Source organism: Euprymna scolopes, chromosome 10 (genome assembly GCF_053919585.1).
Source record: "Euprymna scolopes isolate OS-2025 chromosome 10, ASM5391958v1, whole genome shotgun sequence".
In the NCBI taxonomy this organism is placed as follows: Eukaryota; Metazoa; Mollusca; class Cephalopoda; order Sepiida; family Sepiolidae; genus Euprymna; species Euprymna scolopes.
This window is the reverse complement of record NC_136491.1, coordinates 43,418,916-43,995,631: the sequence shown is the minus strand read 5'-3', so window position 1 is coordinate 43,995,631 and position 576,716 is coordinate 43,418,916. Positions and strand designations below refer to the sequence as shown.

Genomic DNA, 576,716 nt, shown 5'->3' with positions numbered 1-576,716 from the left:
GGTTCTTTACTTATATACGACTAATTGAACACAAGCTGTTTCTTTTTTTCTAGACTTAGCTAGATTGAAAATGTAGGTTCTGGATAGTATCAATGCGTCATGGAACAGAATAGTAGATCTTATCGGATTTGAATTTGTATAACTAATTCCATAATCCTCAAGTATCCATTTGGCCAATTACACCACCCACTTCCCTAAACATCTGTTAAGATTTGGTATAAGTCTGTTTGAAACTGAAAATATATTCTTACTTCAATTAAATTGTACTTACCTTTTAAATGTGCAATTAATTTCATTAGACTGGGGATTATCATCTATGTATATCCATGCTTATAATATAACTCCAGAACCATGTAACTTTTGAGGTTTGGTTTGTTTTATTCGTTTTATGGCATATCACTCCCATTTTTATCATTTGGTTCTTGTTGTGAACGATTCTTTACTTATATACAATTAATTGAACACAAGCTGTTTTTTTTTTATACTTAGCACTAGCAGGATAGAAATTGGAGATTCTGGGTAGTATTAGTGTGTCATAGAACATAATAGTAGATCTCTTAGGATTTGAACTTAGTCTAACTGATTCCATAATCCTCAAGTATCCATTTGGCTAATTACACCAGTTCACTAGTCATCTGTTACTAATAGAGACTTGGTATTTGTCTGTTTGAAACCGAAAATATACTATTGTATTAATTCAGTTTACTGTTATGGGCGAATACAGGATGGAATGATAAAATTGTCGCTATAGAAAAGACCTAAAGAACTATTACTCTGTCTCCATAATAATTTAAGTTTTGATTCCAAAGCAATAAATTTGCTTTGATTTCGATTTTGACTTTACAACTTCGATATATATGAGTATTTTTTTTTTACAAATCTATTTCATAAGGATTGATGTGAGAATTATTAAATTTAAAAAGGAGATGATCCCCAAAGAGGTATAATTAAGAGATAAAAAAAATAAATATAACAAACATTTGCTGTATTTATGCTTTATTAAAACATTTCACTTTTAATTTTGTCGATTTCAGATGACCTTGACGATGTTATGGGCTCTATCAAGACTGAGCTTGAAAGAGGCCTACGACTTGGAAACCAGAAGGTTATCAAAGCGGCTTATGCTAATATTCAGGTAAGACACTAAGAAGCAACTAAATAAGTTTAGAGAAAGGTCATACCTATAACAGGCCTGGCATATATGCAAGTAGGACCCAGAACTAGAGCCAGGAATGGTTACTATTCTCACAAAACTATGCTTGGTCTTTGTGCAGTGTGGGTCTAATATTAATAATGATAAAATATGATTCTATACTACTGCCCAAAAGACTAAAAATCATCATCATCATCGTTGGTTTAATGTCAGTTTTACATGTTAGCATGTTTGTAGAAATTGACTTCCAATCTAGTACTGCCCAGATCTTCAATTATCCCTCTTTCCCTCAAGTCTATTTTTATCACTTCTTTCTGTGTTTTCCTTTCCAAATGAACTGACCCTGCTACCTCAACTGTTTTATATTTAATAATCCAAGAACTCTCAGTGCACATTCAACGTGACCATACCATCGAAATCTACTGTTCTGCATACGTCTCCCTAGAGTATACAAATTTATTCTTTCTCTGAGGTCATCAGATTTCTGTTTTTAAGACTTGTTACATACCCATTGTGTCATTATTAGGGCCATGACAACAGCATATTCTTTTTATTGTTTTGACTCTCGAGAGTGTATCCATTCATATCTTATATGCTTTTATATAGTGATGTGATTAACTGTGTCTGACTGTGTCAGATATATACTTGAGAGTCAAAACAATGATAAGAATATGCTGTTGTCATGGCCCTAGTCATTATCATAGCATTTCTTTTCATGCAGTGCATGTTTGCAACCCTCACTGGCCAGGTTTCATGTCCATACATCATCAATCTGTGAAAGATGACAAAAGTATGTATCATCTAAAAATGGTGACTAGCTATATACAATAACTTCTCCGGAATTAATTAGGATATAAGACAAGTGTAGTTTCTTTATCTTTTAGACATCATCTAAAATAATGCAAATAGAATAGATATTACTCATTGATATATATATATATATATATATATATATATATATATATATATATATATATATATATATATATATATATATATATAATGTACCTGAATATATTAAAGCAGATTACAATGGTTGTCCCTAACATACATCAATGGACATATTAATACTTATTTAGTGACTGCATTAATTAATAAATCTAAGTGTTTTTTTTTTCTTTTTAGCCTTAAAAGACGGACATAACTTTCCTAAAAACCTGATATATAGGAAAATACTTGTATTTTAATTACTAATATAAAATGTGTGTTGTCTGTTTACATATCCATATGTAAAAATAACTTGCCTTCACATTTAACACCAAGGGAAGTAATTCAGTAGCTACTCAAAGCAGCTGCTTCAAGAATTAGTTTTCTAAATACAACTGTTTTCTTTTTGTTTCGTTTTTTTTTTTTTTTTTTTTGTTTTTTGTTTTTTTTTCTAAGTTGTTTTAATTATAAAATTTGTGGTCGTTGGGAAGAAATGAAAGTATTCCATCATTTTCACAGAACAGGCACACAGATACTAAAATAATACAAGAACAGAAGAAAAGGCTTACAAAGTCTTGAATCTCTTTAATGTTAAGACAAAACATGGTAGGAGCGTAGAGAGAAATCTTGGATTTACTTTTGGCAGCTTTATAGCACTCACTTCCTCCCTATTTTGTCATTTCATCCTCACATTCAAGAATGATATTTCTGACAAATGGGGAAGAATTACTGTTTTCTGATTCAGCTGTTTTGAGTGGGCGATATGTGGAGGTTTCAGTCTTCTCATAGTATTTCTCATCATTCAACTATCCATCTCATTAATCCCCTATCCTCGAGTGTTTTTTAGACTTGATAGCTAGCGGCTCATTAGTGATTAAAAGGGGAGGTAAATAGCATACAATGGAATTATGTGGGGTGGGTGGGATGAACTAGTGCAACTGCCATAACAATGTTTCGCCTGTGTCAAACGCATGAACACAAAATAAGTTACGTTAGAGTAGCACACACAAAAAAAAAAAACAATGTCGATCTAGCATTTGACATAGTGACATGACATCTAGGTCATTTCCTTTTGACCCTTTGCTTTTCTCTCTCCATTTCCTTTTCTTTCTTTTCTCTTCCTCTTTTGCGACTCGACATGACACGAACAGATGTGAAATAGCATCGCTCCAAAAGATGCACACGAAGAACAAGTTTCCCCCTGCACACATACCCGAAGTATCACTATGATCAGGAGAGAATGATTCACTATGATGAGGAAAGAATGATAATGGCCGCTCAAGATCAAGGCCTGATGACCAACGCTTTTAAAAAGATGAGCGGTCTCAGCAATAACAAATGCAGGTTCTGCCACACAGAAGTAGAGAGTGTGAGCCACCTGACATCCAGTTGTAAAGTCCTGTTGGGGGACGGCTTTTATACAGTGCGACACAATGGAGTGTGTCATTATCTCCACTGGACAATCTGTAAAAACCTGAATATCCCATGTACATGCAAATCCTGGAAACATGTTTACCAGAAAAACAGTTGGAAATAAGTCATACACCATCTACTATGACTACGAAATTCCTACAGCTACATACCTAGAAAATGGGGCTATTAAGCCTGACATAGTGATATGGTACAAGAAGGAGATTGTGGCAACCCTAGTTGAAGTAAGCGTCCCTAATGATGCTGGTCTTAATCGAGCAGAGAGGGAGAAAATAACAAAATACCAGGGACTTATATACGACATGAAAAAAAATTGAAATCTTAAGAAGGTATGAATCATACCAGTCATTATAGGAGCAACCGGGCTAATGAAAAAGAAATTAAAAAAACTATCTGGCGAATATACCCAGTGAACCAAGTGCAAAGGAAATACAAACAATAGCACTTAAAGGGGCGGTTAGAATCTTAAAAAGATCTCTCGGTTGGAGTAACTAAACTAATGGGAGAATGTTTGGCATCCGGTAAAATGCCCCACTTCCAGGAAAAACAAAGTGATAAGAAAATTGGAACAAAAGGTAAAAGAACCATTAATGTCTGCCATGAACAATCGAATGAAATGTCTACAGCAATATTAACAAACTTATCAGAACTTTACCTGTTCGCACACATTTACACGCAACAAACTTTTCAAGTTTATGCATGCTCACATGTCTACCATCGCATACACACATTTTATCCACCACAAGATTGGTGACTCCAACATGATCTAAACACGCAACCTTCTGATCTGGAAAGCAGTTCACTGCGACGTCGCAGATCTGCTTCACAATCTACCTGGTGTTACTACCGCCGTCATTTTATGGATAAGGTACGCAAATGCAAACAACCTTGCACCCATAAGAAACCGGTATGCTTTTCTGTGAGATACCAAATATCCGCATGGCAAGTCCATCAAATGCAATTTTTGCAGACCTTTTGAACCAATTTTCTGAGCTCACCCAACCCTTTTCCCACACGGAAGACATCAACCATCATGTGCAGCATCATCATCATCATAACTTATGGTGCTTCCATGCATACAAAGCCTTGAGGGCTGTCCCCGAAAAAGTTAGCCCTGGCTCGCTCAGAATTTCAACACATGATGGCTTTCAGCATTCCATAGTCATCCCCACTTTACATGGTACCAAAGAAATCGGAGGGAGACTGGAGACCCTGCAGAGATTATCACGCTCTGAATGCAGCATTTTAACCCTTATCCTTGAGTGGCCTCTGGGCCTTGATAATGTGGTGATGCCTATGTAAAAAAAAGAAAAAAAAAAAGCAAATGTTGCTGACAGATACACGATTCCATACCTGCATGATTTATCCACCTCTACATTTTTTTTTGCGCATCGACTTAATCCGTGCATATAACCAAATTCTCGTTGCCAAGGAAAACATTAATTTCAGACTATTTGAATTCATCCGCTACCTTTTGGACTGCGTAATGTCGCCCAGGCATTCCGAAGGTTTCTCGATAAAGTCCTTCGTGGACTGCGCTTTGTCTTTGCATATATCGACGACATCCTCATCGCAAGTTCCTATCAGGAACAACACTTCGCCCACATAACTGATGTCTTCCAACATTACAATTCTATAGATTAAAAATTAATGTTATGAAGTGCGAATTTAGTGTCAACTCCCTTGATTTCCTTGGATACCAGATCAGCAAGTCTGAATTTACACCCTTGCCTTCAAAAGTGCAAGCAGTTCAAGATTTTCCTGTACCCATCTCCTTGTATCAACTACGTCATTCCATTGGACTTGTGAACTACTACTGTCCGTTCATTCACAACCAAAACGAAAACAGCTGTTCAGACAGGATTTGCAGCGATCCGATGGACCGAAATATCTTGATGAAGTAGAAGCATTGCAGTACAGTACAAAATATATCTCCAAAAATAAAAACCAAAGCATAAAAAAAAACTGCTAAATTGTGCAACTGGTAAAACCAAACAGGAAAACCATGTAAAAAAAATAAATTTATTGGACTTAAGGAGTCAGTCGGATACAAAAAAATTCCGACTCTGACTCCGACTCCTAGTACTCTTAGAAATCTGACTCCGACTCCAGCTAAACCCCCCCCCACTCCATCTGACTCTGCTCACATCTGTACACCCGTACACATGCATTTTATCCACTACACATTTTTCACTCAGTAATGAGTTTTGGAAGATTGTTGGTAAAAAATAATCATAAAAGATAATCATTTTATTATTTCTAGCTTCCACTTGGAAAAATCACTAGCAAATGTAACTGTTTCACTTGCAACATAAAGCCTTGTTTATGTTTGACCTGTAAATTTGTATGGAATTCGGAATAGAATTGAAGAAGTGGTCGTGGTTCGTTCTCATTCTGTTAACCAGGTAGAAGTTTAAAGTAATTAGTAGTTGTATTCTTAGCTCTGAGGATTGAATATTCAACCTCCAGAAGACCATCACTTGAACTGATTATTATTCATCACTTTATCCATTGTGCCATGGATACATGTTTTGTTTGTTTGTTTCATAGAATAATACTGTTTTTGAACAGATTATCTAATCAGGTTAAAAAAGGGTTTCAATGTAATTCAATTGAAAAATAAATTGGGTGACTGCAGAAATAATGATTAATTAATTTATAGCAACATTGTTAGGATCTATCTGATGAAATGTTTAGAATTTCATCTCTATAATCATATTATACTAGTGGGGAGAGGGCTTTGTGTGGGCGTAAAATATGCTTAAATATAATATTTTAATTTGTCCAGATTTCGTATATATATATATATATATATATATATATATATATATATATAGAGAGAGAGAGAGAGAGAGAGAGAGAGAGTATATATAGAGAGATTTTGTATGTATATATATATATATATAGAGAGAGAGAGAGTATATATATATATATAGATTTTGTATATATATATATATATATATAGAGAGAGAGAGAGAGTCGTGATTTCAAAGGTAAAAAAAAAAAGTATTTGGGTGCCATCAGCTAGAATTGAAACCGAAAGTAAAACTGTAACATTCAAAGCTGGCGACGTTACCACTGTACCAACATGACGCTCATATGAACTGATTAAAAATTAGAAATCAAAAATAAACTAAGATGAATGTATAAAATGTATAAAATGTTTTTTCATTTTTGACCCCTTAAAAACTATTTTAACCGGCTAAAGACCCATAAAAGAATGGCCTGTAAAAAAATTCAATCATTTGAGGCCACTAGCGCCGCTCTGCAACTTTTAGTTTTGGAGGAGATAGAGTTTGAAAATGGAGACAGACAGACAGACTTTTCTATATTATATATTCTGTACGTTTTTTTTTTATATATATATATAAATTTTTACATAAACTTCTGATTAAAAGAAGAGATTACCAAAGATACATGACTAGATAGTATACCTTTGGTTTACCTTCTGCATCCCTTATTTTGTCCTTTATTCCTCACATTCTATGAGCAATGTTTTTAACAAAGGGGTAAGAATTGGTGTTTTCTGTCTGTCTAACACTTATCATTGCCCATTTTTTTTTTTTTATCTTGAAGTAGTATATTTTTAAGCTCCTTATATTAAGTCGCTCATGGCTTATCTGAAGCGATTTGCATTAAAAAAAATATTAAATATACAAGCAGAGATTTCAGTTTCCATTAAAATTGATTTATTGACAATAAGTGAAAGATGTGTTTTGAATTTTTTTTCCGTAGATGTTGGTCATAAGAAGAGAAGCTCTCATGAAACTTGACAACATTTGCTGACCTACTTAGTTTCAGTAAAGTCCATCTCATAATAGTTTAAGTTTAAAGAAAGAAGGGGAGGCTGTTGCTTAATGATTTGTAAAAAATGTACTTTTTAAACAGCAGCATGATGTTTGTATATATATAAGCCTGAAAGAAGTTTTTCATATCTTTACATTTGAAAAGATATATACTAACAAAAAGATGCAATGATTCTTTACAGTGACATTGCTATGAAAAAGAAAAAAAACCCAGCATTTTGTAGTGGGTAAAAAAAAGAAAATGGAACAAATACTTATTACCAAAAGCAAGATAAGTTACTCTTCTAACTGGATAAGTGTTTTGACTTTTTTTAAAAGCGTTTCTTACTGAATTAAAAAAAAAAAAGAAAAAAAAGGTTTTGAAAAAAAAAAAAAGATGGAAACAGATGACCATATGAGGTTTCGAGAATAGCTCAAATATTAAAAATTAGACGGAAATACAGCTAATAAATTGGGCGAATTGTATATTTAGTATCTGTATTTCGGTTTAATTTTAGAATTTTGAGCGATTCTCTATGCGTCATGTGGTTATGCATTGCTATCTTGTTTTTTTTTTTCTTTTACATAGGTTTTAGACACCATTTTTGTTTTTTGTTTGTCTTTTTACACAAAATTATTTTTAAATAAGTTAAAGCATAAAAAACTTATGCAATAAGGAAGAAGAGTAACTTATCTTGCTTTTGGTAACATTTGTTGCATATTTGCTTTTGGTTTTTGTTTTGTATAACCCTTTTTCCGTTTTGTTGACTACACCACAAAATGACCCCCCCCCCCCCGTTCCCAAATGTCACTACTTTGAAGTTTTGAGTGAATGCTTAGGAACATACTTTTTTAGGTTTTTTTCCTATTTTGGAATTAAAGTTTAAAGTAATTAAGAGCCACCATTTTTATTTTTTATCTATAATTTTTTTCTAAAAATATTCTTAAGATGCTTCCAAATAATGGTTCCCTCCTCCTCCTCATCATCATCATCATCATCGATTAAACATCCATTTTATTTGCTCACCTGCGTTGGATAGCTTTAAGAAATTGATTCCTAACTAACTTATCTCTGGCCAAGTCTTTATTTATCCCTCTTTCTCTCAAGTCCATTATTAGCAATTCCTTCCATGTTTTCTTTTGGCCTACCTATGCCAACTGAACTTGCTTCTTGAACTGTTTTAAATCTACTAACCCAAGAACTCATCCATTCTTTCAACGTGGTCGTAGCATCAAGGTCTCATGTTCTGCACACATCTCCTATACCACCCAAATTTAGTTCTCCTCTGTGCTCATCAGATCTGAGCCTGTCTTTAACACCTGCATTACACATACATCACATCATTCACATATATCATGCAATGCATGTCCTCAACCCTCACTGACCAGGTTTCACAACCACACATTGTGAAAGATGACCAACATATGCATCACCCGAGAACTTATTTATCTCCCTGCCACGGCAGGAAGATGTGACACAAGGGTCAGAAAGTGGGATTGAATAGCCAGCGGCTCAGTGGAGGAACACTCTCGCCTGCAAAAAATATCTGTGCAGCCCTATCGGCATTTTATGGTGGGGATGCCTAAGGTGATTAGCAATAAACTAACCTCTTTTCAAATAAGAAGGCAAAGCCTGGGAGGGTGGACACAGAACCAGGAACATACCACAGTCAACAGAGTCGAGGCCATTTTTTTAAATGGCCTAGATTCTGTTGATTTTGGGGCCAAGGATAAAACAATCCTCCGGTTAAGGTAATCAAAAATGCTGACTATATTAGCAGTTAATAAATCTGACATTGTGCAAGTGGTGGTGGTGGTGGTGGCCGTGATGGTGTAAACGATACAATAAGTAATTTTTTTTATTCGTGATTTTTCAGAAATTACATATCTCCATTTCTTTTTATCTTTTTCTCATTCAAATCCTTATTCATTCCATATAATAAATTTTCTAACAGTTTTTTGAGGAATATACGTTTGTCTTTGAGAAGTTGTTTAGTGTCTTCCGCTATTCAACAAAACACGTGTAACTACATCGTTTAGCTAATGGGTGTATATATATATATATATATATATATATATATATATATATATATATATATATATATATATATATATATATATATATATATATAAATAAATGTTTAGAGGTACATAATTTATATATAGTTTTAAAAAAAGTAATAGGCGGAAGTTTCTCGAGAGCTCTTTCGGCTATCATCTCGTCAGGAGAAAATCGATAGCAACCTAAATAATATTGCGTCGAAAAATAAAGAGTTCTAATGGGGAACTTATTAAATGTGCCAAAAGTACGGGGACACTAATTAAATTTATTTACGTTTAAAAACGATTAAAATATTGGCACAACGAGGGAGAGAAAAAAAAAAAAAAAAAAAAGCGGGAGAAAAAATTCAAAGTTCCCCAAAGAGAAACAATGCCTTTGATGTTTCTTTTATGCATTATCTCCACTGGACTTGAATAATGCTGGTTTAAATGAGGTACAGTTGGTTATTGCACAATATTTGCTTCGCAATAGACTCATGAACTCCCGCACGAAAGCACTCTTTCAGGGGCTATCTATTGTCTCTGTCAGTAATAAACGGAAGCTTGTTACGTTCCATTGGATAATTTTGTTGAAAAACAATTTTTGATATGAATGAAAAACTTTGACCTATTGAATTCGGGGATGGCATTGAAAACGTGACTTGAGTTTCTTGTCATTTGTGTGAAATGATGTCAGTGAATTTTTTCGCTCTGACTTCTTTGTTCTCGTCTTAGTTTGTAGTGCGGATGTTTTGCTCTGATAATTGACAGGTATTTGTGTTCTGTTCGCACTGGCGCGCTTGATCTCAGATCACATTGTATTTCTAATTTCCTCCTGTTCAGCCACTTCTTTTTGCAGCTGCTATTGCCTCCCAAGCACCCCTTCCTTCCCCTTTTTCTTCTTTTTCTTACGCAACTACTTCTCTTATGTCCCATAAATAATTAAAACTTTTTTTCTTTTTTTAACTTTTTATTCTCCGTATTAATTTTCACAATAATTCGACGTTTTATCCATTTACAATAGAACTACCTATGCTGGGTATTGCTGTTTGTCTTTTTAGAATATTTAATGTTGAATATAGTAATTTTGGGAAAAGTTTGCTATGTTTCAAGTTCTTTGTATCTTCAAATATTTTTTCATGATGTTTAGTTTGGTTGTTTTGTTCCATGGCATATGAAACCTTTTCGGGATATTTAATGTTGAATATAGGCATTTTAGAAAAAAAAAATTATTATTCTTAAAGTTCTTTAAATCTTCAAATATTTATTTATGGTGTTTGGTTTGGTTGTTTTGTAGAGGAAAATTGTTGCCTTTGTTTTTGACTTTTCAGAACATTGATTGAGTTTTGCTAAGGGAATGGAAAAAAACAAAAAACAACATCAATGTTTGGTCCATTTTTAAGTCAGGAAGGCAGTATCTCTAGGTAGCTTGATCTGGTAGTAGCAGATATGCTGGGAATGATCTTATCTTTATATCAATGGTTCGCAACATTTTTTTTTCCGCACCCTTCAAAAAGTTTCCCTCAAACCTCACACCCTCTAAAATTTATATTGTGTTCAAGAATAAGTTTTGACGAATTTCGACTAATATTTTATTAAAAGAAAATCGTAACTTTATTCTTTAATTTGCCAAAAAAAAAAAAAAAAAAAAGATATGTAGGCAAGAAAAAAGTCATAAATTAATATTGGAATGAACCTTAAAAAAATAATGTCTTTTGGTCCTAAACTTTATGACATTCAGAATTCGCGGTTAGATACCTGGTTGGATTAAAATCTATTCAACCATGTATTTAACGATCACGTAATAATAATACTTAACCCTAAAATGAGAGGTAAAAAGTTAGTAAGTTGCAAAAGACCCCCCCCCAAAAAAAGTAACATATAGACAATATCATAGTTTTTATTTAAACTTTTCTCGCACCACAGGTTGGAAACCCCTGCCCTATATTAATAGAGTCATAAGAAAACTTCACGTGTATAAGTATTTCTTGTGTCAACATAATTTAAAAACTCACACATCATTTTTTTTTTTTTTTTTTAATATTAGTTAAATCTATGAACTAATGGAGATTTGCTGTCGATTTGTAACCGAAACTATGCTATTACTGTTATTAATCTACTCATTACAACTCATTCACTTTGTATTAATCAAATGATTCTGTTGTTGGCATTGGTTTCTCTGATATCTTTCTAATTAGAATTCTTTCTAGAAAGAAATAGAGTACTTACATGAAAGACTACACGAAGGTTGCCAACATCCTAAATTAAATTGTTTCTTTAGAATAAACTGGACTCAAACTTTACACACCCTGGTTTGTGTCATTAGCCACTTAGCCACTGTCTTCCATTAATATACTATAGTACCATTATTCGATGCTAAATTCAATTGGTTAGAGGGATCTTGTAGTACAGGGTTCTCACGGGTTTGAAAAGGCCTTGAATTTTGAGCTTTGTCTTGAAAAGGCCTTATTATTATCTTGAAAATATGGGAAATGTATTGAAAAGCGCTTGAAAATCGCATTGTTTTATACCCAATAAAAATTTGTGTTGGAATATTAAAAATAAAATCAAAATAATTAATACTAAAATATTTTTTAAATATTAATTAAAACTCTTATTTTTTTTTAATATTAAAAATAAAATCAAAGTAAATACATTCTTCTAAAATTGCATCATATTATTTCCTGTATTGGCAATACAAGAGTTATGCCCCTTTATCACAAAACTGCTTGATGTTATCCATATACTTTACAGATGTAGCCGAAGTGAAGTTCAAAATCGAAATAAATATTATAAAAGTATTGTTTTTTTTTTTTTAAATAATTAAATTATTAGTTTTTTGCTTTATTATACCATTCTCTATTTATTAATTTTTGTTTTTAAAACTTGAATTTTGTCTGAAAATTCCTTGAAAATGGACATTGAAAATCTGTATGAATCCTGTAATATCTTTTCTGTTTACATGAGATCAGCTTCTGTGGCATTACCTTCCGTTTGGGGGAAATAGTTTAGTATATGCTCTCTTGTCATGAGGGTAATTCTCCCAGGCATCACCCCCTTTTTTTTTTTGGTTAATGTATTTGGTCTGACATAAGCATTACTTCCTCCCCTGAAAAGGTGTGGATAGTGCAGTATATGTTCATTTTTCATATTACCTCCCTAACATTACCACTTCCTTTTTGAGAAAGGAAGGGGCTTAGTATCTGTTCGATGTCATAATACCACCCTCTCAGGCATTATTTCCTTCTTTCTTGGAGAGGGGGTATTGTAGTATCTATTGTGTTGCCATTATACCATTCTCCCAGGCAGTATCTCCTCCTTTGGAGGGTAGCAAACTCAACATGTACATTAGATATATATCAGCAAAAATAATAACAAAATTAACATGGAAAAAAGAACTCCTTTCTTGTAATAATCAGTCACTACTTAATAAGACCAAAAGCCACTCGAAGGTATCATTTAATGAGATTGCCATGATGAACGACATTGAGTACACTTGAAACAATGGGTAGAAAGGTTTGATTAATGAGTATTTGTTGGTATTGTACATAAAATGACCATGCTGAAACCAGAAGCGAAGTAGTCCAGTGGTATTGTGTTCTACAGATGGTAAGTTCTTAGAAAGAAGCTTCTTTATCAATGCCTGAGTGTAACATTTTCAATAACAAAATAGATGTCTTTATACATACACATGTGAGGTGTTTATACTTGTTTGTTTTTTTATACTCCTCATCATCGCTGTTTCACCTAGTAGTTGCTATAGAAATAAGCTTCTTTTTATGAAGAAAGTATACACAAGGAGATGAGAGTTTTTATAAATGAGTTTCATTTGAAGAGAATTGACTTGGGAGAGAGAGACTAATGTTATTTTAGCTAATTATTTACTTAACTTTCTAACTTACTGGAATGAATGACACACACAGTCAGAGAACATAAGGGTAACATTCTGCTTAGATTATTTCTACATTATTGGTGGTGTCTCATTCACATAGCTTCCACAGAGATACTGATTTGAAAACATTTCTTTCTTCCAGCTCGAAAACATGACCTCATTCACCATTCTGTTTAGTCTATGGTGTTTGACACATCGAATAATGTTTTTTCTTTAATATTTAGTCAAATCTATAATAGAGCTTTAGTATCGGTCTGTCTAAAGCTGTAATTATGCTATTACTGTTATTAATTTACTAACCTAAGAACACGATTTAATATACATAGTTGATTTTTGTATTTTGTGAAATTGTAAATCAGTTATGCACATTCTAAGTCTGCAGTATGCAGATTTAGTTAGTATCCTGATTTTCTTTTTTTTTTTTTCATGCATAAATGACTAAACATTTTAAATGTGTGTGAGTGTGTTTCTGTTTATGTATGCATAATAGTTTTCTACCATCTCAGTGACTAATCAATTAATGCGTGAAGTTTTTTTATGAATACACAAGAATAGAGGAACTATTCAAATTAAACTTCTCAGCTTTCAAGGAAATACTTTTTTTATGTATGTGTTACTGATAATTATATAAAATTTATATGGTTTTTAGTATGTTTATTTTAGTACAAGGCCAGAAGCACTGAATGGCTATGGAACTAGCAAATATTAGTAATAATAATAATGATGTAAAAAGCTATCAAACATTGGGATGGCATAGGGGTATGAGATATGACAATTTATATGGTTCTATTTTTTTTTTATTTACATTCTTTTGTTTATGTCCTTTTTTTTACATTTTTTATTTATTTCCCTTTTCTCTTCTTTTCCAGTTTTACTTTTTTCTTTGTTTTTCTCTAGTATAATTTTTTCTTTTTTCCTTTTCCTTCTTTCTATTTTCTTCTTTTATCATTTTTCTTTTTTCTTCTCTCAATTTACTTTCAAACTCATTCTATTTCACACACAGCCCACAAAATATTCAGTTGCGTTCTGCTAATCTTCCATGACATTGTCCTGAGCAAACACGTACACATTAATTTCTCTTTCTTTTTTTTTTTACTTTCAGAGTCAGAGATAATTTTTTTTATTTTCAGAGTCAGAGATAATTTTTTTTACTTTCAGAGATAATTTTTTTTACTTTCAGAGATAATTTTTTTTACTTTCAGAGATAATTTTTTTACTTTCAGAGATAATTTTTTTACTTTCAGAGATAATTTTTTTACTTTCAGAGATAATTTTTTTTTTACGTTCAGAGATTTTGTTTTTACTTTCAGAGATTTTTGTTTTTACTTTCAGAGATTTTTGATTTTACTTTCAGAGTTATTTTTTTACTTGCAGAGATAATTTTTTTTACTTCCAGAGATAAGTTTTTTTTATTTTCAGAGATGTTTTTTTTATTTCAGAGATGTTTTTTTTTACTTTTAGAGATAGTTTTTTTTTACTTTCAGAGATATTTTTTTTTACTTTCAGAGATATTTTTTTTTACTTTCAGAGATATTTTTTTTACTTTCAGAGATATTTTTTTTTACTTTCAGAGATATTTTTTTTTACTTTCAGAGATATTTTTTTTACTTTCAGAGATATTTTTTTTTACTTTCAGAGAGATATTTTTTTTTACTTTCAGAGATTTTATTTTTTTACTTTCAGAAATATTTTATTTTTTTACTTTCAGAGATTTTATTTTTTTACTTTCAGAGATATTTTATTTTTTTACTTTCAGAGATATTTGTTTTACTTTCAGAGATATTTGTTTTACTTTCAGAGATATTTGTTTTACTTTCAGAGATATTTGTTTTACTTTCAGAGATATTTGTTTTACTTTCAGAGATATTTGTTTTACTTTCAGAGATATTTGTTTTTACTTTCAAAGATATTTGTTTACTTTCAGAAATATTTTTTTTTACTTTCAGAGATATATTTTTTTTTTACTTCCAGAGATATATATATATTTTTTTACTTTACTTTCAGAGATATTTGTTTTACTTTCAGAGATATTTTTTTTACTTTCAGAGATATTTGTTTTACTTTCAGAGATATTTGTTTTACTTTCAGAGATATTTGTTTTTACTTTCAAAGATATTTGTTTTACTTTCAGAGATATTTGTTTTACTTTCAGAGATATTTGTTTTACTTTCAGAGATATTTTTTTTTACTTTCAGAGATATTTTTTTTACTTTCAGAGATATTTTTTTTTACTTTCAGAGATATTTTTTTTTACTTTCAGAGATATTTTTTTTACTTTCAGAGATATTTTTTTTTACTTTCAGAGAGATATTTTTTTTTACTTTCAGAGATTTTATTTTTTTACTTTCAGAAATATTTTATTTTTTACTTTCAAGACATTTTATTTTTTTACTTTCAGAGACATTTTATTTTTTTACTTTCAGAGACATTTTATTTTTTTACTTTCAGAAATATTTTATTTTTTACTTTCAAGACATTTTATTTTTTTACTTTCAGAGACATTTTATTTTTTTACTTTCAGAGATATTTTATTTTTTTTACTTTCAGAGATATTTGTTTTACTTTCAGAAATATTTTTTTTTACTTTCAGAGATATATTTTTTTTTTACTTTCAAAGATATTTGTTTACTTTCAGAAATATTTTTTTTTACTTTCAGAGATATATTTTTTTTTTACTTCCAGAGATATATATATATTTTTTTACTTTACTTTCAGAGATATTTGTTTTACTTTCAGAGATATTTTTTTTACTTTCAGAGATATTTGTTTTACTTTCAGAGATATTTGTTTTACTTTCAGAGATATTTGTTTTACTTTCAGAGATATTTGTTTTACTTTCAGAGATATTTGTTTTACTTTCAGAGATATTTGTTTTACTTTCAGAGATATTTGTTTTACTTTCAGAGATATTTGTTTTACTTTCAGAGATATTTGTTTTTACTTCCAGAGATATATATATATTTTTTTACTTTACTTTCAGAGATATTTGTTTTACTTTCAGAGATATTTGTTTTACTTTCAGAGATATTTGTTTTTACTTTCAAAGATATTTGTTTACTTTCAGAAATATTTTTTTTTACTTTCAGAGATATATTTTTTTTTTACTTCCAGAGATATATATATATTTTTTTACTTTACTTTCAGAGAGCTGAGAGTTATATTTGTTTCACCGTATATAAATAATGATAGAGCTCTTTTTGCATTTTTCCCCAAATAAGGCACAGTGCTACTTTGATATAGGGGGCTACTATCTGGGGAATAATTTGCAAGGATACTATGTAGGGAGTTGAGCAGCAAGATATCTCTTTACATTTCACTTGAACTTCTACATATCAGAGAAGTAGGAACCCAGAAGGGAATTTCCAAAGTCTAAGAGAAGAAACTATTAGAGTATAAGGTTTTCTGGCATCTAGGGGTCTCTATAGTGTAGAAGTGGGATTTTGTTGCTTGTTGGGTTTGGCGGGGATATTTACATCGAGAGGGTACAAGTGCTTGTAGTACCATTAAAATACTTAAATATCTTCTCCATTATTAAATCATTTCTCTCTGATAGATTCATAAGAGTAATGGTTGATGGGCAGAAACCAGAAGCTCATAGTATTAATGCTGGAGTCTCTCAGGGGTCCATCCTGGACCCAACTCTCTTCCTGATCTGCGTCAATGATCTCCCAAAACACATAATTAGATCATTCATTGACATTTATGCTGACAATACTACAATCTATAGTAGCACATCAAAGACTGTAAACGACCAAGTTCTCTCTGATTCTCTCTCTTCTGATCTTGAGCATGTGGTACAATGGGGAAAGAGGTGACTGGTTGCTTTTAATGCATCTAAAACCAAGCTTCTATCTCTATATCATCTACGCTCTGATGCCAATCTGGCATCGGTTGAAATGAATGGCTCTTGCCTTGGGGAGGCTTCATGTTTTGACAAGCTTCTGGGTTTGACCTTTACTCCTGAACTGAAATTTACAAAATTCCCACTACTTATGTTTATTACGCTATAATCACATTGTAAACCTATTAACCTTTATCCTCGAGTGGCCTCCAGGCCTTGATAAATGTTGATTCCTGTGTCTAAAAAAATACAAATAAAAAAAAAACAGACAGAGAGCTATAACATTTCATCGATAGGACAGAGGTTAAAGCCTAGCTGACAGTTCAGGACTTCATAGGTTGGTGACTCTCTTTTGAACCCTGTCTAAGAGGGAGAGACTAGTAGCAGATGCACCAGCCCAAATGTGGCAGCAAAACTCCATACATGGGCGAATGGTGGCCTTGTAGAGGTACAGGATACTCTTAGGCATAAGTAACTTTCTAACACGATAGAAAGAGAGCCCACTTCCTTTGCAGCAGCCTTGGCAATGTCCTCAATGTATCTGTTCCAACTCATATTTCCCGTGAACATTTGGTCAAGGAGTTTGAACGAAGTACTTTCAGGTAACGTATCATTAGCCATGGCTATTAGTGGTTGAGAAAGTTTCTTATAATTATTAAAGGAAAGAAGCTTAGTCTTGGCAGCATTGAATGTTACCATCCATTTTGTCCCCATTCCACTACAGACCGGACATCATCAGCATTTCTCATTGGAAGCACCTCAGGCGATTGGCAGTAAACTACAGACACATACACAGTGGAGGAAAAATTAATGCTTGGGAGGAAACACTTCTTAGAACTGGGCCAAACTATATGTTCGATAAAATTGTCTTAGCATATTTATTTATTTTTTTTTTATTTGGGAGTTATCGCTTATTAAGATCCGGAGGCCACTCTAGGATAATAGGCAGACAGTGAGACACCGTGATGATCAGTAATGGTGGAACATGAGTATGATTTTATTGTGTGCAGAGAATGTAATGTCAGGATCGCTGGGTATGATAATAAATATACAGGCTTATTTGTTTTGTTTTTTTTACACAGGAATCACCATTTATCAAGGCCCGGAGGTCACTCGAGGATAAGGGTTAATGGGTACACATTAGTCAATGTGATTATAGCGTAGTAAACATAAGTAGTGGGAATTTTGCAAATTGGATTACTTAGGGGGACGGTTCATCAAGAACTTGTTTACATTGGACTTGAAGACAATCAGATTGTAGTCAGCTGGAAAGCAGGCAAACGGAAGAGAGTTCCACAGGCGTGCAGTTCTAAGAAAGAAGCTTTGTTCATGGAATCTACATTTAAGTTTAGGCACAGATAAAGAGCATGGGAAATTATTGATAGTGGTTTTGGCTAGACGAGTGTTTCTTGTGAAAGTTTGGCGAGGGGGGGGACCATAGATTGAAGCTCAGCTGAGCATTTGCCATGAAAATAATGATAAAGCAGAGACAGGCTCGCAGCATCTCTTCTTAACCCATTTTATTCACAGTAGAAACATTAAATTATTTACCTGGCAATATTGAGTGCCTAGGCATGTCGCCATCTTACTAGTCTCCCTCTCTAGTCTTTAAGGGCCGTAATCCAGAGCAAAGGGCAATGACTTTCTTTATTTAGATTATGTCTCCTTTTTATGGCTATAAATATAAGAGAACCACTCAACAAGGATTTATTTATATTAAATTTGAAAACAACCATGTTATAGTCAGTTGGGAAACAACCCCACGGTATTGTGTTTCACAGACAAAGTTTATTTTTTATAATAATAAATGCAATAATTAATTAGTATTTACTATTAAATAATTAAAATTATTGCTGATAACAAAGATGGCATCCATTTTAATTTACATTTGCAGTGGAGTACAAGAATAGCATTCATGCGAAGAATATTCATGATCCAATAAAGTATTTTCTGAAACGGATTAAATCTGATGTATCGTTATTTTCATGGAAAGTGTTCGACTGAGCTTCAATCTATGGTCCCGCCTCGCAAAACTTTCACAAGAAACACTCGTCTAGCTGTAAACTCTATCAATAATTCCCCCCACTCTTTATCTGTGCCTAAACCTAAACGTAGATTCCATGAACAAAGCTTTTTTATTAGAACTGCACGCCTGTGGAACTGTCTTCCGTTTTCCTGCTTTCCGGCTGACTACAATATGGTTGTCTTCAAGTCTAACGTAAATAAGTTCTTGATGAGCCATTCCATATAAGTTATCAAATTTACCAAATTTTCATTACTAATGATTATTATATTGTCCAATTTCTACTGTACACTCTTTAACCCTTATCCTTGAGTGGCCTCTTGACCTTGATAATGAGTTGATACCTATGAAAAAAAAAAAAAAAAAAAGAAAAAGACCAATGTGAACAAGTTCTAATTGAATCGTCCCCCTAAGTAATCCAAGTTTCAAAATTCCCACTTTTTACTATGCTAAAATCACAATGACTAATGTATACCTATTAACCCTTATCCTTGAGTGGCCTCTGGGCCTTGATAAGTGGTGACACCCTTGTAAAAAAAAAAAAAAAAAATCGAATTTCATTTTATTTTTCTGAAGAACATGGTGACGTTTGAGAATGAAATATTGTTTTTTAGGACAGAAGGTAAAAGTTGACAAAATGATTGATTTTTTTAATTCTATATTACTTTTAGTGTTCCCGGACAATACCAAATTTTTTGTCTAGTATAAAACAGTTTAACAAAACACAATTTCAGGCAATACAGCAGCAAATCCTGGTAACATTTACGAGAAAGAACAGTTGGAAATAAGTCATACACCATCCACTATAACTACGCAATTTCTACAGCTGCGTACCTAGAAAATGGAGCCATAAAACCTGACATAGTGATATGGGACAAGATAGAGAAAGAGGCAACCTTAGTAGAAGTTAGTGTCTCCTATGATGCTGGGTTAAACAGAGCTGAAAGGAAAAAACAAAATACCAAGGTCTTATGTATGACATTAAAAGAAACTGGAATCTTAGGAAGATATTTATCATTCCAGTAATTATAGAAGCAACTGAACTAATGAAAAAGAATTTCAAAAACTACCTGGCAAATATACCTGGGGAACCAAGTGCAAGAGAGGTTTAAACAATTGCATTTAAAAGAACAGCCAGCATCTTAAAAAATCTCTTGATTGGAATTAGGAATGTACCAATTATCAAATTGGCCGATTACCGATTAATCAGCCGATTACTAGGTTTTCTAATGTTGATTTATCAGCAAATTTAGTTGTCGTAAATGATACTGATGTACGGCATAATCACGTTGACACACTGGTTCTCGCCAGATCACTGAAGTTGAGCAACGTTAAGCCTAGCCAGTACCAGATGGGTGACCATTTGGGAAGGCTAGGCACTGTATGTACCTTCTGGGAAGGTTGGACGTAGGCCAGCACCCTGACCCTGTAAAAAGAACTCCTCGCTACAAACCAAAAGCATCTACAAAGTTGTAGATGGCCAAACCAAACACCAGTATTTGAAGATATAAAGACTTGAAAGAATAAAAACTTTTTCTAAAAATTAGTGGATTCCTCGTTAAATTACCCGAAAAGGGTTGATAAACCGTAAAACAAAACAACTAAATCAACCTTCATCTCCTGCATATTCTGTTATTAAACATCTGCAGTTTTCCAATTGTGCGGCAAAATCACGTTGACACACTGGTTCTCGCCAGATCACCAAAGTTAAGCAGCGTTGAGCCTTGCCAGTACCAAATGGGTGACCATTTGGGAAAGCCAGGTGCTGTATGTACATTCTGTGAAGGTTGGACGTGGGGCCAGAACTCTTCAATACAAAAACATCTACAAAGTTGTAGATGGCCTATGCCCCTCCAGGGGCTCAAGGCTATGGATGGAAGATAAGTTTTGCTTGCCAGTGAAAATTTATCGAAAATACATGCATTATCTACACCATATTATCAAATAACAGGCATGACACGCTGTTAACATGTAGACTTTTACAACTGCACTGAATTTGAGGCAAATAGATGTAAGAATATTGAACGTTTCATTCCTTTCTCTTTCATACTGAATTAACAGTATTATTTTTTACTTTAAATCACTGTCAGAGAAAATTATAACTTCATCTTTCAGTTTTCATATTGAGGGATTGTACAGTAAATTGCGACGATGTGCAAACCGAAAATAAAGTATTCTTTATCAGTCATACTCTTGCTCCTCATTTTCGGGCTTTTGCTACCATTACGTATGTATTTTTATTTTTCTGGTTTAGATAATGTATATTTTATTGGGATAAATTACTAATTAGATATCAGACATATGTAATTTTAATATGTAAAAAAAAATTAACTAAATATTGACAACAACCTTCAACTGTTATGGCAACCAGTTTCTGCTGGAAGTATTTTGATATCGATCCCAAGAACAAGAATACAGCTGATTGCAAGTTATGTCAATCTATTACAACAAAAGATGGCAAATCAGTAAAAACTTTTACAATGACTAATATGTTAAACCATCTTTGAAAGGTTCGTTCAAAAGAAGTAACAGTTGTAAATAAAAAAAGGAAGCACAATGAACATTCAGGAACAAGTGGAAGTAACTACAAACCATCCAGCAAAACACCAAACTACTATAGAATCAATATTAGCCAAAAAGAAAGCTTGGAATATTAATGATCACAGGTCACAAGAGATCCATTATCTGAGAAAATAAATGATTGCTGTGGATACTCAACCATATTCTGTAACATCTGACACTGGATTTAATAGGCTTATTGCAAAAGTTTGTTCAAATTACAGCATTCCATCAAAGTACTACGTCACTGTAAAATAATTTTCTATATATTTATAGAAGTAAAACAAAAATAACAGAAATATAGTTTCTCACTTTAACCGCTTTCTGCCAGCAATTAGCAAATTAACTGAAATACAGAATCAGCTTGATTTGGAAAAACAAGCTCATTCAAGGTGTGACCACATGGTGGAATTCAACATATTATATGCTGAAAATAAATTAAGAACAACGAAAAGCTCTTGTAATGCAGGCTGTTAATAAGATGCCTACCTTAACAACTTATCAATGGGGACTTGTTTGAAAAAAAAAAAATATCCAGTTCCTGAGTCCATTTGAAGAAATCACTGAAGAAGCAAGTCACAGAACTTCAACCATATCAATGATACCTACAAATGTAGCTGTGAGGTTATTTCTCTCAAAAACTTGACTTTAATGGAATCCTTCTTACCCTTGTTCAACAATTCATCATCGAAACAAGATTTCCATTCCTATCTAAATGATAAAACTTTTCTATGTCTACTTTCCTAGACTCATGATGTAAATATTAATTTTAAGATTGGCATAGAAAACATGTTTAGAATTGGATTCTACATCTGTTTTCCACTGATAATAATGAAACAGAATCAATAGTATACACTATCCTGCTGAGGGTGAAGAAGCACAAACATGTGTAAATTGTTTTTTTTGTTTTTTTTTACACAATGATCACCACTTATCAAGGCCCAGAAGCCACTCAGGGATAAGGCCCGGAAGCCACTCAGGGATAAGGTTTATTGCAAGTACATTACGTTAGTGTGGAGATTTGATGAAGTGTTTACTTAAGGGGGCGATTCATTAGGAATTTGTTAACATTGGACTTGAAGACATCCAAGTTGTAGTCCGGTGGGAAGCAGGCAGACGGAACAGAGTTCCACAGGCGTGCAGTTCTAAGAAAAAAGCTTTGTTTATGGAATCCACGTTTTGATTTAGGCACAGATAAAGAGTGGGGGAAATTTTTTAGACGGGTGTTTTTCGTGAAAGATTGACGAGGGGGGGGACCAGAGATTGGAGTTCAGACGAGAACCTTCCATGGAAATAACGATAAAACAAGGATAGGCTCGCAACGTCTCTTCTGTGGGAGAGAGGTTGCAGGGTAGAGTAAATTACAACATGGCAACTCCAAAACCAACTGACAAAAAAAATAACGAGTAAAAATGTCACAAAAGATGCTTTCATCACTTTTGTATAAGACGACAATAGGAAGTAAAAGTACAATTATTTCTAATTTAATATCGGCCTTCATTTTTCTGGTGTGAAAAGTGAACATTGCATCATTTATATAATAGAAAAATTGCAATGATGGATCATCTAATAAAACTGAATTAAAAGACAGTGAATATAAACAGTCAATATAATTCTATACATAATGATTATTATGCCTATTTTTTAAAACAATTCCAGTTACAACTTAATTATAAGTTGATAAAAATGCTGATAAGTTCAATTTTGGTGGGAAAATGAAGCATCAAGTGTCATAAGCATATACTAATTTCAAAATCACATATCACAAAGCTATTAAAAGATACAGATTTAGAATATTGCATGTCTAATCAATACCTATTATAGAATGCTATATCCAAATGTCACTTCTTTACACTATGTTCTTCTTAAATAGTACCTTCCAGAAAAATGTAATAATTTTATGTAATGTAGTACTATTGTTTTTTTTTATTATTGTTTTAACATCTTTATTTTATTTTTCTATTGGCTTTGTTGAAGTTAATGCTGTGATTGTTTAAAATGATTTATTGGTTGATATGGACTGTTTTGCTTTACGACTTTGCTTTGGATGCCCAGAAAAAGTCCCTTCTGATTATTGTTTACCGGTTATAAAATAAACAAACGAACTTGTCTGTTGTTTAGAATAGCAAAATATTTTTGATCTGGTGAACATTAATCAGAAAGGACTTTTCATGGCATATTATGTGAAGTAGAATGATTCACACAAAGCAGAATTTTTTAATAAGAGATTCGTTCATTTTTTTCATTTGGGTCGCTATAAGATTCCTACCTTAATAATTTACCAATGGGAACTTGTTCAAAAAATTGTCCAGTTAAAGAAATCACCAAAGAAGCAAGTCACAGAACTTCAACCATATCGATGATGATACCTACAATTTTAACTTTGGATTATTTCTTTCAAAAGCTATCCAATTTAATTCTGGTATTTCTGACTTTAGTGGAATCCTTACCACTGTTGAACAATTCAATGAATCAATGGAAATAAGATTTTCATACCATCTAAATGATGATAACTTGTGTCTACTTTCCTAGATCCAAGATTCAAATTTAAATTTTAAAAGAATGACATGGAAAACACTAAGAACTGAATTCTGCATCTACATCTTCTACTGATGATAATGAAACAGAATCAGCAGGATACACTTCTTCAAGCTTTGGTGAAGGTCAAGAAGATCATATTAAAACTGTATCTCTTCCAAGCCTGTTTGATGAATTAGCTTCATATAAACTTACAGTAATAAAGCAAAACTTAGAGCAGGTAGAAGTTGAATTAAACCTGGAGACTGCAACTACAACAGAAATGCAAGAATCGCATCCATTTCAGTGGTGAAAAAAAGAGGAGACCTTATCATTGCTGAGTAAATTGACCTCAAAATATTTACAGCTTAAAAGTATTCAACTTTAAATACTGAGGAGACTATGCGAGCAGAGGACGCAGGCAACAAGAATAGAAGAGGAAATAGAGCAGCAGCAGATGCATGACTTCAGCTTTTTTCACGTAAAGAATTACAATTTTCACTTTGTAGTTCGTTTGTAATTTCTTTTTTCTTATCTAATTGTTTGATTATATTCATTTAAAAATTGAAAATTGTGTTTTGTAATTTTAGTTAATAAAAAAAAAATGCCAGAATAGTGGCCAGAGACTTAATTAAATGTTATATTAAATTGGCAGTTACTATGTAAATGAGTCAATGCTATCTGATGCGTTTCTTGGTAGTGATGAAATGATTTAAATTTAATAGGAAAGAGAAAAGTAATTAATTGGTTGATTAATTGGCAAATTACTGATTACTGATTAATCTGCAAAGTGGCTGATTAGGCCGATTACTGATTACCTGTCGATTAATCGGTACAGCTCTAGTTGGAATATCTGAGTTAGTGAGTAAATGTTTGGCATCTGGTAGGATGCCCCACCCCGGGCTTGAATAAACTGATGAGGAGATAAAAAAAAAATTCTTATTCCTCTCCTACCCCTCTTACAATAATTTAAAGAGAAATTATATTAATAAGGACAAAAGTCTAAAGAGAATCTCAAGAAACATTAAATATGATCCTGGGAATTTAGAGTTTCTGAAAGTCTCAAGGAATGACTTGGTAATTTCTTTCCATAAATTTTCTAAAGTATCACATAAATGCATTAAATGTCACCTCAAATGGCGACACTCCTGACGAAATTTGCTCCAGTTAATCGCCAAAGAATGACTTTTTTTTTTTAAATTAGATATTATTTTGCAACACTAAATACCAGCGTTGTGAATGTGTCTTGTGTAATTTTAAAAAAAAACTTTTAGCCGGACATACATACATACATACATACATAAATACAGACATACATACAGACAGACAGACAACTATTTTATATAATAAAAGACTAGCTGTATGTAGCCAGTTTTGCTCAAATAGAAAGCTTACTAGACTTTTAGTTCACTAAAAAACAGGCAAAAATTATTGTCCATTGACTTAGAACAAGCGCTTTATGCCAAATTGATGGTTGAATATGGTTAAATTTGTACTCATTTTTTGCATTAAATACTAATCTTTATTAATCGCTAAATTTAAATACCAAACAGATACCATAATACTTAGTCCGCTGTACCTTATCATAAAGTTATACAATATTTAAGCCAGATCGACCTAGTTGTTTCCAAGAACTCCTAGAGTAAATATGTATTCACGAGGGAGGAGAGAATGCCCCCCCCTCCAAGGAGAAACGCAAATGTGTATACATATTTATATTACATGTGGCAGCATGGTTTTGTACCAGTTTGTCTACACAATCCCGAACACCTCTGACGATTTGGCACGATACGATCCTGAACGATACCGTCAGCTCGACATGACACAACATGATTCCGAACAACACCATTGATCGACACGACACGAACCCAAACACCACCGTCGATCGACGCAACATGATTCCGAACAATACTATTGAATTAACCCACCATGACGCAATCACAAACACAGTAACACAGAACAATCTTTTTCAACAGCCCCCGAATGGTTTATCAGCTTGTTTTTTATAGCCATTGAGCGAAACTCAATCTAGGTAGGATGGATGTAGCTCATTGGTAGACTTTTGATTTGCAATCGAAAGGTCCCGTGTTTGCTTTTTGGCGCAGGTAGGCCTGACTCGTACACTGGCACACAATTCTTGTGTGTTTTCGTGCATGCTCGTCACAGTATTATGGTGACTAATCCCTCACTGTGAATCAAGCAGATACCATATACCATAATACTTAGTTTGCTGCACCTTATCGTAACAGGGGTCCATACAAAATTTTAACTCAGTAGTTTATGAGAAAAAGTGGAACGGACAGACAGACAAACTAAGAGAAATATAATATAGATGCATAGGCGATTTTAATTTAAAAGTTAGAACGTTATTTTTTAACAGAACCCGGATATTGTTTTGTATGTATGATTTAACTAAAACACAAATACATATAAATAAATACATATAAATACGAAGGATGGATGAATAGAAAGTATTTATTTGCATATCTTTGTATTTGTTTTGTAAATACGGATATGACTCTCAAAATTAAAAAGAAACTTTTTATTTATTTATTTATTTTATGTAAATAAATTCATATGAGTCATCACAAACATTTTTTTTTTTTATTAACCGGCTTTATTCGGTTGTTGGCAGTCTTGCAGGAGGAACAATGCAATGGTTGCCAACATCCATAAGTGAAAGCGTTACTGTGCAACCGTCTGGATTCGAACTTGGCACACACAGGTCGATAGTCTGTGCCATTATCCACTTAGCCACAGTCACTTCCTTTGTATGAAACAAAACTAATGATAAGAATCTCAGCTTTCTATTCCAGTAGCTTCTTTCCAAGAACCAAAGACTTGTGGAACTCCCTTTCTGATGACTGTTTTACTTCTCCATTGGGCTTTTCAAGACCAAGGTTAATAAACCTCTCCTGTCTTTGTGATAATCATCTTTCATTCTTATTAGCTCCTTAGATCAAGTGACTTCCTGCCTTGTCTGGAGCAATTTCCAAAAAAGAAAAATGATAATGTAAATGCACAGTAAAATGTTGAAATTGTTTCTTTTTTATTTCCTTAAGTAGTTCAGATGAATAATGAAAAATGCCACCATTTTATGTTTTTGAATTTTTGAGATAAGGATTGGTTATTCATATTATTTGGATTCATCTGACTACTGTTCTCATCTTGAGTGTCATTTTCACAATGTTTTGCTCGATGTAACCTCTGACCTTCTTCAGGTGTATCTTGTAAAACTCTAGAATGTTTCTGTTGAACTCACGAATTTGGACGGAATTTCAAACAGAACCCTTTATTTACTTCATGGGGGTAGCATGCTCTTGTTCTGTCAGCCATGACTGGATACAGATTCCAAGTAATTTGAAATTGTATTTTTCGGTCACCCACACTAAGAATTGAACATTCAACCTCCAGGAGAATATTAGTTTTACACTTGATTTTTCCAAGTATTCTACTCACTGTGCTATGGAGATGGATTAAGGTAGAAACAAGTATTCGAGAATTCAAAATCTCTAAAAACGAACCTCTCAAATGAAGAAGTATTGGCTATCAATACTTACTGTGCGGTGACAATGATATAATACTACCAGCAGACAATAGCAATGCTGCAGTGTTAGTGGATATAGCAGAATTTTTCAAGAAATTGGCAGATTTAATATAATCTGGTGGCTATGAGAATAGTAGTCCAATGAATCCAAATAATACACCACCATTTTATGCAGAAACTGATCTGGCCTAAATATTATCAGAAAGAAACGTAGGTGAAAGCAGATAACATAATAGAGTGAAAAAATATTTGGAAGTGGTGGGAGGAGGTAATAAGTTTATATGTATAGACAAAACATAAATTGTTACAAGTGTTAACAAATTATAATGAAACTAGTAGAATCCGTGGAAATTTCATGAAATCTATACTGCTATAAATTTTGTGTGTGTGTATTGATATTCCTATTAAAAAACCTTTTTTTTTCTTTTTATTTAAAAAGAAAATACAAATTTGTTTAAATGGGTCGTTAAATTGCATTCGCTAGCAAAAGATCTAGCTAACTTGCATATTCTTTTAAGCATTCATTTTAATTAATTTCCTAATAGGTTTTTTTTTTTTTTTCGGTTTTCTTATGAGATGATTATCTTTAGTTAACTATTACGTGTAATCATATTAATGCAGATATTGTACATGATTTATACTTGCATAATATTTGCGTAAAAAGTTTATAGTGAACACAAAACTCTTTCGATATATATTTATGTATGCGCATATATATTTTTGTTTAAAAACTTTTGCCTACCAAACTCCACTGTCAGTTTTTGGCTTACATACATGAAACATCATATATAGGGTATTCGAACCCATGCAAAATTTTATATTTGGGTTTTAGTCAAGGAAAATCTGTACAAAAGTGTGAAAATTAAAAAAATTAAATTTGCCAAGTGAAGGTCGAACGACTACATTATGAGTATGCATGCATAACGTAATAGCTATTGGTTCATGTTTTAATTTTTAGCTTTGCAGTAAACATGTCTTCATAATACAGTCATTAACGTCAAAGGAAAAAGTAAATCGTAAGTTAAACGTTTTGGTTTTGATTCTCGGTGGTGGCGCACAAGTCATTTTTTTTTTAACTTTTAAAATCATTACTATATTGGTTCCAATATAATAATACATACGAAATCTGCATTAATCAAAATAACATATTCAAGCGTATTTTATAACTGGGCAATGCCGGGTGGCCTGCTAGTGAGAAATATATTTAACCAACAAATATGTTTTGATAAAGCTGATATTTTTTCTGGATAGTGCAAAAAAAAATTTGGGACAGAAAATCCAATAACATGCAGCAATATGAGTTTATTAATATTTTATGAAAATAGTACTATTGTGCTTTAAATGTAGAACTGACACAAATGAGATAAAGTAATAAATATTAATAAATACTCAAAAGTAATATTGTGCTACATAGTTCAATACAAATAAAATCACATTATAAGATAATTTTTAATTCACTGCTTCAGTCTAGTACCTCTTGACAGACATCTTTTTTTTTCTCCCCCCCCTGTTTCTTCAAATGTTTCCTCTTTTTTATGTAACATTTCACTGCAATTACTATGAGTTCCTTTCTGAAATCATTATAACAATGATCATATATATTTATAATGATATTTGTAAACGGGACTGTATCAAAGGGAGGTCACTCATATTCTTGTCCAGAGTTGCCAGATTCGTGAAATTTTGCTTTTCTTTTTCAAGCTGTTGTATTTGGCCTTTTTCAAAGCATAACATATGAACTAATTTGGGAAGGAACAAGCAGAATATTATATAGATAAAAAAAAAAAAAATTTGGAGTTTAAACAGAAAGAAATACAATTTTTTTATTAATTTTATTTTTTTAAATTTCAATACTGATTCCAGATTCCTACTAATCACCTCGACTCTAGTCAAAACAAGGTAATATTAGTTGCGACACATTGAATAGAGAAAATCACTATTCTTATTGTAAAAGTTTCTGTGAGAAATTATGAAAAATTATCTAAAACACTCCAAAATGTGTCTCATATCAGTGTTGATGGCTTAAAGCCATGCAGTAGACCGCTTAAAACAGGGAGGGATCAGTTGATGATGAAATGGCAACAAAAAGTCATTCACAAAACGTGTAATTTTAGCATTATTATTCAGCATATTATCTGGATTATTCAGATGACTATTCTCATCTTGAGTGTTATTTGTATAACGTTTCGGCTGATGTAACTTCCGATTTTCTTCAGGTGTATCTTGTTGAACTTGTATCATACTCTCATTCCATCAGTAATCCGCAACTGTATTTTTTAAATGTTGCCTTCAGTCAGGATTGAACCTTCAAAAGAGTGTAACTTACAACTAAATTTTGCCAAATACTTTATCCATTATGCCATGGGTTCTTGCAGACAAATCTAGTATAAATTTGGGGAGCATTTAACTGATTTTTGCTTCAATCTTATTACTTATCATTATTTATTACTACAGATTAGCATATATCTGTTATTTATAATTATTGGTCCAATATTATGTTAAATTCTATACAGGGTTCGCACAAACTTGTACAGTCCTTGAATTTTTACTTTTGCCTTCAAACGTCTTATTTTTATTATGACCTTGAAAATAAGGAAAATGTCTTGAAAATTGTATTCTTTATGTCCAGTAAAAATTTGTGACGAAATATTAAAAATAAAATCAAAATAAATCTCCCTTTATTTTTGCTTCCATATGTAATTTAAATTTTTTTTTTGGGTGGGGGGTAATGTGCTGCCATAAATAAAAATGACCCCCCCCTCCTTGCCCAAAACAAAAAAAAAATTGCGATAACCTAACATGAGGCTGGACTGGCCCAAAAATATGAATAAGACAAGAGACATCTTGGAAATTTAAAAGCCATAAAGAGTTAATATTTGAGATGAAATAAAAAGCATTTAAAACTATTTTTAAAAAATTGATGCAGGTAGGTTGCAAAGTAACTTTTATTGGCTATGGTAATATTCATTTGTTGTATATTGGATTTTTTTTCTCCACTTTTTCAAATCGCTGTGGATTGTAAAACACCCCAAATTTTGTTTTGAAAACTTGAAGTTTGTCTGGTGAAAGCTTTTTTTTTTTTTTTTTACACAGTGATCACCACTTATCAAGGCCCGGAAGCCACTCAGGGATAAGGGTTATTGCAAGTACATTAAGTTAGTGAGGAGATTTGCTGAAGTGTTTACTTAAGGGGGCGGTTCATTAGGAATTTGTTAACATTGGACTTGAAGACATCCAAGTTGTAGTCCGGAGGGAAGCAGGCAGACGGAACAGAGTTCCACAGGCGTGCAGTTCTAAGAAAGAAGCTTTGTTCATGGAATCCGCGTTTTGATTTAGGCACAGATATAGAGTGGGGGAAATTTTTCACAGTGGATTCAGCTAGACGGGTGTTTTTCGTGAAAGATTGGCGAGGGGGGACGAGGGATTGGAGCTCAGACGAGCACCTGCCATGGAAATAGCGATAAAACAAGGACAGGCTCGCAACGTCTCTTCTGTGGGAGAGAGGTTGCAGGGTAGAGAAAAGGGCATCCCCCACTAAGCCACGAAGTCTATTTTGTACTCTGTCAAGGCAGGATAGGCTGTTTTTAGCAGCTCCTGCCCAGATGTGGCAGCAGTACTCCATCCTTGGACGTACTTGGCTTTTATAAAAATAGAGAATTGCATCAGTAGTGAGATATCTTCTGGAGCGGTAGAAGGATCCCACCATTTTCCTAGCGTCCCTGGCAACAGATTTGATGTATGTGTTCCATTTTAGATCAGGAGTAAAGGTCAAACCCAGAAGCTTGTCAAAACATTGAGCCTCTCCAAGACGAGAGCCATCCATTTCAATTGATGCCAGATGGGGATCAGAGCGTTGATGATGTAAAGATAGAAGCTTGGTTTTGGATGCATTAAAAGTGACCAGCCACTTCTTCCCCCATTGTACCACGAGCTCAAGATCAGAGGAGAGAGAATTAGAGAGAACTTTGTCATTTACGGCCTTTGATGTGTTGCCATAGATGGTCGTGTCATTGACATAGATGTCAACGAATGATTTAAGTATGTGTTTTGGGAGATCATTGATGTAGATCAGGAAGAGAGTTGAACCCAGGATGGACCCCTGAGGGACTCCAGCATTAATACTGTTGGCCTCTGATTTCTGCCCATCAACCACTACTCTTATGAACCTATCGGAGAGAAATGATTTAATGATTGAGAAAACATTTCCAGTAATACCGTAGCTGGAAATCTTGTGAAGTAGGCCCTTATGCCATACCTTATCGAAGGCCTTCGATATGTCAAGAGCAATTGCCCTGGAGAGGAAACCTTTGTGAAGAGATTCACTAATCCTGTGTGATATAACCGTTAGCACATCTGCTGTAGATCTTGCAGAGTGGAAACCATATTGCGTGTCACTAAGAAGGTTGTTTCTGTTGAGGTGGTTGACTACTTCTTCATTTAATATGGATTCCAACAACTTACTCATGACACACAGGAGACTTATTGGTCTGTACTGAGAGGGAGATGACTTTTCACCTGAATTCTTAAATACAGGGCATACTGATGAGGTTTTCCAGGGTGTTGGAAAGCTCTTCTCCTTAAGGCAACGCTTAAACAGTTTTGTAAGTATGGGGGCAAGTTCTGGTTGGAGCTTTTTCAGCACTATAACTGGAATGCCATCAGGGCCAGTTGCTTTACTGGAATCAAGGTCTTGATTAGCTTGGCGACCTCATGCACAGATATTTGTATGTTGCATAGCGTGTTGTCTGTTGACTTGCACAAGATATTTCAAAGAATCGATCGACTCCTGAATACTGTCCTTGTGTCATATTGGTTTAAATATTCTCTTAATTTTTCTTCCGACAAGCTCTTCATGTATGGTATGCAAACTGCGTTGAGTTTTCAGGAGGTTTCCTTTGGTGTTTGGTCCAGGTGTCTTGGAGATGATGTCATGTCATATATTTTAATTCATGCAGATTTCGTATTTATTATTACAGAACCAATTCTCTATTGAATATTATATTGTACCTAATATATAATAGTAATTTCAAAAGTTAAAAAAAAAAAAAAATAGGACTTGGGTGCTTTTCAGCTAGAATCGAAACCAAAACACGTTATTCATCCATTCAAACAAAGATTTTACCTGTTATAAACTATTATTGGTGTATGTTTTCTTTTAATTACAGTCTTATATGGCCAGTAGTTTAAGACTTTACCAGTTAAATGTTTTCACACATACACATCTACTGTTTTATTTATATAGATTATTATATAAAAGTCACTTTCTCATAGGTGCCGAAATGATTGAGCTTGTCTTTTGCAAATTTCACACAAAGCTAATTCATATGCCTGGCAGTGTTCTTAGATATGCTTTGTTAAGAAGTTCATCTGATAAGTATCGAAAATCGAAAAAATCTGATCTTAAAAATAGCTTTTCTCTCTTATAGATAAAAAAGAATATTTTTATAGGGGAATATTTTACGTTACACCGGTCAAGGGAGATAGCAAATCATTTCTTCTTAAAGAAAAAAAAGCAACAAAAAAAACAGATTTATTATCATCTGAAGATATAGCTTAGTGGTAGAGCATTCAACTATAGATTGAATGATCCCCTGTTCAAACCCATCATTTTATTTTGTTTTTTTTTTGTATTAATGAATTCAATTTATGATAAAAGAAGAGTTACCATTTAAAAATCGCTGCAAATCATTTCTTCATTTGCATATTTTAAAACTAAACATGTATCAGAAGTGACTTTTCCAGGGCATTCATTGTTAAGCCCAAATATCAGCTGACGTGATATTGTAAACAAACACAGACGGAATTTGGTGAACGACATTATCATTATTATTTAAAAAAAAAAAAATTAATGTTTTTTTGCGGATTACACCACTGGGCAAATTATTCCTTGTAAAATATAATAATCAATAGAGGATTTATTCTATAATAATACATACGCAATCTTTATAAATTAAAATATCATTTTTAAGCGTATTATATAACCTGATAACGCCGGGCTGCCAGCTATTATAGATTAAAAAAAAAAACATTTTTAGGGACAGGAGGGTTGATTTTATAGCATTATCTTCAAGAGTTCTTTAGATTTCAACAGTTGGGCTGGTACGTGGAGACAGCTGTGTCGTTCATAGTCACTGTGGCCATCACAGTGTATAGAGTTTTTTATTTATTTATTTTTTTTTTTTTTTTTTGCAGCCTTCGTTATGTGTATAATAGATTATTTTCTTTCTCTTTTGAAATTAAAAAAAAAAAAAAAAAAAAAAACAATATTTGTTCCGGGGGGTTTCTCCTGTATATTTATTTTCTTTGTAGTATTCTTTATAGTATTCAATAATACTAGCGAGGCCTGTGGAAATTCCACAGCAGACTGTTTCATATGCAGTATGTTGATGTTGGCATTCTGTAGATGTTCAACATTAATGAAGACGCCCTTATATTACTGTAGCTCTTTTGTTAAAACTGCAAAAGTATTTATCTAAGCTAGCAGGGATGCCTGATGTAGCCTGGTCATAAAATACGCTTAAATATGATATTTTAATTTATGCAGCTTTCGTATATATTATTATAGTCAATTTTCTATCGATTTTTATGTATCATAAAGTTGTGATTTCAAAAATAAAAAAAAATAATCCATATGAGCTGCGTGCATCAGATATAATCGAAACTGAAACCAAAACTTATGAAGAATTCTTGGTAAAATTATTTATTACAAGAAATGGAAAGTCATAACAATTAAACGACAGTCGCTCAGAAGAAAAAAGATGTAAGCGTGACACAGAAAATAACACACACGCTATCGTATTAATATATAGATTACATAATGAGTTACACATGCCAAACTGCATGGTATCTGTTTTCTTTTCACCTGTCCTTTGCAGGAGAACAGGGAAATAATGACGAAAACACATCCAGTTGCATTCAGACCAAAACCTCAGGAGAGAGACCAGACTAGCGTATTTTGTCACATCAACTTCTGATTCATGTCGTCACTTCCTTTGACACATTAACGTAAATTTAGTCTGAACTTCTTGTTGAAATTTCCTATTATGTAATCTAATTTCTCCTGGAAATTTCTTCTTTCTACAAAATCTGATGCAACTCATGTGATTTACAATTATATGAGGAGTGACTAGGTACATCCAACTGTATTCTATTTATTTTTTTTTTTTACAAAATATCATGTTTTCCTGCATATATTTTCTAGAGAAAAAACAGTCTTGTGTACAACACTAAATTACATCAGACGCCGTTGAGCCAGGGTTGCCAGTTTGGCATTTTTAATTGTATTTGGCCCTTTTTTAAATTTGGCTTACGCTTTTTTTCTGATCGTCTATAATATAAATCTGAGTCATCTGTGCGTGTGTGTTTGTATGTTCACTAAAAACGTTTGTCATCTGCATCGAACAGGCATGATGAACCTAATATCGTTAGGAAGAGTGATCTCTTGGGCACATGAAATAAAAAAATTAGAAAAACTCATCAATTATTTCATGTAGAAATATCGTTTTGTTTGAGGCCGAGGTCAGGTAAAAATTCTGGTTTCGACGCTGTTTGTAAATCATGCATGCGCAAACGGTTGATTCATTGTTTCATTTTAAAAGGCTAAATTTGCAACGTGATAACATCTGTGCCATCATAGTCTAATCAATGACGTGTTCGCTTACAAATTTAAGTTTTGCAAGTTCATGTCTACCATACTGCATTTTTTGTTCCCTTTTCTCTCTCCTATCTTCTAAAATTCTCAACTTTCTTACGCATGCCCACCACACTGCATTTTCTTTTCTTTTAATAACACAATAAGATGGCACCTAAGTCTTTTTTTTTTTTAAGACCAGGCGTCCCCTCCTCTGGTCTGCTAATTTTACATAAAATATTTATTTAATAATAACTATTAACTAATTAAATAAGATATGATTACGTATTTATTTAAATATTTAAAACTCCCTCAAAAGCCCGCGGTTTTAATTCCTATGAGAGATGCCATTGCATCAGCACCACTTCATTACTAAGAAACCAATATGAAATTAACAGAGAAAAAACAGCGTTTGGGAATTAGCATCTTCAATATGGCCGATTTTTCTTTTGATATCATGAATAGAGAATTACAAATTTGGCTTTAGAAATGAGGGAGGAGCTTATTTCTCTCTAAAAAGGTAACTTTAGTTTTCAGTTTTTCTTTTTTTTTTTTTTTTTGACATCCACTCCCTCTCTCTGAAAGTTTGGCTTCAAGCATTTATTATAGTCTGATAACCCTTGGGCAAGATACTTGCCACAGAAATCCATCTTTCCTAACCTTTTCTACCTTTTTCATCTTTCTGCTTGACTCTATTTCTCAAATGCATAAACTTCTCAAAATCTGTTTGTGAATTTTTGAGATGAGGATTTTGGATTAATCTTTAGTGTTATTCACACAATGTTTTTGGCCGCTGTAATCTCCGACCTTCTACAAGGAGTCATGGTGTAACGGATACAGTTTAATCAAGACATTAAAAAAATAAAAACATTGAAAAAAAAAATTATATTGTACATACTCGTTATGGAATAAAGTTTTTATGCAAAAAAAAAAAAATCGCTGAATTTGATGATTAATTAATGAGATCGATCGGGTAGCGGCCATGTTTTTTTTTTGTTTTGTTTTGTTTTTTTCGAGAAGGGAGCGCCAGAGGGAGATAACTCCAATCACTGCTTAAAGTTTGTCAAAATTTGATAATATTATTTTGAAACATGAGCAGAAAAAATACTTAGAAAAAATATTTCAGCTTTTTTTTTTTCACTTATTTTACAGAGTTTCTGTGTCCTTTTTTAATCCTTTTTCATTTTATTCTTTTTTAATCAATTTTTCGTCTGAAGGCACAGCCAAATGGCGATGATAGGTCGATTTGATTAAAATTTGATTTTCTTCTGTAAAAAAAAAAGCAAAAAACTACTTGATCAAATTAAGTGAATTTTTTTTTTCTGAGAACTTCATTCCATAACGAGTACGTACAATATAACTTTTTTCAATATTTTCATTTTTTTAATGTCCTGATTAAACTGTACAAGTACGGGATAAAGTATTAAGTAAAATTTAGTTCTAAGTAACTGTCTTTTGGATGTTAAAGTTTTCATCCTGAGTGCGGATGATACTAAGAATACAATTCGAAATGACTTAATATTTTTACCCAGTTATGGCTGACAGAATGAGAGCATGTTACCCCCATCTATTAAATATAGGGTTCTGTTTGAAATTCTGTACATATTCTTGAGTCCAACAGAAAGATTATCAAATTTGACAGAATACACCTCAAGATAGCTAAGAGTTTGTTAAAACGTTTTGAGAATAATACTCAAGATGAGAACAGTAGTCCAAATAATGCAAGTTAACTTTAGTTTACAATTTGCCTTTTTTTTTTTTTTAAACTGTATTAAAAAAATGCTTTGAAATAAGTCTAAAACACACACAAAAAAAAACTTATTCAGGTAGGTAGAAGAATAACTTGGTTTGCCTTTGGTAACATTTATTTGTTGTATTTTTATATAGTTCCTTCTTTTTTTTTTTTTTTCTTTGTTGGCTATTCTTAAAAAATGCTCGATCTCTCACTTAAAATTTATTCCTTTACAAAATATATTCCTACAAAACAGCTTAATCTATGCAATATATGTATACAAAACCAATTTACTAGGCGCGTGCAAAATGAATAGCCGATGCTGAAAATGTATACATAATTTGACTCCTCCCTTTACTTACTCCCTTTTCACCAAAAATCAGAAAATTAGCCAATTTTAATGAAATTTTCAGTATTTATCAAATAATGATCACGGAATATAATGAACTCATTATTTTTATTTGAATCTTAGTGAAAATGTATTATTTTGTTCATACAAAAAATACCTTTACTAATGTTATGGTTTTCAGTAGTAAAAAAAAATGCATTAATTCATTTTTGCTTTTTTTTTTTTTTTAAAATGGAAATAAAGCATTGTAAATTGTAACAATTAAAAAAAAAAATTAATTTTTTCAGGAACATCACAAAAAAAAAAAAAAAAACCCTGAAGCCTGTATTAACGAAATGGATATAACTTGAAGAAAAATTAATTTCTCGAACTAATGATTTTATCATTGAATTAAGCATTGTTTATTTAATATTTCCACACACACAAAAAAAATTATAATTGCAAAAAATATTTCCTGCTATTTTTTATTGACTTTTTTTTTTTTTTAGATTACATTTTTAGCATAATTTTTAAATGCACGATTCTAATATTTTCTCTGCCTGAATGAATGTATAATCTTCAGCATAACATAATTTTTATATGATCTTGAAAAAATTTTTAAAGTGAAAAAATTTTAAAGCAGGAACACAGAAAAATAATTAAATTTAAAAAAAAAAACGGTAAAAATTATACAAACATTCACAATAGATAGATGCACGGCTGGGGGACAAAAAAGAAAGCCAGTCGGTTTTGCATTCCTTACCTCCCTCCAACTACCTGACGTCATTTTCAGAAAGCCTTTTAACTTTCTGACATTTTGGCTTCTGTAGAATCCATGCTGAGACGGCTTTGTTTGCTTTGTTTACGCAAAGCCATAATCTCTCGCTTTTGGGGGCTAATTAAGCTATTTACTTTTTTTTTTTTGTACAAACAAGGTGTTTCTTTATTTAATTCAATATCTTAAGACTTTACTAATTATCTTTGAAATAGATCCAGAAAATTAATATTTATCCTTCAAGGGATTTTTCCAATGAATTTATTTTACTTAAAAATTTAGCTGAATTTGTGAGCTTCTGAATGTCGCCATGAAAACCTGTTTTTCACGTGTACAAATATTATTTCCTGTTGAAAATTAACTTTAGGCTTTAATCTTTCAAATGCAATCAAAAAGTAATTGGAGACATACAAAAAAAAATTATGATAAACCGACCTTCAAAACTATGTCCCCCTATCAGTTTTCCGCCATTAATGTCCGTACCTACCATTTACAGCATACATGAATATTTAAAGATATTTAGAACTTGAATTGTAAAAAAAGAAAGAAAAAAAAATAGAAGTCGGATTCGGCTTTAAATAACCTGAAAAGGGTTTATAAGCCGTAAAACCAAACAACGAAATAAGCAGAAGAAATGCCATTTCTTCTTTGCAGTTATTTTAGTTGTATGTCCTGGTTTTAGCATTCCTATATTTTTACTTCTCCCTATCTCTTTCCTTCTTTCTCTCTCTATTTCTCTTTCTTTCTTTCTCTCTCTCCCACTTTCTGTCTCCCTCTTTTTTCTTTTTTTCCTCACCCTCCTGCCACTCTCTCCAGTATAATCTTTGTTGCTGGCAGCTGATTCCATCCCAGTTAAGAGTTTTCTGTGTTAACTGACTTGAGTTATTCATTTGGTATCAGTTTCTTTATTTTTTTTTTCTTTTTTTTTTTATTTGCTCTTACAAGTTTGGTTAAAAAAGAAATTTAAAAAGTCAATCCTCTTCATTTCTGTTCAAGCTATTTTTAGATTTTATGCCAGGCCATCATTTCAGAATTCCTTTATCCATTCCAGAGAACGTTTATTTGATAAAATTACTGCATGACAGCCAAAACAGAACGAAAAACTTTTTTTTTTTTTTTAAGCAGTTCAAGCAATAAACAAAAACCTTTCGACAAAATTTAAAGTCACAAGAAATGTTTTTATTTCTTTATGTTATGGTAATTTAATCTTGGTTTAAATGACTCATTTCTGGTACAATTTTTATAAATACAAGCTTGAATATCCATTCTAAAGTGGGTTTACAGTATGATAGGCACATATCTGGCCCAACGTGCATTTCAAAAGAGAGTGTGATATGTCCCTGGCCTTGGTAGGGCCATTTTGAATGAGGATAACATCTTTAGGTATTAACAAGAAGCACATCGACATTTAATATAAAAGATAGGTTTTAACAAAGGGAGAAAATGAAGGATATATATAAAAACGTGCATGCATATAAAAATGGAAATAAACGAAACATTGAGAGAATGGAAGGGTCACCAGTTAACAAGTGCTAAAATATAAACAGAGTTTTATAAATAAGGAATTGTGAAAAGCAAAATTTTATAACAAAACATTTTTTATACAAGAGATAAGAACATAAAAGTTACTTTCAATAATGAAAACGTTCATTTATGCAAATACGTGTTAGGTGAAGAAGATTATTGTAGTAGTCACAGATCAAAATGTTCATTGTGTGAATAATGTACAGCGTGGCATTGTGTGTGTGCGTTGGTTTACCTTGTTCTTGTTAGCGCATGTGTAACTGTGAAATGCAGTTCGTTTCTGTTCGTCTGACCTTGGTTAATAGGATTGAGCAAATGTTCTTGGGTTCATTCCTGCAGCCCTCTGGTGAAGTCTCTGTCTAGCTTTTGACTGTTTATTTCCTTGTTTTATAGGAGTTTCTCGTTGTAATTTTCACATAGACTTCTTACTTGTGGGATTTGAAAATATTTTGCATTAACATATTCCTGTGAAAACTTACTTGCTTTTAGAAGTGATGAAGAAAGCAAATCATAATAAAGTGGAGAAGGAAAGAGAATTAAAGCCATTTGCTCTTTAGCATTCATTAAGTGAAATTGAACCATTCTGAACCAACTCAAAATACCCTATTCCTTCAAAGTTCCACCAAACACACAACATGACTTTCTTGTCGAATTGATCTTGTTTTGGAACCAATGGTGTGTCTCGCCTTTTCTGAACTCATCGCTTTTCTCGATTGTGCTGAACCAGATAGACCCCTTTCTCGTTTGATGTTACAATGCACTTCCAAAAACACTCATCTAATTGATTGCTGAGCAATTGACAGTTGTCTGTTGGCTTGTGCTTCAGTGAGTTTGTGCAGATCTTGGCACAGCTTTTTTTGTGAATAAAATCAAGTTGTTTCAGTGAATTGTCGATTTGCCAACTCCAAGCTCATCAGACAATTCTCGAGTGCTCAATGAAGGTGCAATGTCAAACCTGGTTCGCAAGTCTCCATCATCCAACGTAAACGGCCGTAAGGAGGGAGACTTATTTTCAAGACTCATGTTGCCAGAATCAAAACGCGTGTACTACTTTGAGATCGCTGCATATGCAATTGTTCCTTCACCTTCGGCAGCAGAAATCTCTTCTTTGGCTTTCCTGATTGAAAGACTTTGTTTCTAGCAGTAACGAATCAAAACTTGCATCTCAATTTTATTGTCATCTGGAATAGAAAGATGAAGATCATTATAACAATATAAATATAAAATTTTTTTAAATTGCATAAAAATTCAGTTTTTCGCGTTTACGAACTTTTGAGACTACCTAATAGATGAGAGTGCTTGGGTGAGGTGTAGAATAGTTGAAGTAGCAAATGAAAGCTAAGAAAAAACAGGAAGTAATAAAAATGGATCTGAGAGAAAGAGGGATAACTAATGATCTGGCCAGAGATGGATTTTGTCAATTATCTACAAATGATGTTTTGGCTGGCTCAGACATTCCCTAAGATTGGCCCCAGAGAGAGTTTCCAATCAATATTTCTAATGGACCCCTGATAGAAAAAAAGAGGAAGAGTACTACCAAAAATGAATTGGAAGGAGAAATCTGATTACAATAGGAAGAAATTGGAGGGACATTGTGGATCTGGGTTTCAATCGAAAACAATGGCATATTTTGACTTCCTCATGCGTTGCAGGATGCAAGAGTTTCTAAGTCTAATAGATGTTTCGAAGTTAGTTTCTAAAAGCCGGCCAACTCCTGCCAGCCATGTAGAACAGATGTTGAACCGATGATGATGATGATGATGATGATGATGATGATCTACAGTAGAACATTTTGTGTGTATCGGATTCATAATGATACTTCGTCACCAAAATTCCATTGAAGATTGTAGATCGATGAATTACGTTTTTGATGAATGAGAATTTCTTTGTTGTAAGACAAGATGAAACGAAGAGAGCAAAGATTAACTTGTTGTGTACGTTTGAAGTTTTGAGTGAGGTCTGGAATCCATTGAGAGAAAATTTAATAAATGTCAAATTTTGTGCTGATTTAATGAAAAGGAAGATTTTTGTTTTTGATTATTTTTTATGGGGGTGGGGGCGTGACGTGACGTGGGGAAGGGTGAGAAAATATCTGGGGCAGATACTTCATGACAGACTGAATGGATCAAGTTACCATGAACTATATCAAATAGATAATTTACCATGACACAATTTCATGTGTCTACGCATTTGCATATGCTTATACCTCTCTATAAAATGTGTGTGCGTGTGTGTGTGTTTTTGAATATATGTGTGTGTCTACCTATAAAATGTGTGTGTGGTTATTTTTTAATATATGTATGTGTGTGTGTGTTTGAATATATGTGTGTGTGTTTGAATATATGTGTGTGCCTACCTATAAAATGTGTGTGGTTATTTTTTAATATATGTATGTGAGTGTGTGTGTTTGAATATATGTGTGTGTGTGTGTCTACCTATAAAATGTGTGTGTGGTTATTTTTTAATATATGTATGTGTGTGTGTGTGTGTTTGAATATATGTGTGTGTCTACCTATAAAATGTGTGTGTGGTTATTTTTTTAATATATGTATGTGTGTATGTGTGTTTTTGAATACATGTATGTGTGTGCCTTTGAATACATGTGTGTGTGTGTGTGTGTGTGTTTTGAATATATATACTGGCATGTTGCCCAGCATTTTTGGTTGTAAAATACGCTTACATATGATATTTTAATTTATGCAGATTTCACATTTATTATTACAGAGCCAATTCTCTGTTGATTATCATATTGTACCCAATATATAGTAATGATTTCAAAGGTAAAAACAAAAACTATGACTTGGGTGCCATCAGCTAGAATCGAAACCAAAACATTTAGCTTTCCAGTGATATCTATTGCTATGTAACCTAAAGATAGATGGATATCAAAACTTTAAGAATTAACGCAGTTTAATGTTTAAAGAATTCTGTATTTGTTTTGTTTTTTTCTTGTAAGCCGATTCTGATCATTTATACGAAACAGACTTGGATATCTTACCATATAAATATATAAAAAAATATGCATTGGTTTCGTTTGTCTTATGGCATATCAACCATTTGTGGCTCATTTTATCTATATATCTATAAAAGTGAAATTGTCTGTGTGTGTGTGTGTGTCTGTGTGTACATTTCCCTACAAAACTACTCTGTCAATTTTCAGTCTACAGACTCGAAATTTGACATCAGGGATTTGGAAAAATCTTTTTAATCGGTTTTCGGCCAGAAATTTGGCTGTCAAGGGGTCAAAGTTCAACGATTTGACCTTTGAAAACTCTACCAAACTCTTCCACCAATTTTGGGTCTAAACACCTGACATTTTAGATGTAGGTTACTTGGATATGGATCAAACTTTTTAATTTGATTTGAGCCCAAAATAATAAATGTTAAGGGGTCAAAATTAAAAATAAAATTGACCTCTGCGGTCTCTACCAAATTACTCAGCCAATTTTTGGTGTAAAGATTTGAAATTTTACATAATGTGTATTTAGACATGCAGCAAGCCTTTTTATCAGTTTTGGGGTGAAATTTTGGCTGCCAAGAGCTCAAACTTGAAAGAGTTGACTTTTGCAGACTCTACTAAACTCCTCCACCAATTTTGGGTCTAAACACTTGAAATTTTAGATGTAGGTTACCTGGACATGAGTCAAATTTTATATATATATATATATATATATATATATATATACACGTATGCACATAAAGTTATGAACAGTACATAGGGCCCCAGCAAAGCCAGGCTGAACTGCTAGTATATCTATAAAAGTGAAATTGTCTGTGTGTGAGTGTGTGGATGTGCTGAAGAGCGTGGTGATCCTCTGGTGCAATCAGGTGACCACTGGCAGACCCTGGGTGTGGCAGCAGGACTTGGCATCGGCCCACAAGTCCAAAGAGACCAGACTTGAGTCTTGACTTCAGAAGGAGTGCTACAACTTTGTATCCTTCTCTGAATGGCCTCCCTCCTCCCACAACTTGAACCTGCTGGACTACTTTCTTTGGTCATTCATCGAGAACATCATCAACATGATCTCCCACAACACCAAAGCTAGCCTGATTTCCACCATCTGCCAAGTATTCGCCAAGCTTCCGCCGTCGCTTGTGGAAAAGGCATGCTCCCAGTTCCAGACCTGTATTGAGATGGTGATCGGGGCTGAAGGCAGCTACATTGAATAGATGTTAAAGTTTTAAAATAAAGCTGTACTGTTGTTTTCTTTAGGGCAAAAAATTTATTGTTCCACCCTGTGGTTTCAGAATATATGTGATTATGAAAGGGTATATTTTCAAGCTAATATTTTTAGCTGGAAAATATAGACCAATAAAATTTGTTCAAAATTTCATTGAAAAAATCTTTCCATTAAGATTATTTCCAAGGCCAAGTTGCTGCTTTTCGCCAACTGCCCGCTTCAAAATGCACTTCTCTTCTCGCATCTTGTTCGACCACTCAAAGCCTTTAGTATCTCACCACTTTTTGTCAGTTAATATTTTTACATTCTGTCGCCAGTTTTTAATTTGTGTCATTTTTTAATCTTTTCTTACAGAAAAATGGGGAGTTTAGGATCAAATTTGAATATAACAGTGAAAAAAGGTAAGTAATTATTTTATAGTTGATTAATATAATACTTTACCCTGGTGTCTAACTCTGTCCCGTGGGGAGGCATTGTAAATAGGGAATATAATACATTTTTGTTTTAGTAATTATTCGTTTAATAAGTTATCTGCCTTGTTGGAGGTTATTTCCCTTTTCTAGAACTCGATAGTTTATGCATAGCTGTGAATAGTTATAAGTCGAATAAAACTTCCCATGCTTTTGTGTATGTGTGTGTGTGTGTATATATATTATATATATATATATTTCATGATTTTGGTGGAGTACAAACCGTTATTATAGCTATTAAAAAGGGAATACTGAGTTTTTTGTATCCATGGTAAAAAGAAGGTTGGAGGGAAAACATTCGATGGAGGTTGGGGAAAAAAAAGAAAAAAAGTTTGATAAATAAGGGGGTAGAGTCGACTTAGGTTGAAGTTTATTTTAGTCGTTCCTCTCCCTGTTTAAATTCGTTTCTCTATACAAAAAAGACCCTCGATTCGGCTTTGGAAAGTGAGAGCAAAACCTGGTTGACTGACCTTATTTATATAACTTTTTTTTTCTCAGCCTCCATATAATTTTGATATAAAAAAAAACATTTTAAAGGTATATATCCATTATAATAACAAACTCAATATAGATATGTTTGTGACTTCAGAGCATATATTCTGGTTGGTTGCAAAAGTAATATAGCAATTTATTAAAACAATAGTTTTTATTTAAAAAAAAAATTATGACAGTGCACTGATTCTTTCCTCAAGTTATTGGAATGCAATCAACCAGTGTGTGTGTGTATATATATATATCAGGTAACCCTGACAGAAACCTCCAGAGGAGCTTAGGCCCTGTAAGCTATGGCATATATGACCCACCGGCGTGTGGAATATGCTCTGGTGCCCAGCAACCTAAGTTCCAGTCATGGATCAAATGGCATGGTGGGTGGAGAAGGCTCTGTAAGCCATAGTGAAGGCAACCTCCCTAGGAGAAGGAAAACTCCGATATAAAACCTGCGATGACTGCTGCATCTAATGATGTTGACTTGCTCTTCTTTTTGGATCAATGTGGCAGTTGTTTAGAGAGTGGGATTGTCTCGGTGCAAAGTCTTCCCCACTATAACAATCCTCATGCACAGGCATTGCTCGATATAAATTAGATACACTTTTATATCGAGTGATGGCAATGTTTGAAAGTGAATCTGCTGCCATCATATATATATATATATATATATATATATATATATATATATATATATATATAGATGTTGTTTTGTTTTGGTTTTAGCGATATGTTTTGAATGAATTCAATTATTTACGAAAGTGCATTTTTACCTAAATGCGAGTTGGGAATAATTTTCCCTTTTTAACCAATTTGTTACCCCCACATGTGAGCGGTATATATATATTATTTTTAAAATGTAATTATCCACTGACACGTGTTTCGTCGTCTACGACTCATTAGAGTGGCTGTATCTAGCGAGATTCGAAATCGGGACCCAACGGTAATGAGCCTAAACCTGGACCATCTCGCCTACTGTCTGGATATATCGCGATTTGCTTAGATGTTGTTTTGTTTTGGTATTGGTATATTTAGGCAGCATCTTTTCATTCAAGCAAATATTATAAAATGCAATGGAGACGCTTTGCTTTATGATTCGTTTTTTTAATTTTTCGATTTTCCGTATAATCTTTTGTGTATCAAAGTCAAAAATATTAATAAAAGTTTCATAGTTGTTGCTGTCACGAGCGCTTTCGATTCGTCCACGAACCATCATCAGGTAAAAGTGCAAAGGAGCGCAAATGAGAATTCAAAGTGAAAACTAAAATATACAGTAAACGGCGATACGTTAAAATATATAGAGTCGATGAAAGTCATTAAAAAATATAGGTAGATTAAAAATTCAAGTATTAAAATCAACAAGTTCGTGGACGCCGTTAACAAAGTTCATCCACTTCGAACTATGCAAGACATTTTAGAATGTTACTGCTTTTCTCAAATGCAATATCATTTATAGTGGGTTGGAGGGTTCTAATAGATGACGCTTCAAGAATTTTTAATTTTTTAAAAATATTATTTTCATGTTATATAATTTTTATGTTGTCAACGAGGACCTTTCTAAGATTGGAGGGGAACAGTTATTTTCTTTTATCAAATGTTTATATATAGCACTAGTATTATTTAGATGCATGGTTATTCATCTGGACAACGTTGTCGTTGTATGCCCAATGTATGTATTATTTTCAGAGTTACATTCTCCCATAGAGCATTTAAATTTATATGCTACATTGGTTTGTTCCAACGTTTTCATAGCCGGTGATGAGTTGTTTCTAACTAAAAGGTTTTGTGTTCTAAACTTCTTGTAGTAGATAATAAATTTAATTTTAGAATTACCGTCAAAAGGCGTCAAATATCTACATATGATATTTTTAATTGCATTTTCTTCGATTCTGAAGTTAGGTGTAATTTGATTTTGATAAAATATATTAATGGAGTTTACGTTGCGGTGTTGGCTAATATTAGGATTTTCAAGGGATTGTAGCATTCGTTTTATTTGTTCATCAACAATGCAAGAAAAAAAGGAAGAGTGGAATTTCAATTTCAAACCGTTTTCAATTGAAATTCTCTCCCCCCCCCTCCTCCTTTTTTTCTTGCTTCTTCTAATATCGTTTTTCCAATCATAAGAACCATTTCTGTTAAAATCTGACGAAGTTACTTGATCGTGGATATGATTTGGTAACTGAAACATGTGTAAGTAAGCAGATAAAACGGTAATAAAAAATATATATATTTGCTCTGCAATAGTATTGAGCATTCTCTTCAGGTCTACCATTTTTTATATATCAGAAAAAATTTAGAAAAAAGAAAGTGTACATCCGCATTTGAAACCAGTTGAGGCTGGATTTGAAAACAAATCACAACTGAAACATGTATGCACCTAATGTAGCCAATAATGTTTGTATAAATAAAGAAAATTATACTATATATATTTATAAAAGTGAACGTGTGTGTGTGTGTGTCTGTGTACATTTCCCTATGCAATAACTCTGTCAATTTTAAGCCTACAGACTCGAAATTTGATATACATGGTACTGAGATTTGGGAAAATCTATGTGATCGATTTCGGCCAGAAATTTGGCTTTTAAGGGGTCAAAGTTCAACGATTTGACCTTTGAGAACTCTACCAAACTCCTCTGACAATTTTTGGTCTAAACACTTGAAATTTTAGATAAAGGTTCCTTGGACATGGATCTAACTTAATAACTTGATTTGAGCCCAAAAAATAAATTTTAAGGGGTCATAATAGGGGTCAAAATTAAAAAAAATTGACTTTTTTTTTTTTTTTTGCTCAGCATACACTTCCAAACACCCGGGCAACGCCGGGCCGAAATGCTAGTATATCTATAAAAGTGAACGTGTGTGTGTATGTGTTCTCTACGCAATAACTCTGTCAATTTTTAGTCTACAGACTTGAACTTTGATATACAGGGTACTGAGATTAGGGAAAATCGATGTGATCGGTTTTGGGCCAGAAATTTGGCGAGTAAGAGGTCAAAGTTCAACAATTTGACCTTTGAGAACTCTACCAAACTCCTCCGACAATTTTGGGTCTACGCACTTGAAATTTTAGATATGGGTTCCTTGGACATGGATCTAACTTAATAACTTGATTTGAGCCCAAAACAATAAATTTTAAGGGGTCATAATAGGGGTCAAATTTTAAAAAAAATTGACCCCTGCAGTCTCTTCCAAATTACTCAGACAATTTCTGGTCTAAATATTTGAAATTTTACTTTTAATTTTACTTAGGCACTTTTCTACAGGGGGGGGGGATCACTTTTTTCGCCGCTATTTTTTAAAGTTATCCTCTCCTTTAGATTGTCTAGCCTTAATTTTAAAAAATGTCGCTTCCGGTTTGGCGGTGGTTGTAACAGCATAAACGTTAGGTTTTACCCCATTCTTTTCCTCCTTTGCGGTATGGGTTCGAGCCTGCCTTCCTACTACTACTACTTTTTTTTTTTTTTTTTTTTGCTCAACATACACATCCAAACACCCGAGCAACGCCAGGCTGAAATGCAAGTATATATATATGTGTGTGTGTGTGTGTGTGTGTGTGTGTGTATATATATATATATATATATATATATATATATATATATATATATATATATAATGGTAATTATGGAAATAATAATCCAACACCATGAAAAAACAAAAACTGAAAATTGTTTACGTGTGTTCATCCACTTTCATCTTTATCTAAATGAAAACAACTTGGAATTGGACCTGGCTACGTGTGATTGTGGCAGAAAATTTAATGTCTTGCAAGGTTTATAGCTTCTAATATCTTCAGCTGATGTTTAAATCATACAGAAAATGCCTCATTACTCTTAGCTTTGACACAGGATTCGTTCTCAAATAAATGTTCCCCTATGACAGTCATTAATCTCGAAGGCATACTATCCTTGCAAAAAATAAGTGTGTGTGGGGGGGGGGAAGGCAGTCCTCGACTTAAAAATAATTTGTAGTTTTATTGGAAAAAGGCAATGAGTAATAACGGGAACAATCTCGTCATTAATATCTAGCCATGGTTTCTTATCAAATCCTTTAAGTTTGAAAGAACATTTTTGACAGCATTTCTGTTTACCTGTCATTTTTAAATTGAAATAGAAATTTCATTGGTTTGTTAAACTCAAGTTTGAAATGTCATTTTTAGGCGGTTTGTTACACTTATAAGCTTGAAATAGCATTTTCATCAGTCTATCAAGTTAAAGTTTGAAATATCATTCTCACCAGTCAGTGAAGCTCAAATTTGAAATATATCATTTTCACTAGTTGGTGAAGCTCAAGTTTAAAATAATATTTTTGCCAGTCGGTGAAGCTTAAGTTTAAAATATATTATTTTCGGCAGGCAGTTAAGCTCAAGTTTAAAAGAATATTTTCATCAGCCTATCAAGCTCAAGTTTGAAACATTATTTTTCCCATTTTGTCATGACATCTTTAGCTGCACCCATGTATTTCTAAGAGGCCTTGTCTGTGATCTAACAAGAACTGGTGTTTCAGCTCGATTATGCCCAAGTTAAGTGACGTTGAGTCTGGTCAGTGCTAGATGGTTGACTTTTGGGAGATACCTAAAAAGGGAAAACGCAAAAACTAACATTGTTAAAATCTTGCTTGAGTGATATGTACTTGTTATTAGGGATCATTTGTGAATTTTATGTTCCCTAGATACTTCTTCCTTTGGCGAATGTTGGTGCGAGTAGCTCTATCGGTTTTATTTCTGAAGTAATATTTTCATCACTAAATGCGCAGTAAGCAGATGCATCTCAGAGATGCATGCCTCGTTAAATCGCATTCGAATATATCTTTTCACTTTTCTGCAGGCGGACAAACCATTTTTTGTGTCACTCTGAATCACAATGTTATCTTTTCCCTTGAAATATTATTGTAAATTACATCCTTTTTAATGCTGCTATCATCTTACTCTCCCGTTGTTATTTTAGTCTGTATTTCTTATCAAAACTGGAGTCGGACAAAAAACAAGGAAAACGACTTCAGTTTTTATTTCAAAGAAATATTTTCTTTCTTTTTATTTTTTGTCTCTTTTCTTAATTTCTGCATTAAAAGCAAAATACATATCTATAAAAACACTGGTGCTCTTTATTCGTAACAGCTGACCATCTTATAAGCCTCAAAACTATTAATTGCTTATATAACTGACTTTATTGTCTTGAATATATTTAATTAAGAGTTTTCTGTATATAAATATTGTATTTCATACTAGCTGTCCCGACCCAGTATTGCTTAGGCTTTTTATTTTTTTAATTTTTTTTATTTGTGTTAATAATTTATACTGAAATATACGGCCTTGGCCAAAATTATGGAGCACCAATGAACAATCGAAATTATGATTCAAACTTATATATTTAAAGGTTAAGAATAGTGGATTAAACTTTAATAAATCAATTTTAACAACAATCCATATTTGGAATGTCCTTCTTTTGCCTTTATAACAGTTTTTATCCGTTTTTGCATATTATTGACCAATTTGTTGCAAGTGGTAGTGTTTATTTTCTGCGACTCTTCATGAAGTTTTGCCTCTCATTCTTTTTTTGATGAACATTTGTGCATTCTCACTCTTTTCCCTAACTAGGGCCACAACGTTTTAATGGGATTTAGGGGGCCACTTCATCACTGTAATTTCTTTTTTCTTAAACTAAGCCATTGAAACTTTTGACGTATGGCATGGCCATTGTCTTGTTGGAAGATTACGTCACTTGGAATGTCATTATTAAATATTTTGGTCAAAGAGATTTGTTTGGTAAACCTGGTCCAGCATGTTAGTATAAATTGTGGAGTTCATTCTGCTCGCACATGTGTACATTTTCTCCAAATTTAACAGTTGGAACCACACGGTCAGGATGAAAATGCCTCTCCTTCCCTAGAGCGAACATAAACCACTCCAAAGGCGTCAAAAATCTGATGAAAAAAAAAAAAGAAGAATTTGTTACAGTTCTTGAATGAATGTTATGGATGTGTATTCACATAAAAATTTAAATTCTTCATTCCAAAGTTTAGAAAATAGAAGCTGTTAACTTATGTGAAAGTTAAATTCGTCAGAGCAAATAATTTTGGCCCAATTATCAGGTGTCTAATTTTCATGTTTTTTTTTTTTGTTTGTTTTTTTTTACAAATTCCAGTCTTTTTTCTTGTTGGCCTGATAGAAATATGGCTGCTTCCTTGCTTTGCATCCTTTTAATTCCACTTCTAATAACCTTCTTCTCACTGTCTGAGCTGATATATTTTTGTTTGCATTCTCCCTAAATTCAGCGACAAGCTCTGAAAAACTTTTCTTCCTATCTGCAAGGGGTGCGTTTTCCAAAGATCTGTCTTTCCTGGCGGGTGTAAACTTTTTACTGCCTTGTCCTTTTCTGTTTTTGAAAGACTTTGTTTCCTTGTACCTTTTTAAACATTGTTTGAACTCTCGTCCTGGAACATTCCATCTTCCTGGCAATTTCTACCTGAGAATATCCTTCACCAGATAAAGCAATAATGTGTGCCCTTTTAATCTCTGAAAGCTGCTTCTTTCGAGGCATCTTCAATTAAATATACTATTATAGCATTGGCAGGAATCAAATAGTATCTGAAAAATAAGAAACAACTTTTAGTATGATAATGAATTATTTTGAATATTGGAATAAATTTAGGATGAACCTCGGCTAAAACTCTTGAAAGAGGCTTTAAAGCAAAAAAATTACTACAATTTACTATGAAATAGTTAACATTTGCTCTTAATTGTTCACTGTACGATTCTTAACATTTAAATACGTAGGTTCAAATTATTATCTCAATTTTTTATAGATGCTCCATAATTTTGGCCATGGCTATTTCATAATAGAGACTCGTCTAGGTACAATTGTCAACAACTTCCCTTATCTATTTGTGCCTAAAACTGAATGTCAATTTCAGGAACAGTTTCTTTCCTAGAACTGCTCGTCTGTTGAACACAGTACTACAAGACTACTTCCAAGCTGACTATCACATAGCCGTTTTCAAGCCTAATGGAAACAAGTTCCTGTTGAGCCGTTCTCATAAAGTAACAAACCTTACCCAAGTTCCACCATTACTGATCATCACAGTGTTGTTGTGCAGTCTACCTGACACTCATTAACCCTTACCATCGAGTGGCCTTTAGGTTTTGATAAGTGGTGACCCCCCACCCCACCCACCCAGTAAAAAAAAAAAACAGATGAGTGAGTGGGAAAGTATCAGCAACAGTAGCGAAAGATGGCTAGCTGCAAAGAGATTAGCAGCTGCAGTTGCCGAAAAAAATTAGGAAGTATATGAGAAGAAAAAAGAAAAAAAGATAAAGAACAGCACATGCTCTGGGGTGGGGGTGGGGAAACAAAGTCAACACCAAAGAAAATGGACATGTAAAAGCAAGGACGAGAATGGGCCAGCTGTGACCGGCATGTGGTCAGAGGAAGAAGAAAGTGATCCTGGTAAAATGAACACAGGGTAGCAAGAGACTGTTTTAAGTGGTGCCAAAAGTAACGATAAAAAGTTTTGTAAAAAAGGAAAAAATACAGACCCGGATTTTTATTAATTCATTTCCTTTACCAGCAACGTTACAGTAGGAGCTTGATGCTGTATGGACGTTTGTGCTGAGCTTCTATCTACTCATGTGACTCGCATGTCTTCAGCATAATAATAATAATGACAGAGCCATAGTCGAAAGTACGGTAGAACCCCGAGATAGTTTTTTCAGGTTACGATGTGGAATACAATGTTTTTCCTGCCCCTGGAATCTTGTCCACCCAAAACACGGTAATAGATCATAATATTATAATCATTAGATCACTCTGATAGACATTTAAAAATAAATGTTTAAATTTCAACGATATTTCTCGCGGTTGACAGTGGCTGTGTGGATTTGTTCCTTGCTAATGGAGTCAGAGATGGCTTCGTTGCCGGGTTCAAATCTCCCGACTGACGAGAATCATGACACCCTGTACTGATGATTCCCAAAAGGATGAAACACTAGTGTCTGTAAGTATTTAATAATTATTATAGTAAATATATATATATATATTTTATGGTCAGGTCATGTCATATGCTACTGGTACCATGTAACCCTTGGTCGGGTCACCACCGACTAAACTGGTTCCCCTACCAGACTTGTTTGGTGAGGAGGGCGGCTAGTCTCCCTGAAGGATTAAAAACAAGACCTTTCAAAGAGTGAATGAACCCTTTTTCGAAGTCAACGACCAACTAGCGCCGTGTATATTTGTGTGTATGTATATATGTGTTGGGGTGGAGAGAGCTCCCATAAGCCGTGGTGAAGGCAACCTTTCTAGGAGAAGCAAATCTCTGATTTAAAAAAACCATAAAGCGGGAGACCAGTACCCACATTAAGCTGGTCTGCAGTTTAATTTGTTGCTGGCTATCTTGCTATTGCTTGTTGTTAAACTGAGAGAGAGATTTAGCTGTCGTACAACGCTAAGACTCTGTAACATCATCTTTGTATAGATACTCCATCAGGCATATGGGCTCATGGACTTAGATATATCTAGAGCTACCGCTCTGCCCTCTCCCGCTTTGTCCAGTGAATGGTATATGCGTTCAGAGATTACAGTGAGGATGTCTGCTGTGGAACGGGCTTGTCTAAATCCATATTGTTGGTTGGTCAGAAGTTTAGCATCTGTAAGGTGCTGGACTAGAGCATGGTTAATTAAGGTCTCAAATATTTTGGCAAAAAGTAGGAGGAGGCTAATAGGGCGATAATTTAATGGATCAGTTCTTTCGCCAGAATTCTTGAATACTGGTACCACAGAAGCAGTTTTCCAACAGCCCGGAAAGCAAGATTCATTAAGGCATTTGTTGTAGAGTTTGGAGAGAACTGAAGCTACTTCGGCTGATCACTTTTTTAATAGCACAGCTGGGATGAGATCGGGTCCACATGCTTTTGAAGTGTTAAGGTTTTTTATGATAGCATACACCTGAGCAGGGGTGATTTTCAGATCGTCTAGCGTGGTGTCTGTCCGCATAGGAAATTGAGGTAGGGGGTGTTTGGAAGGGTCCAGTGTGGAGTTTGAGGCAAACCGACTGGCAAGCATGTTAGCCTTTTCGGTTGCTGAGCAAACAACCTCGTGATTGTTGGTTAGTGGGGGAATTGTTGATTGCCCATTATTTACTACACTGTTGTAGATTTTCCAGAAGTCACGAGTTCCTAGTTTTTGTGCTTCGATGCATTTTTTAGTGGTTTCCGTAAATTCCCTCTTAGCTGTCGCTATTTCTTTCTTAACGTTACTTCTAGCTTCTATGTAATTCTGTCTGTTTGAACTGGACTTATGTCGGTTAAACCTGCAGAATGCACGCTGCCTTTGAGCAATGGCAGTTGCGCAAGTCGAAGTAAACCATTGGGGAGAGTGGGGCTTGCTATAGAATTTCCGCATGGGAACATGCGCTTCGATTGCAGTTTTGAACGATTCAGTGGTCTCGTTTGCACACTGTTCAGCAGGAAGAGAAAAAATATTTCCCCGTGGGGCGTCTCTAATAAGATCTCTGATGGCTTCCCAGTCAGCCTTTTTATAATATCTCGTTGTTTTGAGCACTGGCTCTTCAGTTTTGGGTCTATAATAATAAATTCGAAATCTGCGTAAATTAGAATATCATATTTAAGCATATTTTACAACCGGGCAATGCCGGGCGTCCCTCCTAGTGTGTGTATATGCACAATAATATTTTTTAATACATAGATATATGCATCATAACCATATTATCTAATATATGGAAATAATTTACAATTAATTTTATAATATACACATATACACACAATCTATATAGATCTATAAAAGTGAGAATGTGTGTGATTCTCAACCTATATACTCAACAAATTTTTTATCTACAGATTTTAAATTTGGTATACAGTGGATTCAGACATGTGAAAAACTTTTTAATCTGTTTTTATCCGGAAAAAAGGGCTGCTATGGAGTCAAAATTGAAAAAAATGGTACATGGGTGTCGTTGGATTTTTACCTATTTGTCAACTGTTTCGCGAATGTGTATGCGCAGCCGGAAAATATGACAGCTTCTTTATGTTAAGAATATGTAGGATTAGACTATTTATAGAATGTATCAAGCTGGTCTAATGGTTATCGTACTTGACTCACTGTCTTTAGGTTTTGGTTTCGATCTCAGCTTGAGTATTTTTTTTTTTACTTACAAGGTGAACTATTTAGAAAAAACATGTCTTAGTTTCTTTCTGTATTTTTTTACTTAATGTTTTTTAAAAGGAATTTAACGTTACATTTAATACCTATGGTATTTCTGTTTATAATAAATAAGAATTCTGCATTAATTAAAATATAACATTTATGCATATTTTGCAACCGGGCAACGCCAGGCAGCCTGCTAGTATACCAATAATACATGCATGTATGCATTTGAAATATCAAATTTTGTTGAACTAGAAAAAGCGGCTATTGTTTTATTTAATATAATTAACATTTTTTTTTATAAATACAGTTTTGTTTTAAGTGAATCATTATTAATTATTTAATTATAACTTTGTCACGTCCACAGATTTTTCAAAAAGTACAAAGAGTTTCCCCCCCATTTTTTTTCCTTAAAGACATGGGAAAACCCGCCCGCCATTAGTTTCATCTTTATTATTATTGAATAGTAGAGGAATGAGAAAAAAAAAAAATTAATGTCGGCCATCTTGAAAAGAATTGTCAGCTATTCTCTCCATAAATTGATTTCTTATTTTTGCCAATCACGTTTCTGGGAAACAGGCAGTGCTTTTTCTCTAGAAAACAAAAGAAAAACCTGTTTTACGACTTGTTCGAAACTGGGCAAATATGAAAGAAAAAATATGCAATGTTTACTATAGGAATTTTGCAGTAAACTAGCGCAAGAAACTTTTCTTACATTTCTCTATATATAAAGTTGGGTATATATATATATATATATATATATATATATATATATATTATATATATATATATATATTATATATATATATATATATATATATATATATATAGTTATCCACATACAGTACTGTTTTGCTGTTTCACAGCTCATCAGTGCGGCTAGACAAGCAACTACCTCAAGCAAGGAGCAAAACCCGATCGCCCAAACGACAGTCGGAGCTTCTAACCGTTGTGCTATACAGCTGCTGCTATGCAGGCAGTGAATTAGCAATGTTTTGACATTGTCCAAAGTACCTAAGCTCAATTTGTTCACACAAAGAACATCACTTCATACGCTAATGGTAATTTGTATATTACTTCCCAAATGCTCAACCTAAGATAGGGAGCATTATCAGATTTGAAACCGACGGTACCGATGACTTATCTAAACTTTCTGTAAATAAATAAGTCATCGGTACCGTCGGTTTCAAACCTGATAATAGGGGACCGTTTTAGATATCCATATCAAGCTCTCTTCAGCCGATACTCATGTGTTTTATAACCGAGATAGGAATCATATAGATACATTACAAGATATCGTGCAAATCTCGTTTTCAGGAACAAACTAAATCTCATCTAAATTTTCTGTAAATAAAAATATAAATAATATGCTCTTATTTTCGGAATTTTTCCTTATGATAGCACTCTGCTGGAATCCTTTTTTCCAAAAAAATATAACTAAGTATATATATATATATATATATATATATATATATATAGAGAGAGAGAGAGAGAGATAGTCAAAAGTGGTTATTGTTAAGTTTACTTTATTGAGTAATTCTTTAAATTTAAATTGAATATAATTAATATTTATATGATACTCCCAACCATATGAAAAAGCTCAATAAACCAAATAGGAAATAGAGCTTATTATAAGAGTATAAAATTTAAACTCTGTAAATTAGGATTTACAAACTATTTATTATGCAATAAGGAACACTAAAGTTAATTGTGTGCTTTTTGTTGAATAATAAATTTTTTGTAAATCCAAATTTACAGAGTTTATGTGACAATTCCAAAATTTTTCCCCGATTCCGTACTAAATTACCAATTCCGATACAATTACTTATTCTGATGCTTTATTAGTTTCTAAATATTTAACTATAGAGTTGTTATTTTTTTCCTCAGTTGCCGTAAAAAAATATGTTACATGTGCAGATATTTTCTCAAACATAAAAACACTTATAGGGGATGATGTATAGAGTTTAGTCTTACTCATTTATTGTTTTATTATTAAGCAGTGGAAGATTTTGTTTGAAACAAAATCAAATAAAAAAAAGACGAAGGAATTGTTTTCGGCATTAGAAAATAGGTACAAATTTTTCCAATATTGATTCCGAGACCCTTAAATTTCTGAGTCTTCAGATTCCTTCCAATAACAACAACAAATGTATATATATATATATATATATATATATATATATATATATATATATATATTATATATAAGTGACTTTATCTGTGTGAAGAACTATCTCTACTGTCAAGTTTTGGTCCACAGACTTGAAACTTGATATATAAGGGATTTGGACTCATGGAACAAATTTGATTTGGTTTTTAGGCAGTAAAAATAGCTGCTAAAAGGGTCAAAATTGAAAAAATTGGAACTTGGTAGGCATAAGTCAACTAAATGTGTTATTTGTACACATATACAAATATACGTTTATATCTTTTGTTATTTTTTAAAGTTTTTATATGTGTGGAGACTTAGATCAGATGATAACGAATGAGGCTAGGAAGTTACATGTTTTGGTTTCGATTCTAGCTGATGGAACCAAAGTCATATTTTCTTTTTACTTTTGAAATCACTACTATATATTGGGCTGGTGCTATCAGATCAGACTGTCTGAAGATATTGGCTTCCTGAGACGAAATGCACCTAACATTTGATGCTTTTTGTTTTCCTTTTGCAAAACTTAATTATGTTCCACAAAGCCAAAACCAAAAACAACAACCCACCTTTTCCCCCTTTTCTCCTTTCCCATCCCCCCCCTTTTTTTTTCTATTTCTTCACTTCCTGACTGGATTCCTAACTTAAAATGTACCAAACATTAATACTGTAACCCTTTTCCCTCTCCCATTGCAAAACTCATTCATGTTCTGCAGGGCAGGGAACAAAAACGATAAAATCCACTATAAAACAACCAAACCAAACACTACAAACTAGCGATTGAAGATACAAAGAGCTTGGAGAATAAAACCTGCAAAATAACTGGATGCAACATTTTCAAAATAACTAGATTTGGCATTAAATAACCCCAAAAGGGTTGATATGTCATAAAACCAAACCAAACCAAACCAAACTATATATTGGGTACAATATGATAACAGAGTATTGGCTCTGTAATAATCAATATGAAATCTGTATCAATAAAAAATATCAGAATTAAGCTTATTTTATGATTGGGTGACCATTATTATATTTTGAGTACAACGGTCTCTACCAAACTACTTTGTCAATTTGGCCTACTAACTTGAAACTTGATATAAAGGGTATCCGGACCTGTGGAACAAAATCGATTAGGTTTTTAGGCAAAAAGATAGTTGCTAAGTAGTCAAAATTGATAAAATTAGAACTTGGCAGGTGTAGTTTGATGTGATGTATATGCTCTACACATGCGCAAGTATACATTTACATGTTTAATTACATTAATTTGTCAAGATTGGATATGCACGTGTTGTTAGCTCAGCTGGAGAGCTAAATGGTTTTGGTTTCGATTCTAGTTGATGGCACCTAAATCATATATATATATATATATATATATATATATATATATATATATATATATATACGTTTTAGAAGTCAGATTATGTAGGTGCTAAGTCTGCGATAGGTTAAATTTGTTTTTTTTCTGGGAATTTAAAGTGCATTCTTTATTCTTTTTTTTTTCTTTTTTTTTTGTACATTTTTTTACTGAAAGCTTTTCAGACTATACATATATATATATAAACTTTTGAAATCACGACTATATATTAAGTACAATATAGTCAACAATAGTCAATAATCTAGTCAACGATAGAGAATCGACTCTATAATAATAGATACAAAATTTGTGTAAATTAAAATATATTTAAGTGTATTTTATGATTGGGCAATGCCAGGCAGTTTGTTAGTAAATCAAAAGCTCAATATACTAAACAGAGCAATTAAGAAATTAAAAACATTGAATAAATTACAATATTTATTAATCCATAAAAAAATTGAAACAAAGAATAATGACAAAGAAAAATTGTTAACCAATGCAAGAACTCTCATAACAGATGAAAGGGAGGAGGTAACTCTGGCTGAAACAGAAAAGGAGTTAACTCTGCTTGATCACAGTTCTATTATCCTAACAACAGCCATGCTGTAGTTGGTTGGGAAGGAACCTTGTGGTATTTTTTCCACAGATGGAATGGTCTAGAAAATAATTTTTGTTCATGAAATTTCCATTTGCTTTTTTTTTTTTTTATGATCATTGCTAGGTGAGTTCTTGCTGTGAATATTTTACTGAAGAGAGAACCAGTGAGGATTTGAGTACACTTGAGCACCTACTAGAAAATATAACAATACAGTAGAGAGAGGCTAGCAACATATCTTTGCTAAAGTAGCTGTAGAAAAGGGAAGGGATCATTTCTGACTAGATTGCAAAGTCAATTTTATACTCTATCAAGGCAAGAAAGATTGTTCTGATCAGTACTTCCCCATATATGACAGCAGTAGCAGTACTCCATCTCAGAACATACCTGGCTCTTGTATAGTTAGAACATTGCCTCAGGAGTGAGCTATAATAATAACAATGCTGTGTCTCTATTTCATTATCTTGGTATATAGCTATTCGTTTGTAATACTGGGGAGGGTTGATTTACTCTTCACATGACTCGAATCACAGATGCATGGTTGTTTATCCAAGCCTTCATCATTGTTTTCCAGTCAATAATCTACGAGAAGCAAGGGAGATAAACTCTTTTATCTTAATACAAAGAGTGACAACTTAACAGAGAGGAAATAATTTAATACATATTCAAGCAAATGCCAGAAGTTTTAGTATCATTTGTAAACAAGACGACATCTGTTTTTTTTTGTTTTTTTTTTTGCTTTTTCAATTGTCTTTATGTGTAAAAGTTGTAAATAAGTCAGAAAGAATCGAAAAAAGTGCTCTGTCATTTTTAGCAACATGGAATACTAGTATTCTGGCAATGGGACACTAATATTCCTACGTGGGATACTAGTATTACGACATGAGACACTAGTATTTTGACATGGAACACTAGTATTCCGACAGTGGCTTTGTTGCTGTCAGGCAGAGGTATGATTCTGTTCTGTCCTAGGAGGTACTCTCCCAGGCTTACATTCTCCATGAGAAGGGGATTATTGCTAATCATCTGAAGTTCTCCCTCCCTCATACTAGGAAATGCTGACGAGGCTGCTTAGCATTTTTTGGTCATTAGGCTAGAATGCACTTATTTAAGTGCACTGGCTTCTCAAAAGCACAGCTAACCTTGTGTCTAATCTGGCAAGGAGGTAAATAATGTATATAATTATTCCTATGGTGCGTGTGCGTATTTGGTTAACACGCAGTATTCTTCTCCTCTATGGAAACTAATTATTGTGATTAATTTAATTTTTCATATGTAAATCATATAATTCTTGATTACCTAAAGAAAACAAAACCCTCATCATCGACAGTGTTGGATTTCTTTCTGAACTCATTTCAGGCGGGAAAGTAAGTCTGAGGTGCTTATCTGATTGGCTAGTTGTTTTCTCACGTCCTCTCACCACTTGTAATAGTTTCATCCATCATTTAGAAAAGCGCACATTATTTTTCTCACTAACTTTTGTAGGATTGGATGAAAGTGTGTGGGTGTGTGTGTGTGTGTAAGGTATGAGAAAATGATTTATGGAAAAATCATTAAAATAGGCTCCACGAATTCAACATCAACATGATCGTTTCTGAGAAGATCTAAATTTTTATTATTGGGTTGACAAGAAAGTTCTTGCGGCATTTTTAATTGGTCCCTCAACAAAAGGAGGGTGAACCTGTAAATTCACTCTTGTCCATTTGTCTGTTCGTCCTTTTGCACTTTTCTCAATAACTACGCCTTGGAATTATTTGAAATTTTGCACAAACATTAAACATGATATAAGTAAAAAAAAAAGTAACAGAACGGATTTTCCGGGAAAACTTCGGTTGCCCACCTAGGGGTGCCTTTCAGGTTAAAATGGCTAAAATTGACACTTTTGTGCTTATTAAAAAAAAATTGAATTTTCATAAAACTTTCTGAAAAGTTATAACTAACTGATTTCTATATAATTTTGTTTGTCTATACTTTGCACTAACTCTTGGGTATGCCCCAGGGGCTCTTTTAGGGCTAGTAAAAACACTCCATTTTTGGGTACTATTTTACTATATTTGTTCAAAATTTTCTGTGTATGTCTATTTAGCAGTTTTGCATGGTGCTGAACTCAAATTTAAATATGTTAAGGCTTTGGGAACTTTTGAGGCTAAATGGGGGAGGGGGAAATGCTGAACTTAATCATTTTTTTATGCCTCGTTCACTGTGCACTCACGGGGGGGGGGCATGCATGCTTCACTTATTTTGATTTCAAATTATGTATTTTCAAATAAGTTTTCGTTATGCTACCTTTACTTCATATGTCATTTTAAAGAGAGATTTTCGTTCTATCTAATCATTTAAATTACAATAGTTTCAAAACGATTGTCTTCTTTTCAGAACGTTACAAGATGGAAAAAAAAAAATAAGCAAATTCGCACAATTTTCTTATTTCAATTTGAGTTAGACCGAAAAGCTGCTGAAACAGATGGCGATATCAACAAAGTGTTAGGCCCAGGAACCACTACTGAACACACAGCACAAAGGTGGTTTAAGAAATTTCATGGCGGTGACGAGAGTCTTGAAGATGATACTTTAAATAAAGTCTGTTCATCAACACCCTGTGTTGGTTAATGTTTAATTCTTAGAGCCTATGTAAATGATTTTTTTTTTCATAAATCATATTGCTTCATACCTTCTATAAATAGCTCTAACAAATTCATTTCTTCTACTTTTGAGCTAACTTTATATCTCTAATATTCTGAACACTTAGTCACTATAAATTCCGCCTCACAAATAGAGAGAGATTACAATCTTCTGCTTTTTAGATTTCCATGAATTAATAGGCCCATTTTCTTTTGATAGTCTAAAACAATATCTAGTTATACTTTTTCAATCATTATCATTTCCCCAATCTGAATCTGACACCCCCCACCTCCTAATTTTAGTGGACTTGTTGATTTTCTAAATACTAAATGTTCCTTAGTTCCTATTAAATAACAAAGGATTTGTTTAGCTCAGTTTAAATCCTTCATTATCGGTCTTGATATTTTTTGTGATAGTTTTGTTATTGTGTACAATATGTTGGGTCTTGTAGCATCATTAAGTATACAAGGCTTCCTATTATCTCTTGGTATAGTTTATCGTCAATTATTTACCCTTACCCTTATGAATTAATTAAGCCCCTTTAAGAATACTTAAGGATGGGCACTGTCTGCAGAATAATAACTAAAGGGCAATCAGCTAGCGTTTATGCAATATTCACGACTTACACTCGTTTGAACACTCTAGATTGTCTAACATATTCACCCGAATTCTGCGTTTAACTGTTTTTAATTCTCTTCATTCTCATGACAATTGTTTGGTGGCCCTGAGGTAAAGACTTAGCAAATGGAGCAAAAGGTGGCTTTGTGGCTGGCTTCGAAGCTCATGACCGTCAGGAATTGCCACTCCCTACACTGATAATTGCATAAGCATGAAACACTAGTGTCTGTAGATATAAAGAATAATTATTGTTTAATTATGATTATATATGTATGTACACACGCCAGTCCTCATGTGACGTTGGGAGCAGACTGACAAGGGGCTAATCAGGTCTTATTGTATGAAGTTGTTAAAAGACACAGAAAAGGAAGCAATAAATATTCCTGTGAAATTGCTAACTCACAAACAAGCATCCTATTTGTAATTATTATGTAAAGTTGCTAACAGACAAACATCACTTAAAACATAACCTTTTTGGTTCTGGTTTAACATATTCTACCGCCATTCAACAACACTTTCTATGTAGGCCAAGTTCACATTAGTACTTGGATGTATTTTTGTTGTGTATTTTCATTTATTTATTTATTTATTTTTAGAAAGCAAAATCCAAGTCTGAGATTATACTTACCAAAAGAAGTTTGTGAAACATTCTACTTGTGTCTACATAAACTCCTTGGTCATTAAGTTTGTAAAATGATAAATTCATTGCCCACTTGCGGTGCTACCAAACATCCCCTCACCATACACTCTTCGGCACTCTTATCTTGTTTCCGGTTTCACTCTAGGATTTGTTTTGTAAGCCGCCAATTTTAATGTGAGCAAGAATAAAGGCTGTCTTATAGTCTGCAGGTTTTTAAGATATCACGGCACCATTGTTACCATTGATAGTCGATGTTGTGTCATCGGAGAGGAATAATCATAATGCTATTATTAATGCAGATTTGGTATCTGTCTGAAACGAAAACTACATTATTACTATCTTTTAATTCCCAATTCAATTATTTTAGACTAATATACTATTTTTTAATGCTCTATTCAAAGGTGGGATATCTGTTCTGTGGTTTATTCAAGGTCATCAGGGACAAAAATTAGTGACTTTGAAGGTTTAGTTAAATCAGATAAAAAAAAAAAAGTCATGATAAATGATTGTTTGTGAACTGGCAAAAACATGTGGTCTTCCTTGGAGTCTGAGTTACAATAAGTCTCCTAAAATTTAAAGTATTGTCCATTCAATTTATACTCGGTTATAGTCAAGATTGTCAGCTCTCTTTGACTTCCGGTTTCTGATGTCTATTTGAATAATTAGACATGGTCATGTGGACAAGAAAGCCATTCTTAACATGGGGGACAGGCGTTTTCACATTATCTGGGAGGAAGATAATCATCAATCAGAAGGGACCCTATCTTGCTGGTCACCATTGTCTTGTTTGTGGAGCAGAAACAGGAAGTCAGAAAAAGCTGACAATCTTGACTATATACCTTACATTTTTGTAACAGCCGTTTACCATTGAATTCTTGCTGACAGTGCACTAAGGTGGTTGCATGCTTGCAACGCATGTGAGAAATATTTACTAAGACAAGAGAAATCGCCGAAAATATAGGAAATATCTCTAATTTAGGTTTGGCCACCCAGAATTTGATTTATCCACTTAAGAAAATAATGTTCCTTCAGATACGACGTTTCCTGTTGTGGTTATGACTCGAGTTTTTAAAAGAAATAATGGGTTGCAAAATATGGGAACTCTATGAATTAGTTTTTGATGTTCAATCATAAGGTTAACCATTGTCTACATTGGTCTTTTTGGAGTGATTCTGATGACAGCTGTTCTGACCAGCAGTAATTATCACTTCCTACACTGATGATTGCGAAAACATAAAATACTAGTGTCTTTAGGTATAAAAATTGTTAATATTTATTTAAAAATATACTTATAAGGCCCCTTTAAGAAATTAAAGTTGAGCCCTGTTTAGGAATTGAGAAAAAAATGTGGTCAACTTTTGTGAGAATGCCTGCAAACATAGCATTCATAAATACATAATTTCCTTCCATTTATATGTTAATTGCTGGTGGCCTGGAGAAAAGGTGCTAGCCTGCAGGGTCAAAGGTAACTTTGTTGATTGTGTTCGGATTTTCCGACCAGCAGTAATTATCACTTCCTACACTGATAATTGCATAAAAATGTAACACTAGCATTTGTAGGTATGATTTATTTTAAAATATTATGATTTCTGTAATTTCTGACAAAGGGAAGGCATTGCCTCTCTGAGCATCTAATGGTCAATCTGGTTTTCTGGGGTCTGACAGCTAATTAGTTTTTGATAGTTCTCGGAAACAAATGTTCTAGTCGGTTGGTGTCTGTTTCAACTTGTATTTTGATTTGGTCAGGTTAAAGATTCTCATTCATAATTCTATTAAGTAGAAAAAAAATAAGTATCACTGTAATCTCTAAAGAAAGCGAATCTTTGTTACTTGGTATCATGATTTTATTTGGACAGAGAATTCTTCTGTTAACAGCATTGACTGCGACAACATTGACACTGCGACCAGTGTCGGAATTGAGACACATTTTGGGACCAGCACAATAAGCAGACGATCATGGCCTGTGCAGTGAACGCACACAGAGATGCACATTCATCTTATTATTATTATTATTATTATTATCATCATCATCTTCAGCATCATCATCTTCTTCATTTCCAAATCTAAATGGCTGCATTTTATTTTCCAGAGCTATCCAAGTCAGTCGGTCCATATCGTACGACGATCTGGTGCATCTCGTGATTCAACGTTATGGGATGAGGCTCTTAATGTTCTACACTCAACCCAATGGAGAGGTAAGTTATTCTCCTCCATCACTATCCTCCTCCTCCGATGTGTCTGCTTTCTTTTGTGCATGTATTTCTCTATCCTTCATAATTATCTCAAATTAAATGATGGAATTTCCACGGATTCTTTAAATCGACAAAGCAAGAAGCAAATTCTATTTACTACATCATTTCCTAATGATCTATTTTGTTTCAAAATCAAAAAAAAAAAAGGCTAATGGTATGCGGCCGTTGCAATAACACAAAATCATTTGCAAAGGTTACCAGAAGAGGTGGGAAGCACTGGAAATCTGAGGAGACTTGTTGTCACTCAGACTCCAGGGAACACAACTGGTTGCTGTTAGTGAGTGATCTCTGATAATGACTTGTGTGAGAACTCCTAGTGAATATGAATAATAATAATAATTATTAATAATAATAATAATAAAGTGTTTTGGTTTAATATTTTTTCCAAGTATAAAAAATATATGAACGCTAATTTTCCAATATTGCTAAAAAAAAAAAAACAGCCATGCACGTTTGAAAGTCGAAGACATCCTAAAACATAGCATCACAAACACACCACCTAACTGCCTGACACAAGTAAGAACATCTTACATGTAAAATATTGTATTAAAAAAAAAACATGTATATATGTACGGTTATGCATATACACATGAATTGGATCAATAAAAGTGAAAATGCATAGCTAGTTTCACCATTATATCTATTATATATTATCAGTTGTATCACTTTGAGTCTATCCGTCACACCTTTGCATTGTTCTGCCTTCTATAAACTTATACCATCTTTGCAGGATGGCCCACTTAAAAGTAGCCCAGAAAATGTAGTCGGGAGGAGGAACATTCTTTTATTGTTTAAATTGTCATGTTTAAAAGATGCTGGAAGTGCTCCCCATTGACATCTCTGCATTTCTGGGCACGTTTAATGCCAGTATATCATCTCTGGTGATTTTCCTGATAGTGTTGGTAATGTTCTCTTTTAGTTAGTCTAGATTGTGAGGATTATTTGCATAAACTTTTTGTTTTAAAGTCCCCCAAAGATAAAAATCACATGTTGACAAGTCCGGGGAATGTGGTGGCCGTAACTCTTTGCTTATTGGTCTCAGTGATCTGTGAGACATGTGGCATGTAGCGCCATCTTGTTGGAAAAAGAATTGCGTTTTGTCTTGTGGTGTCAGTTGGTCGTTAAGAGAAAGATTAGAGAGATTGGATTACTTTTAAGTGGTCTGCTTAATCTGAAAAATAAAAAATTGATTAGACAAAGATTAGAGATATCGGGCTACTTTTAAGTGGGCCACCCTGTATATATGCATAAAACAATGATTCAAGCAAACTATAATCTATTATTAATATTTATTTTTAATTTTCTGTTTTACCAGTTCTACATTCCATTGGAGTGTCAAAATGATCTTGATACTTCCATCAAGTTGATGGATCGTAGCGACCGCTCATCCAGCCTCAGAATCTTCCTTACCAAACCGGTATCCATCGACACGTCTGATTATGGAAGCATCAGCGAAAGATCCTACGGAACACGAGGAACCTGTCTTTCTAATCCTTGTTATGACGTAAGTGTAAAAGTTCTTTTGCTTTTTTTCAAAACTGTAAAATTATTTAACTCCTTGTGTTATATATTCGTTATCATCGAGGTTATCCTTGAGGGGTACCAAATTGAGCTTTCGTTACATTTGAATATGTTATATAGAGTTCTTCATTTAGGGGCACATTTTACGTTTTCTATATAACATAAGAAAGATTCCGTGTGATTGTCTCTAATATAAATGGTTGTGTGTTTGATTATCATAAAGGGAATCGTGTGTGTGACATGTAATTTCTGAACCTACCTCTGTTTCTCGCTGTTGAACCATCTGGCAATTTCTCATCCTGGAGGGAGACTTGATACCTGTTTGACGAAGATTTATCACTCCAAGACGATGAAATGGTTTTATAGTTTTTATTTCACTTTCCCCAGAGGTCCTGCAGCAGGTGTAAAGTGAAATCTGCTTGTGTGGTTCTTCTTCACACACGTCAGCGTTCGTCTCTCCCCCTCCCCAGTTAAGAGGGGGGAGACCACGGAAAACGTCCGTCTTCTTCAAAGCTCAAATCAAATCTCACAGATCTAGCCAACCACGTCACACATACGTAATTTGGTCAGCTGACCTTTGGTTCTGGTAAACGTGTCTACCTCCACGTTTACTCACCTCTCTCCCTCTCTCTCTCTCCCTCTCTATTCTCTTATAGAGACACAGAGAGAGAAAATAGAAAGAGTAAGAAAGCCAGAGAGGGGGGGGGAGAGATGCTCGTTAACACTTGGCCTTCAGGCTTTTTTTTTTTTTTTTTTACAAAAGAGTCACCACTTATCAAGGTCCGGAGGCCACTCGAGGATAAGGGTTAATGAGTGTACAGTGGTCAAGGGAAACATGCCAGTCATCGTTAGTAGTGGAAATTTGGTAAATTGGATTACTTAAGGGGATGACTTATCAAGAATTTGTTCACGTTGGACTTGAAGACAACCATACTGTAGTCAGTTGGAAAGCAGGAAAATGGAACAGATTCCACAGGCATGCAGTTCTAAGAAAGAAGCTTTGTTCATGGAATCTATGTTTAGGTTTAGGCACAGATAAAAAGTGGGGGAAATTATTGATAGTGGTTTCAGAAAGATGAGTGTTTTCCGTGAAAGTCAGACCAGGGGAGACCATAGATTGGAGCTCAAATGAGCACTTCCCATGAAAATAACGATAAAGCAGAGACAGGCTTGCAACGTCTCTTCTGTGGAGAAAATATTCCAGGGAAGAGAAAAGGGCATTCTCTACTAGGTTACGAAGTCTATTTTGAACTCTGACAAGGCAGGATAAGCTACTTCTAGCAGCTTCTACCCAGATGTGGCAACAGTACTTCATTCTTCGACGCACTTGGCTCTTATACATGTAGAGAATTGCATCAGCAGTAAGATATCTACTGGAATGGTAGAACGATCCCATCATTTTCCCAGCAGCCTTGGCAACAGATTTGATGTACGTGTTCCATCTCAGATCAAAAGTAAAAGTCAAGTCTAAAAGTTTGTCAAAAGATGGAGCCTCCTCAAGATGAGAGCCATTCATTTCAATTGATGCCAGATGGGAATCAGAGTGTTGATGATGAAAAGATAGAAGTTTGGTCTTAGATGCATTAAGAATTAACCAGCCACCTCTTTCCTCATTGCACCACATGCTCAATATCAGGAGAGAGAATCAGAGAGAACTAATATTGGCACTAATAACGCCCTACACTAAAACTGAACCATCACTATCTTGCAGCATTGAAACTATGTATGTAGGATTAAATTCTTCATCTTTCCTTTGGCGGACGTACCGCCTTCTATCACTGCCTAGACTATTGAACTTGCTTTTGTCGCTAAAAATCACTTTTGACCAATATGAAGAGTCATGATCTTCATTGCATCTGACAAAGTCCAGACAGCACTTTCTGTTTTTTACAGAAATCATTGGCTTGCATCTTGCCACACAGCCTCACAAATTAAATACCTCTGATCTGTTCTTAACTGTAGAAAGAGAGCACTTTTCAACAAGATTACACTGTTGTTGAATTTGGGGAATCATTTCAAATCTGTAACTGTAGGACGACCAGATTTAGATGCATCACGAACATTGCCAGTGCTTTGGTGCTTTTGCACAGTCATACATACAGTTTTCTCATCACATTTCAATCTGCAGCGGATTTCTCGATTAGATAAACCAGAAAGGTGGAGATTAATGAGCTCCTGATGATCACTAAGAGAAAGTCTAGGCATATGGACTAAATGTTACGTTATCCCATTATGCATAGATTGACAGTGTATTATAAATTCCCCTAGGAGCCCAATCCTTGTTCGAGAGCATGGTAACAATAAAAGAAGAGGTAGTGATGGTGTCTATCATATTCAGACACAAATTAAGCAAGATTTTCTGAGTTTAAATGTAAGACTCTTTAAACGTAAGGTTTAAATTGTAGGCATTTTCCCAAATCAAAATTATGTGATGGATATTGATTAAAATTAGAATTAATGAATTTAAAGCGAATTTGAAGTTTTCTAATGCATCCCTTTCTGTTAAGAATGGCTTTCTAATATCTCTCAAAAGTTTGAATTATTTGAAGTTATCTCCCTTGTTTTTTTTACTGTTTTCAAGGTGGTGTTACGAGCATTGTTTGTCGTTTAGCTATAAAATTTGATTTTCTTATTTAAAAATTAAACTACTTGATCAATTTATATGATTTTTGGAATATGATATTTTTATTTTCATAACAAGAAACTTCATACAAATTTTTCTTTGTATTTTCGTGTTTTTTTTATGGGAAGTAAAGGATTCTGGACAAGTACCTCATTATCTTGTGACTTTAATCTTCATAATCTACGCTTAGTCTATCTGTCCATTGTACTTTTTCTCTGCAACTACTGGGCTAATCTGGCTGAAATTATGTATGGAGCTTTTTAATGATGCAGTGAACTAAGTATTATAGTATCTGTTCAATGCATAGTTAGGCATGATATTTAATGCAAAAATGAGCACAAATTTAACCATATTCCAGCATCAGTTTCGCATAAAGCATTCATTGTAATTCAACAAGCTATAACTTTTACCCCTTTTCAATGAACTGAAAAATTTAGTACATTAAAGTGGTACAAAACTGAGGAATTAATTTTATCTATCTTGTTGTGGGTATTCTTCGAGTTCATTATAACGGTATAGATAGAATGAGGTGTTGCTGCAAGTTGTGTGTGACGATTTAAAGACGCGTTTAGTTAAACACACCCTGCACAAAAATGCAATTTATAAAATAACAGGTACATGCTTAATAGCATGTCTCTTGTTCACTTACGTTAAAATACGTTCTATATCTGATATTAAATGAACATGAGAAGGGCTACCCAGCTTTGCCCAGGGTGGGAAGAGTATAACAGCACATACAAAGAGTGACCCAAAGGTTAATATACAAAAAAATTGCCGCCCATGAAACCGTTAATAAGTTTCATAATCATTTCTACAGTTCAAGCTACAGTGTCTCTGTATGCATGTGAACAGGCATCTTGCTGCTCAACTCTCTGCTTAGTGTCCCTGTAGACATGGTCCCTAATTCACTGTATCCCCTTATATCTTAGTAGCATTTTTTTTTCTTTTTTTGGATGAATATGAATAAAAAAAATAAATTAAAAAAATTCACATGATTGTTAAGAAAATGTGTTGCAGAATGACTCTCCATTAAAAAATGGCAATCATGGAATCGTTAATAAAATTCACAGTCCATTCTGCCATCATGCCTCACTTGTCCACCATTTTGCATTCAATGTCAGTCATGATCAATATGGGTTACCACCTCATGGTGGTTAAGAAATTTTAGACAGCCTTGAGCAAACGACGGAGTATTATGAAGGATAAACAACAGGCTTAATCAGGGTTTGTACAGATTTGTAAGTCCTTGAATTTTGACCTTGGACTTGAAAAATCCTTGAATTTTGATTTTTGACTTGAAAAATCCTTGAATTTTGACTTTTGACTTGAAAAGGCCTTATTTCTATTATTACCTTGAAAAATCCTAGAAAATATGGAAAATGTCTTGAAAATCTCTTGAAAAGTTCTTGAAAATGGACATTTAAAACTCTGTTAATGGGATGCAGTTCTGCACACTTCAAATGACTTATTGGAACACTTTGAAGACTGTCTTATCAGTAGGAGGCATGAACCTGAATAGGCTTTACAGTCACTGGACTTTTACCCCAATCCCTTTTTTATCTGTATAAGAGCCAGGTACGTCCAAGGATGGAATACTGTTGCCACATCTGGGCAGGAGCTGCTAGAAAGGACTTGGCCTGCCTTGATAGAGTTCAAAATAGACTTCGTAGCCTCGTAGGAGATGTCCTTTTCTCTTCCTTGCAACCTCTATCTCACAGAAGAGATGTTGCGAGTTTGTCACTGATGTATCGTTATTTTCATGGAAAGTGTTCGACTGAGCTTCAATCTATGGTCCCCCCTCGCCAAACTTTCACAAGAAACACTCGTCTAGCTGTAAACACTATCAATAATTCCCCCCATTCTTTATCTGTGCCTAAACCTAAACGTAGATTCCATGAACAAAGCTTCTTTCTTAGAACTGCACGCCTGTGGAATTGTCTTCCGTTTTCCTGCCATCCGGCTGACTACAATATGGTTGTCTTCAAGTCTAACGTAAATAAGTTCTTGATGAGCCGTTCCATATAAGTTATCAAATTTACCAAATTTTCATTACTAATGATTACTATAATGTCCAATTTCTACTGTACACTCTTTAACCCTTATCCTTGAGTGGCCTCTTGGCCTTAATAATGTGGTGATGCCTATGTAAAAAAAAAAAAAAAAGGTTGTCTCAGAGATAATATATATATATATATATATATATATATATATATATATATATATATATATATATATAAAATAGTCCCATTCTGAACCGAAAAGGGGCATCACAATTCAAATCATTGTAGTACCAAAAGAGTAGTATATTAGTTATTAACAATCTTGCATGTCATATCTGCCAGGATTTCATTTTCAGAAATCACACTGTACACACTCATTTTAGAAACTCTAAGATCTTTACTGGATTTGAAGAAATTATTTTTTTCCCTCTCTTTAAATTGAAAAATAGGGAAGATTGAAAATTCTCAAAAAAGCTGATTTTAATTTTCTCCACAAAGAGAAAACAAAATGATTTCATGTCTATGAAGGCTTAAAAAATCCCTTCTTATATTTAAATGGCTTCACACTTACTGTACACACTAATTTTTTATCTATGGAGTCATCTCAAAGTTAATGTCTATGAAAACCATCACCAGGCTGTTTCTGAACTGGAAAAGGATCATCATAGCCCAAATCAAGACAGTGGCCAAAGAGGAGTATGTCAGTGACAAGTGTTTATTTTATTTTTTGGGGGGGGAGGGGGGGTCTCTGTACTAATCATAGAAAAGTATTACTTATATCAACTTACATGGTTTGTCTCGTTTATGGTTTGCGTGTTCTGTCTCAATAACAATTAGACTTAATACTCCTTGTTTTTTTTGGCCCTGTCGGTGGGGCATTAGAATATGCCGACTGCCCCCTTGCAGAGGGTAAAAGTCCCTCAATGGGGGTCCTGGATATAACCTTAAACTATATTCAGTGGTGAGGCCCCAGCTTGTGGGCTTTGGGGAGTGTGGAGCCACCCTTTAATTACCATTGCTCCCAGATCCACTCTGACCCGGAGTGGTAGTACCTGTTAGGGTCCCAACTATGGGTTAAATAGAAACCGACGTGAAAACAACAAATATATTCTATTAAAAAAAATTTTCTTCAAAATCTTTGGATTCGGCATTAAATAACCTGAAATGGGTCGATATGCCGTAAAACAACCAACCAACCAACCAACCAACCTTGTTTTTTGATTGATCGTCATCAGTGGGAGCTTAAAATACAAAAAAAAAAAAAAAAATGCCACTATTGGAATTTTTAATTAAATTCACAATCCTTACTGCAATCTAACCATATTTGGTACAAATACATTTCATTCATTGTTTGACTTGTCCACCAAGTTTCAGCCCTGATTGTCCAACAGTCTTTGTTTTATCGCCATTCAGTGACATGTGAGGACATTTCAGTCATGAAAAGGTGTGATCCTGAATTAGATTTATACTCACTGGACCTTTACACCATTCTGATTTTTATTTGTGGAGTTATCAGAATTGTTTATCAAAACAATCCTCTAACTATTTCTGAACTGATTGGGACCATCATAGCCCAAATCAGGACAGTGCCAAGAGAGGAGTGTGTCATTTATTGACAATTTAGCATGTCATATCTGTGATTTTATGACCTCAGTAACATCCTGTAGTAGAACTCTCCAATTAGGGAAGACTAAGAAAATGATTCCCACCTCTTTTCTAACGGTTTCCCCTCGAGGCACAGTGAAATTTTAATGCCATGTGTTTGGTTTATTCTTTGTGTGTGTTGAGAGATTATAACAATATCCAGGTATGCTTATCTTTAAAAAAAAATAGAAATTAATAAATTTAAGTTTCAAAATCTTATTTTAAAAAGTAATAAAAGTGCATGATGGGAAGAACTCTTAATAAATAAATGTGTTTCCTTGGTTCAAGAGCACAATGGCACTATTTGATTTTTAAATTTAAATCTTAATTCAAGACAGAAACTACTTTTTTCTGTCAGTTTAATGGCTCCAAAAGTACTCCCAAATTTTGCAATGTTACAATACCATAAATAAATCCGTCAACTTAATATTTTATTAATTGTTGGGAATAAAAACAAATTACTTCATGGCCTTTTGAAATTTAAAAGGAATTTGGAAGTATTTAAACTGTTAATAAAATTTTATTTCTGAATTGAAAATCCTTAAATTCTTATTTTCAGATTGAATGTCTTGAGAGTTATTTACAATTAATTTATTATTAATAAAGATTAAAAGAACATTAGCTTAAGAATTAGTTATAGTTTTATAATATGGAGAGAAATAATATGAGAATGATATGATGAATATGTAATGTGAGTCTTAAAGGCAAACTTCTGTTGACCTCAGAGGACGATTAAATTTAGACAGAATAGGGAGTTGTGTGCAGAAGAGTATATTTTGATGGTATTACCAAATTGAAAAAAAATGGATGAGAGTTCTTGGATCAGTAGATGTGGAACAGTTAAGATAGTATGTTCTGTTCACAGGGCGGGGGGGTCAAGGAAAAGATGGGAGGAAGTGAAAAAAAATGAACTTGAGAGAAAGGGAGATAAACAAACACATGACCAGAGATAGGTAAATTTGGAGGTCAATTTCTTAATGAGATTTAAAAATCAACAATAACGATGATGATTATGATGATGATGATGATTTAAAAAATCAAAAATAGTATAGTTTAAAAAGAAAAAAAGTAAAAAAAAAAAAGTTTCTGGCCAGGTACAGTTAGTTATCAATAAATGTTTTTGTTGATGCTAATTTGGGTCTTCCAATATTACTCAGTAAAAAGACAACGAAAAAGGCAACTACAATTTTGGATATTACAAATGACTTGGTTGAAATGTTTGGAAAGAACCAGAAATTATGCTGCACTGATTCTGGATATTATTATGTGCCTTTAAACAAACCTCTGACAGCATTTGGAAGTGATAAAGGTATTCTATTGGTCAAAACATAACGAAAAAAAAATGACAGTTTTTTTAATGTTATTGACTGTCAGTCAGAGCCACCTAGCTTTAGACACTCTAAACTAGGGGTCTCCAAAGTTTTCAAATGGGAGGAGCTATATTAATGACTTTTCTGAGCTACATGGGCTATAATAATAATAATAATAATAATAATAATAAAAAAATTGACCTGGATGTGTTTTGTACTGTTTTGCTCATTAGCTTTGCTTTTTAATAAAACTGGTTCTCCAAAACCTCATTATTGTAATCATTTTCTTAACAAAAAGAAAAATCACAACACTATTTTTATTCGTTTCCATTTTTTAAATTTTTCCTGAATATTTTTATGTTTTCCATAAGAACTTTGCAGACTGGATTAAAGATTTTGGTTGGTCGTAATTTGGAGACCCCTGCTCTAAACAATCAATCTGCAAAGGGGTGTGTAGTTTGATATGCATTAATTTGCATATAAATGAATTCAGAAGAAGACTGGGCCCGGGGGGGGGGCGTAACTATTTTCCTCTTACCTATACCCTTGGTCTTTTCAAGACTAAGGTCATCAATAAGCATCTCCGGTCTTTGCGATGATTATCTTTCATTTTTGTTAGCTCCTTATATCGATTGGCTTCACATCTCATCCTGAGTGATTTCCATAAAAAAAGACTACTAGTAGTATAATAACAAATACACTCATTATATTTCTTTAGTAAAGGGTCCTGGATATGACCTTAAACTATATCCGATGGTAAGGCTCCAGCTTGCGGGCTTTGGGGAGTGTGGAGCCACCACTTAAATTGCCATTGCTCCTAGGTCCACTCTGACTTGGAGTGGTAGTACCTGTTAAGGTCCCAACTATGGGTTAAATAGAAACCAACTTGGAAAAAAAAAAGCAAATATTTTCTATTAAAAATTTTTTCTTGAAAATCACTAGATTTGGCATTAAATAACCTGAAAAGGGTTGATATGCCGTAAAACAAAAACAACCAACCAACCAACTTTAGTAAAGAATTTGAGGTGTTTTGATCAGTTTCTGCGTGATAACTTATTGCTGCTTAGCCTGTCTTTTATTCAGTATTTTCAAAACAAAGGAAAAGCGTTTGGCATCCCCAGTATAAACTTTTTGAACTTTTAGTATTTAAAACATTTTATTGCAAAATCAATGAAATGCCATTAAATGTAAAGCAGATAAAGAATGGCTTTCATGATTTGCCTCTAATGCCTAAAATCTCATTTTAATGTTAACCTCTGTCTCTAGCCATTTTGACAAGTCGTTAAGTTTCTTTTCAAATTTATGTTTACTTATTGGTCCCCCGACAAAAAGAGAGTGGACCTGTAAATTCATCCTTGTCCGTTCGTCTGTTTGTCTGTCCGATCTTTTCTCAATAACTACACCTTCGAATTTTTAAAAATTTTGCACAAACATTAAACATGATATGAGTAAAAATGTAACAGAGTGTATTTTCCGGGAAAACTCCAGTTTCCCCCACCCCCTAGGGGTGCCTTTTAGGTTAAAATGGCTAAAATTGACGCTTTTGTGCTTATTAAAAAAAATTGATGCTTTGGATTTTTATAAAACTTTCTGAAAACTGATTTCTATATAATTTTGTTTGTCTATACATCACGATAGCTCTTGGATGTGCCCGAGGGGTTCTTTTAGGGCTAATAAAAACACTCCATTTTTGGGACTATTTTACCATATTTGTCCAAAATTTTCTGTGTATATCTTGCATGGTGCTGAACTCAAATTTAAATATGTTAAGGCCTTCGGGACTTTTGTGGCTAAATGGAGCGAGGCAAATGATGGACTTGATCATTTCTTTTTTTTTGCATGGTACAGAACTCAGATTTACATATGTTAAGACCTAAAACTGTACATTTGTTTATTTTCACCAGGATTTGACGTCCCCTGGGGACTTTGGGGGCTAAATGGGGGAGGGGGCAAATGCTGAACTTAGTCATTTTTTTATGCCTCGTTCACTGTGCACTCACGGGGGACCATGCATGCTTCACTTGTTTATTTGAATAAAATAACATTCAATAATTTGCAATTGGTTTACCTCTTTCTTTTGAATGCAGCATATCTATTTTTTTTATTGACTTAATTTCATTCTCCCTCAGGTTGACTTGATCTCCCTGCTGTTTTTTTTTCTCTCTCTGCTTTATTCAACCCCTCTCCTTCTCTCAATCTCTCTCCTTCTCTCAATCTCTCTCTTGCTTTTGTAGACTTACTTAATCTTCCTTCTACTCTCATTGCCTTACTGAATACCTTTCCTCTCTTAAGGTAAAACTCAATCTACCCCTTTTTTCACCACCTTATTCAATCTCCCTCCTCTCACCAGCTTTCTCTCCTCCCTTTCATTACCTTAATCATCTTTCCTCTCTCACTGCCTTACTAAATCCCTCTCCCTCTCTCTCTCTCCCTCTCTCTCCTCCCCTTGCTCAACCTCTTTTCCTTTTTCATGCCTTACTCAATTTCCCTCCCTCTCTCGCCACCTTGCTGAATCAGTCTTCCTTCCTCGCCTCCTTACTCAACCTCGTTTCCGCTTTCATTGCCTTACTTAACCTCTATTCCTCTTTCATGTTTTACTTAACTGCCTTACTCAATTTCCTTTCTTCTCTCACCACCTAAATCACCCTCCCACTCTATCCACCTTATTGAATCTTCCTTTCTCCGATCACTGCCTTACTGAATCTCCTTTCGCCGTCTTAATCAATCTCCATTCCTCTCCTCTTTTTTCCTCACAATGTTTCTCTCTCTCTCTCTCTCTCTCTCTCTCTCTCTCTCTCTCTCTCTCTCTCTCTCAATCCCTCTCCTCTTACTTGCTTCTTAAATCCTGTTTCTATTACTGTTTTATTTATTTTTTTCTCCTCTCCATCGATCTAAAACGATGTGTTATTTATAAGATGAATGATATTTCGGCTAGTACTATATAATATTCTGCTTGTTTCTTCCTAGGTTGGTCTGTACGTTACGGTTTGAAATACAATTTTTACCCCCCCCCCCCCCAAAAAAAAAAAAACCGGCCAAATTTGTGAAATTTGGCGTCAAAAAGATCAATCTGACAACACTGGACAAGAATATGAGAGTGACCTCCCTTTATTTATTTGCAGACAGTTATCCTCATCTTTATAGTTGTTGTTGTTTCATCATGTGTCAACCAACTTATCACTCTAGCCTTCTTCAGGTGATTAACCGCAACTGGGTCTCTTAACTGTATACTCAGTAATTACTGTTGTTCATAGTTGTTGTCTCACCACATTTTGGCCAACTAATCGTCTGGCCTGCTTTGGGTAGGATTGAAACCGCTATCTTCAGATAATGCTCAACTGGAACCGTAGAAATTCAATGTCTCTATCCACTGCGCTGTGGGACACAAAGGGCGATCAAGATTGGATTTTTTGGTCTTATAAATCCAAGTTTTCGTTCTTATCTAGTCTTTCATCGTCGGGTCTGTACCAAATGATATTATATATGATTTTTATTGGAATCCTTTGACCTCCCTTTTATGTAGTCTTGTTTTTAAATATCATAATTTGTTGTAATGGAACTCAGTAATTTCGACATGCATCGGTTTTTTACTGAAGAAAGAATTGTAAACCTTTTTGTTAACTTAAAGAAATTTATGTAATATCTGTTTAGTAAATATGATGTTCCAGTGCGTGAAAATATACTTGTGTCAATTTTTATATATATATTTTTTTTTCTAGAATTAAATGTGCATTTATTCCGTGAGGTTCTTATTTCAATAAATGTTCTAACATTTCAAAAACCCATTAATGTTTCTCTCTTGAATGTCAGACGTATGAGGTGTGGATGGATGGAGGATGGGGGGGGGGGCAGGTTGGTTAACAAGCAAGAGAGCTCTGAACTTTTATGGAGGCCCTTATTTCTGTTTACACACGCCCACACATGTCGAACGAGTTACGAAGCAGATGATCATTCTTGCAGACTTTCTGTTTCTAAGGTTAATATGGCGGTGGGTTGAAACGAGCGGAGCACGGATGATGAGTGTGATTTGATGGGATAAACAATTTCATTTGGTGGAAAACCTATTCTTATATATAAAAGCAGGACCTGTGGAAAGTCCACAAAATGAGAAATATATTTAATCAGCAAATATGCTTTGATAAAGCTGATATTTTTCTGAATACTGCAAAAGCTTATTAGCATGCAGCAAAAGTGAGTCTAATAACATTTCTATGAAAATAGTGTAGTATCTGTTCTGCACTTCATCTCTTCTGTCCTTGATCAGTAAAGGAGGTATCGCCGTCCCAAATTGTTTCTTCAAAAATGTTAATGAAATAGGCAAAGTGATAACGATTGTTTAATTTTTTTTTTTTTTTTTTACATAGGAGTCACCACTTATCAAGGCCCAGAGGCTACTCGAGGATAAGAGTTAAAGAGTGTACAGAATCAGAATCATAGTAATCGCTAGTGGAGATTCGGTAAATTTGTTAACTTAATTGGAACCGTTCATCAAGAACTTGTTTGCATTGGACTTGAAGTCAGCTGGAAAGCAGGCAAACAGAAGACAGTTTCACGGGCATGCCGTTTTAAGAAAGAAACTTTGTTCATGGAATGCACGTTTAGGCTTAGGCACAGTAAGGGAAATTATTGACAGTGTTTTCAGCTAGATGAGTATTTCTTGTGAAAGTTTGGCGAGGGGGGACCATAAATTGCAGCTTAGACGACAAGGTTAACGTTTGGAGTTAAAATCAATTTAGTATTACATAGTAATAGGAGGAAAAGCATTTTAACACCGTTTTTGTCTTATAAAAATGAAAATCAATTCTTGCTCCATGAGCAATATAAAACCCTGGAACGTAAACAATGTATAATGAAACGGAGTAGTGAATAATAAAAACTAGCAGGACTTGTGGAAATTTTACTGAATGAGAAATATATTTAATCAGCAAATATACTTTGATAAGCTGATATTTTTCTGGATTGCGCAAAAAAGTTATTTTGGGTTTTGGACAGAAAAACTAATAACATGCAGCAAATATGAGTTTATTAACATTTCTATGAAAACAGCGTCCATTGTATTTTAAATATAGAACTGACCCAAATAAAATAAATGAAAAGTACTAAGAAATATTCAGAAAGTAATATTGTGTTGCATACAAAACAAATAAAATTACATTGTAAGAGACAATCTTTGATTTACTTCTTCAGTCCAGTATCTCTTAACAATGTTCTTTTTTTTTTTCATTTTGCCTTGTTTCTTTTGAATGTTCCCTGTTTTACTTAATGCTTTGCTGACTCCTTTCTTTGCTGCATGTCGAAATTACAAGTTCTTGCTCACACCATTACAACAATGATCATTTATTATTATAACTAGCCTGGGTGCCCGGCATTGCCCGGGTGTTTGGAGGGGGAAAAAAGGTTGTAGTAGGCAGGCAGGCTCAAACCCTTGATGCCAAGGCGGAAAAGAAAGTGGAGGTGTGTTGAGCAAAAAAAAAAAAAAAAAAAAAAAAAAAATTGGTAGTAGGCAGACAGACTCGAACCTGTACCGCGAAGGAGGAAAAGAAAGTGAAAAAAAAAACATAACAAGTTAGCTGTTGCACCCATTACCAAACCGGTAGTGATGTAGGTTTAAATTAAGGCTAGACAATCGAAAAGAGGCGATGACTTTCGAAAATATCAGCGAAAAAACCGACCCCCTCCAGTTGAGTGAAGGAATTATTGTTTTTGGCTAATTTTTTGATATCTGTCTTCCGAAGGGTCAAGCTTTAAAATGATGCCAATCTTGTGAAAATCCGTCGCCTCTGTTGAAAGTTTTTGCAAGACATACAAACATGCATACATTCAAACAGACAGATGAGATTTATATTATAGACTAGCGGGAGGGTACCCGGCGTTGCCCGGGTGTTTGTAGGTGTGTAGGTGTGTGTGTTTTTTGGGTAAATCTTTGGCCGGGTGTTTGTTTTAAAAAAAACAAAAAAAACAAAGCCTTGACACGCAGTTGGAAAATAATAAAGTCTGAAAAAAAATGTGCGACTTGGCAGGTGCCCGTTTTTGACGAGTTAATGACGTCAACTTTGAGTGCGGGACAGTTTTTTATTTACTGCGAATCTGTTCGCTTCTTTTTTTTATACGAAAAAGCTTAATGCACATGCGGCGATCGAAAATTGTTGAATATTTATCTTTTCAAAGTCCGACAAATTAAATAGACAGGCAACCCTGGTTGTTAACTCGTAGACATTATCATTTAGGTGTGATATAAAAAGTTTTAAGAAGTTATGAGGTGACCGATCGCTTCTAGGAAAAAAGCCTTTCTTGGATATATACGAAATGCGCACACACACAAACATTTTCGCTTTTATATATATATGTAGATGATATTAAAAAACGAGGCTACATCAAAGTGAGGTCACTTTCATATTCTTGTATAGGATTGCTAGATTGGCCTTTTTGATGCCAGATTTTGCAAATATGCACTTTTTTTTTAAAGCAGCTTGGCCTTCAAAAATTGTATTTGGCATTTTTCAAAGTGTAATATACAGATTAACTAAGGAATGAAACAAGCAGGATAATATATATTTATTATTATTATTATTATTATTATTATTATTATTATTATTATTATTATTATTATAATAACTAATTATTAATTTAATCATCATGCATTGACCGGATTTTACCTTTGTATTGTATGTGAATTTATGGACCATACCTTCATCCCCATTTTTGCAAACATATAACCACAATGTCAAAATTTACAATTTCATGTTGACTAGTAAGTTGTTTATTTTTCTGTGTTAGTTGTTTTCTCTCAAGAGAAAAGTACAAATTTTTGAAACTTCATGAAATAAGGAAACTACTTTATTATATACTCTGTGTTTGGACATTTTATGATTCAATAAATGATGTAAATTTTTATTCTTCATCATTTAATTTTTTTTTTCATGTCTAATATATAGATATGAATATTTTTTTTCTTCCATTTACCATAATGACGAGAAAAAAAAAAGAAAAAATGTATAAAATTCTGAAGATGACGCCTATTACTGAAATATTAATTTTAAACAAATAAATATTTGTTTATTTTACATAGTATTGTGTTGTAATTTGGCTTATAAATCTATTTCATACATATTTTATTTTTATATTTTAACAATGCTTATACCGTAGAAAACACAACTCTGATGTTCATCTCTCTCTCTCTCTCTCTCACTCTCTCTCTTTCTCTCTCTCTCTCTCTCTATATATATATATATAAATATTGTTGAATTTTTATTTATTTATCTATTTTTTTAGCAATTAATTTCTTTTCTTTTTTATTTCGCTCCCTGAGCATTAAGAAAGGAGTTATTTGCCCTTTGTTTATATTTTTCTTCACCCCAATTTTTTTTTTTTTATTTAAATAATTATTAGATGACTTTTATGCACGTAGTAATTATTAATTAATAAAATAATATATATATATATATTCGTATTATCATGAGACACTGCTTGGTGCTATCAGATCAGGCTGTCTGGAAAGATTGGCTTCCTTAGACGAAATGCACCTAACATTGATGTTTTTTGTTTTTCTACTTCCTTTTGCAAAACTTAATTATGTACTGCAAAATCACAAACAAAAATAACAACCAACCTTTTTCCCCTTTCTCTTTCTATCTCCCCCACTTCCTAACTAAAAATGTACCAAAGATTAATACTGTTACCCTCTTCCCTCTCCCATTGCAAAACTCAGTTATGTTCTGCAGGGCAAGGAACAAAAACGATAAAATCCACTATAAAACAACCAAACCAAACACTGCAAGCTAGTGATTGAGGGTACAAAGAGCTTGAAGAATAAAAACCTTCTACAAAATAACTGGATGCAACATGAATACTATTTCCAAAATAACTGGATTCAGCATTAAATAACCTGAAAAGGGTTGATATACCGTAAAACAACCGAACCAAACTCTACAACTAAATATTTGAAGATATAAAGAACTTGAAGCAGAAAGACTGTTTCCAAAATAACTGGATGTAGCATTAAATGACCCAAAAAGGGTTGATATGCTGTAAAACAAAACAACAAAACCAAACCTGAGACACTGGTGGGCCACTTTTAATGATGCTTCAGCCTTTAAACTATACCTGAACATAATCATCATCTGATAAAAGGCTTTGTTGGAAGCAATGCTGCTGTACAAATAACAACAGTCACCATACATAACTGTCTTTGTTATCTCTAAATCTTATAGTCGGTTTGTCCTAGTGTTCATCTTCCTCATTTTAATTTCATTTTAAAATTCTTATTGTCTTTATTTAGCCCCACCATTTTTCTTTTATTGTAGCGCAATTCACCTAGTCCACCTCCAGGTTCGTTACCTCCACATGAGAAACACCTGAAGCATAGTACCTCTTACACTAATACTGGAGAAGGAAAGTTCATTCCCGAGCCGATGCACCAAGATGAGGTAAGTCACTTATGTTTATTTTGCTTTTATTGGCAGTTCCTTACATACAAACATACAACGGATGAGCTTATATATGTATGACACTGCATTTTTTTGTGGAGATACATATTTGTGAAGGGGAAGTACTTGTAACAAGACGCTTAAAAACATTGTAAAGTGACATACTTTATAGAGAAGTATTTTCTGGAGCAACATACCTGTAAGGCAACATACCTTGTATAAGGTTAGAGTTTATAAACAGACATGCTCCATATTGAAAAGAGTCATACTTTTTTAAATGCCATACTTGCAAAGGTTATGCTTTATAAAGTGACATACTTGTAAATTGTTACAATTTATGAAGTGACATACTTGTTAATTGTTACAATTTATGAAGTACATACTTGTAAAGTGTTACAATTTATGACGTGAGATACTTGTAAAGTGTTACAATTTATGACGTGAGATACTTGTAAAGTGTTACAATTTATGACGTGAGATACTTGTAAAGTGTTACAATTTATGACGTGAGATACTTGTAAAGTGTTACAATTTATGACGTGAGATACTTGTAAAGTGTTACAATTTATGACGTGAGATACTTGTAAAGTGTTACAATTTATGACGTGAGATACTTGTAAATTGTTACAATTTTTGAAGTGATATTTTTGTAAAGAGTTATTCTTGTATAACTTGGTAAACTTGTAAAGGAAATATAATTTATGAAATGAATTTTATAAAGGGTCAAACTTTATTAAATTACATCTAAAGGTTTATACTTTATGAAGTGACATGTTTGTAAAGTGTCATACTACATATAGTAACATACTTAGAAAAGACATACTTCAAGAAACAGCATTATTATACAGAGGCATGGTATATGAAGCAGCATGCTTGTGAAGAGAGATTTATCTTTTATAGATAGACATACTAACGCAACCTTAAATTATTTTTACTGAAAATATTATAAGAAACTGATGCGAAACCATCTTTTCAAGGGAGGTAACTATGCAATCATCCAAAGAAACACTGTTTCAATTTCTCAACCATTTATCTACAGATATTATCGTCTGAATCCTGAAAATGATTTTTGAGGGTGTATACGATGAGTATGTGAAAATGAACTAGATTGGTGACACAAATAATTTATTTAAAATTTCAAACAAAAAACTGTAGTCTGTCCTTCAAGATAGCATTCTTTTTGGGTCTATTCGATTTTCTCATTCTTCTTTGTACTGTTGGAATGATTCTCATGACCTTTTTGGATTGCTTCCATGCCTTCAAAACAAGTAACATTTAATGATCTCTTTGGGCTTAGCGAAGAACAAAAAAAAGTCACAAAGAACAAGATCATGTGAATAAGGAGATATGGCAGTAATTTTTTTTTATTCATTAATCTGCATTTATTATTTGTTTCCCAATGCTCATAGCGGAACGATCTAGAAAATAAGTTATAGTTTACAGAAATCTAAGAGTACAGATCTATACTCCAAAGATGTGTTTGATGATAACACAATCTGTTTTCCGTCATAACTCACATTGCACATCTAGTCTTTTTAACTTTTAAGATACATCTCTTATGAAAAAAAAAAAAAAAATAATAATAATAATAATTATAATAATTAATTTGCATTAAATAAAACATTTTTATCTTTTTTTTTTTATCAGACCATTTTTTTTTTTTTTTTTGCATACATTTAATTTTCATTTTATGTAACTTAATTTTATTTTTCGGCTATCTTTTACTATAATTAACAAAATAGAAAAGGGGTGAACAAACAAATGTGCAACAAACGTTATTGAATACAAAATAAGTTACACTTCTACCTACCTGATAAAGTTTATTTGTGTTTTAATTTATTTTAAATAGTTTTTTTTTTGTTGTTGTTGATGATGTTCATGAAGAAGAAGAAGAAAAAATATTCAGTATCCACTCTGTTTAGTTAGAACGGAAAAAAAAAAAGACAGCTGCCCTGAACGAGAACTGTTGATAATCTCTCAAAAATCGAAAATTAAACAAAATACTGGTAGAAACACATTCAATAATTATCACCAATTGTGTGAAAATGTAATGTTCTGCCAGCATTTTGTTTATTCTTTTAATTGATTATCAAGAACCTTCATGCAGGACTTATGGGGAGTTATGCTTCTTTTTTCTTTTCATTCTAATCGAGCATACGGGACACTAGGCTTGTTTTTTAATAAAAGAACAAACGCTTTAAAATAATTTAAAAGGCAAAAAATACCTACGTAGGTAGAAGGGTAACTTAAGTTGTTTTGGTAAGTTTTATTTGTTGCTTATTTGCTTTTTCACACTCGATACTTACAGTAAAAATACCTTATTTTTCTAATTTTTTTCTTCGAATTTCAGTTTCTTTGCAATATTTTTTTCCTTAAAACAAAAATTTTCTATTCATCTTTTTTGTTTTTAAATTTTATCATTCTTTTTCCAATTTTCTTTTTGTAAAATTTTCTTTTTTTTTTTTCAAATTTTTCAATTACAATTTTTATTTTTTTTCCAATTTTTTAATTCTTTTTTTTTTTCAATTTTTTATTCAAATTTTTCTTGTTTTTCAATTTTTTCTTCAAATTTTTCTTGTTTTTCAATTTTTTCTTCAAATCTTTCTTGTTTTTCAATTTTTTATTCAAATTTTTCTTGCTTTTCAAATTTTTTAATTCAAATTTTTTTAATAAATTTTTTATTAAAATTATTTGTTTCTTTTATTCCAATTTACTTTATTCTTTTCTTATTTTTTAGTCAATTGCTTATTTACCAATAAAGCTTGCTTGTAGTCCTGATGGTTCCATTGCTGGCAGTACCTCATCATTGGATAGTAGCTACATAAGTTGCCAGTAAGTAGTAGATTTTTTTTTTTTTTTACATGGCAGTCATCACTTATCAAGGCCCAAAAGCCATTTGAGGATAAGGGTTAATGAGTGTATGGTGGTCCCTGAGACAACAATAAGTTGTCAATAACAGATTTGTTTGCCCATAACATGCTGTCTTTTCCCAGCTAATTATGTTTTATGTGCAACCTCTTGGCAACATGGCCGCCGAGTTCAAGTTTTGTGTAAAAACTGAAAAATAAAATCCTAACTCCACGTATAAATTATAAAGATAATTGTTTCTAAAGAAAGTTTGTTTTGCTCAAAAAGAGTTTTTTTTTGTATTGAACAATGAAATCTGTCCTTTGAACATGTCCATCTCCAACCACCAATTGACTGCGAGTAACAGTTCAATATACATGGCAAATTACAGATTTCATATCTTCAAGAATTGGTGATTAATCAATGCTTAGTAATCTATTGAATCATTTTGAAATTGTCAGACAGCTTCATGTTATTTCTTTAGTCTACATGAAACCATTGTTATAAACATCATTTAAAGAATTGTTGGATGCATTGTAAGAACTTAGTTGCCATTTTCTTTCTAGGCTGCTGTGTTTACACATTACCCAACTTCACTTAATAAGTAGTGACCCTGTAAATAAGAAAGCATTTTTCTGTATGTGTTAACAAGGGGGATAACTCTGTTATTTCAAATTAAACCCGTTTATGATTTAAAATCTTTCTTACACACATTGTAACTAAAATAGATTTTTAAATTATTAAATATTTGTTTTAGAGTTTTCCTATTGTAAAGCTCAGGTTAACCTTTGGTCTGAGACATGACATGGCGGTAATTTAAGTTGAATTTTATTCAGAGAAACACAATATTAATGTTACTTAGCCTTTTTGGGTGGGATCAAAATGTAGTATCTGTTTTGATGTTGCACTTCGCCTTTTCTGACCTTGATCAGTGGTGGAGAAATCCTTCTAGATTGCGGCAATTTTTATTTTGTTCCTATTCAGAGTGCCCCTTTTTGGGGAGCTAGATTTTTCCCACATTAAAAACCAACCTTGTGTCAAACTCTGCCCTCGTGGGGAGGCAAGTAAATAGGAACAATAAATTTGTAGTGTCTTATAATTGGCTAGATTTGCATATCATCTATCTGGATAAAGTGCTACAAGAATTACAATAACATTAGATAACTTCTAATCTCTATATTTACTAGTGTGCCTGGCATTGCCCAGGTGTGTGGAGGTGTGTGTCGAGCAAAATAAAAAAAAAAAAAGCGGTAGTAGGCAGGCAGGCTCGAAAAAAAAGTGACGTCTTTGCCATTGCGTCTATTGAAAAACCGGAATCGAAAAGAGAGGATAACATCCTAAAATATTGGTGAAAAAAGCCCCTCCTTGTAAAAAATTGCCCGGTTGAGGGTGAAGGAATTAATGTTTTTAGCCAATTTTTCAATATTTGTCGTCCAAAAGGTTGAGGTTTAAAATGACACCGGTTTCGTCACGTTCTGTCAAAAGTTTTTAGCAAACATACATACACTCAAACATGTTCCATTTATATTATAGAATATATAAAAGGAACTTTGTGGGTTCATTCCCTATGGACTCAAAAATGGCTGGACCGATTTTTATGAAATTTCGCACGAAGGAACTTCATGAGCCTGGCAGTGTTCTTAAATAGATTTTGTATCAGAATGTCTTCAATAAGTATCGATAATCAAAATAATCTGATGAAAGAAAAGGCAGATGATTTTGATCAGAGTTAACATCTTACACAGCCTAACATCACAAGTGCATTTGAGAAGTTTTATTACCACACAAGCCAAAAAGCTTGACATATAAAATCAACAGTAGGTTCTTTGATATGACAGGAGCGCATTCAAAACTTTTCGCATTTTAAACTTTAATGCAAACCATTGTATATAAAATAATTTTATAAAATCAACAGTCGTTTCTCTACAGTGCAATGTAAACTATAATGTATTGTGAAATGTCATAGCAAGAGGCATGTGAGCTTCCTCCTGGTACACTGTCATGGATCCTCAACTAGAACAAGCAAGCAATCAATCGATTTGATTGAAAATGAGCGATTTCACTGATTTCGATGACAATAAAAATATGGGAGTGTGAAACATTCATTGATCATCATTCAATCTCGAGCAACGTCGGGTCACCATGCTAGTAAATAAAAAATAATATTTTTGGCAAATCTGGTTATTGTAAGGACAAAGTAATCAGAGGATTTCAGTACTTGCAAGTCACTCCTGAGTATTGACAGAGATTCCCAAGTCAGTCCCAAGTATTAACGTGTCTGAAATCAGACGATATAAATAAAAAGACCCAATTCAAAAAGGTAGATCACATTATGAATAGAAAAAAAAGGTTAGGATTGAAAAAAAAACATTTTTATAAAATTGATTCAAAAATGTCAATATTGAATATAAATTACCACAGATCGATGATATCTTGTCCGACAATTATTTTATTAGATAAATAAAACTGTCATACAAAAGTGTATTTCAGACACAAGCTCTGTAGATCTGGATCTTGTTATTTCAAATTATTTGAGATGATACTGTTTGTCATCGGGGAAAAAGTGGTAGCAGTGTCACCAATGTACTTGTTTTGTTCTATGAACACCGATATCAATGCTGGGTCTTTTCCTATGACCTGTGTTTTTTTTCAAGTTGGTGGTCAGTCAAAGGTTTCAGTAGGCCTCACTAAAGCTATTCCTGAGTTACTGAAAGTCTTTGACTGAGTGGGTTGTGAAAACTACATTGTTGACAAAGAGGAAGTCAGGTAAGCATTTTATATGAACTGTACTCTTCACCTAAAGAAGTTGGATTGCTTTCCGGCTGACCTGATTTAGAGTAAACATCATTTTTTTTTTTTTTTTTTTTTTTTTTTTTCAGAATATTCATGTTTTGCAAAGGCAAATATCATATTGAATAAATCTAAAATATAAAGAAAAATGAGTCAGATTCTCGATGTTAGATCTAAATAGCATTGGATTTGACAAATCGATATTAATTTGATATTTGATTTTCAATCAATTTTATTCTAAGTAGTCAATTTCTTATTTATCCTTGTAGCATGTTCTTTTAATTTAAAAAAAAAAAAAGTATAATTCACTTTAGTTTGTTTCCAAGAATAATTATTCCAGCTAGGAAGATTATTATCAAGAAGACAAATTTAAATAATTGCCCCCCCCCCAAAAAAAAGAATGTGCCACCATATGATATTAATAATAAAAAAATACAACTATCTTTTCTGATGAATTTTGTCTGAAATATAAAAAAAAGTAGTAGCTATTTTTGGTTTAGTAGTAAACTTCCTTGAGTGATTTCTTTGATCTTCATCGCTTTCAACTCTAAAATTTAATTTATATAATTTCCAAACAAATTGAACCGTGCTGGATTACTTCAAGTACATTTTTATAACAAATCGGAAGAAAATTTCCCAGTGTTGAAACCAATTGACCATCTGACTTAAGTATTATCATTTTTTTTTTTTTTTTTTTGCATTGTCATGCTGTTTTCAACCATAATTTAATTTGGTTGGATAACTGAAATATTAATATTCCTGAAACATTAATAGCAAGCATAATTGAAATAATGTTTTCAAACTCATTGATATTCAATATAAATTAATATTCTCTGAAACAGCGATTCGGTTTTTCTTATGATCTTTTTTGTGTTAAAATCAAAAGCATTAATATAAGTTCCAAATGTATTGCAAACGCTTTTGATTCTTTGTCAAATCATCATCAGAGGAAAAAGCAAATGAAGAAAAAAAAGTTGGAGGAAAAAAAAAAAATCTCAAAAAGCAGTTGCAAAATGGACGTTCATAGACAGACACCAGGAGAACGTCCTCAGACTGTTCAGGAGAGACATTAACAACCTCAATTCTGTGTGTCAGAATTAGCAGCACAGAAGAAAATTGTATTATGTTAAGCATCTTAAAAATATTATTGCTGATTTCACAAGCAATATTGGCCCTGTCGGTGGGGCATTAGAATACGCCGACCTCCCCCCTGCATAGGGTAAAAGTCCCTCAATGGGGGTCTTGGATATGACCTTAAACTATATCCAGTGGTGAGGCCCCAGCTTGTGGGCTTTGGGGAGTGTGGAGCCACCCTTTAATTACCACTGCTCCCAGGTCCACTCTGACCCAGAGTGGTAGTACCTGTTAGGGTCCCAACTATGGGTTAAATAGAAACCGACATGAAAACAACAAATATATTCTATTAAAAAAATTTTTCTTCCGAATCTTTGAATTCAGCATTAAATAACCCGAAAAGGGTTGATATGCCGTAAAACAAAAACAACCAACCAACCAACCAACAAGCAATATTATTTATTGTAGGTTGTTGGGTTTTGATGTAGATACCTTTGAGTATTTTTAAGTTTTTTAAAAATTGATTTTGGAATATATTTTAGTATTATTAACTAGGATTTGTCTTAAATTAGAGGGACACGGTTATGTTTTTGTAGATGTTGATATACTGAGCTAGAATTTATAGTGAGGTGGCGCTATATAATTAAGCAGAAGCGTTCTATTATTTAACAATGTTTGCTTAAATAAAATAGACTACCTAAATACACTCTCTCTCTTTATATATATATATATATATATATATATATATATATATATATATATATATATATATACACTCATGAGCAAAATAAAATGGGCCAAACAAGTTTTATACATTTTGTTTCACTAAAAACTATATTGAACAAAGAACAATTAAACAAGGAAACTTAAATGAGACTGACAACACAGAACAAGATATTAACTTTAATAAATGCTTAGGATGGAATCGCAGTCCTTTTTGATTTCTTTAAAAGAGCAATCCTTTTAGACATGCTCTCAACCAAAGTGGAACACTGTGAGGAGGAGATGCTATTCTATTCGCATTGCACAGCTTCCCACAGTTTCTCATTGTTCGAAAAAGTTCTTCCAGCCAATGCACGAGATATTATGGACCAAATATTCTTGATTGGGTTTAAATCGGGGCTTTGACCTGGCCAAAATATCACATCAATTGAATTATCAGAAAACTATTTTTTGTGACTTTAGCAGTGTGTGCAGGGGCATTATCATGTTGAAAAGTAATGTTTCTAATATTTGAATGTATTTCTTTGCATTGATTGACTTCTCACATCTAATAAGTTCCCCAACTACTGCTGCAGTAAAAGTTCCCCATACCATTATCCCTCCATTCCCGTGTTTAACTGTCGTTTTTATACAACTGGTGAAAATCTTTCTCCAGTTCTTCGATTCCACCACTCAGAAGCATCGGGAGCATCACTAACAAGACAAAATCTTGATTCATCTTACCAGAAAACATTCCTGAACCAGTCTGTATCTTTCTTGCCATAACACGAGAAAAATCTCTTTCTATCATTGATGTTCTTCTTAGATTAAAACAGCTTATTTGCAAACATTTTAGAAGAAAATCCCATTTCTTTCATTCGTCTAGATATTGTATGTCCAGAAAGAGAATTTCCAGCCCCTGTTTTGAATTCTTTGCTATGGTCAACATAAGTTTCCTTTCAATCCTTTAAAGCAGTTAATTTAAACCTGTGGTCGTCCTTCAAAGTGGATGCTCTAGGGCGACCAGATCCAGATTTCCCTTTTACCAAGCATTCAACTTCAAACCTTTGACCAATTCATTTCACTACAGAAAGAGATATTTTCACATTTTCTTTTCTTAAAATATCAAAAATCTGCTTGTAAGTCATTTTACACTGCCTTAATCCTGCAATTTGTTTTTTATATCCTTGCCAAGATGCCGTCTCACCATTTTTAGGATCAATTTTTCCACTTATTATATGCTATAATAATAATGATCTGCAAAATAGAAATTTTCAGTTAAAATTAACAAAAATTCATGGAAAAATATTGAAAAATCGATTTTTTCCTTCTTTCACTCTTGGCCCATTTTTTTTTTGCTCATGTGTGTGTGTATATATATATATATATATATATATATATATATATATATAGTTTTAAAAATAATAGGCGGAAGTTTCTCGAGAGCTCTTTTGGCTATCATCTCGTCAGGAGAAAATCGATAGCAAACAAAATAATATTGTGTCGAAAAATAAAGAGTTCTAATGGGGAACTTATTAAATGTGCCAAAAATACGGGGATACTAAAATAAATTTATTAACGTTTTTAAATACGGGGATACTAAAATAAATTTATTAACGTTTTTAAACGTTAATAAATTTATTTTAGTATCCCCGTATTTTTGGCACATTTAATAAGTTCCCCATTAGAACTCTTTATTTTTCGACACAATATTATTTTGTTTGCTATCGATTTTCTCCTGACGAGATGATAGCCAAAAGAGCTCTCGAGAAACTTCCGCCTATTATTTTTAAAACTATATATAAATTCTGTACCTCCAAACATATATATATATATACAAAAATGTTTTTTCATATATTTTCTTTGCTTTATATATCAACCTTTTTAAAGAGGAAGCTCAATAATAGCAGAGCGGACATAAATAGGCAACATTTTTTCATAAATGAAAAACAGTAAAGTTAATGAATAACTGCAGTTTGCTCATTCGTATCTACAAAACAGGAAATGATTGAAAGCTGATGATGCAAATCGTCCAGGTTGTGAGAGGGATACATTTTAGCTTTGCAAGAGTTTTCCCCCTTTGTTAACTGTTCTCTTTTCTCTGAATTAATTGCATTAAATGTACAATAAAATTTTGCCTATTTTAATTTTGTCAAGCTGATATTTCAAACAGCACGTGGGGCGAACCAAGGAAGAAATTTGAGACATGATAGTAAACACGCCCAGCACAAAAATGCAATTTATAAAATTGGACGTGTGTACACGTATGTGTGTATTTCACGCAAATCATTTTATATTTGTTATTTTTTGATTTTTTTTTAAGCACCTTCGTTTGTTGTGTAGGTGTTTCCTGCAATTTCTTGTTTGAAAGTCATTTGTGCCTGCAAATCAAAATAAATCTGACATCTCAACGTTTAAATTGTTTTTCTGTGGAATCCATGAACTACTATTGGAATTAATTGAAACCAGTAGAAATTCACCCTTTCTTACCTATTCTCTCGTCTTTCCATAGACAATGCTTGTCAGCTAGGTAACTTTTTGTTTAAATAAATAAAACGGATCTGAATTTTTGAGATGAGGATTGGTTATTCGTATTATTATTCATCGGACTACAGTTCTCATCTTGAGTGTGATTTTCACAGCGTTTCGGTCGATATAATCTCCGAACTTCTTCAAGTGTATCTTGTCGAACTCGGCTGACGGAACAAGAGCACGCTACCCCCATGAAGTAAATAAAGGGTTCCGTTCAAAATTCCGTCCAAATTCCCGAGTTCGACAGAAACATTCCCGAGTTCGACAAGATATACTTGAAGAAGGTCGAAGGTTATATCGACCAAAATGTTATGAAAATCACACTCAAGATGAGAACAGTAGTCCGATGAATAATAATACAAAATAAAACGGACATTGTAATTTTTTTTCCTTTTGTAACAATTTACATCCTTTTATTTTTTTAATTAATAGTCTCTTTCTTTATTTGAATTATTGTTCTTGAGTGTCGTTCAAGATGAGAACAGTAGTCTGAAGAATCTAAATAATACAGATAATCAATCCTCATCTCCAAAATTTAGAAACATATCAAATTGGTACAGATCTAATACAAGTAACAGTAAAGATGAGAATAGTATTCATATTATTTGCAACATTCGTATTACTGTTCTCATTTTGAGTGTGATTTTCACGTTTCAGTCAATGTAACCTCCGACCTTCTTCAGGTGTATCTTGTCGAACTCGGGAATCTGGACGGAATTTCGAGCGAAACCATTTATTTACTTCATGGGGGTAGCATACTCTTGTTCTGTCAGCCATGACTGGATAGAGGTCCTAAGTAATTTGCCGCTCACACTGAGGATTGAACCTTCAACCTTCAGGAGAATATCACTTTTTACAATTGATTTTTCCAAGTATTCTAACCACTGCACCACATATCCTTGCGGACAATTCAGAAACGTCATGAAAATAGTAGTCTGAAGAATCCAAATAATAGGTATAATCAAAAATTAAAAAAATCACTTTTAAGTTGATAGCGAAAATAGAACTCTCTTTATGACAGGTCATTTGATTTGGGAACAATTCATTTTGAAATGCGGACATTTTTTTTTTTAATATTCAGCAACAGCAGATAATTGGTCATTTTATTGTATTTCGTCTTTTAAATAGGGGTGGAAGGTCAGAACATGTACAAATGTACATGCATATAATAAAGACCCCCCCTCACCTCCACAAAAAAATGAAAAAGAAAATGTCACTCATGAAATTGTTAATAAAATTAATAATTTTTTCTGTAAATCAAACCACAACTGGTACAAATAAACTTCAGTTTGTGCTTGATTTGTCCATTGAGTTTCAGCCATGAATGCTTTACACCACATCACCCCCCCCTTTTTTGATTAGTTCATGCTAAATCTGGTCATTTTGTTTACAGTTTTCCTGCTTCAAGTTTTTAATACAAAGATCCTTAAATTAAATGCCACCCACACAAGAAACCGTTAATAAATTTCACAATGTTCTCTGCATTCCAATCATAACTGGTACAAATAAACTGCAGAGTTGATGTCTGACATTTCTACAGATTGTGATCCCCCCCCTCCAAAAAAAAAAATGTGCCACCTCTGGAAGTGTTCCTGTTTACTTGTCTGCCCATAAAAACAAAGTTAAACACAAGGTTGGTTTTTAATGCGGAGAAAATCCACCAGCACCACCACCACCCGAAAAAAGTAGGGGTCAGGGCTTTCGATTGGAACAAAAACAAAAATTAACTCAATCTAAAAGGACTTCTTCACTGACCAAGAATAAAATAAACTAAGTGCAGCAACATAACAGATACTTCACTTTGTTCCTAGCCCCCCCCCACCAAAAAAAAATCAAGGATAAATTCACAATCCTTTCTATAATACAACCATATTTACTACTAAAGCGCTCCAATATGCCTAACTTATCCACCAAGTTTCAGCCGTGAATCTTCGATAGTCTTTTTTTTTTTTTATTTCTCTTCATTGATATTAGGGGGAAACTTTAGTGAGTGTCTCATCAGTAAGCTGGGCCTGAATGAGTTTCATACAAGTTTTTTTTCTTTGCTATTTTTGATAGATCAAGACCGAAATTGTTTGTAGTTTTTAAATTTGCTTTAATATGGTGGAGTACTAGATGTAGCTACTTGGCGTTGCCCAGGAGTCTTTATTTTCATTTTTGTTTTGCATTTACATTTTTTTAATATGTTGCTCATTTGTTTTTACTAAATTGTTTTTGTTTTTATTATTATTATTAAATAGAGTTTTTTAAAGTTAAATTTAATTATTACAGTATGTTTGGATGTTAAAATATTTATTGAACCAAATTATCATAAAACTATAAATTTTGTTTAGGTAGTGGTGTCTAAATATCTGTTCATAAAATTGGATATAAATGCCTTCCAAAACTTTCAATCTTTTAATGCAGAAGAATTTACTAAAATTTTTAAAGCCAGTTTAAACGATTTTCTATTGAACAGTTGAAACGCTTCCAAATTCTTTTAAGATTTTTACATGTCCCAAAGTAGTTCCTTTTTTTTTTTTTTAACTATTAACAAAGAATTAAAATGATTGACTTGTTTATGAAATACTTGAAATGTATTACAGTGGATTTAATTTTGTAATTAAATTACTTTTGTAATAAGATGTTTGAAAATTGTTTTAATTTTATACAGTTACATTTTTAGTTGTATTAAATATTTGATTAATCTATTATATACGAGAAAGAACAGTTGTATATGTGTGTGTGCTTGTACATTCAGTTAAAAGACAAAAACTACAAAACAAATACCCACAAAGTTGATATCTTCTTGATTATCGTTGCACTGGATTAATAATATCTAAAATTTTGAAATAAATTATTCATTCTCTGTGGGGTCAATTGGTCCACATTTCATTAGGATGTGGGGTGGGGGTCGGTTTTTTAGTGTTATGCATTAACTTGGAACAAAAATCCAACTCATTTTTTGAAGAATCATATGAAGGAGATTTGTTTGTGTGTGTATGTACAACTAGAGAGGAATGGGCTGAGGGAGAGGTAAAATGGGAAAGAGAGAACGATAGAGAGAGGTGGCAAAGTAGAAGTTTGTCTTGGGCAACATCAGGTAGCCTTGTTAGTAATCTATATATATAAAAGCCAAAATGTGTGTATGTATGTTCACGTTTTGTGTATGTCCAAGAAAGGCTTTTTTCAGAGAAGCGCTCGGTCGGCTTGCAACTTCTTAAAACTTTTTATATCACATATAAATCATAATATCTCCGAGTTAACAACAGAGCTCACCTGTCTATTTAATTTGCTTGACTTCAGGAAGATAAATATTCAACAGTTTTCGCTTGCCGCATGTGGATTAGGCTTTTTCCTATAATAAAAGCGACATCAATTCTGATGGTATTTTTCCAGTCACCATCGCCAGAAATGTCCGAAAGCAATCAGCTTTGATCAATGTGGAAATATTTTCCTTATATCAGACAATTGCTTTTCAAATTGGACAAGGGGAGCTGGTTCCCCCCCCCCCCAACATCTTGGGAAAATAAAAATAAAAACCCCACAGTCAAAGTTGACCTCATTAAGACATTAAAACATGCACCTGCAAATTCTAAGTAATTAAATAAATTCAAACGTGTTTCCGTTAGTATGTCGCGGTGGCCCAATGGTTAATGTTGCATGTTTTTTTTTTTCACACTTTAATTTCCAACTTTGCGTCAAGGGTTCGAGTTTGATCCTCATACTCACCTACCAAACTTTTTTTTTTATTTTAACCACACACACCTCCAAACACCCGGGCAAGGCGGGTACCCCCCCCCCCACGCTAGTAGTAAATAAAAAGAATAATTCAGTGTTTATTTACAAAAGTTACATTGATGTAAGGAAGAATTACACATATGCGCGCATGAAGTTGTCTCATAATTTTGTTACTATAGAAATGATCCTCTAGTGGAATTAGGGAAACAACACCAGTTGAGTGAGTGGTTTCCCTTGGCTTGGGAAGCAGAGAGCTGACAAGGGATTTGAGAGAGCACCTTCTCCCATACGGTGGGTCAAAACCCATGTGAGAGAAAACATGCAACCTCACAGGGTAGAACACACTTATCCTCCATGTTAGATACAAGCCGTACATTGACAGAACATATCCATCCATGATAGACGTCTCCACCTGGTGGATGAGTTGTGAACTTTTGTATTGCTCTGTTATGTTGTGTTACTTGTCCGTATTGCATTTGTCAATGTGTTAATAAATGTCTATATTTCTACTTAGTAGTTAGTCATTATATGTAATTTATGCTTGTAATTTCTGTTTCAGATTAATTAATTTAATTATACGACGGCAATACATCCAACAATTCCATTTATTTATTTTTTTTTCTTTCTTTTAAATATTTCTATTCCTACGCTTTGTATTTTTCAGTGGTGAATCATACGGATTTAGGAATCCTACACGGCGAGACTCTCGGAGAAGCATCCTCTCTGATACGACAAAGGAAGAAATGCTGCCTGGTTCGTATTATTTAAATTATTCGGACTACTGTTCTCATCTTGAGTGTTATTTTCACAACTTTTAAGCCATTGTGGCCTCTGACCTCCTTCAGGTTTATCTTGTCAAACTCTGGAATCTGCATGGAATACTTGATGCAGTTTAACGTGTCTTGTTCTTAGCTGCTGGGGATGGATACCTTCTTGTCATATGACAAAAAATGATTTGAAACAAGTTTCTTTAAAGCAGAGTTTTAAAACTGGATGCCCTTCCTCATGTCAACGATTTTATTTGTGATTTACACTGAGTGGGTCACCAACCATGGCCAACCAGTCCCCACTCAACCGAATCACTCAGTCAGCTTTTCTGGTGGTCGACATATATGTCACCTGTCATCATTTTTCTAAAAGATGGAATTGCCCGATCATCAAAGACAAGATTCAAGCAAACATGCAAGGTCCACAGAGTTTTATAATAATGTATGCATACTAAGTAAGTATCCATGCTATAGCGATATCGTAACCATTAGACTATTTGTAAGAGAAGTGAAATTTAAAACAAACGTTTGTTTTTTTTATTTATTCATTTTTTTTTTTTTTTTTGTTAAATTTTTTAATTGTTTGGTACAACTTAAAAAGATGATAAAGTGATTTATCTTGAACCAAAAGAGGTAAACTTATTGCTCTTAAACTGAAGAAAGTAGAGTAATTGCTCTTTTAGGAAAAAACAAACAGATCCACCATGACAGTTTGCGAGGTAAACAAAATGTGTCTTGCGTCCTGCATCCAGCGACTTCTACCCTACCATTAAGCTCTGTCAGTTGTTGAATAAATCTGTTAAAAATTATGCTTCATCCACTATTCATTTATGGGTTGGTATTTAATGTGTATCATCAGATGTAACAAGAATACAATATGTTTTAAATGTTGAATATTTTTTAACAGTTTATAAATTAATGTTTAGTGTTGTTCATTCATATTTTCCTATGTATATGTAATAATTGTGTTGATATTAACAATAATTGAAGTGATTTTTATTAAAAGAAAAAGAATAAATGATCAATAAATATTTACATTAATTTTCAAGGGAGGTAATTTAAATGTAAACTATTAGTTTTTAAAATAAAAATAAAAAATTAAACTTATATTAAAGATATTTGAAGTTTTTATACATTTAAAAAGTATGTTTAGAGCTAGATTAATGGTGGTTGTTCAGTAGTTAACAACACAGACTGAAAACTTGGGTGTTCCAAGTTTGAATACAGTTCATTCCACAGAAATATTTTCCTCAAACTCATACTTAACCTTGTGTCTAATCTCATGGAAAGAAAGTAAATAAAAACACTACTTTAAAAGCAATTTTAATTCTTCCTTTTGGGAGCACCCAATGCTGATTTTATATTTGAGAATATGAATTTCGTGTTGATTAATTTTGTTTTGTCTGAATTCATTTTCTTATACATAATGGCTGGTAGAATTTTCTTTTTTTTTTCTTTTTTTGTTATATAATAAATATGTCCTCGTAGATATTTTTCTCACAGTTTTTTTTTTATAAAACTGTATGTTTACTTTCTTATTCCAGGTAATAAAGGCAGGGTTTTTGGCACATTTCCACGTGGTTATGAAACGGGAACTCACATGGTAGACATTGAACGTAAGTTCTTTTAAATTCATCTTGTTTTTTTGTTTGTTTGCTTTTCATGCACTTCCAAAAAGGTTTTGAAATTCTTTTCTAGATTTTGAATTCTATAAGTCATGATTTTTTTTTTTTTCAAAAAATAATTTTATCATAAGTATAAATAGCTGTTTCGTGTGCACTTAATATTGTGTCTTCAAAACGAAACATGCAACATAGAGTTAATCATTTTTCTGAGACATGCAACAACTTTGGACTGACTATCAAAATAAAGAAGACCTAGGTAATGTACCAGTCTGCAGCAGGAAAATGATAAACTGAGCCTCAGATCATAATTTATGCAACAAACATAAAAACTGTAAACAAGATTATTTATTTGGATAGTACCCTGTCAGGGGCAATACACATAGATGAAGTTGACTGCAGAGTATCTAAGGCTAGCACTGCCTTTGGATGTCTCCAATCCACTGTATGGGAGCATAGAGGAATTCAGCTCCAGACCAGGTATAAAGAACTGTAATTCTTACTATCCTCATGTAAGACACACCAAGAAACTGAATCATTTCCACATGACTTGTCTCCATAGATTAATAAAAATCAAGGGGCAAGAGAAGATACCAGACACAGGTTTTCATCCAGTAAAACCTTCATCAGTATATACCATGCTGTAACAGTATCAGGCGTGTTGGATGGGTTATATATCCCACAGGTCAGATTCAAGACTCCCAAAACAGCTTTTTACATTGAGCTAGTCAAAGGCAAAAGAATTGTAGGAGAAACGGTTCAAGGAAAGATTTGGTCTGTATTTTGACTTGTGGGAAAACCTAGCTTAAAATAGTTCCTGATGTATTGAAAGCCACAAAGAGTTCACAACTGGTAAATCTGTATGCATTGAGGAAGGAGGGGTTATTTTATTCGGAAAGACAGCAGTCAACACCTCTGCTACAAAATCACCCCACAGATGTCATACATGTAGGAAGTACTTCAGAGCTTGGATTGGACTGATAAGCCCACTTCTGGACATACAAAACAGTTACATGATCGCGGTCATCTTCACAAGCAAAGAACAAACATTCATCAGTGCACTTTATATATTAACGGGGAGACTTGGCATTAATTTGATTGTAAGTAAAGGAACATTGATTGAAATAAATTTCGTCTTTAACTGTTTTATAACACACTCTGCATTTCCAAAGAAATAATGCTATTTTAAGACATCTTACTCTCCATTGCTCATAATCGATAGAAAGACACAAGTGAACAGTTACAAATAGATTAACAGGAAAAGTCTTTGATATACTTATCAGGCAAACAAAAAATTATGGAAAATTTTCAAGTAGAATTTCATTACTGTTTTACTTGTATATGTTGAAGCTATGCCATTATGCATCGTTAAGCCAGCGTGTTGTAGAAGATTATCTCCTTCTAATATGAAGATGCCATGTGGAATTCGTTGACTATAAATAGTAAATAAAAAGTTTTCTTGATAATTTTCCATAATTTTTGGTGCACATATCTATTTTTGCTTGATATGTAAGTATATATCAAAGAATTTATGAAAACATTTAGATATCTGGTGCTTTTTTTGTTATAATAGTGAAAATCGAAATATTGAATTTCAAGTAAAACCAATGATATCTACTTGTCATGTCGCAGCAATGAACATATCCAAAAATTATGAAAACCAATAAGGTAGAATATTAATTATTAATGAAAACAGTTTTCAAAGACAATTAGGGAAAATTAAGTTTTGTTAAATTGGCTTTAGATTTTCAAAGTTTTCAGAAAATAATTACCTCCCTTGTTACAGTTCAAACTCTTTTATTTATTTTTTTAAATTGTTTTTTTAGCAAAACTATTTTCATTAATAATTAATTTTCTACCTTATATCGTTTTTTGTAATTTTTGGATATGCTCATTACTGTGACATGACAAATAGAAACTATTGGTTTTACTTGAAATTCAAAATTTCAAATTTGTTATTGTAGTAAAGAAGTGCCAAATATCCTCCTTAATTTTTATTATTTCCTTTTTAAAATGAAAATAATAGCACAGGGAGACTGAAATGATTGATTATTAAGAGTGACTGGATCGGATGTAAAATACAATTGACAGGTGTATCATCCTTCTCGCTTAAACATCAACTGTTTAAAAAGAGTGATAAAATGAAGGTTCAACAGAAATGCTTCCCACACAAAAGTGTTTTAACCAGACAACATAATCATCATCTTCGACTAAATGTTTATCTTATATGCTGGCATGAGTTGGATGGCTTTTATAAATTTAATTCCAAGCTAATTTTTCTCCCTCTTTCTTCCAAGTCAGTTCATTCTTATCACTTTCTCCTGTGTTTTACTTGGCCTTCCCTTCTGATAACATACCAATCACTCCACAAGTTAGAATAAGCTAACATGAATTAAAATAGATGATACAAAGGGTTCAGTTTGAAATTCCATACAGGTTTTTGAGTTTGATATAAAGATTTTTCAAGTTTGAAAAGATGCACCTGAAGAAGGCCTGAGGTTACATCAGCCGAAACCTTGTGAATATAATAACCAAGATGAGAATAGTAGTCCGAATAATCCAAATAATATCAACAAATCATGTATAATGTGCACTATATTTCAACATTTTCTTATTGGGTTTTTCTATTTCCGGTTAGACCAGATTGCGCACTGACATGAGCATTCTTATGATAGTTTTCTATGCCTTATTACTTCCATGCTGGTTTGTGACAAACTTGAAGCAGGTGTTTTGTTTTTGACACCATCAGTATAAGATTGCTGTACAGGGTCAATAGACTTCCTCTATTTAGTTTCGTTTTTCAACAAAGCTCCACCACCATCACCACCACTGCCTTCTTAGATGTATTGCCTTCACTGCAGCTGAGAAACTCCATCTATTCTTTGCATAGTAACCCTCCAGATTATCAGAGCAAGAGCACAGTCGCTACACCTTGTCTAAGGGTGGCCTGGAAATGTGCAAGGCAGGGGCGTTCATCTCTCTGAGATATTATACATATCCACATATAGCATCTAGTATTACCAAATATCACCCATCTGGTACTAGCCAGGCTCAACATTGCTTAATTTTAGTGATTTAACGAAAACTAATGTGTCAGTGTGATTATGCCGTATATTTCAGCATTAAATTAACAAAAGGATTGATATGCCATAAAAAAAGAAGAAATCCTTGACTATTTATGCTAATGATTTTGATTATGTATTTTTATTTTTACAGTCATTATAATTGTACATACTTGGATATTTATTTTTTTTTCCGTTTTTTTTTTTTGTTGTTTTTAAACTGCTGCCATATTCAGGTCATCGGACGTTTCCACGTTCAAACAATCGTCGGACAGAATTAGTCGCTGGCTCTGTGCACACGTTGCTCTCTCGGGGTAGTGAGGGCACTCTTAGTAGCACTCGCAGTACCAGCAGCAGTAGTAGCGGATTACCCCCTGATCCAGACATGGATTCTCCGGAAGGCAGAATGTTGATGAAGAGAAACTGCGACATGGATAGTACCAGTTTTGGTTTTTCGGATGTTCATTATTCTAAATGTAAGTCTATCTCTCAATTTGTTTTTTTTTTGTTTTGTTATGTTTTTTGATTTTTTTTAACTTTGTCAACTAAGCTCAAACCCCTGTCCCATCGCCACAGTGTTGCACCTCTGTGCCTGTTTTACAGATATTTTAATGAAATGTGGTCTGATGAACTTATTGTACTTGTACCCCTTCGATGTACATATCCTCGACAAACCCACTTAGCAACAAAATCTCATCCCTTCGCTGTTCAGGTCCCTAAATGCCAGAAAACTTTCTACTCTAATAGTTTCTTTCCTCGAACAGCTAGATTTTGGAATTCCTTTCCTGATACCTGCTTCCCCGACTGTACTGATATACAGAAGTTTAAATGTAATGTAAAATCATCATCATGTTAATCTTTCCTAGGCATGGTTCCAAATAGTAGCCTCTTACATCCAACTGGTGATATGCCTTAGGGGTGAATATAAGTTAAAAAAAAAATGCTATGTCCTCTGATCATGATACCGTAAATACCGGCTTCCTGACTTAACATGCTCTAGACATTGATATTGTTTTTTTCTTTTCCTTTTGCAAAACGCAATCATGTACTGCAAGGTCAAAAACACAAACAGCAATTTGTTTGAGGTGAACAAAACAAAATATTATCTTCCGACATTGTTATTAGGTTTTCTAAAAAATAAGTTTCTGAACTTATTGGATTAAAATCCATGTTTGTGTCATTGTAAATTTTCTTTTTTTTTTTTTATTTATTTATTTTGTTAATGCTCAAAAATTGTACAGATTTATTAAAAAAAAAAAAAAAAAAAATTTTCTTTTCTTCAAACTCTAATTCATTATTTTCTCTTTTCATTCAAACTTTAGCACCCCGAGCTCCAACCAACTGGAAGAAAGGTCGATTGTTGGGTCCAGGGGCATTTGGAGAAGTTTATCTTTGTTACGATGAAGATACAGGGCGGGAACTTGCTGTTAAGCAAGTACAGATCAACACAGAAACTGGAGAGGTCTCCAAAGTAAATAATCTGATTCTTTCTTTTCCTTTTTTTTTTTTTTTTTTTTTTTTTTTTTTATCCATTTTCTGGCACCTCCTTTTTCCCACATATTTTTTACCGCTGTTTCCCCTAATGTTGTCCATTTGGATATAATTCTGTTACTTATGGTAATATGCTTTTTTTGTTCTAGACTAATGTATAGATATAGTCTGCTAAATGGGTGATGTTTAAGCTCATGTAATGTAGAAAGATTTGAAGTGACAGAGATAGTTTCAGCTCAAAACCTAATAAAACAATGCAATATAAGAGCCTCTTTAATAGAAACGCTTATGTACCAAGGTTTGATGTGGGTGCATTAAAGTAATGTTAACAACAGAAATTTCAACATAAGGCTGGTAGAAAGAGAAACCAGAAAATGGTTCTTCTGCAGAAACTAAAAAAATTAAATTTTATGCTTATCCAAAGAATGGGTGTCTTGCCAGTCATTTTGAAAAAAAAATCTCAAAACCAAGGGAGGTAACTCAACAATAACTCGTACTAGATTTATGTTATATTTTAAATATAAATTCTCATTGATCGCTTAAAAATAATTTTTTTTTATAAAAAATCAAACAGTTTACCTGATTTTTGGAATATGATATTTTTGTTTTGTCACAAATACAGATTTGTCTTCATTTTTGTTTTTTTTTAACATGGAGGAATTCTAGACCAGAACTCAGAATATTCCATTATAAGTTAAAGAGTGTTTAAATATGGCGGCATAGAAAGGAAGTTTAGAGACATATAATACATGAGCTGATAAATGTTTCCCTGGTTTCTGAACTGTGAAGGAGAGCAGTCATGTTTGAGGACAACTGCTCTCTTCCCATATAGGGGATGGGCTGAGGAAAGACCCACAGGTTATTATATGTGTATTATCCTGACCTAAAATGCACCAAACATTGATATTATTTTTTCCTTTCTCTTTGCAAAATGAATTACTGAATTGGGCATTAAATAACCCAAAAAGGGTTGATATGCCGTAAGAGAAAATAACCAAACCAAACTAAATGAATAAATATTTGAAAATATAAAGAAATTGAAGTAGAAAAACTTTTTCCAAAATTACTTGTTCGGCATTAAATAACCCAAAAAAGGTTGATATGCAACAAAACAATGTCTTACAAAGATTAAAAATCCGGATATAATGATTCTAAACCTTATGTCGAGAATCCTGATTCAAATTTTGATCAAATGATTTTGATTTGAGAGAATGTCTAAAAGTTAAAGCTTATGCATAAAGGATCTTACGAAGAAATTGAAATTCAGGAAATCTTGCTTCATTGGTATTTAATGACTGTGGATCAAATTGAATTTAAATCTTATGTATTTCAATTTTTAAACGGGAAGCTGTACTTCTATTATGTCTCTTTGGTAACACTTTAAAATACCCAAAAGAAACTTAAATAGCTATCGTTAAAATTTCACAAAAATCGTTGGTATCTTAATTTTTACAAAGAGATTCCATCATATTTTTAACCCATTTGCATAAATATAGCCTACATTATGACCCCTGCTTAGCAGACATGTTGCAAAATTCATAATGATCGGTTAATTAGTTTCGGAGTGAATTAAAAATGCGTTTTATTATTATAAAATTGTAGTATAAAAAAATGTTTTCTTATAAAATTTTGTTTTTGAGATATTCATTTACAAAGCTTTTTGTTTTAGCACTTGCTAACTGGTGACCCTTCTATTCTCTCTATGTTTAATTCATTTCATTTTTTATGTGCATGTCTGTATATTTATCTTTCATATTCTTCCTTCACTAAAGCATAACTTTTACAGGGTGGAACGATAAATTTGTCACAATAAAGCAAACAACGCATCTTTATTTTAAATATTTTATTGAAAAAATCAATTCAGGTAATTTGATTATGTAGTAGAGCTGACATCTATTCAGTGTAGCCGCCTTCAGCCTCAATCGTTGCCTCAATACAGGAAGCTTGGTGATTACTTGGCGGATGGTGGCAATAAGGCTGGCTTTGGTGTTGTGAGAGGTCATGGTGGTAATGTTCTCGATGTATGACAAAACGAAGTAGTCCAGCGGGTTCAGGTTGGAGAAGGAGTGCTGAGAGAAGAGTATAAATTCGTAGCACTCCTTTTGAAGCCAAGCCTTGGTCTCTTTGGATTTGTAGGTAGGTGCTGAATCCTGTTACCACACCCAGGGTCTGCCAGCAGCCACCTAATTGCACCACGGGATCACCACACTCTTCAGCACATCCAGGTACACTCTGGTGTTGACTTTCAAGCTGACTTCGAAGATGTGAGGTGGCATGATGTGGCCCTCACTTGAAACCACACCAAAGACCATAACTGTGGCCAGAAACTTTGTTGAGCTGTGCCTTGAAGCGTTAGACCATCCAGATTTGCATTTTGAGGGTGTTGGCAATGGTCCTGTTGTTAAAACTTGAATTGGTAAAGAGCATAAGTTATACAGCGGCACATCTCTGATCTCGCTCGTTGAACATTGTGTCACTTTCAGACATGATAGAAAGCTTCTATTGCTCTTGAAATTTGTACACAACAGGTAGATGGTCTGCAACAAAAAAAGAAAACCTTTCATCAAACTGAAATGGAATCATGTCGCCTTTTCTAGGGAGATAATTTATGGTTTCACACTGTAATATTAAATGCGTGATTCTTGGCTGTACATACAGATGCTATTGTTATCCAAAACAGCATCTACACACCCAGGGATCCCATCACACATACAAATATATATACACATATACACATGCAAATATATATAAACATGTACACATGCAAATACATATAAACATATACACATACATAAATTCATATACACGTACATAAATTTACATAGAGATTACATGATATCTATAAATTGGAAAATGTTTGATTTTTATACATTTTTTTTTTTTTTTAATTTTCTGCAGGAAGTTCGTGCCTTAGAAAATGAAATTCAGCTTCTTCGAAATTTTCAGCATGAAAGAATTGTTCAGTATTTTGGCTGTGTTCAAGGCACAGTGCTATCCATCTTTATGCAGTACATGCCGGGGGTAAGTAAATCACATTAATGTGTAGACACAATGACCTAGAAAGAAAATGGCCACTGAGTTTGAGTTTTGTGTAAAAATTGAAATTTAAAGAAATCCTTACTTTGCATAAATTATAAAGATAATTGTTTGTAAGAAGAGTTTGCTTTGCTCAAGAAATAAGTTTTTTTTGTTTCGAACGACAAAATCCATCTTTTGAACATTTTCATCTTCAACCATCAATTGACTGCAAATAACAGTTCAATGCACATGGTAAATTGCAGATTTAACACCTCTAAGAGTTGGCTATTAACCGGTGCTTGGCAATCCATTGAATCATTTCAAAATTGTCAGATAAGCTTCCTAACAAATTGGAATATAATTATTTTTTTCAGTCCGCATAAAATCATTGTCATAAATATCATTTACAAGACTCGTTGGATGCATTCTTAGAACTCAACAGCCATTTTTTTTTTTCTAGACCACTCTGTCTCCACATTACTATAGTCCACATTGAACGAAGTTAAAACATTTGTTCTTATAAATCACCAAAATCAAACAAAACTGAGTAAGAATCAGTTTTATGTGACAGTCTTCTAGTGTTTGAAGGTTCAATCCTCACTGCAAGTGATACTAACTAAGAATGAAATAATAATTACTCAACTCTTCTACTTGGTCATGAGTGACAGAATGAGAACAATCTACCTCTGTAGATTAAATGAGTCTGTGTAGGTTTTCAAGTTTAAAAAGATGTCTAACAGCATCAATATCTCTGGTTGATGATTTTGAATCCATGCATAATTTCTAAGCTGGGTGCTGATTGGTGCAAGAATTTAATTTTTTTTTTTTGTCTTGCCCAATCAGAAGCTATATCTCAGGTGGTAAGTGAATACACAACAGAGGTTGATAAAAAGGAGTGCCAAATAGTTGGAAAAAAGATGCCACTATCACTAACTCATCATAGTGCATCTATCACCCAACCCCTCTACTTCAGCTTCTAAGCTTTCTTGGGACACAACCAAAATCTCTTTAGTCATTTGTGCCCTGGGTTCAACTTGGACAAAAAGACCCAAGAATCAAACATGGCTACTGTTGCATATACATAGACTTAATGTAACACATATGCCTACATACACACAGTCTGACTGGACATTCAAACTCATTTTGTCCTTTAGATCTCACATTTCATGTGTGATGTTTCTGACAAAGGAGAAAAAATTGCTATTTTCTGTGTCAGAATCTATCAATCTAACGCTTATTGTTGCTAGTTTTTGACCTTGTAGTATTGTTTTCTTTATAGCTCCTTACATCAGGTGGCTTTATGCCTTGTCTGAAGCGATTTTCATTTTAAAAAAGAAAAACCTCTTTTCTCTTCCCTACTTATGAGACACTTATTCAACATTACGTGGACTCTCTAATCTTTTCATCCATCCATACCATGATGGACGTAATCATTTACTAACACCTTTCTCTTTCATTCCCCTTTTTATTAACAACAAAGACGACTCAATAAAGCTGTTGCCTTTCTATTCTATAGATTGGAGGTTACAGGCACTCTTTTTTAGTTCTCTCAATCCGGCTAGGGATTTGTATTCTCGCCCCCCCCCCAAAAAAAAAATCAACAGCGATCAGACCATTCCTGTAATGACTTGGTCCCTGTTGATTTTGCGGTGAGAGTTTAGTTCTGTGCAGTTCTAGGAGGTCCATCCTCTCAAGCCTTGTCTTCTCTCTTTGAGAAGAAGTTAGTTTATTGCCAATTGCCTGATGCACCCTCACCGGAGGATGCTGACAGGGCTGCCCAGGCACTTTTTGCAGGTCAGAGTGCCCTTCCTCTGGGGTGCTGACTTCTCAATCCGACTTTCTGATCCGGGTGTCAAAGTTCTTGCGGTGGGAGAGAACTAAATATCTTTTAGTCCTCTCACTCATACCTTCTTCGGTTTATTCTATTTTTATAGTTCTTCCTCATCTCTGCTTAATTTCAAGAGAGAAGTTTTTGTCTTTGTTTTTTGGGGTTTTTTTTTGGGTTTTTTTTTTTTTTGAGAGGGAGGGTATGTTATGGTATGTGATAAGTTGTTGGTTGTGGCATCACTTGGCCAAGAAAGAGGAAGAAACTAATGAGTGTTCGCTTCTATCAACTCCGTTTGCGTAATCGGCTCACCTGAGAAATGCTTAAACGTTCTGAAAATAGCGACCAAAATGTAGTTAGTCGTCCGAATAACACAATTTGCAATGTGCATTATTACAACATTAAATAATCCCAAAACAGTTGATTTCTTGTAAAACAAAATAAATTTTTGATGGGAAAAGGAAATAGTTTATCAGGCATGTGTATGAAGTGTGATAATGTATGAAAAAGAAATCTGACCAATAAGGGTTGAGCACATGCGTTGCATGACAAGGAATGATGTCAGAATGATACGATGAGTATGTAATGTGAATCTTACAGACCGGTTTAGTTTTGATGACCTCAGAAGATTATATGGTAGGTTGATTGCCATAAAGTTGCTGCTTTGTGGGATGATCTTGCCAAGATATATTTAACACTGTTTGTAGCATATGGGTGTACGTGCCGTCTAGCTTCTTTTTTTTTTTTTTTTTCACATCTTTTGGTGAATGCTACCAAAAGATTGGAAACAGTATTGGGAGACATGTGCAAAACAGAAGATTTTGTTGGAATGATCACATTGAAAGAATGAATGATGTATGGAAGTGAGGACATGTGTTGCATGGAGAGAAATGATATAAGAATGATACGATGGATGTGTAATGTGAGTCTTAAAAGATGAATTTAGATCTAATGAACTCAGATGTACAATATAGGGATACACATGCAGAACAGAAAACTTTAATGGTATGGCCACATTGAAGGAATGAATAAGAATTTGGGGGTTAGTAGATGTAGAACAGTTGAGGCAGCAGGCCTATTTTGGTAGGGGAAGGTCAAGGCCAAGGAAAACATGGGAGGATGTGATAAGGATGGGCTTGGGAGAAAAAGGGATAAATAAAGACTTGGCCAGAGATAGGTAAACTTAGAAGTCAATTATTAAAAGCCATCCAATGCATGCCAGTATGTAAATCTGACATTAAACCAAATATTATTATTATTATGATTATGATTATTACTACTACGACGATGATGATGATGATGATGATGATGATGATGATCATCATCATCATCATCATCATCATCATCATCATCATCATCATCATAATAATAATAATAATAATAATAGTAATAATGATGATTTAAAATATCATGATGATGATTTAAAATATGATGGGGATTTGTTTTATATTCAAGAATATGAACTATGATTTTATTGAAAACAAAAAAATTATCTCATAAAATCTAAGTTTTTATTTAAAAGAAGACAGAAAAACAATATCTTTTATGTCTGTGTTTTATCTTCTGGAAAATGATTTGGCAGTTTTTGTCTGTTTTCATTGCAATTTTTTTTTTTTTTTTTTTTTTTTTTTTTTAAGCCAAACAAAAATACTGACTCCTGCATTTCAGGTGACGTTAACAAAATGACAGCTAACCTAGTTTTCACACCACTCTACATAACTAATTAAGTCGGGTTTAAGTGATAGATTGACGCTGACACCCAATTCACTCATCTTTTTTCGGACAAGATTCCTCCCACATTTGAGAAATATGACAAAAAATTTATGCCTTCATGAAAACTTTGTAAAAAAATATATGCATTAATTCTTAACGTAAGATATTGCTCGAAACTGCATTGAACAGAAATGATATGTGTATTTTTCAACCTACTTGACAATGCATGAAATGATAACCTTTTGCTGAAATCTATTTTTGCTTATTGTCTAGAATTTCCGCTATATTATCTTAAAAAACAAAAATACAGAAAAAACTTTGATGGACATACCCGTGACAAAGCAAAAAAAAATTGTATTCCAAGAATCATGTAAATTGATCAGCTAGTTTTATTTTTATAACGTATATAATTTTTAAACAATCTTAAGGAATTAATGGAAAACCATGTACATTACAAAGCTGATCTTTCAAGTTTGAGTTATTGTAGAGTTATCTACCTTTGTTTCTTGAAGATGGTAATACAAGACAGTTCCTTTTTTGCGTACTCATAAAATTTGATTTTCTTAGTTAAAAAGGAAACTATTTGATCAACTTATGTGATTTTTTGGAATATGATATTTTCGTTCTATCATACAAATTTTTTCTGTATTTTTTGTTTTTTAAGATAGGGGGAATTGTGGACAAGAATCATTTTTAAATATGTTTAACATTTTGAATGTAAGGGAAATAACTCTTACAGTATAATCGCATTGACATCCTGGTTCTCATTAGAACTGGAGCCTGGTCAGTACCAGTTGGTTAACCATTTGTCGCTTTTCTCTCTATTTTTAGGGGTCAGTAAAGCAACAGCTGCAGAATTATGGACCACTTAATTTAAACTTGACCCGCAAATATACAAGACAGGTTCTGGAAGGATTGGCATTTTTACATAAAAATGTTATTGTACATAGAGATATCAAATGTAAGTACATTTCTTATGAAACCATGTGCATTCACTAGCCATGATCGTTTCTCTCCATTGTGTCGGACCATAGTCATTCGTTGATGCTACAACAAGAATTCTCTATTGAAAACAAAGCATTAAAAGTTCATGTCTGAATTTTTGAGATAAGGATTGATCGCTCATATTATTTGGATTCTTTGGACTACTGTTCTCATCTTGAGTGTTATTTTCACAATGTTTCGATTGATAAAATTGTCTGCAAGGACCCGTGGCATAGTAGATAAAGTACTTGGTGAGATTCAGTTGTAAGAGTTACACTTCTGAAGGTTGAAGGTTCAATCCTCAGTGTGGACGACACTCAAAATACAACTGCAACTTATTTAGAACTTTTACCCAGTCATGACTGGCAGAACAAGAGCATGCTACCTTCATGGATTAAATAAAGGGTTCCGTTCAAAATTCTGTGCAGATTCCCAAGTTCAAGATGATATACCTGAAGAAGGTCTCTAGTTACATCAACCGAAACGTTGTGAAAATGACACTCAAGATGAGAAATGTAGTCTGAAGATTCCAAACAAAACAACACATGTACAATTTATAAACAAATAAAGAATGTTTATTATTTTGGATAAGTGACATTTCCTCCACCAAGGTTGAATGGCAAACTTGCATATCTTTGCTTAATCATACCAACCTACCTAAGTCTCATTACAGAGTCCCTTGACGATGAACCTCCAAGGGGCATACCCAGGCCTGTAGAGGCACACTGACTCAACCGTTCAGTAGCTTTCCTGCAAACCAACTCCAGCTTCAAACCATACTTCTTACTCCTCCAACGAGTGTAGTGGGTGACATCACCAATTTGATTGCTCTGGGTCCTGGCTGGTCACTTGGTTACTTTGGTGAAGTCCCTAGATGTTGAAAGGTCCTGTTCTGATGAATTGCCATTCTCCCTATGTTGTAAAAGATCAAAAGGGCAATCCATCTGCACTGCAAGGTTATTTGAAGCCAAAAGAAGACAAGAAAAATAAGTTGATAACTGATCCTTTTGTATAAAGCAAACTGATTTCAGGTCCTAATCTTCATGTCTATAGGTAAAGCTTGGGTGATTTTTGGGTTTAGTGATCGGAACCCTAAATCGAGCATGGATTCGGTGGGTGAGCAGAATGGAGTTTTCAAAGCTTAATATGTTTCACCTTATATTGAGAATGAGATGGGCATAGCTCTACTCCTCTTCCAAGAGAATTTAATTCATAATTCTCAATAATGCATTATCGTTCTAAGTTTCCAATAATATTTGCAAGTCCCAGTAATTTTTTAAAATTATTCTCATATTTCATTTAATTAAAAAAATTTTATTTTCATTTAATTAAAGAAAATTTTAAAAAATTTTTTAAATTTTCGTTTAATTACAAATTTTTCATTTTTCATTTTCTTAAAAAAAAAATTTAAGCATTACCCGTTTTTCCAATGTTTTCATTTGAACCTTATGGAATAATGCTTTTTAATGATGTTGTTTGTTCCTATTGAAGTTGTAATATTTATTTTTTGTTGTAGAAAGGTGGAGGAGGAGTAAATTCCTAAGATTATCAAGCAAAAACGTCCATTTGTATTTTTTTCTTTAATTTCAGGTGCCAATATATTACGAGATGTGCAAGGGAATGTGAAGCTCGGAGATTTTGGTGCTTCGAAGCGACTGCAAACAATTTGCAGTATATCCGGGCTGAAGACTGTGATTGGAACGCCTCATTGGATGGCACCGGAAGTAATCAACGGAGAAGGTTATTGTCGGAAAGCAGATATCTGGTACAGACATTTCTATTATTATTTTTATTATTAAATGTATTTTTTTTTTTTTTTTTTTTTTTACACGGTGGTCACCACTTATCAAGGCCCGGAAGCCACTCAGGGATAAGGGTTATGACCCATTTGGTTACTTCCACTATTTATTCTACTTCTCATCACCAAAATTCATAATTTGTGTGATATTCTTCCTCCTAAAAATAATCTGTGTGATATCTATTATGACATTCTTCCTCCAAACCTAAAAATATATATATTATCCTCAAAAATAATACAAAAATAAAAAAAAGTCCTATTGGTAGCTTCCTTCAGTTTTGACAGACTATAGATAGCCATTGTAAGGCTGACTGCGCGTGGATTTTTTTTGGCAAGAGTTGTGCAATTACCAATCATAACTCTCCTGAGTTGCCATTAAATACCAGTGGCAAGTGAAGGTTCAGGACAACTGGAAACAATGCCAAGACAAGCAGAGAGCACATACAGCACCTAGAATTCCCAAATGGTCACACATCTGGTACTAACCAGGCTCAATGTTGCTTAACTTTGGTGATCTGACGAGAACAAGAAAGAGTCCTATTACTATCTAATTTGCATCGCAAATCTGATAGGCCCTAAACTGGCATCTGAGCTTCAGCCTCTGTCCCATCGACGAAACGTTGCATCCCTCTGCCTGTTCTACAAGTATTTTAATGGTGAATGCTCTGATGAACTGCAAGCACTTGTGCCCCCACGACGTGAACACCCTCGACAGACCCGACAAGCTGCAAAATCCCACCCCCACACTGTAGAGATCCCTAGATGTAAAAGATCTTTCTACTCCAGTAGTTTCTTCCCCAGAACTGCTAGACTTTGGAATTCCATTCCAGGTCACTGCTTCCCCAACTGTACTGACATGCAGAAGTTCAAGTGCAACGTGAACCAACATCTTGCTGCCCAAATCCCTATATAGTACCCCAGTAGTTGTTTCCCCTGATAGTAGCCCCCTACACCAAAGTGGTAATGTGCCTTGTTTGGGGTGAAAATGTAATAAAAAAAAAAAAATAATAAAAAATACATGTTTACGGTATGTATGAACATAATATATAAATTAGTTGGAAAGAGAGAGCCACTCTTTCTCTAAATGCCCATAGACATTCAAAATTATTGGATGGAAAGACAAATTATAAGTAGGAGAGAAATTCATGAACTATGGCATATCTTTAAAGTCATTTTTTTGTATAACTAAAAATAATAAATCCCTTTTTTGACACCATTTATCAAGCCTGAAGACCATTCGAAGATGAGAGTTAATGAGTGTACGGTAGACACTGGGACAACAGTGTAGTAATCGTTAGTGGTGGAAATTGGATATAATTTAATCATTTAAGGGAATAACTCAACAAGAACTTGTTTACATTGGACTTGAAGACTACCATATTGCAGTCAGCTTGAAAGCAGGCCAGCAGATCAGAGTTCCATGAGCAGGCAGTTCTAAGAAAGAAGCTTTGTTTATGGAATTTACGTTTAGATTCAGGCACAAATAGAGAGTGGGAGGGGGGGGTTGATAGTAGTTGTAGCTAGATGAGTGTTTTTGTGTGAAGGTTTGGCAAAGGGGGTGAGGGCTATAGATTGAAGCTCACACGAGCACTTATCATGGAAATAATGATATAGCAGACATAGGCTCACAACATCTCTTCTGTGAAAAAGAGGTTGCAGGGAAGAGAAAAGGGCATCACCTACTAGGTTTCGAAGTGGGTTTTGAGCTCTGTCAGGGCAGGATAGGTACCCTCAGCATCTCCTACCAAGATGTGGCAACAGTACTCCATTTAAGGACGTATCTGGCTCTCATTCAGGTAGAGGATTGCATTGGAAGTAAGATACCTTCTGGAGATCAGAGCATTTATGGTAAAAAATCAGAAGCTTGGCTTTTGATGCGTTAAAATTAACCAGCGACCTGTTGCACCATCTGATCAAAGTCAGAGGAAAGAAACTCTGAGAGATATTGGTTGCTATTGACCTTTGAAGTGTTGCCATAGATGGTAGTGTCATCTGCATATATGTCAACAAATGAACTTAGAATATGATTTGGGAAATCATTAATGAAGATAAGAAAAAGATAAATCCTTGAGGCACATCAGCATTGATACTTTGAGTTTTGGACTTCTGCTCATCGATGACTACTTGTAAAAACCTATCAGAGAAAAAAAATTCAATGGTTGAGAAGACATTTCCAGATATTCCATAGCTTAAAATTTTGTGAGGTAGACATTTATGCCAAACCCTATCAAATGCCTTTGATATGTCAAAAGCTATTGCTCTTGAGAGGAAAACCCTGTCAATAGATTCACTGATCCTATGTGAAGTTACAGTCAGTACATCAGCTGTAGATCTCACAGGACGGAAACCATATTGTTTGTCACTTAGTAGGTTGTTTTTTGCTGAGGTGGTTGATGATTTCTCTATTTAACATAGATTCAAGTAACTTATTCATGACACAGAAGACTAATTGGTTTGTACTGAGGTACAGAAGACTGATCCCCAGTATTTTTAAATATTGGGCATACTAATGAGATTTTCCTTGGTGTTGGGAAGCATTTCTCTTTTAGACATCAATTGAACAGCTTTGCAAGAATGGGTACTAGTTCTGGTTGCAGCTTTTAGAGTACTATAACTGGAATATTGTCAGGACCAGTTGCTTTGCTGGCATCAAGGTTCTTGATGAATGTGGCAACATCATGAACAGATTTGTGGATGTCACTCAGATTATTTTCGGTTTCGGGAGGAAATTCTGGAGGTAGGTGGCCTTGATTACATAGGGTTGAGTTTGCGGTAAAGTTCTTGGCAAAGAGTTTGGCTTTGTCAGATGTTGACAAAATCACCGTGGTCCATTGATAATGGTCGGGATAGAGGATATGCACTTGTTCTGAACCTTGTTTATTTGTTAAAACTCATGGGAACAAAGTCTGTGTTCTATTTTAGACTTGATGGAGCATATGACTTCCTCGCATTTTCTATAATCCTTTTGCAGTGATTTCTGTGATTACTTCTACATTATCCTTATTATCAATGTCATCTGTGACTTTGGTTGCCTAATCCATGATTTAAATTTTAAATTTGGCACAAGGCTCACCTATTTAAGTTTAAAATTTGGTACAAGGCCTAGCTATTTAGGTTTAAAATTCGGGCATGGTCCAGTTATTTAGGTTTAAAATTTGGAGAAATGGCCCAGCTATTTAACTTTATAAATTTGGTACGAGCTCCAGCTATTTAAGTTTATAAATTTGGCACGAGCTCCAGCTTTTTAAGTTTAAAATTTGGTGTAAGGTCCAGTTATTTAGGTTTAAAATTTGGAGCAATGGCTTGGCTAATAAGGTAACAGTAATAGTTTTTGATTGTTGGGATGTTGGCTTAAGATGAATAAAAATAATTTTTTCATTGTAGAAGAAAGTTTATCCAATTATAATGAATTCTAAGCCACGTATGTTCCTGCTTTCAACTCTGAATCCTCGATTATCATTTTTGATATTCTGTTATTTCCAAATTTTTCTGTCCTACTTCATTAACATAACTAGCTGGCAGCCCGGCTTTGCTTGGTCATACAATAGGCTAAAACATAATATTTTAATTTCTGTAGATTGCATATGTATTATTATTAAATAACTCTTCTATTGATTATTATATATTATGAGGACTAATTTGCAAAAAAAATAATGATAATGTCGTTCATCAAATTCTGTCTGAGTATCATGTCAGCTGATATTTGGGCTTGACAATGAACGCCATGGAAAAATCACTTCTGATTAATGTTTAGTTTTAAAATATGTAAACAAAGAAATGATTTGCGGCTATTTTAAATGGTATCTCTTATCATAAATTGAACTCATTAATAAGAAAAAATAAAAATAAAATGGTGAGGTACACCCAGGCTTGAACATGGGACCATTCGATCTGTAGTCTACCACTAAGCTATATCGCCAGATAATAATAAATCTGTTTTTTTTTTTAAGAAGAAATGATTTGCTGAAATTTTATTATCTCTCTTGCTGGTGTAACATAACATATTCCCCTGTAAAATTCTTTTTTTTTTATCTATAAGAGAGAAAAGCTATTTTTAATATCAGATTTTTTCGATTTTCAATACTTATCTGAAAAATTTCTGTACAAAACATATTTAAGAACACTGCCAGACATATAAATTAATTTCAACTGTGAAATTTGCAAAAGATAGGCTCAGTTGTTTCAGAACCTATGAGGAACTCACACGCACAAAATAACTTTTATATAATAGTGGAGATTTGCATAATCCTTTTATTCTCCTGCTGCTACTATTACTGCTCCCTTTATTCTGCTTTTATCATCACTTCTCCTCTTACTTATCCTTCCTCACGCCATCTAAAATACTCATTATGCAAACAAAAAAGCTTTTCAGATTTAATTAATTTTTTACTTTATCTTTTTTTTTTTTTTTTTTTTCAGGAGTGTTGGCTGTACGGTTGTTGAAATGTTGACTATGAAACCCCCTTGGCCAGATCTTGAGACTATGGCAGCCATTTATAAAATTGCCACCTCTGAACACCCTAAGTACGAACTGCCCCCTAATATCACAGAAATCGCCAGAGACTGTATTCGGAGCTGTTTCCGAAGAAACTCGCGAGAGCGACCCACAGCTGAGGACTTGTTACGCCATAGATTCATAAACGAAAATACATAAGTCGGGTCACACTTTGCCGTCAGTGTCCGTACACACATACAAATAAGTCTTTCATCCGTTCCTGAAGAAGAAAAAAAAGAAAATGGTTGGATATGTTGCGTGAAATAATTTCTACATCTGCTCCAGTTTTGCTCCCCTCTCCCCCATAAAACCACCGATGACACACTCCCTACCCTGTACCTTATCCTCTTGGCGAATCTGGCTGCCTCATTGTTTTAATTTCTGTTATCAAAAAATGCAACTAAGGATTCGGAAGAATCCTCATAGCCACGTCTGCTTTGGTGGCAGACGTGGAGGAAGAGGTTGTATTGATTATTTTCGCTTCTATCGTTTCATTTTGAAAGAAAGGAAAGAAGAAAAAACTAGGATTAAATGTGGCATTATCAAAGGAAGTTGCTCCGAAGATATGAGAGAAACAAATGCCATCAACCTCAGCCCTCTTTTCTTTTCTTAGCAGCAAAATCAAATCAATTTGGAAGGTGCTAAATGAAAACAAATTTTTATTTGTTTTTTTTTTCTTTGAGGTTATGTCAAAGAAAAATTCCTCATTACCATCTGCCTGGCCTCAAGTTTTAATGGCTCGGTACATATGTGCGAAAAGAAAAAAATTATTTTATTTAAAAAAAAAAGCAAAATTTAATGAGACTCTGTCAAAAGAAGACAAGTTCGACTTGAATTATCTCCCCTTGTGTCAACTGCAAAACTCAAGATGAGAGAGTTTGGATTTGGATAAAAAATAAATAAAAATATGATAAAAAATAGAAAAAACTACAGGAACCAAAAGCAGGAATCATCTTTCTCCCTCGCTTCCTCGTCTGCTTTTTTTTGTTTGTTTATAAAGCTGCTGGCAGCGCTCTCAAAGAACAGTACGACCATCAGCACCAAGGGATGATGATGAAGATGATGATGATAGGAATGACTGAACAAGTCTATCCATTCTCTGTTGAGGTGCCAGGAATATGCAATTCCACTCAAAACTTCTTCGGCTGAAATGATACAAGGGGAAATAATTGCGTTTTGCTTGACTGTTTTTAAACGCTTGTCTTCTTTTCCCTTTCTCGTCAATTTCTTTTTGAATGAAAACAATCATAAGTTTATCATCTCTCTAAAAAGAAAAAAAAACAAAAAACTGATCACCTCTTTTGCAAAAAAAAAAAATATTTTAATTATTTTTTGGAACAGTGAGACCTGTGATTTTTTGCAAGTTTAATGCCAAACAATATAAATTTAAACTATTGATCCCACCTTTTTGAGAAACAGAAAAACATTTTAATTTTAAATAAAAAAAATAAAAATTTTTTAAAATTGATACAAGAGAGAGATGAACAAGAAATAAAACTGAAAAAAAAAAAAAATTTGACAGTATAACGTTCTGCATTTACAAATGAATTATTATTGAACAAATAATTTAATACAGACTTTATATGAAAAAAATATAATGCTTTTGTAGACTAGCAATCTTTTAAACCAACACATTTCAGGTGAAAACATTATTACATACATGTCCTGTCGAAGTTAGTATAAATTCCAAATTTACGAAAAATGATACAATAGAAAAATAATTGCAAGTAAAAATAGAATTTATTGAATTATCAAAAAATATAGAATTTATTGAATTATCAAAAAACATAGAATTTATTGAATTATCAAAAAAAATGGAATTTATTGAATTATCAAAAAAAAATGGAATTTATTGAATTATCAAAAACATGGAATTCATTGAATTATCAAAAAAAATAGAATTTATTGAATTATCAAAAAAAATAGAATTTATTGAATTATCAAAAAAAAATAGAATTTATTGAATTATCAAAAAAAAAATAGAATTTATTGAATTATCAAAAACATGGAATTCATTGAATTATCAAAAAAAATAGAATTTATTGAATTATCAAAAAAAAAAATAGAATTTATTGAATTATCACATTTTATTGTATGTTTTAATGTGGAAAAGTTGTGTGACCAATTTAGTTTGACAAACAAGGGAGATAACCGTTGATTTAAATAAGGGCCCACGATTTTTAAACACATTTTTAAAGAATTTGATTGTGGATGATTTTTTTTTTTTTTTTTTTTTTTTGTTAAAAATACATCTAGCACTTCTACTGGATCATTTTTCATAAGCAAAATTTATGCTAATTTTGGCATGACACATAAGTATGTAATGCTTTTAACTTACATGCGTTGGGTTAAAAGATCACCAATCTACAAAAACATCAAAAATATATATAAACAAACCTTTTTTTTTTTTTTAAATAAAAAAATAGACCCTATTTTGAAGTTTGTAACAATTTGGAAAAAAAAAAAAGTGATATGAAAAGGAAGTTTGAAAAAGAAAAGATCAAAATTACATTAAGTGCGAAAGGGGACATAACTGCGGTTGTATTGCATTTTCATAAGTGTGATTTTGTATGAATTTGAATTTATCATTGGCTATGTGAGAATATCTATAAGAAAGTGAGTGAAATATGTTTGTTTTGTTTATAAAATCTGTGTGCTTGTGCATGCATCATCATAAACTCAAATTGAAGTCTGTTCATAAGTGCCAACGCTAAGAGCCCATGAAGCTTTTTTTAACGCAAGCTTCTTTGAGCCCCATCAACATTACCTTTGCATATTTCATACTCTCCTTTTGCATAACTTATTAAAATAATATAAAGAGTTTCTTTGCAAAATGTGACAAACGCTATTTTCAAAATTGCAAAACTATTACTATAAAAAGTGTTGCATTTCAACACTTGACCACACCCCAAAATCATGTTTTACATATTTTTCAATCAAAACAAGATTTAAGTCACAGTCTAAATTTCATATAACATATATTTCGGCATTTAAGGCAGCCGTCAGATAAGACGAGTTACAAAAGTGGAGCAAGTTTTAATAAATTAATCATATACTGGTTGTATAAGACGACTGCTAAATCATGAAACCATGTTTGTTTAGTCTAGGCTAGACATTGCAACCACCCAGTATCTTATGAAATATTGGTTTTTAAAGATGATTTTTTGACTTGAAGGGTCGTCTTATATGCCGAAATATACAATATTCTTCCTTGGCTATTCCAAAAATTTGGTACACAAAGTTAAAACGCCAGAAATGGGATCGGTTTACCCAAATATGAAACAGAAGTCAATAAACGCGTGATGAAATACAAAACCGTATGGTAATTATTTCAAAAAATTGTTCGAGTTGTAACACTTCTTGTGTTATCATGGAACAATAAAAAATAAAAAAAACTTTCATTTTTCACATTTCTACAAATATTTTTTTTTTTTTAACACTTGTTTATCACAAAAAAATAAACTAATAAGAATTTTTATTATTTACATTTTCATAAATGGTGTCTTTTTAAAATAATATATTTATGTATTTCACAAGTTTTATCACAGAATTTTTTGTCATAAATAATGTGTTATCAAAAAAAAAAAAAGAACTTAAACATTTTGTATAAAAAAAATAATGAAGGAAGTTTCAGTTTCATAATTCAATTGAAGGTGGCTACTTTGTTTTATGATACACTAGCGGGGGGGAGGGGTACCCGGCGTTGCCCGAGTGTTTCAAGGTGTGTGTGCTCAGGCGGAGTAAATATTTAAAAAAAAACGCAAAAAAAACTAACGTAAGACAAATGAACGATGTTAGATGTAAAAAGAAAACAGAAAAACGAATGTTAAAACTTCTTTAAAAAATCTGAAAAATAAACCCCCCAAAAAAACGTGAAAAATGGCTTAAATAACCTTGTTACAATATTAAAATTTAAAAAATCGAAAAAAAAAAAAAAAAGACGACATCTCACACCAGGATTCGAACCCAAAACCTTTAGATAATGAGGCCACACTCTAAGCAACTGAGCTAAGACAACATCAACGAAATTGTGTTGGTTTTTCAAATATTTAAAGTAAATAATGTTCCGACATCATATGACGCATGTGTAGAAGCGAACTTGTCATGAGAGGACGGTTTTTGTTGACCCCTCCCTGTAGAAAACTGATGAAAGAAATTAATGTTTTTGGCCAATTTTTCGATATTTGTCAGGCGAAGGTTGGAACTTTAAAATGATACTGATCTCGTGAAAATCTGTGACCCGTGTCGAAAGTTTTTGCGAGACATACAAACACACATACGTACATACAAACATACATACACACATTTTCGCTTTTATATATATAGACTAGTGGGAGTACCCGACATTGCCCAGGTGTTTGTAAGTGTGTGTATGGGTGGGAGGGTTAAGTAATAACCCTGTTTAAATATTATAAAAAAACGATGTTAAAAAAATCGGAAAAACCAAAACAAAAAAAAAAAAAAAAACAGCAAAAAGCAGAAAAAAAAGGCATAAATAACCCTGTCGGATCGAACCTGCAATCTTAAGATAACAACACTGTGTGTGAAGGGGGGGGGTAAACTAAAGAATAAGCGAAGTAATAACCCTGTTTAAATTAAAAGAAAAAAAAAACGTTGCCCGGGTGATTAGAGATATAAAAAAAAAAGAAAGAAGTTTTGGTCGGGAGGTAGGCTTGAACCCGAAGCCTCAAGGCTAAGGCAGAAAAAAATCCAACACGTTACACCAACGCCAAACAGACAAATAACTAAGAACTGACAAAATTAAATGTTTAAAAAACCAGCAAGTTAAACTAACATCAACGTTTTCTAAGTCAAACATGACGTCATCGTTGCAGTAGTCGTAGAAAAAGGGAAAATGAAGGAACGATTTTTTGCTACCCCCTCCCTATACAAAACCGGTCATTTTAGGGTGAAGGAATTAATGTTTTGGGCCAATTTTTTTATATTTGTCGCCCAAGATGCCGGGCTTCAAAATGATACCAATCTCATGAAAATCCATCGCCTCTGTCAAAAGTTTTTGCAAGACATATAAACACACATACATACATACATACATTTTCGCTTTTATATATATAGATTATTTATTACAAAATTATGTGATAAAATTTGTGAAAATGTTTAATTATTTCCATGCGAATATATTTTATATATTTAGAAAATTATTTACAGAAATGTAAACTATGAAAGTTTAAATTACTTTTTTTAAAATAAAATATTTCCATATTTTAAATATTGAAAAATATTCATAGAAATGTAAAAATTTAAAAGTTTTTTTTGTTTTTTTTATTGTTTCATGATAAAACAAGAAGTGGTTCCATATGGTTTCGTTTTTCATTTCATGCTTAGTAACTTCCATTCCATATTTAGATCAACCGAGTCCACTTTTGGTGTTTTAACTTTGCATATTGAATTTTTAGACATAACTTCTTCCTTTTCATGGTTTAAGGTCTTAATTTAAACTAATGGCATTTATTGCGTTTTCTATTTGAACTCTTCATTGGAGAAACTTTCATTTGAAACTTTTAGCATCTTTCATATGAAAATATTCCTATAAATGAATTCTGTTTATCTTATTGCTACCATTAATATTAACACTAACAGGAAAAGGGTGCTTTTCCAGAATTCCACCTATAAAAAAAATAAAGAAAAAATCTTCATGATGTATGTACTCATGACTGAAAGAAAATATCGTACACCAAAAATCACTGAAATTGATCAAGTAGTTTTATCTTTAACTAAGAAAATTCTGTGGCGAAACAAATGATGACAATATCACAACACCATCTTGAAAACAAGGGAAATAACTCCAAATAATTAAAACTTGTGAGATTTTAGAAAGCTATTTTTAACATGGAGATATTGGAAAAACTCAAATTTGCTTAAAAATGATTTTCGCTATAAAAATAAAACTACTTGATCAATTTACGTGATTTTTTTAATCATTTTGTCACAGGTACATACGTCATACAGATTTTTCTTTATTTTTCTTCCTTGATATGAGAGGAATTCTGAACAAGGATCAAAAAGGGTTGCACGGGCCCCTAATTTATTGACCCCTTTGGCATCTGCCTAGTCAGCCCTATAAATAATATCGTACTGCATGAGTTGCCTCCACGCACACATACCAAATACATACCAAATACATGACGCAGGATACCAACTCTAAACAAACCAATGTGTTATTTTCTTTAATTAGCAAAAATTAGAATGTTCAGATTTTATTAAATTTTAGTACTTATCCATTTTCCACCCAATTTTGTCAGCGTTTTCCAGCAGATTACGTAAGTAGCTGCAAGATGCTGAAGTGCATTGAAAAAAATTGAATGGAGGATATTTTAAAAAGGCCTTTTGTTGTGAATTAACCCTATTTTCGAATGTGATAATAATAATAAAAAAAGAAAATTATTTGAAGTTTGATAGTGAGTAGAATAAGAATTGAAGTATGATATATCTAGATTAATCATGCTTTCTGTGTGTGTGTGTATATATATATATATATATATATATATATATATATATATATATATACACACACTAGCAGGGATACTTGACTTTGCCTTGGATTGAATGATAATCAACAAATATTTCACACTCTTATATTTTTATTGTCAGTAAAATCCATGAAATCACCTGGGAGGAAGCTTCACATGCCTCCATGCAGTAACTTAGTCCAAAATATATGTTATTCTACATTGCACTCTAGAGAACCTACTGTTTCTTTTATAAAATTATCTCTTATATAAATCTCACCTGTCTGTTTCAATGTATGTATGTTTGTATGTCTGCCTAAAACTTTTGACAGAGGCGACGGATTTTCAGGAGATCGGTATTCTTTTGAAGCTGAACCCTTTGGATGACAAATATCGAAAAATTGTCCGAAAACATTAATTACTTCACCCTCAATTGGGCAGTTTCTACAAGGAGGGTCACTTTTTTTGCTGACATTTTTTGCAAGTTATTCAAACCTCGCATAAACAACGTTGCATAAAAGGCATTATTTTGACCGCCCGTGACGTCACAACTGCGGTAGGCGCATCGATAAAAGCATTTTATTTTTCACCTCTCTTTCCTCTAGCACGTTACAGGTTCAAGCCTACTTAATACTCCTAATATTTTTTTTTTTTGCTCAACACACACCTCCAAACGCCCAGGCAATGCCAGGCACCCAGGCTAGTTTTATATAAACTTCTTTCCAGTTAAGGAAAAAAATAAAAACATTAAGAAATTTACGTGCAGGGTTTGAACCACGTCATGCAAAAAAAATAAATAAATAAATAAACATGTAAATTTTCAAATTTTATAAAATTCTTTGCAGTTAATGAAAAAAAAAATTAAGAAATTTACATGTGGAGTTTGAACCTACCGACCACGTCATACAATAAAAACACACACTATCAACTTGCCCTCCATAGAATTTTCACAGCCCATTGTTCTATCATTGTTGCTAAGTGATGACATGGGAAAAATTACTTTACCGAGGATAAATTAAAATAACGGTTTCAATTATCGGGTGTATTCTGAGACAAAATTTAACTAAGATCACTTCCACTAAAATTCCGTAAATTTTAAAGAAAATCTGTTTAGCTGTTTCGGAGTCTATAATGAACAAACTCACACACACACACGCACAAAGTTGTATTTATATAATTGTAGAGATATATGTATTTATTTATATGGGCGATTTTTGAAGTAAAACAAGCTTCGAGGCGAAGACAATGCTTAACCATATTTATCGTTTATAAAATCAACAAGAAATATATATATATATTTTTTTTTAAATCAACAAGAAATATATATATATATATATATATATATATATATGAAAAGGTGAGGAGATAAGGATTTAAGTTACATAAGAACTTTATTACATTATCATATCAATAAGGTTAAAGACCTTTAAAGTGAGGGAAAAAAGACGGGGGGGGGGGCCTCTTTAGGCCATGGCATTTAAAAGCTAAATGTTTCTTCGTCAGAAGAGGAGAAAAAAATCAGCAGTATGAGCAAAATAAGCAACACTAATTTTTTAATACATTTTAGATTAGAAATGGAAAAGTTGGGGTAAAGGTTAGAATATGAATGGGGAGGCAGTCTGTGTGTGTGTGTGAGTTCATTCCCTATAGTCTCAAAAATGGCCTGGACGATTTTTATGAAATTTCACACAAAGTTTGTAGTGGAATGTCTTCGACAAGTGTCGATAATCGAAACAATCCGATGAAAGAAGAAACAAGTGAGTTTGACCAAAGTTAATACTTTACACAGCCTAACATCACAAGTGCATTTGAGAAGTTTTATTACCACACAAACTTCTACAAGTTCTCTACAGTGCAATGTAAACTACAATGTATTGTGGACTAAGTCCCTGCAAGAGGCATGTGAAGATTTCGTCATGGTGCACCACGATAGCTCCTCAACTAGAGCAAGCAATCAATCAATTTGATTGAAAAATGGGCGATTTCATCGATTTCGATAACTATAAAAAAAATAAGTGTGAAACATTCGTTGATCATCATTCAATCCCGGGCAACATCGGTTCATTCTGCTAGTATAATATATATATATATATATATATATATATATATATATATATATAGAAGCTATATGATATTTATTTATCTATATATCTATAAAAGTAAAAGTGTCTGTCTGTGTACATTTCCCTACACAATAACTCTGTCAATTTTCAGTCTACAGACTCGAGATTTGATATAAGAGGTATTGAGATTTGAGAAAATCTTTTTAATCGGTTTTCGGCCAGAAATGTGACTGTTAAGGGGTCAAAGTTCAACGATTTGACCTTTGAAAACTCTACCAAACTCCTCCACCAATTTTAGGTCTAAACACTTGAAATTTTAGATATAGGTTACTTGAACATGGATCAAACTTTTTAAATTGATTTGTGCCCAAAATAATAAATGTTAAGGGGTATAAATTTGGTCAAAGTTTTAAAATTTTTTACCTCTGTGGTCTCTACCAAATTACTCGTCAAATTTTTGGTTTAAACATTTTAAATTTTACATAAAGTGTATTCAGACATAGGGAAAGCTTTTTAATCGTTTTTTTGCTGAGAAGTTGGCTTCCAAAGGGTCAAAGTTCAAAAGATTTTACGTTTGCAGTCTCTAGCAAACTATTCAGCCAATTTTGGGTCTAAGCATTTGAAATTTTACATAAAGCGTATTCAGATATGCAGCAAGCTTTTTAATCAGTTTAGGGGCGGAAATTTAGCTGCGAAGAGGTCAAACTTGAAAGAGTTGACTTTTGCAGACTCTACCAAACTCCTCCGCCAATTTTAGGTCTAAATATTTGAAATTTTAGATGTAGGTTACCTGGACATGAGTAAAATTTATATATATATATATATATATATATATATGCACATAAAGTTATGAACAGTACATAGGGCCCAAGCAAAGCCAGACTGAATTGCTAGTATATATATAAGGAATAGAAGTGCACAAATTGTTTTACAACATTATTTGTTTATTGGTCGTAGCAGGAAGGGAATTCCAAAGTATAGTTGTTTGAGGGAAGAAACTATTAGCTCAGAAAGCTTTCTGGTATTTAGTGACCTCAACAGTGAAGAAGTGTGATTTTGTTGCTAAGCGGGTTTGTCAGGATATGTTCATCGAGGGGGCACAAGTGCAATGAGTTCATCAGAACACATTCTATTAAAATATTTGTAAAACTGGCTCACTTTATTTATAAAAGTTTTAAAAAATAAATGATCTAGTAATAGAGGGTCCAGGCAAGGCTGGTACCAAAAGTAAGTGGGAGCCTATACCTACCTCGTCAGAATTGTGGTTGTCTGCTCAATCAGGTTGATAATTCATTTTCGGGCTCTCATGTTCTTTCTAAGTATCTTTGTCAGACATCACTCTAGGCAGATCCTCCAGCTGTTTACCACAGTTTTCTGCAAGTTGGTCAATGTAGTTGTCATGAGTCCTTCCAAAATTAATACTTTACCAAATCTGAAAGCAATCTTTATACAGATATGTAAGCATTAAATATGTGATGTTGCCAGGTTGAAAAATAGTAGTTTCTCGTCAGCTAAGAAAAGAACTTGCAACAAAAAATCGCTTGTTAGAAAAATATAAAACACTCGTTTATTTCTCACTTTGTGTTGCGTGCTTCTGTTGATAGACAGGAGGGAGGAGCAGGAGGTGGGCAGATTTCAGTGGTGTGACTCGTGGCTGCCATCGCTCTTTGACTCTCTTCTTTCTGTCATCTCACTTGTTTATTTCAATCTATTCTCTTGCAGGTGTTTAACCCTGGCAGCTGTGATCTTAACTACTTAACCTATTCACCCCCAGTGACATCAATTTTGACAGATCTGCACTCATGGGCCGGTTACTTTACCCTGTAGACCGCCTGTATGTATGTATGTGTGTATGTATGTGTGTGTGTGTGTGTGTACACAGTCTCAACACACGACAAATAAATATTCTACAAAAATAATTCACGTTTCTTTAAAGTTTCTGCTTCATTAACGACCAACTCTTGGAGCCACACAAAGCAACATGAAAAGTCTGAGACATGGATATATTTTTTTTTTGTTTTTTAATGGAAATTGCTTCAGACAAAATATGAAGCCACTTGATGTAAGAGCCAAGTACGATAACCATTAGACCAGTGTAAAATGATCTTTAAAAGGTGTTTTGAAACCTACTTATTCTTAATGTAAGTAATCTGTAACGTGAACCGTTCATGCATGTGTATTCGTGAAACAGATAAAAATGGAAAAATATCCAATGACTCCCATGTACCAATTTTTCAATTTTGACTCCTAAGCAGCCCTTTTTTCCGGATGAAAATGGATTAAAACGTTTTTCACATGTCTAAATATCCTATATACCAAATTTCACATCTGTAGATAAATTATTTTTGAGTATATAGGTTAAGAAGTGTTCTCGCGCATACATTCTCACTTTTATAGATATATAGATTTTGTTTTTGTGAGGTGTGTGTGTTATGTAGTAGGTCGAACACAAGAAAGTATTTGTAAGTTGTTTATCTGTCTATCTATTTACGTATGTGTATTATCGATATATCTCTCAATCGAGTTATCTATTTCTGTATCTATCTATCTAACTGGAGAGATAAACAAGAAAAGAATATGAAGAATGTTGATAAAAAGTGTCAAAATATAATAAAACCATATCATAGACAAGTGTCACCAGAAGCATCTTATCAGCTGACGGAACTAGTGTATGTTACCATGTAATCAAGTTAGCTGGAGATCACATTGGAGTTGGAATTGTAACCTTGAGCAGGGCAGACGGTTTAACAGGTCATTCCCACCCCTTCACCAGGGAGGGAGCTGACGTGTCTCAGAATGGAGACCTAGAATTAACACCTCAAGCAAAGATATTCACTTTCCATTCTTCTGCGTCAACATTCTGGAAAGTGAAATAAAGATAATATAAAATACAATCAGCGTTTTTAGAATGAATGCATATTCGTTCAAACAGGTTTCAGTTCCCCCCCCCCCAAGAACAAGATAAATTCCAGATGGACCAAGATCAAGGACACATGAAAATAAGGTATGTCCAAAATACATGTATGACACACACACACACACACACACCCGCATATCAATATTTAGCGGATCATAACATTGGTACATAAATAGACTGCAACAACATAACTTTGGGTTCAGACAGTGAAGAATCACCATAGCCATTTAGTGACACGTACACACATAATAATGAACCCTTCGTCACAAGTACATATCATATAATGTTGGTACCCCATTATATAACGTGTGTGGAGGGGGGGGGGCAAAAAGTCATCTATAAATATAAAAGAGAAAATGTATGTATGTTTGTATGTGTGTTCGGTTTTTCTGTATGTCTACAAAAGGCTTTTTTCAGAGAAGCGGTCGCTCGCTTCACAACTTTTTAAAACTTTTTATATCACATAAATCGTAATATCTCACAGTTAACAACGAAGCTCGCCTGTCTATTTAATTTGCTCAATTTTGGGAAGATAAATATTCAACATTTGTCGCTCGCCGCATGTGGGTTAGTCTTTTTCCTATAACATCTTGGGAAAATAAAAATCCCGCAGTCAAACTTGACCTCATTAACTCATTAAAACGGGCACCTGCCAAATCCAAGTAATTAAATAAATTCAAACGTGTTTCCATTAGCATCTCGCGGTGGGGCAGTGGTTAACGGCGCACATTTTTTTTTTTTATCACACTTTAATTTACAACTTTGCCTCAACGGTTCGGGTTCGATCCTCATACTTACTTTTTATTTTTTAGCCCCACCCCACCCCGGAGTTTCCACACACACCTCCAAACACCCGGGCAATGCCGGGTACCCCTAGCTAGTCTATATATATAAAAGCGAAAATGTTTGTTTGTGTGTGTGCATTTTCATATATGTCCGAGAAAGGCTTTTTTCCGAGAAGCGATCAGTCGGCTCCCTCGTTCTTAAAACTTTTTATATCGTGTCTAGATCATAATATGTACGAGTTTACTACGGGGTTCGCCTGTCTATTTAATTTGCCCGACTTTCAAAGCCTAAATATTCAACATATTCGGATCGCTGCATGTTGCTTTCACTTTTCAGTATAAAAACAGCAAAACTGGATTCGAACTAGATGTAAATGTCACTGTCGACTATCCTGCAGTAAAACTACGGAATAACGTGATGTTTAAAATTCACTTATAATACTGCCCCACAGTCAAAGTTGACCTCATTGAGTCATTGAGTACAGACACCTGCCAATTCTTAATTCTTAAATAAATTCAAACATATTTCCATTACTATTTCGTGGTGGCCCAGTGGTTCACTTTTTTTTTTTTTTTCACAATTTACAACTTCGCCTCAACGGTTTGGATTCGATCCTTCATACTTACCTACCAAAACTTTTTTTTTAACCCCCCCCCCAACACATTTGTTTTGATTTACCTAAAACCACACACACCTCCAAACACCCGGGAAACGCTAATCTAGTAAAAAAAAGAAAAAAAAACAATGAACATGTTGCATAACAGTGAATGCTCTTTCATCCAACTGCAGCGCAGAAGGATCTACAATATGAAGTCTAACCAAACCCAACATATCAGGTCAGAAGAGGTTTGCTGAAAGCAGTACATTTGTCCAGCATAGAGGTTTATTCTGAGGATGAATCGATTAGACTAGTATTGTCATGTGCAGTGTTCACCCCCCCCCCCCTGAATAAATCGTTGCAGAAGCATGGATATCTTAAATTGCAGGAAGATTGGCCAGCCAAGGAAGATTTAGAACTAAGTGATTAGACAAGACAGCCCCAAGTGAAATCCGGAGGTAATTTAACTACTGAGAACTGGGGAATGAGCTTGCATTATGTCAGCTCTGAACAAGAGAAAAATGACATTAAATGAATTGAAGAACAAAAAATAGAAGCATTTTATTATTTTATTTTAATTTAATTTTTTTTTTCATTTGTTGCTTAGTTATTATGCTGGTTATGCAGTCTGTATATAAATGAACATTTTCTTTTAATTAAAAAAAAAATGAATACAAACGCAGGTAAAGAATCAGCAGTCGCTGTTGCTTCATTTTTTTTTTTTTTTTTTTTTTTTTTTACATCATCAATTGGATTATGATAACCCAAAAAAAAAAGTCGATTAAAAAACAAAAAATATTGTTGAGATGTTGAGTTCACACCGGGAAGAGTTGATAAATCTTTTTCTTTTCTTCACATTGTGATAAAAATCAAAGGTTGTGGGATAAAAAGTGTAAAAGAAAAAATTTTATTGAATCTGCTGTATATTTAAATTATGTCCTTGGAAAGTAACCACTCAACCATACAGGAAAGAATAACGGGGGTGGGGAAAGAATAACGGGGGTGGGGAAAGAATAACAGGAAGTGGAAAGAAGTTTGCTGATCTCATTTTTTTTTTTTTATCAGTGGTAAAATGCAAAGTAAATGATATATATATATATATATATATATATATATATATATATATATATAAATTATTCCGGCGTAACTGTTTCTTTAGCCGAATATCTGTATCTGGAAAGAAAAAAAATGGTTTTATTATCAATTGTACGTTTGGAGAAATTGAACATCAAAATAGGAAATAGAAATACCAAAGAAAGCCGACATCTTGTGAGGGGAAAAAGAGACAAGAAGACAGACTGAGAGTTAGGGGGGTGTAAAAGTTATACAGGTAAACAAGATGTGAATGAGAGATTATTAGATTCGTAGATATTGGGATGATGTCCATCGTTTTACTTTCTTTTTTTTTTTTACATTAAAATAAAAATATTCATCTTTAATTCTCATTAGTTATGTTTAATTAAAGAGAATTTCCAAGTTTAGATCTAAAAAACTAAAAGTAAATTCTATTTATTTCAAAATCAAACGTTTTGTTCAGTAAAAAGAAAAATATATTTTGTTAGTGATCACCATTCGACCATCCAGAAATAGACCTCCCGTAATATCCACTGAAGATGACATTCAGAAAGTCCATATCCATCGGGGTTTATCTACAGAAAATTTTCGCATATCGTTTTTCCACAAAGATCGATCCAGCATGACTTTCCTATTCAAGGAAGTATTATTTTTTCAAACAAAGAAAATATCTCTTGGTTGGTCGGACTCTGGACAGATATATTCTCAGTTCTTTGTATCCCCCTCTCGTCCTTTGGCCAAGCATCTGCTATTCGCATGCACCACTAAAATGTGCTGTGCATGTTTATATATCTATAAAACAAAAAGTAAAGTCTGTCTTTCAGTGTTGTACGAAATCACTCCCAACGTGCGTGTTACTTCCTTGCAAACGTCAAAAGCTTAGCTTACTAAAAACAAAAGAAAAATATTGATAATGTTCGGTTTTCTTTAAATCATTCTAACATATAAAAAAATAAATATTTTTTAAATCTTTTGAATAAACAAAAGATGTGTGTCAACTCGACATCAAACACTTTCGCTTTTGAAAACATTTATTCATTTAACAGAAACTTTTGGAGAATGAAGAAATAAGACTTTTTTGGTGCTTACGAATTTTGACACAGCGCTATTTTTAAATAGTTTTTTCAGGTTAAATTCAACTTTCACGGTATCTTTTATTATTATTATTATTAAATTGTTAGGTGGAAGCACAAAATAGTTACAAAACACCCTCCCCTCGTCATGTTAAGAATAGCTTTCAAAATAATAACATCATTTCAACACGACGGCAAAAGTGCACACATACTCTTTTTTTTTTTTTTTTCTTGACTGATTAATGGTTACTTTACTAAATGAAACACATTTGGTTGTTGTTCATTGCAATTAATAGACACAACAGATTGTAATGAGTGATCATCTTCCTTAATTCACATTTTATGGGGTGAACGGATAAAATTGTCGCCCTAGAAAAGACATGATTCCATTTCCGTTTGATGAAAATCGTTTTTTATTTGTAGACCATCTACTAGTTGGCCAGTTGTGTACATATCTCCAGAGCGATAGGAGCCTTCTATCATGTTTGAAAGTGACACAATATTCAACAAATAAGATTGGAGATGCGCCGCTGTACAACTCATGCTCTCTATCGATCCAAGTTATGAAAACAGGACCATTGCCAACACCCTCAAAATACAAATTCAGGTGGTTCAACGCTTGAAGGCAGAGCTCATCAGTTTCCGGCCATGGTTATGGTCTTCGGTGTGGTTTTAAGTGAGGGCCACATCATGCCATTTCATATTTTCAAAGTCGGCTTGAAAGTCAACACCAAATGTACCTGGATGTACTGATAAATGTGGTGATCCCCTGATGCAATCAAGTGGCTGCTGGAAGACCCTAGGTGTGGCAGGAGGACTCGGTGCCGGCCCATAAGTCCAAAGAGACCCAGGCTTATCTTCAAAAGGAGTGCTATGAGTTTGTACTCTTTTCTCACTGCCCCCCCCTCCTGTTCCTCCAAGCTGAACCAGTTGAACTACTTCGTTTGTTCACATGTCGAGAACATCACCAACATGACCCCCCACAGCACCAAAGCCAGCCTGATCGCTGCCATCTACCAAGTATTCGCTGAGCTCCTACCGGTAGAAAAGGCATGCTCCCAGTTCTGGACCCGTATCGAGCTGGTGATTTAGGCTGAAGGCAGCTACATTGAATAGATGTCAGCTCTACTACATAATCAAGTTACCTAAATCGAGTTTTTTTTTTCAATAAAAGTTTTAAAATAAAGCTGTAGTGTTTTTTTTCATTAGGGCGACAAATTTATCATTTCACCCTGTAATGATGACCAGAGCGGATAAAGAACTAGAGATAGCATGCCATCTATGTTATGTCTAAATATACAGTATAGATAGTATAGCAAACTTATATAAAACATTATTATATAATAAAAAATTATATATTAAACATCAAAATGAGAAATAGAGATACAAAAGAAGGATATTTTATAGAGAAAAAATATGAAGTCTGAGAATTAGGAGAGTCTAGTCAAACATGGTGCAAATGAGAGAAAGAGGCTGCTTGTGTAATGTTTATTAGATTTGTAGAGGTGATGCTCAACAGTTTATTTTCTAGATTTTTTTGGGTTTTTTTTTTTTACATTAAAATAAAAATGTTCATCTTTAATTCTTGTTAGTTATATTTAATTGAAGAGAATTTCCATGTTTATGTCTACAAAACTAAAAGTAAATTTTATTTTATTCCAATGTCAAACATTTTGTTTAGTAAAAACAAAACAAAGACATTAATAATGTTTAGTTTTCTTTAAATTACTAGCATGCCATCCGGCCTTGCCCGGTCGTAAAATATTCTTAAATGTGTTTTGATTTATGCAGATCTCATATTTATTATTACAGAGTCAATTCTACATCGATTATTATATTGTACCCAATATATAGTAGTGATGTAAAAAGTAAACAAAAAAAAATGACTTGGGTGCCATCAGCTAGAATTGAAACCAAAATATATAGCTCTCTAGCCTTATTCATTACCCTCTGATTCACGTCCATAAGCATATAAAAAGTTAAAAAGTCACTATAAATGTATGTTCGCGCATGTGTAGAAGAGCACTTTAAGTTGACTTACGCCTGCAAAGTTCTATATTTTTTTTCAATTTTGGCCTCTTAGCAGCTATATTACCGGCTTCCACAGATCGCGCTGATCAGCAGGTGTCTTTCAGCTTCCAAAGTCTATTCCGACCTTTTTCATATCTCTTGAAGATAAGGGCGACCCCATTTTCCTCTTACCGATTATCAATTCTCCATAGAGAAGGTCTTTATATATATATATAGGAGCAAACAGTTAATAAAACATGTTAAAAAACACTTTGAAAAAGAGTTAAAAACATATTTAATCTGAAAAGGAAACACTTGATAAGTGGATAGTCTTTAATCCGCGGAGTTTCAAAGAAATACTTTCCTTCTCATCAGAGGGTAGGAATTAGCAAAATGCGGGATCGGATTTTGCATACAGAAGTATTTGATGAAACAACAAGTAAGTCAAAGATCTTACTTGATAACAAAAAAGTGAAGCAGAGGGAATATGGTGAAGAAAAAGGTGATTACACGTGAATGGATAGTCTGGTGAAAGATAAATAATCCAATGACGGTAAAATCCAAAAATATAACTTCAAGAAAGTTAATTGAATTTCCATTTGCACAAGTAAAATCCAAGGAAATCCCGTAATGGGAAGATGATCCAAAATAATCCAAATAAATATATATATATATATATATATATATATATATATATATATATATATAAATATTTTTTTAATCTTTGAATAAACAGTAGATGATGTTTTATCAACTTGACATCAAATATGACGTGACAACACTTGTTTTTTAAGAATATTTATTTATTTGACAGAAACTTTTGGAAAATGATGAAATAAAAACTTTTTTTTTTTTGCTTGACCGATTGATGGCTACTTTGCTAAATGGAACATTTATTAGTTGTTGATTGCAATTGATGGCTACAGACGATTACGATGTTGGCATCTTATTCCTTCATTCACATTTTAATGATCTCTAGAATAAATAGAAGTATAAAGATAGCATGCTATCGTTGTTTTGTCTAAATAAATATTCCCACGTTTTATTCCAAACCGTTTTGCTGACTGACCCCCCCCCCACCAATGTTTTTTCAATCACGTTACATAATTTTTGTGTTTTTTTTATTTCGTTTTGTCGTTTTCATATCTGTAAGAAAATCTTTGATTCTACAGAAGATAATGATTTTTAAACACGATGATCATTTTTTTTTGTTTTTTGAGAATATTCATTTATTTGTCAGATCAAATAAAAAAAACATGGACGAGAATGACTTTATGTGACTTTTAAAGCCAGATAAACAAACAAAAAAATTAAGTTTCTCATGTAAATTACGAATAACAATATAGAGATAAAGCATACCTACAAGGGGGTGGGGTGGGGAAATTTTCAACATTTTTAAAAATCAATAACGTCCATGCAAAAAAAATTTGGATATTGGCGAATAAGTAGTAATGACACTAAAAATGAGATTTCTAAATTTTTTTTTTTTAAACCAATTTGTTTTTAGTTTCAATTCGTTTTAAAAAGAAAACTTTGGAAAGTTAATGCCAGTTCTAAAATGAGGGGTCGTTCTATAATAAAATTTCACAGCAAAAGGAACCATTTCCCTCATTAGGAAAGAGAGTTCAACCATCTAAAGTTTGCCAAACAATTGGAAAAATATGATGACTATTTTTTTTTTTGCTTGATCGATTGATAGTTACTTTGCTAAATGGAACATTTATTTGTTGTTAGTTGCAATTAATAGATACAGATATGTTTTAATGTTAGTAAGTGTTTGTTTATTTAGTAGAATCGAATTCTGAAATTTTAGAATTTTCAGCACTCAGCCAATCAGAAGTAAAAATTCCATTATTTATTTTGAAGGTTTCAACTAAGTCACTATTCATTCTTTCTAGTAAAATAGTTAAACCTAATTTATGTAATCCTTTCATGAAATTATTTTTATTAGTTTTCTCGCTGTTGCCTTTGAAAACAATGATAACAATAGTTTTTACTTACGCAATAATTCTCTTTAATTGGTAAAGACCAGTTAGTCCAACAAACATATTGACAGCAAAGAGACTGTAGTTTTTTGGGATGATTACCAAGGAGTACCGAGACCAGATGAAACCTTCAAGAAAGATAGACAAAGGAGATTGTACTTACAACATAAATAGCAATGATTTTTTTTTTTAATTCAATTTTTTTAAAATCTCTTTTATTAACCTTTGAAACTTAATTTGTTACTCTTAAAAAAATAAAATTATTTTTTGTTTCTGATTCATACAAAAAAAGTTAAAAATACTCAGTCATTAAAATATATGGTTGGTTGTTTTGTTTTATGGCATATTAATCCTTTTAGGATTATTTAATGCTGAATCTAGTAATTTTGAAAAAAAAAAGTTTGTCACTTGTGCATTACTGTTTTTTTTGGGGGGGGGGACAAATTTATGTTTTCATTTTTGAAGAACTCCTTTCAAGGGTACACCATTCAAAAAGACCCAATCCAAAAAATGTCAGTTTCATGTACCTTTTAGTTAAAAACAACAAAAATACACTAAAGTCACACAAAGTAAACCATTATTTATCTGAATATTTATTGAATTAAAATAAAATTAAGGAAATTCTGAAATTAATGAAAGTTGTCATTATATGAAAATGTATGACTTTTAAAATTTATAAATAGTTTTGAAGTCATCATTGAAATGTATGTGACTCTTTTTTTTTTTTTTTTTTTGAGAAAATGAATTTTTCTTAATTTTCTTATTTTTTCTTCTTTTTTTTTGTATAGGGGGAATTCTGGACAAGAACCGAATTCTTCCATGCATAAAAATAATATTAAAATATAATAAAATAAATATCTTGATAGAAAGGCAATAAAAAAAACCTTGAGAATGTAAAAATAATAATCACTAATTTAAAAAAAAAAAAAAAAAAATAGGTGCCCGGAAGACTCGTCCACGGAAAATTCGTCATTGGAAGACTTGTCCATGGAAGGCTCATCCATTTTTGCTAGGGAAGAAAATTGGGTTATTATTGAATAAATATAGATTGAAAACATTTTATGGCCGTTCTTGAAGGAGATATTGTTTTTAAAAGAGACTACACTTCCCCTATAATATTTAAAAAAAAAAACTATTTTTACTTGTTTACTGTTGTTAGAAAAAAAATAAAATCGATTTTTCTACGTGTTCGTTTTTTACCTATCACAATAAGTTTTTTTTTCGGTTTAACTTATTTTAAAGCGTCTATTAGGTTAAAAAAAAAACAAGTAGTGTCAAGTGTTATGTGAGAACAAGAAAAAAAAATGTCCAACATGAGAGGATCACATCTTGGAAGTCTCGAAAATCGCTCAAAAATAGAAAATTAAAGAAAATACTAAGGGTGATATAGTTTTAAAAAAGTCCCTGCCACCTCTCCAAAAGAAAAAAAAATTTAATATTTTTTAAATATAATTGAGGGGGGGGGTGACTTTAAAAAAAAATATCTCGTTCAAAAACAAAACAATAAGCAACAAAAAAAATGAAATTAAAAAGATTCTTGAATAACAAGAGTAGAGTTTGTAAATTAAAGAAGATGAGAAATCTTATTTTAAAATTTAATAAACAGCATTATTGGCCATCTTCGTTATAAGTAAGAATAAGGAAACGGGTTAGTTGTGGAAAGAGTTTCTGTGTAGAGACGTTGATGATTATACAGGCCTGTTAAAAGAGAGAAGAATGCATGAATATGTGTGTGTCCGTGTGTGCAGATAGCCATGCTGGCTTGTTTGTATTCATGTCTTAGTTGAACCCCAGGCCCAAAGTCCGGGTGTAGTTCTGTTGAGTCTCAAGAGAGAAGTTTGGGTGAGGGGGACAGGTCCATTCAATGTGGAGTTGTTGTCAGTCTAAGATCTAGGAAGAAAGAGAGAGAGAGAGAGACAGAGAGAGAGAGTGTGTGTGTGTGTTGCCGGTTTAACCTTTTATAAACTCGGTCATGTGACTGAGAGCTGGCTTCTAATTGGGCAAGCCAGGAAGGAAGTGCATTCAAAATCTCCAGCCGCGAAAATTTGCTCCTGCTTATATTTATTGCAATTTCGTCTGCTATACATCTTCCTTTCTTTTACGCAACAAGAACGACTCGTTTCTCTAACAAAATCTGTTATTTTTATAATTTTGTTATTAAAAATGCAAACAAAGATTGTGTTATTTTTATCTGTGTAATTTGGTTATTATTGTATATTTTACAAAAATGTCTTTTTTTTATATTTCATTTAAAGAAATCGCTTCAAAATACAAATACTGAAGAACTATAAAAGTGAGGAGACTGTTTCACCTCTTCACCGGTTCCAGTAGCAACCATGCAGAAAATTAGGGAAGATGTTAGCTGACTATAACCATCAAGTCTAACTATTTCAAACATGCCCTTTCTCCTACCACGTGATCTAGTTAAACCAATCAGAGCTTCTAACATTTCTCAGCGTCCTTTCTTTGTGCGACAAAACAGGGGCAACATTCTGATGATTCTTACCTGTCCCTGACAAGGCTGCAGATTGGGTCGGACTGAGTTTTTCAGCAGGTCTTTGAAGATCCCCAATTGCCGCAATCACAAGGGACTGAAAAGAAAAAGAAAAAAAGGTAAAAGTTAAAAACATCGAAAATAAATCGTCTTGATTGTACATCTAAGTATTGTTGTATTAGTTAAAATTTGTGATCTTTCAAACCAACGCATTTCAGGTGAAGACATTATTACGTTCTGTCATATGTCGAAAACCGTATAAATTCAAAAAATTATGAAAAGTGATCCAGTAGATGTGCAAAATGTATTTTTAACAAAATATCATTTACAATTACGCTCTGAGATATTGTATTTAAAAAATGGCAGATTTTTAATTTAAGTCAAGGGAGATAAACCCTACTTACTCTTCCATATTAAAACATATGATAAAACTCGATAATTTGATGATTTCTATTTTTACTTGTAATTAATTTTCTATTGGATCATATTTCATAATTTTTGGAATTTATACTAATTTCAGCATAACACATAAGTACATAATAATGTTTTCACCTGAAATGTGTTGTTTATTATATCACCAATCTACACAAGCACTGTTAAATACTTTGCAGACCAGTGGATTAAATAAAATGATTCGCTTTTAAATTCACAAAAGTTTACTATGACAACAGGCATCTGAGAAGGAGTGTCAGAGAGTATAAGAGAGTTAGTTAATACCAAAAGCATACCTGTTATATACAATAAATTGAACATACGTTCAGATACATAACATGTATCATCAAACAGACAGGGATGTACATTTTACTCATTTTCCCCTGAAACAAGGCATATTGTCACCTGGAACGTAACCAACAATGATAAGATAAATAAATTCCTGTTTTCTGAAGAGTCTATGATGAATATATTCAGTATTGACATACTAATAGCTGATTGGTTCTATGTAACGAAACAGTTGATATAAAAAATATATGAAATTTGTGACATGTTGAAAGAAATAAAAAATAAGATGCATAAAACTTTAGAATTTGGAATGTAGCTGCATTGTTATCCATTTATAAATATATGAATGAGTTAAATCACAGATTAAAAATCAAGTGAATTCCTCTAAAAATCATATAGAAGCCCATATTTGTGGATATCAGACTGGAAAAAAGCTTTTTCTGAATGTTTACCAGTTCAAGACCTGCTGAATTTGGGGATTCTCGTATTCTAAATTTGCATATACGATTTGACGTGTGAAGCTCTGGAGATTTGTACATCAGTATACGTATTGTCATTATCGGTGGAGATATATGCAATGAAATTGAATATTGATCTACAATTTTATGCAATGTCTCCATACCTCCAATGATTCTGGATTTGCTGTTAACCTCAACACCGACAAAGACGATGACCATTTCGTATGCCCTTCGAAATCACAATATGTGACTATCACATATTCTGAATATTACCTCAAATTTGGAACATGCTTCAAATGTAACAAATTACTCGATTATCTCTGATTTTCCCCTCTGATTACTGCTCGTCCGACCTGGCAGAAATATTCCGGAAACTATTAGACTCATCCTGATATTGGACTGCCCAGGTTGTATGATATCCATTTAAATACCTTTTAAATAACATTTTCAATGTATGTGCTGAAAAGCAAAATATTTGTTTATTCATAACTGAACATTTTACTAATTGTATTTCATTTTCCTCTGATGATATGAGCCAGTATTGAAAATTCATGGATTAAGGAAATAAATATCATTCTTCTCCATACATTCTTGTTTCAAACAATAAATTCTTAACTTGAATATATTTTAATGTATATTTTAATCTGCAGAATTTAACTTTAATATTCTTTTTCTACAAATCCTCCTGCTACAGGACTTCTGATAAATGTATTATTTTCACTTTGACTTTCCATGTCTCACTGACTTTAGCAAATAGGGTGCATACCTTTATAAGTATTTGCTACTATTTTCTCTCCTCTGATGAGATGGTAGACCTCGAAACCCTATAGGTTAAGGAGATTAATTTTCTAAAGCATTCTTTGTCTTGCTTAGAATAATAAAAATTCTTTGATATGAAACTCAACCACTTCATTTCATTTCAATGAGAGTTTTTTGAAATTCATTGAATTACAATTTAAATATATATATATATATATATATATATATATATATATATATATATATATATATATATATATACGTTTGTGTGTGTGTATGAGAAGAAGTATATGAAGGGATAATTCTCTTAGAATTTCAAATATACCATATTTTTATGAAATTTATATCATAAGTATGAAATTCTCTAGGAAAGGCACTATAAGTGGTCTTGAAACTCTATGTTACCTTCTATGTAATTATTATCTATGTACACCCACCTGTAAGAGACCTATGGAAACAGATTTCCCTCCTGGTTGACTTTGTGACCGGGTTTGAATCCTTCAACCAGCAGTAATTATCACTTCCTACACTGATGATTGCGTAAGTATGAAACACTAGCGTCTGTAAGTAAAAATAATTGATATTTATTTATAAAAGTATTATTATGAGCCCCTTAAACTAGGATTGGGGCTCTTTAAGAGAGTTATAATTAGCTGTCAATCTGAGTGTAATGCAATGTTCCAGCATCTGCTGTTGAACACTACCTGATTAGTTGTCTGCATTTGCCCACTTGCCTCAGCATCTTTTATCTATATATATATAAAAGGCAAAACTGTGTGCGTGTATTCGTATGTCGGGCAAAAAATTTTTGACACACACAACGAACACTGACAAAATCGGTATTGTTGGAAAGATCGAACTCCCGGATGACAAATAATCAGAAATTTTGTCAAAAACATTAGTTTTTTCACTGTCAACTGGGCTGTTCTTTGCAAGGAGTGGTCAGTTTTTGTGTCGACCTTTTTGCAAAGTCAATCTTGCTTTGCGATCTTAACGTACGTTTTAAAGGCATTATTTTGAAGGCAAGTAACATCGTAAGTGCACCCTGGGTCAGACGACTAAAGCATTTCCTTTTTTTCACCTCTTTTTCCTCTTAGTGTTACTGGCTACTGCGGCTAATCTTTTTTTTTTTTTTTTTTTTTTTTTTGCACTCGCATGGGTATTTTGAGTGAAACAGTATTTTAAATTACTCAATACTCTTATGATAAAACCTCTCCACACCCAGGCAACGCCAGGTACTCCTGCTGGTTATATATAAAACTTTTTTTTTGGTGATAATTCTTGACCTACGGGTTGAATACTTTCCTCCAGAATCAAAGGTGACTTTGTGACCAGGTTTGGATTCTTTGACCAACAGTAATTATCACTTCCTACTCTGATGATTGCGTAAACATGAGACACTAGCGTCTGTGGGTTAAAAATAATTAATGTTATATATATCAATAATAAATGATAAGATGTACTTAGCTTTAAAACTCGACTGTAGTTTCACAGTATCACCAATCATCAAAAATGTTCCATTTTACATTTTTCTTATACTATAGAGTCACCATTCATCAAAACGGTCCTGGATATGACCTAAAACTATATCCGATGGTGAGGTCCCACCTTGCGGGCCTTGGGGAGTGTGGAGCCACCCTTTAATTGCCATTGCTCCCAGGTCCACTCTGACTCGGAGTGGTAGTACCTGTTAGGGTCCCAACTATGGGTTAAATAGAATCTGACTTAAAAAAATATATATATACTCCATTAAAAATCGTTCCTCAAAATAACTAGATTCGGTATTAAATAACCTGAAAAAGGTTGATATGCCGTAAAACAAAAACAACCAACCAGCCAACCATTCATCAAAGCCCAGAGGCCACTCAAGGATAAGGGTCAATGATTGTCAAGTGAGACAACATCGTGATGATAGGCAATGGTGGAAATTGGATAGGAGTTAATTTATTTTCGAAGACAACTCATCAAGAACTTGTTTACGTTGGACTTGAAAATGACTGTGATAGTCAGTTGGGAAGTAACTTTGTGGTATTATGTTCCATAGACAATCCGTTCTGGGAAAACCCTCTGCTCATGAAACTGATGGAATTTATATTCAGTTTTAGGCACGGATAGAGAGTAAAAAATTGCTGATAATGTGGCTGTAGCTAGGTGGGTGCTTGCCATGAATGCCTTGGGGGGGGGGATAAAATATCAATTCTTGTGATTTGTTACATATTAAAACATAAAATCCAGAAATAGGCAAATTTGGGAAGAATTTCATTCCTGTTAAATGATTAAAATATTTAATAAAATAGTATTCAATGACACTGTAGATCACACTATCTGAAAAGTGTATCAGAAAAAAAGGGCTACTTCCATTTTTAGTTATTTTGATCTGACAATTTTGAGAAAGATCGTAAGTCTAATAAAATCTTTAAATACAGTCAGTATTTCATGTAAGAAAGAAAAGAAAGAAAAGAAATTTACAAAATTGCCTGCAAGTCCAAAATTCAATTTAATTAAAAAAAATATTGGAAAATGCTCGTCATGGAACAAAAATGTCATTTTCCAATTGTTTTTTTTTTTAACTAAGAAAATCAAATTTTATAAAGAAGCGAGAACTATACCTCACTTCACCATATTTAAAATTCATCATTGGTTACCTCCCCTTAACAACCTAATGTATATAGAAATCAAAGTAAACCTTGTAATTTGCAATTAATTGCAAAAAATAATTAAAAAAAATGATTTTCTTTATTAAAAAAGAACTACTTGATCAATTTATGTGATTTTTGGAATATGGCATTTTCATTCTGTGACAGAATGTTCATCATAAAGATTTTTCTGTATTTTTTTTTTAATAGATTGAATTCTGGACTTATTCCAAAAATTGTAATCATTTTCAAAAAGTGGAGTGAGGGGAGAAATTGATCATTGGTAGAATTGAAATTATAAACTACAAATGACCACTGCAGCGAAAGACGATATGCTTACCCATTTGAAAGTTGGGGCCCAAAAGAATATTGTTTTAGGACCTGTGAATGAAAAAAAAAATAAGAAAGAAAATGAATTTTTAATTTTTTTATATTTAATATATTGCGAAAATTAAATTATTTTGAAATTATATACAAATACAAAAATTCAATAAATTAAAAAAAAAATGAAGTTTGTACAGAAATCCATGTGGGATAAGAAATCTAAAAAAAAAAAAGAAAATGACAATAAAATTCAAGTTTCAAAAAAACAACAAAATAATTTAAACTTTAATTGCTGCAGAGGGTCACCGTTAGGATAGCCGACTTCTGTTCACTTTGAAACACCGCATGTATGGGGCGACATATCTTCTGCTTTTCTGGATGTACTATATCCTAATGTCGACCAACATCATCTTACTTGGATTCACGCAATTCTCTCTTTAGAAAGAGGGACCTTATTAAACGATGACTCACTGCAGACTGATATCTCTCTATATCTGTCTTGAAATCGAAATTTAGCAACAACATAAACATTTTTGTGAACATATCATTGACAAATTTGGGCTTCACACTTTGTTTTGTCGGTTGAAAGTTGACTGGATACAATTCAAGTTTCATAAAAAAAAAATCTTCATCTTTAGTTGCTACAGAGAGTCACAGGATAATGGCCTCCTGTTCAACCTGAAAGACAGAATGTATAGGATGACATCTTTTGCTTCTCAGAGTGCACTATGCTGCAATATTTTTTATATAATGGAAGAGCATAATTAAAAAAAATATTAGAAGGGTATAATTATAGACGCTAGCAACAGGAACTGACCAATGAAATGGAGCCACATTCTGCTAGCAACCAATCAGAAACCTGAATTGTTCCATAAAATACTGAACCTTTTAGCATTCCGCACATTATTTTTTCATATCCGCACGGCAAAGATCTTTACTCTTTGCCTACAAAATTATAAAGTCCAGGACCTGTACAGAACAGCTACCCACTGAAAATTCTTTTTCATTTCCAGAACTTGTACAGAATAGCTACCCATTGGAAACTATTTTGAAATTAAACATCGCTTTCACTCCAAAACACTATGAGGGGCGTGCAATAAGTAATGCCCCTGACCCACTTCCCATAGCAGTAGAGCAACGAAACTTAGCACAGTTCTTATTAGTCTTTCTCTGTGTAGGAACCACCCAGAGTTATGCATTTCTCCCATCGTTTGATGCAGCTCTGGAGACCGTTTTTGTAGAACACCCCAGGTTGGTCCTCCAACCATTATGTGACTTCAGAAATCAAGGCTGCATCATCTGGGAAACGCTTTCCTTTCAAAAACAACTTCATGGTTGGGAAGAGGTGAAAGTCAGAGGGTGCAAGGTCAGGAGAGTAGGGAGGATGGGGTAGGATTTCATAACCACGTGCTTCTGATTTGGTGACATGTAAGTTGTGGAGCGGAGCATTGTCCTGCAGGAGGAGGGTATCTTTTCTGATCTTGCCCTGCCTCTTGATTTTGATAGCTTCCCTTAATTTCCTCAAAAGTAAAGCATAATAGGCTCCTGTAATTGTGGTACCCTTTGCCAGGAAATCTGTCATCACTACTCCGTCCTGGTCCCAGAAGACTGTGAGCATGACCTTGTCAGCGGAGGGCTGCATCCTTGCCTTCTTTGGAGGTGGTGAGTCCAAGTGCTTCCACTGCATTGACTGGGCTTTGATCTCTGGATCATAGTGATGGACCCAGGTTTCATCCTATGTAATCAGTCTTTTGAAAAATTTTGACTCATCTTCTTGGCTCATCTCTAAATTCATTCAACTCGATGTGTTCTCGCTTTTGGAATGGTGTGAGCAACCTTGGAATCCATGTGGCAGACACCTTATGCATATGCAAATGGTCATGAATGATAGTTTCCACAGACCCTGTACTAATCTTGACATCTTGGGCTATTTGGCGAATAGTAATGTGCCGATCTTCCAAAATGGCAGCCTCAACTTGACGGACAGATGCTTCATCAATGGCAGAAGGGGGGGGCGGCCAGGTCTGGGAGCTGTTTCCACAGACTTCCGGTCATGTTTGAATTCACGATGCCAGCGTTTTACAAGGTCATATGATGGGACATTATCATCATAAGTTTCTTTCATTTCAGCAAAAGTCTCCTGTGGTGTGCATCCTTTCAAATACAAAAACAGGATCACTGCTCGACATTCAACAGGCTCCATTTCACACCTGACTCAGTTCAAACACCTGTAAAACAGAAACCCCAATTAGTTTAGAGTTGTAATTTGCCACATAACCCGTAGAGATATAAATGATTGCACATGCAAAATTTCAGCTAGATCAGACAACTGGAAGACATTACTTATTGCACACTCCTCGTATATCCTAATTGTGACCAACATTGTTTCAATTCAATTCACACAATTTTTTCTTAAAAAAAAAACAGGAACCTTATTAGACGATTACTCACGCTACAGACTGGCATTTCTATATATCTGTCTTGAAATCAAAATTTGCCAATGGCAAATGTTGTTGTGGACATATCGTTGACACAATTAACCTTCACTTTTTTAATTGTTGTTTAAAAGTCGAATGGCTACCACACATTACAGTAATTCATGAAATTTCATCTTTAGCCACCTGTGCTAGAACCACCCGCTCCCTCCCACCATCACCAACACTACCACCAACACTTAACAACAAGCTTTTATGGTTTTCTCCTCTAGCTTCCATTCCTGTTCTGACCATGTCGTCATGTCTCATGTTGGCTGCCGAAGATGAGTTCATAAGTAAAAAAAAAAAAAAAATGAAACAACCCTAGAGAAACAAAAGAAAAACACAAACTTCAGCATATTCCGGAGTTATCAGTTGATACTCTGGGTGCTTGTGTAACACGATTGCAGAAAACGACTCTCTGAACGTTATCTTCATATTTTAGTTTTCTGTCAAGGCCGTATTCGTCCGTTAAAGTCCGCTTATCTTGATCTGCTCCAAGCTACAACCTGCATTCAACTGTCCCAAACTAAAAACTGCACTCAACTAACTCTAAATATAATAATATCTATGTCATGTTCCTTGTCCCAATTGTTATATTATGTGGCCTGTATTAGTAAAGGGTTAGTGATAACATGGAGAGAAGAGAGAGACACACGTGAGGACGTAACAGAAGCTTTATTAACACTAAGAAGGAATAGTAGTTTTTGCTACTACGATATACCACGTGATTGTGTGGTGGGAGGTTGCAGGCAATAGTCATGGTGGAAGTAATCCCAGTCAAGGGGAGATAACTCGTTTTACTTGACAACAATCACCTTTCATACCTTGATTAACAATCCTATTTTATCTGCCTTTGTGTACCTTGGTGAACAACTTCTTCCCTATTGTATTTCTACTTTGTTTCCTATAATCTTTGTTTTGCTGATCAACTTATTTCCTCTATTTTGTCAGTTTTTTTTCTCTTTCTTTATTTCTTAACATGAAGTGGAGGGAGGGCTCGATAGTATCACAGACCAAGGGAGATAACTCCTAATTTTATACAGACCATTAAAGTCCTTTTAACTACAAGTTAAACAATTTGTAACTTAAGCAATGGTGCTTATACAGTTCTGGACACAGATGAAAATCGCAGTTCCACAGGTGAAAAATGCAATTCCAAACTCTTTGATATTCTTGCATATCAGGCAAAGATAAGTATCTACAGTAAAAATAGGAATAAAATTATCAAATGAAAAATAAAAATCAGTTTTACTATATTTTGTCAATCTGCCATTGGTAAAAGTAGAAATACCCATGATAAGGAAGTGTCGCGGTTTCAAAATCACCGCCTTCATTTTTTCTTTCTTTGTTCGCCTCACTGTTCTCTTCGTCTTTGTGAAAGGGGTTTCCCGCTCAGATCAGCAATTGACCTCTGGCCTCCTCGAAACTATTGGTCATGATCGTCTATTCTGTCGGGAGGTCATCACATGGGTTCTCAGCGTCTCAGCTCCGTGTTGATTTCTGCTGAAAAGCAAATAGCTCTGCATGCACGACAGAAAAAGAAAGACAAACTGCGAAAAAAGTTAATTTCATGAAATTCAAGTTTTTACATATATACAACGTTCAGTTCAATTACATCAGAAAATATCAAGATTCTCCAAAAATCTTATTCTTCGTCCTCACGATGACGGTCAGGATGGATGGAGAGGGGGCGTTCTCCGGGAATGTGTGTTTCTCTCAAGATTTGGCTTCAATCTGTCTATTTCGACCCGGGTATTGGTTCTTATAATAAGGTGACGGGGTGGGTCTGGTGATTTGCTAAACCAATCAGGCTCCGAGACGTTTTCTGGGAAATCCCCAGATACATTTTGTGTGTGTGTATTTCAGCAATTTGTCCGCAGTTTTGTAAATCTGTGACCAAAATGAAATCCTTTTCACACGACCTCAAAGGGTCAAACCATGTCAATTTCTCGACTCAGAAACCCAGAACGTCTGAGCCGGTCTTCCTCAGGCCAAACGAATGTCATTGCTCCTTATTCTGACATTTCCTGTCATTGTTTTAAACAATAAAAAAAATTTGTTTCTGTCATTGTTCCAAACATTAAAAATATCTGTCTGTTTCTTTACCAAACACAATAAACTTGTCCCTTTTTATAGGCCACCTGCTGTCCGGGATTCAATTAATGTTTAACAGACAATCTCAGCATATTTACCCGGTCTTACTCAGGGTTTTAGGGAATTTTAACTTCCCAATGGGAAGCAGTATCGCTCCTCAAGACAGTCACGTCATACCTTCCCTTACCTTAAACAAAGGACGTGATTGGCTAACGTGAACTAACGTATGAACAATATCCAGGTTCAGTGAACACATTCACGTTCCCTTTCTTTTAATCCTTGACTTTTCTACATATGTTGGAATTCAAATATATCAAACAAAAACGCTAATAATTCAGGCAGTTGATTTTTACTTTTAGACGAAATTAATTTGAATGGAATCAACAAACTCCCAAGCTACTTTTGATTGCATAAATTTCGTTCTAGAATTAATTAGAGTCGTTTGTTTGTCTTATTGGGAGCGACGCCTCTAACATCACGCTGGCCAAATGAATACAGCCAGCCTTGGACCAACCAGGCAGTATTGGCCGGGCGCCAGTCTCAGCCAGTCACGTTAACTGAATCCACCAGCTGAAGGATTCCATCAGCGACAGCAGCCATCTCAGCAGCAGTTCAAACAGCCCTTATCAGGGCTAAACAACTAGCTCTTATTAGGGCTAATAAGTTTTTTCACTAATGCTTGCCTCCTGAGACCCATCAGCAGCGAACTTCACTCCAAGTCTCCAGTGGCTTTCTGCGCATTCCCACAACCTTCCAGCCCTTGGTGCCTTCAGCTCACTCCAGCGCCTCCAGCTTTCTCCTGCAGATTTTCTGCAACCGCACCTACACTTCGCTCTTCCAACCTGTTACTTCGCTCGCACCTTGTTCCTTCAGTCTGCAACCTCGCTTGCACCTGGCTCCCTACCGACCGTCCATTCCTTAACACTGATCCTCCATTCTTAGTGTCGTCCATTTCTTAACACTGATCCTCCGTTCTTAGTGCCGTCCGTTCCTTAACACTGATCCTCCATTCCCAGTGTCGTCCGTTCCTTAACACTGACCCCTACGTTCTCAGTGTCGTCCGTTTCTTAACACTGACCCCCCCCCCGCTTTCTCAGTGTCCACTGTCCATTCCGGATCACCCTGACAACCAGCTGATCATTCCAGACCCAGCGAGAAATCCTGAACCACGCTACATCTAGAGTACCTTTTCCAGATCTCCAGACCTTAACCTCCAGTGATGTGCAACCTTCCAGGCGACCAGCATCCAGATCATACGATTTTTCACTTCTTTTGCAAATAAACGGCGAATCCTCGTCTTTAACCAAACAACCTGTGTCTGTCATTCTTCTTTGCCTTTTTTGTTCTGTTTATTTTTTGCCTGTGTCTACCTTGTTAGTTGTTGGGTCGATTGTCCCCGGACGACCGGCCCTGCAACAGAAGTATTGATGATCTTTTGATATGCATCACTTGGTTTGGTATTTTTTACAGACAAATAAAAAAAAAAACAGTAAAAAACTTATGCATGCGACTAAAGAATTCTGTTATTTTATATTTTTTATCAAATATTTTAGGTTTTAGAGTGAAGAATCACTTTCTGATATAAATTTGATGTAAAATGATCACTCATCACCTGACCATCTTCAATTTTCGGACGGAATAGTATGTAAGTGATAATATGACATAATAAAATTAATTTTATTATGTCTATGACATAATAACATTAATTTTAATTTTATTATGTCTATGACATAATAACATTAATTTTAATTTTATTATGTCTATGACATAATAAAATCTATTTTAATGTTATTATGTCTATGACATAATAACATTAATTTTAATTTTATTATGTCTATGACATAATAACATTAATTTTAATTTTATTATGTCTATGACATAATAACATTAAAATTAATTTTATTATGTCTATAACATAATGACATTAATTTTAATTTTATTATGTCTATGACATAATAACATTAAAATTAATTTTATTATGTCTATGACATAATAACATTAATTTTAATTTTATTATGCCTATAACATAATAACATTAAATTAAATTTTATTATGTCTATGACATAATAACATTAAATTTAATTTTATTATGCCTATGACATAATAACATTAAATTTAATTTTATTATGCCTATGACATAATAACATTAAATTTAATTTTATTATGTCGATAACATAATAACATTAAATTTAATTTTATTATGCCGATAACATAATAACATTAAATTTAATTTTATTATGCCTATGACATAATAACATTAAATTTAATTTTATTATGTCGATAACATATTTAAATTTATAAAAATTTGTTGCAAAGAGAGTGTATCAAAACGAACCAGAGAAAGAAAGAGGGTAAAAAATAAAAGCCATTTGAGTTTTAGCATCCATTCAATTCGATGACTGATTTACCACAATAGCAGCTTTAGATAGGGGTGACCAAAAATCATGAATATACGGTATTCAGTATCTGTTGGGTATTGTAACTACGTTTAGCATGCTACAGACACCGCATGGTCTCCAGTCATTTTTTCTTTTTTTAGAGACAGTCACCATTTATCAAGACTCAGAGGTCACGCGAGGTGGCGTGTAAGATATCACCGTAACAGAAATTGATTATTTAAGGCAAAAAGGCATTTTTTTTACGATTATGACATGACAAACATTTTATGAATTTATTAATACGTAGTAATAGAGAAGAACACATTTTTAACATTTTAAAAAAGGTAAATTATTAGACAAATAATTATAAAAACTATTTATTTTTATATAAACACATTATAAGACCCACAGGCTGAAATAAAACAAAAAAAAAAAATCATTTTTATTATTTTTCATCATTTTTATTAGACTACATGTACTGTTGGTACGGGTTTAGGTTCTTCCAAGTCCCAAAACTACCGACCAGCTTTAATAATTACTAAACGTACAACAAGTATAAACGACAAGAATTTATTAACAAACATGAAAACATGACAACACTGCAATTCAGAACATTAAGGTAAAAAGATTACTCACTTCAATAGTGGGGTTTACGGGAGGAGTGAGGACGGTATTCTAGAGTTGTACTCTGCCTGTCCAACATTGTCTTTTAGGAGAAGGACTTTTTGCGTCCGTGCCTCATGTGTACGGACTCTCCTCTTCTTTTTTCAAGGGACCTCACTCCTTACCCTACACCGGTAATCCGGTGCTCTTATTTATTCCCCTACAGTACTCCCCCCCCAAATACAGAGTACCTGAAATAAATGGGCAACATTTTTAATTTTATTTAAACCGTCACAAAATTTTTTAAATGTGCTGGCCATCTGACATGTCTACCTGACCGTGTCTTTTTCTTTTCTACTTTCTGAAGCGTCATATCTACCGGCATGGCGTTTGGGGGTGATACTTTCAGGTATGTCTCTTCCAGTGCTGCGGGTTTTAACCTGTCTACCGAAATGTTTTGTTCCTCATTCTTGATAAGCACCTTGAAAAACTTATTTTGTCTCTCCACAACCTTAAAGGGGCCACGATATGGCGGTTGCAGGGAATGCCTCCTTTCCGTATCACGGATAAAGACGTGCATGCAAGTCTCTAAACCCTTAGGTACATATGGGACCATGTTCCTATTCGAGCCTGAGGGAGAATATGCCATCTTGGCCATTTTTGTTGTTAGCCGGTCGACAAACGCTGTCATGTCCATAACTTTTTTTGGTGCTTCAAAAAAATATTGTGCTGGCAACCGCAATGTGGTTCCATATAGAGCCTCCGCTGCTGAGCACTCCATATCTTTTTTTTTTTTTTTTTTTACATAGGCATCACCACATTATCAAGGCCCAGAGGCCACTCAAGGATAAGGGTTAAAGAGTGTACAGTAGAAATTGGACAATATAGTAATCATTAGTAATGAAAATTTGGTAAATTTGATAACTTATATGGAACGGCTCATCAAGAACTTATTTACTTTAGACTTGAACACAACCATATTGTAGTCAGCCGGAAAGCAGGAAAATGGAAGACAATTCCACAGGCGTGCAGTTCTAAGAAAGAAGCTTTGTTCATGGAATCTACGTTTAGGTTTAGGCACAGATAAAGAGTGGGGGAAATTATTGATAGTGTTTACAGCTAGACGAGTGTTTCTTGTGAAAGTTTGGCGAGGGGGGACCATAGATTGAAGCTCAGTTGAACACTTTCCATGAAAATAACGATACATCAGAGACAAACTCGCAACATCTCTTCTGTGAGATAGAGGTTGCAAGGAGGAGAAAAGGACATCTCCTACGAGGCTACGAAGTCTATTTTGAACTCTATCAAGGCAGGACAAGTCCTTTCTAGCAGCTCCTGCCCAGATGTGGCAACAGTATTCCATCCTTGGACGTACCTGGCTCTTATATAGATAGAGAATAGCATCAGCAGTGAGATATCTACTGGATCGATAGAAAGATCCCACCATTTTTCCAGCGGCCTTGGCAACAGATTTGATATACGTGTTCCATTTAAGATCAGGAGTAATGGTCAAGCCCAGAAGCTTGTCAAAACTCTTTTCACCGTTGTCCGCAGTCCCAACAATATTAGTGGCAGATGTTCTAACCACCTTGTATTGTCCGTAAGCTGTGCCCGTAAGGAGGCTTTCAGACTGCGATGTAGTCGCTCGACCATGCCGTTTGCCTGGGGGTGATCAGCCGTGGTGTGTATACTCTTGGTGCCCAAAAGTTTTGCAAGTTTATGAAAAAGGTCTGACTCAAACTGTCGACCTCTGTCTGATGTAACATTTTGTGGTACACCGAATCTGGCCACCCAGCCAGCAAGGAATGTCCTGGCAGTTGTGTATGCCGTCATGTCTGGCATCGGTAGAGCTTCAAACCATCGTGAGAATCTGTCGATACATGTCAGCAGATAGCACTGACCTTCACATGTCGGAAATGGTCCGGTGATGTCGATATGAATGTGCTGAAATCTCTCATCTGGAACTGGAAACGTGCCTAGAGGAGCCCGCGTGTGACGACCGACCTTGGCTTTTTGACACTCCACACACGTTTTCGCCCACGCTCTTGTATCAGCTTTTATTCGCGGCCAGACATGTCGGTCTGTTAGTAGCCTTACAGAGGCATTGGCCCCTGGATGCAATAGACCGTGTACTGCCTTAAATATGTCTTTGCGTAGCGATGCTGGAACGTATGGTCGCAGTTTGTTTGTGCTTGTGTCACACACAACTTTTGTGTGGCTGGTAGGGTTGGTAATTGTCACTAGGTTCAATGAAGTTGGATTATTCTGCAGGAGATTTTGTAAATGTTCATCCTTCTGTTGTTCTTTAGACAAGGTGTCGACGTCAATTGCCGGCTGCAACAGGAAGGAATTAATTCCCCGCGATAAGGTGTCTGCTGGGATGTTGTTTGCTCCCTTGATGTGTCGGATATCCGATGTCAATTGAAGGATATAATCCATCTGGCGAATCTCTCTGGGAGAATATTTGTCCGAGGAAGACTGTAAAGCGCCTAACAGGGGTTTGTGGTCTGTGAGGATATGGAACTGCTGACCTTCCAAGAGCTGCCGAAAATGGCGTATCGCGGAGAATGCAGTTAACAGCTCTCTGGAAAATGTACTATAGCGTTTCTCAGTCTCTGTTAATTTTTTTGAGAAAAAGGAAATGGGTTTCCAGTCCACATCGCATTTTTGTTGTAGGACCGCTCCAATTCCGATTGCGGATGCATCCACTGCTAGGCACAGCTCCTGGTTGGGTTGGATGTGAGACAATTTTGCAGTCTCCTGCAACATAGCCTTGATCTTGTTGAATGCTTCTACCGCGTGCTCTGAAAATACAATGTCACACTTCCTCACATTTGTCAACAAACTTGTCAATGGTAAAAGTACTTGTGCACAGTGAGGTAAGAACCTACGATAAAAGTTTATCAGCCCCAAGAATTGACGCAGCTGCCTCATTGTGGCAGGGATAGTGAAATTTTGAATGGACTTGACCATCTCTGGTGATGGGGATATTCCCCCCTCTGAAATATGGTGTCCTAAAAAAATTACTTCGGATTGACCAAAAGCACATTTTAATGGGTTTAGGACTATCTCATATTGCTTCAAACGTTCGAAGACCTGTCGCACATGACCGATGTGTTCCTTTCTAGTTTGGCTAGCAATAAGTACATCGTCAATATATGCACAGACGAATGGCAAATCTGACAACACCTGGTCTATGAACCGTTGGAATGTTTGTGCTGCATTCCGCAACCCAAAAGGAACTCGCATGAACTCGAACATCCCGAATGGGGTGATGATAGCCGTTTTAGGAATGTGTTCGGGCTTCACCGGTATTTGGTGATATGCTCGAATTAAATTCAATTTTGTAAAAAAACGGTTATTTTGAGCCACTGCTGTCACGTCCTGGACATGTGGTACTGGGTATCTATCTGGTTTAGTGACTGCATTCAGTGCTCTGTAGTCCCCACATGCCTGCCATGTGTTAACACCTTTGTTGACAAGATGAAGAGGTGAAGCCCATTTGCTCTTTGAAGGGCGAACTATGCCTAACTTCATCATTTGCTGAAATTCAGCCTTGGCTGCTGTTACCTTTTCTGGTGCTAAGCGCCTAGCTTTGCTATGAACGGGCGGACCATTTGTTTCGATATAGTGTGTGGTGGAGTGTGGCAAAACGTCCCTATGGAAAGAAGGCACTGAAATTGAAGGGTATTCCTTCAAGAGACTCAGAAAATCGTTATCCTGGTTTGCATGTGCCACTGCTGGACACAATGGAGTACCAGTCCTAACTACCCGACACGCTGTGAGATGCGTTTCTGGATCTTTCAGACACTGGCCTGTTATATCCACCACCAAACCGAACGCCTGTAAAAAATCGGTACCTAAAATAGCACTTGTTGGTACGGGTTTAGGTTCTTCACAGTCCCAAAACTACCGACCAGCTTTAATAATTACTAAACGTACAACAAGTATAAACGACAAGAATTTATTAACAAACATGAAAACATGACAACACTGCAATTCAGAACATTAAGGTAAAAAGATTACTCACTTCAATAGTGGGGTTTACGGGAGGAGTGAGGACTGTATTCTAGAGTTGTACTCTGCCTGTCCAACATTGTCTTTTAGGAGAAGAACTTTTTGCGTCCGTGCCTCATGTGTACGGACTCTCCTCTTCTTTTTTCAAGGGACCTCACTCCTTACCCTACACCGGTAATCCGGTGCTCTTATTTATTCCCCTACAGTACGACATTTGAAGCCACCATATTGCTTTTAAAATTTGGCCTTGCTAAGTTTGACAGATTGACCTTTCTACGGCCAAATTTGGCCCTTTTTTTTTTTTTTTTTTTTTACACTCTTTCATTACAAAAAAAATACGGTGGCCAAAAAGAGTTCCATGAAAAGCGTAAAAAAGGCCAAATTTGGCCTTAAAAAGATCAATCTGTCACCCCTTAGAAAGGCCAAATTTTAAAAGGCAATATGGCGGCATCGAATGTCGTATATTTAGTCTAATAAAAATGATGAAAAAATAATAAAATGAATTTTTTTCTGGTTTCATTTCAGCCTTTGGATCTAATAATGTGTTTTATATAAAATAAATAGTTTTTATAAATTTTGTCTGTCAATTAATTTACGCCGCTAAACTACACATTTACCAAAAAAAATGGTCATGGTTTCATGAGCGAATCAAAATTTCGAAAGTAAACAGTGTGTGCTAAAAAGAAGTAACGGTACTTGCGCACTTTTGCCAACGTGCTGAAATAATAACATTATTTTGAAAGCCATTCTTAACATGGGGAGGGGAGGGTGTTTTGTAACTATTCTGTGCTTCCACCAAACAATGTAATAATAATAATAATAATAATAATAATAATAATAATATCGTGAAGCTTGAATTTAACCTGAAAAAACTATTAAAAAATAGTGCGGTAACAAAAGTGCGCAAGCACCGAAGGAACAAATGCAAATATCAACCTAGTTTTTCTAAAAGTGCTCCCAACTTTTCAGGGCAACTCCATTCTGTCTTTCACTTAATAACCCACTTCCGTTAAAGCATAATGTCACCTTTGAAAAAAAAAAAAAAAAAAAAAAACGTCGATAGTGCACGCACTGCACGCTTACTTATTTTAAATGTATTTCTCCAGATTTCCCGCGTAATATGATTTTAACATTAGCCAAAAATAAATAAATACATAAATAAATAAATAAATAAATAATAATAATAATAATAATAATAATAATAAGAAGAAGAAGAAGAAGAAGAAGAAGAAGAAGGCGGTTATGCAATATAGAAAAAGAAATGGGAGGAAGAGAGAGGGGGATAAGGTCAGATTGCAATTATTCAATTTTTTATATAGTAACGTATTATTATTAATACTAGCGGGACCTGTGGAAATTGCACAGGAGACTCATTCATATGTAATATATTGATGTTGGCATTCTGTAGATGTTCAGCGTAAATGGAGACGCTCTGATATTACTGTAGCTCTTTTGTTAAAATTGCAACTGTATTTATCGAAGTTAATAGGGACGCCCGACCTAGCCCGGTTGTAAAGTACGCTGAAATATGATATTTTAATTCTTGCAGATGTCGTATATATTGTTATAGAGTTAATGTTCTATCGAGTTTTATATATTATTAAGTTGCAATTGCACAAAAAAAAATATATATATCCATATGACTTGGGTGCAACAGCTTGAATCGAAACCAAAACCAAAACTCATATATAACTACTTAATTTACTCACATAAAATTAATATGCGAAAGTATAAATTTATGCTAAACTTTAAGTATTTACTTCAAAAGTGCTCAATACGTAGGTAGAGCTAGTTAGTAAGTTATAAAATGTATATGGCGATTAAGCTACACTGAATATTCCGCGTTTCATTCACTCTAGGACTCTTCAGACTTATGCGCAAATTTTGTGGTTGTTTGTCGTTTTTATATACGTATCTTCTATAGAGATTTTAGTTAGCCAATCAGCTTTCTAGTATCCACCGCGCCCTTCCTATCAGCCAATGAGCATGTACTTATCGGACAAAGGCCTATTTATCCTCTGGTTGACCTGTTCCTTTGTGTGTGCATCAGATCTTGTGGGATTATTCATTCTATATACCCTCACAAGCATATTTGATACTAGGGATATCGGCTTATATAGAGATGACGGACTAGCTATAATAAAAAACTCCAACAAAGTCAAGGGAGATAACTTTAAGAAAATCATACACAAGGAAATGAAAAAATTAGGCCTAAAAGCAGACGTATCAGCTAACATAAAAATAACAAACTCCTGGACGTCACGTTAAATTTAGATAAAAACACATATGTACGCTACTTAAAAGATAACGCTACTCCAATATGCGTAAACCCTAAGTCCAATCACCCACCATCAATTATAAAACACATTCCTAACTTGATCGTAAGTACACTCAGTAATAACTCAAGCGATGAAAATGCATTTAACAGGTCAACCAATATGTATGAAACAACCCTAAAAAATAGTGGATACAAAAATATCAATATCAAATATAAGCAACAAAACACCAATAACTATAATAAAATTAAAAATAGAAGAAAAAGAACTATAATTTGGTATACAACCCTATACAATCAAATGTTAAAAACAAAACTTGGCAAGAAATTTGTAGATCTTATTGAAAAACACTTTCCCGCAACCAACCCCTTACACAAAATTTTCAATAAAAATACCTTAAAGTTATCCTACAGTTGTTGCGAAAATTTAAAGATGATAATTAAAGCACATAATAATAAAATATTAAATAAAAACAATGTAAACAACAAAATAAACAATAAAAAAAGTAGACACCATGACAAAAATAAAACTAACACTAGCAGAAATAATAATAATAATAATAATAATAATAATAATAATTATTATTATTATTATAAACCAACCCCGGACAAGAACAACCACACTATAAATAAAAATACTAATAACGAACAAGGTAAATGCAACTGTAGACACCGCACACTTTGCCCACTTCAAAATAAATGTCTAACCAAAAGTGTAGTTTACCAGGCCACAATATTTGCAAAAGAAAACCCGAATAACAAGAAATATTATGTAGGTATGACTTCCTTAGATTTCAAAACTCGATATTATGACCACAAAAGTACATTCAACAATAAAAAACACCGTATGAAAACAACGCTAGAACTGGGAACTCAAGGAAAGCGGGCATTCGCCAGTAGTCGAATGGAAAATAATGACAAGCTACTACGTGTAGGGACCTAGACGACCCATGTAGATTATGCCTTCATGAAAAATTTGCTATCCTGTACTTTAAAGAACCCCAACATCTATTAAACTGTAGAAGAGAAATAGCAAACAACTGTGTTCACAAGATAAAATTTACTCTAGGATAGCGATACAAAATAGTTTTAAAACTAAAAAAACAATAGAAAATAAACAAATAAATAAATTAAATAAACATGAATATACATAAACAATCACACATATATGTATGGGTATATATATATATGTATATATATATGTGCATATATGTATGTACATATATATATATTTATATATAAACTAACGAAAAAAAAAAACACTAACCTAGATTTAAAGCAGATCAAGAAACTAGATATCCAGGCTAAATAGAGCACACACAAAGGAACAGGTCAACCAGAGGTCAAATAGGCCTTTGTCCGATAAGTGCATGCTCATTGGCTGATAGGAAGGGCGCGGTGGATACTAGAAAGCTGATTGGTTAACTAAAATCTCTATAGAAGATGCGTATATAAAAACGACAAATAACCACAAAATTCGCGCATAAGCCTGAAGAGTCCTAGAGTGGATGAAACGCGGAATATTCAGTGTAGCTTAATCGCCATATATATTTTATAACTTACTATATATGTATATATATATATTAGTTTTAAAATATAATTATCCACTGACACGTGTTTCGTCGTCTACGACTCATCGGAGTGGCTGAATCTAGCGAGATTCGAAATATATTTATATAACTTCAGTTCCTTCAGCTATAATTGAAACTGAAACCAAAACTTATGAAGAATTCTTGATAAAAGTATTTATAAAAACAATATGACTTAAGTACCATCAATTATAATCGAAACCGAAACCAAAACTTATGAAAAATTCTTGGTAAAATTATTTATTACAAGAAATGGAAGTCCATAACAATTCAACGACAGTCACTTGAATGTAAGCGTGACACACAAAATAAATAACACACACGCTAGCCTGTTATATATATATATATATATATATATATATATATATTTGTAGTCATCGACATACAGTCCTGTTTCATTGTATCACAACTCATCAGTGCCGCTAGACTAACATCTCTCCCAAGCCAAGATTGAACCTAGAACCGTCGTGTTGACAGTCGGCAGTTCTCCCACTCGACCATGGAATCGACACCCGTAAATAACTCGTCGGAATGTCTATTTAAATAGACACCCGCCACCACTTTTATAGTGCTCAAATCGCCTGTTCGTAAACAAACAAACAACGAGCTTCGCATTTTCAGCCAATTTAGTAGCGGGTGAGATTATTTACGACAGTGCTCTACCCAAAGAGGGGGGGCGTATATATATATATATATATATATATAAGTGAAATTGCCTGTGTGTGTGTGTGTATGTGTCTGTATGTGTACATTTCCCTACCAAACTATTTCTGTTAATTTTCAGTCTACAGACTCGAGATTTGACGTAAGGGGTATTGAGATTTGGGAAAATCTTTTTAATCGTTTTTTCGGCCAGAAATTTGTCTGTCAAGGGGTCAGAGTTCAACGATTTACCTTTGAAAACTCTACCAAACTCCTCCGCTAATTTTGGGTCTAAACACTTGAAATTTCAGTTGTGGGTTACTTGGACATGGATCAAACTTTTAATCTGATTTAAGCCCAAAATAATAAATGTTAAGGGGTCAAAATTGGAGTCAAAGTTTTAAAAAGAGTTGACCTTTGCGGTCTCTACCAAATTACTCGGCCAATTTTTGGTGTAAAGATTTGAAATTTTACATAAAGTGTATTCAGACATAGGACAAGCGTTTTAATCGGTTTGGGGCTGAAATTTGGCTGCTAAGGGTCAAAGTTTAAAAGATTTGACCTTTGCAGTCTTTAGCAAACTATTCAACCAATTTTTGGTCTAAACATTTGAAATTTTACATAAAGGGTATCCAGACATGCAGCAAGCTTTTTGATCAGTTTTTAGGTGAAAATTTGGCTGCCAAGAGGTCAAAGCTGAAAGAGTTGACCTTTGCAGACTCTACCAAACTCCTCCGCCAATTTTGAGTCTAAACATTTGAAATTTTAGATGTAGGTTACTTGGACATGAGTCAGACTTTTTAATATATATATATATATATATATATATATATATATATATATATATATATATATATATATACATATGCACATGAAGTTATGAACAGTACATAGGGCCCAAGCAAAGCCGGGCTGAACTGCTATTATATATATAATAATTTATTTAGTAATGTGAAGAATTGAATAATTAAATTAAATACTGGTAGTTCTGTAGGAAAGGGGGGGGACACATATCGACCGAAATGTTTCCAATTTCACTTTACGGAACAGACATGAAATGGCTGAGCAGTCGCCGAACAATCAATTAGTACAATGAAACAGCCTTTTCATTTATTTCCTTAAGAGTAGGGTAAATCAAGCCCCCTTTCCTCCATGTTCGGAACAGGTTTAATAATTTTCTTCAAATCATCAAGAAAAAATGGCGGACATGAGAGGGTCACACCTTTGGTTGGTTGGTTGGTTGTTTTTGTTTTACGGCATATCAACCCTTTTCAGGTTATTTAATGCCGAATCCAGTGAATTTGAAGAAAAAAAATTTTTAATAGAATATATTTGTTTTTTTCAAGTCAATTTCTATATAATCTATAGTTGAGACCCTAACAGGTATTACCACTCCGGGTCAGAGTGGATCTGGGAGCAATGGCAATTAAAGAGTGGCTCCACACTCCTCAAAGCCCGCAAGCTGGGGTCTCACCATCGGATATAGTTTAAGGTCATATCCAGGACTGTTACACCTTTGGAATTTCTATAAATACTAAAAAAATTAAACAAAATACAGGTAGAAACCCATCTAATAAACGTTACCTTAACATTTATTGTTTAATTTTTTATTTTGGTCGATTATCGAGATTCTAAAGATGTGACCCTCTAATGTCAATAATTATGTCTTGTTCTAACGTAACAGATGGCATTACTTGTTTTTAAATAAACGCTTTAAAATAATTTAAAACACTAAAAACTTATCCAACTATGTAGAAGAATAACTTATCTTGCCTTTGATAACATTTATTTGTTCTATATTTTTTTTTGACCACTTTTTAATTTTGTTTTTGATACTAGGCTATTCTTCTGAAAGAGAGAAGGTAATACCTAGGCAGATGAATCCTATGCCCCCCCCCCCCTCACAGACTAGCTGGACAACAACAAAGCCATTGTTGGACTGATTATCGATAACATATCTTCAACTGGTTCGAACACCACCTACCTATCTTCTGCTTTTCTGGATGTATTATATCCTAATGTTGACCAACATAATCTTACTTTGATTCATGCAATCCTTTCTTCAGAAAAAGGGGCCTTATTAAACGATGACTCACTGCAGACTGGTATCTCTCTATATCTGTCTTGAAATCAAAATTTAGCAACAACAAATATTTTTGTGAAAGTATGCTCAACCTATATATATATATGTGTGTGTGTGTGTGTGTGTGTGTGTGTGTGTGTGTGTGTGTGTGTGGCTGGTGTTAATCGTGGCACCCTGCACTGAAGATTCCCGAAAGGATGAAACACTAGTGTCTGTAGGTATTTAATTATTATAGTAAAAAATAATTATGACAGCCTCTTTAAGAAATTCGTTTCTTATCGTTGAGCACTTTCAGTTGAATTAAAGTCGGTCAATTTAGCTCTTATGCGTAGATCATCATATAATGATTAGATCACGTAAAGAACATTTTAAATTAAAATGTTTAAATTCAACGTTATTTCACGCGATTAATGGTAACCGAATGGATACGGTCTTTCCTAATCGAGCCAGAGATGTCTTGTGTTCCCGAGTTCGAATCGTTCGACTGGTGTTAATCGTGACACCCTGCACTGAAGATTCCCGAAAGGATGAAACACTAGTGTCTGTAGGTATTTAATTATTATAGTAAAAATGTAATTATATATATATATATATATATATATATATATATATATATATATATATATATATGTTGCTAAATTTCGATTTCAAAACAGATTATATATATATATATATATATATATATATATATATATATATATATATATATATATATATATATATATATATATATATAAAGTATGCTCAACCTATATAAAAGAAAAAAAGACAAACAATTTAAAATGGCATGGCTGCCAGCGATTAAAATTTTGACATAAAGTTCGATTTTCAAGACTTTAGAAATAAAATTAGAATTTTATTTTGGTACAAAAATATAATTTAAGTTCAATTTTATCAAAAAAATATGGGCGAAAACCATACAAAATGGGGGAGATATAAGTGAACGAATTAAGGAAAATTGGGCAACGGAAAAAGGCAACAGAAAAAAGGGCAACGGAAAAAAGGGCCATGAAAAATGCCAATTTTGACAAGATTACTAATTTCCTTTCAAATTTTGAATAGTCATGAAAGAATTAACAAAATATGAAAATGTTTGACTTATTTATGAAGAAACCGACATGCATTATGATGAATTTAATCTTGTGATAGTATTTTAATTGGCGCTTCTACACTACCAGAACGAAATTTCGGAAATTGTAATACTGAATTTCTCCATGAAAACAATGGTATCTACGTATTCCTTGTGTTTTTAAGATGATTATATCCAAAAATCATGAAAATCGAATTTGAAGAAAACAATCGTATTTGCTTATGTAAGACACAGGACAGTTCAAATTTTCCGTTTCGATTTAAACAAGATGGCCGCAATTTTTCATCTGCTAACACGATTAAAGTTGTTTTTTTTTCGGTAATTTCAACTGCATAATTTGGAAGCTAACATTGTAACTTATTAGAATTGATAAAAAAAAAACTCCATTTATCGACTACAAAATTTCGTTCTGATAGTGTAGAAGCGCATTTTAGTTTACTACTTTTTATAACTGTAATAATTGGAAAAGATTATGAATAAGCACATTCTTAGAATGACCACTTAAAAATCGATTCCATTTTCTCTAAAATAGCCGTCAATACTTTAGAATATTTATTTTTAAATATTATTTGCGAGGTCTTAGCACATTTAAACCATATCACTGCAAGTTTACTTTCAATCGATATTTATTCCATAATTGACCAATTTTTCTACTTTGGTAAAATTGCCCTTTTTTTATGTGCCCTTTTTTCCGTTACCCAATTTTCCGGACACCAACTGAATCTATTAAATACTCGCCGATATGGCAATATGAAAAAAAAAAAAAAAAATGTTTACCTGCCGGATGATTCCAAAGAGGTGCAAATTTGGCAGGAACGAGTTTATCAAGGGATTTAATTACAGATCGATAAGCGGCAGCCATTTTGTATATTTTTGATTAATCCAAAATTGTAGTAGAACCAGAAAAGATTGAATATATTTCCAGCTTTGCTAATATAGTGTTGTTGCCTACTTTGGCACCCTCTTTTTCCAGCAGAGTAAAATGAATCCCTCGTTCACAACAAAATCTCTGCAGAGTGTCGTTTGTCAGCATTAAGTAATTATTTTGGTTTCAGGAAAATTACCCCCTCCAATGTTCTTTTTTTCTTCTTTTTTTTCTTTACTTCTTCTTTCTCGACACAAACGCAGTTAGAAAATATGGCACACTGAATAACATGGTGTAATTCAACACTTACATTATTAACTTATTTTATTCACAGTCAGCCACAGAACTGCCTGCTTCTATTATATAAAGAGCATTTGTCTGTGTGTATGTGTGTTTGTAGGTCGAGCTAAGACAAACAACTCACAAAGTTGGTATTTTCTTGATCAGCGTTGCCCTGAATGTATAATATATAAAATTTAGAAAAAATTATTCATTCTCTGGGGATCAACTGCGCCAGTTTTCAGTGGAAGTAAGGGGAAAGAGTCGGATTTTCAATGTCATCTATTATATAAATCTCACCTGTCTGTTTATGTGTATGTATGTATGTATGTATGTATGTATGTATGTATGTATGTGTGTGTGTGTGTGTGTGTGTGTATGTATGTATGTCTCGCTAAAACTTTTCTCAATGGTACTGAACAGCGTTGGAAAGAGCAATCACTCAGATGAAAAATATATAAAAGTTCTCTAAAAAAAGGTAATTCTGAGTGCGCCAACTGGCCTTTTTGTTTGTTTGTTTTTTCTTTTTTTTGCAATGGAGGGGTCTAAATTTTATGAAAAAAAAAAAGCAATGTTATTTCTATGTAATTTGAAACATATTCGATGTATTTTTATACACAATAGAAAAAAATTCTGGTCACCGGAAAATGACGTCAGCTCTCTTTATTAGATACTAGAAGAAGACTTGATATTGCTTGGGATTAAATAAGATGGATGGAAATATATACTTGCTAAAGATCTGACGTCACCCAGGATTTAATGAGATAGATGGAAATTTATACTAGCAGAAGACCTGATGTCGCCAGGGATTTGATGATAGATGAAAATACATACTAGCAGAAGACCTGATGTCACCTGGGATAAAATGAAATAGATGGAAATATATACTAGCAGAAAACCTGACCTCGCCCGGGATTAAATGCGATAGGTGGAAATATATACTAGTAGAAGACCTGAAGTTGTCCAGGATTAAATAAGAGTTGTGGAATATAAAATCTGTCCTGGAAATAGCTGAAACAATTTAAGATCTCAAAATTACTTTATTTCATGTATATTTTTAACAGTGGGGGAGGAGGAATATGAAGTCAGTCCCAGAAATGGCTGAAACAGTTTACGATCTCAAAATTACTTTATTCTATGTATATTTTTAACAGTGGGGAAGGGGGAATATAAAGTCAGACCCATAAATGGCTTAAACAGTTTATGATCTCAAAATTACTTTATTTCTTTATATTTTTAACAGTGAAGGGGAATATGGAGTCAATCCTGGAAATGGCTGAAGCAGTTTACGATCTCAAAATTACTTTAATTCATATATATTGTTGGTGTTCTGTGAAGCTGAACTGGGTCAGTTTCTGTAGAGGTGATCCATATTTTTCTAAATTTTCAATGTTATCATCCGGAAATGACGTCACGGTGGTAGTGGTGAGCAGAAAGAAGCATGATTATGTTGCTTTTAAAATTGCTTTGGAGTTCTCTAGGAATTACCAAACTTTCTCTTTTAGGGTGAGGCTGGAGGGAGTAATGCCCATTTTAGGGTCACAAAGAAATCTACCACAATGTCATATTCCAAAAATATAGAATACCTGCAGAATTATATTCCGGAAATGACATCATTTCTCTTACTATTATGTTGTCAGTGGTGGGGAGGGAAGAACTATAACAATATTGAAATTCATGGTAAAGTAAAAGTTGTCTAATCACCCTCCGTGTCAATGCATTTATGTAATTATTTGGAAAACCTGCTGAGTTATGTTCAAGAAATGATATCATTTCAATAAAAATAGTGTTGGTAGTCAGGAGGGGGGTTGAAAAATACAGTAATGTGGAATTTTATAGTGAAGCAACGGTTGCCTAATCACTAAGTTTCTCAAAGTATTTATGTATTTATTTGTAAAACCTACTGAGTAATCTTCCAAAAATGGCGTCTTTTTTCCAAAAAAATTTTGTTGTCGGTAGTGAGAAAAGAAAATGAAACACAGTAGTGTGGAATTTTATAATGAAGCAAGAGTTGTCTACTGACTAACTGTGTCGATGTATTTACATATTAATTTGAAAATCCTGCTGAGACATCTTCCAAAAATGACATAATTTTTCTTAAAATTAAAGTGCCGATAGTGAGGAAGGAAAGAAACCCAGAAATGCTGAAATTTATGATGAAGCAAGAATTGCATAATTATTAACCAAGACAATGTATTTATGTATTAATTTGGAAATCCTAATGATCCATCTTCTAAAAATGACTTCATTTTTTTTAATAAATTATGGTGGTCTTAGTGGAAAGAGAAATTATTTCATATATGTTGTACAATACCTGTCGAGAGTATGTTAAATTGTTTCATATATGTATTTACATTACCTGTCTAAGGGTAGGTAAAAATTTTTTAAATATGTGTTGCACATTACCCGTCCTAGCGAAAGTAAAATTATTTCATATATGTGCTGTAAATTACCTATCCTAGGGAAGGTACAATTATTTCATACATATATAATACCCGTCCTAGGGTAGGTAAAATATTCTTTTGCTCGAGATAGCAAATGATACATAAACATAAAAAAAATCCTCTATCCTAAGAATAAGCAATCCTAGGTACCCCCGCTTGTCTATATATATAAAAGCGAAAATGTATGTGTGTATGTTTGTGTATCTGCTAAACACTTTCGACAGACACGACAAAAATTCACAAACTCGGTATCATATCGAAGCCCCATCCTTTGCTCGAAAAATATCGAAAAATTGGCCAAAAACTTTCATTTTTTTCACCTTGAAATCGACAATTTTCGAGAGGGGGGTCAGCAAAAACGGTCTTCTCGTGATGACGAGCGATTCTACGCATGCGCCAGATGACGTCATGACCTGATTTACTTTAAATAGTTGAAAAACTGAAGAAATTTCATGTACGTCGCATTAGCTCAGTCGATTGGTTCATTATCTAAACGTTTTGGGTTTGAATCGTGGTGTGAGATGTCTTCTTTTTTTTTTTCGATTTTTTAAATTTAAATATTGAACCAATGTTATTTAAGCCATTTTTCACGTAACGTTCGTTTTCCTGTTTTTTTTTTTACTTCGCTTATCCACCCCCAACCACACACCCAAAAACACCCGGGTACCCACCGATTTTTTAAATATTAATATCGAAACAGGCTTATTTAAGCTATTTTTCACATGTTCGTTTTTCTGTTTTCATCATTCGTTACCTTACGTTAGTTTTTTTGTGTTTTCATCATTCGTTACCTTACGTTGTTTTTTGTGTTTTCATCATTCGTTACCTTACGTTAGTTTTTTTGTGTTTTTTGCACGCTTAAGTTTTAACATTGTTTTCTTTTTTTACTTTGCTTATAACAAACAAACCTGGCCGTCATCGCCGTCGTAACACTCGATGACTTCCGAGCGCGCACCTGTCAATTTGGTTCTTAAATAAATTCAAACATCTTTCACTAACTCATTCTGGCTGGCCAATTTTATTTTCAAACTTCGCCTCAGGGCTTCTGGTTCGATCCTACCCCCCCCCCCGCCCGGTTTTTTTTTTATTTAACACCACACACACCTACAAACACCCGGGCAACGCCAGGTACCTCCGCTAGTCTATAATATAAATCTCACCTGTCTGTTAGTGTGTGTGAATATATGTTTGTATGTCTTGTTAAAACTTTCGTCAGCTGCATCGGATTGGGTCAAAACCAGTACCATTTCTCGAGCGCATAATATCTGAAAATTAGAAAAAAAGATTAATTCTGTGGTAGTATACTGGGCCATTTCTTACAAGGAGGGGTCTGTTTTTGCGTTGAGATTTTTGCAAGTCACATACACCAAGCAAAGTGAATGTATGTTTAAAAAACGTTATTTTGCAGTGTCATGACGTCATAGGTCGTTGTGGCCGTGACAGCTAATGTGTTAGCTTTATTCCTTTCTTTTTCTCTTTCGTGTTTCAAGTTCCAGCCTACCTACTGTGGCTAAATTTTTTTTTTCATTGGTTGCATAAGCACTCACTGCTATTTTGATTGAAAGAAAACTTGTTTTGATTCATTTTTTTTTTTTTTTTTAAGGGATGGGTTCCAGTGCACGGGCTGCCGAAATTTTCTTCCATTCTTTTCTAGGGGTTGCTCAATATCCTCAGTATAGCAGCTCTGTCCAAAACAAATTTCATGTCCACCTGAGTAACGCCGGGTATCCATGCTAGTTATGTACTAATTAGGAAAGAAAAAGCCATTGTCTGTGTGTGTTTGTATGTTCATCTAAAACTTGAAAAATTCTAAAGAAACACCCACAAAGTTTATATTTTCTTGATTGGCATTGCCCTAGATGAACAATATCTAAAATTTAGAAAAAAAAAAAAATTCTTTGACCTTAAATTGGAGCAGGACGATAACAAGAGAAAGATAAAGAAGTGGATAGAAGTTTTGATAGAAACATTTTACACTTTTGCTCCAAGTAATGCTGAGTAGCCCCGCTAGTATACTACTAAATAAATGGAGGTAAATGAGAATACAGATATGGATAAAGTATATTTGGATGACAATGCTATTAAAGTTAAAAACATTAAATAAACAGATAAAACTGTTTTTAGAACATGTTAAAGGTGCAAAATATTTTTTTAAAAGACGGAATAAAAATTTATTTATTTCCTCTTTTTTTAAAGTTGAAATATTTCTGATTAATTCTGGACTGTAATAGGTTCATCTTCAGAGAGTGAAAGAGTTCTATTGCCTGTTTTTTTTCTCTCTTTTTCCTTACAAGTAAAATCAGTGTTGTTAGATGTAGCACTCTCCCTCGATACTAGTGCACAAGTATATGTATTTGGTGACTTCAATGTCCACCACACTAACTGGCTTGGATTCTCTAATTACACAGACATAACTGGTAGCACAATACATAGCTTCTCTATATCCCATTCCCTATCTCAGACGGTTACATTTCCGACACGTTTCCCAGACCAGCAAGATCAACATGCCTCACTTCTAGATCTATTTCTGACCACAGTTTCCAATGATTGTACAACAAATGCCCACAGCCCACTCGGGAATGCTGATCATGCTGTGGTAATGGTAGAAATCACCCTAAATTCTCGCCCTAAAACTGAAGACCCACTACTCAAAACAACGAGGTATTACAAAAAGGCTGATTGGGAATCCATCAGGGAACTCATCAGAGATGCCCCATGGTAAAATATCTTTTCTCTTCCAGTGGAACAGTGTGCCAATGAGACCACTGAATGGTTCAAAACTGCAATTGAAGCAAATATTCCCAGACGGAAATTCTATAGCAAGCCCCACTCTCCCCAATGGTTTATTGCTCAAAGGCAGCATGTGTTCCGCAGATTCAACCGACATGTCTAGTTCAAACCGACAGAAGTATATAGAAGCTAGAAATAATTGTAAGAGAGTAATAACGACAGCTAAGACAGCTTAAACCACCAGAAAACACATCGAAGCACAGAAATTAGAAACCCGTGATTTTTGGAAAATCTACAACAGTGTGGTAAATAATGAGCAGTCAACGATTCCCCCACTATCAAACAATCATGAGGTTGCTTGCATAGCAACTGACAAGGCTAACCTGCTTGTCAGTCGATTTGCCTCAAACTCCACACTGGACCCGGCACACCACTCCCTCCCCGACTTTTCTTTACAGACAGACACCACACTAGACAATTTGAAAATCACCCCTTCTCAGGTACATGGTATCATAAAAAACCTAGACACCTCAAAAGCATGTGGACCAAATCTCATCCCGGCTGTGCTATTATAAAAATGCTCTGCTGAGGTTGCTCCAGTTCTCTCCAAACTTTACAATAAATGCCTTAACGAATCTTGCTTTCCCGACTGCTGGAAAACCGCTTCTGTGGTACTAGTCTTCAAGAATTCTGGTGAAAGAACTGACCCACTAAATTATCGCCCAATTAATCTCCTCACACTTTTCGCCAAAATATTTGAGTTCTTAGTTAATCAAGCCCTAGTCCAACGCCTAACAGCTGCTAAACTCCTGACCAACAAACAATATGGATTTAGGCAAGCCCGTTCAACAGCAGATATCTTAACTGTAGTCTCTGAACATATATACCGTTCATTGGACAAAATAGAGGAGGTTAGAGCGGTAGCCCTTAATATATCTAAGGCTTTTGACAGGGTATGACACGATGGTCTTCTAAGGAAAATAAGCTCATATGGTATCACTGGAAGAATACATAATGTAATTAAATCCTTCTTAAGTAAGAGAAAAATCCAAGTTGTCTGCGACGGTCGTACATCTAAACAATATGATATAAATGCAGGAGTACCTCAGGGGTCTATCCTTGGACCTTTATTATTCCTAATATTCATAAATGACTCTGATAAAATTGTTTTGGAGATGGGTAGATTTGACGATGACACCACTCTCTATAACAGGCATGAGAGGAAAACAAATGAACACGTATCTAAGGAAATGGCAGAAACACTAGAGGATGACTTCCAATCTGTAGTAGAATGGGAACAAAAATGGATGGTCACATTCAATACTGACGAGACTAAGCTTGTTTCCTTCAATAACTACAAGAAACCTTCTCTACCACCAATAGCAATGGCCAAGAATACATTGCCTGAAAGTATTTCTTTTAAACTCCTCGGCCTAACGTTTACAGGGAACATGAATTGGAATAGATACATTGAGAGCATTGCTAAGGCTGCTGCAAAGAAGGTGGGCTCTCTCTACCGTGCTAGAAAATTACTTACGCCTGAAAGTATCCTGTACCTCTATAAGGCCACCATTCGCCCATGTATGGAGTACTGTTGTCACATTTGGGCTGGTGCATCTGCTGCTTGTCTCTCACTCCTGGACAGGGTTCAAAAGAGAGTCGCCAACCTGATAGGTCCTCTGTCTGTTCTACACATACTTTAATGGTAAATGCTCTGACGAACTGCAAGCACTTGTACCTCCTCAATATGACTACCTCTGACAAACCCGACAAGCAACTAAGTCCCACCCCTTTACAGTAGAGATCCCTAGGTGTAAGAAAGCCTTTTACTTCAATAGTTTCTTCCTCAGAACTGCAAGTTTTTGGAACTCCCTTCCGGGATTCTGCTTTCCCAACTGTACTGATATGCAGAAGTTCAAGTGTAATGTGAACAAACATCTTGCTACTCATCTCCCTTCATAATGCCCCCGCAAATTATATCCCCGATAGTAGCCCCCTACTTCCAAGTGGCACTGTGCCTTGTTTGGGGTGAAAATTGAATAAAAAAAAAAATTTTTTTTTTAAAGTTCAAGGCAAACTGCTGTTGTCGTTGTTGTTGTTATTGTTGTTGTTGATAAATGCACGAGGTGTAAACGAACTTTCTTGTGAGCTTTTTTAGTGTGTGTTCGCTTAAAGGTATAGGAATTAGTATTAAAGCTCTTGGAAGCATCATTAAAAATGTAAAAACATTGAATAAACAGAAAAACTGTTTTAGAACAGTTTAAAGATGCAAAATATTTTATTAAAAGAAGAAAAATACGATCCAATTTCTTCCTTTCTTTCTGTTTTCTTTTTTTAAAGTTGAAATATTTTTTTATTTATTCTGGACCGTAATAGATCTATATTCAGAGAGTTAAAGATTTCTATTGCTTGTTTTTCTTTCCTTGCAAGTAAAATCCTTGCATTGAGCACAAAGTGAAGCAGATGCTAGTATGGTTATTAAAATTAATTCAGAGAACCTCTACTATTACTAACCGCAAGAGCGTTAAGATTGTCAATTAATATTTTCAATAATTACCTATAGCATTTCCAAATGCATGTTTCCATAAAGTATATGTACATTATTTATTCCTTCTTAATTTCTTACATTTATTCTGGAACAGCTGCTTTTCTCCACTTATAATTCCTCCAAAAATGTAATAGAGATTTTCACTTACCTTATTTGTGTGTCTTGGTGAATAACTTCCTATACCTTTGTTCTGCTGATAAACTTTTCTTTTTTTTTTTTTCTTTTTTTTTCATATTGTTACCATTTTCTTTTTTTTTTTACTTCCTAACATTTGAGGGGAGGGGCAACATTGATAGGATCACAAATATACTTATCTACGTTTAAATTACTGTTATTAATTAATTTTTTTGTGTTATTATTTTATTATTATATGAAATTTTAAATATAAATGACGAAGACTCAATTTAACTTTTATATTCTTCCAGTAGGAATATCGGATTGGATACCAGAGGACACGAGTTGCATGAAAAGAAATGATATGAGATTAGTACGGTGTGTGCATAATGTAAGTTTTAAAGAATTCCTCTAGTCTGGTGGAGTGTCCTGCTTCGTGCAATTACTTGAGGTAACATCACTTGGAGAAGGCACACCTATACTTGTATAAGCCAGATTCTTTTAGGGCTTTGAATACTGTAATAATGTTATTTTATCGAAGTGTGGTAAATTGTCCTGTTTGGTCCTGGGTGTGAAATAAACTACATCCGGCATCGAGGTCCTGGTGCGGGACCTCCAGGGTTTTGGGGAGAATGTCACTACCCCTTAGTCATTGCAGTGCTGGGTCACCCTTGGGCAAGGTGTAGTACCCACTAGCCCCCCTATTTAGGGTCACAAAAATTCAAGCCTGGTCAACGATGCTCTTGGTGGATGAGGAAGGAATCCCAACGGCTTGCACAGCAGATGAACCACAACCGCAGTGCCGACGTGGTCAACAACTTAACTCGGGTCTGCCTCAGCCATCGGTTGCGACTGATGGCATGTGTGCAGACTGTCCTGGCCCATCCTTGCCTCTGTACTTTTGCTTTCAGCAGAGAGGGTGCTAGCAGTACTGGGCAAGCTGCTTATTCCTACTTTGCCTAGGCTGGGAGAGAGGTGAAAGCCGCGGCGTGATCTCTTCACTCAGGCTATTGGAGTATGATGGTCGTGCTCTTGCTGAAGATTTCCTGCCATCAGGTGTCACATCTGCAGCTGGGGTTTCAGAGCTCTGATCGGACTCACATAGCACCTTCGACACGGACCCTAACCAACCTCCGTGTCATCGTCGAAATCGACAGACTGCCCGAGAGAGGGGGGTAAATTGTAACCGAAGCATCATTATGTGATTCAATGTTTTATTTAACATATATACATAAGAAGAGACATGGATTATTTTAAGACAGTGTACATACCTACGCCACGTAGTTATATTTATTGTACATATGAAAATAGTTCCATGATATTACTACGCCTCCTTACTAGATAGAAAAGAAAAGATTGTTTCAGATAATTGTTGTGTTCAGTAGTACATTTGTTGCTTATATCACTTTGGTCTACGTATTTTTGTTGTGTTGTATGCTAATCATTTTGGGGTTAATTGGTGTGAGATATTGTTTGTATTGAGTGTGTCCAGTTTGTGATGTGATCGTTGAAATAAACCTGTTTATGGGTTGATGCTCCATCTGCTTTTAGTTGGACTCTGCTTCATCTTTTGGAGATTCATCTTGTAGTTGAAGGATGTACGATGTCGGTTCTGTACATTTACTCAGAACCGTTGCTGGTTTCCATTTCCCCATTTGGCTATCCAGTATACATACACATTGTTCAGTGACAACTGCTGGTAAATTATTAGCTGTTCTGTCATGATACATTTTCTGCATATCCTGTCCATGTTCTAGTTGTTCGTGCATATGGTCAGGATTAAGAAATCTTGGCTTTAGAATTTTTGCAATTATGTTCGATCCCATAATGCAATTGTTTAAAAGTTCATCTGGACTTGGAAGTTTGTGGTTGATTGGTTTTATTCATAGGCAAAGCATTGCTAAATTAGGATCTCTTCCTGCTTGCTTTGCCTTAGTTAATGTTTTTTTTTTATTGGATTTGTCGTTCAATAAATCCATTCAATCTTTGGAACTTTGGAGATAACGTTTTGTGATCGAATTGCCATTGTTGAGCAAATTATTTGAATGCTTCACTAGAATATTGTGATCTGTTGTCACTAATAACTCTGATGGGTATACCATGTTCAGAGAAAATCTGTTTCATTGCTGATATGACCGTATTACGTGTAGTCAGGCCAGTTATTTTCTGTATAATTGGAAATTTGCTGTAATAATCAGCAATTATTAAGTATTCTTGATCATTACAGTGAAACAAATCAGTGCTAACAACTTCCCATGCTATGCTGGATATGTCATGTAGATGCAAAGCTTCTTTTGTTTCTGCTGGGAGGTTTTCCTTAGCATATTGATCATTTCTTGATCATGTTTTATATCTCCTGTTTTATGTTGCCTTTTAGAGCAATTGGGGGTTTTCTAGGTGCATCAATGTGAGGTTGTATGGTTTTGTTGATCAATATTCTCACAGACCCTGGCGTAAAGCCAATTTAATCGAGCCAGTCTGGATTCATCTGTATCAGATCCCTAATTGCATTGATTGGTTTTACTGCAAGAGTTTAGTGTGCATCTTCTTTTTTGACTGTGCAGTGAAGGGAAATAGCTTGAGTTGTTCTAGTGAGGGTAGATATCCCTTGATGCCGTAAAGCCTTCTATTTGAGTAGCTTTTTTCCTCGGATTGCTGCACTTTGGAATTTTCACCCTGGACCTCTGCTGTACTGACATGCATGAAATTCGGGTGTAATTTGAACAGCCATGACTCTAAGTGTTTGTTAGAAGCTTCATATGTTTTACTGGTACAATTAGTTTCTTCCAATGTTTTGTTGATACAATTAGTTTTTTCCAGTCTTAAGGTATTATCTTTTCTTAACAACTTTTTTTTTTAATCTGGAATTGGAATGCTGCCGATAAAAGGTTCAATTATTCGTTGTTGTTGTTGTTGTTGTTGTTGTTGTTGTTGTTCAGAATCAGATAACGAATATCCATGTGAGTTGTCTACATCTGTTTACAAAATCATCCAACGACTCTTGTTTCTACTGTTAAGACATACGTTTTAACCGATTGATTCTGAAATTTTCTTTTGGTTCTATCTGTTCTATGAACCAATACAAAACAATTTCAGGGTAATTTTTTTCTTCTTCTGAGGAGCCTTTTCAATCACCCGTTACCAATTTGCAATAAAATGTAGTTTACTTGATGTTGTTTTTTTTTTTTTTTTTTTTTTGTTAAGAATAAAATACAATTCCAAACGTTGTTTAATTTTTTTTTTCAATTTCTGCCGAATTTGGGGTCTCTCAATCCATTAAAATATTATTATTATGAGACATCACAGATAAACAGTAACACTTTATGTAGGTTATGAAAGGAAGTGGTAGTAGCAGTTTAAAGTAATCGATCACAAAAAATAAATAAATAAATTAATTAATTAATTAAAAGTTAAAAAGGATTGAATTAAATATGTTGTTTGGGTATCCTGTGAAAAACAAGATGTTTTTACAAGTAGAAGTTTTTTTGTTTTTTTTTCTGTTATTGGTTTATTTTGCTTTGAGTGGAAATGTTTTTTGTTTGTTATTGCAAATGAAAGTTTTTTGAGTTTTTTTTTATGTTCCACCGCTTCCACCATGTAATAATGTTATTTTATCAAAGCATAGTAAATTGTAACAGAAGAATCGCTTAGGGATGTGGTTGCTTGCATTTATTTCGCCCAACTAACTTTTTTCCTCACGCTTCCCCATAATTCGTTTTTTTTTTTTTTGCGCTTTTTTTCATTTAGGTGTGGGGAGATTGGATGTCTGTCTAGCTTCCTCTCATTGTTTGACGCAGCAGATATTCCTTTTTCAGACACTTGATCATTGCAGTGAAACAAATCAGTGCTAACAACTTCCCATGCTATGCTGGATATGTCATGTAGATGCAAAGTTTCTTTTGTTTCTGCTGGGAGGTTTTCCTTAGCATATTGATCATTTCTTGATCATGTTTTATATCTCCTGCTTTATGTTGTCTTTTAGAGCAATTGGGGGTTTTCTAGGTGCATCAATGTGAGGTTGTATGGTTTTGTTGATCAATATTCTCACAGACGCTGGTATAAAACAAACAAAAATAATAATAAAAGAAAACATGTAGACAATTTCCAATGGGTCAAGAAGAAACATTAAACTAATAGAAAGGCCACCAAATAGCAACAGTTACCTAAAACATAAAGAAATTTTGGTAAAAGAGAAATTGGAAAAATATGTCATTTTATAATAAAACATTTTTATACAAGGAAACAAATTTTTAAAAGTTATTTTTCAATAATGAAAATATTCATAGTCCAACATGTATTTAGGTAAAGAAGTTGAGTTAATAATTGTTCAAGTCAAAATGTTCATTGTGTGAATATATGCATATTTAAGTATTTGACAGTGTGGCATTGTGTATGTATGTGTGTGTGTTTACCTTTGTTTTTCTTGTACGTATATATATGTACATGAGTGATGAAAGTCTGGATACATGAATCACTGAGTCTTTTCTCTTCCATATTAGCCACATACCAGAATGTGGTGTTGAGTAGACCATCTTGGGTTTCCTTTCATTCTGTCAGCTGGTGGAGTCTCTCCTAAACTGATTTTCTTGACAAAGTCTTATAAGAATTTACAAGTTCATACTGACTTATTACATTCGCATATAGGTGTTACTTTTTGAGGTTTGGAAAGATTTCCATTGACTGAAAATTCTTTGATTTAAGACCTTCATGTTAATAGTTGGTAGCTTTAGAAAGTGACAATGAGAGTGTATCAAAATGAACTGGAAAAAGAAAGAGGGTAGACAATTAGAACCATTTGAGTTTTAGCATTTGTTCAAATCGCACCTCGATATCGAATCCACCACAACATTAAACCTAATACTAGATAAGTGCACACTATTTTGATACCATTTCAGGATGACATCACAAATGATGAAGATCTAAAATACACAGATTGGTAGAACTGAGCAAACACAATAGTAAACGGAATAGTTACAGTCACATAACATAAAAAGTATAATTATGGAACATATTTCTCTATCTCCTCCCAAATCATTGGTACATCCTCTGATGGATGCGACAAGGACTGATTGTAGATGACTGTCAATGTACGTAGGTGAACAGACAAAAAATTTCACACTGCCTGGTCGAAAAATAGTGACAAAAACACTTCATGCGCCTTCACTGGGTAGACTGCCCTCTAGCCCGGGATTATTCTGGCTCAACTGTTTGAACATAGTCTTGTGAATCATATGAAACCTGTAGTGCAAGGTCTTTTCTTTCAGGTTGTACAACCGAGCAATGGATATGTCCTCAAGTGATATGTTGCCAAACATTTTCACTAGTGGTTTGCGGTCCACAGCTATTGTAAGGCCATCATACCCGAGAACGAAGTACCTGACTCTCTCCAATGCATCAGCCACCACTAGCACCTCGCCTTCAATTGGAGCATAACATGACTCGACTGACTGTGTGAAATGGCTGCCAACAAGGATGACAAAGCAGGTGGGCTTGGACTTGTCAAAGATATGGACGCCCTTCTCAATCTCACTGAATATGACTGCTTTGGACTCTAGGAACAGGTTGTCAAGGTAGACATTCCATACAAATGGCGTGCCCAGCTGCTGAGAAGTCTGAAATATCTCTTATACAGCCAAACGCTGTCGAGTGTTATCTTGAATCCAATGCAGTCCACTATATGCTGGACGAAGACAAACTTTTCAGAGTTGAAGATAATGCCATTTCTGCCGCGAATGTCCAGCCATAGGCATGCAAGGAAGAAGCTGTCTTTGATGCTGTCCGACCACAGGAGTGTGTTTTTAACGCAACTTATTTTGCATGGCACATCGGCAACAATCTCATCAAAATGCTACATGTAGCCATCCCCAGAGGAGATGTGCTCCTGTGAGACAGATCGATATCTGTATCTCCTCTAAGGAGTAATGAAAGCTGTGAGGTGTTTATCTTTGTTGCAGATTAGCAAACTGTGGTAACCATTCCAGGCATCAAACACCATCTTTTTTTACCATGGGACACAGATTTGGCCTGGTGGAATGATGAATGGGTATGGTGAGTCTCTCTTGTCGCATGAGCGTTGATAGGTTAGAAGTTGACAGTACGATGAGGTTTTCCATTCTTTTTTTCACAGATGACCATTCTATGGCACCACATTACCGGATCACCAATTGGCACTGGTTCGATGATCTTGATCCAGACTTGCCTTTACTTCATCTTGCCAGTGCAGTGGGATGGGGGTAAATGTGTGGTAGGCGACGGGTGTAGCATCAGTGCCAACTATTAGCTTCATGTGTTGGCCCTCCATGAAGGGGAGGGGCTGGTGCTCGCATGTGTTGAATGTACTCATGCTGTATAGATTGTGCAAATACTCCTCCAGTTTCCTACAATTTTCTTCAGTTGTGGGGTAGGGAAGACTTGAAAGAACTGGTGGTAGCAGTGTGTGTTTGGGACGGTTGCAACCAACATCATTGGGGTGTTTTGGCATGCGAGTTTCCTGCATTAGCACTGACAGCATAATTTCTGTTGTATGTCACTCACCAATCGTGGGAAAGTTCTCGGTACTCAGGCCAAGTGCAACACAAGCTTCCCTGCTAATAAAGAATTTGTCCGCACTGTTAGTAACACACACTATCTGACGTGTTACCTTGTTACCTTCAAGGTCCTTGCCAGATAGTCGAAGGCCCATTGCACCAAGAATGTTGATACCTTTATTGTTGGCGGTGTGCATCCGCATGGTGACAGGAATGAGGTCATACTTTGTCAGTCCCAATCGATTGAACACATTGATACTGGCCAGGCAACTTTGACAACCAGTATCAGCCATGGCAGCAACAACAGCCATTTTAGGCTGAGATATGAAGAGCGAACCAAAGCCGAGTTGTTCATAGTTCTTACGGGTGACTTTTGTCATGAGATTGATAAATGGTTGTGATCGTGAAGTTTCTTTGTCCACACATCGGACAGCTGGTTGTAGAGATGGTGGTCCAGAGTCAATTTGCATGTGTTTCTATGTCCAATATAGCTGGATACCACATACAGGGTGTCAAAAATGGCTGCTTCATGTTCGTTGCATGATTTTGGGGATGTTTTTGGTTGCTGTTTCTTTCTATTTTTATTGCGGCACACACTTTCGTAGTGATTTTCATGATCACATCCTTTGCATACATGACTGTAGGTGGGATATTCCTTTTTCGTACACTTGCAAAGGACTTTCTGCCATGTCCAGTCTTTCACAGTGATGGCATGTTTCGGAGCTGTCTGTCATATTAGTGTTAAGGCGAGCTGCACTTTTCTGTCACTGGTAAGTGCTGGTAGCAGCTGTGGCACCATGAGAATCATGAAGTCGGGATGCTGAGCATTTTCCGGCTTTTTTGGCTTCGATGAATTGAAATACCTGCTCCAGTGTCATGTCTTGATTTTTGTCACCAAGGAGGTCCAGCTGAATTTCCGTGTCCTCAAGGCCATGAATGAGTACATCTCGAAGGATAGATTCCATGTAGTTCACCTCTTCACCACAATTGGAACACTTAATGACAAATTTGCACACTCCAGCTTGTCGCAGTGACAAGCACCAAAAGAGTGGACTTTTTTGTCATGATCCTGGTGCATGTTGTGTAGAGTAACACATGACACCATGGTGTTCTACGCTCTGAACGCGAGGACTTGCATCGCTTTCAGTACATCTGCTTCTGGTGTGTCGGTTAACAAGCCGCCTGCAGTGTGAGTCAGGTCCTTGCGTAAGGATTCATCACAGCATTCTAGCAGTTGCACAGCAAGGTCCTTTCTTTTGATCTTGGTTGTAGCGACATAGTGATGAAGTAGGACCAGTCTTCACTGGAACCAGCTTCTTGCAGTAGCTGCGCCAGTGGGGGCAGCTGCGCTGTGAATGGTCGCGTGTGTTGTCAGGAGTGCTGCAACCACAACAACATCCAAGTTTTATATTCACAGTCCGCGATAGGGCATTGTATCACAGGCATTGTGCGATTGGTCTACCGGTGGATGCGAAGGCGGTTGTAGGATTGTTTTGTGCTTAGGATCAGGCCAAGTCAATGTTTATCATAAACAAGTATACAATATTTTGATACCATTTCTGGATGACATCACGAATGATGGAAATCTGAGATACACAGATTGGTACTAGTAAACGGAATAGTAAACGTTATAGTTACAGTCACACAACATAACAAAACATAAAAAGTATAGTTACAGTACATATTTCTCTAACTACAATAAATATGATGATGGAATAAAAGAAAAAATTAATCTAGTTTTAAGTATTCTTTTTACGTTTTTTAATATAGATTTATTGTGCTGTTTCATAACTCCCCCGGCCCACAAAAAAATAATCATTTTTAAACGATTAATGGGAATTCGTAGCCGCCTCAAAAGAATGGCTTTCTAAAATCTATCAAATTTTAATGATTTTGAATTACCTCCCTAGTCCTGCAAAATTTCATTTTCATTTTTTTTTAATACAAATATTTGATGAGTTTACATAATTTTGGGTGTATGATATTTTCTTTCCGTCACGTGTACGTACACCATAAATATTTTTATTTATAGTTTTTTATTAATTTATTTTTTTTTTCATAAGGACTTGCACCAAATTTATTGATTGTAATTTTAAAACTAATCATTTTTATGAGAATTATCTCAGGTGAATATTAATGAACATACAGAAAGGTTTTTTAATTTATTCTTTTTTTTTTTATTAAATAACTAGCAGGGCAAAAAGTAACCTATTTTAGAACTTCAATCTCTGTCGTCTCTCTATCCTTCTTTCCTTTTTTCTTCTTCACCTAGATTGACCTAAATATAGCAGGCAGTGTCACTAAAAGTCACGTGGTCACATACTCACAGTACTGATTATTATGAAAGATCGTTATTTTCTGTTTCAATTCTCAAAGAAATTGGCGCAAGAGTCATAAAATCGGTCCAATAGTAACGATATTATTTTACAATTAATGCACTCGTCGCACTTGGTTCAAGGGAGATAACTCTATTTTACTAACAGATCTATTCAGTTCTTCATACTAGAATTTGGGACGCTATTAAACAAAACTTGTAAAATGCGACGATATTGTAATTTTTATTAGACAAAGCATTCGAGTAGTTTCCAAGATATGAAGAAATGTTAGTTTAAAGAAAGTGGGGTATCACTTTTCTATAATAATTTAACGTATAATGATCACCCACTTTATGATCACCACTAGTGTAAATTTTACACTGTAAAACTTGAATTTACGCCGCTGAAATACACATTTGCCGAATTTTGGAGGAGCGTCAACATGTGGGTGCTCAATTTATGTACAATTCTTCATATCTTGGAAACTACTCGTTTGCTGGAATTTTAAACGTTATTTTCGTTTTCAACATCCTCAAAAACTTATAAATGTCTTAATTTTCCAAGTTTTTTTTTTCTATAGTGTGAAAAGTCGATTGTCTGCCTCTTGCTCATCTTATATTTCAAACATTGCCAATAGGTGTCGCTAGCAGTGTATCATTCAAAAACAAGATGGCGTGAAGTTTTTCTTCGATAAAATGTCTCATAATATTTGGGTTTCTTAAATAAAAAAAAAAAAACCCTACTTGATCGACTTACGTGATTTTTGAAATATGACATTTTTATGCAGTGACAAGTACGTACATTATAAAGATTTTTTTCAGATTTTTATAGTAAAAAAGATTACCTGTGGACCTTAAACTAAAATTATCATTTATTACTTCCAGAAACTTGCTAAACCGATATTACTGGAGAAAATGAATCTTGACAATTCAAAAAAATGTTTAAAATTATTTATTTGTTCGAAAAAAACAAAACAAAAAACCCAACAACAACAACAAAAACAACAACAACAAAACTATTCTATAAAAGTCCAATGTTGCTTTAAAAGTAAATAAAGAACATATATCCGTAATTGTTTAATTGGAAATGTTTCGATTTAAGTAATGAGAACGGGAAGGTTTTTCATGGAACATTTTTGGTACTTGTACAGTTTAATCAAGACATTAAAAAATGAAAATATCGAAAAAAGGTTATATTTCACGTATCCGTTATGAAACGAAGTTCTCCGAAAAAAAAATCACTTAAGTTCATCAAGTAGTTTTTATTTTACAACGAAAAAAAAACAATTTGTAATGATACCGAGCAAAAGGTTCGATTTTTAGGAAGAAAAGCTAGAATTAAAGATGGAAAGGGAGTGTCGGCACTTTACATTGAGTTATCTCCCCGTGGCATGTTGTTCAACTTCAGCAAATTTCACAATGGCTGACTTCAACGTCTTCGCATAAGAATGTGTTTTTCCGCTGTAAAAAAAAAAATACTCGATCAAATTAAATTAATTTTTTTTTCGGAGATCTTCAGTCCAAAACGGATACGTAAAATATAACCTTTTTTCGATATTTTCATTTTTTTAATGTCTTGATTAAACTGTACAAGTGCCACATTTTTTTTTTTAAATAGAAAATTGAAATGATATTAAACTGTTTAAACTGGGCGAGCGCCATTTGAAAACCAAAACAAAACCAAAACATTTTTTTTTGTTTGTTTGTTTGTTTATTTTTTCGTTTGCGTGTGTGGGGGTATTTTTTTTTTTTTTTTTTCGAACAAAATAAATAATTTTAAACATTTTTTTGAATTGTCAAGATTCATTTTCTCCGGTAATATCGGTTTACCAAGTTTCTGGACGTAATAAATGTTAATTTTGGTAAATTTATTCTTTCCCTTTCTGGAAGAAGTCGTTCGGCCATATAATGATGTCTCCCCTAGATTTGGATAGCAAGTGCATGAAAAAAAAAAAAAAAAATGGCGTCTCCAATTTCGGCAATAAAGTGTAGAAGGACCAAAAATACCCTGGAAAATTCACTTCTGATAATTGTAAAAAGACAATGATTTTAGACTACTTTTTTTTTTCAAATACTTTTCTTTTTTTAACATGGTAAATATTTACTTTCTTTCAAACTTAACACTTACCTTTAAAATGACGATGTTTAGAGGATTTCATGTATGCTGAAAACGAATATCACATTTAAATTTTGCATAGACAAGTAGTTTTACGGATATTAAGACCTTTATTATGCAATGTAATCTCTTATGTTTTTAAAAATAAATGACACCTAATTTTACACACACATATCATCGTCAGAATCAATAAGGAAAAAAAACATGTAAAGGACGATATATAAACATCAAAATGCTGAATATATATGATTCAGCAAAACATGACTACACAAAGTTTTGTTGATCTAAAAGAGTTGCTGGATGTTATATATCCAACTCACAATGAATTAAAAAATGAGATTAATATAAATCTAAGATATCCAAGCAGGCAAAGAGACTAATTCAAGAAATTTGTATATTTCTGGCTTTTCTCTTCTTCTGGTGAGAAGCATTTAACTTTAAAATGCCATGGTCTAAAGAAGTTCTTTTTTACACTTTTTTCCTTATTGATCTCATGCCTCAATAGAGTTTTATTGAACTTTTAATTCTTGTCTTTTCGAGATACCTTGTATACATCAACGTTTCATCTTTATTTCAAGGCTTTCTCAGGATGATTGATTCAGAGAAATAAAATTCAAGTACAATAATTTAAAACATGTAGTGCGTTTGTGACGTGAAAATAATTTTATTTATTACAGACAGAAACCACACTCGTAGATCTGAAACTTACCCATTCTTCTGTCTGTGATATCATAAAAAACCTAGACAATTCAAAAACGTATAAGCCTGATCCCATCCCTGCTATACTAATTAAGAAATGCTCGGCTGAGCTACCCCCGTCTTCTCCAAACTCTTCAAAAATGAATCTTGCTACCCTGATAGCTGGAAAATTGCTAAGTGCAAAGCTTCTTTCTTAGAACTGCAAACCTGTTGAACTGTCTTCCGTTTGTCTGCGTTCCAGCTGACTACGATATGGTCGTCTGCAAGTCCAACGTAAACAAGTTCTTGATAAGCCGTTTCCCTTAAGTAATCCAATTTATCAAATTTACGCTACTAACGATTACTATGATATTATCCTATTGACTACTGTACACTCTTTAACCCTTATCCTCGAGTGGCATCTGGGCCTTGATAGTGGTGACTCCAATATGAAAAAAAGTGGTACCAGTATTCAAGAATTCTGGCAAAAGAACTGATCTGAACAATTATCGCATCATCAGTCTCAAACTTAATAGGTCCTGCACTATCGGCCAATCTCCAACCTCTATCTGGTCATTTTTACAGTTACTTTAATGGTCTGATGAACTCATAGCACTTGTGCCCCTTCAACATACATATGCCAATTAACATGACAAACAGCAAAATCTCACCCCTTCACTATTGAGATCCTTAGATGCTGGAAAGCTTTCTACTCTAATAGTTTCTTCCCTTGGACTGCGAGACATCGGAATTCCTTTCCTGTTTCCTGCTTCCCTGACTGTACTAATGTACAAAATTTTAAATGTACTGTGAATAGACATCTCGCTGTTCAACTCTCCACAGATCCCTGTTAGATACAATCCCAAATTGTAACCCTTTACCCCCATGTGGCAATATGATTTGGCACAATCACATTGACGCATCGGTTCCAACCAGATCACTGAAGTTAAGCAATCATGAGCCTGGCCAGTACCAGATGAGCGACCATTTGGGAAGGCTAGGCGCTGTATGTACCATGCCAAATCATAAGAAATTTTCAGGTTTGTATCTGGAGGCACATTAATTCACTGGGAGAGATGTATCCCCAGTCTTTGTTAAGACATGCATCTAGGAGAAGGTAACTCTGATGACATCGGCAACAGGATGTTGGATGGCCATGGAGGAGGATAAATCTCTAGCAGATCGACGGTTCTATGGTATTAAGAGTTATGTTATTCGACTGCAGCTATGTGGCTGATCTAAGGTCAACAGATAGGTGCAAACAGGTAAGTCAAATGCCACTGCGCTGGGGAAGGTAATGGCAAACTACCCCATGTATTCTGCTAAGTTGATGTCTTCAGAGGAATCGGACCAAAAATAGACCAAAGCCTATGGAGAACACTAACCATAATTTCATCTATGGCATGGAAAATTCCACAACACAAAAAGAAGAAGAAAAAGGAAGAGGAGGAGGCAATATGATGCCTTGTTTGAGGTGAAAAAGAGTTTTAAAAAAATCGTCTGCTACGATCCTCAAAATGGTTAATTTTTGTTTTGATTCGGTTGCTTAATTTGTTTATACAGTAGAACCCCGGGATACGGCATTAGAAATTAGTGACAAAATCCAGTACAGTATATAATACACATATATATAATCAAATATTATTAGTAACACCATAAGGTGGGGGAAGGGGAAAATACCATAACCAGGGGCCGAAAATCGTATTCTACATCATAACCTGAAAACAATGGATACTGGGGCTACCGTATCCCAGAGTTCTACTGTAACAATGTTCATTTGACTAAAAAAAAAATTCCAGTTTGGCATTTGAATTAAAATTGCTGAAAACTCTTTGGACTTGTGGGCCAGCGCCAAGTCATGCTGCGACACCCAGGGTTTGCCAGCAGCCATCTAATTGCACCAGGGGATCACCACACTTTTTAACACATCCAGGTGCACCTTGGTATTGATTTTCAAGCCGACTTCGAAAATGTGAGGTAGCATGATGTGGCCCTCATTTGAAACCACATCAGAGACCATAACTGTGGCCAGAAACTTTGTTGAGCTATGCCCTCAAGCATTGAACGTCCAGATTTGCATTTTGAAGGTGCTGGCAATGGTCCTGTTGTCATAATTTGGATTAGTAGAGAGCATGAGTCATACAGCGGTGCATCTCGCTCATTGAACATTGTGTCACTTTCAGACATGATAGAAGTTTTATTGCTTTTGGGATTTATACATAACTGGCCAACTCGTGGATGGTCTGCAACACAAAAAAGAAAACCGGTTTTCATCAAATGGAATCATGCCGTCTTTTCTATAGCGACAATTTTATCGTTCCACCCCGTATTTATTTTTTAATTGTTACGAAATCATAGACAAGAGAAACTGCTGTTATATCTTCATTATAACTATGGTTATATCTTCATTATAACTATAGTTATAGCTGCATTATAACTATGGTTATAGCTTCATTATAGCTATGGTTATAGCTGCATTATAACTATAGTTATAGCTGCATTATAACTATAGTTATAGCTGCATTATAACTATAGTTATAGCTGAATTATAACTATGGTTATAGCTTCATTATAACTATGGTTATAGCTTCATTATAACTATGGTTATAGCTGCATTATAACTATAGTTATAGCTGCATTATAACTATGGTTATAGCTGCATTATAACTATAGTTATAGCTGCATTATAACTATGGTTATAGCTTCATTATAACTATAGTTATAGCTGAATTATAACTATGGTTATAGCTTCATTATAACTATGGTTATAGCTGCATTATAACTATAGTTATAGCTGCATAACTATGGTTATAGCTGCATTATAACTATAGTTATAGCTGCATTATAACTATAGTTATAGCTTCATTATAACTATAGTTATAGCAGCATTATAACTATGGTTATAGCTGCTAACAACAAATAAAAAGCAAAGACAGCAGGCTGTCTACTTACAACGTGTCAATGAGACTGTAGCTCTTTCTGCCAAGAAGATGATACTGAGCAATCGGAACCAGATTACTCAGTATCATCTTCTTGGCAGAAAGAGCTACAGTCTCATTGACACGTTGTAAGTAGACAGCCTGCTGTCTTTGCTTTTTATTTGTTGTTAGCAGCTATAACCATAGTTATAATGCTGCTATAACTATAGTTATAATGAAGCTATAACTATAGTTATAATGCAGCTATAACTATAGTTATAATGCAGCTATAAAACATTACGAATGACTTTTTATTGTTGTGACATTACATTTGGACATTTAAAAAATATTTGGACAGTTTAAAAATTCCAATAAAAAAGACAGACAGCGAAAATTCTGCAAGAGTCTTCCTATCTTATGAAAATAACTTTGAGAATATAATGTTTAAGAAATGTGATGTAGTTTGACCGACACTAAATCTCCATTATAATAACATTTATATAAAACATAGCAATATAGCCTTATCTAAGTTGGATAAACAATAGTTAGCTTTATAATAGATAGCAAGTTAGCCATATCTAACTTGACCTTTCTTTGCCTTCTTTTACTGTTCTAGTTTTTGTTTTTATCACTTCATCTGTTTTTCTGCTGCCCTTGGGTCGACATATGTGACATACAACTGAATGTTTTTACACGTTCATCTCTCTTATCTATATTGATTCGTCTAAGTCGGATTTTGGGCGAGCGGCACCTAAACAGATACCCATTTTATTGAAGTTAAAAGTCTTTATGTAAATTTTCAGATCGAATTATGCTGATCATGTTCAGATTGTGCTCTACACAAAATGTAGCGTCCCATGTACAGGATGGCAGGCGCATTTATTATATATCTGAAGGTTTGACACACTTGCTATGCCTAGTCACATTGGTGAGTAATAAAATAATAAAACGACTATCTGTGGATGACATATATATACACGGTCTCATATAGGTGGCGCTGCGGTGGCTGAATTACAAAGTGATTACTATGAATGCTAAAAAGCAAATGGTTATAATTGCTCACACTCTTTCCTTCACTGCTTCATTAAAATTTGCTTTCTTCATCACTCTATAAAGTTTCTTAGCCTAGTGGAGGATGCCCTTTTCTTTTCTCTGCAACCTCTTCCCCAAGAAGAGACGTTGCATGGCAAGTGCTCGTCTGAGCTCTAATCTATAGCCCCCTCCCCGGCCTGACTTTCATAAAAAACACTTGTCTAGCTGAAACTACTATCAATAATTTTTCCTACTCTTTATCTGTGCCTAAACCTAACCGTAGATCCCATGAACAAAGCTTCTTACTTAGAACTGCACACCTGTGGAACTCTGTTTCGTTTTCCTGCTTTCCAACTGACTACAATATGGTCGTCTTCAAGTCCAATGTGAACAAGTTCTTGATGAGCCATCCCCTTAAGTAATCCAATTTACCAAATTTCCACTACAAACGATTATTATGACATTTTCCCATTGACTACTGTACACTCATTAACTCTTATCCTCGAGTGGCTCCGGGCATTGATAAGTAGTGCTTCCTTTGTAAAAAAGAATTGCTTACATTCTTTTCTTCAGGTCTTTCATTAGAATTTGCTTTCTTCATCACTCTACAAAGCTGGTAAATTTGACATGAAAAATATTTAAAATCAAACACCCTAAAATAATAAGTATGTGCAAAAATAATAAGTCAGCGCAAAGTTAGAAACCCCTATAAAGCAAAGAGACAAACAACCAAAAGAAGAGAGGTCCTTCAGCAGTAGCCACCCAAAAGAAACCCAAGAATGTCTACTCAACACCCCCACCCCAGCCTTTGTGCAAAGGTGGCAAGGCGAAAGGACCAAGTGACTCACATACCAGCTTCAACTCACGCACAGCTATCTGCACACTAATAAGAACAAAGGTAACCTTCTTTCTTAGAACTGCACGCCTGTGGAACTCTGTTCCGCCTGCCTGCTTCCCACCGGACTACAACTTGGATGTCTTCAAGTCCAATGTTAACAAATTCCTAATGAACCGCCCCCTTAAGTAAACACTTCATCAAATCTCCACACTAACGTAATGTACTTGCAATAACCCTTATCCCTGAGTGGCTTCCGGGCCTTGATAAGTGGTGATCACTGTGTAAAAAAAAAAAATAAAAGAAAGAAAAAGGTAACCGCACAGACATACACAATGTCATGCTGCCAAATATCCAAATATGCACATATTCACACAATGGTCCTGGATATGGCCTAAAACTATATCCGATGGTGAGGCCCCACCTTGCGGGCTTTGGCGAGTGCGGAGCCACCCTTTAATTGCCATTGCTCCGAGGTCCACTCTGACCCAGAGTGGTAGTACCTGCTAGGGTCCCAACTATGGGTTAAATAGAATCTGACTTAAAAAAATATATATACTCCGTTAAAAATCGTTCCTCAAAATAACTAGATTTGCATTAAATAACCTGAAAAAGGGTTGATATGCCATAAAACAAAAACAACCAACCAACATATTCACACAATGAACATTTGGACTTGTAACTAGTGTTCACTCAACCTCTTTAACTAAAAACGTTTTGTACTATGAATATTTACTTACATGAAAGTAATTCTTATATTCTTATTTCTTATATAAAAATGTTTTCTTATAAACTTTTGTAGTTTCTACATTTTGCATTCATAAAACTGTTTACGTTTTAGATAGCACTTACTACCTGGCGACCCTTCCATTATTCTAATGTTTCATTGCATCTTCGTTTCATTATACATGCATGTTCAATATAAATTATTTATTTTCTTCTTTTGCTAAAACATAATTTTTATACCATAAATCATATTTAATGTCGGCGTGGTTTTTGGTCCTAGCCAAAGACACTTCAAAATAACCTCTACCGAGTCCAGGAACCATGCCACATATTGGTGACCCCAACTTTAATTTGATGTTATAGTAAATGTTCAGCCACCACTGAGCACTCTGGCGAAGAACATGCTGTTTTTTTTTCACTTTGCATAATGCAATAATCTTCCATAAAACTAATTAAGTACTCCTAGTTACAAATATTGTAAACAAATGAAGAAAAAAACAAACAAATAATTTTGAGGTTGGTATATTTGCCACACTGATGTGTCATAAAACGACAAAACAGCTCACTGTGGATGATTACATTTTCTGATCGAATTATGCTGATCATGTTCAAATTATGTTGTATACAAAATGTACAGGGGTTAATACCACCATCAAAATGAAGAGAAAAAAAAGACACAAAATCTTTGATGGATAAGTTCTTTTACCAACAAAAGTCTCAGAAAACAAATTTTTTTAATCATTTAATAAAAATTATACGACATTATCCGGTTTTGCTAATTTTCAAATTAAACTTACAAAATAATGTTTTCACAGATGTTGCCAAGTTTCTCTATTCAAAATTTGCACCAACCACACAAACACATTGATTTCAAACTTGACAACAATCATCAATAACAACAATATACCTTTTCTCTCTCCTCCAAAGAACTGACTACTCAGTTTTAATACTACCAGCAAAATTAAGAGAAAAAAAAATCATAAAGTGATTTTGCTGCGTGTCAGGTTTGTTAGGGGTATCCACTAGTGATGGGACGATTCCAATATTTTTCCTGATTCTGATGCAATTACCAATTCCATACTAAATTCCTGATTCCGATACAATTACCGATTTCGATTCCGATTCTTCATAAATCTCTAAACATTTAACTATTAAATAGTTATTTTGTCCTAATTACTATAAAAACATATCTTAAATGCGCATGTATTTTCTCAAACGTAAAGACACACTTGTGAGGGGGCAATCTATAGATTCCAGTTTTGCTGGAAATTTAAATCAATAAATATACATTATTTTGTTATTACTACCACCAGTGGAAGAAGTTGTTTTAAACAAAATCAAATAAAAAACATAACTAAAGGAATCGTTTTTGGAATCGGAAAATAAGCACACATTTTCCCAATTCCAATACCAGTTCCGATACTCCAAAAAGTTCTGATTTTTCTGATTCCCGATTCTGATTAATCGTCCCAACACTAGTATCTACATCGAGGGGGCACCGGAGCAGCAAGTTCGTCTGAACACATTCCACTGAAACGCTTGTAAAACAAGTATAGGGATGCAAAATTGCAGCAATATGACAGTTGCTGGGGCTCGATAGACAGTGTGGGATCTATTAGGTTAGGAACTATTTTGTACTTTGTCCAAGAGGGGGAGACTAGTGATTGGTGCACCAGCCCAGATGTGGCTGGTGCACCAATGCTCCATGTATGGGCGAATGCAACAATACTTCATGCATGAGTGAATAGTGGGTTTATAGAGATACTAGCATGGATACCCAGCGTTTCCAGGGTCGACATGATGTTCGGTTTGGAAACACCTGCTATACTAAGAATAGTGAGCACTTTTTCATTATTTTATGTCAACTCCATCGTTACCCCAACAAAAATTTCGAAAATAAAAGAACGGATGAAAACATGAAAATGTAATTGCCCCCAAAATGTATGTGACAAACTCTCCACCACATATTTCGGCAGAAGGGATACAAAAAGAAGCTATTCTTAGGATATTGAGTATCTTTTTTATGACTTTATACCAGTTTAAGTGAATTTCATTAATGCTGCCTCAGTCTAGAAAGATATGTTTTACAGTCTGTTGCAACGAAAACAAACTGTAAATAATTCAGTTTCAAAAATACCTTAATAGAATTTGTTTTAATCAAAATAAACGTTTTTATATTATAAAAATGATGAGTTATGACTTATTGTGTTATTAAAAGAAAATTTTTTTAGCAATTACGATGTCAAAAAAATGTGAAGAAAAAAAACTGGTAAAAAAATGTAAATGATTTTTTTTTTTCGCTTTTTGTTTTAAATAAAGAATCATAGCTGCATTGGATTGTTTGTTTATTTTAATATAAAAATCCACTGGACCACAACGTTAATTGCGAAATCATGTTGGAAATTATTTTACTTAAACTAATTCCAAAAAATAATGCTTGAAAGTTTGTGTGAATTATTTTTAGTTTGATTATCCGCTGAAAAAAAAATTAAAAAAAAACAACAAAAAAAAAAACAAATAAAACAAAGTTGGTTCCCAGGAGAAATAACTCAAATCACTTTATAAAAAAATTGATGTCGGTAAAAATAAATTAAATACGCTATCAATATAAATTGAATTTTAATAACAAACTTAAATGGAACGCTTAAAACAATTCTCTCACTATAAACAATAACTAACACACTGCTATTTAATAAAATCGATTTTCCTTAATGTGATATGCAAATGAGGTCATCTCTTAATTGTTTATTTTGCAAGAATCACACACTATATATAGGAATGAATGAAATAATAAAGTAATGCACCTTTTATATATATTAATCAAAACAAACAAATAAACAGGCAGGAATACGAATTTATATATATATAGATAGATATATATATAGATAAGATACTGGCAGGTGTGAGATGTTTTCTAGTTCGGTAGAGGGAGTCTATCTCCTTTGTAGCAGACTTGTCAGTATTTTCTATGTATTCATTCGCATTCATATTGTCTTGGAATGTTAGGCTAAGGCTGAAAAAAAAAAAAATACGTAAATAATTAAGGTTTGATTCGTCTGTTTTATAGCATGTCAATTTTATTATTTAATGTGTAGCAGACGGATTTGCAACAAACACAAGCAGTAGCAAATTCTCGCGGCTGGAGATTTTGAAATACACTTCCTTCCTGGCATGTCCAATCAGAAGCCAGCTCTCAGTCACGTGACTGAGTTTATAAAACATTAAACTGGCAACACACACACACTCTCTCTCTCCCTCTCTCTCTCTCTCTCTCTCTCTCTCTCTCTCTTTCTTTTTAGCACTTGCTGACAGCACATTTTTCTGTTAGAGTGTGATTTCGACTGGGCCCTTCGGCCCCGGTTTAGCATGAATACAAACAAGCCAAAATGGCTATCTTCACATACGGAGTACTGTCTGTAATCTTTTGTGATGCATGCTTCTACTACTAACTTTTAGGAGACATATAATCCATCATGGCTACGAATCATAAGTTCAACACGTATCAACTGAACATTTTTCTCTTTCAACAGGCTTGTATAATCATCAACGTCTCTCACTGAAACTCTTTTAACAACTAACCCATTTCATTATTCTTACTAATGAAAATAACCAATAAAGTTCTTTTTAAATATTAGAATAAGATTTCATGTTTTTATGTTTTACATTTTGGTGACTCACAACGTAATGGCGAACATACAACCTTCGTCGACTACTTATTCTACAATTTCCTCAAAACATGTCTGTTCATCAATTATTTTAAGGCTAAGTAAGAAAATTAAGCAAGAAGGAAATATTTTGGCCTCTCCCCTCGTTAAAAATCTTTCCTCAATAAAACATTTGAAACCACAAGTCACTATTGTTCCATGCATACGTTTTCTTTGCTGTTGATTGGCTGATTGGCAATCAACAACAAATAAATGACACAACAATACATCGAAAAACGAAAACCAAAGAATGAAAATCTTTTACATAAGATTTTATTTTTTACATATAATGCATATATATATATTTTATTTTAAAAAAAAAAAAAAACTGATTTGATCTCGGAATCTTAAGTAGGACGACCCCTCAGTGTGCTTGCGGTATTACAGTGAATGAAAATTCTAGCTAGGATTAGCATAAACCAACCAAAGGAACAGTGACGAGGATGGCCATAGACCACCCCTCCCCAATTTTTGAGTGGCTTTGTGCTGAACACTTTTCTTTTTCAACAGGCCTGTATAATCATTAGGGCTATGACAACAGAATATTCTTATCATTGTTTTGACTCTGATATATAGCCAACACAGATAGACACAGTTAATTAATCGAGAATCACATCATTCTGTATAAAAGCATATAACATATCAATGAATACACACTCAAGATTCCAAACAATAAAAAGAATATGCTGTTGTCCTAGCCCTAATAATCATCAGCGTCTCTACACAGAAACTCTTAACGACTAACCCGTTTCCTTATTCTTACTAATAAAGTTGCTTTTAAATGTTAGAAAGAGACTTTTTTTTTGTCTTCTATAACTACAAATGTTAGAGTATTGATTTTTATTTGCTCTGACACACTGTGATTAAAAAAAGAATGCACTAAAAACCTTATAAATATAACAGGATTTATTTATTTATTAAACAACAACATATCAAAATGCACACATATTGCTTTCTCCATGAGAAAATAATGAAACACAAACTTACCTACAAAGAAGAACCTGAAGTTCTACCTAACTAGTATTCCTGGTAAACCAAGTGCAAAAGAGATCCAGACAATTGCGTTTAAGGGAACAACGAGGATACTAAAAAGAGCTCTCGGATGGTTTCAATAAAAACAAGGCAATGTTGGCAACTGGTTTGGCTGCCCCATACCCAACATTACAATCTTCAAAGAAAGAAAATAAAATTTAACAAAAAAAGCAAAGTTAAGGGAAATATGCTAAAAGATCTTGTCTGAAGGATGTTGTCAGATATCAGGTGTAGACTTGCTCTATACTGAACATGTTAGAAAAATGAATGTGCACATATCCAAGGCAATGTCTAAAACCTTAGAAAATGATCCCCGGTCTGTGGTGAAATTGAGACGTGAATGGATGGTAACATTTAATGCTACTAAAAGTTTGTCTCATTCAACAATTACAAAGAACTTTTTCCAGCCACCAATAGCTGGGAGCTCATCATTCAAACTCCTTTGCCTAACATTTACAGGTAACATGAATTAAAATAAATACACAGCAGACATTGCCAAGGCTGCTGCAAATAAGGTAGGCTCTACCATGCTAGAAATATACTCACATCTAAGAAAAAAAAAATGGCTCTGTTCAGTCTTCTTAGACTATGGATACCCACTGAAGAGTGCCTGCATGTGAAACTATTGTGGCAAGAGTTGCATACTCTCTAACCACACCTTTTCTGAGTCGGCATTGTTTGAATTCCAATTGCAAGTATATATAAGTTCAGAATGACTGGAAACAGTACTGGGATAGACGCAGAACATATAGAGCATCTAGCATTCCTAAATGGTTACCCATCTTATACTGACCAGGCTCATCCTTGCTTAACTTAGCTGATCTTGCAAGAACTGGTGTGTTAACCTGATATACTCACATCTGACAATATCCCATATCTCTTCAAAGTTATTATTCTCCCATGCATGGAATATTATTGCCATATATGGGTCGATGCATCAACTACTAGTCTCTCTCTATCATATAGGGTACAAAAAAGGTCTTCAATCTAATAGGTCCTGCACTGTCAACCAAGCTCCAACTCCTGTCCCATCATCGCCATGTTGCATCCTTGTGCATTTTTTTACAAGTACTTTCCCAACTAACCCAACGACCAGCAGAATTCCACCCCTTACATGCAGGAGAGTCTTCTACTCTGAAAGTTTCTTCCTTCATGATGCTTTGAAATTCTCTCTCCATAATCCGACTCTACTAACATGTAAGTGTAATGTGAACAGACATCTTGCTGCTCAACTCCCTTTAAGCATGATCCCTAATTTACAGTACCTCCTTACATCTTATTGGCAATTTGCTGTGTTTGGTGTGAATATAAGCCCCCCCCCCAAAAAAAAAGGGACTCTACTTCCAAGTGCCAAAGGACTGTCACTTAGAACCAGGGTTGCAAAGCCGGAAGGTATAAGGTCTGACCCCAATTTTGATTCTGGCTCCTTATTTAAAAATCTTCCAATATTCACTTCCTCTCATTCAATTACAAAGAACTTTTTCCAGCCACCGATGGCTGAGAGCTCATCATTGAAACTCTTTTGCCAAACATTTACAGGCAACATGAATTAAAATAAATACAGAGCAGACATTGCCAAGACTGCTGCAAAGAAAATGGGCTCCCTCTACCATGCTAAAAATATACTTATATCTGAAAAAATCCTATATCTCTGCAAAGCTACTATTCTCCCATGCATGGAATATTGTTGGCATATATGGGTCGATGCATCAATTACTAGTCTCTCTTTATCCTATAGGGTACAAAAAAGGGGTCTCCAATCTAATAGGTCCTGCACTGTTAACCAAGCTCCAATTTCTGTCCCATCATCGCTATGTTGCATTCTTGTGCTTGTTTGACAAATACTTTGCCAACTAACCCAACAATCAGCAAAATTCCACCTCTTCAATATAGATGTTCACTGATGCCAGAGAGCCTTCTACTCTGAAAGTTTCTTTCTTCATAATACTAGACTTTGAAATTTCCTCTCTGTAATTCTACTGTACAAACATGTAGAAATTTAAATGTAATGTGAACTGACATCTTGCTGTCAACAACTGTAGACAACTCTCTACTTAGAGTGTTCCAGTAGGCATGGTCACTAATTCACAGTAGCCCCTAACGACTCAGTGGTAATTTGTCTTGTTTGGGGTGAATCTATATAAAATCTATATATCTATAAAAGTTAAATTGTCTGTGTGTGTATCTCTGTGTGTACATTTCCCTACCAAACTACTCTGTCAATTTCAAGTCTACACACTTGATATTTGACATAAGTGGTATTGAGATTTGGGAAAATCTTTTTAATCGGTTTTTGGCCAGAAATTTGGCGGTCAAGGGGTCAAAGTTCAACGATTTGACCTTTGAGAACTCTACCAAACTCCTCTTCTAATTTTGGGTCTAACCACTTGAAATTTTAGATGTAAGTTACTTGGACATGGATCAAACTTTTTAATTTGATTTGAGCCCAAAAAAATAAATTTTAAGAGGTCAAAATTGGGGTCAAAGTTTTAAAAAATACGACCTCTGTGATCTCTACCAAATTACTTCGCCAATTTTTGGGCTAAACATTTGAAATTTTACATAAAGTGTATTCAGAGATGGGGCAAGCTTTCTACTCGGTTTTTGGCCGAAATTTTGGCTGCAAAGGGGTCAAAATTCTAAAGATTTGATCTTTGTGGTCTCTAGCAAACTATTAAACCAATTTTGGGTCTTAACACTTGAAATTTTAGATATTACCTGACATAAGTCAAACTTTTTAATATATATATATACATATGCACATAAAGTTATGAAAAACACATTGGGCCCAAGCAAAGCCGGGTTGAACTGCTAGTTGTAAAATAAAACAACTTTAAGGATGACCACGATGTTATTATATGAGTGATCTAGACCCAAAACGATGGAGTGATCCCTCATGTTACACTTTTTATATTTGGTACCAACATGGCTAGATGAAGCAATGGTTGAATGAACCAATGAAAAATTGGCCTGTCGTCACGTGATCAATCTTTTCACACATATGAAAAATGAACCCAATAATGGGATAGAGTCTTTCTTTTCATCTCAGTATAATCAAATCAAACCAACATCAACCACTGATGATCTATTCACCGGACTATAAAAGTGTGGGATTCTATTTGTTCTATTGTAATATTGATGGTTAAAAAAGGGAGCTAAAAACCTCACTTATTAACAGGATCTTTTCTTAAGGCCTGAAGGCTACTCGAGGATAAGGGTTAATGATTATATGGTGGTCACTGATACAACAGCATAATGATCGGTAGTGATGGAAATTAGGTAGAATTTAGTTATTTAAGGGGACGGTTTAACAAGAACTTGTTTACATTCGACTTGAAAACGACTATGTTGTAGTCAGCTGGAAAGCAGCCCCACAGTATAGAGTTCCACAGGTGGGAAGTTCTAGGAAAGAAACTTTTTTCATGGAATTTATGTTTAGATTTAGGCAGAGATAAAGATTAGAATAAATTGTTGACAGTGGTTGTAGCTAGACGAGTGTTGTGAATTTTTTGCACGGAGGGAAACATAGATTGAAACTTTGATTATAATAAACAACAATTCACCAAAAAAGTATACATCTATCAGTTCTTGATGAATTTATAGGTGATTATGCTTTACTCTTAAAAGCATGTTACAGATTTGGTTTGGATGACGAGCAAGTATTAGCTGAAAAGGAAAGGAAAGAGGAAGCGGCTTTATTGGTGCAACTTTTTATATTTAGTAACTGTGATCAACCAATGATTGAATAAACCAATAAGAGATCTTCTTCCTGTCATCACCAGACGCATATCCTCCGTGCGTAAGAAAAGTCAGACCCAATATTCTTAAACCAATGGAAAACATACGTTTTTCTTGCATTGAAGAACCTTTGTATTTTATATTCGTGTGCCTTAATAAAAATTGAACTTTGCTATAGATTTCTTTCTCATTTGCAAAATTATTCAAATTTATTCATTAAATGACGATTTCACATATATTAACCAAAGAAAACAAAACCGGATAAAAGCTTTGTAAAATTCGTGATTCCAAATATATGTTGAAAGTACTTCTTTATGAATTCTTTGGTTTCCTCAACTTCGACTATGCTTATTTAATTCTTTTTTTTTTTTAATTTCAGAATAATAATATTTCAAGAAACAATGAAAGCTATGTTTCTGAATTTTTGAGACGAGGGTTGATTATTTGGATTATTTGGATTCTTCGGACTACTGTTCTCATCTTTAGAAGGTTGGAGGTTACATCGGCTGAAACATTGTGAAAATAACACTCAAGATGGCAACATTAGTCTGAGTAATCCAAATAATATGTTTATCCCCCATTTCTCTTTCGAGCTAGTCATGCTTCTTCAATGGCTAATCCGAATCTGTTCAGCACAGTGGTCTAATGGGATCCGTGATATTTTAGATTCAGATGTTAAGTTTATTTTTAATGTCTTCTATTGATTTCCTGGCAGCATTCACCCTTTCCATGTACTTCTCCTCAAACATCTGCTGATTCTCCCGGTTCACATCGCTCATAGATTTCAGTTTCTTTGCATTCTGCCAGATGGTGGTGACCTTATACTCGGTGGTCTCCATTTCGGCCAACTTTGCTAACTTGTCGTCAATGGCCCCATCTTTACGCAGAATCTCACTGGCTTTTTCAATCAAGATTGTCTTTGCTTCCGGATAGATTTCCAATGCCTGTAGTAGATCGTCCTTTGATAGGGAGAAGAGATCGGTGAAGCCGACACTGCGGACGTTGGCGGATCTCTTATTGCCATGTTTGCTGCCGGGAATTGTTAACATGCTCAGATCGCCAAAGGATTCGCCCTCACCAAATTCTTTAAATACTCTTGTACAGTCTTCGGAAACGACCTGAAGTTTTCCTGATTTTACGATATACATTTCTCTTCCAACATCACCTGAAATTATAAAAGCCACAAAAAATCAACCATGTATAGACATTTTTATGGGTTAATAAATACAAATTATTTTATGGAACATATATAGCAGTATGAAAATATATTCATGAGAACTAAGCTACATAAAAAGGTACATGTCTCATTTCGAATGTAAGCAATCAGGATGTACACACACACACACACACACACACACACACACACACACACACACACACACACACACACACACACACACACACATATATATATGTATATATATATATATATATATATAAAGTCCTCTACAGACAGTTTCGCTGTATCACAGCTCTTCAATGTGACTAGGCTAGCATCTGTCCTGAACCAGGGATCAAACCTACACCCATCTAGTCCCTATTTACTTTAGGCATTACTAGATAATAAGGTCGGTTTTAATGTAGGAAACTCCAGTTCCCCAGAAAGGGGCACTCTCTGGATAGGAACAAAAATAAAAATTGCTTCAATCTAGAAGGATTTCTCCTCCACTTTTCGAGGTCAGAAAAGGTGGTATGTAGTATCAGAACAGATACTACACTCTGCCCACAAACGATATCATCAAATGTCTACTTATATAAATATTTGTCCACCACTTTCACAATGCTTAATTTGCTTGTTTATTTGCAAAGAGCATTGTATTACATATGCGTGTGAGAGTGTGTGTGTGAGTGTGTGTGTGAGTGTGTGTGTGAGTGTGTGTGAGAGAGAGTTTATAAGAAGAGTTTATAAGTATTAGTAATGTAGAATACCAGGATGTTGAAGTAAAGTATTAGAATATTGAAGTAAAATACCAGGATGTTGAAGTAAAGTATTAGAATATTGAAGTAAAGTGTTAGTAATGTAGAATACCAGGATGTTGAAGTAAAGTATTAAAATATTGAAGTAAAATACCAGGATGTTGAAGTAAAGTATTAGAATATTGAAGTAAAGTGTTAGTAATGTAGAATACCAGGATGTTGAAGTAAAGTATTAGAATATTGAAGTAAAATACCAGGATGTTGAAGTAAAGTATTAGAATATTGAAGTAAAGTGTTAGTAATGTAGAATACCAGGATGTTGAAGTAAAGTATTAGAATATTGAAGTAAAATACCAGGATGTTGAAGTAAAGTATTAGAATATTGAAGTAAAGTGTTAGTAATGTAGAATACCAGGATGTTGAAGTAAAGTATTAGAATATTGAAGTAAAATACCAGGATGTTGAAGTAAAGTATTAGAATATTGAAGTAAAGTATTAGTAATGTAGAATACCAGGATGTTGAAGTAATGTAATGTAGAATACCAGGACGTTGAAGTAAAGTATTAGAATATTGAAGTAAAGTATTAGTAATGTAGAATACCAGGATGTTGAAGTAATGTAATGTAGAATACCAGGACGTTGAAGTAAAGTATTAGAATATTGAAGTAGTGTATAAGTAATGTAGAAATACCAGGTTGTTGAAGTACAGTATTAGAATATTGAAGTAAAGTATTAGAATATTGAAGTAAAGTATTAGAATATTGAAGTATTAGTAATGTAGAATGCCAGGATGTTGAAGTAAAGTATTAGAATATTAGAATTTAGTAATGTAAAATAAAGTAATGCCAGGATGTTGAAGTAAAGTATTAGAATATTGAAGTACAGAATATTGAAGTAATGTATTAGTAATGTAGAATACCAGGATGTTGAAGTAAAGAATTAGAATATTGAAGTACAGAATATTGAAGTAATGTATTAGTAATGTAGAATACCAGGATGTTGGAGTAAAGTATTAGAATATTGAAGTAATGTAATGTAGAATACCAGGATGTTAAAGTAATGTATTAGAATATTGAAGTAAAGTAAAGTATTAGAGTATTGAAGTAAAGTATTAGAATATTGAAGTAAAGTATTAGAATATTGAAGTAAAGTGTTAGAATATTGAAGTAAAATATTATAATAATTACCAGGATGTTGAAGTAAAGTATTAGAATATTAAAGTAATGTAATGTAGAATACCAGGAAGTATTAGAATATTGAAGTAAAGTATTATAATAATTACCAGGAGAAGTAAAGTATTAGAATATTGAAGTAATGTAATGTATAATACCAGGATATTGAAGTAAAGTATTAGATTATATAAAATAATGTAATGCAGATTACCAGGATGTTGTAGTAAAGTATTAGAATATTGAAGTAAATTATTAGAATATTGAAGTAAATATTAGAATAATTACCAGGATGTTGAAGTAAAGTATTAGAATATTGAAGTAATGTAATGTAGAATACCAGGATGTTGAAGTAAAGTATTAGAATATTGAAGTAATGTAATGTAGAATACCAGGATGTTGAAGTAAAGTATAAGAATATTGAAGTAAAGTATTTGAATAATGAAGTAAAATATCAGAATAATTACCAGGATGTATTAGAATATTGAAGTAAAGTATTAGTAATGTAGAATACCAGGATGTTGAAGCAAAGTATTAGAATATTGAAGTAAAGTATTGGTAATGTAGAAGTTGGTAATGTTGAAGTAAAGTATTATTGGTAATGTTGAAGTATTGGTATTGGTAATGTTGAAGTAAAGTATTAGAATATTGAAGAAAAGTATTAGAATATTGAAGTAAAGTATTAGTAATGTAGAATACCAGGATGTTGAAGTAAAGTGTTAGAATATTGAAGTAAAGTATTAGTAATGCAAATGGGATGGCCTTCTTAGTGGTTAGTCCAAGGTTCGGGTCCCTGACTATCAGGCAGGTAACATCAACCCAGAAAAGCGTTTACCTCTAGCACCCTTATTAGTGAGATGGTTACAAGGATAGAAATAGAAACAGAAAATTTCGGATATTTCCGGCGACTGCTCACGCAACAATACTGCTTTCTGTATACATATTTTATTAAAATGAATTTCAATAATTATGGTATCGCTTGGTCTATAATTTTTAAAGTAATGCCAAAGTTAACTTTTTTATAGCTCCATCTAAAACGTATAAAATAATACCAAAATATGGGCCCGTAATGTTTAAATTAATACCAATCCAAAAGAAATGTTAGAGTATGGTGTCCCGGTTTCTTCTCCATATGTGATTCTAGCATCTGGAGAGAGTTTAAAGACTATTTACTTAAATTGTGCAGGGTCTATAAGATCTGCTCTATGAAAGCCAACTCCAGCAATTTCATTGTATGCTAATTCAACTTTCTTTTCCAACAAGGACATATATTGCAATTGGAAAACAGAAGCTGGTTATTTTTAATACCTCTAAAATCAAGATTTTCTCCTTTCAATACTAAGGTTCGGATCCTGATTTTGCTTTATGTTTAGTATCCTAATTACAATTTTTATCAAAAGCCATTAGATAAAAATGTCTCTCAAATTTTAGGCTTAGGTTAGGTGGTCGTAAGAAAAAATTTAACTTCAAGTAATCTTGCTCTAAAGAAACTGAAATTCAGGGAGTACTTATTAATTGATGTCTGATAGCTATTGTTAATATTTCACAAAAATTGGAGCTATATGAATTTTCATGAAGGGTTTCCATCATCTTTTTGCAATCTTTTGCAGGCAAATAAATTAAACTAAATATAAGCTACATTACCAACCTTTACATCTAGAATCGATGTTTGAAAGTTCATGATTTATGTTTAAGCTAGCTTAGAAGGAAATCATGTACATAGAGATATGTAACATACATACCTACACATACTTTCGGTACTTCTACAGTTTAAAATGATATGCTTTCCTTCAAATGGCAGAAACTACTATCCCTAAGGAAATAGCCTACCCTTAGGAAACCATAAGTTGTCTCTCCCACAAAAGTGTAACCCCAAACCCCCTCAATAAATGTAAAATATTTTAAGAAAATTTTCAAAAAGAAATTTTTGCAGAAAATGCATTTAAGAAAAAGAAGTGCCGTCATTGGCTGCTTACAAAAAAAAAAAAAAGAAAATCAAAACATTTTTTTGAAAAAAAAACTAAAAAATTGTTAAAATAAAAATACAAAAACAAATACAGCTTTTCTTTGATAACAAAAGTTTTACAAAAAATATATATACCCTCCTCACCTCCAAAAAAATAAAATAAAAAAATTGTTCTATGTTCCTTAAAACAATGCAAACACTTTTTCATTAATTCAAAGGAAAATAACTTTTTGTAAAAAAAACAAAAAAAACAAATTAGTAGAAAAAAATATTTGTTCACTAATTCCAAAATTCAAAACTTTTATTACAAAACAAAAAAAAAATAGTTTACAATAAAAAATAAAACAGTAAATTTTATGGATATATTATGGTAGGTTGTTTATTTTATCTATTTATTTTTCTTTTGTTTTTGTATTGACTTCTGTTAGCTCAGAATAATCTGGCAGTCTTCGTTATCCATCAGGCGTTGCTGAGTGAGATTCATGGAAAAATGGGATTTAAACTGCAGAAGTACCATACTTTCTATATAGAGAGTTATATCTGTTATAAAGTATGTAGCCACGGCTACAACTGTGTGTACCGAGAAATCATTTTGACATCTAGTGACAATATGCAAGAAACAACATAAAACAATTATCGAATGTACCAAAAATTCATTTGGTTAAAAATTATGAACCTGACACTAGGCAGAAACAACAAACTTGATCGATTGTCAAAAGTATAAGTTAAATGTTGGATATTTGAAAGGTTAGTTTCGGCAAAAGGTATACACAGTTGTAATCAAGTCGAACCAAAGTTAGGTCAATTAAGTGAAATGACCATTGCCAAATAAAACACCCTTGGGTGTGTGTGGCTACAGTGACAATGCTGTCTCAAAGGTGGGTTTCAGGTAGTCACAAATGGTTATATAATAGCAACATGAAATGGATATTGGAGTTGGTTGACGAATTGGGCCCAAGAAGAATCAACTCTTCAAATTCCTGTGTGTGAATTTCCCTCCTAAGAACCAACTATCCATCACTGACAATAAAGATATATTGTTATATTTTCATACATCGGTGTGTCGTAATTCATTTAACTCTGTATTACTCACCCAGATGTTCCAAGCATGGTTAGTCCCATGGGGTGTTTATATACCCCAATATGAAAATATTTACGGTCTTAATATTAGATTCAGGATATATCTACAAACCCTGGTGAACAGTTTGTATTACTTGTTGCTTGTTGATATTAATATAAAATAATACAATAAAGTAAATTATAAAACTAAGGAAAAACTAAAAAGTCTTAGATTTAGACCACATTTATTTGAAAATACCCATAGTATACACCAGTTTGTGTTATTTTTTAATATCTATGATGAACACAAAATGTTTCCATAAATTGAGGGGGTTGCTTCAGTCTTTAACAGACTATGTATACCCACGATGAGGTGCCTGCGCGTGAAATTTTTGTGGCAGGAGATGAACAATCTCCAACCACACATCTCATTAATCGACATTATTAAATACCAGTGGCAAGTGAAGTGTGTCTACAAGATGACTGGAAACAAATGCCGAGATAAGCAGAGAGCACATACAGTGCCTAGAATTCCCAAATAGTCACCCATCTGGTACTAACCAAGTTCAACATTGCTTAACTTTGTGATCTGACTAGAAATGGTGTGTCGATGCGATTATGCCGAAATATGAAATAACAAGAAAAATGATTATAAGTTCATCATATAACAATTACCTTTCAATCAAGGAAAACTGAAATGCAAATGTGCCATACCATGTGTGCTATACTCTCACTGAGTCAGGAGAGTACTGGGAGGGAAGAAAAGAAATAAGTTGCAAACTAGGAATGGGGTGACAAAACACCCTATGGGACTAACGCAGGGTTAAACACAGCAAAAATATAACACAACTGACTACCAAATGGTATGTGTAGATCGCGACCAGTTTCATAAGCTTATATGTGACTGTGAATAAAGCTTTTGACACTACTGAACTGCTTTGTGTTCTCTCTCATTTTATTAAATGGCGTGCATAGTTTGCGGATCCTTGTGTTTGCCTTACTACTCATCTTTTCACGCAGGAGAGAACTTGAATGCCTACTAGATACTGTCCTCGAGTGTCTAAGGTCTCTCTGTACAGGGGTTTGTCAGAACAACCTGGCATGAGGATACTTTTTCCATAGAAGTAAACCCTGACCAAATATTCAAAACCACATAGTATTCGCTGCCCAAATAAGATCTCCTATGGCTAACACATATTAGCTTTTACAAGGAATGGTGCACCTTCTCCAAGTGATATTACCTCAAGTAATAGCACAAAGCTGGATACTCCACCAGACTAGATAAATTCTTGTCCTGGAATCTAATAAGACCAAGACCAAAATGGAAGATATACTGCAACTTATAAAAATGGTTAATTGGAGAGAGGGAAATTGTGTTCTCAATGTCTTTACTAACTCAGTGTTTGAGAGATAAAGAACTTAAATGGAATATTCGAATATCTATGTATCTCATATAGAGTTAAAGTGTTAGCCCTAGGTTGTGGGCCCCTTGAGTTCTAAGAATTTCGACTGAAGTAAAATAAGACAAAAAAAAAAAGAAACATTTTATTAGACCACGTAGATTCAAATACACTCGGAACTGGAACATTTTTTTTTTTTTTTTTAGATATTATTTAGCATTAAACTAGACCCGTTTTAACCCTAACATAGGAAAACTATGCAGCTGCATCAGAAAGTGGGGACAAAAAGCAACAAATATACAGGTAGGAACTCTTCTTTCTGTAATTGGTAAGAAACGTTTGCAGGTGTACAAAAATCTGCCAATGCAGGCACGAGTGGACACAAAAAACATTTTTTAGAAAGACTTACAAACTATAGAAATATGTAACATACACATCTACACATACTTAAGTTTCTACATAGAGACGAGCTGGACGCCCGGCGTTGCTCGGTCATACTGCTTAAACATGATATTTCAATTTATGCAGATTGCATATGAATTATTATAGGATCAATCCTCTATTGAATATTATATATTATGAGGAATAATTTGCCCGGTGGACTAATTCACAAAAAAATATGAATAAAAAAATAAAAAGATAATAATGATAATGCCGTTCATCAAATTTTGTCTGTGTTTGTTTACAATATCACGTCAGCTGATATTTGTGCTTGACAGTGAATGGCCTGGAAAAGTCAGTTCTGACTAATGTTTAGTTTTAAAATATGCAAACAAAGAAATGATTTGCAGCGATTTTAAATTGTGCCTCTTTTATTGTAAATTGAACTCATTAATAAGAAAAAATGAAAATAAAATGGTTGGGTACACGTGGGCTTGAACGGGGATTATTTGATCTGTAGTCGAATGCTCTACCACTCAGCTATATCTCCAGATGACAAGAAATCTGTTTTTTTTAAGAAGAGATGATTTGCTGTGATTTTATTATCTCCCTTTGTCAGTGTGACGTAAATAATAATGGAATCTATAAGAAAGAAAACTATTTTTAGGATCAGATTTTTTTTTTTTTTTTTTTTTTGATACTTATCGGATGAATTTCTGTGTAAAACATGTCCAAGAACACTGCCAGACATATATATTAGGCGTGTGTGAGATTTGCAAAAGATAGCCTCAGCTGTTTCGGAACCTATGAGGAAGGGAATCACACACACACACACACACACACACACACACACACACACACACACACACACACACACAGTGACTTTTATATAATAGTAGAGATATATTGAATCTATATAAAAATTGTCATTTGAAAAAAACTGTGACTTATAACCAAATGTACACAAATATGTACAATGCTGCATGTTTTGTCAGAGTGCATAAATGCATACTACAAATGACAGATTTTCAATAGGAAAAATATTTACCTAAAAGAAGACACTACCCGAAAAATTGGTTAGGCTCTTACAAAAAAATAATAACCTTTTGAAAATAGGGGTTCATGATGAAAAATCAGACCACTTGACATCACACAGAATTAATATCCACTTCAAATAATAGACTCCCTGGTCGGTCAGTTTTTGTGTCCATAGATAAAACAACGAATAATGTTTAAGCAGGCTTGCTCTGTAGCTTATCCTAAATGACATTAATGTCTATATAGATTCTGAGCAAAACAAAAAAGTTAGGTAGAGCGGTCTCTGGACTTGCTTGTTGGTAATCTTTTGTTTGGGTCAGGCTCTGGGTGCAGTCAAGAATTTAAGCAGATCGGTCTGTTGTCTTGTTTTTAGTTATAAGTGATTGTCATTCTCATTGTAAGCTTGTCGTTTAGTAGAGAAACTCAAATTGTCAATTCTTCCTGTTGCAGATCATATAATCAATAACCCTTTTCAATAAAAAGTATAGTTTATGCAAATTGATAGCCAGAGCGACCTAGTTTTAAAAACTCCAAACAGTCAATCTATAAAAGGGAGATAAATCCTATGATTTTTCTCTATCTCTTTTCAACATCAGCTCAGTATTCTTTCTTTTCTCTACAGCCTCATGTTTTATTTTTCACGTTAAGAAATGTCAAAATTATAAAGAGGATAATCACTATTTTGTGATTGGAAAGCCATTGACGAGAGTTTTTAATTGCTTTTTTATAAAGAGAACCATGTTATGGTGTCGTCATCCTTCCACATACAACACCTGGTGGTTTGCTCATTTAGTATTCAATGTTGCTCAACTTTGGGAATCTAATGAAAACCGGTGTGTCAACAGAATATAATCCTAATATAATAATAATAATAATAATAATAATAATAAATCATGAGTGACAATTGCAGTATATGTGTAGAATATAAAATATACTTTTAAAAAAGTGATCTGTTGAGTCACCCATTAAGCTTGGGTTAAATTGTTTTAATCAGGAAAAAATGAGCTTGCAAAGCCAGTTAAATATAAACAAAATAAAGACAAAATCTAAAGTTTTTTTTTTAAATTCTATATGCATATATTTTCCTTTCCAACTATGGGTTAAATAGTATTACTGCCTATTGTGATACTCCCTTGCACACAAACGTAACTTTCAAAATTCAAGAACCATCCAGACATTTAAATGCACACATTTTGAACTTACCTTTACGACAAACAAAATCACCTGGACTGAAGACCTGGAGTTGAAGTTTAAGCACAAGTTCATTCAAAAGTCCAGGTTCACAGTCCTGAAAGAGACGCACTTTTCTCAATGTATCCAAATGAACCTGCATGGCGATTTCAGCTTGTAAATAGTAGGGCAGGCAGGTCAGAGCCTCTGTTTCATTCAGTGTTCCGCGGGTCTGAAACGTATAATTGAACCAGTTAATGACCCGGTCCTGCAATACTTTGCTCACCTTGCGGGACATCATATAGTTCTTCACATCGTCCCTCTTCATGCGGAACTCATCTTCGACCAGGTTGCTGTTGTTAATCATTGCACCGACGTTACCGAAGATCGCAGCGAAGATGAACACGCCGACCATGTCGCATAAGATGACGTAGATGTAGGCAAATGTAGTCTCAGGTGGATCGGTGTCACCAATAGTGGTCAGAGTCAACATCGACCACCACATAGACACAATGTATTTGTGTATGGTCGTTTGATAAAGGTGGTCCTTAGGAAGCTGGGCGAAATTAATGTTATCGTTTGGGTAGACCCAGTTGTCTGAACCGAGACCATGCCACAAACTAATTGCAAAATATATACATGCATTCAAGTGGATGATCAGCATCACGTAGACAAGGAGGTGGAGGATCCGCATCAGATTTGGGAATGCTGTCCGTGACTCCAGAATGTCAAAGAAGTGTTCCATTCTGGAGATTCGTAGCGTCCGGTTGATACGCAGTATAGCATAACTAGTTCCGATCTTGAAGTATAATAAATCAGTGGGAAAGAGGCTCAAAATATCAATTTTGAATTTAGTGGATTTGCGATAGTGCATCCATGTGCTTTTCGGGTCCATTACAAATATGCCGTCATCGATGAAACCTATTAAAATAAAGAATGATAATATTTTGGACAGCAAAATTTTTTTTTCATATGATCTACATATTAGAAAACTGAGGACATTTGGAAATTCAGAAAGGTTTTCAGAAATATTTGATACTAGCAGGACCCATGTACTGGTGTTGTACAGTGAAAATATGACATAAAGCCAAAATAGCTACGGTTCTTCCCCCCACCCCCCTCTGAAAACGAAACTTTGATTATCTAGTGCATTATCGGATGTGAGTCACATAAATTACTGACTATCGATAAACAGCAAAAAAAAAAAAATATTAACACAGAACACAGCGATTGCTAGTGGTGGTCATTCTTGAAAGTTACGCCCAATTACATTCCGTTAATGACGGTGAACACCTGCACAAGCTATGGTGGCAATATGAAAACCTTGCCAATATTACATTATGCATGTAAGTTTCTGAAAAATTGAAAGGAATTTGGAAGCATTTAAACTGACGAATCCAAAGTTATACATGAGAAAATCCCCTTATTAAATCAATAGCATGTCCCGTAAACATCCTGTATAAAATTGTCTATTGTAGAAGAAGAAATAATGATGGAAACAAAAAGTAGGGGGGAAAAAAACCAATGCGTGTGTCAAATAAAAAAGAAAAAGATGAAATAAGTTGGCGAAGAATATGAAGAATATGTCAAAGAAAACGAAAAAAACAGAGAAGAAGAAAACCAATAGCGTGTCCACTAAGCATCCTGTAAGAGATTCTGTGTGATCTAAATAATCTAATAATTGACCATGTATTGCTGTATCTTTGTTAATTTTTAACCGTTCAAAAATACCACAAATGGAATTGAACAGACTTTTTGAAGGGAGACTTCATTATTTCACGAACTGAAAACGAAAAAAGCTAATGTCAAATATATCTAGCAATGACTCGAATACGGACGGTGAAGTAGTAAAACTTGAAGACAATGTAGAGAACTTCCCAGTTATGAATGGAGGAGTGAGAGTAGAAAATAATTAGAGAGAGAAAGTTTTGCAACCACCATTAACTAAGATGTAGTTTGGATTGTGACGCTTCTAGGAATTAATGTAAGATTTTATTAAAACAGATAAATGCAATTGCAAATATGTGCAAAACCTACATAAGGTAATGACTAGTAGTCTGATCACAATGAATTTATACATAGTAGCTGCGGTTGCAAACCTACCTTACTTTTTTTCCAGAAAGGAAAAATTACACCTATTTGATTATGCATAGAGATTTATATGTTAAATAACTGCCCCAATGCCCTACAAATGCTCTTGCTTTCCACCCAATCTCTTTCTCTCCATTTTTCTCTCTTTCTCTCTCTTTCTCTTTCTTCACTTATATCGCTTTGTGGCTTCTATTTCTCTTTTTCTTTCTCTCTCACTTTCTCTCTTTCACCTTCTCTCTCTCTTTCTAATATCTTTTTCTTCCTTCCTTCCATCTCCTCTATTCTCTCCTCTGTCAGTTCCCCTGACAAAGATATACAAGCGACTGGAAACCGCTTGTGAATTTGATATTCACATGTAACTTCTTCCTTTGGAGGAAGCCAGTTCATGCTCCAGATTTTTTTTTATGATGAGAATCGATAATTTGGATTATTCGGACTACTTTTATCATCTTCGATGTTATTCTTACAATGTTTCAGCCGATGCAATCTCCAACTTTCTTTACGTGCACCTTGTCAAGCTCAGAAATCTTTATGCCGAACTCGGGAATCTTTATGGAGTTTCGAACAAAACTGCTTACCTAATCTACAGGAACTGCTTGTCCTCACTCCATCAGTTATGACCGGTATTCTTAAGTAATCTGCAACTTCATTTCTAACATCACCCACAATGAGTATTGAGCCTTCAACCTGCTAGATCTACAGCAGATGTGCTAACGGTTATATCTCATAGGATTAGTGAATCTCTCAACAAAGGCTTCCTTTCTAGGGCAATTGCTCTTGACATATCTAAGGCCTTCGATAAGGTATGGCATATGAGCCTACTTCACAAGATTTCCAGCTACGGTATAACTGGAAATATTTTCTCAATTATTAAATCATTTCTCTCTGATAGGCTCATAAGAGTAGTGGTTGACGGGCAGAAATCAGAGGCCCACAGTATTAATGTTGGAGTCCCCCAGGGGTTTACCCTGGGCCCAACTTTCTTCCTGATCTACACTAATGATCTCCCAAAACACATACTTAAATCATTCGTTGACATCTATGCTGATGACACGACCATCTATGGCAACACATCAAAGGCTGTAAATGACAAAGTTCTCTCTGATTCCCTCTCCTCTGATCTTGAGCGCGTGGTTTGAAGAAGATTGGAGGTTAGATCGGCCAAAACGTCGTAAGAATAATATCCAAGATGAGAAACTTTTTTTTCCGAAAGGTTTTCAGAAATGTGTAATACTAGCAGGACCTGTGTACTGGTGTTGCCCAGTGTAAATGACACAAAAAGCCAGAACTCATTACAGAGCAATGACTGCCACAAGCAACTGGCACAATCTACTTGTGTTCTGTGTTAATATTTTTGTAGCTAATAATCTACATAGTAGTGAGGGGACAATTCCAATATTTTTCCTGATTCCGATACAATTACTGTCTTTGCTAAATTCCGATACAATTACCGATTCCGATTCTGATTCTTTATAAATCTCTAATTATTTAACCATAAGATTGTTATTTTCCCAGATCTTTGTAAAAAACACATGTTAAATATGCAGATATTTTCTTAAAATTCAAAATGCACTTGTGGAGAGTAATCTATCGATTTTAGCTTTACTAATATTTTAAAATCAATAAATGTTTATTATTTTATCATTATTACCAGCAATGAAAGATTTTACTTTAAACAAAGTCAAATAAAAAAAAGACAATTAAAAGAATCGTTTTGGCATCGGAAAATAAACATCAATTTTTCCAATTCCAATACTGATTCCGATACCCCCAAATCTTTCGATTTTTTTGATTCCCGATTCCGATTAATCGTCCTAACACTATTAAATAGTACAGATTTTGTTTCCGTCATGACGTTTGTAGCGGTATGCCAGAGACATTAAAATAAATAATATTTCTGTTACGCACACATTTGCTGTATACACTCATGCAAATTCTGTGGAGATAAAAGGAAAACTTTGTCTTTTCATGTGGACGTAAAACAGAGCATACCACGTGATAGAGGGTATCCACTTTCCATCCAATCAATGCTCGAAGAAGAACACATTTCTCAAATCTTTTTATGGCAGCTTTGCTGGAGCCACCCAATGCATGTAAACGACATCACGCAAAGATCAACTGCCTCTTTTCCCTTTTTATCTTTTTGCCTGTCATTCCAGCAACATGGCGCAAAAATTCATGACCTGGTTAAAAGGAACAGTATGTTTTTGCCGCTCAACATTACTCGTCTTTCGAGCCGAGCAGAATAGCTACTTGGATAATCAACGCGGACATATTTGCATGGAAAGGATTTACCCTTAATTGGATCTGATTTATTCTAAGAAGAAATTTAATCCCTTTTTGCCCCTATTCCTTTAAAGAACATTATTCCCTCCGTCCAGAAAAACTCTCTCATTTAATTCCAAAATCAAAAACAAACCTTACCATTTTCTTCTCCTGTGCGATGACAGAGCACACATGCATACATATAAAAAAAAAATGATATTTCTTTCAATAAATTTCTATATTAAATGTTGAAACTGGTCTTAATATTGTTAATTACTGACATTTTTTTATTTAGTTGGGAGGTATTTATCTATGCTCATGCCACGGCTGTGATACCAGGCATCAGTGAATATCAACTAATACCTTACACGTTCTATGTTATTCGCCTGCCCGTAGCACAGGTGACAAATCTGATTGAAGGCCTATTGACAAATGTTAAATAGAAGAAGGTGTTGTATATTTACATTTGGAGTATGATTTTCTAATTTAATTAAAGTAATATTTACTTCATTTTGACTTATGTTTTTTATGAATTCTTTTCTCTATTGACAAATGTTAATTAGGAGGAGCTCTAACGACTGAACCGCAAAGTGATTCCTATGAATGCTAAAAAGTAAATGGTTTTGATTGCTACTGTCTTTCTTTCTCTGCTTCATTGGAATTCGCTTTCTTCCTCATTTCAAAAAGCAAGGAACCCCAAAAGTATTTTAAACCAAGGAAAATCGTTCCAAACTTAAAAAAGTAACACGACTATGTGAAAGTAATAAGCCAGTGCTAACTTCTAAAATCCTATAAGACCTGGTCAACAAAAGTAGTTTTCTCCAGACTTCATTATCTGCAACTTCGTGGAAGAACCCAAGAACGTCTGCTCAGTATTTCGCTTTAGGCCTACAGGCTGGAGGAGGTGGAAAGAACTCAATGATTCACATACCAGTTTTCTCCATCTTGTGCAAACATTTCTACACACTAGCAAGACTCAGACGAACAAAAGCTCACTCATACGCATTAACAAGAACAAGGTAAACTAATGCAAACGCATACACAATGCCACACTACCTAAAGACGCTATCATGGTCCAAGGACCACGCTGTAGAGCAACAGAAAAAAATTGTTTTCACTCAAATGTTGTTTTCGCATCTTAGCATATTTACATTTGGTTTTCAGAAATCAAAGAGACCCCTTTTAGGGCTAACACTTGATTTTCCTAGATGTTAAATTTATATATCTAAGGGTTCTCTTAAGGATAGGTGTATGAAAATAGGGATAACCCTTTTAGAACTGCTCTCTCGATTTTCATACATCGCATCTCCTTTGCATCTAAGAACTTCATTAAATTATTTACTTTCATTGGACCAGTTACCCCTAACACAACTTGTATGGTTTTTATTTTTTAGTGACCAGGACCCCCCCCCTCCTTAGTTGTCAATCTTAATATAAATATTTTTCTTTTTACGATCCTTGATTATTTTTTATATAAGTTTTTTAAAGCTATTTCTATTATTCTTTAAGAACGATTATTCCTTTACACAAAAATCTATACCTTTTCACTTTTAGTCATTATATTTTCTTATGTGTAATAGAAATTGTCATTCTCACAAACGACCTTGTGTTTGCTTAGCCTGTAAAATGACGACAGAAAATGTAGGAAAGAAGAAGAAAAGACGTAATTTTGTAGGTCGCTCATTGGAGAACGTATGCCACCAATTTGCATATGTACACAATTGGTAACTCTTAAATGGGACGAATTCTAAAGCATGAGCATTAAATTTTGTTTTTTGTTGGACAGCTTAGAACGGGAACGAACGGTGGAAGATAATATCGAATACACAAGGATTTGTTGTGAGTTGAGGAAACAAAGAAGAAAAGGATTTTCGTGCATTGTATCGACAAGAGGACATTTTGACACTGCCATTTATTTTGTTCCCTTTCCATTTTTACATACGTAAGACTAGTTCATTTTATTTCTTTTTTGTAATAATATTTTACTTGAACAATCTAAACAAATTCTTAGGACAAGTCCATGAATGTTTATGGCAGTTGTAGATGTCTCTCAATTCAGTTCGCCACTCAGTAGTCGTCAATCAAAAGCGAGCAAGAAGATTTTATGTGCGGGGGGTCCCCTAACGTTATAAATGTCCAGTGTCTGAAAGCACAATAGAAAAGGGTGGATCAAAAATTGATCATCTCTGATCAGGACGGCATGGTGAAAGGGGTGTAGTAGTCACCATAACAAACTATTTTCTATAAAATAAAATATGCATCAATTGCGCTTGAAAGCCAACTCACAACTCGTAATATTAGGAAAATAAACAAATATTTTACTTGTAAATTTATCACAAATATTTTTCTAATATTACGTTGTGATTTGGCTTTCAAGCGCACTTGATGCATATTTTATTTTATTCAAATTAAAACGACGTTTCTATATGAACTCTCATTCTTGTCGTTATTCTCGCGTTACCTACGCACAGTTCAAACATTTCAAAATACAACTGTCAGTTACAACGCGCGGCTCTATACAAACAGACTTCTTTCTCCAAATTTACAACATGGCAAGAAACAAGAAAAGAAAAAAAAAAGAAAAAAGAAAGAAAACAACACACTGAAGATGGCGTCTACCTCCGAAATATATTTGTGATATATTTACAAGTAAAATATTTGTTTATTTTCCTAATATTACGTTGTGAATGGTTTCAAGTGCATTTGATGCATATTTTTTTTATTCAAATTAAAACAACGTTTCTTTCTAATGTTCCATGCAGAGAAGTCACTGACGACACTCGCAAGTGCCCCATTATAGTGTATATGTTTGAATTTGATTTTAAGTCATTTTTAATGTTCTAATGCTTACTTATTTATTTCTATTTAGGCTATCAATGACGAGTGAAGTCCTTTCAGATTTGTTCCAGATGACAATATCTGGTTTGATGGCCTTGTATTTGTGTATATGTCTTTATCATAGAACTAGTTTAGTTTAGCAAGTTACAAGTTAAACTAAACTGCGTTTAAAATTTCTGTTAAAATGTTATGTGGAACATATTACCAAACATTTTAATTGCTTTTTTGTTGTAGAGTCGGATGGTTGTGTCAACAACAGAGGTCAGTCAGATTTTTAAATCTCCATAGAATCTACAGTCTGAGTATTGGAATACTTAAAAATAATGAGTTTACCAAACATGTTAATTACATTTCTGTTTTAATTTTGTTATAAATATGTTAGAAATAATATCTCCTAGAGTTTTGCTTGATAATTTTTATTTTTTATTTCTACTTTTAACCTAAATACTAAACTCCGAAAGTGTGTAGTTAACCCCGTTAATATCAAACATGGCGACCTAACCGGCGACCTTCTTCAGAAGGAGGATGTTTCATGGGAATATCAAGTTCACAAGCGATCCCCAGTTGCATGGATACGCTATTTACTTGCCCCCACCCTCCGAGGACAGAGTCAGACATGTCAGTTTTTAATGTGGGGAAAATCCAATTCCCTAAAAAGGGGAACTCTGGATAGGAACAAAAATTTAAATTGTCTCAGTCTTGAAGGATTTCTCCTCCGCTGACCGAGGACAGAAAAGGTGAAGTGTAGCATTAGAACAGATACTACACTGCGATCTTGGCCCGCTGGTCAGAGAAGATGGCAACATTAAGTTTTTGTAATTCTTGCAGGAAAATATTAACGTCTTCCTACATATAGTGTCACATACTCATGATATGAAACGAAATTGGAAACTAAAAGACGTTTCAATTATACAACTGTACTTATGAAAAAGAACTTTAAAAAGTACATAGCAAGCATACCCGGTGAACCAAGTACAAGTGAAATACAAACGATTGCACTGAAAGGGACGGCTAGGATCCTGCAAAGATCTCTTGGTTGGACTCACTAAAATAGGGGTAAATGTCAGACATCTGGTTGGATGTCCCACCCCCTAGAAGAAAAAGTTTAAGAAAAATGAAAAAAAAAAGAGACAAACGGTCACCCATTTGGTACTGACAAGGATCAACGTTGTTTAACTTCGATGATCTAACTAAAACTGGTGTGTCCACGTGATTATGCCCTCTCAGCTGTACTATGAAGCGATCTGTTTATAGAACGTCATACTTTAAGTATTTCATGGTGTTTTGGAAAAATCTAATGTCTGTTTAAACATCAGTCAAAACTTGTGTTAAATTTCTAAAGTGAAGAAATGTAGCAACATCTAGATATGGGAGTATGAAAATTATGTTAAAAATCGTATTTTCTTCAAATCAAGTAGTAACTCCTAAAATAATATTGAAGCTAATAGTTACATTTGTTTTATAACCATTGCTCTATCTCGCCGCCTTACCATGCATCTTGTAAATTCTAGCTCCATTTATTAACACTTTCAAAAACATAACTGACACCTCTCGGATTTAAAATTAAGCTTAATTATTAACACAGAAATAATACATTCTGAAACAAATTTTAAAACATTAAAAAATACTTGACACTATCGAAATAAAAACCCAACAACCTATAATCAATAATCGTATTTAAATCGTATTAATTAAAATTTATCTTCATCCCATACTGGTTATGTCAATAATTTAAATTTTTAATTTATCTTTTCAATTCTTATCATTATCTAAGTATTTTATTTTAATTCTTTTATTTTTTTTCCTCTTCATTATCATTCGTAAAATATTTACATTCTGTTCTGTCAATTTTTCAATTTATTGAAATTCCAGGTATTCATATTTTAATATTTTAATTTAGTATTTATTAATCACCTTTGTTTAATTTTAAATTTATAGTTCTTTTTTATAACAATCTCAGTTCAATCTCTCACTCAGTTTTCTTCAATTTTATATTTTGATTAAATTTATTTTAATCCATTCTAACCTGTTTGTTTCCATATCTTGCAGTTACTTAATATTAAATTGTTTTCCATCTTTGTGTTATTGAAATTACTCAGGTGTTATTTTATTACCCATAACGATTATCAAAGTTAAAATTACTTATATTTCTTTTATGTTGATGATCTATTAATTTATAAATTTCGTTACATCAAAAATATATTTTCAAATATTTGTACTGGTGTTTTGTTTTCTTAATTTCATTCATCCAGAAATTCTTTAAAGACTTTTCTAATGTAGTCATCGCTAGATGTCACATTTCTAATGTTACCTTACACCTTTTTTCTCTCGGATGAGAAGCATTAAGCTTCAAGATACCTAAGTATAAAAAGCATATATATCTCGCACCCCTAATTGATGTAATCTCCCTGTTGAATGAATGATTAAATTTATATGCATAACTTTTTATCGTCGTTTTTATTTTTTCATTTTCCCTTGTGTGTGTGTGTTAGACAGAGAGACAGAGGGAAGGCAAGAACTTGAACGAGACAAAATTTTGGAAAGAAAGAAAGAAAGAAAAAAGTTGATAGAGAAACTGAGATGAAAGTACACGAGAGAACGAAAAAAGAGAGAAGGAAAGCGACTAGATGTGTGAAAGAGAGACTAATAGAGGAACACCGAGCTCGAGATTGTATGAGAGCGTATGTGAATTATTACTTACCTATTCTTGCTGCCACAAGCATATCAACTAGGTAGAAAGCGTCGCTTACGTAATCGAGTATGATCCAAAGTTTAGTTTGATCTTTCTGAAGCTGAGTGTAGGTTTGCCGCGCAAGCAAGAAGAAAGCGTTGTAGAGTACAAGTAATGACATAAGTGCTGACCAATATTCATAGAATGTCATGGAATTGTCGAAGATCACTTCTTTCCAAAAACTACAAAAAAATAAATGAAAAAATAAAATAAAAGATCAAGAGGGTTGCGTTTTTCTCCTCGTTTGGTTCTTGCTTTTACAGACACGAATCGTCAAAATAATCACAAATTTATATATATATATATATATATACTCGGGTTTTTTATTCAAAAGTAATGGACTAATGAATACAACGAGGTTGTTAGATAGTGCTCAATAAAAAGAGCTGATAATACTTGTTTATTGTTATATAAACATGCTCACATCCCGCTGCTACAAATAGCCACTTGTTTCAATCAAACAACAGATATCATCAGGCAGCGACTTGACTATTCAAAAGGTTATTCATTGAACTTTTGAATAGTCAAGTCGCTGCCTGATGATATCTGTTGTTTGATTGAAACAAGTGGCTATTTGTAGCAGCAGGATGTGAGCATGTTTATATAACAATAAACAAATATATATATATATATATATATATATATATATATATATATATATATATATATATATAGTAATTTATAAAATATATAAGCCTGAAGAGTCCTAGAGTGGATGAAACGCGGAATATTCAGTGTAGCTTAATCGCCATATATATTTTATAAATTACTAACTAGCTCTACCTACGTATTGAGCACTTTTGAAGTAAATACTTAAAGTTTACGCATAAATCTATACTTTCGTATATTAATTTTATGTGAGTAAATTAAGTAGTTATATATATATATATATATATATATATATATATATATATATATATATATATATATATATATGCATTAGCATATATCTTTTTATTGTCGTTTTTTTTTCATATATATATATGTGTGTGTGTGTATATATATATGGATGACTATAATGCTCTCTATCTTAGGTTGAGCATTTAGGAAAGTGATATACAAACTGCCATTAACATATGAAATGATGCTCTTTGTGTAAACAAATTGAGCTTAGGTATTTTGGACAATGTCAAAACATTGTTAATTCACAGCCCGCATAACAGCAGCCGCAACAGTTAGAAGATCGAACTGCCATTTGGGCGATCGGGTTTCGATCTTGGCTTGACGTAGTTGCTTGTCTAGCTGCACTGATGAACTGCGAAACAGCGAAACAGTACTGTATGTGGATGACTATATATATATGGATGACTATATATATTATGATACATTTATTAAAATGTATAATAAATTATTTTATTGATTTTTAGCCGAGAGGAGATATATTTTCAGTATATTTTATTCACTGTATCATTTTTCGCGCCAAAAGGATTCAATTCATGTCTGCTCGGTCACATTTTGTAAACAAAACAGAAAAAAAAGGGGAGGAGGAGGCCTGCGAGCAGGAGGAGAAGGGAGAGACAGAGATACTTTGAACGAAGAGTGGAAAAGGAAAGAGAAAAGAAAGATAGAGAGAAATAAACCGTATATATAGAGAGAAACTGTGTAGAGAAAGAGATAGATAGATCGTATAGAGAGAGAGGGGCCTGAAAAAGTTGTCAGCAGACAGTGGAGCGTTGCGCTTCAAAGCGATAAGACTTAAGTCAGCGAAGGTCGGGTTGGCGACCCCGGCGACGACGTGGTAGCGGCGTCGCGGAGGTAAATATCAACAACACCAGCCGAGGATCAGCGGTCAGAGTTAGAATATTGACCGAATAAAAGAATGAACCCAGCGAAGGAAGGAATCATGGAGCAATGAAACTTTTACTATAAATCAAGGACTTCGATGAGCTTCGGAAACGAATATTTGGAGCAATTAATACGCACGCGCGTAATGAAACAAATCATCCGAAGGACAAAAATATTAAAATTAACCTGCGCGCGCGTAATCAAACATAAACAATTTACAGGAAAGAAATATATATATAAAAAAAAGGAGACGAAAGAAAGGTTACATTTCAAAGGACATTAAATAAGTTTTTCAATCAAAACTTTCATTTCTCCAACATCTCTCTCTTACCCTATAACCTGTATCTAATTGAGCAGACGATTTCTTGTTTTATGTGAACATTGATTGTTAATATATTTTTCTCTCGGTAGAATTTGAATCATTAAATCATTTCATTTAGTTAGGCATATTTAATTTTCTTTTCTTTTCTTGAATTTTATTGTATTTTTTTATATAAATAAAAGTTTGTTAATTTTTCGATGATATTTGTCCTCGTTATTTCTTATGTGATTTCGTTGTCCAGTACATTTCATTTTATTGTTGTCTTCGGGACGGTTGTCCCATTCCCATAACAACACATTATCAAGGAACCTGGGAAACTTTTTTTTTTTTTTTTCATATATTTCGTTACGTCACCCATCTCTACCGTCCCCAGTAGGACTGGGATACGTCGTAACAATATATATATATATATATATATATATATATATATATATATATATATATATATATATATATATATATATATATATGTGTGTATATATATGTGTATATATGTGTATATATATATATGTATGTATATATATATGTGTGTATATATGTGTATATATATGTATATATGTATATATATATGTATATATATGTATATATATATATATGATTGCTACTTCTTGACAGAAGTTTGCCATCTCTTCAAGTAAGTGTTGTGTGTCTGTGTGCACGTAGGTGACTTTTTAATCCAGCTTTAGTTCTACATGAAAGTACACATATGTGATATAAAAACTTTCCTTCTTGTAAAGGTGACTGCATTATAATATTGTGAATCTCTGAATGTCGTGTCAGGCCACTTTTAGATTTGCAGATTAGACAACAAATATGACAACTTAGTGCTGTAAAAGACTCCTCATGAGACTGTCGTTCCTGTCTTTGATTGTCTGATTTCAGATGATTTATAAAACCATCTTTTGACAAAACGTATTTGCCACATACAGTGCACTCCAATTCCTGTGGTAATTTCTATGATATTATATGTTAATCCTATTTTCTTAAAACACAATTAAAGACAGCAAGCTCTACATGCTGCTCTTCAAAAATCTTACAACTTTCTCTGATGGTTTTCTCCACAGTGATCGATCGTTCGCTTGGGCTTCCCAGTTATGTATATCCATCTCAAGTATTTTCAAGTTGTTTTTCAGAGAATCCTTAAACCTTTTTCTTGGTTTGTGTTGTGGTCTTTTACCCCTATCTATCGAGCCATAAAACAGTTTTGTAGGAAGTGTTTTGTCCTCCATCCTAACCAATGTTGGAACTTGACGTTAATCTTGCATTGCCAATGCAGTCCCAAAATTTCAAAATACAACTGCTGAGAGACAATGCACGGATCTTTACAAACAGACTTTTCCTTCTCCAACTTTACAACATTGCAAGAAAGAAGAAGAGAAAAAAAAGAAAGAAAAAACAACATACTGAGGATGGAGTTTGGCACCGAAATATATTTAAATTATACATTTCAAACAAGTAAAATATTTGTTTCTTTTCCTAATATTGCATTGTGATTTGGCTTTCAAGCGCACTTGATGTGTATTTTATTTTATATGTACATATATATATATATATATATATATATATATATATATATATATATATATATATATATATATTACTTGTTTATTGTTATATAAACATGTTTACATCCCGCTGCTACAAACAGCCACTTGTTTCAATCAAACAACAGATATCATCAGGCAGCGACTTGACTATTCAAATGTTCAATGAATAAGCTATCTGTTGTTTGATTGAAACAAGTGGCTGTTTGTAGCAGCGGGATGTAAACATGTTTATATAACAATAAACAAGTATTATCAGCTCTTTTTATTGAGCACTATCTAACAACCTCGTTGAATTCACTAGTCCATTACTTTTTAATAAAAAAAAACCCGAGTATATATATATATATATATATATATATATATATATATATATATATATATATATATATATATATAGTGGAAATGGTAATTAATAAAAACTGAAGAAAGTGCTCAATACCGTTGTAGAGCAGATATGCGTTTTATATTCCCCTTCCCCTCCATGTATCCCTATGCCCTCAGCCACACCAGAAATAAACTTCCCAGACCCTCCCCCAGAAGTTCCTTAAACCCCAAAACTAAAACATTATCGACATACCAAGCCCCCCCACCTTCACCCCTTGTTCCCTTCCTGTATCTCTTCCGCTCTCCTCGCACCCCCCCCCCGTGACCTCATTCACTCTTTCACTCTCTCATCCCAAAATAGTAAACATTTCTGTAAAAGTCTGAGGATGCTACAGACGGCAAAAAAAAAAAAACGACTAAGTAGCTGGAACAATAATGTAACTTAACAGAAAGATACGGTAATAAAAAATAAAACAAAACGTATATATATATATATATATATATATATATATATATATATATATATATATAAAGATCAAAGAAACAAAAAAAAAACGGGCAGGTGGAATTGTTAAAATTTTCCTTAAGGCCTTATCGTCTGACCCTCTAAGAGGAAACCTCAGAATGATAAATTAAAAGCTAAGAATCGAATGAGGAAAGAGGGAAATTGGTTTCAGTTTTTTTTTTTTTTCTCTCACTGGTTTTCCAACTGAAACCAATTTCCCTCTTTCCTCATTCGATTCTTAGCTTTTAATTTATCATTCTGACGTTTCCTCTTAGAGGGTCAGACGATAAGGCCTTAAGGAAAATTTTAACAATTCCACCTGCCCGTTTTTTTTTGTTTCTTTGATCTTTTTATTTAAATTAAATTATGTTTCCTCTGAAATTTCTCCTTCCATTTTGTTGTACCAAGAATTTACTTACACATACACATACACATACATATTCATACATATATACATACATATATATACATATATATGTATATATATACATATATATACATACATATATATACATATATGGATACATATATGTATACATATATATATATATATATATATATATATATATATATATATATATATATATATATATATATATATATATATAACCATCCATGGGAGTGGTACTGTTACATCCAAATAAGTTGCATATTATGATGGCGGCCATCTTAAATTTATAATGAGGTTGATTGCCAGCCTATGGAAAATTGCCATTTTCTTATGCACATATTGGAAATATGTGTGTATTTGTATGTGAACAAATATAAATCACTTTCTTATAAGCAGTCAACTACGCACACACACACTAAAACTAACCACGCAAACCAGTTAACAAACAATACTGCAATGTTTTCAATTATAGGGACATAAATCTCAAAAGAGTTACTCACCCCTGAAACGATATATATAAAGTAAATAAAAAGCATGTGGGCCAGTTTACTCTGAGAGCGTGTGCTTGTTAATTATTCGTCTTTATTCTGTTCTATTGTCTTATTGATGACTGTGAGCCGGGACATTTTACAACATTACAAATACCTTCACTCACACTATGTAATATGCCTCTGTTGTGTGTGTGTGTGTGTGTGTGTGTGTGTGTGTGTGTGTGTGTGTGTGTGTGTGTGTGTGTTGTGTGTTGTGTGTATGTGTGTGTACATGCTAGGATTGTGCAATGAATCCAAGATTTTTTTTCCCTCGGCACCAAAATCAACAGAGCCTATGCTATTTCTGAAGTGGCAGTTTCCCTGTTGATTGTGGTATGTTGCTGGACCTGTGCAATTCTAGGTGGCCCACCCTCTCAGGCTTTGCCTTCTCTCCTTGAAAAGGAGTTAATTTATTGCTAATCGCTTGAGGCACTTCTACCGACTCAGGCACTTTTTGCAAGCTAGAATGCTCCTTCTTGAGGGGCGATGACTCTTCATTCCCACTTTCCCACCCTAGTGTCACATCCTGTCGCTGTGGGAGCGAGATAAATCCACCAAACAGATCTCATCCCCTTGTTTGACTCACCTTAAAGATAACAAGTCCGAGAATATGAATCGATTCTGGATCCATTCTATTACTTTTTCAGTGGACTGTCCTTTGGCGTCGACCTTAAATATAAAATCAGCATGTCACTTGTGAAAGAATAAACATTGATGGGCAGACAGGTAGGATCATGTAGACTTGTTATTCTCAGCGCTCAGACTTACTAGATTATAATTTATTAGCACATACAGCCTTCGTCAAAAATGATGGAAAAACATTATGCTCTGCCAGTGTTCACACTAATATTCATATAAAACCATAGAATTACTTGGGAGGTGATAGTGGCTAACGACACAGACTGACAACCTAGGGGTGCCAAGTTCGAATACAGTTCGTTCTACAGAAGTATAATCACTTAAGATAAATAAAACACTTATCGTTGACATTTTTATGTCGAGTAGATTTCTTTTGAAATTAATTTCAGATGACAGGGGTTGCCTGACTTTTAGTTTCCTAATGCTTTTTTTTTTTTTTTTTTTTTTTTTTTTTGTAATTTCAATAAGGAGTTAAAAACAAACACCGGTCATTTCTGATGATCTAAAGAAAAAACATCATTCATTGACTTCCTTTGATTATTGGAAGGTAGAGGTGGGGTTAGATATAAAAAGAAAATGATGCTGGACTCTTTAACGTCAAACATGTTACAGAATTTTTTTTTTTTAATCTAAGAAATAAATAAAACGTCTCAAACTGGAAAGGTTAAAAAAAACGTATAAATCGACCGAAAAATGAGGAAGGAAACATAAGAAAGAAACATTCAACGTACAATTGGAAATATGAGAAAGAAATTAATTTTATCACCAATGGTATGAGTTCCATATAGAAACGTTGATTAAATTTGAATAAAATAAAATACACATCAAGTGCGTTTGAAAGCCAAATCACAACGTAATATTAGGAAATAAACACATATTTTACTTGTTTTGAAATTTATAACATAAATATATTTCGGAGCTATACTCCATCCTCAGTATGTTGTTTTCTTTCTTTTTTTATCTTCTTCTTCCTTACCATGTTGTAAAGTTGGAGAAAGAAAAATCTGTTTTTAAAGAGCCACACGTTGTATCTCAGCGGTTGTATTTTTAAATGTTTGGACTGTGCGTAGGTAACGCGAGAATAACGTCAAGGGCGTGAGTTCCATATAGAAACGTTGATTTAATTTGAATGAAATAAAATATGCATCAAGTGTGCTTGAAAGTCAAATCACAACGTAATATTAGAAAATAAACAAATATTTTACTTGTTTGAAATTTATAACATAAATAACTTGATGCGTGTTTTATTCAAATTAGTTTTATTTTTTACTAAACTTCTACTTGATAATTTTCTGTCACGTTTAGTTTACACTAATATTTTCAACTGATAAGTAGATATATCCATAAGTTTTCCTGTTATTTGATTATATTAGGTTGGTGCAAAAATAACGTCGTTCTTTGACGTTCAACTTCAAAAGATCATAACCCATGGTATAGATGGTAACAGATGAAGCTGGAGAGCTAAATGTTGCACTTGGAGTCAACCGATGTGTCAGACATATCTCAATTGTTGTTGTTCATTAGAGGAATAAATGCCAAGTTTGAGATTGCCAAGGAACTCGCATCTATGCATAGTATGCATGGAAAAACAGGCCTGGATTTTTTTTTTTTTTTTTTTTTTTTGCAAAAGTAGGAAAGCTATTAGCTTAATACAACCTAGAATGGAAGAAATTGAAGTGCATAACAACGGATGGTGGCAGAAATATGTGTGAAAAAGAAAAGGACTTGGTCGTGCACATTAATCAGGCTGTTGAAGATTCTGATGGCCTGAAAACCCTGACATCATTCACAAACAAGCACTATGTGCAGAGCATTGGAACCTGTCATACGTCTTAGAGCCTGTTGTTTCCACTGCTAACTACTTTCGATCTCATCATCGCTAATTTCGTGACTTACTCCTGGAAATGGATGCTGAATTTCCAGATTTACTTTGTCCTACTTCAGTGAGATGGCTTAGGTGTGAAAAAGTTCTTGCTCAGTTGTTTTGTAGTGAAACCAAAATTATAGTCATAATAATAGTAAGAATGATGATGATGACGATGACGATGACGATGATGACGATGACGATGATGATGACGGAAATAAATAAAATAAGTTTTTTTTTTTTTTAAAGCAGCAACACTTAATTTTTGAGATGAGGATTGGTTATTCATATTATTATTCATCGGATTACTGTTCTTATCTTGAGTGTGATTTTCACAACGTTTCGGTCGATGTACCTCTATCCAGTCATGGCTGACGGAACAAGAGCATGCTACTCCCGTGAAGTAAAATAAAGGGTTCCGCTCGAAATTTCGTCCAAATTCCCGAGTTCGACAGAAACATTCCCGAGTTCGACAAGATACACCTGAAGAAAGTCGATGGTTACATCGACCGTAACGTTGTGAAAATCACACCCAAGATGAGAACAGTATTCCGATGAGTAATAATATAAACACTTAATTTCTTCCTTTCTCCTGCTCCTTTCTTTACTTTCCAATGACTAATCAATGGAGAGACGAATCTGAGCTGCCTAACCTCTAACAGAATCTAAGGGACACAACCGGAAGAAGGAGATAGTGAAAAGAATGTCTTGTCTTCCAATCAAATGACCAGCACCAAAGGAAACAAATAATTAAAAAAAAAAAAGACGGCAAAAACGAAAGTTTAGCGAGAAAAGGATAATAAGAGACAAACCGTAATTTCGGCCCGACACATTCCACTAGATTTCATTCTTATTCATCGTAGCTCGCCATTACAATAATTCTAAAACTTTAAAAGATAGGAATTCGGGAAAACCAATAAACATCAAAGAAGAAAAGAAATCCCGTACTTCTTTTAACAATGTCACCTTCCAATGCGCATGAACAATATGAAATTGGCATTTGTCATTTTTATACACATACGCATACACTACAGAAAGGAGATAACTTGAATGCCTACTAGACACTATCCTCGAGTATCTCTCTGTACAGGGGTTTGCCAGAACAACCTGGCATGAGGATATTTTCCCTAGAAGTAAAACCTGACCAAATATTCAAAATCACATGGTATTTACTACCCAAATAAGATCTCTTCACTATGGCTAACATGCATTAGCTTTTACGAGGAATGGTGCACTTTCCCCAAGTGATGTTACCTCCAGTAACAGCACGAAGCTGGATACTCCACCAGACTAGATAAATTCTTGTCCCGGAATCCAGTAAGACCAAGAGACCAAAATGAAAGATATATAACATATAAAATGGTTAATTGAGGAGAGGAAATTATGTTCTTAATTTCTTTACTAACTCAGTGTTTGAGATATAAAAAACTTAAATTAAAGGGCCCCGCAGCCTCGGGCTAACTCTTGAACTCTATATGATATTCAAATGTTCCATCATTTGAATATCATATAGAGTTCAAGGGTTAGCCCGAGGCTGCGGAGCCCTTGATTTCTGACAACTTCGACTGATATAAAATAAAACAAAAAAAGACACAAAAGAAATGATAAGTACTACTTATCATAAAAACATTATAGATATTTATTAATTTTGTGTTGTTCGAACATGTTTCCCTTAACGGACTTGTTAAAAAAACGAACCAAAAACCAACAGCTAGTTTTGGAAGGACCTGCACTACAGGCCTTCGAACATTCAAAAACTGCTTTGGCAAACTTCACCAAACTTACATATATCCAAGATAGCGATACAACGGAACTTACGCTTACGACAGACGCACCGGAAATAGCAGTAGGAGCTGTCATTCACCAAATTTCTGACCACAAAATGACCCCTATTTCATTCTTCTCTGCCAAGTTAAACAAAGCGCAGACTAAATATAGTACTTTCTCGAGAGAGTTACTTGCAATTTACCTTGCAATTAAGCACTTTAAACATCTCCTCGAGGGCAGAAAATTTTCCATTTATACGGATCATAAACCTCTAATGTTTGCTCTACACACACCACATGTCGACAAATATGGTCCACGAGAAATTCGACACCTGGACTTTATAGCCCAATATTCTACCGATATACGATACGTAAAAGGACAGGAAAACGTTGTAGCTGACGCTTTATCTTGCGCAACAATTGCTTCTGTATATTCCACTCCACTAAGTATGGAATTAATAGCACAAAAGTAATTAACCGATACCACGCTCCCAGCTATAATGGACAAAACTTCACTGAAGCTGAAAGAAATGTCGATACCATTCGGAACAGCAAATTTCTATTGCGATGTTTCACAAAAACACCCTCGCCCTTATATTTCACCCAGCCTCAGATGACAAGTTTTCCAGCACTTCCACAATTTGTCCCACCCAGGAAAACGTGCCACCGTGAAATTAATAGCGGAAGGTTTTGTTTGGCCAAATATGAATACGGATATTCGTAATTGGACCAAAACTTGCATTCCTTGCCAAAAAAAAAAACAAAGTTCACAGGCACACAAAATCACCTTCAGGAACTTTCAGTGTACCAGACGCTAGATTTACTCATGTGCATATCGACTTGGTTGGACTCTTGCCCACTTCAAAAGGACATATCCACATCCTTACTATAGTCGATAGATTCAGCAGATGGCCGACAGCAATACCAGTGAAAGACATATCAGCCGCAACAATAGCCAGAGCGATTTTACAAGATTGGATAGCGATTTTCGGAGTGCCCTCCGTAATCACAACGGACAGGGGCTCACAGTTCCAATCAACTCTTTTCACTGAATTCAACCATTTGTTGGGAACAAAGCACATCGTGTATCATCCTTGCGCAAACGGTATGGTGGAATGATTGCATAGACAATTAAAAGCATCTTTGGCTATGAACGAAAACAAATCGGACTGATCAGACAATTTGCCACTCATTCTCTTAGCAATTCGCAACACTGTGAAAGAAGATTTGCAGAGCACACCTGCAGAATTAGTTTTCGGATCAACACTGATTTTACCAGGACAATTCTGCAAAAACAATACAGACATTTCCCCAATGACAACTTTTGTGACGGACTTAAAACACAAAATGTCATGATTAACATTTACTCCAACCAAAAAGCCAGACACGAACATTTTCATTCCAAGCGATATTTACACATGTAAACACGTTTTTATCAGGAACGACGCAGTAAAAAACCACTATGTCCCAATTATTCCGGACCTTATTTAGTTCTCGACAGGAGTAAAAAGTATTTTACGATATTAAAAAGAGAAAAAAAAGACACTATAGCAATAGACAGACTGAAACCTGTATTCATAGACGAACAATTACACGTTTCTCCTACTCCAATACAAGAACATACACACTCAGAAACGGACAAAGAAATTACAAAAAACAACACACCACAAACAACAACAAAAACTGGTCGAAAAGTTCATTGGCCATATATTTCAAACAATATATAACTTATTAAAAAAAAATATATATATACATAAAAAACAAAACAAAATACGTTTCTCTTGTATATACATATTTTTTTCCTCCCCAGGAAGGGAAGTCTTGTTCGAACATGTTTCCCTTACATATACACACCCACATGTACGCACGTATGTACACACACACACACGCACGCGTATACACAGCCTCATACACACACTCACATTCATGCGCATACACACACCCGAGCTGTGACGTCACTTCCTTTTAAGTGAAAACCAGACATGCGCACCCAGAACACTAACTCTAGTATAAAAGTCAACAAAACCTGTTAAATGCCCTTTTTTCGTCCGGACCAGCGTTCGACCTATTGAGTCGACGAACCGACCACGTGTTCTAACGTCACTTTCCCTGCTACTGTAATGTGGGGCAAGCGCAAGTACACTTTATACGCTTTCTCTCTCCATGAACTGGATTGACTTTTCTCACTCTATCTCCCCTTTGCTTTGGTCCATCAAAACAGACATGTGCGCGACGCTCTACTGAGCTTAACCCTTTCTTTCTACCGACCGGCTTGCCACTTCGCGTTTCTCTATTGCATTCCCCCTTTCTTTCCACGCGCGTAGTCGTCACCGGCTGAATGAACACGTGTACACCGAAGACTTTCATTTCTCCACAGAAAATAAACGACATGTTCATTTTATTCCAGCATTTGAGTTCTTTGTTTCTTTCATTCAATTCGTTTCACTATTTTTTCTTGTAGCGAGTTAGGGTATTTTATATCCTGGTCCGCAACAGTATAAAACCCCAATATTTTGGAGTCAGAAACAAAATATATTTGAATTCAAAAAAGTGGTAAATTTGTAATGTTACGGGGGAGTGGGAGATTCTGTCTGTCTTTTGTTATTATGCCTCATCACTATTATTATTAATACGTGTCTCTTATTACGCGTGTATCTATGTTATCTCTGGCATATATATATATATATATATATATATATATATATATATATATATATATATATATATATATATATAATAGTTTATTGTAAAGAAAACCATTAACAAATAAATAAAAAATAACAATGGCTTTTCATGCAAATTAAAAATCAAAACAAAGACGCCGACCAGACGGAAATCTAAAGACACAAATAACGTGTCCACGGCCCATTCTTATTTTCAATAACACACACACACACACACACACACACACACACACACACACACACAAATATGTTTCTCCTTTCAACTTCACATATTGATAAATATTTCCAATATTTCTTTAATATGAGGTGGGGGGGGGTTGTAGGAGCGGTACTAAATCACCAACTGCAAGGAGCAACCATAACGATTTTTACATCTACGTTTAATTACTAAGCTGAGCACTGATTGATGCAATAGCAATTATTTAACTTCATTTCTGGTTTGTACAGTCAGAGTCGATCTCTCAAGCGAGCTACCTTACGGGAGATTAAGAAATCGCCCACTAGTCATTTTCTTTTCTTTCTTTTCTAAGAAGCTACTGCCAACTATTCATCCACGTTGCTTGACCATGTTGGAATGACCAAAAACAACTCACATCCACCCTCATCCCCGAGCTGTTGGCCTTGAAGTTTGGCAAAAAGGCACAAGGACCCAAAATAACCACGACAGCACATGAGCTTAGCAATGTAACACACACACACACACACACACACACACACACACACACACACACACACACACACACACACACACACACACACACATCCTACATATACACATGGACACGGCCTGATTTTACCATCAAACTTTCTCATTATATGAACACTTTTCTATTCCCTACTAACGGGACACTTATTGCACACTACTTGGGTACTTTTTAAACTTTTGTTTTCGTCCAAACACTTATTACATTTTTTTACCCCAAACAAGGCAAATTGCCACTTTGGTGTAGGGGGCTACTATCAGGGGCAACAACTACTGGGGTACTATGTAGGGATTTGGGCAGCAAGATGTCGGTTCACGTTACACTTGAACGTCTGCACGTCAGTACTGTTGGGGGAAGCAGGGACCTGGAATGGAATTCCAGAGTCTAGCGGTTCTGGGGAAGAAACTATTGGAGTAAAAGGATCTTTTACATCTAGGGATCTCTACAGTGTGGGGATGGGATTTAGCAGCCTGTCGGGTTTGTCGAGGGTGCTCACGTCGTGGGGGCACAAGTGATTGCAGTTCGTCAGAGCATTCACCACTAAAATACTTGTAGAAAAGGCAGAGGGATGCAACATTTCGTCGATGGGACAGAGGCTGAAGCTTAGATGCCAGTTCAGGGCCTATCAGGCTTATTCTTTTAACAACACCATTGTCTTTTATTCCTTTTGTTTACACCTTAACGAATGTGACACAATGAAGATGTTTTAAATGTTAGAATGAGGCTGTCTTTCTGTTCTACAGTCTTAGAAGATTGACAGCTATTTCAATCATGTAATCTTAGTTGGCCAATGGAGTAGGCGCAAACATAGAAGACACGCCCGAAATACTTTTTTTTGGGTCCGCCCATGATATAACATTTAAGAAACCAACAAAAGGGGCGTACAGGTTAGTGCAATTAAATATCCTTTTTAAAAAAGAAAGAAAGAAAGAAAAACGAAGCGCAACAGCTAATTGAATATCTAACAAAATGGCTGAAAGGAAAGGAATTATGGGATTTTCACACACCTCATGCTTTACCATCGTCCTTTTACGTAGAATTCCACATTTTATGCCTTTTTTCTTTTGTTGTTCTGTCATTGTCTTGTGCGTTTGAACGGGGTTCCGACTTGAAATTTAACCACTTTAGAATAAAAAAAAAAAAAAAAAAAAAAAAAAAATGGTCCGACAACAGAATTAATCCGGCCCCAAAAGACGTACCATACTGATTCATGCGAGTTTACATTTTTATATATTTTATATATATATATATATACTTTTAGCTCGAAAGTTAAACTCTCTATGACGTCACAAACGATCAACTAAATTTGTCATGGCGCTGGTGATGACGTCACGATGAGGTAGATAAGTAAATAGAGACGCATTACGAGCGAACGTGAAAAAAAAAAAAAAGTTTACGCTTGGATAACCTACTCTGTTCGTTTAGCTTGTCCCATTTTTTTGTCACTTCTTTCTCCTTCTGTACCGAGTGGGAATGTGAAAATCCGAAATCAATTGCTCTCTCTGACGTCCACACAAACGCAGTCTGAAATCCCGAAATAAAAACATCTTAATTTAAATGTACGTCGTGTGAATTTGAGAATTCTCAGCCAATGAAAAAGACTCCCATTTTGTTTGAAACGGATTCTCTTCGAGCCTATGCGACCTAAATGATTTCAATATAAACAGTTTCTCATTTGCGTGCTCTAGGCTAAACCTTCCCCGACTTTGCATGCAACCGCTGAGGATTCTACTTGCTGTACTCTGCGTTGGAGTCAGGGGGTAATAAAAACTGCAGTCTCGCAGAATAACGAGTAGCTGTGACCAATGAAAGGAACTTCATGCGGATCAGGCAATCCTGAGGCATGATCTTTGTGAGCTCTGTGCAGAAGCATGATTTACTCAACAACAACAACAACAACAACAACAACAACAACAAGCAACCAACAAAGAGAGGCGACGCACCCAAGGAAGACGATTTATAACACATTAAAAATACCTTAACTACTATTGCCATTCTCGCTACAATTACAGTCCAACAAAAGGTAAACTCACACACAAACACGAACACATTTCTGATGTTCACATATTTTAAAGCTTATGGACTGTAAGATCAACCTCTCTAATATTATGCAACAAAATAATTGTTTAAAAAGAATGGCTCCGTTCAGTCTTATCAGATTACAGATACACACTAAAGAGTGTCTACGCATGGAATTATTGTCGCAAGAGTTGCACCATCTCCAACCACTCCTCTCCTGAGTCGGCACTGTTTTAATTCCAGTTGCAAGTATTTATAAATTCAGAATGACTGGAAACAGTGCCGAGATAAGCGGAGAACACCTATAGAGACATGTTGTCAAACTACTATCAAGCCTAGTTTGCATGCAGCGCTCACACGGACACAATGCACAACACCCTCAAGTTTGAGACACATACGATTATTGTCCCTTATTTCCTGCAGTTGCATGTTTCAGCCCATAGGTGGCAATATTGACTCTCTTTCTCTCTCTCTCTCTCTCTCTCTCTCTCTCTCTCTCTCTCTCTCTCTCTCTCTCTCTCTCTCTAACATCTGAGACACCTAGTGGAATGGACGCATCCTACATCAGTACTTAGCACTGCAGACTCACATACAAATCTTGCACAACTGAGGTTGACTATAGTGTACTACCAATTTTGTCCACAATATGGACGACACAATCAACAAGTGCAGACTCACTTGCGCTAATCTCTTGGACTCTGCAGACCCACTTGCAGACTAAGAATGCAAACGATCGTGCAGACCCATTTGCACTCACTCTACACTTTCAACCCCTTATGTCAGACCATAACTGCTATTGTAACGCTCCGATAAATAGTTCGTTATTGACTGCAATGGCAAGCAAGACACTGTTGCAATAGATCACGTCAAACCAGCTTTTCTTGAAAACCCATCGGATTAAACACCTACTGCAATCAGTTTTTCAGGCCTCAAACCCACCATCGTGTCTAGTCCAGACCTTGCATCCACCCCTATACCTGTACCTGCAACCTACATGACTCGTAGTCGTCGTCATGTAACTTTTCCACGCAAGTCCGTAGACGTTCCTGAACTTTCTTTCTGTGTATATTTCTTCTTTTCACAAACATTTCATAGCCTCCAGTTAACTGGAAAGGGAGTGTTTTAACTAAACAAAAAATATATGAATAAACACAATTGCCCAATTACGTTTACACATTTATTATACACTGACAAACATTTAAACAACAATAAAACACAATACAATAGCGACGGTTCGATAAGACTCACCGACTGGTGGAAAAAGTTCTCAGAGCTCACCTCGTGGTGGAACGAAGGTTCTCCTCTTCTTGAGAGGGAAAAAGCCAACACGTCTGCCCGTGACCAAAGGGAAAAACCAACCAGCCTTAGAGCAGGGGCAGATTACTCCTCCCCGGTATCCTCTAATTTTTAGTCCCCTACAGGAGTATTATAGAGACGTGTTGTCAAACTACTATCCAGCCCAGCTCACATGCAGTTTACACCCAAACACAATGCATAACACCCTCAAGTTGAGACATATCCGGTTATCACCCCTTATTTCTATCAGTTGCATGTTTCAGCCGATATTGTCGACATCGACTTCCTCTCTCTCTCTCTCTCTCTCTCTCTTTCTCTCTCTCTCTCTCTCTCTCTCTCTCTCTCTTACATCTGGGACGTCAAGCTGAACGAACATGTTAAAAACACTCTCCTCCAGACTTGTAAACATGTCTTGTAATCGTTGCCTGTAATAAATTTACACGTTTTGTAAGTTACAGATTTAGTGGGCGTTATTTCTTTATTTGTTTTCCATCTATAAATGTTACTTTTTCGACGTGTCATTCAAAGACTCCAGTACAAGCATGTTTTGTACGCATTGCCTGTAATAAATTCACACGGTTTGTAAGTTACGCAATGATGGCCACTGCACACATGGCCTAGCGTTCCTAAATAGTTAGCCATCTGATACTAGCCAAGTTCATCGTTGCTTAGCTTAAGTTATCTTGCGAGAACCGGTGTGTCAACATTCATTATTGTGATTAAAGAAAAGGGCCGTCTATAAATAACAAATAATATGGATCAGTAGATGTGTGGACATATTTTTCAAAACATTGTTTTCGTGAATATATATATATATATATATATATATATATATATATATATATATATATATATATATATTGGAAAACGATAACAATGTGTATTTTTAAATATATTTTTTTATTTTAATGTAAGGTTTCGAAATTTTTCCTCGTTAAAGGAAACTGTTTTTCCTTTTTCTTTTCATATTGTTGGAGATTGCGTGTGGACTTCAGGGTTTATAAAAAAACACGGCACAAGTGCACTTTAACTCGCCAGAAGTATTTTTTTGTTTTCATTTTCGGAAGAGTTGCATTAGCGAAAAGGAAAGATAATCCTAAATAAATTATTGTCTAATAGAATAATTTATCCTAAAAATGAATGTAAATAAATTTAGAACACAATTTAAAAAAATTTTTCTTTGGATTAAACAAAAAATATTGATTTTTTTACAGGCCCATCAATTATTATTTCCAGCAGAGTTATGTCATACGGACATTGTACGTGAAAACCACAGGCGGGTTATTTTGAAATACTGTTGCTAAATTTTAAACAATTTTATATCAATTTTGGTGTACACCCTATTTTTTTAACCTAACAGATAAGTATATTATAAAGTTTTCCACAATTTTCTTTTTAGATATCGGGGTCAATCTGAGGAAGCACCAACATTTACTACTATTAATATAATTAGTGACTCGACTCTTTAAAGCGAAACGCACTTTATTGGAAAGCGTCAATAACGAAATTCAACGAATTCAAACGATAGCAAACCACACGACACCACAGTACGAAAATAAATAGAATTTTTTAAGCACTTTTGGTACTTGCACAAAATAGACATCTAAGAATTTAACAGGAATTCCTGAGTTTTGACAACAAATTCCAAACTTGACGCGAGATATGCAGACGATAAATCAGCATACATAAAAATCTAGTTGCTATTTGGAAATGATTCTTTTTCAGAAGTTTTATTTGTTTTCTATCTATAAAATAGGAACAATTATTCTCCTTCGGAAAAAAGCGTTATAGCTTTGCAGACACAGATACCACATAAAGTTCCATATGGTCAGACTACTATCCCCTATCTGTTGTCGGTTTTGCGCATATTATTTGTAGGGAAAATTGTAGTGTAAGTGCGGTTGTCATTCGCTTAAGAAAAGAACAAGAAAAAAGTCTTAAACCGTGGCTACCGTAATATGATGGCCTAGCGACGACTATAATTTAGTCTGGTGACGTCATGAAGATCGGTCTGTTGAAATTTGGCCATGTGTCTCACGACTAAACCGGAAGTTGGTTTAAAGTTTTGGAGGGTTAAATAAATTTAAACATGCCGTCGAGATGTATAGTTCCAAAATGCCGAGGTAACTACGAAAATGGACTAAAAGTTACCGTGTTTTCATTTCCCCCCAAAAAAGGAAATAATTTACCAGTGGATTAATGCAATAAAAAGAAAGGATCTAAATATAGCAGAGTAAGTGTTAAAATGTTTGAGATATTTAAAAAAAATAAAATAAAAAAAAAACGCGCCTTTTTTATTTTTATTTATTTTTTAGAACGTATTTTAAAATAAAAATGAAAGTATGTATATAAAAAATAAATTTTACATGTAATTTAAGTTATGTGCTGAAATAATAAATTATTATTTAGAAACTTATTTAAAATGGGGAGTATGGTGAAAATATTATGTACTTGCACCTAACAATTTAATAAAAGCGATATCGTAAAAACGGAAGTCCTTGTTTAAATAATTCTAAATAAGAAAAATCATTTATCTTTTTAGTTCAACTATTTTACTGTGCCATATTTATATCAGCGTGAAATAGATTAAACTTTTTTTTAAAAGTTTATGACCGTTTTTGTTATCCCAAAAGCTTATTAATAATTATTTGTGGTAAATGTCGTGGCCCTGTAGGTGTCAGAATTTTGGAGAATATACTTCCAAAATAAAGTATTAAAATTGTTTTTAAAAATAATAGCAAAATTATTTTTTTTATTTAAAAAACGTGTTTACAAAATGCCGGCAATAAAAAAATAATATTTCTATTGTTTTTAAAACGATATTAATAGTTTATTTTGGAAGTATATTCCATAAAGAAAATAAACAACCCACTTTAAACGGAGAAATTACGAGTTTTGTATATGTTATTCGAAGTTTTGTGTTAGGGTTGTCAAAAATTCCCCCAAAATTCTGATACTGCTAGTGGCGCTGTAAACGAAAATAACGTTTAAAATTACGGCAAACAGTTTCCAAGATATGAAGAAATGTTAGTTTTAAAAAATGGGGGATCATTTTTCTATAAAAATTTAACGTAAAATGAGCACCCACTTTATGGACATTTTTTTTTTTAGGGCGCTTTCTTTTTAACAAATAAAAGCGAAGAAAAATGAGTATGGCCACCTTTATGTTGAGGGTTGGGAGTCAACATACAAGGAACACAGTTTAACGTAAAATGAGCACTCCTTTCAAAAAGTGTAAACAGAATTTTTGTCGGGGAGAGGGGATCAACTGTAGGTGCTTATTTTACGTTTAGTTGTGTTCATTCCTACATTAAAGAGGCACTTCACCTTGTTTGAGGCGAAAATGTAATTTTAAAAAATTGCTTGTTGCCCATGTAAAAAAGAAAAAAAAAATTGACCATAAAGTGGGTGGTCGTTTTAGGTTAAATTATTCCCCCCCCTTTTTTTTTAACTAACATCTCTTTATATCTTGGAAACTACTAGTTTGCCGTAATTTTAAACGTTATTTCGTTTTCAGCGCGCCCAAAAATCTATAAAAGTGGTCATTTAAAAGGATTTTTCGAGGGTGGACTAATTTTGCACATTTACCTTATTTTTTTATTTTATCGTTTTTTGTCATGTAATTTTCTTTTTGTTTTTTTGTATTAAGTCAAATATGGTACGATTTTTTTAAAATTATTTCTTTAGGTATGTGAACTTCATTTTCGACCTGAAGACTATTACATATGTGTGCCGATCATAGCTCGTATGGTCTAGGGATTTATCAGCACCCACATGTAATAAAATTAAAACAAAAGAAAAATATTTAACGAAAAAGAAATTTATTAAAAAATAAATTTACAAGAAAAAAAAACAAAAGAAAAGATTACCATGTTTGAAGGGCAACAACTCGCTAATAAATTGTCTCCCTTAGATCATAAAGAAAGTATTTCTTAATGTATTGTGTTTTTAAATGTTTTGTTTAGTGTATTTTATATGTATATGTGTTTCGGTCAACAAACTTAAAGAATAAATAAAAACTTTACCAAAATCCAGACAGCCAGTTCTTCAGTGAGGTTTTTGTTTTTACGGCCTTAGGTGGAAACCGGAATTCGGACGTTGGTTGCCTCTTTTTGCATCCCAAAATATGTCACGAACTGACTTCACCCACCAATAGCGTTTCTTTTATATGAGTTTTAAAAGGAACTTCCTGGAACCTTCTAGAGACTCAAAAAAGGAGCAAAAAGGCGTTCTACGCTTTTTATATTTATAGACGCCGATTATTATTTATTTTTATGAATAACGACATTCTAGAAACGTCTTTATGTTTTAATTAATATATCAATAAACATATTTATATATTATAAGAAATATTTATATATTTCTTAATCCAATCATAGGAGAGAATATGTTCTCCTATGACAAGACATACAGCGAGAGGCATCAGCATTTGATGAAAGGACTGGAAAGACAATTAGTGTTAAATTAAAAAATCCCTATCTTAAGGATGGTGCTATTCCTCGAATATTACCAAACTGTCCCTCCTATTTATCGTCATCAACCACTTTTAGAGAGTCTCCTAACGCAAAGAAAATGCATTTAGAAAATTCTGCTCTTAAGCGTGCATTATGTGAAAGTGTTGCTGACGAGTTAGAGTTACGGAAACGTAAAACTTTCCATAATATTGATGATTTAGAAAAAAAATTAACGTTTATAGATAAAAATTATTGGACTTCTATTAGGCAAGACAATACAATCATTATATGCCATATAAAGAGATTCCCATGCCCATGCCCAAAAATAAAAATGTCTATGGTGATTGAACCGGACTTGGCCATTAGAGTATTCTGTAGTGATGTGGAAATGAGCGCTATAGGGGAGTATAGAATTCCTAAACATGTAACAAAGGAAAATACTCTGCAGATTTTGATGGAAAACATGAAAAAAAATGGACATCGAAGAACAGGAAATGAAAACTTCTAATATAATTCTTTATTAAAATTAATCATGTCATTTTTGCTATTAGTGCAAGATGAATCATTTAAATATTTTAATGCCATTAAGTTCATATATGAACAAATTAACATAATGACAATGAATAAGGTTAATTATTCGAATGAATTGATGGTATTTTCTTCCTTATTATATAACTGCTCCCCTAGAGGGTACAGACTGTTAAGAGACACTAAAAATGTAATTTTACCATGCTATTCAATCATTCGAAGATTAACCTTATCAACTTCTATGAATCCTGTCATTGAACAACACGATAACAATTTTCTCATGTATATTAAAAGTAAGTTCAAGTTACTAACGCAGAATGACATCACAGTATCTTTACTTGTTGATGAAATACATCTCAAACCTTATCTTGATTATAAAGGTGGTAATATTGTTGGCTTAGCTAACAACAGCAATGAACCTGCCACAAGTGCATTTGCTTTTATGCTTAGCAGTGTATTCTCAAAATATAAGGATGTTGTGCATGTTATGCCAACTAAATGTCTTCTAGCTGAGAACTTATTTGACATAATTAAACGTGTAATAATTGGCTTAGAAGATATAGGGTTTAAGGTATTATCTGTTATAACAGATAATAATGCAATAAATAAAAAAGATGTCTTTCTTTTGTAGCCCATCAAAGCTTTCAATTGTATATCCCCATCCAGTTAGAACGTCTAGCCCTCTTTTCTTCTTATTCGACTCAGTGCATATATTAAAATGCATTAGAAACAATTGGCTTGGCTAAAAAGATGAAGGCAAATGCATGATGTTCCCAAAGTTTTGTTATAATGGAAATCATGAATTAGATAACAGCCAAAGTGCTCCATTTTCTAGTTTACATAAACTTTATGCCCTAGAATCTCAATCACTTGTGAAATATTGCTATAAGTTGACTTCAAAAGCTCTTTCTCCAACTACTTTTGAAAGGCAAAATGTTAATTTGGTTTTGCAAATTTTCCACGAATATACTATTCAAGGTTTGCTAACCTTAGGAAAACAGGAATGCTTGCCAAATTATGCAGAAATCGTAGAATACATTCAAATATTTTATATTTAGTGGACAATACTGAATGTGAAAACACCATATAAAGGTTGTTGACTTCGTAATAAATATGCTAATCCACTTACATTAAATGGTGATAATTATAATTTCCTAAATGTGTTCTGTGGCTGGTTAGAAACTTGGAATAGCATTCCTGGAAGAACTGGTAAGTTAACAAAGGAAACATATACTGCTTTGCACCATACTACTTACGCAATTTTAGAATTGACTAAATATTGTATAAATGTACTGAACATGGTGTATATATTACCAGGAAAGTTTCACACAGATAACCTTGAGTCAAGGTTTGCCCAGTGTCGACAACTTAGTGGAGACCAGTATAATATATCGATACATCAGGTGTATGAATGTGAAAAAAAGAACTCAGAATGTTGTCAGTTTTAAAATTGAGCTTACCAATTAATAATCGAACTACTGAATTGAAAAATTTTAAAGAAACTAACTGGGATGAAATGACAAGGGAGCAAGAGTTACATGTTTATAAATTTAACATAGATGTAATAGAAGATGATGTTAATCAATGCAAGGAAATACTTCCTGTTATATTATAGTTAACAGGTTATTGCTGTCATGCAGTTTTCAAAAAAATGAAATGCAATAGTTGCAAAAATTTAATATCCGGGAGAGAGACTGTTGAAGAAATAGCTGAATTAAACAGCTACTTTCAGGGTATTAAGAGAGGTTTTCTGCTATACCCAAATGATATAACTAATAATTTTGTTTTATATAATTATATAGTTATAAACAAACTTACAAAATGCGATTCTTTTTTACATTCGATTCATCAGATATAATTAGCCATGTACATAACTTTAAATATTTTGGCTGATCAAAATCGATTATTTCATATTGACTCTTGTAATGAGGGTCACACTATTCAGCAAATTGAAAAAATGCTGATATGGAGTTCATCGCATTCTATTATAAACAATTTTTGTCGCAAAGAGAATGACAATATTAGTAAAGAAAAATATCAGATAAAGAAAAATTCAAGCTTTTAATAAAATTCTACAACAGATTTTTGAAAAGTTTTGATATTCAATGTTTGAAATATTTCTGCCTTAGTAACTTTGTTCATACTAACATTTGTTTGAATTTAATTTTTAACTTATTGTTTGTTATTCATTTAAACGAATTGTTCGTTATTCAGTTAAACTAATTTATTGTTCGTTTTTCAGTTAAACTAATTTATTGTTCGTTTTTTCAGTTAAACTAATTTATTGTTCGTATTTCAGTTAAACTAATTTATTGTTCGTATTTCAGTTAAACTAATTTATCGTTTGTTTTTCAGTTTTGATTTTTAAAATATTGTTTTTATGATTTAAAAAATATTTATTGTTCATTTTTATTTATTTCTGTTGAATAAACTTCAATTACATACAAATCAAATCGTATTCCTTTTCTTTTTAAACTTTTTAACAACTTTTCTCCCTTTCAATTCGTTTTTTATTATTAATATTTTTATTATTGATATTGGATGAGTTTCAGTACAAAGTATCATGTTTATCTTTTTTAATCCAATTTTGAAGTTTTCTAACGCTTTCTGTAAAAATGTCTGCTCATTATCGATAGTCTGTGTTCCACTTATCTTGTTTGCTGGGACCTATGGCGATGACGTCATTTTTCAGCTGACATGCCATGGTCACGTTTAAATTCGAAACCTGACCAACGCGAAACAAAAACGTGCCTAATGCCAATTGAGACGCGGTCGGGTTTGACAATATAAAAAACCAGCATTCCTTCAGTTGGAGATGATTCTTTTTTTTTTGTCGGCCCGACGTCGGTACTGTGTATTTTGCAATCTGGTGTCAGTTGAAGAAAGCTTGTTCGCGATAACGTCGGAAAGGAAACAGGACAGGTTTTTGTTACGCGTGCTGCGACGCGGTGAATTGGCGATCTAAAAATCATTCTTCTTTTTCTTTAACTCAAACATTGAACGATTAGATTATTATTCACTTAAACCTTTTATCAAACAACATTATATTAATTCCTTGAAAAGCACATTCAAAATTGAGTCATATTAAACGGTGATAGCACGATTTCCATTCACTAATTGTTTTCTTCCCTTCCTCTCCCCAACATAACCGGGAACTCCTCCACGTTAAAGCACGGCTTTTAACAAGGACGCCGTCTGTGTCTAGTTTTATTTCCCATACATTTCACATTATTTCTTCAGACAACATAGCTTGAAAATAGAATCCATCTCTGAAATAGTTGCAGCCAGTTTTTAATTAGCTGTTAGGATATGATTTCTCGAAATTTGGGAATAACGAAATAAGCGATGTCGCCAATCAAGTAACATTAAATTTGGTTAGTGGGAATCTAACAGGACATGTTTTTTTTTCTTGGAAAACCTCAATTTCACGTACGTTTTCTTTACATTTTTTTATTTGGGCATACTAATCCGATATATCTATATTATAATCGTTTGCAATCCCTAAATTCTGTTCATTTATTTTTTTTCGAGCATGGCAAAAATACAAATATTCCGTTTCCCTTTCGATTTTGCTAAATCAAACAAGTACTAATAGTATTCCGTATCGTAAACTATTAAAATTTCGCTTCTGTTTCCTCTGATTCCATATACAAACACATCTTTCTTTATTCGTTTGATTTACTCATTGGAGAAAGAGAAACGTAATTGTTTCGACTACAAATTCTAAAAAAAAACACTATCCTCATTTTCCTACGCGCCCACGGAAATACCAACTGGCAAAAACTTATCTTTTCGTCCTTTCCACTTTGCTTTGCTAATTTCAACGCTAACCTGCAAATATCTATCAGTTCTTCTTTTCCATACATACACGACAACTATGGTGTTACTATTAGACGTATTGCTGTTTATACTACTACTACTACTACTACTACTACTACGAATAATAATAATTATTTTCTTTTTGTTGTTGATTCTCTTATAGTAGTTATAGTTAATTTACACGTTATCAGACGCTACTTACTCGTCATTGTCTCAAGGGAGATAACTCTATATTACTAAGAAGTGCAACATACGCGTATGAGCGCATGTTTAGGTGTGTCAGAATTTTTTTGGTAATTTTTGACACTCCTAACACAAAACTGCGAATAAAATATAAAAAAAAACCTCGTAATTTCTCTTTTTAAAGTGGGTTGTTTATTTTTTTTATGGAATATACTTCCAAAATAAACTATTAATATCGTTTAAAAAATAATATAAATATTATTTTTTATTTAAAAAAACAAACAGTGTTTACAAAGTGCCTGCACGCGTTCATGCAGCCATGTTTTTTACGTAATGAAATCAATTGAATTTTACGAGTTAAATTTTTTTCAATTTTTTCACTTTAAAAATCTATCAAAATGTTTCTAATGGTTCAATTTTTACGATATTTTCTGGTTCAATGTAAAATTTTATGCTCTTTACAATAAACTGAATATAATATTCTAGACAAGCGTTTTATTTTTTAATTCACCCCCCCCCATTTTGAAATTTCTATTCAAATGAAAATAATTAATTTTCTCACCTCAAATTTATATATCACAAATTGAAGATAAAAGATCAAAAAATAAAATAAGCTAATTTAAAACAAAAAGGGAACAATTATTTGAAAATTTACCTATAAAGCCTAAAGTTTAAAACCTTTTTTTTTAAACCATGTTGATTTTTTTTTTGTTTTTTAAAGTGAAACCTTATAATCTTGTTATATTGCCCAGAAAATTTCGTAGAATTACGATAATTTTTTCTATTTCACTCAATGTTTTACTAAGATATTTAAAAAAAATTCACTCCATAAAGAAGAACTAAAATATATTAAATCAAAAACTCATGTATTTCTTTGATAAAATAAAAAAATAAAAAATACCTTGAGTGTTTTTTTTTTTAAGGCAAAAAACTGATAAGTAAAATGTGATTAGTTTTCACCTATGGTGACACATATTTCTTCATGCACAAGGCTAGACAGCTAACGTGAATGTGTTGTTTTTACGTCCTTCTATCCATCCGTATTTCAAAACAGGAAGAAACAGCGATTCATCGCTTCGCTAACACCGTAACAATGCTTACTTAATGGCGGTTCTTTCAAATAGTTGTTTAAAAAAATTCTTTTATTTAAAAAATATATGGAATATAAAATATAAATATGGGCAAATTTTCATAAATGAAGAATGGAAGCATCCATTGATTAGTATTTTATATAGGTAAGTGATTTTTTTAATTTATATATTTTTATTATTTTTAGATTAAGTTAAAATTCGTTAAATTTTGTGAAATCTTTCTTAAAGAAAACCGATTAAAAAAAAATATTGTCTTTCGATAAAAACTTTTATTATTTTAAAGTTTGGTCTTTGCTCCTTTTATTGAAAAAAAAATTAGGGTTTAAATAAGATTATTCATATTGTTATAAGCTTCAATCACTCTTTTTTTAATGGCAAATTCTGACACTCCTAGCGCATGTGAGAAAAATCAGCTGCAGTCTACGATAGTTGATTAGCGAAAATGCTAACAGTAGCAGCCGTCTTCGCACATAAGCAAATTAAACAATTGTGCATGTTCTGACGTCATGGGAAGAAGGAGAAAAGGCAGTATGTGGGCAAGCAAAGGAAGCGACTGGACATATTTTGACTCCTGCGCAGCAAGAGAGAAAATGTGCAGCATGGTCGAAAAAAAAAGGGAAAGGAAAGTGACGACAAAGACAAGTGCGTAAAGAGCATCTTGCCAGGATGCACGAGTGATATTTTGAAACACAGTGAAGTGCTAGGTGTATCAGAATTTGGGGGGAATTTTTGACACCCCTAACACAAAACTGCAAATAAAATATAAAAACTAGTAATTTCTCTTTTTAAAGTGGGTTGTTTATTTTCTTTATGGAATAAACTATTAATTAAACTATTCAATTTTTTCGCTTTAAAAATTTTTTCTATTGGTTCAATTTTTGCGATATTTTCAGGTTCAATGTGAAATTTTATGCTCTTTACAATAAACCGAATATAATATTCTAGAAAGGTTTTTTTAAATTCACTTCCCCCTCCCCACATTTTGAAATGTCTATTCAAATGAAAATAATTAATTTTCTCACCTCAAATTTATATATCACAAACTGAAGATAAAAGATCAATAAATAAAATAAGCTAATTTAAAACAAAAAAAAGAATAGTTATTTGCAAATTTACCTGTAAAGTCCAAAGTTTAAAACCTTTTTTTTTTAAAAACCACGTTGAATTTTTTTGTTTTTTATGTGAAACCTTATAATCTTGTTATATTGCACGGAAAGTTTCGTTTAATCACGACAATTATTTCTATTTCATTCAATGTTTTATTTTTTAGATATTTAAAAAAAATTCACTCCATAAAGAAAAATAAAATATATTAAATCAAAAACTCATGTATTTCTTTAAGAGAATAAAAAAAAAAAAAAAAATCGCTCGACTGTTTTTTTTTCATCGGCAAAAACTGATAAGTGAAATGGGACTATTTTCAAGTACGATGGCCCATATTTACTAACTTTTGTTTACAGCCAGCAATAGAAAGAGACATTAATTCTGTCGCTTACAGATATAGTTCATAACTCTAAGAAAGGGAGACGGTTATCTCCCCTTTTTTCCATTTGTGACGAGCTGAAGTCGCTGTATTTTTTAATACTCGCTTAAAAAAGTATTTTATTTAAAAAGGACATGGAATATAAAATATAAATATGGATAAATTCTTAACAATGAAGAATGGAAGTACTCATTGATTAGTATTTTTTATAGGTAAGTGATTTTTTGGAATTTATATATACATATATTTTATCGAAGCAAGTTAAAATACGTTGATTTCTTTAAACCTTTTTTTAAAGAAAACCGATTTAAAAAAAAAAACAAATATTGCATAATTTGCTATTAAACCTGTAAGTTTTTTTTTAATTTGGTCTTTACTCCTTTAATTGAAAAAAAAATAAGCGTTTGAATTACATTTTTCAAGTAGTTATAAGCTTCGAAAAATAGGAGGTTGAATTATTCATTTTTTTATCACGCATTTTTAATGGCATTTTCTGATACTCCTAGTGAAGTGCGTTGTCGGAAATTACTGGAATAAATACTTTTTGTATTCACAGAAAAAAAAAAAGAAATATCGAGTCGTACTTTTATGTCGTTCCTTATCTGTTTGTTCCTGTGACAGTGCCAGACAATGTGTGGGTCTGAGTGATTACATGATCATATTGTATGGTATATAAGTCATTTCCAACTGTTCTTTCAGGTTGATGCTCCCAGGATTTGCTGTTACACTGGATGTTTAATTCTTTACAGATGGTCCAGTGGAGGTACTTACATACTCCACCATGTCTCGCTGTGTAGTAGCCATCCCTCAAAAGAACCTTGCAACTTGATACTAGATGACTCACACTTTCCAAATGAAGTCTACCAAAATGTGTGATGCCTCATTGTCTTTTCAAGATTACTATTAGCCGTGTGAACATGCACCGTGTGATTGTTCCAAGCAAAACAACTACCGTCCAATTTATAAACAACTAGTAGGGAGACCGGCATTGCCAGGGATTGATGAGGATCAATGGATGTTCTACAGTTTCAATATTTTATTGTCATGAAAATCAACAAAATCGCCCATTTTTCAATCAAATCGATTGATTGATTGATTGCTCTATTTACCGCAATGCACCATGTAGTCTACATTGCACTGTATAAAATCTGCTATTGATTTTATCAAATTATTTTTTATATAATGGCTTGAGTTAAAGTTTAAAATGCAAAGGTCAAGTATCATGGTTAAATTGTGTTCTAAACACAAACATTCATTTTGAATGCATCCCTGTCTTATCAAAGAACCTACTGCTGATTTTATATACCAGATCCTTCTGCATGTGCGATGATAAACTTCTCAAATGCAGTTGTGATGTTAGGCTGTATAAGGGTGTTAAGTTTGCTTAAAAGCGGGCTGTTCCTTCTTTAATTATTTTTTTGGGGGGGGGATTATCGATTTTCAGTTCTTATTGGAGGCATTTCAATATAAAACCAATTTAAGAACACTGCCAGACACATAAAGTACTCTTGTGTGAAATTTCTAAAAGATTGGCCTAGTCGTTTTGGAGTCCTTAGGAAACAAACTCACACAGACACACAGTACCTTTTATATATAAATAGAGATATAATGTTTATTATTTTGGATAAGTGGCACTTGCTTCACCAAGATTAAATGGCAAACCTATAGAATGAGACGTTTGCCTGAGCAAGATCGAAAACACACAAATCTTATTTACACCGTCATTTATTGAGAGCCCCAAATGGACTCAACCAACTCGAGAGGCACATTAACTCAACTGTTCCATAGCTCTCCTGAAAACCAACTCCCTTCTCTCCAAGTTTCAAATGTTACTCTTGCTCCTCCTCCTTCTCCTCCTCCAGGGTCTCTTCCAGCTTGACTGATTCTAGCATTTTCTTAGTGGTCATTGTTCAACCGTCCAGAGAAAACATCCATTGAAGACTGTCTAGGACTGTCTCTATCCATAGGGGTTTTATCTGGAGTCCATCTTCGAAAATTATTTTTGTCACAAAGACCGATCCTAATGTGACTTCCTCTTTAAATGAGACACTCACTTTATTTATTGTTTTTTTTTTTAATTTTATATGCCACTTCTGCTTGTGTGGTGATAAACTTCTAAATACACTTGTAATGTTAAGCTGTATAAAAGTGTTAACTTGGGTCAAAATCGAACTGTTCTTTCTTTAATCAGATTTTTTTTTAATACTTATTGGAGGCATTCTGATACAAAAACCTATCTAAGAACACTCCCAGGCACATAAAGTATATTTCTGTGAAATATACAAAAGATTGGCTCAGCCATTTCAGAGTCAGAGGGAACCAACTTACACACACACAAAGTTGCGTTTATATATAAGTGATTGTATGGAAAACATGAGCGGGATTTTCAAATATTTTTTTTCTTTTTCCTGCCTCCCTTGACCGAGCAAACATCAGAAACTGCTGCCTTGTCCTGCAAGCATCCAACATATCTTACCGTGTGTAGTTGTAGGTTAATTAATAACCTTTCTTAGTTAATTATGAATTAAATAAAAAAAACATACCTTTCTTGTTTCAATTAAAATTCATATAGGAAGTCATATCAACGGTTTACAAATGAAAATAAATACATTAACACCTAACATGTCTTAGCCTTACACACAGAGATGGAGAAAGATATGTCTGTTTATTTACATAATTACAAACAAAGAGAAATCACACATCATACACTTTTTTTTTTTTTTTACACAGTGGTCACCACTTATCAAAGCCCGGAAGCCACTCAGGGATAAGGGTTATTGCAAGTACATTACGTTAGTGTGGAGATTTGATGAAGTGTTTACTTAAGGGGGCAGTTCATTAAGAATTTGTTAACGTTGGACTTGAAGACATCCAAGTTGTAGTCAGGTGGGAAGCAGGCAGACGGAACAGAGTTCCACAGGCGTGCAGTTCTAAGAAAGAAGCTTTGTTCATGGAATCCATGTTTTGATTTAGGCACAGATAAAGAGGGGGGAAATTTTTCACAGTGGATTCAGCTAGACGGGTGTTTTTCGTGAAAGATTACTTTTATAAACAGTCAAGGGATATAACTGCAAGTTACTAAACGTTTAAATTACACGTCAGCATAAAATCAAGCAAAGGAAGCAACTCCGAGTTACTTAAACCTTTACATCACTGAAAAATAAGCAGAAATCTGGAGCCGTCAAAGAGAGACAACTCCTACAACTTCCGCAGCATTAAAAATATGATTACAGTTAAAAACTATCTCACATTGATAATTCCAACAGTAGTTATACACGTGTGCAAACCTGAAGCCCCTTATGCGACCTTTTGATTGCTCCACCACATGGAACAAGAAAAATGTTAATAAAACAAAACTACAATTAAGTCTACAAAAATACCACATTTTTTTTTTTGCAACCAACCTTTTCTAATTCTCATCTTTCCTTATATATATATATATATATATATATATATATATATATATATGTAACCATAATATAACTGCATTGTTATTTGTTCTTCTTTCTTACTATGTCACTTGTTTTCTATACCTCGTCTTCCTATATTTCGTTACTTAATTTAAACGGGGAAAATTCCAGCACTAACTATTCTGAGCATAGAGCTAGAAGGATTGTTGACTTCAACTCAAATTTTATTTACAATGGTTATGGATACCAAATCACCTTAACCTTATTCATTTTAACTAATTATTATAAAACATGGTAATCTCAACTTTGAACTACTCTGCTTTTCTGATAACTTCTACAGCCGACAAATTGAATCTCTTCTTTTTTTTTTTTACTTAAACCGATCAATCTCTCTGTATAAAAACCTTATTGTCTGTGTGTGATGTTTGTGTGTTCACTATAAAAAAGTTAGAGAATCCACATAAAATCCACATAAAATTTTAAAGTGTATCTTACATAAAATTTTCCATGGATAACAAAGTATTCCCGAATCTCTAAGTACACCATCATCAGAATATAATCTCCTTAAAACTTCAAATATATCCTATTTTTATTAAATTTAAATTATATGTATAACATTTTCTGAGGAAGACAATGAAAGTGGTTTTGAATCTTTGTTTGAGAGATATATGAGGCCGAACCTTCTTTTAAACTTTAAATATATTCTATAGAGCTATTTCAAAAGATAAAAATAAAGAAAAAAAATGAAAAAAAAACAAAACATGCAAGCTTTTCACATGTCAACACCCAATCAATTTGACCTTTTATAGTTTTAAAAGAAGTGTTGATATCAAAAACCTAAGTAACATTTCCTTATTTACTTTGTTTTAGCCTGCATATCACTGTTACATTTGGGAAAGACATTCTTACGTTGCGATGTTGGCATATACATACCAAGATAATAGAAGGGGAATCATATTAAAATCTTACATATTCAGTGTGAAGTCATGCCAATTTATTAATTATCGTGTGGGACTGGGTCAAAATGGCGGCAAATGTCTTGTTGGTTTTATATTCCCACCAAAAATGGTCGTTTATGCGAGTTAATCATATCTTCTATGTAATAAAATAAACTCTATTTTTCCTTTGCCTCTACAGTTCCAATTGGAAAATAATCGAACACTTCTTAAACAAATCTTCCACACTCATTCCTTAATGTACTTCCTAAAGCAGGGGTTATCAGGCTTGCTTGACCCATACACCCCTTTTACCATTTGTCAAAGGTTCATTTACCCCCTCATTTCCAAAAAATGTTTTTCAAAAATGCATTCTAAATAATATGCAAATATTACAAAAAAACTTTTATATTTCCTAATTTGTATATATACATTCACAACATTATACATGGCTTATGTTTATAATTGAGTTTTATAAATTAAATGCGAATTGGAAATATTGATGGATATACAAAATAGAAATAAAAGCAGAATTTGCTGTACAACCCACTGGGGAAGAGGAAGAGTAACTGAAGTACTCACCAAGAAAAAGTGGCAGTCGATGGAGTGTCATGTCACATCTTAGACATATGCAGAGTTTCTTTACCAGCAGCAGAAGAAGTCGATAAAGTCCCTCAAGAAGAACCTATTTGACAGTCACACCACAAATGCAAATGCTCGGCTTAGATGATGGAATATGAGACCAATTATTGATCTTAGAAGATCATGGGGTTGTGAGATTGTGCCTTAAAAATTGGTACAAACCTGTTTTTGTGCAGCCTGTAATGTTTGGTGCAGACAAAAAGAATAAAGAAAACAAAACACAAATGGCTACTGCTTCTCTTTATATGCTTGTGATCTTGTCACCTCATATGCAAATGAGATGCTTCCGGTTTTGAATTAAAAAAAAAAGACTGACTTTTCAGAGATTAACTTTATCTGAATCTGGACATTGGAGTAGCAAATTTTGACAGCAGTGTGTCGAATTTGGAGTAGTAAGTTTTGTGAGCAGTGTGTAGAATTTAACCCCGGAAATGATTAAATAAATTATTAGTTGGAAGTGCAGTATAATTAACAATCCATCAGGACAAGTGTAGAATAGTTAACACTTGATTATTTAACTACACACTTTCAATTCAGTTAAATAAAAAAGCCTGACTTTTCAGATACTCACTTTACTGTTACTTAAATGCTTCAAATGCTTCTGAAATGAAAGAAAATAAAAATGTCAAATTTCTCTGAAACACTCTATATAGTGTATGGTATAGGACTTTATCACAACTTTAAAAAACCTGAACAAGGTGATAGGTTTTTATATAATAACAGGGTGCTTGTTCAGAATTCCACCTAAATAAAAATTAAAATAAAAAAATACAGAAAAATCTTGTCATGAAACTAAAATGTCATATTCTGTCATGGAACTAAAATGTCATATCCCAAAAATTACATAAATTGATCAAGTATTGCTTTTTTTTACAACGGAAATCGTTTTTAAGTGATTAATGTGAAATCGTTAGCATTACAAGGCTGATCTGACAAGTTTGAATTATTATGGAGTTATCTGTCTTTGTTTTGTTTTCATGATAACGATGTGAGACAACCTCTTTTTTTGCTAACTTAAAAATTTGATTTTTTTAGTCCAAAATAAATCAATTTACATAATTTTTGGAATATGATATTTTTGTTTCGTGATGGGTGCGTACATGATAAAGATTTTTCTGTATTTTTTAAATTTTAATTAGGTTAAATTGCACCAATAATCGTTATCAAGACATTCTTCAACTGAAAAAAAATGGTATGATTGAACGATTTCACTAGATCATCAGAATTCATCTGGTCTGGTGCTTAAATATTGTTACTTGAATTAAAATTGTACAAATTGGTGCATCGCTATGCTGTGGATGGAAGGGCATATCGCCCGGGACAAGCCACTTCCTCCTAAGAAATGTCTCACATTCGCTATACCTTGTGCCAGTAAATAATGATGTATTACGCAAAACCGTTTGGAAGTACAAAGAGACTTTATTCCAGAGCATACGAGCACAAACCAAACGTAAAACTGATAAAAAATAGAATAGGGCACACCGAGCAAATGATAAGCGTAAATAACTCTGTCACCCTCAGAATAATCCCCACCCCCTTGACCAATGACTCCATTCACTTGTTTTTTTTTTTTTTCATTTTGACACCTGTGATGTACTTACTCCAACCATTCATGATTTTCTTGTGCACTGGATTCAAATTAGGGTCTCTTCTTGTTTCTGTTCACCAGACTCCAGGATCGGAATTCATCTAGTCTGGTGGAGTAACCTGCTTAATGCTGTTACTTTCTGTTCTTACCACCGCTAAAGTTACTGGAGCATCAATCAAGTTCATCATACGTATTCTGTTAGTGTTTGCTGTGACATCCTGTTCATGTATATTAATCAAAAGACGACTAAGGCAATGTGCATTTCCATTGACGGACCCGGCACATACTTTAGCTTATAATTGTAGGCAGCTAGAAACGGAGCCCAGCCTTGAACTCCTGTTGTAGCAAAAGAAGGAATAGGTTTGTGGTCAAGAAATAACAGATTGTGGTCTGTGAGCAAAGTAAAGTTGTTCCCCTATAAATATTAGTGTAATGGTTTTACCGCAAAAACCAGCACCAGCCCCTCTTTCTCAATACGCGCAGTTCCGTTCTGCCCAAGAAAGTATTCATAAAATCTAGCATACTGGCTTCTTCCTTCCATCTTTCGATTTTATAAGCAATTATAGTTCCTAATCCCTGTGGCTTCGCAAGGGAAGAGAGAGCAAACAAAAAAAAAATATCACACACAGCAGTACGGTCACGGTGCTAAACAACTCAGTCAATTTGAATCCAAACACCTCTGTTGATTCGACATGACACGATCTCAAACAAGACTATCAATTCAAACCTGTACACCTCTGACGATTTGATATGACACAATCCTACACAACTCTGTTCATAATCCTGAACAACTCTGTCGATTCGAACTCAAACACCTCTGACAATTCAACATGACACGATACTGAACAACTCCATTGATTCAAATTCAAACACCTCTGACAATTCGACACGATCCCAAATGCAATGATTCAACACAACACGTTACCAGAGCAACCTTGGGAGTTACTCGCCGAATGATTGTTATCGCCTTTTTTTATAGCCTTTGGACAAACTCATTTTCGCCGTAGGTAGGCCCGACTTGGACATTGGCATACAATTCTTGAGCACTTCCACACATGCTTGTTACAGTTCCTAGGGAGAAGCATCTACTTATACTAGAATAGGCTCGGATGGATCCAAATGAGTTAGAGGGAGTGCAGAACATAGCATCTTCTTTGTTTTTTCAAAAGCTCTGAGTTAGCCAACACGTCACACCAATCCTCATTAAGCTGTGAAGTGGTTCTAGTATCTCTACTATTATATAAAAGTCACTTTGTGTGTGTGTGTGTGTGTGTGTGTGTGTGTGTGTGTGTGTGTGTGTGTGTGTGGCATGTGTGTGTATGTGTGTGTATGTGTGTGTGAGTTCCTTTTTCATAGCTTCCGAAATGGCTGAACTTATCTTCTGCAAATTTAACACAAAGGTAATTTATATGCTTGGCAGTGTTTTTAGATATGTTTCATACAGAAAGTCATCTGATAAGTATCGAAAATTGAAAAAATCCGATCTTAAAAACAGTCTTTTCTCTCTGAGAGATAAAAAAAAAAAAGAATCATTTTTGCAGGGTAATATTTTACATTATACCGGCCAAGGGAGATAACAAAATTTCAGCAAATCATTTCTTCTTTAAAAAACAGATTTATTATAATCTGGAGATATAGTTGTAGAGCATTTAACTACAGATCGAATGATCCCCTGTTCAAGCCCGGTTGTACCTAACCATTTTTTATTTTAATTTTCTCTTGTTAATGAGTTCAATTTAGAATAAAAAAAAAAAAAGCGGTTCCATTGAAAATCGCCACAAATCATTTCTTCGTTTGCATATTTTAAAACTAAACATAAATCAGAAGTGACTTTTCCAGGGCATTCATCGTCAAACCCAAATATCAGCTGACATGATATTGTAAACAAACACAGACGGAATTTGATGAACGACATTATCATTTTTATTCTTTTCTTTTATTTTTTGCGGATTTGTCCACCAGGTAAATTATTCTTCGTAACAGATAATAATCAATAGAGGAATGATTCTACAGTAATACATGGCTCTTCAATCTAGCTTTACTTTCTTTAACCAGTTATGACCAAGTAGTGTAGGTACATTTCCTTTCATCCCCAGCAAAGGTAGCCGATGCTTTAATCCTTGTTGCACTAATTCCACCTCTGTGGTTTCATCTGGTTTCATGAACTTGCCTGTGTGCATGCTTAACTTTACAGGATATTCTTTTAGATCCTGAATTTGGCCAAATTTCTTGAATTTTTCTAAGCTCATTACTCAGCAAGAGGCCACTGTAGCCACTTCCATGACCACATTCTCTTGGTTAATTAGCAGTTCCATTAATACAGGTGGTGTTGAAAGTGTAGCTACTGTGTGCAAGTCTAGTTTTTCTATGTTTATTTCCTTTTCTTCAGCACAATAAGTCTCCTGCACATTGTTCTCCTTCTCATGTGTTTTTGACTTAGAATTCCTACTCTCTTCTTGTCTACATTTTTGAATGTTTGAACATTGCAAGGAACACAAGTAGGAGCAAATTTTCGCGGTTGGAGATTTTGAATACACTTCTTTCTTGGCTTGTCCAATCAGAAGCGAGCTCTGAGTCACATGAGATTGGCTTTATAAAAAGCTAGACCGGCAACACACTCTCTCTATTTTTCTTCCCAGATCTTGGACTGACAATAACTCCACGTGGAACGGATCTCACAGGAACACTTTCCACGGAACACTTTCAACCCTTTCTCTATACAAGTCATACTAATGAAGATAATCAATAAAGCTGCTTTTAAATGTTAGAATGAAACTTCTTGTCTTCTTATTCTGCACATTCCTTGTTTTTAAACTCACGCTTGCCCATCAGGTAAGCAGTGTTTCCACAATGATAACATTCTTATTTTAATGGTAACCTGTGGACAGATGTTTCAGTTTCACTCATCAGTGCTCTCAGAATTAGCTTAGAATATCTTCTTGCAGATTCTATGGACACTACTATTTCAATGTTAGTATCCTTTCACCAAGCAAGCGCTCTTTTCTTTTCTCACCCTTCACTCCCACAACCAAACGAGCACATATATGTTAATTCGCTTTTTCTTTGAAGTTGCAATGATCCAATAGTTTTCACAATGTAGTCACATATTCACTGATGGACTTACATTCTCTTTAATCCTTTGTGTTGAACAAAAAACGTTCATGCATCTCATTGAGGGTCGGCCTGATGTGTCTCTCCATTAAAGTACACTGTTTTTTAAACGTTTTCTGCTCAGGTACTTTCTCGGCTAGACAGCTGAGGATAGCATGGTATTTAATTTTTTTTTTTTTAATTCAATTTTCACCCCAAACAAGGCACAGTGCCACTTTGAAGCAGGGGCTACTATCAGGGACTTAATTAGCGGGGTCATTATGAAGGGAGATGAGTAGAAAGATGTTTGTTGACATTACACTTGAACTTCTGCATATCGTTGCAGTTGGGAAAGCAGAATCCCGGAAGGGAGTTCCAAAGACCCGCAGTTCTGGGGAAGAAACTATTGGAGTAAAAGGCTTTCTTGCACCTAGGGATCTCTACTGTAAAGGGATGAGACTTAGTAGCTTGACGGGTTTGTCGGGGGTAGTTACGTCGGGGAGGTACAAGTGTTTGCAGTTCGTCAGAGCATTCACCATTGAAGTATTTGTAGAACAGGCAGAGGGATGCAACATCTCGTCGATGGGACAGAGGCTGAAGCCTAGATGACAGTTCAGAACCTATCAGGTTGGCGACTCTCTTTTGAACCCTGTCCAGGAGCGAGAGACAAGAAGCAGATGCACCAGCCCAAATGTGACAACAGTACTCCATACATGGGCGAATGGTTGCCTTATAGAGGTATAGGATACTGTCAGGCGTAAGTAGTTTTCTAGCACGGTAGAGGGAGCCAACCTTCCTTGCAGCAGCCTTGGCAATGCTCTCAATGTATCTATTCCAGTTCATATTCCCTGTAAACGTTAGGCCGAGGAGTTTAAAAGAAGTACTTTCAGGTAATGTGTTCTTGGCCATTGCTATTGGTGGTAGAGAAGGTTTCTTGTAGTTATTGAAGGAAACAAGCTTAGTCTTAGCAGCATTGAATGTGACCAACCATTTTTGTCCCCATTCCACTACGGATTGGAGGTCATCCTCTAGTGTTTCTGCCATTTCCTTGGATATGTGTTCATTTGTTTTCCCCTCATATCTGTTATAGAGAGTGGTGTCATCAGAAAATATACCCATCTCAGAAACAATTTTATCAGGGAGGTCGTTTATGAATATCAGGAATAATAGAGGTCCAAGGATAGACCCCTGAGGTACTCCCGCATTTATGTCGTATTGTTTGGATGTACGACCGTCGAGGACAACTTTGATTTTTCTATTACTTAAGAAGGATTTAATTACATTATGAATTCTTCCAGTGATTCCATATGATCTAATTTTCCTTAGAAGACCATCGTGCCATACCCTGTCAAAAGCCTTAGATATATCGAGGGCCACCGCTCTACCCTCCCCTGTTTTATCCAATGAACGGCATATACGTTCAGAAACTACAGTTAAGATATCTGCTGTTGAACGGGCTTGCCTGAATTCATATTGTTTGTCAGTCAGGAGTTTAGCAGCTGTTAGGTGCTGGACTAGGGCTTGATTAACTAAGGACTCAAATATTTTGGCGAAAAGCGGGAGGAGGCTAATGGGGCGATAATTTAGTGGGTCAGTTCTTTCACCAGAATTCTTGAAGACTGGTACCACAGAGGCGGTTTTCCAGCAGTCGGGAAAACAAGATTCGTTAAGGCATTTATTGTAAAGTTTGGACAGAACTGGAGCAACCTCGGCAGAGCATTTTTTTAATAGCACAGCCGGGATGAGATCTGGTCCACACGCTTTTGAGGTATCTAGGTTTTTTATAATAGCATGTACCTGAGAAGGGGTGATTTTCAAATCGTCTAGTGAGGCGTCTGTTCGCAGAGGAAAATCAGGGAGTGAGTGGTGTACCGAGTTCAGTGTGGAGTTTGAGGCAAACCGACTGGCAAGCAGATTAGCCTTGTCAGTTGCCGTGTAAGCAACCTCATGATCGTTTGATAGTGGGGGAATAGTTGACTGTCCATTATTTACTACGCTGTTGTAGATTTTCCAAAAATCCCGGGTTCCTAATTTCTGTGCTTCGATGCGTTTTCTGGTGGTTTCAGAGTAATCTGTCTTAGCTGTCTCTATCACTCTCTTACAATTATTTCTAGCTTCTATAAATTTCTGTTTATTTGAGCTGGACTTATGTCGGTTGAATCTGCGGAATGCATGCTGCCTTTGACAAATGGCAGCTGCACAAGCAGAAGTAAACCATTGGGGGGAGTGGGGCTTGCTATAGAATTTCCGTGCGGGAACATGTGCTTCAATAGCAGTTTTGAACCATTCAGTGGTCTCATTTGCACACTGTTCCGCTGGAAGAGTAAAGATATTTTGCCATGGGGCATCTCTGATGAGCTCCCTGATGGCTTGCCAATCAGCCTTTTTGTAATACCTCGTTGTTTTGAGTAGTGGGTCTTCAGTTTTAGGGCGAGAATTTAGGCTGATTTCTACCATTACCACAGTGTGATCAGCATTCCCGAGTGGGCTGTGGGCATTTGTTGTACAGTCATTGGGAACCGTTGTCAGAAAGAGATCTAGAAGTGAGGCATGTTGATCTTGCTGGTCTGGGAAACGTGTCGGAAATGTAACCAACTGAGATAGGGAATGGGATATAGAGAAGCTATGTGTTGCGCTACCAGCTACGTCTGTGTGATTAGAGAATCCTAGCCAGTTACTGTGGTGGACATTGAAGTCACCAAATACATGTATTTGTGCGCTAGTATCGAGGGAGAGTGCTATATCTATGCTGTCTGAGACTTTGTTTATTAGGGTACAGTCTTGGTTTGAGGGAGAGCGGTAGAGAAAATACAAGTAGCTAATATTGTGTTGCATATTTAGTCTGAAGCACATAAAGGCCTGGTCCTCTGATTCTAGTTTTATTTCTCTAGTCAGGGGGAGGGTGTTACGAATGTAGACTCCAAGTCCATGCATATGTCTGTCCGAGTCCTTACGGTAGAGTGGGAGATAACCAGGCATGTTAAAGTGGTTAGAGGGAATGGAGGAGTGAAGGTTAGTTTCACTTAATGTTAAGATATCCGGGTGTTTACAAGGAGAAATGACTCAACATCATCTAAGTTAGTTCTAAGCCCGCGGATATTAGTAAATGCAAGCCTCAAGGGAGGAGGCAAGTCCTGGTTTAAACGTAACTTTTGCTTGAGCTGTCATTTCATTTTATTTTATTTAAAAGTTTCAGTTAGGGTGAGTGAGTGAGGGGGTGCTGGACAAGTAGTTGTGCAGAATACCAGACATGCAATACAAGTAGACTATCAGCTGTCCTCACCCACAGGATTGTGGCCTCGGGAAAGCCCACCGGGAATGAGTGCAGGGTCCCTTTCCATGCGCGACATGGCACTACAAACATCCCGATATTTTACAACTGTTGATGGAGCAGCCGCTCTAAGCGCTACCAAAGAGTTAGGGCTCCTGTACTATCAGTCGGAAACAGCAGCCAGGAACTGTCAATCCGGTACCCGCAATCCGTTAGGCAAAGCCAGCCCAGTCCAACTGCACCGACATATATGGCACTGAAGCACCCCACTGTGTCCAGTTTAGGGGGATGGGATGTGGCGGGAGTGGGGAGAAGCGGCGTTCATTGCCCTAGTCAGGAAACAAGGTCAACCACTGGGTGATTCAGCCGAGTCCCTGTGATAGTACCTCTACGCCTGGCCAATAGGCAAAGAAGGAGTATGAAAGCCGGGCGATAGATAGAGCCTATCTCCTCCTTAAGCAGTTTAGGTTTGCCAACCGGTGATTTGTTTGAGTCACCAGCTCTAGGAAGGTTGTCGTCCAGGACTGAAAAGGCCTCCCTCCCCTAGGTTTAGTTTCAGAGTTTTCCTTCTGCTAGACGGATGACCTGGGAAGACCTACGGGTCCATCAGCTCCGAGGGGGTTCGCCCTGCGCCTGGGTCCTAATCCAGGTATTTCTGCGACCCCGCATGGGTAATGCCAATAATAGATAAAAAAAAAATTGGCATGCCTCTTACCTTCATTCAACACATCGATAGTGGTACAAAAGGACTTTACTCTTTCAATATAGTGCAACCATTCCTCTTTCGCATTCTTTAATTGTGCCTAACAATGCCATTTTATCCATTCCTCGCCAACACAACAATTCTTTTACTCTGGTTCATTGGGTTGTATGTTTTCACTGTGTTTATTTTATTTATTGTTTTTTTTTTTTATTCCTCCGCATTATCTTATCCTTGTCACCAATTATTATGTTCTAGCTGCGTCATTAAAGACACGTGAGACTGAGTCCATAGTAAAAAAAAACAAACTGTGACCTAAAAAGACCTAAAAAATAGCCGCCCTATGCTGTGGGGAAAATAGAGAAGACTTACTGCAAAAATGTGCTCGTGTCTGGCTGTTGTGTGGACTGAGAAGGAAAAATAAAAAGATCCAAGATGGCGACCGTGGTTTTTTAATGTCCACGGTCTCGAACAATTCTCGAAAAATCGTGTCTCATACATGATTTTGAGGTGTGCTCGGGCACCATAAAAGCAGATTGCTGGGGTAAGTGGGCAGAAGCGTTCAGACCTGTGTAGAGTGAACATCATCAGATTTTTCCGAACTTGTTTACATTGGACTAAACAAGGCGCTACCGGCGGTGAGCATGTGCATCAACGGGCATGAGTGCTTTGCACATGTAGACACTGGGTGCATGCAGACTCTCATTCGCAAGCATACTGCGATATGTGGGATAAGATGAAGGTCCCAGTGTTGACGGCTGATGGGGGCTCTCTAGCCTCTTGTGGAGTAAGCATCATCCATATGAGTATCGGTGATGGGCCCTCAGTAGCCGTGTGAGCCCTGTTTATAGACAGTGAGCTGCTTGGTTATGACCTGCTCCTAGAAATGGACACTATCAAAGAATTGGGTGGCGTCTGAATTGATGATGAGGGTAGGGCACGGTTCACTAAAGCAGGTCTCGCTCTGGGAACAGTCATGGAACTGGAGCAGCCTGACTTTTGTGCTGAATTCGTCCAGCGCACGAAATACTGGATGGTATCCTGGAAATGGTCGAACAATCAGCCATCAGAGAAGTTGTACAATAGAGTGCCGGAATATAAGATTCCGCCAGAGCCCATGCGGAATACCACAAGGAACTACAGACTTGGATCGATAACAAGTGGCTAGTTCCTTATCCTGAGAATTGCGCCCCCCCTAAGTGCCTGATCCTGCTAATGGTAGTTATCCAACAAAACAAACAGAAGGTAAGGCTGGTGCTCGACTATCAGGAACTGAACAAGCACATGGACTCTTTTACAGCTCGCATGGACATATGTGCCGAGAAATTGAGAAAATGGTGGCAAATGGGATTTCATGTATCTGTGTTAGATCTTCACAAGGCCTATCTTCAAGTGCACATGCACTAATTACTGTGGCCCTACCAAACCATACTTATTAAGGTGAAAAAGTATTGTTTAACCCACATGGGGTTTGGACTTAATGTGGCGCCATCGATTATGCAAATGATTGTTGATGCTATTCTGGCTAAGAATGAGCCCGTACAGCAAGCAACATCTGCATATATTGATGATGTGTACGTGGATGAGAGAATTATGGCTGCAGCATGTGTGAAGGAGCATCTCTGCAACTTTGGCCTCCTCAACAAAGAATGGGAAAGGCTACAGGATGGTACATGGGTGGTTGGTCTGCAGGTCTGAAAATAGAATGATGTCCTATGTTGGAAACGAGGGAACAAGGTCCTGGACATGCTCCACTCCACGTTGCTACGCAGTCAAGCATATTTTCTCTGTGTGGAAAGTTAGTTGGGCACCTCCTTATGGGCGGCTGCCTTTGTGTTGTAGTGGCATTCATCAAGTTAAAAGCATCCAAGGTGGGATGATGAAGTTCATGATGCCCCTCTCAACACAATGTTTGGGAAGGTCCTTACCAGGGTGCATGAGGAAGACCCAGTGTAGGCCAGATGGTGTGTTGATGGCCGAGACCTCAGTGTGTAGAATGATGTGAGCTCTCTTGCCACTGACATGTTGCTAATCCATGATGGGACTGTAGTGGAGGATGATTGCTGGCTACGACCAGAAAAAGACTCCCAGCATATAAACCTGGCAGAGCTTGATGCCGTCATCAAGGGGATAAACTTGGCAATCCTATGGAAATGTTCACCGATTCTGCCTGTGTCCACAAGTGGATTTCAGAAACCCTTACCGGGAGGGCCAGGGTATGAACCAAAGCCACAAGTGAGATGCTCATCCGACAGCAGCTTGACACAATCGTGAGGCTGGTACAAGAATACGCACTGTCAATGGAGGTGTCCCTGGTCAAACCCAGCCTGGACAAAGCAGATTGTTTGACAAAGGTACCCCAAAGATGACTTGACACCACTAAGAGAGCCATTGAACCCATACAACTTACCTGCACTGCGTCTGTGAGCCCCGTTTGATTTAATTGAATCAAAGAAGTCAATCAGCAGAGAGGGCATCCTGGGATCAAACAGACCTTATATTTCGCTAAGTTGGTTCATTCAGGAGTGCAGAAGGCAGACGTCAGGAGAGTGGTCAAAAGCTTGCCAGTCCATCGACCCTGGGAGTTCACTGGAAGAAAGGGAAGCTGGAGGTGAGGGACCACTGGAGTCGGTTGGTGATAGATATTACCTACCACGACGGCTGGACAACATGAGTGAATCAGAGTCTGAGATCAGTGAGGTATCGCTTTGGTTCGCACCAGCTTTATCTGAAAGTAATTCAGGCATGAGTAGCCTCCCAGCAGATGCATTCTTTTTCAACCCACAGACTGCAGACGAGAGCGCAAGTGAAGATGAGGCATGTGTCGTCCCCCCACTTCAAAGAAGCACCTGGTGGAGGCAACTGCCACCTCCGTGCAATTGCTATGATCATGAGATCAGGGGGGAGTGTGGGGAAAATAGAGAAGACTTACTGTAAAAATATGCTCGTGTCTGTCTGTTGCCGATAAGGAAAAACGAAAAGATCCAAGATGGCGACTGTGGTCTTTTAATGTCCACGGTCTCAAACAGTTCTCAAAAAATCGCATCTCACACGTGATTTTGAGGTGTGCCCGGGCACCATAAAAACAGATTGCTGGGGTAAGTGGGCAGAAGCGTTCAGGAGTGTGCAGAGTGAATGTCAGACTTTTTCGAACTTGTTTACATTGGACTTGAAGGCAATGATATTGTAGTCGGTCAAGAAGCAAGCCAGCAGAACAGTCTTCCATAGGCAGGCAGTTCTAAGAAAGAAGTGTTCAGACCTGTGTAGAGCGAACATCGTCATGCAAATAAGATTTTTCCAATTCACACGCTCTCTTTATTTGTATCACTCAAAACAAAGGAAGCAGGCCTTGCTCCCTGGGGTTAAGAGCCACAATCAATCTCATTAGAACCTATGTGGTAAGGGAAACAAATCTGCCTCAATCTGTTGCAATAATTCGTCTGACATAAGGGCATTGGTGTTTGCAAGTGATAATATTTTGCCCTACATTTGGGCATTAAAACGTCTCATAGTGACAAGGTAATTTCGAGGGTTCGAGCCACGAGTGAGAATTCGATGTTTTTATAACACTATATACTAACAATGCCAAAGAAATCATCATCATAATCATATGGAAGTGCAGCAGCAGCAGCAGCAGCAGCAGCACACAACAAAAAACAGGAGATTAGAAGAAAGTGATGAAGCACGACAAGAACAGAATTCGCAATGCTAGACGAAGAGAGACTGAATTCGCAATGCTAGACGAAGAGAGACTGAATTCGCAATGCTAGACGAAGAGAGACTGAATTCGCAATGCTAGACGAAGTGAGACTGAATTCGCAATGCTAGACGAAGAGAGACTGAATTCGCAATGCTAGACGAAGAGAGACTGAATTCGCAATGCTAGACGAATAGAGACTGAATTCGCAATGCTAGACGAAGAGAGACTGAATTCGCAATGCTAGACGAAGAGAGACTGAATTCGCAATGCTAGACGAAGAGAGACTGAATTCGCAATGCTAGACGAAGAGAGACTGAACTCGCAATGCTAGACGAAGAGAGACTGAATTCGCAATGCTAGACGAATAGAGACTGAATTCGCAATGCTAGACGAAGAGAGACTGAATTCGCAATGCTAGACGAAGAGAGACTGAATTCGCAATGCTAGACGAAGAGAGACTGAATTCGCAATGCTAGACGAATAGAGACTGAATTCGCAATGCTAGACGAAGAGAGACTGAATTCGCAATGCTAGACGAATAGAGACTGAATTCGCAATGCTAGACGAAGAGAGACTGAATTCGCAATGCTAGATGAATAGAGACTGAATTCGCAATGCTAGACGAAGAGAGACTGAATTCGCAATGCTAGACGAAGAGAGACTGAATTCGCAATGCTAGACGAAGAGAGACTAAATTCGCAATGCTAGACGAAGAGAGACTGAATTCGCAATGCTAGACGAATAGAGACTGAATTCGCAATGCTAGACGAAGAGAGACTGAATTCGCAATGCTAGACGAATAGAGACTGAATTCGCAATGCTAGACGAATAGAGACTGAATTCGCAATGCTAGACGAATAGAGACTGAATTCGCAATGCTAGACGAATAGAGACTGAATTCGCAATGCTAGACGAATAGAGACTGAATTCGCAATGCTAGACGAAGAGAGACTGAATTCGCAATGCTAGACGAAGAGAGACTGAATTCGCAATGCTAGACGAATAGAGACTGAATTCGCAATGCTAGACGAAGAGAGACTGAATTCACAATGCTAGACGAATAGAGACTGAATTCGCAATGCTAGACGAAGAGAGACTGAATTCGCAATGCTAGACGAAGAGAGACTGAATTCGCAATGCTAGACGAAGAGAGACTGAATTCGCAATGCTAGACGAAGAGAGACTGAATTCGCAATGCTAGACGAATAGAGACTGAATTCGCAATGCTAGACGAAGAGAGACTGAATTCGCAATGCTAGACGAAGAGAGACTGAATTCGCAATGCTAGACGAAGAGAGACTGAATTCGCAATGCTAGACGAAGAGAGACTAAATTCGCAATGCTAGACGAAGAGAGACTGAATTCGCAATGCTAGACGAATAGAGACTGAATTCGCAATGCTAGACGAAGAGAGACTGAATTCGCAATGCTAGACGAAGAGAGACTGAATTCGCAATGCTAGACGAAGAGAGACTGAATTCGCAATGCTAGACGAAGAGAGACTAAATTCGCAATGCTAGACGAAGAGAGACTGAATTCGCAATGCTAGACGAATAGAGACTGAATTCGCAATGCTAGACGAATAGAGACTGAATTCGCAATGCTAGACGAAGAGAGACTGAATTCGCAATGCTAGACGAATAGAGACTGAATTCGCAATGCTAGACGAAGAGAGACTGAATTCGCAATGCTAGACGAAGAGAGACTTAATTCGCAATGCTAGACGAAGAGAGACTGAATTCGCAATGCTAGACGAAGAGAGACTGAATTCGCAATGCTAGACGAAGAGAGACTAAATTCGCAATGCTAGACGAAGAGAGACTGAATTCGCAATGCTAGACGAATAGAGACTGAATTCGCAATGCTAGACGAAGAGAGACTGAATTCGCAATGCTAGACGAAGAGAGACTGAATTCGCAATGCTAGACGAAGAGAGACTGAACTCGCAATGCTAGACGAAGAGAGACTGAATTCGCAATGCTAGACGAAGAGAGACTGAATTCGCAATGCTAGACGAATAGAGACTGAACTCGCAATGCTAGACGAAGAGAGACTGAACTCGCAATGCTAGACGAAGAGAGACTGAATTCGCAATGCTAGACGAAGAGAGACTGAATTCGCAATGCTAGACGAAGAGAGACTGAACTCGCAATGCTAGACGAAGAGAGACTTAATTCGCAATGCTAGACGAAGAGAGACTGAATTCGCAATGCTAGACGAAGAGAGACTGAACTCGCAATGCTAGACGAAGAGAGACTGAATTCGCAATGCTAGACGAAGAGAGACTGAATTCGCAATGCTAGACGAAGAGAGACTAAATTCGCAATGCTAGACGAAGAGAGACTGAATTCGCAATGCTAGACGAATAGAGACTGAATTCGCAATGCTAGACGAATAGAGACTGAATTCGCAATGCTAGACGAAGAGAGACTGAATTCGCAATGCTAGACGAATAGAGACTGAATTCGCAATGCTAGACGAAGAGAGACTGAATTCGCAATGCTAGACGAAGAGAGACTTAATTCGCAATGCTAGACGAAGAGAGACTGAATTCGCAATGCTAGACGAAGAGAGACTGAATTCGCAATGCTAGACGAAGAGAGACTAAATTCGCAATGCTAGACGAAGAGAGACTGAATTCGCAATGCTAGACGAATAGAGACTGAATTCGCAATGCTAGACGAATAGAGACTGAATTCGCAATGCTAGACGAATAGAGACTGAATTCGCAATGCTAGACGAAGAGAGACTGAATTCGCAATGCTAGACGAAGAGAAACTGAATTCGCAATGCTGGACGAAGAGAGATTGAACATCTAGCTGATACAACATCACAGTTTACTTCTACCAGCAGTCGAATGGCCACATTGAGAGAAAATGAAGACGAACAGGAAAGAGAAAATCGCTTAGTTGCTAACAGGAGACGAATGGCTATATCGAGAAAAAATGAAGATGAACAGTAAAGAGAACATTGCTTAGTTTCTAACAGGACGTGTATTGTTGCATCGAGAGAAAATGAAGACGAACAGGAAAGACAAACTCGATTAATGGCTAACAGGAGCCGGATGTCTGCAATAAGATTAAATCAAAGTTTAGACATATCTCAGGATGGTTCATTTAATATGCATATTGATATTGTTACACTAAGATCACAAGAAACAACAGAAAGAGAGCAAGATGTGACAATGATTGCTCAAACCTCTCACTCAATAATCAGAAATTCAAGAAACATTAATTGGCTGATGGAAGCATTTTCATATGATTCACATAAAGAATACAGCTGTGATCCCAATGTTAGAATTGAACATATGAATATCATTTGTCAACATTGTTCTGTCAAGAAGTGGCCTGCTGAAAGAAATGGATTATGTTGCTTGGGAGGGAAAATAAATCTTCCAAAAATCCCAAATCCTCCAGAATTTTTCAGAAACCTACTCACCCATGACACAGCAAAAGTAAAACACTTCCGAAAAAATCTTCTAAAATACAATTCAGCTTTTCAAATGACATCTTTTGGAGCTGGTAGAAACGTCACAGACTTTGGATTCTTAACAACTTACAAAATCCAAGGACAATGTTATCATTTAATGGGTGATCTGCTTCCACTACCTAACATTCCCATGAATTTGTACAGGTTTATTTTATGGGTGGTAATCAAACAGAAGCTGAACAAAGATGCACAAACGTTCAAGGTGGATTGGAATTGGACATTGTGATGGAGTTACAGTACCTTTTACACCAACACCATAAATATGTTAGGATTTTGAAATATGCCCTAGAATGCATGCAGCATATGGAAAATCAAAAAATCATCATAAAAGCGGACAAGCGTCCATCTGGAGAACATGAACGGAGATACAATGCACCTGTGACTGATGAAATTTCAATCTTAATGGTGGATGAAACACATGAACACAGCGATATTATTTTGAAATTACGAAGTGGACAATTGCAACGTATTTCTGAGACTCACAGAGCCTATGATGCACTTCAATACCCACTTATTTTCTGGAATGGTCAAGATGGTTATCATTTTCAGCTCTGTCAGAGAAACCCAGTAACAGGTCTGGATACTAATCGATTAGTTACAGCAAAATGTTTTTATTCCTTTCTTCTCATGGTTAGAGATGACTGTAATCATATTTTATCTTTAAAGGAGGTGACCAGTCAATTCATGGTGGACATGTATGCGAAAATAGAAACCGAAAGATTAGGGTTCATACGAAGAAATCAAAAAAAATTAAGAGTGGATGAATATATACACCTAAGAGATGCTATAAATTCTGATGGTGATCATACAAATATTGGACAGATACAGGAGGACCACGATATATGCATCAACGAACTCAGGATGCAATGGCTTATATAAGAAAATTTGGTCGTGCTGATCTTTTCATTACATTCACCTGTAATCCCAAGTGGACTGAAATCAAAGATGAACTTTTTCAATACCAAACAGCCAAGAATCGCCATTGAAAAGCTAAAAAAATTTCTCTGGCTTATCAAAGAAGGAAGAATTTTTGGTGAATTAAATGCTTGCATGACAACAATTGAGTGGCGAAAGAGAGGACTGCCTCACTCTCACACCTTGATTGGTGTAAAAAGAATAGTAGAGGAGATGACATAGACAAAATTATTTCAGCTGAGCTGCCAGATGAAAGTGTTGATCCAGAACTTTTTGAAATCATCAAAACACAATTAATTCATGGTCCATGTGGAGTGCTCAATCTAGCATCACCATGTATGCAAGATCGCAAATGCTCTAAAAAGTATCCAAAGCCTTTCATTGCAGAAACACAGACGGACTACAATGGATATCCTCTTTATCGCAGGCGATCACCAGAACACGGAGGCCACTCAACAACCTTAGTTGTTAGAGGACAAGTAATAAATGTGAACAATCGATGGGTAGTGCCATATAATAGTTTACTATGTAAAACCATGACGGCACACATCAATGTGGAATATTGCAGTTCGGTCAAAGCAATTAAATACATAACAAAATATATCAACAAGGGTAGTGATATGGCTACTTTTAGAATTGGTGATGAAGCTGAAAGAGATGAAATCAAAATTTATCAGACAGGCCGATACATCTCCAGTAACGAAGCTATATGGAGGATCTTTGGATTTGAAATACACCAACGATTTCCGACCGTGGTTAATTTAGCAGTACATCTTGAGAATGGACAGAGAGTTTATTTCAATGAGGATACAGCAAATGCTTTAGCTCAGTAACCACCACAAACTACACTTACTGCATCTTTTTTTGCCTTTGCCAAGAGGATGATTTTGTCAGATCACTTTTATATATAGAAATCCCTACTTATTATACGTGGAGTAAGCAAAAAAAAAATGGGTTCATCGTAAGCAAGGATGTATTATTCCCGGACATGACATCAAAGCATCTGATGCTATTGGTCGTGCTTATATTGTACACCCCAATAATAGAGAGTGTTTTTTATTTACGACTTCTTCTCCACACTGTTCGTGGACCAACATCCTTTGAGGATCTCCGAACATTTCAAGGTGTACTGTGTACAACATACCACGAAGCATGTGCATTACGTGGACTTTTGAAAGACGTTGAACATTGGCAAAAAACCTTACAAGAAGCATCAGTTTCAAGAGTAGCCAGTCAAATTAGACAGTTATTCACAATTATGCTGACAGCCTGTGAGATTGAGCAACCATATTTGCTGTGGGAGGAATTCAAAACTGATATGTCCGAAGATTATCTTCATCAAACCCGACTGCAAAATGAAAATATGGCAATTGCATTTTCACCTGAAATTTTTAATCTATCTCTCAGTGATCTATCCTGTCGAGTTCAGGCACTTAACCGTACATTAACTACTTGTGGTATGCCAGAGCCTGATGAAATAATGAACATAAACAACGGACTACAACAGGAGACCTCTTTCGATCATGAAGCATGTAATCACTTCATCAACCAAAATGAACTGAGACTTGTGGATGAACAAAGAAATATTTACGAGAACATTTTGAAAAGTATTAATAATGACCAAGGTATAACATTCTTTATTGATGCTCCTGGTGGAACTGGCAAGACCTTCTTATTGAACTTGCTTCTTGCAAAAGTTCGCCTCACAAACAATATTGCACTTGCAGTCGCATCAAGTGGGATTGCAGCAACACTTTTAGATGGTGGTAGAACAGCACACTATGTTTTCTCTACCACTAGATCTTACCTGACAGGAAAAACCGTTTTGTAACATAAAAAAAGAATCTTCAAAGGCCAGATTACTACAAAGTTGTAAGTTGATAATCTGGGATGAAGCAACAATGGGCCACAAAAAAGCAATAGAAGCATTAGACTCTACACTACAGGACTTAAAAGGTAATACAAAAATCATGGGAGGAGTAACTTTGGTTTTTGCTGGTGACTTCAGACAAATCCTTCCAATTGTTCCCAGAGGTACTCGAGCCGATCAGATTAATGCATGTCTTAAAAAGTCCTATTTATGGCATCACGTTAGAACAATGAACCTAACCCTTAATATGCGAGTACATTTATATGCTGATTCTGCTGTTGGTGAATTTGCCACTAAACTATTACAAATAGGAGATGGCCTCCTGGAAAAGGATTCATCTGACCAAATTCAGTTGCCCTTTCAAACACTTCAAACTGAATAAGAATTGATAGCAAAAGTATTTCCAGATCTTCGGAATCAGCATACGGATATCCAATGGCTCTGTGAACGAGCTCTTTTAGCATAAAAAAAACTTGATATGCTGTAAAGCAACCAACCAAACCAAGTTTACACAAAGGAATGATCAACAGTTTAAATATTTTCTTTACTAAAACATTGCATTTGGACAAAATATTTATGGCGTGGATCTTATTTTGTTTTTTTGTTTTTCAAAATTTTTTGTTGTTCTTTACAATATTTTCATGCTAAGTTTTTAGCCTATACCAATTTGCTGTAACCACACATGAAAAAAACTCTCACATGACGTCTTTTGAAATTGGTGACATGGTGATAATTTAATTTTTTTTTTTTTGATAATGAACTTATTCATTAATTTTTTTTTTCCTACTCTTCTAAAAGTGAAAAAATAAAATGTTGTATACATCGATCAAGAATTTTTTTTAATAAAATTAAATATATTTTTTGTACACACTTTTTTTTTAAATATTATCTAATAAATATTTAAACAAAAATTTTAATTGAAATATCAAATCGTTTTTGTTTCTTATTCATCAAACATTACTGTTTTATCTCTCCAAAATTAATTTTATAAGCCTCTTAAACAGTTTTCTCTTACCCAAATGCAAAGTGGGGTACTATTTCAATCAACTCCAACCAAAATTCACTTATATTTAGTTTTATATGGCCCATATAAAAAAAAAACATGATTCCTTATTTCTCAAAAAAAAAAAAAAAATGAAAAAAAAATCACAGTAATATTAATATTTATTTGCACGAGGGCAAAATTAGATGCAGGGTTGTCTGGAAAATCACTTTTTTCTTTCCCCGGTGTTGCTCAGAATTTACAATCGTCATTCTAGAATAGAGCAGTGGTATTTAAACACAGCATCTCCTGGTAAGTCAATAAAAATATACTTAGGCATTCAACTGAATTTAAAAGACATTATTTCCAAGACACAATGTATCACAAGTAGCTGAGTTGAATAACTCGTAACTGTTTTTACCTTTTCCTGTAATCTGTGGTTAAATTTTTTTTCTTTGTTTTGCTCGGATACTCGCAGCTATTTTCATTTATTGGTGTGGGGGGGATCCTCAATAGCATTAGTATGTAAGTAAGGATTTAACTGTCTTAAATGTATTTTGTTTTAATTTTTCTTACAATTATACTGAGGAAGGAAAGAACCCCAGTAATGCTGAAATTTATAGTGAAGCAAGACAATTTATTGGGAAATTCTAAATTCCCTCTTCTAAATTCTTTCAAATTATGGTGGCCTTGGTGGGAAGAGAAATTATTTAACATATGTTATACAATACCTGTTTCATATAAATGCTGCAAATAACCTACCTTAGAGAAGATACAATTATTTCATACGTGTAATACACATCTTAGGTAGGTAAAATATTCTTTTGCTCGAAATAGCAAATGATAGAGATTAAAAAATTCCTCACTCCTAAGAAAAAATTCAATTTTTTCATTGTTTATACACTCCCGTTTGTGGTAAGAGAAATTATTTAACATGTTGGACAATAATAGCAAATGATACATAAACATACAAAAGTCCTCTCTCAAAAGAATAACAAAACTTAATTCAATTTTCTCATTGTTTATACGGTCCCGAGCAACACCGGGTAGCCCCGCTAGTGGTGTCGCGGCTTGGCCGCTAATCAACAACAACAACAACGACGGCATTACAAACGACCAGCAATTAATAGACTCTACCAAAATCAGAAGTAGCAAGTAAACAACAACAACAACAACGACGGCATTACAAACGACCAGCAATTAATAGACTCTACCAAAATCAGCAGTAGCAAGTAAACAACAACAACAACAACGACGGCATTACAAACGACCAGCAATTAATAGACTCTACCAAAATCAGCAGTAGCAAGTAAACAACAACAACAACAACGACAGCATTACAAACGAACAGCAATTAATAGACTCTACCGAAATCAGCAGTAGCAACAGCGCGACAGACGACAACCAATTGAGGGCCTTTCGCCAAAATCATCAGCAGCAGCAATGTCGGCGGCTGTCACGTGATTTCAGGGCCCCGTTGTAGAAAAGAAATTTAAAAAAAACATCTTTTCTACAACAATAACAAAAACAACAAACTTTAATTTCCTGGAAAAAACTTTGAAATACAAACAACGAAATCCTTCAGCATCGACTGCTCGTAAAGAACACATCCGGGAATTAATATTAACTGTTGTTTATAAATAGAAACAATTTCCTGCCCGTCCCCGGTATCTAGCAGCCCTCTGAATATTTCGGCAATTGTAAATATAGTTTTCATTCTTAAACGCTGGGGATTTATTAGTTAGTTTAAGATCCATAGAGTGAATGAGGTATTTTGGTAAATGTTGCCAGTCAAGAGTAAGACTCCAAAGTCTACATTCATTACCTTTTTAATCACTTTAGTCACAAAGACCCTGAACCCTTCCCCTCCCAAACTTTGAGTAGGGCCTTGTGCCTAATTTTGTTGTTTAAGGAATTTTTTTGTTAATTGGATTTTCAAGATTTTTTTATTAAGCAATAAAATACATAATCTCATGCGAAGCTCGTCCAAGTGTAGTATCTCTACTAAACTTGACCCACCACCGGGCTCTCGGGCTAGGTTAAGGTGTTTTTTATTACTAACCTTGGTTAGTTAGGACCGACCCCCTCCTTTGGGGAGTCAGGACCTAGAGGACCGACTCCACATTTGTGGCAGCTTGGACCCGGAAACCGATCCCCTCTTTTGGGAGACTGGAATCTCGGGACCAACACCACTATCGCTGGTAGTTGAGACCTTCTCTTTTCATTTGTTGTTGCATGTTGTTTTTTCTTCGTTTCGGTCTCACTTCTCGAGACTGGGATGGTCTAATTTCTCACCACTTAATTGCCTGAGCAGCACTCTGACCTGCCAGGCCCAAACTTTTGTCTATCTTCGCTGCTCTCCCAGTGGATCGAGCAGACAGGGCTTTCTTTCTCGCTTCCGTTGGGGTAGTTAGTGGGTAGGGTGACGTGGGGTAGGGCGGGTGCTTCGTTTCTGCTCCCCTCTGTGGGCAGGGATGCCTATCCCCTCTCTCTCTTAATTGCGACGCGGCACTCTGACCCGCTAGCACCCACTGCGTCTTTCTTCTCTGCTCTCCCCCCTCGCGGGGGGATCTGAGCTGCTAACCCGACATCCCCGTGAGGGGAGGTCAAAAACACTATTCCCTTCTGAGTCCGCTTCACCCCCTCCACTCCCCTGGGTTTTCTTTTCTCCCAGCTACACTTTGGGCAGCGGCCAGTGCTACCGCCACGATGCCAGGCAGGAGGGGTACGTCACCCCAAATGCGCAGCATCTCAACTACGAACGACTCCCTATGGGAGGGAGCTGATGCATCTCCCGGCGAGACAGCGCCAGGAAACAAGGTAGGGCCCCGGCGCGCGGCGACCTTGGAAGAAAGCGGGAGGGTAGGGCCGCAGCCCGCGGCGACCCCCCGAAAAGCACCTGCAACCGCTCCCCACGAGGGCAACCCAGCAGAAAAAGCTGCCGCTAAGTCAATAGCTGGGGAAAGTGCAGAACCCAGCCAACCAGCTGCACCCCAGGACGGCAGAACCAAGGGAGGAAGACCGGGGAATCCATCCCCCGCTCCCCCAAAGGGCGACTCCCCCACAGAAAAGGAGGAGAACAGCACCGCGGACCAAACCGAGGCGCTGGATGAAGACGTAATAGCCTCCATCTGCTCACTATTCGGCGGGGAAGACAGTGATTGGCCCCCCAACACTCCCCAAGAGGACCAAATACGGAAAAGGGGTGACTCTCCGGCCAGTGGTAACAAAAGCAAGCTGGAAGGAGAGACACCCTTGACAGTACCCACTAAGGCTCCAGCTGGGAACACGGCACCAGAAGGGGAGACACCTCCGTCCCCCAAGGGGACAGCCACCCAGCAAAGGAAGAAAATAAGAAAGGGGAGCGGCCCGGAGAGCAAACCAAGCCAGGACGAAACAACGCCAAAGACACAATGGCCTACTTTGCCTGGTAACGGCCCAGTTCCAAAACCAAAAAGGCCCATAACAATGGAGAGCCCCACAACACCAGCTACGCCCCCCAACCCGAGTCCAGCTGACACCCACCAGGATGGAGGACCGGCATGGGGCCCCAAAGAGCAGCAAGGGAAGTTGATGCCCGAAGACTACAGAGCACTCTTCGACTCCACTTACAAGGAGTATACCCAGGGGAACAACATCCAACCCCTCCCGGGTCAAGTGGAAGTTCTGGAGAAAAGAGTGCTCTCACTGATAACTTCAGACACCAAGACAAGGGGTCTGACGGGCGTCAACAAGGACACCATGATGAACGTGTTGCTGGAGCAGAACATTCCCGCCAACTACATCTGTAGAAGGAGTTACGCACAGTGGGATGTTCTGCTCCCCACCTCCGAAGACGCAGTCAGGCTGTCCAGGACCTGCCATCAGAGCAGGAACATAAAGCTCCAACCCATCTATATGAACAAGAGGAGAGCAAATGTTTCTGCTCTAAACGTCCCCTGCTATATGGAGGCCAAACAACTGGGGGCTATCCTAAGCCAGTATGGGGACGTAGAGGAAGTCACCCCGGTCCGCGGATTAAGAAACATCATGACCGGGGACTACAAAGTACAGATGGTCCTGGACAAGGCTGGATTCTACGCCATCCCAGCCACACTCAAGTTTGGAGAGTGGACACTCTCCCTTATAGTGGAAGGGAGGAGGCCCCATTGCTGGCTGTGCACACAACAAGGGCATATGGCGAAGGACTGTCCGAAGAGGAATGGAGGGAAGAAGCCCACAAAAGCGGCGGGAACAAGCGTGACAACAAATCAAGCCGCTGCTCCCGCGCCGGCCGCAAATCCTCCAGAGGCACCGACAGGCTGGGTGACAGTCGTAAAGAAAGGCAAGACCAACAAACAGCCATTCTTGCAGACAGTCACCCAAGACCTAGACCAACCGAAGAGCGAGACGGAGAAAATGGACACACAGACACCCTCCTCCTCAAACAAGAGGAAACTACCAGAATCTGAGGAGGAGGCCGCGTCAGAGGCAGAGGAAGAGACAACAACAGTCTCTATGGCCCTGAGCGCAACAGAGATCAGGAGGGCCAGGAGGAGGAAAAGTCGCAAGACACGCGCAAACCCTCCTACCCCCACTGAGACTGAGAAGGACTCCCTCGCAACAACAACACAGGATGAGCCCCCTGTGATCCCAACACCCCAGCAACCCGAACAACCTTCCCCCTCTCCTATAAAGGCCCCAAGAAACTCTTCCCGCCCCTCATCCCGTGACAGGAGCCAAAAAGAAGAAAATGAGCAGGCTACCCCCTCCCCAAGCGCTCAGCCTCCCCATCAACCAAAAGAGGTCCCCTCCCCCACTCCCAAAGTCCGCACTGAACGGACCAAAAAGCTCCCCTTCCTGCCAGGAAGCAGGATTTGTGAAACAGACCCTCTCCAACCGGCTCCGGACCTTAAAGGACAACAGAAGGTCCGGTACAATAAACTCAAAAACTTTGAAAAAGTCGGTGGAGACCTAGTAACAGACCCCACTAAATTCAAGGACGCTCCCTTGTTGACCACTTTCGTTAGGGTCGACAAGGACGCTAGGACTGGAGGAATGTGGGCAATGATTAAGGCAGCGAAGAATGCGATCCCAGGCCAGCAGCTGGTGGATAGGGACCATCCTTCGCTGACCAACATTTTCTTTAAATGTGAGGGTAGAATCCCCATGTATGTACACCCATCGCTATACAGGGCACTCAAACTAACCTTCCCCCTGGACGTGGGGGGCGTGGCCAAGGATGGATCACCTTCATCGGATTTACTTACCGGCAGCCTTGGCCAGGCCTGCCATGTCCTCACTGCCCAGGATTTCAGACCCGTCTGTGACAGTGCTTGAGGTAAGTGATCATGTCTTTGAACTTGGCTACATTGAATGTGAGGGGCATCAGGTGTCGAAGCAGGGCCTCGCGCGTTGTGAGAGACTTGGTGTCCCTTAAGGTAGATATCGCCGCTATCCAGGAGACCCACTTTATTTGTGACGAGGATTGTCAGGTGCTGGTGAACGATTACGATGTTTACTCAGCATATGGCAATACTAATAGTCGTGGAATCTCCTTGCTAGTGAGTCGCACCCTGTCAGCGTCGGTGAATGTCGTTCACGCAGGCGAGGACGGGCGGCTAGTTGTTGTTGATGTTGCCGTTAATAGTAGTGTGTTTCGGATTGTCGCGGTTTATGCTCCCAATTCTGCTGTAGAGAGGGCATCCTTTTTTCGACGGTTGGAGGGCTTCTTAGTGGATCCGGAACGGTTAGTGCTAATGGGTGATTGGAATGCGATCCTTGATCCCCAAATAGATAAGGTCGGGGGGACTAGTAGGTCGGTGCGGTGTGACAGCACTCTGTTCGACCTGATGGCCTCGTGCGATCTCGTCGACAGATTCCGGCTGGACCATCCGGGGCGGGAGATGTGGACGTGGCATCTTGGAACGCCTTCCCATCCGAGTACTTACTTGGATCGGATGTTAGTTAGAAGAGGTGACGTAGACTTTCTATCGTGCCCCACGTTCCACTGGTTAGGACACTCGGACCATAAACTCGTTATGGCCCGTTTGAACTTAAGTGCTAGGCCTAAACTAGCCGGATACTGGAAGTTCAACAGCACCTTGTTGGAGTTGGAGGACTACCGGTTGAAGGTTACAGAATTAATTCAGCGGGCTTTAGTGGGGGCGGTTACAGGGAGTAAGTGGTGGGTTAGTCTTAAGGCCAAGATTAGGCGCTTCTCTGTCCAATACAGCCAACGCCTCGCGTTAGATAAGGCTAAGGCAAAGAAGCGCTTAGAGGATAAGCTGACCCGGGCGGTGGAGAGGGGGGATCCCCTAGAGGCAGCACTAGCTAAACAAGACCTCAACCGCTTGGCTAGCGAGCGGTATGAAGGTCAAGTAGTTAGGGCCAGATTAATGAAAGTTTCCAACGAGGCTGTGAATGTTGACGCTGTTGAGCGTAAGGCTGCTCTAAGGCGCGGTTCGGACGGGTACATTCGTAAAGTACATAACCTGGAAGGACACGCCCTAGCTTCGACTCGGGAGATCTGCGAGGGGTTTCGGGAGCATCTATCGGAGCGCTTCACCCAACTACCCGGACTCAGGGTCGATGAGTTTGGCAGCTATTTGGCTGACTCGCCCCGCCTCACGGCGGCTCGGGCAGCTAGCTGTGATGGTCTTGTTACTGAACATGAGGTCATTACTGCGTTGAAGCAGGTCGGCTACAACAAATCCCCGGGGCTTGATGGTTTACCCTACGAGTTCTACGTGAGGCTGTCGCCCATGTTGGTCCCTATTCTGAAGGATATGTTCAACCATTGGTTTGCCCAGGGTTCCATCCCTGGACAGGTGACCAAGGGAGTGATCACATTGCTGAGGAAAGGTCAACGGCATGGTGGGAGGGAAAGCTTTGATGATTTTAGGCCCTTGACTCTGCTAAACACAGAGTTAAAGATTTTGGCAAAGATTCTTGCGAATCGCTTGCAGGTTGTCATCACTGACTTGATCGAACCGGACCAGACTTATGCTGTGAAGGGGAGATCGATTCAAGACAATTTGCACTTGATACGCTCGATCATAGAGGGGACAGAAGACGACGCCGAAGCCGCGCTGATCAGTTTGGATCAGTCCAAGGCATTCGATAGGGTCGACCATCGGTTCCTAGGATCTGTGCTAGAGGCCGCCGGATTTAATCCGGACTTCCGCAAGTGGATCTTTGTCCTGTATGATAGGCCGACGGTAGCGGTGCAGATCAACGGTAAGCTGTCGGAGTCATTCGCTGTCTCTCGGTCGGTGCGTCAGGGCTGTCCGCTGTCGCCTCTGTTGTACGTCCTGGCGTTGGAACCCCTCCTTCGCAAGTTAAGGGACGAGGCGGCTACACCAGTCCTGCGCGGAATAGCCCTCCCTGGAGGCACACGAGCCAGGGTTTCCGCGTTCGCTGATGACGTCACCGTGTTCGTGTCTTGCCACACGGACGTTCAAGCGGTGGTCGAGGCGCTCGCTCGATACGAAGAAGTTACAGGGGCCATGTTCAACCGCAGCAAGTCTGTCGGCCTGCGGTTGGGGGCCTGGACCGGGGTAAACTCGCTTCCAGGTATTTTCAGCTGGACCGATGGACCGGTCCGTATTCTCGGTATCTGGTTTGGACCGGGACTTCAGCTGGAAAAGAATTGGTCGGAAGTATATGGCAAGGTCAAATCGTCGGTGAAGACTTGGATTGGAAGGAAATTGTCCTTGAAGGGTCGGGCGGAGGCGTGCGCTACATACGTCTTCCCGCTCATCCTTTACCGATTGTCTGTACTTCCTCTCCCTGCAAAACGACTAACCCGCTTACAAGGGTGCCTCGATTCACTATTGTGGAAGGAGGGTAAGCATTATGTCTGCAGAGAGGTCTGTGTCCAGAAGCCGAGCGAGGGAGGCCTGGGTCAGCCCAGTCTCTTGTGTCATAGAAATGCCGAGAGATTGGCTTTCTTGGGTCGTTCGCTTGAAGAAGACGCTCCTTGGGTCCCTGTGGTCGAGAACGCGTTTCCCAATCTCAAATCCAACTCCTCGGTAGAAGGTCGTCGTAGGCCGAGGGGGGAGTCTAAGTTCTTCTCCGAATGCCGGACCGCTCTTAGAGCTTTGCCGGGGACCAGTGTCCTCGATCAGCCAAGAAAGAAACTATATCGGGAGCTAGTGGAGGGGACCGCGAAGGATCCACTTTGTAGGCGGATGGGATGGTCGATGGGGGTTGTCCGCTCTCATTGGAGTTGGGCGCCGGGACGGGAGATTCTGAACAACTCGGAATTTTCCCTCACCTGGCGACTGGTCCGTAACGCGCTGCCCCTTCTCGACGTACTCCGCCGGTATAAAGAAAATACAAGTGGCTTCTGTCCGCGCTGTGACGAACGCGAGCCCGAAACGATCGGGCACGCGTTTTTTAGTTGCAGCCGGATCCAGCCCTTATTGGAGTACGTCGAGGGGGTAACGGCTCGCATCGATGCCGAATGTCCGCTCGATCTCGACGAAGGGTTTTTTGTGTACAACATGGAGCCGCCGTTCCCCAGGGAGGAAAGAATGGTTTTCCTGGCGATCCTGGCAGTAGCGCGCATGGTGATTTGGATCACGCGCCTCAAGTTGGTCCACGAAGGGACATCTGTTCCAGATCGTGATCTGATCGTTTACTTTAAACATCAGCTTAAGGTGAAGATCAGATGCGATTGGAGGAGGTTGCCTAGAACGGATTTCGACAAGAGGTGGGTGCACAGCACTAGCTTGTGCATCCGTCGAGGAGTCAAGTTTCAATACGTGTTCCCTCCTTAAGCATGGCACGGGCGGTGCTGGGGCCTTCGGAACCCACCCCGCTTAGGTTCTAGCTAAGAAAAACTTAAGAAGACTCTTGACTGGTGGTATAAATGAGATCCTGCTCCTGATTTTATTTTTTGGTACTAGAGAACCTCTGAGTCTGCCCATCCCCTTTGTGCCACATCCTTGTTTTTTCAACATCCCCGGTCACTCCCCTACTCAGAGGTCACCTTCCAACCCTCCTCCACCCGTTGCTTTGTCTTCTCCCACTGCCATTAAGATATTTTCCCCAATCCCCAATTAGGGATGCCCTGCTTGTTTTCGGTTCCCCGGAAAACAGTGGGGGGTCTAGTCACCTAGATTAGGACAGGGGGGTCTCACTAACAACTCTGTAGGACTTATTGTTTGTTTTTCATACGAACACTTTTTAGTTTTTTCCCCACTCCACGAACAATCTTTCTCTTAATTCAAAAACTTTTTTTTTTTTCTAATGAAATTGAACTTTATTTTTTCACACATGCACACACACACCATATAAAAAAAAAAAAAAAAAAAAAAAAAAAAAAAAAAATGCATACACAAACACACAGACAACTGTTCATCAATTGTAAATATAGTTTTCATTCTTAAACGCTGGGGATTTATTAGTTAGTTTAAGATCCATAGAGTGAATGAGGTATTTTGGTAAATGTTGCCAGTCAAGAGTAAGACTCCAAAGTCTACATTCATTACCTTTTTAATCACTTTAGTCACAAAGACCCTGAACCCTTCCCCTCCCAAACTTTGAGTAGGGCCTTGTGCCTAATTTTGTTGTTTAAGGAATTTTTTGTTAATTGGATTTTCAAGATTTTTTTTATTAAGCAATAAAATACATAATCTCATGCGAAGCTCGTCCAAGTGTAGTATCTCTACTAAACTTGACCCACCACCGGGCTCTCGGGCTAGGTTAAGGTGTTTTTTATTACTAACCTTGGTTAGTTAGGACCGACCCCCTCCTTTGGGGAGTCAGGACCTAGAGGACCGACTCCACATTTGTGGCAGCTTGGACCCGGAAACCGATCCCCTCTTTTGGGAGACTGGAATCTCGGGACCAACACCACTATCGCTGGTAGTTGAGACCTTCTCTTTTCATTTGTTGTTGCATGTTGTTTTTTCTTCGTTTCGGTCTCACTTCTCGAGACTGGGATGGTCTAATTTCTCACCACTTAATTGCCTGAGCAGCACTCTGACCTGCCAGGCCCAAACTTTTGTCTATCTTCGCTGCTCTCCCAGTGGATCGAGCAGACAGGGCTTTCTTTCTCGCTTCCGTTGGGGTAGTTAGTGGGTAGGGTGACGTGGGGTAGGGCGGGTGCTTCGTTTCTGCTCCCCTCTGTGGGCAGGGATGCCTATCCCCTCTCTCTCTTAATTGCGACGCGGCACTCTGACCCGCTAGCACCCACTGCGTCTTTCTTCTCTGCTCTCCCCCCTCGCGGGGGGATCTGAGCTGCTAACCCGACATCCCCGTGAGGGGAGGTCAAAAACACTATTCCCTTCTGAGTCCGCTTCACCCCCTCCACTCCCCTGGGTTTTCTTTTCTCCCAGCTACACTTTGGGCAGCGGCCAGTGCTACCGCCACGATGCCAGGCAGGAGGGGTACGTCACCCCAAATGCGCAGCATCTCAACTACGAACGACTCCCTATGGGAGGGAGCTGATGCATCTCCCGGCGAGACAGCGCCAGGAAACAAGGTAGGGCCCCGGCGCGCGGCGACCTTGGAAGAAAGCGGGAGGGTAGGGCCGCAGCCCGCGGCGACCCCCCGAAAAGCACCTGCAACCGCTCCCCACGAGGGCAACCCAGCAGAAAAAGCTGCCGCTAAGTCAATAGCTGGGGAAAGTGCAGAACCCAGCCAACCAGCTGCACCCCAGGACGGCAGAACCAAGGGAGGAAGACCGGGGAATCCATCCCCCGCTCCCCCAAAGGGCGACTCCCCCACAGAAAAGGAGGAGAACAGCACCGCGGACCAAACCGAGGCGCTGGATGAAGACGTAATAGCCTCCATCTGCTCACTATTCGGCGGGGAAGACAGTGATTGGCCCCCCAACACTCCCCAAGAGGACCAAATACGGAAAAGGGGTGACTCTCCGGCCAGTGGTAACAAAAGCAAGCTGGAAGGAGAGACACCCTTGACAGTACCCACTAAGGCTCCAGCTGGGAACACGGCACCAGAAGGGGAGACACCTCCGTCCCCCAAGGGGACAGCCACCCAGCAAAGGAAGAAAATAAGAAAGGGGAGCGGCCCGGAGAGCAAACCAAGCCAGGACGAAACAACGCCAAAGACACAATGGCCTACTTTGCCTGGTAACGGCCCAGTTCCAAAACCAAAAAGGCCCATAACAATGGAGAGCCCCACAACACCAGCTACGCCCCCCAACCCGAGTCCAGCTGACACCCACCAGGATGGAGGACCGGCATGGGGCCCCAAAGAGCAGCAAGGGAAGTTGATGCCCGAAGACTACAGAGCACTCTTCGACTCCACTTACAAGGAGTATACCCAGGGGAACAACATCCAACCCCTCCCGGGTCAAGTGGAAGTTCTGGAGAAAAGAGTGCTCTCACTGATAACTTCAGACACCAAGACAAGGGGTCTGACGGGCGTCAACAAGGACACCATGATGAACGTGTTGCTGGAGCAGAACATTCCCGCCAACTACATCTGTAGAAGGAGTTACGCACAGTGGGATGTTCTGCTCCCCACCTCCGAAGACGCAGTCAGGCTGTCCAGGACCTGCCATCAGAGCAGGAACATAAAGCTCCAACCCATCTATATGAACAAGAGGAGAGCAAATGTTTCTGCTCTAAACGTCCCCTGCTATATGGAGGCCAAACAACTGGGGGCTATCCTAAGCCAGTATGGGGACGTAGAGGAAGTCACCCCGGTCCGCGGATTAAGAAACATCATGACCGGGGACTACAAAGTACAGATGGTCCTGGACAAGGCTGGATTCTACGCCATCCCAGCCACACTCAAGTTTGGAGAGTGGACACTCTCCCTTATAGTGGAAGGGAGGAGGCCCCATTGCTGGCTGTGCACACAACAAGGGCATATGGCGAAGGACTGTCCGAAGAGGAATGGAGGGAAGAAGCCCACAAAAGCGGCGGGAACAAGCGTGACAACAAATCAAGCCGCTGCTCCCGCGCCGGCCGCAAATCCTCCAGAGGCACCGACAGGCTGGGTGACAGTCGTAAAGAAAGGCAAGACCAACAAACAGCCATTCTTGCAGACAGTCACCCAAGACCTAGACCAACCGAAGAGCGAGACGGAGAAAATGGACACACAGACACCCTCCTCCTCAAACAAGAGGAAACTACCAGAATCTGAGGAGGAGGCCGCGTCAGAGGCAGAGGAAGAGACAACAACAGTCTCTATGGCCCTGAGCGCAACAGAGATCAGGAGGGCCAGGAGGAGGAAAAGTCGCAAGACACGCGCAAACCCTCCTACCCCCACTGAGACTGAGAAGGACTCCCTCGCAACAACAACACAGGATGAGCCCCCTGTGATCCCAACACCCCAGCAACCCGAACAACCTTCCCCCTCTCCTATAAAGGCCCCAAGAAACTCTTCCCGCCCCTCATCCCGTGACAGGAGCCAAAAAGAAGAAAATGAGCAGGCTACCCCCTCCCCAAGCGCTCAGCCTCCCCATCAACCAAAAGAGGTCCCCTCCCCCACTCCCAAAGTCCGCACTGAACGGACCAAAAAGCTCCCCTTCCTGCCAGGAAGCAGGATTTGTGAAACAGACCCTCTCCAACCGGCTCCGGACCTTAAAGGACAACAGAAGGTCCGGTACAATAAACTCAAAAACTTTGAAAAAGTCGGTGGAGACCTAGTAACAGACCCCACTAAATTCAAGGACGCTCCCTTGTTGACCACTTTCGTTAGGGTCGACAAGGACGCTAGGACTGGAGGAATGTGGGCAATGATTAAGGCAGCGAAGAATGCGATCCCAGGCCAGCAGCTGGTGGATAGGGACCATCCTTCGCTGACCAACATTTTCTTTAAATGTGAGGGTAGAATCCCCATGTATGTACACCCATCGCTATACAGGGCACTCAAACTAACCTTCCCCCTGGACGTGGGGGGCGTGGCCAAGGATGGATCACCTTCATCGGATTTACTTACCGGCAGCCTTGGCCAGGCCTGCCATGTCCTCACTGCCCAGGATTTCAGACCCGTCTGTGACAGTGCTTGAGGTAAGTGATCATGTCTTTGAACTTGGCTACATTGAATGTGAGGGGCATCAGGTGTCGAAGCAGGGCCTCGCGCGTTGTGAGAGACTTGGTGTCCCTTAAGGTAGATATCGCCGCTATCCAGGAGACCCACTTTATTTGTGACGAGGATTGTCAGGTGCTGGTGAACGATTACGATGTTTACTCAGCATATGGCAATACTAATAGTCGTGGAATCTCCTTGCTAGTGAGTCGCACCCTGTCAGCGTCGGTGAATGTCGTTCACGCAGGCGAGGACGGGCGGCTAGTTGTTGTTGATGTTGCCGTTAATAGTAGTGTGTTTCGGATTGTCGCGGTTTATGCTCCCAATTCTGCTGTAGAGAGGGCATCCTTTTTTCGACGGTTGGAGGGCTTCTTAGTGGATCCGGAACGGTTAGTGCTAATGGGTGATTGGAATGCGATCCTTGATCCCCAAATAGATAAGGTCGGGGGGACTAGTAGGTCGGTGCGGTGTGACAGCACTCTGTTCGACCTGATGGCCTCGTGCGATCTCGTCGACAGATTCCGGCTGGACCATCCGGGGCGGGAGATGTGGACGTGGCATCTTGGAACGCCTTCCCATCCGAGTACTTACTTGGATCGGATGTTAGTTAGAAGAGGTGACGTAGACTTTCTATCGTGCCCCACGTTCCACTGGTTAGGACACTCGGACCATAAACTCGTTATGGCCCGTTTGAACTTAAGTGCTAGGCCTAAACTAGCCGGATACTGGAAGTTCAACAGCACCTTGTTGGAGTTGGAGGACTACCGGTTGAAGGTTACAGAATTAATTCAGCGGGCTTTAGTGGGGGCGGTTACAGGGAGTAAGTGGTGGGTTAGTCTTAAGGCCAAGATTAGGCGCTTCTCTGTCCAATACAGCCAACGCCTCGCGTTAGATAAGGCTAAGGCAAAGAAGCGCTTAGAGGATAAGCTGACCCGGGCGGTGGAGAGGGGGGATCCCCTAGAGGCAGCACTAGCTAAACAAGACCTCAACCGCTTGGCTAGCGAGCGGTATGAAGGTCAAGTAGTTAGGGCCAGATTAATGAAAGTTTCCAACGAGGCTGTGAATGTTGACGCTGTTGAGCGTAAGGCTGCTCTAAGGCGCGGTTCGGACGGGTACATTCGTAAAGTACATAACCTGGAAGGACACGCCCTAGCTTCGACTCGGGAGATCTGCGAGGGGTTTCGGGAGCATCTATCGGAGCGCTTCACCCAACTACCCGGACTCAGGGTCGATGAGTTTGGCAGCTATTTGGCTGACTCGCCCCGCCTCACGGCGGCTCGGGCAGCTAGCTGTGATGGTCTTGTTACTGAACATGAGGTCATTACTGCGTTGAAGCAGGTCGGCTACAACAAATCCCCGGGGCTTGATGGTTTACCCTACGAGTTCTACGTGAGGCTGTCGCCCATGTTGGTCCCTATTCTGAAGGATATGTTCAACCATTGGTTTGCCCAGGGTTCCATCCCTGGACAGGTGACCAAGGGAGTGATCACATTGCTGAGGAAAGGTCAACGGCATGGTGGGAGGGAAAGCTTTGATGATTTTAGGCCCTTGACTCTGCTAAACACAGAGTTAAAGATTTTGGCAAAGATTCTTGCGAATCGCTTGCAGGTTGTCATCACTGACTTGATCGAACCGGACCAGACTTATGCTGTGAAGGGGAGATCGATTCAAGACAATTTGCACTTGATACGCTCGATCATAGAGGGGACAGAAGACGACGCCGAAGCCGCGCTGATCAGTTTGGATCAGTCCAAGGCATTCGATAGGGTCGACCATCGGTTCCTAGGATCTGTGCTAGAGGCCGCCGGATTTAATCCGGACTTCCGCAAGTGGATCTTTGTCCTGTATGATAGGCCGACGGTAGCGGTGCAGATCAACGGTAAGCTGTCGGAGTCATTCGCTGTCTCTCGGTCGGTGCGTCAGGGCTGTCCGCTGTCGCCTCTGTTGTACGTCCTGGCGTTGGAACCCCTCCTTCGCAAGTTAAGGGACGAGGCGGCTACACCAGTCCTGCGCGGAATAGCCCTCCCTGGAGGCACACGAGCCAGGGTTTCCGCGTTCGCTGATGACGTCACCGTGTTCGTGTCTTGCCACACGGACGTTCAAGCGGTGGTCGAGGCGCTCGCTCGATACGAAGAAGTTACAGGGGCCATGTTCAACCGCAGCAAGTCTGTCGGCCTGCGGTTGGGGGCCTGGACCGGGGTAAACTCGCTTCCAGGTATTTTCAGCTGGACCGATGGACCGGTCCGTATTCTCGGTATCTGGTTTGGACCGGGACTTCAGCTGGAAAAGAATTGGTCGGAAGTATATGGCAAGGTCAAATCGTCGGTGAAGACTTGGATTGGAAGGAAATTGTCCTTGAAGGGTCGGGCGGAGGCGTGCGCTACATACGTCTTCCCGCTCATCCTTTACCGATTGTCTGTACTTCCTCTCCCTGCAAAACGACTAACCCGCTTACAAGGGTGCCTCGATTCACTATTGTGGAAGGAGGGTAAGCATTATGTCTGCAGAGAGGTCTGTGTCCAGAAGCCGAGCGAGGGAGGCCTGGGTCAGCCCAGTCTCTTGTGTCATAGAAATGCCGAGAGATTGGCTTTCTTGGGTCGTTCGCTTGAAGAAGACGCTCCTTGGGTCCCTGTGGTCGAGAACGCGTTTCCCAATCTCAAATCCAACTCCTCGGTAGAAGGTCGTCGTAGGCCGAGGGGGGAGTCTAAGTTCTTCTCCGAATGCCGGACCGCTCTTAGAGCTTTGCCGGGGACCAGTGTCCTCGATCAGCCAAGAAAGAAACTATATCGGGAGCTAGTGGAGGGGACCGCGAAGGATCCACTTTGTAGGCGGATGGGATGGTCGATGGGGGTTGTCCGCTCTCATTGGAGTTGGGCGCCGGGACGGGAGATTCTGAACAACTCGGAATTTTCCCTCACCTGGCGACTGGTCCGTAACGCGCTGCCCCTTCTCGACGTACTCCGCCGGTATAAAGAAAATACAAGTGGCTTCTGTCCGCGCTGTGACGAACGCGAGCCCGAAACGATCGGGCACGCGTTTTTTAGTTGCAGCCGGATCCAGCCCTTATTGGAGTACGTCGAGGGGGTAACGGCTCGCATCGATGCCGAATGTCCGCTCGATCTCGACGAAGGGTTTTTTGTGTACAACATGGAGCCGCCGTTCCCCAGGGAGGAAAGAATGGTTTTCCTGGCGATCCTGGCAGTAGCGCGCATGGTGATTTGGATCACGCGCCTCAAGTTGGTCCACGAAGGGACATCTGTTCCAGATCGTGATCTGATCGTTTACTTTAAACATCAGCTTAAGGTGAAGATCAGATGCGATTGGAGGAGGTTGCCTAGAACGGATTTCGACAAGAGGTGGGTGCACAGCACTAGCTTGTGCATCCGTCGAGGAGTCAAGTTTCAATACGTGTTCCCTCCTTAAGCATGGCACGGGCGGTGCTGGGGCCTTCGGAACCCACCCCGCTTAGGTTCTAGCTAAGAAAAACTTAAGAAGACTCTTGACTGGTGGTATAAATGAGATCCTGCTCCTGATTTTATTTTTTGGTACTAGAGAACCTCTGAGTCTGCCCATCCCCTTTGTGCCACATCCTTGTTTTTTCAACATCCCCGGTCACTCCCCTACTCAGAGGTCACCTTCCAACCCTCCTCCACCCGTTGCTTTGTCTTCTCCCACTGCCATTAAGATATTTTCCCCAATCCCCAATTAGGGATGCCCTGCTTGTTTTCGGTTCCCCGGAAAACAGTGGGGGGTCTAGTCACCTAGATTAGGACAGGGGGGTCTCACTAACAACTCTGTAGGACTTATTGTTTGTTTTTCATACGAACACTTTTTAGTTTTTTCCCCACTCCACGAACAATCTTTCTTTTAATTCAAAAACTTTTTATTTCTAATGAAATTGAACTTTATTTTTTCACACATGCACACACACACCTTTTAAAAAAAAAAAAAAAAAAAAAAAAAAAAAAAAAAAAAAAAAAAAAAATGCATACACAAACACACAGACAACTGTTCATCAATTGTAAATATAGTTTTCATTCTTAAACGCTGGGGATTTATTAGTTAGTTTAAGATCCATAGAGTGAATGAGGTATTTTGGTAAATGTTGCCAGTCAAGAGTAAGACTCCAAAGTCTACATTCATTACCTTTTTAATCACTTTAGTCACAAAGACCCTGAACCCTTCCCCTCCCAAACTTTGAGTAGGGCCTTGTGCCTAATTTTGTTGTTTAAGGAATTTTTTGTTAATTGGATTTTCAAGATTTTTTTTATTAAGCAATAAAATACATAATCTCATGCGAAGCTCGTCCAAGTGTAGTATCTCTACTAAACTTGACCCACCACCGGGCTCTCGGGCTAGGTTAAGGTGTTTTTTATTACTAACCTTGGTTAGTTAGGACCGACCCCCTCCTTTGGGGAGTCAGGACCTAGAGGACCGACTCCACATTTGTGGCAGCTTGGACCCGGAAACCGATCCCCTCTTTTGGGAGACTGGAATCTCGGGACCAACACCACTATCGCTGGTAGTTGAGACCTTCTCTTTTCATTTGTTGTTGCATGTTGTTTTTTCTTCGTTTCGGTCTCACTTCTCGAGACTGGGATGGTCTAATTTCTCACCACTTAATTGCCTGAGCAGCACTCTGACCTGCCAGGCCCAAACTTTTGTCTATCTTCGCTGCTCTCCCAGTGGATCGAGCAGACAGGGCTTTCTTTCTCGCTTCCGTTGGGGTAGTTAGTGGGTAGGGTGACGTGGGGTAGGGCGGGTGCTTCGTTTCTGCTCCCCTCTGTGGGCAGGGATGCCTATCCCCTCTCTCTCTTAATTGCGACGCGGCACTCTGACCCGCTAGCACCCACTGCGTCTTTCTTCTCTGCTCTCCCCCCTCGCGGGGGGATCTGAGCTGCTAACCCGACATCCCCGTGAGGGGAGGTCAAAAACACTATTCCCTTCTGAGTCCGCTTCACCCCCTCCACTCCCCTGGGTTTTCTTTTCTCCCAGCTACACTTTGGGCAGCGGCCAGTGCTACCGCCACGATGCCAGGCAGGAGGGGTACGTCACCCCAAATGCGCAGCATCTCAACTGCGAACGACTCCCTATGGGAGGGAGCTGATGCATCTCCCGGCGAGACAGCGCCAGGAAACAAGGTAGGGCCCCGGCGCGCGGCGACCTTGGAAGAAAGCGGGAGGGTAGGGCCGCAGCCCGCGGCGACCCCCCGAAAAGCACCTGCAACCGCTCCCCACGAGGGCAACCCAGCAGAAAAAGCTGCCGCTAAGTCAATAGCTGGGGAAAGTGCAGAACCCAGCCAACCAGCTGCACCCCAGGACGGCAGAACCAAGGGAGGAAGACCGGGGAATCCATCCCCCGCTCCCCCAAAGGGCGACTCCCCCACAGAAAAGGAGGAGAACAGCACCGCGGACCAAACCGAGGCGCTGGATGAAGACGTAATAGCCTCCATCTGCTCACTATTCGGCGGGGAAGACAGTGATTGGCCCCCCAACACTCCCCAAGAGGACCAAATACGGAAAAGGGGTGACTCTCCGGCCAGTGGTAACAAAAGCAAGCTGGAAGGAGAGACACCCTTGACAGTACCCACTAAGGCTCCAGCTGGGAACACGGCACCAGAAGGGGAGACACCTCCGTCCCCCAAGGGGACAGCCACCCAGCAAAGGAAGAAAATAAGAAAGGGGAGCGGCCCGGAGAGCAAACCAAGCCAGGACGAAACAACGCCGAAGACACAATGGCCTACTTTGCCTGGTAACGGCCCAGTTCCAAAACCAAAAAGGCCCATAACAATGGAGAGCCCCACAACACCAGCTACGCCCCCCAACCCGAGTCCAGCTGACACCCACCAGGATGGAGGACCGGCATGGGGCCCCAAAGAGCAGCAAGGGAAGTTGACGCCCGAAGACTACAGAGCACTCTTCGACTCCACTTACAAGGAGTATACCCAGGGGAACAACATCCAACCCCTCCCGGGTCAAGTGGAAGTTCTGGAGAAAAGAGTGCTCTCACTGATAACTTCAGACACCAAGACAAGGGGTCTGACGGGCGTCAACAAGGACACCATGATGAACGTGTTGCTGGAGCAGAACATTCCCGCCAACTACATCTGTAGAAGGAGTTACGCACAGTGGGATGTTCTGCTCCCCACCTCCGAAGACGCAGTCAGGCTGTCCAGGACCTGCCATCAGAGCAGGAACATAAAGCTCCAACCCATCTATATGAACAAGAGGAGAGCAAATGTTTCTGCTCTAAACGTCCCCTGCTATATGGAGGCCAAACAACTGGGGGCTATCCTAAGCCAGTATGGGGACGTAGAGGAAGTCACCCCGGTCCGCGGATTAAGAAACATCATGACCGGGGACTACAAAGTACAGATGGTCCTGGACAAGGCTGGATTCTACGCCATCCCAGCCACACTCAAGTTTGGAGAGTGGACACTCTCCCTTATAGTGGAAGGGAGGAGGCCCCATTGCTGGCTGTGCACACAACAAGGGCATATGGCGAAGGACTGTCCGAAGAGGAATGGAGGGAAGAAGCCCACAAAAGCGGCGGGAACAAGCGTGACAACAAATCAAGCCGCTGCTCCCGCGCCGGCCGCAAATCCTCCAGAGGCACCGACAGGCTGGGTGACAGTCGTAAAGAAAGGCAAGACCAACAAACAGCCATTCTTGCAGACAGTCACCCAAGACCTAGACCAACCGAAGAGCGAGACGGAGAAAATGGACACACAGACACCCTCCTCCTCAAACAAGAGGAAACTACCAGAATCTGAGGAGGAGGCCGCGTCAGAGGCAGAGGAAGAGACAACAACAGTCTCTATGGCCCTGAGCGCAACAGAGATCAGGAGGGCCAGGAGGAGGAAAAGTCGCAAGACACGCGCAAACCCTCCTACCCCCACTGAGACTGAGAAGGACTCCCTCGCAACAACAACACAGGATGAGCCCCCTGTGATCCCAACACCCCAGCAACCCGAACAACCTTCCCCCTCTCCTATAAAGGCCCCAAGAAACTCTTCCCGCCCCTCATCCCGTGACAGGAGCCAAAAAGAAGAAAATGAGCAGGCTACCCCCTCCCCAAGCGCTCAGCCTCCCCATCAACCAAAAGAGGTCCCCTCCCCCACTCCCAAAGTCCGCACTGAACGGACCAAAAAGCTCCCCTTCCTGCCAGGAAGCAGGATTTGTGAAACAGACCCTCTCCAACCGGCTCCGGACCTTAAAGGACAACAGAAGGTCCGGTACAATAAACTCAAAAACTTTGAAAAAGTCGGTGGAGACCTAGTAACAGACCCCACTAAATTCAAGGACGCTCCCTTGTTGACCACTTTCGTTAGGGTCGACAAGGACGCTAGGACTGGAGGAATGTGGGCAATGATTAAGGCAGCGAAGAATGCGATCCCAGGCCAGCAGCTGGTGGATAGGGACCATCCTTCGCTGACCAACATTTTCTTTAAATGTGAGGGTAGAATCCCCATGTATGTACACCCATCGCTATACAGGGCACTCAAACTAACCTTCCCCCTGGACGTGGGGGGCGTGGCCAAGGATGGATCACCTTCATCGGATTTACTTACCGGCAGCCTTGGCCAGGCCTGCCATGTCCTCACTGCCCAGGATTTCAGACCCGTCTGTGACAGTGCTTGAGGTAAGTGATCATGTCTTTGAACTTGGCTACATTGAATGTGAGGGGCATCAGGTGTCGAAGCAGGGCCTCGCGCGTTGTGAGAGACTTGGTGTCCCTTAAGGTAGATATCGCCGCTATCCAGGAGACCCACTTTATTTGTGACGAGGATTGTCAGGTGCTGGTGAACGATTACGATGTTTACTCAGCATATGGCAATACTAATAGTCGTGGAATCTCCTTGCTAGTGAGTCGCACCCTGTCAGCGTCGGTGAATGTTGTTCACGCAGGCGAGGACGGGCGGCTAGTTGTTGTTGATGTTGCCGTTAATAGTAGTGTGTTTCGGATTGTCGCGGTTTATGCTCCCAATTCTGCTGTAGAGAGGGCATCCTTTTTTCGACGGTTGGAGGGCTTCTTAGTGGATCCGGAACGGTTAGTGCTAATGGGTGATTGGAATGCGATCCTTGATCCCCAAATAGATAAGGTCGGGGGGACTAGTAGGTCGGTGCGGTGTGACAGCACTCTGTTCGACCTGATGGCCTCGTGCGATCTCGTCGACAGATTCCGGCTGGACCATCCGGGGCGGGAGATGTGGACGTGGCATCTTGGAACGCCTTCCCATCCGAGTACTTACTTGGATCGGATGTTAGTTAGAAGAGGTGACGTAGACTTTCTATCGTGCCCCACGTTCCACTGGTTAGGACACTCGGACCATAAACTCGTTATGGCCCGTTTGAACTTAAGTGCTAGGCCTAAACTAGCCGGATACTGGAAGTTCAACAGCACCTTGTTGGAGTTGGAGGACTACCGGTTGAAGGTTACAGAATTAATTCAGCGGGCTTTAGTGGGGGCGGTTACAGGGAGTAAGTGGTGGGTTAGTCTTAAGGCCAAGATTAGGCGCTTCTCTGTCCAATACAGCCAACGCCTCGCGTTAGATAAGGCTAAGGCAAAGAAGCGCTTAGAGGATAAGCTGACCCGGGCGGTGGAGAGGGGGGATCCCCTAGAGGCAGCACTAGCTAAACAAGACCTCAACCGCTTGGCTAGCGAGCGGTATGAAGGTCAAGTAGTTAGGGCCAGATTAATGAAAGTTTCCAACGAGGCTGTGAATGTTGACGCTGTTGAGCGTAAGGCTGCTCTAAGGCGCGGTTCGGACGGGTACATTCGTAAAGTACATAACCTGGAAGGACACGCCCTAGCTTCGACTCGGGAGATCTGCGAGGGGTTTCGGGAGCATCTATCGGAGCGCTTCACCCAACTACCCGGACTCAGGGTCGATGAGTTTGGCAGCTATTTGGCTGACTCGCCCCGCCTCACGGCGGCTCGGGCAGCTAGCTGTGATGGTCTTGTTACTGAACATGAGGTCATTACTGCGTTGAAGCAGGTCGGCTACAACAAATCCCCGGGGCTTGATGGTTTACCCTACGAGTTCTACGTGAGGCTGTCGCCCATGTTGGTCCCTATTCTGAAGGATATGTTCAACCATTGGTTTGCCCAGGGTTCCATCCCTGGACAGGTGACCAAGGGAGTGATCACATTGCTGAGGAAAGGTCAACGGCATGGTGGGAGGGAAAGCTTTGATGATTTTAGGCCCTTGACTCTGCTAAACACAGAGTTAAAGATTTTGGCAAAGATTCTTGCGAATCGCTTGCAGGTTGTCATCACTGACTTGATCGAACCGGACCAGACTTATGCTGTGAAGGGGAGATCGATTCAAGACAATTTGCACTTGATACGCTCGATCATAGAGGGGACAGAAGACGACGCCGAAGCCGCGCTGATCAGTTTGGATCAGTCCAAGGCATTCGATAGGGTCGACCATCGGTTCCTAGGATCTGTGCTAGAGGCCGCCGGATTTAATCCGGACTTCCGCAAGTGGATCTTTGTCCTGTATGATAGGCCGACGGTAGCGGTGCAGATCAACGGTAAGCTGTCGGAGTCATTCGCTGTCTCTCGGTCGGTGCGTCAGGGCTGTCCGCTGTCGCCTCTGTTGTACGTCCTGGCGTTGGAACCCCTCCTTCGCAAGTTAAGGGACGAGGCGGCTACACCAGTCCTGCGCGGAATAGCCCTCCCTGGAGGCACACGAGCCAGGGTTTCCGCGTTCGCTGATGACGTCACCGTGTTCGTGTCTTGCCACACGGACGTTCAAGCGGTGGTCGAGGCGCTCGCTCGATACGAAGAAGTTACAGGGGCCATGTTCAACCGCAGCAAGTCTGTCGGCCTGCGGTTGGGGGCCTGGACCGGGGTAAACTCGCTTCCAGGTATTTTCAGCTGGACCGATGGACCGGTCCGTATTCTCGGTATCTGGTTTGGACCGGGACTTCAGCTGGAAAAGAATTGGTCGGAAGTATATGGCAAGGTCAAATCGTCGGTGAAGACTTGGATTGGAAGGAAATTGTCCTTGAAGGGTCGGGCGGAGGCGTGCGCTACATACGTCTTCCCGCTCATCCTTTACCGATTGTCTGTACTTCCTCTCCCTGCAAAACGACTAACCCGCTTACAAGGGTGCCTCGATTCACTATTGTGGAAGGAGGGTAAGCATTATGTCTGCAGAGAGGTCTGTGTCCAGAAGCCGAGCGAGGGAGGCCTGGGTCAGCCCAGTCTCTTGTGTCATAGAAATGCCGAGAGATTGGCTTTCTTGGGTCGTTCGCTTGAAGAAGACGCTCCTTGGGTCCCTGTGGTTGAGAACGCGTTTCCCAATCTCAAATCCAACTCCTCGGTAGAAGGTCGTCGTAGGCCGAGGGGGGAGTCTAAGTTCTTCTCCGAATGCCGGACCGCTCTTAGAGCTTTGCCGGGGACCAGTGTCCTCGATCAGCCAAGAAAGAAACTATATCGGGAGCTAGTGGAGGGGACCGCGAAGGATCCACTTTGTAGGCGGATGGGATGGTCGATGGGGGTTGTCCGCTCTCATTGGAGTTGGGCGCCGGGACGGGAGATTCTGAACAACTCGGAATTTTCCCTCACCTGGCGACTGGTCCGTAACGCGCTGCCCCTTCTCGACGTACTCCGCCGGTATAAAGAAAATACAAGTGGCTTCTGTCCGCGCTGTGACGAACGCGAGCCCGAAACGATCGGGCACGCGTTTTTTAGTTGCAGCCGGATCCAGCCCTTATTGGAGTACGTCGAGGGGGTAACGGCTCGCATCGATGCCGAATGTCCGCTCGATCTCGACGAAGGGTTTTTTGTGTACAACATGGAGCCGCCGTTCCCCAGGGAGGAAAGAATGGTTTTCCTGGCGATCCTGGCAGTAGCGCGCATGGTGATTTGGATCACGCGCCTCAAGTTGGTCCACGAAGGGACATCTGTTCCAGATCGTGATCTGATCGTTTACTTTAAACATCAGCTTAAGGTAAAGATCAGATGCGATTGGAGGAGGTTGCCTAGAACGGATTTCGACAAGAGGTGGGTGCACAGCACTAGCTTGTGCATCCGTCGAGGAGTCAAGTTTCAATACGTGTTCCCTCCTTAAGCATGGCACGGGCGGTGCTGGGGCCTTCGGAACCCACCCCGCTTAGGTTCTAGCTAAGAAAAACTTAAGAAGACTCTTGACTGGTGGTATAAATGAGATCCTGTTCCTGATTTTATTTTTTGGTACTAGAGAACCTCTGAGTCTGCCCATCCCCTTTGTGCCACATCCTTGTTTTTTCAACATCCCCGGTCACTCCCCTACTCAGAGGTCACCTTCCAACCCTCCTCCACCCGTCGCTTTGTCTTCTCCCACTGCCATTAAGATATTTTCCCCAATCCCCAATTAGGGATGCCCTGCTTGTTTTCGGTTCCCCGGAAAACAGTGGGGGGTCTAGTCACCTAGATTAGTACAGGGGGGTCTCACTAACAACTCTGTAGGTCGTATTGTTTGTTTTTCATACGAACACTTTTAGTTCTTTCCCCACTCCACGAACAATCCTCTCCCTTGATTCAAAAACTTTTTTAATGAAATTGAACTTTCTTTTTTCACACATGCACACACACACCTTTTAAAAAAAAAAAAAAAAAAAAAAAAAAAAATGCATACACAAACATACAGACAACTTTTCTTCAACTGTAAATATTGTTTTCATTCTTAAACGCTGGGGATTTATTAGTTAGTTTAAGATCCATAGAGTGAATGAGGTATTTTGGTAAATGTTGCCAGTCAAGAGTAAGACTCCAAAGTCTACATTCATTTCCTTTTTAATTACTTTAGTCACAAAGACCCTGAACCCTTCCCCTCCCAAACTTTGAGTAGGGCCTTGTGCCTAATTTTGTTGTTTAAGGAATTTTTTGTTAATTGGATTTTCAAGATTTTTTTATTAAGCAATAAAATACATAATCTCATGCGAAGCTCGTCCAAGTGTAGTATCTCTACTAAACTTGACCCACCACCGGGCTCTCGGGCTAGGTTAAGGTGTTTTTTATTACTAACCTTGGTTAGTTAGGACCGACCCCCTCCTTTGGGGAGTCAGGACCTAGAGGACCGACTCCACATTTGTGGCAGCTTGGACCCGGAAACCGATCCCCTCTTTTGGGAGACTGGAATCTCGGGACCAACACCACTATCGCTGGTAGTTGAGACCTTCTCTTTTCATTTGTTGTTGCATGTTGTTTTTTCTTCGTTTCGGTCTCACTTCTCGAGACTGGGATGGTCTAATTTCTCACCACTTAATTGCCTGAGCAGCACTCTGACCTGCCAGGCCCAAACTTTTGTCTATCTTCGCTGCTCTCCCAGTGGATCGAGCAGACAGGGCTTTCTTTCTCGCTTCCGTTGGGGTAGTTAGTGGGTAGGGTGACGTGGGGTAGGGCGGGTGCTTCGTTTCTGCTCCCCTCTGTGGGCAGGGATGCCTATCCCCTCTCTCTCTTAATTGCGACGCGGCACTCTGACCCGCTAGCACCCACTGCGTCTTTCTTCTCTGCTCTCCCCCCTCGCGGGGGGATCTGAGCTGCTAACCCGACATCCCCGTGAGGGGAGGTCAAAAACACTATTCTCTTCTGAGTCCGCTTCACCCCCTCCACTCCCCTGGGTTTTCTTTTCTCCCAGCTACACTTTGGGCAGCGGCCAGTGCTACCGCCACGATGCCAGGCAGGAGGGGCACGTCACCCCAAATGCGCAACATCTCCCCCGCAGACGACTCCCCAGGAACCAATGCATCTCCCGGCAGGACGGCGCCAGAAGACAAGGTAGGGCCCCAGCGCGCGGCGACCTTGAGAACAGATCAAGGGGTAGGGCCGCAGCCCGCGGCGACCCCTGGAAAACCACCTGCAACTGCTGCTCCCCATGAGGGCAGCCCGTCGAATTGCGCAGATGCCGGAAGAACGGCAGGGGGAAAAGCAATGGAAGCTGCACCTACAGCATCCCTAGTTCCCCAACAGGCGGACGGGTCTGCGAGACCATTGTCTCTGGCTCCCCAACAGGGCAACTCCCTCTCACCTGAAGAGACAGAGGTAAACAACGCCGCCGGAAAAACAGAGGAGCTACTCGATGCAACCCTAGCCTCTCTAAAAGCGCTGTTCGAGGAGGAAACCATCATCCCACCCAGCAGCACTCCCCAAGAGGGTAATGACGGGAAGAGGAATACCCAGGTGGGGGTAAACGCATTGACCAGTTCCAACAAACGTAAACTGGTAGCAGCACCACCCCCCACCTCTGCGACTACAAAAGCCGCTGCTGGGAACACATCCCCAGGAGGGGAGGCACCTACAACTCCGAAAGCCATCCAGCAGAACAAGAAACCTAAGGGGAACGACCCGGAAAGCAGAGTAAGCCAGCACGCGAGGACCAATGCGGACTGGCCAACTCTGACTGGTAAAGGTCAAACCCCAGGCGCTGCAGGCACAACAACGGGCACGGAGCGGCCAGCTGCCTCACCTACAACTCCTGTCCCCGGACCAGCAAACACCCAACCGGAGGGAGGATCAGCATGGGGCCCCAAAGCACAACCCAACAAGAAGAAGCCGGAGGACTACAAGAGGCTCTTTGACTCCAAGTACAAAGACTATACGGAGGGGAACACAATCAAACCCCTCCCGGGTCAGGTCGAAGGCTTGGAGAAAAGAGTCCTCTCCTTCATCACATCAGACACCAAGACGAGGGGTCTGACGGGGGTCAACAAAGACACCATGTTGAAACTCCTGCTGGAGCAGAACATCCCAGCCAGTTACGTCTGCAGACGGAGCTACGCACAGTGGGATGTGCTGCTCCCCACGCCAGAAGCCGCCGACAAATTGTCCAGGACTGTACACCAGAGCAGGAATATCAAGCTGCAGCCGGTGTACCTGAACAGGAGAAGGACAAACGTCTCCGCCTTGAACGTCCCCTGTTACATGGATGCAGACCAACTGGGAGCCATCCTCAGCCAGTACGGGGACGTCGAGGAGGTAACTCCAGTCCGCGGTCAAAAGAATATAATGACCGGGGACTACAAGATCCAGATGGTCCTGGACAAGGCCGGCTTCTTTGGAATCCCGGCGACGCTGAAGTTCGGGGACTGGACCCTCTCCCTAATAGTGGAAGGGAGAAAGCCCCACTGCTGGCAATGCCAACAACAGGGGCACATGGCTAAAGACTGCCCCAAGAAGACCAGGAACCCGCCCAGGGCAACCGGAAAGGTAGGAGTAGCAGCACCAGTCAAAGCCTCCGCTCCTGCCCCGACCACAAGCCTCCCAGAAGCACTTGCGGGCTGGGTTACGGTCACCAAAAAAGGGAAGACCCCCCAACAGTCATCCCCACAGACGGTGACCAGAGATCAACCCGAAAAACAAGAGGCCATGGAGACACAGGCACCCCCCTCCTCAAACAAGAGGAAATTACAAGAGTCTGAGGAGGAGGTAGTGTCTGAGGAAGAGGAGGCAACGGCAGCTCCGTCCAAACTGAGCGCCACAGAGATCAGGAGGGCCAGAAGGAGGAAGAGCAGGAAGACACGAGCCGACCCCCCAACTCCTACTGATAAAGACACCTCAGCAGTCCCGCAAGTTAAGCAACCTGCCACCCCACTACCTCAGCAGCCCGAGCAACTACCCCCCTCCCCAGATCTCCCCAAAGCCCCAAGAGACCTTTCACCACCCCCATCCTGTGATAAACCACCCCAGGAAGAAACTGTGTCAACTACCCCCACTCCACCCCCCTCCCCTCACCCCCAACCTAAAAGCCCCCCTTCCCCAACAAGGCCAGTTCGCACGGAAAGAACCAAAAAATTACCATTCCTGCCAGGGGGCAGAATATGCGAGCTGGACCCACACCACACAACGCCGGACCTCAAAGGACAGCAAAAGGTCCATTATAACAAGCTGAAGGGTCTCGCTTACGTTGATGGCGACAGCGTAGCGGACCCAACAAAATTCAAGAACGCGCCGATGTTGACCACCTTTGTGAGGATCAACAAGGACACTAGGACTCAAGCCCTCTGGGCCATGATAAAAGCAGCGAAGGATGCGATCCCGGGCCAGCAGCTGGTGGACAGGGACCATCCTTCACTGAAAAACTTTTTCTTTAAGTGTGAGGGCAGAGTCCCTGTGTACATACACCCCTCATTCTACAGGGCACTCAAACTAACCTTCCCCCTGGACGTGGGAGGTGTGGCCAAGGACGGAGTACCCTCAGCAGATTTACTTACCGGCAGCCTCGGCCAGGCCTGCCACGTCCTCACTGCCAAGGATTTCAGACCCGTCTGTGACACTGAATAAGGTAAGTGAGCATGGCTTTGAACTTGGCTACATGGAATGTGAGGGGCATCAGGTGTCGAAGCAGGGCCTCGCGCGTTGTGAGAGACTTGGTGTCCCTTAAGGTAGATATCGCCGCTATCCAGGAGACCCACTTTATTTGTGACGAGGATTGTCAGGTGCTGGTGAACGATTACGATGTTTACTCAGCATATGGCAATACTAATAGTCGTGGAATCTCCTTGCTAGTGAGTCGCACCCTGTCAGCGTCGGTGAATGTTGTTCACGCAGGCGAGGACGGGCGGCTAGTTGTTGTTGATGTTGCCGTTAATAGTAGTGTGTTTCGGATTGTCGCGGTTTATGCTCCCAATTCTGCTGTAGAGAGGGCATCCTTTTTTCGACGGTTGGAGGGCTTCTTAGTGGATCCGGAACGGTTAGTGCTAATGGGTGATTGGAATGCGATCCTTGATCCCCAAATAGATAAGGTCGGGGGGACTAGTGGGTCGGTGCGGTGTGACAGCACTCTGTTCGACCTGATGGCCTCGTGCGATCTCGTCGACAGATTCCGGCTGGACCATCCGGGGCGGGAGATGTGGACGTGGAATCTTGGAACGCCTTCCCATCCGAGTACTTACTTGGATCGGATGTTAGTTAGAAGAGGTGACGTAGACTTTCTATCGTGCCCCACGTTCCACTGGTTAGGACACTCGGACCATAAACTCGTTATGGCCCGTTTGAACTTAAGTGCTAGGCCTAAACTAGCCGGATACTGGAAGTTCAACAGCACCTTGTTGGAGTTGGAGGACTACCGGTTGAAGGTTACAGAATTAATTCAGAGGGCTTTAGTGGGGGCGGTTACAGGGAGTAAGTGGTGGGTTAGTCTTAAGGCCAAGATTAGGCGCTTCTCTGTCCAATACAGCCAACGCCTCGCGTTAGATAAGGCTAAGGCAAAGAAGCGCTTAGAGGATAAGCTGACCCGGGCGGTGGAGAGGGGGGATCCCCTAGAGGCAGCACTAGCTAAACAAGACCTCAACCGCTTGGCTAGCGAGCGGTATGAAGGTCAAGTAGTTAGGGCCAGATTAATGAAAGTTTCCAACGAGGCTGTGAATGTTGACGCTGTTGAGCGTAAGGCTGCTCTAAGGCGCGGTTCGGACGGGTACATTCGTAAAGTACATAACCTGGAAGGACACGCCCTAGCTTCGACTCGGGAGATCTGCGAGGGGTTTCGGGAGCATCTATCGGAGCGCTTCACCCAACTACCCGGACTCAGGGTCGATGAGTTTGGCAGCTATTTGGCTGACTCGCCCCGCCTCACGGCGGCTCGGGCAGCTAGCTGTGATGGTCTTGTTACTGAACATGAGGTCATTACTGCGTTGAAGCAGGTCGGCTACAACAAATCCCCGGGGCTTGATGGTTTACCCTACGAGTTCTACGTGAGGCTGTCGCCCATGTTGGTCCCTATTCTGAAGGATATGTTCAACCATTGGTTTGCCCAGGGTTCCATCCCTGGACAGGTGACCAAGGGAGTGATCACATTGCTGAGGAAAGGTCAACGGCATGGTGGGAGGGAAAGCTTTGATGATTTTAGGCCCTTGACTCTGCTAAACACAGAGTTAAAGATTTTGGCAAAGATTCTTGCGAATCGCTTGCAGGTTGTCATCACTGACTTGATCGAACCGGACCAGACTTATGCTGTGAAGGGGAGATCGATTCAAGACAATTTGCACTTGATACGCTCGATCATAGAGGGGACAGAAGACGACGCCGAAGCCGCGCTGATCAGTTTGGATCAGTCCAAGGCATTCGATAGGGTCGACCATCGGTTCCTAGGATCTGTGCTAGAGGCCGCCGGATTTAATCCGGACTTCCGCAAGTGGATCTTTGTCCTGTATGATAGGCCGACGGTAGCGGTGCAGATCAACGGTAAGCTGTCGGAGTCATTCGCTGTCTCTCGGTCGGTGCGTCAGGGCTGTCCGCTGTCGCCTCTGTTGTACGTCCTGGCGTTGGAACCCCTCCTTCGCAAGTTAAGGGACGAGGCGGCTACACCAGTCCTGCGCGGAATAGCCCTCCCTGGAGGCACACGAGCCAGGGTTTCCGCGTTCGCTGATGACGTCACCGTGTTCGTGTCTTGCCACACGGACGTTCAAGCGGTGGTCGAGGCGCTCGCTCGATACGAAGAAGTTACAGGGGCCATGTTCAACCGCAGCAAGTCTGTCGGCCTGCGGTTGGGGGCCTGGACCGGGGTAAACTCGCTTCCAGGTATTTTCAGCTGGACCGATGGACCGGTCCGTATTCTCGGTATCTGGTTTGGACCGGGACTTCAGCTGGAAAAGAATTGGTCGGAAGTATATGGCAAGGTCAAATCGTCGGTGAAGACTTGGATTGGAAGGAAATTGTCCTTGAAGGGTCGGGCGGAGGCGTGCGCTACATACGTCTTCCCGCTCATCCTTTACCGATTGTCTGTACTTCCTCTCCCTGCAAAACGACTAACCCGCTTACAAGGGTGCCTCGATTCACTATTGTGGAAGGAGGGTAAGCATTATGTCTGCAGAGAGGTCTGCGTCCAGAAGCCGAGCGAGGGAGGCCTGGGTCAGCCCAGTCTCTTGTGTCATAGAAATGCCGAGAGATTGGCTTTCTTGGGTCGTTCGCTTGAAGAAGACGCTCCTTGGGTCCCTGTGGTTGAGAACGCGTTTCCCAATCTCAAATCCAACTCCTCGGTAGAAGGTCGTCGTAGGCCGAGGGGGGAGTCTAAGTTCTTCTCCGAATGCCGGACCGCTCTTAGAGCTTTGCCGGGGACCAGTGTCCTCGATCAGCCAAGAAAGAAACTATATCGGGAGCTAGTGGAGGGGACCGCGAAGGATCCACTTTGTAGGCGGATGGGATGGTCGATGGGGGTTGTCCGCTCTCATTGGAGTTGGGCGCCGGGACGGGAGATTCTGAACAACTCGGAATTTTCCCTCACCTGGCGACTGGTCCGTAACGCGCTGCCCCTTCTCGACGTACTCCGCCGGTATAAAGAAAATACAAGTGGCTTCTGTCCGCGCTGTGACGAACGCGAGCCCGAAACGATCGGGCACGCGTTTTTTAGTTGCAGCCGGATCCAGCCCTTATTGGAGTACGTCGAGGGGGTAGCGGCTCGCATCGATGCCGAATGTCCGCTCGATCTCGACGAAGGGTTTTTTGTGTACAACATGGAGCCGCCGTTCCCCAGGGAGGAAAGAATGGTTTTCCTGGCGATCCTGGCAGTAGCGCGCATGGTGATTTGGATCACGCGCCTCAAGTTGGTCCACGAAGGGACATCTGTTCCAGATCGTGATCTGATCGTTTACTTTAAACATCAGCTTAAGGTAAAGATCAGATGCGATTGGAGGAGGTTGCCTAGAACGGATTTCGACAAGAGGTGGGTGCACAGCACTAGCTTGTGCATCCGTCGAGGAGTCAAGTTTCAATACGTGTTCCCTCCTTAAGCATGGCACGGGCGGTGCTGGGGCCTTCGGAACCCACCCCGCTTAGGTTCTAGCTAAGAAAAACTTAAGAAGACTCTTGACTGGTGGTATAAATGAGATCCTGTTCCTGATTTTATTTTTTGGTACTAGAGAACCTCTGAGTCTGCCCATCCCCTTTGTGCCACATCCTTGTTTTTTCAACATCCCCGGTCACTCCCCTACTCAGAGGTCACCTTCCAACCCTCCTCCACCCGTCGCTTTGTCTTCTCCCACTGCCATTAAGATATTTTCCCCAATCCCCAATTAGGGATGCCCTGCTTGTTTTCGGTTCCCCGGAAAACAGTGGGGGGTCTAGTCACCTAGATTAGTACAGGGGGGTCTCACTAACAACTCTGTAGGTCGTATTGTTTGTTTTTCATACGAACACTTTTAGTTCTTTCCCCACTCCACGAACAATCTTCTCCCTTGATTCAAAAACTTTTTTAATGAAATTGAACTTTATTTTTTCACACATGCACACACACACCTTTTAAAAAAAAAAAAAAAAAAAAAAAAAAAAAAAAAAAAAAAAAAAAAAATGCATACACAAACACACAGACAACTGTTCATCAATTGTAAATATAGTTTTCATTCTTAAACGCTGGGGATTTATTAGTTAGTTTAAGATCCATAGAGTGAATGAGGTATTTTGGTAAATGTTGCCAGTCAAGAGTAAGACTCCAAAGTCTACATTCATTACCTTTTTAATCACTTTAGTCACAAAGACCCTGAACCCTTCCCCTCCCAAACTTTGAGTAGGGCCTTGTGCCTAATTTTGTTGTTTAAGGAATTTTTTGTTAATTGGATTTTCAAGATTTTTTTATTAAGCAATAAAATACATAATCTCATGCGAAGCTCGTCCAAGTGTAGTATCTCTACTAAACTTGACCCACCACCGGGCTCTCGGGCTAGGTTAAGGTGTTTTTTATTACTAACCTTGGTTAGTTAGGACCGACCCCCTCCTTTGGGGAGTCAGGACCTAGAGGACCGACTCCACATTTGTGGCAGCTTGGACCCGGAAACCGATCCCCTCTTTTGGGAGACTGGAATCTCGGGACCAACACCACTATCGCTGGTAGTTGAGACCTTCTCTTTTCATTTGTTGTTGCATGTTGTTTTTTCTTCGTTTCGGTCTCACTTCTCGAGACTGGGATGGTCTAATTTCTCACCACTTAATTGCCTGAGCAGCACTCTGACCTGCCAGGCCCAAACTTTTGTCTATCTTCGCTGCTCTCCCAGTGGATCGAGCAGACAGGGCTTTCTTTCTCGCTTCCGTTGGGGTAGTTAGTGGGTAGGGTGACGTGGGGTAGGGCGGGTGCTTCGTTTCTGCTCCCCTCTGTGGGCAGGGATGCCTATCCCCTCTCTCTCTTAATTGCGACGCGGCACTCTGACCCGCTAGCACCCACTGCGTCTTTCTTCTCTGCTCTCCCCCCTCGCGGGGGGATCTGAGCTGCTAACCCGACATCCCCGTGAGGGGAGGTCAAAAACACTATTCTCTTCTGAGTCCGCTTCACCCCCTCCACTCCCCTGGGTTTTCTTTTCTCCCAGCTACACTTTGGGCAGCGGCCAGTGCTACCGCCACGATGCCAGGCAGGAGGGGCACGTCACCCCAAATGCGCAACATCTCCCCCGCAGACGACTCCCCAGGAACCAATGCATCTCCCGGCAGGACGGCGCCAGAAGACAAGGTAGGGCCCCAGCGCGCGGCGACCTTGAGAACAGATCAAGGGGTAGGGCCGCAGCCCGCGGCGACCCCTGGAAAACCACCTGCAACTGCTGCTCCCCATGAGGGCAGCCCGTCGAATTGCGCAGATGCCGGAAGAACGGCAGGGGGAAAAGCAATGGAAGCTGCACCTACAGCATCCCTAGTTCCCCAACAGGCGGACGGGTCTGCGAGACCATTGTCTCTGGCTCCCCAACAGGGCAACTCCCTCTCACCTGAAGAGACAGAGGTAAACAACGCCGCTGGAAAAACAGAGGAGCTACTCGATGCAACCCTAGCCTCTCTAAAAGCGCTGTTCGAGGAGGAAACCATCATCCCACCCAGCAGCACTCCCCAAGAGGGTAATGACGGGAAGAGGAATACCCAGGTGGGGGTAAACGCATTGACCAGTTCCAACAAACGTAAACTGGTAGCAGCACCACCCCCCACCTCTGCGACTACAAAAGCCGCTGCTGGGAACACATCCCCAGGAGGGGAGGCACCTACAACTCCGAAAGCCATCCAGCAGAACAAGAAACCTAAGGGGAACGACCCGGAAAGCAGAGTAAGCCAGCACGCGAGGACCAATGCGGACTGGCCAACTCTGACTGGTAAAGGTCAAACCCCAGGCGCTGCAGGCACAACAACGGGCACGGAGCGGCCAGCTGCCTCACCTACAACTCCTGTCCCCGGACCAGCAAACACCCAACCGGAGGGAGGATCAGCATGGGGCCCCAAAGCACAACCCAACAAGAAGAAGCCGGAGGACTACAAGAGGCTCTTTGACTCCAAGTACAAAGACTATACGGAGGGGAACACAATCAAACCCCTCCCGGGTCAGGTCGAAGGCTTGGAGAAAAGAGTCCTCTCCTTCATCACATCAGACACCAAGACGAGGGGTCTGACGGGGGTCAACAAAGACACCATGTTGAAACTCCTGCTGGAGCAGAACATCCCAGCCAGTTACGTCTGCAGACGGAGCTACGCACAGTGGGATGTGCTGCTCCCCACGCCAGAAGCCACCGACAAATTGTCCAGGACTGTACACCAGAGCAGGAATATCAAGCTGCAGCCGGTGTACCTGAACAGGAGAAGGACAAACGTCTCCGCCTTGAACGTCCCCTGTTACATGGATGCAGACCAACTGGGAGCCATCCTCAGCCAGTACGGGGACGTCGAGGAGGTAACTCCAGTCCGCGGTCAAAAGAATATAATGACCGGGGACTACAAGATCCAGATGGTCCTGGACAAGGCCGGCTTCTTTGGAATCCCGGCGACGCTGAAGTTCGGGGACTGGACCCTCTCCCTAATAGTGGAAGGGAGAAAGCCCCACTGCTGGCAATGCCAACAACAGGGGCACATGGCTAAAGACTGCCCCAAGAAGACCAGGAACCCGCCCAGGGCAACCGGAAAGGTAGGAGTAGCAGCACCAGTCAAAGCCTCCGCTCCTGCCCCGACCACAAGCCTCCCAGAAGCACTTGCGGGCTGGGTTACGGTCACCAAAAAAGGGAAGACCCCCCAACAGTCATCCCCACAGACGGTGACCAGAGATCAACCCGAAAAACAAGAGGCCATGGAGACACAGGCACCCCCCTCCTCAAACAAGAGGAAATTACAAGAGTCTGAGGAGGAGGTAGTGTCTGAGGAAGAGGAGGCAACGGCAGCTCCGTCCAAACTGAGCGCCACAGAGATCAGGAGGGCCAGAAGGAGGAAGAGCAGGAAGACACGAGCCGACCCCCCAACTCCTACTGATAAAGACACCTCAGCAGTCCCGCAAGTTAAGCAACCTGCCACCCCACTACCTCAGCAGCCCGAGCAACTACCCCCCTCCCCAGATCTCCCCAAAGCCCCAAGAGACCTTTCACCACCCCCATCCTGTGATAAACCACCCCAGGAAGAAACTGTGTCAACTACCCCCACTCCACCCCCCTCCCCTCACCCCCAACCTAAAAGCCCCCCTTCCCCAACAAGGCCAGTTCGCACGGAAAGAACCAAAAAATTACCATTCCTGCCAGGGGGCAGAATATGCGAGCTGGACCCACACCACACAACGCCGGACCTCAAAGGACAGCAAAAGGTCCATTATAACAAGCTGAAGGGTCTCGCTTACGTTGATGGCGACAGCGTAGCGGACCCAACAAAATTCAAGAACGCGCCGATGTTGACCACCTTTGTGAGGATCAACAAGGACACTAGGACTCAAGCCCTCTGGGCCATGATAAAAGCAGCGAAGGATGCGATCCCGGGCCAGCAGCTGGTGGACAGGGACCATCCTTCACTGAAAAACTTTTTCTTTAAGTGTGAGGGCAGAGTCCCTGTGTACATACACCCCTCATTCTACAGGGCACTCAAACTAACCTTCCCCCTGGACGTGGGAGGTGTGGCCAAGGACGGAGTACCCTCAGCAGATTTACTTACCGGCAGCCTCGGCCAGGCCTGCCACGTCCTCACTGCCAAGGATTTCAGACCCGTCTGTGACACTGAATAAGGTAAGTGAGCATGGCTTTGAACTTGGCTACATGGAATGTGAGGGGCATCAGGTGTCGAAGCAGGGCCTCGCGCGTTGTGAGAGACTTGGTGTCCCTTAAGGTAGATATCGCCGCTATCCAGGAGACCCACTTTATTTGTGACGAGGATTGTCAGGTGCTGGTGAACGATTACGATGTTTACTCAGCATATGGCAATACTAATAGTCGTGGAATCTCCTTGCTAGTGAGTCGCACCCTGTCAGCGTCGGTGAATGTTGTTCACGCAGGCGAGGACGGGCGGCTAGTTGTTGTTGATGTTGCCGTTAATAGTAGTGTGTTTCGGATTGTCGCGGTTTATGCTCCCAATTCTGCTGTAGAGAGGGCATCCTTTTTTCGACGGTTGGAGGGCTTCTTAGTGGATCCGGAACGGTTAGTGCTAATGGGTGATTGGAATGCGATCCTTGATCCCCAAATAGATAAGGTCGGGGGGACTAGTGGGTCGGTGCGGTGTGACAGCACTCTGTTCGACCTGATGGCCTCGTGCGATCTCGTCGACAGATTCCGGCTGGACCATCCGGGGCGGGAGATGTGGACGTGGAATCTTGGAACGCCTTCCCATCCGAGTACTTACTTGGATCGGATGTTAGTTAGAAGAGGTGACGTAGACTTTCTATCGTGCCCCACGTTCCACTGGTTAGGACACTCGGACCATAAACTCGTTATGGCCCGTTTGAACTTAAGTGCTAGGCCTAAACTAGCCGGATACTGGAAGTTCAACAGCACCTTGTTGGAGTTGGAGGACTACCGGTTGAAGGTTACAGAATTAATTCAGAGGGCTTTAGTGGGGGCGGTTACAGGGAGTAAGTGGTGGGTTAGTCTTAAGGCCAAGATTAGGCGCTTCTCTGTCCAATACAGCCAACGCCTCGCGTTAGATAAGGCTAAGGCAAAGAAGCGCTTAGAGGATAAGCTGACCCGGGCGGTGGAGAGGGGGGATCCCCTAGAGGCAGCACTAGCTAAACAAGACCTCAACCGCTTGGCTAGCGAGCGGTATGAAGGTCAAGTAGTTAGGGCCAGATTAATGAAAGTTTCCAACGAGGCTGTGAATGTTGACGCTGTTGAGCGTAAGGCTGCTCTAAGGCGCGGTTCGGACGGGTACATTCGTAAAGTACATAACCTGGAAGGACACGCCCTAGCTTCGACTCGGGAGATCTGCGAGGGGTTTCGGGAGCATCTATCGGAGCGCTTCACCCAACTACCCGGACTCAGGGTCGATGAGTTTGGCAGCTATTTGGCTGACTCGCCCCGCCTCACGGCGGCTCGGGCAGCTAGCTGTGATGGTCTTGTTACTGAACATGAGGTCATTACTGCGTTGAAGCAGGTCGGCTACAACAAATCCCCGGGGCTTGATGGTTTACCCTACGAGTTCTACGTGAGGCTGTCGCCCATGTTGGTCCCTATTCTGAAGGATATGTTCAACCATTGGTTTGCCCAGGGTTCCATCCCTGGACAGGTGACCAAGGGAGTGATCACATTGCTGAGGAAAGGTCAACGGCATGGTGGGAGGGAAAGCTTTGATGATTTTAGGCCCTTGACTCTGCTAAACACAGAGTTAAAGATTTTGGCAAAGATTCTTGCGAATCGCTTGCAGGTTGTCATCACTGACTTGATCGAACCGGACCAGACTTATGCTGTGAAGGGGAGATCGATTCAAGACAATTTGCACTTGATACGCTCGATCATAGAGGGGACAGAAGACGACGCCGAAGCCGCGCTGATCAGTTTGGATCAGTCCAAGGCATTCGATAGGGTCGACCATCGGTTCCTAGGATCTGTGCTAGAGGCCGCCGGATTTAATCCGGACTTCCGCAAGTGGATCTTTGTCCTGTATGATAGGCCGACGGTAGCGGTGCAGATCAACGGTAAGCTGTCGGAGTCATTCGCTGTCTCTCGGTCGGTGCGTCAGGGCTGTCCGCTGTCGCCTCTGTTGTACGTCCTGGCGTTGGAACCCCTCCTTCGCAAGTTAAGGGACGAGGCGGCTACACCAGTCCTGCGCGGAATAGCCCTCCCTGGAGGCACACGAGCCAGGGTTTCCGCGTTCGCTGATGACGTCACCGTGTTCGTGTCTTGCCACACGGACGTTCAAGCGGTGGTCGAGGCGCTCGCTCGATACGAAGAAGTTACAGGGGCCATGTTCAACCGCAGCAAGTCTGTCGGCCTGCGGTTGGGGGCCTGGACCGGGGTAAACTCGCTTCCAGGTATTTTCAGCTGGACCGATGGACCGGTCCGTATTCTCGGTATCTGGTTTGGACCGGGACTTCAGCTGGAAAAGAATTGGTCGGAAGTATATGGCAAGGTCAAATCGTCGGTGAAGACTTGGATTGGAAGGAAATTGTCCTTGAAGGGTCGGGCGGAGGCGTGCGCTACATACGTCTTCCCGCTCATCCTTTACCGATTGTCTGTACTTCCTCTCCCTGCAAAACGACTAACCCGCTTACAAGGGTGCCTCGATTCACTATTGTGGAAGGAGGGTAAGCATTATGTCTGCAGAGAGGTCTGCGTCCAGAAGCCGAGCGAGGGAGGCCTGGGTCAGCCCAGTCTCTTGTGTCATAGAAATGCCGAGAGATTGGCTTTCTTGGGTCGTTCGCTTGAAGAAGACGCTCCTTGGGTCCCTGTGGTTGAGAACGCGTTTCCCAATCTCAAATCCAACTCCTCGGTAGAAGGTCGTCGTAGGCCGAGGGGGGAGTCTAAGTTCTTCTCCGAATGCCGGACCGCTCTTAGAGCTTTGCCGGGGACCAGTGTCCTCGATCAGCCAAGAAAGAAACTATATCGGGAGCTAGTGGAGGGGACCGCGAAGGATCCACTTTGTAGGCGGATGGGATGGTCGATGGGGGTTGTCCGCTCTCATTGGAGTTGGGCGCCGGGACGGGAGATTCTGAACAACTCGGAATTTTCCCTCACCTGGCGACTGGTCCGTAACGCGCTGCCCCTTCTCGACGTACTCCGCCGGTATAAAGAAAATACAAGTGGCTTCTGTCCGCGCTGTGACGAACGCGAGCCCGAAACGATCGGGCACGCGTTTTTTAGTTGCAGCCGGATCCAGCCCTTATTGGAGTACGTCGAGGGGGTAGCGGCTCGCATCGATGCCGAATGTCCGCTCGATCTCGACGAAGGGTTTTTTGTGTACAACATGGAGCCGCCGTTCCCCAGGGAGGAAAGAATGGTTTTCCTGGCGATCCTGGCAGTAGCGCGCATGGTGATTTGGATCACGCGCCTCAAGTTGGTCCACGAAGGGACATCTGTTCCAGATCGTGATCTGATCGTTTACTTTAAACATCAGCTTAAGGTAAAGATCAGATGCGATTGGAGGAGGTTGCCTAGAACGGATTTCGACAAGAGGTGGGTGCACAGCACTAGCTTGTGCATCCGTCGAGGAGTCAAGTTTCAATACGTGTTCCCTCCTTAAGCATGGCACGGGCGGTGCTGGGGCCTTCGGAACCCACCCCGCTTAGGTTCTAGCTAAGAAAAACTTAAGAAGACTCTTGACTGGTGGTATAAATGAGATCCTGTTCCTGATTTTATTTTTTGGTACTAGAGAACCTCTGAGTCTGCCCATCCCCTTTGTGCCACATCCTTGTTTTTTCAACATCCCCGGTCACTCCCCTACTCAGAGGTCACCTTCCAACCCTCCTCCACCCGTCGCTTTGTCTTCTCCCACTGCCATTAAGATATTTTCCCCAATCCCCAATTAGGGATGCCCTGCTTGTTTTCGGTTCCCCGGAAAACAGTGGGGGGTCTAGTCACCTAGATTAGTACAGGGGGGTCTCACTAACAACTCTGTAGGTCGTATTGTTTGTTTTTCATACGAACACTTTTAGTTCTTTCCCCACTCCACGAACAATCTTCTCCCTTGATTCAAAAACTTTTTTAATGAAATTGAACTTTCTTTTTTCACACATGCACACACACACCTTTTAAAAAAAAAAAAAAAAAAAAAAAAAAAAAAAAATGCATACACAAACACACAGACAACTGTTCATCAATTGTAAATATAGTTTTCATTCTTAAACGCTGGGGATTTATTAGTTAGTTTAAGATCCATAGAGTGAATGAGGTATTTTGGTAAATGTTGCCAGTCAAGAGTAAGACTCCAAAGTCTACATTCATTACCTTTTTAATCACTTTAGTCACAAAGACCCTGAACCCTTCCCCTCCCAAACTTTGAGTAGGGCCTTGTGCCTAATTTTGTTGTTTAAGGAATTTTTTGTTAATTGGATTTTCAAGATTTTTTTATTAAGCAATAAAATACATAATCTCATGCGAAGCTCGTCCAAGTGTAGTATCTCTACTAAACTTGACCCACCACCGGGCTCTCGGGCTAGGTTAAGGTGTTTTTTATTACTAACCTTGGTTAGTTAGGACCGACCCCCTCCTTTGGGGAGTCAGGACCTAGAGGACCGACTCCACATTTGTGGCAGCTTGGACCCGGAAACCGATCCCCTCTTTTGGGAGACTGGAATCTCGGGACCAACACCACTATCGCTGGTAGTTGAGACCTTCTCTTTTCATTTGTTGTTGCATGTTGTTTTTTCTTCGTTTCGGTCTCACTTCTCGAGACTGGGATGGTCTAATTTCTCACCACTTAATTGCCTGAGCAGCACTCTGACCTGCCAGGCCCAAACTTTTGTCTATCTTCGCTGCTCTCCCAGTGGATCGAGCAGACAGGGCTTTCTTTCTCGCTTCCGTTGGGGTAGTTAGTGGGTAGGGTGACGTGGGGTAGGGCGGGTGCTTCGTTTCTGCTCCCCTCTGTGGGCAGGGATGCCTATCCCCTCTCTCTCTTAATTGCGACGCGGCACTCTGACCCGCTAGCACCCACTGCGTCTTTCTTCTCTGCTCTCCCCCCTCGCGGGGGGATCTGAGCTGCTAACCCGACATCCCCGTGAGGGGAGGTCAAAAACACTATTCTCTTCTGAGTCCGCTTCACCCCCTCCACTCCCCTGGGTTTTCTTTTCTCCCAGCTACACTTTGGGCAGCGGCCAGTGCTACCGCCACGATGCCAGGCAGGAGGGGCACGTCACCCCAAATGCGCAACATCTCCCCCGCAGACGACTCCCCAGGAACCAATGCATCTCCCGGCAGGACGGCGCCAGAAGACAAGGTAGGGCCCCAGCGCGCGGCGACCTTGAGAACAGATCAAGGGGTAGGGCCGCAGCCCGCGGCGACCCCTGGAAAACCACCTGCAACTGCTGCTCCCCATGAGGGCAGCCCGTCGAATTGCGCAGATGCCGGAAGAACGGCAGGGGGAAAAGCAATGGAAGCTGCACCTACAGCATCCCTAGTTCCCCAACAGGCGGACGGGTCTGCGAGACCATTGTCTCTGGCTCCCCAACAGGGCAACTCCCTCTCACCTGAAGAGACAGAGGTAAACAACGCCGCCGGAAAAACAGAGGAGCTACTCGATGCAACCCTAGCCTCTCTAAAAGCGCTGTTCGAGGAGGAAACCATCATCCCACCCAGCAGCACTCCCCAAGAGGGTAATGACGGGAAGAGGAATACCCAGGTGGGGGTAAACGCATTGACCAGTTCCAACAAACGTAAACTGGTAGCAGCACCACCCCCCACCTCTGCGACTGCAAAAGCCGCTGCTGGGAACACATCCCCAGGAGGGGAGGCACCTACAACTCCGAAAGCCATCCAGCAGAACAAGAAACCTAAGGGGAACGACCCGGAAAGCAGAGTAAGCCAGCACGCGAGGACCAATGCGGACTGGCCAACTCTGACTGGTAAAGGTCAAACCCCAGGCGCTGCAGGCACAACAACGGGCACGGAGCGGCCAGCTGCCTCACCTACAACTCCTGTCCCCGGACCAGCAAACACCCAACCGGAGGGAGGATCAGCATGGGGCCCCAAAGCACAACCCAACAAGAAGAAGCCGGAGGACTACAAGAGGCTCTTTGACTCCAAGTACAAAGACTATACGGAGGGGAACACAATCAAACCCCTCCCGGGTCAGGTCGAAGGCTTGGAGAAAAGAGTCCTCTCCTTCATCACATCAGACACCAAGACGAGGGGTCTGACGGGGGTCAACAAAGACACCATGTTGAAACTCCTGCTGGAGCAGAACATCCCAGCCAGTTACGTCTGCAGACGGAGCTACGCACAGTGGGATGTGCTGCTCCCCACGCCAGAAGCCGCCGACAAATTGTCCAGGACTGTACACCAGAGCAGGAATATCAAGCTGCAGCCGGTGTACCTGAACAGGAGAAGGACAAACGTCTCCGCCTTGAACGTCCCCTGTTACATGGATGCAGACCAACTGGGGGCCATCCTCAGCCAGTACGGGGACGTCGAGGAGGTAACTCCAGTCCGCGGTCAAAAGAATATAATGACCGGGGACTACAAGATCCAGATGGTCCTGGACAAGGCCGGCTTCTTTGGAATCCCGGCGACGCTGAAGTTCGGGGACTGGACCCTCTCCCTAATAGTGGAAGGGAGAAAGCCCCACTGCTGGCAATGCCAACAACAGGGGCATATGGCTAAAGACTGCCCCAAGAAGACCAGGAACCCGCCCAGGGCAACCGGAAAGGTAGGAGTAGCAGCACCAGTCAAAGCCTCCGCTCCTGCCCCGACCACAAGCCTCCCAGAAGCACTTGCGGGCTGGGTTACGGTCACCAAAAAAGGGAAGACCCCCCAACAGTCATCCCCACAGACGGTGACCAGAGACCAACCCGAAAAACAAGAGGCCATGGAGACACAGGCACCCCCCTCCTCAAACAAGAGGAAATTACAAGAGTCTGAGGAGGAGGTAGTGTCTGAGGAAGAGGAGGCAACGGCAGCTCCGTCCAAACTGAGCGCCACAGAGATCAGGAGGGCCAGAAGGAGGAAGAGCAGGAAGACACGAGCCGACCCCCCAACTCCTACTGATAAAGACACCTCAGCAGTCCCGCAAGTTAAGCAACCTGCCACCCCACTACCTCAGCAGCCCGAGCAACTACCCCCCTCCCCAGATCTCCCCAAAGCCCCAAGAGACCTTTCACCACCCCCATCCTGTGATAAACCACCCCAGGAAGAAACTGTGTCAACTACCCCCACTCCACCCCCCTCCCCTCACCCCCAACCTAAAAGCCCCCCTTCCCCAACAAGGCCAGTTCGCACGGAAAGAACTAAAAAATTACCATTCCTGCCAGGGGGCAGAATATGCGAGCTGGACCCACACCACACAACGCCGGACCTCAAAGGACAACAAAAGGTCCATTATAACAAGCTGAAGGGTCTCGCTTACGTTGATGGCGACAGCGTAGCGGACCCAACAAAATTCAAGAACGCGCCGATGTTGACCACCTTTGTGAGGATCAACAAGGACACTAGGACTCAAGCCCTCTGGGCCATGATAAAAGCAGCGAAGGATGCGATCCCGGGCCAGCAGCTGGTGGACAGGGACCATCCTTCACTGAAAAACTTTTTCTTTAAGTGTGAGGGCAGAGTCCCTGTGTACATACACCCCTCATTCTACAGGGCACTCAAACTAACCTTCCCCCTGGACGTGGGAGGTGTGGCCAAGGACGGAGTACCCTCAGCAGATTTACTTACCGGCAGCCTCGGCCAGGCCTGCCACGTCCTCACTGCCAAGGATTTCAGACCCGTCTGTGACACTGAATAAGGTAAGTGAGCATGGCTTTGAACTTGGCTACATGGAATGTGAGGGGCATCAGGTGTCGAAGCAGGGCCTCGCGCGTTGTGAGAGACTTGGTGTCCCTTAAGGTAGATATCGCCGCTATCCAGGAGACCCACTTTATTTGTGACGAGGATTGTCAGGTGCTGGTGAACGATTACGATGTTTACTCAGCATATGGCAATACTAATAGTCGTGGAATCTCCTTGCTAGTGAGTCGCACCCTGTCAGCGTCGGTGAATGTTGTTCACGCAGGCGAGGACGGGCGGCTAGTTGTTGTTGATGTTGCCGTTAATAGTAGTGTGTTTCGGATTGTCGCGGTTTATGCTCCCAATTCTGCTGTAGAGAGGGCATCCTTTTTTCGACGGTTGGAGGGCTTCTTAGTGGATCCGGAACGGTTAGTGCTAATGGGTGATTGGAATGCGATCCTTGATCCCCAAATAGATAAGGTCGGGGGGACTAGTGGGTCGGTGCGGTGTGACAGCACTCTGTTCGACCTGATGGCCTCGTGCGATCTCGTCGACAGATTCCGGCTGGACCATCCGGGGCGGGAGATGTGGACGTGGAATCTTGGAACGCCTTCCCATCCGAGTACTTACTTGGATCGGATGTTAGTTAGAAGAGGTGACGTAGACTTTCTATCGTGCCCCACGTTCCACTGGTTAGGACACTCGGACCATAAACTCGTTATGGCCCGTTTGAACTTAAGTGCTAGGCCTAAACTAGCCGGATACTGGAAGTTCAACAGCACCTTGTTGGAGTTGGAGGACTACCGGTTGAAGGTTACAGAATTAATTCAGAGGGCTTTAGTGGGGGCGGTTACAGGGAGTAAGTGGTGGGTTAGTCTTAAGGCCAAGATTAGGCGCTTCTCTGTCCAATACAGCCAACGCCTCGCGTTAGATAAGGCTAAGGCAAAGAAGCGCTTAGAGGATAAGCTGACCCGGGCGGTGGAGAGGGGGGATCCCCTAGAGGCAGCACTAGCTAAACAAGACCTCAACCGCTTGGCTAGCGAGCGGTATGAAGGTCAAGTAGTTAGGGCCAGATTAATGAAAGTTTCCAACGAGGCTGTGAATGTTGACGCTGTTGAGCGTAAGGCTGCTCTAAGGCGCGGTTCGGACGGGTACATTCGTAAAGTACATAACCTGGAAGGACACGCCCTAGCTTCGACTCGGGAGATCTGCGAGGGGTTTCGGGAGCATCTATCGGAGCGCTTCACCCAACTACCCGGACTCAGGGTCGATGAGTTTGGCAGCTATTTGGCTGACTCGCCCCGCCTCACGGCGGCTCGGGCAGCTAGCTGTGATGGTCTTGTTACTGAACATGAGGTCATTACTGCGTTGAAGCAGGTCGGCTACAACAAATCCCCGGGGCTTGATGGTTTACCCTACGAGTTCTACGTGAGGCTGTCGCCCATGTTGGTCCCTATTCTGAAGGATATGTTCAACCATTGGTTTGCCCAGGGTTCCATCCCTGGACAGGTGACCAAGGGAGTGATCACATTGCTGAGGAAAGGTCAACGGCATGGTGGGAGGGAAAGCTTTGATGATTTTAGGCCCTTGACTCTGCTAAACACAGAGTTAAAGATTTTGGCAAAGATTCTTGCGAATCGCTTGCAGGTTGTCATCACTGACTTGATCGAACCGGACCAGACTTATGCTGTGAAGGGGAGATCGATTCAAGACAATTTGCACTTGATACGCTCGATCATAGAGGGGACAGAAGACGACGCCGAAGCCGCGCTGATCAGTTTGGATCAGTCCAAGGCATTCGATAGGGTCGACCATCGGTTCCTAGGATCTGTGCTAGAGGCCGCCGGATTTAATCCGGACTTCCGCAAGTGGATCTTTGTCCTGTATGATAGGCCGACGGTAGCGGTGCAGATCAACGGTAAGCTGTCGGAGTCATTCGCTGTCTCTCGGTCGGTGCGTCAGGGCTGTCCGCTGTCGCCTCTGTTGTACGTCCTGGCGTTGGAACCCCTCCTTCGCAAGTTAAGGGACGAGGCGGCTACACCAGTCCTGCGCGGAATAGCCCTCCCTGGAGGCACACGAGCCAGGGTTTCCGCGTTCGCTGATGACGTCACCGTGTTCGTGTCTTGCCACACGGACGTTCAAGCGGTGGTCGAGGCGCTCGCTCGATACGAAGAAGTTACAGGGGCCATGTTCAACCGCAGCAAGTCTGTCGGCCTGCGGTTGGGGGCCTGGACCGGGGTAAACTCGCTTCCAGGTATTTTCAGCTGGACCGATGGACCGGTCCGTATTCTCGGTATCTGGTTTGGACCGGGACTTCAGCTGGAAAAGAATTGGTCGGAAGTATATGGCAAGGTCAAATCGTCGGTGAAGACTTGGATTGGAAGGAAATTGTCCTTGAAGGGTCGGGCGGAGGCGTGCGCTACATACGTCTTCCCGCTCATCCTTTACCGATTGTCTGTACTTCCTCTCCCTGCAAAACGACTAACCCGCTTACAAGGGTGCCTCGATTCACTATTGTGGAAGGAGGGTAAGCATTATGTCTGCAGAGAGGTCTGTGTCCAGAAGCCGAGCGAGGGAGGCCTGGGTCAGCCCAGTCTCTTGTGTCATAGAAATGCCGAGAGATTGGCTTTCTTGGGTCGTTCGCTTGAAGAAGACGCTCCTTGGGTCCCTGTGGTTGAGAACGCGTTTCCCAATCTCAAATCCAACTCCTCGGTAGAAGGTCGTCGTAGGCCGAGGGGGGAGTCTAAGTTCTTCTCCGAATGCCGGACCGCTCTTAGAGCTTTGCCGGGGACCAGTGTCCTCGATCAGCCAAGAAAGAAACTATATCGGGAGCTAGTGGAGGGGACCGCGAAGGATCCACTTTGTAGGCGGATGGGATGGTCGATGGGGGTTGTCCGCTCTCATTGGAGTTGGGCGCCGGGACGGGAGATTCTGAACAACTCGGAATTTTCCCTCACCTGGCGACTGGTCCGTAACGCGCTGCCCCTTCTCGACGTACTCCGCCGGTATAAAGAAAATACAAGTGGCTTCTGTCCGCGCTGTGACGAACGCGAGCCCGAAACGATCGGGCACGCGTTTTTTAGTTGCAGCCGGATCCAGCCCTTATTGGAGTACGTCGAGGGGGTAACGGCTCGCATCGATGCCGAATGTCCGCTCGATCTCGACGAAGGGTTTTTTGTGTACAACATGGAGCCGCCGTTCCCCAGGGAGGAAAGAATGGTTTTCCTGGCGATCCTGGCAGTAGCGCGCATGGTGATTTGGATCACGCGCCTCAAGTTGGTCCACGAAGGGACATCTGTTCCAGATCGTGATCTGATCGTTTACTTTAAACATCAGCTTAAGGTGAAGATCAGATGCGATTGGAGGAGGTTGCCTAGAACGGATTTCGACAAGAGGTGGGTGCACAGCACTAGCTTGTGCATCCGTCGAGGAGTCAAGTTTCAATACGTGTTCCCTCCTTAAGCATGGCACGGGCGGTGCTGGGGCCTTCGGAACCCACCCCGCTTAGGTTCTAGCTAAGAAAAACTTAAGAAGACTCTTGACTGGTGGTATAAATGAGATCCTGCTCCTGATTTTATTTTTTGGTACTAGAGAACCTCTGAGTCTGCCCATCCCCTTTGTGCCACATCCTTGTTTTTTCAACATCCCCGGTCACTCCCCTACTCAGAGGTCACCTTCCAACCCTCCTCCACCCGTTGCTTTGTCTTCTCCCACTGCCATTAAGATATTTTCCCCAATCCCCAATTAGGGATGCCCTGCTTGTTTTCGGTTCCCCGGAAAACAGTGGGGGGTCTAGTCACCTAGATTAGGACAGGGGGGTCTCACTAACAACTCTGTAGGACTTATTGTTTGTTTTTCATACGAACACTTTTTAGTTTTTTCCCCACTCCACGAACAATCTTTCTCTTAATTCAAAAACTTTTTTTTTTTTCTAATGAAATTGAACTTTATTTTTTCACACATGCACACACACACCATATAAAAAAAAAAAAAAAAAAAAAAAAAAAAAAAAAAAAAAAATGCATACACAAACACACAGACAACTGTTCATCAATTGTAAATATAGTTTTCATTCTTAAACGCTGGGGATTTATTAGTTAGTTTAAGATCCATAGAGTGAATGAGGTATTTTGGTAAATGTTGCCAGTCAAGAGTAAGACTCCAAAGTCTACATTCATTACCTTTTTAATCACTTTAGTCACAAAGACCCTGAACCCTTCCCCTCCCAAACTTTGAGTAGGGCCTTGTGCCTAATTTTGTTGTTTAAGGAATTTTTTGTTAATTGGATTTTCAAGATTTTTTTATTAAGCAATAAAATACATAATCTCATGCAAAGCTCGTCCAAGTGTAGTATCTCTACTAAACTTGACCCACCACCGGGCTCTCGGGCTAGGTTAAGGTGTTTTTTATTACTAACCTTGGTTAGTTAGGACCGACCCCCTCCTTTGGGGAGTCAGGACCTAGAGGACCGACTCCACATTTGTGGCAGCTTGGACCCGGAAACCGATCCCCTCTTTTGGGAGACTGGAATCTCGGGACCAACACCACTATCGCTGGTAGTTGAGACCTTCTCTTTTCATTTGTTGTTGCATGTTGTTTTTTCTTCGTTTCGGTCTCACTTCTCGAGACTGGGATGGTCTAATTTCTCACCACTTAATTGCCTGAGCAGCACTCTGACCTGCCAGGCCCAAACTTTTGTCTATCTTCGCTGCTCTCCCAGTGGATCGAGCAGACAGGGCTCTCTTTCTCGCTTCCGTTGGGGTAGTTAGTGGGTAGGGTGACGTGGGGTAGGGCGGGTGCTTCGTTTCTGCTCCCCTCTGTGGGCAGGGATGCCTATCCCCTCTCTCTCTTAATTGCGACGCGGCACTCTGACCCGCTAGCACCCACTGCGTCTTTCTTCTCTGCTCTCCCCCCTCGCGGGGGGATCTGAGCTGCTAACCCGACATCCCCGTGAGGGGAGGTCAAAAACACTATTCCCTTCTGAGTCCGCTTCACCCCCTCCACTCCCCTGGGTTTTCTTTTCTCCCAGCTACACTTTGGGCAGCGGCCAGTGCTACCGCCACGATGCCAGGCAGGAGGGGTACGTCACCCCAAATGCGCAGCATCTCAACTGCGAACGACTCCCTATGGGAGGGAGCTGATGCATCTCCCGGCGAGACAGCGCCAGGAAACAAGGTAGGGCCCCGGCGCGCGGCGACCTTGGAAGAAAGCGGGAGGGTAGGGCCGCAGCCCGCGGCGACCCCCCGAAAAGCACCTGCAACCGCTCCCCACGAGGGCAACCCAGCAGAAAAAGCTGCCGCTAAGTCAATAGCTGGGGAAAGTGCAGAACCCAGCCAACCAGCTGCACCCCAGGACGGCAGAACCAAGGGAGGAAGACCGGGGAATCCATCCCCCGCTCCCCCAAAGGGCGACTCCCCCACAGAAAAGGAGGAGAACAGCACCGCGGACCAAACCGAGGCGCTGGATGAAGACGTAATAGCCTCCATCTGCTCACTATTCGGCGGGGAAGACAGTGATTGGCCCCCCAACACTCCCCAAGAGGACCAAATACGGAAAAGGGGTGACTCTCCGGCCAGTGGTAACAAAAGCAAGCTGGAAGGAGAGACACCCTTGACAGTACCCACTAAGGCTCCAGCTGGGAACACGGCACCAGAAGGGGAGACACCTCCGTCCCCCAAGGGGACAGCCACCCAGCAAAGGAAGAAAATAAGAAAGGGGAGCGGCCCGGAGAGCAAACCAAGCCAGGACGAAACAACGCCAAAGACACAATGGCCTACTTTGCCTGGTAACGGCCCAGTTCCAAAACCAAAAAGGCCCATAACAATGGAGAGCCCCACAACACCAGCTACGCCCCCCAACCCGAGCCCAGCTGACACCCACCAGGATGGGGGACCGGCATGGGGCCCCAAAGAGCAGCAAGGGAAGTTGACGCCCGAAGACTACAGAGCACTCTTCGACTCCACTTACAAGGAGTATACCCAGGGGAACAACATCCAACCCCTCCCGGGTCAAGTGGAAGTTCTGGAGAAAAGAGTGCTCTCACTGATAACTTCAGACACCAAGACAAGGGGTCTGACGGGCGTCAACAAGGACACCATGATGAACGTGTTGCTGGAGCAGAACATTCCCGCCAACTACATCTGTAGAAGGAGTTACGCACAGTGGGATGTTCTGCTCCCCACCTCCGAAGACGCAGTCAGGCTGTCCAGGACCTGCCATCAGAGCAGGAACATAAAGCTCCAACCCATCTATATGAACAAGAGGAGAGCAAATGTTTCTGCTCTAAACGTCCCCTGCTATATGGAGGCCAAACAACTGGGGGCTATCCTAAGCCAGTATGGGGACGTAGAGGAAGTCACCCCGGTCCGCGGATTAAGAAACATCATGACCGGGGACTACAAAGTACAGATGGTCCTGGACAAGGCTGGATTCTACGCCATCCCAGCCACACTCAAGTTTGGAGAGTGGACACTCTCCCTTATAGTGGAAGGGAGGAGGCCCCATTGCTGGCTGTGCACACAACAAGGGCATATGGCGAAGGACTGTCCGAAGAGGAATGGAGGGAAGAAGCCCACAAAAGCGGCGGGAACAAGCGTGACAACAAATCAAGCCGCTGCTCCCGCGCCGGCCGCAAATCCTCCAGAGGCACCGACAGGCTGGGTGACAGTCGTAAAGAAAGGCAAGACCAACAAACAGCCATTCTTGCAGACAGTCACCCAAGACCTAGACCAACCGAAGAGCGAGACGGAGAAAATGGACACACAGACACCCTCCTCCTCAAACAAGAGGAAACTACCAGAATCTGAGGAGGAGGCCGCGTCAGAGGCAGAGGAAGAGACAACAACAGCCTCTATGGCCCTGAGCGCAACAGAGATCAGGAGGGCCAGGAGGAGGAAAAGTCGCAAGACACGCGCAAACCCTCCCACCCCCACTGAGACTGAGAAGGACTCCCTCGCAACAACAACACAGGATGAGCCCCCTGTGATCCCAACACCCCAGCAACCCGAACATCCTTCCCCCTCTCCTATAAAGGCCCCAAGAAACTCTTCCCGCCCCTCATCCCGTGACAGGAGCCAAAAAGAAGAAAATGAGCAGGCTACCCCCTCCCCAAGCGCTCAGCCTCCCCATCAACCAAAAGAGGTCCCCTCCCCCACTCCCAAAGTCCGCACTGAACGGACCAAAAAGCTCCCCTTCCTGCCAGGAAGCAGGATTTGTGAAACAGACCCTCTCCAACCGGCTCCGGACCTTAAAGGACAACAGAAGGTCCGGTACAATAAACTCAAAAACTTTGAAAAAGTCGGTGGAGACCTAGTAACAGACCCCACTAAATTCAAGGACGCTCCCTTGTTGACCACTTTCGTTAGGGTCGACAAGGACGCTAGGACTGGAGGAATGTGGGCAATGATTAAGGCAGCGAAGAATGCGATCCCAGGCCAGCAGCTGGTGGATAGGGACCATCCTTCGCTGACCAACATTTTCTTTAAATGTGAGGGTAGAATCCCCATGTATGTACACCCATCGCTATACAGGGCACTCAAACTAACCTTCCCCCTGGACGTGGGGGGCGTGGCCAAGGATGGATCACCTTCATCGGATTTACTTACCGGCAGCCTTGGCCAGGCCTGCCATGTCCTCACTGCCCAGGATTTCAGACCCGTCTGTGACAGTGCTTGAGGTGAGTGATCATGTCTTTGAACTTGGCTACATTGAATGTGAGGGGCATCAGGTGTCGAAGCAGGGCCTCGCGCGTTGTGAGAGACTTGGTGTCCCTTAAGGTAGATATCGCCGCTATCCAGGAGACCCACTTTATTTGTGACGAGGATTGTCAGGTGCTGGTGAACGATTACGATGTTTACTCAGCATATGGCAATACTAATAGTCGTGGAATCTCCTTGCTAGTGAGTCGCACCCTGTCAGCGTCGGTGAATGTTGTTCACGCAGGCGAGGACGGGCGGCTAGTTGTTGTTGATGTTGCCGTTAATAGTAGTGTGTTTCGGATTGTCGCGGTTTATGCTCCCAATTCTGCTGTAGAGAGGGCATCCTTTTTTCGACGGTTGGAGGGCTTCTTAGTGGATCCGGAACGGTTAGTGCTAATGGGTGATTGGAATGCGATCCTTGATCCCCAAATAGATAAGGTCGGGGGGACTAGTAGGTCGGTGCGGTGTGACAGCACTCTGTTCGACCTGATGGCCTCGTGCGATCTCGTCGACAGATTCCGGCTGGACCATCCGGGGCGGGAGATGTGGACGTGGCATCTTGGAACGCCTTCCCATCCGAGTACTTACTTGGATCGGATGTTAGTTAGAAGAGGTGACGTAGACTTTCTATCGTGCCCCACGTTCCACTGGTTAGGACACTCGGACCATAAACTCGTCATGGCCCGTTTGAACTTAAGTGCTAGGCCTAAACTAGCCGGATACTGGAAGTTCAACAGCACCTTGTTGGAGTTGGAGGACTACCGGTTGAAGGTTACAGAATTAATTCAGCGGGCTTTAGTGGGGGCGGTTACAGGGAGTAAGTGGTGGGTTAGTCTTAAGGCCAAGATTAGGCGCTTCTCTGTCCAATACAGCCAACGCCTCGCGTTAGATAAGGCTAAGGCAAAGAAGCGCTTAGAGGATAAGCTGACCCGGGCGGTGGAGAGGGGGGATCCCCTAGAGGCAGCACTAGCTAAACAAGACCTCAACCGCTTGGCTAGCGAGCGGTATGAAGGTCAAGTAGTTAGGGCCAGATTAATGAAAGTTTCCAACGAGGCTGTGAATGTTGACGCTGTTGAGCGTAAGGCTGCTCTAAGGCGCGGTTCGGACGGGTACATTCGTAAAGTACATAACCTGGAAGGACACGCCCTAGCTTCGACTCGGGAGATCTGCGAGGGGTTTCGGGAGCATCTATCGGAGCGCTTCACCCAACTACCCGGACTCAGGGTCGATGAGTTTGGCAGCTATTTGGCTGACTCGCCCCGCCTCACGGCGGCTCGGGCAGCTAGCTGTGATGGTCTTGTTACTGAACATGAGGTCATTACTGCGTTGAAGCAGGTCGGCTACAACAAATCCCCGGGGCTTGATGGTTTACCCTACGAGTTCTACGTGAGGCTGTCGCCCATGTTGGTCCCTATTCTGAAGGATATGTTCAACCATTGGTTTGCCCAGGGTTCCATCCCTGGACAGGTGACCAAGGGAGTGATCACATTGCTGAGGAAAGGTCAACGGCATGGTGGGAGGGAAAGCTTTGATGATTTTAGGCCCTTGACTCTGCTAAACACAGAGTTAAAGATTTTGGCAAAGATTCTTGCGAATCGCTTGCAGGTTGTCATCACTGACTTGATCGAACCGGACCAGACTTATGCTGTGAAGGGGAGATCGATTCAAGACAATTTGCACTTGATACGCTCGATCATAGAGGGGACAGAAGACGACGCCGAAGCCGCGCTGATCAGTTTGGATCAGTCCAAGGCATTCGATAGGGTCGACCATCGGTTCCTAGGATCTGTGCTAGAGGCCGCCGGATTTAATCCGGACTTCCGCAAGTGGATCTTTGTCCTGTATGATAGGCCGACGGTAGCGGTGCAGATCAACGGTAAGCTGTCGGAGTCATTCGCTGTCTCTCGGTCGGTGCGTCAGGGCTGTCCGCTGTCGCCTCTGTTGTACGTCCTGGCGTTGGAACCCCTCCTTCGCAAGTTAAGGGACAAGGCGGCTACACCAGTCCTGCGCGGAATAGCCCTCCCTGGAGGCACACGAGCCAGGGTTTCCGCGTTCGCTGATGACGTCACCGTGTTCGTGTCTTGCCACACGGACGTTCAAGCGGTGGTCGAGGCGCTCGCTCGATACGAAGAAGTTACAGGGGCCATGTTCAACCGCAGCAAGTCTGTCGGCCTGCGGTTGGGGGCCTGGACCGGGGTAAACTCGCTTCCAGGTATTTTCAGCTGGACCGATGGACCGGTCCGTATTCTCGGTATCTGGTTTGGACCGGGACTTCAGCTGGAAAAGAATTGGTCGGAAGTATATGGCAAGGTCAAATCGTCGGTGAAGACTTGGATTGGAAGGAAATTGTCCTTGAAGGGTCGGGCGGAGGCGTGCGCTACATACGTCTTCCCGCTCATCCTTTACCGATTGTCTGTACTTCCTCTCCCTGCAAAACGACTAACCCGCTTACAAGGGTGCCTCGATTCACTATTGTGGAAGGAGGGTAAGCATTATGTCTGCAGAGAGGTCTGTGTCCAGAAGCCGAGCGAGGGAGGCCTGGGTCAGCCCAGTCTCTTGTGTCATAGAAATGCCGAGAGATTGGCTTTCTTGGGTCGTTCGCTTGAAGAAGACGCTCCTTGGGTCCCTGTGGTTGAGAACGCGTTTCCCAATCTCAAATCCAACTCCTCGGTAGAAGGTCGTCGTAGGCCGAGGGGGGAGTCTAAGTTCTTCTCCGAATGCCGGACCGCTCTTAGAGCTTTGCCGGGGACCAGTGTCCTCGATCAGCCAAGAAAGAAACTATATCGGGAGCTAGTGGAGGGAACCGCGAAGGATCCACTTTGTAGGCGGATGGGATGGTCGATGGGGGTTGTCCGCTCTCATTGGAGTTGGGCGCCGGGACGGGAGATTCTGAACAACTCGGAATTTTCCCTCACCTGGCGACTGGTCCGTAACGCGCTGCCCCTTCTCGACGTACTCCGCCGGTATAAAGAAAATACAAGTGGCTTCTGTCCGCGCTGTGACGAACGCGAGCCCGAAACGATCGGGCACGCGTTTTTTAGTTGCAGCCGGATCCAGCCCTTATTGGAGTACGTCGAGGGGGTAACGGCTCGCATCGATGCCGAATGTCCGCTCGATCTCGACGAAGGGTTTTTTGTGTACAACATGGAGCCGCCGTTCCCCAGGGAGGAAAGAATGGTTTTCCTGGCGATCCTGGCAGTAGCGCGCATGGTGATTTGGATCACGCGCCTCAAGTTGGTCCACGAAGGGACATCTGTTCCAGATCGTGATCTGATCGTTTACTTTAAACATCAGCTTAAGGTAAAGATCAGATGCGATTGGAGGAGGTTGCCTAGAACGGATTTCGACAAGAGGTGGGTGCACAGCACTAGCTTGTGCATCCGTCGAGGAGTCAAGTTTCAATACGTGTTCCCTCCTTAAGCATGGCACGGGCGGTGCTGGGGCCTTCGGAACCCACCCCGCTTAGGTTCTAGCTAAGAAAAACTTAAGAAGACTCTTGACTGGTGGTATAAATGAGATCCTGTTCCTGATTTTATTTTTTGGTACTAGAGAACCTCTGAGTCTGCCCATCCCCTTTGTGCCACATCCTTGTTTTTTCAACATCCCCGGTCACTCCCCTACTCAGAGGTCACCTTCCAACCCTCCTCCACCCGTTGCTTTGTCTTCTCCCACTGCCATTAAGATATTTTCCCCAATCCCCAATTAGGGATGCCCTGCTTGTTTTCGGTTTACCGGAAAACAGTGGGGGGTCTAGTCACCTAGATTAGGACAGGGGGGTCTCACTAACAACTCTGTAGGACTTATTGTTTGTTTTTCATACGAACACTTTTTAGTTTTTTCCCCACTCCACGAACAATCTTTCTCTTAATTCAAAAACTTTTTATTTCTAATGAAATTGAACTTTATTTTTTCACACATGCACACACACACCTTTTAAAAAAAAAAAAAAAAAAAAAAAAAAAAAAAAAAAAAAAAAAAAAAAAAAAAAATGCATACACAAACACACAGACAACTGTTCATCAATTGTAAATATAGTTTTCATTCTTAAACGCTGGGGATTTATTAGTTAGTTTAAGATCCATAGAGTGAATGAGGTATTTTGGTAAATGTTGCCAGTCAAGAGTAAGACTCCAAAGTCTACATTCATTACCTTTTTAATCACTTTAGTCACAAAGACCCTGAACCCTTCCCCTCCCAAACTTTGAGTAGGGCCTTGTGCCTAATTTTGTTGTTTAAGGAATTTTTTGTTAATTGGATTTTCAAGATTTTTTTATTAAGCAATAAAATACATAATCTCATGCAAAGCTCGTCCAAGTGTAGTATCTCTACTAAACTTGACCCACCACCGGGCTCTCGGGCTAGGTTAAGGTGTTTTTTATTACTAACCTTGGTTAGTTAGGACCGACCCCCTCCTTTGGGGAGTCAGGACCTAGAGGACCGACTCCACATTTGTGGCAGCTTGGACCCCGGAAACCGATCCCCTCTTTTGGGAGACTGGAATCTCGGGACCAACACCACTATCGCTGGTAGTTGAGACCTTCTCTTTTCATTTGTTGTTGCATGTTGTTTTTTCTTCGTTTCGGTCTCACTTCTCGAGACTGGGATGGTCTAATTTCTCACCACTTAATTGCCTGAGCAGCACTCTGACCTGCCAGGCCCAAACTTTTGTCTATCTTCGCTGCTCTCCCAGTGGATCGAGCAGACAGGGCTTTCTTTCTCGCTTCCGTTGGGGTAGTTAGTGGGTAGGGTGACGTGGGGTAGGGCGGGTGCTTCGTTTCTGCTCCCCTCTGTGGGCAGGGATGCCTATCCCCTCTCTCTCTTAATTGCGACGCGGCACTCTGACCCGCTAGCACCCACTGCGTCTTTCTTCTCTGCTCTCCCCCCTCGCGGGGGGATCTGAGCTGCTAACCCGACATCCCCGTGAGGGGAGGTCAAAAACACTATTCTCTTCTGAGTCCGCTTCACCCCCTCCACTCCCCTGGGTTTTCTTTTCTCCCAGCTACACTTTGGGCAGCGGCCAGTGCTACCGCCACGATGCCAGGCAGGAGGGGCACGTCACCCCAAATGCGCAACATCTCCCCCGCAGACGACTCCCCATGTGAGGGAACCAATGCATCTCCCGGCAGGAAGGCGCCAGAAGACAAGGTAGGGCCCCAGCGCGCGGCGACCTTGAGAACAGATCAAGGGGTAGGGCCGCAGCCCGCGGCGACCCCTGGAAAACCACCTGCAACTGCTGCTCCCCATGAGGGCAGCCCGTCGAATTGCGCAGATGCCGGAAGAACGGCAGGGGGAAAAGCAATGGAAGCTGCACCTACAGCATCCCTAGTTCCCCAACAGGCGGACGGGTCTGCGAGACCATTGTCTCTGGCTCCCCAACAGGGCAACTCCCTCTCACCTGAAGAGACAGAGGTAAACAACGCCGCCGGAAAAACAGAGGAGCTACTCGATGCAACCCTAGCCTCTCTAAAAGCGCTGTTCGAGGAGGAAACCATCATCCCACCCAGCAGCACTCCCCAAGAGGGTAATGACGGGAAGAGGAATACCCAGGTGGGGGTAAACGCATTGACCAGTTCCAACAAACGTAAACTGGTAGCAGCACCACCCCCCACCTCTGCGACTACAAAAGCCGCTGCTGGGAACACATCCCCAGGAGGGGAGGCACCTACAACTCCGAAAGCCATCCAGCAGAACAAGAAACCTAAGGGGAACGACCCGGAAAGCAGAGTAAGCCAGCACGCGAGGACCAATGCGGACTGGCCAACTCTGACTGGTAAAGGTCAAACCCCAGGCGCTGCAGGCACAACAACGGGCACGGAGCGGCCAGCTGCCTCACCTACAACTCCTGTCCCCGGACCAGCAAACACCCAACCGGAGGGAGGATCAGCATGGGGCCCCAAAGCACAACCCAACAAGAAGAAGCCGGAGGACTACAAGAGGCTCTTTGACTCCAAGTACAAAGACTATACGGAGGGGAACACAATCAAACCCCTCCCGGGTCAGGTCGAAGGCTTGGAGAAAAGAGTCCTCTCCTTCATCACATCAGACACCAAGACGAGGGGTCTGACGGGGGTCAACAAAGACACCATGTTGAAACTCCTGCTGGAGCAGAACATCCCAGCCAGTTACGTCTGCAGACGGAGCTACGCACAGTGGGATGTGCTGCTCCCCACGCCAGAAGCCGCCGACAAATTGTCCAGGACTGTACACCAGAGCAGGAATATCAAGCTGCAGCCGGTGTACCTGAACAGGAGAAGGACAAACGTCTCCGCCTTGAACGTCCCCTGTTACATGGATGCAGACCAACTGGGAGCCATCCTCAGCCAGTACGGGGACGTCGAGGAGGTAACTCCAGTCCGCGGTCAAAAGAATATAATGACCGGGGACTACAAGATCCAGATGGTCCTGGACAAGGCCGGCTTCTTTGGAATCCCGGCGACGCTGAAGTTCGGGGACTGGACCCTCTCCCTAATAGTGGAAGGGAGAAAGCCCCACTGCTGGCAATGCCAACAACAGGGGCACATGGCTAAAGACTGCCCCAAGAAGACCAGGAACCCGCCCAGGGCAACCGGAAAGGTAGGAGTAGCAGCACCAGTCAAAGCCTCCGCTCCTGCCCCGACCACAAGCCTCCCAGAAGCACTTGCGGGCTGGGTTACGGTCACCAAAAAAGGGAAGACCCCCCAACAGTCATCCCCACAGACGGTGACCAGAGACCAACCCGAAAAACAAGAGGCCATGGAGACACAGGCACCCCCCTCCTCAAACAAGAGGAAATTACAAGAGTCTGAGGAGGAGGTAGTGTCTGAGGAAGAGGAGGCAACGGCAGCTCCGTCCAAACTGAGCGCCACAGAGATCAGGAGGGCCAGAAGGAGGAAGAGCAGGAAGACACGAGCCGACCCCCCAACTCCTACTGATAAAGACACCTCAGCAGTCCCGCAAGTTAAGCAACCTGCCACCCCACTACCTCAGCAGCCCGAGCAACTACCCCCCTCCCCAGATCTCCCCAAAGCCCCAAGAGACCTTTCACCACCCCCATCCTGTGATAAACCACCCCAGGAAGAAACTGTGTCAACTACCCCCACTCCACCCCCCTCCCCTCACCCCCAACCTAAAAGCCCCCCTTCCCCAACAAGGCCAGTTCGCACGGAAAGAACCAAAAAATTACCATTCCTGCCAGGGGGCAGAATATGCGAGCTGGACCCACACCACACAACGCCGGACCTCAAAGGACAGCAAAAGGTCCATTATAACAAGCTGAAGGGTCTCGCTTACGTTGATGGCGACAGCGTAGCGGACCCAACAAAATTCAAGAACGCGCCGATGTTGACCACCTTTGTGAGGATCAACAAGGACACTAGGACTCAAGCCCTCTGGGCCATGATAAAAGCAGCGAAGGATGCGATCCCGGGCCAGCAGCTGGTGGACAGGGACCATCCTTCACTGAAAAACTTTTTCTTTAAGTGTGAGGGCAGAGTCCCTGTGTACATACACCCCTCATTCTACAGGGCACTCAAACTAACCTTCCCCCTGGACGTGGGAGGTGTGGCCAAGGACGGAGTACCCTCAGCAGATTTACTTACCGGCAGCCTCGGCCAGGCCTGCCACGTCCTCACTGCCAAGGATTTCAGACCCGTCTGTGACACTGAATAAGGTAAGTGAGCATGGCTTTGAACTTGGCTACATGGAATGTGAGGGGCATCAGGTGTCGAAGCAGGGCCTCGCGCGTTGTGAGAGACTTGGTGTCCCTTAAGGTAGATATCGCCGCTATCCAGGAGACCCACTTTATTTGTGACGAGGATTGTCAGGTGCTGGTGAACGATTACAATGTTTACTCAGCATATGGCAATACTAATAGTCGTGGAATCTCCTTGCTAGTGAGTCGCACCCTGTCAGCGTCGGTGAATGTTGTTCACGCAGGCGAGGACGGGCGGCTAGTTGTTGTTGATGTTGCCGTTAATAGTAGTGTGTTTCGGATTGTCGCGGTTTATGCTCCCAATTCTGCTGTAGAGAGGGCATCCTTTTTTCGACGGTTGGAGGGCTTCTTAGTGGATCCGGAACGGTTAGTGCTAATGGGTGATTGGAATGCGATCCTTGATCCCCAAATAGATAAGGTCGGGGGGACTAGTGGGTCGGTGCGGTGTGACAGCACTCTGTTCGACCTGATGGCCTCGTGCGATCTCGTCGACAGATTCCGGCTGGACCATCCGGGGCGGGAGATGTGGACGTGGAATCTTGGAACGCCTTCCCATCCGAGTACTTACTTGGATCGGATGTTAGTTAGAAGAGGTGACGTAGACTTTCTATCGTGCCCCACGTTCCACTGGTTAGGACACTCGGACCATAAACTCGTTATGGCCCGTTTGAACTTAAGTGCTAGGCCTAAACTAGCCGGATACTGGAAGTTCAACAGCACCTTGTTGGAGTTGGAGGACTACCGGTTGAAGGTTACAGAATTAATTCAGAGGGCTTTAGTGGGGGCGGTTACAGGGAGTAAGTGGTGGGTTAGTCTTAAGGCCAAGATTAGGCGCTTCTCTGTCCAATACAGCCAACGCCTCGCGTTAGATAAGGCTAAGGCAAAGAAGCGCTTAGAGGATAAGCTGACCCGGGCGGTGGAGAGGGGGGATCCCCTAGAGGCAGCACTAGCTAAACAAGACCTCAACCGCTTGGCTAGCGAGCGGTATGAAGGTCAAGTAGTTAGGGCCAGATTAATGAAAGTTTCCAACGAGGCTGTGAATGTTGACGCTGTTGAGCGTAAGGCTGCTCTAAGGCGCGGTTCGGACGGGTACATTCGTAAAGTACATAACCTGGAAGGACACGCCCTAGCTTCGACTCGGGAGATCTGCGAGGGGTTTCGGGAGCATCTATCGGAGCGCTTCACCCAACTACCCGGACTCAGGGTCGATGAGTTTGGCAGCTATTTGGCTGACTCGCCCCGCCTCACGGCGGCTCGGGCAGCTAGCTGTGATGGTCTTGTTACTGAACATGAGGTCATTACTGCGTTGAAGCAGGTCGGCTACAACAAATCCCCGGGGCTTGATGGTTTACCCTACGAGTTCTACGTGAGGCTGTCGCCCATGTTGGTCCCTATTCTGAAGGATATGTTCAACCATTGGTTTGCCCAGGGTTCCATCCCTGGACAGGTGACCAAGGGAGTGATCACATTGCTGAGGAAAGGTCAACGGCATGGTGGGAGGGAAAGCTTTGATGATTTTAGGCCCTTGACTCTGCTAAACACAGAGTTAAAGATTTTGGCAAAGATTCTTGCGAATCGCTTGCAGGTTGTCATCACTGACTTGATCGAACCGGACCAGACTTATGCTGTGAAGGGGAGATCGATTCAAGACAATTTGCACTTGATACGCTCGATCATAGAGGGGACAGAAGACGACGCCGAAGCCGCGCTGATCAGTTTGGATCAGTCCAAGGCATTCGATAGGGTCGACCATCGGTTCCTAGGATCTGTGCTAGAGGCCGCCGGATTTAATCCGGACTTCCGCAAGTGGATCTTTGTCCTGTATGATAGGCCGACGGTAGCGGTGCAGATCAACGGTAAGCTGTCGGAGTCATTCGCTGTCTCTCGGTCGGTGCGTCAGGGCTGTCCGCTGTCGCCTCTGTTGTACGTCCTGGCGTTGGAACCCCTCCTTCGCAAGTTAAGGGACAAGGCGGCTACACCAGTCCTGCGCGGAATAGCCCTCCCTGGAGGCACACGAGCCAGGGTTTCCGCGTTCGCTGATGACGTCACCGTGTTCGTGTCTTGCCACACGGACGTTCAAGCGGTGGTCGAGGCGCTCGCTCGATACGAAGAAGTTACAGGGGCCATGTTCAACCGCAGCAAGTCTGTCGGCCTGCGGTTGGGGGCCTGGACCGGGGTAAACTCGCTTCCAGGTATTTTCAGCTGGACCGATGGACCGGTCCGTATTCTCGGTATCTGGTTTGGACCGGGACTTCAGCTGGAAAAGAATTGGTCGGAAGTATATGGCAAGGTCAAATCGTCGGTGAAGACTTGGATTGGAAGGAAATTGTCCTTGAAGGGTCGGGCGGAGGCGTGCGCTACATACGTCTTCCCGCTCATCCTTTACCGATTGTCTGTACTTCCTCTCCCTGCAAAACGACTAACCCGCTTACAAGGGTGCCTCGATTCACTATTGTGGAAGGAGGGTAAGCATTATGTCTGCAGAGAGGTCTGTGTCCAGAAGCCGAGCGAGGGAGGCCTGGGTCAGCCCAGTCTCTTGTGTCATAGAAATGCCGAGAGATTGGCTTTCTTGGGTCGTTCGCTTGAAGAAGACGCTCCTTGGGTCCCTGTGGTTGAGAACGCGTTTCCCAATCTCAAATCCAACTCCTCGGTAGAAGGTCGTCGTAGGCCGAGGGGGGAGTCTAAGTTCTTCTCCGAATGCCGGACCGCTCTTAGAGCTTTGCCGGGGACCAGTGTCCTCGATCAGCCAAGAAAGAAACTATATCGGGAGCTAGTGGAGGGAACCGCGAAGGATCCACTTTGTAGGCGGATGGGATGGTCGATGGGGGTTGTCCGCTCTCATTGGAGTTGGGCGCCGGGACGGGAGATTCTGAACAACTCGGAATTTTCCCTCACCTGGCGACTGGTCCGTAACGCGCTGCCCCTTCTCGACGTACTCCGCCGGTATAAAGAAAATACAAGTGGCTTCTGTCCGCGCTGTGACGAACGCGAGCCCGAAACGATCGGGCACGCGTTTTTTAGTTGCAGCCGGATCCAGCCCTTATTGGAGTACGTCGAGGGGGTGACGGCTTGCATCGATGCCGAATGTCCGCTCGATCTCGACGAAGGGTTTTTTGTGTACAACATGGAGCCGCCGTTCCCCAGGGAGGAAAGAATGGTTTTCCTGGCGATCCTGGCAGTAGCGCGCATGGTGATTTGGATCACGCGCCTCAAGTTGGTCCACGAAGGGACATCTGTTCCAGATCGTGATCTGATCGTTTACTTTAAACATCAGCTTAAGGTAAAGATCAGATGCGATTGGAGGAGGTTGCCTAGAACGGATTTCGACAAGAGGTGGGTGCACAGCACTAGCTTGTGCATCCGTCGAGGAGTCAAGTTTCAATACGTGTTCCCTCCTTAAGCATGGCACGGGCGGTGCTGGGGCCTTCGGAACCCACCCCGCTTAGGTTCTAGCTAAGAAAAACTTAAGAAGACTCTTGACTGGTGGTATAAATGAGATCCTGTTCCTGATTTTATTTTTTGGTACTAGAGAACCTCTGAGTCTGCCCATCCCCTTTGTGCCACATCCTTGTTTTTTCAACATCCCCGGTCACTCCCCTACTCAGAGGTCACCTTCCAACCCTCCTCCACCCGTTGCTTTGTCTTCTCCCACTGCCATTAAGATATTTTCCCCAATCCCCAATTAGGGATGCCCTGCTTGTTTTCGGTTCCCCGGAAAACAGTGGGGGGTCTAGTCACCTAGATTAGGACAGGGGGGTCTCACTAACAACTCTGTAGGACTTATTGTTTGTTTTTCATACGAACACTTTTTAGTTTTTTCCCCACTCCACGAACAATCTTTCTCTTAATTCAAAAACTTTTTATTTCTAATGAAATTGAACTTTATTTTTTCACACATGCACACACACACCTTTTAAAAAAAAAAAAAAAAAAAAAAAAAAAAAAAAAAAAAAAAAAAAAAATGCATACACAAACACACAGACAACTGTTCATCAATTGTAAATATAGTTTTCATTCTTAAACGCTGGGGATTTATTAGTTAGTTTAAGATCCATAGAGTGAATGAGGTATTTTGGTAAATGTTGCCAGTCAAGAGTAAGACTCCAAAGTCTACATTCATTACCTTTTTAATCACTTTAGTCACAAAGACCCTGAACCCTTCCCCTCCCAAACTTTGAGTAGGGCCTTGTGCCTAATTTTGTTGTTTAAGGAATTTTTTGTTAATTGGATTTTCAAGATTTTTTTATTAAGCAATAAAATACATAATCTCATGCAAAGCTCGTCAAAGTGTAGTATCTCTACTAAACTTGACCCCACCACCGGGCTCTCGGGCTAGGTTAAGGTGTTTTTTATTACTAACCTTGGTTAGTTAGGACCGACCCCCTCCTTTGGGGAGTCAGGACCTAGAGGACCGACTCCACATTTGTGGCAGCTTGGACCCGGAAACCGATCCCCTCTTTTGGGAGACTGGAATCTCGGGACCAACACCACTATCGCTGGTAGTTGAGACCTTCTCTTTTCATTTGTTGTTGCATGTTGTTTTTTCTTCGTTTCGGTCTCACTTCTCGAGACTGGGATGGTCTAATTTCTCACCACTTAATTGCCTGAGCAGCACTCTGACCTGCCAGGCCCAAACTTTTGTCTATCTTCGCTGCTCTCCCAGTGGATCGAGCAGACAGGGCTTTCTTTCTCGCTTCCGTTGGGGTAGTTAGTGGGTAGGGTGACGTGGGGTAGGGCGGGTGCTTCGTTTCTGCTCCCCTCTGTGGGCAGGGATGCCTATCCCCTCTCTCTCTTAATTGCGACGCGGCACTCTGACCCGCTAGCACCCACTGCGTCTTTCTTCTCTGCTCTCCCCCCTCGCGGGGGGATCTGAGCTGCTAACCCGACATCCCCGTGAGGGGAGGTCAAAAACACTATTCCCTTCTGAGTCCGCTTCACCCCCTCCACTCCCCTGGGTTTTCTTTTCTCCCAGCTACACTTTGGGCAGCGGCCAGTGCTACCGCCACGATGCCAGGCAGGAGGGGTACGTCACCCCAAATGCGCAGCATCTCAACTGCGAACGACTCCCTATGGGAGGGAGCTGATGCATCTCCCGGCGAGACAGCGCCAGGAAACAAGGTAGGGCCCCGGCGCGCGGCGACCTTGGAAGAAAGCGGGAGGGTAGGGCCGCAGCCCGCGGCGACCCCCCGAAAAGCACCTGCAACCGCTCCCCACGAGGGCAACCCAGCAGAAAAAGCTGCCGCTAAGTCAATAGCTGGGGAAAGTGCAGAACCCAGCCAACCAGCTGCACCCCAGGACGGCAGAACCAAGGGAGGAAGACCGGGGAATCCATCCCCCGCTCCCCCAAAGGGCGACTCCCCCACAGAAAAGGAGGAGAACAGCACCGCGGACCAAACCGAGGCGCTGGATGAAGACGTAATAGCCTCCATCTGCTCACTATTCGGCGGGGAAGACAGTGATTGGCCCCCCAACACTCCCCAAGAGGACCAAATACGGAAAAGGGGTGACTCTCCGGCCAGTGGTAACAAAAGCAAGCTGGAAGGAGAGACACCCTTGACAGTACCCACTAAGGCTCCAGCTGGGAACACGGCACCAGAAGGGGAGACACCTCCGTCCCCCAAGGGGACAGCCACCCAGCAAAGGAAGAAAATAAGAAAGGGGAGCGGCCCGGAGAGCAAACCAAGCCAGGACGAAACAACGCCAAAGACACAATGGCCTACTTTGCCTGGTAACGGCCCAGTTCCAAAACCAAAAAGGCCCATAACAATGGAGAGCCCCACAACACCAGCTACGCCCCCCAACCCGAGTCCAGCTGACACCCACCAGGATGGAGGACCGGCATGGGGCCCCAAAGAGCAGCAGGGGAAGTTGACGCCCGAAGACTACAGAGCACTCTTCGACTCCACTTACAAGGAGTATACCCAGGGGAACAACATCCAACCCCTCCCGGGTCAAGTGGAAGTTCTGGAGAAAAGAGTGCTCTCACTGATAACTTCAGACACCAAGACAAGGGGTCTGACGGGCGTCAACAAGGACACCATGATGAACGTGTTGCTGGAGCAGAACATTCCCGCCAACTACATCTGTAGAAGGAGTTACGCACAGTGGGATGTTCTGCTCCCCACCTCCGAAGACGCAGTCAGGCTGTCCAGGACCTGCCATCAGAGCAGGAACATAAAGCTCCAACCCATCTATATGAACAAGAGGAGAGCAAATGTTTCTGCTCTAAACGTCCCCTGCTATATGGAGGCCAAACAACTGGGGGCTATCCTAAGCCAGTATGGGGACGTAGAGGAAGTCACCCCGGTCCGCGGATTAAGAAACATCATGACCGGGGACTACAAAGTACAGATGGTCCTGGACAAGGCTGGATTCTACGCCATCCCAGCCACACTCAAGTTTGGAGAGTGGACACTCTCCCTTATAGTGGAAGGGAGGAGGCCCCATTGCTGGCTGTGCACACAACAAGGGCATATGGCGAAGGACTGTCCGAAGAGGAATGGAGGGAAGAAGCCCACAAAAGCGGCGGGAACAAGCGTGACAACAAATCAAGCCGCTGCTCCCGCGCCGGCCGCAAATCCTCCAGAGGCACCGACAGGCTGGGTGACAGTCGTAAAGAAAGGCAAGACCAACAAACAGCCATTCTTGCAGACAGTCACCCAAGACCTAGACCAACCGAAGAGCGAGACGGAGAAAATGGACACACAGACACCCTCCTCCTCAAACAAGAGGAAACTACCAGAATCTGAGGAGGAGGCCGCGTCAGAGGCAGAGGAAGAGACAACAACAGTCTCTATGGCCCTGAGCGCAACAGAGATCAGGAGGGCCAGGAGGAGGAAAAGTCGCAAGACACGCGCAAACCCTCCTACCCCCACTGAGACTGAGAAGGACTCCCTCGCAACAACAACACAGGATGAGCCCCCTGTGATCCCAACACCCCAGCAACCCGAACAACCTTCCCCCTCTCCTATAAAGGCCCCAAGAAACTCTTCCCGCCCCTCATCCCGTGACAGGAGTCAAAAAGAAGAAAATGAGCAGGCTACCCCCTCCCCAAGCGCTCAGCCTCCCCATCAACCAAAAGAGGTCCCCTCCCCCACTCCCAAAGTCCGCACTGAACGGACCAAAAAGCTCCCCTTCCTGCCAGGAAGCAGGATTTGTGAAACAGACCCTCTCCAACCGGCTCCGGACCTTAAAGGACAACAGAAGGTCCGGTACAATAAACTCAAAAACCTTGAAAAAGTCGGTGGAGACCTAGTAACAGACCCCACTAAATTCAAGGACGCTCCCTTGTTGACCACTTTCGTTAGGGTCGACAAGGACGCTAGGACTGGAGGAATGTGGGCAATGATTAAGGCAGCGAAGAATGCGATCCCAGGCCAGCAGCTGGTGGATAGGGACCATCCTTCGCTGACCAACATTTTCTTTAAATGTGAGGGTAGAATCCCCATGTATGTACACCCATCGCTATACAGGGCACTCAAACTAACCTTCCCCCTGGACGTGGGGGGCGTGGCCAAGGATGGATCACCTTCATCGGATTTACTTACCGGCAGCCTTGGCCAGGCCTGCCATGTCCTCACTGCCCAGGATTTCAGACCCGTCTGTGACAGTGCTTGAGGTGAGTGATCATGTCTTTGAACTTGGCTACATTGAATGTGAGGGGCATCAGGTGTCGAAGCAGGGCCTCGCGCGTTGTGAGAGACTTGGTGTCCCTTAAGGTAGATATCGCCGCTATCCAGGAGACCCACTTTATTTGTGACGAGGATTGTCAGGTGCTGGTGAACGATTACGATGTTTACTCAGCATATGGCAATACTAATAGTCGTGGAATCTCCTTGCTAGTGAGTCGCACCCTGTCAGCGTCGGTGAATGTTGTTCACGCAGGCGAGGACGGGCGGCTAGTTGTTGTTGATGTTGCCGTTAATAGTAGTGTGTTTCGGATTGTCGCGGTTTATGCTCCCAATTCTGCTGTAGAGAGGGCATCCTTTTTTCGACGGTTGGAGGGCTTCTTAGTGGATCCGGAACGGTTAGTGCTAATGGGTGATTGGAATGCGATCCTTGATCCCCAAATAGATAAGGTCGGGGGGACTAGTAGGTCGGTGCGGTGTGACAGCACTCTGTTCGACCTGATGGCCTCGTGCGATCTCGTCGACAGATTCCGGCTGGACCATCCGGGGCGGGAGATGTGGACGTGGCATCTTGGAACGCCTTCCCATCCGAGTACTTACTTGGATCGGATGTTAGTTAGAAGAGGTGACGTAGACTTTCTATCGTGCCCCACGTTCCACTGGTTAGGACACTCGGACCATAAACTCGTTATGGCCCGTTTGAACTTAAGTGCTAGGCCTAAACTAGCCGGATACTGGAAGTTCAACAGCACCTTGTTGGAGTTGGAGGACTACCGGTTGAAGGTTACAGAATTAATTCAGCGGGCTTTAGTGGGGGCGGTTACAGGGAGTAAGTGGTGGGTTAGTCTTAAGGCCAAGATTAGGCGCTTCTCTGTCCAATACAGCCAACGCCTCGCGTTAGATAAGGCTAAGGCAAAGAAGCGCTTAGAGGATAAGCTGACCCGGGCGGTGGAGAGGGGGGATCCCCTAGAGGCAGCACTAGCTAAACAAGACCTCAACCGCTTGGCTAGCGAGCGGTATGAAGGTCAAGTAGTTAGGGCCAGATTAATGAAAGTTTCCAACGAGGCTGTGAATGTTGACGCTGTTGAGCGTAAGGCTGCTCTAAGGCGCGGTTCGGACGGGTACATTCGTAAAGTACATAACCTGGAAGGACACGCCCTAGCTTCGACTCGGGAGATCTGCGAGGGGTTTCGGGAGCATCTATCGGAGCGCTTCACCCAACTACCCGGACTCAGGGTCGATGAGTTTGGCAGCTATTTGGCTGACTCGCCCCGCCTCACGGCGGCTCGGGCAGCTAGCTGTGATGGTCTTGTTACTGAACATGAGGTCATTACTGCGTTGAAGCAGGTCGGCTACAACAAATCCCCGGGGCTTGATGGTTTACCCTACGAGTTCTACGTGAGGCTGTCGCCCATGTTGGTCCCTATTCTGAAGGATGTGTTCAACCATTGGTTTGCCCAGGGTTCCATCCCTGGACAGGTGACCAAGGGAGTGATCACATTGCTGAGGAAAGGTCAACGGCATGGTGGGAGGGAAAGCTTTGATGATTTTAGGCCCTTGACTCTGCTAAACACAGAGTTAAAGATTTTGGCAAAGATTCTTGCGAATCGCTTGCAGGTTGTCATCACTGACTTGATCGAACCGGACCAGACTTATGCTGTGAAGGGGAGATCGATTCAAGACAATTTGCACTTGATACGCTCGATCATAGAGGGGACAGAAGACGACGCCGAAGCCGCGCTGATCAGTTTGGATCAGTCCAAGGCATTCGATAGGGTCGACCATCGGTTCCTAGGATCTGTGCTAGAGGCCGCCGGATTTAATCCGGACTTCCGCAAGTGGATCTTTGTCCTGTATGATAGGCCGACGGTAGCGGTGCAGATCAACGGTAAGCTGTCGGAGTCATTCGCTGTCTCTCGGTCGGTGCGTCAGGGCTGTCCGCTGTCGCCTCTGTTGTACGTCCTGGCGTTGGAACCCCTCCTTCGCAAGTTAAGGGACGAGGCGGCTACACCAGTCCTGCGCGGAATAGCCCTCCCTGGAGGCACACGAGCCAGGGTTTCCGCGTTCGCTGATGACGTCACCGTGTTCGTGTCTTGCCACACGGACGTTCAAGCGGTGGTCGAGGCGCTCGCTCGATACGAAGAAGTTACAGGGGCCATGTTCAACCGCAGCAAGTCTGTCGGCCTGCGGTTGGGGGCCTGGACCGGGGTAAACTCGCTTCCAGGTATTTTCAGCTGGACCGATGGACCGGTCCGTATTCTCGGTATCTGGTTTGGACCGGGACTTCAGCTGGAAAAGAATTGGTCGGAAGTATATGGCAAGGTCAAATCGTCGGTGAAGACTTGGATTGGAAGGAAATTGTCCTTGAAGGGTCGGGCGGAGGCGTGCGCTACATACGTCTTCCCGCTCATCCTTTACCGATTGTCTGTACTTCCTCTCCCTGCAAAACGACTAACCCGCTTACAAGGGTGCCTCGATTCACTATTGTGGAAGGAGGGTAAGCATTATGTCTGCAGAGAGGTCTGTGTCCAGAAGCCGAGCGAGGGAGGCCTGGGTCAGCCCAGTCTCTTGTGTCATAGAAATGCCGAGAGATTGGCTTTCTTGGGTCGTTCGCTTGAAGAAGACGCTCCTTGGGTCCCTGTGGTTGAGAACGCGTTTCCCAATCTCAAATCCAACTCCTCGGTAGAAGGTCGTCGTAGGCCGAGGGGGGAGTCTAAGTTCTTCTCCGAATGCCGGACCGCTCTTAGAGCTTTGCCGGGGACCAGTGTCCTCGATCAGCCAAGAAAGAAACTATATCGGGAGCTAGTGGAGGGGACCGCGAAGGATCCACTTTGTAGGCGGATGGGATGGTCGATGGGGGTTGTCCGCTCTCATTGGAGTTGGGCGCCGGGACGGGAGATTCTGAACAACTCGGAATTTTCCCTCACCTGGCGACTGGTCCGTAACGCGCTGCCCCTTCTCGACGTACTCCGCCGGTATAAAGAAAATACAAGTGGCTTCTGTCCGCGCTGTGACGAACGCGAGCCCGAAACGATCGGGCACGCGTTTTTTAGTTGCAGCCGGATCCAGCCCTTATTGGAGTACGTCGAGGGGGTAGCGGCTCGCATCGATGCCGAATGTCCGCTCGATCTCGACGAAGGGTTTTTTGTGTACAACATGGAGCCGCCGTTCCCCAGGGAGGAAAGAATGGTTTTCCTGGCGATCCTGGCAGTAGCGCGCATGGTGATTTGGATCACGCGCCTCAAGTTGGTCCACGAAGGGACATCTGTTCCAGATCGTGATCTGATCGTTTACTTTAAACATCAGCTTAAGGTGAAGATCAGATGCGATTGGAGGAGGTTGCCTAGAACGGATTTCGACAAGAGGTGGGTGCACAGCACTAGCTTGTGCATCCGTCGAGGAGTCAAGTTTCAATACGTGTTCCCTCCTTAAGCATGGCACGGGCGGTGCTGGGGCCTTCGGAACCCACCCCGCTTAGGTTCTAGCTAAGAAAAACGTAAGAAGACTCTTGACTGGTGGTATAAATGAGATCCTGCTCCTGATTTTATTTTTTGGTACTAGAGAACCTCTGAGTCTGCCCATCCCCTTTGTGCCACATCCTTGTTTTTTCAACATCCCCGGTCACTCCCCTACTCAGAGGTCACCTTCCAACCCTCCTCCACCCGTTGCTTTGTCTTCTCCCACTGCCATTAAGATATTTTCCCCAATCCCCAATTAGGGATGCCCTGCTTGTTTTCGGTTCCCCGGAAAACAGTGGGGGGTCTAGTCACCTAGATTAGGACAGGGGGGTCTCACTAACAACTCTGTAGGACTTATTGTTTGTTTTTCATACGAACACTTTTTAGTTTTTTCCCCACTCCACGAACAATCTTTCTCTTAATTCAAAAACTTTTTATTTCTAATGAAATTGAACTTTATTTTTTCACACATGCACACACACACCATATAAAAAAAAAAAAAAAAAAAAAAAAAAAAAAAAAAAAAAATGCATACACAAACACACAGACAACTGTTCATCAATTGTAAATATAGTTTTCATTCTTAAACGCTGGGGATTTATTAGTTAGTTTAAGATCCATAGAGTGAATGAGGTATTTTGGTAAATGTTGCCAGTCAAGAGTAAGACTCCAAAGTCTACATTCATTACCTTTTTAATCACTTTAGTCACAAAGACCCTGAACCCTTCCCCTCCCAAACTTTGAGTAGGGCCTTGTGCCTAATTTTGTTGTTTAAGGAATTTTTTGTTAATTGGATTTTCAAGATTTTTTTATTAAGCAATAAAATACATAATCTCATGCGAAGCTCGTCCAAGTGTAGTATCTCTACTAAACTTGACCCACCACCGGGCTCTCGGGCTAGGTTAAGGTGTTTTTTTATTACTAACCTTGGTTAGTTAGGACCGACCCCCTCCTTTGGGGAGTCAGGACCTAGAGGACCGACTCCACATTTGTGGCAGCTTGGACCCGGAAACCGATCCCCTCTTTTGGGAGACTGGAATCTCGGGACCAACACCACTATCGCTGGTAGTTGAGACCTTCTCTTTTCATTTGTTGTTGCATGTTGTTTTTTCTTCGTTTCGGTCTCACTTCTCGAGACTGGGATGGTCTAATTTCTCACCACTTAATTGCCTGAGCAGCACTCTGACCTGCCAGGCCCAAACTTTTGTCTATCTTCGCTGCTCTCCCAGTGGATCGAGCAGACAGGGCTTTCTTTCTCGCTTCCGTTGGGGTAGTTAGTGGGTAGGGTGACGTGGGGTAGGGCGGGTGCTTCGTTTCTGCTCCCCTCTGTGGGCAGGGATGCCTATCCCCTCTCTCTCTTAATTGCGACGCGGCACTCTGACCCGCTAGCACCCACTGCGTCTTTCTTCTCTGCTCTCCCCCCTCGCGGGGGGATCTGAGCTGCTAACCCGACATCCCCGTGAGGGGAGGTCAAAAACACTATTCTCTTCTGAGTCCGCTTCACCCCCTCCACTCCCCTGGGTTTTCTTTTCTCCCAGCTACACTTTGGGCAGCGGCCAGTGCTACCGCCACGATGCCAGGCAGGAGGGGCACGTCACCCCAAATGCGCAACATCTCCCCCGCAGACGACTCCCCATGTGAGGGAACCAATGCATCTCCCGGCAGGAAGGCGCCAGAAGACAAGGTAGGGCCCCAGCGCGCGGCGACCTTGAGAACAGATCAAGGGGTAGGGCCGCAGCCCGCGGCGACCCCTGGAAAACCACCTGCAACTGCTGCTCCCCATGAGGGCAGCCCGTCGAATTGCGCAGATGCCGGAAGAACGGCAGGGGGAAAAGCAATGGAAGCTGCACCTACAGCATCCCTAGTTCCCCAACAGGCGGACGGGTCTGCGAGACCATTGTCTCTGGCTCCCCAACAGGGCAACTCCCTCTCACCTGAAGAGACAGAGGTAAACAACGCCGCCGGAAAAACAGAGGAGCTACTCGATGCAACCCTAGCCTCTCTAAAAGCGCTGTTCGAGGAGGAAACCATCATCCCACCCAGCAGCACTCCCCAAGAGGGTAATGACAGGAAGAGGAATACCCAGGTGGGGGTAAACGCATTGACCAGTTCCAACAAACGTAAACTGGTAGCAGCACCACCCCCCACCTCTGCGACTGCAAAAGCCGCTGCTGGGAACACATCCCCAGGAGGGGAGGCACCTACAACTCCGAAAGCCATCCAGCAGAACAAGAAACCTAAGGGGAACGACCCGGAAAGCAGAGTAAGCCAGCACGCGAGGACCAATGCGGACTGGCCAACTCTGACTGGTAAAGGTCAAACCCCAGGCGCTGCAGGCACAACAACGGGCACGGAGCGGCCAGCTGCCTCACCTACAACTCCTGTCCCCGGACCAGCAAACACCCAACCGGAGGGAGGATCAGCATGGGGCCCCAAAGCACAACCCAACAAGAAGAAGCCGGAGGACTACAAGAGGCTCTTTGACTCCAAGTACAAAGACTATACGGAGGGGAACACAATCAAACCCCTCCCGGGTCAGGTCGAAGGCTTGGAGAAAAGAGTCCTCTCCTTCATCACATCAGACACCAAGACGAGGGGTCTGACGGGGGTCAACAAAGACACCATGTTGAAACTCCTGCTGGAGCAGAACATCCCAGCCAGTTACGTCTGCAGACGGAGCTACGCACAGTGGGATGTGCTGCTCCCCACGCCAGAAGCCGCCGACAAATTGTCCAGGACTGTACACCAGAGCAGGAATATCAAGCTGCAGCCGGTGTACCTGAACAGGAGAAGGACAAACGTCTCCGCCTTGAACGTCCCCTGTTACATGGATGCAGACCAACTGGGAGCCATCCTCAGCCAGTACGGGGACGTCGAGGAGGTAACTCCAGTCCGCGGTCAAAAGAATATAATGACCGGGGACTACAAGATCCAGATGGTCCTGGACAAGGCCGGCTTCTTTGGAATCCCGGCGACGCTGAAGTTCGGGGACTGGACCCTCTCCCTAATAGTGGAAGGGAGAAAGCCCCACTGCTGGCAATGCCAACAACAGGGGCACATGGCCAAAGACTGCCCCAAGAAGACCAGGAACCCGCCCAGGGCAACCGGAAAGGTAGGAGTAGCAGCACCAGTCAAAGCCTCCGCTCCTGCCCCGACCACAAGCCTCCCAGAAGCACTTGCGGGCTGGGTTACGGTCACCAAAAAAGGGAAGACCCCCCAACAGTCATCCCCACAGACGGTGACCAGAGACCAACCCGAAAAACAAGAGGCCATGGAGACACAGGCACCCCCCTCCTCAAACAAGAGGAAATTACAAGAGTCTGAGGAGGAGGTAGTGTCTGAGGAAGAGGAGGCAACGGCAGCTCCGTCCAAACTGAGCGCCACAGAGATCAGGAGGGCCAGAAGGAGGAAGAGCAGGAAGACACGAGCCGACCCCCCAACTCCTACTGATAAAGACACCTCAGCAGTCCCGCAAGTTAAGCAACCTGCCACCCCACTACCTCAGCAGCCCGAGCAACTACCCCCCTCCCCAGATCTCCCCAAAGCCCCAAGAGACCTTTCACCACCCCCATCCTGTGATAAACCACCCCAGGAAGAAACTGTGTCAACTACCCCCACTCCACCCCCCTCCCCTCACCCCCAACCTAAAAGCCCCCCTTCCCCAACAAGGCCAGTTCGCACGGAAAGAACTAAAAAATTACCATTCCTGCCAGGGGGCAGAATATGCGAACTGGACCCGCACCACACAACGCCGGACCTCAAAGGACAGCAAAAGGTCCATTATAACAAGCTGAAGGGTCTCGCTTACGTTGATGGCGACAGCGTAGCGGACCCAACAAAATTCAAGAACGCGCCGATGTTGACCACCTTTGTGAGGATCAACAAGGACACTAGGACTCAAGCCCTCTGGGCCATGATAAAAGCAGCGAAGGATGCGATCCCGGGCCAGCAGCTGGTGGACAGGGACCATCCTTCACTGAAAAACTTTTTCTTTAAGTGTGAGGGCAGAGTCCCTGTGTACATACACCCCTCATTCTACAGGGCACTCAAACTAACCTTCCCCCTGGACGTGGGAGGTGTGGCCAAGGACGGAGTACCCTCAGCAGATTTACTTACCGGCAGCCTCGGCCAGGCCTGCCACGTCCTCACTGCCAAGGATTTCAGACCCGTCTGTGACACTGAATAAGGTAAGTGAGCATGGCTTTGAACTTGGCTACATGGAATGTGAGGGGCATCAGGTGTCGAAGCAGGGCCTCGCGCGTTGTGAGAGACTTGGTGTCCCTTAAGGTAGATATCGCCGCTATCCAGGAGACCCACTTTATTTGTGACGAGGATTGTCAGGTGCTGGTGAACGATTACGATGTTTACTCAGCATATGGCAATACTAATAGTCGTGGAATCTCCTTGCTAGTGAGTCGCACCCTGTCAGCATCGGTGAATGTTGTTCACGCAGGCGAGGACGGGCGGCTAGTTGTTGTTGATGTTGCCGTTAATAGTAGTGTGTTTCGGATTGTCGCGGTTTATGCTCCCAATTCTGCTGTAGAGAGGGCATCCTTTTTTCGACGGTTGGAGGGCTTCTTAGTGGATCCGGAACGGTTAGTGCTAATGGGTGATTGGAATGCGATCCTTGATCCCCAAATAGATAAGGTCGGGGGGACTAGTGGGTCGGTGCGGTGTGACAGCACTCTGTTCGACCTGATGGCCTCGTGCGATCTCGTCGACAGATTCCGGCTGGACCATCCGGGGCGGGAGATGTGGACGTGGAATCTTGGAACGCCTTCCCATCCGAGTACTTACTTGGATCGGATGTTAGTTAGAAGAGGTGACGTAGACTTTCTATCGTGCCCCACGTTCCACTGGTTAGGACACTCGGACCATAAACTCGTTATGGCCCGTTTGAACTTAAGTGCTAGGCCTAAACTAGCCGGATACTGGAAGTTCAACAGCACCTTGTTGGAGTTGGAGGACTACCGGTTGAAGGTTACAGAATTAATTCAGAGGGCTTTAGTGGGGGCGGTTACAGGGAGTAAGTGGTGGGTTAGTCTTAAGGCCAAGATTAGGCGCTTCTCTGTCCAATACAGCCAACGCCTCGCGTTAGATAAGGCTAAGGCAAAGAAGCGCTTAGAGGATAAGCTGACCCGGGCGGTGGAGAGGGGGGATCCCCTAGAGGCAGCACTAGCTAAACAAGACCTCAACCGCTTGGCTAGCGAGCGGTATGAAGGTCAAGTAGTTAGGGCCAGATTAATGAAAGTTTCCAACGAGGCTGTGAATGTTGACGCTGTTGAGCGTAAGGCTGCTCTAAGGCGCGGTTCGGACGGGTACATTCGTAAAGTACATAACCTGGAAGGACACGCCCTAGCTTCGACTCGGGAGATCTGCGAGGGGTTTCGGGAGCATCTATCGGAGCGCTTCACCCAACTACCCGGACTCAGGGTCGATGAGTTTGGCAGCTATTTGGCTGACTCGCCCCGCCTCACGGCGGCTCGGGCAGCTAGCTGTGATGGTCTTGTTACTGAACATGAGGTCATTACTGCGTTGAAGCAGGTCGGCTACAACAAATCCCCGGGGCTTGATGGTTTACCCTACGAGTTCTACGTGAGGCTGTCGCCCATGTTGGTCCCTATTCTGAAGGATATGTTCAACCATTGGTTTGCCCAGGGTTCCATCCCTGGACAGGTGACCAAGGGAGTGATCACATTGCTGAGGAAAGGTCAACGGCATGGTGGGAGGGAAAGCTTTGATGATTTTAGGCCCTTGACTCTGCTAAACACAGAGTTAAAGATTTTGGCAAAGATTCTTGCGAATCGCTTGCAGGTGGTCATCACTGACTTGATCGAACCGGACCAGACTTATGCTGTGAAGGGGAGATCGATTCAAGACAATTTGCACTTGATACGCTCGATCATAGAGGGGACAGAAGACGACGCCGAAGCCGCGCTGATCAGTTTGGATCAGTCCAAGGCATTCGATAGGGTCGACCATCGGTTCCTAGGATCTGTGCTAGAGGCCGCCGGATTTAATCCGGACTTCCGCAAGTGGATCTTTGTCCTGTATGATAGGCCGACGGTAGCGGTGCAGATCAACGGTAAGCTGTCGGAGTCATTCGCTGTCTCTCGGTCGGTGCGTCAGGGCTGTCCGCTGTCGCCTCTGTTGTACGTCCTGGCGCTGGAACCCCTCCTTCGCAAGTTAAGGGACGAGGCGGCTACACCAGTCCTGCGCGGAATAGCCCTCCCTGGAGGCACACGAGCCAGGGTTTCCGCGTTCGCTGATGACGTCACCGTGTTCGTGTCTTGCCACACGGACGTTCAAGCGGTGGTCGAGGCGCTCGCTCGATACGAAGAAGTTACAGGGGCCATGTTCAACCGCAGCAAGTCTGTCGGCCTGCGGTTGGGGGCCTGGACCGGGGTAAACTCGCTTCCAGGTATTTTCAGCTGGACCGATGGACCGGTCCGTATTCTCGGTATCTGGTTTGGACCGGGACTTCAGCTGGAAAAGAATTGGTCGGAAGTATATGGCAAGGTCAAATCGTCGGTGAAGACTTGGATTGGAAGGAAATTGTCCTTGAAGGGTCGGGCGGAGGCGTGCGCTACATACGTCTTCCCGCTCATCCTTTACCGATTGTCTGTACTTCCTCTCCCTGCAGAACGACTAACCCGCTTACAAGGGTGCCTCGATTCACTATTGTGGAAGGAGGGTAAGCATTATGTCTGCAGAGAGGTCTGTGTCCAGAAGCCGAGCGAGGGAGGCCTGGGTCAGCCCAGTCTCTTGTGTCATAGAAATGCCGAGAGATTGGCTTTCTTGGGTCGTTCGCTTGAAGAAGACGCTCCTTGGGTCCCTGTGGTTGAGAACGCGTTTCCCAATCTCAAATCCAACTCCTCGGTAGAAGGTCGTCGTAGGCCGAGGGGGGAGTCTAAGTTCTTCTCCGAATGCCGGACCGCTCTTAGAGCTTTGCCGGGGACCAGTGTCCTCGATCAGCCAAGAAAGAAACTATATCGGGAGCTAGTGGAGGGGACCGCGAAGGATCCACTTTGTAGGCGGATGGGATGGTCGATGGGGGTTGTCCGCTCTCATTGGAGTTGGGCGCCGGGACGGGAGATTCTGAACAACTCGGAATTTTCCCTCACCTGGCGACTGGTCCGTAACGCGCTGCCCCTTCTCGACGTACTCCGCCGGTATAAAGAAAATACAAGTGGCTTCTGTCCGCGCTGTGACGAACGCGAGCCCGAAACGATCGGGCACGCGTTTTTTAGTTGCAGCCGGATCCAGCCCTTATTGGAGTACGTCGAGGGGGTAACGGCTCGCATCGATGCCGAATGTCCGCTCGATCTCGACGAAGGGTTTTTTGTGTACAACATGGAGCCGCCGTTCCCCAGGGAGGAAAGAATGGTTTTCCTGGCGATCCTGGCAGTAGCGCGCATGGTGATTTGGATCACGCGCCTCAAGTTGGTCCACGAAGGGACATCTGTTCCAGATCGTGATCTGATCGTTTACTTTAAACATCAGCTTAAGGTGAAGATCAGATGCGATTGGAGGAGGTTGCCTAGAACGGATTTCGACAAGAGGTGGGTGCACAGCACTAGCTTGTGCATCCGTCGAGGAGTCAAGTTTCAATACGTGTTCCCTCCTTAAGCATGGCACGGGCGGTGCTGGGGCCTTCGGAACCCACCCCGCTTAGGTTCTAGCTAAGAAAAACTTAAGAAGACTCTTGACTGGTGGTATAAATGAGATCCTGCTCCTGATTTTATTTTTTGGTACTAGAGAACCTCTGAGTCTGCCCATCCCCTTTGTGCCACATCCTTGTTTTTTCAACATCCCCGGTCACTCCCCTACTCAGAGGTCACCTTCCAACCCTCCTCCACCCGTTGCTTTGTCTTCTCCCACTGCCATTAAGATATTTTCCCCAATCCCCAATCAGGGATGCCCTGCTTGTTTTCGGTTCCCCGGAAAACAGTGGGGGGTCTAGTCACCTAGATTAGGACAGGGGGGTCTCACTAACAACTCTGTAGGACTTATTGTTTGTTTTTCATACGAACACTTTTTAGTTTTTTCCCCACTCCACGAACAATCTTTCTCTTAATTCAAAAACTTTTTATTTCTAATGAAATTGAACTTTATTTTTTCACACATGCACACACACACCATATTAAAAAAAAAAAAAAAAAAAAAAAAAAAAAAAAATGCATACACAAACACACAGACAACTGTTCATCAATTGTAAATATAGTTTTCATTCTTAAACGCTGGGGATTTATTAGTTAGTTTAAGATCCATAGAGTGAATGAGGTATTTTGGTAAATGTTGCCAGTCAAGAGTAAGACTCCAAAGTCTACATTCATTACCTTTTTAATCACTTTAGTCACAAAGACCCTGAACCCTTCCCCTCCCAAACTTTGAGTAGGGCCTTGTGCCTAATTTTGTTGTTTAAGGAATTTTTTGTTAATTGGATTTTCAAGATTTTTTTATTAAGCAATAAAATACATAATCTCATGCGAAGCTCGTCCAAGTGTAGTATCTCTACTAAACTTGACCCACCACCGGGCTCTCGGGCTAGGTTAAGGTGTTTTTTTATTACTAACCTTGGTTAGTTAGGACCGACCCCCTCCTTTGGGGAGTCAGGACCTAGAGGACCGACTCCACATTTGTGGCAGCTTGGACCCGGAAACCGATCCCCTCTTTTGGGAGACTGGAATCTCGGGACCAACACCACTATCGCTGGTAGTTGAGACCTTCTCTTTTCATTTGTTGTTGCATGTTGTTTTTTCTTCGTTTCGGTCTCACTTCTCGAGACTGGGATGGTCTAATTTCTCACCACTTAATTGCCTGAGCAGCACTCTGACCTGCCAGGCCCAAACTTTTGTCTATCTTCGCTGCTCTCCCAGTGGATCGAGCAGACAGGGCTTTCTTTCTCGCTTCCGTTGGGGTAGTTAGTGGGTAGGGTGACGTGGGGTAGGGCGGGTGCTTCGTTTCTGCTCCCCTCTGTGGGCAGGGATGCCTATCCCCTCTCTCTCTTAATTGCGACGCGGCACTCTGACCCGCTAGCACCCACTGCGTCTTTCTTCTCTGCTCTCCCCCCTCGCGGGGGGATCTGAGCTGCTAACCCGACATCCCCGTGAGGGGAGGTCAAAAACACTATTCTCTTCTGAGTCCGCTTCACCCCCTCCACTCCCCTGGGTTTTCTTTTCTCCCAGCTACACTTTGGGCAGCGGCCAGTGCTACCGCCACGATGCCAGGCAGGAGGGGCACGTCACCCCAAATGCGCAACATCTCCCCCGCAGACGACTCCCCATGTGAGGGAACCAATGCATCTCCCGGCAGGAAGGCGCCAGAAGACAAGGTAGGGCCCCAGCGCGCGGCGACCTTGAGAACAGATCAAGGGGTAGGGCCGCAGCCCGCGGCGACCCCTGGAAAACCACCTGCAACTGCTGCTCCCCATGAGGGCAGCCCGTCGAATTGCGCAGATGCCGGAAGAACGGCAGGGGGAAAAGCAATGGAAGCTGCACCTACAGCATCCCTAGTTCCCCAACAGGCGGACGGGTCTGCGAGACCATTGTCTCTGGCTCCCCAACAGGGCAACTCCCTCTCACCTGAAGAGACAGAGGTAAACAACGCCGCCGGAAAAACAGAGGAGCTACTCGATGCAACCCTAGCCTCTCTAAAAGCGCTGTTCGAGGAGGAAACCATCATCCCACCCAGCAGCACTCCCCAAGAGGGTAATGACGGGAAGAGGAATACCCAGGTGGGGGTAAACGCATTGACCAGTTCCAACAAACGTAAACTGGTAGCAGCACCACCCCCCACCTCTGCGACTGCAAAAGCCGCTGCTGGGAACACATCCCCAGGAGGGGAGGCACCTACAACTCCGAAAGCCATCCAGCAGAACAAGAAACCTAAGGGGAACGACCCGGAAAGCAGAGTAAGCCAGCACGCGAGGACCAATGCGGACTGGCCAACTCTGACTGGTAAAGGTCAAACCCCAGGCGCTGCAGGCACAACAACGGGCACGGAGCGGCCAGCTGCCTCACCTACAACTCCTGTCCCCGGACCAGCAAACACCCAACCGGAGGGAGGATCAGCATGGGGCCCCAAAGCACAACCCAACAAGAAGAAGCCGGAGGACTACAAGAGGCTCTTTGACTCCAAGTACAAAGACTATACGGAGGGGAACACAATCAAACCCCTCCCGGGTCAGGTCGAAGGCTTGGAGAAAAGAGTCCTCTCCTTCATCACATCAGACACCAAGACGAGGGGTCTGACGGGGGTCAACAAAGACACCATGTTGAAACTCCTGCTGGAGCAGAACATCCCAGCCAGTTACGTCTGCAGACGGAGCTACGCACAGTGGGATGTGCTGCTCCCCACGCCAGAAGCCGCCGACAAATTGTCCAGGACTGTACACCAGAGCAGGAATATCAAGCTGCAGCCGGTGTACCTGAACAGGAGAAGGACAAACGTCTCCGCCTTGAACGTCCCCTGTTACATGGATGCAGACCAACTGGGAGCCATCCTCAGCCAGTACGGGGACGTCGAGGAGGTAACTCCAGTCCGCGGTCAAAAGAATATAATGACCGGGGACTACAAGATCCAGATGGTCCTGGACAAGGCCGGCTTCTTTGGAATCCCGGCGACGCTGAAGTTCGGGGACTGGACCCTCTCCCTAATAGTGGAAGGGAGAAAGCCCCACTGCTGGCAATGCCAACAACAGGGGCACATGGCCAAAGACTGCCCCAAGAAGACCAGGAACCCGCCCAGGGCAACCGGAAAGGTAGGAGTAGCAGCACCAGTCAAAGCCTCCGCTCCTGCCCCGACCACAAGCCTCCCAGAAGCACTTGCGGGCTGGGTTACGGTCACCAAAAAAGGGAAGACCCCCCAACAGTCATCCCCACAGACGGTGACCAGAGACCAACCCGAAAAACAAGAGGCCATGGAGACACAGGCACCCCCCTCCTCAAACAAGAGGAAATTACAAGAGTCTGAGGAGGAGGTAGTGTCTGAGGAAGAGGAGGCAACGGCAGCTCCGTCCAAACTGAGCGCCACAGAGATCAGGAGGGCCAGAAGGAGGAAGAGCAGGAAGACACGAGCCGACCCCCCAACTCCTACTGATAAAGACACCTCAGCAGTCCCGCAAGTTAAGCAACCTGCCACCCCACTACCTCAGCAGCCCGAGCAACTACCCCCCTCCCCAGATCTCCCCAAAGCCCCAAGAGACCTTTCACCACCCCCATCCTGTGATAAACCACCCCAGGAAGAAACTGTGTCAACTACCCCCACTCCACCCCCCTCCCCTCACCCCCAACCTAAAAGCCCCCCTTCCCCAACAAGGCCAGTTCGCACGGAAAGAACTAAAAAATTACCATTCCTGCCAGGGGGCAGAATATGCGAACTGGACCCGCACCACACAACGCCGGACCTCAAAGGACAGCAAAAGGTCCATTATAACAAGCTGAAGGGTCTCGCTTACGTTGATGGCGACAGCGTAGCGGACCCAACAAAATTCAAGAACGCGCCGATGTTGACCACCTTTGTGAGGATCAACAAGGACACTAGGACTCAAGCCCTCTGGGCCATGATAAAAGCAGCGAAGGATGCGATCCCGGGCCAGCAGCTGGTGGACAGGGACCATCCTTCACTGAAAAACTTTTTCTTTAAGTGTGAGGGCAGAGTCCCTGTGTACATACACCCCTCATTCTACAGGGCACTCAAACTAACCTTCCCCCTGGACGTGGGAGGTGTGGCCAAGGACGGAGTACCCTCAGCAGATTTACTTACCGGCAGCCTCGGCCAGGCCTGCCACGTCCTCACTGCCAAGGATTTCAGACCCGTCTGTGACACTGAATAAGGTAAGTGAGCATGGCTTTGAACTTGGCTACATGGAATGTGAGGGGCATCAGGTGTCGAAGCAGGGCCTCGCGCGTTGTGAGAGACTTGGTGTCCCTTAAGGTAGATATCGCCGCTATCCAGGAGACCCACTTTATTTGTGACGAGGATTGTCAGGTGCTGGTGAACGATTACGATGTTTACTCAGCATATGGCAATACTAATAGTCGTGGAATCTCCTTGCTAGTGAGTCGCACCCTGTCAGCGTCGGTGAATGTTGTTCACGCAGGCGAGGACGGGCGGCTAGTTGTTGTTGATGTTGCCGTTAATAGTAGTGTGTTTCGGATTGTCGCGGTTTATGCTCCCAATTCTGCTGTAGAGAGGGCATCCTTTTTTCGACGGTTGGAGGGCTTCTTAGTGGATCCGGAACGGTTAGTGCTAATGGGTGATTGGAATGCGATCCTTGATCCCCAAATAGATAAGGTCGGGGGGACTAGTGGGTCGGTGCGGTGTGACAGCACTCTGTTCGACCTGATGGCCTCGTGCGATCTCGTCGACAGATTCCGGCTGGACCATCCGGGGCGGGAGATGTGGACGTGGAATCTTGGAACGCCTTCCCATCCGAGTACTTACTTGGATCGGATGTTAGTTAGAAGAGGTGACGTAGACTTTCTATCGTGCCCCACGTTCCACTGGTTAGGACACTCGGACCATAAACTCGTTATGGCCCGTTTGAACTTAAGTGCTAGGCCTAAACTAGCCGGATACTGGAAGTTCAACAGCACCTTGTTGGAGTTGGAGGACTACCGGTTGAAGGTTACAGAATTAATTCAGAGGGCTTTAGTGGGGGCGGTTACAGGGAGTAAGTGGTGGGTTAGTCTTAAGGCCAAGATTAGGCGCTTCTCTGTCCAATACAGCCAACGCCTCGCGTTAGATAAGGCTAAGGCAAAGAAGCGCTTAGAGGATAAGCTGACCCGGGCGGTGGAGAGGGGGGATCCCCTAGAGGCAGCACTAGCTAAACAAGACCTCAACCGCTTGGCTAGCGAGCGGTATGAAGGTCAAGTAGTTAGGGCCAGATTAATGAAAGTTTCCAACGAGGCTGTGAATGTTGACGCTGTTGAGCGTAAGGCTGCTCTAAGGCGCGGTTCGGACGGGTACATTCGTAAAGTACATAACCTGGAAGGACACGCCCTAGCTTCGACTCGGGAGATCTGCGAGGGGTTTCGGGAGCATCTATCGGAGCGCTTCACCCAACTACCCGGACTCAGGGTCGATGAGTTTGGCAGCTATTTGGCTGACTCGCCCCGCCTCACGGCGGCTCGGGCAGCTAGCTGTGATGGTCTTGTTACTGAACATGAGGTCATTACTGCGTTGAAGCAGGTCGGCTACAACAAATCCCCGGGGCTTGATGGTTTACCCTACGAGTTCTACGTGAGGCTGTCGCCCATGTTGGTCCCTATTCTGAAGGATATGTTCAACCATTGGTTTGCCCAGGGTTCCATCCCTGGACAGGTGACCAAGGGAGTGATCACATTGCTGAGGAAAGGTCAACGGCATGGTGGGAGGGAAAGCTTTGATGATTTTAGGCCCTTGACTCTGCTAAACACAGAGTTAAAGATTTTGGCAAAGATTCTTGCGAATCGCTTGCAGGTGGTCATCACTGACTTGATCGAACCGGACCAGACTTATGCTGTGAAGGGGAGATCGATTCAAGACAATTTGCACTTGATACGCTCGATCATAGAGGGGACAGAAGACGACGCCGAAGCCGCGCTGATCAGTTTGGATCAGTCCAAGGCATTCGATAGGGTCGACCATCGGTTCCTAGGATCTGTGCTAGAGGCCGCCGGATTTAATCCGGACTTCCGCAAGTGGATCTTTGTCCTGTATGATAGGCCGACGGTAGCGGTGCAGATCAACGGTAAGCTGTCGGAGTCATTCGCTGTCTCTCGGTCGGTGCGTCAGGGCTGTCCGCTGTCGCCTCTGTTGTACGTCCTGGCGCTGGAACCCCTCCTTCGCAAGTTAAGGGACGAGGCGGCTACACCAGTCCTGCGCGGAATAGCCCTCCCTGGAGGCACACGAGCCAGGGTTTCCGCGTTCGCTGATGACGTCACCGTGTTCGTGTCTTGCCACACGGACGTTCAAGCGGTGGTCGAGGCGCTCGCTCGATACGAAGAAGTTACAGGGGCCATGTTCAACCGCAGCAAGTCTGTCGGCCTGCGGTTGGGGGCCTGGACCGGGGTAAACTCGCTTCCAGGTATTTTCAGCTGGACCGATGGACCGGTCCGTATTCTCGGTATCTGGTTTGGACCGGGACTTCAGCTGGAAAAGAATTGGTCGGAAGTATATGGCAAGGTCAAATCGTCGGTGAAGACTTGGATTGGAAGGAAATTGTCCTTGAAGGGTCGGGCGGAGGCGTGCGCTACATACGTCTTCCCGCTCATCCTTTACCGATTGTCTGTACTTCCTCTCCCTGCAGAACGACTAACCCGCTTACAAGGGTGCCTCGATTCACTATTGTGGAAGGAGGGTAAGCATTATGTCTGCAGAGAGGTCTGTGTCCAGAAGCCGAGCGAGGGAGGCCTGGGTCAGCCCAGTCTCTTGTGTCATAGAAATGCCGAGAGATTGGCTTTCTTGGGTCGTTCGCTTGAAGAAGACGCTCCTTGGGTCCCTGTGGTTGAGAACGCGTTTCCCAATCTCAAATCCAACTCCTCGGTAGAAGGTCGTCGTAGGCCGAGGGGGGAGTCTAAGTTCTTCTCCGAATGCCGGACCGCTCTTAGAGCTTTGCCGGGGACCAGTGTCCTCGATCAGCCAAGAAAGAAACTATATCGGGAGCTAGTGGAGGGGACCGCGAAGGATCCACTTTGTAGGCGGATGGGATGGTCGATGGGGGTTGTCCGCTCTCATTGGAGTTGGGCGCCGGGACGGGAGATTCTGAACAACTCGGAATTTTCCCTCACCTGGCGACTGGTCCGTAACGCGCTGCCCCTTCTCGACGTACTCCGCCGGTATAAAGAAAATACAAGTGGCTTCTGTCCGCGCTGTGACGAACGCGAGCCCGAAACGATCGGGCACGCGTTTTTTAGTTGCAGCCGGATCCAGCCCTTATTGGAGTACGTCGAGGGGGTAACGGCTCGCATCGATGCCGAATGTCCGCTCGATCTCGACGAAGGGTTTTTTGTGTACAACATGGAGCCGCCGTTCCCCAGGGAGGAAAGAATGGTTTTCCTGGCGATCCTGGCAGTAGCGCGCATGGTGATTTGGATCACGCGCCTCAAGTTGGTCCACGAAGGGACATCTGTTCCAGATCGTGATCTGATCGTTTACTTTAAACATCAGCTTAAGGTGAAGATCAGATGCGATTGGAGGAGGTTGCCTAGAACGGATTTCGACAAGAGGTGGGTGCACAGCACTAGCTTGTGCATCCGTCGAGGAGTCAAGTTTCAATACGTGTTCCCTCCTTAAGCATGGCACGGGCGGTGCTGGGGCCTTCGGAACCCACCCCGCTTAGGTTCTAGCTAAGAAAAACTTAAGAAGACTCTTGACTGGTGGTATAAATGAGATCCTGCTCCTGATTTTATTTTTTGGTACTAGAGAACCTCTGAGTCTGCCCATCCCCTTTGTGCCACATCCTTGTTTTTTCAACATCCCCGGTCACTCCCCTACTCAGAGGTCACCTTCCAACCCTCCTCCACCCGTTGCTTTGTCTTCTCCCACTGCCATTAAGATATTTTCCCCAATCCCCAATCAGGGATGCCCTGCTTGTTTTCGGTTCCCCGGAAAACAGTGGGGGGTCTAGTCACCTAGATTAGGACAGGGGGGTCTCACTAACAACTCTGTAGGACTTATTGTTTGTTTTTCATACGAACACTTTTTAGTTTTTTCCCCACTCCACGAACAATCTTTCTCTTAATTCAAAAACTTTTTATTTCTAATGAAATTGAACTTTATTTTTTCACACATGCACACACACACCATATTAAAAAAAAAAAAAAAAAAAAAAAAAAAAAAAAATGCATACACAAACACACAGACAACTGTTCATCAATTGTAAATATAGTTTTCATTCTTAAACGCTGGGGATTTATTAGTTAGTTTAAGATCCATAGAGTGAATGAGGTATTTTGGTAAATGTTGCCAGTCAAGAGTAAGACTCCAAAGTCTACATTCATTACCTTTTTAATCACTTTAGTCACAAAGACCCTGAACCCTTCCCCTCCCAAACTTTGAGTAGGGCCTTGTGCCTAATTTTGTTGTTTAAGGAATTTTTTGTTAATTGGATTTTCAAGATTTTTTTATTAAGCAATAAAATACATAATCTCATGCGAAGCTCTGTCAAAGTGTAGTATCTCTACTAAACTTGACCCACCACCGGGCTCTCGGGCTAGGTTAAGGTGTTTTTTATTACTAACCTTGGTTAGTTAGGACCGACCCCCTCCTTTGGGGAGTCAGGACCTAGAGGACCGACTCCACATTTGTGGCAGCTTGGACCCGGAAACCGATCCCCTCTTTTGGGAGACTGGAATCTCGGGACCAACACCACTATCGCTGGTAGTTGAGACCTTCTCTTTTCATTTGTTGTTGCATGTTGTTTTTTCTTCGTTTCGGTCTCACTTCTCGAGACTGGGATGGTCTAATTTCTCACCACTTAATTGCCTGAGCAGCACTCTGACCTGCCAGGCCCAAACTTTTGTCTATCTTCGCTGCTCTCCCAGTGGATCGAGCAGACAGGGCTTTCTTTCTCGCTTCCGTTGGGGTAGTTAGTGGGTAGGGTGACGTGGGGTAGGGCGGGTGCTTCGTTTCTGCTCCCCTCTGTGGGCAGGGATGCCTATCCCCTCTCTCTCTTAATTGCGACGCGGCACTCTGACCCGCTAGCACCCACTGCGTCTTTCTTCTCTGCTCTCCCCCCTCGCGGGGGGATCTGAGCTGCTAACCCGACATCCCCGTGAGGGGAGGTCAAAAACACTATTCTCTTCTGAGTCCGCTTCACCCCCTCCACTCCCCTGGGTTTTCTTTTCTCCCAGCTACACTTTGGGCAGCGGCCAGTGCTACCGCCACGATGCCAGGCAGGAGGGGCACGTCACCCCAAATGCGCAACATCTCCCCCGCAGACGACTCCCCATGTGAGGGAACCAATGCATCTCCCGGCAGGAAGGCGCCAGAAGACAAGGTAGGGCCCCAGCGCGCGGCGACCTTGAGAACAGATCAAGGGGTAGGGCCGCAGCCCGCGGCGACCCCTGGAAAACCACCTGCAACTGCTGCTCCCCATGAGGGCAGCCCGTCGAATTGCGCAGATGCCGGAAGAACGGCAGGGGGAAAAGCAATGGAAGCTGCACCTACAGCATCCCTAGTTCCCCAACAGGCGGACGGGTCTGCGAGACCATTGTCTCTGGCTCCCCAACAGGGCAACTCCCTCTCACCTGAAGAGACAGAGGTAAACAACGCCGCCGGAAAAACAGAGGAGCTACTCGATGCAACCCTAGCCTCTCTAAAAGCGCTGTTCGAGGAGGAAACCATCATCCCACCCAGCAGCACTCCCCAAGAGGGTAATGACGGGAAGAGGAATACCCAGGTGGGGGTAAACGCATTGACCAGTTCCAACAAACGTAAACTGGTAGCAGCACCACCCCCCACCTCTGCGACTGCAAAAGCCGCTGCTGGGAACACATCCCCAGGAGGGGAGGCACCTACAACTCCGAAAGCCATCCAGCAGAACAAGAAACCTAAGGGGAACGACCCGGAAAGCAGAGTAAGCCAGCACGCGAGGACCAATGCGGACTGGCCAACTCTGACTGGTAAAGGTCAAACCCCAGGCGCTGCAGGCACAACAACGGGCACGGAGCGGCCAGCTGCCTCACCTACAACTCCTGTCCCCGGACCAGCAAACACCCAACCGGAGGGAGGATCAGCATGGGGCCCCAAAGCACAACCCAACAAGAAGAAGCCGGAGGACTACAAGAGGCTCTTTGACTCCAAGTACAAAGACTATACGGAGGGGAACACAATCAAACCCCTCCCGGGTCAGGTCGAAGGCTTGGAGAAGAGAGTCCTCTCCTTCATCACATCAGACACCAAGACGAGGGGTCTGACGGGGGTCAACAAAGACACCATGTTGAAACTCCTGCTGGAGCAGAACATCCCAGCCAGTTACGTCTGCAGACGGAGCTACGCACAGTGGGATGTGCTGCTCCCCACGCCAGAAGCCGCCGACAAATTGTCCAGGACTGTACACCAGAGCAGGAATATCAAGCTGCAGCCGGTGTACCTGAACAGGAGAAGGACAAACGTCTCCGCCTTGAACGTCCCCTGTTACATGGATGCAGACCAACTGGGAGCCATCCTCAGCCAGTACGGGGACGTCGAGGAGGTAACTCCAGTCCGCGGTCAAAAGAATATAATGACCGGGGACTACAAGATCCAGATGGTCCTGGACAAGGCCGGCTTCTTTGGAATCCCGGCGACGCTGAAGTTCGGGGACTGGACCCTCTCCCTAATAGTGGAAGGGAGAAAGCCCCACTGCTGGCAATGCCAACAACAGGGGCACATGGCTAAAGACTGCCCCAAGAAGACCAGGAACCCGCCCAGGGCAACCGGAAAGGCAGGAGTAGCAGCACCAGTCAAAGCCTCCGCTCCTGCCCCGACCACAAGCCTCCCAGAAGCACTTGCGGGCTGGGTTACGGTCACCAAAAAAGGGAAGACCCCCCAACAGTCATCCCCACAGACGGTGACCAGAGACCAACCCGAAAAACAAGAGGCCATGGAGACACAGGCACCCCCCTCCTCAAACAAGAGGAAATTACAAGAGTCTGAGGAGGAGGTAGTGTCTGAGGAAGAGGAGGCAACGGCAGCTCCGTCCAAACTGAGCGCCACAGAGATCAGGAGGGCCAGAAGGAGGAAGAGCAGGAAGACACGAGCCGACCCCCCAACTCCTACTGATAAAGACACCTCAGCAGTCCCGCAAGTTAAGCAACCTGCCACCCCACTACCTCAGCAGCCCGAGCAACTACCCCCCTCCCCAGATCTCCCCAAAGCCCCAAGAGACCTTTCACCACCCCCATCCTGTGATAAACCACCCCAGGAAGAAACTGTGTCAACTACCCCCACTCCACCCCCCTCCCCTCACCCCCAACCTAAAAGCCCCCCTTCCCCAACAAGGCCAGTTCGCACGGAAAGAACTAAAAAATTACCATTCCTGCCAGGGGGCAGAATATGCGAACTGGACCCGCACCACACAACGCCGGACCTCAAAGGACAGCAAAAGGTCCATTATAACAAGCTGAAGGGTCTCGCTTACGTTGATGGCGACAGCGTAGCGGACCCAACAAAATTCAAGAACGCGCCGATGTTGACCACCTTTGTGAGGATCAACAAGGACACTAGGACTCAAGCCCTCTGGGCCATGATAAAAGCAGCGAAGGATGCGATCCCGGGCCAGCAGCTGGTGGACAGGGACCATCCTTCACTGAAAAACTTTTTCTTTAAGTGTGAGGGCAGAGTCCCTGTGTACATACACCCCTCATTCTACAGGGCACTCAAACTAACCTTCCCCCTGGACGTGGGAGGTGTGGCCAAGGACGGAGTACCCTCAGCAGATTTACTTACCGGCAGCCTCGGCCAGGCCTGCCACGTCCTCACTGCCAAGGATTTCAGACCCGTCTGTGACACTGAATAAGGTAAGTGAGCATGGCTTTGAACTTGGCTACATGGAATGTGAGGGGCATCAGGTGTCGAAGCAGGGCCTCGCGCGTTGTGAGAGACTTGGTGTCCCTTAAGGTAGATATCGCCGCTATCCAGGAGACCCACTTTATTTGTGACGAGGATTGTCAGGTGCTGGTGAACGATTACGATGTTTACTCAGCATATGGCAATACTAATAGTCGTGGAATCTCCTTGCTAGTGAGTCGCACCCTGTCAGCGTCGGTGAATGTTGTTCACGCAGGCGAGGACGGGCGGCTAGTTGTTGTTGATGTTGCCGTTAATAGTAGTGTGTTTCGGATTGTCGCGGTTTATGCTCCCAATTCTGCTGTAGAGAGGGCATCCTTTTTTCGACGGTTGGAGGGCTTCTTAGTGGATCCGGAACGGTTAGTGCTAATGGGTGATTGGAATGCGATCCTTGATCCCCAAATAGATAAGGTCGGGGGGACTAGTGGGTCGGTGCGGTGTGACAGCACTCTGTTCGACCTGATGGCCTCGTGCGATCTCGTCGACAGATTCCGGCTGGACCATCCGGGGCGGGAGATGTGGACGTGGAATCTTGGAACGCCTTCCCATCCGAGTACTTACTTGGATCGGATGTTAGTTAGAAGAGGTGACGTAGACTTTCTATCGTGCCCCACGTTCCACTGGTTAGGACACTCGGACCATAAACTCGTTATGGCCCGTTTGAACTTAAGTGCTAGGCCTAAACTAGCCGGATACTGGAAGTTCAACAGCACCTTGTTGGAGTTGGAGGACTACCGGTTGAAGGTTACAGAATTAATTCAGAGGGCTTTAGTGGGGGCGGTTACAGGGAGTAAGTGGTGGGTTAGTCTTAAGGCCAAGATTAGGCGCTTCTCTGTCCAATACAGCCAACGCCTCGCGTTAGATAAGGCTAAGGCAAAGAAGCGCTTAGAGGATAAGCTGACCCGGGCGGTGGAGAGGGGGGATCCCCTAGAGGCAGCACTAGCTAAACAAGACCTCAACCGCTTGGCTAGCGAGCGGTATGAAGGTCAAGTAGTTAGGGCCAGATTAATGAAAGTTTCCAACGAGGCTGTGAATGTTGACGCTGTTGAGCGTAAGGCTGCTCTAAGGCGCGGTTCGGACGGGTACATTCGTAAAGTACATAACCTGGAAGGACACGCCCTAGCTTCGACTCGGGAGATCTGCGAGGGGTTTCGGGAGCATCTATCGGAGCGCTTCACCCAACTACCCGGACTCAGGGTCGATGAGTTTGGCAGCTATTTGGCTGACTCGCCCCGCCTCACGGCGGCTCGGGCAGCTAGCTGTGATGGTCTTGTTACTGAACATGAGGTCATTACTGCGTTGAAGCAGGTCGGCTACAACAAATCCCCGGGGCTTGATGGTTTACCCTACGAGTTCTACGTGAGGCTGTCGCCCATGTTGGTCCCTATTCTGAAGGATATGTTCAACCATTGGTTTGCCCAGGGTTCCATCCCTGGACAGGTGACCAAGGGAGTGATCACATTGCTGAGGAAAGGTCAACGGCATGGTGGGAGGGAAAGCTTTGATGATTTTAGGCCCTTGACTCTGCTAAACACAGAGTTAAAGATTTTGGCAAAGATTCTTGCGAATCGCTTGCAGGTTGTCATCACTGACTTGATCGAACCGGACCAGACTTATGCTGTGAAGGGGAGATCGATTCAAGACAATTTGCACTTGATACGCTCGATCATAGAGGGGACAGAAGACGACGCCGAAGCCGCGCTGATCAGTTTGGATCAGTCCAAGGCATTCGATAGGGTCGACCATCGGTTCCTAGGATCTGTGCTAGAGGCCGCCGGATTTAATCCGGACTTCCGCAAGTGGATCTTTGTCCTGTATGATAGGCCGACGGTAGCGGTGCAGATCAACGGTAAGCTGTCGGAGTCATTCGCTGTCTCTCGGTCGGTGCGTCAGGGCTGTCCGCTGTCGCCTCTGTTGTACGTCCTGGCGTTGGAACCCCTCCTTCGCAAGTTAAGGGACGAGGCGGCTACACCAGTCCTGCGCGGAATAGCCCTCCCTGGAGGCACACGAGCCAGGGTTTCCGCGTTCGCTGATGACGTCACCGTGTTCGTGTCTTGCCACACGGACGTTCAAGCGGTGGTCGAGGCGCTCGCTCGATACGAAGAAGTTACAGGGGCCATGTTCAACCGCAGCAAGTCTGTCGGCCTGCGGTTGGGGGCCTGGACCGGGGTAAACTCGCTTCCAGGTATTTTCAGCTGGACCGATGGACCGGTCCGTATTCTCGGTATCTGGTTTGGACCGGGACTTCAGCTGGAAAAGAATTGGTCGGAAGTATATGGCAAGGTCAAATCGTCGGTGAAGACTTGGATTGGAAGGAAATTGTCCTTGAAGGGTCGGGCGGAGGCGTGCGCTACATACGTCTTCCCGCTCATCCTTTACCGATTGTCTGTACTTCCTCTCCCTGCAGAACGACTAACCCGCTTACAAGGGTGCCTCGATTCACTATTGTGGAAGGAGGGTAAGCATTATGTCTGCAGAGAGGTCTGTGTCCAGAAGCCGAGCGAGGGAGGCCTGGGTCAGCCCAGTCTCTTGTGTCATAGAAATGCCGAGAGATTGGCTTTCTTGGGTCGTTCGCTTGAAGAAGACGCTCCTTGGGTCCCTGTGGTTGAGAACGCGTTTCCCAATCTCAAATCCAACTCCTCGGTAGAAGGTCGTCGTAGGCCGAGGGGGGAGTCTAAGTTCTTCTCCGAATGCCGGACCGCTCTTAGAGCTTTGCCGGGGACCAGTGTCCTCGATCAGCCAAGAAAGAAACTATATCGGGAGCTAGTGGAGGGGACCGCGAAGGATCCACTTTGTAGGCGGATGGGATGGTCGATGGGGGTTGTCCGCTCTCATTGGAGTTGGGCGCCGGGACGGGAGATTCTGAACAACTCGGAATTTTCCCTCACCTGGCGACTGGTCCGTAACGCGCTGCCCCTTCTCGACGTACTCCGCCGGTATAAAGAAAATACAAGTGGCTTCTGTCCGCGCTGTGACGAACGCGAGCCCGAAACGATCGGGCACGCGTTTTTTAGTTGCAGCCGGATCCAGCCCTTATTGGAGTACGTCGAGGGGGTAACGGCTCGCATCGATGCCGAATGTCCGCTCGATCTCGACGAAGGGTTTTTTGTGTACAACATGGAGCCGCCGTTCCCCAGGGAGGAAAGAATGGTTTTCCTGGCGATCCTGGCAGTAGCGCGCATGGTGATTTGGATCACGCGCCTCAAGTTGGTCCACGAAGGGACATCTGTTCCAGATCGTGATCTGATCGTTTACTTTAAACATCAGCTTAAGGTGAAGATCAGATGCGATTGGAGGAGGTTGCCTAGAACGGATTTCGACAAGAGGTGGGTGCACAGCACTAGCTTGTGCATCCGTCGAGGAGTCAAGTTTCAATACGTGTTCCCTCCTTAAGCATGGCACGGGCGGTGCTGGGGCCTTCGGAACCCACCCCGCTTAGGTTCTAGCTAAGAAAAACTTAAGAAGACTCTTGACTGGTGGTATAAATGAGATCCTGCTCCTGATTTTATTTTTTGGTACTAGAGAACCTCTGAGTCTGCCCATCCCCTTTGTGCCACATCCTTGTTTTTTCAACATCCCCGGTCACTCCCCTACTCAGAGGTCACCTTCCAACCCTCCTCCACCCGTTGCTTTGTCTTCTCCCACTGCCATTAAGATATTTTCCCCAATCCCCAATTAGGGATGCCCTGCTTGTTTTCGGTTCCCCGGAAAACAGTGGGGGGTCTAGTCACCTAGATTAGGACAGGGGGGTCTCACTAACAACTCTGTAGGACTTATTGTTTGTTTTTCATACGAACACTTTTTAGTTTTTTCCCCACTCCACGAACAATCTTTCTCTTAATTCAAAAACTTTTTTTTTTTTTCTAATGAAATTGAACTTTATTTTTTCACACATGCACACACACACCATATAAAAAAAAAAAAAAAAAAAAAAAAAATGCATACACAAACACACAGACAACTGTTCATCAATTGTAAATATAGTTTTCATTCTTAAACGCTGGGGATTTATTAGTTAGTTTAAGATCCATAGAGTGAATGAGGTATTTTGGTAAATGTTGCCAGTCAAGAGTAAGACTCCAAAGTCTACATTCATTACCTTTTTAATCACTTTAGTCACAAAGACCCTGAACCCTTCCCCTCCCAAACTTTGAGTAGGGCCTTGTGCCTAATTTTGTTGTTTAAGGAATTTTTTGTTAATTGGATTTTCAAGATTTTTTTTATTAAGCAATAAAATACATAATCTCATGCGAAGCTCGTCCAAGTGTAGTATCTCTACTAAACTTGACCCACCACCGGGCTCTCGGGCTAGGTTAAGGTGTTTTTTATTACTAACCTTGGTTAGTTAGGACCGACCCCCTCCTTTGGGGAGTCAGGACCTAGAGGACCGACTCCACATTTGTGGCAGCTTGGACCCGGAAACCGATCCCCTCTTTTGGGAGACTGGAATCTCGGGACCAACACCACTATCGCTGGTAGTTGAGACCTTCTCTTTTCATTTGTTGTTGCATGTTGTTTTTTCTTCGTTGCGGTCTCACTTCTCGAGACTGGGATGGTCTAATTTCTCACCACTTAATTGCCTGAGCAGCACTCTGACCTGCCAGGCCCAAACTTTTGTCTATCTTCGCTGCTCTCCCAGTGGATCGAGCAGACAGGGCTTTCTTTCTCGCTTCCGTTGGGGTAGTTAGTGGGTAGGGTGACGTGGGGTAGGGCGGGTGCTTCGTTTCTGCTCCCCTCTGTGGGCAGGGATGCCTATCCCCTCTCTCTCTTAATTGCGACGCGGCACTCTGACCCGCTAGCACCCACTGCGTCTTTCTTCTCTGCTCTCCCCCCTCGCGGGGGGATCTGAGCTGCTAACCCGACATCCCCGTGAGGGGAGGTCAAAAACACTATTCTCTTCTGAGTCCGCTTCACCCCCTCCACTCCCCTGGGTTTTCTTTTCTCCCAGCTACACTTTGGGCAGCGGCCAGTGCTACCGCCACGATGCCAGGCAGGAGGGGCACGTCACCCCAAATGCGCAACATCTCCCCCGCAGACGACTCCCCATGTGAGGGAACCAATGCATCTCCCGGCAGGAAGGCGCCTGAAGACAAGGTAGGGCCCCAGCGCGCGGCGACCTTGAGAACAGATCAAGGGGTAGGGCCGCAGCCCGCGGCGACCCCTGGAAAACCACCTGCAACTGCTGCTCCCCATGAGGGCAGCCCGTCGAATTGCGCAGATGCCGGAAGAACGGCAGGGGGAAAAGCAATGGAAGCTGCACCTACAGCATCCCTAGTTCCCCAACAGGCGGACGGGTCTGCGAGACCATTGTCTCTGGCTCCCCAACAGGGCAACTCCCTCTCACCTGAAGAGACAGAGATAAACAACGCCGCCGGAAAAACAGAGGAGCTACTCGATGCAACCCTAGCCTCTCTAAAAGCGCTGTTCAAGGAGGAAACCATCATCCCACCCAGCAGCACTCCCCAAGAGGGTAATGACGGGAAGAGGAATACCCAGGTGGGGGTAAACGCATTGACCAGTTCCAACAAACGTAAACTGGTAGCAGCACCACCCCCCACCTCTGCGACTGCAAAAGCCGCTGCTGGGAACACATCCCCAGGAGGGGAGGCACCTACAACTCCGAAAGCCATCCAGCAGAACAAGAAACCTAAGGGGAACGACCCGGAAAGCAGAGTAAGCCAGCACGCGAGGACCAATGCGGACTGGCCAACTCTGACTGGTAAAGGTCAAACCCCAGGCGCTGCAGGCACAACAACGGGCACGGAGCGGCCAGCTGCCTCACCTACAACTCCTGTCCCCGGACCAGCAAACACCCAACCGGAGGGAGGATCAGCATGGGGCCCCAAAGCACAACCCAACAAGAAGAAGCCGGAGGACTACAAGAGGCTCTTTGACTCCAAGTACAAAGACTATACGGAGGGGAACACAATCAAACCCCTCCCGGGTCAGGTCGAAGGCTTGGAGAAAAGAGTCCTCTCCTTCATCACATCAGACACCAAGACGAGGGGTCTGACGGGGGTCAACAAAGACACCATGTTGAAACTCCTGCTGGAGCAGAACATCCCAGCCAGTTACGTCTGCAGACGGAGCTACGCACAGTGGGATGTGCTGCTCCCCACGCCAGAAGCCGCCGACAAATTGTCCAGGACTGTACACCAGAGCAGGAATATCAAGCTGCAGCCGGTGTACCTGAACAGGAGAAGGACAAACGTCTCCGCCTTGAACGTCCCCTGTTACATGGATGCAGACCAACTGGGAGCCATCCTCAGCCAGTACGGGGACGTCGAGGAGGTAACTCCAGTCCGCGGTCAAAAGAATATAATGACCGGGGACTACAAGATCCAGATGGTCCTGGACAAGGCCGGCTTCTTTGGAATCCCGGCGACGCTGAAGTTCGGGGACTGGACCCTCTCCCTAATAGTGGAAGGGAGAAAGCCCCACTGCTGGCAATGCCAACAACAGGGGCACATGGCTAAAGACTGCCCCAAGAAGACCAGGAACCCGCCCAGGGCAACCGGAAAGGCAGGAGTAGCAGCACCAGTCAAAGCCTCCGCTCCTGCCCCGACCACAAGCCTCCCAGAAGCACTTGCGGGCTGGGTTACGGTCACCAAAAAAGGGAAGACCCCCCAACAGTCATCCCCACAGACGGTGACCAGAGACCAACCCGAAAAACAAGAGGCCATGGAGACACAGGCACCCCCCTCCTCAAACAAGAGGAAATTACAAGAGTCTGAGGAGGAGGTAGTGTCTGAGGAAGAGGAGGCAACGGCAGCTCCGTCCAAACTGAGCGCCACAGAGATCAGGAGGGCCAGAAGGAGGAAGAGCAGGAAGACACGAGCCGACCCCCCAACTCCTACTGATAAAGACACCTCAGCAGTCCCGCAAGTTAAGCAACCTGCCACCCCACTACCTCAGCAGCCCGAGCAACTACCCCCCTCCCCAGATCTCCCCAAAGCCCCAAGAGACCTTTCACCACCCCCATCCTGTGATAAACCACCCCAGGAAGAAACTGTGTCAACTACCCCCACTCCACCCCCCTCCCCTCACCCCCAACCTAAAAGCCCCCCTTCCCCAACAAGGCCAGTTCGCACGGAAAGAACTAAAAAATTACCATTCCTGCCAGGGGGCAGAATATGCGAGCTGGACCCACACCACACAACGCCGGACCTCAAAGGACAGCAAAAGGTCCATTATAACAAGCTGAAGGGTCTCGCTTACGTTGATGGCGACAGCGTAGCGGACCCAACAAAATTCAAGAACGCGCCGATGTTGACCACCTTTGTGAGGATCAACAAGGACACTAGGACTCAAGCCCTCTGGGCCATGATAAAAGCAGCGAAGGATGCGATCCCGGGCCAGCAGCTGGTGGACAGGGACCATCCTTCACTGAAAAACTTTTTCTTTAAGTGTGAGGGCAGAGTCCCTGTGTACATACACCCCTCATTCTACAGGGCACTCAAACTAACCTTCCCCCTGGACGTGGGAGGTGTGGCCAAGGACGGAGTACCCTCAGCAGATTTACTTACCGGCAGCCTCGGCCAGGCCTGCCACGTCCTCACTGCCAAGGATTTCAGACCCGTCTGTGACACTGAATAAGGTAAGTGAGCATGGCTTTGAACTTGGCTACATGGAATGTGAGGGGCATCAGGTGTCGAAGCAGGGCCTCGCGCGTTGTGAGAGACTTGGTGTCCCTTAAGGTAGATATCGCCGCTATCCAGGAGACCCACTTTATTTGTGACGAGGATTGTCAGGTGCTGGTGAACGATTACGATGTTTACTCAGCATATGGCAATACTAATAGTCGTGGAATCTCCTTGCTAGTGAGTCGCACCCTGTCAGCGTCGGTGAATGTTGTTCACGCAGGCGAGGACGGGCGGCTAGTTGTTGTTGATGTTGCCGTTAATAGTAGTGTGTTTCGGATTGTCGCGGTTTATGCTCCCAATTCTGCTGTAGAGAGGGCATCCTTTTTTCGACGGTTGGAGGGCTTCTTAGTGGATCCGGAACGGTTAGTGCTAATGGGTGATTGGAATGCGATCCTTGATCCCCAAATAGATAAGGTCGGGGGGACTAGTGGGTCGGTGCGGTGTGACAGCACTCTGTTCGACCTGATGGCCTCGTGCGATCTCGTCGACAGATTCCGGCTGGACCATCCGGGGCGGGAGATGTGGACGTGGAATCTTGGAACGCCTTCCCATCCGAGTACTTACTTGGATCGGATGTTAGTTAGAAGAGGTGACGTAGACTTTCTATCGTGCCCCACGTTCCACTGGTTAGGACACTCGGACCATAAACTCGTTATGGCCCGTTTGAACTTAAGTGCTAGGCCTAAACTAGCCGGATACTGGAAGTTCAACAGCACCTTGTTGGAGTTGGAGGACTACCGGTTGAAGGTCACAGAATTAATTCAGAGGGCTTTAGTGGGGGCGGTTACAGGGAGTAAGTGGTGGGTTAGTCTTAAGGCCAAGATTAGGCGCTTCTCTGTCCAATACAGCCAACGCCTCGCGTTAGATAAGGCTAAGGCAAAGAAGCGCTTAGAGGATAAGCTGACCCGGGCGGTGGAGAGGGGGGATCCCCTAGAGGCAGCACTAGCTAAACAAGACCTCAACCGCTTGGCTAGCGAGCGGTATGAAGGTCAAGTAGTTAGGGCCAGATTAATGAAAGTTTCCAACGAGGCTGTGAATGTTGACGCTGTTGAGCGTAAGGCTGCTCTAAGGCGCGGTTCGGACGGGTACATTCGTAAAGTACATAACCTGGAAGGACACGCCCTAGCTTCGACTCGGGAGATCTGCGAGGGGTTTCGGGAGCATCTATCGGAGCGCTTCACCCAACTACCCGGACTCAGGGTCGATGAGTTTGGCAGCTATTTGGCTGACTCGCCCCGCCTCACGGCGGCTCGGGCAGCTAGCTGTGATGGTCTTGTTACTGAACATGAGGTCATTACTGCGTTGAAGCAGGTCGGCTACAACAAATCCCCGGGGCTTGATGGTTTACCCTACGAGTTCTACGTGAGGCTGTCGCCCATGTTGGTCCCTATTCTGAAGGATATGTTCAACCATTGGTTTGCCCAGGGTTCCATCCCTGGACAGGTGACCAAGGGAGTGATCACATTGCTGAGGAAAGGTCAACGGCATGGTGGGAGGGTAAGCTTTGATGATTTTAGGCCCTTGACTCTGCTAAACACAGAGTTAAAGATTTTGGCAAAGATTCTTGCGAATCGCTTGCAGGTTGTCATCACTGACTTGATCGAACCGGACCAGACTTATGCTGTGAAGGGGAGATCGATTCAAGACAATTTGCACTTGATACGCTCGATCATAGAGGGGACAGAAGACGACGCCGAAGCCGCGCTGATCAGTTTGGATCAGTCCAAGGCATTCGATAGGGTCGACCATCGGTTCCTAGGATCTGTGCTAGAGGCCGCCGGATTTAATCCGGACTTCCGCAAGTGGATCTTTGTCCTGTATGATAGGCCGACGGTAGCGGTGCAGATCAACGGTAAGCTGTCGGAGTCATTCGCTGTCTCTCGGTCGGTGCGTCAGGGCTGTCCGCTGTCGCCTCTGTTGTACGTCCTGGCGTTGGAACCCCTCCTTCGCAAGTTAAGGGACGAGGCGGCTACACCAGTCCTGCGCGGAATAGCCCTCCCTGGAGGCACACGAGCCAGGGTTTCCGCGTTCGCTGATGACGTCACCGTGTTCGTGTCTTGCCACACGGACGTTCAAGCGGTGGTCGAGGCGCTCGCTCGATACGAAGAAGTTACAGGGGCCATGTTCAACCGCAGCAAGTCTGTCGGCCTGCGGTTGGGGGCCTGGACCGGGGTAAACTCGCTTCCAGGTATTTTCAGCTGGACCGATGGACCGGTCCGTATTCTCGGTATCTGGTTTGGACCGGGACTTCAGCTGGAAAAGAATTGGTCGGAAGTATATGGCAAGGTCAAATCGTCGGTGAAGACTTGGATTGGAAGGAAATTGTCCTTGAAGGGTCGGGCGGAGGCGTGCGCTACATACGTCTTCCCGCTCATCCTTTACCGATTGTCTGTACTTCCTCTCCCTGCAGAACGACTAACCCGCTTACAAGGGTGCCTCGATTCACTATTGTGGAAGGAGGGTAAGCATTATGTCTGCAGAGAGGTCTGTGTCCAGAAGCCGAGCGAGGGAGGCCTGGGTCAGCCCAGTCTCTTGTGTCATAGAAATGCCGAGAGATTGGCTTTCTTGGGTCGTTCGCTTGAAGAAGACGCTCCTTGGGTCCCTGTGGTTGAGAACGCGTTTCCCAATCTCAAATCCAACTCCTCGGTAGAAGGTCGTCGTAGGCCGAGGGGGGAGTCTAAGTTCTTCTCCGAATGCCGGACCGCTCTTAGAGCTTTGCCGGGGACCAGTGTCCTCGATCAGCCAAGAAAGAAACTATATCGGGAGCTAGTGGAGGGGACCGCGAAGGATCCACTTTGTAGGCGGATGGGATGGTCGATGGGGGTTGTCCGCTCTCATTGGAGTTGGGCGCCGGGACGGGAGATTCTGAACAACTCGGAATTTTCCCTCACCTGGCGACTGGTCCGTAACGCGCTGCCCCTTCTCGACGTACTCCGCCGGTATAAAGAAAATACAAGTGGCTTCTGTCCGCGCTGTGACGAACGCGAGCCCGAAACGATCGGGCACGCGTTTTTTAGTTGCAGCCGGATCCAGCCCTTATTGGAGTACGTCGAGGGGGTAACGGCTCGCATCGATGCCGAATGTCCGCTCGATCTCGACGAAGGGTTTTTTGTGTACAACATGGAGCCGCCGTTCCCCAGGGAGGAAAGAATGGTTTTCCTGGCGATCCTGGCAGTAGCGCGCATGGTGATTTGGATCACGCGCCTCAAGTTGGTCCACGAAGGGACATCTGTTCCAGATCGTGATCTGATCGTTTACTTTAAACATCAGCTTAAGGTGAAGATCAGATGCGATTGGAGGAGGTTGCCTAGAACGGATTTCGACAAGAGGTGGGTGCACAGCACTAGCTTGTGCATCCGTCGAGGAGTCAAGTTTCAATACGTGTTCCCTCCTTAAGCATGGCACGGGCGGTGCTGGGGCCTTCGGAACCCACCCCGCTTAGGTTCTAGCTAAGAAAAACTTAAGAAGACTCTTGACTGGTGGTATAAATGAGATCCTGCTCCTGATTTTATTTTTTGGTACTAGAGAACCTCTGAGTCTGCCCATCCCCTTTGTGCCACATCCTTGTTTTTTCAACATCCCCGGTCACTCCCCTACTCAGAGGTCACCTTCCAACCCTCCTCCACCCGTTGCTTTGTCTTCTCCCACTGCCATTAAGATATTTTCCCCAATCCCCAATTAGGGATGCCCTGCTTGTTTTCGGTTCCCCGGAAAACAGTGGGGGGTCTAGTCACCTAGATTAGGACAGGGGGGTCTCACTAACAACTCTGTAGGACTTATTGTTTGTTTTTCATACGAACACTTTTTAGTTTTTTCCCCACTCCACGAACAATCTTTCTCTTAATTCAAAAACTTTTTATTTCTAATGAAATTGAACTTTATTTTTTCACACATGCACACACACACCTTTTAAAAAAAAAAAAAAAAAAAAAAAAAAAAAAAAAAAAAAAAAAAAAATGCATACACAAACACACAGACAACTGTTCATCAATTGTAAATATAGTTTTCATTCTTAAACGCTGGGGATTTATTAGTTAGTTTAAGATCCATAGAGTGAATGAGGTATTTTGGTAAATGTTGCCAGTCAAGAGTAAGACTCCAAAGTCTACATTCATTACCTTTTTAATCACTTTAGTCACAAAGACCCTGAACCCTTCCCCTCCCAAACTTTGAGTAGGGCCTTGTGCCTAATTTTGTTGTTTAAGGAATTTTTTGTTAATTGGATTTTCAAGATTTTTTTTATTAAGCAATAAAATACATAATCTCATGCGAAGCTCGTCCAAGTGTAGTATCTCTACTAAACTTGACCCACCACCGGGCTCTCGGGCTAGGTTAAGGTGTTTTTTATTACTAACCTTGGTTAGTTAGGACCGACCCCCTCCTTTGGGGAGTCAGGACCTAGAGGACCGACTCCACATTTGTGGCAGCTTGGACCCGGAAACCGATCCCCTCTTTTGGGAGACTGGAATCTCGGGACCAACACCACTATCGCTGGTAGTTGAGACCTTCTCTTTTCATTTGTTGTTGCATGTTGTTTTTTCTTCGTTTCGGTCTCACTTCTCGAGACTGGGATGGTCTAATTTCTCACCACTTAATTGCCTGAGCAGCACTCTGACCTGCCAGGCCCAAACTTTTGTCTATCTTCGCTGCTCTCCCAGTGGATCGAGCAGACAGGGCTTTCTTTCTCGCTTCCGTTGGGGTAGTTAGTGGGTAGGGTGACGTGGGGTAGGGCGGGTGCTTCGTTTCTGCTCCCCTCTGTGGGCAGGGATGCCTATCCCCTCTCTCTCTTAATTGCGACGCGGCACTCTGACCCGCTAGCACCCACTGCGTCTTTCTTCTCTGCTCTCCCCCCTCGCGGGGGGATCTGAGCTGCTAACCCGACATCCCCGTGAGGGGAGGTCAAAAACACTATTCTCTTCTGAGTCCGCTTCACCCCCTCCACTCCCCTGGGTTTTCTTTTCTCCCAGCTACACTTTGGGCAGCGGCCAGTGCTACCGCCACGATGCCAGGCAGGAGGGGCACGTCACCCCAAATGCGCAACATCTCCCCCGCAGACGACTCCCCAGGAACCAATGCATCTCCCGGCAGGACGGCGCCAGAAGACAAGGTAGGGCCCCAGCGCGCGGCGACCTTGAGAACAGATCAAGGGGTAGGGCCGCAGCCCGCGGCGACCCCTGGAAAACCACCTGCAACTGCTGCTCCCCATGAGGGCAGCCCGTCGAATTGCGCAGATGCCGGAAGAACGGCAGGGGGAAAAGCAATGGAAGCTGCACCTACAGCATCCCTAGTTCCCCAACAGGCGGACGGGTCTGCGAGACCATTGTCTCTGGCTCCCCAACAGGGCAACTCCCTCTCAACTGAAGAGACAGAGGTAAACAACGCCGCCGGAAAAACAGAGGAGCTACTCGATGCAACCCTAGCCTCTCTAAAAGCGCTGTTCGAGGAGGAAACCATCATCCCACCCAGCAGCACTCCCCAAGAGGGTAATGACGGGAAGAGGAATACCCAGGTGGGGGTAAACGCATTGACCAGTTCCAACAAACGTAAACTGGTAGCAGCACCACCCCCCACCTCTGCGACTGCAAAAGCCGCTGCTGGGAACACATCCCCAGGAGGGGAGGCACCTACAACTCCGAAAGCCATCCAGCAGAACAAGAAACCTAAGGGGAACGACCCGGAAAGCAGAGTAAGCCAGCACGCGAGGACCAATGCGGACTGGCCAACTCTGACTGGTAAAGGCCAAACCCCAGGCGCTGCAGGCACAACAACGGGCACGGAGCGGCCAGCTGCCTCACCTACAACTCCTGTCCCCGGACCAGCAAACACCCAACCGGAGGGAGGATCAGCATGGGGCCCCAAAGCACAACCCAACAAGAAGAAGCCGGAGGACTACAAGAGGCTCTTTGACTCCAAGTACAAAGACTATACGGAGGGGAACACAATCAAACCCCTCCCGGGTCAGGTCGAAGGCTTGGAGAAAAGAGTCCTCTCCTTCATCACATCAGACACCAAGACGAGGGGTCTGACGGGGGTCAACAAAGACACCATGTTGAAACTCCTGCTGGAGCAGAACATCCCAGCCAGTTACGTCTGCAGACGGAGCTACGCACAGTGGGATGTGCTGCTCCCCACGCCAGAAGCCGCCGACAAATTGTCCAGGACTGTACACCAGAGCAGGAATATCAAGCTGCAGCCGGTGTACCTGAACAGGAGAAGGACAAACGTCTCCGCCTTGAACGTCCCCTGTTACATGGATGCAGACCAACTGGGAGCCATCCTCAGCCAGTACGGGGACGTCGAGGAGGTAACTCCAGTCCGCGGTCAAAAGAATATAATGACCGGGGACTACAAGATCCAGATGGTCCTGGACAAGGCCGGCTTCTTTGGAATCCCGGCGACGCTGAAGTTCGGGGACTGGACCCTCTCCCTAATAGTGGAAGGGAGAAAGCCCCACTGCTGGCAATGCCAACAACAGGGGCACATGGCTAAAGACTGCCCCAAGAAGACCAGGAACCCGCCCAGGGCAACCGGAAAGGTAGGAGTAGCAGCACCAGTCAAAGCCTCCGCTCCTGCCCCGACCACAAGCCTCCCAGAAGCACTTGCGGGCTGGGTTACGGTCACCAAAAAAGGGAAGACCCCCCAACAGTCATCCCCACAGACGGTGACCAGAGACCAACCCGAAAAACAAGAGGCCATGGAGACACAGGCACCCCCCTCCTCAAACAAGAGGAAATTACAAGAGTCTGAGGAGGAGGTAGTGTCTGAGGAAGAGGAGGCAACGGCAGCTCCGTCCAAACTGAGCGCCACAGAGATCAGGAGGGCCAGAAGGAGGAAGAGCAGGAAGACACGAGCCGACCCCCCAACTCCTACTGATAAAGACACCTCAGCAGTCCCGCAAGTTAAGCAACCTGCCACCCCACTACCTCAGCAGCCCGAGCAACTACCCCCCTCCCCAGATCTCCCCAAAGCCCCAAGAGACCTTTCACCACCCCCATCCTGTGATAAACCACCCCAGGAAGAAACTGTGTCAACTACCCCCACTCCACCCCCCTCCCCTCACCCCCAACCTAAAAGCCCCCCTTCCCCAACAAGGCCAGTTCGCACGGAAAGAACTAAAAAATTACCATTCCTGCCAGGGGGCAGAATATGCGAGCTGGACCCACACCACACAACGCCGGACCTCAAAGGACAGCAAAAGGTCCATTATAACAAGCTGAAGGGTCTCGCTTACGTTGATGGCGACAGCGTAGCGGACCCAACAAAATTCAAGAACGCGCCGATGTTGACCACCTTTGTGAGGATCAACAAGGACACTAGGACTCAAGCCCTCTGGGCCATGATAAAAGCAGCGAAGGATGCGATCCCGGGCCAGCAGCTGGTGGACAGGGACCATCCTTCACTGAAAAACTTTTTCTTTAAGTGTGAGGGCAGAGTCCCTGTGTACATACACCCCTCATTCTACAGGGCACTCAAACTAACCTTCCCCCTGGACGTGGGAGGTGTGGCCAAGGACGGAGTACCCTCAGCAGATTTACTTACCGGCAGCCTCGGCCAGGCCTGCCACGTCCTCACTGCCAAGGATTTCAGACCCGTCTGTGACACTGAATAAGGTAAGTGAGCATGGCTTTGAACTTGGCTACATGGAATGTGAGGGGCATCAGGTGTCGAAGCAGGGCCTCGCGCGTTGTGAGAGACTTGGTGTCCCTTAAGGTAGATATCGCCGCTATCCAGGAGACCCACTTTATTTGTGACGAGGATTGTCAGGTGCTGGTGAACGATTACGATGTTTACTCAGCATATGGCAATACTAATAGTCGTGGAATCTCCTTGCTAGTGAGTCGCACCCTGTCAGCGTCGGTGAATGTTGTTCACGCAGGCGAGGACGGGCGGCTAGTTGTTGTTGATGTTGCCGTTAATAGTAGTGTGTTTCGGATTGTCGCGGTTTATGCTCCCAATTCTGCTGTAGAGAGGGCATCCTTTTTTCGACGGTTGGAGGGCTTCTTAGTGGATCCGGAACGGTTAGTGCTAATGGGTGATTGGAATGCGATCCTTGATCCCCAAATAGATAAGGTCGGGGGGACTAGTGGGTCGGTGCGGTGTGACAGCACTCTGTTCGACCTGATGGCCTCGTGCGATCTCGTCGACAGATTCCGGCTGGACCATCCGGGGCGGGAGATGTGGACGTGGAATCTTGGAACGCCTTCCCATCCGAGTACTTACTTGGATCGGATGTTAGTTAGAAGAGGTGACGTAGACTTTCTATCGTGCCCCACGTTCCACTGGTTAGGACACTCGGACCATAAACTCGTTATGGCCCGTTTGAACTTAAGTGCTAGGCCTAAACTAGCCGGATACTGGAAGTTCAACAGCACCTTGTTGGAGTTGGAGGACTACCGGTTGAAGGTTACAGAATTAATTCAGAGGGCTTTAGTGGGGGCGGTTACAGGGAGTAAGTGGTGGGTTAGTCTTAAGGCCAAGATTAGGCGCTTCTCTGTCCAATACAGCCAACGCCTCGCGTTAGATAAGGCTAAGGCAAAGAAGCGCTTAGAGGATAAGCTGACCCGGGCGGTGGAGAGGGGGGATCCCCTAGAGGCAGCACTAGCTAAACAAGACCTCAACCGCTTGGCTAGCGAGCGGTATGAAGGTCAAGTAGTTAGGGCCAGATTAATGAAAGTTTCCAACGAGGCTGTGAATGTTGACGCTGTTGAGCGTAAGGCTGCTCTAAGGCGCGGTTCGGACGGGTACATTCGTAAAGTACATAACCTGGAAGGACACGCCCTAGCTTCGACTCGGGAGATCTGCGAGGGGTTTCGGGAGCATCTATCGGAGCGCTTCACCCAACTACCCGGACTCAGGGTCGATGAGTTTGGCAGCTATTTGGCTGACTCGCCCCGCCTCACGGCGGCTCGGGCAGCTAGCTGTGATGGTCTTGTTACTGAACATGAGGTCATTACTGCGTTGAAGCAGGTCGGCTACAACAAATCCCCGGGGCTTGATGGTTTACCCTACGAGTTCTACGTGAGGCTGTCGCCCATGTTGGTCCCTATTCTGAAGGATATGTTCAACCATTGGTTTGCCCAGGGTTCCATCCCTGGACAGGTGACCAAGGGAGTGATCACATTGCTGAGGAAAGGTCAACGGCATGGTGGGAGGGAAAGCTTTGATGATTTTAGGCCCTTGACTCTGCTAAACACAGAGTTAAAGATTTTGGCAAAGATTCTTGCGAATCGCTTGCAGGTTGTCATCACTGACTTGATCGAACCGGACCAGACTTATGCTGTGAAGGGGAGATCGATTCAAGACAATTTGCACTTGATACGCTCGATCATAGAGGGGACAGAAGACGACGCCGAAGCCGCGCTGATCAGTTTGGATCAGTCCAAGGCATTCGATAGGGTCGACCATCGGTTCCTAGGATCTGTGCTAGAGGCCGCCGGATTTAATCCGGACTTCCGCAAGTGGATCTTTGTCCTGTATGATAGGCCGACGGTAGCGGTGCAGATCAACGGTAAGCTGTCGGAGTCATTCGCTGTCTCTCGGTCGGTGCGTCAGGGCTGTCCGCTGTCGCCTCTGTTGTACGTCCTGGCGTTGGAACCCCTCCTTCGCAAGTTAAGGGACGAGGCGGCTACACCAGTCCTGCGCGGAATAGCCCTCCCTGGAGGCACACGAGCCAGGGTTTCCGCGTTCGCTGATGACGTCACCGTGTCCGTGTCTTGCCACACGGACGTTCAAGCGGTGGTCGAGGCGCTCGCTCGATACGAAGAAGTTACAGGGGCCATGTTCAACCGCAGCAAGTCTGTCGGCCTGCGGTTGGGGGCCTGGACCGGGGTAAACTCGCTTCCAGGTATTTTCAGCTGGACCGATGGACCGGTCCGTATTCTCGGTATCTGGTTTGGACCGGGACTTCAGCTGGAAAAGAATTGGTCGGAAGTATATGGCAAGGTCAAATCGTCGGTGAAGACTTGGATTGGAAGGAAATTGTCCTTGAAGGGTCGGGCGGAGGCGTGCGCTACATACGTCTTCCCGCTCATCCTTTACCGATTGTCTGTACTTCCTCTCCCTGCAGAACGACTAACCCGCTTACAAGGGTGCCTCGATTCACTATTGTGGAAGGAGGGTAAGCATTATGTCTGCAGAGAGGTCTGTGTCCAGAAGCCGAGCGAGGGAGGCCTGGGTCAGCCCAGTCTCTTGTGTCATAGAAATGCCGAGAGATTGGCTTTCTTGGGTCGTTCGCTTGAAGAAGACGCTCCTTGGGTCCCTGTGGTTGAGAACGCGTTTCCCAATCTCAAATCCAACTCCTCGGTAGAAGGTCGTCGTAGGCCGAGGGGGGAGTCTAAGTTCTTCTCCGAATGCCGGACCGCTCTTAGAGCTTTGCCGGGGACCAGTGTCCTCGATCAGCCAAGAAAGAAACTATATCGGGAGCTAGTGGAGGGGACCGCGAAGGATCCACTTTGTAGGCGGATGGGATGGTCGATGGGGGTTGTCCGCTCTCATTGGAGTTGGGCGCCGGGACGGGAGATTCTGAACAACTCGGAATTTTCCCTCACCTGGCGACTGGTCCGTAACGCGCTGCCCCTTCTCGACGTACTCCGCCGGTATAAAGAAAATACAAGTGGCTTCTGTCCGCGCTGTGACGAACGCGAGCCCGAAACGATCGGGCACGCGTTTTTTAGTTGCAGCCGGATCCAGCCCTTATTGGAGTACGTCGAGGGGGTAACGGCTCGCATCGATGCCGAATGTCCGCTCGATCTCGACGAAGGGTTTTTTGTGTACAACATGGAGCCGCCGTTCCCCAGGGAGGAAAGAATGGTTTTCCTGGCGATCCTGGCAGTAGCGCGCATGGTGATTTGGATCACGCGCCTCAAGTTGGTCCACGAAGGGACATCTGTTCCAGATCGTGATCTGATCGTTTACTTTAAACATCAGCTTAAGGTGAAGATCAGATGCGATTGGAGGAGGTTGCCTAGAACGGATTTCGACAAGAGGTGGGTGCACAGCACTAGCTTGTGCATCCGTCGAGGAGTCAAGTTTCAATACGTGTTCCCTCCTTAAGCATGGCACGGGCGGTGCTGGGGCCTTCGGAACCCACCCCGCTTAGGTTCTAGCTAAGAAAAACTTAAGAAGACCCTTGACTGGTGGTATAAATGAGATCCTGCTCCTGATTTTATTTTTTGGTACTAGAGAACCTCTGAGTCTGCCCATCCCCTTTGTGCCACATCCTTGTTTTTTCAACATCCCCGGTCACTCCCCTACTCAGAGGTCACCTTCCAACCCTCCTCCACCCGTTGCTTTGTCTTCTCCCACTGCCATTAAGATATTTTCCCCAATCCCCAATTAGGGATGCCCTGCTTGTTTTCGGTTCCCCGGAAAACAGTGGGGGGTCTAGTCACCTAGATTAGGACAGGGGGGTCTCACTAACAACTCTGTAGGACTTATTGTTTGTTTTTCATACGAACACTTTTTAGTTTTTTCCCCACTCCACGAACAATCTTTCTCTTAATTCAAAAACTTTTTATTTCTAATGAAATTGAACTTTATTTTTTCACACATGCACACACACACCATATAAAAAAAAAAAAAAAAAAAAAAAAAAAAAAAAAAAAAAAAAAAAAATGCATACACAAACACACAGACAACTGTTCATCAATTGTAAATATAATTTTCATTCTTAAACGCTGGGGATTTATTAGTTAGTTTAAGATCCATAGAGTGAATGAGGTATTTTGGTAAATGTTGCCAGTCAAGAGTAAGACTCCAAAGTCTACATTCATTACCTTTTTAATCACTTTAGTCACAAAGACCCTGAACCCTTCCCCTCCCAAACTTTGAGTAGGGCCTTGTGCCTAATTTTGTTGTTTAAGGAATTTTTTGTTAATTGGATTTTCAAGATTTTTTTATTAAGCAATAAAATACATAATCTCATGCGAAGCTCTGTCAAAGTGTAGTATCTCTACTAAACTTGACCCACCACCGGGCTCTCGGGCTAGGTTAAGGTGTTTTTTATTACTAACCTTGGTTAGTTAGGACCGACCCCCTCCTTTGGGGAGTCAGGACCTAGAGGACCGACTCCACATTTGTGGCAGCTTGGACCCGGAAACCGATCCCCTCTTTTGGGAGACTGGAATCTCGGGACCAACACCACTATCGCTGGTAGTTGAGACCTTCTCTTTTCATTTGTTGTTGCATGTTGTTTTTTCTTCGTTTCGGTCTCACTTCTCGAGACTGGGATGGTCTAATTTCTCACCACTTAATTGCCTGAGCAGCACTCTGACCTGCCAGGCCCAAACTTTTGTCTATCTTCGCTGCTCTCCCAGTGGATCGAGCAGACAGGGCTTTCTTTCTCGCTTCCGTTGGGGTAGTTAGTGGGTAGGGTGACGTGGGGTAGGGCGGGTGCTTCGTTTCTGCTCCCCTCTGTGGGCAGGGATGCCTATCCCCTCTCTCTCTTAATTGCGACGCGGCACTCTGACCCGCTAGCACCCACTGCGTCTTTCTTCTCTGCTCTCCCCCCTCGCGGGGGGATCTGAGCTGCTAACCCGACATCCCCGTGAGGGGAGGTCAAAAACACTATTCCCTTCTGAGTCCGCTTCACCCCCTCCACTCCCCTGGGTTTTCTTTTCTCCCAGCTACACTTTGGGCAGCGGCCAGTGCTACCGCCACGATGCCAGGCAGGAGGGGTACGTCACCCCAAATGCGCAGCATCTCAACTGCGAACGACTCCCTATGGGAGGGAGCTGATGCATCTCCCGGCGAGACAGCGCCAGGAAACAAGGTAGGGCCCCGGCGCGCGGCGACCTTGGAAGAAAGCGGGAGGGTAGGGCCGCAGCCCGCGGCGACCCCCCGAAAAGCACCTGCAACCGCTCCCCACGAGGGCAACCCTGCAGAAAAAGCTGCCGCTAAGTCAATAGCTGGGGAAAGTGCAGAACCCAGCCAACCAGCTGCACCCCAGGACGGCAGAACCAAGGGAGGAAGACCGGGGAATCCATCCCCCGCTCCCCCAAAGGGCGACTCCCCCACAGAAAAGGAGGAGAACAGCACCGCGGACCAAACCGAGGCGCTGGATGAAGACGTAATAGCCTCCATCTGCTCACTATTCGGCGGGGAAGACAGTGATTGGCCCCCCAACACTCCCCAAGAGGACCAAATACGGAAAAGGGGTGACTCTCCGGCCAGTGGTAACAAAAGCAAGCTGGAAGGAGAGACACCCTTGACAGTACCCACTAAGGCTCCAGCTGGGAACACGGCACCAGAAGGGGAGACACCTCCGTCCCCCAAGGGGACAGCCACCCAGCAAAGGAAGAAAATAAGAAAGGGGAGCGGCCCGGAGAGCAAACCAAGCCAGGACGAAACAACGCCAAAGACACAATGGCCTACTTTGCCTGGTAACGGCCCAGTTCCAAAACCAAAAAGGCCCATAACAATGGAGAGCCCCACAACACCAGCTACGCCCCCCAACCCGAGTCCAGCTGACACCCACCAGGATGGAGGACCGGCATGGGGCCCCAAAGAGCAGCAAGGGAAGTTGACGCCCGAAGACTACAGAGCACTCTTCGACTCCACTTACAAGGAGTATACCCAGGGGAACAACATCCAACCCCTCCCGGGTCAAGTGGAAGTTCTGGAGAAAAGAGTGCTCTCACTGATAACTTCAGACACCAAGACAAGGGGTCTGACGGGCGTCAACAAGGACACCATGATGAACGTGTTGCTGGAGCAGAACATTCCCGCCAACTACATCTGTAGAAGGAGTTACGCACAGTGGGATGTTCTGCTCCCCACCTCCGAAGACGCAGTCAGGCTGTCCAGGACCTGCCATCAGAGCAGGAACATAAAGCTCCAACCCATCTATATGAACAAGAGGAGAGCAAATGTTTCTGCTCTAAACGTCCCCTGCTATATGGAGGCCAAACAACTGGGGGCTATCCTAAGCCAGTATGGGGACGTAGAGGAAGTCACCCCGGTCCGCGGATTAAGAAACATCATGACCGGGGACTACAAAGTACAGATGGTCCTGGACAAGGCTGGATTCTACGCCATCCCAGCCACACTCAAGTTTGGAGAGTGGACACTCTCCCTTATAGTGGAAGGGAGGAGGCCCCATTGCTGGCTGTGCACACAACAAGGGCATATGGCGAAGGACTGTCCGAAGAGGAATGGAGGGAAGAAGCCCACAAAAGCGGCGGGAACAAGCGTGACAACAAATCAAGCCGCTGCTCCCGCGCCGGCCGCAAATCCTCCAGAGGCACCGACAGGCTGGGTGACAGTCGTAAAGAAAGGCAAGACCAACAAACAGCCATTCTTGCAGACAGTCACCCAAGACCTAGACCAACCGAAGAGCGAGACGGAGAAAATGGACACACAGACACCCTCCTCCTCAAACAAGAGGAAACTACCAGAATCTGAGGAGGAGGCCGCGTCAGAGGCAGAGGAAGAGACAACAACAGCCTCTATGGCCCTGAGCGCAACAGAGATCAGGAGGGCCAGGAGGAGGAAAAGTCGCAAGACACGCGCAAACCCTCCTACCCCCACTGAGACTGAGAAGGACTCCCTCGCAACAACAACACAGGATGAGCCCCCTGTGATCCCAACACCCCAGCAACCCGAACAACCTTCCCCCTCTCCTATAAAGGCCCCAAGAAACTCTTCCCGCCCCTCATCCCGTGACAGGAGCCAAAAAGAAGAAAATGAGCAGGCTACCCCCTCCCCAAGCGCTCAGCCTCCCCATCAACCAAAAGAGGTCCCCTCCCCCACTCCCAAAGTCCGCACTGAACGGACCAAAAAGCTCCCCTTCCTGCCAGGAAGCAGGATTTGTGAAACAGACCCTCTCCAACCGGCTCCGGACCTTAAAGGACAACAGAAGGTCCGGTACAATAAACTCAAAAACTTTGAAAAAGTCGGTGGAGACCTAGTAACAGACCCCACTAAATTCAAGGACGCTCCCTTGTTGACCACTTTCGTTAGGGTCGACAAGGACGCTAGGACTGGAGGAATGTGGGCAATGATTAAGGCAGCGAAGAATGCGATCCCAGGCCAGCAGCTGGTGGATAGGGACCATCCTTCGCTGACCAACATTTTCTTTAAATGTGAGGGTAGAATCCCCATGTATGTACACCCATCGCTATACAGGGCACTCAAACTAACCTTCCCCCTGGACGTGGGGGGCGTGGCCAAGGATGGATCACCTTCATCGGATTTACTTACCGGCAGCCTTGGCCAGGCCTGCCATGTCCTCACTGCCCAGGATTTCAGACCCGTCTGTGACAGTGCTTGAGGTAAGTGATCATGTCTTTGAACTTGGCTACATTGAATGTGAGGGGCATCAGGTGTCGAAGCAGGGCCTCGCGCGTTGTGAGAGACTTGGTGTCCCTTAAGGTAGATATCGCCGCTATCCAGGAGACCCACTTTATTTGTGACGAGGATTGTCAGGTGCTGGTGAACGATTACGATGTTTACTCAGCATATGGCAATACTAATAGTCGTGGAATCTCCTTGCTAGTGAGTCGCACCCTGTCAGCGTCGGTGAATGTTGTTCACGCAGGCGAGGACGGGCGGCTAGTTGTTGTTGATGTTGCCGTTAATAGTAGTGTGTTTCGGATTGTCGCGGTTTATGCTCCCAATTCTGCTGTAGAGAGGGCATCCTTTTTTCGACGGTTGGAGGGCTTCTTAGTGGATCCGGAACGGTTAGTGCTAATGGGTGATTGGAATGCGATCCTTGATCCCCAAATAGATAAGGTCGGGGGGACTAGTAGGTCGGTGCGGTGTGACAGCACTCTGTTCGACCTGATGGCCTCGTGCGATCTCGTCGACAGATTCCGGCTGGACCATCCGGGGCGGGAGATGTGGACGTGGAATCTTGGAACGCCTTCCCATCCGAGTACTTACTTGGATCGGATGTTAGTTAGAAGAGGTGACGTAGACTTTCTATCGTGCCCCACGTTCCACTGGTTAGGACACTCGGACCATAAACTCGTTATGGCCCGTTTGAACTTAAGTGCTAGGCCTAAACTAGCCGGATACTGGAAGTTCAACAGCACCTTGTTGGAGTTGGAGGACTACCGGTTGAAGGTTACAGAATTAATTCAGCGGGCTTTAGTGGGGGCGGTTACAGGGAGTAAGTGGTGGGTTAGTCTTAAGGCCAAGATTAGGCGCTTCTCTGTCCAATACAGCCAACGCCTCGCGTTAGATAAGGCTAAGGCAAAGAAGCGCTTAGAGGATAAGCTGACCCGGGCGGTGGAGAGGGGGGATCCCCTAGAGGCAGCACTAGCTAAACAAGACCTCAACCGCTTGGCTAGCGAGCGGTATGAAGGTCAAGTAGTTAGGGCCAGATTAATGAAAGTTTCCAACGAGGCTGTGAATGTTGACGCTGTTGAGCGTAAGGCTGCTCTAAGGCGCGGTTCGGACGGGTACATTCGTAAAGTACATAACCTGGAAGGACACGCCCTAGCTTCGACTCGGGAGATCTGCGAGGGGTTTCGGGAGCATCTATCGGAGCGCTTCACCCAACTACCCGGACTCAGGGTCGATGAGTTTGGCAGCTATTTGGCTGACTCGCCCCGCCTCACGGCGGCTCGGGCAGCTAGCTGTGATGGTCTTGTTACTGAACATGAGGTCATTACTGCGTTGAAGCAGGTCGGCTACAACAAATCCCCGGGGCTTGATGGTTTACCCTACGAGTTCTACGTGAGGCTGTCGCCCATGTTGGTCCCTATTCTGAAGGATATGTTCAACCATTGGTTTGCCCAGGGTTCCATCCCTGGACAGGTGACCAAGGGAGTGATCACATTGCTGAGGAAAGGTCAACGGCATGGTGGGAGGGAAAGCTTTGATGATTTTAGGCCCTTGACTCTGCTAAACACAGAGTTAAAGATTTTGGCAAAGATTCTTGCGAATCGCTTGCAGGTTGTCATCACTGACTTGATCGAACCGGACCAGACTTATGCTGTGAAGGGGAGATCGATTCAAGACAATTTGCACTTGATACGCTCGATCATAGAGGGGACAGAAGACGACGCCGAAGCCGCGCTGATCAGTTTGGATCAGTCCAAGGCATTCGATAGGGTCGACCATCGGTTCCTAGGATCTGTGCTAGAGGCCGCCGGATTTAATCCGGACTTCCGCAAGTGGATCTTTGTCCTGTATGATAGGCCGACGGTAGCGGTGCAGATCAACGGTAAGCTGTCGGAGTCATTCGCTGTCTCTCGGTCGGTGCGTCAGGGCTGTCCGCTGTCGCCTCTGTTGTACGTCCTGGCGTTGGAACCCCTCCTTCGCAAGTTAAGGGACGAGGCGGCTACACCAGTCCTGCGCGGAATAGCCCTCCCTGGAGGCACACGAGCCAGGGTTTCCGCGTTCGCTGATGACGTCACCGTGTTCGTGTCTTGCCACACGGACGTTCAAGCGGTGGTCGAGGCGCTCGCTCGATACGAAGAAGTTACAGGGGCCATGTTCAACCGCAGCAAGTCTGTCGGCCTGCGGTTGGGGGCCTGGACCGGGGTAAACTCGCTTCCAGGTATTTTCAGCTGGACCGATGGACCGGTCCGTATTCTCGGTATCTGGTTTGGACCGGGACTTCAGCTGGAAAAGAATTGGTCGGAAGTATATGGCAAGGTCAAATCGTCGGTGAAGACTTGGATTGGAAGGAAATTGTCCTTGAAGGGTCGGGCGGAGGCGTGCGCTACATACGTCTTCCCGCTCATCCTTTACCGATTGTCTGTACTTCCTCTCCCTGCAAAACGACTAACCCGCTTACAAGGGTGCCTCGATTCACTATTGTGGAAGGAGGGTAAGCATTATGTCTGCAGAGAGGTCTGTGTCCAGAAGCCGAGCGAGGGAGGCCTGGGTCAGCCCAGTCTCTTGTGTCATAGAAATGCCGAGAGATTGGCTTTCTTGGGTCGTTCGCTTGAAGAAGACGCTCCTTGGGTCCCTGTGGTTGAGAACGCGTTTCCCAATCTCAAATCCAACTCCTCGGTAGAAGGTCGTCGTAGGCCGAGGGGGGAGTCTAAGTTCTTCTCCGAATGCCGGACCGCTCTTAGAGCTTTGCCGGGGACCAGTGTCCTCGATCAGCCAAGAAAGAAACTATATCGGGAGCTAGTGGAGGGGACCGCGAAGGATCCACTTTGTAGGCGGATGGGATGGTCGATGGGGGTTGTCCGCTCTCATTGGAGTTGGGCGCCGGGACGGGAGATTCTGAACAACTCGGAATTTTCCCTCACCTGGCGACTGGTCCGTAACGCGCTGCCCCTTCTCGACGTACTCCGCCGGTATAAAGAAAATACAAGTGGCTTCTGTCCGCGCTGTGACGAACGCGAGCCCGAAACGATCGGGCACGCGTTTTTTAGTTGCAGCCGGATCCAGCCCTTATTGGAGTACGTCGAGGGGGTGGCGGCTCGCATCGATGCCGAATGTCCGCTCGATCTCGACGAAGGGTTTTTTGTGTACAACATGGAGCCGCCGTTCCCCAGGGAGGAAAGAATGGTTTTCCTGGCGATCCTGGCAGTAGCGCGCATGGTGATTTGGATCACGCGCCTCAAGTTGGTCCACGAAGGGACATCTGTTCCAGATCGTGATCTGATCGTTTACTTTAAACATCAGCTTAAGGTAAAGATCAGATGCGATTGGAGGAGGTTGCCTAGAACGGATTTCGACAAGAGGTGGGTGCACAGCACTAGCTTGTGCATCCGTCGAGGAGTCAAGTTTCAATACGTGTTCCCTCCTTAAGCATGGCACGGGCGGTGCTGGGGCCTTCGGAACCCACCCCGCTTAGGTTCTAGCTAAGAAAAACTTAAGAAGACTCTTGACTGGTGGTATAAATGAGATCCTGCTCCTGATTTTATTTTTTGGTACTAGAGAACCTCTGAGTCTGCCCATCCCCTTTGTGCCACATCCTTGTTTTTTCAACATCCCCGGTCACTCCCCTACTCAGAGGTCACCTTCCAACCCTCCTCCACCCGTTGCTTTGTCTTCTCCCACTGCCATTAAGATATTTTCCCCAATCCCCAATTAGGGATGCCCTGCTTGTTTTCGGTTCCCCGGAAAACAGTGGGGGGTCTAGTCACCTAGATTAGGACAGGGGGGTCTCACTAACAACTCTGTAGGACTTATTGTTTGTTTTTCATACGAACACTTTTTAGTTTTTTCCCCACTCCACGAACAATCTTTCTCTTAATTCAAAAACTTTTTATTTCTAATGAAATTGAACTTTATTTTTTCACACATGCACACACACACCTTTTTAAAAAAAAAAAAAAAAAAAAAAAAAAAAAAAAAAAAAAAAAAAAATGCATACACAAACACACAGACAACTGTTCATCAATTGTAAATATAGTTTTCATTCTTAAACGCTGGGGATTTATTAGTTAGTTTAAGATCCATAGAGTGAATGAGGTATTTTGGTAAATGTTGCCAGTCAAGAGTAAGACTCCAAAGTCTACATTCATTACCTTTTTAATCACTTTAGTCACAAAGACCCTGAACCCTTCCCCTCCCAAACTTTGAGTAGGGCCTTGTGCCTAATTTTGTTGTTTAAGGAATTTTTTGTTAATTGGATTTTCAAGATTTTTTTATTAAGCAATAAAATACATAATCTCATGCGAAGCTCTGTCAAAGTGTAGTATCTCTACTAAACTTGACCCACCACCGGGCTCTCGGGCTAGGTTAAGGTGTTTTTTATTACTAACCTTGGTTAGTTAGGACCGACCCCCTCCTTTGGGGAGTCAGGACCTAGAGGACCGACTCCACATTTGTGGCAGCTTGGACCCGGAAACCGATCCCCTCTTTTGGGAGACTGGAATCTCGGGACCAACACCACTATCGCTGGTAGTTGAGACCTTCTCTTTTCATTTGTTGTTGCATGTTGTTTTTTCTTCGTTTCGGTCTCACTTCTCGAGACTGGGATGGTCTAATTTCTCTCCACTTAATTGCCTGAGCAGCACTCTGACCTGCCAGGCCCAAACTTTTGTCTATCTTCGCTGCTCTCCCAGTGGATCGAGCAGACAGGGCTTTCTTTCTCGCTTCCGTTGGGGTAGTTAGTGGGTAGGGTGACGTGGGGTAGGGCGGGTGCTTCGTTTCTGCTCCCTTCTGTGGGCAGGGATGCCTATCCCCTCTCTCTCTTAATTGCGACGCGGCACTCTGACCCGCTAGCACCCACTGCGTCTTTCTTCTCTGCTCTCCCCCCTCGCGGGGGGATCTGAGCTGCTAACCCGACATCCCCGTGAGGGGAGGTCAAAAACACTATTCTCTTCTGAGTCCGCTTCACCCCCTCCACTCCCCTGGGTTTTCTTTTCTCCCAGCTACACTTTGGGCAGCGGCCAGTGCTACCGCCACGATGCCAGGCAGGAGGGGCACGTCACCCCAAATGCGCAACATCTCCCCCGCAGACGACTCCCCATGTGAGGGAACCAATGCATCTCCCGGCAGGAAGGCGCCAGAAGACAAGGTAGGGCCCCAGCGCGCGGCGACCTTGAGAACAGATCAAGGGGTAGGGCCGCAGCCCGCGGCGACCCCTGGAAAACCACCTGCAACTGCTGCTCCCCATGAGGGCAGCCCGTCGAATTGCGCAGATGCCGGAAGAACGGCAGGGGGAAAAGCAATGGAAGCTGCACCTACAGCATCCCTAGTTCCCCAACAGGCGGACGGGTCTGCGAGACCATTGTCTCTGGCTCCCCAACAGGGCAACTCCCTCTCACCTGAAGAGACAGAGGTAAACAACGCCGCCGGAAAAACAGAGGAGCTACTCGATGCAACCCTAGCCTCTCTAAAAGCGCTGTTCGAGGAGGAAACCATCATCCCACCCAGCAGCACTCCCCAAGAGGGTAATGACGGGAAGAGGAATACCCAGGTGGGGGTAAACGCATTGACCAGTTCCAACAAACGTAAACTGGTAGCAGCACCACCCCCCACCTCTGCGACTGCAAAAGCCGCTGCTGGGAACACATCCCCAGGAGGGGAGGCACCTACAACTCCGAAAGCCATCCAGCAGAACAAGAAACCTAAGGGGAACGACCCGGAAAGCAGAGTAAGCCAGCACGCGAGGACCAATGCGGACTGGCCAACTCTGACTGGTAAAGGTCAAACCCCAGGCGCTGCAGGCACAACAACGGGCACGGAGCGGCCAGCTGCCTCACCTACAACTCCTGTCCCCGGACCAGCAAACACCCAACCGGAGGGAGGATCAGCATGGGGCCCCAAAGCACAACCCAACAAGAAGAAGCCGGAGGACTACAAGAGGCTCTTTGACTCCAAGTACAAAGACTATACGGAGGGGAACACAATCAAACCCCTCCCGGGTCAGGTCGAAGGCTTGGAGAAAAGAGTCCTCTCCTTCATCACATCAGACACCAAGACGAGGGGTCTGACGGGGGTCAACAAAGACACCATGTTGAAACTCCTGCTGGAGCAGAACATCCCAGCCAGTTACGTCTGCAGACGGAGCTACGCACAGTGGGATGTGCTGCTCCCCACGCCAGAAGCCGCCGACAAATTGTCCAGGACTGTACACCAGAGCAGGAATATCAAGCTGCAGCCGGTGTACCTGAACAGGAGAAGGACAAACGTCTCCGCCTTGAACGTCCCCTGTTACATGGATGCAGACCAACTGGGAGCCATCCTCAGCCAGTACGGGGACGTCGAGGAGGTAACTCCAGTCCGCGGTCAAAAGAATATAATGACCGGGGACTACAAGATCCAGATGGTCCTGGACAAGGCCGGCTTCTTTGGAATCCCGGCGACGCTGAAGTTCGGGGACTGGACCCTCTCCCTAATAGTGGAAGGGAGAAAGCCCCACTGCTGGCAATGCCAACAACAGGGGCACATGGCTAAAGACTGCCCCAAGAAGACCAGGAACCCGCCCAGGGCAACCGGAAAGGTAGGAGTAGCAGCACCAGTCAAAGCCTCCGCTCCTGCCCCGACCACAAGCCTCCCAGAAGCACTTGCGGGCTGGGTTACGGTCACCAAAAAAGGGAAGACCCCCCAACAGTCATCCCCACAGACGGTGACCAGAGACCAACCCGAAAAACAAGAGGCCATGGAGACACAGGCACCCCCCTCCTCAAACAAGAGGAAATTACAAGAGTCTGAGGAGGAGGTAGTGTCTGAGGAAGAGGAGGCAACGGCAGCTCCGTCCAAACTGAGCGCCACAGAGATCAGGAGGGCCAGAAGGAGGAAGAGCAGGAAGACACGAGCCGACCCCCCAACTCCTACTGATAAAGACACCTCAGCAGTCCCGCAAGTTAAGCAACCTGCCACCCCACTACCTCAGCAGCCCGAGCAACTACCCCCCTCCCCAGATCTCCCCAAAGCCCCAAGAGACCTTTCACCACCCCCATCCTGTGATAAACCACCCCAGGAAGAAACTGTGTCAACTACCCCCACTCCACCCCCCTCCCCTCACCCCCAACCTAAAAGCCCCCCTTCCCCAACAAGGCCAGTTCGCACGGAAAGAACTAAAAAATTACCATTCCTGCCAGGGGGCAGAATATGCGAGCTGGACCCACACCACACAACGCCGGACCTCAAAGGACAGCAAAAGGTCCATTATAACAAGCTGAAGGGTCTCGCTTACGTTGATGGCGACAGCGTAGCGGACCCAACAAAATTCAAGAACGCGCCGATGTTGACCACCTTTGTGAGGATCAACAAGGACACTAGGACTCAAGCCCTCTGGGCCATGATAAAAGCAGCGAAGGATGCGATCCCGGGCCAGCAGCTGGTGGACAGGGACCATCCTTCACTGAAAAACTTTTTCTTTAAGTGTGAGGGCAGAGTCCCTGTGTACATACACCCCTCATTCTACAGGGCACTCAAACTAACCTTCCCCCTGGACGTGGGAGGTGTGGCCAAGGACGGAGTACCCTCAGCAGATTTACTTACCGGCAGCCTCGGCCAGGCCTGCCACGTCCTCACTGCCAAGGATTTCAGACCCGTCTGTGACACTGAATAAGGTAAGTGAGCATGGCTTTGAACTTGGCTACATGGAATGTGAGGGGCATCAGGTGTCGAAGCAGGGCCTCGCGCGTTGTGAGAGACTTGGTGTCCCTTAAGGTAGATATCGCCGCTATCCAGGAGACCCACTTTATTTGTGACGAGGATTGTCAGGTGCTGGTGAACGATTACGATGTTTACTCAGCATATGGCAATACTAATAGTCGTGGAATCTCCTTGCTAGTGAGTCGCACCCTGTCAGCGTCGGTGAATGTTGTTCACGCAGGCGAGGACGGGCGGCTAGTTGTTGTTGATGTTGCCGTTAATAGTAGTGTGTTTCGGATTGTCGCGGTTTATGCTCCCAATTCTGCTGTAGAGAGGGCATCCTTTTTTCGACGGTTGGAGGGCTTCTTAGTGGATCCGGAACGGTTAGTGCTAATGGGTGATTGGAATGCGATCCTTGATCCCCAAATAGATAAGGTCGGGGGGACTAGTGGGTCGGTGCGGTGTGACAGCACTCTGTTCGACCTGATGGCCTCGTGCGATCTCGTCGACAGATTCCGGCTGGACCATCCGGGGCGGGAGATGTGGACGTGGAATCTTGGAACGCCTTCCCATCCGAGTACTTACTTGGATCGGATGTTAGTTAGAAGAGGTGACGTAGACTTTCTATCGTGCCCCACGTTCCACTGGTTAGGACACTCGGACCATAAACTCGTTATGGCCCGTTTGAACTTAAGTGCTAGGCCTAAACTAGCCGGATACTGGAAGTTCAACAGCACCTTGTTGGAGTTGGAGGACTACCGGTTGAAGGTTACAGAATTAATTCAGAGGGCTTTAGTGGGGGCGGTTACAGGGAGTAAGTGGTGGGTTAGTCTTAAGGCCAAGATTAGGCGCTTCTCTGTCCAATACAGCCAACGCCTCGCGTTAGATAAGGCTAAGGCAAAGAAGCGCTTAGAGGATAAGCTGACCCGGGCGGTGGAGAGGGGGGATCCCCTAGAGGCAGCACTAGCTAAACAAGACCTCAACCGCTTGGCTAGCGAGCGGTATGAAGGTCAAGTAGTTAGGGCCAGATTAATGAAAGTTTCCAACGAGGCTGTGAATGTTGACGCTGTTGAGCGTAAGGCTGCTCTAAGGCGCGGTTCGGACGGGTACATTCGTAAAGTACATAACCTGGAAGGACACGCCCTAGCTTCGACTCGGGAGATCTGCGAGGGGTTTCGGGAGCATCTATCGGAGCGCTTCACCCAACTACCCGGACTCAGGGTCGATGAGTTTGGCAGCTATTTAGCTGACTCGCCCCGCCTCACGGCGGCTCGGGCAGCTAGCTGTGATGGTCTTGTTACTGAACATGAGGTCATTACTGCGTTGAAGCAGGTCGGCTACAACAAATCCCCGGGGCTTGATGGTTTACCCTACGAGTTCTACGTGAGGCTGTCGCCCATGTTGGTCCCTATTCTGAAGGATATGTTCAACCATTGGTTTGCCCAGGGTTCCATCCCTGGACAGGTGACCAAGGGAGTGATCACATTGCTGAGGAAAGGTCAACGGCATGGTGGGAGGGAAAGCTTTGATGATTTTAGGCCCTTGACTCTGCTAAACACAGAGTTAAAGATTTTGGCAAAGATTCTTGCGAATCGCTTGCAGGTTGTCATCACTGACTTGATCGAACCGGACCAGACTTATGCTGTGAAGGGGAGATCGATTCAAGACAATTTGCACTTGATACGCTCGATCATAGAGGGGACAGAAGACGACGCCGAAGCCGCGCTGATCAGTTTGGATCAGTCCAAGGCATTCGATAGGGTCGACCATCGGTTCCTAGGATCTGTGCTAGAGGCCGCCGGATTTAATCCGGACTTCCGCAAGTGGATCTTTGTCCTGTATGATAGGCCGACGGTAGCGGTGCAGATCAACGGTAAGCTGTCGGAGTCATTCGCTGTCTCTCGGTCGGTGCGTCAGGGCTGTCCGCTGTCGCCTCTGTTGTACGTCCTGGCGTTGGAACCCCTCCTTCGCAAGTTAAGGGACGAGGCGGCTACACCAGTCCTGCGCGGAATAGCCCTCCCTGGAGGCACACGAGCCAGGGTTTCCGCGTTCGCTGATGACGTCACCGTGTTCGTGTCTTGCCACACGGACGTTCAAGCGGTGGTCGAGGCGCTCGCTCGATACGAAGAAGTTACAGGGGCCATGTTCAACCGCAGCAAGTCTGTCGGCCTGCGGTTGGGGGCCTGGACCGGGGTAAACTCGCTTCCAGGTATTTTCAGCTGGACCGATGGACCGGTCCGTATTCTCGGTATCTGGTTTGGACCGGGACTTCAGCTGGAAAAGAATTGGTCGGAAGTATATGGCAAGGTCAAATCGTCGGTGAAGACTTGGATTGGAAGGAAATTGTCCTTGAAGGGTCGGGCGGAGGCGTGCGCTACATACGTCTTCCCGCTCATCCTTTACCGATTGTCTGTACTTCCTCTCCCTGCAGAACGACTAACCCGCTTACAAGGGTGCCTCGATTCACTATTGTGGAAGGAGGGTAAGCATTATGTCTGCAGAGAGGTCTGTGTCCAGAAGCCGAGCGAGGGAGGCCTGGGTCAGCCCAGTCTCTTGTGTCATAGAAATGCCGAGAGATTGGCTTTCTTGGGTCGTTCGCTTGAAGAAGACGCTCCTTGGGTCCCTGTGGTTGAGAACGCGTTTCCCAATCTCAAATCCAACTCCTCGGTAGAAGGTCGTCGTAGGCCGAGGGGGGAGTCTAAGTTCTTCTCCGAATGCCGGACCGCTCTTAGAGCTTTGCCGGGGACCAGTGTCCTCGATCAGCCAAGAAAGAAACTATATCGGGAGCTAGTGGAGGGGACCGCGAAGGATCCACTTTGTAGGCGGATGGGATGGTCGATGGGGGTTGTCCGCTCTCATTGGAGTTGGGCGCCGGGACGGGAGATTCTGAACAACTCGGAATTTTCCCTCACCTGGCGACTGGTCCGTAACGCGCTGCCCCTTCTCGACGTACTCCGCCGGTATAAAGAAAATACAAGTGGCTTCTGTCCGCGCTGTGACGAACGCGAGCCCGAAACGATCGGGCACGCGTTTTTTAGTTGCAGCCGGATCCAGCCCTTATTGGAGTACGTCGAGGGGGTAACGGCTCGCATCGATGCCGAATGTCCGCTCGATCTCGACGAAGGGTTTTTTGTGTACAACATGGAGCCGCCGTTCCCCAGGGAGGAAAGAATGGTTTTCCTGGCGATCCTGGCAGTAGCGCGCATGGTGATTTGGATCACGCGCCTCAAGTTGGTCCACGAAGGGACATCTGTTCCAGATCGTGATCTGATCGTTTACTTTAAACATCAGCTTAAGGTGAAGATCAGATGCGATTGGAGGAGGTTGCCTAGAACGGATTTCGACAAGAGGTGGGTGCACAGCACTAGCTTGTGCATCCGTCGAGGAGTCAAGTTTCAATACGTGTTCCCTCCTTAAGCATGGCACGGGCGGTGCTGGGGCCTTCGGAACCCACCCCGCTTAGGTTCTAGCTAAGAAAAACTTAAGAAGACTCTTGACTGGTGGTATAAATGAGATCCTGTTCCTGATTTTATTTTTTGGTACTAGAGAACCTCTGAGTCTGCCCATCCCCTTTGTGCCACATCCTTGTTTTTTCAACATCCCCGGTCACTCCCCTACTCAGAGGTCACCTTCCAACCCTCCTCCACCCGTTGCTTTGTCTTCTCCCACTGCCATTAAGATATTTTCCCCAATCCCCAATTAGGGATGCCCTGCTTGTTTTCGGTTCCCCGGAAAACAGTGGGGGGTCTAGTCACCTAGATTAGGACAGGGGGGTCTCACTAACAACTCTGTAGGACTTATTGTTTGTTTTTCATACGAACACTTTTTAGTTTTTTCCCCACTCCACGAACAATCTTTCTCTTAATTCAAAAACTTTTTATTTCTAATGAAATTGAACTTTATTTTTTCACACATGCACACACACACCTTTTAAAAAAAAAAAAAAAAAAAAAAAAAAAAAAAAAAAAATGCATACACAAACACACAGACAACTGTTCATCAATTGTAAATATAGTTTTCATTCTTAAACGCTGGGGATTTATTAGTTAGTTTAAGATCCATAGAGTGAATGAGGTTTTTTGGTAAATGTTGCCAGTCAAGAGTAAGACTCCAAAGTCTACATTCATTACCTTTTTAATCACTTTAGTCACAAAGACCCTGAACCCTTCCCCTCCCAAACTTTGAGTAGGGCCTTGTGCCTAATTTTGTTGTTTAAGGAATTTTTTGTTAATTGGATTTTCAAGATTTTTTTATTAAGCAATAAAATACATAATCTCATGCGAAGCTCCTTTAACTGTTCACGTTTTCTATTCTTTTTGCAGATTGTTCAGTGTCTGGAACCGACTTAAGCAGCCGGCAGGACTAGAGGTTACCCACGTACCCTTTTGTGGTGAAGGCCCTCTAGCTTCCAAATCGGCGGGTCGGGGAAGGGCACTGGGCCAACAAATCAAGAGGCAGGCCTCTGCCTCTAACACCATGGGGGACGCCCCTGGTGTTGTGCCGAGAAGGGGGGGTGTCACATCCGGTGACACCCCAGTGCCGAGAAGGGGGGGTGTCACATCCGGTGACACCCCAGTGCCGAGAAGGGGGGGTGTCACACCCGGTGACACCCCAGTGCCGAGAAGGGGGGGTGTCACACCCGGTGACACCCCAGTGCCGAGAAGGGGGGGTGCCACACCCGGTGACACCCCAGTGCCGAGAAGGGGGAGCGTCACATTCGGTGACGTTCCAGTGCCGTTGACGGGTAACGTCACAATGCCGTCGAGTGACGTTACAGTGCCGCTGTCGGGGGAGACCACGCCCAGTGGAATCCCAGTGCTGTCGAGAGATACCACACCCGGTGGAGTCTCAGTGCCGTCGTCGTTGTCAGGGGATGCCACACCCAGTGAAATCCCACTATCACCTGCAGCGTTCATGGTAGAAATAGAGTCTCTAGCCGCGGGGTATTCACCATCACCTCCTGTATACCTAGTAGAGGGAAAAGACTCTAGGCCCGGGGGCGCTGAACCAAGGGAGGACAGCGACACAGATTTTCTCAACCCATGGGCAGTTGTCGGGGGAAAACCACGGACACGGGAAGAGAAAAGAGCAATCAAGACAGGCTGGGCCATACCTCAAAGGCCCATCAGGAAATCACACCCTTCCACAGAAGGAACGAACAGAGCGGTCAAGTCGGCAAACAACAGCCCGAAGAAGAGGGAACCAGCTTTGAGGAGATGGAACTCTCTTGAGTTTGAGAAACCTACTGCACGGCAACCCATGACTCACGAGAAGAAGCAGAATCCGGGGAAAAGCCCAGAAGCAAGACCGGAGAAGACGGGTCACGAGGGATCACAGCAGCAGAGCCCAGGAAAAAGTCCAGAAGCTGGAAGCAGCTGGGGACCAAATCAAACAAGTCCAGAGAAGACCTGGGGCCCGAAGGAGCAAAAGAGCCCGGAAGCATACCGAAGACTCTTCCAGGAAAAGTACCGGCACCTCACGGACGGAAATGAAATCAAGCCAGTCCCAGGGAAGCTCGAAAGCCTCAGAAGAAGAATTGTGTCCCTAGTGACTTTCGATGAAAAACAAAAGGGGCTCACCGGATTGAGCAAGGAGAAAATGATAAGCTTATTGGTGGAAACAAACATCCCAGCAACTTACATAGTGCGTAGAAGTTACGCAATGTGGGATGTCCTGCTACCCACAGAAGAAGACGCCATCAGAACATCAAAAAGCGACACAATATGGAAGGGGATCCGGTGTAAGCCAGAATACCTGGAAAAAAGACGAACAACGGTGACCATTCTGGGAGTCCCATGGTGTTTCGAAGAGGAGCAGGTCGGAGCCATCTTATCACAATATGGGGACGTGGAGGCAGTGACGGCAGCGCGAGGCCCCAAAAATATAATGACCGGAGATTATAAGCTCAAGATGAGGGTCAACAGAGCTGGCTTCAACACAATCCCCGCCCAACTGACATGGGAGAAATGGACAATGTCCATAATCGTCGAAGGCAGAAGGCCACACTGTTGGAGCTGTAGGATGCCGGGCCACATGGCGAAGTTCTGCCCGAAGAGGGATCCAGTGCCCCCACCGACAGCGGTGCCCCCGGTGAAAGTGACGGAGAAAGCAGTCACACCAACAGCGGAGACACCAAGGAGCTGGAGTACTGTGGCCAAGAAGGGAAAGCAGAAGACAGTGGCCCCGGAAAAGCCAAAAGACCAGAAACAAAAGGAAGAGAAGTCGGGAGTGAAACGAAAGTTGGCCCCCGAATCAGAAGAGGAAGAAGAAGAAAAGAAGACGGAAAAAAGAAGCCTGGCAGCCACAAACAAGAAGGTTAAGGAAGACCAGGAAGACGACGACGAAGAAGACCAAGAAAACCCTGCCCAACCGTCAGACCCCATGGATGAGCAGAATACCCCTCCCCCTACCACTACTACTCCTACTACCAACGAGGAGACCTCTGAAGCCCAAACTTCCGAAGACGTAGAAGCCGGGTCCCCAGAGGACATGGAAGCAGAAGAGAACAAAGAGACGATCAGCACCACCACCACCCCGGTAGCCCCGATCCGGACTGAACGAACACGGAAGAGGCCTTTCTTACCCGGGGAGAGGATATGCGAGGTGGATGTGAGCCAGGGACCGGTGGACCTCAGCGCAGGCCAGAAGAAGCACGTCCAAAAGCTGGAAAAGCTCACCGAAGTGGACGGGAAGGAAGTGGAGAGGCCAACCAACTTCAGTGAAGCACCGATGCTCATCACGTTCCTGAGAAAGGAGAAGGGGGCCAGAGTAAAAGCATTATGGAGGATGGTTGCCGAAGCGAAACTGGCTTTTCCGGGGCTGAAGATTGTGGATGAGGAGCACCCGTCCTTAATGCAAATAGCAGTCAAGTGCGAAGGGAGGGTCCCCATTTATGTTCACCCATCCCTTTATAGAGCCTTGAAAATAACCTTTCCCTTAGACGTGGGGGGACTGGTCCGAGGAGGTCAGTTCACAACAGAGTTGCTAACTGGCAGCATCGGTCAGTCTTTCGGCGTTCTAACACCCGAGGACTTTAGACCCGTTTTTGAGGGATACTTCTAGTTAAGGAAATTATGGCAAACTTGAACCTAGCTAGTTTAAATGCGAGGGGCATGAGATCTCGAAGCAAGGCTGCTCGCGTGCTGAGGGATCTCATAGCCCTGGAGGTAGATATAGCTACAATTCAGGAGACCCACTTTGTTGGGCCCGGGGATTGCAGTGTGCTGGTGAACGACTTTGACGTTTATTCAGCATACGGCAATTCCTTTAGCCGTGGGGTTTCTGTGTTAGTGAGTCGCACCCTAGGTGCGGCGGTTACTGTAGTTCACGCGTGCGCTCATGGAAGGCTGGTCGTGGTCGATGTTGCCGTTAAAAGCAGTAAGTTCCGGATTTTGGCAGTTTACGCGCCCAATATCGCTGGGGAGAGGGTTTCCTTTTTTCGGCAGGTGGAGGTGTTCCTTTCGGCGGGTCCGGAGCGAGTAGTTTTAATGGGGGACTGGAATGCCATCCTGGACCCCAAGATAGATAAGGTCGGGGGGAATAGAGGGTCGGATCGGTGTGAAAGCAGCCTGTCTGACCTGATGGCCTCGTGCGATCTTGTCGACAGGTTCCGTCTGGATCACCCAGGGAGGGAGATGTGGACGTGGCAAAGTAGCGTGGCCGCCTGTCCAAGTACCTACTTGGACAGGATGTTAATTAGAAGAGGCGACATAGATTTCTTATCGTGTCCCACGTTCCACTGGTTAGGTCATTCGGACCATAAATTAGTAATGGCCCGTTTGAGATTAGGTAATAGGCCTAGGTTGGCTGGCTACTGGAAGTTGAACGCCTCCTTGTTGGAGATGAACGACTTTCGGGAACAGCTGACAACACTAATTCAGCGGGAGTTAGTGGGGGCGGTTACCGGGAGTAGCTGGTGGGTTAGACTTAAGGCTACCATTAGGCTCTTTTGTGTCCAATACAGCCAACGCCTCGCGTTAACTAGGGCACGGACCAAAAGGCAGCTAGAAGATAGATTGACCCGGGCGGTGGCTGGTGGGGATCCCCTAGAGATAAACATAGTTAAGGGGGACCTTCAGCGCTTGGCTAGCGAGCGTTACGAAGGGCAAGTAGTTAGGGCTAGGTTAAAAAGAGTCTCTAACGAAGCCGTGAACGTTGACGCTGTTGAGCGTAAGGCTGCCTTAAGACGTGGTTCGGACGGGTACATTCGGAAGGTGAAAAACCTGGAAGGACATACCCTCGTATCGACTCGAGAGATTTGCAATGGGTTTCGTCAACATTTGAAGGAACGCTTTACCCAACTACCCAGACTCCGCGGCCAGGAGTTTGGCAGCTATTTAGCCGGCTCGCCCCGCCTTACTGCGGACCGAGCAGCTAGCTGTGATGGGGTGGTTACAGAGCGTGAAGTCATTACTGCGTTGAAGCAGGTTGGCCAGAACAGATCTCCAGGGCTCGATGGTCTGCCCTACGAATTGTATTTGAGGCTGTCGCCCATGTTTGTTCCTCTTCTGACGGGTGTGTTTAACCACTGGTTTTCCCAGGGATCCATCCCTGGGCAGGTAACCAAAGGAGTGGTCACACTACTGAAGAAGAAAGAGCGGCATGGTGGGGAGGACTTAGATGATTACAGGCCCATCACTCTGCTAAACACAGAGTTGAAGATTTTGGCCCGCGTTCTTGCAAACCGACTGCAGGTTGTCATCGGTGATTTGGTCGAACCGGATCAGACTTGTTCTGTGAAGGGGAGAACGATTAAAGACAACTTGCACTTGGTGCGCACGATCATAGAGGGGTTAGAAGACGACACAGGAGCCGCGCTGATCAATTTAGATCAGTCCAAAGCTTTCGATAGGGTCGACCATGGTTTCTTGGAGTCTGTTTTGGAGACCGCCGGTTTTGGTCCGGACTTCCGCAAGTGGATTTCCGTTTTGTATCGTGACCCCACGGTAGCGGTACAAGTAAATGGTAGGTTGTCGGAGTCCTTTGGGGTCTCTCGGTCGGTGCGCCAGGGGTGTCCGCTGTCGCCTCTGCTTTATGTCCTGGCGTTGGAGCCCTTCCTTCGCAAGTTAAGGGACGAGACGACGAGACCAGTCCTACGCGGGATAGCTCTACCTGGCGGCCGATTTGCCAGGGTTTCCGCGTACGCCGATGACGTCACCGTTTATGTAGGGCGAAGGATCGATATTAAAGCGGTGATAGAGGCGGTCGATGAGTATGAACGTGTTACAGGGGCCATAGTCAACCGCAGCAAGTCCGTTGGCCTGCGGTTGGGCACTTGGACCGGGGTAAACTCGCTTCCAGGTGAGTTCGGCTGGACAGATGGCCCGGTAAAGATTCTTGGAATCTGGTTCGGGCCTGGGCTCCAGCTGGACAAAAATTGGTCGGAGGTACAGACAAAGGTCGAATCGTCAGTGGGGACTTGGATTCGCAGGGGTTTGTCCCTGAAGGGTCGTGCGGAGGCGTGCCAAACTTACGTCTTTCCGTTGATCCTTTACCACTTGTCAGTACTTCCTCTGCCTGCGGACCGCTGTAAGGCTTTGGAGCGACTCCTTTTCAGACTCCTCTGGAAAGGGGGAAAGCCGTATGTCCGTAGACAGGTCTGTACACAGAAACTCAGCGATGGAGGCTTGGGAATGCCTGACTTGTTAAGTCATAAGCACGCCGAAAGATTGGCGTTCCTAAGTCGGACACTGCTTGAGGAATTGCACTGGGTACCAGTTGTGGAGCACGCTTTCCCACAGCTCATACCCTCCCCTGCCGCCGAAGGTCGCAGAAGACCGGCGGGGGAACGGCGGTTCCTCTCCGAATGCCGAGCCGCCCTTAGGGCATTGCCGGGGTCCAGTGACCTTGCACGGCCTAGGAGGAGACTGTATCGGGATTTAGTAGTGGGGACCGCAAAAGATCCGCTGGTTGAGCGGCTGCACATGTCGAGGGAGGAGGTCCTCTCTCAGTGGAATTGGGCGCCAGCCAGTAGCTTTCTAAATAATTCAGAGTTTTCAATCACATGGAGGCTAGTCCGGAATGCGCTGCCACTTTTCGGCGTACTAGCCAGAGACTGCAGAGAGGATGAATACGTTCCTTTCTGCCCCCGCTGCGAGGAAGACGAAGATGAAACGAGGGAGCATGCCTTTTTTCTTTGCAGCGGAGTTCGGAGGCTCTGGGAGTACGTCGGAAGGGTAACGGCTCGCATCGACCCCGAGCGGTTGGTGCCACTTGATTTGGCGTACGTCGTCGACAACATGGATCCGCCGTTTACTGGGGAGAGACGATTGGTGTTTCTAGCGATCCTAGCAGTAGCTAGATTAGTAACGTGGATTTCACGTCTTGAGATTGTCCATGAGGAGCAATCTGTTTCGGATCGGGATCTGGTTGGTCGCTTTAAACATCAACTTAAAGTAAAGATCAGATGCGATTGGAAAAGATTGCACCGCATGGACTTTGATAGGAGATGGGTGCACAACACTAGTTTGTGCATCCGACGAGGCGCTAGGTTTAAGTTTGTTTTCCCACCCTAGTGGTATCTGTCAGGCGGTGCTAAGGTTCTACGGAACCCAGCCCCAAACAAAGTAACAGAGTAGGGATAGTTAGGTCCTAACCACCACGAGTGGAAAATTCTTTATTAGATACTAGACTAGGGCAAGTATGAAAGTTGATCCCGTCCCTGAATTTATTTTTATCGGCAATAGGAGAGCTTCCAAAAGATGCCCAGTCCACCCTTTGTTTTGTCCCCGGTCTGTTTGCCCATATACGTACATTTATCTTGGAAGACGCCGTCCAGTCCTGATGTTACCCATCCCTATCTAATTTATTTTCAAATATCGTCCCTAGGTCCCCCACTCCCCACTAGGGAACGACCTGCTTGCTTTCGACCTTCGGGACCGAAAGACAGTAGGCGCTCCATATTTAGAAATAGGTTGGGGGGATCCATTACTAACCCGACCCCATAGGCATTTTGTTAATTTGTTTTTTCTTTTCTTTTTGGGTGTATCTTAGTTTGCCCCCCTCCCCATCATCTCATCCCTCATCTTTAGAAAAAATTTTATTTCCATAATCATATTTTCTTTTTTGTTTGTACATATGATTTTGTTTTGTTGAATAAAAACATTTATTTCTTTCAGTTAAAAACGCCAAAGCCATACGCTGGGGAGATTTTAAGTAGATAAACTCCATGGTAAGAATGATAATATAAAAAATAGTGTCTTAGCATAGGAATTTTAATAAAGTCTTCAAAGACCTAGCATAGTTTAGAATGACCCTCGACCCCCCTTTCCCCCTACTGGCTTCATGCCTAAGTGTCTCTGGACCCCAAATGAGGGCCTGGCAGTAGATAATGCCAGGTCCGGGGCAGAACACTAAATAAACGGCTTGGTTCTCATGCAAAGCTCGTACTAATTTTGACGTTTTTCTATTCTTTTTCAGATTGTTCAGTGTCTGGAACCGACTTAAGCAGCCGGCAGGACTAGAGGTTACCCACGTACCCTTTTGTGGTGAAGGCCCTCTAGCTTCCAAATCGGCGGGTCGGGGAAGGGCACTGGGCCAACAAAGTAGATGGAGCAGGCCTCTGCTCCTGCCACCTTGGGGGACGCCCCAGGTGTAGGTGCCGTGAAGGGTTTGGGGGGTGCCGTCCCGAAAGGCACCCCCTTGTCGAGGTCGAGAAGGGTCTCGGGGGTCGCCACCCCCAGTTCGGAAGGGTCGAGTGCCGGTGCGGTTCCGGGGGTCGCCACCCCCAACTCAGAAGGGTCGTTTTCGGGTGCGTCGCGGTCGCTTTCCACCCCAATAGCGTCTGGCAGGGTTGCAGACGCCGTGCAGGGCACCCCCAGTGCAGGTGCGCCCGGTTGGGTGTCGGGCACGGGGATGACCTCCCAGGAGGACATCCCTAGATCAGTAAATTCAGGATGGCCGTGGATCATGCCTGATACGGAAACAGCAACGTCCAGGGAGGAGGAGATCGAGGCCTGGAAAAGATTTGTTGAAACCCGAGGTGCATCGTGGAAAGGAAAGAGAAGGAGGCGTCCCGCAAGGCGTTGGGGCAAGGAAACGCCAATGGTTTCGCAGTCGGCTAGGAGTAGCCCCAGAAAGTCGTCAGAAGATAGCCTGAGGAGAACGAGGTCCATGGACGTGTTTGTAGTGGATGGGTGCTCCCCGGGTGTGGGGGGATCGAAGATGGTGGAGTCGGAAAAGAAAGAGGAGTGGCCAGCTCTCTCATTTACGGATTCCCCGATACCAGCAGCACAGAAAACCCCAGCACAGAGGACCCCAGCAGCAGCGGTAACAGTGGAGGCAACAGCCAGTGAGACCAAAGAGAGTTGGGGGCCGAAGCAATCAGCACCAGCGAAGTCCCCAGAGTACTATAGAAGGCTTTTTGAGGACAAATATAAGAACCTGACAAAAGGGAACCAGATAGAGGTGGTTCCAGAGACACTGATGAAGATAAGGGAGAGATCAGTGTCCCTGCTGACTCTGAATGCCACCGGAAAGGGCCTTCTGGGAGTACCGAAAGACCGCATGATGGAGCTGCTGGGGGAACTGAGGATCCCCGCTCAGTACGCCGTTAGACGCTTTAACGCCATGTGGGAGGTCCTCTTGCCAACAAAGGACGATGCAGAGAAGCTGGCAAGAGGGGATCTCACATGGAAAAACATCAAGGTACGGCCAGAGTACCTTTCAAAGAGGAGGACGCTGGTCACAATTACAGGGGTGCCGTGCTTTCTGGAGGAGGAGCAGCTGGGGGCAATCATGTCCCAATATGGAGAAGTCGAAGGCATCGAGGCGGTAAAGGGCCCCCGGAATATAATGTCGGGAGACTATAAGATCAAAATGAGGCTGTCCCGCAAGGAATTCCACGGGATCCCGGCCCAATTCACCTGCGAAGGCTGGTCACTCGCCGTCATTGTGGAGGGCAGAAGACCCCAGTGTTGGCAATGCCAAAAAACAGGCCACGTAGCAAGGTTCTGTCCTCAAAGACAAGCCGGAATAGCCGAGACGGGCAAATCGGCGGAGAAAAACCCCCCAACAGAGTCAAGGAAGGAGGAAGCAGCCCCAGCAAAAGAAAAGTGGAGCACAGTGGCGGCCAAAAAGGGGGCAAAGAAACAAGAGCCGGCTCCACAAACTACAAGAACAGTGGCAACAGCTACAAAAAGAAAGGCGAGAGGAAGCTCCTCGGGCTCAGACAGCGAAGGGGCCGAGGACAAACAGAGGGAGAAGAGAGAGAAGAAAGACGACAAGCAAGACCAGATTACTGAGCTTCAGCCGCAAAGCCCCCAGGAAGAAGATCAGCAAACCCCTCCCCTATTCACCACTCCTAACGAGGAAACGGAGCAAATGGAAGCTCCAGTAGAAGAAGTTGTCCAAGAAGCCCAAGAGGAAGAAGCAAAGGAGAAAAGGCTGGAACAAAAGTCGGCAGCCCCGAGGGAGGGGAAAACCAGGAAGCACCCTTTCCTTCCCGGGGAACAATTATGCAACGCCGACTTAAGTAACGCGGTCTCGGATTTAAATGGGAGACAGAGGCGATACTTAACGGAACTGGAAAGTCTCCGGAAAGTGGACGGAAAAGAGGTGACAGACCCTAGGAACTTCCAGGATGCTCCGTCTATTATCACTTTCGTCCGGGTGAATAGGGGAGGAAGAGCGAAGGCGCTATGGCGCATGATAGAAGCAGCCAAGTCGGCCTTCGGGGGCCTCAAAATCGTGGACGGGGAGCACCCATCACTTGGAAAAATAACAACACAATGTGAAGGGAGGGTCCCGCTTTATGTTCACCCCTCCCTTTATAGGGCTCTGAAAATGACGTTCCCCTTGGACGTGGGGGGCCTGGCTCGAGACGGACGGCTTACGTCCGACCTGCTCACGGGCAGTCTTGGTCAGGCCTTCGACGTCCTCACTCCCGAGGACTTTAGACCCTTAGTTGAGGAATGCTTCTAGTTAGGGAATCATGGCCTTGAACCTGGCTAGCTTAAATGCGAGGGGCATGAGGTCTCGAAGCAAGGCTGCTCGCGTGCTGAGGGACCTCATGGCCCTTGAGGTAGACATAGCTGCAATACAGGAGACCCACTTTGTTGGGGCTGGGGACTGCGATGTGCTGGTGAACGTTTTTGATGTTTACTCAGCATATGGCAGTTTCCATAGCCGGGGGGTTTCTGTGTTAGTAAGTCGCACCCTATCTGCGACGGTTACACTTGTTCATGCGGACGCTCATGGGAGGCTGGTCGTGGTTGATGTTGCCGTTAGCAGCAGCGCATTCCGGATCATGGCAGTTTATGCGCCCAACATCCAAAGTGAGAGGGTTTCCTTTTTTCGGCGGGTGGAGGGGTTTCTCTCTTCGGGTCCGGAGCGAGTAGTTTTAATGGGGGACTGGAATGCCATCCTGGACCCCAAGTTAGATAAGGTCGGGGGGCCTAGTGGGACGGGTAGGTGTGAAAGCAGCCTGTCTGACCTGATGGCCTCGTGCGATCTGGTCGACAGGTTCCGTCTGGATCACCCCGGGAGGGAGATGTGGACGTGGCATACTAGTGCGGCCGCCAGTCCAAGTACATACTTGGACAGGATGTTAATTAGAAGGGGCGACGTAGATTTTCTATCTTGTCCCACGTTCCACTGGTTAGGTCATTCGGACCACAAACTTGTGTTGGCCCGTTTGAAGTTAGGTAATAGGCCTAGGTTGGCTGGCTACTGGAAGATGAACGCCTCCTTGTTGGAGTCGGTCGACTTCCGGGAGCAGCTGACGACACTAATTCAGAGGGAGTTAGTGGGGGCGGTTACCGGGAGTAGGTGGTGGGTTAATCTTAAGGTCACCATTAGGCATTTTTGTGTCCAATATAGCCAAAGCCTCGCTTTAACTAGGGCTCGGACCAAAAAGCACCTAGAGGATAGATTGACCCGGGCGGTGGCAGGGGGGGATTCCCTAGATCTAGCACTAATTAAGGGGGACCTCAGTCGCTTGGCTAGCGAGCGATATGAAGGTCAAGTAGTTAGGGCTAGGTTAAATAGAGTCTCCAACGAAGCCGTGAACGTTGACGCTGTTGAGCGTGGGGCCGCTTTAAGACGCGGCTCGGATGGGTACATTCGGGAGGTGAAAAACCTGGAAGGACGTTCTCTCGTGTCGACGCGGGAGATCTGCAGTGGGTTTCGGCAACATTTGGAGGAGCGCTTCACCAAACTACCCAGACTCCGCGGCCAGGAGTTTGGCAGCTATTTAGCTGGCTCGCCCCGCCTTACTGCGGCCCGAGCGGCTAGTTGCGAGGGGGTGGTTACGGAGCGTGAGGTCATTACTGCGTTGAAGCAGGTTGGCCACAACAAATCTCCGGGGCTCGATGGTTTGCCCTACGAATTGTACTTGAGGCTGTCGCCCATGTTTGTGCCCCTTTTGACGGGCGTGTTTAACCACTGGTTTGCCCAGGACTCGATCCCGAGGCAGGTAACCAAAGGAGTGGTCACGCTTCTGAAGAAGGGAAACCAACATGGAGGGGGGAACTTAGAAGACTATAGGCCCATAACTCTGCTTAACGCAGATTTTAAGATTTTGGCCCGTATTCTTGCCAACCGACTGCAGGTTGTTATCGACGAGTTGGTCGAACCGGATCAGAATTACGCTGTGAAGGGTCGAACAATTCAAAACAATCTGCACTTGGTGCGCACGATAATAGAGGGTTTAGAAGACGACACAGAAGCCGCGCTGATCAATTTAGATCAGTCCAAGGCGTTCGATAGGGTGGACCATGGGTTCCTGAGGGCTGTTGTGGAGGCCGCCGGCTTTGGTCCGGACTTCCGCAAGTGGATCTCCGCCCTGTATCGTGACCCCGCGGTGGTGGTGCAAGTCAATGGTAGGTTGTCGGAGTCCTTTGGGGTCTCCCGGTCGGTGCGGCAGGGCTGTCCGCTGTCGCCTCTGCTCTATGTCCTGGCGTTGGAGCCCTTCCTTCGCAAATTAAGGGACGAGGCGGCGAGACCAGTCCTACGCGGCATTGCTCTACCTGGCCGCCGATTTGCCAGGGTGTCCGCGTACGCCGATGACGTCACCGTTTTCGCAGCCAGTCGTAACGACATCGAAGCGGTGATAGAGGCGATCGCTGAGTACGAAGTTGTCACAGGGGCCGTGATCAATCGCAGCAAGTCCGTCGGCCTGCGGTTGAGCGCCTGGACCGGGGTAAACTCGCTTCCAGGTGCGTTCGGCTGGACTGATGGCCCGGTTAAGATCCTCGGTGTGTGGTTCGGGCCGGATCTCCAGCTGGACAAGAATTGGTCGGAGGTACAGACTAAGGTCGAATCGTCTGTCGTGACTTGGATTCGGAGGAGATTGTCCTTGAAGGGTCGTGCGGAGGCATGCGCCACTTACGTGTTTCCGTTGATCCTTTACCGTTTATCTGTTCTTCCCCTGCCTGCGGACCGCTGTAAGGCTTTAGAGCGACTCCTTTTCAAACTGCTCTGGAAGGGAGGAAAGCCGTATGTCCGTAGACAGGTCTGTACGCAGAAGCTTAGCGAGGGAGGCTTGGGGATGCCTGATCTGCGCAGCCATCAACACGCAGAAAGACTGGCGTTCCTGAGTCGGACACTGATAGAGGAGGCACCCTGGGTTCCGGCCGTGCAGCGCGCTTTCCCACGGCTATTAACCAACCCCGCCGCCGAAGGTCGCCGTCGACCAGCGGGGGAAGGGCGCTTCCTGACCGAATGCCGAGCCGCCCTTAGGGCATTGCCGGGGTCCAATGACCTTGCACGGCCTAGGTGGAGGCTATATGAGGAGTTAGTGGAGGGTACCGCGAACGACCCGCTGGTGGAGCGGCTACATCTGTCGAGGGGGGAGGTTCTCTCGCTTTGGAGTTGGGCGCCCGCCAGTAGCTACATCAATAATTCAGAATTTTCGGTAACGTGGAGGCTAGTCCGGGATGCGTTGCCTCTCTTCGACCGACTTGCCAGGGATTTCCGGGATCCCGATTATTATTTTCCCCCGTGCCCACGCTGCAACGATGAGAACGAGGACGAAACGCGTGAACACGCGTTCTTTCTTTGCAGCGGGGTGCGGAGTCTCTGGAGGTATGTCGAAGGGGTAACGGCTCGCATCGACCCCGAGCGGTCGGTGCCACTTGATTTGGCGTACGTGGTTGACAATGTGGACCCGCCGTTTATCAGGGAGAAACGGGTGGTGTTTCTGGCGATACTGGCTGTAGCTAGGTTAGTGACGTGGGTTACACGTCTGAGCATTGTCTATGAGGGGCAATCCGCTTCCGATCAGGATCTGGTCCTTTATTTTAAGCATCAACTTAAAATGAAAATCAGATGTGATTGGAAAAGATTGCCCCGCATCGACTTTGATAGGAGATGGGTGCACAACACTAGTTTGTGCATCCGACGAGGAGCCAGGTTCGAGTTCGTGTTTCCACCCTAGTGGTATTGTTCCTAAGGTGCTGAGGTTTGGTTTTCTCGGAACCCAGCCCCTTATGTAAAGTAATATAAGGTCAACCTTATACGATGGGTAGGAGTAGGCTAGGTAGGTGTTTAACCACCAAGAGTGGATAGCTTATGCTTTATTAGGGCCTAGACTAGGGTAGTATGCATGTTATCCTGTTCCCGTAGTCTTTTTATTTTTTCGTTAGATTGGCACTAAGAGAGCTTCCAAAGATGCCCAGTCCACTTGTTTATTTTGTCCCCGGCCTATTTTTGCCCATTACGCACTTTTATCTTGGAAGACGCCATCCACCCCGGTTTACCCCAACCCCAAGTTATTTTTCACACATACCCTTAGGTCCTCCACTCCCCTCTAGGGAACGACCTGCTTGCTTTCACCTCTTCCCCCCGGGGGAGAGGAGCGGAAGACAGTGGGCGTTTCACACGACAGACCAGCTATTAGGTAGGGAGGGTCCCTTACTAACCTGCCCCCATAGGCATTTTGTTTATTTGCTTTCTTTTTTCTTTCTTTTTGGGTGTTTTCTAGTTTGCCCCCCTCCCCATCATTTCACCCCCATTTTTTTATATATATAATATAAAAAAAAAAAAAAAAAAAAAAAAATATACTTTATTTTGTATATAAACAAGTTTTGTTTTGTTCCTGTACATAATTGTTTTAAAATTTTTCAGCGTGAATGTCGCCCGCCATCCGTGTAAGCTGGGGAGCTGTTATTTTAAGTAGGTCCTGGTAAGAATGTAAGGCGGTTATGCAAATAGTGCGTGATAGAAACTCTAGTATAGGTTTTTACTTAATAAAGTACTTGCTATCAAACGCAAGTCTAGCCTAGGACTAGCAAAGACCCCTATTTTTTCCCACTCCCCCCCCCCTACTGGCCCTGGTGCCTAAGTTGTTACGGACCCCAAATAAGGCCTTGGCAGTAGATAATGCCAAGGTCGGGGCCGTAACGACTAAATAATGGCTTGGTTCTCATGCAAAGCTCTGTCAAAGTGTAGTATCTCTACTAAACTTGACCCACCACCGGGCTCTCGGGCTAGGTTAAGGTGTTTTTTATTACTAACCTTGGTTAGTTAGGACCGACCCCCTCCTTTGGGGAGTCAGGACCTAGAGGACCGACTCCACATTTGTGGCAGCTTGGACCCGGAAACCGATCCCCTCTTTTGGGAGACTGGAATCTCGGGACCAACACCACTATCGCTGGTAGTTGAGACCTTCTCTTTTCATTTGTTGTTGCATGTTGTTTTTTCTTCGTTTCGGTCTCACTTCTCGAGACTGGGATGGTCTAATTTCTCACCACTTAATTGCCTGAGCAGCACTCTGACCTGCCAGGCCCAAACTTTTGTCTATCTTCGCTGCTCTCCCAGTGGATCGAGCAGACAGGGCTTTCTTTCTCGCTTCCGTTGGGGTAGTTAGTGGGTAGGGTGACGTGGGGTAGGGCGGGTGCTTCGTTTCTGCTCCCCTCTGTGGGCAGGGATGCCTATCCCCTCTCTCTCTTAATTGCGACGCGGCACTCTGACCCGCTAGCACCCACTGCGTCTTTCTTCTCTGCTCTCCCCCCTCGCGGGGGGATCTGAGCTGCTAACCCGACATCCCCGTGAGGGGAGGTCAAAAACACTATTCCCTTCTGAGTCCGCTTCACCCCCTCCACTCCCCTGGGTTTTCTTTTCTCCCAGCTACACTTTGGGCAGCGGCCAGTGCTACCGCCACGATGCCAGGCAGGAGGGGTACGTCACCCCAAATGCGCAGCATCTCAACTGCGAACGACTCCCTATGGGAGGGAGCTGATGCATCTCCCGGCGAGACAGCGCCAGGAAACAAGGTAGGGCCCCGGCGCGCGGCGACCTTGGAAGAAAGCGGGAGGGTAGGGCCGCAGCCCGCGGCGACCCCCCGAAAAGCACCTGCAACCGCTCCCCACGAGGGCAACCCAGCAGAAAAAGCTGCCGCTAAGTCAATAGCTGGGGAAAGTGCAGAACCCAGCCAACCAGCTGCACCCCAGGACGGCAGAACCAAGGGAGGAAGACCGGGGAATCCATCCCCCGCTCCCCCAAAGGGCGACTCCCCCACAGAAAAGGAGGAGAACAGCACCGCGGACCAAACCGAGGCGCTGGATGAAGACGTAATAGCCTCCATCTGCTCACTATTCGGCGGGGAAGACAGTGATTGGCCCCCCAACACTCCCCAAGAGGACCAAATACGGAAAAGGGGTGACTCTCCGGCCAGTGGTAACAAAAGCAAGCTGGAAGGAGAGACACCCTTGACAGTACCCACTAAGGCTCCAGCTGGGAACACGGCACCAGAAGGGGAGACACCTCCGTCCCCCAAGGGGACAGCCACCCAGCAAAGGAAGAAAATAAGAAAGGGGAGCGGCCCGGAGAGCAAACCAAGCCAGGACGAAACAACGCCAAAGACACAATGGCCTACTTTGCCTGGTAACGGCCCAGTTCCAAAACCAAAAAGGCCCATAACAATGGAGAGCCCCACAACACCAGCTACGCCCCCCAACCCGAGTCCAGCTGACACCCACCAGGATGGAGGACCGGCATGGGGCCCCAAAGAGCAGCAAGGGAAGTTGACGCCCGAAGACTACAGAGCACTCTTCGACTCCACTTACAAGGAGTATACCCAGGGGAACAACATCCAACCCCTCCCGGGTCAAGTGGAAGTTCTGGAGAAAAGAGTGCTCTCACTGATAACTTCAGACACCAAGACAAGGGGTCTGACGGGCGTCAACAAGGACACCATGATGAACGTGTTGCTGGAGCAGAACATTCCCGCCAACTACATCTGTAGAAGGAGTTACGCACAGTGGGATGTTCTGCTCCCCACCTCCGAAGACGCAGTCAGGCTGTCCAGGACCTGCCATCAGAGCAGGAACATAAAGCTCCAACCCATCTATATGAACAAGAGGAGAGCAAATGTTTCTGCTCTAAACGTCCCCTGCTATATGGAGGCCAAACAACTGGGGGCTATCCTAAGCCAGTATGGGGACGTAGAGGAAGTCACCCCGGTCCGCGGATTAAGAAACATCATGACCGGGGACTACAAAGTACAGATGGTCCTGGACAAGGCTGGATTCTACGCCATCCCAGCCACACTCAAGTTTGGAGAGTGGACACTCTCCCTTATAGTGGAAGGGAGGAGGCCCCACTGCTGGCTGTGCACACAACAAGGGCATATGGCGAAGGACTGTCCGAAGAGGAATGGAGGGAAGAAGCCCACAAAAGCGGCGGGAACAAGCGTGACAACAAATCAAGCCGCTGCTCCCGCGCCGGCCGCAAATCCTCCAGAGGCACCGACAGGCTGGGTGACAGTCGTAAAGAAAGGCAAGACCAACAAACAGCCATTCTTGCAGACAGTCACCCAAGACCTAGACCAACCGAAGAGCGAGACGGAGAAAATGGACACACAGACACCCTCCTCCTCAAACAAGAGGAAACTACCAGAATCTGAGGAGGAGGCCGCGTCAGAGGCAGAGGAAGAGACAACAACAGCCTCTATGGCCCTGAGCGCAACAGAGATCAGGAGGGCCAGGAGGAGGAAAAGTCGCAAGACACGCGCAAACCCTCCTACCCCCACTGAGACTGAGAAGGACTCCCTCGCAACAACAACACAGGATGAGTCCCCTGTGATCCCAACACCCCAGCAACCCGAACAACCTTCCCCCTCTCCTATAAAGGCCCCAAGAAACTCTTCCCGCCCCTCATCCCGTGACAGGAGCCAAAAAGAAGAAAATGAGCAGGCTACCCCCTCCCCAAGCGCTCAGCCTCCCCATCAACCAAAAGAGGTCCCCTCCCCCACTCCCAAAGTCCGCACTGAACGGACCAAAAAGCTCCCCTTCCTGCCAGGAAGCAGGATTTGTGAAACAGACCCTCTCCAACCGGCTCCGGACCTTAAAGGACAACAGAAGGTCCGGTACAATAAACTCAAAAACTTTGAAAAAGTCGGTGGAGACCTAGTAACAGACCCCACTAAATTCAAGGACGCTCCCTTGTTGACCACTTTCGTTAGGGTCGACAAGGACGCTAGGACTGGAGGAATGTGGGCAATGATTAAGGCAGCGAAGAATGCGATCCCAGGCCAGCAGCTGGTGGATAGGGACCATCCTTCGCTGACCAACATTTTCTTTAAATGTGAGGGTAGAATCCCCATGTATGTACACCCATCGCTATACAGGGCACTCAAACTAACCTTCCCCCTGGACGTGGGGGGCGTGGCCAAGGATGGATCACCTTCATCGGATTTACTTACCGGCAGCCTTGGCCAGGCCTGCCATGTCCTCACTGCCCAGGATTTCAGACCCGTCTGTGACAGTGCTTGAGGTAAGTGATCATGTCTTTGAACTTGGCTACATTGAATGTGAGGGGCATCAGGTGTCGAAGCAGGGCCTCGCGCGTTGTGAGAGACTTGGTGTCCCTTAAGGTAGATATCGCCGCTATCCAGGAGACCCACTTTATTTGTGACGAGGATTGTCAGGTGCTGGTGAACGATTACGATGTTTACTCAGCATATGGCAATACTAATAGTCGTGGAATCTCCTTGCTAGTGAGTCGCACCCTGTCAGCGTCGGTGAATGTTGTTCACGCAGGCGAGGACGGGCGGCTAGTTGTTGTTGATGTTGCCGTTAATAGTAGTGTGTTTCGGATTGTCGCGGTTTATGCTCCCAATTCTGCTGTAGAGAGGGCATCCTTTTTTCGACGGTTGGAGGGCTTCTTAGTGGATCCGGAACGGTTAGTGCTAATGGGTGATTGGAATGCGATCCTTGATCCCCAAATAGATAAGGTCGGGGGGACTAGTAGGTCGGTGCGGTGTGACAGCACTCTGTTCGACCTGATGGCCTCGTGCGATCTCGTCGACAGATTCCGGCTGGACCATCCGGGGCGGGAGATGTGGACGTGGCATCTTGGAACGCCTTCCCATCCGAGTACTTACTTGGATCGGATGTTAGTTAGAAGAGGTGACGTAGACTTTCTATCGTGCCCCACGTTCCACTGGTTAGGACACTCGGACCATAAACTCGTTATGGCCCGTTTGAACTTAAGTGCTAGGCCTAAACTAGCCGGATACTGGAAGTTCAACAGCACCTTGTTGGAGTTGGAGGACTACCGGTTGAAGGTTACAGAATTAATTCAGCGGGCTTTAGTGGGGGCGGTTACAGGGAGTAAGTGGTGGGTTAGTCTTAAGGCCAAGATTAGGCGCTTCTCTGTCCAATACAGCCAACGCCTCGCGTTAGATAAGGCTAAGGCAAAGAAGCGCTTAGAGGATAAGCTGACCCGGGCGGTGGAGAGGGGGGATCCCCTAGAGGCAGCACTAGCTAAACAAGACCTCAACCGCTTGGCTAGCGAGCGGTATGAAGGTCAAGTAGTTAGGGCCAGATTAATGAAAGTTTCCAACGAGGCTGTGAATGTTGACGCTGTTGAGCGTAAGGCTGCTCTAAGGCGCGGTTCGGACGGGTACATTCGTAAAGTACATAACCTGGAAGGACACGCCCTAGCTTCGACTCGGGAGATCTGCGAGGGGTTTCGGGAGCATCTATCGGAGCGCTTCACCCAACTACCCGGACTCAGGGTCGATGAGTTTGGCAGCTATTTGGCTGACTCGCCCCGCCTCACGGCGGCTCGGGCAGCTAGCTGTGATGGTCTTGTTACTGAACATGAGGTCATTACTGCGTTGAAGCAGGTCGGCTACAACAGATCCCCGGGGCTTGATGGTTTGCCCTACGAGTTCTACGTGAGGCTGTCGCCCATGTTGGTCCCTATTCTGAAGGATATGTTCAACCATTGGTTTGCCCAGGGTTCCATCCCTGGACAGGTGACCAAGGGAGTGATCACATTGCTGAGGAAAGGTCAACGGCATGGTGGGAGGGAAAGCTTTGATGATTTTAGGCCCTTGACTCTGCTAAACACAGAGTTAAAGATTTTGGCAAAGATTCTTGCGAATCGCTTGCAGGTTGTCATCACTGACTTGATCGAACCGGACCAGACTTATGCTGTGAAGGGGAGATCGATTCAAGACAATTTGCACTTGATACGCTCGATCATAGAGGGGACAGAAGACGACGCCGAAGCCGCGCTGATCAGTTTGGATCAGTCCAAGGCATTCGATAGGGTCGACCATCGGTTCCTAGGATCTGTGCTAGAGGCCGCCGGATTTAATCCGGACTTCCGCAAGTGGATCTTTGTCCTGTATGATAGGCCGACGGTAGCGGTGCAGATCAACGGTAAGCTGTCGGAGTCATTCGCTGTCTCTCGGTCGGTGCGTCAGGGCTGTCCGCTGTCGCCTCTGTTGTACGTCCTGGCGTTGGAACCCCTCCTTCGCAAGTTAAGGGACGAGGCGGCTACACCAGTCCTGCGCGGAATAGCCCTCCCTGGAGGCACACGAGCCAGGGTTTCCGCGTTCGCTGATGACGTCACCGTGTTCGTGTCTTGCCACACGGACGTTCAAGCGGTGGTCGAGGCGCTCGCTCGATACGAAGAAGTTACAGGGGCCATGTTCAACCGCAGCAAGTCTGTCGGCCTGCGGTTGGGGGCCTGGACCGGGGTAAACTCGCTTCCAGGTATTTTCAGCTGGACCGATGGACCGGTCCGTATTCTCGGTATCTGGTTTGGACCGGGACTTCAGCTGGAAAAGAATTGGTCGGAAGTATATGGCAAGGTCAAATCGTCGGTGAAGACTTGGATTGGAAGGAAATTGTCCTTGAAGGGTCGGGCGGAGGCGTGCGCTACATACGTCTTCCCGCTCATCCTTTACCGATTGTCTGTACTTCCTCTCCCTGCAGAACGACTAACCCGCTTACAAGGGTGCCTCGATTCACTATTGTGGAAGGAGGGTAAGCATTATGTCTGCAGAGAGGTCTGTGTCCAGAAGCCGAGCGAGGGAGGCCTGGGTCAGCCCAGTCTCTTGTGTCATAGAAATGCCGAGAGATTGGCTTTCTTGGGTCGTTCGCTTGAAGAAGACGCTCCTTGGGTCCCTGTGGTTGAGAACGCGTTTCCCAATCTCAAATCCAACTCCTCGGTAGAAGGTCGTCGTAGGCCGAGGGGGGAGTCTAAGTTCTTCTCCGAATGCCGGACCGCTCTTAGAGCTTTGCCGGGGACCAGTGTCCTCGATCAGCCAAGGAAGAAACTATATCGGGAGCTAGTGGAGGGGACCGCGAAGGATCCACTTTGTAGGCGGATGGGATGGTCGATGGGGGTTGTCCGCTCTCATTGGAGTTGGGCGCCGGGACGGGAGATTCTGAACAACTCGGAATTTTCCCTCACCTGGCGACTGGTCCGTAACGCGCTGCCCCTTCTCGACGTACTCCGCCGGTATAAAGAAAATACAAGTGGCTTCTGTCCGCGCTGTGACGAACGCGAGCCCGAAACGATCGGGCACGCGTTTTTTAGTTGCAGCCGGATCCAGCCCTTATTGGAGTACGTCGAGGGGGTAACGGCTCGCATCGATGCCGAATGTCCGCTCGATCTCGACGAAGGGTTTTTTGTGTACAACATGGAGCCGCCGTTCCCCAGGGAGGAAAGAATGGTTTTCCTGGCGATCCTGGCAGTAGCGCGCATGGTGATTTGGATCACGCGCCTCAAGTTGGTCCACGAAGGGACATCTGTTCCAGATCGTGATCTGATCGTTTACTTTAAACATCAGCTTAAGGTGAAGATCAGATGCGATTGGAGGAGGTTGCCTAGAACGGATTTCGACAAGAGGTGGGTGCACAGCACTAGCTTGTGCATCCGTCGAGGAGTCAAGTTTCAATACGTGTTCCCTCCTTAAGCATGGCACGGGCGGTGCTGGGGCCTTCGGAACCCACCCCGCTTAGGTTCTAGCTAAGAAAAACTTAAGAAGACTCTTGACTGGTGGTATAAATGAGATCCTGCTCCTGATTTTATTTTTTGGTACTAGAGAACCTCTGAGTCTGCCCATCCCCTTTGTGCCACATCCTTGTTTTTTCAACATCCCCGGTCACTCCCCTACTCAGAGGTCACCTTCCAACCCTCCTCCACCCGTTGCTTTGTCTTCTCCCACTGCCATTAAGATATTTTCCCCAATCCCCAATTAGGGATGCCCTGCTTGTTTTCGGTTCCCCGGAAAACAGTGGGGGGTCTAGTCACCTAGATTAGGACAGGGGGGTCTCACTAACAACTCTGTAGGACTTATTGTTTGTTTTTCATACGAACACTTTTTAGTTTTTTCCCCACTCCACGAACAATCTTTCTCTTAATTCAAAAACTTTTTATTTCTAATGAAATTGAACTTTATTTTTTCACACATGCACACACACACCATATAAAAAAAAAAAAAAAAAAAAAAAAAAAAAAAAAAAAAAAAAAAAAAAAAAATGCATACACAAACACACAGACAACTGTTCATCAATTGTAAATATAGTTTTCATTCTTAAACGCTGGGGATTTATTAGTTAGTTTAAGATCCATAGAGTGAATGAGGTATTTTGGTAAATGTTGCCAGTCAAGAGTAAGACTCCAAAGTCTACATTCATTACCTTTTTAATCACTTTAGTCACAAAGACCCTGAACCCTTCCCCTCCCAAACTTTGAGTAGGGCCTTGTGCCTAATTTTGTTGTTTAAGGAATTTTTTGTTAATTGGATTTTCAAGATTTTTTTATTAAGCAATAAAATACATAATCTCATGCAAAGCTCTGTCAAAGTGTAGTATCTCTACTAAACTTGACCCACCACCGGGCTCTCGGGCTAGGTTAAGGTGTTTTTTATTACTAACCTTGGTTAGTTAGGACCGACCCCCTCCTTTGGGGAGTCAGGACCTAGAGGACCGACTCCACATTTGTGGCAGCTTGGACCCGGAAACCGATCCCCTCTTTTGGGAGACTGGAATCTCGGGACCAACACCACTATCGCTGGTAGTTGAGACCTTCTCTTTTCATTTGTTGTTGCATGTTGTTTTTTCTTCGTTTCGGTCTCACTTCTCGAGACTGGGATGGTCTAATTTCTCACCACTTAATTGCCTGAGCAGCACTCTGACCTGCCAGGCCCAAACTTTTGTCTATCTTCGCTGCTCTCCCAGTGGATCGAGCAGACAGGGCTTTCTTTCTCGCTTCCGTTGGGGTAGTTAGTGGGTAGGGTGACGTGGGGTAGGGCGGGTGCTTCGTTTCTGCTCCCTTCTGTGGGCAGGGATGCCTATCCCCTCTCTCTCTTAATTGCGACGCGGCACTCTGACCCGCTAGCACCCACTGCGTCTTTCTTCTCTGCTCTCCCCCCTCGCGGGGGGATCTGAGCTGCTAACCCGACATCCCCGTGAGGGGAGGTCAAAAACACTATTCTCTTCTGAGTCCGCTTCACCCCCTCCACTCCCCTGGGTTTTCTTTTCTCCCAGCTACACTTTGGGCAGCGGCCAGTGCTACCGCCACGATGCCAGGCAGGAGGGGCACGTCACCCCAAATGCGCAACATCTCCCCCGCAGACGACTCCCCATGTGAGGGAACCAATGCATCTCCCGGCAGGAAGGCGCCAGAAGACAAGGTAGGGCCCCAGCGCGCGGCGACCTTGAGAACAGATCAAGGGGTAGGGCCGCAGCCCGCGGCGACCCCTGGAAAACCACCTGCAACTGCTGCTCCCCATGAGGGCAGCCCGTCGAATTGCGCAGATGCCGGAAGAACGGCAGGGGGAAAAGCAATGGAAGCTGCACCTACAGCATCCCTAGTTCCCCAACAGGCGGACGGGTCTGCGAGACCATTGTCTCTGGCTCCCCAACAGGGCAACTCCCTCTCACCTGAAGAGACAGAGGTAAACAACGCCGCCGGAAAAACAGAGGAGCTACTCGATGCAACCCTAGCCTCTCTAAAAGCGCTGTTCGAGGAGGAAACCATCATCCCACCCAGCAGCACTCCCCAAGAGGGTAATGACGGGAAGAGGAATACCCAGGTGGGGGTAAACGCATTGACCAGTTCCAACAAACGTAAACTGGTAGCAGCACCACCCCCCACCTCTGCGACTGCAAAAGCCGCTGCTGGGAACACATCCCCAGGAGGGGAGGCACCTACAACTCCGAAAGCCATCCAGCAGAACAAGAAACCTAAGGGGAACGACCCGGAAAGCAGAGTAAGCCAGCACGCGAGGACCAATGCGGACTGGCCAACTCTGACTGGTAAAGGTCAAACCCCAGGCGCTGCAGGCACAACAACGGGCACGGAGCGGCCAGCTGCCTCACCTACAACTCCTGTCCCCGGACCAGCAAACACCCAACCGGAGGGAGGATCAGCATGGGGCCCCAAAGCACAACCCAACAAGAAGAAGCCGGAGGACTACAAGAGGCTCTTTGACTCCAAGTACAAAGACTATACGGAGGGGAACACAATCAAACCCCTCCCGGGTCAGGTCGAAGGCTTGGAGAAAAGAGTCCTCTCCTTCATCACATCAGACACCAAGACGAGGGGTCTGACGGGGGTCAACAAAGACACCATGTTGAAACTCCTGCTGGAGCAGAACATCCCAGCCAGTTACGTCTGCAGACGGAGCTACGCACAGTGGGATGTGCTGCTCCCCACGCCAGAAGCCGCCGACAAATTGTCCAGGACTGTACACCAGAGCAGGAATATCAAGCTGCAGCCGGTGTACCTGAACAGGAGAAGGACAAACGTCTCCGCCTTGAACGTCCCCTGTTACATGGATGCAGACCAACTGGGAGCCATCCTCAGCCAGTACGGGGACGTCGAGGAGGTAACTCCAGTCCGCGGTCAAAAGAATATAATGACCGGGGACTACAAGATCCAGATGGTCCTGGACAAGGCCGGCTTCTTTGGAATCCCGGCGACGCTGAAGTTCGGGGACTGGACCCTCTCCCTAATAGTGGAAGGGAGAAAGCCCCACTGCTGGCAATGCCAACAACAGGGGCACATGGCTAAAGACTGCCCCAAGAAGACCAGGAACCCGCCCAGGGCAACCGGAAAGGTAGGAGTAGCAGCACCAGTCAAAGCCTCCGCTCCTGCCCCGACCACAAGCCTCCCAGAAGCACTTGCGGGCTGGGTTACGGTCACCAAAAAAGGGAAGACCCCCCAACAGTCATCCCCACAGACGGTGACCAGAGACCAACCCGAAAAACAAGAGGCCATGGAGACACAGGCACCCCCCTCCTCAAACAAGAGGAAATTACAAGAGTCTGAGGAGGAGGTAGTGTCTGAGGAAGAGGAGGCAACGGCAGCTCCGTCCAAACTGAGCGCCACAGAGATCAGGAGGGCCAGAAGGAGGAAGAGCAGGAAGACACGAGCCGACCCCCCAACTCCTACTGATAAAGACACCTCAGCAGTCCCGCAAGTTAAGCAACCTGCCACCCCACTACCTCAGCAGCCCGAGCAACTACCCCCCTCCCCAGATCTCCCCAAAGCCCCAAGAGACCTTTCACCACCCCCATCCTGTGATAAACCACCCCAGGAAGAAACTGTGTCAACTACCCCCACTCCACCCCCCTCCCCTCACCCCCAACCTAAAAGCCCCCCTTCCCCAACAAGGCCAGTTCGCACGGAAAGAACTAAAAAATTACCATTCCTGCCAGGGGGCAGAATATGCGAGCTGGACCCACACCACACAACGCCGGACCTCAAAGGACAGCAAAAGGTCCATTATAACAAGCTGAAGGGTCTCGCTTACGTTGATGGCGACAGCGTAGCGGACCCAACAAAATTCAAGAACGCGCCGATGTTGACCACCTTTGTGAGGATCAACAAGGACACTAGGACTCAAGCCCTCTGGGCCATGATAAAAGCAGCGAAGGATGCGATCCCGGGCCAGCAGCTGGTGGACAGGGACCATCCTTCACTGAAAAACTTTTTCTTTAAGTGTGAGGGCAGAGTCCCTGTGTACATACACCCCTCATTCTACAGGGCACTCAAACTAACCTTCCCCCTGGACGTGGGTGGTGTGGCCAAGGACGGAGTACCCTCAGCAGATTTACTTACCGGCAGCCTCGGCCAGGCCTGCCACGTCCTCACTGCCAAGGATTTCAGACCCGTCTGTGACACTGAATAAGGTAAGTGAGCATGGCTTTGAACTTGGCTACATGGAATGTGAGGGGCATCAGGTGTCGAAGCAGGGCCTCGCGCGTTGTGAGAGACTTGGTGTCCCTTAAGGTAGATATCGCCGCTATCCAGGAGACCCACTTTATTTGTGACGAGGATTGTCAGGTGCTGGTGAACGATTACGATGTTTACTCAGCATATGGCAATACTAATAGTCGTGGAATCTCCTTGCTAGTGAGTCGCACCCTGTCAGCGTCGGTGAATGTTGTTCACGCAGGCGAGGACGGGCGGCTAGTTGTTGTTGATGTTGCCGTTAATAGTAGTGTGTTTCGGATTGTCGCGGTTTATGCTCCCAATTCTGCTGTAGAGAGGGCATCCTTTTTTCGACGGTTGGAGGGCTTCTTAGTGGATCCGGAACGGTTAGTGCTAATGGGTGATTGGAATGCGATCCTTGATCCCCAAATAGATAAGGTCGGGGGGACTAGTGGGTCGGTGCGGTGTGACAGCACTCTGTTCGACCTGATGGCCTCGTGCGATCTCGTCGACAGATTCCGGCTGGACCATCCGGGGCGGGAGATGTGGACGTGGAATCTTGGAACGCCTTCCCATCCGAGTACTTACTTGGATCGGATGTTAGTTAGAAGAGGTGACGTAGACTTTCTATCGTGCCCCACGTTCCACTGGTTAGGACACTCGGACCATAAACTCGTTATGGCCCGTTTGAACTTAAGTGCTAGGCCTAAACTAGCCGGATACTGGAAGTTCAACAGCACCTTGTTGGAGTTGGAGGACTACCGGTTGAAGGTTACAGAATTAATTCAGAGGGCTTTAGTGGGGGCGGTTACAGGGAGTAAGTGGTGGGTTAGTCTTAAGGCCAAGATTAGGCGCTTCTCTGTCCAATACAGCCAACGCCTCGCGTTAGATAAGGCTAAGGCAAAGAAGCGCTTAGAGGATAAGCTGACCCGGGCGGTGGAGAGGGGGGATCCCCTAGAGGCAGCACTAGCTAAACAAGACCTCAACCGCTTGGCTAGCGAGCGGTATGAAGGTCAAGTAGTTAGGGCCAGATTAATGAAAGTTTCCAACGAGGCTGTGAATGTTGACGCTGTTGAGCGTAAGGCTGCTCTAAGGCGCGGTTCGGACGGGTACATTCGTAAAGTACATAACCTGGAAGGACACGCCCTAGCTTCGACTCGGGAGATCTGCGAGGGGTTTCGGGAGCATCTATCGGAGCGCTTCACCCAACTACCCGGACTCAGGGTCGATGAGTTTGGCAGCTATTTGGCTGACTCGCCCCGCCTCACGGCGGCTCGGGCAGCTAGCTGTGATGGTCTTGTTACTGAACATGAGGTCATTACTGCGTTGAAGCAGGTCGGCTACAACAAATCCCCGGGGCTTGATGGTTTACCCTACGAGTTCTACGTGAGGCTGTCGCCCATGTTGGTCCCTATTCTGAAGGATATGTTCAACCATTGGTTTGCCCAGGGTTCCATCCCTGGACAGGTGACCAAGGGAGTGATCACATTGCTGAGGAAAGGTCAACGGCATGGTGGGAGGGAAAGCTTTGATGATTTTAGGCCCTTGACTCTGCTAAACACAGAGTTAAAGATTTTGGCAAAGATTCTTGCGAATCGCTTGCAGGTTGTCATCACTGACTTGATCGAACCGGACCAGACTTATGCTGTGAAGGGGAGATCGATTCAAGACAATTTGCACTTGATACGCTCGATCATAGAGGGGACAGAAGACGACGCCGAAGCCGCGCTGATCAGTTTGGATCAGTCCAAGGCATTCGATAGGGTCGACCATCGGTTCCTAGGATCTGTGCTAGAGGCCGCCGGATTTAATCCGGACTTCCGCAAGTGGATCTTTGTCCTGTATGATAGGCCGACGGTAGCGGTGCAGATCAACGGTAAGCTGTCGGAGTCATTCGCTGTCTCTCGGTCGGTGCGTCAGGGCTGTCCGCTGTCGCCTCTGTTGTACGTCCTGGCGTTGGAACCCCTCCTTCGCAAGTTAAGGGACGAGGCGGCCACACCAGTCCTGCGCGGAATAGCCCTCCCTGGAGGCACACGAGCCAGGGTTTCCGCGTTCGCTGATGACGTCACCGTGTTCGTGTCTTGCCACACGGACGTTCAAGCGGTGGTCGAGGCGCTCGCTCGATACGAAGAAGTTACAGGGGCCATGTTCAACCGCAGCAAGTCTGTCGGCCTGCGGTTGGGGGCCTGGACCGGGGTAAACTCGCTTCCAGGTATTTTCAGCTGGACCGATGGACCGGTCCGTATTCTCGGTATCTGGTTTGGACCGGGACTTCAGCTGGAAAAGAATTGGTCGGAAGTATATGGCAAGGTCAAATCGTCGGTGAAGACTTGGATTGGAAGGAAATTGTCCTTGAAGGGTCGGGCGGAGGCGTGCGCTACATACGTCTTCCCGCTCATCCTTTACCGATTGTCTGTACTTCCTCTCCCTGCAGAACGACTAACCCGCTTACAAGGGTGCCTCGATTCACTATTGTGGAAGGAGGGTAAGCATTATGTCTGCAGAGAGGTCTGTGTCCAGAAGCCGAGCGAGGGAGGCCTGGGTCAGCCCAGTCTCTTGTGTCATAGAAATGCCGAGAGATTGGCTTTCTTGGGTCGTTCGCTTGAAGAAGACGCTCCTTGGGTCCCTGTGGTTGAGAACGCGTTTCCCAATCTCAAATCCAACTCCTCGGTAGAAGGTCGTCGTAGGCCGAGGGGGGAGTCTAAGTTCTTCTCCGAATGCCGGACCGCTCTTAGAGCTTTGCCGGGGACCAGTGTCCTCGATCAGCCAAGAAAGAAACTATATCGGGAGCTAGTGGAGGGGACCGCGAAGGATCCACTTTGTAGGCGGATGGGATGGTCGATGGGGGTTGTCCGCTCTCATTGGAGTTGGGCGCCGGGACGGGAGATTCTGAACAACTCGGAATTTTCCCTCACCTGGCGACTGGTCCGTAACGCGCTGCCCCTTCTCGACGTACTCCGCCGGTATAAAGAAAATACAAGTGGCTTCTGTCCGCGCTGTGACGAACGCGAGCCCGAAACGATCGGGCACGCGTTTTTTAGTTGCAGCCGGATCCAGCCCTTATTGGAGTACGTCGAGGGGGTAACGGCTCGCATCGATGCCGAATGTCCGCTCGATCTCGACGAAGGGTTTTTTGTGTACAACATGGAGCCGCCGTTCCCCAGGGAGGAAAGAATGGTTTTCCTGGCGATCCTGGCAGTAGCGCGCATGGTGATTTGGATCACGCGCCTCAAGTTGGTCCACGAAGGGACATCTGTTCCAGATCGTGATCTGATCGTTTACTTTAAACATCAGCTTAAGGTGAAGATCAGATGCGATTGGAGGAGGTTGCCTAGAACGGATTTCGACAAGAGGTGGGTGCACAGCACTAGCTTGTGCATCCGTCGAGGAGTCAAGTTTCAATACGTGTTCCCTCCTTAAGCATGGCACGGGCGGTGCTGGGGCCTTCGGAACCCACCCCGCTTAGGTTCTAGCTAAGAAAAACTTAAGAAGACTCTTGACTGGTGGTATAAATGAGATCCTGCTCCTGATTTTATTTTTTGGTACTAGAGAACCTCTGAGTCTGCCCATCCCCTTTGTGCCACATCCTTGTTTTTTCAACATCCCCGGTCACTCCCCTACTCAGAGGTCACCTTCCAACCCTCCTCCACCCGTTGCTTTGTCTTCTCCCACTGCCATTAAGATATTTTCCCCAATCCCCAATTAGGGATGCCCTGCTTGTTTTCGGTTCCCCGGAAAACAGTGGGGGGTCTAGTCACCTAGATTAGGACAGGGGGGTCTCACTAACAACTCTGTAGGACTTATTGTTTGTTTTTCATACGAACACTTTTTAGTTTTTTCCCCACTCCACGAACAATCTTTCTCTTAATTCAAAAACTTTTCATTTCTAATGAAATTGAACTTTATTTTTTCACACATGCACACACACACCATATTTAAAAAAAAAAAAAAAAAAAAAAAAAAAAAAAAAAAAATGCATACACAAACACACAGACAACTGTTCATCAATTGTAAATATAGTTTTCATTCTTAAACGCTGGGGATTTATTAGTTAGTTTAAGATCCATAGAGTGAATGAGGTATTTTGGTAAATGTTGCCAGTCAAGAGTAAGACTCCAAAGTCTACATTCATTACCTTTTTAATCACTTTAGTCACAAAGACCCTGAACCCTTCCCCTCCCAAACTTTGAGTAGGGCCTTGTGCCTAATTTTGTTGTTTAAGGAATTTTTTTGTTAATTGGATTTTCAAGATTTTTTTATTAAGCAATAAAATACATAATCTCATGCAAAGCTCTGTCAAAGTGTAGTATCTCTACTAAACTTGACCCACCACCGGGCTCTCGGGCTAGGTTAAGGTGTTTTTTATTACTAACCTTGGTTAGTTAGGACCGACCCCCTCCTTTGGGGAGTCAGGACCTAGAGGACCGACTCCACATTTGTGGCAGCTTGGACCCGGAAACCGATCCCCTCTTTTGGGAGACTGGAATCTCGGGACCAACACCACTATCGCTGGTAGTTGAGACCTTCTCTTTTCATTTGTTGTTGCATGTTGTTTTTTCTTCGTTTCGGTCTCACTTCTCGAGACTGGGATGGTCTAATTTCTCACCACTTAATTGCCTGAGCAGCACTCTGACCTGCCAGGCCCAAACTTTTGTCTATCTTCGCTGCTCTCCCAGTGGATCGAGCAGACAGGGCTTTCTTTCTCGCTTCCGTTGGGGTAGTTAGTGGGTAGGGTGACGTGGGGTAGGGCGGGTGCTTCGTTTCTGCTCCCTTCTGTGGGCAGGGATGCCTATCCCCTCTCTCTCTTAATTGCGACGCGGCACTCTGACCCGCTAGCACCCACTGCGTCTTTCTTCTCTGCTCTCCCCCCTCGCGGGGGGATCTGAGCTGCTAACCCGACATCCCCGTGAGGGGAGGTCAAAAACACTATTCTCTTCTGAGTCCGCTTCACCCCCTCCACTCCCCTGGGTTTTCTTTTCTCCCAGCTACACTTTGGGCAGCGGCCAGTGCTACCGCCACGATGCCAGGCAGGAGGGGCACGTCACCCCAAATGCGCAACATCTCCCCCGCAGACGACTCCCCATGTGAGGGAACCAATGCATCTCCCGGCAGGAAGGCGCCAGAAGACAAGGTAGGGCCCCAGCGCGCGGCGACCTTGAGAACAGATCAAGGGGTAGGGCCGCAGCCCGCGGCGACCCCTGGAAAACCACCTGCAACTGCTGCTCCCCATGAGGGCAGCCCGTCGAATTGCGCAGATGCCGGAAGAACGGCAGGGGGAAAAGCAATGGAAGCTGCACCTACAGCATCCCTAGTTCCCCAACAGGCGGACGGGTCTGCAAGACCATTGTCTCTGGCTCCCCAACAGGGCAACTCCCTCTCACCTGAAGAGACAGAGGTAAACAACGCCGCCGGAAAAACAGAGGAGCTACTCGATGCAACCCTAGCCTCTCTAAAAGCGCTGTTCGAGGAGGAAACCATCATCCCACCCAGCAGCACTCCCCAAGAGGGTAATGACGGGAAGAGGAATACCCAGGTGGAGGTAAACGCATTGACCAGTTCCAACAAACGTAAACTGGTAGCAGCACCACCCCCCACCTCTGCGACTGCAAAAGCCGCTGCTGGGAACACATCCCCAGGAGGGGAGGCACCTACAACTCCGAAAGCCATCCAGCAGAACAAGAAACCTAAGGGGAACGACCCGGAAAGCAGAGTAAGCCAGCACGCGAGGACCAATGCGAACTGGCCAACTCTGACTGGTAAAGGTCAAACCCCAGGCGCTGCAGGCACAACAACGGGCACGGAGCGGCCAGCTGCCTCACCTACAACTCCTGTCCCCGGACCAGCAAACACCCAACCGGAGGGAGGATCAGCATGGGGCCCCAAAGCACAACCCAACAAGAAGAAGCCGGAGGACTACAAGAGGCTCTTTGACTCCAAGTACAAAGACTATACGGAGGGGAACACAATCAAACCCCTCCCGGGTCAGGTCGAAGGCTTGGAGAAAAGAGTCCTCTCCTTCATCACATCAGACACCAAGACGAGGGGTCTGACGGGGGTCAACAAAGACACCATGTTGAAACTCCTGCTGGAGCAGAACATCCCAGCCAGTTACGTCTGCAGACGGAGCTACGCACAGTGGGATGTGCTGCTCCCCACGCCAGAAGCCGCCGACAAATTGTCCAGGACTGTACACCAGAGCAGGAATATCAAGCTGCAGCCGGTGTACCTGAACAGGAGAAGGACAAACGTCTCCGCCTTGAACGTCCCCTGTTACATGGATGCAGACCAACTGGGAGCCATCCTCAGCCAGTACGGGGACGTCGAGGAGGTAACTCCAGTCCGCGGTCAAAAGAATATAATGACCGGGGACTACAAGATCCAGATGGTCCTGGACAAGGCCGGCTTCTTTGGAATCCCGGCGACGCTGAAGTTCGGGGACTGGACCCTCTCCCTAATAGTGGAAGGGAGAAAGCCCCACTGCTGGCAATGCCAACAACAGGGGCACATGGCCAAAGACTGCCCCAAGAAGACCAGGAACCCGCCCAGGGCAACCGGAAAGGTAGGAGTAGCAGCACCAGTCAAAGCCTCCGCTCCTGCCCCGACCACAAGCCTCCCAGAAGCACTTGCGGGCTGGGTTACGGTCACCAAAAAAGGGAAGACCCCCCAACAGTCATCCCCACAGACGGTGACCAGAGACCAACCCGAAAAACAAGAGGCCATGGAGACACAGGCACCCCCCTCCTCAAACAAGAGGAAATTACAAGAGTCTGAGGAGGAGGTAGTGTCTGAGGAAGAGGAGGCAACGGCAGCTCCGTCCAAACTGAGCGCCACAGAGATCAGGAGGGCCAGAAGGAGGAAGAGCAGGAAGACACGAGCCGACCCCCCAACTCCTACTGATAAAGACACCTCAGCAGTCCCGCAAGTTAAGCAACCTGCCACCCCACTACCTCAGCAGCCCGAGCAACTACCCCCCTCCCCAGATCTCCCCAAAGCCCCAAGAGACCTTTCACCACCCCCATCCTGTGATAAACCACCCCAGGAAGAAACTGTGTCAACTACCCCCACTCCACCCCCCTCCCCTCACCCCCAACCTAAAAGCCCCCCTTCCCCAACAAGGCCAGTTCGCACGGAAAGAACTAAAAAATTACCATTCCTGCCAGGGGGCAGAATATGCGAGCTGGACCCACACCACACAACGCCGGACCTCAAAGGACAGCAAAAGGTCCATTATAACAAGCTGAAGGGTCTCGCTTACGTTGATGGCGACAGCGTAGCGGACCCAACAAAATTCAAGAACGCGCCGATGTTGACCACCTTTGTGAGGATCAACAAGGACACTAGGACTCAAGCCCTCTGGGCCATGATAAAAGCAGCGAAGGATGCGATCCCGGGCCAGCAGCTGGTGGACAGGGACCATCCTTCACTGAAAAACTTTTTCTTTAAGTGTGAGGGCAGAGTCCCTGTGTACATACACCCCTCATTCTACAGGGCACTCAAACTAACCTTCCCCCTGGACGTGGGTGGTGTGGCCAAGGACGGAGTACCCTCAGCAGATTTACTTACCGGCAGCCTCGGCCAGGCCTGCCACGTCCTCACTGCCAAGGATTTCAGACCCGTCTGTGACACTGAATAAGGTAAGTGAGCATGGCTTTGAACTTGGCTACATGGAATGTGAGGGGCATCAGGTGTCGAAGCAGGGCCTCGCGCGTTGTGAGAGACTTGGTGTCCCTTAAGGTAGATATCGCCGCTATCCAGGAGACCCACTTTATTTGTGACGAGGATTGTCAGGTGCTGGTGAACGATTACGATGTTTACTCAGCATATGGCAATACTAATAGTCGTGGAATCTCCTTGCTAGTGAGTCGCACCCTGTCAGCGTCGGTGAATGTTGTTCACGCAGGCGAGGACGGGCGGCTAGTTGTTGTTGATGTTGCCGTTAATAGTAGTGTGTTTCGGATTGTCGCGGTTTATGCTCCCAATTCTGCTGTAGAGAGGGCATCCTTTTTTCGACGGTTGGAGGGCTTCTTAGTGGATCCGGAACGGTTAGTGCTAATGGGTGATTGGAATGCGATCCTTGATCCCCAAATAGATAAGGTCGGGGGGACTAGTGGGTCGGTGCGGTGTGACAGCACTCTGTTCGACCTGATGGCCTCGTGCGATCTCGTCGACAGATTCCGGCTGGACCATCCGGGGCGGGAGATGTGGACGTGGAATCTTGGAACGCCTTCCCATCCGAGTACTTACTTGGATCGGATGTTAGTTAGAAGAGGTGACGTAGACTTTCTATCGTGCCCCACGTTCCACTGGTTAGGACACTCGGACCATAAACTCGTTATGGCCCGTTTGAACTTAAGTGCTAGGCCTAAACTAGCCGGATACTGGAAGTTCAACAGCACCTTGTTGGAGTTGGAGGACTACCGGTTGAAGGTTACAGAATTAATTCAGAGGGCTTTAGTGGGGGCGGTTACAGGGAGTAAGTGGTGGGTTAGTCTTAAGGCCAAGATTAGGCGCTTCTCTGTCCAATACAGCCAACGCCTCGCGTTAGATAAGGCTAAGGCAAAGAAGCGCTTAGAGGATAAGCTGACCCGGGCGGTGGAGAGGGGGGATCCCCTAGAGGCAGCACTAGCTAAACAAGACCTCAACCGCTTGGCTAGCGAGCGGTATGAAGGTCAAGTAGTTAGGGCCAGATTAATGAAAGTTTCCAACGAGGCTGTGAATGTTGACGCTGTTGAGCGTAAGGCTGCTCTAAGGCGCGGTTCGGACGGGTACATTCGTAAAGTACATAACCTGGAAGGACACGCCCTAGCTTCGACTCGGGAGATCTGCGAGGGGTTTCGGGAGCATCTATCGGAGCGCTTCACCCAACTACCCGGACTCAGGGTCGATGAGTTTGGCAGCTATTTGGCTGACTCGCCCCGCCTCACGGCGGCTCGGGCAGCTAGCTGTGATGGTCTTGTTACTGAACATGAGGTCATTACTGCGTTGAAGCAGGTCGGCTACAACAAATCCCCGGGGCTTGATGGTTTACCCTACGAGTTCTACGTGAGGCTGTCGCCCATGTTGGTCCCTATTCTGAAGGATATGTTCAACCATTGGTTTGCCCAGGGTTCCATCCCTGGACAGGTGACCAAGGGAGTGATCACATTGCTGAGGAAAGGTCAACGGCATGGTGGGAGGGAAAGCTTTGATGATTTAAGGCCCTTGACTCTGCTAAACACAGAGTTAAAGATTTTGGCAAAGATTCTTGCGAATCGCTTGCAGGTTGTCATCACTGACTTGATCGAACCGGACCAGACTTATGCTGTGAAGGGGAGATCGATTCAAGACAATTTGCACTTGATACGCTCGATCATAGAGGGGACAGAAGACGACGCCGAAGCCGCGCTGATCAGTTTGGATCAGTCCAAGGCATTCGATAGGGTCGACCATCGGTTCCTAGGATCTGTGCTAGAGGCCGCCGGATTTAATCCGGACTTCCGCAAGTGGATCTTTGTCCTGTATGATAGGCCGACGGTAGCGGTGCAGATCAACGGTAAGCTGTCGGAGTCATTCGCTGTCTCTCGGTCGGTGCGTCAGGGCTGTCCGCTGTCGCCTCTGTTGTACGTCCTGGCGTTGGAACCCCTCCTTCGCAAGTTAAGGGACGAGGCGGCTACACCAGTCCTGCGCGGAATAGCCCTCCCTGGAGGCACACGAGCCAGGGTTTCCGCGTTCGCTGATGACGTCACCGTGTTCGTGTCTTGCCACACGGACGTTCAAGCGGTGGTCGAGGCGCTCGCTCGATACGAAGAAGTTACAGGGGCCATGTTCAACCGCAGCAAGTCTGTCGGCCTGCGGTTGGGGGCCTGGACCGGGGTAAACTCGCTTCCAGGTATTTTCAGCTGGACCGATGGACCGGTCCGTATTCTCGGTATCTGGTTTGGACCGGGACTTCAGCTGGAAAAGAATTGGTCGGAAGTATATGGCAAGGTCAAATCGTCGGTGAAGACTTGGATTGGAAGGAAATTGTCCTTGAAGGGTCGGGCGGAGGCGTGCGCTACATACGTCTTCCCGCTCATCCTTTACCGATTGTCTGTACTTCCTCTCCCTGCAGAACGACTAACCCGCTTACAAGGGTGCCTCGATTCACTATTGTGGAAGGAGGGTAAGCATTATGTCTGCAGAGAGGTCTGTGTCCAGAAGCCGAGCGAGGGAGGCCTGGGTCAGCCCAGTCTCTTGTGTCATAGAAATGCCGAGAGATTGGCTTTCTTGGGTCGTTCGCTTGAAGAAGACGCTCCTTGGGTCCCTGTGGTTGAGAACGCGTTTCCCAATCTCAAATCCAACTCCTCGGTAGAAGGTCGTCGTAGGCCGAGGGGGGAGTCTAAGTTCTTCTCCGAATGCCGGACCGCTCTTAGAGCTTTGCCGGGGACCAGTGTCCTCGATCAGCCAAGAAAGAAACTATATCGGGAGCTAGTGGAGGGGACCGCGAAGGATCCACTTTGTAGGCGGATGGGATGGTCGATGGGGGTTGTCCGCTCTCATTGGAGTTGGGCGCCGGGACGGGAGATTCTGAACAACTCGGAATTTTCCCTCACCTGGCGACTGGTCCGTAACGCGCTGCCCCTTCTCGACGTACTCCGCCGGTATAAAGAAAATACAAGTGGCTTCTGTCCGCGCTGTGACGAACGCGAGCCCGAAACGATCGGGCACGCGTTTTTTAGTTGCAGCCGGATCCAGCCCTTATTGGAGTACGTCGAGGGGGTAACGGCTCGCATCGATGCCGAATGTCCGCTCGATCTCGACGAAGGGTTTTTTGTGTACAACATGGAGCCGCCGTTCCCCAGGGAGGAAAGAATGGTTTTCCTGGCGATCCTGGCAGTAGCGCGCATGGTGATTTGGATCACGCGCCTCAAGTTGGTCCACGAAGGGACATCTGTTCCAGATCGTGATCTGATCGTTTACTTTAAACATCAGCTTAAGGTAAAGATCAGATGCGATTGGAGGAGGTTGCCTAGAACGGATTTCGACAAGAGGTGGGTGCACAGCACTAGCTTGTGCATCCGTCGAGGAGTCAAGTTTCAATACGTGTTCCCTCCTTAAGCATGGCACGGGCGGTGCTGGGGCCTTCGGAACCCACCCCGCTTAGGTTCTAGCTAAGAAAAACTTAAGAAGACTCTTGACTGGTGGTATAAATGAGATCCTGTTCCTGATTTTATTTTTTGGTACTAGAGAACCTCTGAGTCTGCCCATCCCCTTTGTGCCACATCCTTGTTTTTTCAACATCCCCGGTCACTCCCCTACTCAGAGGTCACCTTCCAACCCTCCTCCACCCGTCGCTTTGTCTTCTCCCACTGCCATTAAGATATTTTCCCCAATCCCCAATTAGGGATGCCCTGCTTGTTTTCGGTTCCCCGGAAAACAGTGGGGGGTCTAGTCACCTAGATTAGTACAGGGGGGTCTCACTAACAACTCTGTAGGTCGTATTGTTTGTTTTTCATACGAACACTTTTAGTTCTTTCCCCACTCCACGAACAATCTTCTCCCTTGATTCAAAAACTTTTTTTAATGAAATTGAACTTTCTTTTTTCACACATGCACACACACACCTTTTAAAAAAAAAAAAAAAAAAAAAAAAAAAAAAAAAAAAAAAAAAAAATGCATACACAAACACACAGACAACTGTTCATCAATTGTAAATATAGTTTTCATTCTTAAACGCTGGGGATTTATTAGTTAGTTTAAGATCCATAGAGTGAATGAGGTTTTTTGGTAAATGTTGCCAGTCAAGAGTAAGACTCCAAAGTCTACATTCATTACCTTTTTAATCACTTTAGTCACAAAGACCCTGAACCCTTCCCCTCCCAAACTTTGAGTAGGGCCTTGTGCCTAATTTTGTTGTTTAAGGAATTTTTTGTTAATTGGATTTTCAAGATTTTTTTATTAAGCAATAAAATACATAATCTCATGCAAAGCTCCGCACTTGCTCACGGTTCCCTAACCGTTCGACGCTCGCGCAATCACTGTGACTCCAGTCTCACCACTGTAGCAGTCCAGTCCACTACCACTACAGTGGCTCCGGTCTCCACGCCGTAGAAGTCCACTACCACTACAGTGGCTCCGGTCTCCACGCCGTAGAAGTCCACTACCACTACAGTGGCTCCGGTCTCCACGCCGTAGAAGTCCACTACCACTACAGTGGCTCCGGTCTCCACGCCGTAGAAGTCCACATCATCACCACGACTCTGGCCTCCATGTCGTCTGTACCTTTCATACACTGACTTCTTCCTTCAGTGTCAGTCCGATCCGAGCGTCCGTCCGTACTTGATGAACACTGAACCCTCAGTGTTGCTAATTCGTTCGTCTGTACCTCTCATACACTGACTTCTTCCTTCAGTGTCAGTCCGATCCGAGCGTCCGTCCGTACTTGATGAACACTGAACCCTCAGTGTTGCCAATTCGCCGTCCGTACCTCTCATACACTGACTTCTTCCTTCAGTGTCAGTCCGATCCGAGTGTCCGTCCGTACTTGATGAACACTGAACCCTCAGTGTTGCTAATTCGTTCGTCTGTACCTCTCATACACTGACTTCTTCCTTCAGTGTCAGTCCGATCCGAGCGTCCGTCCGTACTTGATGAACGCTGAATCCTCAGCGTTGCTAATTCGTTCGTCTGTACCTCTCATACACTGACTTCTTCCTTCAGTGTCAGTCCGATCCGAGCGCCCGTCCGTACCTAGTGGATGCTGAAAAACTCAGTGTTGCCAATTGTCCGTCCGTTCCTCTCATAGCCTGAGGCTAACGTATCAGTAACATCTCAGTCGGACCCAAGTCAAACAATCACCCGCATCAGTTACCACGCCGATTCCTCCGACGTCATTTCCAGCTTACGGCGAACCGACAAGCATCCCCCTTACCGAATACACCGGCGACGGATCCCGGACCAGCATCGCCCAGTGAACAAATTTGCATTTGCCACCCTTTCGTTTGTTTAAATAAAAGGCGAATCTTCGTCTTTAAACTAAACCACCAGAGTTTGTCATTTCTTCTTTGTCCTGTTGTTTCATTCCTTGTCCTTGTGTCTGATATATATTTAGTTGCACGGTCAGTTGGCTAACCACCTTCAGGCCTCCCCGCAACAGTGGTATATAAGAGGAAGAAAAAGAAAAAGAACAAAAAAAGAACAAATTGTCTGAAGATGAATATCTTATTATTCAAAAATTTGAAAAAAAATTTAAATTTTATTTTGAATAAATAGTAATATATGTTAAAAACAATTTCACACTCGTCTGGTCTTTCTAACCCGTTAAATCTTAATTTATTATCAAGTGTTTCAAACAGTGAATTAAAAAAAAAAAAAAAGCATTAGTTCGGTTAAAGTACTTAATATCACATTCCACAGAATTTAAACTTAATTTTTTTTTTTATCCTAACCCTAAGGCAATAAATAAGCCTTTTCACTGTATTCTTATTTCAAGGTACTTTGACAACAGAAACCTAACTTTTTCCCATTTATTTATTTATTTCATTATATTTATCTTTTTCATTTATTTATTTATTTTTCTTGTATGCGTTGTCAAGGTAACGTTAAACAGGAAATTATAAACCGGAAGTGCATCAATCGCTCTCCAGTATTTATGAGAGTGAGTGACAAACAGGTTTCGCCAACAAGGGATTAATTTTGCTCTGCTGAAGAGGGCGCCAAAGTAGGCAATAATAATAGCAATTATATCAGCAGAGCGTGAAATATATCCAGTCTTTTGTAGCTCTACAACATTTTTGGATTAATCAAAAATATACAAAATGGCTGCCGCTTATCGATCTGTAATTAAATCCCTTGATAAACTCGTTCCTGCCAAATTTGCACCTCTTTGGAATCATCCGGCAGGTAAACACTTTTTTTTTTTCATTCACATTTTCATATCGACGAATATTTAATAGATTCACTTATGTTTCCCCTGTTCGAATGGTTTTCGCCCGTATATATTTTATGAAACTGATAATTAGGTTTAAATTCTTTTTCTGAAATAAAATTCTAATTTAATTTTTAGTCTTTAAAATCCAATTTTAAGTCAAAGGTGATTGCTGTTTTGAATTGTTTATGCAATTCGTGTTTATATTAGGTTGGTGTAAAAATGTTTTTTGACGTTCAACTATATATATAAATTTTTTGCACCAACCTGATATTAGTGAATCAGAAAAACAGGCGACTCAAAGTCCCCATTGTCAAAAGATTTCTAAAAAATGTTTCATGAAGTAAATTCAAAACGGCGAAACAATGAAATTTTATTTTGTACAAAAAATATGTACAATGCGACTTTTTTTTTTTTTTTTTTTTTTTTTTTTTTTTGACACAGTTTGCGGACTTTGAGACTTCACCACATAAATTAAACATACTTACCTGGCACAACTAACTTGAGTAGGTGTTCTTTCCAGTCGAGTAAGTACGTCTTCGACAATCAGTCCGATAGTGATTTTGTTGTCAGGCCGAGGTATGCAATTGCAGTCCTAAGAGATTATTCACCTTCACAAGTATTACCCTCGGTATTTTTTTTTTTTTTTTTTTTTTTGCGCGCGACCTGCCCCAGCGTAGTATAGATGCCCACTCCCCCCCCCATCACCATGTTAAGAACGGGTTTCTATGTTGGGAGGGGGGTTGGCCGTTCTTCGTCGTAAATCGCCAGAAAATTACTGAGAAATGGCGACGGGCTGCTCAGGTATTTTTTATAGACAGGTATTCACTTCAGCTAAGTATGCTGTCCTTTCAAGTCTTCTAACCTTGTGTTTGACCTTCTATAGAGGTAAATATAACTAGTCGATAATTTAAGCATATCAATTTTATAAAGGAAAGTAACTACTGCTGCAGAATTTTAATCACATTTTCGGTTAAAATTCTGTAGAAGCGCTAGAAAACGAAATAGAAGTACACTTAGTAAATTAGAATTTCAGGTAATTCTGACCGTACCTGTATCGATACGATAGATTCAGATTGCGGTTATGGAACAAGACAGTTTACGAGTTGAAAGCCACAAATATAAAACGGCAAATGACATAAAAGCACTGCAACAAACAGAAACGCACTTGTTTTGGTTAGCGTTAAAAACATTTTAGCCCCTTAAAAATTTAAGTTGAAAAATCTTAAATAAGATTTGAAGAAAATAAACCTATTAACACGAGTGTGTGTTGGGGGGGGGGTCATTTCCCCTAATGTTAAGTCAGGAAAAAAAAGATAAACGTTGTGGTTATCTTCCAAGTTTCGCATGTTTTTATTCCCGATTTTCGCTGAACGTTCTACCGTGACCTTCGTAAATTTCGTCTATTTTCGAAGGTTACAGTTCTACTTCTCGATGAATGCCCTGGAAAAGTCCCCTCCGGTTCATGTTTACCAGTTTTAAAATAAGCAAACGAATTTGGTTTTCAGAATACTAGTTTTTAAAACTAGTAAGCATTAATAAGGGACTTTCCCGGACTTTCATCGTAAAGCAAAACGATCAGCAGAAACCGAAAGTGGGGAAAAAAAAAAAAAAAAAAGCGGAACTTTGTGGAAAATCAAGAATGTTTCATTTAATGTTTGTACTGATTGTTCAGCGACCGCTCAGACATTTGCAATCTGTTTGGAAACATCCGGGTTGATATGTGCCTGCCCCCACCCCCCGATAGAAATACTAGAACTTGTTTTATTTGTCCAATTTAATGTAATCGTATAAATCAAATAACACATTTGCTATTGACCTTGCGGCATTTATTTAGTCCGCGTATATTTGACCTTGTATCGGACATGTTATGTTCGCTTACATATCTATTTTACATGGTCTTGTCTTCGCCCATTTTTTTAACGTTGACCATTCGGCTTAAATTTTATTTTTGTACCGAAATTAAGTCTTGAAAATTGAACTTGGTAAATTTAAGTTTACCGACCCCTCGGCATTTACCTTAATTTGTCGACTTTTATAGGTTTAGAACGAATATCGCATTTATTTTTTGCGCAAACACGCGGTTATCCAATATTTGAAAACCCGATCACTGTTGTTTTTGCTAGCGACCATCTTGTTTTCCAATAATGAAAAAATGCCAAAAGCTAAATATGCCACATGTAACTGAAATCCCCCTCTCCACCACCGGCATTGGCGTAAGTGTTATTGGAGGGGGAAGGGGTAAATTCCAAGAAATAAGTAACAGAACAGTAACACCGACCACTAATTTGTTGTTGTTCAGGGATATTCGATGTTGCTGGCCACAAATCTGATAATCAAATCCGTCGAAAATTTACGGTTTGCATGGTATTAACCCCCTTTTAATTGATCTAAAAGTTTTCACGAGCGGTTTACAAAAGCATATTTTATGTTTTTCGTTCTTTGTGGGAGGGGGGGTAGTCAATTATAGAACTTGTGTCGTTTAACAGGTGCTTCTGCAGTTTAATTAACTGTTTTTCCATGGAGAGGCGGGTGTTTTTCGTTCGGCCGCCACAACACACCCACCCTCCATGGAAAAACAGTTAAACTGCAGAAGCACCTGTTAAACGACACAAGTTCTATAATTGACTACCCCCTCCCCCAAAAAGAACGAAAAAAACATAAAATATGCTTTTGCAAACCGCTCGTGAAAACTTACTGACAGCAATATTTTTCCTTTTGTGAAAACTTTATTTTATGAAAAATATTTTGTCATTTAAAATGTCCATGTCTCCATACACCTTAGTCACGTCAGGTGACTACGCGCGTGCGCGCATTTTAGTAAGAAAGTGAAAAAATTAAGGTAAATATCCAGATACGCTACAACAGAATACCGACCACGACCACTCTGATTTGTTTTTTTTTTATAGGTAATTGAAGTCGCTGACAACGAATCTGATAGTCAAACTTGGAGCAAATTTACCGTTTGCATGGTATTAACCCCTGAACCCACGAACTACTTTCCACCATTTTGCAGCTTCCGTTTACGCTACGTGCGCGCTGCAGCATAAACAACGGCTTACTTCTGCTTCACCTAGCAAACTGCCTTCTCACATGGCGTTATCAATAAAAAAATTAGTGACTTTTTTTTTTTTTTTTTTTTTTTTTTTTTTTACTTACAATTACTTTTGGCCAAGATCAAAGTGTAGTATCTGTTCAGATGCGGCACTTCCATTTCTCGTTTTCTTTCAGTGGAGATATCCTTCACGACTGAGACCATTTTTATTTTTGTACCTTTTCTCCACGTTAAAAAAAACGACTTTGGTGTCTAACTCTGTCCTGTGGGGAGGCATTTTAAATAGGTACAATTAAAGAAAAGTACAAATTGGAGACTTTTTTTTTTTTTTTTTTTCTTGTGTAGTTTTTAATGCGATTTACAAAAATATAAGCACCAAACATTTTTGTTTTTCGTTCTTTTTTGTGGGAGGGGGATTCAATTATAGAACTTATGTGGCTTCATGGGTGCTTCTGCAGTTTAGTTAACCGTTTTTCGGTAAATATCCAGATACGCTACAACAGAACACTGACCACTCTAATTTGTTTTTTTTTATAGGTAATTGAGGTCGCTGACAACGAATCTGATAGTCAAACTTGGGGCAAATTTACCGTTTGCATGGTATTAACCCCTGAACTACTTCCCACCATTTTGCAGCTTCCGTTTACGCTTTGCACGAGCGCTGTAGCATAAACGACGGCTCCACCAAGCAAACTGCCTTCTCACATGACGTACAAATCTTCCGCGGAAAATTTGAAATTAGATGAAAAAGAAATAAAGCAAAAGAAAAGCACACCAAGTTATGTGTGTGGGTATGTGGGGGGGGGGTAAATAGAAATCACAACAGGCTCACTTTTTAAAACTTCAACGTAAATTTTATTAAAGTAAAAAGATCCAAATTGTAAAAGATGCCGTCTTTAGCTTTCTGCCGAAACAGAGCTGGTAACACCCGTAAGAATATAAGGTCATGGTTTATCTTCACGTTTGCAGGATTTAAGACTTCACGCTGTTCGAAGAATAGTTGAAACGAGTAGATGAGTTAAGTGATGTCTTCCAAGGATGAATGCTGTGAGTCCGGTAGTCATTAGGGAGTTCACTGTAAATAACTGTCCGAATGGGCAGGTCGAAATGTAGACCTTAAATTCGTCTCGGAGATACGTTATACAAGGAATGAAGAAAGTCAAAGAGCACAAGTGAAGGATACAATAGTGTTTGAAAATAACATTTTGCTCACGTTAGGGCATTAATACGTCTCGATGAGACAAAAGGGTTTTGAGGCTACATACCTCGAGTGAGTTTTCTTGCATCCCTTCGGCCTCTTGTATTTGTGAAAGACAAGCGGTGAACTGAAACCTAAAAATAGCGCCAAAAATATGACTCAGCAGTTAGGTGTTACGTGTGTGCAGTTTCTAATGCAATAAATCTATCCCTCATATTGGAACCACTCGAGAACACTTGCACCCCTTTTACATATTAGATTTTTTCATTTATCAATCTAAGGGCAATAATTAATGGTCACTATGTACTAGAGTACCAACTAAAGACCTTTTAAAAAGGTTTTCTCCCACTTTGCTAAGTTTTTTGAACAAACTTAATTTTTTCATTTAATGAGTTTTTGTATTTGTATATAGTTTCAAAATTTAATTTTCATGATACATTAATATAATTCAAAAATGTCATTTTCTTTTTTTTCCTATTCACAGGTCCTAAAACCATATTCTTTTGGGCCCCTGCTTTCAAATGGGTGAGCATATTTTTTTTTCTGCAATTTAAAAAAAATTTTTAAAAATAAATATTTTTTGTTTAGAATTCCAATTTGGAGATAAATTTCTCAAGTTTACCCAGCCTTTCCTCTTTGCTTTTAAAATCATAACAAATTTTTAAGGTGTTTGTATTATTAAATCTAGACTTGTCCTTTATTTTAAAAGGACAAAATCAGCCATCTTTCAAATATTGTATTTAACTATATTTGGATTATTCTAACCATTGTTTTCATCCAGACTTATTTTCTGGAGGTTGAAGGTTTAATTCTCTGAATGCAATACTAAGTAATAAAATTGCAAATTACTTAAGACTCTTGCTCATAGTTGACATAACGAGAGCATGCTACTCCTGTGGTTTAAATATTTTCTGGCCTTGTGTCTAACTCTGCCCTTGTGGAGAGGTATATTTTGTGCAGATTCCAGAGTTTTAGAGAAAGATTAAGTTTGGCAAGAGACACCTGAAACATTGTAAAAATAACACTCAAGATAGAACAGTAGTTGGAATAATCTATATATCGGTCCTTATCTAAAAAAATTCAAAAACTGTAGGGGCATTTATTTTGGAGTTAAACTAGCTCCAAATGAGTTCACTGCATCTTGTGACAGCAGTCCAATTCTGCTGATCTGCAGCTGAATCTTTGGCATATTTCAACCATTTCTTGATTTCAGCATCTCTCAAGTATATGAGACGGCCATCAGCTCCATCTGTTATCACTGTTACTATCGAAGTCTTCAGTTGCCCATTTATGCATTCTATCCGACAAGTATGATCTGAGACTATCAGCTTGCGGATCAATTCTTCCTCACAACATGGAAGAACTTGACCAAACCAATAAAGTCTCTTTAAAAAAGTTTGATGCTAGTAGTATTGCTTCACGGATGGTGCGATTTGGTTTGAGATGGGTGCATAGGATGCACCAGAAGTAGTACACATTGAAGACCTTGTGCATGAAGGTCTTTTTTTTTTTTTTTTTTTTTTGTAGGGATTAAGTCTGTATCAACACTTGATATATTTTCAAGAGTTTTATCTCTTGAAACCATAATCTGCTTTGGAGATAGCAGAAGGCTGCACAAGCATGATTAATACAGATTCCCATTTCATCTTCACCCTGTCTTGTAGTTATAAAAGTTGTGCCAAGATATTTGAACTGCTCAACTTCTTCGATGATGCTGTTGAGAATGATATACTCTGCTGGAAAAGAGTGGTTGCCTTACAGAATCTTCTAAATTTCAAATGTATTGAACTAAAAATACCAATATCCTTTCAATAGTGCTCAATAGATATGTAAAACTTTTATAAGATTATATAAACATCAGAAAATACCTATGTGAATTAATCTTTCTTGTCAGGGGCTCAACAATACCTAAAACATTTAAGGTGAATATAATTAAAAATGTCAGAAAGTAAAAGAAAAAAAATTTATAGAAAAGAAAAATAAAATAAAATTATTTGCAAAGATCATTTCCAACTTCTCAAATTTACTTCTTTTAGTCGGTAGAATTCTAGGAATCTAGAACAGAACTTATTAATCTAAGTTGCAAAAGATATAACTAATGTATACCATTTAGATCATTTATTCTCTGCATCAACTTTTCGTTTTTCTTGTTCTCTCTCCAGTCTCTTGTGATTGCTGGAATTGGAGATTTACAAAGACCTGCTGAAAAACTCAGTCCGACCCAATCTACAGCCTTGACAGCTACAGGTAGGAATCGCCAGAATGCACAAAGGGACTCCCAAGAGATCTGATTGGTTGAACTCTATCACATGGTAGAAGATAGAAAGGGCATGTTTTAAATAAAGATAAAATGATTGGCTATAAAGTAACCCAACAAAGGTGGACATGCCTCCATCCCTCCAAACTTTTTTTTCAAAAAATGAAATATTTCAATATGGTTAAAATTTTATACATTTTTAATTTTCACTAACAAGTTATGTAATAACCCAACAAGAATATAAAAAGCATTAGTAAAACATGTTTGATATTTAGGTATGGCCAAAGTTCTGTACATTTTTAATACTTAAAACAAAGTTAATTTTGCTGCATTATCAAGGATGGCTTGAAAGAACAAATTTTCATAATCTATTTTAATGTCTGTTTTACATGCTGGCATTTGTTGGACTGCTTTGAGAAATTACCTTCCAAAGGAACCTATCTCTGGCCAGGTCAATTTTCATCACTTCCATGTTTTCTCTCTTAACTGTTCTATATCTAACTCAAGAATTCATATCTATTCTTTCAACGCAACTCTACCATCGAAGTCCTATCTACGTATACTCTCCAGATTTAATCTTTCTTTGAGGTTATCAAAAATAAGCCTGCTCAAATTACACATCTATCTTTATGTAGCGCATAGTGGATCCTTCTACCGCTCCAGAAGATATCTCACTACTGATGCAATTCTCTATCTATATAAAAGCCAAGTACGTCCAAGGATGGAATACTGTTGCCATATCTGGGCAGGAGCTGCTAAAAACAGCCTATCCTGCCTTGACAGAGTACAAAATAGACTTCGTGGCTTAGTGGGGAATGCCCTTTTCTCTACCCTGCAACCTCTCCCACAGAAGAGTTGTTGCGAGCCTCTTTGTTTTATCGTTATTTCCATGGCAGGTGCTCGTCTGAACTCCAATCTCTCGTCCCCCCCTCGCCAATCTTTCACGAAAAACACCCGTCTAGCTGAATCCACTGTGAAAAATTTCCCCCACTCTATATCTGTGCCTAAATCAAAACGCGGATTCCATGAACAAAGCTTCTTTCTTAGAACTGCACGCCTGTGGAACTCTGTTCCGTCTGCCTGCTTCCCACCGGACTACAACTTGGATGTCTTCAAGTCCAATGTTAACAAACTCCTAATAAACCACCCCCTTAAGTAAACACTTCATCAAATCTCCACACTAACGTAATGTACTTGCAATAACCCTTATCCCTGAGTGGCTTCCGGGCCTTGATAAGTGGCGATCACTGTAAAAAAAAAAAAAAAAAAAAATCCTCAACTCTCACTGGCCAGATTTCACTTCCAGACCTCACATTGTCATAATATTCTGTGAGTTAATAATGGCAGAAGTTCTTTGAACTTACTCCATGCAAACTCCCCAGCATCTGCTCATATGGAATCACCAAGGTAACAAAACTTCTACAACCTCGATAACTTCACCATCCACATATACTTTCTCCATTGTCTTATACTTCTTGCAAACAAATTTGATATCCTCTCTCAATATACTAGAAATTCCACTTCACCTTTTGTGTAGCTTTTTAAGATTTTTTAAAAATCAAAACTATTCATATCTAGTTATAAGTATGACATGACCTGAAATTTCAAAATGGTGGCAAAGATTATCTAAAAAATATTTTTTACTGTTGTAAAAATCAGATCAATTTTAAGATTTAAAAAAATTCTAACAAAAATTATTTTTACAGATAATGTGCAATAGAATTTTTGTCTCAAATGTGAAATCACATCTTCAGGATTTATTGCACGAACAGAAGTGTTTTTCAACGTAAATTGATCCAGAAAAGACATGAAGCCACTTGATCTAAGGAGCTAAAAAAAAAATGCATCAAAGCTAGAAATTAGGCAATAAATATTAAATGGACAGATTCCAACCCAGAAAATAGTTGTTCCTCCTTTATCAGAAACATAACTCCTGAAATCTAAAATAAAGGATAAAAAAAGGAACCAAAGTTTACTAGGCTACCAAAAGTAAACCATGTTGTGGGGGCTTACACCTGTCGATAACTTCCATTGACTTTTCAAGATTGTTATGTTGGTCATTCCAAACCTTATTTTTGTCTGCTTTCTCCAATTTTTTTTCAATTATCAGTAAAATTCGAAAAATTGTTTAAATTCTATTGACTTAAATTAGTGATTTTTACATCCTTGAGGGTTTTATTACTTAAATTTATTTTAATGTATCATAATTTTTTTTCTTTTTGCATGAAAGAATTTTGTTATATGAAAAATATTTTCAAAAGAATTTAAAAACGTTTTTGTATTTATTAAAATATTTTATTTACTTATAAATTGGCTGACATTATTACCTTGAAAGTCCCATCAACCGAAACTAGTTTTATAAGCTAATAAAGACCATTTAACAATTAGAAACGGTTATCTTGGCATTTTTTCTAGGAGCAAATCATAGTGTCTGTTCTCATACTTTCATTTTTTTTTTTTTTTTTTTTTTTTTCTCAGTGAAGGAGAAATCCCTCTAGAGTGAAGCAATTCTTATTTGTTTATCATATCCAGAGTACTTTTTTTTTTTTTTTTTTTTTTTTTTTTTTTTTTTAAGGAAACTGGATTTTCCGCATTTAAACTGACCTTGTGTCTAACTTTGCCCCTGTGGGGTGGCAAATGGATGAGAATTAGAATATTTAGTATTGTTGTATATTGTAACGGTTGATTTTTTTTTAAGCTTGAAGTTACTTTACTTGATTTAAAACATTTTGTAAGTGAAATCTTTTTGTTTCTTGAAGGACTCATCTGGTCTCGGTACTCCTTGGTAATCATCCCCAAAAACTACAGTCTCTTTGCTGTCAATATGTTTGTTGCACTAACTGGTATTTACCAATTAAAGAGAATTATCACGTAAGTAAAAGCTTTTGTCATTTTGTCTTCAAAGGCAACAGTGAGGATAAAAATTTCATGGAGGGATTGCATAAATTAGAATTAACTACTTTACCACAGAAGAATGAATGGTGACTTAATTGAAACCTTGAAAATAATGGAACTTTTAATCATGGTGAATATATCGTTAACTTCAATTAAATGTACTGTTCAAGCAAATATCAAAAACTCAATTATTTTTGTAATAAAGTAAGTTTTGGATAGAATTACTAATCAGACTAAGGACAACATGTATAGACAACTAGCATGGGTGCCCGGCGTTGCCCGGGGGTGAGCTGTATGCTGAGCAAAAAAAAAAAAAACTGTCAATTCTTGTACTTTGACCCCTTAACATTTATTGTTTTGGGCTCAAATTAAGTTTTTAAGTTAGATCCATGTCCAAAGAACCTATATCTAAATTTTCAAGTGTTTAGACCCCAAATTGTCTGAGTTTGGTAGAGTTCTTAAAGGTCAAATCGTTGAACTTTGACCCTTAACAGCCAAATTTCTGTCCGAAAATCAATCATAGATTTTCCAAATCTCAGTGCCCTGTATATCAAATTTCCAGTCTGTAGACTAAAAATTGAGTTATTGCATAGGGAAATGTACATGGACAGACACGCGTTCACTTTTATAGATATATAGATTTGAAGATTGGATTTAAAAAAAAATGATTGAAAATATTAGGTGGCCATTGTGGGAGCAATTTGATGGAATAAATATTTAATCTTAATATTCTGTGCAATGATTCTTTTTTTTTTTTTTTTTTTTTTTTTATTACATTAAGTGGCATAACTCTGACAATGTTGTATCAGTGACTAGAAATTTTGCAATTTTAGTTTTGTTTGAAATCCTTTAAAAGTTTTTTTTTTTTTTTTTTTTTTTTTTTCTAAAAGAATAGAGCAAAAATTATACTTGCAAGTTTGGGATTTGTGTTCAAAGCATTATTGGTCATTTTATTATGAACCTTTAATGATAAAGTGAGTCTTGGCATCTGTAGTCGTTCAATTGGTTATGTGATGTGGAACTTGCTTTTGGATTGGATATTTTTGAAATGAAAAATTCTAGTTGAACAAGGATATAGACCTTAGAGTAAAAAATAAAAACCATAGTTGAATGGCTGACACCTATCTCATATTTTAGTTGGACTTGATCCATTATGAGTTAAGCAAATTAATGAGGTCTTCTTTTTAAAGATGAAAATGCCTTTGTATGCCAATATTAACACATTCATTCTCATGTCCTCAACTCTTACTGGCCAAGTTTCACTTTCATATATAATCACTAGGGCTATGACAGAATATTTTATTTTGACTTTTGAGTATATATCCGATACAGTTAATCCGTTGAGAACCACATCACTCTTATCTAAAAAAACATAAGATTTCTACTGATATGTTATTCAAAATAATAAAGAATATTCCCTTGTCATAACTCTAATCAGATTGCATTTTTTTTTTTTTTTTTTTTTTTTTTTTTTAAGATGAAAATGTCTGTCATTTTGTATGGCACCATTTATTCCAATTCACAACCTAAATCAAACACAACATACTTACCCATAGCTCAAGACGCCATTTTAGTTTCAGATCAGAGTAAAATTGCCGACGAAACAATTACTGAAATTTCAAATTGCGTCAGTATCAATGTTCTATGTGGATATTTTGGTGCTAATGCAGAGAACATACCATTTTTTTTTTTTTTTTTTTTTTTTTTTAGTATTACCAAGTTGAAGTTTTATAACATTTTATTAAATTGTTTGAAAGTACAGAATACAAAACGCCATCCCTATGTTAAGAATGGGTTTCTAAATATTAAGTACTGATATTTTAAAACCAACAACAGAAAGATTGGACTCGTTGCTCCATCAATGTGGTTATTATAGTATCAGATCATCAGATAAAATAAGCAACAATTAATCATGGGCATTTATTAAAATTAAATTAAACTTTTCTAAAATGAATCCTGATTATTATATGAATGATTTTTATTTCACTTGTTTAATCATGTTTTTTGATAAACTTTAGATAATTAAACTTTCCTGATGAATAAGATGGTTTTTATTTTTAAATTGGCATCCACTTTTAAAAGTTCTTTTTAAAACTTTTTGATATTTTAAAAAAGAATTAGTCTCGTTTTTGGTATCATTACTCACCATTGACCAATATTCAACTTTTTTAATCATGGACATTTTTGATATTCAAAAGTGTTAAATAGACCTCTTCTCGTGGGAATGCTTAATAATTTATTCATAATTTGTCAAACATGGAAACTTTGTTTTAGTTAAATATAACAAGAATTTCTAATTTAAAAAAAAATTAAATAAATTGAGCATTACCTCGATCATCTCTAAAAGTCTAAACATTATGCAAGCAGCTTCTTTTTCTCATTCACACCCTGTTTGTCTAGACTCTGCTAATTTTCGGACTGTCTATTTTTTGGTCTCCTGATTTATCGGAGAGGGACCTGTTTTCAGTGGTGTCTGGACGATTGCCGGATAACCGTCCATTTTTTTTGTCTGAAATTTTGCCACAAATTCTGTTTCATTAAATAGATGTGCACAGTAAAAAAAAATCTTTGAAAATTCTTGTTGCATCTCCAGGGGCTCAAAAGAGGTTAAAAATGCCCCCAAATGGCTAAAAATTACGTTTTGCCCCATAACTTGAGCTACTCATTAGATTTTTCTGAAACTTGGGCCAAAATGTGGAGCCCATCGTTCTTAATAAAAATCCAGTATGGGTGACTCTGGCAAAATTCTGGTTTGCACCTCCGGGGACTTTTAGTGCTAAAAAACACCCCTTTTTGTGACTTTTTTTTTCATATTTCTCAAAAACTTGATGTCTGACTAGAGTCAACTCGAATATACATGTATTAAGGCCTGAAACTGCACCGTTATCCATTTTACACTGGGATTTGGTGTCCCTAGGGGCTCAAGAGGTAAAAAAAAAAAAAAAAAAATGACACTTTTTGCCTCGTAGATTTGATCCATCCATTAGATTTTCCTGAAGCTTAGCCAAAATGTGGAGGCCATTGTTAATATAAATTCAATATGGGTGACCCTGACAAAATTCTGGTTCGCATCCCTCTGGGACTTTTAGGATCAAAAAAAAAAAAAAAACCTGCCTTTTTTTTTCATATTGCTCAAAACCTTGATATGTATGCCTATATAGTGGTTTTCCATGGTGCGGAATTCAAATATACATGTCTTAAGGTGTGAAACTGCACCATTTGTCCATTTTCACTGGGAGTCAACATTCCCAGGAGCTCAGAAGGGGTCACAAATGCACTAAAATTGCAGAAAATGACACTTTTTACCCCATAACCTTTGCCCCATTCATTAGATTTTTCTGAAACTTGGTGAAAATGTGAAGGCAGCATTGACCCTTCACACTTCTCACATTCATCATTTTTTTTGCGTCATTCCACATGCAGCACCAGAGGGAACCACATCTGCATGGCTTTTTTTTTTTTTTTTTTTTAAATAAACCAAATATCTTTTAATATTTTCATTTTGATCAATTTCTTCAAACATACAATTGATAATAAAATCATTTTTCTTTTTTCCAGGTACAGATATTCACCTAAAGAACCAGTTAAAGCGGAATGATTTTTAAAAATATATATGTAAATATATATATTTATAAAAAGTCACTTACTTTGCACTTCACCACTGATAAAACAAAAATGAGATCAGCCACCCCTTTTTTTTTTTTTTTTTTTTCTCAACCCTGCTCTCCTATATGGTTGGATGGTTCCTTTCAATGCAATAATTTAAATATACAGCGGATTCAATAATTTAAAATTTTTTTGTATTTTTGCCCCACAACCTATGGTTTTTTTATCCATATCACGATGTGAAGAAAAGAAAAAAATATACTCTTCCCGGTGTGAACTGGACTTCATTTTTTTTTTTTTTTTTTTTTTTTTTTTTTTTTTATCCAATTGATGTAAAAATAATTTTAAACAATATTACCTGCTGATTATTTACCGGTTTTTATGTTCAATTTTTTTTTCTTTTCCTTTATACATGGACTGTATAATTTTGATCAGTATAATTAACGGAGATACAATTGAAGAAAAAATTTTTTTCTGATATGCAAATTTACTCCTGCCTCTAAATTTCATTCTGTGCGATCTTGTCTAAACACGTTCTAAGTTTTCCTTGGTAGGTCAACCTTCCTGCAATTTAAGAGATCCATGCTTTCACAACGGTTTATTCAGGAGGATGAACACTCCAACTACCGGAATGACTGATTCATTCTAAGAATCTAACCCTGTGCTGGGCAAGTGTACTGCTTGCAGCAAATCCTGTTAGTTTTGGTCAGATTTCACATTGGAGGAGAAAGAATTTTGCTGCAATGCAACATGCTTATTGGGTTTTTCTCTTTACCAGACGTTTTGGTGACACCCCTCCACCTCACAAAGATTGAAGACTTTTCACCCTAATTTGCGTGAATCCAAACTTGGGTTTTCCTGCAGAAAAGTCGTCATGATGCATTTTTTTTAAGCTTTTAATAAATAAACAGCAACTGCAAGTGTTTTGTTACATATTCTGATTTTATTATCTATAATTGTTTTGCTGTTGCATAATATTCCAGATTTGATCTCTACAATGAAAAAAAAAATAAAATCTCCTCACATATTTCTAGAAAATCATTTAAAGATTACATGTAAGTTTCACATAGTGAAGCCACGTACAAAGAAATTATACTAATATCTTCAATATAGAAAAAAAATTATTAGTGGATGTTCAAAAGCTCTCAAATATGTAAATTTTATTAAAAGACAATGAATATTCTTCAATCTCTTTAAATAGTTTGCATAAAATATTTCATCTTTAAAGCATTCTACACTTATTCAAAAAAAACAACAAAAAAAAAAACACCCCATTTGGTAATTGTTCACTAATTAACCAGGAGACCAGGGTTCAATTCTCAATTGAGTCATAAGACTTAAAAAAAAAAAAAAATTGTAATTGCTGTCCCCCTTACTAAATGCTTAGCATAAGAAGTTCAAGAACAATTGTAGGACTCCTGGAAATGGAATGGTGTCCTCCCTATACCTCTGTGAAAAGGGAGCCTTTACGTTGCCCTTAACTATAGTCAGCCACTCAGCTTAATAGTTACACTCCTACATTTTGCAAAATTTCTCTTCAACTTTTAAATATTTCTTTTGTAGTACTACAAGGATCAATCCTTCAATCACCTCACATTATCTGGATGACAGCTTTTCACACAGTAGTAGATGACATGCAGCAGTGTTACCCCCCCCCCCGTCGTCTTCAAAATTTATTGGCAATATTTATATTACTGCTTTATTTAAAAATGTCAGTTATGTATGTTAATGACACTTTAGATTCTGCTTGGAAAAAAAAAGGTGCTCATACAATTACAGGCATAAGTGAAAATCTTCTTTCCAAATAAGAACTCTGATATACTAAAAGATGTCTACATGAAAAATTAGAAATTAAGTAGAATTTTTAATTAATAAAAATCAATTTTATTGTATTTTGCTCATCCGCCATTTATTTCAAATTCATTTATCTCCTGCTGCTTCAAGAGTATTTCCATTCTTATCAATCTTTATCTCGTGTAAATGTGATGCTATCTGTCAATTCAGCCCTACCCCCACCCCATCCAAGTACTAGAAAGTAGGAAAAGAATACAACAAAAATAGGTTTGGTTTTAAAAAAAAAAAAAAAAAAAAAAAAAAATAGGTAGAAGTTGTTTATGGGGTAAACAAGACTGTCATAGAATTGTTGGTCAAGGAGTCGCAATGACTGTAACAAAAGGACACAGTTATAAAAACTAAATATCTCTATCAGTGATTTGCGGATTCTAGAGTTTAACAAGTATCCAGTTGACAATGGTTAGGAGTTGTCTTACTCTTGAAAACAGTTGGAGTTTGAACAGTTTATCGCTCAGACCAGCTGAGGGAAATGAATCGATCAACTGATAAACACAGCCTTGACATGTACATGTGAACCTTAATGTTTAGAAGGTAGTTTCCTATGGTGTCGTACTCATTAAGAGTTCAACCAATATTTAAAAAAAATGAGTTTGTTTTCTTGTTTTGATCTTATTTTTTATGCTTGTGAACCCGTCTGTGCCCCTTGACAGATGTCCGTGCATAAAAGACAACTTTACCAGAACATAAACAAGAGAAAACCACTGCACATAAAAGTTATCAAGCGAGGGACATGTGGTTTCACAGAAGTATGTTAAAAAGTTTTCCTGTTGATTGGAGTTGTTTTTCACCCCCCCCCCCTCTTAGCTGTATAAGCATGAAAAGAAAATTTAAGCAAAGATGATCTCGGGAAGATTAAAATAAAAATTGTTCTTAGGTTAGATGTACAACAGTTGAGGTAGTAGGTTCAGTACATAGTGGAAGGCTAAGAAAAACATGGGAGGAAGTGATAAATGAATCTGGGAGATAACTTGGCTTCATCTAGATTCATTTGGAATTACATCTTTAAAACTGTCCAACACATGCCAGCATGTGAAACTAAATATGGAGATTAGACCTAGGTCTTATGTCTGGAGATAATGTGATGGTCTGTTAATGTAGTGATGAGGGTAGCAAATTCCTTCTTTCACAGATGAGCTGATTGGTTTTTTTAACACCATTATTCACCTCCTTGTGCAATTTCAGCTTTGGGAAGTGTTGTGGAGCTTTTCCAGTATCCAACCACTTCCAAATGTCACCGGTTGTCGCAGAGGATCTACTTCTCATCACGCATCACAATCTACTTAAAAAATGTTTTTTTTGTTGCACAGAAGACACCTCAAAACAATCTTTTTTTTTAATCGTTCAATTCATGCAGCATCCATTTATTTAATTTTTTGACTTTTCTATTTGCTTTAAATGGTGAATGTGGTGAACCTCTAGTTCATCAGTAACTTATGTGGTTTTGCGAGGATTGGCTTCAATTAAGGCTTTCAAATGTTTTATCAACTGCAGTCGGCCAGCCATGATTGTCTTCAACTTCAAGGCTCTCGTGACCATTGCGGAATCTCTTGAACCACCATTGTACCACATGTTCGTTAGTGTTTCCTGGCCAAACATTGATATTACAAGCTGTCTTGGCAGCTTTTCGGCCTAGTTTGAATTGGAACAAGAAAATCGTGCAGATTTGAATTTTGTCCATACTGTCAAAAAGCTTGCAAAAAAAAAAAAAAATGAATAAAGAGATTGGAAACGGTAACACAATTCGATAGAGCAAAAAACGCATCAAAATGATATAACATGATATTTATATGAATGAATTCAGAAATCATATAAAAGTAACATGTGAAAAAAAACTATTGTTTTTGCACCAACCGAATACAATGTCTTGACAAGAGTTTCTGCTGTCTTTATATTAATGAAAAGATACAAAGGGCTTCTTAATGCCACATAACATTGAAATGAGATATATATATATATATATATATATATATATATATATATATATATATATATTTTAATGAATTAATTCACTATTTAGTGGGCATTAGTTCCAGGTACATTCAAACTTGGATTGGTAGTACTGGACAGGTGCAAGTCAAAAAGTATATAAACTGCATTCAATAACAAGGTCCTAATTTGGATTTTTTAGGAAGTGTATATTCATGCTGTAGTTGCCATTTATCTCCAAGTGTGCTTTGTCTTTGAATGGTCATAACTGTCCTCATCTGTGTGAAATAGCAATCAAAATGTGTGTACACTGTTGATGTTTTTTTTATTTTATTTTCATTTTTTATGTTACCTATTACATAACCAAAGGAAATAGGAATACAGAAGAAATCTGCTGCTACATCACTATCTATTGAGTCAACTGCTGTTTTCTGTCAATCAGGACATTTCAGGCTATTTGGTGAGGTTAAGGAGCGTCCTTTCTTTAACACTAGTATTTAAGCTGGGTGTTTGGAGGTGTATATCGAGCAAAAAAAAAAAAAAGTAGGAAGGCAGGCTCGAACCTGTATCGCGAAGAAGGAAAAGAACTAAAAAAAAAAAAAACGTGACGTCTTTGCTGTTACAACCACCGCCAAACCGGAAGTGATGTAGGTTTAAAATAAGGCTAGACAATCAAAAAGAGATGACTTTGGAAAATATTGGTGAAAAAGGCGCCCCCCCCCTCCCTGTAGAAAAGTGCCCAGTTGAGGGTGAAGAAATTAATGATTTTAGCCAATTTTTTGGTATTTGTCGTCTGAAGGGGCGAGCTTCAAAACGATACTGATCTTGTGAAAATTTGTCGCCTCTGTCGAAAGTTTTAGGCAAACATACATACATACATTTATATATTGGTAGCTCAAATTTTCAACCCAAATCGATTAAAAAGCTTGCCCTATCTCTGATTACCCTTTATGTAAAATTTCAAATGTTTAGACCAGAAATTGTCTGAGTAATTTGGTAGAGACCGCACAGTTCAAATTTTTTTTAACTTTGACCCCTTAACATTTGTTTTGGGCTCAAATCAAGTTATTAAGTTAGATCCATGTCCAAGGAACCTATATCTAAAATTTCAATTGTTTATACCCAACATTGTCGGAGGAGTTTGGTAGATTTCTCAAAGGTCAAATCGTTTAACTTTGACCTCTTGACAGCCAAATTTCTGGCCGAAAATGGATTACAAAGATTTTCCCAAGTCTCAGTACCCTGTATATCAAATTTCGAGTCTGTAGACTGAAAATTGACAGTTATTGCGTAGGGAAATGTACACAGACAGACACACACAGACACTTTCATTTTTATAGATATAGATTACAAGCAGCTTAATATTGCCATCCATACAAGTAGTAATCCTTTTTCTGAGCTTGAAAGGGTCTTAAGACTGGTGCTGATCTCTAACCTTATAATGTTAAACAGAATGGATGACTTGAATCCTCTTCATGACAAGATGCTAGTCTGTTGCCAATTATACTTCCTAGCAAGATTGGTACTCCTTTACACTCCTGCTTGTTACAGCACCTGGTATTTTCAAATTGTTACTGTCGTTGTGTTAGTAAAAATACTGTTCTGTCTATCAAGGATTCAAGAGTTATGGATGTTACTGATGGATATTGTTCCTATTTACAATGCCCCCCCCCCCACGGGACAGAGTTAGACACCAGGGTCGTTTTTTAATATGGAAAAAACGAACAAAAAATAAAAATTGTCTCTGTCATGAAGGATTTCTCCTCCATTAACAGAGAACAGGAAATTGAAGTGTAGCATCTGAAGAACAGATGGTATTTATTTGCTCCCCCACCGAGCAAATTAGGCACAAGGCCAATTTTTAATGTGAGGAGTGAAGGGAGGGGGAAGGGAAAAAGGGGACCAGCTCCCGAGAGGTGGGAAATGGGAGCTGGTTAAAGGTCAGGCATGTGGGGTTGCCCCCACATCTGGTCTTTGCTAGTCATAGCTTGCAGTATCTGCCGGAACAGATGGTGTTTATTTGCTCCCCCACCGAGCAAATTAGGCACAAGGCCGATTTTTAATGTGAGGAGGGAAGGGAAAAAGGGGACCAGCTCCCGAGAGGTGGGAAATGGGAGCTGGTTAATGGTCAGGCATGTGGGGTTGCCCCCACATCTGGTCTTTGCTAGTCATAGCTAGTCATAGCTTGCAGCATCTGCCGGAACAGATACTACACTTTGATCTTGACTCAACAAGTGAAATAGCAAAATGTATAGCGAGAATGGAGCAGGTACAGTTGAAGGAGATGGCATCAAGGACAATATGAAAGGTTTCCCGAATGAGTAGCTGGGTAAAGAGATGCACTCTTTTTATACTGTTTTGCCAACTGCTGCTGATATGCCACATTGATGAGATCTAACTGGTCAGCTCAAGTGATAATATGCATAGAAAGAAACTGTTGGTTCTGTCATACATGTTCAAAAACCAAACATCCAGTTTGTTATGAATGCTGTGTCATAAAATGGTGTCATACTTAACAGGGACTTCTCTCTGGATAAGCGATCATATCAACTGGAAAAATTGTGGGGATGAATAACAAAACAAATATGCAAACGTATTAAGTGGATCTTCAAAAATAGTCTAATTGAATAGTACAGGTGTTTCTGTCCCTTTTTTTTTTTTCTTTTCTCTTATGCACATCAAACAAGGCATATTGCTATTTTGGATCATATCAACAGCGACACTATGTAGGGAGTTGTACAACAAGATGTCTGTTCACCTTACATTTAAATTTCTGCATCAGTGAAGGAAGCAGGAGACCGGAACAGAATTCCAAAGTTTAGCAGTTCAAGGGAATCTATATTAATACGATAGTGATTGTGTTATTTTGTGTCATGTTTACATCTTTTTTCTTCCGAGTGACTGTCGTTTAATTGTTATGACTTTAAATAATTTTACCAAGAATTCTTCAGAAGTTTTGGTTTCGATTATAGCTGGAGGAACTCAAGTTGCACGCAAGTCATATGAATACATATTTTTATTTTTGAAATCACAACTTTATAATATATAAGAATCTGCATAAATTAAAATATCATTTAAGCGTATTTTATGACCGGGTTATGCTGAGCGTCCCTCCTAGCTTAGATATTTACTTTTGCAATTTTAACAAAAGAGCTACAATACTATCAGGGCGTCTCCATTTACACTGATCATCCACAGAATGCCAACATCAATATATTACATGTGAAAGAATCTTGTGGAATTTCCACATGCTAGTAAACTATTAGGCAAGAAGGCTTTCTGGCATTTTGATAAAATCAGTCATGCAAGTTAGTGTTCACTGTGCTCAAAGTCAGTAGTGCACATTAGTCTGCAGTGTTGTTGGTACGTGTTGTCTGCAAATGAGTCTGAAAATTTGAAGATGAGTGCAAGTGAGTCTGTACGGTTTAAATTGATGATGAAGCAAAGATCAAGCTGTGGTTTACTATCATTATCATCACAATGATGAAATAGCATCATGATGTTTAGCAAGGATTCATGGAGCAGATGCAGTCAGAGGAGATTGATTCTTGTCAAAGCAAGGAGATAGGATTTTCAAATGAGTCACTGAGTGAAAAAAATGCACCTTTTTTTTTATACTGTTTTGCCAGTTGCTCCTGATACAACACTTTAATGAGATCTGCTTACATAGTTTGAGAAAGAAAGAAACTTAATCGTTTTTGTCATATTGGCTAAGGTGACCAGTTATAAAACATCCGGTTTGTTAGGAATGCTGAGATGTAAAATGAGGTCATTATGACAGTTGTTTTTTTTTTTATGAATTTTACAAATTTACCCACACCTGTATTACATATGTATGGCAACAGATTTTGGTAATAATAACACAAGAAGATAAATAAGAAATGACACATGGGAAAAATATAGATGAAAATCTTGCAATGAGTTTATCAAAATCTAAAGTACAATACTTAAAGAGAAAACATTAAAAAGTTTGTCAAATTAACAAAAAATTATATCTATCTTTTAAAAGTAAAAAAAACAAACCTTTAAATTAAGTTTTCTCAATTTTCTTTTGGGTTTATTTATTACGCTTATCCTTTATTTGCACAGTCAATAGCTGACTAGGAAATAAATGACATTCTGAAAACAACAGTCTAATGATAATGGTTTAACTTTCTCTGCAGCCGAATCGCGATTGAGAAAGTTGTCTGAGGAAGGGCGGATGTGGTCAGTTTCCAACACTGGACAGTAACTGGTCCAAGAAATGGACAGAGAATGATAGATCTCAAAATTAATCTTAACTAAATTATGATTTTTTTTTTGCATTTTTATTTTCATTCCAAACAAGGCACAGGGGCTACTATCTAGGACATAAATTTGCGGGGATACTATGTAGGGAGTTGAGTAGCAAGATGTCTGTTTACATTACACTTGAACTTCTGCATGTCAATACAGTCAGGGAAGTAGGAACCCGGAAGGGAATTCCAAAGTCTAGCAATCATAGGGAAGAAACTTAGAGTAGAAGGCTTTCTTACATTGAGGGATCTCTACTTTATAGGGGTGGGATTTTGCTGCTTGTTGGGTTTATTGAGAGTATTTATGTCGAGGGGGGGTACAAGTGCTTTTAGTTAGTCAGAGCATCTACCATTAAGATACTTGTAAAACAGGCAGAGGAATGCCATATTTCATCAATGGGACAGGGTTGAAGCCTAGCCGACAATTCGGAACTTATTAGGTTAGCGACTCTTGAATCCTGTCCAGGAGTGAGAGACTAGTAGCAAATGCACCAGCCCAGATGTGACAACAATATTCAATACACAGGTGAATAGTAGCCTTGTAAAGGTGCATGATACTCCAAGTCATAAGTAACTTTCTAGCATGGTAGAGAGAGCCCACCTTGCTCATAGCAGCCTCAGTAATGCACTCAATGTATCTGTTCCAACTCATGTTCTCTGTGAAGGTTAAGCCGAGGAGTTTGAACAAAGTACTTTCAGGTAATGTATCATTAGCCATGGCTATTGGTGGGTTAGGTTTCTTTTAATTATTAAAGGAAACAAGCTTAGTCTTGGCAGCATTGAATGTTGCCATCCATTTTGTTCCTCATTCCACAATAGACTTCAGGACTTTCTCTAGGGTTTCTGCCATTGTGTTGTATATGTGTTCATTCATTTTCCCCTCATACCTGTTAAAGAGCGTAGTGTCGTCACCAAATATACCCATCTCAGAGACAATTTTATCAGGGAGGTCATTTATAAATATCAAGAATAATAAAGGTCCAAGGATCAACCCTTGATGTACACCCACATTTGTATCATATTGTTTTGATGTACGAGCATCGAGAACAACCTGGATTCTTCTCTTATTTAAGAAAGATTTAATTATGTTAAGTATTCTTCCAGTAATACCATATAATCTGATTTTCATGAGAAAACCATTGTACCATACTCTGTCAAAAGCCTTAGAAATATCTAGGGCTACTACTCTAGCCTCTCCTGCCTTATCCAGTGTAAGGTATATATGTTCAGAGATTGTAGTTAAGATACCTGCAGTAGAAAGGGCTTGCCTAAATCCATACTGTTGGTCGGACAGAAATTTAGGTGGTGGAATGGAGCTTGATTAATTATGGACTCAAATATTTTGGTAAAAAGAGGAAGGAGGCTAATTGGGCGATAATTTAAAGAGTTAATTTAAAACTAAATTGCAAACTTGTACCACAGAAGCAGTTTTCCAGCAGTCAGTCAAGAAAGCAAGATTGGAGAGAACTGGAGCAACCTCAGTGGAGCAATTTAATTAAATGGCGTTGCAGTCGGCAGACACAACGGTGTAATTGACATTTCATGTTAATGTTGCTTAATTTGGAGATATATTCGAAATTATTTCTAAATTTCTATCATATGTAAGTACAATTTTCAGATTGAAATATGTTCACAGGATGTATTTTTTTAACTGTTTAAAATTATCTCCCCTTTTACGGTTTTGAGTTGTCTCCCTTGCTCTAGACAACTTTTCAGTGGTTTTGCATTGGGTTTGGTCAATTGAATTGTCTCACTTGTTCAAATGTGATTTAACTTCATCTTGTTCCATCATCTTGTATTTATTTATTTATTTTAGCCCAGCTTCTATGGGCCCTAAAAACTTAGTAGCGAATCTGACTGTATAGTATTATAAATTAATAATATAGAACTATTTTTACTAGTACCCAAATTTAAAGAGATGCACCTAAAGAAAGTTAGAGATTACCTCAGCCCAAACGTTGTGACTATAATAACTACTAGACTTTTTAGCTTGTTAAGAACTGGCAAAAATTATAGCCCATTGACTTAGAATGGGTGCTTTGTGCCAAATTGATGGTTGAATATGGTTAACTTTGTGCTCATTTTTGCATTAAATGCTAATCTATATTAATCCCTAACTGTGCATCAAATAAATACCAAAATACTTAATTCGTTGCATCTTCATAACAAAATTTCAACCAGATTGGCTCAGTAATTTCCAAAAAAAAAAAAAAAGTGACACGGACAAATTGAGAGAAATATAATATAGAAGATATGAATAGGTAACATTTCAATAAGCAGAAGTTTAAACAAACAAACGTGAACAAATTGTTTGCGCATGCATTTCCAACAAGCATATACTTGCTGCACTTGTGGAGTCTTGCCAGTGAGCGATTAAGAACAACTCAATCAATAAAAGTCTTTTCTACATACATGCACGGTCAGGTTTTCATTGTTTGAGTTGTATATTCTTTATTCCGTAGAAATTATACAGAATAAAAAATTAGGCACAAGGCCACTCAAAAATTGGGAAGGGGGCGGGATCTGCAGAAGTCCTCATCACTGTACCTTTGGTTGATCTATGCTAATCCTAGCTAGAATTTTCATTCACTGTAATACTGCAAGCACACGGGGGAGGGGGGTCCTACTTAAGATTCCCAGATCAAATCATTTTCTTTTTTCTTTTTTTTTAATAAAATATATGTATATGTAAAACAAAAAATTTATTAAAAAGGTTTTTATTTGATTTTTTTTTTCCATGTATTGTTGTGTCATCTAGTTGCTGTTGATTAGCTGTTTAACTTGTGCAAATAAAACTCATGCATGGAACAATGGTGACTTGTGGTTTCAAAGGTTTTATTGGGGAAGTTCATGAATGAGGGGAGAGGTTAAAATTAATTCTCTCTTACTTAATTTTCTTACTTAATCTAAAAATAATCGACGAACAGACATGTTTTGAGGAAATTGTAGAATAAGTAGTCGACAAAGGTTGTATGTCAACCATTACATTGGGAGTCGCCAAAATATATAACATAAAAACATGAAATCTTATTCTAATATTTAAAATTAACTTTATTGGTTATCTTCGTTAGTAAGAATAATGAAACAGGCTTGTTTTTAAAAGAGTTTCTGTGTAGAGACGTTGATGATTATACAGGCCTATTGAAAGAGAAAAGTGTTCAGTGGATACATGTTGAAGTTAGTAGTTGGAACATGCCTCCATTTATGGATGGGGGCAAAAGATTATAGAGTCCTGTGGTAAAAAGAGATTGTGTTTGTACCATATGAGATGATAACCATGTTAGCTTGTTTGTATTCCGTCATAATCAAACCCCGAGCCCATAGGCTGGGTGTTGACTTGTTGAGTCCCAAGAGAGAAGTTGGGAGCAAAAGGTCCATTCCATGTGGAGTTGTTGTCCATCCAAGATCTGGGAAGAAAACGAGAGTGTGTTGTCGGCTTAATGGTTTAAAAACTTGGTCACGTCACATAAATCCACACTTTTTTTAAAAAATTTTTTTATTACAAATGTTCGCAAAGAAAACTTTGAAAAATAAATGCTCAAAAACTTGTGCAAAAGGTTTTTTTTTTTTGTGTGTGCAAAACAAAGTAAATTTGGAGTTTTTTTGGAGGGGGGGGGGTGTAAAAAAATTACAAAAAACCCCGGAAATCTTTGGCAAAAATTGGGAAAAATGCTAAATTAGTAATGATGGTAAAAATAAGTGTGCTTTTTTGTATTAAATTGGGAAAAAATAGACTTTTTAATTTGGAAAGAAAATAAATCTTTTTTAAGTTGTAGAAAAGTTAACAAAAATGTCCATTTTTTGTTAAAAATTAGAAAAAATGTTAAATTTGTAATGGTGGTAAAAATGTGTGTGCTTTTTTTTTTGCATCAAAGTGGAAACAAAATGGACATTTTTTTAAATAAAAAATTGAAAAGAAAATGCTACTGAGCATGCTCAGTAAATACTTTTACCATCGTCAATGAAGTTTTTAAAAAAATGGCGGCCATAGAAAACTATTAGAGTAAACATCAGGATAGTAGATGTGTTAATATTGTAAACAGTTCTTGTCAACGATAATTTCAAGTATGATACTCGTTAGCAACAGACCAAATACACAAGATACAAATTCAATAAACCCTAATAACTAACTTTTCAAAGATAATTCTTCTGGTCGTCAACCAGTGCACTTTCACTACTTATTGGCATAGCTTTCCCAATGTATAATAATATCCACCCAAATAATCCAAATCATCAATCCTAATCTAAAAAAATTCTGAAACAAATTAAATCATGCAATTCAACCTGAAAAGACATACAAAGAAATGAGATTGTTGTAAGAATCCTATCCCCATTTTGACAAGAGTCAGTTCTTTTTGCCATTAAACCAACAAGTCCTAGATTGATACAGGAGTTTGCAGACATATTTACCAATAGTAAACGGGATGACACACAACATCTGACCTTCAAAATTCATTAACCCTTGAGCTATGTGTATAGCATTGATGATCATCACGAATTTTAATCATTTGTCTACATTGCCCTGAGAGGTAGTAAAATGATTAAATCAGAGATGTCTTTGCCAAATTTGCATCAAGCGTCTTTATTGTTCACTGGGCTCCACTTTGTCTTTCAGAACTCCATGCTTTGAAAAAGGAGAATTGCAATCTGTGTAATGAATCCTAGTCTTGCACCTCCTCCATTTTACCAACTTAGGATTAGTGTTGAAGTTAATTTCAATAAATAATTTATAAATTATGCTTTTTTTTTTTTCACAGTAAAAAAAAACATCCTTCATTAACCACAAAACTAACCCTTGAGGTGGAAATGTAAAAATAAAGGAAAAAAAAAAAAAAATTCTTAAAGATACTAGATCTGAAAAAGAAAAAAAAATTCTTTAGTAGATTATATCTATATTTTAACCCATCAATCATTATTTTTAATATGCGGGCATCAAAAAAATAAATAAATAAAGGAAACGGTATATACGTATATATACAAGTAGGCCATAATTATAGATTTTTACCATTTATTTATTACAGCATGGGTATATGTTCATTCATTCGTATGTACAAGATTAATTTCTAAACTGATTAACCGATAATTATGTATTTTGAAACACAGTTGCTATGCGTAAGGGGTGGTAATGTGTAGCTATCTTTAGTTTGATTTAGCTTTATGCAAAGGTAGTGAAAGCCCTCCATGAAATAACTTTGATGTCTATTTTTAAATTTTAACAATATGTATTAAACATCAATTAGCAATAGTCATAGTCTTGTACTTGTGGGAGCCTTTTCTAGTCTCACACAAAAACACGCATTCACATCTCAAGCCATATTTCTTGTCATATACATACCCACACACAAACATGCGCGTATATGTACACACAAGTAGATATATTAACGTTCGCATACATACACTCACATTCACGTGTATATACACACACACACACGCGCTAACGTACACACATGTACTCACATACACGCACACGTACGCACACAAGGACAACGTCACTTCCCCTTTCAGAGGAAATCCACACATGCGCAAAAGACCACCGGAAACAATTATAAAAGCAAGAGCAATAAGCAGCATTTTTCTTTTTGGACCAGCTCTCGAGCTGAGAGGTTCAATGAACCAGCCGCCTCCCTTTCGGGAGGCATGCGCTTGCGTGCGTCACGTTCCCTGCTACTATGTATGAGACACGAGCTAACAGACAGTATGTACACTTTATACGTTTTCTATCTCTATGGCCTGGATTGACTTTTTCTCATTCTCTCTCTATACTACAATAGACTTTCCTCCTCACCAGCTAACAGTGAGAGACGCACACCAAACTGGATTGACTTTCTCTCTTTCTCTCTCTACGACAATAGACTTTCCTTCTCACCAGTAAACAGCGAGAGACGCACGCCAAACTAAACATGTGTAGTACCCTTTTCTTTCACTTGTTTCTTCACGAAATAAATCCTAGTTCGTTTAATTCAAGTAAATGCATTGTCCGTTCCTTCCTCAAAGCAATTAATTTCTCTCTTTCTCAATTCAATTCATTATTCCTAATTTGCACCACCTCAACAAATTGGTGACATCCGAAAGTGAGATGAACACGCATTTCCTTCTATACCCTAGACCGCTACATACTGACTATGGTTCTTGAGAGAGGCTTATCAGAATTATTTTTTTAGTTTACGTTTAAATTTTGATTGCATTTGAAAAATAAAAGCCCAAAGAGAATCTCTAAATGGGAAAAATAAAAGCCCAAAGTAAATCTCTAAATGGAAAAAATGTATATTTTTCAATTTTCATGTTTGTTTTTCTTTTTTAAGTATTTTAAAGAATTTTTATCGATGATAATATGCCAACAACCTCAGATTTGGAATCTAAAATATTTCAGATAAGCATCAAATTTTATTCATGTTCATTAAGCACCAATTAAGCAAAATTCTTAATTTCTTCTTTAAATTTTAGACATTTTCTAGGGTCAAAATTATGCAATGGACTTTTATCAAAATTAGAATAAGGATTCTAAACATAAGTTTTAACATGATTGTATGTGGATTATAATCTTCGCAAAGAGACATAAAAATAACACAAAACGGTTTTGTTCGGTGACAAGCCCTGGGACGACAGCGGAACTTAAATTAGTCGGTAATTATTTTCGGTTGTCACCGTACGAAACTGCGTCTCGCAATTTTTGTTCCGCTTTACAAGAATTAATTTTTTGTTTCTTTTTTGTTTTTAGTCATAATAATCATAAAAACTTTATCGCTTTACATGTGTTTCATACGGCGACTTATTTAACCGGTAAGGAAAACAAATCTATTTATGGTTATTGACATTTATTTATATAACGTAAAAGGCATTTCTTGGTAAGCAAACAACGATTATTTACAATTTTTTTCGATTTATGAAATTGAAAACTTAAAACCATCAATATTCTATCCATTTGCATTTGAAAAAAAAAATCAGAGTTGAGTTATTTACATATTTTTAATTTTATCTTTTTTAAATATAAAAAATTAATTCGATAAATCAATAATTGGAAATTGGGTACGGAAATTGTTAACAATTTCCAACAAAAAACAAAAAAAAAAACATTAAAAACAAACAAACAAATAGTCAACAAATCCCCACTTGGCTCCAATTGAAATAATGACCCTCGTCTTGAGGAAGTATCCTCCTTCGAAAAAACGGTATTTTTTTACGACCTGCCTCAGCGTAGTATAACCCCCCCCCCAGCCACTCCATGTTAAGAACGGCGGATTTGTATTACTGTACACATAGATTCGAAAAAGTTGTCAAAAAACAAATATATAACAAATAAATGTTATCAAAGGCAAGATAAATTACTTTTCTACCAAACTGGATATAATTTTCGTGTTTTCATTCAATTTAACATGTTTATTCAGCTCAAAAAGCATACAGTGTTTACCGATGTATTGGAAAATTAAAAATGGCGGCCGACTCTCTCTTTAACACGGTAAGTTCGGGAAAAGGTGTTATAAATAATAAACTAGAGAAAATGCTATTAAAATACCACCGAATATATGTCAAGTTATGTCACGGTAACATATATTGAGCAAATTTCTAACAGTATTTTGTCTAGTTTATTATTTATTACACCTTTTTCCGAACTTACCGTGTTAAAGAGAGAGTCGGCCGCCATTTTTAATTTTCCAATACATCGGTAAACACTGTATGCTTTTCGAGCTCAATAAACATGTTAAATTGAATAAAAACACGAAAATTATATCCAGTTTGGTAGAAAAGTAATCTATCTTGCCTTTGATAACATTTATTTGTTATATATTTGTTTTTTGACAACTTTTTCGAATCTATGTGTACAGTAATACAAACCCAGAACGGCTTTCGGAATAAGCACCACCCAACCTCCCCATGTTAAGAACGGCTTTCGAGGTTAGGGGTGTTTATTCCGAAAGCCGTTCTTAACATGGGGATGTTGGCGTGTTTATAATACGCTGGGGCAGTGCCCCAGCGTATTATAAACACGCCACGCCGTAAAAATTTACCGAAAAAACTTCCGGGACTGACCTTCTCACTCTTGGTCTGATATCGCAGAAGACCTACATCAGATCCGTTGCCGAAATCGCTGGAAAAATCGTTGGATCTTTTTACCGCTCCAGAAAGTATCGCACTCCCGACGCAATCCTCTACCATATACAAGAGCCAAATACGTCCTAAGATGGAGTACTGTTGCCACATCAGGGGAAGAGCTGCTAAGTGTACCCTTCTTGCTTTGGCAGGATTCAAAATCTAGTTCGCGAGGACCTTTTTCACCTTCCTCAATCTATGATCACATCTTCACAGAAAAGGCGTTGCGTTGCGACTCTATCTCTGCTTTATCGTTATTTTCGCGGCAGGTGCTTGCTCAATGCTCAACTGCGTTTCAATCTATGCCCTATGCCGTAAAACATATAAACAACTGTCAACATTATCTGTGTCTAGAACTAAACGAAAATTCCATAAGCAAAGTTTCTTTCTAGAACCGTCCATCTATGGAACACAATATCGTGGGGCTGCTTCCCTGTTGGCTATAAACATGGTCGTTTTCAAGTCTAATGTAAATAAGTTCTTGTTGGGCTGTCTTAAACCCTACCCAAGTTCCAGCATTACCGATCGTCACGGTGTTGTCTCACCTAACACTCAACCCTTATCCTCGAGTGGCCTCCAGGCCTTGATAGGCGGTGGTCTTTAAGAGAAAAAAAAAACTGTTAGCACAAGCATGAAAAGTTTATTTTTCTACTTACCTGCTTATTTATTTGTGTATTTACAAACGCTTTTATTTAAATGATTTATCTGTGTTTTCTGAGTAAACCCACCGTATTCAAAATGGTGTTGGATGTTACCCGAAGTAAAACACTAAAAAAAAAATGAAAATGAGATATATATATATAAAGTAAGAAAAATATACAGATTGGTTGGAGGTTAAGTTTGGAATCGATTGGTGACAGCTATTGAACGTATTTCTGGTGCTTATTTAGAATTTCACCAAGTTAAAAAAAGAAAAAAAAAAAAAGAAAGGAAGATTATGTATTCGTCAAAAATTATGTAATTTGATCAAGTATTTTTTTTTAATCAAGAAAATAAAATTCCATGAAAAAGCAAGGAGAAACCTGGGAGCAACTATATTGTCTTAAATTTTGCCCAAATTTAAGAGTGACAATTTAATTTGACTCAAAATAATTAAAACGTTTTAATCACTAAAAATCGTAAAATTTAATTTCAAGTGAGAGCCACATCATGCCACCCCACATCTTTGAAGTTGGTTTGAAAGTCAACACTAAAGTGTACTTGAATGTGCTGAAAAGTGTGGTGGTTTCCTGGTGCAATCATGTGACCGCTGGCAGACTCTGGGTGTGGCAGCAGGACTCGGTGCTGACCCACAATTCAAAGAGACCCAAGCTTGACTTCAGAAGGAGTGCTACGATTTTGTACCGTTCTCTCAGTGACCCTCCCCATCCTTCCCTGACTTTAACCTTCTGGACTACTTTGTTTGGTCATACGTTGAGAACATCACCAACATGACCTCCCACAACACCAAAGCCAGCCTGATCGCTACTGAGTATTCGCCGAGCTCCCACTGGTGCATGTGAAAAAGGCATGCTCCCAGTTCCGGATTTGTCTTGAGGCAATGATTGAGGCTGAAGGTGGCTACATTGAATAAATGTCAGCTCTACTACATAATCAAGTTACCTGAATTGATTTTTTTTCAATAAAAGTTTTAAAATAAAGCTGTAGTGTTGTTTTCTTTAGGGTGACAACTTTATTGTTCCACCCTGTATGTTTTGTGAAATACAATTACTGTGTTCAACATATTTATTTATTCATTATCTATTTTTTTTTTAATAGATATTTTCCAGTTGATTTACTTGGCCTCTGAAAACCTTGGCATCATGTCTACACCTTCTAAATCTGTTGACCTTCCACGAGGTCTGATTGACCGCAAGGGAACACCTGCTGGCCGCAGTACGAGGTAAATAATCCTTCCTAAAGTCAAATATAAAGATTGGAAGAAATTAACATGTGGAACATCTGGTGAGTTAAAATATTTATAAGCAAAAATCACCAGATGATGAAGAGAAGCATTTAACATCTGTAGATGACCAGTTGTGTAAATCAGCAGATGATAAAATAAAGGAGTATAATTCTAGTGTTATTTTTTATTTATATATATGAAACTTAATGTCTGTATGTGTGTTCCCTATAGAAAAAAAGTTAGAGAATCTACATAAAATCTAAGTATACTCTTTTTTTTTTTTTTTTTTTTTTTTTTTATTACATTTTCACCCCAAACAAGGCAAATTGCCACTTTGGTGTAGGGGGCTACTATCAGGGGCAACAACTACTGGGGTACTATGTAGGGATTTGGGTAGCAAGATGTCGGTTCACGTTACACTTGAACTTCTGCACGTCAGTACTGTTGGGGAAGCAGGGACCTGGAATGGAATTCCGGAGTCTAGCGGTTCTGGGGAAGAAACTATTGGAGTAAAAAGATCTTTTACATCTAGGGATCTCTACAGTGTGGGGGTGGGATTTAGTAGCCTGTCGGGTTTGTCGAGGGTGCTCACGTCGTGGGGGCACAAGTGATTGCAGTTATGTAATGTAAAATTTATCTTAGAATATAATGGAAGTATCTATATATTTGTGGAGCTCATTATTGCGTAACTTAGTGATCTAACACAAACCGGTGTGTCAGTGTGATTATGCTGTATATATGAGACAAGTGACCATTTGAGAATACTAGATGCTGTTTGTATTGCAGTGAGATGTAGAAATTTCCAGTTTAATATCTGTGGGCGTATTTAAAACCACTGGGAGAGATGCACCCTCAGTTTTCATAAGGGCATGCACCTTGGAGAAGGAAAGCTTCTGATGTAAAAACCTCAGGTTTACCATCTGCTCTGTCCTTTGCACTGACTCAGTTTATCAGTGGTTCCAAAAAGAGGAGATGGTTCTACACCAAGCCTTCACCACTATAAACAATGTGGATTTCTAAACTTCATACTTTGGGATTTGACAGGAGATTCCATATCCTGGTTATATCAAACAGTAAGTTCATATTTACTGATTTGTATTGTGGTTATATTGAAAAGCAAATGGATATACGAAGTTAAATAAAATAACAAAACAAATAAGACGTCCTTCCGTTTGTCCATTTTTTGTTCATACGTCACACCAATACAACAGTCAGTTCCCTGCATTGCTATAGCCTTCTCATACTCCTCGATATCTATTCACCAACAATGCTTCAATCAAACTACCTTTCTCTATTATATTTGTTGAATTATTCCACAAAATACTGCCTTTTGGATTACTTTGAACCATCTTCCATTAACGCAATTCCTTTGGATTTTACCTGTGGAAATGGAAATTTAATCAACTTTTTTGGATTTTACTGTTATTGGATATTTTACCTTTCACCAGACCATCCATTCACATGAAATTACCTTTTTCTTCTCCCTATTCCCTCTGCTTCACTATTTTTTACCAAGTAAGATCTATGACTTACTTGTAGTTTCATTAAATACTTTTGCAAGCAAAATCCGATCTCGCATTTTGCTAATCCCTACCCTCTAATGAGAAGGAAAGTATTTCTTCGAAACTCCGCAGATTAAGGACTATCCACTTATTTTGTGCTTCCTTTTTAAAATTAAATATGTTTTTAACTCTTTTTCAAAGTGTTTTTTAACATGTTTTATTAAGTACTTGTTCTTAAAGAGTAAAGTTCATAGGAATTTTATTACATTATCAATAAGGGTTACAGAAAGGGGACTAGGGGAGAAACCTCTTCAGGCCATGGCTTCTCAAAGCTAAATGCTTCTCATCAGAAGAGGAGAAAAATTCAGAATTATACAAATATAATGGTAAAAAGACAACACCAACTTAAACAGCATTCAAATTAGAATTGTAAAAAACATTGGGGGAATAATATAATGAAGACAAAAGAGAGAGGAGCAAAAAAGAAACAGTTAAAAAATAAAAAGTAAATAAATTTTTTAAAAATTTTCTTTAATTTTTAAAAAGATGTTTTTAAATATAAAAGTTTAGTAAAAAAAAAATTTTTAATTTTAAAGAATTTAAACAATTTTTTAAAAATGTAAAAGCCAATTTTTTTCAGTATCTCAATTAAACCAAAACTTAAAGACAGTGATTCAAGTACGATAACCATTAGACCAGCATGACACATTCCTTAAAAGGTGTTTTCAAACCTACTTATTCTTAACATAAGTAATTTGTAATGTGAATAATTCATGCATGGGCATTCGTGAAACAGCAAGCATATAAAAATCCCATGACTCCTATATACCAATATTTCAATTTTGACTCCTTAGCAGCCCTTTTTTACCGGATGGAAATGGATTTAAATGTTTTCCACATGTCTGAATATCCTATATGCCAAATTTCAAGTCTGTAGATAAAAAATTTATTGAGTATATAGGTTGATAAGTGTCCACACACACACATTATCACTTTATATATATATATATATTTTCTCTTAATAGTGACTTCATCTATTATTTATAATTAATGGTTCCAATATTATGAATAGTAGCTGAATAATCCAAATAATACCAATCATCAATCCTCATCTCAAAAATTCAGAAACATTTTATTTTTATAGCAATGTACACAATTGCATATTTTCGTTGTGTACTCTCCATAAACAAAGACAGTTTTGAAAAAGGTAAGTGATTCCTTTCGGTTCACTTGTAATGTAATAGGTTTGTATAAATTTATGAGCATATTATCATTTAGTGTGTATATATATATATATATATATATATATATATATACATGTGTGTGTGTGTGAATCTATTTGATCATCTATGTTGAGTGTATGAACAGGACATATAACATAGAACAAAATGGATGACAGTTCTCTTGGGGGATAACATATGCCAACGGGGAAATGTACCCGGTCTATCTTTGGTCTTGTTTGATGGGAAGCTGCATAGAAAATCCATCCCAATCAATGAACAAATCTCGGGTTGTCTTTTCAGCAACTTTATTTCCAATGTTTCCCCCCATTGGAAATCTGCAACACTGATCTTAGAGTTTTACTATCAACATTTTTCAACAGTCTCCCCTGCTCATAACTGTTACACTCCATAGACAGTTTCTTTCCATCTGACTTACAACTGTCGACTTTCCTCTCTGACTCCCAACTCTTGACTCTGATTATGTGTATCACCAATCTATCTCCTTACATCATTAACTCCACGTGACCAAGATACAAATCGGATGATCTATCTTCGTCATGTGTTTTTTTTTTTTATGTCTGTTAATATTCTTGTTTATGTTAGTTATGAAAATTAATATTCCTTTCTATTATTAGATTGGTGCAAAATTAATGTTTTTTTTTTAATATATAGTTGAACATAAAAAAACGACATTATTTTTGCACCAACCTATTAAAAGGTAAATATTTTTATCCTAAAAACATACCTTTCATCTTGATACATTCTTTCTAACAATATCAAGAACGATCATAATAATCGTTCAGCTCAAACCAATTTGACCAAAGAGAAAGACTTTTCTCTTTGCTAGGTGACATTATGAACTTCCTGACACATAGTCTAACTTAACCTTTGATGGAAAATTCCATTTTCTTATAAGTAGTATTTTCCATTTTTGATATTACTTTTATACACCCCCCAGATAAAAATCATTAAAAAAAAAAAAAAGGATGGAGAAGTTGGTAGCGCAAATGTTTGATTCTGTCTCTGATTCCTGGAAATTTCAAAGGTTTGGTTCCAACTTCTAAAGTAATGAATTTGCTATGACTCTACCTCCCCAACCCTGAAAAGCAGACAAACCAAATCAATCTAAAAATGCTCAATGTTTTTCATTCAATTACATCTAAGAAAAAAAAATTAATTTTGCATGCAATACTTTTTAATTTTTATTTTGACAGGTTACCTTCCATTCGTGGACCTCGTGATTTGACTCTTGGAGGAATTCCAAAAAAGATCTTCACACCAAATATTCCATCTCGAAGAGTAAAGGACGAGTATGTCTTTTTATTTCTTCTTTTTTTTTTCATTCTTTCTTTCCTTTTATTTTAATCCAATTTGACAACTCTCTACTTATTGTTGTTTGGTCTCTCTCTCCACACTTGAAAGTTTTATTTTATGGTTTATATATTTCAATGATTATTATTTATATAATACTAGCAGGGCTTCCCGACATTGTACGGGGTAAATGTGTAACATCTCCCCCCCCCCATTCCCACTTACTTCTTCAACCAGCACATTTCTCTCTCGAGATGTACACACGCACAACTCCAGTTGGTATAAGGGATATAACTCTGTAAAAAAAAACAATCAGTTACTTCCCTTTAGTTAGTAGCTGGTAAACAGACTACATAACATTAAAAGATGTGTGTATATATTGATAACATAAAATAATGAATCTTTCATTTTTTTTTTTTTTTTTTTTTTTTAAATTTCTAATATCATACATCTGGGTTATGCCAACTAAGAAAAAAAAAGTTGTGGATATTTGTAGTGTATTTTTCAAGTTTTACCTGGACATACAGATATTTGCCCTTTATATAGTAGATTGATATGATCTAAGCAGGAGGTATTACATGTCAACCAAGTAAAACAGTAGACATCAGTAATTGTCAAAACCTATATTTGTAGGTTTTCACTTCTCTCTTGAAGTTGCAGTCTTACATAAAAATATAAAGTTAGGTATGTCTACATGTTATATATACGATGCCCTCCACTCACCTTCAAAAGACAAAGGATACCACTTGTAAGGGCAGCTACGCATGTAATTATGAGGCAAGAGTTGTGCAATACCAACCACACCTCTCCTAAATTAGTACTGTTTGTGTCCAGTAGCAAGGAGAAGTCCAGGACGACTGGAAACAATGCCGAGATAAGCAGAGAGCACATACAGCATCTGGAAGCCCCAAAGGGTCATCCATTTTAGTACTGACCAGGTTCAACGTAGCTTAACTGGTGATCTATACTACATAAGCGTCTCCGACATTTTTTGTGCAGTTCATTTTGAGAATCATTCTTTTTATTTAGAGCATCTGTGAGTTTGCTTTAAATTTTCAGTTTAATAATTTTGCAAATTGTACCGTTTTACATGTGTATGCCTTTATCTTTTTCTGTTTTTAACAGCTCTGCTTCTTCAAGCCCCAAGCGAGAAGAAAAACCCAGTCACAGACGTGAACGAAATAGCTCCCGAAATGAACGAGGTCGAGGACGTGGAAGAGGCAGAGATAGAGACAATTACGTTCAGTCTCATTCTATATTTGAACAAGGTCCTTCTAGAGACCCACTCTCTCATACCAGTGAGTTTCTAAAACTCTTCTGTTTTCTTTCTTTCTTTCTTCCCCATCCATTGTTTGATCGTGAGATGCTAATACACACACACACAAATACACATACAACGGAACTTTATAACAAATTTTCTGACACTCTTATTTATGTCTTATTCAAGAATGTTCAATCTTTTTAACAAACTTAGGTTTTTCAAAGTAAATTTTACGTCACTGTAAAATTGTGGATGCATAAATATATTTGGTTAAATCACTTATTTAAAAGGTAAGTGTTAACGTGGAAAGAAAGTAAAAATTTATCAACCTAATTAATAAAACAAAAGTAAAGGAAACTCTTAAGTACGTACTCGTCACGGAACGAAAATGTCATATTCCAAAAATCACGTTACTAAATTGTTTATTGTTTTTTTTAAATAAGAAAATCGAATTTTATGAGGAAGCAAAATCATTATGTCCTAATCTGCCATATTTAATAAATAGACAAAACTCAAAATCAAGATCAAACTCAACCGTGTAATGGCTACAATTTTCTATTAAAATCACTAAAAGTCATTAAAAAAAATGATTTTTTTATTTATATAAAAAAAACATATTGATCAATTTACGTAATTTTTGTTCTATGACTGATGTCAGGTAGGGATATTTATAAATACTCAGATAAATACAAAGAATAGTTAGGGGAGGAACATATATATCTATATTCAGTTAAAGAAGGTTGAAATTACAACAGTAATTTAATTAAATAAGAATAAATTGTTAGAATTTTGCAGATGCATTGTGTTTGCGTGTGAACTGACATCCAAAAATGGTTTAATTGTTGCAACGTGCGAGTTTGCAATTAAAAACAATGGATGGCTTCCAGGTCATTTAGTATATTTTATTACTCTTTTTTGTGAATTCAAAAATTCTTTTAGCGGCAAATCAAGAGAGAAGGAAAAAGTTATGACTAGTGTTGTAAAGATGAATCAGAATCAGATAAATGGGAATGTTTTTTGGGTATCAAAATCTATTATTATCTGCATAATTGTATTATTGTGTTTATCAGTATCAAAAAAGTTTTAGCCAATTTTCCGATACCAAAAACGATTCTTTTAATTGATTTTTTTGAAAACTTAATTTTCCCTTAATGAAAACTTTTTTTTCCCTTTTTGAAAACTTAATTTACTAATAATAAAATGATAAATATTTATTGATGTGAAACTACCATTAAAACTAAATCTAAAGATCAACCCCCCTACAAGTGTATTTTTACATCTGTGAAAATATAGCCACATATTACGAGTTTTTAAGGTAATACCTCCCCCACCCAAAAAAAAAAACAGCAATGCTATATTTAGAAATTTTAAAACAATAAAAATCAGGAATCATCATAGTTGTGACATTTAAAATCAGTTCAAAAGAATTGCTTTTTAGTTGTGGTCCTACTGTAAAAGGGGACAGTGAAAATATGGTGGCGGTGCATTAGTGGTTACTTTTTATCTTCATCAAATATATAAAGTAAAGTTGGTCTGATTCTCAACTTCATGTCTAAATAGCAATACGTCTGACAAATGGATATTTCATTTTTCCTGGCAAATTTTTCTTTTTTATCCTTGCAGCATGTTCTTTAGACTTAAAAAGTTTCTTTCGCTCCAGTCTTTTTTGTTTAATATTTATTCCAGCTATTACAATGTAAACAATCTATATTATATTTCTCTTTGTCTGTCATTTTTTTCTCATAAACTATTAAGCCGATCTGGCTGAAAGTTTGTATGAACCTTTATGATGAGGTGCAGGGATTAATAGGGATTCGTCACCACAGTACCACATTTACTCTAGAAGTTTTTCTTCAAAATTACTAGGTTGATCTGGCTGAAATTTTGTATGAACCTTTGTTATGATAAGGTGCAGCAAACTAAGTATTATGGTAGCCGTTATAATTAGCGATTAATATGGATTAGTATTTAATGCAAAAATGAACACAAATTTAATCATATTCAATTATCAATTTGGCATAAAGCACTCATTCTAAGACAACGGTCTATAACTTTTGCCCGTTTTTAACGGATCAAAAAGTCTGATTTAAAATAATAATTTTATAATATTTCTTAGGGAAATCACTCCAATTTCAACTTTTTTTTTTTTTGTTTTCTTATATTCATTCCAAATAAGACATATTGCCACTTGGATGTAAGAGGATAATATTTGGGACCATGCCAACAGGGGTACTATGTAGGGAGTTGTGCAGCTAGATGTTTGTTTGCATTACATTTAAATTTCTGCATATTAGCATGGTCAGGGAAGCAGGAAATAGGAAGAGAATTCCATAATTACAGTAGAAAGCTTTCCAGCATCTAAAGACCTCTACAGTGAAGGGGTAGGATTGTTGGGTCAGTTGGAGGTATATACATCGAGGGGATGCAAATGCTACGAGTTCGTTGGAGCACATTCTGTTAAAGTACTGGTAAAACAAGCACAGGGATGCAACATTGTGGCGATGAGACAAGGGTTGGAGCGTGGTGGAATTTGGGGGCCTATTAAATTCAAAACACTTTTTTGGACCTTTGGAAGTGGCAGAAACTAGTGGTAAATACACCATCCCACATGTGGCAACAATACTCCATGAATAGGTGAATGGCGCTTGCAGAGATAAGGATACTGGTAGATGTGAGAAATTTACTAGCCCAATAGAGAGAGCCCACCTTCTTTGCAGGAGACTTGGCAGCATCTACTAAATTAGTAGAAAAGTATCTAAATTATTATTTATATGTTTTCAACCGTTGTACTCTATGATCATCTTCCAGTGTCTTTTCTTTTAGTTTTAAACTTCACGGAAATTTTTGGAGACTCAAAGAATCACTGCATATGTTAGGCTACAGTAACCTCTTAAGTAAGCCAAACATAGAACATTTGATATAAGTATGTGTAAATAACCTTATTTTTTCTCCAGGAGATAGACAATCATTAAAGATTTGAAATTTGTTATTTTGTTAGAGTACCTTCCTCTTTAAAGACTAAATTGTTTTGATTGCGTGAAATGCATCTTTTTCATCGAGAAATTAAGATAGGAGTGTAATAAATATGCACATCTAGAAACATCTAGCATTTTTCTTAACTCGTTAACTTTCTTTAATTTTTTTTCAATGTTTTTGAGGAATGTTAATTCTAACTTAATCTTTTATTAATTGCAGAAGGGTCAAGCTATCCAAGCGGAAATGTGGGTGAGGGTTATGGCAGCAGAACCTCCAAGACAGTCTTCCATAAGAAGGAAACTAAAGAAGATACGAAAAGAGTTTTGGACAGACTCCTTCAAGATGACGTAAGTATTAATACATTGCATGAAACAGCATCCGGTGTTGAAACCACAAATTTTGGAATATAAAGATGTGTGGAATCACCTCGTAGTTCCATTCTGTCCCCGCATGATAGTACCAGTCATGGCGCCGTCTTTAAGTAATCAAACAGCTCATTTCATTAATCATTTTAAATGCTTCCATTATTTTTATCTTTCAATTTCACAATTATTCTATCTCATTTACCATTGTCCTCAAGTGGCGTTTGAGCTTGATAATTGGTGACCTATTTGCTGCAACCGATGAACGATGAGTTCATTTTGTTTTATCCAGCTGTGAGGAAGCAAGTAAATAAAGACTTATTTAAAAATAATTTTGGAAATGTCTAGAAATTTTCAATCGGTTGTTTTAAGATACAGATGTCATAAGCAGCTCTTTTTTTTTTTGTAAGAGCCCTCCAAAATTAGTGGATGGTAACAATTAATGCTACTAAGACATAGCTCCTTTCCTTCAACAAATACAAAGAATCTTTCCAGCCATCGGTTGCCATGAACAATAGCACTCTGAGAGTTCTTCATTCAAACTCCTTGGCCTAGCATTTATGCACAACATGAATTGGAACAAATACATAGAAGACATTGCCAAGGCTGCTGCAGATAAAATAGGCTCCCTCTATCACGCTAGAAAAGTATCAGTACCTGACAGTATCCTATATCTCTCGAAATCCACCATGTATGGAATATTGTTGACACATGCCTATGCATCAACCATCTGTATCTGTTGGACAGGAATCAAAAAAGAAAGTTTCCAGTCTGTATTAACTCCTGCATTACTTTATCATTGTGTTTATTTTTATGAAATGTGCTCAGACAAACTTTCCGGAAATTTTTGGAAACTTAAAACACTGGCGTGTCCTCGACGTAAATATCCTTGACTAACCCGACAAGCAGAAAAATCCCACGCCTTCACTGTGGACGTCTCCTGGTGCAAGAAAATCTTCTACTGCCAAACTGCTAGACTTTGGAATTCCCTCCCTGTATGACAGAAAGCTTTTTACTCTACTAGCTTCTTTCCTCAAACTGCTTGCTTGTACCAACATGCAGGTTTTTTTCTTTTTTTTTTAATCCAAATGATTTTTTTTTTTTTTAAATCCAAATGATTTCTTTTTTTTTTTGATCCAGGTGTTTCTTTTTCTTTTACATAGACTGATGTTTTTTTTTTTTTTGTGTGTTTTTTTTTTACACAGTGATCACCACTTATCAAGGCCTGGAAGCCACTCAGGGATAAGGGTTATCGCAAGTACATTACGTTAGTGTGGAGATTTGATGAAGTGTTTAATTAAGGGGGGGGGCCGTTCATTAGGAATTTGTTAACATTGGACTTGAAGACATCCAAGTTGTAGTCCGAGGGGAAGCAGGCAGACGGAACAGAGTTCCACAGGCGTGCAGTTCTAAGAAAGAAGCTTTGTTCATGGAATCCGCATTTTGATTTAGGCACAGATATAGAGTGGGGGAAATTTTTCACAGTGGATTTAGCTAGACGGGTGTTTTTCGTGAAAGATTGGCGCTTCGTGTAACTATTAGCTTTTCTATTATTATTAAGTGTCCATGTTTTGCTACCATATGTCTTTATAGGTCTAATGTATTCATCGAACACATTCTGTTGATTTTCCATAGTGGCTATTTTACCCTCCACTATGTTGTCGGCTTTGAAATGGTTGTCCATTCCCGTGCAATTTATTTCAAGGTATGACATCAGCATCGCTTATCATCTTTCTTAAGTTGTAATTGTCAACTTCCTCAACATTTTCGCTGTGACTGGGGCTTTTGTGGCATATTTGTTAAATATGAATTTGGAAGTGTATCACATGTGACAATTCAACTATTATCCTACCGAAATGTAAATGTGCCAAAATAAAATTCTGAAAGACAGGCAGAATCATTGATGGACGGATTTATATTATAGTAGCCGATGTACCTGTTTATGTGATGTTTCTTGAAAGTATGCTCTTCTCTTTCTCTAGTTTTCTCTTCTTTAGTAATTTTAGTTATTTTACTTAAAACGTTTTCACAATAAAACTGAAATAAATTAACAATTTTTAATATATAAAATAATATTGGCACATTTGAGAATATCATTTTAAATTTCAGATATTATTAGAAATTTAAGGAAGTCAAAATGTTTTTTTCTTTCCCCCCCCCTTCATGTAAATTATTTATATACCTTAAAGAAATGAGTGAGCAAGTTTTTAATCATATGAAGTTCTTTTCGAGATTTAAAAAAATTTTTGTGAATCATTTTTCTGTTAGAGATATAAAATTCAGTGCCTATTCAGAATTACACTTAATTTTTAAAAAATGCAAAAAAATCTTTATGATGTACATCGAATGAAGATGTCATATTCCAAAAATTATGTAAATTAAGTAGGGTTTTTTTTTTTTAACTAAGAAAATAAAAATTTACGATTTTTAACAATTTTTCTAATAAACTGTATTGAACATAAGGCTAGTTTTGACCTTGACACTTCGAATTGAGATCTCTCCCCTTATTTATTTTATTGGATTTCTATCATGGGCGATGAAAACGCTACAACTAGCTTAGTCAAAAAATTTGATTGTGTTGAATATATATATAAAAAAAATACTACTTCATAAAATTATGTAATGTTTTTAATATTTCATCTTCGTTCCATAACTGGTACATACACCATACAGACTTTTCTGTATTTTCTTTACTTTTGATTGCCACCATAAGTGCAAATATGAATATGAACCTAAAAATCTAATCCGGAAATTTATTATGGAAAAACAAAGTATGTGTTTAATAAGAAAAAAAAAACTTATTTAAAAGTTGTCTCCCCTGCTTTGATTGGTTATAAAAATCAGACTAATGTTTAGATAGAAAATGTTTTTTCACTATAAATAATCCTTAGAATATTGTGGTCTATAATTTATATGAGGTTTAGGTCTGATATTCATGGGGTAAGCAGGAAAAATAGTAATCCTAAGATGAGAATAGTAGTCCAAATAATACAACATTATCAATCCTCATCCTTCAAAATTCCCAAACCTAATCATGTTATGTCTTTCCAGTTTATCGATTCCGACACTCATGAGGATGTAAAACTACAGCCTGTCCAGTTGCCTCTCAGTTGTCGACTTCTTCAGATCAAAGATGAAGCTGAAGTGAAACCAGAAATAAAATGTAAGTTAAAATTATTGCTTTGTGTCCAGAATTAAAGTTTGACCAAAAATCATAGATTAGAAAAAAAAATTGGTAACTCTTTGTACCCTAAGCAATACTCCTGATCAAACTCATTGTTTTACAAAACTCAGAGTATAGATGCTCGCGTTCACAAGACAGAAAAACTGGCTGTCCCGGGAAGAAGCAAAACTGGAATGTTAAAAGTTAGAGGAGGAACAACAGAAAGAGTTGGATCTTGTCTAAGACAAACAAGGCTTCAAGCGATTATCATATTGACATTGTTATGCAATTGAAAAAAACAATCCTCCAAATTGCAGCTAGGGTAGATATCTGAGAATCATAACTTGAATATAGCCTGACATGAGTTTAAGGAGTAAAAGGCCGAAATGCTTGTCTAAGAGGGTTTCTTTCCTGGGAACAGTCTGCTGTTATGCTCTTACAGCATTTCTTTCTATGGTTAACTGTTAAAGAAATTGTTGATTGGACGATGAACGCCACCAAGGATTAGAAACAATTGGTGTAATGGGCAAAATTTGATTATCTAAGATATTCAGTAAATATTTGTTTACATTAGACTTGAAGACAACCATATTGTAGTTGATTGTGAAGCAGCCTCGTGGTATTTTGTTCCACAGATAAGATATTCTAAGAAAGAAACTTTATTCATAGATGTTCTGTTTATTTTTTTTTTTTTTTTCTAAAGAAAGGTAGAAAGTAAAAGTTTTTGATGTGATTGTAGTTAGGCAAGTCCTTGTTGTGAGTTAGTAAAAATAACATTGAAATGAAATTGTTCACGGATTCAGCAGAGAAGTAGAAAATTCCTTAGAAGTTAAAAATTTGAATTTATTTCAGGATATGACATCATGGGTAGGAAATCCAAAGTGAGGCATGGTAGTAAAAAAAAAAGAAAAGTCTATGTTGCAGATTTGGTTACTCTTTACATTTACAAGGGAAACTCTTTTTGCAGTGAAATTATTCAGAAGTTATTTCCCCTTTTTAAAAAGCTAAAAAGTCAACTAAAAGGGAAGTAACTCTTGTGTGAAATGCAATACCACAAGATTGCTTCCCGACTGCAGTTTAATGTTACAATTTTTGTTGAACTACCCCTTTAAGTAATTGGATTCTGTCCAAATCCAACCAAAGTTTGTAATCCTCGATGCTACTGTTTCTTATTGTATTATAATGTTATGTAGCTGTGTATATAATGAGTCTATATGTAAATGTGTCTGTGTCATCTATATAATGTTATCAATATTGTGTATGTATATATGCATTTTACCGAGGCATTTGTCTAGTGCGTCAGTTTGTATATGTAATGTTTCTTTTTCTTGTTGGATGTGTGTGTGGGTGTTTCACATGTAACTATTATTCACATTGAGACAAACAAACGTACGCAGGACAGTCCTTTACAAACAACAAATAAACATCTTTGTCTCCTTGGCCTAGACAAAGCATATACTATCTTCATAGTGACAAATAGTTCTCTTTTGGTTGCTCTAATCCTTGAAGTCCTGCAACAAATGTCTCTCCTCGAAATAATGCCAAATACCAAGTTATAATTTTATCTGAATAACTTTATTCTCAACTTTCATCGGAGCTGCAAAGTGTTGCAATTTCTTTTGTTCTACATCATGCTATGGTTGCGTTCTTCCAAAGCTTCTGAACACAGAGATGATATCGTCCATGCTAATTTGTTGTTAGCTAGGACCCAACTCTGGCTTGACTCTAACTCTCAAACCTCTAACTCTCTGGTTTATGTGACTACATAATTATATGTAATGGAACACAAGGAACAGTCTCTTAATTCTCATCATGTACCCAAATTCTTTTGTTAACTGAATACCAAAATCTGTTATTAACATCATTGTTTATGGAAACTAAATTCCTAACTGTAATTATGTATCTCATACATTCTTTTTGTCATTCAAACATTTTTCTCCAAACATTCCTCTTCTCTAATGGATATTATTTCAGTAACAACTGACAAGCACAGAACCTCACTAGGTTACTCAACGATGTCTGAGAGTCTAATAATACGACAATAGTTTCTTGTTAGATTACTTTGTTGACTGTTGGAAGTTCGTACAAGACCCAATAAAGAAAATGTGTACAACCTTATTTCAGGTTGTAAAAAAAAGTAAAACAAAATGTTTTTATTTTTGTTTTATTGACACAAACAACATGAAGCAAAATTATGTTAACGCTTTATTCTCACAACCCGCTCGACAATGATTGCCGACCTCAATGTTGTGTGCTGTGGATTTCTTCTCCCTCATCTTCTTTTCTGATCGTCTCATTATCTCTCACATTAGTGGCTGCTGGGAGGGATGGGGGTATGCACAGTTTTCAAGTATAAAAATAAAATAACACAGAAAACACAAACTCCAACACATTCTGTAAATATTGGTTGGATTTTGGGTGCATGTGTGACACCATCGTGGGAAACAACGGCTAATGTCCAAACCTACATAGTCTGTCAAAGCCTCTTTGCTGTTGACATCAGCTGAACTATACTTTTAAAGCTCTCTCAATCTAGTCTAAACCATAACCTGCCTTTGATTCTGTCAAACTCACAATTGTACTCAACCTTAACTGTCATCAATGGTTGCAAACTTAAGACTATCTTATAAACTTTTCTTAACTGTCGTAAAACTCATCACAATTCATAAAACTGCCTGTAAACTAATTTTAAAGATGTTGGCCTCCATTGTTCGGTCTTTTGTCACAAAACGTTGCCACACCTTGATTAACAATTTTATTTTAGCCTTTTTGTTTTTGTATACCTTGGTGAACAAATTCCTCTCCATTGTTCTGCTGGTAAACTTGTTCCTTTTTTTTTTTTTTCTTTCCTAACATTGGAGGTGGGGGCATGCATAGTATCACACATGTCTTTGAAAAACTGCTACGCTTGCTGTGTCGGTTTGCTTTTACCTGGTTCATCAAAAACTCATTCATGTTCATTCTAACACTCAAAACCAAAACTTTAGATGTCCAATAACTAATGTTGTCTCTTTAGTATACTCGATAGAAAGCTGTTTCACTTTTGGAGGTGGTCCTGGATGTGACCTTAAACTATATCAGATGGTGAGACCCCAGCTTGCGGGCTTTGGGGTGTGTGGAGCCACCCTTTAATTGCCATTGCTCCCAGGTCCACTCTGACCCGGAGTGGTAGTACCTGTTAGGGTCCCAACTATGGGTTAAATAGAAACCGACTTAAAAAAAACAAATATACTCTATTAAAAAATTGTTCTTCAAAATCATTGGATATGACATTAAATAACCTGAAAAGGGTTGATATGCCGTAAAACATTAAAAAAAACAACCATTTTTGGAGAGAACAGTTTTTATCTAAACATAAGTATTTTGTTCTATCACCCTGAAAGTCTATAGGATGGCTTCAGTTAACTTACGTGTGCTTGTGCAAGTCATTCACTTAGTGACTGACAATAACATACAGTGGAGGCCACCATAATGAAAACCGTGTTGAAGTGAAAAAGTTTAAAGGTCAAGGATCAGAGAGTATCATAAGGTAGAAGTCAAGAAATTGCGCGATTTCTTGCTTCTTTTTCTCTCACATGCATACGAACTCTGTTCCGGTTGCCTGTTTCCCACCTGACTACAATCTGAATGTCTTCAAGTCCAATGAAAACAAATTCCTAATGAACCGCGCCCCCCCCCCCTTAAGTAAGACACTTTATCAAATCTCCAATACTAACGTACCGTACATGCAATAATCCTTATCCCCGAGTGGCTTCCGGGCCTTGATAAGTGGTGACTACCTTGTAAAAAAAAAATTTTTTTAAATTAAAAAAAATAACCTGTCTCTATGACTGCTTTTCCTCAGCACCAAAGCCAACAGAGTCTGGACCATTGTTAAGCTTGCTTGTTCCCTGTTAACTAAGGTACATCTTTGTCCATGTGCAGTTCTAGGACATACATCCTCCCAGGTTTTGCCTTTTCTCTTTGAGAAGGGTTAATTTATTGTTAATGGTCTAAGACACCCCTGTCAGGAAATGCCAACTAAGCTGCCCAGGCATTTTTTACAGGGTGCTAACTTTTCAAATCACACTTCCCGACCCTTGTGGTGGTGGTGGGGGATAAATAACTATACTGTTTTAAATATACCTTTTATATAATTGTATAAACAACTGGTGTTTGAACGAGTCTATCAACAGACAAAAATGAAACCTTGGTTCACAATGATGGCAACACAGGTATATAAAGGATTTATACACGCTCGGCAGGTGAAAGTGCAACAAGAGTGGCCGAAACCTTTAAGCTTTTTGAGTGAGAAGGCATCAACTGATATCATTACACTGTCTAATCAACTGCACTTTTTTTTTCTTTTTTTTTTTTACTAAAGAGACACCATTTATCAAGACTAAAAAACACTCAAGGATAAGAGTTGCTAAGGCCGCTGGAAAAATGGTGGGATCCTTCTATCAATCCAGTAGATATCTCACTGCTGATGCAATTCTCTATCTATATAAGAGCCAGGTACGTCCAAGGATGGAGTATTGTTGCCACATTTGGGCAGGAGCTGCTAGAAAGGATTTCTACTGCCTTGATAGAGTTCAAAATAAACTTCATAGCCTCGTAGGGGATGTCCTTTTCTCTTCCCTGCAACCTTTATTTCACAGAAGAGATGTTGCGAGTTTGTCTCTGCTTTATCAATATTTTCATGGCAAGTGTTGGCTGAGCTCCAATCTATGGTCCCCCCTTGCCAAACTTTCACAAGAAACACCCGTCTAGCAGAAAACATTATCACTAATTTCCCCCACTTTTTATCCGTGCCTAAACCTAAACCTAGATTCCATGAACAGGGCTTCTTTCTTAGAACTGCACGCCTATGGAATTGTCTTCCGTTTTCCTGCTTTCCAGCTGACTACAATATGGTTGTCTTCAAGTCTAACATAAACAAGTTTTTGATGAGCCGTTCCATATAAGTTAACAAATTTACCGAATTTTCATTACTAACGATTACTATATTGTCCAATTTCTATTGTACATCCTTTAACCATTATCCTCGAGTTGCCTCTTGGCCTTGATAAGTGGTGATGCCTATGTAAAAAAAAAAAAAAATGAGTTAATGAGATGGATAGATTGACAGACAGTTGCATGATGTTAAATATCATTAGAGGATTAGAAATCTCCAAATGTAATCCACTCAAAACAACAACCGATACAAAAAGTAGCAATTCTTTCTTTATTGTCAAAAACATTGCCCATAGAAGACAAAATAGAGGGTGGAAAAGAGTTATAATGCGGCTGAAATTAAACTCATGATCTACATCAATCGTTAATTCACGCTTGGGATTAATTAATCCAGAAGAATAAAATTCTTGAAAACTCGCAATCTTCTCATATGAAATGAAGTTGTCTGAATATGTAATGCTATGAATATTTTCGATTTTTTCCTTTTTTTTTTTTTTTTTTTAGCTGAACCAATGGATGAAGAAATTCCTGGTGATGTTCCAGCTGATGTTAAACCCAATCTAAAGCCAGATATAAAGCCCCCAGTTTCTTCTTTTTCCAAACATCTACCTCTTGATGCCTCTGAAAATTATCAAACATGTGAAGAATTCTTCACTAAGACTTCAAAGTCAGGTAATTGTCATTAGTTTTTTTTTGGGGGGGTGGGGGGCAGTGTATTTTGAACACCGTAAACATGCTAGCAGCTGAAAAAGACAAATTTAGTATGACACCATATTTAATGTCACTCAAACCCACGCACCTTTCTGTATGTAAATGAAAAATATTCTTTTCAGTTTGGCTTAGTCCCAAAATAATATTTGTTTTTATTCATTAAAAATATTCAAAATCATGGCTTCTGAACAAAAAAAAATATTTCCAAAATTTTTTTTTTTGTATCTGTTTAGCAAATATAGTATTTCTGGTACAGTGTCAAGTTCCTTTCGAGTGCTGGGCGATTCCATATCTCATCAACAGATATCAAATTTATATCATAAAGATCTATAAATGTAGCAAATTTATATCATAAAGATCTATAAATGTAGCAAATTTGGAAAAAAAAATAATATCCATGTTGGTCATGGTCCAACTCCTCATTGGTTTGGTATGGAATGACTCGGCTAGCTTAATTGGGGTACCTAATTTGCGCTTGCTCCAATGGATTTTAGTATGTTAAAGTGTTGAATTAAATTTCTATGTTTGTTAAACCAATTCCTTCTAACTAGTGTTTGGGCAATTAATCAAAATCAGAAAAATCAAAACTTTTCAGAGTATTAGAATCAGAAAGAATTTAACCTAATTTCTGATTCCAAAAACGGTTCTTTTACTTATTTATTTTTGTTTAAAACTTAATTTTTTACTGCTGGCACAAGTGAAAAATATAGATGAAAGTCTCATGATGAGTTTATCAAAATATTGGATATGATACATAAAAGTAAAAACATTAAGAAGTTTGTATTTACATTTAAAAGTAGATAACTCTGCCCCACCCCCACCCTCACCCCATCACTCAAAAATGAAATTCTAATTTTGGAGCGATTTTAGTATTGGAATCTCTAATTATATCAAAATTAGAAAAAAAAATATTATAATTGTTCAATCACTACTGACTGACACTTTTCTTTTCAGAATATGGTGAAATGATATTCTTACAACTGCCAGATGTGCTGCCTGGAATACCGCCCTGCCAAGATGAAGACGGGCCAAAACAGAAATCCGATCAAACATCTGGGACAATTGCACAGAATTCTAATGAAGGAGAGGTAGAGTGTCAAAATTTTCTAAAATCATATATTTTAATGCGTGGAATACTAGCTAATTATATAAAATTAATTCTTTGCAAAATGTTTTTGTTTTGGCTTTAAATAAACCTCCCATCAAAGGTTTATATACTATAAAAGACTTCCTTCAGTCTTGACAGACTATGGATACCCACTGTAAGGGTTCCTGCACGTGAAATTTTTGTAGAAAGAGTTGCGCAATCTCCAACCACCTCTCTCCTCAGTCGACATTGTTGAATACCAGTGGCAAATTGAGGTTCAGGACAGCTGGAAACAATGCCGAGATAAGCGCAAAGCACATACAGCGCCTAGAATTCCCAAATAGTCACCTATCTGGTATTAGCCAGGCTCAACATTGCTTAACTTTGGTGATCTGACGAGAACCAGTGGGTCAACGTAATCTATATATTAATATGATAGCGTGTGTGTTATTTTTTGTGTCATGCTTACATCTGGGTCATTTAATTGTTTTGTACTTCCATTTCGTCTAATAAATAATTTTACCAAGAATTCTTCATAAGTTTCGGTTTCGATTATAGCTGATTGACACTTAAGTCATCTATTTTTTTTTTTATAAATAATTTTAGCAAGAATTCCTCATAAGTTTTGGTTTCAGTTTTGATTATAGCTAATGGCACTCCAATAATCTATTTTTTAAAATAATTTTATCAAGAATTCTTCATAAGTTTTGGTTTCAATTATAGCTGAAGGAACTAAAGTTGTGGATTCGGTTGATGAACCTAAGTCATGTAGATATATTTTTTATTTTTGAAATCACAACTTTATATATAAACATCGATAGCATATTAACACTATAATAACATATACAAAATCTGCAAGAATTAAAAATATCATATTTAAGCGTATTTTACGACCTGGCTACATCGGGCGACCCTGCTAGCTTGGATAAATACTTTTGCAGTTTTAACAAAATAGCTACAATAATATCAGGGCATCTCCATTTATGCTGAATATCTACAGAATGCCAACATCAATATATTACATGTGAAAGAGTCCCCTGTGGAATTTCCACAGGTCCTGCTAGTACAATAATAATTGTATATTTGCATTAAATACTCTCAAGAGGGATGATATACTGTGAATAACAACAATAATTACTGTGTTTTGGATTTAAGTGTATAAAGTGACAATAATTATTGTTTTGGTATGACATAACACCAAAACAGTGGGTATGTTATTAAAAATAATTGTTTCGTAATGAAATAATCTCATATATTCCATAAAACAACAAAAAATTATTACTTCGGCATAAAATAATCTCAAAAGAGGTTGATATACCATAAAACAATAATTATTGTACATCAGCAATAAATAACCTTGAAAGGGTTGATATGTCGTAGAATGTGTTATTTCTATGCATGCGCAAATATACATTTATATGTTAAAGTCGCCTAATTTGAATATTTTCTGATCCATCTGTTGATAGCTTAAACAGTAACAATAAAGGCTGTAGCACTAAATGCTTTGGTTTCAACTGTAGCTGGTGGCACCCACGTCATATATATATTTATCTTAAATTTTGAAATCACTATATGATAATTACTAATAATAAATATGAAGTCTGCATAAATTAAAATGTCATGTTAAAGCATATTTTACAACCAGGCAATGCTGGGCGGTCTGCTAGTCTATAATATAAAGGGAAAATGTCTCTGTATATGTGTACATATATCTATGTCCAGCTAAAACTTAAAAAGTACAAAACAAACCCTTACAAAGTTGGTATTTTTTTAAGACATTGGCTCCAAAGCATAATATCAACAATTTAGAAAAAAATATATATTGTTTGAGAGTAAATAGGTCCTAGATTTGTTTTCATCTATTTCCTAATGTTATTATCTATTAATATGATTTCTTCTATTTTTATGGTCCTGGGCAAACCTACTAGTTTATAATAAATAAAGTTAATTTCAACAATTTGGTCTGAATCTATTTCGCATGCAAATTCCTGAGTTGAACAAGACTCATCCAAAACCGTTGTGAGAACAGTATTCCGAATATTCCAAATAATAAAAGCTTTGATGATTGATTGATTTCCGTTCTCGTCTTGCAGGGTGATCTTGTAACGAAGCTTCAGTTGTGTTCTCTGAAGGATTTCTCTGAGGGTTATGTTGGCAAGCTACAGACACGTAAATCCGGCAAGACGCAGTTGCTTTTGGGCAACATCACTCTGGATGTCTCCATGGGAACACCATGCGGATTTTTACAGGTAAGACTCTTGTATGATTGGGTAAAACTTCATTTAATATATTGCAAGATCCTTCCACCTGTACTTTATTAGAAACTTGATATTAGTGGAATTATGGATGCTTTACGCATTCAATGTCTCAGATGGTTTTGCCATTTACACCTCTTGCATCAACTCCATAATATATCTAGGGAATGTGGTAGACTAAGAAAGACCAGATTCAGGAGTGCAAGGAGCGATATGACTTCATGTCAACCTGTTTGAAGAGCAGACATGAGATGTTACCTAATGTTCCTATTTACTTGCCTCCCCATGAGGGCAGTGTTAGACACAAGGTCGGTTTTTGATGTGCTGAAAATCCAGCTCCCCAAAAAGGGGCACTCTGGTTAGGAACAAAAATTTAAACTATCTCAGTCATGAAGAATTTCTCCTCCATTGACCGAGGACAGAAAAGGTGAAATGTAGCATCAGAACAGATACTACACTTTGTTCCTAGCCAAAATTATGACTGTTCAAAGTTTGATAGAAATTAGACAAATTTTCGTCTTGTATGCTATTGGTCTAGAAGCCAATTTTCACAGTCGTTATAGATGTTATATTAAAGTTAGACTAGATCCAGAACATTAGGCCCAACATTCTACTTGAGAAATTAACCATCCCAAAACTTGATGTCCTAATAAACCATCTTCACTGGTTCGGACATATTGAAAGAAACTAAAGAATATATCAGCACTTGTAGAGACCTAAGCTGCGTCAGTATAAAAAAAGTTGATCGCCCTAAGACAACATGGGAAGAAACCATCAGGCAAGTCTGTCTGTAAGCAGTGGTAAATAGACACAGTCAATCCCCTCAATTGTAATCACTAGAGACTTAGCATAAATACAGCCAGACATTATCTTCCCTTCTGTTGAAGAGGACATAGACAATAAACTTAGATAGTGAGTGATCTGTTCAAAAGCTTTTAAGATTTTTATATTTACAAAAGCCTTATCGGAATTTGCTTAATTGCCTTGTCTTAATATTGCAATAAGAACACTTCAAGTTGTTTTTAGATAATAATTGTGTAAGAAATTTGTATTTATAATCTAAGAAGATTAGCATTTGCATAAATGAGAGGGCAATAATTAGATATATAATGTAAAGCTAGACCAGATGCAGAACATCTAAATCAGACAATTTATTTGAGAAATTTATGAACAAAAAAACTTGATATTCTAATAAGGGCAAACCATCTTCACTGGTTCGGACATGTTGAAAGAAGCAAAGGGTATATCAACAGTTGTAAAGATCTAAAACTGGGTAGCAAAAAGAAAGCCAGGCACCCTAAGAAAACATGGAAAGAAACCATCAGGCAAAACTGTAAACAGCAGCAAATAGACAATCTCCACAAGCGTGATGATTGGAGACTTAACATTAGGACAGTCAGACAGTTTCAAACCCCTTGTCAAAGCAAACATAAACAATGAACGTGAATAGTAAGTATAATTAAAATTACAGGCTTCATATAAGTGAAATGTCCTTACAAATCCAAGTCGTAAATGAGATCTAGATGTGTTTTAAATAATGGAGTTATTTCTTTTTCTTTTTAATTGTGTCTATTATTCGTCACTACAGAGATTAGAAGGGGAAAATGCTGTTCATCCAAATGTACTTGCTGTAAATTGCTTTAAAAAAGTAAATCAAATTCCAGAGCAAATAATGTAGTTGTTTGTGGTCCTTTTTTAATTGCTTCTATTATTCCAACCACAAAGAGAAAGAAGAAAAAAGCTTAAAGAGTGTACAGTGGTCAAAAAGACAATATAGTAATTGTTAGAAGTGTAAATTTGGTAAATTGGATTACTTAAGAGGAACTGCTTATCCAGAATTTGTTTACGTTGGACTTGAAAACAACCATATTGTAGTCAGCTGGAAAACGGGCAAATAGAAGAGAGTTCATCAGGTGTGCAGTTCTAACAAAGAAGCTTTGTCCATGGACTTTACATTTAGGTTTAGGCACAAATAAAGAGTGTGGGAAATTATTGATGGTGGTTTCAGCTAGACAAGTGTTTCTCGTGAAAGTTTGGCAGGGGGGGGGGGCATAGATTGGAGCTCAGATGAGCACTTGCCATGGAAATAATGATAAAGCAGATACAGGCTTACAACATCTCTTCTGTAAAAAAGAGGTTGCAGGGAAGAGAAAAGTGCATCTCCCACTTGGCTACAAAATCTATTCTGAACTCTGTCAAAGCAGGATAAGACTTTCTAACAGCTCCTGCCCAGATGTGGCAACAGTACTCCATCCTTGGACGTACCTGGCTCTTATACAGGTAGAGAATTGCATCAGCAGTGAGATATCTACTGGATCGATAGAAGGATCCCACCATTTTTCCAGCAACCTTGGCAACGAATTTGATGTACATGTTCCATTTCAGATCAGGAGTAAAGGTCAAGCACAGAAGCTTGTCAAAACATGGAGCCTCCCCAAGACGAGAGCCATACATGTCCACTGTATCTTTCTCGTAATATTTCTCTTCATGTAACACATGTTCTCAACCCTCACTAGCCAAGTTTCACTTCCATATGTCATCACACTGTGTACACATGCCTGGTAGACTCTTCCTTTGGTTGATAGTGTTAACGCTCTGCTGGGGGATTTGTAATGACAGTTTCCTGAATTTACTCCATCCACTCTTAACTCTTGCAATCATGCAAGCACTAGCTCCTCCCAGTGCTCGAATGTATAACCAAGGTAGCCAAACTTGTAAATATTATTCTCATATCATTTCTATCCATGCAATGCATATCCTCAACCTTCACTGATTAAATTTCAATTCCAGGCATTAGCACATTGCGTACACATCCTACCTGATAGACTTTTATATTGGTCTACAGTGATAACACTGCTAGTTAGTAATGACAGAAGTCCTCTAAAGTTATTCCAGCCACTTTTAACTCTAGCTATCGCATCAACAATAGCTTTTCACTGTGTTCCAATCATATCACCAAGGTAACTTCTGAAACACCTCAATAGCTTCACTATCCACATGTACTTTCTACACATCTGAGTTCTGAACCTATTTGTAATTCCATTTCACTTCTGTACCTATTGCTTATGAACACAACAAAAAGTTTACTTGTATCAACTCTCTTTGCACAAACTGAATAAGAAAACTCGATACTTGTACAGTTTAGTCAAGACATTAAAAAATGAAAATAGCGAAAAAAGGTTATATTGTACTCTTTTGGACTGAAGATCTCTGAAAAAAAATTTCATTTAATTTGATCGAGTATTTTTTTTTTTACAGCAGAAAAACACGTTCTTATGAGTGTGCGTTGAAATCAGTCATTGTGAAATTTGCTGAACACGCCATGGAGAGATAACTCCATGCAAAGCGCCGATACTCCCTCCCCATCTTTATTACTAGGTTTTCTTCCTAAAAATCGAATCTTTTGCTTGGTATCATAACAAATTGTTTTTTCGCTGTAAAACAAAAACTACTTAATGAAATTAAGTGAAATTTTTTTTTCCGGAGAACTTTGTTCCATAACGGATACGTGCAATATAACCTTTTTTCGATATTTTCATTTTTTAATGTCTTGATTAAACTGTACAAGTACCAAAAACTCTCCTCTTTTTGGAGACTTTCCAACACTCCAATTACTGATCATTACTTTGTCTTTAGCGATAAAAAGGGGACATAACTTTAAATAAAGAAAGTTAGTTATCGCCTTTTGTTTTGGGTTACAGCTCTTGAAGACTGGAGAGTTCTAGAGGCGAAGAGGAGAGACTAACAAGATAGCTGTATGCCTGGACACTCAATTTTGCCATGTAAATAATTTAATGTTTCTGCTGTGAATAAAATAGGTTAAAATACAAATAAGCCTGTGTACTTGTTTTTATCATATCCAGCGATCTCGACATCACGTTTCTCTGAACACAACAAAGTTGGCGACTTTGTAACATTCGCTCTCAGACCTTCACTTTCCACAGCATTTTCCCAAGTATTTAACTTGAAAAGTAGATCTGCCATTATTTTACAGACCAGTACTAAATCATCAGTATATAACATCTCTTCTGCAACAACTCCTGTATTCCAATCGTAGTAATGACAAAAGTTGTTTGAAGTGGTTAACGACACGGACTGATAGCCTGTGTGTGCCAAGTTCAAATCCAGTTTGTTCCACAGAAACACTTTCACTTATAGATGTTGGCAACCTTCACCTGGTCCCTCCTGTAAGTAACCAATGTTTCCACTAGAAAGAAATCTAACTAGAAAGATATCAGCGAAATGAATGCCAACAATAATCATCTAATTCATACAAAATGAACGAATAAGATTCAACAACAATCAGCAATAACTCCTTCTTGTGTTCCGATTGGAAAAGGTAACAAAACTTCTGGACAAACTTAATAACCTCGACATCCAAATATACTCTCTACACTTCTCAGCTCTCAATCATTTTCATTGGCTTAAAGTTTTTGATCACAAACTGGTTATCATCTCTTAACCTACCTGTAATTTAACTTCTTGTGTACCCAATGCTTACGAGTGTCACAAAATATTTAATCGCATCCAAATCTCTTTCCATAAACTGATCAGAACTTTACTGTTTCTCATGGCGTTTTAACATTTGAACTATTTATCATCGCTTTGGTCGTTTTATATTCACTTTCAGGCTTTTACTTTCCATAGCATTCCCCCAAGTCTTAACAAGTAGGACTTCCATTGTTTTACAAGCAAATATTAAATCTCAAACATACGACATCTTTTTTACTTCATCTATTCTTAAGTCTTGCTATCACATCAAGAACAAGTAACGTATGATACAGATTGACAACCTAGGAGTACCAAGTTCGAATTCAGTTTATTCAAGGAAACACTTTTATTTAGGGATGTTTGCAATCTTCATATTATCTCTCCCGTAAGTACTCTATATCTTTTTAGAACAGTGGTGTGCAACATTTTCTAAGGTTGGGCCACATTTGAACAAAACAATGAAGGCCAGTTACCATAAGAACAAGTAAAGCATACATGGTCCCCCATGAGTGCACAGTGAACGAGGCATAAAAAAAATGACTAAGGTCAGCATTTGCCCCCCCCCCTCCATTTAGCCCCAAAAATCCCCAGGGGACGTCAAATCCTGGTGAAAATGAACAAACGGTGCAGTTTTAGGCCTCAACATATGTAAATTTGAGTCCTGCACCATGCAAAAAAAAGAAATGACTAAGTCCATCATTTGTTTCAAACTCCCCCCCACCATTTAGCTTTAGCTCCAAAAGTGCCAAAGGCCTTAACATATTTAAATTTGAGTTCAGCACCATGCAAAATTGCTAAATAGACATACACAGAAAATTTTGGACAAATATGGTAAATTAGTCCCAAAAATGGACTGTTTTTATTAACCCTAAAAGAGCCCCTGGGGCACACCCAAGAGTTATCGTGAAGTATAGACAAACAAAATTATATAGAAATCAGTTAAGTTACAACTTTTCAGAAAGTTTTATAAAAATCCAAGGCATCAATTTTTTTAATAAGCACAAAAGTGTCAATTTAGCCATTTTAACCTTAAAGACACCCCTAGAGGGGGTCAGTTGGAATTTTCCCGGAAAATCTGTTCTGTTACTTTTTTACTCATATCATGTTTAATGTTTGTGCAAAATTTTTTTAAATTCCAAGGCGTAGTTATTGAGAAAAGTACAGACAGATGAACGAACAAATGAACGAACAAGGTTGAATTTACAGGTCCGCCCTCCTTTTGTTTGGGACCCAAAATAATCCAAATTAAAGTGCGTAATTATAAAAAATATAAAATGCTATCTGATGACCAGAGTAACTTGTCTGGCTGGCTGAGTTGTGGCCCACAGGTCATCTGTTGCACACGCCTGTTCTAGAAAGAAATCTGTTGAAAAAATGAAACAATCGTCTGATTCATACGAAATGATGCGGAACAGCAGCCACCCACATCTTCTCGCTGTGTTTAAATAGTATCGCTAAAGTTACAAAACCTCTGAGCAACCTCAATAACTTCACCATCCAAAGATACACTCTCTGTATTCAAGTTCTCCTCCATCTTCGTTGAGCAAACGTTTCATAAACTGCTTATCATCTCTAAATCTACTTGTAATTGCATTAAACTTGTTGGGTACTCCAAAACTGGGTTGCACTTAAATCCACAACAAATAAAGATTTTCTAATTTCTTTCTTTCTTTTTGTTCTTGTCAGGATCTTGCGTCCGTCCGAGTGAAAGGCTCAAGTGGTGACGTGACCGTATTAGGTCATGTGAAACATCGGCTGATCTGCACACCAAACTTTGAAAGCCTCGTCAAAACAAGTTGACCTTCATTGAACGAAAAATGCTGCCATCATTCACTTGTGTACATTTGTTAGATATAAACGAAAAGATTGACTGAAAATATTGATTTATTTTTTCTGTCTTTTTTCTTGTCATTTTGACTAAGTTTGGTTTTATAAACAAAATCTTTGGACAATGTGTACATTCAGCACCCCCAATTGCTTAAGGTGCCTAAGATTAAATAAAGTCAATTTGGTTCTATTAATGTTCAAATTTTTCTATCCTATATAAAAACAATCATAAAACTAGCAAAGAAGAACGATCTTATCCAGAATTCTTCCTATATTTAAAAAAAACAAAAATAAAAATAAAATCTGATGTACGCACCCATGATGGAATGAAAATATCATATTCCAAAATTCATATAAATTGATCAAGTAGTTTTATTTTTAGCAAAAAAAAGAACAAATTTATGAGCAATAAGGAGAGACTGATTTGCATCAACATCTTGAAAATAAGAAAGAAGGGAGATAACTCAACAATAATGCAAACATGAGATTTTTGTTGTGATGTCTACGAATTACCATTAATCGCTTAAAAATGATTTATTAGTTAAAAATAAAATTACTTGATCAATTTACGTTATTTTTGGAATATGATATTTTCGTTCTGTTATGGGTATGTGCATTATAGAAATTTTTCTTTATTTTTGTTTTTATTAGAGGAAGAATTCTGGAGAAGAACCAAAAAAAAACTTTTTTTTTAACTGACGAGTTACCACTCATCAAGGCTGAAATGCCATGCAAGGATGAAGGTTAATAAGATTGTCCAATGGTGATGGACAGCGAGACGATTAGGAACAATGGGTGAAATCATTTCTATCCATGCAAGCCGATTATTTAAATGAATGGCTAAACACAAATTTGTTAACATTGGACTTATAAGTAGGGCTATGACAACAGCATATTCTTATTGTTTTGACTCTCGAGTATATATCTGACACAGTTAGACACAGTTAATCAACCGAGAACCACATCATTCTATATAAAAGCATATAAGATATCAAGATACACACTCAAGAGTCAAAATAATGAAAAGAATATGCTGTTGTCCTAGCCCTACTTATAAGTGATCATGTTGCAGTCAGCAGGGAAGCAGCTCTGTAGTATTGTATTATATTTATCACAACAGATTTTCTCTTAAAAAATGGATTTTCATACTTTTTATTATAATGGTAAAATGAGGTAAAATACTGAAAGATGATCATTTTTCTCATCATCTGCGCAAAAAAAAACAATGGGTGATTTTTTTTTTTTTTTTTTTAATTTATTTATATTTTTTTTAAAACTCATATTTACCCCAAACAAGGCAAATTGCCACTGAGATGTAAAGGGCTACTCTGAATAAGAGCAAGCTAACAGAGGTTAAACGGGCTTTCTAGTGCAGACGGGATCAAGGGGTCAAGCCTAATCAAACTGGTTGACTTGCGCTTAAAACTGGAACAACTTTGACAAGGACGAACATTGAGTGCATAATGATGTGTCAGTGACGTAGGGACCCATATCCATCCTCTACCCCAAAATATATAGAAACACACATAGTACCTTTTTTTAGTCAGTCAGTTAGTTCAGTTTGAGTTAGAATTCAGTGTGAGTCCAACAGACAGAGTTGTCAGTGATTCTGAAAGACTTCTTGTGGAAACGGCGAGAGGTAGCAATGTATGGTAGATGAATCGAGAGAGAAATTCCCAACCTCCTTCTAAGGATAGGCAGAGAATGGGTGCGACTTTGACTATGAAACGAATAAAGTTCCAACTGTCCAGAGAAATGAGACTTGCGTTGCTGTTATGAGCTTTTGTTCCTGGGGAGCGGATACGGTCAAGAGATGAGGAGACACGATATAAAGGTACGTTCTATTTCATTCTTATAAACCCTTCAAAAGGGCTGATATGCCATGAACATTGACTCAATATAAGCAAATTCCCCTCCTCCACAACAGAACATCTATAGAGGCAGTCTGAGTCGGGAGTTGAGCAATGAAATGTCTGTTCACATCACATTTACACTTCTGCATGTCAGTACAGTTAGGGAAGCAAGAAACAAGGAGGGAATTCCAATGTCTATCAGTTCAAGGAAAGAAACTTTCAGAGTAGAAGGCTTTCTGGAACCAGGGATCTCTACAGTGAAGGCGTGGGATTTTGCTGCTTGTCAGACTAGTCAAAAATATCTGTGTCAAGGGGCCAACAGTGCCACGTGTTTGTCAGAGACCATTTAATCAAGGTGAAACAAGTACAGGGGTGCAACGTTGGGACAACAGGAAGTTTGATTGACAACACAGGGCCTATTAGATTAGAAACTCCTTATTGGACCCTGTCCGATAGAGAGACTAGTGGCTGATGAGGCAGCACTACTCCATGCATGGTTGAATGGTGATTTTCTATAAATATAGAATACTGTCAAGTGTACATATTTTTCTAGTGTTGTAGCAGGAGCCTACCTTCTTTGCAGCAACCTTGGCAATGTCTTCTATGTACTTGTTCAAATTTATGTTACCTATGAATGTTTGGCTGAACTTTCAGTTAGAGTGTTCTTTATTATCCATGGTAATCGATCGCTGGAAATGTTCCTTGTAATTGTTGAAGGTCAGCTTTTGATTATTTAAGTGGATGGTTCAACAAGAATTTGTTAACATTGTGCTTGAAAATAATGGTGTTGCAGTCGGCTGGGAAGCAGCCCTGTGGTATTGTATTATTTATCACAACAGATTTTCTCTTAGAAGTAAAATATATTTTCGTATTTTTATAATGGTAAAATACTGAAAAATAATTTGTCGTTATCTGAACAAAATATCAAGGAGATTTTTTATCTCAACCAGATCCTGAAAGTAAAGAATACGTTCTTCGTGCTGGTCAGAACTTCTTCCTTCTTTGAGTAGAAAATGGTGGAGCTTATTGTTTGTAAATCCTGTGTATGTGATCAAACCGACATTTATAAAAATATGAGAAGAATATATGCCCCCCCCCTCCCCCGTTTTTTTCTTTTTTTAATTTTCTTATCAATTTGTTTGGTGATATAAAGATCCGAAGAGGACGACCATCTCATATGCTCTTCGAAATCACGCTATGGGACACTGGATATATCGGATTACTCGATTACCTCTGATTTCCCCCTTGGATCACTACTCGTCCAACCTGGCAGTAATATCCCGGAAACTATTGGACTGCCCAAGTTGTATGATATCCTTTTTCTATGACTTTTAAGCATCATTTAAATAACTTTTAAATAACATTTTCAATATATGTGTTGAAAAGCAAAAAATATTTGTTTATTCATAGCTGAACATTTTGCTAATTGCATTTCTATGGCATTGAATGGTTCACGGTCGCCTGACGAAATCTCATTACTATCAAGCTATCGTTGCTATGGTTGTAGTGACCATATGTAACTGTTTACCCTCAAATAAATTATATATATATATATATATATATGAGATAAGTCACAGATTAGAAATAGAATGAATTGTCCTGTTAGATATTATAGTGAGATAATACTTTCAGAACCATCCGCACACCCAAGGACTCTGAATTTGTTCTAAATCTTAACATCAACGGATCTACATCGCTGAAGGTGACGACCATCTCATTCGAAATCACGGTATGGGACAAACAAATATTCTGGATATATATCAGATTACTCGATCACCTCTGATTTTCCCCTTGGATCACTACTCATCTGACCTGGCAGTAATATCCCAGAAACTATTGGATTTATTCTGATATTGGACTGCCCAGGTTGTATGATATCCTTTTTGTATGACTTTTAAGCACCATTTAAATAACTTTTAAATAACATTTTCAATATATGTGCTGAAAAGCAAAATACTTGTTTATTTATAGCTGAACATTTTACTAACTGTATTTCATTTCCTCTGATGATATGAGCCATTATTGAAAATCCATGGATTAAGGAAATAAATATCATTCTTCTCCATATATTCCTTGTTTCAAATAATAAATTCTTAACTTATATATATGTGTATATATTTTAATGTACAGAATTGAACTTTAATCATTAAACTTATATATGTACTTTTCTACTTATATATAAAAAGCACTTTTTGTGTGTCTGTGACTTCATTTCCTATGGACTCTGAAATGGCTGGACTGACCTTTTTGAAATTTCACACAAATTTACTTTATCTTTATCTATGAGTGTTCTTAAATAGTTTTTTTTTTATTGAAATGACTCCAATAAGTATCGATAATCGAAAAAATCTGATTAAAGAAGGAACAGTCTGATTTTGACCAAAGTTAACACTCTTATACAGTCTAACATCACCAGTGCATTTGAGAAGTTTGATTAACACACAAGCAGAAAGGACCAGCATATAAAATGAACAGTAAGTTCTTTGATAAGACGGGGTCATGTTCAAAATTAATGTTTCTGTTTAGAGCACAATTGAACCATGATACTTGACTTTTGCATTTTAAACTTTAATTCAAACCATTATATATAATAATAATTTTATAAAATCAATAGTCAGTTCTCTACAATGCAATGTAGACAATACTGTATTGTGAATTAAGTCACTACAGGGAAGGATATGAAGCTCCCCCCCCCCCCATGCACTGCAGTGCGTTCCTAACTAGAGCAGGCAATCAATCTAGTTAATTGAAAAAGGGGCGAATTTACAGATTTTGATGACAATAAAAGTATTGGAAAGGTAGAACATTCATTGATCCTCATTCAATTCTTGGCAATGTCAGGTCGCCTTGATATATATATATATATATATATATATATGTATGTATGTATGTATGTATGTATGTATGTATGTATGTATGTATGTATATATGAAATAGGCTCTTGACAAGGATGCATCCAGGATAAATGTTTTCGCATGCTTCTTTTCTTTTAAGGGAAATTTCTTTAAATAATGTTCTATTGTTAAAGTGATTTTATTCAAGAAGTCTGAAGAAAGGCTGGTTATGTGAAAATTTTCAAACACCATAATTCTTGAAATTGTCCAACTAGTCTTGAAACAATTGTAACTTACAATGAAATACACGTTTTATTGCTATCAATTCCTTTTTTGAAGTCTTGGTTTTCTTAATACAGTGGCCACCGCTTCCGTAGTCAAGGGGTAGAACTGCCGACTGTCATCACGACGGTTCTAGGTTCGATCCTCGGCTTGGGATAGGTGTTAGTCTAGCGGCACTGATGAGTTCTGAAACAACGAAACAGGACTGTATGTCGATGACTAAAATATATTTTATATATATGCATATATATATATATATATGTATATATATTTCTCTTACTTAATCATGTCTATCTGAAACACCCTCAGCCGATATGGCTGGAGTTTTGTATGGGTTTTTGCTATGATAAGGTGCAAGGAACTAAGTGTTATGGCATCCATTTGATGAACAGTTGGAGATTAATTAGGGATTAGTCATCACTATACCACATTTACTCAAGAAGTTTTCTCAGAAACTGCTGAGTCAATCTAGCTGAAATTATGTATGGACCTTTGTTATGATAAGGTGCAGCAAACTAGGTATTATGGTTCCCACTCGATACACAGAGATTAATAAGGATTAGTATTTAATGCCAAAATGAACACAAATTTAATCATATTCTGTCATCAATTTGGCGTAAAACATTAATTCTAAGTCAATGGGCTTTAACTTTTGCTCAGTATTAACAGCCTTAAAAGTTTAGTGTATATATATATATATACTAGCAGTTCAGCTTGTCTTTGCTCGGGCCTTATGTACTGTTCATAACTTTATGTGCATATGTATATACATATATTAAAAAGTTTGACTCACGTCCAGGTAACCACATCTAAAATTTCAAGTGTTTAGACCCAAAATTGGCAGAGAAGTTTGCAAAGGTAAACTCTTTCAGCTGTGACCTCTTGACAGCCAAATTTCCGCCCCAAAACTGATTAAAAAGCTTGCTGCATGTCTGAGTTTGAATACCCTTTATGCAAAATTTCAAATGTTTAGCCCTAAAATTGGCTTAATAGTTTGCTAGAGACCGCAAAGATCAAATCTTTTGAATTTTGATCCCTTGATAGCTAAATGTTCAGCCAAAATGGATTAAAAAGCTTGCCCTATGTCTGAATACACTTTATGTAAAATTTCAAATGTTTAGACCAAAAATTGGCTGAGTAATTTGATAGAGACCACAGAGATCAATTTTTTAAAACATTTAACCTCAATTTTGACCCCTTAACATTTATTGTTTTGGGTTCAAATCAAATTAAAAAGTTTGCCTTATGTCCAAGTAACCTACATCTAAAATTTCAAATGTTTAGACCCAAAATTGGCGGAGGAGTTTTGTAGAGTTTTCAAAGATCAAATTGTTGAACTTTGACCTCTTCACAGCCAAATTTCTGGCCGAAAACCGATTAAAAAGATTTCCCTAAATCTCAATACTCCTTATGCCAAATCTTGAGTCTGTAGACTGAGAAGTGACAGAGTAGTTTGGTAGGGAAATGTACAAACACAGACACACAGACAATTTGACTTTTATATATATATATATATATATATATATATATATATATATATATATATTGACAAATGGAACAGCTGTGTTGATCAAGAATGTTTCGATGACCTTTTTCTCATCATTGATTTTTTTTTTATTAATGATTGAGCTTGACAAATGCAGAGAGAAAACAACGAATCACATCGACTAATGAACGCCATATAAAAAGATACATTGTTATGATAATGTGCATCCCCCCTCTCTCTTTCTCTCTCTCTCTCTCTCTCTCTCCCTCTCTCTACACACACAAATGTTCATGTGTTCTATATAGAACCTATATAGATCACGTATACGTCATTCTCGGACTTTCCTCCCATCTAAAGGTAAAATAACAGCTTGCGCGAAAATAATCATATACAATGACTTGCTTATATCAAGCATCACGCGTTTTTACCATCAAATAAGACAAAAGGGTTGATATGCCGTAAAACAGAAAAATCAAACCGTGTATTTTTTCCCCTTACAAAAAACTATGGCGTGTTGAAAACTAAAAGCATAAAAATAAATCATTTGCAATGACTATTATTTATTATCTATTATTATTTAAAAATGAAATTAAAATTTTCAAAAATATAACAAATAAATAATAATAATAATAATTATTATTATTATTATTATTATTTTATTATTATTATTATTATTATTATTATTATTATTATTTTATTTTTATTTATTTTTTAGCTTACAAGGAGCTTTCACACAGGTCATCAAATAGCTCTCCTTGAAAACAACCTGTGGCGTCTCCCTGAAAGCTGAGTGATGACAAGTCTCCTCAGATTTCCAGTACTCTCCACTTCTTTCAATAACATTTGCAAATAAATTTGCGTTATCGCAACAGCCACTTACTATTGATTTCTCACTGCCAGCGGCCATTGGTCTCTACTGGAATTTGAGTGGCAATAAGCCTCCCCAAGGTCCCAATTCTCTTTGCACTTGTTCAGCGGACGTCTGATCAATGCTCTCACCTCAGTCTTTCCATCCACCTTGACCCTTCTAGACTATTTAACATCACTCTTTGGGGGAGGGAGCATGATGGGGCAATGAGAAAGGAGATGAAGAACATATAGATATGCAGCTTCAATGTTCTTGATTCCATGTAATGCTTCTTCATGTTTGGTCTCTGCAGCAGTTCGTCTGGCTTGCGCATGTGGCTCATGTGTATTAGTCTCTGCATTCAAGGGTTTTCAATAATAATAATAATTATTATTATCATTATTATTATATATTATTTTATATTATTATATTATACTATATTATATACTAGCCTAGGTGCCTGGCGTTGCCCGGGTGTTTCGAGGTGTGTGGCGAACAGCAAAAAAAAAAAAGTGGTAGTAGGCAGGCAAGCTCGAACCCGTATCGTGAAGGAGGAAAAGAACCTGAAAAACAAAACGTGACGTCTTTGCTGTTGCGCCCATCGCCAAACCGGAAGTGGCGTAGGTTTAAATAAAGGCTAATCAATCGAAAAGAGGCAATGACTTTCGAAAATATTGGCAAAAAAAGCGACCCCTCCCTGTAGAAAAGTGCCCAGTTGAGGATGAAGGAATTAATGTTTTTAGCCAATTTTTTTATATTTGTCGTCCGAAGGGTCAAGCTACCACTCTCATGAAAATCTGCCTCCCTTGTCGGAAGTTTTAGGCAGATACACAAACATACATACATGCATACATACAGTTAAACAGGCAGGTGATGATGATGATGATGATATTATTATTATTATTATTATTATTATTATTATTATTATTATTATTATTAAAAAAAAAAAAAAAAAAAAAAAAAAATTGATATGCCATAAGAGAAAACAAACAAAATTTAGTTTTCAATAACAAACAATAGTCTCTTTTTTAATATATGCATAAAATTATCAACATTTTACATTTTAATAGAAATAAAGAGAATAATAAGAACCTAATCTATTTCTAATAAAGATTTGGTATCTAACTCTATAAGCTAAAACTGTATTACTACTTCTATTAATGCTCAATCCAATTTAATACTTCAAAATTTCAACCTAATATTCTATCTTTTAATGCTCAATTCAATTTAATACTTCAAAATTTCAACCTAATAATCTAATCTTTTAATGCTCAATTCAATTTAATACTTTAAAATTTCAACCTAATAATCTAATCTTTTAATGCTCAATTCAGGGGAGGTGGGAATATAATAATTGTTTTGTTGACATGATACCATCCTTCCAGACATTACCTTCTCCTAATTTGAGCTAGAAAGGGGAATAGTATAATATATGTTCGTTCATCATCATATCCTCCCAGGCATTACCTTCTCATTGAGGGATGGGAGGGGTAGTATAATATACATTTGTCATGATACCACTTTCCCAGGTATTTTCTTCTTATTTTGGGAGGAGGGAAGCAGTGTAGTATATATTCATTCATCATGATACCATTTTCCCAGGCATATTTTCTTCCTATTTGGGGGTAGGGGCATAGTGTAGTATCTGTTCTGTGATCATCCTCTTCCAGGTTTACTTTCTCAATTAATTTTTTTTGGATGGGGGGGGGAGAGGAGGAAGGAGTAGTGACATACTAGCAAACATAATAATAATAATAATAATAATAATAATAAAAAACAAAAAAACAGTCACAATGTAAAAAAAATCCTACTGAGGCAGAAACCAACCCACATAATCAGTTGAAATAGATTAGTGCTGCATAAATATGATTAGAAATGCAGACAAAATATAAAACAAATCCAGAGTAGAAAAGACAATTTCTATAATCTGACATTCCTTTCCATGCAGCAGCATACAAAATTGGTTAATGAAAAATGTTCATGAAGACTTGAAAGAACCAACGAGATAGAGCACTATCCAGACCTCGACTAGCAGGTCACAAAGAGTACTTGTAACAAGGTTGGAAGGTCTAACTCAGATTCCTACTAATTACAACTCTGCTCCGAAAAAATTCCAAAATATCCAACTCTGACTCCTTATTTTATGGTCTTTCAATATTTAGATGGTCTGTTGATTCTTTGGTGAATGAAAAATCATATGAGTAGTGCTGGGACGATTAATCGGAATTGGGAATCTCAATCATTTTATTTAATTTACGTTTTTGTTTAAAACTTAATTTTATTGCTGCTATTGATGATGAAATTATATTTACTAATTTTAGATTACAATTTAAAATCAGCAAACCACAATAATAAAATTAGGGGGGGAAAAATGACAACCGAAAAAAATGGACCAGTAAAAATGGCACAAGTCGATAAAATAGGTAAAAAGGAAACAGTTTTCTGTTACTTTTTCTTCTTTTACTTTTCTCTTTGTATTTTCATTTTAAAAATTACTTACTTACCAGCCCCCTCCCCCCACACACCTTTTTTTACTGAAAAGGTCCTGGTTGTCTTGGTTCAATTGTTTATGAAAACTTCTAACGACAAACCACTGCAAGTCGGCTTTCCTCACTAGTTTCAGTCAAGTACTGGGAAAATATTTGAGAAAAAATAGCCAGAAATATTTACTTGTGTAATGCATGTGTAGTCAATCGTTACTTCACAAACAGATTCGCTGTATGCGTTCAAAGGGAAATAACTCCATTTAAATTATTTTATGTTTTAAAATAGATGCTAAATCAAAAGAACACCAGTTCGGCCACGCAAACAAAGTTATGTAAATTCTATGGGGACCAATTTTTGTTTTTTGTGCAAAAAGACAAAAATTAGTTGCAATTTCGATTATAAGTACAGCACATGGAAAAAATCAAATCAGTTTTAATGAAAAACCAGTCCGCTAAACTCCATCGTGATATGTAAAAATTATTTACCAGGAAATATGTATGCTGAAGATTCACGCTAATGGATAAATACCTTACCAAGTGATTTCTATTCATGCAAGTAGCGATGAATGACATATCTTTGGATAAAAGGACTGTAGCAATGAACTATACTCTCTGGCGGATCAATGCTTCCCTGTAAGTTCTTCGGCCATAGACTGGCCAATCGACAGGCAGGGCGCATTGATCCTACTGTCCCCAAAAAGAGTGCAGGGGACATCCAACAGTCAGCACAGAGCCGCGAGCGAAGACACACCTTCCTCTCCTCCTCACCCAGCACCGACAGTCCGACTTGGACCTGACTCAATAACTTTGAGCTCCACCACTATTATCCCGTTGAATAAATACTTGCAAATGTTTAATGTTAAAAGGAGTTTGTTGTTTTTATCGAGGGTTCTAAAAGATAAATAATTAGCTGGGGTACAACTACCCCACTAAAGGACCATACGCCTCCGTCAAAAGAGAACAAGCTAGCTACCTCAACAATGGCCGATGAATCCAAACAAAAACTTTGGTTTTAAGTGAGGGTTACAACAGAGGGTTACGGAGATGTTTTGTATAAGTCAACAGAAAAGTTTGGAATAAAGGCAGTCAAAAAGAAGCAATCAGTCAGTTGGAGAGTTTGTTTCGATAAAACACATATCTAAGTTTAAGATAACCAAATTTTCCACTTAACACGGCGTAATTATGTCCTAACCTAAAAAAAAATACCAATTCATTTTTTCACCACGAACATAAAGTCTAATAAGACAGAGAAAGGCAGACGTCTGTTTTATTTTAACAGTTCCCAACCCAGTGTTCTCTAAACCAATATTTACTAAAAACTATCCCAACTCACCATACGATATTATAAGGCACTAGAAAAAAATACTCATGCAGATCGGGTTAGATTTTTTGGGGTATTTAGTAGAGAAGCCAACAAACAAAATAAAAGGGATAAAAAAATTAAATATATAACAAATAAATATTATGGTCAGGATAAGTTACTTTTCTACCTACCTGGATAAGTTTTGTGCGTTTTAACGTATTTGAAAGCTTTTATTCAAAAAAGAAAAACAGGTAGTGTCAAGTTGGTTAGTTAAACAGACAACAGCATGCAATCTTCGGAGTGTCGCTAATGACTTAAAACTCGAAAAGTAAACAAAATACTGATAGAAATTCACCCAACAAGTGTCACCATGACATTTATTGGGTGAATTTCTATCAATATTTTGTTTTATTTTAATGATTATCGAGACTTCTCAGTTGAACATCTGGATGTTGGTCATCTTATTGTCATTCTAATTTACCAACTTGGCACTATTTCTGTTCAAACTAAATAGATGCTTTAAAATATGTTCAACCACACAAAACCAGGTAGGTAGAAGAATAATTTATTTTGCCCTTGGTAACATTTATTTGTTATATATTTGAATTTATTACCTTTTTCTTTTTTTTTTCACTTTTTGCCTCTTCTGTACTAAATCCCTAATTTTTATTAATTGAGAAAAAGTGAGTTTGCAAAGCCAGTCAAAAAATTCAAACATTAAATTTTTTAAATTATTTATTTTATCATTTACTAGCAAAAATATGTTTCCTCTTGTCGCATATTTTGCTAGTATACATGACCAACAAACATATACTACACTCTCCTTGCAAAGTAGGTTCTAATGCCTGGAATTATGGTCTCAAAACAGCTAATACACTTTAAGTAATGTTATGATTTCACATTCATAGAGACAGGTACCAAATCTCCATTATTAATAGTAGTAATATTATAGTTTCAGTTTCAGAGAGACAGGTACCAAATCTCCATTATTAAATTTGCCTGGACACAAGTATATGAACATAGTTTTATTTTATTGCTTTACAAAAATATTCTCTTTTTATCGATCTGCGATCAATAAACTTAATGATTGGTTAGTATAAATTTCCAAACGACCTTCTTTTACAGCAGATGTTCATATTTCCATCTGTGTTATATTTACCAAAGCTTTATGTAAGTACAAGCTAAATTGGAAACAAGGAGGATGGATGAATAAGTAGGGCATACTTCAACAGGTGGCAAGGACTAGTAATCGACTGGTCCATAAAACCAACATGGCTATCAGACAAATCATTATTCATTGTCATTACGTAGAGGAGGAGATGGAGATGCTTGAAATAAAGTAAATAAAATCTACTTAATATTTGTCTGTAATTTTAGGGATAAGGAATATTCATTATTATTTACGATTTTCTTGTGGCTAGTTTCCTTATTTGGTAGTTGTTAGGAAGCAATGCCCGGGGTGATGATCTTATGTTATTGTAATTAAGCTCTTTCCAATCACATATTTTTTTTTTTTTTGCTACTATGCATAATGTAAGTGTTGCAATCTTTAATGAACAGCGAATTGTGACAATTTCGGATCCATACATAAATATGATCAAGTTTGTAAATACGGATCCTGAAAAAAAAAAAAAAAAGATCAGGAGTTACATCAGCAGAAATATGGTGAATAAGCTAGATAAGAAAAGCAATCCAAATAATCCTATTCATATAAATTACAACAAATTGCTTTCCAAAACTTTGCTGGGGTAATACTGAAGCAGGAAAAATTTTTGTTTTCAACAAATATATAAAAGAGATAATATATATATATATATATATATATATATATATATATATATATATATATATATATATATATATATATATAAGATTAAATAAGTATAAAAATGAAAATGCCTATAGTAATAGCGATGCTAATAAATGAAGAAACCTTATGCATAAACTCTTTTCTGCTTTACAGCTAACCGTTTCCACACCCTTCATGATATTTTAATGTTTTTCTTTTTTTTTAAGGGCATTCTTTGGTCCCTTCTCTTTTGAAAAAGAGATATTATTTCCCGGTTATATCAAACAGTAAGTTGATATTTACTGATTTTTATTGTGATTATATTGAAAAATAAATTGATATATGAAGTTAAATAAAATAACAAAACAAATAAGACTTTCTTTCGTTCGTCCATTTTTATTCATACATCGCACTGAAAAAACAGTTGGTTCCCTGCATTATACTCCTTCTTATACTCCTCCATATCTTTTTTTTATTGATCTTACTATCAAAATTATGCTCCTTCTATGGTCGCATGTTTTTGCTAATATACATAAGTGTTGAGTTTTCTAATGAAGTATGGACCCGATCTCATCCCAGCTGTGCTATTAAAAAAGTGCTCCGCCTAGGTAGCTCCAGTTCTCTCCAAACTCTACAACAAATGCCTTAATGAATCTTGCTTTCCTGCCTGCTGGAAAACTGCTTCTGTGGTACCAGTTTTCAAGAATTCTGGCGAAAGAACTGACCCAATAAATTATCGCCCCATTAGCCTCCTCCCACTTTTCGCCAAAATATTTGAGTCCATAATTAACCAAGCTCTAGTCCATCACCTTACAGATGAACTTCTGACTAACCACCAATATGGATTTAGGCAAGCCCGTTCCACAGCAGACATCCTAACTGTAATCTCTGAATCTATATACCATTCACTGGACAAAGCGGGAGAAAGTGGAGCGGTAGCTCTAGATATATCTAAGGCTTTTGACAGGGTATGGCATGAGGGTCTCCTCAGGAAAATTAGATCATACAGTATCACTGGAAGAATACTTAACATAGTTAAATTTTTAAAAATCCAGGTTGTCCTCGATGGTCGTAAATCCAAACAATATGATACAAATGCAGGAGTGCCTCAAGGGTCTATCCTTGGACCTCTATTATTCCTAATATTCATAAATGACCTCCCCGACAAAATTGCCTCTGAGATGGGTATATATGCTGATGACACCACACTCTATAACAAGCACGACAGGAAAACAAATGAACACATATCTAAAGAAATGGCAGAAACACTAGAGGATGACCTCCAATCTGTAGTGGAATGGGGACAAAAATGGTTGGTCACATTCAATGCTGTCAAGACTAAACTTGTTTTCTTCAATAATTACAAGAAACCTTCTCTACCATCTATAGCAATGGCCAATGACTCTTTATCTGAAAGTACATCTTTCAAACTCCTTGGCCTAACGTTCACAGGAAACATGAATTGGAACAATTACATTGAAAGCATTGCCAGGACCACTGCTGTAAAGAAGGTAGGCTCTCTCTCTACCATGCTAGAAAACTACTGATACCCGAAAGTATTCTGTCCCTCTATAAGGCCACCATTCGCCCATGTATGGAGTATTGCTGTCATATTTGGGCTGGTGCATCCGCTACTAGTCTCTCGCTCCTAGACAAGGTCCAAAAGAGAGTCACAAATCTGATAGGTCCTGAACTGTCATCTAAGCTTCAGCCCCTGTCCCATCGACGAAATGTTGCATGCCTCTGCCTGTTCTACAAGTATTTTAATGATGAATGCTCTGACGAACTGCAAGCACTTGTGCCCCCATGACGTAAACACCCTCAACAAACCTGACAGGCAGCTAAATCCCACCCCCACACAGTAGAGATCCCTAGATGTAAAAGATCTTTCTACTCCAGTAGTTTCTTCCCCAGAACCGCTAGACTTTGGAATTCCATTCCAAGTCCTTGCTTCCCCAACTGTACTGACATGCAGAAGTTCACATGTAGCGTGAACAGACTCCCTGCATAGTACCCCAGTAGCTGTTGCCCCTGATAGTAGCCCCCTACAACAAAGTGGCAATGTGCCTTGTTTGGGGTGAAAATGTAATAAAAAAAACAAAAAAAAACAGCCGATTGTGAGAATTTCTTGTTGACAACTGCTACCTTCAAAAGAGAGAGTAATACCTGTGAGGATAGTCTCATGACAATAGAACTAATACCATACTACCTTCAAATGAGGAGGTAACGCCTGGCATGATGGTCCCTGACAACAAAACAGATACTACACTACCTCACCCCTAAGTTGAGCACTGAAATATAGTACATTAGTCCGAAATTGTATAGTACAGGGCAGAACAATAAAATTGTCGCCCTAAAGAAAACAACACTACAGTTTTTATTTTAAAACTTTTATTGAAAAAAATCAATTCAGGTAACTTGATTATGTAGTAGAGCTGACATCTATTCAATGTAGTCGCCTTCAGCCTTAATCACTGCCTCAATACGGGTCCGGAACTGGAAGCATGGCTTTTCTACAAGCGCCGGCAAGAGCTTGGTGAATACTCGGCGGATAGTGACAATTAGGCTGGCTTTGGTGTAGTGCGAGGTCATGTTGGTGATGTTCTCGACGTATGACCAAACGAAGTAGTCCAGCAGGTTCAGGTCAGGGGAGGAAGGGAGTCAATAAGAGAAAGGTACAAAGTCATAGCACCCCTTCTCAAGCCAAACCGGGGTCTCTTTGGACTTGTGGATCAGTGATGAATCCTGCTGCCACACCCATAGTTTGTCAGTGGCCATCTGATTGCACCAGGAGATCACCACACCCTTCAGCACATCCCGGTACACTTTGGTGTTGCTTTTCAAGCCGACTTCGAAGATGTGAGGTGGTCCTCATTTGACACCATACCAAAGACCATAACTGTGGCCGAAAACTTTGTTTTCATCATCATGTTATTCGTGGCAATTCAGTGATGCATTTTGAGGGTGTTGGCAATGGTCCTATTGTAATAACTTTGATTGGTAAAGAGCACGAGTTGTATAGCGATGCATCTCCGATCTCGCTCATTGAACATTGTGTCACTTTCAGACACCTATCGCTCTTTGAATTTGTACACAATTAGTCAACTAGTAGATGGTCTGCAACAACAAAAAAAAAAACGGTTTTCATCAAACAGAAATGGAGGCATGTCGTCTTTTCTAAGGTGACAATTTTATCGTTTCACCCTGTAACTGGCTTGTAATGCATATGAAGAAATAGCACACTGTACTGTAGTCGTACTTATACTTCTCATGATTAGCATCGTTATTATTGAAATACTTTTCAGAATAGTTCATTGTATAATGAATGGGTGTGTCAGTACTTTCTCTCCAACAGAAATCAATTCCAAAAAATGGATTTTCTAAAGATACAAGATCATCACAACATGTCGTGTTGTAGCAGTTATTTCACAAAGATCTATTTTCTTTTGCCCATACGATCTCTTTCATAACAATAAGTTGTGATTCGGTTGGCAAAAACAGGCGTATCGAAACTCATACAGTGATACACAAGTGATTAGCGCATCACTACACATGTGCATTTGCAGCTTTGCGTAACTTCCACTCAGAGAGTTTTGTGCCAAATGTAATCAGTTCAAAATCGAGACAACAATGGAAGCAGAGGTAATTCGCTCACCATAATTTTGGCAGGAGGCAATTTAAAAGACTGGGACTTCACTACACTTCTCTAACACATGCCTAGAAGCTTGTGCAGTATAATTCAATTTCAAATAAATGCATTTTAGATTAAAAAAAAAAAACACTATTACGCACTTACATGTCATGTCGAAATTAGTAAAAATTACAAAAAAAAAATGATCATGTAGAAAAATAATTGCAAGTGAAAAATAAAATTTATTGAATTTTTTACAGTTTTACCGTAATTACTAATGAAGAGTTCTTAAAATCTAAGAGAGGTAACTGCAGTCTATGATTTTGACAAAATATTATAATCTGCCATTTCAAAATGAAAAATGTCAGATCACTAATATCTGTTTCACATGGGCATTAATGCGTTGTTTGTGTGTCTCCATGCGAGTTTAGTCCTGCCTGTTTGTATAAACAGATGAAGGAGTAACTTGGGCTCACAACGATGGTGACGATAGCAGCAATGACAATGGCGATGGTTTTAACCACTCTCTATCTGTGCCTAAATGTAAACACAGATTCCATGAACAAAGCTTGTTTCCCAGAACTGCCCGTCTATGGAACACTGTTCCACTGGCAAGCTTCCTGACTAAATACAACATGCTGGCATTCAAATCCAATGTAAACAAGTTCCTGTTAAGTCGTCCTCATAAATAATCAAATTCCACCCAATTTACATCATTAACAATTACTTCATTACCACCTTACACTCACTAACCCTTATCCCTGAGTGGCTGTCAGGCCTTGATAAGCAGTGGGGGGGGGAGAAAAAAAAAAAAAGAAGATCAACCTGCATGTGTTTTATCAACAACTTGAGTTCACACGAACGATAATAGCAGATTAACCAAGTATAAAAGATTTATACCCCCATTGGTAAAGCATAATATAAAAAAGTATGGTGGCTAAGTGGTTAACGACACAGACTGTAAACTTAGGTGTGCCAAATTTGACTCCAGTTTATTCCACAAAACACTTTCATGAAACCAACGCTTGAATTTGTATCTAATTTCCTCAAAAGGAGGTAAATAAAATAATGAAAATAATTGGCAGCTAAGTATTTTTTCAAATCACTTTTTTTTTGTAATGTATTTTTTATTTAAAATTGTACCCTTTTAGTCCACAGGACGACACAGTTTGATTTTGGAACAATTCATTTCAAAATGAGTAAGGTCGGAATTTTTTAACCCCGGCGACAAATTACTAATCCACTTTGAACGGTCTCATTGTTTTAATGTGTGTGAAAGGTGATGATGTACGCACGAACATGAAATGCTTTAATCTATTATTATACAGATATTATCTTAGCTTTGCCATTGGCTGATACTTGCATTTTTATAAGAAACCATTTACTTGAAATTTGATGATATTATAAACAATGAATGGTAACTTTTGAAAAAACAAGTGAAGCATGCATGGTCCCCGTCAGTGCACAGTGAACGAGTCATAAAAAAATGACTAAGCTCAGCATTTGCCCCCACTCCATTTAGCCCAAAAAGTCCCCAGGGGACGCCAAACAATGGTAAAAATGAACAAAGGGTACAGTTTTAGACCATAACATATGTAAATTTGAGTTCTGCGCCATGCAAAAAAAGAAATGACTAAGTCCATCATTTGCCCCCCCCCCCCGTGCCCATTTAGCTCCAAAAGCCTCCAAGGCCTTAACATATCTAAATTTGAGTTCAGCACAGTGCAAAACTGTTAAATAAACATACACAAAAAATTTTGGACAAATATGGTAAAATAGTCCCAAAATGGGATTATTTTTATTAGCCCCTCTTGAAGTATAGACAAACAAAATTATATAGAAATCAGTTATAACTTTTCAGAAAGTTTCATAATAATCCAAGGCATCAATTTTTTTTTTAATAAGCACAAAAGTGTCAATTTTAGCCATTTTAACCCAAAAGGCACCCATAAGGGGGCAACTGGAATTTTCCCGGAAAATCCGTTGTTATTTTTTTACTCATATCATGTTTACTGTTTTTGCAAAATTTCAAAAAATTCCAAGGCGTAGTTATTGAGAAAAGTGCGGACAGACGAATGGATGAATGGAAAGGGTGAATTTACAAGTCCGCCGTTCTTCTGTCGAGGGACCAAAAATAAATAAATAAATAAAATACATTTTGTGACATGATCCATTTTCAAATAAACGTATATTATCCTATTTTTCTTGACAACAATCATTATCCACTCTCCTTCTCTGTCTTTCTCTCTTCTCACTGCAGTGTTATTATAGACCCTCTCTTTCCTGTTGCATACATCGCTTCTCTCAGAACAGATCCAATGTCTCTTAGGTCACAATCAAATAAAAGACATGGGTTTTCATAAATATACCTCGTTATCGAATGCAAATAACATCAAATCATACCTCACATCATCTTCTCCTCCCATGACTGTGCCTTGCGAATTAAAAGATTGGGACTCCATTACACTTCTCTTATACGTGCCTTGAAGCTTGTGCAGTATAATTCAATTTCAAATAAATGCATTTTAGGTAAAAACACTATTACGTTTGTGTCATGTCGAAATTAGTAAAAATTACAAAAAAAATGATCATGTAGAAAAATAATTGCACGCATGACAGTAGAAGCTGTATGACAGGAGAATCTAACAACCTATAAATGACCCCCCCCCCTGATAAAATTGTCTCTGAGATGGGTATATTTGCTGATGACACCACCTTCTATAACAGACATGAGAAGAAAACGAATGCCCATGTATCCGAGACAATGGCAGAAACACTAGAGAAAGACCTCCAGTCTGTAGTACCTATTTACTATGCCTCCTCACGGGACAGAGTTAGACACCAGGGTCGTTTTTTAACGTGGAGAAAAGGTACAAAAATAAAAATTGTCTCAGTCGTGAAGGATTTCTCCTCCACCGAAAGAGAACAAGAAATAGAAGTGCAGCATCTGAAGAACAGATGGTATTTATTTGCTCCCCCACCGAGCAAATTAGGCACAAGGCCGATTTTTAATGTGAGGAGTGAAGGGAGGGGGAAGGGAAAAAGGGGACCAGCTCCCGAGAGGTGGGAAATGGGAGCTAGTTAATGGTCAGGCATGTGGGGTTCCCCCCACATCTGGTCTTTGCTAGTCATAGCTAATCAGAGCTTGCAGCATCTGTGGTAACAGATACTACACTTTGATCCTGTCCCGAAGGCCAAGAGGGTCAAAAATGGATGGTCACATTCAATGCTTCCAAGACTAAGCTTGTTTGCTTTAATAACTACAAGAAACCTGCTCAACAACTAATAGCCATGGCTACCTCTCTCACTTCCTCTTTGAGCCATATAACATCATATCCGTTTATGGCTACCCAATAGCACAGAGAAAAGAGACCACTCTCTTCATTGCCTTCTTTTCTGCCAGTGGCTAAGGTGCATTCGAACCACAGATCTTTAGAGTTGCTGACTCCCAAATTTACTGTTGATGTTAGGACATTCTCTACTCATCATGTTCTCTTCAAAAATCTCCAAACGGCTGCTTACTTCTATTTCATCTCCACTTCTCTCTGAGCCATGTGACATCACGGCCGGTTCTGCCTACCAGGTTAAGGTGACATTTGAATGCATAACTCCATGACCTCAGTATTTTGTGTATGTGTGAACGCTGCTCTGGGAAGTGGAAACATTGGACATATACTAGTAATGTACGCATAACTATTTGAATTTAACATTTCACCTTTCTCTCACCTTCTATGTTTGTATCCCCTCTCTCTCTCTCTCTCTCTCTCCCTCCCTCCTTCTTCCACCACTTCGTCCTTCTTCCTACCATCATTTACACCATTCACTTCCTCCTATAACAGAGCGCGGATGCGCGTATAGCAGCAGAAGCTGTATGACAGCCAACATATGCAAATGACCAAGCTGTGTGCTAGGTGATGTCATGGCGAGGAAAAAGGAAAGAAAAAGATTATATAAAAAAAAGGAAACGCATGGTCCAAGAAGGAACAGAGAAATAGAAGTGTTACATACGTGGCCCAGGAGCAACAGGAAAAGACGTGTCCTAAACATGGTCGGGCAAAGACAGAGTATCATGTGTTCGACATGGCAGAGTCTTGTTAAGCACATTGGATTACGAGAAGACTTTTGAACAAGAGACAAGACGTTATTCTGGAAAGTACCTGTAAATAAATGTCTGTTGTTTCACTGGAAAAAAAAGTGAGTCCAATTATTTCCTTGTCTTTGTTTTCTTGTGACTGTCTGCATACAGCGTGTGGGTCCCGAGTGTTGGAATGTAATGATTACGTTACACCCTGACCACTTCTATCATTCACTCCTACCATTTAAAACATTCATGTACAGATGAAGTGTGTACAGTGAAACACAAGCAAGATCCACAGAATTTTAGTAGTATATAGATTGTGGAGCTTGCATATTAGCTGGACACAGTGGCCTGCAGAAGTCTAGTGATACCTGGGGCCAACTCCTTGATTGTATGCCTCCCTCCAAAAGAGACAAGTATGAGTCCTAGCACTGAGGAAAATAATCAGAAAGGGAGATAGCTTAAATATGATTAGATGTTTCTCACTCAAGATTGTTTCCTTTAAAAACTACAAGAAACCTGTTCAACAACTATTAGCCACGTACTTCATTCAAAGGCTTATCATTCACGGGGAACATGAGTTTGAATAAATACATTGAGGCCATTGCTAAGACTGCTGCAAAGAAGGTGAGCTCTTTCTACCGTGCTAGAAAGTTACTTCCGCCTGAGAGTATCCTGCTCCTCTATAAGACCACCATTCGCCCATGTATCGAGTATTGTTGCCACATTTGTGCCGGTGCATCTACTACTAGTCTCTCTCTCTTAGAGTTCAAAAGAGAATCGCCAACCTAAGTCCTGTATTATCAGCCACTGTCCCATCAACGAAATGTTGCATCCCTCTGCCTGTTTTACAAATATTTTAATGGTAGCTGCTCCGATGAACTACAAGCCCTTGTGGCCCCTCGATAGAAATACACTCAACAAACCCGACAAGCAGCAAATTCCCACCCCATCACAGTAAAAATCCCTAGATGTAAGAAAGCCTTCTACTCTAATAGTTTCTTCCCTAGGACTGCTAAACTTTGGAATTCCCTTCCGGGTTCCTGTTTCCTCGATTGTACTAACATGCCAAAGTTTAAGTGTAAATAGACATCTTGCTGCTCAACTCCCTAAGTAGTATCCCTACAAATTATGTCCCAGATAGTAACCCCCTACATTAAAGTGACACTGTGCCTTGTTTGGAGTGAAAAGGTAAGAATAAATAAATAAAATTTTGTCTTAGAGTGTTTTACATATCATAGGGTCTGCATTCACTCCAGAAATAACAAAACCACTGTTTTACTTTGTTTTATTTATAACTAGCTGAAGTACTTGGCATTGCCAGGTGGTATATAATATATTTGAATATGTTGCCTGCGTACATTATAATAAAATAGATCAAACAAAACATAAATTCATAATGGTGAGTACATGTTTTTTTGTTTGTTTTTTGTTATGAAAATCATATTCAAGAAAATTAACTATTCTACTTGAAGCAAAATGTGGTTTTAAAAATAATGGACAACAGAACTGAGAATCTGACCTCTGTCGTTCAAGATTACATTAAAAGTATTTGTCTTCGGTCATGATGAATTTCATTCATTCATGCATTACAATGAGTTTCAAACTTTGTTACGAAAACTGCAAAATGTGAAGAAAGGAATTTTATTCAAAATCTAATGATTATTTATAATTTTTTAGTTACAAAACATTCTATTTTGTGTGAAAATAAACGCCTATTTTCTGTTAATATTGTCTTAAAATTATTTGAATGCAGTAAATGTTTCAGGAAAATTTTCTAAAAAAACAACAATACAGAACCGCAAACACACATACAAAAATTTGTAAGGCAATTTTTATCGGTGAAATACACCTGTATTTTGTGTTGTCATACTGTCCTGTGTAAGAAAGCTCTATCAGAAAAATTAAAAGTAATAAAAACGCACGTATTCGGTAAAATTTGCACTTTTTGTTTGTTATTAATATTTGTTTAATTGATAAATGAATAAAGGTATATATATATATATATATATATATAAACGCATATATATATATATATATATATATATAAAGGCATATATATATATATATATATATATATATAAAGGCATATATATATATATATATATATAAAGGCATATATATATATAAAGGCATATATATATATATATATATATATATATATATATATATATATATATATATATATATATATAGTAAGTTATAAAATATATATGGCGATTAATTAATGTAGTAGTGAGACCAAAAGATCCTTTTAGTGATGTCACTTGACGGCAGGCAGTGATATGTCCCCAAATAAAAAAATGGCCCATCGGTACAAAGAAAACCACCTATTTATTAAAGAAAAATTAAGTATAATGTTATAATTAAAACGAGATATATAAAAACACGCATGGATACAGTAACCATATTATACCAAAATGTGGAAGCCATCCGTCCAATGGTTATTTAGACTATTAATAACGAACGAACCAATAATTACATTTTTATATATATGATGATTGCAACGTCTTGTCAGACGAGAGCCACTCCCTCAGTCACTAAAAGTCCATGTGCCCGAAGATGACTTTTTAGCCCTGCCAGCGACTTGCACACCCTCAAGCAGACATGACACTGAAAACGTTCACTGGTTTGGATGAAACTAACAGCAGCGGAACCTGTATTATCGTGGGCTTTCATGTGATTAACAAAACCTGCCTTAGACAACACAGCCCGATCACACACCTCACAGATCCAGAGATCTCCATGGTTGGGCGGCAAGGTTTGGCATTTCTTACATTCTCTCTTAAGCTTCACTCTGTCTATTTTGGTTGCTTCAAAATGTTCTGCGCCCCTATATATTAGTGTCCTCCACTGCTTGCGATCACGCGCTAGAGACTCCCAACTGTCAACAGGAATATGAAAGCTCACCAGACTCTCCTTGATACTATCACGAAAACGTTTTTTGGGCTTGTGCTGGGGTCTTTTTCCAAGAAAGAGCTCACCATAGAACAACTGTTTTGGGAGTCGATAGTCTACAAGCCGGATGAGATGACTCACCCAACGCATCTGGTTTTTAATAACAATGGTAACAATACTGGTTGTTTTGGCCTTTTTTAAGACATATGTATCAGGGACAAAGCTATCCCACTTTAAACCAAGAATGTATCTAAGGCAGTGCTGATGGAACCTCTCGAGCAATTCTATATGTGGCCGGTACAAGGTCCAAGTTTCAGATGCGTAGAGTAGGAATGGTACTACACATGCTTGATATATTTAAATTTTAGTTGTCAGAGTTAGATCACCGTCAGACCAGACTCTATCTTGTAACCTTCCAAAAGCATCAGATGCCTTGCTGATTCTCTGTCTTATTTCCACATCAAGAGTGCCATCATCTGATAAGGTACTCCCAAGGTAGGCAAAATTATTACGACTTCAAGGCACTTTCCACAGATGAAGATATCAGGTTCCACATACAGATCATCAGGAGCAGGAGTGTACATGACTTTAGTGTTCTTAATGCTGTCAGTCAGAAGCAGGTACAAGAATTTGTAAAGAGATTCATCACTAGTTGCATATCTACTAGGGAGTGTGTTACCAGGTCAGCATCATCAGCATACAGCAGTTCCCTAAAAAGTCTATCACTAACAAGTGTTTTGGCTTGAAATCTTCTTGAACACTTTTCCAGTCATTCAGAATCTAATATAAACACCCATATCGCAATCATGGAAACCATCCCAGAGCACAGCAGTCAGATAGAGTGAAAACAATGTTGGTGCAGCTAAATCACCCTGCTTCACACCATTATCAATGGGGAATTCTTCCGAAAGCCCACCATTGTAGTTGATGCGACCTTTCATACTATGATGAAGTTGCATGAACTTGTCTGTAAAAGCAGGTGTACAGCCAAATTTTTCAGCACTTTCCAGAGAGCCTCATGGTTGACTGTGTCAAACACCTTGGTTAAGTCCACAAACACCTGGCAAAGAGGCATATGCTACTCAATAAATTTTTCCAAGAGCTGTCTAGCAGAAAACACCATATCCACAATTCCTTGCCCACCTCTAAAACCAGACTGAGATTCCGGAAGGATATTAAGACATGCATACTTTTCCAATCAGTTTAGCAAGAGCCGTGCAAATACCTTTCCAACCGCACTCAGCAGCAAGATACCTCGATAATTTCCACAATCAGACCTTGTACCCTTTCCTTTGTACAACATAACCAAGATGCCATCTACCCAATCCTGGGCAACCGGGTCACCCTGCCATACTGACAGTATCAAAGAGTGGACCACACAATGTACATTAACACCACTATGTATCAGCAGCTCAACAGGGATCCCATCCAGCCCAGGGGCTTTTTTCGAGTTTATCTGTTTTATGCAGTCAACTGTTTCCACAAGAGTCGGTTCAACATCAAGTTCCGGACAAAAGGAACATTGAGAGATACTTTCTATTGCAGCAACATCAACATTGGATGGGTTATGAAAAAGATCATGAAAGTGTTCATGCCATCGATGCTTAATTTCATCTGAGGTTTTCAGCAAGGTTCTCCCATCCTTCGCCAGTGGTGTAATTGAAGAGGATTTCGGACCATAAGCCTAATGAAGCAAAGTCTAGAATGTCTTGACATCTCTATGATCGTAGGCAGTCTGTATCTCCCTGGAGAGGTCAGAACACCATTTGTTTTTTTTATTTGGCACGCACAACACTGAACCTCATTCCGCACAGAAGAGAAGTGGGCAGCGAAAGCTGGCTTATTCAGAGGTGAAGAGTTGAGAAGTTTCAAATAAGCTTTCCGCTTTTTATCAATTTGAGGGTTAAATTGATTGAAATTATCAGCAAACCAATCTCGATGTCTGGGAACCTTCAATCCAAGAGCTTCAACACCTTTTTGGTATATTGTAACTCTTATTGTCTCCCAATCACAATCTGAGAAATCCACTTGGTTGAAAGCAGATTTCAAGGAACTTTATACGACTGGATCCTTCAATTTGGAAACATCAATACGTTTAGGCACTTTGACACCATTGAAACAGCTTTTTTTGCGAACTGTAATTTTCAGTTTAGCTCTGACCATTAAATAATCAGTACCACATTCAGCACCATGCATTACTCTAACTTTGCAAAAATTTCCAAGATCACCACGTCTACACAGTATGTAATCAAGCAAATGGCCATGTTTAGATTGGGGATGGAACTAGGTCTCTTTGTTTTTCTGGTAGGAAAAAGGTTGGTGATAACAAGATTTAGTTCGCTGCAGAGATGGAGAAGCAGCATATCATTTGAATCGACTCTACCAATGCCATATGGACCCAACGGAGACCAAGTCTCATTGCCTGATCCAACCCATGCATTGAAGTCACCAAGAACCACCAACTTGGCAAACCAGTGATAAAAGAAAGTAATATCGTCTTCAGACGAAGTAAGAGTCGGCACATAGACAGAAAGAACATTCATGTAACGACCAGCAGCAAGGGGTATTCTCAATGTCATTGCACGGTCATTTATGCCTACTGACTGTTCGATCTTGTCAATTAAGGAGTTCTTATCTGCAAAACCAATACCAGCCTCACACCTCTCCTTTTCAGCTCTACCAGACCAGAAGATCGTGTAGCCCAACTCACGCTCAACTAGTCGATCCTCACCTGCGAAACGTGTCTCAGAGAGTGCAGCAATGTCTATATTGTATCTTTGCAATTCCTTAGTGAAAATTGCAGTCTTCTGTTCTAGTCTTTTACCATTGTCAATAAGTGTTCTCACATTCCAGCAACAGAGCTGGAGTGGGTGTCGTTTAGCATAATATCTTCTGTTTTTGTTAATATAGACAGCCATCGCCAATAGGACTTTTTTTTTTGACAAATGTCTGAAGAAGTATCTGTACAAAGATGTTATTACAGATATTATATATACAGTTATTATATATATATATATATATATATATATATATATATATATATATAAACCATTGGATGGATGGCTTCCACATTTTGGTATAATATGGCTCTTATATAGATAGAGAATTGCAGTGAGATATCTACTGGATCGCTAGAAGGATCCCACCATTTTTCTAGCAGCCTTGGCTATGGATTTAATGTATGTGTTCCATTTAAGATCAAGAGTAAAGGTCAAGCCCAGAAGCTTGTCAAAACATGAGGTCTCCTCAAGACGAGAGCCATTCATTTCAACTGATGCCAGATGGGAATTAGAGTGTTGATGGTGTAAAGATAAAAGCTTCGTTTAGAAGCTTCGTTTTAACCAGCCACCCCTTTCCCCATTGTACCACATGTTCAAGATCAGAGGAGAGAGAATTAGAAAGAACTTGGTCCTTTACAGTCTTAGATGTGCTACCATAGATAGTAGTGTCATCAGCATAAATGTCTACAAATGATGTAAGGATGTGACTTGGAAGATTATTAATGTAGATCAGGAAGAGAGTTGGGTCCAGGATGGACTCCAGCATTAATACTGTGAGCTTCTGATTTCTGCCCATCAACCACTACTCTTATGAACCTATCAAAGAGAAATGATTTAATAATTGAGAAGATATTTCCAGCTATACCGTAGCTGGAGATCTTGTGAAGTAAATCTTTATGGCATACTCTATCAAAGGCCTTTGATATGTCAAAAACAATTGCCCTAGAAAGGTTGCCTCTGCCGAGAGATTCGTTAATCCTATGAGATATAACTGTAAGCACATCTGCTGTAGATCTAGCAGAACAGAAACCATATTGCGTGTCACTAAGAAGGTTATTTTTGCTGAGATGGTTGATTACTTCTCTATTTAACACAGATTCCAGCAACTTATGATGCGCAGGAGACTTATTGGCCTGTATTGAGAGGGAGATGAGCGAATACCTGAATTCTTAAATACAGGGCATACTGATGCGATTTTCCAGGGTGATGAGAAGCAATTCTCCTTAAGACAATGTTTAAACACTTTTGTAAGTATGGGCACTAGTTCTGGTTGAAGTCTTTTGAGTACTATAATTGGAATACCGTCAGGGCCGGTTGCTTTACTGGAATCAAGGTTTTTGATTAGTTTGGCAATATCACGTACAGATATTTGTATATCACATAGCATGTTTTCTGATACAGGAAGAAATATTGGAGGTTGGCAGCCTTGGTCGCAAAGGTTAGAATTTGCTGCAAAGTTCTTGGCAAAGAGTTTGGCTTTTTCTGATGCTGACGAGATTACCTCAGGTCCATTTATGATAGTTGCGATAGAACATACGCTTCTTTTCAGGATTCTGTTTGCTATTTGCCAAAACTGGTGGGTACCAAGTCGCTGCTCAGCTACTGTTTTCGTAAATGTAATGTAAAAAAAACGCACGTATTCGGAACGTTAGAATTTTTGGATTTTTGGGACTTGTGCAGTGTACGAATTATGCTGAAAGAATGACATTATTTAGAAAGTCATTCTTAACATAAGGAGGGGGACTTTTTAACTGTTCTCCACTTTCACCTAACAATTTAATAAAAAAGAAAGATACCATATAAATTTTACTTTGAAATCCTACCTGAAATGTAACACGTTGTGTACACTGCAAAAACACCACATATTTATTTGAAAGTAATAATTGTTAATCTAATCGGTCTAAACATAATAATAAAGAAGATATATAGGTATGTCTTTGTATATTTGAATTAATGTCTGAGTGTTGTTTTTCAAGTGTATCTTGTTTGAGAGAAACATTCCTGAATTCGACAAGATACACCTGAAGAAGGTTGGAGGTTATATAAACCGAAATGCTGTGAAAATAGTATTCAAGATGAGACCAGTGATCCAATGAATCCAAATAATAGCATAATCGTATTGACTGATTTCATTAGATCATCAAAGTTAAGCAATGTTGGGCCTGGTCAGTATTAGAGAGGTGTCATTTTGAAATGCATGTGGGAAGACAATGACGTCTTTCTACAAAAAAAATTAAGATTATCATTTTAACTGCCCAGGGATATACAGTAGAACCCCGCGATACAGTGGCTCTAGGATACGTTTTTTTCAGGTTATGATGTGGAATACGATGTTTTCCGGCCCCTGGTTATGGTATTTACCCCACCTTACAATGTTATTTGATTATATACATGTGTATTATATATACTGTACTGTATTTTGTTACTAATTTTTAATATGTACGGTATAAAATTTTGCTTAGGCCTCACCATACGATTTCACCTTAAGATCCCAACCCCAGAACGGATTAATGCTGTATCCCAGGGTTCTGCTGTACATGCAATTCTGGACCACTGGTAATATCCCCTAGAATCTTTTTCCTTCAAAGGAAACCGGCTTAACACGCCCAGTATGAATGTCGCATCAGGTAGGATAGGTATTTTAGAAAACAAGGGAGATAATTTAATAACACAATAGACAAAGGGAGATAATCTATTTTAATAGATAAATGAAGTAACTTATTAATGTAGTCCATCTTTTTTTTATATTATAAAATTGAAAATTATGAAAATTAAAAAAATCAGAATAAAAATGTTATTATGAGGTTCAAGGCTAGGAGTACATATTGGTCCTCATTCTTCGCCTGGTGGTACTAGGTTAATTTACTAGTCATATAACTTTTTCTGGATCTGTTTTCTTTCTTGTGAAATTGGTCAGGTAGTTGTGGACTAAGAGTGTTGCATAATTTATTTATATGTATCGATATGATGTAAATATTTTAGTCGATTGAAAACTTCTCGGGAGAAAGTTAGGGTTAAGGTTAATCTTCGTGTTGGGCTGAAAATCTGAAATAAAATTTAAATTTACAATGAAATAAAAACTTGAGAAAAGTGAAATCTTAAAAAGAAACTGTTTTAATAATAATTTTATCAAAGTATATTCATGCAGCAAATCTTCTGTTAGACATGTTTCGTTGGATAAAAACAAGAAGAAACTTTTTAGTCTTCGCCGTTTAGTAATTTTACATGTGTCCTTATGAGTGTAGAGTAATATGTGGAAGGGCAAACTCCCTTCTCCTCAGTAATATTGGACCAATCTCTTCATGTGACAATTTACACAAATGAGACTAATGTAAGAAAGTCTCTACAAAACAGTATTAGATCTCTCTCTGAGAGCAGAGCACTTTACATATTCGCTTCAGCCTCTCAGTCAGAAAGCTGAAATAGATATGTAAGGGGGTAAAACAGTTAAATAGTAGGGGCCCTATGTTAGTAGGTAGCAATTACATCAACTAGTATGAATTTTGATACGAGTCACTTTAGGGCATGTCATAATAACCCAGATCTGTAAAACAGAATTGTTCCCAGGGTTGAACGAAAGATGGTTGACAAGGCAGGAGCAAGAGATTAAACTCTAAATAAAATAGTCAAATGATGGGAAAAACTTAAGGTTTTCAGCTCAGTCTCTCCATTGGAAGAATGTGAATGAGACACGTTATAATGATGTAGAAGATTGATAATCTCAGTGAATGCCACCAATGTCTCTCTCTGTTCATTTCTTATATTACTAGGTTAGTAAATTTAAGAAGTAAATAATTAATCAGTTATTTAGTCTCTCTCTCTTTTCTAAGTCCATTCTTCTCAATAAAACCTTGAAAAAACTCAGTAAAAGTCTTATTGTATCTTTCAAGCATGAACAGTTTTATTCATCTAAGTTAAACAGACAATCGCCGACCATTAGATGACATAAAGAAACCCAGCAACGGTAAAGAGAATAAAATAACCCAGCATGTATAAACAACTCATATGTATAAAGATATTCAATTCATTTGGTTTATTGGTCGCTCATTGGTGAAAACATTACACGACGCACCGAGAAAACATCTGTTTCTTTTACAAATTTGACTCTCTTATTCTGCCACATCAACTTCCTACGAAGTCATTTCCATCGATATGTCAACTTAATCTCTACTTTAAACTTCTAGTAGAAATTTCTGCTTTCTACATCATTCTAATCCTCCCACATCCGATATTAGTACATTTTAAAAAAAGACATTTACAGGATCCGTCATAAGTAATGATACATTTTATTTGTAACTTTGCTCATTTCTCCTGTTTCATATAGTATTCAAAAGCAAGAATCATCTATTCTTAAAGCATCATTGAGCTCAAGGAACACATCTGAGCTACCATAACCCAAGTGCCATTGGAAATGTGCACTAAAGTATGTAACTCAATCCCTAATAGATTAGCAAAGTCCATGTTTTCTGGAGGGGTGGGGTCACAAAGGTTCTGAACCTAGCAAAAAAAGAACTTAATCCGGTTCAGTTGTTTGCCAATATGGAGACATTTTTAAATAAACATTTTTAAAGAAAAACCAGTTAAGGAGAATAATCTTTATCATTTTAGTAAGAGTTAGCATTCCTTATGTGACTTTTTAGCTTGGGTACTGAACTTAACAAAAAACAGGAGTTATTATAAAACAGAGAGATGATTACAAAACAAATTTTAATAAAATGGATCCCGGGCATCGTCCGGTAAATAAATACAGGGTTCGACATTAATGACTATATATTTTATTTTGACTGTAACTAAGCTTCAACCTTTGTCCCATCGACGAAATGTTGCATCCCTCTGCCTCAACGGAAATACACCCGACAAACCTGACAAGCAGCAAAGTCCCACCCTATCACAGTAGAGATCCCTAAATGTAAGAAAGCCTTCTACTCTAATAGTTTAATCCCCAGAACTGCTAGACTTTGGAATTCCCTTCCGGTTTCCTGCTTCCTCAACTGTACTGACATGCAGAAGTTCAAGTCTAATGTGAACAAACATTTTGCTGCTCAACTCCCTACATAGTATCCCTGCAACTTATGTCCCTGATAGTAGCCCCCTACATCAAAGTGGCACTGTTCCTTGTTTGGGGTGAAAATCTAATAACAAATACAAACTTTGTAAGAATTTCGTCACTTTCATGTAGCATTTGTAAGAATTTCGTCACTTTCATGTAGCATTTGAAAGAATTTCGTCACTTTCATGTAGCATTTGTAAGAATTTCGTCACTTTCATGTAGCATTTGTAAGAATTTCGTCACTTTCATGTAGCATTTGAAAGAGGAAATTGAATATTTTTATGGCATCATTGAACTTGAACTCATTGAACTCGGAACAAATCCGAGCTGCCATTGGACATGTACAGGGTGGCCGAAAAGTCCCAGGACACTGTATCCTTTTCGAATTTTAGGAGACTGAAACCTATTTTTGTATCTAGATGTACAGGGTGGCCGAAAAGTCCCAGGACACTGTATAGTGTCCTGGGACTTTTCGGCCACCCTGTACACCGAAGTATGCTACTCAATGTTTGAAAGATTAGCGAAATGGGTTAAGCTCTATGGAAAGCACACAGAGTTTTACTAAATGCTCTAATGAACATTATGTTTTATGTTGCAAAAAACTTAGCCATTTGTTAGATTATATTTTGCAACCCCATATTTTTTCCATTTTTTTTTTTACAAGTTTTCTGGCCTTGATAAGTGGTTACTTATCAAGGCCAGAAAACTGCTCAAGGATAAGGGTTCATAAGTACCAGGTGGCTGATGAAACAACACCATAGTGGTGGAAATTAGATAGAAATTGCTAATTTAAGAGGGCGGCTCAACAAGAATTTGTTTATATTAGACTTGAAAACAACCACGTTAAAGCCAGCTGAAAACAGACCTACTATATAAAGTTTCACAAGCAGTTTTAAAGAAGAAACTTTGTTTATGGAATTTGCGTTTAGTTGTAGGCACAGATAGAGAATAGAGGAAAGTGTCACATTTATTAAGTTGACATAAAATCATATAGTTGCTTATGACGGACTCTGTGCAACCCTGGTACATTCTGTTTGTCTATTGGTTTCCAATAAACGTCTATTGGTAATTTTATTTATTCCGTTACCAAAAAAATATATTAAAATTCATGAGAGAACATGCAAAGCTACTATAAAAAAAAAAGACTTAAAATTTCTTTGATCATCGAAACATGTTTAAAATAATTAACCCCAACTTTACAGATCATCGATCTTCTTCTTTCCATAAATGATTCTCAATTTAGGACTTGAGAAAAATCCAATCCATTTAATGAAGGGCACCATTTTAAAATTGAGTTCTATTGCAGAAACGTGAGGAATACACGCAACCATTCTGATGATGTTCAAGGGTGTTTAATAGAATTAATACACTTGCTTTGGTAGTATATTATGGAGTCCCTACTGTAGTGGCGTGATGTAGTGTATATATGCAAGGATTTATGCTTTCATCTCTTCACATGATCGATCACAGACACACGAATCTTATTTAAAATGGAGGTTTTATTTGTATGATATAGAGTTGCATGTATTCAACATTACAGATAGTCAAAAGAGAAAGATATATATTTTACCAAGACAGATAAGCAGGCACAGAGGTACCAGAACCACTTCATATTGTAATATGGTTATATTTAATGTTGTGGTTTGCGCACCTTATGGATAATAATGAACTCTTCCACTTACTATAAAGACCGGGAGAATATGTCTCTCAGTGTTATGCACACTTGGCACTTGGACTCTTTATTTGTTATATTTGTTTTCCTGTTTAATATATTTTGTTTCTAATAATTACTGATTTGTGTCTTTCTTCCGGGTCCTTTCCTTGTATATATATATATATATATATATATATATATATATATATATATATATATATATATATATATATATATATATATATTATTAAATATTATTTATGTGCAAAAAGATATACCTATGGACATGTATGTTTCCAGCTTTTAGTCATCGTCAGCATAGGTAAGGATCAAACTCATGACACTAATACTGAGTTTGATCCTAACCTATGCTGGCGACGGCTAAAAGCTAGAAACATGCATGTCCACAGATATACCTTTATGCATGTAAATAATATTTAATAATAAAAATAAATAAATAAATAAATATGTCCCATAAAAAATAAGGGCGATTCATATATATATATATATATATATATATATATATATATATATATATATATATATATATATATATATATATGAATACAAAAAAAGCTTATAGCTTTTAAAAAATGCTAAGGTAGCAGAAAAAAATAAAATAACAGCATTTCAAAGTTGTTAATATCGCTAAAACATGCTTAATTTTTTTTTTTTTTTTAAATGCTTATTAAATATTTTTGTGCACAAAAGTTATGGATAAAATATTTTTAAAAAAATGTAATAAATATTTGGATAAAATATTCAAATGTTTAATAAATAAAATTAATAATAATAACAAAATAATATGTGCCAATTAAAAGGGGCGACGTAAAATAAACAAAGGGTAGGTAACTCAATGCGTAACAATTAAATACCACAGAATCGCTATTATTAAAGAGTGCTCAATGGAGGGCAGAGCTGGTTTATAGTCTGTTTATTATTCAAATATTATTGGTTGCATATGTGTATGCTTTTGTTCTAATGAAGTGGTCTCTTTTGAATTGGGATTCCACTGAAACAAATATGTACACATGTAACCAATAATTTTTGTATAATAAACAGACTATATATATATATATATATATATATATATATATATATATATATATATATATATATATATATATATGTATATTTTTAAATGTCTCTTTACTTAGAAAAAGTGTAACACTTTTTTCAGTGAAAATTACCATCTAATTTACATAGGGTTTGAACACACCGCAAATACATATGTAAACTAAATGGCAAAATAATAAGTTCTTTTTTTACTTCTTTAATTTCCTCAAGCATAAAATAGAAATAATAATTTTTAGTTCTGCAATAGAATAGAATGAAAATATTAATCAACTGACGCCATCATGCAAAAAAAATATGTCACACATGGAATTCTCAATAAAATTCATGTTCCTTTCTGCAATCCAACCATATTTTGCATGAATAATCTTCAGTGTTTGCCTGATTTGTTCACTAAGTTTGTCATAAAAGTTCCATAGTCTTTGTTTTATTATCATATATGTGGGGGACACTTTGCCCATCGTCTCATCCATAAGAGATGTGATCCTAAATGGGTTTCACAATCACAAGACAATAACACAATGGGGTGCAGAGGGGGTAGCCACAGAGCAGTGGTCTATCATATTCAAAATCTCTCCCTTTCTTATACCCAATAGTCTTTGATCTATTGCTATTCAACTGGATACGGCATGCAAAATTGTCAACAATTTTTAAACGTTCTTCTCTTGGTGTTACTGTTATGTATAATTTGTGGATTGATTTAATAAACATCATCTTTTAAATAAAATATAAGAGAAAGATATGATAAAATATAACATTACATAAAATATAAGGTAACAGATAAAACTCCTGAATCTTTTAATTTCTTTCCGACTTTTTCTACCGCCACCACCCTCAGGAAGTTTGAAATCTTATTTGTGCTTCTGGTATAGATTCCAAGCCAAGCAGAACTCCATATCTTTTCCACAGATATTGATATTTAAAATTGTCCATAATCAATTATTTTGGCTGTGATAGTTCTCTTTAGTTCAAGATAAGTCTATGGATTGTTTCAAAAGATATTATCTCTAAGATAACATCCTCAGATCACAATCAAGAGAAGGCGAAGGGTTAAGGTTCAGTGAGTGGGAAGCCCATTCGGGATCATGCCTTTTACTGATGAAGCGATCACCAAAGTGCCCCACAGATAATCAAACAGTGATAAAATAAAGACTGTTGGACATTTATGACTGAAACTTGGTGGACAAGTCAGGCATATTAGACTGAAGTTTATTTGTAGGTAATATGGTTGGATTGCAGAGAAGATTATGAATTTTTTTAACAATTCTGTATGTGGAATTCAAAAAAATAATTGAGGGAGGCTGAAGAGTGGATGTCACCCTGTATTAAATATTTGCATCTAGAAAACTGTTGGATATTCATGAGTCAGGCATATTGGGACTAAAGTTTATTGGCACCAAATATTGCTGAACTGTAAAGAGAATTAGATTCGATAATTGAAATTTAAAAAACATTCAGAGGTGGGGGGGGGGTCATCCTGTATCAAATGGACAAGCATATTTTTTTGTGTTTGATGCAAAAAATTAAAATGCATAAAATATTTCTTAGTATTATCTACTTCTTTTGGTTAGAAGGAAACAAATAATCACCATATTGTAATCATGGAAAAACTCAGTGACATCATCGGAATGTTTTGTGGCATTCCTTACATTCCTGAATGGAACTCTATCTCCCAAAATGGCCACCAACTACAAACATTTCTCAAGAGTTTTATAGTTTCTTTGCATTTGAATTGACTATTTTAACAAGAAGACATCTCAGGATTCTTTTAGGGCCTGTTCCAGCCAATCAGATTCAACAGCTGCAGTAGAGTCGTCACTGTTCTCCTCCTCTTCGGCTTGCAATATGCGCTGATATTTAACCGGGGTACGCTTCGGCATGTATCTGTCGATTATGAAAAAGACAATCGACCAAACGCTGCAAAACGCTGCAACGATACGGTAAAGCATCGCCAGATCCCAGTAATCCACAATATATCCGGATATAAGACTACCCACTGAGAAACCAACCCCAAAGTATGCGGATGATAAGATATTCCGAATGCTGCGGTCGATCTCAGGGTTAACATTAAAGATGGGGTTACTAAAAACAGCGTACCACAAAGCTGTGTGAGTGAAGGCATGAAACAGTTCCAGTGGCAAGATGAACCACGCCGAAAAGACGAAGGTGTAGATGAGGACACGGATGCTGAAAAAGAACATTGACATTGTGATAACGGCTCGCGTTCCCATGCGTTTCACAAGATACTCGCCGTAAAGCAAGATGGGAAATTCTGAAAAGGTCCCCACCATTATACACAATCCCATCACACCCTCATGGCCCCCGAGGTCCTCAATGAGCCAGAACAAAAAGTTACTGACCGTTGAGTACGAGGCACCCATGAAGAATACGGTCGTCATGTAAACAAAGCCGTTGCATCCGAAGCATGTGATCTCTACCCCTTTCTTTATCCGATTCGAGGAGACCAGTTTGGTATTTAGGGGCATCGGAAGCATCAGTGTCAAGATAATCGATAATCCGAGGAATATTGCAAACGCAAAACAGTGAATGAGAATATGATTCATCTGGAATGCTAAAATGCATTTTGTATTCTCAACAAAATAACCAATCATTGTCGGAACCAAGAAGAAAGCAACCGAGGTCCATATTCGGTGTTTGCCATATTTTTCCAGCCGATCGATGCAATCCAGGAGATCGTACCAACTATCATCAGCCAGTTTTTCTGAAGCCGAAGCAATGGGTTCTCCGATTATAATTATTAAAAGGATCACCAAGAACACACGCGTACTCTCTTTTGCTATTACGCTTATCATATACGCTTTAAATTTCAGCCACCACACATGGAAGTCCCAAGAATTGTTGCTAAACAATGATGAATAGGAAATGGCTGAAGTTTGGCTCGTAATTCCATTTGCAGTGACAGCAGTCCGTTTATTTCGTCTTTGAGTGTTTTCTATTTTTGCAGTTTCATTTCTCTTCATTGATGAAGAACTATTTGTGCTTTCGGGTGCTGCATTTGTTGGCTTGGTAATTTCCGTTGTAAAATGAGTTTTTGGATATGTTGTGGTAGGAATAGCTACGAAAGTAGCATTTATTTCATCTGTGGAATTATTCGTCGATTCTAAAGTGGTCATTGTAGGGGTTGTGGTTGAATTCTTCGCTGTTCTTGAAAACGGTTTATGAGTGCTTGAAAACGGTTTATGAGTTGTGGATTGATTTGTGATGCCATTTGGCCATGAAGTGGAAGTAAAATTAACGTAGATTCTGTGAGTGATCAATGCAGGTTTTGCCGTAACTTTTGTGTTTACCATTCCACATTTAGCCTGCAAATTGTCGTCAATTGATGCTGCAATGAACCACACGCATAAGTTCGTAGCCATCATCATTGTGAGAGAAAGAAACAGGTAAAAACGTCTTCTTCGTAAGCGGATGGCCTGCTGAGCCCAGACTGATGCCCATAAAAATGCAGATAGCATCTTTGCGGCCATTAAGTAACCAACCTGGACAGCAGACAAACCGAGGTGACGGTAGAAGAGGGTGAGAAACGGAAACAGCGAGGCCTTAGCGGCAGCATAGAACAGATGGTAAACATTGCAGAATAGAATGGCACGGTTGATATTGATGGAATTAGGGTTGATCATGATGATGGCAATGTGGGTTTGCGTGTTGCAAACACTTCAAGACAAAATGTCTGTATACAATTGTTAGGGATGGGATGAGGTACACACCATCACATTGTCTGCAAAGTGAAAAGAAAAAAAGATACATTATGTAATGAAGAGAAAAAAGTGGAAAATGTTTGAAAACTTTTGAAAAAGAAAAGCAGAAGACATTTGAACTTTAAAATAATAATGATTTGGTTGGTTTATATTACACTGTGTGCAATACAATTTACCAAACCACACAACAGACAATAGAAAAAATCATTGCATTACAAACAGACTTTACTTTCACACGACACAGAAAAATTTATTTATTTATTTGCAAACTGTTATCCTCATCTTCATAGTTGTTGTTTCATCACGTTTCAGCCAACTATTCCTCTGGCCTTCATTGGGATAGGAATGCTGAGTCTCTTAACTGTATCCTCAGTAATAACCGCCTTCCATAGTTGTTGTCGTCTCACCATGTTTTGGCCAACTAATCCTCTGAAAGCTGAAATAGGATTGTTAATCATGATGTGACAGTAACGAGAACAAAAGATCAGTCAGTATATTTTAAAGTTTATTTTATCGGTGGCAATGAGTTTTAATACAGTTTATCAATGAAAGTTGAGGACAGTTGCAAGTTAAACATGGCAGAAGGAACTAAAATAAGATTGTTAATCAAGGTGTGACAGACAAAAGACCGGCCATAAAGGTAGATATGCTTATTTAGTTTATGGACAGTTTTAAGAGTGATAATGAGTTTTGCAACAGTTTATGATAAGGACAATTTGCAGACAGTCCTGAGTTTGTGACAGTTAAGGACACAGTTTTGAATCTAACAGTAAAAGGCAGGTTATGATTTGGAACAGTCCGAGATGAACTGACGTCAATCAAGAACAAAAAGGCCTCAACAGACAGTGTGGACATTAGCCCTTAGAAGTTGTTTCTTGTGATGGTGACACACATGCACCAAGAGCCCAACTGACATCCATAAGAATGTGTTTCCTATGTTTTCTTTTGAGTTGTTTCATTCTTTTTTATATAAAATACTTATGTACACATGTGCGCTCCCTTGGCAACGGTCAGTGTGAGAGAAAATGACACGGCTACAAAAAACGATGAAGGAAAAGGAAACCATGGAAACGGCCTGGGGTCGGCATTTGCTGTTAAGTGGAGAACATGATTTCATATTAATCCAGCGTTGGAATACTGTATATGAAGTGTGTTGAACCATTCTGTCACCTTTTGAGCATCAATCATCAAATGGACCAATCGCAGCATATGATAGGAGGCTGTTACTGTTCTTTCATTTTTTTCAATTTTCTTATCAGTTTGTTCAAGCTGGGGATGAAGCATCCTGCCGGATGCCAAACATTCGCCCGTTAACTCAGATATTCCAATTGAGAGATGTTTTTAAGATTCTGACCATCCCTTTAAGTGCAATTGTTTGAATCTCTCACGCACTTTGTTCACCGGGTATATTTGCCAGGTAGTTTTTGAAATTCTTTTTCACAAGTCCAGTTGCTCCTATAATAACTGAAATGATAGCAATCTTCTTGAGATTCCAGTTTCTTTCAGTATGTGCATGATAACATCAAACAATGCTACAATAATATTGCAACATCTTTTTTAAAAAAATTAGTGATGGGATGATGTCTGATTCCGATTCTTTATAAATCTCTAAATATTTAACTATAAAGTTGTTACTTTCCCGATTGCGGTAAAAACACACTTTAAATGTGTATGCATTTTCTCCAGCATAAAAACACACTTGTGAGAGGGGGGGAGGACTATAATTTTAGTTTTACTGGTAGTTTAAAATCAATAAATATTTATTATTCTATTATTACTACCAGCAGTATAATAAAAAAATAAAAATAAAATAAAGAAAAAATTAAAAAAAGAATATTCGTTTTTGGCATCGGAAAACAGGCACATGTTTTCTGGTTCCGATACTGATTCCTCCAAAAGTTCCGATTTTTTCGAGTCCTGATTCTGATTAATCGTCCCAACACTAGTAAAACTAAAGCAAGACAAAATGGGTTACGGTTAGGGTCAGGGTCAGGGTTGAGTTAAGAAGAATAAATATATGCAGTTTCTTTTATTGGAGGAACAATGTCTAGAAATGCCTACTAATTAATGCATAAAAATAATTAAAAAAATTTTCTGTAATTAAGCACTGACTTTCTGTTGGGAATGAGACTTTCCAAATGAGAATCCCTATGTACTCCCTGAACCCCATAATACAAATTTTTTTATTTTTTTAATTTATATAATTTTCAATTTATAAAATTGAATAAAGTAAAACATTTTTTTTTGCTGTATTGATGAATATTTGTCGAGTACGTAAACTTGACTATTATAATAAAACCAAAATACAAAATTTGGATCACCATTGAATTCCTTGTAAACTTTTACTCAAGAAACGTTAGACGGTTATTAGAGAGGTTCAATTTTAGTGAAATACCTCACCTAATTTGGATAAAATTATTGATTATTAATGGAGATATTGAAAAGTCGGGTGTAGCTAATGTAACATGTGTGAAAATAGCGGCAGAAAAGGATGTCTGGTTTGTGAAGAGATTACCAGTAGCAGTAGCCGAAAAACATGCATATACAAATTAGGAAGTGTGCACGAGAAGAAAAAGGAAAAAACAAGAGAAAAAATGAATGTGTAAAGTCGAGGAAGTGAGGTGAGAAGGTCGCATGTTTTTAAGTGGTGTTAGGACGGGAAAGTACCAGTAATAAAAACTTTTGTTAAAAAAGAAAAAAATACCGACCCGGATTTTTATTTTATTCTTTCCTTTGTTTGTTTGTAACTGCAACATTACATATATTTATTTTGGTGCCGTGACCAGGATTTTTAACATATTAGGGTCAATATGAAGAAAAAAAGAAAGAAAAATAAACGTTACCACGGAAAAATGCAGTCGCAAAAGAGGGGCGAAAAAAAAAAAAAACAACCAAAAAATGCAGTCGCAAATTTCTTCTTGTCTGCTCACTTTCGAGTTTTCTTCTGTCCTGTCAGTTATATTTTCATGTTTTGTGGGGACCGTGGTTGTCAATGATGATTTAATGTTAAAAACAAATGTTCTGGTCTTAGAGGTCGACTATACATTATTATAAGCGATATTGTTTCACACTCATTTTAGCGTAGCAAACAGCTTGTTTTGTTTTAGAGAAAACTTTGGAATAAACCGTCTTGACTTGAACATATTTTTATAAGTTTGTGTTTGGACTGTTTAAGTGGTATCAGCACTTTTATCGTTATGAATTATTAAAGTTTTAAAATTTGAAAAAAAACTTGCCTGGAGGTTTTGCAAGACCGGAATAAATGTTTAAACAATTATAACGCGTGCAAAAGTAAATATAAGTACTAAAGTAAGTGATAAAAATAAAAACCGTCTGACTATATTTCTATAAAGAGTAGTAATTTTGTTCTAAGCTTTATGGGTCGTTCTCAACTGACTATTAATTCTGTCATTGTGAAAAATGATTATTGAATATGAAGACATTGTATTTTTTTACATTATTTTTGAATAAGAAACTGAAATGGAAAAGACACTCATTTTTAGCATGCTGAGCAAGTTATAAATAATTTTGTTTTATTTGCAGTTTTTCACCGTGTCTGATGCTTTTGTTTGTCAGTATTTTGCTACGTCGATTCAGATAAATACTGAACACTGAAATATTAAAATGTTAAGTAGTTTTAAGTTTAAAATAAATGCAAGACTGCATGATGGTCAGGTAGGACACTGGACATGAAAGAAATTATTCTTTATAACTGAAACTCTTTATGACAATAAAGCTCAGTAGCTTGCATTGCCGCTATGGTAGAAAGATAACTGCCTACTAAATATTTGGGGTGCTCACAGTCCTTGGGTATAGAGATGGACGATGTAAATATCAACAAATTTTTTTTTCTGTAGGCAGTCTGAAAGTTGTCGACAATGGATCAAATTTGCAGGGTGTGCACATAACCTAATCATAGGACTAGGAACAATGTTATAACTAGTTTAGTCAAGGGTTTCAAAGAGGAAGTTTTAACCAAAAGAAAACTATTTGGGTAGTTGACGTAAAAACATATTAATGAGCAAGGAGAGATATAAATATTATAATTGATAGAATATTGAGAGAAAATCAAGGGTTGTGTAAGAGAATAAGAAAAAATATATATGTATAAATGTATCTTGAAACACAACTAGCATATGCATTACGAAGAGTGTTAAGAAGTAATAAACTGACTTTATAACTAAAATAAAAATATTCTGTTTCAGTTAGGTGAATTTGAAAACTCAGGATTAATAAACATCAAAGACTATGCAAACTCTGACTCGGTCTTGCAATCATTTGACTGGCTTTGTAAAATATTTTTAACAATTGAAACTGTATTCTTACACAACCAAGCTGAAACACTTTAACAATGCTCTAGTGAAATTTCTTAAAATCCCCCCTCCCTCAATCCTCGCTATTTAAACAGTTCACTAAGTAGTTTTTCCTTTCAACGTATTAAAACATTGCCTTATAATATTTGGAATAATATGTTGGAATTCCTTTATTTTTACAAATGAAAAAAAAAAAAAAACGAATGAATAAGCAAAGGAATTTCTGAAGAAAAAGTATAAAATGAAAATTTTGAATAGACGATACCTAAGACATTTTTATTTAAATTTAATTATAATGTTTGTGTGAAATTTTCAGTTTTCTTTTCTTGTTTTCTTTTATTGCCTCAGGGAATGTATGAACATAGTACATATGAGTGCACAGGAAACTATCAGCAGCAGCAAAGGATGGCTGGCTTGCAAAGAGATTAGCAGCAGCAGTAGCTGAAAAATGTGTATATATAAATTAGGAAGTGTACACAAGAAGAGAAAGGAAAAAAACAGAGAAAAAAATGCATCAAAGTCGACATCAAAGAAAATGGACGTGTAAAGTCAAGGATGAGAATGAGCTGGTTATGGTTGTAATGTGGTCGGAAGAAGAAAAAAAGAGATTTTTAAGTGGTGTTGAGACAGGAAAGTAATGATAAAAAAAAAGCGTGTTTTAGGTAATTAACATATTTTTTGTTCCTTTTTTAAAAATTATTTTGTATATATATATATATATATATATATATATATATATATATATATATATATATATATACATTTTAGTTTATAACTTGTTGCTTTTACCTAAGCTTTATTTTATTTTGTATATTCTATGTCTATTTCGTTGTCTTTATTTTATTACACTGGATTGCCTTTCCTTTGGAAATTTATTATTTTATTTATTTTAATAAAACTATAAATGGTTATATATGGAACAGTTTTTTTTCTATTTAATTCTTTATTATTATTATTTTTTTTTTTTTGTCCATATTTAACGGTTAGGACTAGTAAGTTAACGATATTTGTATATATTGAGTATTCCAAGTTAAAGGGCTGTCGTAATTTAATTTATTTGTGTACTTAATTTAATTAAGTTTACTTATCTTTCTGCCACGAGTGGCCCATTAGGTGCTAGGTTGGTGTGTTTGATCATTGATCCTAGGTTTGTCTACTTATTAGTTTTCGTTTTTTTGTTGCTCTTATTATATATATATGTGTGTGTGTGTGTGTGTGTGTGTGTGTGTGTGTGTGTGTGTGTGATTATGCCGGTAATGGAAGTATCTCTATAGTCTGTTTGATGGTAGCCGCAGTTATGATATTTAGTGTTTTGTTTTAGTTGATTTATTTAATTTTATTTGTTATATACATATATGCACATAATTACATATACATGCACACACACATGCACATATATACACATACACATACATACACACACACACACATATATATATACTAGCAAAAGTACCTGTCATTGACTGGGTTTAAAAACAGCCTACAGAAAATGGACTCTGATTTATGAAAGTATGATAGGTTATGAAAAGGAAGGGTTGTAAAGAGATATCTTAGAATTTGGGGGTATCAAAACCAAAGCAAAATATGATGAAACTAAAAATAAAATAGATAAACCCCATAATTTATTATACCATACCTGTTCACACTGAAACACTTATCACACTATTCTGTGGATCTATATTAAAAAACCTTGTTAAACTTTGTCACATATTTCCATTCTATGGAGGTCAGACGTGAACGAACACCCCATAATTTTATTATACCATATTACTTCAAACTGAAACATAATTATCATAGTATACTTATGCAGATAGATATGAAACGTCTTTATTAAAGTTTGTGCCTATTTCAATTCTATGGAGGCTAGGCGCGAACGCAGACCCCACAATTTTATTATACCATCCCTATTTAAGTTAAAACATACTTATCAAAGTATTATTATGTACATCTATATCAAAAACACTTGTAAACGTTTTTTTTAATTTTTAAATTTTTTATTTCCATACTTTGTGGACCAGGCGTATATGCAGACCTCACAATTTTAATGAATCATCATTATGCCAGATCAAACATACCCATTCCTGTGTCTCGATACATCTTCTATCATTATATGTGATCAGTTTTCTATAATAGTCAACCATATAAGAGCCTATTCGTGACCAGACACACACACAGACGTTCAGCTTTATATATATATATATATATATATACACATACATACACATGTACTCGAATATACCCTCACATGCACGCTCATGTGCATACATACACCTACACTTACATATATATATGCACACATGTACTTATATACACGCATACTTACACACAACCATATGCATATACATATACATACACATACATTCGCATCCACATGCACACATGCACATACACATATATGCATTTACACTTACATATATGCATACTTACCTATGTGTGCACTTGTACATACACACACACTCACGCATACGGTCACATAAAATATATAGATATGTACATTCGTACCATTGTTACTTTTTGATTAAATGTTATTTGGGCTCTTTATTGTGAGATTATATTTATGTATATTTAATTGTGTTTTAGTGTTTATTTGGATTTGAATAGCTTAAATCAAAAAAATATTTTTCTTTATATTGGTTTATGTTGCTTCAGTTAACTATTTTTTATTATTTTTTATATATTGTTGTTTTTTTTTATTATTTATTTAATTTCTTTTTTTTTTAATATAATTTATATGGGAGGGGGCTTGAAAAGGGGAATTTTTTCCCGAAATATATTATGGATATTGTCACAGACATAACAAGTAAGACATTTCTCTTGATTCATTTTTACATCACAAAAAAAAAACTACCACACTGTGAATATATACATATACATATGTGTCTGTATATATATATGTATATATATGATGGTCAAGGTCTGGTGTGGATGTGTGTTAAAAGCACACAGATGTCTTAGCGTAATACTGTATTTCTGCCAGACAAATCAACCCCACGTGAATGTTGTGACCACTGCTACGCAGACGGGGCTCTGATGAACGGCGAGTGTTCTGTGCCATATAACTGGACCTCCACTGTCTTGTGGACCAAGGTTCTTTTAACCAAAGGCTAAGGGTGAGGTAACCTTGACAGAAACCTCCAGTGGAGCTTAGACCCAGTCAGCTGTGGCATATATGACCCACTGGCGTGTGGAGTATGCTCTGATGCCCAGCAACCTAAGTCCCAGTCATGGATCAAATGGCATGGTGGGTGGAGAGGACTCTCATAAGCCATGGTGAAGGCAACCTCTCTAGGAGAAGGAAAACCCTGATATAAAACCTGTGCCGACTGCTGCTTCCAATGTTGTTGACTTGCTCTTCTTTTTGGTTCAATGTGGCGGTTGTTTAGAGAGTGGGATTGTCTCAGTGCAAAGTCTTTCCTCACTATACAACGCTTCAAGCACAGGCATTACTTGACATGCAATGGAATACACATTTTATAATAACAAAAGATAACAAAAAGGCTGGCTGTAGCCTTAGATGGCAAACGGACATTCAATGAGGACTGATGCAGATATGGGCGTGAATGGAACTTCCAGGGTCTGGACTGGTAGATGTTCAGGGCACCACAGCTTGGACTCAGTCATCAATGGATGCACTAGACTATAGAAGGTTCATAGAAGTGACCGTCTGGCACATGCTGCTAGTTGCGCTCATGTTTGTGTCATTTGAGCCAGAGATATATTAAGTAATGACAATACTTACTCGAGAATGAGTTGCTGGCACCATATATATATGTGTGTGTGTATATTTATGTGTGTGTATGTATATATGTGTACATGTGTTTTTATCTTCTTTACACATAATAGTAATGATTATTCCTATCTCTAAAAAGGACAGTGTAGAAATGAAACACTGAGCCTACACATTATTCCACGATGGCCACACTACCTACCTATACCTCATACAAGTTTTCTGGTATTAATCAATCGGTTTAATTAATTTCTATAAATTGCTACAGTTTCTCTGCTCTGATTCACTCTCCCAAATAATACATGCCTAGAGGTGGTTTCAGGACAACTTACCCACTATTTAATTTCTACTTCTACTACTCACCGGAGAAAATATTCTATACTCTACACTCATACACTCATTGTGAATCACTGTAAGTATTTGTTTTTTGTCATCACATGTTTTCATCTTTCACCTACAACTGTTTTCAATAAAAAATAATGAACAGTCCCATTTTTATTAACACTTTCATTGGCTGCTCAGACATAAACATTCATTCCATATTTCGCATTTAATGAACACTACAAAATGTTTTCACTTACATTCAGCATGTTCATCAGATTTTATTATTTCTGAATAATGTCTTTAGTTATTCTATTTTAATCTATTACAACTACCATACTACAACGCAATTAACACACTTTCATATATTCTTAACTTTTGAACCTGACGCTTTCACTCTCTCAGTACCTTTGGTTTCAATGTGTGTGTTTACTGATCAAACAGAAACAGACGGTGAAAGAGACATACAGAGACAGGGAGAGAGAAACGGACAGAGAATGTGTGTGTGTGTGTGTGTGTGTGTGTGTGTGTGTGTGTGTGTGTGTGTGTGTGTAGAGAGAGAGAGAGAGAGAAACAGAGTGACAGAGAGAGAGAGGGAGAGAGACATATAGACAAAGAATATATGCATGTGTGTGTGTGTGTGTGTGTGTGTGTGTCTACGTCTTCTTCATAATTTTTGGTTCATTAATACTGTTATTATGAGTACAATAATCATACTATTACTAATACTACTACTATTAATAATTATTCCACATGACAGGCACCAGCTTTGGATAAAGGTGCACATTTTTATACATTTGCAAATTACTCAGGACTTTTACCTAGTCATGACTGATGGACCAAGAGCATGCTTCTCGTGGATTAAATAAAGGGTTCCATTTGAAATTCCGTGCAGATTTCTGAGTCCAACAAAATATACCCAGAGAAGGTCAGAGGTTTACATCGACAGAAATGTTGTGCAAATGATACTCAAAATGGGAACAGTAGTCTGAAGAATCCAAATAATACAAATTATCAGTCCTTCTTCACGGTCATTAAAATATTGTTTATTTCTTTACAGGTGCTAAAATAAATATTGAGTAATAAATACTGAGTAACAATGTGATGAACGTGTTGAATGTAAGTGTAAGTTCATTAAATGCAAAATATAGAATGAATGTTTATGTTTGAGCAGCCAATGAAAGTGTTCTTAGAATCAGCAGTAAATAAAAATGAAGCTGTTCATTATTTTTATTTGTTTCCAGTCAAACAAAACAGCATAAATAGTAAACAAATATCAATATTCATATAAAAAAATGATGCAAGATTTTTTTTTTACTCTTTTTCTGCCCCAAACATTCGGGATTACTATTTGTGATTGTATCTAACAAGGTACCATGGGGAGTTGAGCAACGAGATATCTGTTCGCATTACATTTTAACTTCTACAGATTTCAAAGTCTAGAGGGAAGAAACTATTAGAGGAGAAGGCTTCCCGGCATCTATGCACCTCTAAGGGTGGGATTTTTCTGGTTCTCGTGTTAGATCCTATTCTACTACTGTCACTACTGCTAATAATAAGATTATTTTAGGAAACCACTGCCAACAATAGAATCATCTGATTCATATGAAATCAATGACCGACCATAATATAAACAGACATCTTATTTATAAAATTAGTAAGAAAGGATTATATAGTTGTGCAATGTTGTCCACCGAACCAACACATTGTGGTCTCAATCGCAAAGGAGACAAAGAAAAGGAATAGACTTCAACTCGCTTTTTGTTTTGTACAACAACATTTATTTCATCATTCTGTGACATCCTTCATTTGATCATCTTCTTGAGCGTCACTCACATCTTGCATGTGATCGTGAACGTTATCCACATCTCTAATGTGATCATTTTTTTATTGTCTTTCTTTTTCGACCGGTGACGTCAAATTGTATACATTTGCATACGTACGTCCCTGCTATGTTACAGAATTCACAAAAAAGGAAACCAACTTTCTTTTGCTTTGTCATGTTTACATAGTAACACGTGTAATCTATTTGCATTAATAAGAACATATTTAACAGATGAATTCTAGTGAAAAGAAATGTGTTCCATCCTACGCTTTTTCTTACAATCTATGATTGTTGAGAAAACAGCGAAGCATTCTGAAAAGAAATTTCAATCAGTAATAATCTATACATAGATTATAATAATAGTAATAATCTATACATAGATTATTACTGATTTATACCTCTTTTCATCTTTAATAACAGGTTTGTAAATGTTATTAACAAAAGCCGCCATGTTGAATATTCTCAACGGGCATGCATCAAGCTCTTCATTAATTGGTATATTCTGCTCTATTCTGGAATGTGAAAAGAATGTATACAGAATAGGCAGACAGAACGGGCAACAGAATTTTGTATGTAAATCTGAGTGTTTTTTGTTTCATATGAAAAATATGACAAGAAAAATGTTATAGAAACAATGAAATAAGAAGTCATGATGAAAGGTTGTGCTGACTATGAATAATGATTTGCGTATTTGACATCCAATCTGATATTCCTTTATTCTTTAAATCTATATTATATTTCTTAAGCATATTTCATTAAGTAGACGTTTTGTTTTCGCTTAATTGTTTTTTGTCCTTTCAAACTTCTAAATAACAGTCTTCATGGCAGGAACTGGCTGATGTAATCACCATATTTGTCATAAGTCTGAGAACTTTCCAATCCTTCTGGATTCATCGTCAGGGATGGATTAATCTAACTGGTTTTGAACAATTTATATAACTTTTTTTAATAACGTGTATATTTATTTGATTGGTTAATTATTTCCATAACTTTATATATTTTTTTTAGATTTGTTGCAGGAGGCAGATGAGTGGGGTGTCAATCGATTATACAACTAAGAAAGTAGTCACAGGTATAAAACAAACGGCAAAGAAGAGAGAGGAACAGTTGAAAACAAAATGTTGTATTTATTCCACCATAAACACAAGAGGAAAAAGGATAGAAGAACTAGATGTGGACGTTCCTGAGGTGTGATAAGATGTCTCAGCTAGGTCTGGTTCATGCAGATGTGGCAAAGGACTGGATCAACAGCAACAGAGTTTGCAGGAAAGGTTGGATTCTGGACCCGGGCTTCAACGGTAACGGAAACAGAAGGTTGGACGTTGACAGGCACTGGAACAAGGTGCCGGATGCTGCTGCACACTAAAACAGAGCTGGAAGTCAACAGGCACTGGAACAGGGAACTAGAGGATGTAGGCGGAGCTGCTGGAAGGAACTAGGGCAGATGCTGCTGGAAGTTCCACTGAAAATTGCTGGAGCATGAGACACTGGAATTTGTAGGAATAAGCTGGAAGCGCAAGAACTAGAAGCTGCAGATGTGAATTGGAACTAGAAGTGCAGGAGTCAGAGAAGAAAGAAGGAGGTAGGCAGATGGAACAGGCAGTAAGGTGTGAAAGAGAAATTACATTTTTGCTAGTTTGTGGGCTGCCTTGAAAAAGGCAATTTGATGTTCTGCTACTGCTGGTGTCTTCCTCCACTCCTTGTGCTTGACCACGAGCTAAGCAATCAAAGGTGTGGAAGTGGGAGACCTCCTGACCCTTGGCCTGAATTCGTTTTTTTTTGGGAAGTCAAAGCTTGCTGAATTCATTTAGAAGGAACTTCACTACAGCAGACATGCCTAGATCACAATCGATTAACTATAATTAATTAACAACCGAATTTGTTGCAGTCAAAAATATCTTGGATGTTGCTTGGTAGTACTTAGATAATTTTTAGTTAACAATTAGTTGCTGATATTTTGACTGGGTGTAAAGAAGTTGGACCACGTTTGTTTTAAGGTTACTTTTGTTCTTTTTTGTGCTTTTGGAAATGATGGAAAAAGGTTTGTTTGAATCAATGTTCTTACATAACAGAGCTATAACCTGATTCTGCAGCAGATTACTTGTCTGTTCCACTTGTTCTCAGAAACTACAGATCCAATTTAGCTTAAATTTTGTATGGACATTTGTTATGATAATGTGCAACAAACTAATTGTTATGATATCCATTTAATGCACAGTTAAGGATTAATAGACATTATTCACCACAATACCACATTTGCTCCACTTTTTCTTGGAAACTACTGGTTGATCTCACTAATATTTGGTATGGACCTTTGTTATAATAATGCATCAAACTAAGTATTATGGCATTTGTTTGGTGCACAGTTTGAGATTAATAGGGATTAGTCATCACAATAGCACGTTTACTCTAGGAATTTGGCATAAATCATTCATTCTAAGTCAACTTTTGCCCGTTTTTGATGGGTTAAAAGGTCTAGTAAAATCATAATGCCTGGAAAGAATGAAAGTGAAATTGAATATGTGTTTGTTATTTATATTTAAAATCTAGTGTAGTATGTAGGTAATAGTAAGAATTGAAAAATGAAATAATTACAGTGATTTATGTGAAAGCATCTCTATTAAGTAACTTTTTCAGTGAATGTAAGGGATGTGGGAGTAAATAATTGTAGGAGAGTGAAAATGTCTGCTACCTTCTTTGTTAGGAGAGCAACTAATCTGGAATAAATGTAAGAAATTTTGGAAACACATTAGAAAAAGCTGTAAGTGGTTAGTGGAATGAATGAAAATATGAAGCTTTTGGTTCAAAATTTATAATATCCACAATGAGAGAGGAAAAGCCGACTTTACTTCATTATACAGATAGATTTGCATTCAATTTCATCAACAGTCATTAAATACCAATGGGGCAAGATTCTTGGAATTTCAATTTCTACTTAAGCTTTAAATTTTAGACATTTTCTAGAATCAAACTCATATAATGAATTTCGATCCAAATTAGAATAAGGATTTTCGAAAAAAGGCTTATTATAATTATATTTTGATTTTAGTTTTGATAAGGGGACCTAAACATTGTGCCAAACGCTTCTGTCTAGGAAATTTATTTTACCTTTCCTGGGACAGGTATTCTATTATTATGTGAATACATGATTTGATATGTTGACATATTCTTTTTGTGGTTGCTAATTTACTTTGTGTGTCAAAATATTAGACATCTTATGATTATGGGATGTGGTGGGGGTATGTGTTAGGATCTGTCTGTTATACTCAGGTTAGGCATAACATTTTTTGTTTGTTTGCCATGCTGCAGTTTGAAATGGCATTTACTTAGTTCTTCATGCGTAAGTATGAAATGGCATTTTTGTCAGTGTTTAGTTTGAAAGAGAATTCTCTTTAGCCTATCGCATTTAAATTTGAAATAACATTTTTGGTACTTATGTAGGATATGAACCGTGCTGAAATAATGTTATTATTTAGAAAGCCATTCTTAACATAGGAAGGAGGAGGAGGCTCTTATAACCATTCTGTACTTTCACCTAACAATTTAATAAACAAAAGATATCGTAATAACTGAATTTGATATGAAAATCCTATCTAAAAAGCAGCAGAGTGTGTATTCTGCAAGAGAACCACATTTTCTTTAATCTGCCAAGCTTATGTTTGACATAATATTTTCATTGGTCTATCACATATAATTTTGAAATAACGTTTTTTTTCAGTCTGTCAAGCTTAAGTTTGAAACAACATTTTCATTGGTCTGTCATATACAATTTTGAAATAACATTTTTGTCAATCTGTCAAGCTTAAGTGTGAAATAGCATTTTCAATGCTAGAATGCAGTTTGATATTATCTCTCACTATGACAATGTCAAATGGCCACCACATTCCCCAGACTTGATTAGCCCCGACTTTTTCTTGTGGAGATATCTTAAAGAAAGAGTCTGTGTTAACAAACCCCAAACCCTGCAAGAATTGAAGGAAAACACCAGGAACAAAATAAGGGAGTTAAATCGCAATCCAAAGATTCTACAATCTGTTATGAATAATGTTTTGGAAAGAGCACTAATATGCGAAGCTGAAAATAGGCAATAATTAAAAGTAATTATTTTTCATAAATAAAAATTGTTTGAATTTTGCATTTTTAAAAATAATTCCCAATGCTTTAGTCAGATTGTGTTAAAATTACAGAAAGATATCATCAAAAATAAAGAATCTATTTAAGTTCAAAACCCTTCAGTGACTTTTTAGACACTCTGTATATTGATGTTGGCATCCTGTGGATGTCCAACGTAAATATTATTTATTACAAGAAATGGAATGTCATAACAATTAAACGACGGTCACTCGGAAGAAAAAAGATGTAAGTGTGACACACAAAATAACACACACGCTATCGTATTAATATATAGATAAGTTACATCCTATAATATGTAAAATTGCTAATTACTTATTAATTTCTTATTAAAACTTTTCTCACAAATTATTATTTAGTATTAATTTTGGTCTTTACACTCGCGGATCCCGATCGCATGTGTGCCAGGCCTGTATTATGGATCGCCTTGCCTTTAATGCATTTACCTCCCCCTCCCTTTAAATGCTGACTTGGTGAACCACCTCAACAATGCCACGAGTATGAAATGGCTCTTAAAATCGGCAACAAATCGAAGTTCTTCATTCTCGCCCCCCCCCCGTCAACTTGTACTACAAAACAAAAAATAAATAAAAGCTTGAATTATATTTCTTTTTATTCACGTGAGTGTGACACAAAATAAATCTACACAGCTGTCACTTTTCGTTTATAATAACTCAATTCGAAATGCTAATGACAAAATGAACAAGAAAATATTTTTATTTTTATATACCAGAATAAAAAAGTGAAAAATTATATAAAAGTGGGCAGTCAGTACAAAAAATGGTTGAGATCAGCTTTTGAAATCTCATTCTGAAGAAGAATCAACAAAATATATATATATTAAAAAAAAAAACACTTTTTAAATAAAATTTCTTATTAAACCTTTTTTTTTTTTTTTTTTTTTTTTTGCTTTTTGTTTTTAAAGTCGCAACGTTTTTATTTATTTGCCACTCCACCAGGGCAGAGTTAAAAACAAGGTCCGCTTTTAATGTGAGGAAATCCAGCTCCCAAGAAAAAGCCACTCTAGATTGGAATAAAAATAAAAATTGTCTCAGTCTTTAAAGATTTCTCCTTCACTGACCGAGGACAAAAATTTTAAGCGTAATGTTAATTCAGATACTACACTTTGCTCCTATTCTATGATTTTGTTATTTCATCATCTTGTTATTCTCCCATTTTATTATTTCGATATTTTTCTTTAATCCTATTATTGCGACCGCTACATATAGCCGGAACAAATCCATGGCAGGAACATTTTCATAGCAATCACTGTTTTCAACACCATGCGTATCAGAACGCGCAAAGACACAATGTTGTAATCAAGCCACTTACTCACATGGTATTGGGGAACTATGTTACATTTCTATGCATAGATTTGGTTGGTTGTTTTTGTTTCACGGCATATCAACCCTTTTCAGGTTATTTAATGCCGAATCCAGTGATTTTTTAAAAATTTTTAATAGAATATATTTGTTTTGTTTTTTCAAGTCGGTTTCTGTTTAACCCATAGTTGGAACCCTAACAAGTACTACCACTCCAGGTTAGAGTGGACCTGGGAGCAATGGCAATTAAAGGGTGGCTCCACATTCCCCAAAGCTCGCAAGCTGGGGTATAACCACTGGTAAGGTCATATCCAGAACTTCCACACATAGAGATACAGCAAACAGTCTGGAACTTTCGAGAACATCTCTATATAAAGATTTGTCGCAAAAAATCAAATCAGTTTTCCGTCCAAACTCTCAACCATGGCATGTGCTGAAGGGAACTCTGTCTTTGAAACTTAAAACATCGATCATGAACTTTATACGCACTACAGTCCAGCAGTACCCATCATAATTCTTCTTTTTAAACAAATTTTATTTCAAATTACTGTTCTTATGTGATGAACACACGTATGCTTTCGCCCTCGTGATTATGGACTATTCATTTTTCTCTCAGAAAATAATCATTCATTTCAAGCCACTCTGGACTTAAAAATCAGTAATTTTAGAATCCATGCAATTCTCACGAAATCCTCATTAGAGTGATTTCGAGTTCTTTATCACGTGGCATTATTAGTGATGGGACGATTCCAATATTTTTTCCGATTACGATACAATTACTGATTCCATACTAAATTCCCGATTCTGATACAATTACCGATTCTGATTCTTTATAAATCTCTAAATATTTAACTATATAGTTGTTAACATTTTTTCTCTGATTCCCATAAAAACACATATGTTAAATATGCAAATATTTTCCTAAATGTAAACATATACTTGTAGGAGACAATCTATCGATTTTAGTTTCACTCGTGGTTTAAAATCAACAAATATTTATTATTTTATCATTATTACCAGCAATGGAAGATTTAACTTTAAACAAAATCAAATAAAAACAGACAATTAAAAGAATCGTTTTGGCATCGGAAAATCAGTACAATATATTCCAATTCCGATACTCTCAAATATTCTGATTTTTCTAATTCCAAATGCGGATTCTGATTAATCGTCCCAACACTAGTCATTATTTTCCGGAGTTATTTCTATTTTTTATTTTTATGCATGTAAGGATGTGATCTGATTACACCCTTCTACTAATCGGCGATCTCGTGAAATTTACATTTAACGGTCTCTTGGATATCTTACTACTTTCAACTATAATACTTGGCCTTCGGGACAATATCAAAGTGTAGTATCTATTCTTCAGATGCTGCAATTTAATTTCTTGTTCTCTGTCAGTGAAGGACACAGCCTTCACGACTGAGACAATTTTTATTTTTGTACCTTTTCTCCACATTAAAAAACGACCCTGGTGTCTAACTCTGCCCCGTGGGGAGGCATTGTAAATAGGTACTTTCAACTATAAGAAATTTCTGCACCTGCAATCTCGATCCTAAAAATTGATAGATCCCAGCTATGAATTGGTGAACACTGACTCACATCCTTATAAGTTAGTAACTCCACGGTCAGGTCCAACAAATTGGTAACTCACAACCTCTGCACATCCTCCTACACTATCATTTTGTTATTCTATTACTTTGTTATACCATTATCTCTTTGAGAGGCACCGCATAGATGTTTTGCAAATAGGTTTGAAAAGAAATTTGAACATTTCAAAAAGGTTTTATAAGGAGATAGACAAGTGAACTCTAGAATATTTACTTTGCTTTTAATAATTTATATAATTATAAAAACTCTGTAGACCGTCCAAGCGTCCTTTCTTGCTTGCTTGAATCTTGTCTTTGATGATCGGGCAATTCCATCTTTTAAAAAACGGATTACAAGTGAATTCAATATAATATACATATAAATATATAGCTTGGGCGCCATCAGCTAGAATTGAAACGAAAACCCATATATATAGTTTTGCTCTCACTACTATATAATAGGTTGATTATAATAATCGACTGTCTCTATAATAATAAACACATTTGGTGTTCACATGAATTAAAATATCATATTTAAGCATATTTCATGACAGTGCAACGCCAGGCAGACTGCTAGTTTGCCAATAAAAACAATTAAACTAGACTCAGACAGTTAATACTACATTTAGGAATGAATTTCTAATCTGTGGCTTATTTTATAAATAAACAGTATTCTAATATATAAAGAAAAATCAGAAATAAGCTTCAAATTTTTCTGATTTTGATAACCTAAAAAGTTCCGTTTTTCTAATTCCCATTACCGTATATTTCCGCACATAACACGACCCTTAAAGTTAAAAAAATCATCTTTAAAAACCAATATTTCATAAGATACCGGATGTTGTAATCTCTAGCCTAGGCTAAACAAACATGTCGTCTTATACAACCGATATATGATGAATTTATTAAAATTTGCTCCAATTTTGTACCTCGTCTTATCTGACGATTGCCTTATATACTAAAATATATGGTAATCATCCCAACATTAATTATATGATATGATTATGAAATGATTATAATATGCATGATTATGAGTATATGAGTTTTTTTAATTTTTTATTTTTCTTCCTTCAAAGATTGTAACGCTGGGTATGGGGCAGCCAAACCAGCTGCCAACATTTCCCTGCTTTTTATTGAAACCAACCGAGAGCTCTTTTTAGTATCCTCACTGTTCCCTTAAGTGCAATTGTCTGGATCTCTTTTGCACTTGGTTCGCCAGGAATATTAGTTAGATAGGACTTCAGGTTCTTCTTCATCAGCCCTGTGGCACCTCTAATAACTGGTATGATCGATATCTGCCTATGATATGATTATATGATGACGTGATTATGAAAATGATATGTTGATGTGGTATGATTATGATATGATTATAATAATTATTATATGTTGTATGATGATTATGATATGTTGATATATTGATATATTATAATATTATAATATAATATTGTAATGACATGCTGATGTATGATATGATTATGATGATATGATAATGATATGTTGATATGAGATATGATTATGATATATGTTGATATGATATGATTATGATATGCTTTTTTTTTTTAATTACATTTTCACCCCAAACAAGGCATATTGCCACTTTGGTGTAGGGGGCTACTATCAGGGACATAAGCTACTGGGGTACTATATAGGGAGTTGGGCAGTAAGATGCTGGTTCATGTTACACTTGAACTTCTGCATGTCAGTACAGTTGGGGAAGCAGGAAGCCAGAATGGAATTCCAAAGTCTAGCGGTTCTGGGGAAGAAACTACTGAATCAGAAAGCTCTCCTACATCTAGGGATCACCAGTGTGTAGGGGTGGGATTTAACTGCTTGTCGGGTTTGTCGAGGGTATTTACGTTGTGGGGGCACAAGTGCTTGTAGTTCATCAGAGCATTCACTATTAAAATACTTATAGAACAAACAGAGGGACGCAACATTTCATCAGTGGGACAGAGGCTGCAGCTTAGATGACAGTTCAGGACGTATCAGGTTGGCGACTCTCTTTTGAACCTTGTTGCTGATGTGATATGATATGGTTATACTGATACAAGGTGGCCCACTTAAAAGTAACCCAGAAAATGTAGTAGAGGGAAGTAACATTGTTTTATCGTTTAAATTACCTGTAGTGTTATAAAAGATGCTGGAAGTCCTCACCGTTGACATCTATGCATTTCTGGGCACGTTTAACAACGTTTGCAGATACTGCCTGTAGATCTTCTCTGGTGATTCTCCTGATAGCGTTGGTAATGTTCTCCTTTAGTTGGTCTAGATTGTGAGGATTATTTGCATAAACATTTTGTCCCCCAAAGATAAAAATCACATGATGACAAGTCCGGGGAACATAGTGCCCATAATCCTTTGCTTATTGTTCTCTCTTCCGTAAACATGTCATTCATGAACTCATGTCAGTGATCTGTGAGACGTGTGGCATGTAGCGCCATCTTGTTGGAAAAAAATGCATTTTGTCTTGTGGTGTCAGTTGGTCGTTAAGAGAAAGCTTAAAGAGATCGGGATACTTTTAAGTAGTCAACCCTGTATAATTATGATATACTGATATATATCATATGGTATGTTATGAAAGTTTTGGCGGCTGTGCTGTATTTTTTTTTTTAGTTTGTAGGCAATTCTGACTTCTTCTTGTAGCACTATCGACTCTCAGAACAACAAAATACAAGTTGCAATTATTTATACATTTTCCCGGTGTATCTCTATGTTCTTTATCGATTGTGTTGGGACATTAACATAGTCTTTCCTTTAGTAACAACATCTGTGTGTTTCACAGATTTATGTTTTATATACTCCTATGTAAATCCCTCCATTTTTTATTAATTCTTATTTTTACCATCATTATATGAAATCAATTTTTCAATTCAGTTCAATTTAATTTATTTGTCAAAAAATAAAACAATCGTGCTTTAATTGCCATATAGAGAAAAGGATGGTAGAGATTAACACAGAAGAGGATACAGTAGCCCAGCACTTGTCCAAATTCACCTTAAATTGTTATGTTGTCAGTGCATTTATTATCTCACTTGGTTGGTTGGTTGTTTTTGTTTTACGGCATATCAACCCTTTTCGGGTTATTTAATGCCGAATCAAAAGATTTTGAAGAAAAAGTTTTTTAATAGAATATATTTGTTATTTTCACGTCGGTTTCTATTTAACCCATAGTTAGGACCCTAACAGCTACTACCACTCCAGGCCAGAGTGGACCTGGGAGCAATGGTAATTAAAGGGTGGCTTCACACTCCCTAAAGCCCACAAGCTGGGGCCTCACCACTGGATATAGTTTAAGGTCATATCCATCCAGGACCCCCATTGAGGGACTTTTACCCTCTGCAGGGGGGCAGTCGGCATATTCTAATGCCCCACCGACAGGGCCTATCTCACTTGGAAGTCTATTCCAAGGTCCAGGGATCTTGATTTAGAAAGTGGCCCTTCTTCAGTTTAATTGCAATTGGCAGTGAAATAGTTTTTTATAGTATCTGCATAGACCCTTCATACCAATTGTCACTATCCAGCTCCCCTACTCCTCGGGGAGCTGGTCCCCATTTCCCGTATCTCTCCACATTGTGCCTAATTTGCTCAGTGGGGAAGTAAATAAATCCCGACCTCTTTCTGGTGCATAAATGAATAATATGTTTTAAGATATTTCATAAATGTCCATTGATGAGATTGTAAGCCAAAATGAGATCACTGTAAGATCCTTGGTGTTGAAAGTAGGGCAGACCTAATAGACGTTGTCCATTCAAGTAGTCAGTCTTTGAACTTTCTCCAGATGTTGGATATTATGTATTAGATAAGAAGGAAAGGTCTGGACATGATACTCTAACAGTGGTCTGACGAACAAACAAAAAAGAGGGAGAAATATTTCAGGAGTGAGTTTGCAGAAAGGAGGTCGTTTTGATAAAAAACAAAAATAAAATCATCACATGACATCATTAAAAATACTAATATTAATAATAAAATGATAAATACTTATTGATTTTTAAACTAGGTATGAAGCAGAGATCAGTGGTCTGACGTGGGAAGAGGGAGAAATATTTCAGGAGTGAGTTCATAGAAAGAAGATCGTATGAGAAATAGAATGCTCCTTGTTTTGTTAGCAGTCTAAATGAAATGTTTAGATGGCTTGAAGGATGAGTCCATCAGGAGGTCATTCACCCCTTATCTATTAAGGATTGAAAATCGCAAACGCAATTACTAAGTGAAAGTATACAGTAATATCCCAACACGAACGATAAAAAACATGCATTGACAAGGTCAATTTTTTCCCCTTTGTTTATTTCTATCTTCGTATGTGTGCTCAAGATAACACACTATACAAAATGGTGACTGTGTAGCTTGAAAAGAAACCCAAACACGTGATCACTACGCAAACATAGAAATATGGATATAAAATATCCGTATTTACCTTAGTACATATGTTATTTAATTTTATCCAACAAAAGAAAAAGATTTCAAAATATATTTGCTTTAAGAGAGTGACTGTTATTATCACTATATATGCATAGTGAAATTATAGGTGAGGAATTAAAGGGAAGTAAGCTGAACATTTGATGTACTGAATTATGCCCTTGTCATATCATTATATTATTTAATGTTAAAAAAAATCACAATGGTACATACTTGTAACAATTAATGTACAGTAAAAATAATTGGTTGTTGGTTTATTCATAAATGCCGGGAATGTAAATTTGATAGAAAAAAAACTATGTATCCAATTGATGGTAATGTCACAGTACTATGTATGTAGCACAACAATCAATTATCTTTCTTTTTTTTTTTTTTTTTTTACCACAAAAAAAAAAAAAAAAGAACATTTCTTTATAATTCCTTTCCTATCATTTTCTGGAAGCTTTTGTTTGATGGAACTCACTCCAGACAAGGTATGAAGCCACTTGATATAAGGAAATAAAGAAAAAAGAATACTACATCAAGGTCAAAAATCAACCAACATCAGCCATGGATAATCTTTAATATAAATATCACTTGTCTGTCTAAATGTATGTATGTATGTTTGCATGACTGCCTAAAACTTTTGACAGACGTGTCAGAACGTGACGAAACTGGTATCATTTTAAACCTCGGACTTTCGGACAACAAATATCGAAAAATTGTTCAAAAACATTAATTCCTTCACCGTCAACTGGACACTTTTCTACAGAGAGGGGTCGCTTCCCTTCTGTGCGATTGACTAGCCTTAATTTAAACATTCATCACTTATGGTTTGGTAATGGGCGCAACAGCAAAGATGTTACTTTTTTATTCACTTTCTTTTCCTCCTTTGTAGTAGAGGTTAAACCCTGCCTGCCTACTACTATTTTTTTTTTTTTTTTTTGCTCAACACACACCTCCAAACAACCAGGCAATGCCGGGCACCCAAGCTAGTAGGAGATAAAGTACTTGGTAAAATTCAGTTGTAGGCTACACTCTTCTGGAGGTTGAAGGTTAAATCCTCAGTATGGGCGATAAAAATATAATTACGAATTAGTTAGAACTTCTACTCAGTCACAGCTGATGGAATGAAAACACGATAACCCCCCCCCCCTCCATGGATTAAATAAAGGGTTCTGTTCAAAATTCTGTGCAGATTCTGCAAGTTCAACACGACATACTTAGAGAGGTCGGAGGTTATATCAAACAAAATGTTGCGAAAATAAAACTCAAGATGAGAACAGTAGTCTGAATAATGCAAATAATATGAATTATCAATCCTCATCTAAAAAATTAACTAGTATAACGATGAATGAATGTATGATATGCTAAAAAAATACAGTATAACTTCCCATTTTTATAACAGTACTTAAGACATATCAAATTCACAACCTTACTCCAGAAACTGACCAAACAAATATGCAAGCCACCTCAGTTGTTACACTGATACTTGAATCCAACTTCCTGCAGCCGGCTCAAAAAAAAAAAAAAAAAAATCTAAGCCCAGCCAAGAGATATTTATGCTTCCTTTTCTCCCCAGACGAAGAGATATATTCTCAAAAATTTTAGGACATTCATACATATACTATCTATTACAAACACTATGTTAGTAAATATGTATAATTGAAAATTATTGAAATTTCTTCATATTGCCATCATTCTTTTCAACATAGACAGTTCCCACAAACTGCACTGTCATAGCCCTCAAACACAACTCATTTCACACTATGCACAATGCTTCAAGCAAACTACAAAATCCTCCTCAGTTTTTATTGTTAAAAACGGTGCCTTACGTCTTAGAATTTTTTTTATGAGGATAATTTGTATTATTCGGATTTTACTCTCACAACATTTCAGCTGCTGTGATCTCCAACTTGCTCCAAGTGCATCTTGTCAAATGCGAGAATCTGTATGCAATTTCAAACCTTCTTAATTAATCCACAGGGATACATTGTTCTTGTTCCATCAGCTATGATCGAGCCAAAGTCTTACGTAATACTTAATTATATTCTTAGTATCGCCTGGACTGAAAATTAAAAATCCAACCTCCTATCACTTTGAGCTCATAATGAACTTTATCTGTTGTGCCACATCATAAAAATATGATGTTAAAAAAATCAGTTCTGCAATAAAATAAATAGCTCATCTTTTGATATTTAAATCCCACAAATTGGAAAAAAAAAAAAACAATGCTTTATGGGATTTAAATATCAAAAGATGAGCTATTGATTTTATTGCAGAACTGATTTTTTTAACATCATATTTTTTTTCCTTGAATCATTTTTTTCGAAAATCTAAATATTTTCTTAGAAAAAAAAATGCAACAAAATATAAATTGCATTTATTTATACACTAGCAGGACCCATTAACCGGCGTTGCCCGGTGGTAGCATGCCCCCCCCTCCTGCATAAAAAATTAAGGTATGGCTTAACCTCCTCATGTTAAGAACGACTTTCGGAATGGACACCCCATTTTGTGAGTGGGGGTGAGGTTGTCCAAAATTTTGCCCGAAATGTAACTTTGATAATCGATGTCAGGATTCCCATGTGCAAATACTATGAACGAACAACAAAATTTGGTGGTTGTAGTGTTGGTCGGCCCATGCATACTAATCTGGCAGGCAGGGTATGGTTCAGGGTATGGTATTTATGTTGGCAAGACTGGAGTTTAGTTAGCAAAATACTCTCAAACCCTCTATCACTCAAAACGAACTAAATTCCTGTAGTCACCTGTACGTTAGTATGTAAACATGCAAACAGTATTAAAGAAAGAACACTATAAAAAGAATGTTTTCTTTAAACAATTATTATATATACAAAACAATATATACAAAATTTTGTTTATATTATAAACAATATAAATAGAACACTTTATAATTTGAAACAATGTAAATCTTTTTAAACTTTAATGTTAGGCAACAGAAACAGAAATCTTATTTATTTTTTAAAGAAATATTGATCACAGCAAGTTAATTAGGTTTGCGACCTAGTTGTGTTTAAATTTATTTTAAAGTATGTAAAGTACACACCAGTATTTTTCAATATATATACATAAAAGCAAATTATAGTTGTATTTTGCTTTGTGACTTATTTGCGTGTAAAAATACAAACAAAACATTTAATAATAGTTATTACCCACGCAAGCCCTCAGAAAAAAATGTAAAAAAATTAAGCAATCCCTATAAAAAATGAAAATAGCATTGAGTACCCTCTTGAGCAAAAAAAAAAAAAAAAAAATTACCCATAGTACCAGGCTCGAACGTGTAACGCTAAGAGGAAAAGTAGGTGAAGAACAAGGAAACACTGCTAATGATGATGCTCATCTCTCTCTGTCGCTTCTTCTATCTCTCTCTGTCCCTCCCTCTCTCTCTCTCCATGTCCATCCCTCTCTCTCTCTCCCTCTCTCTCTATGTCTCTCCCTCTCTCTCTCTTTCTCTCTCTCTCTCTATATATATATAGTTGCTTTCATAGTCTCTAGCTCACTGTTCTGTAAAATCTGCAAGTTTGCAAGTTCATGCTGACATGCTTGTTTGTTTATGCAGGAAAAAAAGTGTACGAAAAATTAATATAGTAAATGAAGAATTATATTTAAGAAGTAAAGGAAAAAAAAAAACAATTAGTTTGTTTTAGGTTTCAATGATAGCAGCCATGTTTGTTAATATCCAGCGTGTTCATTTAAGATGTATACTCCTGATTTTTTAACTCGCAGCCAATGAGAATAGCCAGAACTGATTGGGAAGAAATTATTATTTTTGTAAATGGAAAAGGAAAGGTAATGGTTTGTGTATGAGTTTATGAGCCAGTTAAGAAGGTAGACAGGGTGGTATATGTATAATGTGTCTAATCCATAATAGTTTTTTTTATAGAAAATAAACAAATAAATAAATTAAATAAACATGAATATACATAAACGATCACACATATATATATATATGTATATATGTATATATATATATATATATATATATATATATATATATATATATATGTATGTACACATATGTATATTTATATATATAAAAAAAAAAGGAAAAGTCTGCCTTAAACCACTAACCTAGTTCTAAAACAGATCCCTTGTTTGATAAAATGCATGCCCATTGGCTGATAGGAAGGGGCGCGGTGGATACTAGAAAGCTGATTGGCTAACTAAAATCCTCAACAGAAGAGGACCATATAAAAACGATAAACAACCACAGAATTCGCGCATAAGCCTGACGAATCCTAGAGTGGATGAAACGCCGAATATTCAGTGTAGCTTAATCACCATATATATTTATATATTACTAACTAGCTCTACCTACGTATTGAGCACTTTTGAAGTAAATACATAAAGTTTACGCATAAATCTATACTTTCGTATATTAATTTTATGTGAGTAAATGAAGTAGTTATATATATATATATATGCATATATATATATATATATATACACATGCACATATATATATACATATGCACATATATATATGCATATATATATATGCATATATATATATATATGCATATATATATATATATGCATATATATATATGCATATATATGTATATATATATGCATATATATATATGCATATATATATATGCATATATATATATATGCATATGCATATATATATATATGCATATATATATACATATATATGCATATATATATATGCATATGCATATATATATATATATGCATATATATATATATGCATATATATATATGCATATACACTTGTGCCCGATATTATTCATACCCCCCTTGAAAATTGAGTTTATTAGGTGTAACTTTTGTAAGAATTTATTGTTTACGCCCATATTGATACATATTCTTAATAAACCTCTTCTGATCATTTTCGTCATTTTAAAATCCCGGGATACTTGTAATAAAAGAAATATACAGCTATTTATAAAATCTGCAATGTTCAAAAATAATCATACCCCCTTATTTTTTCAGTATTAATCGAGTTTCTGACTGTTTGTTTTCTGTTTGATTCTTATTTTGAATGCTTTTATACAACCTTTGATTAATTTCATTTCGTTTTTTGCATTTTTCAGAAATTAAAATGATATCAACTGAAAACCAATAAAAGAATAAAAATTATTAAGAATGGGGAAGAAAAAAGAGCTTAGTAATGATCTTAGGACTAAAATTGTGAATTCACATAAGGATGGTTTAGGTTACAAGTCAATTTCCAAGAAATTTGAGGTCCCTACAGCAACAGTACAGAGCATCATCAAAAAATTCCAGAGCCACCACACAACAAACAACTTGGTTGGTAGAGGAAGGAAAAGGAAACTGTCTGCTAGAACCACCAGGAATATTGTAAGAAGTGTTAATGCAAATCCAACCACCACTAATAAGGACATTTTAGAAAATCTGGAGTCTTCTGGCATAAAAATATCAAGGCAAACATTGCAAAGGACTCTGCATGAAAATGGTCTGAAAGGAAGAAGACCAAGAAGGACTCCATTGCACACCGGAAAACACCTTGCAGCACGTCTAAAGTTTGCTAGGACCCATGTGAATTCTCCAGAGTCCGTTTTCTCAAGTATTTTGTGGACTGACGAAACAAAAATTGAATTGTTTGGCCATATGGATGCTTCTTACGTTTGAAGGAAGAAAGGAGAAGCTTACAACCCAAAGAACACCATACCCACGGTGAAACATGGTGGTGGTAGCCTAATGTTTTGGGACTCCTTTTCGGCTAGTGGTCCAGGTAGTTTGGTCAAGATAGATGGAACCATGAAGAAGGAGCAATGTTTGGAGATACTCCAGAAAAACATTAGACAGGATGCGGAGAAGCTCCATTTAGGACCAAACTGGGTCCTTCAACAGGATAATGATCCAAAACATACTGCCAAAATAGTCAAGAAATGGTTTGAGGATAATCAAATTAATGTTTTGGAATGGCCTAGCCAGAGTCCCGACCTGAACCCTATCGAAAACCTCTGGCACATATTGAAAACTGAGGTTAAAAAGCGGAAACCTAGAAATTTGAGGGATTTGGAGAACTACTGCATTGAAGAATGGTCAAAAATCAGTGTTGATGCTTGTAAAACCCTTGTTGATAAATATCCCAAACGGTTACAGGCAGTTATTAAGAATAAAGGGCATGCTATTGACTATTAGTAAGAGAGGTATGAATAATTTTGAACTAGTGCCATTATTGTTTTTCTTTGTATAATGTTTCAAACTTGCATAATTTATTTATTCGTTGAGTTTAAATTAAATGCTTATGCTTGATTTATTGTTTGAAATCCCTTTAATATTGTCTACCTTCTGGTTTGAGCAATATTCTTATAGAAATCTCAAAGATCCGAGGGGTATGAATAATATCGGGCACAAGTGTATATATATGCATATATATATATGCATATATATATATATGCATATATATATATATATATATATATGCATATATATATATATATATATATGCATATATATATATATATATGCATATATATATATATATGCATATATATATATATATATATATGCATATATATATATATATATGCATATATATATATATATATGCATATATATATATATATGCATATATATATATATATATGCATATATATATATATATGCATATATATATATATATATGCATATATATATATATATATATGCATATATATATATATATGCATATATATATATATATGCATATATATATATATATATATGCATATATATATATATATGCATATATATATATATATGCATATATATATATATGCATATATATATATATATATGCATATATATATATATATATGCATATATATATATATATATGCATATATATATATATATATGCATATATATATATATATATATATGCATATATATATATATATGCATATATATATATATATATGCATATATATATATATATGCATATATATATATATATATGCATATATATATATATATGCATATATATATATATATGCATATATATATATATATGCATATATATATATATATGCATATATATATATATATATATATATATATATATATATATATATATATATATAAAGAGAAAGAAAATTAAATCTGCAAGTTGAAATTTACAATCAAAATTTATTGTTCAACTGAATACTACCAGAAAAAAAATAAACAAAGTCCTTATTCCACAGAGTTTCAAAGAATGCTATTCTTGCTATTTTTCTCGTCAGAGAGCAAATTATATTTTTTATAATGCTAGAATTTGCTGCTCATGATATTAAGTGAAAGTCATAGATTGCCAAGAAAAACAAGTGAAAAATGTTGGATATGTAAAAAAAACATATAAAAACACACCACGCCTCATATTTCAGCTTGCATGAAGAATATATATATACATATGCATATGTGCATTATATATATATATATATATATATATATATATATATATATATATGCATATATATATATATATACATATGGATATGTGCATATATATATATACGTATGTGCATATATATACATGTGCATATGTATATATATATATATATGCACATATACATATGTATATATATATGTATATATATGTATATTTATATATATATGCGCATATATATGCATATCTATCTATCTATCTATATATATATATATATATATATATATGCATATATATAAACAATATATTTAATTCATTAATTTTAATTAAAAATAGATTGTTAACATATACCATAAAATCACTAAAAGTAGTAACTTTTGATTTTCTTCATTTTAAATAAAACTACTTGATCAATTTACGTAATTTTTGGAATATGAGATCTTCGGTCTGTAACGAGTATGTAAATCATACAGACTTTTCTCTTTTTTCTTTATCTTTTAATTACCATCATAAGTGCTAATCTGAATAAGCACCCACAAATGTTTCAATCATGTTGACACACCGGTTCTCGTTTAATCATCAGAGGTAAGCAATGTTGAGCTTGCTTAGTACCAAATAGATGACCATTATTTGGGAATACCAGGCGCTGTATGTGAGAGAACGGCGAAAGTTCGATGCAACAAGAAAATAAACAATAAATTAATTAAATCCCGAGAACGCCTTTAGTAAGTATTTCAGTATAACCTGCGGCCAATGCGCGCTAGAGTACAAACTAAAGACGTACTTTTAAAAAGTTGATTTTTTGGAGGTTTTCGGATTTGTTTTGAACAGATATCAAATTTAAAATTGTCGGCGACAGACAGTTTTTATGATATTAAGACCTATATTATCTGATGTATTCCGTATTGTTTTCGTTGGTGGCCATGTTTGTTTCCGCCTGCGTGCATTCAATTTTTGCGAGCAACCCAAATACGTCTAAAAATACACTTTTTAAAGTAAGTCTTTAGTTGGTACTTTAGCGCACACTGACCTTAATCTACACATGCGTTGACAGAACGAAACAACTTGCTTCATGTGTGGAAGTTCTGTTCTCAATCATGCGGCGGAGAAAGAGAGAGAGAGAGAGAGAGAGAGAGAGAGAGATTGTTTTTTGTTTTTTTTGTTTTTGTTGTTGCTGTTTTACGTTTAGATCTCTATTTATAACTAAAGATGGTCATCACATAAGAAAACCGAAAAACCTAATAGGGAATTAATTAAAATGAATGTTTAAAAGAATATGCAAATTAGCTACATCTTTTGCAGATGAATGCAATTCCATGACCCATATATAACAAAGTGGTATTTTCTTTTTAAATAAATAGAAAAAAAGGCTTGCTTTTTTTGTGTGGTTCTTGGCCTTCGAGCAAGGAGCAAAGTGTAGTATCTGTTCCGGCAGATACTACACTTAAGATAATTTGTACCAGTCAATGGAGGGGAAACCCTCTATACTGGGACAATTATTATTTTTGGTAACCAGAGTGCCCCCTTTTTGCCTACTTTTAGGGGAGCTGGTTTTTACCTCACATTAAAAACGGCCTTGTGCCTAATTTGCTCAGTGGGGGAGCAAATAAATACCATCTGTTCCGGTAGAAAAGACCATTGCCCTTGTGGCAATCTTCTGGTCCATGTAGGGGCAACCCTACTTGGGCCAGCAGGCAAATCACTATCCAGCTCCCATTTCCCACCTCTCGGGAGCTGGTCCCCTTTTCCCTTCCCCTTCACTCCTCACATTAAAAATCGGCCTTGTGCCTAATTTGCTCGGTGGAGGAGCAAATAAATACCGCCAGGAGCAAAGTGTAGTAGCATTTTCTGACACTTCACTTAACTGGTCCTTGGTCAATGTAGGAGAAACCCTTCATACTGAGACAATTACTATTTTTGGATACTGCCAGAGTGCCCCCTTTTTGCCCTAACTTTAGGGGAGCTGGTCCCCACCCCACATTAAAAACGACCTTGTGTCACATTTGCTTTCGTGGGGAAGTAACTAAATACCTAAATAAATAGAAAAAAAAGGGGTTTTAATACGAATATTGAATATCAATACACACACACAAAAAAAAACGAATTTATAGGAGTATAGATAAAAAAATAAATAAATAAAAGCAAAACCATATGTTTTGTTTTTATTGTTGTCATATTTTTCCATCTGTTAAAGTAGTCAAACTTCAAGAAAGTAATATCATTGTTAAGGATTTACTTATTCACAAGGAAACCATTTTATGATTTTAACTAATTTATCTCAGAGTAAAATGAAATTTAACCAAAAAAGTTAGCTTTCTACGAATAATTGATTAATAATAAAAAATCATCACCATCATTATATCGTATGAATCCGAATTGTTAGCACCGGTTTCTCCGATATTTTTCTAGTTAAAATTCTCTCTAGAAAGACATCAGGTACTTACGAGAGGGATCACGAGAAGGCTGTGAACATCCTAAATATAAAGTGATTTTTGTGAAACGGACTAAATTCGAACGTGGAACAGTAACAACACCCAAGTCGTCAGTTGTCAGTTTGTGTCGTTAACGACTTGACCACTCTGGGACCAGGTTCGGAAAGAGGGATTGAGAAGTCAGCGCCCTCAAGAAGGGGCACTCTGACCCGCAAAAAGTGCCTTGGCAACCCCATCGGCATTTCCTGGTAAGAGTGCCTCCAGCGATTAATCTCTTCAAAGAGAGAAGGCACATCCTGGGAGAGTGGACCTCTCCTCCTAGATCTGCAACTGCACCAGTGCACCTACTGCACCTGAGCCTGAGGATAAAAATCCTTAGTCGAGAAAGGCGAGAACAGTAAACACATTGATAAACGAGAACTAATTAAATCGCATTAAAAATAAATGTTTCGAAGAAAAATACTCAAAGATTTGTTTGGTATTTCTACAGATTTTGAACCGATTAAAAAAAAAATATTTATTTATTTATTTTATTTTATTTGTATGCAGAATACGGATCGTGTTGTTGTTATTATTATTATTTATTTATTTATTATTAGATAGGATTTTCAATTTAAATTCAATTTTTATTATATTTTTCTTTATTAAATTGTTAGGTGAACGTACAAAATAGTTTTCTTAAAGCTCCTCCTCCTCATGTCAAGGACTGGTTTCTAAACAAGAACATTATTATTTCAGCACGGTCCGTATTCTGCACAAGTACATTTATTTTAACTTAGTTTAACCTAAGGTTTAGTTCGTTTGAAACTCTGAAGAAGCAAGCTTTCTTTTTTTTTTTTTTAATGAAAAAACAAAAAAAATAAAAAATCGACTTAAAAATAATGTGGATGCTACAGGTTCTCCTAAAACAAACTCAAAGGAATAATCGATAATAATAATAATAAAAACTTCGCGACAGTTTTGGAAAACAAAAACAAAACGAGAGTTGAGTTACAAAAAAAAAAGTTTTTAAAAAGTTAATAATAAAAGTTACTACGAACCTGAAAAAGATGTTAGTAGAAAGAATCAGGGAGCATTTTTTTTTTGTTAGTATTATATGTTAACAGTAAGTAAAATAAAGCAGATGGATAAAAAGCAAAAAAAAAAAAAAAAAAAGCTTTCACAGAAGCCGGGCTTTTTCCGCAAATGAAAACTCATCAGTGATCAACTACGATTGGTGACGTCACGTTAGTTTTCCGGCATTATCAGATCGACGGTTTAATGGATTATGTGTTCGTTTATTGGGAGGGAATATGAAACAGATTGTACTTTAATCGATTTAAGAACTTGTGTATTTATTGATGTAATTGTTATATTGCGCCCCAGTGAAACATTTAGTAGGTAGTTGGGTATGGGGAGTTTATGCTATGCTAAGGACAAATGATCACTTGTAATGAACCACCAGAATTTGAATAGAGGTGTTGGAAAGCGGGGTAGGTTAGGTATAATTTTTTTTTTTTTTTTTATGCGGCTGGGAAGATAGCTTTTTGGGGTGGTGGTTGGTGGTTAAGGTGAGGGTGCTTGTTAAGATAGAGTCGACAGATCGATTTTTGGGGGGTTTGTATTACTGTACACATAGATTCGAAAAAGTTGTCAAAAAACAAATATATAACAAATAAATGTTATCAAAGGCAAGATAACTTACTTTTCTACCAAACTGAATATATTTTTTGTGTTTTTATTCAGTGTAACATGTTTATTCAGCTCGAAAAACATGCAGTGTTTACCGATGTATTGGAAAATTCAAAATGGCGGCCGACTCTCTCTCGGAGAGGGTAAGTTTGAGAAAAGGTATTATAAATAATAAACTAGACAAAATACTGTTAGAAATTCGCTCAATATATGTTACCGTGACATAAGTTGACATATATTCGGTTGTTTTTTAATAGTATTTTGTCTAGTTTATTATTTATAACATCTTTTCCTAAACTTAACGTGTTAAAGAGACACTCGGGCGCCATTTTGAATTTTCCAATACATCGGTAAACACTGCATGTTTTTCGAGCTGAATAAACATGCTACATTGAATAAAAACACGAAAAATATATCCAGTTAGGTAGAAAAGTAACTTATCTTGCCTTATTTGTTTTTTGACAACTTTTTCGAATCTATGTGTACAATAATACAAACACATTTTTTTTTTTTTTTAAATATGTCGTTTTAAGCAAAAACAATATTATGTACTTATAGGAGAGAAATGTTTAAATAAACACAAGGCCAAACGACATTTCTTTTATCAAAACAACAACAAAGGGTTTATTTAGAAGGAGGCGAGATTGTATCTCAGACTGGAGAGAAAGAAAGTATAAATGTCTGTTTTAAAGTGTCGTCTGCCATCAGACTGCAGTCCTCAACAAGTAGCAGTGGGAGGAGTGAGTGAAAGAGGTCTGTATAGGTTGCTTGCTGGCGTCCCTCTGTCGATGGGATCAAAGGATCAATTTGATATACAGGGTACTGAGATTTGGGAAAATCGATGTGATCGGTTTTCGGCCAGAAATTTGGCGATTAAGAGGTCAAAGTTCAACGATTTGACCTTTGAGAACTCTACCAAACTCCTCCGACAATTTTCAGTCTAAACACTTGCAATTTTAGATATAGGTTCATTGGACATGGATCTAACTTAATAACTTAATTGGAGCCCAAAACAAAAAAAATTAAGGGGTCATAATAGGGGTCAAAGTTTTAAAAAATTGACCATTTTTTTTTTTTTTTTGCTCAACATACAGCTTCAAATACCCAGGCAACGCCGGGCACCCACGCTAGTATATATATATATATATATATATATATATATATATATATATATATATATATATATATATATATATATATATATATACTTTTCTTCTTTATATCATCCTCCCCCATAATTTTTTTCTTTCCGTATCTAAATGTTTTTAAAGTCGGTGTTGTCTTTTCATCTTCACTTTTGTAGAATGCAGGGTTTTTTTCCTCTTCTGGTGAGAAGCATTTAGTTTCGAAATGCCATGGCCTAAAGAGTATTTTTCCTCCCTATTTCCTTTTTCTTTAATCTTTGTTCACCTGATAATGTAATAAAGTTCCCATGTAACTTTACTCTTTATCTTTTTTCTTTTATTCTCTCTCTTACTCTCTCTCTCTCTCTCTCTCTCTCTCTCTCTCTCTCTCTCTCTATATATATATATATATATATATATATATATATATATACATGCAGCATTAGAAAATTTTTTTAATTCAATTTATAACATTATATAATCAATTTTTTTTAAAATTCAATTTATAACATTATATAATCAATTTTTAATGCTGCAATGTTATAAATTTATTATATTTTTTACTAGAATATCTTGTCCTTTTCTTTTCCTTTCCAGTTTTAACAATTAATCCTTTACTTTTCCATATTTAAGCTTCACCATATTACTTTTCTTGCTTGCATTTTTCTATTGTAATATATATATATATACATGCATATATATATATATATATATATATATATATATATATATATATATATATATATATATATATATATATATATATACACTTGTGCCCGATATTATTCATACCCCTCGGATCTTTGAGATTTCTATAAGAATATTGCTCAAACCAGAAGATAGACAATATTAAAGGGATTTCAAACAATAAATCAAGCATAAGCATTTAATTTAAACTCAACAAATAAATAAATTATGCAAGTTTGAAACATTATACTAAGAAAAACAATAATGGCACTAGTTCAAAATTATTCATACCTCTCTTACTAATAGTCAATAGAATGCCCTTTATTCTTAATAACTGCCTGTAACCGTTTTGGATATTTATCAACAAGATTTTTACAAGCATCAACACTGATTTTTGACCATTCTTCAATGCAGTAGTTCTCCAAATTCCTCAAATTTCTAGGTTTCCGCTTTTTAACCTCAGTTTTCAATATGTGCCAGAGGTTTTCGATAGGGTTCAGGTCGGGACTCTGGCTAGGCCATTCCAAAACATTAATGTGATTATCCTCAAACCATTTCTTGACTATTTTGGCAGTATGTTTTGGATCATTATCCTGTTGAAGGACCCAGTTTGGTCCTAAATGGAGCTTCTCCGCATCCTGTCTAATGTTTTTCTGGAGTATCTCCAAATATTGCTCCTTCTTCATGGTTCCATCTATCTTGACCAAACTACCTGGACCACTAGCCGAAAAAGAGCCCCAAAACATTAGGCTACCACCACCATGTTTCACCGTGGGTATGGTGTTCTTTGGGTTGTAAGCTTCTCCTTTCTTCCTCCAAACGTAAGAAGCATCCATATGGCCAAACAATTCAATTTTTGTTTCGTCAGTCCACAAAATACTTGAGAAAACAGACTCTGGAGAATTCACATGGGTCCTAGCAAACTTTAGACGTGCTGCAAGGCGTTTTCCGGTGTGCAATGGAGTCCTTCTTGGTCTTCTTCCTTTCAGACCATTTTCATGCAGAGTCCTTTGCAATGTTTGCCTTGATATTTTTATGCCAGAAGACTCCAGATTTTCTAAAATGTCCTTAGTAGTGGTGGTTGGATTTGCATTAACACTTCTTACAATATTCCTGGTGGCTCTAGCTGACAGTTTCCTTTTCCTTCCTCTGCCAATCAAGTTGTTTGTTGTGTGGTGGCTCTGGAATTTTTTGATGATGCTCTGTACTGTTGCTGTAGGGACCTCAAATTTCTTGGAAATTGACTTGTAACCTAAACCATCCTTATGTGAATTCACAATTTTAGTCCTAAGATCATTACTAAGCTCTTTTTTTATTTCCCATTCTAATAATTTTTATTCTTTTTTTGGTTTTCAGTTGATATCATTTTAATTTCTGAAAAATGCAAAAAACGAAATGAAATTAATCAAAGGTTGTATAAAAGCATTCAAAATAAGAATCAAACAGGAAACAAACAGTCAGAAACTCGATTAATACTGAAAAAATAAGGGGGTATGATTATTTTTTAACATTGCAGATTTTATAAATAGCTGTATATTTCTTTTATTACAAGTATCCCGAGATTTTAAAATGACGAAAATGATCAGAAGAGGTTTATTAAGAATATGTATCAATATGGACGTAAACAATAAATTCTTACAAAGTTACACCTAATAAACTCAATTTTCAAGAGGGGGTATGAATAATATCGGGCACAAGTGTATATATATATATATATATACGTTTTATTTTTTATTACCGTATCTTTCTGTTAAGTTACATTATTGTTTCGGCTACACGGCCAATTTTTTTGGCCGTCTGTAGCGTCCTCAGACTTTTACAGAAATGTTCGCTATTTTTGGAATTAAATTTCTGTAAAAGTCTGAGGACGCTACAGACGGCCAAAAAAAAAACGGCCCTGTAGCCGAAACAATAATGTAACTTAACAGAAAGATACGGTAATAAAAAATAAAACGCATATTTGCTCTACAACAGTATTGAGCACTTTCTTCAGTTTTTATTAATTACCATCTCCACTATATATATATATATATATATATATATATATATATATATATATATATATATATATATATATATATATATATATATATAATAAAAATGACAATAAGTTTACCAAGGTAATCAAAATGGTAAACTTAAAATATATTATAAATAATAAAGAGTTAATATTTACAAGTAAAATAAACTCAGCCAGATGTAAAAGCTCAATAAAACCGAAAAGGAAATAGAGCTTATAATATGAACAAATGATTAATAAAACATCTTGAAAAAGAGTTAAAAACATATTTAATTTTAAAAAAGGAAACACAAGATAAGTGGATAGTCCTTAATCCGCAGAGTTTTGAAGAAATACTCTCCTTCTCATCAGAGGGCAGGAATTAGCAAAATGCAGGATCGGATTTTGCATATAAAAGTATTTAATGAAACTACAAGTAAGTCACAGATCTTACTTGGTTAAAAAAAGGGTGAGGTAAGGGGAACAGGAGGCAAAATGAATATATATATATATATATATATATATATATATATATATATATATATATATATATATGTAATTTGGTCTGAAAAAGAAGGATTTATAATTTAAATGAATGTTGGATGCATTTTAATTTTTCAGTCTGACTGTGGAAATTATGCACTGATGAAGCCTTTTCCTGAATATTTGATATTTTGAATGGCTGTACTGATAAGCAGAAGTTTAAATGTAATGTAAACCAACATCTTGTTAATCTTTCCTAAGCATGGTCCTAAATAGTATCCCCTTACATCCAAATGGCGATATGCTTTGCTAGGGGTGAACATGAGTTAAAAAAAAAAAAAGAAAAGAAAAGAAAATTGTATATCATAAAAATATGCCCTTGAAATGGCAGAAACGACTGTCTGTCAATAAAGTGTTTTTGAAGAGAATGTGGAATATTTCTCTGAATGATTGGTTTACATGATATTTTATGTGTGTGTGTGTGTGTGTGTGCGTGCGTGTGTGTGTGTGTGTGCGAGCATATGTATATATATTAGTATCTAAAAAAAAAAAAATTGATAAAGTAGATGAGTACAACTGGATATTACATCTGAACTCTTATTCACCCCCGAAAAAAAAAATTAAGGTGAACGAGCTATTTTGATGCTTGCCTTAATTCTTTTGTAAATCTGCATAATTTTAAATCTCAATTTATAACAGTCGAAAGTCTTATTGAATATGAACAAGCTTTTCTTTATGAAACTTGTTTGACCGGCCGATTAAAGGGAGACAACACACTGTCAAATTGTGTCTTGCTATTGTAGATACTTATTTTTATATATATATATATATATATATATATATATATATATATATAACTTAATGAGGAATGACTAAAAAAAACAACACAAATCTATATAAATACTAGCTGGACAATTTGGTGTTGGGCGGGTACAAAAATAATAACACACTATAATACTTAGAATGTGTGCTTTATGCCAAATTATGGTTCAAATTTGTGCTCGTTTTTGCATTAAATATTAGTCCATATTAATCCCTAAATGTGCATCGAACAGATATCATAATATGTAGGTCGCTGCATCTTATTATCACAAAGGTCCATGTAAAAATTAAGTCAAATCACTCCAGCAGTTTCAGAGAAAACTTTTGGAGTAAATGTGGTATTCTGGTGACTAATGTCTATTAATTCCTAACTATGCATCGGACAGATACCATAATACTTAATTGCACTTTATAATAAAGAATACTCATACAAAATTACAGCCAGATTAGTCCAGTAGTTTCTGAGTAAAAGAGGAATGAACAGATAATGTAAAAAAGTGGAAAGGAAAAAATGCAAGATAAATATGATAAAATATAAAAAGTAATATAACTATTAGTCAAAGTCATTATCCCCTTCACTACAAAAATTAGCATAAAGCAAATTAACAAAAAATAATTTTATTAATTACTAATATGGCTACCCTGTATAGGAATATATAAGAAAAAGAGAAAAGTTAGAAAAAGTGTGTGTAATATTTTTCTTTTAAAACTGTTTTTAGTCACATTACAGCAATTCTTCCACCTTTCGTTAGACACATCATTCAAGGGTAAGGGACAAAATAAGAGAAACGAAAGTTATGCAAATGAGATGTGAATGCAGTAGCTCGCAGAAAAGATCATATCATCGGTATAACGAAATTTGTTTGGAAACTGAAAAAAAAAAATAATAATTGTGGCAAAATCCAGGCGAGAAAATGCAAATCTTGATTGGAATAGTGCGTAATATATTCAATAACAAAATCAAAGTCTTTATACATACATGCAGGATGTTTATATGTGCTCGTCTGTGGATTAAATAAAGGATGCCTTTCAAAATTTTGTATAGATTCCAGAGTTCAACAAAAAGATTCCCAAGTTTGAGAAGATACGCCTGAAGGAGGTTGGAGGTTACATCAACTGAAACGTCGTGAAAATAGCACTCAGTAGTCCAAATAATACAGATTCTTAATTTTCATCTAAAAAATTTAGAAACATCATAGTTACCAGTTTTGCTCTCCTTAAATATACATGAACCGTAGTCATATATTTGAATTACATCATAACAATTTGTTTTAGTCAACATAATTTGAGTTTGGAACAATTCATTTTAAAATAGGTAAAGTCGACTTTTTTGGCTTAGCAACACCAGATTAGTGGACAGTAATAAAATCCAGGTATTATGTGTGCAGCACAATGGAGAAAGGCATTAATTGTACAACCTGCAACATTAAGGATGAGTTGAACGCCAGAATCAAACTCATCTTCAGGCATTTCCTGTAGGACACAGCAAATGCAGTGTACTCCAAGTTTATATTTTACACAGAAGAGTGAGGTGGCAGCTTTTTTGAGCTTTAACTTTACCTTACAGGGAGTCCACAAATATCTGCGAACAATTTATTTCCATACTGTAAATATTTATTTTTGTTGCAGATATTAAAAAATAAATAAATAATTACAGTGAATTCATATCTTGGAATCCGTATTTTGTTTGTTTTCACAATGTTAGTTTTAACTAAACAAAAAATATATGAATAAACACAATTGCCCAATTACGTTTACACATTTATTATACACTGACAAACATTTAAACAACAATAAAACACAATACAATAGCGACAGTTCGATAAGACTCACCGACTGGTGGAAAAAGTTCTCAGAGCTCACCTCGTGGTGGAACGAAGGTTCTCCTCTTCTTGAGAAGGAAAGGCAAAACGTCTGCCTGTGACCAAAGGGAAAAACCAACCAGCGTTAGAGCAGGGGTAGATTACTCCTCCCCGGTGTCCTCTAATTTTTAGTCCCCTACAACATTCCCCCCTAAAATACGGAGTACTTTTAATTGAATGTTGTGAGAGGATTGTTCTTTTTTGTTTTTTTTATGTAGAGACAAAGTCTCTTAAATGGGCAGGCCATTTTACCTGTCTGCCCGAACGTGTTTTTTTATAAGGGCGTTTTTCCAATGTCACTTCGACTGGCATCCTTTGTGAGGGATCTACTTCCAAATATGCATCCTCGAGTGTTGCAGGTTTCAACCTGTCAATTGAGATATTTTGTTCTTCGTCCTTAATGAGGATGCTGAAATACTTCTTGTTTTTCTTGTTGACTTTAAAAGGTCCATGGTACGGTGGTTGCAGGGTATGCGACCTAGCTGTATCGCAAACAAACACATGTGTGCATGTCTCTAGTGCCTTTGGCACATATGTGTTAGCGCACTTGTTTATTCCTGATGGAGAATATGCCATTTTGGCCATGGTTCTTGTCAGTCTATCAACAAATGATGCAGGGTCCCAAACTTTATTTGGTGTATAACAAAAGTATTGTGCTGGCAGGTGTAGTGTGGTACCATACAGCGCTTCTGCTGCTGAGCAATTCATATCTTTCTTCACTGCTGTGCACAAACCCAGCAAAATTAGAGGAAGGTGTTCTAACCACTTTGTATTGCTGGTAAGCACTGTGCATAAAGAGGCCTTTAGGCTGCGATGTAGACGTTCGACTGCTCCGTTTGCTTGTGGATGGTATGCTGTCGTGTGTATACTTCTGGTGCCCAAAAGTCCTGAGAGTTTATGAAACAGTTCGGACTCGAACTGTCTACCTCTGTCATTTTCCGGGACACCGAATCTTGCTACCCATCCAGCGAGGAAAGTTCTGACTGTTGTGTATGCTGTCATATCCGGCATTGATAAGGCTTCAAACCACCTTGAAAATCTGTCGACACATGTCAAAAGATAGCATTGGCCTTCACATGTCGGAAATGGACTGGTGATGTCGAGGTGTCTGTGCTTGAACCTCTCATCAGGTACTGGAAATGTGTCTAGTGGCGCACGTGTATGTCGACCGACCTTGGCCTTTTGACACTGCACGCACTTCTTTGTCCATTCTCACAGGTCTGCTTTCATCCTCGGCCAGACATACCTGTCTGTCATCAAACGTATCGACGCATTGGCCCCTGGGTGTGATAACCCGTGTACCGCATTGAATATGTCTTTCCTTAAGGATGCTGGAACATATGGGCGCAGTTTGTTAGTGCTGATATCACACACTATTTTTCTAGGGCTGTTGCGGTGTGCCATTTTCACTAGCTGCAGTGATGTTCCATTATTCTGCAGAAGCTTCTGCAGGTGCTCGTCTTTTTCTTGCTCCATAGCTAAGGTGTTGGCTTCGACGGAAGGTCCCAATGTGAAGGAGTTTATTCCTCGTGACAGTGTATCTGCTGGTATATTGTCAGCTCCCTTCACGTGTCTGACATCCGACGTAAACTGTAGGATATAGCCCAACTGACAAACCTCTCGGGGAGAGTATTTGTCTGAGGAGGACTGCAGAGCACCTAATAGAGGCTTGTGGTCAGTCACCAAATAGAATGGCTGTCCCGCTAGGAGCTGCCAATAATGTCTTATTGCGGAAAACGAGGCCAACAACTCTCTGGAAAATGTGCTATAGCGTGTTTCTGCATCAGTCAATTTCCTGGAGAAGAAAGAAATAGGTCGCCAGTTCCCATTACATTTTTGCTGCAGGACTGCTCCAATTCCAGTTGCAGATGCATCTACTGCCAGGCAAAGTTCACTATCAGGTTGAATGTGGGACAGCTTTGTGGTGTCTTCTAACATGGCCTTTACTTTGTTGAATGCTGCTATTGCTTCCTCCGATAGTGTAATGTTGCAGTTCTTCACATTCGTCAGCATACCTGTCAATGGCAAAAGTACTTGGGCAACATGAGGGAGAAACCTACGATAGAAGTTAACTAATCCTAAAAATTGCCGCAACTGTCTCATTGTAGCAGGGATAGGGAAATCTCGGATGGACTTGACTGTCTCTGGGGATGGGGAAATTCCCTTCTCTGAAATATGGTGCCCCAAAGATATAACCTCGGATTGACCAAAAGTACATTTCGATGGATTTAAAACAACACCATATTCGTTCAGGCGATCAAATACTTGGTGCACATGATCTACAGTGATGATCATATTTATTGGCACGGTAAAATAAAAGTTAAATTTTGTCTAATAAATTCTAAAAAAGGGATTAAATTAAAGAAAATAACAAAGTATATTATGTATTTTTAACTGGCCTTTCCGATGCAGCAATCGGATTTTAGAAAAAATAAATAACAAAGGAACAACAAACATAATTGCAAAAAAACCTTGTTCAAAATTATTGGCACGGCTTTGTTTTTATTTTAGTATCAGTATAATATCAATCAATTTCCGGTTTACGTGCTTTCTGAACTTTTTTATAGCCATATTATGCTTGTTTAACGCTAATTCAGTGAATAATTTTTTTCAGATAATTTTTAGATAGCGATTTATTTAAACTATTATAAGTGACTAAATTATAATTTTCAATCGCCATGGTTAAAACTAAGGAACACAGCGAAGACGTCAGGAAGCTTGTTGTAGCATGCCATACCAATGGGGAGGGCTATGATAAGATTTCAAAGAAGCTAAATCTTCCCAAATCCACTGTTAGAGCCATAATAAACAAGTTCAAATCGCAAGGCCACGTTATGAGTTTAGAGGGTAGAGGGAGAAAAAGGATTCTTTCCCCAAGAGATGAACGGAAAATTGTTCGACAAGTAAAACAAAACCCAAGGATCTCTGTTGGGGAGATTGTTGATGAACAGAGCACCTCTGGAGTGAATGTATCTCGACATACAGTTGGTAGAGTTTTGAAGAGAGCTGGTTTAAAAGCATGTCGTCCGAGAAAGACTCCCTTATTGAAGCCTATGCACCTGAAAGCAAGGCTAGCCTTTGCAAAACGTCATATTGATAAAGATGTTGCATTCTGGAAACGTGTTCTATGGACTGACGAAACGAAAATAGAGTTATTTGGCCATAATAAAGTGTCTTATATTTACAGAAAATCTGGCGAAGCTTTCCTGCCTAAGAACACCATACCCACAGTGAAACACGGTGGAGGCAGTTTGATGTTTTGGGGATCCTTTGCTGCCTCTGGACCAGGGCGACTTGTTAAGGTCACAGGTAGCATAAAAAAAGGAAGATTATGTTAAAATATTGGATGAAAACCTGAAAGACTCTGCTAAAGAGCTCTCACTTGGTCGTCGTTGGTGGTTCATGCAAGATAATGACCCAAAGCATTCGGCTAAACTGACTAAGAAATGGCTTGAGGACAATCATATTAATGTTTTGAAGTGGCCATCACAAAGCCCAGACCTTAATCCAATTGAAAATTTATGGAGAACATTAAAATTGAGGGTAATGCAAAGGAAGCCTAAGAATCTTATTCAATTGGAGGATTATTGTCAGGAAGAGTGGGCTAAAATTACTACTGAAGAGTGCAACAACTTGGTTGTAAACTATGAAAAGCGACTGAGGAAGGTAATCAAGGCCAAAGGCTATACAATTGATTATTAAATAAATCGTGCCAATAATTTTGAACAAGGGTTTTTTGCAATTATGTTTGTTGTTCCTTTGTTATTTATTTTTTCTAAAATCCGATTGCTGCATCGGAAAGGCCCAGTTAAAAATACATAATATACTTTGTTATTTTCTTTAATTTAATCCCTTTTTTAGAATTTATTAGACAAAATTTAACTTTTATTTTACCGTGCCAATAAATATGATCATCACTGTATATGTTCCTGCCTATTCCTGCTAGCAATGAGGACGTCATCTATGTATTCACACACAAATGGCAAGTCTCGTAGAACCTGGTCTATAAAACGTTATAACGTTTGAGCTGCATTGCATAAACCAAATGGAGCACGCAAAAATTCAAACATTCCAAACGGTGTGGTAATTGCCGTTTTGGGAATATGTTCAGGCTCCACAGGGATCTGGTGGCATGCCCGAATAAGGTCTAATTTAGTAAAGACCCTATTATTCTGGGCCACTGCTGTTATATCTTGGATATGTGGTACTGGTTACCTATCCGGTTTCGTAGCGGCATTTAAAGCTCGGTAGTCCCCACATGCCCGCCATACATTTGGACCCTTACTAACAAGATGAAGAGGCGAGGCCCATTCATTATTTGAAGGACGAACTATGCCAAGCTGCATCATCTGCTGAAATTCTGCTTTCACAGCCTTTATTTTTTCAGGTGTTAAACGTCTGGCTTTACAATGGATGTGTGGGCCTTTTGTCTCAATGTAATGAGTTACAGTGTGTGGTAACACTTCCTTGTGAAAGGAGGGGACAGATATTGAAGGATATTCCTTCAACAGACTCAGGAAGGCTTCGTCCTAGTCTGCATGTGCTACCTGTGGACATAATGGCGTGCCAGTCCCCACCACCCCACATGCTGCAAGTTGTGTGCTTGGATCTCGGAGACACTGGCCTGACATATCTACTACCAGGCCAAATGCTTGCAGAAAGTCAGTACCCAGTACTATGAAAACGTGGATAAACGATCTGCGTAAACCCAAGTTAAGGTCCATGCACCTCTCCTCATAAGTCCGGATTATTGAACCGTTTACAGCTCGCAGTGTAAATTTACAGGGAGGAGACCTTTTGTCCACTGATGTTGCCGGGATAAGGGAAACTTGTGCCCCACTGTTCACCAAAAACGAGATGCCTGTATTTTTATTTACAACATAAAGTAGGCGGCCGGAGCAGGATGCACCGACAGTTGATGCCACTCTCGTCTGTCGGTTTAGGCTTTTCCCTGCCCCTTATAGTTTCAAGGTGGAATACAAGAGTTGGCATTTTCGCCAAATCTCTTGTGCTTCCAACAAATAGCTTCTTGCTTGCGTTCCCGGGACTGGCTGCGACCTCCTCTGCTGCCATGTCCCTGCTTCTGTTTTAATGATAGTCTGGCGATGTCTTCCGCCATTCTGTCCATACAGGCTTCCAACCGTTTTTGGCCCTCCATTAATTTTTCCAGAAGCTCGTCTCTTCCAGAGGTCTTCACACTGGATACTGCAAATGATTGTGTGGATAATATGTCTGCAATGTGATCTGCTATGACGACGAGTTGTTCCATCGGTGAGGACTCGTCCTGAGCAGCGATAGCCACCTTATACTCCGTCGGGATCCGTTGGAGGAAAATATGCTTAACGATGCTTTCATCCATCGCACCTTCAGCTAATTTTTGTAACCATTTTTGAAATTGGGACGGCTTGCTATCTCCCAGGGTCTCTTGTTCCAACAACTGCAAAATACGCTTATGTGTGGAAACAGTCACAGCAGTCTTGACTCTCTCCTTAAGTACATTGTATGGCTTTTCTGTAGGTGGAGAGATTATTAACTCTCTTACCTCAGTAATTGTATCCTGAGGTAAAATGGATGCGATGTAACAGAATTTCTCTGCCTGGTTGTCAATCGATTTTTGTTTGAAAAATAAATCGAGTTGAGCAAAAAACAAAGCAGGGTCGTTGCGAACTAACGAGGCATTAACGTTACAAGTTGTCGCCATTTTAAAAAAATATATTTATTTATTTATTTATTTATTTATTTTACCGCACTGGAAACTACAACCGTCTAGCAGCAGGGCATGGAAAGAAAGGAATAGTAATAATACAACATGGAGGGTAAGGGGACACAGAGACAGAACGCAACGTACTCTCCCATATCAGCCAATCCTGTATCAGGCGCCGAATTTGACAGGAATGCCGACAGCCGTTTCAGGAATAAATATCTTAATTACGCTACCCTACGAATTTTTATTTAGGGAATAATAATTAGAATTCTAGAAATAAAATTTACATCCTAACTTTTTCTTATTGTTCATAAAAATACTATTTTACCTTCTTTTTTTTTTAACAGGACTTATTATTATGTATGTGTGTGTACATATATATTTCCTCGGAGTCACCAATTTGTTAGTTTTAACTAAACAAAAAATATATGAATAAACACAATTGCCCAATTACGTTTACACATTTATTATACACTGACAAACATTTAAACAACAATAAAACACAATACAATAGCGACAGTTCGATAAGACTCACCGATTGGTGGAAAAAGTTCTCAGAGCTCACCTCGTGGTGGAACGAAGGTTCTCCTCTTCTTGAGAGGGAAAGGCAACACGTCTGCCCGTGACCAAAGGGAAAAACCAACCAGCCTTAGAGCAGGGGCAGATTACTCCTCCCCGGTGTCCTCTAATTTTTAGTCCCCTACAACAATATGCTTTATCACAGGTTAAAGGCACCTAATAAAAATTGAAATTTTACAAGTGGTGACTTCCTAAACGACCTCCATATATGAAATTCTGATTTTCATAAAAATAAATGTTTGTAATTTTGTCAATGGTTTGTATAGTTCTAAAATCTCCATAAATTAAATCCTAAAAAGCTTGTTTGCTTTTCAGTTGACTCTTCTTTTTTTTTTCTTTTTTTTTTACACGGTGGTCACCACATATCAAGGCCCGGAAGCCACTCAGGGATAAGGGTTATTGCAAGTACAGTACGTTAGTGTGGAGATTTAATGAAGTGTTTACTTAAGAGGGCGGTTTATTAGGAATTTGTTAACATTGGACTTGAAGACATCCAGGTTGTAGTCAGGTGGGAAGCAGGCAGACGGAACAGAGTTCCACAGGCGTGCAGTTCTAAGAAAGAAGCTTTGTTCATGGAATCCACGTTTTGATTTAGGCACAGATAAAGAGTGGGGGAAATTTTTCACAGTGGATTCAGCTAGACGGGTGTTTTTCGTGAAAGATTGGCGAGGGGGACCAGAGATTGGAGTTCAGACGAGCACCTGCCATGGAAATGACGATAAAACAAGGATAGGCTCACAACGTCTCTTCTGTGGGAGAGAGGTTGCAGGGTAGAGAAAAGGGCATCCCCCACTAAGCCACAAAGTCTGTTTTGTACTCTGTCAAGGCAGGATAGGCTGTATTTAGCAGCTCCTGCCCAGATATGGCAGCAGTACTCCATCCTTGGACGTACTTGGCTTTTATATAGATAGAGAATTGCATCAGTAGTGAGATATCTTCTGGAGTGGTAGAAGGATCCCACCATCTTTCCAGCGACCTTGGCAATAGACTTGATGTACGTGTTCCATTTCAGATCAGGAGTAAAGGACAAACCCAGAAGCTTGTCAAAACACGGGGCTTCTCCTAGACGAGAATC

At 39.6% G+C, this 576,716-nt stretch overlaps 6 protein-coding genes across 13 annotated transcripts in view; 3 read left to right on the top strand and 3 right to left on the bottom strand.

Moving 5' to 3' along the window:
* LOC145285960 (mitogen-activated protein kinase kinase kinase 2-like) overlaps positions 1-117,434 on the top strand; it is a 578,382-nt gene extending 460,948 nt beyond the window's left edge. For both annotated transcript variants that reach the window (XM_080134486.1, XM_080134485.1), the window contains 14 exons: positions 1,035-1,135; positions 44,240-44,286; positions 65,066-65,171; positions 66,544-66,732; positions 82,630-82,752; positions 85,490-85,584; positions 97,082-97,170; positions 98,729-98,800; positions 102,105-102,344; positions 103,191-103,339; positions 106,258-106,380; positions 110,747-110,876; positions 112,490-112,664; positions 117,117-117,434. In XM_080134486.1, the coding sequence (XP_079990612.1) occupies positions 1,035-1,135; positions 44,240-44,286; positions 65,066-65,171; positions 66,544-66,732; positions 82,630-82,752; positions 85,490-85,584; positions 97,082-97,170; positions 98,729-98,800; positions 102,105-102,344; positions 103,191-103,339; positions 106,258-106,380; positions 110,747-110,876; positions 112,490-112,664; positions 117,117-117,351 (1,874 nt within the window). In that variant the 3' untranslated portion in view covers positions 117,352-117,434. The remainder of the gene's footprint in view (positions 1-1,034; positions 1,136-44,239; positions 44,287-65,065; positions 65,172-66,543; positions 66,733-82,629; positions 82,753-85,489; positions 85,585-97,081; positions 97,171-98,728; positions 98,801-102,104; positions 102,345-103,190; positions 103,340-106,257; positions 106,381-110,746; positions 110,877-112,489; positions 112,665-117,116) is intronic.
* A 13,145-nt stretch (positions 117,435-130,579) lies between these two features.
* Positions 130,580-163,931, bottom strand: LOC145285959 (mitochondrial pyruvate carrier 2-like). Its single transcript, XM_080134484.1, has 6 exons — positions 163,585-163,931; positions 143,576-143,616; positions 138,675-138,759; positions 136,185-136,296; positions 131,158-131,199; positions 130,580-131,121 (listed from the first exon to the last, which is right to left on the bottom strand). The coding sequence occupies exons 1-5, from the start codon at positions 163,667-163,669 to the stop codon at positions 131,160-131,162; spliced, it is 363 nt and encodes a 120-aa protein (XP_079990610.1). The 5' UTR covers positions 163,670-163,931; the 3' UTR covers positions 130,580-131,121; positions 131,158-131,159.
* Positions 163,932-192,888: 28,957 nt separating this feature from the next.
* On the bottom strand, positions 192,889-435,635 carry LOC145285955 (cyclic nucleotide-gated channel alpha-3-like). 6 transcript variants are annotated; one of them, XM_080134479.1, is made up of 6 exons: positions 433,872-435,632; positions 250,925-250,954; positions 223,423-223,505; positions 217,403-217,614; positions 207,541-208,428; positions 192,889-198,572 (listed from the first exon to the last, which is right to left on the bottom strand). In XM_080134479.1, exons 4-6 carry the CDS (start codon positions 217,581-217,583, stop codon positions 198,076-198,078), a joined length of 1,566 nt encoding a protein of 521 aa, XP_079990605.1. In that variant the 5' UTR covers positions 217,584-217,614; positions 223,423-223,505; positions 250,925-250,954; positions 433,872-435,632; the 3' UTR covers positions 192,889-198,075. The 6 variants fall into 6 exon arrangements, with proteins under 6 accessions (XP_079990605.1, XP_079990606.1, XP_079990604.1 ...); XM_080134480.1 differs by lacking the exon at positions 223,423-223,505 and having other exon boundaries at positions 433,872-435,635; XM_080134478.1 differs by lacking the exon at positions 250,925-250,954.
* On the top strand, positions 433,070-447,327 carry LOC145285956 (mitochondrial pyruvate carrier 2-like). The gene is made up of 5 exons (XM_080134482.1): positions 433,070-433,358; positions 438,121-438,161; positions 439,799-439,883; positions 442,653-442,764; positions 446,347-447,327. Exons 1-5 carry the CDS (start codon positions 433,274-433,276, stop codon positions 446,384-446,386), a joined length of 363 nt encoding a protein of 120 aa, XP_079990608.1. The 5' UTR covers positions 433,070-433,273; the 3' UTR covers positions 446,387-447,327.
* Positions 447,328-461,080: 13,753 nt separating this feature from the next.
* Positions 461,081-491,575, top strand: LOC145285953 (DNA-directed RNA polymerase III subunit RPC4-like). Of its 2 annotated transcripts, none has more exons than XM_080134474.1 (10): positions 461,081-461,228; positions 464,295-464,418; positions 468,361-468,456; positions 469,583-469,755; positions 472,914-473,041; positions 476,108-476,219; positions 481,659-481,826; positions 482,820-482,953; positions 485,046-485,201; positions 491,385-491,575. In XM_080134474.1, exons 2-10 carry the CDS (start codon positions 464,339-464,341, stop codon positions 491,496-491,498), a joined length of 1,161 nt encoding a protein of 386 aa, XP_079990600.1. In that variant the 5' UTR covers positions 461,081-461,228; positions 464,295-464,338; the 3' UTR covers positions 491,499-491,575. The 2 variants fall into 2 exon arrangements, with proteins under 2 accessions (XP_079990600.1, XP_079990601.1); XM_080134475.1 differs by having other exon boundaries at positions 461,107-461,293.
* Positions 491,576-527,131: 35,556 nt separating this feature from the next.
* LOC145285952 (major facilitator superfamily domain-containing protein 6-like protein B) lies at positions 527,132-561,915 on the bottom strand. The gene is made up of 2 exons (XM_080134473.1): positions 561,751-561,915; positions 527,132-529,309 (listed from the first exon to the last, which is right to left on the bottom strand). Exon 2 carries the CDS (start codon positions 529,209-529,211, stop codon positions 527,328-527,330), a length of 1,884 nt encoding a protein of 627 aa, XP_079990599.1. The 5' UTR covers positions 529,212-529,309; positions 561,751-561,915; the 3' UTR covers positions 527,132-527,327.
* Positions 561,916-576,716: the final 14,801 nt, after the last annotated feature.

Coding starts and splice junctions, on each gene's coding strand:
- LOC145285953 (XM_080134474.1), top strand. CDS start 464,339: ATGTCTACACCTTCTAAATCTGTTGACCTTCCACGAGGTCTGATTGAC. Junction 476,220..481,658: donor AGTGAAACCAGAAATAAAAT/GTAAGTTAAAAT, acceptor TTTTTTTTTTAG/CTGAACCAATGGATGAAGAA. Junction 485,202..491,384: donor CACCATGCGGATTTTTACAG/GTAAGACTCTTG, acceptor TGTTCTTGTCAG/GATCTTGCGTCCGTCCGAGT.
- LOC145285956 (XM_080134482.1), top strand. CDS start 433,274: ATGGCTGCCGCTTATCGATCTGTAATTAAATCCCTTGATAAACTCGTT. Junction 439,884..442,652: donor TACAGCCTTGACAGCTACAG/GTAGGAATCGCC, acceptor TGTTTCTTGAAG/GACTCATCTGGTCTCGGTAC. Junction 442,765..446,346: donor CAATTAAAGAGAATTATCAC/GTAAGTAAAAGC, acceptor TCTTTTTTCCAG/GTACAGATATTCACCTAAAG.
- LOC145285955 (XM_080134476.1), bottom strand. CDS start 231,572: ATGACAGAACAACAAAAGAAAAAAGGCATAAAATGTGGAATTCTACGT. Junction 223,506..231,500: donor GGACGATGGTAAAGCATGAG/GTGTGTGAAAAT, acceptor TTTATATTTAAG/GTCGACGCCAAAGGACAGTC. Junction 198,573..207,540: donor TGATTTTGTTTGTCGTAAAG/GTAAGTTCAAAA, acceptor TTATAATTTCAG/GTGATGTTGGAAGAGAAATG.
- LOC145285959 (XM_080134484.1), bottom strand. CDS start 163,669: ATGGCTGCCGCTTATCGATCTGTAATTAAATCCCTTGATAAACTCGTT. Junction 136,297..138,674: donor TGCAGCCTTGTCAGGGACAG/GTAAGAATCATC, acceptor TCTTTCTTGAAG/GTTTCATCTGGTCTCGGTAC. Junction 131,200..136,184: donor CAATTAAAGAGAATTATTGC/GTAAGTAAAAAC, acceptor TTTTCTTTCCAG/ATACAGATATTCGGCTAAAG.
- LOC145285952 (XM_080134473.1), bottom strand. CDS start 529,211: ATGATCAACCCTAATTCCATCAATATCAACCGTGCCATTCTATTCTGC.